General features: G+C 40.7%; 42 protein-coding genes, 7 long non-coding RNA genes and 4 pseudogenes across 58 annotated transcripts in view; 28 read left to right on the forward strand and 25 right to left on the reverse strand.

Moving 5' to 3' along the window:
* The first annotated feature begins 7,857 nt into the window (after positions 1-7,857).
* Positions 7,858-13,615, forward strand: LOC109988737 (thioredoxin-like). The gene is made up of 5 exons (XM_020640325.3): positions 7,858-8,013; positions 10,171-10,275; positions 10,739-10,804; positions 12,885-12,950; positions 13,279-13,615. The coding sequence occupies exons 1-5, from the start codon at positions 7,990-7,992 to the stop codon at positions 13,342-13,344; spliced, it is 327 nt and encodes a 108-aa protein (XP_020495981.1). The 5' UTR covers positions 7,858-7,989; the 3' UTR covers positions 13,345-13,615.
* A 103-nt stretch (positions 13,616-13,718) lies between these two features.
* svep1 (sushi, von Willebrand factor type A, EGF and pentraxin domain containing 1) lies at positions 13,719-97,350 on the reverse strand. 2 transcript variants are annotated; one of them, XM_020640321.3, is made up of 49 exons: positions 96,258-97,350; positions 72,807-73,062; positions 71,250-71,426; positions 54,829-54,987; positions 53,271-53,450; positions 50,896-51,075; positions 48,400-48,594; positions 45,885-46,003; positions 45,581-45,710; positions 43,906-44,016; positions 40,470-40,601; positions 40,050-40,241; positions 39,782-39,903; positions 39,384-39,489; positions 39,100-39,303; positions 38,774-39,007; positions 38,529-38,690; positions 38,274-38,435; positions 37,816-37,977; positions 36,786-36,874; positions 36,412-36,508; positions 36,120-36,233; positions 35,696-35,809; positions 35,381-35,582; positions 35,028-35,185; positions 34,425-34,623; positions 34,130-34,305; positions 33,895-34,019; positions 33,675-33,804; positions 33,321-33,491; positions 32,888-33,061; positions 32,654-32,773; positions 32,373-32,549; positions 29,481-29,565; positions 29,179-29,370; positions 28,589-28,756; positions 27,102-27,774; positions 24,065-26,802; positions 23,388-23,622; positions 22,955-23,110; positions 22,225-22,288; positions 21,653-21,826; positions 21,386-21,562; positions 20,552-20,722; positions 18,703-18,873; positions 17,277-17,372; positions 16,324-16,419; positions 14,654-14,747; positions 13,719-13,983 (listed from the first exon to the last, which is right to left on the reverse strand). In XM_020640321.3, exons 1-49 carry the CDS (start codon positions 96,810-96,812, stop codon positions 13,953-13,955), a joined length of 10,905 nt encoding a protein of 3,634 aa, XP_020495977.2. In that variant the 5' UTR covers positions 96,813-97,350; the 3' UTR covers positions 13,719-13,952. The 2 variants fall into 2 exon arrangements, with proteins under 2 accessions (XP_020495977.2, XP_065806288.1); XM_065950216.1 differs by lacking the exon at positions 18,703-18,873.
* Positions 17,336-18,694, forward strand: LOC136177340 (uncharacterized). The gene is made up of 3 exons (XR_010664972.1): positions 17,336-17,806; positions 17,935-18,006; positions 18,358-18,694. It is a non-coding gene; the product is annotated as an uncharacterized lncRNA (long non-coding RNA).
* A 19,746-nt stretch (positions 97,351-117,096) lies between the features above and the next one.
* slc7a8a (solute carrier family 7 member 8a) lies at positions 117,097-137,883 on the forward strand. The gene is made up of 11 exons (XM_020640304.3): positions 117,097-117,904; positions 123,669-123,873; positions 127,208-127,359; positions 132,066-132,191; positions 132,843-132,996; positions 133,355-133,478; positions 133,613-133,716; positions 134,166-134,262; positions 134,351-134,500; positions 135,197-135,374; positions 135,794-137,883. The coding sequence occupies exons 1-11, from the start codon at positions 117,766-117,768 to the stop codon at positions 135,946-135,948; spliced, it is 1,584 nt and encodes a 527-aa protein (XP_020495960.1). The 5' UTR covers positions 117,097-117,765; the 3' UTR covers positions 135,949-137,883.
* A 671-nt stretch (positions 137,884-138,554) lies between these two features.
* On the reverse strand, positions 138,555-141,775 carry nedd8 (NEDD8 ubiquitin like modifier). The gene is made up of 4 exons (XM_020640308.3): positions 141,596-141,775; positions 141,452-141,499; positions 141,254-141,336; positions 138,555-140,352 (listed from the first exon to the last, which is right to left on the reverse strand). Exons 1-4 carry the CDS (start codon positions 141,611-141,613, stop codon positions 140,226-140,228), a joined length of 276 nt encoding a protein of 91 aa, XP_020495964.1. The 5' UTR covers positions 141,614-141,775; the 3' UTR covers positions 138,555-140,225.
* A 243-nt stretch (positions 141,776-142,018) lies between these two features.
* On the forward strand, positions 142,019-146,481 carry gmpr2 (guanosine monophosphate reductase 2). 2 transcript variants are annotated; one of them, XM_020640305.3, is made up of 10 exons: positions 142,019-142,155; positions 142,538-142,683; positions 142,886-143,005; positions 143,593-143,676; positions 143,765-143,938; positions 144,023-144,104; positions 144,344-144,450; positions 144,780-144,822; positions 144,941-145,100; positions 145,215-146,481. In XM_020640305.3, the coding sequence occupies exons 2-10, from the start codon at positions 142,597-142,599 to the stop codon at positions 145,402-145,404; spliced, it is 1,047 nt and encodes a 348-aa protein (XP_020495961.1). In that variant the 5' UTR covers positions 142,019-142,155; positions 142,538-142,596; the 3' UTR covers positions 145,405-146,481. The 2 variants fall into 2 exon arrangements, with proteins under 2 accessions (XP_020495961.1, XP_020495962.1); XM_020640306.3 differs by having other exon boundaries at positions 142,021-142,155; positions 142,580-142,683.
* A 79-nt stretch (positions 146,482-146,560) lies between these two features.
* LOC136177369 (tripartite motif-containing protein 16-like) lies at positions 146,561-150,190 on the reverse strand. The gene has a single exon (XM_065950392.1). The coding sequence runs from the start codon at positions 149,211-149,213 to the stop codon at positions 147,651-147,653; it is 1,563 nt and encodes a 520-aa protein (XP_065806464.1). The 5' UTR covers positions 149,214-150,190; the 3' UTR covers positions 146,561-147,650.
* A 307-nt stretch (positions 150,191-150,497) lies between these two features.
* On the reverse strand, positions 150,498-153,772 carry LOC136177368 (tripartite motif-containing protein 16-like). The gene has a single exon (XM_065950391.1). The coding sequence runs from the start codon at positions 153,297-153,299 to the stop codon at positions 151,719-151,721; it is 1,581 nt and encodes a 526-aa protein (XP_065806463.1). The 5' UTR covers positions 153,300-153,772; the 3' UTR covers positions 150,498-151,718.
* A 960-nt stretch (positions 153,773-154,732) lies between these two features.
* LOC136177366 (tripartite motif-containing protein 16-like) lies at positions 154,733-158,664 on the reverse strand. Its single transcript, XM_065950389.1, has one exon. The coding sequence runs from the start codon at positions 157,424-157,426 to the stop codon at positions 155,825-155,827; it is 1,602 nt and encodes a 533-aa protein (XP_065806461.1). The 5' UTR covers positions 157,427-158,664; the 3' UTR covers positions 154,733-155,824.
* Positions 158,665-158,781: 117 nt separating this feature from the next.
* On the reverse strand, positions 158,782-161,755 carry LOC136177367 (tripartite motif-containing protein 16-like). The gene has a single exon (XM_065950390.1). The coding sequence runs from the start codon at positions 161,539-161,541 to the stop codon at positions 159,958-159,960; it is 1,584 nt and encodes a 527-aa protein (XP_065806462.1). The 5' UTR covers positions 161,542-161,755; the 3' UTR covers positions 158,782-159,957.
* Positions 161,756-161,942: 187 nt separating this feature from the next.
* LOC136177365 (tripartite motif-containing protein 16-like) lies at positions 161,943-164,394 on the reverse strand. Its single transcript, XM_065950388.1, has one exon. It carries the CDS (start codon positions 164,244-164,246, stop codon positions 162,642-162,644), a length of 1,605 nt encoding a protein of 534 aa, XP_065806460.1. The 5' UTR covers positions 164,247-164,394; the 3' UTR covers positions 161,943-162,641.
* A 2,664-nt stretch (positions 164,395-167,058) lies between these two features.
* homezb (homeobox and leucine zipper encoding b) lies at positions 167,059-169,059 on the forward strand. The gene is made up of 2 exons (XM_065950737.1): positions 167,059-167,597; positions 167,652-169,059. Exons 1-2 carry the CDS (start codon positions 167,129-167,131, stop codon positions 168,401-168,403), a joined length of 1,221 nt encoding a protein of 406 aa, XP_065806809.1. The 5' UTR covers positions 167,059-167,128; the 3' UTR covers positions 168,404-169,059.
* Positions 168,861-172,379, reverse strand: cideb (cell death inducing DFFA like effector b). Its single transcript, XM_020640309.3, has 5 exons — positions 172,220-172,379; positions 171,785-171,899; positions 170,887-171,045; positions 170,570-170,760; positions 168,861-169,560 (listed from the first exon to the last, which is right to left on the reverse strand). The coding sequence occupies exons 1-5, from the start codon at positions 172,243-172,245 to the stop codon at positions 169,419-169,421; spliced, it is 633 nt and encodes a 210-aa protein (XP_020495965.1). The 5' UTR covers positions 172,246-172,379; the 3' UTR covers positions 168,861-169,418.
* Positions 172,380-174,919: 2,540 nt separating this feature from the next.
* On the forward strand, positions 174,920-180,438 carry tinf2 (TERF1 (TRF1)-interacting nuclear factor 2). Its single transcript, XM_020640318.3, has 10 exons — positions 174,920-175,226; positions 175,458-175,660; positions 176,485-176,592; positions 176,811-176,906; positions 177,746-177,856; positions 177,964-178,087; positions 178,176-178,764; positions 179,443-179,498; positions 179,592-179,671; positions 180,007-180,438. The coding sequence occupies exons 1-10, from the start codon at positions 175,199-175,201 to the stop codon at positions 180,124-180,126; spliced, it is 1,515 nt and encodes a 504-aa protein (XP_020495974.2). The 5' UTR covers positions 174,920-175,198; the 3' UTR covers positions 180,127-180,438.
* Positions 180,351-184,120, reverse strand: dhrs4 (dehydrogenase/reductase (SDR family) member 4). Its single transcript, XM_020640319.3, has 9 exons — positions 183,983-184,120; positions 183,537-183,652; positions 182,533-182,710; positions 182,315-182,416; positions 182,076-182,146; positions 181,903-181,954; positions 181,630-181,764; positions 181,457-181,512; positions 180,351-181,339 (listed from the first exon to the last, which is right to left on the reverse strand). The coding sequence occupies exons 2-9, from the start codon at positions 183,647-183,649 to the stop codon at positions 181,225-181,227; spliced, it is 822 nt and encodes a 273-aa protein (XP_020495975.2). The 5' UTR covers positions 183,650-183,652; positions 183,983-184,120; the 3' UTR covers positions 180,351-181,224.
* A 167-nt stretch (positions 184,121-184,287) lies between these two features.
* efs (embryonal Fyn-associated substrate) lies at positions 184,288-195,070 on the forward strand. Its single transcript, XM_020640317.3, has 8 exons — positions 184,288-184,593; positions 185,068-185,255; positions 186,396-187,694; positions 187,912-188,031; positions 188,626-189,564; positions 190,632-190,697; positions 192,200-192,457; positions 192,892-195,070. The coding sequence occupies exons 2-8, from the start codon at positions 185,244-185,246 to the stop codon at positions 193,075-193,077; spliced, it is 2,880 nt and encodes a 959-aa protein (XP_020495973.2). The 5' UTR covers positions 184,288-184,593; positions 185,068-185,243; the 3' UTR covers positions 193,078-195,070.
* Positions 195,071-195,394: 324 nt separating this feature from the next.
* Positions 195,395-218,133, forward strand: acin1b (apoptotic chromatin condensation inducer 1b). The gene is made up of 17 exons (XM_065950306.1): positions 195,395-195,554; positions 197,482-197,547; positions 197,827-197,938; positions 198,225-198,298; positions 198,456-200,114; positions 200,456-200,538; positions 206,374-206,494; positions 211,417-211,462; positions 212,180-212,325; positions 212,807-212,953; positions 213,070-213,241; positions 213,367-213,512; positions 214,443-214,550; positions 215,060-215,167; positions 215,909-216,299; positions 216,569-216,666; positions 216,766-218,133. The coding sequence occupies exons 1-17, from the start codon at positions 195,420-195,422 to the stop codon at positions 217,126-217,128; spliced, it is 3,975 nt and encodes a 1,324-aa protein (XP_065806378.1). The 5' UTR covers positions 195,395-195,419; the 3' UTR covers positions 217,129-218,133.
* Positions 218,134-218,400: 267 nt separating this feature from the next.
* Positions 218,401-227,778, reverse strand: ajuba (ajuba LIM protein). The gene is made up of 8 exons (XM_020640300.3): positions 225,082-227,778; positions 222,343-222,444; positions 221,015-221,082; positions 220,836-220,898; positions 219,581-219,711; positions 219,376-219,427; positions 219,138-219,206; positions 218,401-218,987 (listed from the first exon to the last, which is right to left on the reverse strand). Exons 1-8 carry the CDS (start codon positions 226,622-226,624, stop codon positions 218,850-218,852), a joined length of 2,166 nt encoding a protein of 721 aa, XP_020495956.2. The 5' UTR covers positions 226,625-227,778; the 3' UTR covers positions 218,401-218,849.
* Positions 227,779-231,151: 3,373 nt separating this feature from the next.
* On the forward strand, positions 231,152-233,753 carry mrpl52 (mitochondrial ribosomal protein L52). Its single transcript, XM_020640370.3, is given in 6 exon segments — positions 231,152-231,291; positions 231,609-231,678; positions 233,138-233,171; positions 233,173-233,206; positions 233,310-233,374; positions 233,482-233,753. Coding segments are annotated over 6 exon segments (387 nt in total). The 5' UTR covers positions 231,152-231,257; the 3' UTR covers positions 233,632-233,753.
* A 6,491-nt stretch (positions 233,754-240,244) lies between these two features.
* mmp14a (matrix metallopeptidase 14a (membrane-inserted)) lies at positions 240,245-256,469 on the reverse strand. Its single transcript, XM_020640379.3, has 10 exons — positions 255,996-256,469; positions 246,996-247,144; positions 246,753-246,875; positions 245,892-246,196; positions 245,613-245,774; positions 244,592-244,731; positions 243,686-243,824; positions 243,354-243,504; positions 242,755-242,870; positions 240,245-242,242 (listed from the first exon to the last, which is right to left on the reverse strand). The coding sequence occupies exons 1-10, from the start codon at positions 256,077-256,079 to the stop codon at positions 241,923-241,925; spliced, it is 1,689 nt and encodes a 562-aa protein (XP_020496035.1). The 5' UTR covers positions 256,080-256,469; the 3' UTR covers positions 240,245-241,922.
* Positions 256,470-257,644: 1,175 nt separating this feature from the next.
* Positions 257,645-268,604, forward strand: lrp10 (low density lipoprotein receptor-related protein 10). Its single transcript, XM_020640343.3, has 10 exons — positions 257,645-257,795; positions 259,786-259,927; positions 260,131-260,163; positions 260,496-260,640; positions 261,085-261,278; positions 261,790-262,370; positions 262,488-262,924; positions 263,684-263,878; positions 264,399-264,528; positions 265,862-268,604. The coding sequence occupies exons 2-10, from the start codon at positions 259,879-259,881 to the stop codon at positions 266,510-266,512; spliced, it is 2,415 nt and encodes an 804-aa protein (XP_020495999.2). The 5' UTR covers positions 257,645-257,795; positions 259,786-259,878; the 3' UTR covers positions 266,513-268,604.
* Positions 268,605-268,739: 135 nt separating this feature from the next.
* On the forward strand, positions 268,740-275,507 carry LOC109978865 (ciliated left-right organizer metallopeptidase). The gene is made up of 15 exons (XM_065950383.1): positions 268,740-269,015; positions 270,051-270,393; positions 270,538-270,631; positions 270,861-270,912; positions 270,999-271,148; positions 271,739-271,864; positions 271,947-272,031; positions 272,695-272,843; positions 272,956-273,139; positions 273,211-273,280; positions 273,402-273,498; positions 273,644-273,751; positions 273,865-274,002; positions 274,553-274,662; positions 274,752-275,507. The coding sequence occupies exons 2-15, from the start codon at positions 270,066-270,068 to the stop codon at positions 274,930-274,932; spliced, it is 1,872 nt and encodes a 623-aa protein (XP_065806455.1). The 5' UTR covers positions 268,740-269,015; positions 270,051-270,065; the 3' UTR covers positions 274,933-275,507.
* Positions 275,055-278,212, reverse strand: LOC109978863 (potential E3 ubiquitin-protein ligase ariadne-2-like). The gene is made up of 4 exons (XM_065950384.1): positions 277,850-278,212; positions 277,211-277,311; positions 276,750-276,902; positions 275,055-276,666 (listed from the first exon to the last, which is right to left on the reverse strand). The coding sequence occupies exons 1-4, from the start codon at positions 278,184-278,186 to the stop codon at positions 276,220-276,222; spliced, it is 1,038 nt and encodes a 345-aa protein (XP_065806456.1). The 5' UTR covers positions 278,187-278,212; the 3' UTR covers positions 275,055-276,219.
* A 7,562-nt stretch (positions 278,213-285,774) lies between these two features.
* On the forward strand, positions 285,775-287,289 carry LOC114920544 (uncharacterized). The gene is made up of 4 exons (XR_003808863.2): positions 285,775-285,871; positions 285,990-286,060; positions 286,292-286,417; positions 287,193-287,289. It is a non-coding gene; the product is annotated as an uncharacterized lncRNA (long non-coding RNA).
* Positions 287,290-290,830: 3,541 nt separating this feature from the next.
* On the reverse strand, positions 290,831-295,798 carry LOC136177408 (ubiquitin carboxyl-terminal hydrolase 50-like). Of its 2 annotated transcripts, none has more exons than XR_010665015.1 (4): positions 295,668-295,798; positions 295,537-295,574; positions 295,251-295,282; positions 290,831-291,035 (listed from the first exon to the last, which is right to left on the reverse strand). XR_010665015.1 is itself a non-coding variant. In XM_065950566.1 (4 exons), exons 1-4 carry the CDS (start codon positions 295,788-295,790, stop codon positions 294,082-294,084), a joined length of 309 nt encoding a protein of 102 aa, XP_065806638.1. In that variant the 5' UTR covers positions 295,791-295,792; the 3' UTR covers positions 293,816-294,081. The 2 variants fall into 2 exon arrangements, 1 of the variants encoding a protein (XP_065806638.1); XM_065950566.1 differs by lacking the exon at positions 290,831-291,035 and adding an exon at positions 293,816-294,197 and having other exon boundaries at positions 295,668-295,792.
* Positions 291,617-292,944, forward strand: LOC109988748 (E3 ubiquitin-protein ligase DDB_G0292642-like). Its single transcript, XM_065950923.1, has 4 exons — positions 291,617-291,695; positions 291,831-291,928; positions 292,256-292,372; positions 292,468-292,944. Exons 1-4 carry the CDS (start codon positions 291,617-291,619, stop codon positions 292,921-292,923), a joined length of 750 nt encoding a protein of 249 aa, XP_065806995.1. The 3' UTR covers positions 292,924-292,944.
* Positions 295,799-296,628: 830 nt separating the features above from the next.
* Positions 296,629-297,474, reverse strand: LOC114920546 (uncharacterized). The gene is made up of 3 exons (XR_003808865.2): positions 297,174-297,474; positions 296,985-297,055; positions 296,629-296,751 (listed from the first exon to the last, which is right to left on the reverse strand). It is a non-coding gene; the product is annotated as an uncharacterized lncRNA (long non-coding RNA).
* A 10,289-nt stretch (positions 297,475-307,763) lies between these two features.
* On the reverse strand, positions 307,764-311,030 carry LOC114921833 (ciliated left-right organizer metallopeptidase-like). The gene is made up of 10 exons (XM_065950924.1): positions 311,010-311,030; positions 310,632-310,757; positions 310,465-310,549; positions 309,618-309,733; positions 309,322-309,505; positions 309,178-309,247; positions 308,977-309,073; positions 308,724-308,831; positions 308,473-308,610; positions 307,764-307,922 (listed from the first exon to the last, which is right to left on the reverse strand). The coding sequence occupies exons 1-10, from the start codon at positions 311,028-311,030 to the stop codon at positions 307,764-307,766; spliced, it is 1,104 nt and encodes a 367-aa protein (XP_065806996.1).
* A 527-nt stretch (positions 311,031-311,557) lies between these two features.
* On the forward strand, positions 311,558-322,399 carry LOC136177509 (uncharacterized; annotated as a pseudogene).
* A 1,026-nt stretch (positions 322,400-323,425) lies between these two features.
* Positions 323,426-327,052, reverse strand: LOC114921834 (ubiquitin carboxyl-terminal hydrolase 50-like). Its single transcript, XM_065950565.1, has 11 exons — positions 326,960-327,052; positions 326,525-326,634; positions 326,336-326,406; positions 325,978-326,103; positions 325,487-325,582; positions 325,233-325,361; positions 325,020-325,148; positions 324,890-324,927; positions 324,618-324,649; positions 324,358-324,537; positions 323,426-323,881 (listed from the first exon to the last, which is right to left on the reverse strand). Exons 1-11 carry the CDS (start codon positions 326,980-326,982, stop codon positions 323,766-323,768), a joined length of 1,050 nt encoding a protein of 349 aa, XP_065806637.1. The 5' UTR covers positions 326,983-327,052; the 3' UTR covers positions 323,426-323,765.
* Positions 327,053-335,066: 8,014 nt separating this feature from the next.
* LOC110001817 (ciliated left-right organizer metallopeptidase-like) lies at positions 335,067-338,898 on the reverse strand. The gene is made up of 11 exons (XM_065951010.1): positions 338,802-338,898; positions 338,566-338,715; positions 337,850-337,975; positions 337,684-337,768; positions 336,842-336,990; positions 336,546-336,729; positions 336,405-336,474; positions 336,204-336,300; positions 335,877-336,014; positions 335,471-335,580; positions 335,067-335,381 (listed from the first exon to the last, which is right to left on the reverse strand). Exons 1-11 carry the CDS (start codon positions 338,802-338,804, stop codon positions 335,201-335,203), a joined length of 1,293 nt encoding a protein of 430 aa, XP_065807082.1. The 5' UTR covers positions 338,805-338,898; the 3' UTR covers positions 335,067-335,200.
* An 8,443-nt stretch (positions 338,899-347,341) lies between these two features.
* LOC110003088 (uncharacterized) lies at positions 347,342-349,153 on the reverse strand. Its single transcript, XM_020658781.2, has 3 exons — positions 349,142-349,153; positions 348,419-348,577; positions 347,342-348,323 (listed from the first exon to the last, which is right to left on the reverse strand). Exons 1-3 carry the CDS (start codon positions 349,151-349,153, stop codon positions 347,868-347,870), a joined length of 627 nt encoding a protein of 208 aa, XP_020514437.2. The 3' UTR covers positions 347,342-347,867.
* Positions 349,154-349,477: 324 nt separating this feature from the next.
* Positions 349,478-355,466, forward strand: LOC110003087 (ciliated left-right organizer metallopeptidase-like; annotated as a pseudogene).
* LOC136177555 (potential E3 ubiquitin-protein ligase ariadne-2-like) lies at positions 355,009-359,003 on the reverse strand. Its single transcript, XM_065951017.1, has 4 exons — positions 358,493-359,003; positions 357,181-357,281; positions 356,718-356,873; positions 355,009-356,619 (listed from the first exon to the last, which is right to left on the reverse strand). Exons 1-4 carry the CDS (start codon positions 358,848-358,850, stop codon positions 356,179-356,181), a joined length of 1,056 nt encoding a protein of 351 aa, XP_065807089.1. The 5' UTR covers positions 358,851-359,003; the 3' UTR covers positions 355,009-356,178.
* Positions 359,004-367,441: 8,438 nt separating this feature from the next.
* On the forward strand, positions 367,442-369,429 carry LOC136177325 (ubiquitin carboxyl-terminal hydrolase 47-like). The gene is made up of 5 exons (XM_065950099.1): positions 367,442-367,624; positions 368,238-368,334; positions 368,660-368,769; positions 368,888-368,958; positions 369,189-369,429. The coding sequence occupies exons 1-5, from the start codon at positions 367,597-367,599 to the stop codon at positions 369,324-369,326; spliced, it is 444 nt and encodes a 147-aa protein (XP_065806171.1). The 5' UTR covers positions 367,442-367,596; the 3' UTR covers positions 369,327-369,429.
* Positions 369,430-369,576: 147 nt separating this feature from the next.
* Positions 369,577-372,756, forward strand: LOC114920548 (uncharacterized). The gene is made up of 7 exons (XM_065950988.1): positions 369,577-369,798; positions 369,919-370,047; positions 370,132-370,260; positions 370,356-370,393; positions 371,049-371,080; positions 371,161-371,493; positions 372,065-372,756. Exons 1-7 carry the CDS (start codon positions 369,691-369,693, stop codon positions 372,181-372,183), a joined length of 888 nt encoding a protein of 295 aa, XP_065807060.1. The 5' UTR covers positions 369,577-369,690; the 3' UTR covers positions 372,184-372,756.
* A 916-nt stretch (positions 372,757-373,672) lies between these two features.
* LOC109988745 (E3 ubiquitin-protein ligase DDB_G0292642-like) lies at positions 373,673-375,656 on the reverse strand. The gene is made up of 3 exons (XM_020640334.2): positions 375,627-375,656; positions 374,805-374,963; positions 373,673-374,709 (listed from the first exon to the last, which is right to left on the reverse strand). Exons 1-3 carry the CDS (start codon positions 375,654-375,656, stop codon positions 374,254-374,256), a joined length of 645 nt encoding a protein of 214 aa, XP_020495990.2. The 3' UTR covers positions 373,673-374,253.
* Positions 375,657-376,014: 358 nt separating this feature from the next.
* LOC136177510 (ciliated left-right organizer metallopeptidase-like) lies at positions 376,015-379,465 on the forward strand. The gene is made up of 6 exons (XM_065950926.1): positions 376,015-376,025; positions 378,030-378,081; positions 378,168-378,317; positions 379,039-379,164; positions 379,247-379,331; positions 379,440-379,465. Exons 1-6 carry the CDS (start codon positions 376,015-376,017, stop codon positions 379,463-379,465), a joined length of 450 nt encoding a protein of 149 aa, XP_065806998.1.
* A 548-nt stretch (positions 379,466-380,013) lies between these two features.
* Positions 380,014-380,637, forward strand: LOC136177411 (uncharacterized). The gene is made up of 3 exons (XR_010665019.1): positions 380,014-380,248; positions 380,378-380,447; positions 380,566-380,637. It is a non-coding gene; the product is annotated as an uncharacterized lncRNA (long non-coding RNA).
* A 212-nt stretch (positions 380,638-380,849) lies between these two features.
* On the forward strand, positions 380,850-382,082 carry LOC136177410 (uncharacterized). The gene is made up of 3 exons (XR_010665018.1): positions 380,850-380,989; positions 381,540-381,649; positions 381,739-382,082. It is a non-coding gene; the product is annotated as an uncharacterized lncRNA (long non-coding RNA).
* Positions 382,083-382,183: 101 nt separating this feature from the next.
* LOC110003086 (uncharacterized) lies at positions 382,184-384,514 on the reverse strand. The gene is made up of 4 exons (XM_065950569.1): positions 384,079-384,514; positions 383,440-383,540; positions 382,983-383,132; positions 382,184-382,884 (listed from the first exon to the last, which is right to left on the reverse strand). The coding sequence occupies exons 1-4, from the start codon at positions 384,377-384,379 to the stop codon at positions 382,438-382,440; spliced, it is 999 nt and encodes a 332-aa protein (XP_065806641.1). The 5' UTR covers positions 384,380-384,514; the 3' UTR covers positions 382,184-382,437.
* Positions 384,515-385,714: 1,200 nt separating this feature from the next.
* LOC136177427 (uncharacterized) lies at positions 385,715-386,385 on the forward strand. Its single transcript, XR_010665033.1, has 2 exons — positions 385,715-385,913; positions 386,118-386,385. It is a non-coding gene; the product is annotated as an uncharacterized lncRNA (long non-coding RNA).
* Positions 386,386-393,605: 7,220 nt separating this feature from the next.
* Positions 393,606-400,032, forward strand: LOC114919471 (ubiquitin carboxyl-terminal hydrolase 47-like). Of its 3 annotated transcripts, XM_065950985.1 has the most exons (14): positions 393,606-393,718; positions 394,090-394,158; positions 394,258-394,273; positions 395,375-395,435; positions 396,062-396,149; positions 396,475-396,584; positions 396,703-396,773; positions 397,006-397,131; positions 397,338-397,433; positions 397,559-397,687; positions 397,772-397,900; positions 397,993-398,030; positions 398,271-398,302; positions 399,185-400,032. In XM_065950985.1, exons 4-14 carry the CDS (start codon positions 395,378-395,380, stop codon positions 399,298-399,300), a joined length of 993 nt encoding a protein of 330 aa, XP_065807057.1. In that variant the 5' UTR covers positions 393,606-393,718; positions 394,090-394,158; positions 394,258-394,273; positions 395,375-395,377; the 3' UTR covers positions 399,301-400,032. The 3 variants fall into 3 exon arrangements, with proteins under 3 accessions (XP_065807057.1, XP_065807058.1, XP_065807059.1); XM_065950986.1 differs by lacking the exon at positions 394,258-394,273; XM_065950987.1 differs by lacking the exons at positions 394,090-394,158; positions 394,258-394,273 and having other exon boundaries at positions 393,619-393,718.
* Positions 400,033-401,886: 1,854 nt separating this feature from the next.
* Positions 401,887-408,853, forward strand: LOC109988746 (ciliated left-right organizer metallopeptidase-like; annotated as a pseudogene).
* A 3,610-nt stretch (positions 408,854-412,463) lies between these two features.
* LOC136177429 (uncharacterized) lies at positions 412,464-413,289 on the forward strand. The gene is made up of 2 exons (XR_010665034.1): positions 412,464-412,662; positions 412,867-413,289. It is a non-coding gene; the product is annotated as an uncharacterized lncRNA (long non-coding RNA).
* Positions 413,290-420,371: 7,082 nt separating this feature from the next.
* On the forward strand, positions 420,372-426,298 carry LOC136176973 (ubiquitin carboxyl-terminal hydrolase 47-like). 2 transcript variants are annotated; one of them, XM_065950102.1, is made up of 14 exons: positions 420,372-420,460; positions 420,832-420,900; positions 421,000-421,015; positions 422,032-422,092; positions 422,720-422,807; positions 423,133-423,242; positions 423,361-423,431; positions 423,664-423,789; positions 423,996-424,091; positions 424,212-424,310; positions 424,425-424,553; positions 424,646-424,683; positions 424,941-424,972; positions 425,855-426,298. In XM_065950102.1, exons 4-14 carry the CDS (start codon positions 422,035-422,037, stop codon positions 425,968-425,970), a joined length of 963 nt encoding a protein of 320 aa, XP_065806174.1. In that variant the 5' UTR covers positions 420,372-420,460; positions 420,832-420,900; positions 421,000-421,015; positions 422,032-422,034; the 3' UTR covers positions 425,971-426,298. The 2 variants fall into 2 exon arrangements, with proteins under 2 accessions (XP_065806174.1, XP_065806173.1); XM_065950101.1 differs by having other exon boundaries at positions 420,375-420,460; positions 424,212-424,340.
* Positions 426,299-427,005: 707 nt separating this feature from the next.
* Positions 427,006-430,910, reverse strand: LOC110001811 (E3 ubiquitin-protein ligase DDB_G0292642-like). 2 transcript variants are annotated; one of them, XM_065950779.1, is made up of 5 exons: positions 430,771-430,910; positions 428,823-428,934; positions 428,588-428,685; positions 428,083-428,181; positions 427,006-427,987 (listed from the first exon to the last, which is right to left on the reverse strand). In XM_065950779.1, exons 2-5 carry the CDS (start codon positions 428,899-428,901, stop codon positions 427,532-427,534), a joined length of 732 nt encoding a protein of 243 aa, XP_065806851.1. In that variant the 5' UTR covers positions 428,902-428,934; positions 430,771-430,910; the 3' UTR covers positions 427,006-427,531. The 2 variants fall into 2 exon arrangements, with proteins under 2 accessions (XP_065806851.1, XP_065806850.1); XM_065950778.1 differs by having other exon boundaries at positions 428,083-428,256.
* A 56-nt stretch (positions 430,911-430,966) lies between these two features.
* Positions 430,967-437,103, forward strand: LOC110001810 (ubiquitin carboxyl-terminal hydrolase 50). Of its 2 annotated transcripts, none has more exons than XM_020657334.3 (11): positions 430,967-431,122; positions 432,317-432,421; positions 432,506-432,602; positions 433,580-433,695; positions 433,796-433,866; positions 434,082-434,207; positions 434,290-434,385; positions 435,660-435,788; positions 435,867-435,995; positions 436,092-436,167; positions 436,375-437,103. In XM_020657334.3, exons 2-11 carry the CDS (start codon positions 432,364-432,366, stop codon positions 436,968-436,970), a joined length of 1,494 nt encoding a protein of 497 aa, XP_020512990.2. In that variant the 5' UTR covers positions 430,967-431,122; positions 432,317-432,363; the 3' UTR covers positions 436,971-437,103. The 2 variants fall into 2 exon arrangements, with proteins under 2 accessions (XP_020512990.2, XP_065806848.1); XM_065950776.1 differs by having other exon boundaries at positions 430,986-431,122; positions 432,380-432,421.
* A 1,801-nt stretch (positions 437,104-438,904) lies between these two features.
* si:dkey-183c6.8 (protein O-GlcNAcase) lies at positions 438,905-452,740 on the forward strand. The gene is made up of 17 exons (XM_020657337.3): positions 438,905-439,020; positions 441,118-441,169; positions 443,417-443,514; positions 443,773-443,903; positions 444,007-444,178; positions 444,445-444,543; positions 444,972-445,241; positions 445,427-445,513; positions 445,691-446,151; positions 446,262-446,436; positions 446,920-446,976; positions 447,238-447,323; positions 447,495-447,599; positions 447,985-448,076; positions 448,196-448,385; positions 449,314-449,473; positions 449,859-452,740. The coding sequence occupies exons 1-17, from the start codon at positions 438,981-438,983 to the stop codon at positions 449,993-449,995; spliced, it is 2,412 nt and encodes an 803-aa protein (XP_020512993.1). The 5' UTR covers positions 438,905-438,980; the 3' UTR covers positions 449,996-452,740.
* A 143-nt stretch (positions 452,741-452,883) lies between these two features.
* si:dkey-183c6.7 (urea transporter 2) lies at positions 452,884-461,962 on the reverse strand. Its single transcript, XM_020657338.3, has 8 exons — positions 461,687-461,962; positions 461,164-461,353; positions 460,720-460,848; positions 458,945-459,134; positions 456,409-456,556; positions 455,240-455,374; positions 454,477-454,526; positions 452,884-453,747 (listed from the first exon to the last, which is right to left on the reverse strand). Exons 1-8 carry the CDS (start codon positions 461,805-461,807, stop codon positions 453,565-453,567), a joined length of 1,146 nt encoding a protein of 381 aa, XP_020512994.2. The 5' UTR covers positions 461,808-461,962; the 3' UTR covers positions 452,884-453,564.
* A 3,299-nt stretch (positions 461,963-465,261) lies between these two features.
* syt4 (synaptotagmin IV) lies at positions 465,262-472,164 on the reverse strand. Its single transcript, XM_020657342.2, has 5 exons — positions 471,851-472,164; positions 470,000-470,616; positions 469,578-469,901; positions 466,974-467,094; positions 465,262-466,527 (listed from the first exon to the last, which is right to left on the reverse strand). Exons 1-5 carry the CDS (start codon positions 471,882-471,884, stop codon positions 466,208-466,210), a joined length of 1,416 nt encoding a protein of 471 aa, XP_020512998.2. The 5' UTR covers positions 471,885-472,164; the 3' UTR covers positions 465,262-466,207.
* A 1,955-nt stretch (positions 472,165-474,119) lies between these two features.
* On the forward strand, positions 474,120-477,084 carry LOC110001816 (carbohydrate sulfotransferase 12-like; annotated as a pseudogene).
* A 1,228-nt stretch (positions 477,085-478,312) lies between these two features.
* Positions 478,313-510,137, reverse strand: part of sema4f (sema domain, immunoglobulin domain (Ig), transmembrane domain (TM) and short cytoplasmic domain, (semaphorin) 4F) — a 47,408-nt gene continuing 15,583 nt past the window's right edge. For both annotated transcript variants that reach the window (XM_065950231.1, XM_065950232.1), the window contains exons 2-15: positions 487,967-488,112; positions 487,531-487,590; positions 483,984-484,082; positions 483,507-483,618; positions 483,238-483,357; positions 482,931-483,085; positions 482,653-482,834; positions 481,826-481,967; positions 481,532-481,745; positions 481,301-481,410; positions 481,052-481,203; positions 480,470-480,525; positions 480,153-480,343; positions 478,313-480,035 (exon numbers count right to left, since the gene is read on the reverse strand). In XM_065950231.1, coding sequence (XP_065806303.1) covers positions 479,310-480,035; positions 480,153-480,343; positions 480,470-480,525; positions 481,052-481,203; positions 481,301-481,410; positions 481,532-481,745; positions 481,826-481,967; positions 482,653-482,834; positions 482,931-483,085; positions 483,238-483,357; positions 483,507-483,618; positions 483,984-484,082; positions 487,531-487,590; positions 487,967-488,112 — 2,465 coding nt within the window. In that variant the 3' untranslated portion in view covers positions 478,313-479,309. The remainder of the gene's footprint in view (positions 480,036-480,152; positions 480,344-480,469; positions 480,526-481,051; positions 481,204-481,300; positions 481,411-481,531; positions 481,746-481,825; positions 481,968-482,652; positions 482,835-482,930; positions 483,086-483,237; positions 483,358-483,506; positions 483,619-483,983; positions 484,083-487,530; positions 487,591-487,966; positions 488,113-510,137) is intronic.

Genomic DNA, 510,137 nt, shown 5'->3' on the forward strand with positions numbered 1-510,137 from the left:
AAATGGATCTTTGCAGAGAGATGAGAATGAAGTGAGTCAGTTAAATATACAAGATTTCCCTTCATGAGACGTGGCGGTGTTTTAGAAGTGATGGTATCCTGATTTCCTCTTCCTGCAGGAGAAGACAACACATTGAATAGTCATGTATAATATTCATTATTGAAGTAACTACACGTCTAAACATTGGAGCTATAACTGCAACCATCCACGAGGAATTTAATTTGAATACTACGCTCATGGAGAAATCTGCTTCACATTTTCCAGTTCCTATGACTACAGCTTTAAAAAAAACCACTTCAGTGCAAATTCAGTGTTCACCTCATACAGAAGAAAAATGTCATAACCTGTAAATATTCTATACTCCGCAGGGACGTCTCATTTCTCCCTGTATGATGGGTTATTGCACTCTACTGTAATCAATAGAGTATATTTCCAAGCAGGAAAGAGCTCTCTCCATTGGATCCATTCATCACTTAGTCATGAAAACTGAAAACTGAAAAGTGCTCATGGTGGATGACTCATCAGAAACTTTTGGGACTTGTCGTGTATATTTGTTTAACTAAGACGTGAGCTCATGGAGCAGGAAAAGGAGTAAGAATGGAGTTGTGTGTGTGGATGAGAGAGAGAGAGGAGGGGGAGAGAGGGGGGAGATGGCTTTGTACCCACGTGGTCGCTCACGATGGCGCACACCTAACAAAGACCTGGGAGTGTGCGTGTGGGTGTGTGTGTGTCTGTGGATGAAAGGGAGAGAGGAGGGGGAGGGGGGGGGATTGCTTCGTCCCACGTGGTCGCCCTTCTGATGGCGCACACCTAACTAAGACCTGCCGTGGTCTATTGCCTACATGGGAATATGTGTGCGTGTGTGTGTGTGTGTGTGTCTGTGTGCGCTAGTGAAAGGGGGAGAAAAGAACGAGAGAAACGTGTGCCTGAAGAGGCCGGATCACAGTTCGTATCCTGCGCCAAAACTCGGAGTAATTCCCTTCATTCACAGAAAGAAACCAATGGCCGAATTCAAGTTAACACGGCTTACACTGGCCTTTCTGATCAAAAGAGTAATAGCCGGTTATAACGCTGTTACGCTAAACACATATAGGACGCAGTGGTCCGAAACGGGAACAACAAGAGTTCTCTGTCATAGCATTCGTTTCGTGTCTCACTATGGGGAACGCCTCCTGCGTGACCTCGTCAGAAGCTTAAAAACACTACGCCAGCCCTCATTGGCTTGCAAGGATGACATCTATCTCTGGAGGGGAGGGGACCCTCCCCCTATATCATAGGCAGGCATAGCGTCAGCCGTCATTCAAAAACCTCTTCTCGCTTCTCACAGAAGCCTTTTCGACACCTGTATTAACTTAGCTAAGCTGAACTGTCCGCAGACTGAGCGCACAACTCGGTCGCTGGGCGCTTTGCTGGTCATATAGTGTCACTAGTTCCTGAAGCAGTAGCAATACTCTTTCAAGCTAGTTCGTGGTTGAAGTGGCAACACTTTAGCTTCAAAGTAGCAATATTTTTTACCCAGAGTAGCAATACTCCGCTTATCAATAAAGGTAGCAATACCGTTTTGTTTTTTTCTGTTATAGGTAGCAATACCTAGTAGCAATACAGATTAAATTTTAAGAGTGTTAACACCATTTTCACTCTAAACCTTAGCAGGAAATAGCAATATTTACCCCCTCCCAGCTGACGACAAGCTTGTAGTCTGTCTCGCTAGCACCTGTAGCCCATTGGCTAACCATGGAGACGGCTAACAACAGTGAAGCCGCAAAAAACCATAAGCTATGCCCCTGCTCCAGTTGGGACACTCACCCCGTCTGTGTGGCGTGCCTGGGACTCTCCCACGCCCGGGCCGCCGTAAACTCAACAGACGAGTGTATCCACTGCGCTGCGTTCCCCCAAAAGCTTCTCCGTCGCCGGCTAGCCCACCAGGCTAACATGTCCGGGGGAGACCCGCTTCTTGGCGAGGCTGCCGCGCCGCTGCAGGGAGACATTGTCATGTCCGAGGCTCTGACCGTCACACCTGGGCTGAGCTGGGCGGATATAGCCCCTCCACCCCCGGACATCGTTTTCCCGGAGCTGGAGGCAGGGGGATTTGGAGGTTTCACAGCCACCCGTTCTACCCTGGGAGATGCCGATAAGGATGAAGATTCGGCAGACTTGGAGCTCCTTCTGTCAGATGATGAGGAGGAGGAGGAATCCCTTTTCTCGGCTAGCACCGGGGCTGCTAAGCCCCTCTGCGCCAATGAAGGTGACCAACCCCCGACATCATCCACCCTGGATCTCAGAATGCAAGGTATGTGCGGACGAGCGGCCGGCAGGCTGAATATCCCATGGCCCGTCACTCAAGCCGAAGCTGCTAAGTCCCGCTTTGATGGCAAGAGACTGCAGAAGGCGAAAAAGACGGGAAAGCAACTGTTGCCGTTTTTCCCGGAGCTACTCGAGGAGATAGCTGTCACGTGGAAAGACCGGCCGTACAGCGAGAAACACCCCATTGCGGGAAGTTCACTGCTGGATTGTGAAGGGATGGAGCCGCGCGGACTCCGCAATATGCCGCCTATTGAGCCGCTGGTGGCGAGTCATCTCCACCCGAAGACCTCCATGTCTTCTTCAGCTCCGTCTCTCCCTTTCAAGACGGACCGCTTTCAAGTGTTTCAAGGCAACGGCGCTGTCAGTGAGAGCCATAAATGCCTCCGCCATTCTGTCAGCCTACCAGGCTGAACTAGAAGAAGACATAAACCAGATACCTCCGTGTGGGAAGAAATCTGTGTGATAACAAACCACATCCTCCACCTCCACAAGGTAGCCGTTCAGGCTACGGGGAGAGCCATGGGTCTGATGGTCCTCCAGGAGAGAGCACGCTGGCTCACGCTCACCAACCTGTTGACGAAGGAAAAAGAGGAGCTCCTCGTCGTCTTCAGCTCTGTCTCTCCTTTTCAAGACGGACTGCTTTCAAGTGTTTCAAGGCAACGGCGCTGTCAGCGAGAGCCATAAATGCCTCCGCCATTCTGTCAGCCTACCAGGCTGAACTAGAAGAAGTGTTCCAAAGCCACCCAGGGAAAAGCAGAGACAATGTTCAGAGCGCCAATTCAATATCGCCCGCCCTCGTTTCAAAGAAATAATCAACTCACTAGCTCTGGGCGAATCCGCCAATTTTCTCTTGGAAGAAATTTCCACACTCAGGGAGAAAGGAGCCATAAGAGTTGTGCCTCCCGAGGAGAGCCACAACGGTTTCTACTAGAGGTATTTTCTTGTCCCAAAGAAAGAGGGAGGGGTATGAGAGCCATTCAAGCCCTAAACCGTCATCTAAGAAAGTACAGGTTCAAAATGTTGACACACGCTTCGCTGCTGCATTTCGTGCGCGCAGGCGACTGGTTCACGTCAATCGACCTAAGGTACGCCTATTTCCATATTCCGATTTATCCCCCGCACAGGAAATACCTGAGATTTGCCTTTCGGGGGATAGCTTCTGAGTATATGGTCCTCCCATTTGGCCTATGTCTAAGCCCAAGGGTGTAAAATGCACCGAGGCATCTGTAGCACCTCTCAGGGAGAGGGGCATTAGAGTAGCCACATATATCAACGACTGGCTGGTGGCAGCTCCCTCCCAACAAGAGGCGGCCTGTCATACAGAGGTTCTCTCACAACACCTGATGGGTCTGGGTTTTCAGATAAATGTGGAAAAGAGCATGACGATGCCTGCTCAACGGATCACATTCATAGAGCTCACCCTGGACTCGGTCCAGGCCAAGGCCTTTTTGTCCCCGGAGAGAGTGCAGATGATGCAAGCATGTCTGGCACTTTTTCGCAGAGGTGACGTAGTTACCCTCAGACAGTGCCAGAGGCTCTTGGGCCTGATGGCCTCCTCTGTGGTGGAAATACCTCTGGGACGTCTGTACATGAGAGGCATTCAGCGCTGGGTGGCTTCTCTGGGGCTAGACCCTCACCGTGACGGTCACTGTCGTATGAGGGTCACTGCAGACTGCTCTCTTGCTCTCAGACAATGGAGGAGCCCAGTTTTCCTCATTCAAGGGGTCAGATTGGGAACTGTCCACAACAGGAAGGTGATCACGATGGACCCCTCTCTGTTGGGCCGCCACTCACGAGGGAAGAACAGTGAATGGGAAATAGGGCTCTCACATGCGCTCTTCTCACATAAACCGTCTGGAGCTGCTGGCTGTTCACTTGGCTCTGAAACATTTTCTCCTGTGGCTAAAGGGTCATCATGTTTTGGTGAGAACGGGCAATTCTACCGTGGTGGCCTATGTAAACAGACAGGCGGGCTGAGGTCCCCCTAGTTACACACACTGGCACACAGACTGATAGTGTGGGGCAGTGCACACCTGCTGTCTCTGAGAGCGTTGCATGTGCCGGGCATTCTGAACTACGGGGCAGATCTCTTATCCAGGGGCAACCCGCTGTACGCAGACTGGAAGCTTCACCCCGAGGTAGTGAGGCAGATTTGGTCACGATTCGGTAAGGCAATTGTGGACATTTATGCTACAGTGGACAAAGCTCAGTGCCCCATGTTTTTCTCTCTGAGAGATCAGGGACCCCCGCTGGGAGTGGATGCACTGGCACACAAGTGGCCAAAGACCCTCCTGTATGCCTTTCAACCAGTAGCACTCATTCCTCCCACTCTGGCCAGAGTGAGAGAAGGAGCCCTGTCAATGATTCTGGTAGCCCCACATTGGCCAGAAAAGCACTGGATGGCGGAGATTTTTCAACTCCTGTCTGGCCCACCGTGGCCGTTACCAGTGTGCAGGGACCTACTGTCTCAGGCGCAGGGAGAGATATTTCACCCTCACCCAGAGAGGCTGGCCCTGTGGGCCTGGCCCGTGAGTGGTTCAATCTAAATGTGGTGGGACTCCACCACAGTGTTATTGATACTATTCAGTGCACCAGGGCCTCTTCAACTAGGAAGTTATATGAGCATAAGTGGTGTGTGTTTGAAAGCTTTTGCTCAGAGTCGCAGGCTATTCCTGCATTCATAGGCATCTGCATACTCTTTGCCCTGTCCATGGAAAGGACCCAGAGTTTATTTGGAAAGGACCCAGAGTTTCAGGAAGGGCGACCAGCAGTTTGTGTCTTGGGCGAAACCACACATGGCAAAGCCAGTGTCCAAACAGCGTCTGTCCCACTGGATTGTGGGGGCTGTTGCTCTGGCTTACACTAGCAAGGGCCTCCAGTCCCCTGCAGGCCTACGGGCACATTCCACCAGAGGGCTAGCAACCTCATGGGCTCTCTTTAAAGGAGTCTCTATTCAAGAGATGTGTGCCGCAGCATGCTGGGCTTCACCCCACACTTTTGCTAGATTTTATAAATTGGATGTCATGGCGCCAACCATGGCACATTCAGTCCTCAGTTCAGTTTCTTCTTAGGGCGTGGCTCCCATTGTGAGAAGGGCCACTGGGGACAGTTGTCTTCATATCAGGCTTGTCTGGCAATACGGGACTCAGTATTTTCCCCATAGTGAGACACGAAACAAATGCTATGAAAGAGAACTTTAGGTTATTTACATAAACCCAGTTCTCTGAGTAGCATGAGTGAGTGTCTCACCAGGACCACCCTCCTTGCTATGGAAGGGAGGAAGAGGTGAGCTTGTTTGAATGACGGCTGATGCTATGCCTGCATATTATATAGGGGGATGGTCCCCTCCCCTCCAGACATAGACGTCATCCTTGCAAGCCAATGAGGGTTGGCGTAGTGTTATTAAGCTTCTGACGAGGTCACGCAGGAGGCGTTCCCCATAGTGAGACACTCACTCATGCTACTCAGAGAATCGGGGTTATGTAAATAGCCTAAAGTTTTAAACAGGTAAAACTCAGGACGCGGCGGTCCAACAAAGAGAAAAATTACAGTTTTCGCATGAATCAATCAATTGTAAAAAAAAAACACTCTCTAAAGCTAATTCTGCCCAGACCTAATTAAGCCTCACTTGTCAATGGCTTTGCCCGCGATTGGTGAAGGAAAAAAAGAGTCCGGCGATGGAACAGATCTTCTGTCCGTCCTGGTGCAGAGGCGTCTGATGGCGGCAAGGGTCCCTTTCGGCAAGAGCAGCTTTGATTTGTTCTCCGTCGAGTGGAAAGGTGTCCGTTGATGTCCTGTCGTTGCAGGACGGAATAAGAGCGTTATCTTTCTGATAATCTATTATAGGGTGCGTTCGAATTGTCAGTGAAATGACCCGGAAGCATTTAAGTGGCGGCCATGATAAGAGCCGTTCAGATTCTCTAAAAGCTAAGGAAAGGTGGGTCAATACTTCCTTTATAACCTCCTTTAGCATAGGATACACTGGACCATCCTTTATGAAATGAGATGAGAAATGACGTCCCACAATTCCTTGCGGCCGCAACATTTAAAGCGAGTCGTGAATCCGAACATTCACGAACATTAACGATGATTGTAAAGTGACACAGATCATGTGAGGGATAAAAAGATAAGAGACATTTTTATCCAGATGATGTTTTATTCAACATATTTCATTCATTTAAGAATGCTTTGTGCAGTTGTACATTTGGATGCTTAAAATATTATGTGTAGGCTATAGCTTGCATTAATGTAACAACTAATTTCATCCAATCATACTTATTTTGATGTTTTTTTCAGAGTGGACAGGAAGGTGATGGTTTCACTTTTGTTATTTGTAGCCTGGTAGTCTATATTTATTTTATTTCAATCACAGAAAAGTTTTACAATAATTTCGGAGATTCTCTCAAACATGTGAAATGGAAAAATATTACTTTTAGCAAGAAAAACAAACATATTTTATAGTATTTTAGCGGAGCTCACTTACACATAAACTTACCACGGGGACAGCATAGTGCAGACTGGCAAAGATACACGGGCTGCACCGCTCAAGTCTGCAGGGTCATCAGCAGAGGGCACTCATGTTACACAGAGTCCCAGTGGATACTCATTAGAATTAATTATAAACAGTTATTAAACAATAGAAATAGTCAAATAAAGACATTCTATGCCAAGTGATGGCAAGTGGAATCATTAACTCTGTTACACCCGCACCACCCCATTGGCCACGTGGAGGGGGGGACCACAGGACACCCCTGCACAACAGCCCAGATGGAACGCTAAGAGTTACTAACTAAACATTTATTAAACACATGTCTGCCCTTAAATACTAACGATGCCTTGGACTTTTTTTCCCCCTTTCAAATTTTTGTGTTGACAGTCTAATCAAGTGACTATAACAGTGGTTTTTTTAAGTGGGCGTGGCCAAGGGGCACTAGGGGGGTTTCCTAGGCTTGGAGGGAAGAGATTGAAAAATGAAACAAAATTAAAAATCAACTAATAATGTCATTAGTGACAATGACATTTTAATGTTTGTAAATCTAGATGTCATCAATCCCTGCATATTGATATCTATGCGTTCTGTTCTGAGCCAATCAGGATCAAGCAGCCACTTGATGATGATGATGATTTATCTTATGTTGGTTTAAAACAAAAGTTACAGAAACTGTTCTGATCAGCTTATACATGATATTAAAAGACATTTCTGAACTAACAATATTCATGAAACAAATAGTTGTATGGTTTACTTAAACAGTGGCAACAGTCTGTGGTGGCGCCACCCAAACCTTGTAAAGCCAAATAGTGCCATTGTGTCATTATGCGGGAAATACATAACGTTTGGTTACTGAATACCTTCAAAATAAAAGTATTTAATACAACAAATAATTTACAACACATACAAAGAAACAGAAATAATGAATTTTAAGGTTTTATACGGTGTAAGAAATGTAATGACATTTCATTTTACTTGTACGATGCTTGTACAGTGCTTCACTGTTGCTTACAATAATCCCTTTTCTCTTTTATTCTTACAACGACTGCCAACTTCCGCTTTGGTTCGTACTGCCGGCGACGAGCTTGACGCAACTCTAATAAAACGCCGCGTTCGTTCCGTGTGAAGGAAAAGGGAACTCCCAAACTTTACCAGTATATCGTCCACAACAAAGACAGGTTAATTCATCAGTCATCATGGTTCGCGAAGTGGAAAACCTGGTGAGTTTTGTCTTGAAGTATTCACATTCATTACTCAAGTAGAAGTATAGATACTAGGGTTTAAAAAGACTTCTGTGGAAGCTGAAGTATCAACTCAAGCTTTTTACTCAAGTAAAAGTACTGGTTTCAAAACTACTACAAGTCTCACGCATTTCAACCTGTTCACACGCCACACCTTGTATTTCTCACGCAGATAAATTACCAGGATAATGCCCACTAAATTGCTCCGCTATTTTTTTTAAACTATGGAACATATAGGAATCAAGTGGGTTTCCCATAGAGTTCAGAGGGAGCTTGCCACGAACCAGCTAATCAAGAAAAGAAATATAGCTACCCTGTAGCCAATCAATAAATAGCATTGCTGTATCCGGGTAAGATTTTACGACGGAGGATTAGGGGCCACGTTAAAAAACTTTTTTTTTTTTTTTTTTGAACTTCGAGATTATTCTTGTAAATTTACGAGAATGAAATCGTAAAATTTACGAGAATCAAGTCCTAAATGTACGAGATTAAAGTCGTAAATTTACGAGATTAAAGTCGTAAATTTACGAGAATGAAGTCCTAAATGTACGAGAATAAAGTCGTAAATGTACGAGATTAACGTCATAAATTTATGAGAATAAAGTCGTAAATGTACGAGAATTAAATTGTAAATTCACGAGAACGAAGTCGTACATTTACGAGAATGAAGTCGTAAAGTACGAGAATAAAGTCGTAAATGTACGAGATTAACGTCGTAAATTTATGAGAATAAGGTCGTAAATGTACGAGATTAAAGTCGTAAATTTACGAGAATTAAGTCGTAAATTTATGAGAACGAAGTCGTAAATTTACGAGAATGAAGTCCTAAATGTACGAGATTAAAGTCATAAATGTACGAGATTAAAGTTGTAAATTTACAAGATTAAACCACAACACTAACCATAATCACACACATACACACACACACACACACACACACACACACACACAATCTCCCACCAGGGAGGGCAGATAAGCACCCCTGCACTAAGAAATGTTGTCAATAAATAGTTTTGTGTCTTTTATTACATTTTACCCAAAACTGCCACCGCAACCAAAATCTCACTCTGAACTCAGTTCAAAACTTGAGAGCCCTGCCAATTTATAGCTAACGTAAGCGCTGTTGCTTAATGTTGTGTAGTAGGCCTTACACTGCCACCCTATGTTTCAGGGTGGTGGTTGGATAAGGACTGTAATGTGCTCTAGAATTACAAGTATTATAATACTTAATACGCCCCTTTAACATAACGGGGGTTAACTGTAATTTTCAAGTTAGCAATGTTCAATTTGTATTTTTAAGACGACAACATACTTAACCCAGGTGTAACGAGGTGCTGACTATTGTTAGCCGTTGTGTATTTGCAATGTTTTTTTTTTATTATGGCTTGATGTAAACAGATGGAAAGTTTTTATTCTTCTACAAATTACTTCAGCAAGGTCCGTTTTTGCACCTATCCTGGGCAGCCAGTTGGTTCTGCATTGTCGTTGAATGTAACTTACTAGCTTTAGGTTCTTGATCACATTTAGCATTATTTTGAAGCCTGACATCACAGACTAAACTGAAGCATGGGATAAGGGAATACTCCTAAAATAAACTTTTCAGGGTGGGGTGGGGGGCATGAGTAGTGCTTCAGATATCTTTATGTTGAGATTAACAAAACGCAACAGGGATAAACAAATGTTTGTGTTTTTAAATTCTACAAATAAGATGCCAGAGAATGATTGTTGTGGTCTGGTTCTTTTGAGTTTTAATGTGCCTGTTCTACAAACTGAAAGTGAAAGCTTTCATGTAGATAAAGGAAATGTTTGTTTAAAAATTGCAGGCACCCTTACTGTCAACTGCAGATAATCACCATGCCATCGGCCAATATAAAGTACATTTGAGCACAGATGGCCTTGTGGTTTGGTTGTATCCAATCGTACGGAGGCTGTGGTCTTCCGGCATCAAGTCTGGCCGGCTGCCTCTTTCCTGCATGTCCCAACTCTCTCAAAATTTATGTCTCCGTCTTTTGTCCTGTCTTAAAAAGACTATTTTCAAAAATAAGAATTAGGTTAATAAATAAGCTGAAATAAGGAAGTCCATCTTGGTTAATCAGAGCCATTTTACTGATGTTTTCTGTCTTGCATCCTTTATAGGAGGATTTCCAAAACATCCTGAAGGAGGCTGGAGACAAGCTGGTGGTGGTGGACTTCACTGCCACGTGGTGTGGCCCCTGTAAACGGATCGGCCCAAAGTTTGTTGTGAGTGAATTGTTTTCATTGTGCCATAGCAACCTTTTTGTTTTTTTTAAAAAAGTTATTGGAAAAGAAGAAACGTAGACGTAAAATGCTTTTGAGATGGTGTTGGTACCTTTAAAAGCTGTGTGGATATTTGTGTTTTTGTTACAGACACAAATGTCAAATGTCAAATAGTCTGTTAGTTATTTAAGAGAGCCCTCTCCAGTCATCAGAGACTCTTGTAGCAGCTAAAGCTTCTCTTTAAAGGAGAGGCTAATTTGTTGCTGTGGAAACCTTTTGTCAACCTTCTTAATGGAAACATTAGATGACTGGAAAACCTTAGAAATGATAGAGAATTTTTTTTTTTTTTGACACTGTGTTTTTAATTATCCAAGAGAAATCCCCAGTATGTTCTTCCCCTGACGTGATGTGGCAGCAGTCATCATGTTCAGTCCTTCAAACTCACTGATCATTGATTCTCTCGCAGGAAGAGTCGAAAAAACCTGAAAACCAGAATGTGATTTTCCTGAAGGTGGACGTGGATGAGGCTCAGGTAAGTGTGTGTGAGGGCTGGGACTGTAAATGATTTCAATAAGGACCATAGAATTTAACTCAAGTGATAATAATCTTTACATAGATTTAAATGTAGAGAGATCAAACTGTCTATTAAGAGATCGAACACAGCAAGTAAGTCTGCAGTTTTGCATGCGACATATTGATCTGAGTACACGGCCATTCCATCAGCAAAGCATCGTTTGAGCTTTTACTGGCGTCACTTCAAGTGTTCATGCAACACAACAACTTGTATCTTATTCCCAATCAAGGTCTCCATCCCAAACCAGTAACACTCTGGACTTTGTAATGGTGAATCATCTTTGGGCAATTGCCATTGAACCTGTTGTTAGTTGAGACAAAGGTTTTCCCTTTCGCTGGTAACGATGTCATTAATACTCAAAACAATGTGGACTATTTCTAAAATCTACTCCACAAAGCCATGTGGATCCCCAGCTGCTTCATGTGACTAACGTTTCTCCCTCTCACAGCAGCAACCAAGTGACATAAGAGGCAGCTTTGTAATTCTTACAGAAATGAAATCTGGGACTAGAGTTTAACCTAAATTACCATCAGGTTTTTCACAGCTTTGTTGAGAGGCATTACTAAGAGGTGTCACACACAGGGTGGGCCGATCAAATGCTGTAAGGTCATGCTGCTGCTGCGCTCCTGGATGAAATGTAGAAATCTAAGGAATCTGAATTATTTACTCTTATTCTCTAGAAAAAAGGGAACAATGTCAGTAAGAGCAAACGATCAGCTTTGAGTCTGATTGGACACACAGGTGCTGACAGGAAGTGACCAGAGGCAAAGCACAACATTGACTGCAGTTCTTGAGAGCTCTAATCAGTATAGAAACCATCTTATAAGTCATCGTTTATCAAACAAAAACCATCGTCACAACCATCATCATCATCAATAATATGGAGACCATCATCATTAAGTTAGTAGGTATTCATGAAAGAGCTGGGTCTTTCGCTTTTTCTTAAAGATGCGGAGGGACTCTGCAGATCGAATGGAGTTTGGAAGTTCATTCCACCACCGGGGGGCAACATAGGAGAAGAGTCTCGTCAGAGACTTAGGACCCTGTTGTGAAGGTTGGATCAGACTCCTTTCATTGGCAGAGCGTAGTGGGCGGGAGGGAGTGTAGACCTGGATGAGAGAGTTAAAGTAAGAAGGAGCCGTTTTTGTCGCTGTTTTGTAAGCGAGCAGCAGAGTTTTAAATTTGATGCGAGCAGTAACTGGGAGCCAGTGTAAGGAGATGAACAGCGGAGTGACATGTGCTCTTTTAGGAAGGTTTGAAGACCAGTCGTGCTGCTACATTTTGTATCATTTGCAGGGGTTTGATAGTGCATGTAGGAAGACCTGCCATTAGAGAGTTGCAATAATCGATGCGTGATATCACAAGAGCCTGTACCAGGAGTTGTGTAGCGTGTTCTGACAGGTAAGGTCTGATCTTCCTGATGTTGTACAGGGCAAATCGACATGACCGGGCAATCGAGGCTACTTGAACCTTAAAAGTTAGCTGGTCATCAATCATGACACCCAGGTTCCGGGCAGACTTTGTGGGCATGAGTTTGGTTGTTCCAAGCTGGATATTGATCTGTGGTTGCATAGAGGGACTGGCTGGGATGACAAGGAGCTCAGTCTTTGAAAGATTGAGTTGAAGGTGCCGTTCATTCATCCATCTAGAGATATCAGCAAGGCATGATGAGATTCTTGCAGAGACTGTAACATCGTCTGGCGGGAATGACAGGAAGAGCTGGGTATCGTCAGCATAGCAGTGGTATGAGAAGCCATGAGAGTGGATTATTGAACCAAGTGAGCTTGTGTATATGGAGAAGAGAAGGGGACCAAGCACTGACCCTTGAGGTACCCCTGTGGATAAGCTGTGCGCTTTGGACACAATCTACTATCTCCTGTGTTGAGTTTATACTCCTTTATTGAAGAGTCAGACTTGAACTTTTTGTTGGATGCTGTCATCACGTATAAACCTGTTTGTTTCATGCTTGGACACCTTTTAAGTATTTAGTTTGGACTCAGTCCAGTGATCTAACGTTTGTCCTCTTTGTTCTTTCAAGGATGTGAGTGTACATTATGAAATCCGGTCCATGCCAACATTCCAATTTTACAAGAATGGCGTGAAGGTAAGACTACACTCAAACATGGAAAATATGGAGCAACATCATTATTTGTTTAGAGTCCGGTTTTGTTCCCCAACAACTCATCACTGACTTGATTTAATCAGAATGATTGTCTCTGCTCTTATTAAAACATGAGTAACAACAAAGTGGTCCTTTAACACCGCTGATGTCTGAAGAAATCATGTGTACTTATTTCAATCAAACTCCCATTACCATGCATGAGGATCGAAGTGAGCTGAAAAGTTAAACTGGATATAAAAAAGGCGTTCAATCCATCAGAAAAGAAGCATTACCATCATTTTTAATGAATACTGTATTTCTTGTCTTTCAGATCGACGAGTTCTCCGGGGCTGATGTTGCCAAACTGGTCGAGAAAATCCAAGCTCACAGAACATAAAGCCACCGTTGCTCTCTCTGTATGTGCTGAAAAAAAATCCAGTTTCATGTTATGTACAGTTAAAAACCAGGTTCTTTATCCCACACAGGCAATCATTTATTCCACTCATCATGTATCAGAGTCCGCTCAGTGTTTGTATTGTTTGTCTTTAATTGGATCAAACCCTGATGACTTTTTAATTCAGTTTTTTATGGCAGAATTGGCTTTGTCCTGACCAACAGCAGAACTTTCTTTGTTAAGTTGTGTCCAATAAATGAAATGAGTTACAGAAGAGCTGTCTCTGGTCATTCTTGTTTAAAATGCATTAATCATGACTCAGCAGATACACACACATGACACTGTTCCTTTAAGAGCAAAGACCACTCCACACTGAATGGTATTTTATGCTTTAATAAAAATGTGAGAATAGTTTACACATATACATCGGACAATCACATCAATAGTTTTTACACATGGTACAAGTGTATAGCAGCATACGTTTAATACTGTTTGAGTCTCTATATGAAAAAATACAGCTTTATTTTACAAAATGGATCTTTGCAGAGAGATGAGAATGAAGTGAGTCAGTTAAATATACAAGATTTCCCTTCATGAGACGTGGCGGTGTTTTAGAAGTGATAGTATCCTGATTTCCTCTTCCTGCAGGAGAAGACAACACATTGAATAGTCATGTATAATATTCATTATTGAAGTAACTACACGTCTAAACATTGGAGCTATAACTGCAACCATCCACGAGGAATTTAATTTGAATACTTTATCGGTTTTACTACGCTCATGGAGAAATCTGCTTCACATTTTCAGCCTCTTATTTAAAGTAAATGCTAACTATTAGCCGTTTTCCAGTTCCTATGAAAACTACAGCTTTAAAAAAAACACTTCAGTGCAAATTCAGTGTTCACCTCTTACAGAGGTACGGCAAGCTGCAAGGAAAAAAATATCATAAGATGGGTTATTGCACTTTACTGTAATCAATAGAGTATATTTCCAAGCAGGAAAGAGCTCTCTCAACTGGATCCATTCATCACTTAGTCATGAAAACTCTGACTGAAGTGCTCATGGTGGATGACTCATCAGAAACTTTTGGGACTTTTCGTGTATATTTGTTTAACTAAGACGTGAGCTCATGCAGCAGCTGTTATACATTTAATATGTAATCAGAATATTGATTTATTTTTGGTGGAAAATTAACAGAAATAGTTTCTATGAGCTCTATAAACCCACTTCCATTAATGATCACTGTAAATATTATAACAGATTTAAAAAAAAAATTGACAGTTTTTCCATCATTATTCTTTTTTTTAAATACCTTGAGCAGTCGTGTCCGCTCCAGCCTGCACTGCAGTGACATCTGTTGGGCCTGATGCAGCGGCCTCCATTCAGACAAGGTGATGAACACACAGCTGTGGACATGACACACACACATACACACACCTCAGTGTCATCATCATGACTGTAACTGTGCTCAGGAGGACTTCCAAGGAAGACAGAAAAATGCTGCACATCTGTTCTAGTCATGATCTTTGAACATGTGAGCAAAAAGGAAACTAAGCAGATATTTCTAATGTTGTTCTTCTGTGTGTGTCTACCCTTCTTCCTGCATCTACCGCTATCCCTCTTTATGAGCCCAGCACACTTTCAGCAGATGGCTGTTCATCATGAGTCTGGTTCTGCTCGAGGTTTCTGCCTCTTAAAGGAAGTTTGTCTTTGCCACTGTAACTTTGCTAAATGTTGCTCATTGCTCCTGATGGATTCATGTCGTGTCTTTGAGGATAATAAAACAGTGAGTGCGGTCTTTTACCTGCTCTGTTGCAAAGTATCTTGAGAGAAGATTGATTAGTAGTAAATAACCCTCTGAGGTACTATAGACGCTTGATTTCATAATTTGCACACAGACCATGTCCGGGAGATTGCACAGAGTAAAGTCTATATTTTGGTGGATGTGCCCTTTAAAGGAGGCTGATTCACCTCCTCCAGCTTTGAGCTCTCAGAGCACAAAAGCTGCTGTCACATACTGACGTGACACACAGATGGTTAAGTGATTACTCACTCTCTCTCCATGATGCCATCAGCCATTATCTACCCTCATTAACACGCTCATTGAGAGAACCCACTGAGAGGTGGCTGCTGGGAAATAATTAGTAGTTATGAAGGAATATTTCACGTTTCAACACGGTTAAACTAAAATAAACATCGGGAAACAGGACTAAAAGTGTAAAATGCTGTAGTATAAACTACCTTAACTTCCTGAAAAGGGTCCCCGAACTTCAAGATTTGAGTAAAAATTCATATAATTTCAGCCATCTTTCTTATTAAATGTTGTTGACACATTTTAGCATTCAAAGGGACAAAGTGACATCATCACTTTTGGCTACCTGGTTAATAGTCTCGGGCTGGTTTCTGTCACTAAAAGATGGAAACATCAGCTCGCCAGTGTGTGTTTCCTCTTTACATTCAGAATTATGACATCTTTCTAAGAGATACATATATATATATATACATATGGGGGGGGGGGGGGGGGGGGCTTTTATGCCTTTATTTTAAGTGGATAAAGTAAGGAGAGAGTTGCAGCCGCAAGTCGGATTTAAACCCGGGCTACCCGGTTGGAGAATGATAGCCTCTGTACATGGAGCACGACCTAACCACTAGGCCATCGACGCCTGTTATTCGTTCTCTTTTTATCTCCTCTGTTTTGTGTTAACATGTTTGTGTTTGCTGTTTGTTCTAGTGCTTCTGGAAAGTGTTCTTATCATCATCTATTATGCACATTCAGAAACATTTGAATGCACCTGGATGATTCAAACTACATTATTTATCTGGAATATTTTTCATTTATACCCTTGACAACAGTTTGTAATATAACTCGTGTTCAGAGCAATTTAAAAATAGGCCTGTTCATATTTAGAAAGTGATTAAATCTATGGCGTCAGTGTTCCAATCCCCTCAGCTGGATTCCTGGACTGGTAGGACAGCACTCACCACTGTGACAGCGTGTCCCCGTCCACCCTGTGGGACACTCACACTGGTAGGGTGCCACACAACGCCCGCCGTTCAGGCATGGCAGGATGCAGATCGCTGTTATTGAAGAGAGACAGAGGGTAAACAGGAAATCATTTCATCTCTCTCTGTGAAAAACACCAGATCGAGTTGTCCTCGTTACTATGTGTGATGAGACCACAGAGTTCAAAAGACGCAGTTCGTTTGACATTGACGTATAATGCATTATAAATCTACCCTCATGAGGCGTTATTGTCACTGCTTACAACACTTTATAAACGTTGCTATAAGCTCTTGTGAATGATTAGAATCAAAGGCGCTTCTTGGAAACAGGCAAGGCGGGCAACTGCTTGGGGCCCCTGGCAAGGAGGGGGGGGAGGAAGTGGGAGGGGGAGGGGCCTCAAAGGCTAACAAACTTTAAAACCACAGCAGCGGCTTAAGACGTGCAAAGTTTGCAATCACAGTAGGAAACCTCCCTAATGGGGCCCCGTCTGACAGCACTCAATCTGGTTGCATTGTTAAGTTTGTCAATGCAAGTCACAGAAGGAAAATGATGTTGTTGTTTTTCTAACTGTAACATAGATGTCATTTTTGAAAAAAAAAATGTGAACATTTAGCACAATTTTGTTAAGTTGCTGTCAGATTATTTATGACATAATTCGGTTGAATGCTGGTTGGAAGGGCCCCCCCTGCAAATGTCTGCCTAGGGCCTGAACACTCTCTAGAATCACCACTGATTATAATCCCCTATGAGGACGGTTATAGAGCCGTATAAATGCACTTTATAAATGTGCTGATGAAGCATTTTGAGTGGTGGCTTCATAGAAAGTGCTTACGAGTATTTGATTTGGCTCACATTTGGGTTCATGTTCCGCATGCTAATGTAGCATCAGTGTGGTTCAGTCCATAATACCTCATGGTGGAAAATTACTTACGCTCCTCACACAGTCGACCCATCCAGCCTTCAGGACAAGCACAGGTGTTGGGCCGCTGACACACACCTCCGTTCTGACAATGTAACCAACACACCGCTGAGGGAGTAGACACACACACACACACACACACACACACACACACACACACACACACACACACACACACACACACACACACACACACACACACACACACACACACACACACACACACACACACACACACACACACACACACACACACACACACACACACACACACACAGAAACAGGCATATCAAGTTAACAATACTGCACAGAGCTCAAACAGGCTTTTTTACAGGTTGATGCTATCTTGCAGCCTCAGGAACAAGGAACCCTTCTTGGACATGCAAACATGCGCTCAAACAAAGGAAGCATTCACAAATCGCAGATTAAATTCCTCAGTGCACATTTATCAAATACATCAACAAAAAATCCCCTCAAGTGTGCGTGAGTATGTGAAGACAGGGGGCTGCACAAACTCAGAAAAGCTGTTGAGGAAGGAAAAGGTGAGCCTGGATCCAGTCTGTTGTTTCGGACTTAAAATATTCCTTAAGTAAATAAAATTGTCCTTTATTTACAGTCTACGGTCGCATCCGGCTCATCCGTCGTTTCTTTTTTTTTTTTTAACTTCCAGAAATAGAAGACGCTCATAGATGTGGAGGACGTAAGATAACATGTTGAAGGTGGGGTAGAGGAAGTTACTGAGGTAAAACAAATGCATTGGGACTCTTTAAAGTGTTAGATTTCATTGGTCTGTCGCGGTAACAGCTTTCCTGTTCGTCTACGATGAACTCAACTTTGAGTTTTAAAATTACAATTGTGAGAAGGAGGGTCAACTTTCTGTTTTATTCACAAACAAACAGAACTGCGGTGTTGTTCTGTGGTGTTGGAATTAATGGAAACACTATTTCCTGACGGTTAAAATTCATGTGAAGGCAGAATCAAAGTGGAACAGCAACCGAGAAATGTTGGGTACACACACCCAGACAGAAATGTTTATCTGATGGTTTATTGGGTTTTTCACCTTATTTAAAGACATTTATTATTCCCCTAACAGGGCTGGATCCAGGCTTCAGAAATGACTCATCTGGTTAAGTGTGAACCTGTGCAGAAGTGAAAAGGAAAGAGTACCAGCACAGACCACAGCTGGTGTTGAAGTTGTGGTTTTTTAAAGGTTGAATCCTTCTTAAACCACATCCTTCTCTGTACTTTCCACCATGCTAGTGGTGTGCACCAGGAAGAAGTGAGAAGAGAGGACTGAGGAATTAGACATAGAGATGTTCATAACCCTCCAGAGAAGCAGCAGGAGCAGTCCAGAGGAGCGTTAAGAAGCAGCCAGGCGTCATTCAGATCAAGCAGGAAGTGTCCTTTTCTGTCAAACACTGAGGTGTGTTCTCTCTACCTCTGCATGTGGGAGGCGGCGTCCAGGTGCCGTTCTCCAGACACCTGCTCCTCCCGACACCCTCCATGACGTAGCCGCCAAAACACGAGTACGCCGCCATGTCCCCGAACTGGAACACGGCCCCCCGCACCACCCCATTGGCCACGTGGAGGGGGGGACCACAGGACACCCCTGCACAACAGCCCAGATGGAACGCTAAGAGTTACTAACTAAACATTTATTAAACACATGTCTGCCCTTAAATACTAACGATGCCTTGGACTGTTTTTTTTTTCCCCTTTGAAATTTTTGTGTTGACAGTCTAATCAAGTGACTATAACAGTGGTTTTTTTAAGTGGGCGTGGCCAAGGGGCACTAGGGGGGTTTCCTAGGCTTGGAGGGAAGAGATTGAAAAATGAAACAAAATTAAAAATCAACTAATAATATCATTAGTGACAATGACATTTTAATGTTTGTAAATCTAGATGTCATCAATCCATGCATATTGATATCTATGCGTTCTGCTTCTGAGCCAATCAGGATCAAGCAGCCACTTGATGATGATGATGATTTATCTTATGTTGGTTTAAAACAAAAGTTACAGAAACTGTTCTGATGAGCTTATACATGATATTAAAAGACATTTCTGTAATTTATTCCATCTCTTGTATATCTACAGCACATACTGATGTTTAAAGTGTGCCCAGCAGATTAAGATCTATCAATGAAACCCGAGCTGTGTTTTCTGTATCTGTGATTTTCATGCTGTCGGTGAACCCCCTTCAGGATCAAAACAGGACTAAAAGGATCACAGTAAACATGCATATAGATTAACAAAAAGCATGCAAACACAAGCAGACGGCATTAGCAACATAAGCACCGTTGGGGTTGAATATTCAGGACCACTGCACATAAGAAAGATCAGAGGATCATGAGACAAAGGTTGCCATAGAAGCCACAGAGGTGCCCATAATTAGGCCAGGCGCAGGACACCAACACAGTGATTGAAGCAGACTCATTTGTTTAGAGAGCAGCACACAGACAGCATAGAGAGAAGGTACTTTGGCAAATTGAAGGCATAAACATGTCGAATGTAGACAAGACACAGGGTGCATGCAGAGCTGTGAATTATTAAATACACAATTTTTACTTGATTATCTTGAGATTAAGGACACCATTTTCTTAAAAGAGTGAAGAGTATAGTCCTCTCCTTATAATTACATTTGAATCCTTTCCCCAAACTACAAGCTACAACACATAATCAGGACTTCACACTGATCTAGAAAAAGCTAAAATCATGTATAAAAGAGCAAAAACTGTTCACCATTCTTAAGTGTTTGTGTCTAAAAAAAAATCTTTAAAGGCTACATAAATTAATCTCACACTGAAACAAGTTAAAGGAATATTCAATGTGATGTTACATAATATGATAATTTAACCCCTTAAAGAGCTAGAAACTGTGAAATAGACAACAATGAATACAAACACTTAAAAAAGACAGGAATAATGAAACTGAATACAGTCAGTCTACCAGTCGCTCCATGTACTGCATCTCCTCTCTGGTAGATAAGTAAAGTGATACTGATGGAGCAGAAACTATTCTGTCTATTTTAACTGTTAGACTGATGGGGTTTCGTATCAGAAGGATGATGTTGTAAGGACTTCATGTGTTTGGTTTTTAATTTATTTGAAATAAACATGATTTCATGAGTGAACTTGTAACTTTGATTGGAAGAAACATTTTGAATTTTCTCATGTGCAACAGAAGATAAAACACGTTGTAGACTGTTCACACATGATGTAATGATCCACTCTGTGTTTAAGAGTCGGGAAGCTTTTCAAAAGTGCTTACACAATATTCTTTACCTACTTTCACACACAGAGCTGATGGGGCTCCAGGTCTGGTCTGGCCTGCAGGTGATGGCGCCGCTTCCTTTGACCTGCTGACCTTTGGGGCAGCTGACACGGACTGACTGCCCAACATGGAAGTCCTGTCGGGACACATTCTCCCTCCAGCCCGGAGGAGCCGGGCAAGACTTGGCTGTGAGGGACAGAAATGACAGATTGATATTTAACTTATTAGTGTCTTTATCCAGTAAAAGGTTATAATCCACAAAACAACAACTAACAGCTGCCACACTACATTGTATAACCCTCTTGTATTCCCGAGATACATTTAGAAATTAAAAGTTTTTGATTATATTTTTAATTAACATTTAAGTGATTTAGTTCTTCATATTATTATTTTTCTTAGTGTGTAGACATACTAACAGACAGTTTTATTGTGGGGCTCATTAAGAGTTGAGGGAGTTTCTATGAGCCTAAGTTTCATTTTTACACATCCTGAGATCCAAGACTGAAAATATGTGTTTTTCCAGTGAAAAGCTCTGACTCAAGCTCCAAACGACAGAAAAAATAATAAGTACGTCTTCTTCCTATTTCATCTTATCAACCTAATGACCCTTCTGTGACAGGCTGTTTGCTGTTGTGAAACACGGTGATAAAACTTGATGATTTTGCCAAGAGTTACAAAATGTTGTGTTCAGTTGCACTGCGGTCTATGTGTAACCATTGCAACAGGGTCATGACAGGAAGCCGGACACACTGAGTAACACAGAGGCACAGTTGTTAAATTTCCCCTGAATTCTGTCTGTGTTTTTCTGTGGAACTCTCAGTCAGTCGTTCTGTGTGCAGAGTTGCTCACGTTGGCAGGTGGGGAACGTGGAGCTCCAGGTGTTTCCCCCCATGCACACCACCAGAGGATCTCCCACCAGGCTGTAGCCTTTGTCGCACTGGAACTCCACAGCGCGCCCTGTGTTCAGACTGTGCTCTTGCACTTTACCGTGCGGTATCTGATTTGGGCTGTTGCAGCCTTTAGCCACTGATGTGGGAGAAAATAAATGAGATTAAAATCACAACACAGGAATTAAAGAATAACAATGATTCATTGCTCACTGGTCATCATCCATACCTTCACATGACGGCGCTGGGAGGCTCCACGTGCCATTGGACAGACAGGTGAGAGTCTTTGGGCCCACCAGCTGCAGGCCCACATTACACACATAACTGGCATTGTGAAGGTAGGTCTCTCCTGTTGTCTGAACCAGTGCATGAGTTACTATGGGAGGAGGCCCACAGGACTGTGCTGAGCAGACAAAAGAGAAGTATAAACAAAGTGTCATGGGTGTGGAATGGTAAATGTATGACTAATATACGTTGCATAACATTGTAATGACCTTTTGGTTACACCTTTTATACGTTCTTACATTATTGATCACATCCAATACTGTGACTCAACACAACACTGTTTTTTTTTTTATTAGGCAAGCAAAACAGTGTGTCTTTCTGGAATGTCAGGTGCAAACTAAATGCCAAAACATGTGTTTCCTCTGTATTTACCCGGCCGTAAACATAACTATCATTCCTAAAATTCTCATGTTTGTTGACAAAGCCAAGATGTGTGAGGTGTCAGTCTTTGTCGGTTTCAGTATTCTCACCAGCTTTGCTGCCACTACAGTCAGACCTGTTAGGCCTGTTACCTACCAACACACAGAGGCTGGGTGCCACTCCATGATCTGTCTCCCTGGCAGGTCTGGATAGAGTCTCCCTGTGACAGAAACACAACGTATAAAGCTACAAGAAGAGCGATATTCTTTTAACAGGTAAAGTTCAGCCTGTATTGATCAGTCCAAATAACAACATGATCCAATGAAGATCCATGATAGAGATTTATTTCTCTCTTCAGGCTGAGACACAATGAACCTTTTTACAACACAGTGCATTTAAGTCAGCAGTTTGTACTCTGTGTGTGCGTGTGTGTGTGTGTGTGTGTGTGCGGGCAGCGGAACAAAAGGCTCTCATTGAATTCAAATTGTGTGGGCTAGGATATCAGTGTATCAGGAATAGAGTGACTCAGCTCTTTCTGTTTGCTCTGTAATGGCACACTGCTATCGATTGCTGAGGAGAAACCATGTGACTTTCTGTAATCTGATTGTTAGTCATTAGCTCAGTGTGGAGAGCCTGTTGTTTAAAAGCACCGTGCAGGACAGAAGAGGAAACAAGACAGTACATATTTCAGATAAAAACACATGGTTGAGTTTGAAATACACAGCCACATTTTTGCACTAGGTTTTCTAAAATAGCCTCTTTTTTTCTCTTTTTTTCCACTTGTGTGTGATATTATTTTCAGGTGACGCAACTCATTGATTCAAGTTTTCTAATCTCATCTGCTAAAGAGCTTGACTCAATAGTTGGCCCTGATGAAGAGGAGTACCTTCATGTCAAAGCCCGGCAGACACGAGTACACGACAAAGTCTCCGTAGTTGTAGCTTTCTCCCTCAGCGACACCCTGAAGAAGAGGAGGGGGTTTCTCACAAACCACCAGCTCGCAGGAGGCTGAGGCGATGCTTGGTGACCACAATCCACCAAGCTGAAAACACACACACACACACACACACACACACACACACACACACACAAAAACAATCAGGACAGGAAAATACTACATTATTTGACATCTTCCTTGGAAAAATAATTGTTTTCTTTGTAGAGTAGAGAGTATAAACAAACGATGGGTAACAATTTGCTTCAAAGAGAAGACTTACATTATCTTAAACAGAAAAAAAACATCATATCTGCTCTTTGTTAAAGGTCATGCAAGGGCTTCAGTATAAAAACAAAAATAAATCTCCTTGCGTGTTTCCCACCTGACACTCAGCTAACGCCGACCCCTGCAGGTAGAGACCGGGAGGACAGGACAGAGTCACGGTGCCCCCGACAGGCGTGAGCTCCTTCCCACTGATCACCAGATGTTGGGTGGAGAAGTGGGTGGGCAGCAGGCAGGGGGCTGGGCGACACCGCACGCTGTGTTTGGACCAGGTGCCGTCGCTCTGGCAGGAGAGGGAGTCCGTCGGCGTGGCTACTAGATACCCCTCGTCACACCTGGAGAAGAAGGGAAAAGGAAGAGTTAGTGAATAAAACAAAGAGACATGAGGGAGAAAACTGGATGTTATATAGCATTACCAAACAGGGAGCAAAAAAAAACAGGCAATATGGACAATGAGGAGCTAATCATTTTGATCCAACAGCAGATTGGGCTTTTTCCAGACAAAACAAAACAAAACAAGGGATGAAGAGTGCAGTTATGCTTTCATTGTTCCTTCATTCTCTTCTTTAATCTTCTTTATTATTTCAGTCTTTTTTTTAATACACCATCTGTATGGTAATAAAATTCAATGTGAATGAATCTAAAATGTTCTAAAGATTCATCTGATCCCACAAAAAACATGCTGGGACAATAAAGTGTAGGCAGTGTGTTTGAAAGAACGTCTAAAGCCCTGTATGAATAACATGGTGAACCCAGATAACAGTGATACGTGTTTACCTGTAGGCGATTTGGTTCGGGAAGGTGAAGGTGTCTCCCACCACCTGAGCGTTCTCTACAGATGGAGGTTTTCCACAGTTCAAAGGCTCACACTTGATCATGGGTTCTCCCCACCTGCCGTCTCTTCCACAGGAGAGATGTGGGTACCCCCTCGGCTGGTAGCCCAGCCTACACCTGTATATGACTGTGTCTGGGAAGGTTGCAATGCCGCCCTGCAGGACAGCATTGGCAACTGCTGGCGGGGCGACACTGCACCTTCCCCGTCCACACATAGGTATGCCGGGGCTCCACACCCCTCCCTTCTCACACACGGCCTCGGAGGGTCCCAGCAACTTGTAGCCGTCTCCGCACTGGAAGTTCACTCGGTCCCCGCAGGAACGGTCGCTCCCAAGAACCGTGCCGAATTTCAGCGCGGGGAGGGCGCAGACGCAGGGGCGACACTGAGGAACCTTGCCGACCCAGGAACCTTGGGCAGAGCACCTTAGGATGGGATCCCCGACGACTTCGTAGCCGTCGAAGCAGACGTACTCCACCACGTCATCGTAGGCGAAGCTGGAGCCGTTGAGGAAGCCGTGACTGATGTCCTCGGGTGGATCACAGCTTATGATATCACAGCGAGGTGCAGGTTTGTCCCAGAGTCCATCTGCCTGACAGACATGTGTGGGATCTCCGTTAAGCGTATATCCCTCATCACATTCATACTTGACCTTGCTCTTAAAGCCTAAATCTGAGCCCAGCACGTGTCCATTGGGTATTGGTGTTGGTTTGCCACACCGTGCAGGTACACAAGTAAGAGTCTTGTGGCTCCAGGTGCCATCACCTTGGCAAACACTGATAGATTTCTCTTTTAAGACAAAACCAGACTGACAGCTCAGTTCCACCTCATTATTATAGTTGTACTCGTCTCCTTTAAAAGAAACCCCAATGGGGACTTTCGGAGGACCACAAGATAGAGGTTCACAAAAAGGTTTCTGTCCATTCCAATTCCCATCTGCCTGGCAGGAGATGGTGTCACTACCCCTTAAAACAAAACCAGGACTACACTCGTACTGCAGCACCTCAGGATACACAAAAGTACCCCCTAAAGCTGGGCCGTTAGGGATAGCACCTGGGTCGCCACAGGAAACGGGGAGACAAACCGGGGCTTCATTAGTCCAAAGTCGACCTGATACACATTGCCTCACAGGCTCCCCCTCAAGCTTGTATCCCTCCTCACAAGAATACCTGACCGAACTGCCAAGGGAGGTATCAGTCACGTTGACCCAGCCGTGATCTGGACTGGGTGGGGTTTCACACTCTGCTGGGACACAAGCTGGGGCCGTGCCATTCCAGCCTCCGTCCTCTTGGCAGACCAGCCTGGTGGGGCTCGTGAGGTCGTAGCCTTTGTGGCAACGGTACTCGATTAATGTTGCATGAAGGAAGCTCAAGTCCATAGGTGAGGCTAACGATCGTGTGTCTTTAGAAGAAGAAGCGGCAGCGTCAGAGTCTCCTTCCTGCGGTGGCACCCTAAAGTACTCCCCAAAATCAATGTGAGGAGGCAGGCCGCAGTCTGAGGGCACGCAGATGGGAACAGAACTAGACCAGCCAAACTCCTCGCAGGTCAGATGGTCCTGGCCTACAAGCTGGAAGCCAGGGAAGCAACTGTAGAAAATGGTGACGCCAAAACTGTGATCCTGGCCCTCTACAAAGCCGCTTTCAATCGGTTGGGGTGGCGTGCAGGATATCTGCACGCATGCAGGCGGCTGCATGTTCCACTCCCCACTGGCCAGGCACGTGAGAGTCTCTGTGCCTTTAAGACGGTAACCGCGTTGGCAGGAGTAGGTTACACTGTGACCAAACTGGAGCTTTGTGTAAACAACTTTACCTTTGTCTATCTGTTTAGGGATCGAGCATTCAATTGGGCGGCAAGATGGTACTCCTCCAATCCAGAGTCCTTTCTCTCCACAGAGGATTGTAGAGTTGCCCACTAAGTTATAGCCAGTCTTACAGCTGTACAGTGCTTTGCTGAGGTACATCAGACCCTGTACATCTACAATACCGTTTGAAATCTCCACAGGCTGAGGGCATTCGACTGTGATACACTCGGGGTAAGGACTGCTCCACTGCCCGTTAGCTAAACAGGAAACAGAACGTTCTTTTCTTAAAGTAAAGCCGTCTATGCACGTGTAGCTCACCATGGAGCCAAAAGGGAATGGAAAGGAGGACGAGGTAGGGCCACCGAACGACACTTCAGGTGGCAGGCCACAAAACACCTGCTTACACACAGGAAAGGTGTCGTTCCACTCCTGGGATGGGGTGCAGCGCAGGATCCGGGCACCTTCGAGGGCGTAGCCATCCTCGCAGGATAGTTCCACGGTTCCAGATTCGGAGTCCAGGCCCTTCAGGACCAGATGGTTCTCCTCCAGGGGGGGCTCTGGACACTGCACCGGCGAGCAGCGAGGACGCCTTGATTTGTCCCACCGTCCGAACTTCAGGCAGGTCCAGGTGGATTCCCCGGCCAGCTCGTAACCCTCATCGCACACGTACTGCACTTTTCTGCCCACCTGGAAATCCGAGCCCTTGTAGTGTCCATGAACGATGTCAGGCGGAGGGTCACAGGTTAAAAGGATGCAGGTGGGAGGGTCATTGTTGGACCACTGCCGGTTAGCTTGGCAAACCCGCTCTGGGCGACCAATCAGTCTGTATCCTGCGTTACAGGCGTATGTCACCTTGCTGTTGAAGGTGAATCGTGCTCTGACCTATGGGGAACAGACAGAAGACACATCATTAATGATCATTCAGCTTATTAACAACAACTGGGAAACCAACCTAAATGTTGAAAAATGTGCAAAAACTACAGAATAAGGTAAGGGAAACTAGAAGCATTTTCATATTAGACACGATTGTCTGGTTCCCTCTTCCCCCCACCCATTGGTCTGCGTTCATACTAGTGCACAATCACTGATCACAGCAAGTTGATCAGTGAAGATATTGCTTACATTTATAATCCAGATGCACAACAGTGGGACATGACTTTGTTCTGTTTTTTGTTTCTCACCTGTATGTATCCATTCTTTAGTGCAGGAGGTGGGGCGCAGGAAACAGGTGCACAGGTAGGTAGAACTCCACCCCACTCGCCATTAGCCTTGCACGTCCTCCTCTTCTCTCCTCTGATCAGGAATCCTTTATCGCAGCTGTATGCAACCACGGCTCCAAAACTGTAGTTTGTCCCGCTCACGTAGCCCCGGTCGATGCTCTCGGGCCTCGAGCACCTCACGGGCACGCAGCCGATATCGTAGGGCGAAGGCTGCCACTCTCCTCCCATCAGACACCTGAGCGTGGCGGTGGTGTTCAGCATGAAGCCCTCCTCACATTTAAAGCTGACCTCAGTGTTGCTGACGTATTTCGGTTTGTTGACAGAATCCAAAATCGCATGGGACAGTTCAGGTGGACGTAGGCAGAAGTTAGCGATGCAGCGAGGGGGCTCCATGCCGTCAGGGGCCGCCCACACACCCTGAGCATTGCACACCATCTTGGAGTTGTTGCCAGCGGTGTAACCGTCAGTGCAGTAGTAGTTAGCAGTGTCTCCAAACAGCTGATGGCTCTCATAGGGCTCGGCGTGGTCGATGGCAGGAGGGGGGCCACAGGAACGCGGGACGCACTGGGCGGAGCTGTCGCTCCAGTCGCCGTTTGGCAGACACTCTCTCATCTCTGGACCAATCAGAGTGTAGCTGTGAAGGAGACAGAAGAAGTTAAGTGAAAAGGTAAATAAGTCTCATTCAACACAATCACTTATCTTTTTCTTTTACTTAAGATCCCTTTTAGCATTTTCTGCAGTAAAAACTTTTCTTCCTCGGGTTAATATAAAACATTAGAAAACAAGGCGAACATTCAGGCCGCACACATAAACAATTACAAACATTAACAGAAAAAAATAGATAATAAGAGAACGGTTACAGATGATTTTCATTTTTAACTTTGAACAATGAGGTCATTGAACGTGTTCCATCATATAAATGCCTGGCTGTTTTACTTGAAGAAAATTTGTCTTTTAGTCACCAAAAGCTCCAGAGGGGGGGCCTTAGGCTTATCATGAAACATAATTTAGTTGATACCGATGCCTATGTATGAACTACAAAAGCTAACAAGACTAACAGCATAAGAACTGATCAGTTTTTTTATAGTATTTAATGTCTGAATTGCCTAACACAGGGTTGATGTTAGAAAATGGTAATATATAGAATTCTGCAGATTTGTTTTTCATTTTACGCTTACCATGGCAAAGACTTAAAATGAGTGATTAATTTAACAGTTAAAAGAAAGCAGGATGACAATTTTCTTAAGAAAACACTACATATACAGGACCAAATAAACATAGAAATCAGAAGTGCCGCTTTGTCTGCAGGGATCACCAAAATTAACACAAAAAAACGAGTCTCTCACGGGGGCTTTAAGATAAAGTTCTTCACATGAATCCAAATATACTGTTGTAGTTTACACTGATAAAATCTGCACAATAACTGAGTAGACTTCGACCACATTTACCCTTCTTTGCAGACATAGTGCACCTTGTTTCCCAGTTCATAGCTCTCTCCTACGGTCACAGCATCTCTCAGGGCCGGAGGCTCACTGCACAGGACGTTCACACAGCGGGGGACAGGCGTGCTCCACTCCCCTGTCGCCTCACAGACAACCTCCATGGTACCCTGTGGTCTTCACACAAACACACAACTTAGCTCACACACTCACTGCAGGCGATTAGAGGGTCACAGAGATTTAGAGAGGACTTGTGATTACGGATAAATCAGAGCCGATGACATCTTAAATACTCGTACAGAGTTTATAATCTCCCTGGACTGTGACATGGTTTATAAACTCATTGATACAACATAATATACACAACTAAGACGGTACTGGCTTGTTGCAGTTACATTAAAGTGTCATTTAATAACACAATTGGGTCCTTTTTATTTCTGAAGTGGTATTTAACAGATGTGTTATATATCATCACAGCACATCTTTGCAGTTTGTTGTACATGTAGCTTAAAACAACAGACACAAACACTGCAAAAATGTTTTAATTCTGGTGAGGTGGTAGGGCGAGCTTATTGTGGATGACAGGCATGTATATATACCTGTATCCTTCAGCACAGTTGTATGTTACAATGGATTGGTATGTGTTTGTGATGAGGGTGTAGCCAGCGTTCATGATGGTCGGAGGATCCCCGCAGTTCACTGGGTGACACATGGGTGGCGTTCCACTCCACCTCAGACTAGAGAGACACTGGAACTCGTAGGGGATCTGAGGCAGGAAGCCCTTCATACAGCTGTCATGGATGAATAAAACACAGAATCAGAAGATTTTTTTTCAATGTGTCGTTTGATATTTCCTGCTGTCATTATTACAACATGGAGTCTTAGGGGATTCAAATGATACCTGAAAGTCACCTTGCTTCCATAGGTGAAGTTGTTTCCGGTCATGACGGAGTTCTCTGGCACAGTTGGCGTTTGGCAGGAGAGCGCTGCAGTACAACACAAAGATGATTAGAGCCACAGAGCAAATCAGGTTTTATTTTAACATAATGAGCCTCTCTCTAAAAGTTTCTTTTAGACCAATCGTCTTCTTTTATTTTGATATCATTTTTGTTAATCATGCAGATCAGGATAGACATCTGTGTTCCCTGAATTTGTCCCGCTATCACAAATGTATCAAGCTGTCGTAATGCGCAGCTTACTGGAGTAAATTGCCACGTGAGCACATGTTGGCATGTGGGGAGAAAGCTTTCAACGGAGCAGGACGGGGAACAACAGGTCTATACATGGTCGCCTAGAAAGTAACAGGCAACTTGTAGTTTTGTGTTCAGATAAATTGATATTGACCAGAGCAGATTTTTAAGGATTAAATTGTCTCTTTAAACCTCATTTCACATCAGCCTTCTTTCCTCATATTGAAGTTTGCTTTACTGAAACTAAGATTGAGTCACTGCATCCTGCAAGAGTGACGAAGAAGGCTGCAACTATAAGTCCTGTTTTTACGACATGCAAATGAAGAACCTCTGCACACATTTCCATTCCTCAGACGCCTCTAAGTGATATTGATTAAATGTACTGGCTCAGGCACAGACTTTGTCCAGCATCAATGTCCCATTACATTTTCCACAAACAGGACAAAAGACGCACACAGTCAAATGGATAGATAAATACACAAATGGATAGACGCCAAAGATATGCTACTGAGAGGCATAATTGAATAAAGAGGAACTTAAAGTGATTAAAAAAAAAACGCACTCCCATGACACAGTTGGACCTAAAAGAGAAATATTAAAGAAAAACAAGGCCAAAACTGAAGGAGCAGGATGCAAATCATGACCCTTTTGAAATTCCAACAGTTTCAGTAATTCACTAAAGGGCATGAATATGTTTGTCTTTTAAAGCTTTTTCTGAGGAGCTGTTGGATGACATTCATATTGATGTCTCAATATGACCTGTGAAAGCAAACAAGACCATCAGAAAGAAGATCGATGACTGCTATGTGATTATTTTATATGACACTGAAGTCCTGCAGGCGAGGTAATGAACAGAAACCTTACTGAAACAGCCTTTTTTAAATTTAACACACCATACATTCATTATGAGTTGCTTACCGAATTTCCCCCTGGGGTTAATAAAGTATTTCTGATTCTGATTCTGATATTAGACATTTCAAACTAAAGAAGGATGAGACCATAAAAGAGATAAATCATCTCGATTTGTCCACAGAGGGAGCAGCAGGTTTGAACTTAATTTGCCGTAAAGCCCAAATATTTCATTTTCTTTGACCTGAGAGATCCATTTTCACAACAATCATCTGTAGATGTGGTAACAACAGTTAACCCTTAACTCAGGAAATGTGTACATTCAATTTAGACTAATATATATATATATACAGAGGTGTGTTTTTACCACAAATGGTCATGTGACAGGCAGTGACTCTACCACCCATCACATCATTCTGTCAATATTTTGATAAATCTTGTTTTAACAACAGTGGCAGAAATGTAAAGCTCACACAGCGATGCTTCCGGATTTGCGTGAACTCCTAAAAAAGCTGCAGCCTTGTCGCGCTTCATTAGCATGCTGCTCTCCAATGCGTAACATTCATTATTCAACTTCTGGTGTCGTTTCCTGCATCATAACAACGACAACAAGAAAACCCCCTCAATGAAATTCATTGTATTGATTTTGGCAGACAACATCACAGAGGTGAGCCACAGCTGATGTAGGCTGAACTGACAGACTGGCTGAGTAAGTCAGTTCCTCTCTCGTTATTGGGGGGGGGGGGGGGGGAATGTGGCTTAGGACCAACAGAGGTGCTGCAGCGGTCAGGCCTTTCAGCCTGCTGCACAAAAAGACAGCTGCATGAATAATCAGCACATCGCAGCTTTTCTCTATATGCATACACATCATCCCAGTGTGTGTGTGTGTGTGTGTGTGTGTGTGTGTGTGTGTGTGTGTGTGTGTGTGTGTGTGTGTGTGTGTGTGTGTGTGTGTGTGTTTGTCCTGAAGTGTATCAGTACTTCTGCTTAATGATAATAATGACGATTACTTATTACTTCCTTCTGTTGTGTCTGAGTGAGATCTGAATAGCAGCAGGCTTTCACAAGGGAACTCCTTTAAGGTGACACAGAGTCACTTGGTAAAAAATCAGCGTCCTTTAAAAGCTTTCTGTGATTTAATTCCATGAATAAAGGCTGCAACTCTTTTCATAAAGAGACTTTCAGTATGACTATGAAGTATGTCTGAAAGTGTCAGAAATAAGAAATCCATAAAAGGTTTTATATAAAAAGAGGAAATATCAAAATGTTGAATATGTGCTCCTTCCATGTATTTGTGGTTACTCTAAACACCTCTCAGTTCTTGATACACAGGCACAACAAAACTGGAAGAAAGGAAGCGACACCTTTTTTCTTTACTGTCATCAAATCTCAATTCCTCCCACTGGATCATGACTTATGTAACACTGGGGATCAATGATTTGTTCCTAATAGTTTTAGGATGACTATGGCCAAAAAACCCCCCCAAAAAAACCAAAGATAATTATTTCTTAGTGGGATCAACTGTTGTTTTAAATAAAGGCATTTTTGACAATGGGAAACAATATCCTGTACGGTCACCCCTATCTTTCTCACATTCTGTGAACACTTACTTATCCTTCCATTTTCTGCTAAAAGCAAAATGTTCCCCCCTGGTGGTTTGAGCTCATAGAAATACAATTAAAAAGGCCGACAGGATCACAATAGGTTCATATTTGTTGAGAGAAACTTTACATGTAACCCCCCCCCCCCCTTACCTCTGCAGTAAGGGACCTGATCATCCCAGCTTCCTGTCTCAGTGCAGCGGAGGCGAGTGGATCCGATGAGCTCGTAGCCGTGGTCGCAGCCAAAGACGACCTCGCTGCTCATCAGAAAGTTGCTGCCCTCTCTATGGCCGAACTCTGGAGACCCCGGGTTCTCACACTTCACCGGCTCTGAGAGGAAAACAAAAACACAATCACACACAAACGGGTTGAAATTGGAAAGAAAAAAAGCTGTTACTCAAAGTGTCTCTAAAGCAGTGTCTGCGTCTCGTTACCTGTGCAGTTTTTGCCGTCTCCACTGTACGGGTGGACACAGGTGCAGGTGTAGGAGCCGTCTGTGTTCTGACAATTAGCGTGTTGGTCACAGTCGGAGCCCAGAGCACACTCGTCCACATCTGAACACACACAAACACACACAGAAAACATGCAAAAACACTTATAATAAAACACAGTGTCAAAAAGATGGATTTTTATTTGCCATAAATGATTGATTTAAAAAAATCTTGTACCCAGACAGGCCGGGGGATTTCCTCCCCACTTGCCATTGTTGCTGCAGTGCACCTTAGTGTCTCCCAGCAGGTAAAAACCAGCGTCACACTGGTACACCACAGAGCCGCCAGCGTGGAAGTCTGTCCCTTGAAACAAACCGTTCTCCAGAGGATGAGGAGGCCCGCACGACACTCCTGGAACACACAGAGAGAAACATAATGAAGGGTGTTTTATAAACAAGAGGAATATGTGCAGAACATAATACAAATTTTAACAGCATCATCATACTTATCATTTCAAAGCCTATGCCTAAGCACATCATTTGTTTATTTGAGGATTTGAGACTGAATCCCAGATCCAGAGACATATTAAATTAGCAAAGACATCAAAGAAAAAAGAAAATGCCACTCAGCAGCAAATCAAATCAGGTAGTGGTGTGGGTGTCTGCCTTACGTTCACAGCTGGGAAGAGGATGGCTCCACTCTCCTTTGTTTTGGCACTGCAGCACTGGCTCCCCCAGCAGGTAGAAGCCGGGATCACAGGACAGCTGGACCTGCGCCCCGGGGCTCACCTCCACGGTGGAGGCGTGCAGGTGTGGCACTGCGTTCTCTAGCTTTGGGCAATCTGAAGACACCAGACAATGTTTTAAAAGAAAGCTATTGTTGCTGTGCGTTGCAAATAGAAGTACTCAGAATACTAACAAGTTAAATATTACAAAGTTAAATCAAAACCATTTGAAAACAGAGTAGATTTGTTTTTCTCAATTGAATGCAATACGCTTCTGTGATTTCATTCAAATGTTCCCACCAGCACAGAAGATGCTGTTCTGGTTGACTTTAACTCGGCCTACCACCCCGGCGAGGAAGTCGGGCCAGGCGAGGACGTTCCCCCTGTGAGTCACATGGGAGGCGGGGCAGCTGCTGGCCAGGACTTTGATCTACAGACAGCACAGAGGAACAGAGGAGGTTACAAAAAAAAAAAAAGGGTCCATGAGGCACTTAAGAGAAACACCAGTGACTGCGTTTACCTGTTGAGGTGTGAGAACTCGATCCCAGATGTTGAGCTGGCTGATGGAGCCGACGAATGATTCGACAGGGTTGAAGCCCTCGCCCCTCTGATCCTGGTCCTGACCTAACACCAGCGCTCCACCTCCTACAGGACACGGAGTAAAGTCAGAGGTTAACCACACCTCACCGTCTACACAAACAGAGGAATCTTTGTGTTACAGAAGGAAGTGGAGCAGGTAGAGGATAGCACTACACCTGGGATGGTGGTGCCCACTGACAGTCCTTTGCCTCCATCTGAGGGCTTCCCGTTTATGTAGATCCTCCAGTCCCCGTCCCAGCTCCTCCACGAGACCCCGATGTGATACCACAGTCCTGTGTTGACTGCGGGACAGTCTGTGATGCGCTCCTTGCCGTTTACGTACAGCACCCAGCTGTAGGGAGAGAAAGACAGTCCGAGGAGATTTAATCAAAGACACAGGGAGACAGAAAAGAAAGCTTGAATTCTGATTTATAATAAAGTTAAAAACTGTTTGTTTTTTTAATCACTGACCCGTTGTAGTCGATGAGGAGGAAAGCGTTGTCGCTGCCCTCCACAGCGTAGGACACAGGTGTGCCGTAATTTGTGGTGTCCGATGACCTCATCCAAAAGGTGCAGGTGATCTCTGTCAGCGCAGGCATCACTGCATCCATCATGACGTAACCATGGATACCTGACACCTCAAAGTCCAGGTTGAAGGCAGAAGACATTTCTGATAGGACAAAGGAAAAAAAAAAAAAACATTCACATTAATAAGACAAAGACAATAAACTGTAAGATAACTCAGAATATAAACAAGAAATCATGGATTCAAACTTTCACTTCTCAAACTCAGACTCAGATTAATATACAGCTTTTTAGAATCATAACATTGCAACTTCTGACAAAGTCATACAATTGCATCATTTTGAAGGGCCACATGCAGATGTTCTCATACCTGCATTATATAAAGACTAAAACCCCTTTGACAATTCAAATGAAACCATCACTACAAATTGAATGCAGTTCTCAGCGGTTCTCTAGTGGTACTTCATAAAAGTCTCAGTCCAGGTCAACAAGAAACTTGTTCACTTCTGTCAGAGTTGCCATGGAGATGTGTCGTCTGTCCTATAGTACCTGTCTCACACCTGGTTCCGTTGAACCCAGGGAGGCAGCGACAGGTGTAAGAACCCAGACCGTCCAGACAACTGGCCCCGTTGACGCAGGGGTTTGGATCGCACTCGTCCACGTCCACCTCACACAGACGGCCCCGGAAACCCTCCACACACTGACACCTGGGAGAGGGGAGGAAGACACAGAGAGACACCACCTTCAGGTACACATAAAACCATAACAAAGTTGGCATCATGCTTTAAATGGCACTCTTATTTCTAAACTGTACTCAATAGATTGGAATCCTAAATCTGTAGGAAGTCCTCCAACAACTGTAAAGAGGTTTAGATGCGTCTTCCAATCAGAGCCTTTCTTACCTGTAATTATTGATCTCATCCAGACACGAGCCTCCGTTCAGACAGGGGGCGCTGTAACATTCATCGATGTTGACCTCACAGCGATCCCCTGAGAAGCCGACCACACAGTTACATGTGTAACCGCCGGTCAGGTCCTCACACACGCCTCCGTTCAGACACGGGTTGGAAAGGCACTCGTTGATTTCCAGCTCACATCGAGATCCTACGGAAGAGATGCAGACAAAAAGGAAAACAGGCAGAGTATCTGAAGTTAATACTTTTTTTACTCAGTCTGGTGTCCAGGGAGCAAAACGTGACCTTGTTCCGTTAGCTTACCTGTGAATCCGCCGGCGCAGCTGCAGGTGAACTTGTTGACCTCGTCCACACAAATGCCTTCATTCAGACAGGGGGAGGAGAGACACTCGTTCACCTCCGCCTCGCACAGAGAGCCTGGCACAGACGAGGGTCAAAATTACACAGTCACACAGAAATAAAGGTTAAACACATTACTTTTGGGAGGCCAACACTATTTCAGGTCCTGCTGGCTAAGTTTACAAATGCAGAAGTCAAATTAATCAAACTGTTGCTCTAAAGCTGTTTGTACAATTTTGTTTCCCCTTCATGAAATCATCTGAGGGCAAGTAAAGAAGTCTGCTTTAAGATTATTCAAGTGACCCATAATCCTCCCTTTACCAGTAGACCTTTCTTTTTTTATTCTTGTTTCATCAGCTAAGACTGTTCTTCCTCACTGCTCCCTCACCTAAAAATCCCGGCTTGCACTGACACTGGAAGTCCCCCATGCCGTCCTTGCACAGGCCTCCGTTTTGGCACGGAGTTGAGTCACACTCGTCGATGTCGACCTCACACTTTGCACCTGAGAGGCAAATATCAGAGCGGGTGTCAAACATTTGTTTCCAACACACAAGTTTCCAGTTGACATTTCAATAAGAAAAAAAATACAACATACACAACTAATTATCCTCATATTTTTAGAGCGACACTTCTTAATGAAAGCTTGATAGCAACGTCTATGAATTATGTTGCTGTCTTACCTGTGAATCCGGGCATACAGGAGCACACATACCCCGCCCCAACCTCCTCACATGTCCCCTTGTTCTGACAGGGATTCAGAAAGCACTCGTGGAACACCTGCGGGAACAGCCAATCAGACCACTATAACACATGAGACTAAATCACACTCTCATATCACGTCTTGAACTTTGTTTTCCAGCGTTTCTTTTTTTTTTTTTAAAAGATTAATTTTTGGGCTTTTTTGCCTTTTTATTGTTAAGATAGGAGAGTGGATTGAGTCCGAAAGCAGGGTGAGAGAGAGTAGGGAATGACATGGGGGAAAGGTTGCAAAGGTCAGATTAAACACCAGCCTTCTGTAAGAGGAAATGTAACATTTCACAGGCTTAAGACTGACCTGGCTGCTTGCTTGGTAGTCCTCATGGACCTCCACCTCTGGAGCTGCAGTCACACTCTCCTCTTTGGGAAGAAAGCTGGAGCCAAAACCTGACAATGACACACAGAGAAAATGTGGAAACAAAGACAAGTCGGAAAAAAACACGGCAAAGATCTTTCCCCTCTTCACCAGACTGTTGAACCATTCTGATCGTCTGAACGAAATGATTATTTTTCCCACACTTTCAGGCATGCACTGTAACTCATTTCCATTCTGCAGCAGAGTAATAAAAGTCAACTGATTTCCATTTCCCCGCTAATCCAGTGCTGTAAGTCCTTTTCCACTTGGATCAACCTGCCCGAGTACAGATCTGACACCACACCACAAGTGCAGAGAGATTTGAAACTGCAGGAGAGCTGTCTCACAAACAGCGGCTGACACCGAGCAGCTCTGACTTCACTCGGCATGTCTTCCAGATATTCAACACAAGGTCATTTTTAATACATGCCAAGACAACTCAACTCAGCGCAGTGGTGTTAAAATGAGACGGTGCTGTGTGAAAATCTGCTTTCATCGCCTTTTCATCAGAGTACATTTGCACTGGAGCATGTGGTGGAACAAACTATGACGGTGTAGTTTCATTAAACAATGTTTTTCTCAGTCACTAACAACAAAAGAGTCCAGAAAACACCAGGCAGACACTTCAAGACATACTTATAGCTGATTCTTAAAACTGAACTTTACAAGGAAGACTTTTTTGAGATCTGATTCTGTCCTTTGTTAATTCATTGTCATTTTTTGTATGACCCTTGAGTGTGCATTGGGGAACTTAAACTAAATGATAAAGGTTTGTACCAACTTAAGGGATGGGATGATCTGTTTCTCATACATTTTGGTATTAAGAAATAACAGTTACACTTTTATAGGAGAAACTACAAGGGATTTATTCTGAAGACAAACAAAAAGAGATAGATTTCACTAGTTTGTATGTATTTGTTGGGGCCATTTGTAAAGGTTTTGTTTGGGTTCTTCACTGGTCACAAACACCTACTGGAGCAGTGTTGTATCGTAGTCGCCCCTGTAACAGTGGTGGTTCCATAGAAGGGGCAGGAGAGGCAGTAGGAGCGGCCATGTTCAGGCTGGTAGTAATCTCTGGGACAGGGGTAACAGGGAACCAGACCGGTACGGGAGAAATGACCTGAAGAACAAGGCACTGCAGGAGACATGAAGAAGAAGAAAAATACTTTAATGGCAGAACAATCGAAAAATATTGACGCTTTAACTGGTTTAAAAGTTTCAAAGTTGCCAAGACTTTCTCCCTTTCAAAATTCATGATTTAACTTTAAACAGCAACAATATGTAAAGATTTACAAGAAGGAATTTCTGATATAACTGAACTTGAATACCAGATGTTTTTTATCTATTTATATTTTTGTCTGTTACCAAGCACCATTTGGCATAACTTTAATGAAAGATCAATGCTTAAACCAAGCTGTTAGACTGAATCACCTCCACACTCTTCTTCGTCCACGGCTCCTCTGGTGACAGTCGACGTTTCGTCAGGACAGACGACGCACTCTCTGGCGCCAAAACCAGGCTGGAAGTGACCCAGAGGACACGACTCGCAGATCTCCAACCCATTCAGAGAGTGACTGCCGGGTTTACACTGTCCTAAAAAAACACCACGAGTAATTATCAGATACAGAAAGAACACGACCACTGCATTAAGAAAAAGCTGAGATTGTGTTTGTGAGATTGTGTTACCTTTGCACTCAGAGACGCTGCGGGAGTGCAGGTACGCTGTGGAGGTCCCCTCCGGGCAGGACTTGCACTCCAGCTGACCCTCCTGATCCTGGAAGGAGCCCAACCAGCAGCTCGCACACTCGTTATGTTCCAGAGAGAAGTAAGTCCCCACCGGACATTGGACTGCAACAACACAAGCAAATCATAAAAATCTTAAAATCATTCTCTAAAAGGTGTTTTAAGTTATTGAACCTCCACAAACTCACCGCACATCCGGCCTTTGAGCACTGACCCCGGCCGGCAGGACAGAAACGCTTTCCTGCTCTCCAGAGATTTGGGATCAGACACGATCATCTCAGAGGAAACGTGGAAACTGGACAGCGGCTGTTTGGCGAGCGTTCGCTTCAAACGATTGGTCAGTTGCTCGAGGGTCCGCAGGAGTCTCTTCTGATTGGCCACTTCTATCGAGTCGTTCCTCGATATAGGCAGAGGGATGCTTGCTGGGGGAATGGACAGAGTTTAAGGAACAACTGATGGGAACGAATAGAAACCACTTGAGCACTTTGAGGGTAAATAAACACCTTCTTTGTACCTGTGATGTTGAAGAAGATCTGGATCTTCTGGTCTCTGGTGGGTCCGGTGATTTTGCGGTGCCTCTTTGCGCGTTGGTGCGGTTGCATGCGGCTGTCCTGCTGCGGCCTGGCGAGCTGCCGGCTGCCTGTAGCGAAGCCTGACTCAAAGTACGCATAGTCCTGAGCACCCTGAGGTCCCCAGCTGTTGCTCCATCCCCCTGGTGCTGGTAAACATAAAACAGCTCAAATTTAAATACAAGTTGTGCATTGTTGAATGTTTAGTGAGTGATTGTTTCAATCCTACCAATAGAAAATCCATTCTCGTAGTCGTAGTTGTACTCCAGACAGTGGCCCTGTGACATCACCTCAAGCTTGCAGATGACATCATCGCTGCTACAAATGTTGGGGAGCTGTTGGAGAAGAAGAAAGTGTGGTGTGTGAAAATGGTCTAACTTGACCCTTGTGGCAGATTTGTCAGGTTTATTTCTAAATACTGACTCTAAGTTTCTCTTCTCTCTGACATGCATGGTCCTGGATCTTTAATATCTCAGGAAAAAAACAAAACACTTTAATAAATATCCTCTAAAATGATCAGGTCCAATCAGACCTTGGAAACAATTTCTTGGGTCCGTCCATTAGTGTTTGTGTCCATTATTCTGGATCAGCAAAGCAGCGTTAATTCAAACATATTTAGGTCCTCACCATGCCTTCCAGTTTGGTGTTGAACTCTCCTGTGAATGACTTGATCAGATCCACATCGTCACAGCGAGAGGCTTTGAACAGCATCTCAAAGGGCTTTAATCCGTTGTTTGCTATTCGCTTCACTGAGAAAGACAGCAAAGTGAGTATTCATCAGATTACAGTTCATTCATTTGCCAAAACTCATTGAATTAAAAAAAAAAAAGCCCTAACATTTCCACATGCATCCTACAGTTATGTTCATGTATGTATACATAGTGTTGTTGCTTACCTGAGCAGTCGGGTCTGTCCGCAGAGGACGGCGGCTCCCACACACCGTTGTAGGCGCAGAAGTAGCTGTGCGCGCCGTCCTGAGTGAAGCTGTAGCCGTCTTTACACTGAAGAGTACAGTTAACGCCTTCTTCTTGTTCTGAGCAGATGAACTCTCCGTTCACAGGGATGTACGGCTGGTCACAGGTCGTTCCTGGACCCACACAAACACACAATGAACATCATAAACTCAGCAAAGGAAAAATCCACAAACGACATTTGACCTTTTTATTCTCACTATTTCATCATCCTTACAGGCCCACAGTTTTAGTTCTTAAAACAGACTAAATCTGTTGATTAAATTTGGTTAAAAAGGTCTAATATTTGCACACGTTACACAAACAAGTGTAAAATAGTACACTCTGATGTGTCAGCTCTGTACCTTGCACAGTGACGGTGAGGTTGCAGGTGCGGCTGTTTCCTGCAGCATCAGTCGCTGTGTACTGGACCAGAGTCTCCCCGACTGGGAACTGAGAGCCGGCAGTGTGACTGCTGGTCACTGTGAGGCGACCACCTGATAGAGACATACACATTACAGAGTTTTTACAGATAATCAGCACTAAGAGTAAAAGACTCGCTCAAAGTTTTTATTTTAGATTCATTTCTGATACACAGTTTGTCATTTTAGACTCTCCACTGAATTACGCCTTAGCTTGACACTAAAATGATTCCCTTGTTGGTAAAAAAAAACAAAAAAAAACAAAGGATGATTTAAATTGCAAATATGGTGAATGAAAGAAAAGTCTCCTATTATCTGGATCTCTAGCAAAGGTTAGTTGGACAACTATCTAAAGTCAAACTGTTCAAAACTGCCTAGAATCATTTGAAATGTTCAAATAATCACCTAAAAGAAAACCTGCATGATTTACAGCCGACAGAAAGATCCTAGTTTTCTCTCATATTTAATATTTTCAAAGTTCAGACACGTCTATTGGTTCTTATATTTTACTTTCAGTCATCCAGCAGAGGGCAGTGTTGGCCTTGAATCCCTTTCCAGGACTAAGTGAGTCACTCTTAAGTAAACCATTAAAGTTATGTTAAACAATGATACGTTGACATGGGAGTGATGTGTCTGGGCATCACACAGCTGCAGAAAAATCCATCTCCTGGGAATGGAAAGGGAACGTTTCTTTCGTCTGGTTGGCTTGCATGAGAAGAGGGTGATGGATAGAAGCCTGGGCGAGACGGCGGTGATGAGAGAAGTGTGTGAGTGTGTGTCTGCACGTGTGAAACATCTGCGCTGCCAGTGTGAGAGGCAGACAAGATTAAAGAGCGAAAAAATGGAGTGACCTTTCGTTTAACTCCAGTCCAACTCCTCCTTTCCATCAGGTCTGACACACGTCTGGCCTGCAGGAGCCTGGAGTCTACACTTATATATAGCCTGTGTGTGTGTGTGTGTGTGTGTGTGTGTGTGTGTGTGTGTGTGTGTTTGAAAGTGTGTTTATGTGTGTGTGTCTAATGAGTTTCGGCTATATTTAGCGCTGGCATCAGGGTGTGGGCCTGGAAAAACAAAACACTGACGTCGAAGCAGCGCTGGGCTGACGTCGTGTGGGCCTGAAGCAGCCGCAGCAGCCTGTTATTACAGAGTGTGTGTGTGTGTGTGTGTGTGTGTGTGTGTGTGTGTGTGTAACATGAGTGTGTGTGTTTGATGGAGGTGCACCTTCTGGAGACAGGTGGTGTAATAAGCACGCTGGAACCTAACGTTTGAGGCCTGTGTTTAAATGAGCGTCCGTGCCTGCCTACATTTCTGTACACACATAAACAACTTGCTTTTGAGTTATGTATGTATTTGTTTGTGTGTGTGTGTGTGTGTGTGTGTGTGTGTGTGTGTGATTATGTGTGTGTGTGTGTGTGTGTCTAGGCCAAAGCCAGTGAATTGCACGGGCCTGGCTTTGGGATGGAGGAGTCTGGTTTGTTGTCTGTCAGCACTACGACTATTTGGGTACAGCTAAGGCGAGAGCGTGCCAAAGCTAGCATAGTTAGCAGCATCGATGCTCTCCTTTGTAACAGATCGCTCTGAGCTGCTCAGCATCGAGATAATCTGTTTAATAGCGAGATGGATTATGCTTTAAAAAAAGAGGACTGACAGGTTACATATCAAATCTTCCCAATGGCCTATTTCTAAGAGCCTTGTGACATTTAGAAGAAAATAAAAAGATAGTGATGTGGTCCAGATGTTTTTGTTTTTTTTAGATTAAGCTGAAATATAAGATAATATAATTTCTGCAGGTGTAGGAAAGATGGAGAGAAAGAGAGAGACGTCAGCTGTTAGGCTAGGAATGTGGTGCAACAGAATCGTGAGTGACACTTTTGAAAACAGAGGTTGTGTTTTTTGGGTACTTCTAATGAAGAGTGTCAGAAACGAGAGCGAGGCGGGACACGCCCCTGTGTGTATGAAAGAGACGAGAGGTTTGTGTGTGGTGTGTGTGAGTGGATTTGAGAGCTGCAGGGTCGCGAGGTTTTGCAAATCTAAGTGATTTGTGAACAGAGATTGAGTTAGGTAACAGAATAAAGCACAATACATGTATGTTACCTAATCTAATATAATAAGTAGAATCATCTTTTCGTATAGATCTTGACATCTTGACTTGTTTTTTTTTTTTTTTTTTAAAGGAGGTTGCGAGAGGCTAAAGCTGATCCAAGCTGTCATTGGGATCGAAACGGGGTTCACCCTGGACTGGGCGTCAGTCGATCACAGGGCTGACACATAAACAAAAAAACATCATTAATGATCATTAATCTAACGACCTAACGAGTCTTTGGATTGTGGGAACAAGTTGACTTATGACCGGCATTGTGAACCAAAATATTTACAATTGGTTTAACCGGCTAGTAATTCTGGTGCCGACTAGAAAGGGTTATGAGGGGAATCCATTTAGTCGACTTAAAAAGCACAGCCCTACAATAAATACATCAAAATAAGCATATGACATATGATATGATCTGGATCTTCCATGTGCTCAGCAATACAAATAAAGTTAAAATGTAAAATGTAAAATGAAGTCAGTATAACCAACAACATGAAAAAGCTATTAAATAGACCTGGAAAGTAAACAGTGACTCAGCACTCCCAGGTTTATCTTTTCTAAGGAGTTAAAAGTGTGTCAGTCATTCCTTCATCTTTTGAGGATATTGAGTTCTGAAACTGAAGAATATTTAGCTGATTGTGTTTTTGTGTATTAAGCATGATGACTACAGGGCTTTGAGTTCTTCTACCCTGCAGCATTGCTATTTCAGAGAGTGAATACTTTTGGCTGCACCTGTTGTTAATGGGGGACTAAATGAATGCTTTCCTCATGGGTGTAATTCTTCAGTCACCTTGGCTGACACAGTGATTAATAACCTGATATTTTAAGCTTTGCGGTCACACTGATTCATTAAAATAAAGATGTGGCAGGTCATTTAAAAGCATTTAACTCCCATGTGAGCCAAGCACTCACATTTTTATACAAATTACTAAGTGAAAGTTGCTCACAAAAGACGATTCTTTATTACAAAAACACCTGCTCCCTCCGTCTGTTTAAACATGAACGACATTAACAGACTCTCTTAACAAACTGGTTCCTTTCTCTCTCTCTGTCCCTCTCTTCAACACCGAGCCCACAAACGAGGCAAACGGAGCACACAATTACAACTCATCCTCTCGCTGTTGCACCATACGTCCCCGTGTTTCTCACAGTAATTCACACACGTAAAAAGCCCTCCTCTGATCCCCTTTTTCCAGTCACCTAACGGAAATATCCGCTTTAACCATCATTATTGGCGGAGGGAGGAGGGTGGAGTGGAACACCAGGGGAAAAAAGACCATCCAGACATACCTGAGTTGTCAGAAAACTGCGGCACCTCCCAAACGACCGCCGCCGCCTCCGTGTCTGTGGCCTGGACTGTGGGCGGAGACCTGCACCTGTCAATCACCGGGGGCTCCGTATCTAAGAGGGGATGTAAGGTTGTTAACAGGGGGGTGTAATGCTGCAAGAACAGGTGGAGAGCATGCAGTAAAAACAGCACATTAAAGACAGAAATAAGAGTTGTTTAATAACACAAATGATCAGTAACTCCCAGAACTGGAAAAGATAAAAGTATAAAATAAACATCTGGAAGCAGAGAGTTTTTCACTATGATCTGACTTTGTGGATGCAGCGGTTCACAGTGTCAGAGGGCACCAGTTAAACACATGTCTCTAATAAAAAACCACACTGTTCCAGCGTCATAATAACATGTGGAATTGTTCATGGCTACCATGCTTGAGGTTTTTCCCCTTGACTGCTGTGATTACGGAGCGGTTGACATGGGACACCCCTGTTTTTCACTCTCTGCAGTAACACAGTTTGGCACCTGCCGGGGAGGGGCGGACACACTCTTCAATTAAATCAGTTTGACACCGAATGACGAGAAAAGCCGCGGCACAGTCAGGCGGATGGAGTGTTAAACATTTAAGCAGTCAGTAGGTGAGCTAAATGGGTTAAAAAACTTAAAAAAATGGACTCTCTTGCACAGACAAAATGCAACTTCATTAAGTGTCTCAAATCAGATTTCATCACCTTTACCCTCATTCATGTGTTAAAGTTCTGTTATTTTATATAAACTAAAGTAGCACTAGCATGTCAAACAGTTCTCCTTTCATATAGCCGTCTCTAATCCTCTAAAAAAAAACATTTTTTAACTACTTTTAAGACCTAACACACAAGAGTATGTGTGGTCGATTTGTGGTAAAAATCAAAGTGTGACAAAAGCAGGAAAGTCTTTTATCTTTCAAAGCCCTCTGACTAATGCAAAAGTTGATGTTTTGAAGTTTTCTGTTTAATTATATTTTTGTTTGTTTGCTGTTCTTTATTTATTTTTCCATCCTATTCACACATACATTTATCCTGTATGGTGAACAACCTGTTTTTTAAATCCATTTTGATGCGAACCACGAGGTAAAAAAAAACCTGGATCAAAGTGATTCATGATCAACAGCATGCAAGTTCAATTTGGACTTGGTGAGATCTGCCATGAGATTATCAATGTCACTTATCTAACACGTGTTTTATACCAAGCCGCTCGAGTGTGTGTCGAACTTTATCATTAAGAGGGAGAAGAATGAGACAGAAGAATGGACACAGCCAAAAAGCTGATGTAGCTGTTATAAAGGAGACGCCTTGATGTCTCTTCTGATGTCGTTAAAGCTACAACGTCCAGATTTTTTTTACAAGTTTCTTTGAAATTATTCTGCTGGCATAAGTGTTTATTTTTTTTTAGAAAATGAGACAATCCCAGGGACAACTGTGCAGTTTTTTGTGCTTAAATAATTCTCCAAACTGAAGGATATTTCAACTAGGGTGGCACCAAAGTCAGATATCTTTCCATCCATTGAATAAAAAAAAAAAAAAGGAGTGAAACCTTAAGTAAAACTAATGTATCTGAAGTGATCCTACAGAGTGAAAGGACTCATGTGACTCATGCTGAGCTCCAAATGAAGCCCTGATGTGATCTCCAGACGGATGAACTCACCGATGACAGTGACAGTGAAGGAGCAGTTGGCCTGGTTCCCCGAGCGGTCCGTTGCGATGTAAATGATGGTTTCTTTTCCGATGGGGAACAGTGCGGGGGGAGAGTAGACCGGCTTCACCTGCACCGCCACCTGGAGGACAGAGGAGACAGGATAATAAGAAAAACTGAAGTTCATCAGTCATTTCCTGATATGGGTTCAAAAGGACTTTCCAAAATCCAGAGAGTATCTCCCGCTAGCTTCCATGAATCTAAATGACTTTCAACCTACATTTAGCAGAACAAAATGTTTTGTGAAGCCTCTAACCTCTTCTTTAGAGTTGTCCGTGGCAGTGGGGATGTCCCATCTGACGTTAGCGATGCCGCGCCGCTCATCCGTCTCTGAGACGATGTCCGCGGGGCACTGAATCCACGGAGGTTCAGTGTCTGAGGAGAGAAAGAGGAAAAGAGACAAGTTTATGTTTTAGAGAAGGGAGAGAGTCAAACACCTCATTTGAATTCAGCTAATTCAATTAAAATGTACACAAAGTAAGATTCCCACAATGCAGCTGCTCACCCACCACATCTTTTCAACTCTCTGACCTCAGCCTGCTGCTCGTTATCACAGAAGGAGAACATGTGTGATGTCATCTGACCAAGACCTCTTTGATCACCAGGCATCATACTCTGTATACTTTTAATTAGTCAAGCAGTTGTTTTATTGTTTCAACGAGGCTCAAATCCCACTGACGTATGCTGCTGTATTTATTGTCCTTTTTTTTTTCAAATTGTCCCTTCAGTTCTGCATAAACAATGTGTTAGAAAGAGGGGAAATGACTACGTGGCAACCTTTAATGTTGAAAAATGAAACCAGTGAGTGCACATAATTGCAGTTCCTCCACTGTCCACTTGAGGCTGACTCTACAAGCCAAGGAATCTCCATTGGACACACACACTTGGTACATGGACTTGAGCGCTTTTCTAGTCAGTACCATTGAGATTTGAGAGACATGGATGTGAATTTTAGTTCCCAAACAAGCAGAAGAGGGTTAGAAACTGTCTTTATTTGCTGTTGAGTAATGCACAGAGCTACGATTTGCTTAAAGGCCCGACAGCGGCACTTTCCACCTAAGACTCTGTTACCTGTTTATACAGAATCCTCTCCCTGTTGCTCATTCTTAAAACAGCATGTTGTAATAATGTGAAAGTTCATCATAGTTAGAGCCCGCAGTAAATAAGTAAAGCATCCAAGAATCTGAATCTTGCATCGATCAGCAGTGGTCATGCCTGATGTGTTATGTAAGAAAGTTGTTCACATCTGGGTCTGATGATCCATGCACTTAGGCATCCATCTCCGCTAAACATGAACACACACTCAGCTCCAATCCGCCGTTCATCCTCATAACAAGGGAGGAATATTCAAATTTTGGAGTCATCGGCATGAAGGCGCTTTGAATTCATGATCTCATCACATAGCTGATCAGCTCATCTTTATTTCCTCTTTGATTTCCCTCTTTTTCCCCTTCTTCCTTCAGCTCATTTGTGCCTGACGAGATCACAGGATCTTCTATTTTCTGCCTGCAGATGACTCAACCTCCTCTCTCACCTTCCCGTTTCATCTCTATTGCACCATCCAGAAGTTCATTCATTAGCAAACTTTCACCTCACTCCAGGAAATGAGAGGAAGGAGCACATCTGAAGGGAGGCAGGCAGAGCCGCTCTGCACCACCTGTTTCACCTGCGAGGCATCTGGAGTGTCAGCAGCCTCTCATAATGATCTCCAGCCTCCAGTTGGAGCTCGGACATGGTGTGGTTTGAGTTAGTGACCTGAGGCTTCAAAACAGAGTAAGCTCGATTCTCACCATTCACAAAGAGGACAAAAATGCAGAGGGGGGGAAACGGAGAATGGAAAAACGTTTCCCTCCAAGTTTCCTGCTGTTTTCTTTTTATATCTTCCTCTTTCTCCACACATTCAGGACCATTTTTCTTTTTGTTCTTTAACAATCCCTCTCCTCCTGCTTTGCAATAAACCAAGTTTATAGATGTCATTCCTTCTAACACTGGAAAATAAGCCCTAATTCCAATTAGCTATCATGGACTTTGTAACTCTTAAAAGGGAAACCTGGACGGTGGGAGCAGAAAAAAAGAGGCCTTAGTGACAGTCATTCATCAGTCACAGGAGGGAAATGGTCTTGGACAGTTTCTCTAACTCTAACTCAAAACTATTCCGCTGCAGGTGAAACCGCAGTATTTTCTTTTCCAGTATCATGTAATTAAATTGTATATTTGGGAAGAGTTTCATAGGTGTAAAGCACAGACTTTCTTTGAAGGTGGCAGTTTAGCACTTTTATAAGCAGGTCCTCTGGTTTTTTGACGGATTTTAAATTTGATTTTTTGAAATTATATACATTTGGAGCCAGAAACGCTTCCCTATGAGGTTATTATGAACTTTTATTTAGTATTTGTTGCCCTTTGGGATGATGTTTCTATGTGTCGATTGGTCGATTTATATCTGTGAAGCTCTGTCTTTTGGTGTTCCTCAGGGATCTGTCTTTGGTCCTATTTTTTTTTTTTAAAGCTGACCTTGACCTCAGGACTGCAAAAGAGAAAATCTATTTCCTCGTCAGGGACACTGACTCTCTCTCTCACACACACACACACACACACACACACACACACACACACACACACACACACACACACACACACACACACACACACACACACACACACACACACACACACACACACACACACACACACACACACACACACACACACACACACACACACACACACACACACACACACACACACACCATCATCATCATCATCATCATCACCTGTACAAACGGCTTTATACACATTAGCCGTCCAGTTCCCAGAGCCGAGGCACACCGCCCTCCTGTTCCCCTGGAGACTGTAACCTTGACGACAGGTGAGCAGGCAAGCGGAGCCGGGTGAAGCTGCCCTCTTCGTGCAGGCAGGGGGCGACAGCACGATGTTCTTCAGGGTGGTGATGGGGAGACAACGGACCTCTGAGGAAGCAAGACGGAGACACCGAGAGATTAATCTGATTTCTATGCGAGATTTTTTGGTTTAAGGAAAATATCTACAAATTACAAAAAGACTCTCGGTCATCTCTCACACACTGGAGTCTTTTTAGACATTTTTAGGATGCAGAACAGTGAGTCTTTAACTCGATGATGGATGGACCTCCTTCTCTAATTTCGTGAATCGTTGCCTTTAGCTGCAGCAGCTATAAAGGGAAACTCGGTGAGAGGGAGATTTCAATCAGATGAATAAAAACTCCTGCATCCTCTCCGGGCGGCCGAGGCGATCCTGTTTCACCGCAGTGCAAACAAACACTCAAACAAACCACTCAGCCATCCTCGCTGTGTTAAAGAGGCAACGACAGTTTGTGGGGGGAAACGCCGAGATGACCAAACAAACAACTCTAACTTAGTCAGATGGTAGTTATCGATAAAAGGGAGAGTTTTCCGGAAGGCATCGGGTCAGGGTTTTTAAAATAGAGCAGCGAGCTGGTTGGTTGGAAGTGAGTCAGAGCAGGATGGAGGTTTGTGGACACCATCCTTCTTTTTGTGTGTTTGTGTGACTGGCATGAGTGTGTGCGACTATTTTAACTTAACTATCAGTTGTGAAGTGTGTGGGTACGTTTGTGTGCGTGTGTGAATGTGGTGACTGTCCTTCTTTTTTGCCATGAGAAAGCAGATGTATCTCTTAGGATGATGTAGTGTGGCTCAGTGCAAACACATGTTTAACCACCGTGCTTGTGTGAGAGTGTGTTCTGATGTGTATTCACATGTGTGTGTAAAACCACATGTTTTTACATAGAAACACTCGGATCATGTGTTATTATGGAGTCACTGGTTTGATAAATGGTCTTTCTGTTTTTTTCCAGAGAAACGGGGCTCTCTTTGCAGAAGATAATATGAGCTTGTCGTTAGGTCTTAATTAAGATGAGCTGCTGGAGAAGTCTGTTGTGTGTGTTCTGTAAAGACCCAAGGCTGCAATGTTTATCTTGGAAAATAACGCAAATTGAAAAATAAAGAAATCTAATTAAAATCCATAGATGAAGGAAACACATGACTGTTGATGAAGACGAGAGATATAAAAAACGACGGGTTCAGTTTGATTGATTCACTCTGAGAGGAAATACGATAAGTGAATTAAAGTGGGATTGAATTATGACCCACCTAGCAATGCAAACACACACAGAAAAGAGGTCATATTCATTAGCTTTTTAAGAGTGAAACTATAAGCCATGAATCATTCCACGGGGAAAATGTTTACTGTTCGAAAGAGAAAAAAGGGTTATCTCAAACTCTTTATCAATCAAAGTAATAAGAATGTTATTCCCTGATTAAAGCTCCTGTGAGGAACTTTCAAAGTGCTCACTCAATCTTGGGGCTTAGTCTGTTTTGAATCATATCCTAACTTTAGATTACATCTTATACATTTTAAACAAGAGTGTTTAATGGTGGAGTTTAATACAGAACCACTAATTCAAGTACACTAATTACCAATAGTATTTACTGTATAGGAAGAATGAGCAACATTTTACACACAGGCCTAAATACAGCAAAAATCAAGAATATGTATGAATATATAAATGTCTATCTGAGCCATGGCTGGGTGAGAAGCTTGAGGCCTGCCAGCTGTGTTGTTGTTAGAGCCGTGTTTACATCATGTTTACATGGACGGGACAGTCGACTCCTCTACTTGTGTATAAAAGCTGTTTTAGTCAGGACTAGAGAGAAGAAAGAACAACAAAGCCCGCTCACTGATTTAAATGGATGTAATGAAGGTTTTTTTTCCGTCGTTCCGTGTCAATTTAGATGCAATGTGAAGCTACGAGCTAACTGAAGTGTGCTAACATTGTGCTAACACAACGATGCAAGCCACAGGCAAATGCAGCTCGAGCAAAGGACAATATTGTCCGCCGCTCGTGCTTAATGGTGCTTAATTATGGTGGGTTCCATTTGACAACTCCTCTGTGTGAACGCGAGTGGAGGGGGGTTGGAGGTGTGTCGCTGGAGGAAAGCGGCGGCTTCAGTACGGTGGAGTTGTCACCAAACAGCAGGTTGTTTTGGTTTCATGCTGGTGCTCATGGGCGACATCTACTAGATTAAAAAGTTATTTAAAGAGGGAGATGGCTTTCTTTGGAAACCAAGCTCAAACTTTGTTTTCTTACACTCAAATGTTGATTGAAAGGGGGTGGAGCAAACACACACACAAAAAAAAAAGGACACATACAGACATTTTTTCATATTTAAGACAGAGAGTAAGATAGTGAGTTTGAGGTGATGAAAGCTTACCCACACACCGAGGTTGGGGTCCACTCCACTGCGAGTTGTTCTGGCAGCTGAGTCTGGAGTCTCCCTCCAGCCTGTAGCCTCGCTCACAGGCCACCTGACAATCCGTCCTGTAGGAGGCGCCGCCATCGCTGCACCTCAGGAAGCCGTGCTGGGGCCGAGAGAGGGGCGGGCAGGAGCGCACTGCGAGATGAAAATAAATACAAAATTAACACAGGAATCTAATAACACAAAAAAGTCACACAAAAAAAAAATCTTAACTGGATTTAAATCTTGCGTTTCTGTATTAGATTTCTTACTTCCTTTTGCCCTCATCGCTCTTGTAAAAGTGTTTCAAGAAGGATAGAAACTCAAATGAAAAGCAATCGTTTAAGTTGAAATACATTTTAAGATATGCTGATGCTTGTCTTTCTGAAACACAAGGTGTAACTTCTAAACACAGGTACTAGGTATGTAAATCACTAGAGGAGGAGAAAGCAGTAAATCAGCTGCAGGAATGTTCAACACAATTATCATCATCAGCTGCAACTCGGAGCCTATCATTTAACCCAAAATGAGAAAGTCCCTACTCAAACAAAACAAAAAAGTCCTCATGTGTTTCTGTTCCGAGTTAACTGAGGTCTAGATGAGGGTGTGTAGTGTGTTAGTTCTCATTGCCTCCCATAGACAGACAGGCGGAGGAGAGTAGACCCACCCCCCCCCCCACCCCCACCCCCCCCACCCCCACCTCAGGGCTTCACAAGCTGGGAGGTCCAACAGTTTGTGGCAAAAGGCTAGACTTGGTGTAACGCATACAAGCAGACGTATGCATACACACTTATACAAAATATATACCCAAAGCCACCGCAATAAATCTTCAACACACACCCTTGAATATTCAGTGTCTTGGTATTTCTATGAGTCACACTGCTGGTTCTGCTGGTGAAACTGACATTTTCCTCGTTAATCTTTTGACCCCCTCAAATTTGTTCTTCCGCTCTTTCTTTCCACCTCACCTCTTCAACTTCCTCACATTTTCACTTTCTTCTCCCTCTCTCTCTCTTTATTCAACTGATTCCTCCAAAACTTTTCTCCACCTAAACATCTGTCCTGGCAAGAAAGCAGCGGACTCCATGTTCAGACTAAACACATATGATCTCAATACGTGCGGCAGAGAAATCTCACACACACGCAGCCTCCCTCCCACTCCGGTTTGTAGGAGTAGAAGATATCAACTCACTTTTGATACTGTGGATTTAATGCTACATAAATGTTTATGAACGCTAACAGACGTTAGGAGGGAAGCGACAGACTGTGAGGGCTTTAAAAACGTCCTATAGCTTCATGAGGAATGATACGAGACATGTGGTGTGGTGTGGAGGAACCTGCTGGGATCAATCAGACCAGCTTGGATGTAAGAGTGTAATCGCCACACAGCCTGCTGGAGCATCATATTGTGAGATACCATACGCTTCATGCAGGACAATACAAAGCTGTCAGCATGGAAAGATGTAAATACAATCTGATGCAATATGCAAAAAGCAACCAGTCTGATTTTGAGCCTTCTTCCTTTCTCACAAATGTAAATTTGGCTTCATTATTAGCAGTTCTGTGGTGCTTTTATCTTTATCAAACTGTCAACAATAAAGGAATGACACAGTATAAAGAGAGAGATATGAAAGTCTCTCAGCTTGACTGGAGTTATGTTATAGTGACTTATTGTCAGAGCCTCAAACAAAATGTGCTTCGCTATATGAACAATATTGCTGTCCTGGTGTTTCAGATATGTAAAGCTCCTGTGAGGAGTTTTAAACTGGTTATGTGACAGGCTAAATTACACTGGCGTCTCTATATGACCTACAAAGTCGAATTATTATGTATACTGTAAACATACTGCTTCATATGCCTCCCTCTCCCCCCTGCAGTAAGGTAGGTGTGCACACTGCATTTTTTAGAAGCTCAGTAATGAGATAAGTCGTCCAGCTTTTTCTACAGGGGAGCTGCAAAACAGACACAAGTGAAAGTACGTCACAGGAGCTTCACGGTGTCTTTTGAAGATGTAGGCAAGGTATGCAAATGGAAAAAATTAACTTAACTTCCACATTTGCAGAGATGGGTTTAAATGTGAACTGTTCCTGTATCTAAATCAATTAAAGAACGATGAAAAAAAAAAAAGACAATGAGTCTGATCCTCTTCAAAGTTTCTGACCTAATAAAGGAAGTCTTTTCTTGCTGCCTTTTTTGTAATTTCTTGTAAACTGAAGAGTGAAGGTGGGTGTGACATGGTAACTTTGGGTGTAATTTAGTGTTATATAATCAAAAATGATTAGAGCCGGACGCTGTCAGCATATCGTCCGGTACGTTTGGACATCATTCATGAGGCTAGTTTCCCGCCTCACCTTTGCAGCTGGCAGGAGTTCCTGACCAGGTGCCGTCAGCCTTGCACAGTCTGATGCCGGTCCCCTGGAGGTCAAAATCTGGCTGGCATCGCACGCCGCAGGCCGCATCGAAGTGGTTGTTGCATACATTTTGGACGAAAAAGCCATTTTTTGGAGGAGACAGCGCTGGACAGTGAACCACTAAAAGAGAAGAGGAAAGACGAGAAAACATTGTGAAATCCTGAATTTCGTATCAAGGCTGACGTTTCAAAAAATAAACATAACAGACACGAAGAGAAAAACTGGCTGGCAGGAAACACATACGGACACATGGGAAAGTTAATGTTCCTGACAACGGCGATGAGAAAGCGTGAAAGCAGAAAATTACAGGTTGTCAAACATGACTTCTAAAATCTACACAGAGGGAGGAAGAGAAAGCATGAAAGTGAAGATTAATGAACAGACATTGTTTTCAGATGATCTGCGGCGTGGAAATAACCCGATCATTCTTCAAGGAATGGGAGGAAATAACTGGAAGAAGATTCATTGTGGAGGATATTCTTCAAACCCAAACTGTTTTTGTTCCAGTAGATTAGTCTCAATGTAACGCTTCATTTTACACATCTATAGTTTTCATTGCCCTTACTAAACATCCTATTTGGCTGCAAATCCTCCCAGATTTCTTTATGGATCATGTTTATTCAGGTGTTTAAGTCTTTATGTATAGTTTTCCACATCGTTACTAACTCAGAGTGCTTTAAAGTTTTCCTTTTCCAGGGTTATGTGTGCACATTGGAGTCTTCACTGGCCTGGCTGGGAGTCAGATGAAGGGTTCAAATAAGTACCTTAAAAGAGAAATGTTGGTAATGAGTCATAGATGTATTGTTTAAAAATGAGACACAATGACATCACCCATAGTTTTTTTTATGTAATTCAGTTTTTAACCTTAATTTGCTGGCGCTGTCTTGTTTTCCAGAGATCAGAGATGACCATATTTGGACAACAGGGTGAATACACGTTGCTATGGCTCTATCCTGGATGACCCTAAATGACCCAGGATGACCTTGGATGTAAGACATAGTGATGGTTTTCACCTTTAGTTGTCACGAGAGTGAGAACAGCTGTGGTCCATTCAAATTCACAGGTTGGCAAATACTCAGATAGCGATGCTTCTCACGTCTTTTTGGCGTCTCATGAAGATGCGGAAGTTACATTAGTGTCTCTTAAAAAACGGACCGAGAGCAGAGGAGCTTGCACTGTCTACATAGCACAAAATCATCAACGCATTTGTGCCTGCACACTGTCTGATAATTAGAAAGAAGAAATTGTGGTTGCTTGAGTCTTCTGTTTTTGTTGCCAGGAAAATAGACGGTCTATGGTGCACATACACAATACTTGGCCTCCCTTTTACTGTTCAACTGATTTCCCTGGAAAGCCTTGCAGGAAAATGATCGTCTTAAGTTGTTAAATTATCTCATTTAAATGTTTTAAATTCAAACAGGATGGAAGTTCAAAGGGTTTGAAAAGGGATTTTCTGCTCAATCAAAAATTCTTTAGTTAACAGATGAGTTCGTCTTACCCTGGCAGGTCACTCCGATCAGCTGATATCCCGGCTTGCAGACGCAGTCAGTGAGGGCGGTGCTGCCAGGCTGGGAGGTGTGCTGCGGGTCAGGGCAGGACAGGCAGGTGCTCAGGCCTCCTGGTGCTCCCTCTGGTTTGTATGTCCCGGGTGGACACGCTGGTAGGAGAGGGTAGAGAAGACGCTAAGTGAGCAACACAATCCAAAAGCACTCCCTCTAAATGTATGTAATGTCATGCACCAAGACAGAGACAGCTGGATGGAAAGATTGGACGGTGGACTTGTTTGAAAGAAAATTAAGCTGAAATGAAAAGCTGTTTTCGTGACTGAGAGTGAAAAACAGCTTTATGGATTTATGTGGAGACTTTGATCACATTCATGTCTGGACATGTACTGGAGTGGCGGAAAATATGGCAAAAAAAAAAAAAAAAAAAGAGGACAAAATGATCTCACAAGCGAGGTAAAAAAAAAAAAAAAAAAAAAAAAGACAAATTCAGCTCAGAGTTTTAATTATTCCAAGCAGGGAAAGAGCATTTTCATTACAAAGAAATGCAACAATCAAAGAAAGGTTTATGAGCTTCAAAAACCAGGAATGGTTCTCATGCTAGCTGGGAGGAGAAAAAAAAACCTTTTGATCACCTGCACACACTCACAGACACACAGAGACACAATACATTGTGTTTCCTATTAGGATCACCTGAGTGTGATCACAGGACACGCTGTGAAGATGGGGGAGCGAGGGGTCATGTGAAGGTCCTCCAACATTCTTTCATTCACCATCAATCGAGCTTCATAAAAAAAAAACAGTCTCGGTGCATCACTTTCTTTCTCTGCAGAGGAGTGAACATCCATCACATGCTCTTATCTGTGCTTTAAATGGCACTCTGACATGGGGGATTGTTCATAAATTACCTGATTAAGCCTGATGTAATTCCTTGTAATATGTGAGAGTGATGTCATGTGCAACTGCAGTGAGCTCATGAGTCTCTGATGTTTTTTAAGATTAACTACTTTAAATTCTGATGATGATCAGATGATGAATTATGTTATCTCCAGGGGCAACAACATCTCTTATCAGCCATTACACGGGTACTTTCACACAGGCAATTTGCTGTGTTGGCCCCGTACTTCAAAGGGATTACTGGTGCAGGGAAACAAACGTTATCAGTTGCTCCCTAAAGTAAATATGTAATTTTCCTCTGTTTGGGCATGCATGTATAACAGGTGTTATTTTGAGCCAATCATATGGGAAATCTGTAATCTCTGCAAACTGCAACCAGACACAATAAAACTACAGCACACCACAGAGTGAGATAATATGTCATACATATCAAATACAGTTAATTTATTAGGGGTTGACAGTTGTTGTTTCTTCTGCTACTGATGTCATAGCCCGTTCAAGTTGATCCAAATGTTGTTTGCATTAATTGGAAAAACAAACTTGTACTATTGACTGCATGGGTTTACAAATCAGAAACAGGCGACAAAGTTTCAGACAGACTTTTTCAGACATTTTCATTTGGTGTTGTGCACTTTAAAGCAGAAAATCTGAACGTTCTCCAACCCGCACCCACATACATCATTTAAGCACTTACAATAAATACAAAAATACAAGACAAACTTCGTTTTTCATGGAGGATATCTGATTGGATTAGAAACCATCAAGGGTTAGCTTTACAGCTATTTAGAAGAAGAAAGTTATAAAGCTTAGTTTTGTCCTTGTTGGCGTCTGTTCAAAAGTCGCGGTTTTTACGACAACAAGCTTAAGTAAACTGTGTCAAACATTATTCAACACACAGGTTGGACTACAAGGCGCTCTGCACTGTAGGTGCAACAGAGAAGCCACAGTACTAAGGCTCCTCACAACTCATTTACTCGCCGCTAAGCCAGAGGCCAGGTGTGAATTTCCACTGCTGAGCCAATGCCAGCCTGCCCTCCTTCCTCCCTTCTCCTCCCCATCCATCCCTCCCTCCCCCTTCATGAGCAGTTCAGCCAGGAGATGTTAACCGACTGTAAAGCAGACACCGGCTGCTGGCACTAAAATGCACCCAGTTACCCACATCAAACACACACACACACACACACACACACACACACACACACACAGAAAAACCATTCAGTGTACGTTTGATAACAAAAGCAGCCGATGCAGCGTCTCCGTCCTGAGTCCTTTACACTCAGAGGAGGCATCTTACATAAGCCTAAAGTGTCTCCTCTGTTCAAGTCTGTTTTACAGCTTCATTTAAGGTTTTACAGGAAAGCTCGTCACTTTTTATGCGGATAATGATTCAGTCAGTGGAAATATTGTATCGAAAAAAAATATATAAAATTGAAATTCTGGGCAGGTTTGCATGGGCTGGCAGGTAGAAATGCACACACACAGATGCATGGTTACACTTTGAGGTAGAGCCACACACACACAGGTTTAATGGCTAAGGGGCTTGGGACAAAGTAAGGACTGAGTGATGGATGAGGAAAATCAAGCCGTTAATGTGACATGAAAATGAAAATCTGGAGGATGAATATGAAAGAAAAGTGTGTGAATCGCCTTTAAAATGTATCCCAGCTCCATTACTTGAGACCTCATGCTGAAACACTAATTGCGTTTGGATCCTGCACTGCTCTATACATAGTCCCAATTGGGGTCCATCTGAACTGAGCTGCACTGTACCCTTCATTTAGAGAGGAAGTGGAGCGTCAGTGGACCAGATGATCATAAAACAGAAAGAGCCTGCTGTGGCTGGACTCGCTGTGTGAGCCTATGGAGAGACAGCAGCTGCTCGAGACAACTAGTGTAGGCAGAAATAATCCGAGGAGAGGAAAATGCGAGTTTCTGTGCTCAGAAGCTAAACCTATTTCAAGTCAGAGCAAAATTCAAGAAACCGTACAGTTTTGTCCTATTATGTTGTTTTTTTTTAAAGAGGTTTCACTATTGGCTTCATCAGAGAGAAATATTACTTTAATAAAGATGTTGTGGGTTCACAAAGCAAACATTTTTGAGAGGAGAAGGGAGGTAAGACCAACAGAGATATCTCCATCATTCATGCAGAATGGAGAACCACTTTGACCCCCTGAAACACTACAAGAAGGTTTGGCTCTACTCAAGTCATCTACAGTGTGAGACTGGCTGGATTTCTTGTTGCTCTATTTGGCGTTCTACTGAGTTAAAGAGCTAGCCTTAGCGCTAAGCAGGGAGTGACTCATTAGCAGAAAAAATTGCAAGAGTAGACTCTCAATTTTTACATAAATCAATTTGTTTCCCTACCTCTAGTGCTCATACAGCCTTTATTGTAAGCAGCACTTCTAAGATAACATTTATTCCAAACCTCTGAATACAAAGACACACAGCTCACTAAAGAGCCAACTTTTTAGCTTTCACTTTAATGAAATGGGGAAAAAGTCCCAGGGTTTAACAGGCAGTAATAAAAGGAAAGACAGTGACAAAACCAAGGAAAAGCCAGTTCATCTGTTAAAGTCTTTTCTCCTAATATCAAGTAAGTCATTTAAAGTGGCTGGGACGTCAGGCCCAGGAGCCAAAGTTACTATCACACGAGAATCTCTGGTGTCTCTGGGGGAAGGCTGCGTTTGATTAGCGAGGCCTAAAAACAGACTGCGACGGAAACGATGAAAAGAGATCCAGAGGGAGAGGGAGAACATCTGCCTTCTTAGCCACAATGAGAGATAGAAGAAAGGGGGAAAGTGGCTTCTTGGAGGGACACATTCAGCTTCGACCAACAACATTCCACAAACACATGTTTGCAAAAACACATGCTTATCCATACAGTGCATACCCACACTGGTTTCCATATGTTACCTCGAACATAAACCATTGAACTCACAACAGATATTATGCACTCAGATAACCCCAAAATAAGCAAATGGCAAATTGGTATGGATGGTTCCCAAAAGGTCAGGGTATCAAATCTCTGGTGTTGATGCGTTAATAATAAAAGTTTATAGAAATGTATTAAGGGAAGCAGGATGGGCTAGCGGTTTCGTGGCGCACCCCCTGTACAGAGGCTGTGGTCCATGACTTGGTAAAGTATTTAAATCATAGTCATGTACTGTATATTTAATCACTTTAACACATGTTTAATTGCATTGTGTTTGGTTATTCCAATGAAATAACTGCCAATGTTGTTAGCTAACATAATTAGTTCCAATTTTCCTGAGTTTGAACGCTGTTGGACAAATTTGGGACAATGATAGTCAAGATCTCGAAGGAATTTACAACACAGGTCTAGTATAAGACATTTTAATGTGAAATTGTTCATATTTAACTTCTTACAATATGAGGAATTTCAATACACAGACTCGTGCTTTTCGTGGAGCCAACGTTGGATTGGCATCCGAGTTATGTAAGAATAGTTTTGGGTCTTCGGCTTTCATCACAGAAGGCTTTCTCTGCTTTATTTTTTCATGGGGATTTAGTCAATGAACAATTTAACTTCACCAAACAATTGTGTAAGTAACACTCAATATTGTACAATTGGAAACACTTGTCTATCCTCCAGATAACAGACAAGATCTAAATTAAGGGAACTTACTGTAACTGTCAATGGTTAGCTCACATTATGGGCATTATGTGCAGACAAAGTAATAAATACTGATGTGATTCGTTTAAAACTTGCAATGCCATGACCCAATTCTGTCAGTCTGTATGTCTTCAAAGCCAAATAAAAGAGACAGAGGAAGTCCAGCAATATTTCGAATGAGCTGCTAAATCTGGACAGAGGCCTGGCCGCTTGTGGTTGAAGGCCGTCTCACACATGAAATGTTGTTAAGTTGGGGTTTCAATTCCAGGGTATTTCACTAAGAAAACAATGTTCACATGCAAGCAAACTTTCCACTCTTATCGGAGACTTCCCAAGAATACTCACAGAAAGAAAATAGACAATGGAAACGGACAATTAAAATGTATAGTCTAGGGTATAAAATAGACGTGCATTCACCCAAAGGTTTTACAGAGACGTGAAGTAACTGGAGCTCAGTTTGAATCTTTCATTTGAAGGTAAACACAGTTTGTATATACATTTATCCCGAGCCTGCAGGTTATTCAGCAGAATTCATCTGGACCACCAGGCTTGCTCAAAGCAGCGGGATAAATGTATGTAAAGAATGTGAAGGGTTCTTCTGTGTAACTAAGATGGACACCTACAAGTGTCAGAGAGTCAAACACAATCAGCCTAATAGAACAGATTGAAGACTAAACCTCTACATTGAGCTGTAGACCTATAGGTCTTTGCACTAATGGTTGCTGTAGTTACAAGGCACCATAACAAAGGAAAGTGGCATCTGTCTACCATTCAGCATTTCATTCACATTGCGCCATATGGCTGAGGTTCCCAAGGACTCGTGACCCTAACCCTACCCACAATTAAACAACAACAACAACATTCAATTAATCTTGATTTGTATTGCATCAACTCATAAGAAAATGCCAAGTCAACCCACTTTACAAATATAGAAGGACTAGACCATACTCTTTATTATATGATTTACAATGACACCATAATAATCCAACTGTAGGGGCCTGCAGAGAAGGTATAGTTATTCAAGTTAGCAATCAATGCTTTTCTACAAATTATATTTATTGCAATGGCATTGGGGGAGGTTGCTCAGTATCTGATGGTGTAAAACATGTTTTTAACTATTTATAATAAAAGTAAGCTTTCAGCAGCAGCTTTAAAATTTTAAATCCATCGAGGATTCTCCCAGACACCGGTCCCCTGGTTTAGTAAGATGTCTGCATGAGAATCTATTTCGCAGATACTCTAAAACCAAGATGTGCGATGTGTCTGTGTTTGCACTGGCAAGGGTCACATGGATTTCCTAACCTCAATTCATGGGTCACCTGTAGTGATTAAAAAAAAAAAAAAGTTTGGGAATCCCATTCCACAGGACAGTCAGGAGGATCTAAATCGCATAACTGAAGCCTGGTCTGTTATGGAGTATAAATGGGGGGGAGATGTAGCTGCTGTACAGCTGTCCACCTACACAGTTTCCATCTTGGGGGGGAATAGACCTCCAAGGACCCCTCAAATCAAAGAATGTGGAAAATCTGCAATGTGATGCAAGGCAGCCTTTGGAGAGGAAGCTGAGGAAGTTCAGTGGCTGTTCCATCGCTGTTTTCCTGCTTATTATTCAATCCTACTCCCAAAAGAGAATGACTTCACCCAAATTGCTAGATACCACGTATGGATTCCCAAGGACAGGGAGAACGTCCTGCTCACTCATTACAGACTACAGGGATGCTGGGATTGGACCAAAGAGCGAGGCAAACCACTCAACAACTGTACAAACACAGGTCGGTCTCCAGTCTGGTGTGCCTGATTACAGATGTCACTGAGCTGAGAAATAATGTGATAAAAGACTCTGGTTATGATCTCAGTGCACTCGGAGAAAACGAAGCACAAGTCTCAGACTGTTAACACCAACATGTTTAAAGGGGAACGTATGTTTTTATTAAGTCATCGTTTTACCAAATTCCAAACAGATTTGACTCTTGTGATTTGAAAGATGGACACTAATCCACCACACACTGCGCTGTTCCCACTGTAGTCTTGGATTTGATGTGTCCTTGTGGGATTGAGAGTTCAAGGATGCTTTTCGCAGAACAGGTTTACTGACAGGGCCAATCCCACCTGGGTGTGTGTGTCAGTGTGTCCTTATGTATCAGTTCACGTGTTTTGTACACATAAAGGACATGCTGCATATACAAAAATACAACAATTTTAGTAAATTCCTGCAAAATCTCGACACCCAATCGCCATCTCACACTACTGAATACAGATTTTGCACAAATCTTGTGTATTCATCATGGACCTGGAGAACCTTTTGTAGTCCATTCTCCCTCCATGTCATCAAACATGGCAGCTTGGTCAGCAGCTCGACACTTGTAAAAATGTAGGTTCCACTTACTTGTCTACTTTATTTTTAAAATCTTAACAGGTGTCCTTTATTTTGCATATCTTCCTTGACTGATTTTTTTGAGAAAGTTTGACAATAAATTTCATGTCAAAATTATCATTATCGTCAAAAATGGAAGGTTGAAGAAGGTTATTGGCCTTAAGTGACAAGATATGATGCTGTAGGTCAATGGGATTTTTTTTTTGTCAGAAAGTTTAATTTGAAAATGTAATGATGTCCATTATTTATTTTTGCCTACTTGACTGCTTGTTTTGAAAGGTATTACTGGACATTGTCTATTGATTATTACCAACTGGTCCTCAGAGCCCCAGCTGAGCCAAACTGAAACCAGAACTGTGCCTGAAGCGTCTTATTTTGAAGTTTAGGGGAACTGACCAAGCTGCCAAATTTGACGAGTGGGAAGTGAAAACATTTTGGTAATCTGCACTGCAGCATGGACATTTCTTGAGATAAAAAGTTTGGAAAGTCAGATGGAGAGCTGATTGGAGGGTCACAGAGCAAGAGAAAGAAGAAGAAAAAAAAGAGAGACAGATGCTTGTCTTCTAGAAATCTGGCAGCTGCTGACTTCCTCTTTCCTTAGCCTGTGACCTTTGACGTAGCGTGTGTCCCTCTTCATCACCTCCCACCAACTGGAGAGGTTTCAGTCAACAGCTCACACACACTGACACACACACGCACACACACACACACACACACACACACACATAGAGGATGGGAGGATGAAAAAGTGAAAGGAAGTAGGAGGGAGCTGAGAGAGCAGTGAAGAGGGTGAAAATATCCAGAGACGAATAGGGGTCACTGCGAGGGACATACATGTTAGATTTGAAGAAGGGCAAAGGCCTTGAAAAAGAGGCTGAAGAAAAGCACTCAGGACGCTAGAAGAGGAATGGATTCCACCTTAAATTCCCATGGGCACATATGTCAGTTTTAATTATGTGTGAGAGAGAAAACAAAGAAGTTCATTCTTTTAGTGAAAAAGTCAGGGAAGAAGATAAGATAGAGAAAAAGATATTGTCGGTGAATTGTGTATGTACGGTCATGCTAGATGGGGTGTTGGTGGCAAACAAGACTAGAATTGCTTCTGATACAATGAATATTTGTCCTTCCTCTCACACCAGTTCTTCCTTGTCATGTTTGTTGAAGCACAAATCTTAAAATCTTATTAAAAATAGTGTCTTTTTTTTAAGTTAGAGATTTATTTTTGGGCTTTTTTTTTGCCTCATTCAGAAAGAACAGTGGATAGTGACAGGAACTGGAGAAAGAGAGAGAGAGAGAGAGCAGGGAACGAGATGCGGGACAGGAGCCAGAGGTCAGAGTGGCCTCAACATTCCTGTACATGGGACATAGAAACTCACCTCTAGGCCAGCCCGATCCCTGAGTTATAAATGTGTTTGAGCAAATTTAATAGGCCTTAAATATTCTCTCATTTGCATACCAAAAGAGAGATGGAGAAAAAGATGAAGTAGAGGATAGACAGAGGAGGAGTGTAAATGACACAGTGAGGTTCTGCTTCACACCACAGGCTGTTTCGCAGCTCCTTGTTTTTCATGCTCTCCTGCTAAGGAGGCTCCTATTAGACCCGATTTATAGCCTCTCTGCCTCCTCGCTCCTTCATCTCTGTCTCTTTTATACACATGCAGAGTGGCCCCAGTTTATAACACAAGTCATGTTTTTTTTTTTTTTACAGCAACCCTGACCTACAAACAGTGCAGCAGTAGTCATCAATTACGGCTTTTTTTACAGACCTATATGTGTCGTTTAATGAGCGGAGGGAGGGTGGAGTCGGGCTGAAACATGTGGCACCGTGGGAGGAACTAACATGGATTTCTACACTGCCTGTTACTTTAACACTCGTGTACACAGTCTAAAGCAGTAACTTCAAACACGACGTGACATGAAAGAGTGTCCGAAAAACACCTGAGGGCGGCTCAGACACTGAACACTTTTAAAACCAGCAGAAAAATAAATCCCGTCTGGGTATTTTTTGGTGAGCTGCCAAATTTTCTTTCACTTGCTGGACCTCCTGTTTGGCTTTATTTGTCCCCTTATTTCCCCTCGTATATTCTTTATTAAAGGCCTGCTTGGGTTTATTACATCTTGGGTTTATTTTTTTTTATAGCTTAGGCCATCGTTCTAATTTTTTAATATTAACATTTTTCTCATGGGAGTAAAACCAGAGATCTGGGAATAACAACAAGACAAGAGGTAGGATTCAAGTGATCAAGCAGGCTAAAAACAAGCCTAGTTAAAAACTGTATAATCTAAACCTTTATTCATAGTTTCAACCAAAAATGAGCCCCCCCAAACTTGAATTAATAATCTGTGCCCATATACAGTCGCTACAGCCAACCTGGTTGTTGGTTTAGTTAGAGGAATAATTCTGATCCGAATACTTTGGATAATATCAAAACTATATTTAAAGGTCACGATTTATGAAAAAAACACTTTACCATGTTTTTCTTAACACTAATATGTGTCCCTAGTCTTTCTACAAACCCCAACTATGAAAAAAGTCCAGCCTCTCCCTCTTTTACCTGCTCCACTTTTCAGAAAATGTGTTCTCAAACAGGCCGTTTCCCTTCATGACATCACAAAGGGCAGTAACCCCTCCCCCAGGTGGGTGACACTCCCAAAGCTAGATGTTTGTTTTTCCCTCTGAGTCTGACTTCTCAATGTAAACAATAGGGCAATGGTGCAAGAAAGCCTGAGCAACATCCCCTTCCAGAGAGGGGGCGTGGTCAGACACAGCTCATTTACATATTTAAAGGTACAGACACAGAAACAGCCTGTTCTGAGCAGGGCTGAAATAGAGGGGTTTATAGGCATGATCAAATACAGGATCAGAGTGGATTTAAAACAAGAAACTTCTCACACATGTTTTGGGGACCTCAGAGAATTTAAACTGGTTGAAAAGGAGCATAATATGTGACCTTTAAAACTTTACTATTTATTTCTGTGCCTTTAAGTGGTATCGGTAGTGGTAGTACCCCTTCCCTTCAATCTGTGTCTTGCACAGAACCAGTCTTATTTTTGCTGTGTCATTGAAATCTCCATCAAGCCACCACAAAAGCTGCATGGCTTCAGGAATCCCCTAATCCCCCATCCGCCCACCAAAGAAAACAAAATACCTGATTTTTCCATCTATCAGTTTAGGCAATCAATGTGTGGCATCAAACCCCCTTCGCAAAGACAATGGGACCAGAATTCATGTTGAGCAACTGCATATTTGATCACGGATACATTGAGAGACAGGCAGTTGGACGGACGCAGACATTCTGCTGCAGCAGCAGACAGTCTGCTGCGGTTTTTGATGCCGTCGGGTTGGATTTCTGCAGTTCAGAGGAAAGAGAGAGTTTTTTTTTAATAAGAATATTTACGTAACATGTTGGACGAGTTGTTGGAATTCCCTTCCCTGGAAGAAATATATTTACTCTTAAAAACATTTAAGTGCAAATTACAAGGCCAGAGCAAACAGCCGGTCAGTGTCAAGTGTGAGGCTGCTTTCATCTGTCTGCTGGCAGCGACGCTAATGAATGTCAGTTTGCGATCCAGCTAATAAGTCGGTCCAAAACAAGCTTCCAGTCTGATTACTCTCTGAATTTAGATTTTCACTAAGTCTCGGGGTAGTTTGTGAAATAGTCCAGAAATGTGATGCATTGGATTCATATACATGAACGTGAGTTTTCCATGTTTTTCAGAGAGGTAGCTCCTCACGCTAAAATACTATTTGTAATATTATTTGTAATGTCCTGTTACATTTACTCCTTATTATAGCCCAAACCATGATTTTATCCCAATCCTTACTAATCTCTAACTGTTACAGGCGTTAAACATTTTATAACAGTCACAGTCTGGTCAGGTTTGGGCATTAACCTTGACTAGGTCTGATTCATAAATTAGTTTTATGTAATTTAAGATTTTTAAGGAGGTGTTCACACTTCCAACCATCTCATGAAATAGGTGCGTAGGGCGACAAACTAAGTCAATTGAACGGATATCAGCCATATTTGAAAGTCCTAATCAATACAATTTTTTGAATTTATGTTAAAGTGTCTTACGACCAATATCAAATTGTTACATAAAACAGGTTTCAATCTATTTGTTCATGATTTAAAGGATCCCATGAGTGTCAGATCTCTGAATGTGGTGTTTCAATGGAGCTGAGTGCAAATCCCAACAATAACAAGTGACTGCGTGTATGTTTTAATAGCTGCGTAGTTGACATTAAACTATTGTGTGAGCCGGTGTTAGCGTGACACTGAAGGAGGAAGAACAAAGTTTGATAACATTCTCCTGAGGTCACAATCAAATATTTAACCTTTGTAGCTTTTTTATTTGTATTTGGACTCGTCTTCATTTATATTGGACACCTCTGCGAGGAAGGCGAGGGCCGAGAGTGAGAGGAGAGAAAAATAAATAATGATTGCGACATTCCTCCCGTTTCGACACTTCTCCTGAACATTTAGCGAGTTCCACATCCCTTGTTGTCGTTTCAATTCTTCTGTTGAATTTATGTCCGACTCGAGGCCGCGTCTGCCGGGATCTGTCGGTCATTCACATCCACGCCACAAATATTTAGGGGAAGTGAACGCCTCTCGTTTCGTAGTTGTTACAGGGAAACAAACAGTGCAGTCCATCAGCAGAGGGACGGGTTTGTTTGGTCCGGAGTCGAGTCCAAGCTCACTTCTGCCACACGTCTCTTTTCAGGATCGAGACAAAATCGTGTAAATATTGAGCAACTCTTGACGTAGGAACTCTGAGGGTTTGTTTTGCTATTCCAGGGAAAAGCTCATATCTCAGATAACCCCTCACATCAGATGATCATAAATCAACAAATTATTGTGAATGCTTCTTTGTGAGTGAATCTTCTCTGGGGAAAAAAAAAAAAACTAAGGACTAAAGTTTTATGCTTTGTGGGAAGAAAAAGAAATGACCAGTGATGGACAAAAAAAAAAAAAAAAGAGTAGAAAAGATCTCAAAAGTGGAAATATTATACGCTCAAAACGTGAATATTCACTTACTTGCTTTTTCTGCTGCTTTCATCCATGTTTTTAAATGTTTTATCTGTGTTTGCTCAGTTGGTTACCATGGAGATGACTCAGCTGTTTCAAAGCCGGACCTACTGTAGGTCTCTTAATCAGATGGGAAATCTCCTCAACATGTAGTTGAAGGTACAGGAAAGGCTACTGAGTGCAGTTTAAAATCTATTTTTTTGGTACTTGATGTCCTTACTTGAACTAACCCACCACAGAGTGTTTAATTGGCAAAATTAGCATTTTCATACTCACAGTTATTGACCTAATAAAACAGTATTTCTCTAACTTTGGCTCTGTTGATTTGGGGGGTTTGGTAATATCTTCCACATGCTAAATGCTTGTTGATTCCCAGTTTTTTATTGAGTAATGTCCTATCCAGTATAAACTGCTTGAGTCCCAAAGATGATCATTACAAAGCCAATCGTTATTGGATTAAAAACAAATAGTTTAATAATTGGGTCCATACTTTGGATAGCCCAAAGAGTAAAAACTTCAATACCACAAGTATGTGAACGTATCAACGCTTCAAAGCTCCTCTTTGTAAAATAAATTATTACAAGTAAGTAAATAAGATGTATGGACGCATGGACACTTTGGGCTTCTGTAGAGTTGGACTTTGACCCTCACTCTTATTACCCTGAATCAGGCTGCACATCTGCCTTGTTTCATCTCCATTCTTTTTTTAGGATTTTATTCCTTTGCTTCTTTCATTCTATCTTCGGCTCTCTCTCTCTCTCTCTCTCTTTCTCTGCCTCATTTATCCCCAGCAGGCCTGTCCATGAGAACAAAGCCCGCGCTGACACCACATTAACACAGTCCAGAGCTGCTGTCGTTGATAAGCCAGAATGTGTGACAGGAAGAAAACATGTTACCCCTCTGCACAATCACGTCCCTCACTCTCTCATTCATCCACTTCCTCGTTCCTGTGGTGATCCCTCGGTGATGCAGATATTGGGAGCTCGAGATCGAGGTATGCGAAGAGGGACGACAAAAAACTCAAACTGCGCAGGAAGCGGGGTTCATCATTTGTTTCTATCGGCCCGGGATTCCAGTCGTGTTTTGTGGAGAGGGCTGTTTCACTTGGCTGTCGACAGATTCATAAACAACACCGCTGTGCACTGTGGGGATTTGGATAGTGTTCCCAGCAGAGCCCTACAGCCAATGATAATAACAATCAACTGACAGGCCCAAAGGTTTGCTCGGATTATTTTCAGATGTGTCAGAGAGCGTTACATGTGAGAAATAAAATGCCAAAAAAAGAGCAGAACCTCTCAAGACTTTAAGATCCAAACATCGAGCCACCTGAAGCCACACCGGCCCATCAAGCTTGTGCAACTTCCACCTCTGGCAGCGCGTCTGTGTGCCGCTTAGAGAGTCTGGCATTGCTGACGCAGACGGTGTACCCATAATTCACAACACACCTTCGGTTCAGCCAAGCCCAACGAGGTTAAACCAACAGAATATTAAAGAGAGGCTCTGAAAGCAGCGGGAGCTTGTCAAGTTTACTTGTATGTTTCTTGGTTACGCACCGCAAATCTAATTGGTTTTGGAGCCAGTGCTGCTTCAAAAGAGCATTGTGAGTTATTAAAGGATACAAACGTCAATAAGTGAAGCGCTCAGGAGCATATATGCTGCCATTTTGCAGCACTTAGGAAACCAGAACTGGGAAGAACAAGGCTAATAGAGGCATGACTTGCCAATATGTCAGCAACAGCAACTTCAGTGACACACATTCAAGCCTGAAGATGACGACAAACGCAGAAGCCGAATCCTCTCGCTTTGAATCATTGTTCTATGAGCGAGTGAGTGAGAGGCAGACAGAGGAAGCGGCCGTCACTTGCGGTCGCAGCGCCTCGCTGTGTCCTTCCTTCCTCGAGCCAACTCTGCAGTCTGCAGCTCTGCTATTAATTAAAGCATTAAAACAGATTAATAAGCAAAGTGAGGCTCCAGTCTCGACAACATCTGAGGCGAATTAAGGAGGCGTGCTCTCTGGCACCATGACCCCGATGCCCTTTCGTTAGGCACTTTAAACAATCCTGCTCCTTTTTTTTTTTTTTTTCTGCCTTCTTTTCTCTCGGCGACTTCAAACTCTCATCTGAATTATCTTAACTCATCTGTCACTGAAACGGTCTTCCCTCCTCCTCTCTGTGTGTTATCTAATGCTCGATTGAAAACATGTGACACACAGAGGAAGACCTGGAGGGCGAATACAAGAAGGATTATGGACTTTTGTTTCCTTTTATTAGTGCAGATTCTTATCCAGACTTCTACTGCAACTGTTTCTTCTTCTATTCTTCTGATTCTCTCATTTCTCTCCCACCTGCGTAAAGAGTGAGTTCTCCAAATGACCGAGGTTTAACACAGCAATGAATTAAACACACACACACACACACACACACACACGTATAAAGAGGAGCATCTGCAAGTCGTTCTGTTCTCCAACAATCACACACACTGCAGCGGTCCTCTGCGAATAAAGTGATTACATATTCAGTAAAAACAATGTATCAACCCCTAACCTTAAAGACAAAGACCACCTGCGTGTAACTGCAACACTGCGCTGTGTAAACGAGACACTGAACAGAACTGACGGATAAATACAACACAAACGACTGTGTCCTTTCTGCACGCTGCTGGCAAGTGTTTTAACTTTACTGTCTGCAGTGGTGGAGGAATTTTAAGCAAAAAGCAAAATAAACCCATTGCTCCATCTCATCAGTCAATTCAGAAGGGGGATCATTGGAACGAAATCAAGGCTGAATTGAGGGATTTCCAACAAAACTCCTGGCCCACACTGCAAGCCTGAGAGGCGAGTGCATTGTGGAACCTTTTTTGCTTTTATTCCAGCGCTCAAAGAATAGAGCAGCAACTAAGGTCGGACGGTCCTGCTCATGTTCAGCTGCAGCAGCGCACATTTAGAGCAAGTCATTTCTATCTACACCATCAGACTTTTTTATGGGCATGGGGTGCTGGTGGCGCAGTGGTTAGGGCGCGCGCCCCATGTATGGAGGCTGTAGTCTACCAAGCGGGCGGCCCAGATTCGAGTCCAGCCTGTGGCTCCTTTCCCGCATGTCATTCCCTACTCTCTCTCTCTCCCTGATTTCCGACTCTATCCACTGTCCTATCTCTCTTTTAAAGGCACAAAAAGCCTAAAAATAAATCTTAAAAAAAAAGACTTTTAATGGGCATGAATGAAAAACGATGCACACTTGTGTACAGCAGCAACAGCTTCATACGTTTAAATACATACATTTGTACATAATTATAAGCACTGCATATACTTTTTTATATTGATGTTTTTTAGACATTACCACTTGTAACACTAAACATTTCATGATATTTCTTGGACGTCTTTTAGTCTCATTATTAACTTATTTCTCGTATTTCTCTGTTCAGTGTTAGATGTGTTGTCTTTATGTGACTGTAGCTGACTTTGTCTCTCTGTCTATCTAACTAGACACTCCCATATGTTTGTCAAGAGCCGTGCATGGATCTGGGGAAAAGTAGAGTGTAGAAAGAATATCTGTGTAGCAGTATCGACTACTAGGCCGGACAAAGTTCTCCTTTTACTATAAATCAACATCTGTGTGTGTAAAATATGTCATAGACACACAAGTAATCAACTCAAAATGAATCAGACAAAGAAAGGAAACACACACACACACACACACACACACACACACACACACACACACACACACATGAGTGTAAGCTGTGCTTATGCTCTATGATGTATTAGAGGCTGACATAATAAATAACCAGGAGAATAAAACTAAATAGTAAGACCAGAGCACTTGGCACAAGATGAGATAAATATTTCTTTCTGTATGAGACTATTATTGATTGTTTGGAGTCAAAGCAACAATTACTAAGAAAAAAGACACCATGCTGAAAAACAACAGCAGCGTGTTTTTGTAGAGAAGAAATCAACAGATAAGATGTGATTTAAAGGAGGACGTTAAAGGTAGAAAGAGAGACGTGGTGTGTGGCTGCAGGGAGTCTGAGCTGGGGGAAGAACACACATGAAGACATCGCAGCCTCCATCCTCCACCTCTGCAGCACCTTGCTAAGTATGTTGATAGTGATCTGCCCTGAGGACAGCTTAAACTGTGCTAAGTAGACAGGCTGCTTATTTAACTTTCACCCATATTCCAGCAAAGACGTTTGGCTGAGTGGCCAACGTTTGGAGTAGAAGCCGACAGGTAGAGAGGGAGAGGAAAATGTAAACAGAGAAAGTATAAGACACTCAAAATGACGACCTGTGAGGCATGTTCAGTAACGGTTGTTGGACTATGAACACAAACAATGATTGTCAGCTCTCACACATTTTTCCCAGACAATTTAAAGCGAGGGCTTTTGAGAAAGGTATATCGAAGTGAAACAAGCTTGTGAGAGAGCTTTTTAGACAGGCTTGTGAAATGTGTAAAGCTCCTTGTTTAGAACCATCGGTCCTACCTGTGCACTCGTGCTGCAGACCCTTGCCGTAGTATCCTTTCTCACAGATGCAGTCGTACTGTCCCGTGTGCGTTCCACACTTGCAGCTGGCCATCAGGTCGCAGCAATCCCTGCCGGCGTCGCACAGAGAGGAGCAGCGCGACATATCCTCCTGGATGTAGCTGCCTGTGGGGAGGTCTGAGGGACGGAGACAGAAATGATTCAAGTGTCCGGTTGTTAATAGTGAAGAGTCTGGATGGATCTACCTACCTGCACAAGGCATGAGTGAAGGAAACAAAAGGAAGCTCTAGAAGCTCTCACTCAGAAATATCTGGCTACTTAGTCAGCCACATTTATAATTCAGGATTTAATTAAATCAATTCAAATGTAAAACCCTTTATTTCCTTGGGTGTTCTGGGGAAGCTCCCCCTTTTTTAAAGATTCAAGTATGGGGACTCCAAGGAAAAAGGTTGGGAACCACTTTCATCAACAGCATTTTACTGAACTGTGCCTATTGACCGAATAATTAATTGTTTTACCATCATGATAGGTTAAAATAAATGGCCCCTTTTTCAATGTGCTTACATAAACTGTGTATTATTACAGTGTATGAGTACAGCATGTCAGTGAGAGAGTCTTAATTAAATGCAGGTTTTCACTTTTTTGCTGGAGAAAGTGGAGAATAAGTGAATGAAAATACACAATGTCTGTAAACCAGACTTCTACAACTGGCTGAAGCAAATGGCCGTATGTTCCAAAACGCAGTAGTCACTTACAAAAGCCTGTTAATCAAGGCTGGGACAAAAGAATCGGGGCTGCAGCAAGGAATTGAAGTTGAAGGCCAAGATGGGCTTTTCACTGAAGTTTTTGGTCCCAAAAGTCAACCTGCTTCCCGTTATTTGCTTCTTACTGATAGAGCAGGAAGGAAGACAGCGACGTCTCTGCTGGATTTCTGCGGTTTGATCCATGGCAAGCGAGCTCAACATGTGGTTCTGTATTTGAAAAACCCTGAGAGTATCCTTTGAGACAGAGGGGCCGGAGGCTGAGCTGATAGCACCGCGTGTGTTGGCTTTAACTCTCACGGCCTGATTCCCCGCCCCCCCCCCCCCAGCTGTCTGGGACTTCAGACACTGTGTGCATGATTTATAGGGTTCTAGACACTCTGCGCTGTACTCAACGGTGATATTTTATGGTTATGTTTTTTAAGTTTTAAGAAGCCATGACTGAACCGTCTTCCGCTCAAATTGATGGAAGTCCCCCTTAAGTGTGGGAAAAAAAAAGACTTACTCTTTTGTATCTGTATGGCAGTGAGGCAGAACAACTGCTGGCAGGACTTAACAGAAGAGAGCGTGTGAAATTCATTCTGTCAGATTGTATTTGAAATATTACGCGCTTCCATTTAAGTAAACATTGGGTTTTAAAAAAGGGTCAAAACCTTCACTTAAGAGATATTACCACAGGTCAAATGTTGATGATGGGAGAACTGAAGCTTCAAAGGGAAAGAGCGGGACTTCAAGTTTAATCCATCAAAACAAAAGGAGCGAGTAAAAAAGGACGAGATCTGAGACATTTCCGTACCTTCGTGAAGTGCCCGACGAGCCAGCGCTTCAAACTCGGCAAAGTTGTGCACAAAGTAGCAGTGCTGCTCTTTGGGCTGAGAGGCCATGTCATGAAGCTCCCTGATGTTTCCCTGCCAGATGCCCAGCGTGAAGATCTCGACGCCGCGCTCCCTCAGTGCTGCCGCCACTGGCCGAGGGTCTCCGCCATTAGAGTAGCCGTCGGTGATTAGGAAGATGACCTTGGAGGCGTTAGAGCGAGAGTGGCGAAGGATTTGCTGCGGAGAAGAAAATACACACTAGTTTAGTGAATAAATAACTGGCTGAATTTTTCTTTTTAAGCGTAATTGGTCGCAATTTTATCTTCTAACTCTCTGCAAGACAATTTGGCAAATTTTTTAGTATGTTGAATCGATCTGTATTACTCAGAGTAAAGCCAGAAAACATTCAAACAGAAGAGACTGAAAAGTGTACTTTGCAAATGCTGATGATCCAAATCCACACATCCTACTTCTCAGCCTGCCAGCACGCTACCAACATAGCTCGATGGCTAAATTGAATAACTAAGCACGTCAGAAACAACCACTTAAAGCAGCCCTCAATTCTAGGGTTCCTCAAAACCCTCCATCAGCAACGCAGACAACAAGGGCACGGTGGGGGGAGGAGGGACAAGGAGAAAGCTCCACAATTGTAATTATTCCTCTTGCAGACTATGCAGCTGCTTGCCAGTGGTTTGAAACCACCAGAGAACACTGGGCAACGCAGACCGACCTGCTGTGTCCGCCTGAGACGTCGGCTACAGCTCCCAAACTAACTTTAGCCGCCGTTTACAATCCACTACAAAATTAGACCGGACATTAAAGTCTCAGAAACATATCTTTATTTTCTCTAGAGTTCAGAAGAAAAAAAAAACCACCTCAACAGGAACATCTGCTAGTTTTGTTGTCGAGGCCAAGCTAACAGTGTACAGTACTGGGTTTGTGTTAAGGGTGTTTTAAATTAGGTCAAAAGGTTATGAGGCTAGTGAACATTGGGGGAAAGAACCTGGAGCAAGAAGTGGAGAGAAAACAAAAGAATAGAGCAAAAGAAGCCAAGATGAAGTCACATGGACAGATATCCAGTAACACACTAAAAGCCATACAGGTCAGTGACGTTTCATAAAGAATCAGAGCATGGGACGATGTGTTTTATGATGACCTTTCTGGATTCTGGGCCCAAATAAGATGCAATATGTACACATGACAAATTGTAAAATACAAGAGGTGAGGAAAGAGAGGAGACACGCAAAGGGTGTGACCATCGAGGGAGGGAGACGAGAGCAGGAGAGAAAGCTCGGCTCTTTATTGTCTAATTGGCTGAACTTCAAGCGGCTCTGGCAGAAGCGGCGTAATTACAGAGCCGGTGGAGCGAGGGAAAGAGAGGATGGAGGGACAGACTGGAGGAAAAGGAGAGCCTGGTTTCTCTGATCCTCAAAGCTCCGAGTTCTCAGCCCTGGGGAGCCTCGCTGTGGACGCTCCAAGCTGTCAGTGCATCCAATCAGGCAGCCACAACATGAAGACGAGCCCCCCTCCCCCATCAACAATGTCATATTTGTGTATAACTTTTATAACCGCAGTAAATGGCGTCCTCGTTATGTGTTAATAACATTGCATGTATGAGTGTTTCCGGGTTGTTTTTAGGTCTTTTATTAGGCGTCTGCTCAAAGTGCTTTTGGGCCACGGTGGTTTCTGCGTTACCCATGAGTCAGTGGCTTCTGTTAGCAACCGCCGAGATGCCACCAATCGGAGCATACGCAGGCATACCCACTAATGACACCCTCCCGAATGGCCTGTACATACTTTAGGTCAGAGTACTAACATAAAGGCGACCATAGCAGCCAGAGTGTGGGAAGGGGCTGCCCTTCAGTGTAACTCTGCGTGCACTCTGCATGCACCTTATTGGTAAAGAAACAATTGGTAATTAAAACAATCGGGTTGCTAATATTGGCAGCAGGAAAATGCATGAGAAAAATAAAACATTTAGAGTGATTTATGATGGAATCGTTACAAATGTAATTAAGTTTAGGCTGCAAATCCAATTATCTGATCAAAAGTGTTTATTTAAAAAAACAAAAAACATGTGTGGGATGAGAGCAAATTAAGGCCTGAATCTTGCCTTGTTGCTGCTAGCCAATCAGGGCACACATTGAGACGAGCAGGAAGAAGTATGGTTTCCTAATGTGTGCTACATTTAATTCCAGGAAACCCTAAAGCAAACTTAACATTTATTGACAATTACCGCAAAACCAAACAACAGCGATGAAGTCAAATGCAGTGTACAGAAATCAAGGAAAAGCTGCTCATCTCATGCTTCATTTGTCTGAGCACACCTTGACCGGCTGTTTGTCTCTTGCTCTACAGCGTATTTTCCATGCATTTCTTCAATCACGCACTTGCCGGACGTCTTTAAAGCCAGCATGTGTCCAAAAAAGGAGATGGTAAGCCGTCAGCAATGGGACAGTTAAAGCGTAAATGGTTTGGAACTGTTGATATCTGTATCTGTCAGAGCAGCGGTGATAGCGCAGGGACCAACAGGCCTGGAAGGATTAGAAATGAGAGCAGGGAATCTATCTCTGATCCAAAACGCCTTGGATTTTGGCAAGAAGCAAAAAAGAGGGACTAAGAGACCAGCATTATGCAAAGTGACTCTTCATACAGTAGAACTACAAACGAATGCAGCAGATACTTTCTTTCTCTTTCTCTATCTATCTTTGGAAGTACAAAAATGTTCTGCTATGATACACATGATCCTGATTTTTTTTTTTATGTTGTCCTTGGGGGAAAAAATGGGAAAGGTGATGAAGAATTTTGAAACATTTAGAAAGAAACAGATTTAATTATTTTACCAAATTAGAAGCAGAAACACATTTGAACTGGCTTCTAAAACAAATGCCGTATGTACCTGACTCATACTCGTATTTCCTCACCAATATAAATAAACAATAAAAATAAAACCTTCAGTCCACAAGAGACGAAAACCCGGTTCCCTTTTTTCTGACGTCTCCAAACAGATGTGTGTGTGATTAGAACTTCAAAAGAGGCACCTCGTTGCATTTGGCAGAAGGGAGTAGGAAACCTTTCCACACCTTGAGGGGCTAAAGATGGTGCCAAGGTACCCCAGCTGTTAATCAAAGGCTTATATATGCAAGGCAGCTATTCTGAATGCTCAATGAGGAACTCCCCCACAACACCACCACACTCCTGGCCGCCCATCAGCATCTCCTGTGACTTTGATCACAGCCCGAACCCACCTGGCTCCGAGTTAAGCTGCTGTTGTTGTTTTTAATCCACTTTGAGAAAAGAAGTATGACAGTAAAGGTATGAGTCAATGTTAACAGTTTTTCTACACTTATATACAACTTTCTGTTGAGTTTTAAGTTGATTTAATTGCACTATTTAAATGCTTTTAAACTTGATGTCAGATTTTTCACTTGTGATATTAAATGCAGTCATCTTCCTAATCAGTGGCTTTGATTACCTTCTATAAGGTTTTTAGAATCCATCTGTAAAGAAATGCACTTCCTTGAGTAGGACAGTAGTGACATTATCCGTATATTCATGTTAGTCATATTATTTAATATTAATGTCTTTATATGTGATTTTTCACACTCAAATAAAAATCAAGTATATCCTCTGAAAATAACTCTGTGAGTCATGACTGTCTACAATGGGTGTAACACCCGAGTCCCACTGTCTGTGATGTTTTCAGAGTTTTCAGAGCACTATCTTCACTTTGTTTACATCGCCAGGACAGCCGGCTGACTCCTCCCCTCGTGTAGAAAAGTTGTTTAATTGAGGGACTAGAGAAAAGAAGAATAACATACTGTACTCACTGCTTAACTGTGTTTCTAGATCACGCTCATTTCAGGTAAATTTACATGCAGTGTGAAGATACCAGCATAATAAAGATCGCTAGCATTAGCATGCTAACACAACAATGCACCGCGAGTTGTTTTGGTTTCATGCTGGTGCTCAAGGGCGATATCTGCTGGATCCAAAAATTGCATATAAAGTCTTTAACTAAGAAGCGGTTTGATGCTATCGTCTAATGCTACTGTAACTGTCGATATGGTGGCCTGGTGTCCCATTGGATTTTCAAGATCTGACACTGGTCGTTTATAATTAAGTTTTTGACAGATTCCCGATTGTTTTTTTGATTTGCTAAACTTGAATACACAGATACATGAGTGCAGTGTTTAAGCATCTAAACAAACAAGTCTTTAGAGGGGAAATGGCTTCTGGGTGAAATGGTGATGAAACAGTCCAGATGCTTTTCATACACTTTTATTAAGCAACATATTTGTCTCATTTTTGTTTGATTAAATTCCATCTTGTTTTCCTACATGCAAGTTACAATAAGTTCTACTTACGTCCAGAGGATGCTGGTAATCCAAACTGAACAGTAAAAGATTAGAATCCCGGTTAAAACAGCTAACCAGCTAAAAACTCTCTCACCTTAACGAGACAGGATGTCAGATAAACACGCCTGTCTGTTATTCTCTTCAGTGGTTTATCACATCCTGAAGATCTACCTTCCAAAAAAATCTTTAATTCGCAGCCATTCCTCAGTGGATCAAAAAAAAAAAAAAAAATTGCAATCCAACTGCATCCGTTCGTAAAAGCACTTTCCCTGTCTGTCGGAAGTGAGAGTGTTTATTATGACAGGCTATCTGCTCTTGGCCTGGGTGGTAAGAATAACAGCAATAACTCTGTAGGGGCCCAACAGAACAACATGCACACAGAAACACACAGTCCCAGACACTAGACTCAACTCTTGGATATTGAGCAACATCTCAAGGACACATACTTTGGATATTTGAGATTAACTAGGTCACTTGAAAAGATCATTTGTTTCCTGCTTGAAATCAGTTATATGCCAATATCTTTTGTCCCACAAATATGAATATGTGCCCCATGAGAGTAGCACAACATTTGTTATCCAATAAAAAGGCCTCTGATTCAGATTATATAATTCTTTCAAAATTGTGGTTCAATCCAATTTTGAAGGCAAACAAATGTGGAGTTGTTTGGACTTGAGAGCACATGTAAGGCACATGTATCTTCTTGAACTGGTTTGCCTTCAAGCTTTGACTCAATTTGTTCCACACTTCTCACATAGTGCCACATCATCTCTGCCTCGCTAACTTCACTTCACACAAACTTTCCATGCACGTACAGTATGTTGCTCACTGGGTAGCCTCGAGACGGACACAGTAAGAGCGAGGAGACCAGTTTCCACTAGGGCCACCCAGCATGCTAACGACTATACTTACACGTTCCCGTCTATGTTCTGCATATCATGTATACTTCACCCTGAGTGGTTATTATAGCTCTTTAAGTTTTTTGAGATTCATGTCTTTCCTTTCTGCCAGTTAGTCACAGATCGTGACTGTGTGGTATGTAAATCAACTTGTAGGGACTTGAAAATTGAGTCAGATGCAGAAGACAGTCCATCTCATAAATGTCCTGTCATTTCTTTTTAATTGGCAAAGTAGATTGTCGAGTTAAAGCAAGTTTAAAAAATCCCTGACTCTGGTGAATCGACTGCCAAAAACGTTGCCTTCAGATTAAATGCTGAAAAATACAACCTGTCGGCTTTTTTTATGTTTCAAAGAGAGATGTTGGCAATACAGTCTATTTTTTGGCAGAATAATTAAGGTGAAGGCTTGTTTCCATAGTTTAAATATCAAAAAAACACTGGAGGTATGTTTTGTATTAGCAATTTGCTGATAACAAAAGTGTCCATTGTAAATTTCCTCTCCATCACACCAACACAAGCCTGCTGTTGTCCAGCCACAGTCACATGTTGCAATTAAACCGAGACTCTGCAAAAATGTATGCAGGAGTCATAAACCAGACAGCTGTAAAACTACTGGATCTGATTCTGCAACCGATACTTGTAAGTTTTGCTTCCAAGTCATAAAATCTATGTCGTCATGTGTTGGGGAAGAAAAACATGGCTGTTTAAGTGTGGCATGTAGACACATCTGTCCAAGAAGAATTTATTATACTGGATGTCAAGATTTTTTAAAGTCCAAAACTTTTAAGGGTTAATTGGTAGCTTTCATATCATGGGAGGGTTAGACTTGCTTTCTTTTATCTGGAGCATGAAGGAGTTTCAGAGAAGGACCATAATGGACAAATTGCTTTATTTGCGACAGTTTGTGTTTGGTCTTCCAAGTTGAACACATCCATCAGTGCATACATTTACTGATTATTTACATGTGTCGACTCTATGAAGAGCCTTTGTCCTGGCCTATGCAAGTGGCATACATTGTTTGTACATTTGTAAACTGGTGTGCCTGTGTCACTTTGCAATCACAGTATTGTGCTGAAGTTGGAGCTTAGAAACGTTTAAAATAGTAACTTTTATGTTCACTGTATAGCGAAAATATGCATGCCCAGCATCCTTGTACAGACTCAGAGTGACCATCACCATTTAAGGTTTAGCCTCCGGTGGAAGCCAATATGCCATAGCAGGTAGCTATGGCAGGTAGCTATGGCTGCACAGAAGCACAGTTTCCTTTCAATGCTAACAAGCCAACCAGACAAATGAAAGCTGCTATGGTACTGTAGGCATTGTGGTAATGTGGTAACACCATGAGTCCACATCAGGTTATGGTGTAGGAATCACAGTTTTGGTGTAAATTGCTTATATTAGTATAAATCAAGCTTTTGACTAATCCTACATTCCCACTACATGTCCAATACAAGATAAATTGTAATATTTAGGTGTCTGTACTGTAGAGAGAGAGTAGAACCTAAAATCAGAACATTTTAAAGGAGGATCCCTCATCAATCACTGTGTTTAAAGTGCAATTATTGTGCTTAAAGGAGAGGCTCCAAACCCACAAATGGTGTTTTTCAAGTTTCATAAAGACTACATGGATAATTGTTAACCTGTCTGGGGTAAAATTGGCAAAATTTTAGGGATGGAAAATTTTTCCTAGAACAGAGAGCCATTACAGGAAAGTGCTCCCAATTTGGCAACTACTGACGTACTTACCCCTACCTAATGATTTAAAAGTCTTCACTTAAGCCTGCCTGTGTAATGTGGATTTGTCTGCAGGCCCAAACTGAGCCCGGTTTGACAGAGGAGTGCAAAAAAGCATCCAAACTGCCGGAGAAGAGAGTGAGGACAGTCGTTTAATTGCCAGACACGGCAGGGTGGACGGCTGTGTGTGTTCGCCTGAAGGTTTCTGTCACAACACCATTCATCAAACTCAACAACTGAAACAGTAGCGACGAGAGGAGGAGGAAAGACGCGGGGAGAAAGAGAGAAGCTGATTCCACAATGTAATGCCAAGGGGAAAAGGCTATCTTGGCTGGCAAATGAGAAACTCATTCAATTATCCCCCCGCTGGTCTCAGGCGGAACGAAGTGCTGAGAGAAACACTTTAGGCACTGACCATGTTCCAATCGGACACAGCATTCTGGGTAATTGGACGGCATGAGCTGGTTTGATTGAGTGGGGGGATGAATAACGGGAGCAGTTACGGCCTGGGTGCCAGTTGGACGATTATGGGGTCAGCCTGACTTGGCAATCGGCCTCATGTCATGTATCTTCCCTTTTTTAAATTTATCACATTTGCAGTTTATATGATTGCAGCAAGTGTTTGACATTTAAAGTATTTAAATGACGTAATTCAATTCGCTCTACATGATTGTAAACGGTATTCAACATGTATGGAAAGGAATGTAACAATTCTCAATATAATATTAAACTGTTCGGTACGGCATCCACGGTTCAACACACACTTTTTCTTTAAATGGCACTCAAACCTTTGCATCATCAATCTGCATTGTCCAGGATTATGTTATTTATTGGAATGTATTTGTCATGAACGTTTGCTGTAAAAACTAAATGCCTGAATGCATGTAACTTGGTGAAATTGTGAATATGGGCCAAGAAAGAACCTGTTTGATATTGGACCAGATCTGAGAACGCTTCTTAATCAGAACACAAAAGAACTACCTGGGACTGTGCAATAACTTACGTGCACTAAATCTACCGACACTTTGACTGTTTATGTAATTATATTTGAAGTGTGATGTGGTTGCTGCTAACATGAGTGTGTCCTTTACAGTATGTGCTTTTTTATGGGATTACATGAATGTGCTCTTTTGTATGGAATGTGCAAATGTTTTCAACACTGTGTCAAAGTGTGACCTTTTAACTCCTATGATCCAATCAGTGGCAGCGCTCTTAATTTCATTGTATCCTGTCATACAGTGACAATAAAGGCTTTCAATTCCATTCATGTAAAAGCACTTTACACACAAATGTGTACAAGATTCTTCTTTGTTATATTCAACATCTTTCAACAAAACCAATGTTTTTGAGGAAAAGTTGCCCAGTTTCACTGCTGTGTTTGTTGAAGTGTTGGAAATATATATATGGGGTTGTGCCAACAGTCTTCAAATATGGAGTATTTATCCGTGTTTTTTGCTTATAGGGTACCTTTGAGCAACCAGAGAGACAGCATGTCAAATATAATGACTTTAAGATTTAACCAGGAGTAGGCAGTGTGAGTGTCTTAAGAGGTTTCTTGTTGAGTGTCTGTCTACTGAGGCTGCTGCTCAGCCTCAGTGAAACAAACCCTGATACCAACATTTAGTTTTCTTACAGCTGGAAAACTGTCTGCCACTAAACTGTATTGTGGTTGACTTGATTTAGTCTACAAGTGACGTAAAAAAATCTGATTTTAAAAGAATTAGGTTAAGGAATGGAGAGAATCCCACAAGTTATGTCATCTTAGTGAGAGTCATGAGATCATTACCTCAGCAGCCACAGCACCATCTCCAAGGCCGAGCTTTCATTTTGAAATAAACAAAGGCAACAGTGTGGTTGAGTTTGATGCTTTTTCTTGACTCCTGACTGGCGTGTTGAAAGTGCTTACACGCAGGGAATGATTTGGGGACTGTCGCTGGCTTTAAGCATCCGTGAAACTGTATCTCATGTTGTCCAGACTTAGCTCCGACCACACTGTGGAGACAGACTTTCCTTTGTTATGTTGACGGTTGTTGCTGTTTTCCCTCATGTTCCCCTCTTTCTGTCCTCTTATTTCTTCTCCTACAGTGGGGGAGGGGAGGGGGGGGTCTGTTTGTCTTGGCACAAGCTATAGGTGAATATTTCCTCTAATAGCGCAGGGAATCGGAGAGACATCTATGTTTGCAGTACAGATTCATGGAGGGTTTTCAATTTATTGATTCTCCTGTTTGTTCTGGACTTGTCCCTTAATGGGAGGATACATTCTCTTAAACCTCACAACACAGAGGAATCACAAGCCAGGGGATAATTCAAAGGAGATCGCATAATATTGCTTAACATTGTATGCAGACTCTGCCTGAGTTGCCATGGATTTCGACAAAGATCCTCACAGTAAATCAAAGAAATGTGGAACTAAAGACACTGTTGCACTCACTTGTTCTCCAAGAAAACAAAAATACACATACAAATATGCTGTTGCTTGGAAACGCCTGCTTTTGTTGTTTGGATAACCTGAATTGAAACTATTTGTGCTCGAATGGTATTGTGTTCTTCTCTGGACATTTCTTTGGATGGTCTGTATCTATTTCTTGGGGACGGGTTTCTTGCTGATTATCAAACATGACGGGATGAAGTTAAAGTGCGTTAGTATTTGTCTCTATATATTTGGCTGACTACTTTGAACAGGCTCCCATTCTGAGGCTGGAAACATGACTAATACCTGCAGAATCGACAGTCTTGCACAACAAGACCCAAAGAATGTGAAGAAAATCGCATAAAAAGCAAACAAACAAAACAGGAAGTTGACATGTTTGTGGGTTTACATACATATACCAATTACCTTCTTCTAGTCATTCACACAAACGGAGACAAACACATCCACTCAGTCACCAAAGAAAACAAGCAAATGGAATCTGGCACTCCCAAACAGAAACCGCAACATGGCAAGTGGTTTACTAATAGACCTACATGCCTTAGTCCATAAAAAAAGCTGTTATTTAGTTGGCCACTGCTGGCTCTTAGAAATACTTTTGGTTTTCTGAGGTGCCAATGTATGAGACTTTTGGTCAATCTTAATCTCAAGATGCCAAGGTAAATACGAACGCTGACAAATTTGAGCGATTTGTGTCTTCCATTGCAAAGCTGTGGTCTACAACTTGCTTTGTGAACACAAGAGCATTTAAAACATTTTTGCATTTGTAGCAAAAAAATGAAAGCTGAAGGTTTTGCATCGTCATCTTTTAATATTAGAGGCAAATGGAAACGCCAGCATGGTAAAAATAACAAGACTGTTTTAGCTTAATATTTACTCTCAGTACCAGTTTTGTCCAATAAAGAACAGGTTTATTGTTTAGCTGTGGAATGGCTGGCTTAGCACAAATATAATCATAAGTGAAAACAAATTAGGTTTGAAAGTTAAAGCTTGACTTTTTCAAGCAATTGAATCCATCTTGTAGCTTTTGCTCACCTCTAATCGACACACATATAGTAATGCAGCAAGTTCTTTTAAAATATATTTGAAGCATCAAAAGCTCTAAAACTGCAACTAAATGGACTTTTTGTGAAGGAAGTTTTGCCAACTGCTGTTTCCAAGCTTGAATATCAAGTTTTAAACTTTGTTTTTAAGTTAATAGTTATTAGAACAACTAAAACTCCTCGTTATTGTTATTACATAAGCATATCATTATCAACTGAATGACTCAATCTGCTGTAGATGGATCATGTCAACTTTAAAATGATAAATTAGGAACAAGAAACTTGCATCATTTGATCCTTGGAAGAAGTCTTCCAAGACACAGTCCTCTGGTGGAAACACGTTTCCAGTGAGATCACAGAAACCAGTTTTTAATGACATTCATAGCTGATCGTGGAGTTTCATGGCAGGCCACTGAAGCTGCTGACAGTCACTTCCTGTCCTTGCTGACGCCCCCCTCCCCTTTGACCCTGACGACAGAGAATGATTCTTCAAAGCTCTTCCCCACTCTTTTCTGAATCACATATTTCCCGTCCATACCTCTCCACCTCAACACCTCACCCCCTACAGCTTTCATTTATCGCCTTCTCAAACTCACGCACACACACACACACACACACACACACACACACACACACACACACACACACACACACACACACACACACACACACACACACACACACACACACACACACACACACACACACACACACACACACACACACACACACACACACACACACACACACGTGTTAGGCTGGTGTCAGCAGCACCTATCAATCTCTGAGTAGTATTTTAAGTACGAGGAAATCTGTGTTCATGTGTGTGTTTGTGTGAATACACACTGAGTGGAAAGAACAGAGTGTGAGGAGTGTTGGCTTGATGTGTGTAGGAAAGTGTGCTTATAGCCACATGTGTAGTTTGACCACAGAGAGTAAAGCTGGAGACACTTTAGTTTTGCATCAAACAGTTAAAGACGGCATACCAATGATTTTCACTTGAATAAATGTCAGCTCATTATGTTCTGACAAATTAGTTTACAAATTCACAGACTGAGCGTCAACATTACAGAGAGAAATGAAGATAAATGGTAAGCATACGAGAATAGGCAGCAGGGTTATAATGCATTAGATCATTGACAGTAGATGAAACTTAAAAAAATGCAAAATAATAAAAAGTTGGAGACACGTGCATTTCATCATGAAGTGAGCCACCAACAGGAGTATAACTAAGATCATCTAGATTACTTCTTGAAGTCAGCTCGAAGCAATTTTTGTTAATGTCACAACAAAACTGAATTGTCAAGATGATGCATTTCCCTATTTTACAAAACTGACAGAAAGTTTCATGCTCGGGGAAGTAATGCACCACCTGTTAACAGCTGATCCCCAAATAATAAGGAAGCAAAAAAGTCTGCTAAATTAGGTTTAGGATCACTTAATCTGCACAGTGCACATAGCAGGATGGATGTATTTGCAAGTGTTTGTGCTATTAAGGTTTTCCCAACAGAGGCTGAATTTGTTAAATCCTCCTTTATGAGCTAGCAGCAGCTCCTAGAGACTCCCCTTTGTAGTAGATCAGATTTTTTATGACAGAACCAGGACTTGCACATTTCTCCTCTCTGCAGCAATTAAAATAAAAACCTCATCTCAGGGGGACAGTTTAGTGTTGGGGTAATGCACAAAAAAATGACACTGAGGAGCCTGCATATAGGGCCGAAGTGGAAAGGTCTAAGATTACAGATGTGTGCGTTATGGGGGTTTACGAACATCTGTGTTTTACACAGCTGGGAGGTGTAAAGATTGACCTCTGAAGGCACCTGTGTGCTGAGCTCAATCCAAATCCCAATTTGTCTAAAAGGAGTGAAAAAAGGTGCAGTGGATAATTATGACTGAAGAGTAGCAAGTAGCAAGAGACTAATTTGTTTAAGGACTGGGTTGAAAGATGAAGTGGAGCGTGGTCATTTCCTCTCCGGTGAATTATCCGACTCCTAATGCAAGAAATCTGGAGAAACCTTGAGAGCAAGACATTCCTTAAGGAAAGAGACATTGGTGTGAAACATGTAAAATATGCACCACTTCCATTTCTTCTCTTAGTTCCACCAATACAATGCAGCGCTACACATCCCACATTCTTATGTACAGTTAAGACACTAAAACGCATCAACCGGATTCTGATCAATTAGAATCCACAACCGCAGTTCAACAGTTATTTCCACTGAGAGTCTGGTTGAATGATTGTCCCGGGGGGTTGGGTTGTGGTGCAATAAAAGTGAAAAAATCTGGGTGTGTTTCGATCTTCAGGCACACATCACTGTGGTTCTTTGGTTGGATGCAGAAAATGGCGCTAAAAACATGTACACAAGTATCATGTCTTGAGTTTTTCAAGGTCTGCACAGGACTGGTCCTTTGAGTGTCCCCAAGGTCAGAAAGAAGACGTTTGGTGAACAGGTTTTTTCATTGAGGCAACATTATGGCACAGTCTACCTTTGGCCTTTGGAAAAGCACATTGGGTGGAGCTATTTAAAGCAAAGCTAAAGACCAACTTGTTTAATGTTGCGTTGAGGTCTTCAGTTGTTTGTACAATTCTCTGATGTCCTGTCAAAGAGTTAAACGCGCAGTACATAAATCCGGCCACCAGGGGGCTAGCAATCAAAACATTAACAAAAGATGAAGAGGGTTCTCTCTGCTACTCCCCCCACCCCCGATGAAAATAAACTCCAAGACCGCAGTCAAGACGAACAGGCGAAACAGACTGCAATTGTCTAAATCTTTTTAAGTGAAATATGCAAAACATTGCATCAATGGACATAACCTTGCACAGGATGTACACAATAATGTCTTGGCAACGAAAAAGTTGGGTCAAAGCTTTACCTATTGGCATCAGAATCTGTATTGAGAGAACCAAAGGGATCATTTAGGAACACATGCACGACAGTAACACCTGTTAAAATGATCTGAACTCGGTTTAAATTCCAAACAGGACTCGCTGGTTTGGGCCGTAACAAAGCCCAGTTTTTTATTTACACCAGCTTTAGCTTCAGGCCAAAATGAGACACTGTCAGCGGCATCCAAAGCAGCACACACTGCAAACTGCTGCTTAAAAACACGGCTGCGTACCCTTGTGGGAGGAAAAATAAGGCGGAGGAAGAAGCAGAGACAAAACGGAAAGACATGGAATAGACAGATGGAGGGATCACCTGGCCCTGAGGAAAAACAGAGACACTGGAATGCAGACTGTTTGATTCAAACTGTGATCGGAAAGATGCCTAACTCAGCAGCTTTTAAAGAGGCCAAGTGCTTTATCAGCAGAAAGAGCAGTAATTTACAACCTTTCGGCACAGTCTAGGATAACAGAACAAACACTGATATGGAAACTATTTCACATATGGATGCAAACAAGCATCCATTCCAACAAAGCCTATTCCTGTCAGTCCGTTTTGGCAGCTTTTGGCTCTGTTGGCTTGTCTCAAAAAGTTTTTTTTTGGCACCTCAGCTAAATGCATTTTATCAAACATGCAAAGGTTAAATTGGTCAAAATGAGGTGTTATTGTGTGAAACCACATCACGCCAGTTTGCTATCCTCCAAACAAATCAACTCCTGGACATTTGTTGGCAGGGACATCGATTAGAAACTTGGGTTTCCCTACATTTGTTTTGGACTCGTTGGGGTTTCCTGAAGTGGAAAGACTGCTGATCTCCTAAAAAAAGATCTAAAGAGGATGAGGAAGGATATAAAAAGACGTTACATGGCCAAGTCTGTGTCTCCAGTTGTGAATACAGATGGGAGCAGGATGCTTGGAGAGTTGTTGGAGGGAAACAGTGACCTCTGAGTGGTCTACAAAAAAAGCAAAAAAAAAAAAAAAAAAAAAAGCCTCTACTCAGTCATATTGAAGGGTTTTTGTTTCAGATGAGATATCCAGAGTGTGGAAAGTCTATTACAAAACAATTTGGGACAAAGGGATTGAAACATATTGTGGAGCTATTTAGAGCATTTTCCGAGCTGAAGCTGTTGGTTGACAAAAGGTCCATTAACAGACAGCATAATCTGCACTTTTTAATTACTTTTTAATTACTTTTCTACAAAATAAGCTGCATCTGTCGGGGAAGATGAGACATCGTGGCACTGCTATTTGAAGGAGACCTTTCTTAACATTTTTTATCTTGCGTGTATTTGGACCATGTTTAGCTTCCAATGCATAAGACAGCTTCAACATGACCGCTGAACCCAGCTGACCTCTAAGGCCACACATCTCTGCCGTACCTTGCTGTCTGTCAACACTTCCTGTTACAAGTCTGGCAGTCAGAATTCAAAGGGTTCTCAGTCATCATTCAGCTTGAACAGAACAGACGGATCATTTGAAACTCATCTGTTTATACAAACAATCGAGTTTGTAGTCTGCTTAAAACAAATGTCGATTATGTTTCCTTCTGCTTGTAGCCTGAGGTCAGTTGCATCAGGCCAGCTTGCATGCTAAGTTGTGTGTGTGTGTGTGTGTGTGTGTGTGTGTGTGTGACGTCTGCGTAAGTGTGAGCTAGTCAATAAGGAGGCCTCAGGGTCCTTCCAAACGTCCAGAGGTCGGAAAGTAGGCCCCTGTTTCTGGAAAATATTCGGTATCCATTTCAGGCGGGAGGGCAGGGGTGAGCAGAGTGTGACGAGAGAAGGAACCATTAAGTAACAAAGGAAAATACTGTCAGTACAATTAGACACAGTGAGCCAGAGTTTCACCACATTAGGACGGGCTGCATGCAATTTGACATCATAGATGATTAACTATGCAAGTGTGTTAGTATGAATTTTCATTTCACTATTTTAGATTCTTCTTTTAGGTAGGTCTGTGTAGCTGTAATACATACAGTGTGTGTAAGACACCTATCTGAGCAGCAGACGGTTATTTGGAGAGGAGCCAAGTGTATGTTGTGAGCTGAAAAGGAAAATGTGACTTTGTGAGGTTGAAGAAATGTACCTGTCTGACAGTTTCAAGTACAGGTACTGTCTTCTTTCTAGGTTTCTCTTTGGTCCGTACTACAGCGCACCTTGTATTACCCGTTACCCGACACACTGTGCGCACGCCAGCTTCCATTCATAGTTTTAGCAAGAAATCTGGACTATGGAAATGTTTGAAAAATGTTTTAGTGTTTTTTGCATGAGCAGTCAAACTACTACAGTTTCCTTTTCTCCAAGGAGACGTCTTAATGAAGGTAATACTGACAAAACGCTCCACAAAGCCTCAGTGCAGCACGCTTGAGTTTGATGGACAGACAGAGTTATGAAAGAGGAGAAAAGGAGGATATTTGTCAGTACGAAGAGGCCCAGAGGAGCAGCACCGGAGGCTGAGGCATTTGTTCCTCTTCCACCCAAAACACACACAGTCATGTTGAGTCTATTGTCTCAATCACCATGACAAGGTCTGAATAGCTCTCCGACTACACCCTAAGCACCGGTGCCAGGTGAGCGTCCAGTTAAGTGTGTGTGTGTGTGTGTGTGGACTCAGAGACACACAAAATCTGATTATTTGGATTAAAAAGTTGTTCTGGTTACATTCTGATTTGAAGCCATGAGAGCGGAGCTTGTTACAGCCACTGATCAAGTCATATTAAGAGATCTGCTTACAAAAACATGACATTTTAAATTCATCATCATCTATGTATATAAAACCAAATGAAAACCTGAGGAGCCTCAGGAGGAACCTGCTTTCCAACACCAATACACCATGTAATAAAGTCAAATCCTTAATAAGTACGGTCATCTAGAAAACTATGCGTTTAAGAAAAGCGCTTCGGAAGAAATCGAAATACAAGAAGCACTTAAGGCTTTGTAAACCAGAGAGAAAACTACTGCACTCCTCATTTCCAGCTGCTTTTGGTCTCACTCAGTGGTTTCTAACCTGGGGGTCGAGATTCCTCGAGTCACTCTCAGAATAAATCTGCATGATGATTATTAAGATACTTTGGGGAAGGAACATATCCCGTGACACATTATTATTTTTTCTGCTCTGACTTTTCTTTTTCATGCTAAACTAAAGATTTCACCTTCAGGCCTGGTGGTGCTGTCGACTGTGTTACTACATAATAACTTTATAATCTTAACAAAAGCAGCTTTCTGCTCAGATAACCAGTGTGTTTTCGGGGACTGAGATCTGTGTACGTTGCACCAGGAAGTGGGTTATTTCCTCTTTGGTGACAAACTTCGGTGGCTCTTGATTTGCTCTACATTTGATTATTGGGAATACACTTATATTTATAGCATTTATTTATATTTATAGCATCCCATTAATCCAGCCATCCAGATATACCTAATAATTCACTTTTTTTTAGTCTACATCTGTAAATTTTGTAATTACTGTACATAGCACAGACTCTTGCACTTTCTGCTTATTTGCACTTCTGGTGAGATGCCAAACCTCATTTCGTTCCTCTATACTTGTATATGTGTAATGACAATAAAGTTGAATCTCATCTCATCTCTCATCTCATTTGGGGGATACTGCTTTCCCCATAAATAACTCTTTAGATCTATGAGTTGCCATACACAACGACTCAGAAATGTTGCAAATGCTACAAATGCTGCTGTCTGGCCTCCGTCTTATCAGGGCTTTTCTGGCTGGTGGGTGAGTCTGCCCAATCCTCCTGTCTCGGAGACCCTCTGATACTGAGGAGGGGGCAGAAGCAGACGGACTGAGGGGGAGGAAATGATTAAGGGTGAGATGCTGGGAAGTGGCAGTATAGCACAGACAGGAAACAGAGACTTTTCTTATCTACTTATCACGACTGGGCTCAGCCTACCGGGACGGCATCAAAGAGGTGCACCTTGCTTTCATTTGTTGCGGTGTATTTATTCACTACAGTTGTTTCAGTGAGTATTAGTCGTCCTCCCTTTTTCTTTCGTGCAACAGTCATTAACTTGCTTCTATTTTAGGGAGAACAGAACGGAGAAGGGAGCTCCAGCTTACCCTCCACGACATTCCTCTACAGTGTAACTCCCAATGTTGTTAAAAATGAGAGCTCAGATAGAATTCAGTCTTGGTAAGAATCCAGTACAACAGTGATGGCTTGTTTAAAACCTGCCTGTGACTCAGCCAACAGAATGAAAAACACTTCAGCAACTAAATAAGAAAAGAACCCTAAAAAATGACCTGCTGTAAACATAACTTTTAAGTGACGGAAAGTTTTTCATTTTCAGCCTTAATTTAACTAATGTACTTCTCATTACTGGTTAAAAACTCAGACAATAGCATCCCGTGTACATGTATGTGTGTGTGTGTGTGTGTGTGTGTGAAAATGCACTTCACACAGGAAGAATGTACAGTACAGGATCTCTCTCTCCACAGACCAACTTCCACACGCCTCATTTAATCTAACAGACAATGTTTTGAAAAACAATGCAGCGTATTTTGGCAGAACTGCGTCAAAGCTGAGGACAGTGACATTCCCCTGCCTGACACTGCACTGGGGGAGGTCTGCAGCTCAGGAGGAGAGAGTGATGACAGGATACAAAAAAAAAAAAAATGGGACGAATGGAAGAAACTGAATTGACCAGAGGAATGAGACAGAGGCCTCAGAAAACCTCAACACTTGATCCGCTTATTGTGGTTTGGAAAAAACTCAATAGGGAAAGTCTGCATCGATAATATGATTGTGATTGACGAGTGTTCTCCTCTGAAACATAAGCTTGGACTGTTTGTACATTTAACTTGATAAATTAGGACTCTTAATCAAGTTTGCTTATTGGAAAAACACCTGCTGGTCCAACTTATTACAGATTTCAGTCCTAGAAACACACTGGTTGTCTTAGCAGAAAGCTTCTTTCATGAAGTGGCTACGGTCAGCAAACTTGACCCAGATACAGGCAGACCCTATAACCGACAATCAGGTAGAAACATTACCCTGTGCAAGAGCCGCATTCTTTCTATCATTTCCTCGACAACTTTTTTTTCCCCTCATTCTTCAATCTCTTCCCCCCCCACCTACTCTCGTCATCACTCTTCACACGCTGCCCATTTGTCTGTTTCTTATGCAACTGTGAAGACAGAGTGATGTGTGACGCCGCATTGTCAAGTTGAATGCTTCTCTGATAAAGTGGGGCCGGCCTGCAGAGAGCAACAGGGGTTATTGTCTGGCAACGCAGAGGCGAATCTTGGTGAGATGAAAAAAAAACAAAAAAAAAAAACAGATGGGGGGATTTTTAGCTGGCTATAACACATGCAGACGTTTCTCTCCCTGTACTTGTAACAAAGGCCAACTATAATAAATTCAACAATGGAAAAAGCCATAATTCTTGGAACAACAAGATTACTAGTAAACCAACAGAATCAAATCAAAGGATTTGAGCCACAGTGCCTCGAAGACATTTTGGTCATGTAAAAGTCAAATGCATGGAAAATAAATCAAATGTGAGTTAAAGAGAGCAGGAAAATGGATCAACTTTTTTCAGGGCAGTTACAGTTAGGAGAGAGAAAAGAAATATGAATCAGGGCGACCTCCGTCTGAGGTACAGCAGAGATGTTATTCCTCAAGGGGTCTGAACGGGTTTACTGAGTAGTCGGTAGTCTGTAAAGTCCTGGAAAACGACTGTGGCTCGAGTGACGTCATCATTTACAAGGTTATCAAGTGTGGGTGATTTTGAGGAAAGACAGCAGTGAGTCATTATTATGAAGCGCTGCACTCTTAATATGATCATAGTGTTTGACATTAACCATCGCTGCAGGATTACAGTAAGACAGAATGATGAACTGGCTTTTATCAGTGATGACAAGATAAAGAGGACCTGCATCACATATTTACAATACAATAGTAGAATGTATCTTTTGTTCTACTTATTGCATGCAAAAGGCAGAAATGTGTCTTTAACTTGAAGGATATATTATTATATATATATATATATTAGTTTATTAGCAGCCGTTAATCTTTCTAAGCTTTGGAGATTTTATTCATATCTAAAGTGGTTTTTGAAAAATTCTAGGAAGCTGTGTCTGCCAGTTTCAGAGAACCCAAAGTACCTCGCTCCTGCAACTTTGTCCAGTTAACCCAGATCACATTAGAACATCTGTCAAGCGCTCCAATGTCATTCATCAATCACATTTAGTGCATACAAGTGGAAAAAATGATAGGACTCCAAAAACAAGGTGAAAATAAAGCTTTGGCGGCAGAGTGCAACCTGAATTTCTCAGCAGGATTGATTGATTTTCTTCTTCAGCACATACAAGAACGGGATTTTATAGGTTTAAATTCCTATCACATATAAGTCTTTGTCCTCTTTTGTATGTAAAGCTAAAAGCTGCTTTCCTTTTGGTCTGACAACACCTTAAGAGAGAGTCTCACAATTGAAATGTGACTCATTTGGCTATAACCAGCCAACATTTCAGGCAGAGCCTTTCACTCGCTGTATGGATATAAACGCTGCAGAGGTGAAAAGAGAGACAGCCGGGCAGACAGACAGACAGACAGACAGACAGACAGACAGACAGCAGAGAAGCAGACAGAGATGAAGAGTGCTGGAGGACAGCCCTGTCTCTACATGCACGGCTGGTGGAAAAATGTCTCTCTTAATGGATCCCAGCTTTCTGCAGCACTTACAACAGCCAAGAGCAGCCAAGGGAATAAAATATCGCATCATTATTATTATTATTATTATTATACCGCAATTATCAATTACCCTCCCTTTCTCTCTCTCTCTCTCTAACTTTCCCAGTCTCTATTTCACATGTTCACAGTCACACACACCAAACATACAGGCATCTCCAGCACTCTTTTTCCCCCAGAAGCATTAGATGGATACACCGTTGCACGTGTTCGGGCACAGGCGTTAATTCGCTAATTACTTGCACGCACACACATGCTGCAAATTTCCAATTCATCCCTCGCATACTGTACACTTTCCAACAGGTCAGTGGGTGCGTGATGACAGGAGGATATGTGCCTTGTAGATCAGAGTTAGCGGACCCCTCCTTCATACAGCTAATGGAAAGAGACCACAAATTCCATTTTTCTCTTTCCAGTAAGATTCAGACAGAGGATTAAAAAAAAAATAATAACATTCGGGGGCTGTTTTTTAATATTTTAACATTACTCCCTTGATCAGGGTCAGACTGAATCCATCAGGTGTCGGGCTGGTTTCTGGACAACCGGTACACGGTCTGAGTCTGTTAGACTCATCTATCTTTCCAAAAGATCTCAGCTGTGTGTAGGCTGCACGTAGCTTTCCCATTACTCATACACGGCTCGAGTCTGACTCTCACCATGCAGATGCCACACTGGAAAGGAAATACAGGAGTGTTTGTTGGCTGAGATTAGTGAATTGCATTTAACCTTAAATTTAATCAGACAATGAGTCAATCACAATGTTTCAGAGCCAACTTCAGGGCCCTAAAAGGAGTGCACCCTGCTTCTTTCTAAAGCCAACTTTGGCTGCTTCAGACTACTACATCACTTGATAAATCACCCAAAACATTTAGAGTGTTTGTGAATGACGATAAGCCACTAAAGTTCCCCCAGAAAGCCTTTTCTCTGTATTGTTGTAGTCTTTAGCAGCTGGGACGCAGCCAGCGGCCTCCTTATCAGCACTTAAAAGAGGAGGGCGAGCTGAAAACCTGTCCTCAGGGCCAAACTTTCAGCGCTAAGCCTGAGGATACGGTCCAAAGGCTGTTAGCTTAAAACAGGGATAGACTGAAGCGTAAACCTGCCAAAACTCAACTAACTCACTCTTTCATCTATAAAAGAAGGCTGATGTGATTTATGTTGAGACGCACGTTCATGGACAGTTAGCACTGTGACGTCAAAGTGAGATAGATATATCAATATATTACATTTTTAAGACCATATTTACACCAATTATGAAGTAGAAATGCACAGATTAAGCTGCTGGTATTACGGACACTCAACTAACGACACTATTTGTATCATCATGCTGGGTAGGAATTGATTCGATTTTCGTTGGTTTGAAGTCAATTCATTTCTAAATATGTATAAATACATCTCTAGTTTCTCTGAAAATGAAAATACAAAATAGGCTCCAACACCCACGATTTGACAAAAGACATCACGTCTGTCTCCGAAAAATCTTCGGCCAAACCGTTAGCGCCCTCTGCTGGTTTAAAAAAAAAAAAAAAAGAGTATCGCAATATTTTTCTCACCGACTAAAATTTTTTAAATGTGTGTTTTAAAAAAAAAATAGTATTGAAAGGCTTTTTTTTACATCCCAGATAAATCAGTCTTGGTTGGCGGTTAACCCGTTTCAATGTCAGCACCAGTATCACATTCTGCAACAACGTGGATTTTTGCCATACCGTCATCACCGGTTTAAACACAGCTGTTTGATTGTGGCGCACGCATGAGGAAACATCGATTACTCAACCTATCATTTCATAAAAGGATTGAAGTGGCATTAAATTGTGATTTGAGACTGACAACAGCTCAGGTTCTGCGGTCTTCTGCATGTTTTGCCAACGTCTCACACGGTCACTGACCAAAGAGCACTGCCGCCTCCTCTTTGTGTCACAGCGGGTGTCGGTGTTGTCCAGCAATCAGGTAAAATTGTATTCTCCCCTCTCAAAGTTTCAGCAAATAGCGGCAACATGAAGCGGGCGTGCTCACTTGTAGCACGTCTCTTACTGCCTGTCTGAGACTTAAACATTGACTATGTGCATGAATGGATTTGCATTGCCATTAAAGCGTGTCTACCTGCTTAAAGATGTGTTTAAACTGTTGTCTTGCTTGTCTGAAGTTCAAGAAGAATCCTGTGACTGACTTGTGGTGAAAGTAGTGGCTGTAAAGGCCAATGCTGCCAACAGTGTCTTTGTCTCCCTTCATCGACCACATCACCGACATAAAGGAGTTGATGTTGGGGTTAGCCTGCAACAAACTTAGCTATTCACACCATCATGTGCTACATCCCGTGATCCAGACAGAGAACATTTTTGACTCTGGTGCACCCAATCCAAACATCAACATTTTGTACCGTTTTCCATTTATGCGTTCAGCTGTGTTGATGCAACAACAACCAGCCGACTGAAAATTCCCAGAAGCTAGTGTACAAACAGGCTGCGGTTTTTCCAAACGCACCTGAATCCTGTACTATCCAAACTAACACTCGGAACCGAAAGCCCCCTCTGAGGCCTGAGCTGAGGTGGTGTGTTTACACAGGACCGGTCTCTATACCACCAACACAGCTCCAACAGCTGGGCTGTTTGGACTTGACGGATGAACTGTGCCATATGTCCTCAGTGTGTGTGCGTGTGTGTGTGTGTGTGTGTGTGTGCTGCTGGGTGTCAGGCTGCACAAATCAAACAAACCATAAACAAGCTAACATGCTGACCTCCTGTAATCCCACAAACCACCCCAAATACCTGCCTCCCAAACAAATTCACACATGCAATCCAAAGGCTTCTGTCAAACACACTACGGTTACACACACTGGAAGGAACATGGAGGAAACTCAATCGGAAACACAAGGAGAGCTTCATCTAACACACACTGCCCACAATCCACAGACCAACTACAAAGTCTCCACTTGACGTGTGTGTCTCGCTATTTGTCCCTCATACCTACTGTTACCTACTGTTACCTACTGTGTGTGTGTGTGTGTCTGTGCTTGTGCATACGTGTGCTCGCTCTTGATGGTATTTTTATCACTGGAAACTCCTCGACAATTAGCCCGGCAAGCGGCTTCCCCTCACTATCTGCTGGTGTGTAATTTAGAGGAAGCAGTAGCAGCGGCAGCAGCAAGGGCCACGCAGGGCATCATTACCATCAGCCTTACTAAGCTGCAATCACTCCCTGCACACACACACAGCAGGATGCAGACGAGCTGACTGACCAACTAACTGACTCACACTTAAAACAAAGGTTTCCAAAAAAAGCAAGCGCAGGTTCCTTGTAAAGAGAGAAAGAAAAAGAGACAGAAGAGCTATTTTGGAAAAAAAAAGACATGAGATTAAATACGCAGAAAAATGTTGATTCATGTCTGACTCACCGCTGCTCTCTGGAAGGCTCCTTTCGTGTAGGTGCCCCCTCCTCTGTAGTTGATGGCAGGGATCTCCCGGTTGAACAGGGAACACTTGTGCTGGTCGGGTTTGGGCGCTGAGATGTGGTCCACCCTCGTCACCACATGGGTCTTGGAAGAAAAGGTGACCAACGCGACACGCGTGTTCTCCGGCGCAACGGGGAAGTCCGACAGCATCTTGCTCACAAACCTCAGCTCTCTCAGGAAGTTGTTGGCCCCCACACTGGACGACTCGTCCACCAGGAAGACCATGTCCAAGCAGGAGCTCTTTTCTCGTAGCTCGCGAACGTTTCTCTTGAACTCCTGGCCGAGGCGCTCCACTTTGCTCTCTGCGCTCTCCGACAGGTTGCCGGCTGCTGATGAGGAGGTGGTGGTGGTTAGAGGTGACATCTGCCTGGTCCGACGGGGCTTCTGCTTGGGTTGAGATTGCTGGGCAGGCAAGGCTGAGATCCATACATCCAGGAGGCACAGCGCCAAAAGGCAAGTAGTCCATGATGGTTTTAAACAGAACCTTAAAGAAAACATGGTGACAGTCAGCACAGCACCTGCGCTTCACGGGACTTTGCAGGGGAAAAAAAATTGGACAATGTGGATCCTCTTTTCAGGAAAGGTAACTGTGTCCTACGCCTGCGTCTGCTTCCAGGACGGGAGACAGCAACAGTTTAGTTCAGAGTTTCTCAAAAGCATTGCTGGATGAAGACGAGGATTCTTCTCTTTTCGGTCAAAATGTGCCTCTGTCTCTGGAAGAAGTGCAAGAAAACTCCAATCGCCGCCTGGAAAAATGTTTAGTCGGCCTCCTTTTTCTACAAAAACATTTCAGTGCATCTGGCTTTTCTCGTTCTTTTTGTACGGCGTGTCTGTGTAAGTGTATTGTTTAAAATCCCATATTAATCTAAATGCCCTTTCTCTTCTTTTTTTTTTTTTCTTCCTGCCTCTTCTGCCTGTTAGTAACTCTTCTAGTGCATCAGATCCAAATAAAATCCCAAGCCTCTTCAGTCCTCTTCAGTCCCAGTGTGCTGCCCATGTGTGACGCTCCTGCCTGCCTGCACTGTCGGCCAAGCTCTGAATGCTTGTTCCCCTCTTATCCCCAAATCATTTAAAAAAAAACACACAGAGAAGGAGGAGGAGGAGGAGGAGGAGGAGGAGGAGGAGGAGGGAGGGAGGGAGGAAAAAAAAGTTGAGAGACAGAGAGAGGCTGAGGGGAAAAAAGGGGGCAGTCCGGTCTCGGGGACGTGAAGTCATTTTTTTCCCCCCTCTTCATCTCTCCACCTCTTTTTCTCTCACCTCCCCCCTATCTTGTTCAGTGTCTCCCCCCCCCTCCCCCCCCCCCCCCACTTCTTCCCTGTATCTGTCCGTCTCCCCTGTCAGATGTCAGTGAAGCGCCTTGCCTGTCAACTTGTCAACATTCCCAAAGAAAACACGAACAACAGGCGGTGTGATTGACTCCATATGGCCACATGTGCACAAACACAGCATGCATGTAAGGCACCGTCAGGGTGAATTAAAGGTGGGATAAAGGGAGGAGAGGGCAGAAGAGATAAATCAGACGAGACATGACTTAAGACATAAATCAAAAGTTTGGAGTGACTGACATGTCAATCTTTCTTTCGCAGTGAGGAAGCAGTTGAGAGCATGCTTTGCCAAATCATCACTCTTTTTTTAGGAGCTATCATTTCCTCTCCCTCCTCCCCTCTCTTTTTTTCTCAGCGTGTATCTTATTCAAGTTATAAAAAAAAAAAAAAAAAGAGGAGGGAAGATCGTCCCTACTCACTCTTTGGATTTTGTCTATTTCCTCCTGCACCACGGGGAATGGCACACACTCGTTCACAGCCTGGTCTTTCTGAGACTCTTATAGCCTCTCCCTCTTTCTCCTTTCTCGCTCCGCTGTCGTGTTTTCCTTCGCTGATTTTATCTGTAACCAAAACAAAGGCAGCCGGTGTTACAGAGGCACACTGCGCCTGTTAAGACCAGAGGCCGCAGATTTACAGCAGAGAGCTGGCTGCACAAGGAGCAGCAGAAAAGAAGAAAAGCAACGCACACAAAAACATTACTTTTGGATGCCACCTGTTTTTGAAATGATGCAATCTCCTTCCAATATCCTTTAAACTGTAAGCTGCCCTGAGCAAATGAGGGAAAGCACCTGACTTTCTTTAACTATCAGCATCTGAGAGGTCTTACACTAAAGTTAAAGAACTGTAGTGGATGTTCAAATTCACCCAAAAGATGTTGTTGGGCGGTGCTGAGGTGAGGTGCAAGCTAGGAATTTCCTTCTACAATAAACTCAGAAAAACATATCTTTAAACGCCTCCCTTTCTCCACTCTCGCTTTAATAGATAAGAGTTGCTGCAAAATTAGAAATTTGGGATGCAACTAAAAAAAAGTGATATTTTGGACACTGACATCTTGAATCTTTCAAGCCAAAAGTAACCATATTTGAACAACAGAGTTGATACACCTTGCTATGTCTCTATCCGAGTTGTGAATCACAGGTACGCCTTCCTTTAGTGTCATTTAACTCAATAATGGACCATTATGCAGTGTTGAAGAAAACTTAAAGTAAATATTGAGACCACTAAAAATAAGTATGAAAAGTTATTGAGGTAATAAATCAACTGAGAAGTGGAGTCATTTTTTCACTCCTTTCATTCAATCTGCAAAATGTACTTTTTTGCAACCAGTGGAGTCTCCCCCTGGTGGCTATAAGACAGAATGTTCAAGGAACTACAGAACTGGCTTTTCGTGTAAAACAAAGAGGCAATATCCACTTCTTCTTTTTTTTTTAATTACATTTATTTTTGTGCTCTTTATGTTTTAATTTTAGAGACCTGAATGTGGATAGAGTCAAAAACAGGGAGAGAGAGAGAGAGTGAAAAATGACATGTTTTTTTTGTGGCTTTATTTGTAACAAATGTTTCATGTCATGTGACGTCTTGTAACCTGCTACTGGATGCTTTGAATTTCCCTCGGGATCAATAAAGTATCTATCTATCTATCTATGTAGGTTGCAAACCCGGGCCGTCCGCATGGTGTGCACACACTACCTGCTCGGGCCAGCGATGCCTCCTCAATATTCACTTCTATTAAAATCCCTAAAGCCGCAGTGAATGATTATTTCATCTTTGTTTAATTTGCTGAAATATGCCTGATTAATCGATAAATTGTTTAGACTATTAACAGTCTGGAATTTGTGCCTCTAAAAGCTAAACATCACATCAAAGGCTGACAACAAACGCTGTTGCATGTGTAATTAAAAAAGTCTACTAGAGCCTAAAGTGATGCCTTCAAATGCATTGTTAGTCCACGAAACAAAAAACATTAAATGAACAAGCGCATTAAAGAGAGAAATGCAGCAAATCCTCAGAAGTCAGTTTTTGAAAAGAAATAGAAATTTAAAAACACTCTTAAAAAATGAACAACTGATGTCAGAATAGTTGCCAGACTGAATTCACTGATTGACTTATTGTAATAGCAGTTACATATTTAGGCCGCACACTGCTTAGAAAGAGAGAATCAAAACAAACAGATTTAGAACAAAATTGGAGAGAAAGTGGTGAAATGAAGAAGTAAAGAAGAAGTGACAAAAACCATAAAAAAGTATAAACTTGACTTTGTGCGAGTGAGTGTATGTTTATGTGTGTGTGTGTGTGTGTGTGTGTGTGTGTGTGTGTGTGTGTGTGTGTGTGTGTGTGTGTGTGTGTGTGTGTGTGTGTGTGTGTGTGTGTTTCCACCAGTGCAGCCAGTCGTATACTGTAAGCCACAATGACACAGAGCTCAGGCACACAGAGTGTTTATTAGGCTGTATAAGCCCGGCTTTCATTTAACGGCACTGGAAACTTGTGCAGCAAAGAGGTGGGAATAGAAACCAGCATCATACTGGCCAGATAACCAGACGGAGACACAATACACAGACGTTTAGAGATAGAAAACACACACACACGAACACACAAAACATTCTGACCCAGATCTTTGCACGGATACAGACGAGGGGGACAATAACACACTTGCTCACTCTCACACATGCTGAAAGGGGGATGAGCACAGCTGTGACTTCCTGCTTTTTGGCACTAGAGACCTCTCAGCAGACATTCGTTGGGGTCCCAGGGGAGACGGGGGGGAGGGGGGTGGGTGGTGAAGGATGGGGAGGAGGCTTTTGAGTGTGTGGTGATGGGGGGAGGAGGGGGTTTTGGGGTCACAATGAATATTTAAGCTAAATCTGTAAGGGATATTGCAGAAACGCCTACTGCACACAAGGCTTCTACAGATATGAGTGCAGGTTTTACTGCCATGTCCATTTATAACCACAAACACAACAATATAAATGACAAAAAAACCCATCAGAGACACTTCCCTCTTTGCTTCATAAGAGTTAAATATATGCAGTGAGGCCGCTCAGAGCATGCAGCCACTTATTCGGCGGAGTCAAAAGCTTCTATAATCCAAATAAAGCGTTGGAAATTGACATCGTTGAGAGACACAAGGCTAAACAAAACACAACAAAACCGGACAAATAAGCGGACATTATGCCAATTTAGTCGGCCGCAGATCAAATTTAATGCCTGCCTTTCTAAAATTCCAGACAATTAAAGGCCCCTTTTTTTAGCTACAGACTTTCAAAAACAAAAATTAAGACTTTTTAAGGACCTGTGGGGGAGCGTGCGAGCACAGGACGTGGGATGTGTGCAAAGTTTCACATGCTATATTTGCAAATGTCCACAAACATACACACAAGAAAAAGAAATACTGGGACAGGACACAAAAAGAAATGGCCGATTAAAGTCTAAACGGTATCTGGAATTGGAATTGTATTATGTAACTGGGAGGTTAAGACACTTTGTACTCATCCTCTCTATTCACGTCTTTTCTTCCTCTGTAAAGGCAAAAAAAGCCTCACAGGGAAAAAAAAAAGACTACAGAATAAAAACATATTACATTTCTTCCCTCACACCTGTTCTCTCACCTGTCTGTAAACTTTTCCCCGAGCAACCAGATACAGTAGCTGCAGGTGACAGCACATTCCCCGTCTTGCATTTCTGGCCTGAAGGATGAAGCCCGTATCTCACCGGGAGGATGACCTTTCCAGTGAATTCCTCCTGGGCTCCGTCTGATCTAAAAACAGGTTGAGAGGAAGAAAAGAAAGAATTGTACACAGGATTTTAGACTCTCAACATCATGTGAAATAAATGTTAATTATGTAGAGTTCATTGCTGTGTGTGTTAGAGCTTCTATGCCTTATAATAATATTTATTTACCGCCTTATGACTGCTGATAAATGCTAATACTGTACGTCGATTTGTCCTTGGACGCGTGGATGTGGTATTAATGCAATTGTCTAGGTTTTTTCATCATCATCAACTCAATGCAATTTGATAAGGGGTTGCTGGTCAGACTATTGGAGACAAATTAAGATCACAGATTTTTTTTAAAAACGATTTTAAGGCATACAACAGACTATATTATTATCAAACAGATTAATCAATAATAAAAAAAAAATGTAGTACTAAAATATTCTAATTTCCTGAATACATTTTGTTTCTATTCGTGCTCATTTTGTGTTACATTTTACGCATTAATCAAACATCCTCTGTATTTTCACCAAGGGAACTACGAAGGTAAACGTCATTTCCCAGGAGTACTTGCGAGAGAACGCACAGGTGCACTCTGCTGCAGGTAATTACGAGTTTTGAGACCAAACATTTGCCTTCAGACTTCAACCTGTACAAACATGCATGTTTTAAACGGAGTTGTTACACACACTAACGCTACGTGGCCAGTTCTTATAGTGCTCCTTTAATTACCTGCTTGCAAACTTATCTGGCAGGAAAATAAACGGGATACACATTTTGGGGTAAATTTAACAGCAAGGGAAATTAATTTAATTGTTTTCAAGGCTAATGCCATCATTTGGGACTCTTACAAGTAGCTTTAAACAACCAAAATGATCCACCATAGCCCGAAAACAACAAAGCTTTCCGTCTTTCACCGCATTAAACCGTTTTATAGCTTAATTAGCACCGCCAGGGTAATGGAGATAAACTCTTCAAAGCCTGTTTAGTAGTCTGAGAGCGACGAATGAGAGACCTCACCCTTTTTCATGATTTAACTCGTTCTTCCTACGAGTATAAAAGTTAAATTAAACACTCACTTGCAGGAGTTTATTCTTCAAATGTCTGCACTAGTATCAGGCCACACGGTGCTGCAGAGTTGTGTTACTCTGCCCTCTGCAGGCGGCTGCATGTCATTACACCACAAACGCCTTGTGGATGCTATGTTACATCAGGCCAGTAGGTGTCGGACTAGTATCAACATTTGTGCGGATTGATGGATTACGTTTTACTGGGGGGGGAACACATTAAATACTTGATTTATGTTAGTTACAAAGAACCAAAACAAAGACTTGCAGACAAAAATACATTTAAATGATGATATATTTTGATACCCTTCCTCATACCTCCCTTGATGCCTTGCAGTTGGTGGTCCTTCACCCCTCATCCCCGTGCCCCTATCCTCAGATAGATATTTAGATCTATGATTTCCTGCAGTGTCTTTTTGAGGTGTTTGTGGTTGTTAGTCGGCGTCTTGGTGTGAGTGCATGCAGTTATGGGTGTGACAGCTCTCACATCCTCTCCAGAAGTCATGTTCTGCTCTAGTTGATAGTTTCATAAATAAAGTCAGCAGCTGTCAAAAGCCCTCTTTTTTTTGTAAGAGTTTTTAACCCTGCATGTCCTTGGCGGTGGTCTTTGGTATATCAGGTATGTCACTGTTCCCCTGCAGAGCTCAATATCTACCATAATAAAGATTGTCTAATAAAGAATTTGCAAAGCAGGATGTGAAGGTGTGCAGGGGGAGAACAGGTGCTTGATTGGATCGAATAGATTCTTTCGGTTGTTGCTGATGTTTTATGTTTATTTTTCAGCATAGCAGTATTAACAATTGAATGATTCATTATACTGCTGGTTTGTCCATCAATACTGCTCTTTTGAAAGTGATGTTTCAAGAATGCCTCAATGAATGTCTTCAACTTTTGCATTTATGTCCACTTGAACTCTGCTGTGCTGAAAAAAAAAAAAGTGAATTATTGTGGTGCAACCTCTCCTGTTCATTTAAGGCTTAAATATGACACTTTTTTTTTTTTTGTAGTATATCCCTGTCTTTCTATTTGAAACACATGATTTAAATTGCAGCTTTACTTGTTTGCTTTGACAGACTACCACAAGGCGGTAATTCATTAATTGTCCTGTGATGCCCTTTTCACCTTAGAAGCCTTCTTCACTGCTTTATTCTCAGGTTCTCTGACCAAAACAGCTGCAGAGATCTGTGAGAGCAACTCTTTCAATTTGTGTCTTACTCTACAGGCTTGATTAATACCTGCTTGAATTTAAATTTTGCGTAAATGCCCCTTTAATAGCTTTTCTCATTCATAAATCTCCACAGAAAGACATCGACGATCGGGCCTAACGGAGAAACAGACTGCAGCTTGTATCGAACGTGACCTTCTGCAGAGTCATCCAGAATATCAATACGTCGCCATAATCAGAATGCAGCGTGCATCCCGCAAGTCAGTGAAGCTATGTATGAATTTACATCTGTGTGTGTTTGTGGGAGAGACATGAAGCTGTGTAGGGAAAACTAATGGTTTTATGTTTGGCTGGAACTATTCATAGCCTGGGCTACACTCACACACCACATAAATATTTTATTCATCCAACCTGGCTGCCAGAAAAGCGACGTCCTTGAGGCAGAAAAATCGACCACACACACTCTGAGATTTATCACGCTTTACCAAATAACCTCACACAGCGACATCACAATCTACAGCTGTACCAAATCAAAAAGACAGTCCACCTGTGAAATAGATGCAAGTTTTGATTAGAATCAATAAACAAAAAGGACTAGGCTATATTTCATATTGTTGGTGACAGTTCTTGTTGACATGTTACCAAGGGTACATTTCTGCATCATTATGCATCCACAAAGATTCAATCAGTGGCCATCATTCTTTAAAAATTACCCCAAGCCCAAGCTGAAAACTAATTAAAGCATGCGAATGTCGGGATATTTGCATTCAAAACAGGAGCTCAGGCATGCAAACACGTATTATAACCTTTAATTTTCAGGCATCAACCACAAAGGTGTCAGCAGATGTGAAAACGGGAGCGTTGTCCTTAGCTTTGGGGGTGATTGTGTAATTCATGAATAGGGCCGTTAAATGCCCACATCTACACTAAAACACACAAACACACACACACACACGTATACATACCATGAGGCCTGAGTGTTTTGGAGACTTGAGTGAAGCGTCATCGTGGGAAATGTCCACAAAGAAGGAGAGTGTGAGATTCCACACCTCCACAAGAGTGATACATCATATTGTACACACGGAGAGAGAAGCAAACACAAAAACATACAAATACAAGCGACAACATCCCCCCTCAACCTCAGACTTACTGCAGTCCTGTTTTTAACCAAAGGAACTCAAAAGAACGTCCAGATAAGGCTGTTTTTCTTCACATTTATGATGTTTGCTTAAATGTGATTTGTAAAAACTTGTTTGTAAATTTTAAACCTTTTTTAGGAAAACAACATATTTAATAATGAGTCACAACAGCTTGAGTACAGCTAACATTAATATATATATATATTGTAAAACAATTAAAGGCACTTTTAAGTCACTAGATTAAAGGCTTTATATGCCGTCCTGGCGATGTAAACAAACTGAAGATAGGACTCTGAAAACTCTGAAAACATCACAGACAGTGGGACTCGGGTGTTACACCCATTGTAGACAGTCATGACTCACAGAGTTATTTTCAGAGGATATACTTGATTTCTATTATATTTAAGTGTGAAAAATCACATATTAAGCCTTTAAAGTAATATTAGCTGGCTAACGGCTAAATGCTAAGATGCCTGTTATCACTGCCCCATGGACAACCTTAGGTGCAGACCTCTGGTGGACGTCCTACATTGTCTCTCTTTGTTTACTGGGTTGGGTGGCTATCGCCATCTGGCTTACACTCTGCTTACCAAGTAAGGGTACAGTTGGCACGATCAGGGTTTACCGTACCATAAGGTAGCAAACTGTACTTAACCAAACTGGACCATTTGGTGGAAACGGAGCTAAATAGACCAAATAATTGCAGATACACACCACACAAATAAAGCTTAAACTTTTTTTTCCTTTTTTGACTTGCTGCTGTCTTTTTCATCAGTAAACAATCAGAATTTAAAAAAGGAGATGATGCAGAAAAGTAGAAGGAAGAAATTAGAAAGAAGACTATTACGACCCCTAAATTAATGACTCGTTTTACAGGGAGTCGAACATAAATCAACCAGTCAAGTTAAATCATTTTATTTTTCAGGTTTATTTTTACAATCCGAAATTGTTAACAACATTAATAATTGACCAAGAGCTATCAGATCAAAACTATCAGCCTCTACCACAAGCCACAGGATCCCTTAACACACTGAACCAAACCATACACGCCCTAGGGAGAGACAAAAACAATCAGTCAACAGGTTACGACAGGTAACCGGTAACAGGTTAAAGAGAGTTGTAATGAAGGAACATAGAGCTGTACAGCGGAGAAACTGAACAATCAAACAGAAAAAGGAGGGAGATGACATGAGATAGAGAAGGTGGGAGGAGTGGTATAGCGGGTAAGCTGAGGAGGCTGTTTCTTGAAGCAGCTTGAACTGGATTTAGCCAGATTTATAAAAAATAGCCTCGTCCAGACATTGGCGACGGTCAGACAGTCAGACAGGAGCTGGAAACATGAACACACACACACAGACACACAGACAGGAGAAAAATAGGACTCTCTACGTGCTTCTTCGTGTGAAAATACAACCTGATCTATGTTTTTATCTGTACAAGTCGTTCTCAGTCCTCCCTGAAAGAGGAAGCTGTGTTTTCATGGTCAAGGAGCAATGAGAGCACAAGCACACACACACACACACACACACACGCACATACGCGCACACACGCACACACGCACACACGCACACACGCACACACACACACACACACACTGCTACTAAAAATGGCAGCAAACGTCAGAACAAAAAAATCGATTTCAGTTCTGCTCAAAACTTAACAGGAAGTTTGGCCAGGACTTGTCTATGTGGCCATGCCATGCAGAAACACGACAGACTGTCTGTTTGTGTACATACAAGCTAGCATCTAGTGCTAACACAGGCACAGTGTGATAGAGAAACTGCATTAAACCTTAAAAAGCATGGCTCTACTTCAACAAGAAATATGACCTTTTGTCATGGGATTATTATTAACTGCAAATCTACTTGCATTTTGAATCTGAACAAACATTTAATGATAATAAAGAGCTATTCTTTGTATGTTGTGATTCTGCAAAAGCCCCGTAACTAAGCTTACCTAAGCCCTTCTTTGACTTTGACTTTGAATCCATAACAGCTTAATATTGGTGACCCGGTGTGATATGTCCCAGTGTGTGATGGCACTGTCAAGATTCAAGATTCATGATTAACTTTATTGTCTCACATAGTGAGAAATGTGTCTTTGTACCACAAGAGGTACAACATACAACAAAAACAAGCTTCAAGTACACACGCACTCAGGTTTGCACACTGACACACACACACACACACACACACACACACACACACACACACACACACACACACACACACACAAACTGTGCTGTGACACACTCAGCTGCTGACTCAGCTGATCAAGATTACTGCACAGATCAAATCACTTGTTTCCCTCATAGGCTGACTGCTGCTTTCTTTGCAGAATATCTATGGGAAAAAAATACACTTAATTGAGAAACCTGTGTCATTAGCTCAAAACGTGCATAGGCATTTGTGGCATACAAATTGAAGTATTTGTTTGCATGACCCTTATATTAAGTTGTGTCCTTTGTCCCTGTGTGCCAGTGCAAAAGTGATTTTATTGATCTTTAAAGTCAACAGGGATATTGCAGATCTGGGTAAACAAAGAGCCGGATGAGAGGGACAGAAGTGTGTCAGCTGCAGAGTGTTTTTTTAAAAGGTGTGACCTCTCCTCCTGATAAGACAATGTGCAGACAAGCTCAGACTGGCTCAAGTTTTTAGAAAAAGACAAGAAAATTGCAAATGACACATGATTGTGTTCAAACATCTGTTTATTTAGAATAATGTTCTATTTAGAGCAGCTGTCGGCCCCAAACGAGTCTATCAGGATACACATGTATAAATGAGTGGCGGATTTCCCAAAGGAATTAACAACAAAATGATAATGAGCCATTAATAGAAGCAGCTGAACACATTAGCAAAATTAAATAAATAACTAAAAAAAAAAATTACACGATAATAACCTCACCACCAAATACAGGAATCAACAACAAGTATTACAACCACAGAAACAAAACTGGCAACTGATGTCCCAGGTGACACCAGATTCTGTTGCCTTGAATCCAGTATGCTTTTATTTTGGTGGGTTATTGTTTTGACTGGCCATTCTTCCTGTGTGTCCATCAAGGTTGTCAGATGATGTTCGAGTCTTCACTACACTGCAACGTTTCGAAAGAAAGCAAATGTAGAAAAACTTAACACGGATGAACTTTCACATCATTAGAGCTGCATTTATAAAAAAAATTCTTGCCACTAGGGGGCAGCAACATCATCCGAACACAATATTTACACATCATGGTCTCATAGCAAAATCCATTCGCAAAAACAGTCAGTAGCAGTTGCCTATTTGAAAATTTGAGAGACATGCATGGACATTATGGTGTTTTTCCCTTTTGCCTCTAATTTTGGTCTCCACCAGCTCCTGAGGGAAAGATCAAGCTCTTTAGCTGCAAATAGCTTCTCTATGATATCCAACTAGTGGCTAACTTTGGCTGTTATGTCTGTGGTCACGGGTAGCATACAGCAGGTTTATTAGCTACCATCTAAAAGAATAATAACCGTGAATCCAAACAGACGACTTCTGGGATTGTGTGTCGCATTAACCAAAACAATGAGCTGAAAGACGCTAAAACACTGCACAGTCGAGGGAGCTGCAGAGTTGGGTTCACTACAAGCAAACCCTTTCACATTCATGATTGTAGCTTGTTAAAATGCATTTTCAAGTGTCACATTTGAAAAGCTGTATTCAAATGTAATTAGAATTGAACTCAAATTACTGATGACTCAGCTGTGCAACAAATTACGACATTTCAAAAGGTTGCTTCGATGTTTCGGTTGACAGTTGAATGGAAAATGGAAACTCAACTACAGGATGCATTTTTGTACTTGAAAGTATTGAGTTGTGTAGCTTCCTTTATACAAAGGAATAAGTATAGAAAAGTGGATCAGTGCATCTCTACAAAAACCCTCAAACTGTCAGATTGTATTTTCCCCCCCTAAAGGAGTTTCAACATGTACATGACTCAAAGTGAGAGAACGCAGAACAACTGGTGCAGACATTTGCAATAAAGAAAAAAACACAAAATTGAAAAACAACACATAAATTCAGCACTTTACACTTTGATCATTTTTGCACCTGAAAGGAGAAATGATGCAGCCCAGACCTCATGTGAATGAACAGAACAGTCATCTTTATTTCCTGTGTTTACAGCTGGAAGATGCTCACTTCAGGAACGTCAGGAGAATCAGTAAGTTTGTTTGGGTCTTGATCTCCGCATGTGTTTTTGAACACATTGTCCCGAGAACTCATACGTTTTTTAGGACATAAACACACGGCTCCTATTACCATCTCCACGCCCCACGCTCACACACGCTTCTGTCACTCCTCTCCTCTCCTCTTCTATCCCTTCTTACCACCACCCGTTAGCTCCTCTCTTCACCCCTCTTCAACCTTTACTGTAATTTCACACATTCCTCTCTTTCTTGCAGAGGTCAGAAAATTACTTTTTTTCCCCCCCTCTTTTAGCACCGTCCATCTCTCTCTCTATATAGACTTCCCCCTCCTTCCTCTGCCATTGGGCAACCCCAGCTTATGTTTCTCTAAATGAAGTGTTCATAGCTATAACGGGACTGAGTGAAGGTTCTGTCACATTACGCGCACACATGTCTGTGAATAAACATGTGCTCGGGACCGGAAGTCTTGGAGATTTCGTTGAAAAAAAAATGGGCGTTGACGCCGCTGCACAGGCGTCATCTTTCTGCTCCTTATTTGGTGGCAATATGCAAAGCAGAAACTGGCAAAACAAAACAAGTAAACAGTTACATTTTTCCAAGTATTAAGTGGCATGTGTTACCCTGTTTCACACATGAGCACAGCTGGAAACGTGCAAAAGTGTTGCAGTCTCTGAGCCAGAAAAACAAAGAGCTGTTTGTATGTTTTCTATTAAATTGTTACACAATGTTTCCCCAGATAGACAACAACTTTTTTTATTTGGGGGTAATGACATAACAGATACGCCTCCTCCTCCACCTCCTTCCCCTCCTTCTCCCTGAGGTATTTTCTCAAGAAAAGCTGGTTTTAACTTGTGCTCCTGGTTGATCGCCTTATGCCAACGTGCAGGGTTTTAACTCTGAGACGTCTTTGTTCTCCTAGCAACACTGGAACACGATCAAATTACAGACAGGATCATTTTTCTTGAAGTGAAGGTGAAGAATAACATTTACTGTAACCAGAGGAAACCATGATCAATCAACAAAGAGCAGTGACTCTGATAAATGAAATAACAAAAGAACAATACCCTGAATACATCATAAAAGACATTTAAGATTAGCCTCCATTAACAGTTTATATTATCCCATTAAAACCATCACAGAGGTAAAGACCCTTCCATCTCTTATAGCTAAGTAACAGCTCACTGATGACAGTAATTATCAGCTGTTTGCACATCATCCAATCACCCGAATCAGTCACCTGATGATTAGCCTCTTGTGTTCTGATTCTAAGTCTTTGTCTTCATTCTGCTGGTTTCAGTTTAACAAAACTACATTTGGACATTTGGAAAATTGAAGTCTCTAATATTGAGGAAAAAAAAATCTAATTTGGAATCGCAGGAAATAATCTGAGGTATCAGGAAAAGGGGAGGGGTCCAGGGTTTTATTTGCATAATAGGGGGATCTTTTTCTTTCTTTCTTTCTTTCTTTCTTTCTTTCTTTCTTTCTTTCACATGAAGCCAAAACCTCAAGGACTGCATTCTTTGTCAATGTATGGAAGGTGAATTTCACCAGATTCAAACTAAACATCCAATACCTACCTGTTAAAAGTTGTATGTAGTAGATTCAAAGTCAAAACTAACCACTAGGTGGCCTAGTGGTTAGTTTGTAGATTTCATGTACAGTAGTATAGTCAGAGTCCTCAAAGTCCTCAAAGCTGGCAGCTGGGGTTTGAATCCAACCTGTACCTCCTTTCCTGCATGTCATTCCCCACTCTCTCTCAAAATAATTATGAGATAAAATGTTGAAATTATCAATACATCAGAAAAATACATTATAATAGCCTGATATTAAAAACAGTTTATGTCTTAATAGCTAAGGTCTCTACTTATATACACTGAACATGGGGTGATTGTTTTATGACTAATTTTTTATGATTGATTTAAGGCTAAAGTTGTGGATGCAGTTTATCATCGGGAGTGTGGCTAATTTTATTATCAGAAGTTTCTGCTCAAAAAACATTGAATACCTTCAACTAAATTTGTCACTCAGACTTTGATTTCACCAATTTGCTTGATGCACTAAAGATAATCGTGATACTGTGGTATATGACACATGCGAGCTGACACACTTCTCAACAAGACTTCTTGTGTTTAACACTTTATTGTCTTCGGTTTGGAAGAAAACACATTTGCGTTTCTTTCTGATACAAAAAACACTTCCAATCACATCACCGTGGTCATTTTCTCTACTCCGTATTCTGAGTCAAAAGGTAACTTCAGTGCACTCCATGTTGAAAATTAACTTCCTGTTGTGACACCGTACAGAAGAGTCGGCTCAGTGAGGTAAAATCTAACTGTCCTGGCTCACTTCCAGGCTCTGTACTCTCCGTTTTGCCGGTTATCAACAAAGTTCTTCTTCCTGCTTTCTCCCCAGGCTCTGTGGGTGTGTCACTGTCAGTTTTTACTGGCAATAATCTATCCTCTTTCATCTCTCTTTTAATTGGCTTCTGCTGAATAAGACCAAAGTGAGAGTCTCAAGGCTCAGAGCCATTAAATTAAGGTTTTATGACTGAATGTCAGATTACATTACATGATGCAGAAATGACTTAAAATAACTGTGTGAGTGAGAATTAAAGATTTTAACCCTCTAAACATGGTCAATATCAATCAGGATGAAAGTAGTGCTTATAAAGAAAGAATAAATCTGATAGAGGCTTATACTATAAGAAACATTTGTGCAGACTAGTGTGGAGTTCAAAACGTGGAATCAGTACATCGTGCTACTGTTTCATTCAGCTGCACACTCTAACACCTACAGCCTCAGTGAATTTAGATGAGCAGACGACATGTATCTGCGATGTCCGCTCTTATTCTTGTCACTTCTGCCGGGACTGAAATGTTAGTTTGACGTTATGACTTCCTTTTCCCAAAGCTATTGAACATTTTAAGCTAAAATTACATTTATATTAAACAAAATTGTCTCCAGGACCTTTAATATTAGGCTCAAAGATCTTAAAAAATAACAGAGCTGCTATTTGGCAAAAATACAAGAGGCTTGTTTTATTCTAATCATATGAAAAGATTAATCCCGCTCTTGTGTCTATTCAGTGAGCGCACAACAACCCCCGGCTGCCAGTTAGCCTAGCTTAGCCTGTAGGTAGAAAAATAGTGGAAACAGTTAGCCTGGCTTTGTCCTGATAGTGACATCATTTTATTTCCACCTCCTTCTAAGTTCACTGATCAATACAGTGTATCTCATTTCTTTAATTCTTCTTTACTTGTTAAAAAAACAAAAAGTAAAAACATAAAGATACCGTCTAACATGCTGTACAAGAGTCAATCACACTAACCTCCTGGAAGCTTCTCACTAAACAGTCATGATTAAACTTGCAGCTTTTTAAGTAAATAAAACAATAACATAATTAGTTTTTATTCATTTACTTTAAAGCTTCTGTTGGGCATCTTCTGTTGCTTTTCGACTGAAGGAGGCTAGCAGTGTCCGTACAGTTCCAGTCTTGCTATGCTAAGCTAGGCTAAAAGACTGGATAGTTTTAAGTGGACAGACATGAGCGTGGTATCAATTTACTCATCTAAAGATACGGAAAAAAAAATAAAAAGGCATACATGTCCAATTGTTGCTTATTAATTCAAGCCTTTGCTTTGTTTTTTATTTGTTGGAAAGGACGTGTCAGATCCTGACAAGAAGCCAACATGTCTTTATTACACTTGTGAACACTGGTTATGCTATTCAAGTGATCTATTAAGCATTTCTCTGAGCTCAGTTTGGGTCTGAAATACATTTAGATGTCTACAACACACATAATCAGTCTAGATAACTGGTTCTGCCCCAACATTGTCACTCATTTTAAAAAGTGCTTCTGTGATCCCGCCTTTGCTATTAGTGTTATGGTCTGATCCTCCATCTCCCTGTAGTCTGTCCTCCCAGCTCCACAGCCATTACCTCTGTGTTTGCGTGTTATTGTTCCAATTTTCCAGCCACTGAGCAGCAAACAACCTGAAACAGCAGGGTCACTCATTAACAGCCTTATCTGGAGAATCTCCATGCCTTTCCCCAGCCGATCTGTCACCTGCCACAGGGGGTGTGTATTTGTGTGTGTGTGTGTGGACATATGTTATGTTATGTGTCTGTGTGTCCTCTATGTTTAGGATGATTACATCATGCCAAAGTGGAATGTGTGTGAGAGGTCCCATCGTTAAATCTGTCTTTTTAGGAAAATCTAATTTAAGGGATTTAAATGTTTTCACCACAGACGAAGAATGACAAAGTCTCATGTGTTTACAGTTATGGATGATGTTCCATGTGTTCGTTCTCCACACACAGTTATGCAGAAGTGTGCAGCGCTATCAGAGAAAGACGACCAGGGTCAACTTTCAACGGTGATAAAATACTAGTAACAGCTGACTCATGACATACCTCTGAAGTTCAGACTTCACCGCCATTCCTCGACCTTCTTCTCAGAAAATCACTCATCTTACTCCTCTTCATTTCTTTTGTACGTCCTAAGCAATTTCCCACAAACCTTTATGTTGACTCATGAAGCCTATGGCCGAATATTACTTTCTGAATGCTATTTGTGCTGGAGTGTTTTTTTTTTTTTTTTATTTGAACTTGTGCACTTATATGTTAAATGCCCCAATGAGTATGAGGTTAATATGATGACTTTCAGCTTCATATTTTAACTAAAATATACAATAAGGAGTTGAATTGATAAGTGAGATTGCAGTTTAAGGACAGTAGCCAAGAATAAAGGTTGTAAAGATCAGCACAAAAGTCAAACTAGAGTTTTACGAGGCGAAAACTAGATTGTCATGGAAGGCACAGGTTCGTTTTACAAGCTAGCATGCTAGTTGCTTGCTATTATTGCTCATAAGTCCTTAAGAGTAAAATAAAAGACAGTAATACAATATTTTCTGAGACAAAACGACATGAAGCCATGCAACTCAACTTGAGGAAGAAGGCAATTGGTGCGCTGGGTTATGACTCAGCTTTGTTGTTAACATAGCCATTTGGATGAAGGCCTTTCTTTTACCAGAGGAGCGCCTTGGTTTTTCAGCTTTTTAAGTTTCTGCCAAGAATGTTGGTACAATATTAAACTTTTTTTTAGATACCTCATACCAGTTCAAAGTGGTGAAATGGGAAACTAACAGCCAAATAACTGGGCCTAGCTAGCTTGTTAGCCTCGCTAAATGGGAACAATATATTGATATTACATCTGATGGGGATGTAAAGACCCTAAATTTAAAACAGGAAGTCAGTTAGCTTCAAATGCTGCTTATTTTAAACCCAATAGGATGAAGATCAGAGAAAAGTTATTCGCTGTGCTAACACCAAACAACGTTCAGTTACGTTTCTTTTGTTTTGCTTTTTCCTCCCTGTCCATTTTCCCTCTGAATTCTGGTCTTTGTCAGTAGGATCTTTGTCTTCGGGGCTTTGGCACATAACTCTGAGTCTTATCTCTTTACTCTAATGGTCCAGTGAGCTAATCAAACACACAAACACAGGAACAGAAGCACCTGGAAACACACACATCTTACCAACATGGTACCAGTCATTAATTGATTGGAATACCTGGTATCCTCTGCCAACACTTTCCCCTTCTTTAATCTGTTAAGTGCTTTCAGGCCACATGACACATTTAAAAATCAGAGAAGTACATACCCCTGACATATGCTAATTGGAAATAATGTTCGTAATATTCCCAAATGAAGCCTTAGATGCTAGAAATGCTAAATATTTATCGAATTTCTGATTCTGATAATGTCAAGATGTTAGCAATGAATTTACTAGCACGTCTCTTCCTATTAGAAAAATAATGAGAGCAAAATATCAAACATTTTAGGTAGTAATCTTCAAAATGGGAAGTTTAAAAACATTCAGCAAAATGTGAAGGCATGGCTAGGGGCTTGTACTAGAACTGTAGCTAGCATTTTTGGTATATTAGCTTTAGAAATGATCAGCAGGTTCTCCTGGGAGATATATGAACTAAAACAAAGGCACATAGGAACTTTAGGTCAACAAATGGGCTAAATTAATACATACTTGTAAAATATACAACAATACCCACCATTGTTTTAGTACATGCAAGTGTGGAAATTACTTCAAACAACATTCAACTGAATAAATGACAGTGAGTGAGGATTGGGGGACTGGAAATGAAGACATTAGCATTTAATCGCTAGCATGACTTTGTCACCTAATCTCATCGTTCCATTTTAAAGGAAGAATGTGGTGTGCTTTATTACCTCTTACTATTACCTGGTAATTATTTAATCATAGCAATCTAATCATATAAACAATGACTAAAGGAAGCTGTTTAAAGGGTCATTGTGTTTGATCGTAAAGCCATCCTGATAGTTGATTGATCATGTCAATGGAAGGAAACCGTATTTCAGATGTCAGTTAAGGCCAGATCTATGAACCAGGAAACAAAAAGAAGTTATGATTGTGGTTACAATAAAGAAGCATTTAAAGGAGGTTAATGCACCACAACGAGACACCGAAACCAGGCTGTACCCAAAAATGTTCCAGATAGGTGATGTATGCCCCAAAAGTGTCAACAAACTGGCCCACTGACCTGTTTCCTAATTGTCAAGCACGTGCACTACTAGTGAGCAGTGTCGCCGCAATGTGTACCCCTTCCTGCGCTTCACTGACTGATGAGTACATTTAGAGCCATTTCTACACTGCAGAACTCGAACCATTCAGAGAGAGGGAAAGTACAGAGAGTGGAAGACAAGAATCTGGGTCAGCGGTGGAAGGACTAAAGGAAACACAAGCATGCGAGCGGTATTTTAGAGTCAGTCGGGGTGATTCAGGTGACTTTGTTGTTCTGTCAACTAAGCAAAGCCCAAAACTGGAATGCTCAGTTTTGGAGAGATTAAAGTTGCGTCACTCGTTGGCTTTTGTTCGGCGCTGTGTATCATGAGAAAACAGTTTTTGAGGACGCATGGGGGTCTTTCGGATTAATATGAAGCCAAAACAGCAAAATATTTTTGACACTTCCCTGCAAGTGTCTGTGCAGCTGCAGCTTCCTTGAACATAACACTGAACCTTCTGAAGGAAATGCTGACTAGTAATGCTGTCATTATTAGAAGAAATTCAGCTCCTTAATGTCAGGGAAGTATGCAAGTTTCCTGTCATTGTCTGTGTGTAAACAAACATGACATGAACAGGATTAGAATGGGTCATTCATACACAAGCATAGAGAAGAAAGATATACATCAAATTCAGATATAAATGGGTAGGAATGGCATGATGAACTTTATAAATACAATCAGACTAGGTATGAGTTGAAACAGTAGAAGAGCCATCTGTTGGTTCTTTTGCATGTCTTCATGTTATTCCGTTTTGTAAAAGCAGTCCCTGTTTTACTTTCATCCTTTTGCTGTATCAGTACATTTCTGAAAAAAAAGGAAATAACATCTTCTCTTACTCTGCAAATCCAACTTTAAAGCCAAAAGAAACTGTCACTTTAGCGATTTAAGGAAGTAACAAGAGTTCGATTGAACTACCAAAACCTGAGTGTAAAATTATTTCACTGCTCGGTTTCAGCTTTCATCATGAACAAAAGGTACGAAAAAACACCTGCATGCACACAAGTAAAACCTCCAGGCTGCAAATATTGAATTTGAACAACAATTGTCAATAAACAACAATAGATAGAAGCTCTTTCTTATAGATTTGTTTGGCTCTATGCAGGGTGTATTGCTAAAACCCACAGCTACAGGCGTGGGATGGAAATCCTTTTTTATATTCTGCATAATGGGACTATACGCTTACAGAATGGAAACACATCAGCAGTCTTGCATCATGTTGAGTGTGGTCTGGTTTGAGGGGCTAAATTTAGACGACTGCTTCTGCTACATCGTGAATAATAAGTGTGAATGAGCGAGAGCCTCTGTGCCTGCATGTGAGCACAAGAGACTACAAATGATTGTCAAAAAATTGTAGTAGTAGTAGTAGTGACAGAAAAGGTGAAAAAATACACTAAAATGAAGGCAGGGTTGTTTACAAATTGAAGGATTTTGGTGAGTGGAAGGTGTGTGGGGGAATCAGCGGGAGTAAAAATCTTTAAAAAAAACAGCTGATGGTTGGGTTTAAGGGAGGGTCTTTTGAAGGAAGAAAACAAGCTCTGCATGGGAGGAGGAGGAAGGGGAAGAAAGAGGGCGTGGCTACTGTACTCATAAGAGGGACAACATGTATTTATTCAAACACAACCACCGATAGCTACAAGCCAAACACAGGTCCGATATATTGAGCGGACCTGGGCAACTTTTAATTTTAGTGCACTTTTCTGCTTTTGGAGAGGATGTTTTTGTCTCTTCTTCTCACACCTGGAACAAAGAAGCAGTGAGAGCTTTTTTTTCTTCTTTGGTTGCTGTTTTTTTGCTGCTCACTATTAGAAGCAGCATAAAAGGACCAAGTCATTTCTTTTTACTTTTTAACGTTGAATGAAGGCCGATGGAATATGCGCTTCTCGCCCCACTATCGGACTTGATATTTGCGTAGCTTGTGACGTGAGGCACCACCTGTGTCACCGGCAGTTGAAGATACGTTACAGTTAAAGCCGCAGAGGGGATTTCGCACCTTTTACGCACCCAAACGGACAATCTTTACGCACAATCAAAACCTTAGCTGCTGTTGTATTTTTTTAATTCCTTCCACTTTTTTTTTGCCAACCCTCATGATCACAGACCACTGACAGCGCAACTACAATCAACTTCCCCATTCAGATAAAGGACGACACGTTTCAGTCAACGTGGGTTTTTTTTTTTACGCTCAAAGGTGACTGAGCGCTCAGCCGGCATCAGGTGCTGTGAGGAAGAAAAAGATAGAAACACAACCGAAATAAAACAAGTAAAGTCCAGCCATCACGATGACAGACGGTGCCAGACAACGTAGCAGCACGTCGGGGTCTGCAAAGGATGCTGCCGGCGGGGAGAAGGATTCTGGAGGAGGAGGTGTTGCGCTCAAGAAGGAGATCGGGCTCGTGAGCGCCTGTGGTATTATTGTTGGTAAGTCATTTTACTGTCATTTATACCGCGGACTATCAGCCACCATTTGTCTTTAATTCACCCAAAGCGATTCATATAGGCGTTCAAATTTCCCTCTCTACGGTCTGTGCCTTTCAAATATCCTACAGTTCCTGAATGCGTCTCAGAAAGTACGAAGGTGTGTTTGAGTGACAGGAGAGGAGAAATAAAGGTGAAATATGGAGGAACAGGAGGGATGGATAGTTTAAGAGCTCCATTAGGATACGTCTTCACCATTCAATTTATATTTATGTCAAATTTGGGAGCTTAAAAATCTAACTTTTGTATTTTAACAAAGATTCAGCGACATTATCTGTCATTTTTAACCAAACTTTACTTTAAGTTTAAGATAAAAACACATTTTCATACATTCCTGAACACTGGGATTAACTAGGGTGTAACAAAGGTGTGTTCTTTTTTTGATTGGATACACATGTGATGACAACCCAAAAAGGAGCACACACCCATGTGCAATCTTTCATCAGCCAGGCTTTCATCATTGTAGCATGGCCAGTTCTGATGATAGTGAGGATGAAGATGTCGTCACATTTGCTCATGTCTGAGGACTAGTCCATTCAGAGGAGGTTTTTCAGTCACATGACTGACTTGGACTCAGTGAGGTGGCTGGCTGGCAACACGTGGACTCATGAATTACTCTACTCTTTGATTGCATCATTTTTATAGACATGTGGGCCATCAAATACCTGGTTTAAGACCCTTTTGAATCATTTTATGAAATAATTAGTCATTTTATATTATTGGAAATGATGACAAAACAGCTTATTTGCTGTAGTAGAAGAAAACTGATTAGCCTGAAAATCCATTGCCTGAGTTTTAAAGAACCAAAATAGACTCTCCTTTTTTACATGGCTAGCCTAAATTTAGTTTTTGAACATCTTTAATTAGGCAGTTGAGATGAGTTACTTACATATATGGAATGAGTTAGACAGGAGCTTATATTACAGACATGTGCTTGTGCAACTCTTAAAGGAAATTGTGTCCTTTTTATACTTTAAATAGAAAATAAATGCTTCTTTTATCTATATGGTCTCATACAGAAAGTTTAAAGAGACAGCAAATGTAAAACTGGTATATCAGAAGAGGCCAAGACGCTGGTTGTATTCAAATCAAAGCTGCAGCCAACAGCTATTTTGAAGATTGTTTAATTACCTGATTGATATAATGGACATTTTGGTCGCTAGAAGAGAGTAAGAAATGTATTTTATCATTTCCAAAAGACTGACTTTAAATCACTCATATAAAAAAAAAAAGAGTTCATTTTGCCTTTAAGACCTTATCCGTGTGACACAAGCGCAGCAGCAGAGTTTCAGAGAGCGACTGTTTACCATTCATCACAGACACCAAACAACATCAGGCGACGGATCAATAGATGGATTCGAACATTGAGATGAATGTGGCCCAGGTTGCACCAGGTGGGCACGGCCGAGCGTGTGGTCTCAGTGTTGACCTTCACAAGGCTGAGCAGGAGAGAGAGAGAGAGAGAGAGAGAGAGAGAGAGGAGGGGTTGTTTCCACGGTAACAGGAGGAAAAAAAAGAGTGAATGAGAGTGAATGAGAGTGTGGGAACTCCCAAGACCAAAAGAGAGAGAGAGAGAAAACAGGGAGAGATAAGGAGCAACCTTGGCACTACAATGTTGTAACCTCCCTTCATCCTGCCATTTTACCACAGAAGAAGACGCTTTAATAAATGATTATCCTCTGATATGATTGCAAATATATCATCGACAAGTCGTTAAAGAGCTATAAAATGCCTCATTTAAACCCACAGATACTGTTAATCTTTCCTCTGCAGCCCTACCTTTGATCGTTTCTGTGCTGCAATATTCAGATGATTTAATCACTTTATTGACCTCTAGCCATTCAGTGATTAAAAAACATGTTCGGCCATCTTAAGGGAGAGTTTTATGGCCGTCCAGAGTACACAACATCTCCGCTAAGTCACCGGACCTGTCTTGGCCTCGAGCCTCTTTTTTTTTCTTTCGTCCTTGATATGTCATGTGTGAGGAAGATGTTAGCTCAGGTGACTCATCTGATCCTTTCCTGGGAAAAATGCCCCACTGGGTTTCCACATAAAAGGCGGGGAGTGTGTGTATTTGTGTGTGTGTGTTTGTGTGTTGGGGGGGGGGGGGGGGGGGGGGCTTACAGTTTTTTGGGCCATTGTATAGTAGAGCTAAACATAATAGGCAGGAATTGCGATTAGAGGTTTACTTTTGGCCACTTGGAAGAAGCCCCGTCCTAACCCTAACCCAGCTTAGCCATGTCTCAAGGGAACTCTTATTTGAAATGTCATTATGTTGCTTAACAAAACTGAGCTTGAATTGATGAGAAATGTTAGGATACTTTTTGAATCATGCGTTGAAAATGCCCCCAATACTGCCTGAAATGCGATCCTGTTTATGCAAGTTCTCCAGTCAATGTAAAGGTCAAAGGACAACAGACGGCTGGAGGTCTCAGCTTGTTGTAAGGTTAGAATATCTGAGCTAGTTTAGGATGCACAACCAAGATAGCAATCATATCACACCCATAAAAGGTAAGGAGCGATGCCCACAGCTGAGATATAAATGTAAAACTACTACTTGAATTCTATTTAGGGATAAGGGATAATATTCAAGTTTAGGTTTTTCTAATATGAATCAAAAAGGAAGAAAGGTATCAGATCGACTTTGATAGATTAATTAATAATAAGCTCAGTTTCATTTCATCAAAGTATTCATGGTTCTCACCCCAAAGGTCAAATCATTAGCTAGTAGACTTAATGTTTGTTTTTAGTTTTTTGCTTCCTCCTCTTTCTTGAATTACCTTGGTGTAATAATAACTAACACTCCATTTACAGAAGCACACAGGGGCCTGCAGGGTCTGTGAGGGTCTGGCTGTGGGCCAAGCAGCAGCTTGCCTCGGCTTGTCGGCTGTTTGAACAGAGATTTACAGCAGAGAGGAAATGCAAGAACTAATCTTGGAGGCTTTTTTAAAGGCTGATTAGCGTTATATCATAATGCTGCAAAAAAAACAAGAAAAACACACAAAGAGCTCGTTAATATTCCGTCCGCTGCTACTGCTGGTGTGAGTAGAGTCATGGAGGCATTGACAAAAAACACAGCGTGTCATGTCTCTTATTGGTTCAATCTGTCAGGTAAATGTTGGTTATGCAGCCTGACATTTTTTCTGCTGTGTTCTAACATTTTTACATTTATTTAAGCAAGCAAATAATATGCAGATTTAATCATAAATAAAACTGATTTTTAGTTCATTTAAAACTAGTCTGAAATAGGCCATAAAAATAGCTTTAATGAGATATTAAAATAAAATTCTGTGAAGCTTCCAGTTGAGCCTCGACCAGGGTTAGGTCATAGAGGAAGAGAAATGTGCTCTAAGAGCATGCCTGAAACCAAGCCTCTTCCGGTCTGAAACAACAATCCAACAACAAAGGAGCAAATCAAAGTATCCTGCGACAAAAGCGGCTCAAGGCCTGCAGAGATTTGTTACACAAGTACATTTCTGTCCGGAAATTTCTCAAAGACACACGGACAGAGTTGACCTTAAGTGGTGCCGCAGTTTGGTCTTTAGTTCTCTAATAGTTGTTTCGAACATGCAGCTGGGCTCGGATAAAGGTCAAGAGAGAGACAGCGTTTTGACATAGTCATGTTTCCCTCTTGGCCTGTGTGGAGACTAAAGGATGTGAAAACTGAACAGGAAACATGAGGAGATTCCATGTTAGTCAGCATGTCTCACACACTGTGCAACGGTGCACATGATTGGAGCGCACAATATGCAAGCGTGCACATTTGCTCCCCCACCCTTCAAAAACACATTTAACGCATCCAGCAGCGACAGGTTCCCTTTATTTGTTTCTGCAAAGTGGTTAAAAGTTGTTCTTGCTGAAACACATCAGGGAGTTTGTACTGTAGAAGGGCTGAGTCAGTGCATTCCCCCTCACGCACACACACACACAGGTCCCTTGTAAGGTCACACACTGAAGACCGCTGTAGCCATAAAAACGTCAACGTAATCAGGAGTATGATAGTTTGTTGTCGAGTTTTTATACCTTTTACCTTTAACTGGAGTTACACAAGCTCCTGTCGTGTCCTGCACATGATGCATATTGATGCTCTTAAAGTAGAACAAATATTAACACCTCTCTATGACCTACAAATGCAGGCGAGTCCATCAGTCACAAGATAGATATTTGTACTGATTTGTAATGTCTAAAGCTGCTGTCGGGGGGTAGGTGTCAGTCAAATTGATTAACTGCGTGCTACTGAAACAGACTTTTTGTTTGACACTTTTCATGGCAATTATTTTTTAGAAAACATGACTGAAACATGTAAAGGACAAAATCAGCGGAGAGAACAGATGTACCACTTTTGTCCACAAAATCATGACAAACAGGAAGTCCCTTGCAGTAGTTTCAATCATCATTTTATAGTTCTTAAGTCCATTTGTAATGTTTCTGATCTCAGTTTGAACACGAGTTGTAAAAAGTTTAACCAATAGAAAAAGAGAAGATAAAAGATATTGAACGTGCAAAGAAAAGAAACAGACAAAAGTTGCTAGACCAAGTTAAAACTTCACACGAGATTCAATAGACCACTAGCATGTAGCCACATAATGCACCTAGCTCTATAAATATCTGCAAGTTAAATATTGTCATTCATTGGCAGAAACATTATCATTTATACCTTTGACTTTTGTACTGTAAAATGTCACCAAGCCTATCATCATGTTATGATTGAAAACCTTCAACCTTCGACCCTATAGCGCCATCTTTATTGGCTGTTGAGTCAACCCAGCCTACTGGATCTGATCACAGGCTCCTGACTTCTGAATTCTACTTTGTCGGGGCCTCATCAAAAAGGAGCATCTTCTTTATGTTGGACCAGGACTCAATCGTCCGTCCCTCCATCTTTTACCTCCTGTGTAAACCGCCTGGCACTCTGATGCTTATTGAACCTGTCAGGGCATTATTCTCCCCCCCCCACCTCTCATACCTCCTCCATCGTTGTACTCTTTCACCCCGCTCGCTCTCTTGCTTCATTTGCTCATAAGTCTTGTCTTTGCAGAGTCAGCAGATTAGAGGTTCCCCGATTCATTGCTGTTCTCTCATTCTTCCTCTTCAAGTCTCACCGTCTACTCATGAACTCGTTCTTCTTCCCTGGTCATTTTGTCTGTCTGCCCTTAATGCTGTTAGAAGACGTCCCTTATTAACTATGAAAAGTGAACAAACCAAAATAAAGGCACTACAAACAGAGCTGTAGCAAACTTTAAGGACCATCCAAGTTGTAAGATTTGACTGCCCTACTACAAATTTTACGACAACTTTTGCCAAGAGAAGGCTGAACAGCTAATAAAACTAGTAAATTTGTGAGCTTCAGAGTTGTTGGTAGACTCAAATTCATGTACAAGGCTAGCTGTTTCAGCCTGTTTTATGCTAAGCTAGGCTAATATCCACTCTGTTCTAACTCAGTACTTATTTTGTACTCAGTATTTTGCTCAATTTGTAAGTAGGTTTTTGTTCATTTTTAGCACTTTTATACTTGGTGATAATGTTTTAAGACGAGTGTAATGTGTTTATAATGACATAATGGTAGGATATCCCTTTAAATGCAATAAAAAAGAAGACATCCATTGCTTAAAATTCAGTTTATTCTCTCATAAACATTATGACTTCTGCAAAAAAGAAATGCTACCAAAACCCTCCTCCTCAATCTGACACCTTTTTTGTCCCACAGGTAACATCATCGGCTCAGGTATCTTCGTCAGTCCGAAGGGGGTGATGGAGAATGCCAGCTCTGTGGGCGTGGCCCTGATTGTCTGGATCGTTACAGGAGTCATCACTGCCATCGGAGCGCTGTGCTACGCTGAGCTGGGTGTCACCATCCCCAAGTCTGGGGGTGACTACTCTTATGTCAAGGACATCTTTGGTGGGCTGGCAGGGTGAGTGAGCACTCAACATTCATACAAGACACTCAGTCATCTGCATACAGTAAAGAGGGGTGTTTTGAGTCAGTAATCAAATTACATAAACGGAGACTGACATTTAACAATGAAAAGCCATTTTCAAAAGGGGAAAACCTGACTGAATAGGTGCCATTTGCAGGAAACTAGCATGGGTTTGTGGTTTTCGAGTAAAGGTGGAGCTTTGTTGGTTGAGCAGTTTCTCAGTCAGCCCAACATTTTGAGTTCAATCTTTCAGACTATCAAAGCTATTGAATGCATTTTGTGTCTGATCTAAAACAGACATTTGAACTCACTCTTTGGTCACTGAGGTTCTCCAAGTTAAGCCCAGTTCAGAAGTGCTTTCTAATAAGTACATGACCCAGTTTTCTAGAAGAAGGGGCCTCTGAAACAGTCAAAGATAATTTGACATGGATTAGGGCGAGCATACCAACATGTCTGGATAGTTCTCTTTATCCTGTTGGATGGGCCAGCCTATGTAAGCCACATTTCATGTGACAAAGTACTTAAGCACTGAAATAAGATGTATTTAATCAGCTTGTTCGCAGTCCTACCTAATCAAATATGGCAGTTTGGACGATGGCTGCACACCCCTCTATTGTCAGTTCTCCAATCTGTCCTCCAGTTTAGTGTTTGATGTGGCATTGACATCTGTAGATTAAGCATTAATTGCACAAACGTCTTCTTGGCGTGGTGGTCTGGAGAGTTGGATTGGTCAAACAAACATTGGACTCTTCTGGTAGAAGTTTGTTAGCTAGCGTAATGCCCCCATGTTAGGAACACGACTGTACTGGTGGAAGGACTGATAGAAATCCAAATCTGAACCCTTTCCCCAAATGTAACCAAGTTGTTTTTGCGCCTAAAACAAACCAAACTGAAAGTTTCAAAACTTTATCCACTTGCTAATTATTGTTGCATACGGTCATACAATTTGGAATAATTTTCAATTAGCTTTATGTAACAGGAAGTTCCTTATATAGCCATGGACCACTGAGGGTAGAAAAATACTTATAGTTATAGTGTATTGTGAAGCACATGGCACTGATCAAGCTGCCATCATTGACAAGTTGCAGTGTGTTGTATCAAACCCACAATAAGCAAATTGTAACTCACTTGTTAAAAAACCCATCCCACAACCACAGTAGTTTCAGAAAGAGTTACAAATGTCAGGAAGCTGTGGGGGGGTTCAAAGGTCTAAGTTTCCTCCCAGCTCAACGCCTTTTCCCATTCATCTGTACGTCTGTAAATGGTCAGCTTTAAGGTAAATGTACTTACAGTAAATGCTTGGGAACCACACTAGGGTCATTTCCCTCAAAACAATATTGTTTGTTAGCGTTGATTTCACACACAGTGCCTTTTTGCCCGGACTGTAAACACAGATTAGACCATTGTTTTTTTCAACTATCACAAGGATACGTATTATCAGGGTATTTTGGGAGAGGAATTCACCCAGACAAAACAGCCATTGATTGTTTTCGTCCCTTTGTACGGGCTATCAATACACATCAATGAAGTTTTACCTCCAGAGACTTTGTAGTTCACAGCTTTAGAAGTGTTGGGGCCACGACGTCTCCCTGTGCCCTCTGTCTAGGATAAATAATCTGCGTTCAAGGTGTGTTTGTTGTTGTTGGCCTGCTCCTTTTATCCCTATGTGTATGTGTTTAAGGGGGCGTGTTGTGTTAGCGTGTGCGTTTAAGTCGATAACTGCATCGACTGTAATACTTACATCCCCTTGTCGCAGCTGGACGAAAGCGAGCCAAAGGGAAGCACTTGTAAATATGTTTGCTCAAAGACAGCTTGAATGGACAGTGTTTCTGCACAAAGGCTTTTTGTTATGTCAGACTGATGAGAACTGTGTTACACCCATACTGTGTGGTATATAGACTACTATAGATACCACAGGCTCCACTGAGTTCTGTATCTAAGAATGCAACCTGATATATTCTGTACATTCCTCAATCCAAGTTGAACCAATTCTGCAATTATTTCGCCGCAACTTATAAGTTTGAGCCAATTTTTTAAGAACAAATGACCTGGTTCCAAACACTGAAATGTAAATATGTGCTTTAATTCTTTGTCTTTTCTGATAGAAAACTTAATTGGTTTCTTTATCAGACTACATTTGAAACCACATTTTTTACATTACACACACACACACACACACACACACACACATTCCAGAGACGCAATCCCATTAGTGCAGTCAGGTGTAATGATCCCTCTGTGAGCTTTCACAGAATTTCATGGAAAAACCACTTGCTCAGTCTCTGCTGCTAAAACCCTCTTGCTCTCCTTCATCTCATCCACCCCCCCCCCCAATCACCCCCCCACCCCCCCCACCCCCACCCCTGTATTAATCTGTTTATTGAGCGCCAGTCACCATCTATGTCATCAGTGTGTGTGAGTCATCTCCGCTAGTTTGAGACGTTGCCTGCTTGATTCCTATTTGTGGATCTTTTTGTTTTTTTCTTGCATAGACTCATGAGCCAAAATTAATAAAGGCCCTTTATTAAATATCATCCATTAGTGTCAGCTGCTGTCTGGAGGCAATGAAATGTTGGCTTCTGATATGAATGTTGATCTTGGAGACAAGAGAAGATACAATACAATACAATACAAATAACCCTAAAAAAATCAGGAATTAAAGAAGGAAGCTGACTAATATTTGTATAATGTTGCCATTTAGATGACTCATGGAGCTCCATGCTGTTAAAACAGACTGGTTGCATGAGTCACCTCAGTTAAACCACAACTGAAATTTCATTTGTGTAGACTGTAGTGGACTCTTTTTTTTTCTTTTCTGTTTCGTCTGACTGAACTTTCAAAAGATTTTCTACACAAGCCCTGAAAGGCAAAAAAAAAACTTTAATACAAAATTGTTCCAAAGAAAGGTTAAAAAACACATCACAGTTGAAAGAAGTATCAGAATATGTTTTATACCTGCTTTTAAGTCAAAGCCCAGGATTTTAAAACATGTTCAAACAAACCTGGAAAATATCTCAACAGAAGTTCTTCTTGCTCTGACATAAAACGAACTTCTGCAGTGGATCACAGATTTGCATAATTTACCAGAAAACTGCATAACAGAACTGGAACTTTATATGACTCAAGTTTCCATTTCAGTAAACCTCTAACAGCATGGGGATTCCCTTTTTTGCCCTTTCTACAGTTTGTCTAGAAATTGATTTGTCCATATCTGTTGACAACTATTCAACTTATCAAATGTTCTTAAACCTTTTTTTTGACACATAATTAAAGTTGAGATTACAAAGCTTGAAATAGATTGATATTTTTTCCTCCTTTGTGTCTTTAGGTTCCTTCGTCTCTGGATCGCCGTGTTGGTGATCTACCCAACCAACCAGGCCGTGATCGCGCTGACCTTTTCCAACTACGTTCTGCAGCCTCTGTTCCCGACCTGCTTCCCGCCGGAGAGCGGCCTGCGTCTGCTGGCTGCTGTCTGCCTCTGTGAGTAACACATCTGACACCAATGTGTCCACAATGACAGTAAACTCAAAGCTTAGCACATTTACTTTGAAACGTCTCCCTCGTTTCAAAAGTTCTTCTCCACACATCTTTGCTAGATTTATAGAAAGTCAACATAAGTAAGTAAACAAACAAAGTGCTTGTTTTGTGTGATAGGCTACCTGTTAAACCAGTATTCATTGTGTGTCAGGACTATGACAGGAATACTTATCATAGGAATTTCAACATGTCAGAAAAACGAAGTTCATGCATCCCTTAGGGGTTCTCTCTCTCTCTCTCTCTCTCTCTCTCTCTCTCTCTCTTCTCTTTCTTTGCCCTAACTTTTCCCCTCTGAGGAAAACTGAAGAAGAGAGACCTAATAAGGGTGTAATTTGACCTTTTAGAAATGTGCCTATTTAATAACCCAAGTTAGAAGAGAAGACTGATGGAGCACCAGATAGCTTAGCTGTTTTATTGCATGCCCCATCTGCAGAGGCTAAAGATTCAGACCCTTGTCACTTTGCCACATTATTCCCCACTCTGTCCTACTCTATCGATTGTCCTCTACAGTAATATTGAAAGCAAAAAATAAGTCTTAGAAAAAGAGAAAACTGATAACATGTTCTTGTGTTTCCACTGAAAGATAAAAGTTAGCTAGCCTAAATCACTTGGCTGCTGGCTTAACTTGCCAAAAAGATAAGAACCAAAGTTAGACAAGCCTATGTCGAAAAATAAACAGTCCACCTTTCAGCACCTCTGAAGTGTACAAATGAACTCGACTCATTTGTTCAAGACGTAAAACGCTAAAGAGACAAAAAAAAAACAATTCAGAGTTTTGCGAGGGGTTTACGTCGGACTGCAGGAAGTTAGCCAACCACAACATTTCATATTGTTGTTTTGACATTTCAGTATTAATACTGAATAAAAAAGTCTTGTAAGCTAAGAGGTGCTTTTTACTGTTTGAAAGAACCCTGCTCTAGCTGTTCCTCTTTTTTCAAATAGGCTATTGCTAATCGCTGAGCTACGCTAAGCTAAGATAAGGCTGCTCGTTTCTAGCTTAATGATTAGCCTGTACGCGAGAGTGGAATTCATCTTCTCGTATAACAATGAGCAAGAAAGCAAAAAAGCCAAATCAGAAGTAAAAAATTTGCTCTGCTTAAAAATAAACACGTCACAGGTAAACGGTCTAAGAGCTCTGACTGATGAATTCACGCAGACAACCTCAAGAAATACAGCAAAAAGTGTTGAGACCTGCTCAAATATTGAAAGACTGAGTTCATAAATCCAAGAATACACTGTAAAAAATTGAAAAAAGAGAAACATGTTAAAGGTTTGTTGCTGGACTGTCAAAGTAGCTCACATACTGTAGCCTACAGGTTGTATGCTAACCTTTAAGCAGCAGCATTACTTTGTTGTTTACATCATGAAAGCTATTTAAGTAAGTTTCTGACTGGATTTATCCAGTTTATGTCACTCTCTGACCCAGTTTCTCTCCTCTAGTCCTTCTGCTTTTTAACCCTTGGTCAGTTTGAAGAAACAGAAGAGAAAGAGTTAGCAAAGTGGCTAAAGAAGGTTAGCTTTAGGCAGTGAATGTGAGACAAGATGAATGGATAAATGTGTCGCCGTTGACATGACAGTGATTGAATTGAATCCCTCGACAAAGTTCACACACACGGGCAAAATACTGCATGTAGTCTTCAGACGTAGCAGGAGAAGACTGTGTGTATTGTGTGTGCGAGTGCTTAGCCTGTGGAGGATTTCAAAACAAGACTGTCCTCTGTCGATACCCTCATCTGACCCGTCAAATAACATCTAAGTTGGAGATCTCGAAAAGTATTGCATAATCACTGCTTGTAACGGTAGTGCGATAGTAAATACTTTCATGAACTATTAATGAATGATGTCTTTAAGTCGTCTTTTAAACCATTTCTGAATGCTAAATGTGATATTCCTTTAAGTGCTTTAGACTTTTATGAATCAATTCTTTCACAAAGCACCTCTCTGAGTTAAAAAAGGAAACTGTTTTTTTTTCTACAACAAAACATCGACAGCAAAAAATAGAAAAACATTAGCAGCTGGAATTTTAGCTTTTACTAATATTTTCTGTCACTTTTTTGTCACTATTCATGAGTAGAGAGGTTTAAAAATGGCAGTGCTTACTTTTTGCCTCCATGTCCTTTTTTTTTCTCCCTGTGGAGGACGTTCCGCGAGCAGCTGGCCTCAGTCGCCTACCCCGTACAATTTCACAATGTGGAAACCCCACTTTAAGAAGGAATGTGCAGTAATACCACATTTGTACTCAGTGAACCAAGAGATCAACTACTTTAATACTGCTGACAAACACGTTATGTCGGTCAGTCGGGCAGAGATTGAATGAGTCATCGGAATCTTACTCTGATAGCTACTTTACATTACAGTCAATGAATTTAGCGAGGGGGTAAAGCTTAATGTATGTAAACCTTTCAGATAGACCAAAAACCTATGGAAGATACGATGAAATCTGTTCAGTTTTGCAGAGATTAAGATGGCAAAGAGCTTTAATGGCCTTGTCTTCAGGTGTTTCATTCAGTCAAAATACAAAGTCTCCTCTATTCGTTAAGTGAGGTTGTTCATAGGTTAGCTCGTATTGAAGCGTTTTCTTTGGTCTAGTTTAGCCCAAAAACGCATCAACCTACTTTTATTTTACGATGAAATATTTCGTCATCCTGCAAAAAGACAATGCCAAGTCTGATGAAGACAAAGGCCCTCTTCATCAGACTTGGCATTGAAGTTTAGGAGGTGGCACAACTTTGGCACCCTCAAGGCTTCTTAGCGCTATGACCTCCATCGAGTTACCTGCTTTTGCTTTTGTCCCACTTCCATGATGAACACCCTGAGGTAAAATATGTTGATGTTTTGCCAGCCGTTTCTCGCTCAGGTTCTTTGTTTGAAGTGAAATGACTCAGACTGGCTGAGCGAGCACAGCAAGGACTTTTTTTGTTTTTTTTGTTTGTATGTGTCAGTCAGTCGCACACATGTTGTGAGGCAGAAAACCTTTTTACTAGACTTTCATCCTTGTTTGGCTGCTGTTATTGTTTGGGGGCGAAAAAGTGGGTGAGAGGTTAGCTGTTTCCCCACAACTGTGATGTCATCCTTGTTTATCTGTCTCTGTGGTTTCCCTAAATTTGGCTTGATAGCGTGCAGGAAATAGCCTTATTTGTTTTCAATCTAAATGAGATTTCTAGACAGTGAAACCAGACGCAGCCAGTTCTTGACTGGGTTTTTTAAGAACTGTAAAGGTTTTCCAAGGTGTACAGTTACAAAAACATGTGAGCTTGTGTGAGGGATCTCTCCCTGGGGTCCGTCTCTTCCTACAGATGGCGGAGGGCGAGGTCATAACTCAGTCATGTTTGTTCCAGCAGGCTCATAGTTAACTCAGCAAGTTTCCCCACACACACACACACACACACACACACACAGACACATTTTGTATACTCAGCTTACAGACAGCTGAGCGGCCCTGCAGTCCTTTCAATTCTTAGAATGTTTCCTCAGGTGTTTACTTGAAGCCTGTCAGTCAAAGCGGAGGGTACATATGTGCTGTTCCTGGTTCCTAAAACAACTCTGTTGATCGAGTTAAGAGGTTTACGGTGCATTGGTACCAGCCAGTTGTAGGTTATGTAATTGTGCCTGTGTATCGAACCAAATCATAAGCTGATCTACTTGTGCGTACTTTCTCATTTCCTGTTTTTTTCCCACACCACAACTCTTCCCCGTCTGCTTTCATTGGTCTGTTTGCAAAGGAAGTCACAACTTTTTCCCTCTTCTACCCCCTCAAAACACCCACGCACCCACATCATAAAAACATCTGCACGACAGCGACGGCTCGTCTGTGCATGCGCCTCGGCTCCCCACAGCTCAGCTCAGAGTTATTTAATGTGTCAAACTGGGTAATTGCTTAATGGCACCCTATTGGCCCTGAACCCACTGGCCTGTCGTACCCAGCAGCACAGATCAAATCCATTAACTTTGTCCGCCTAAGGTCTGCCTCGAGTCGAGATGCATATCAAACTTTGTTCTGGTGTTTTAATTCAACCTTGATGAGAGGGATGTGGGTTTTTCTTTTTTCTCTGTTGCGTAACATTGTAGTAAGTATTGACAGAGGACACATTTGAAAAGATACTGAATATCGTTTACCTTCAGTAGCTCAGAAGAAACGATAACTCCTGCATGTTTGACACGAGGTGTTTGAGATAACGGTTTGAAGGTCAATGGGACGAAGCATGCAACGGAGTCAAAGTTCGCAGCGGATGTCAAGACGTTAAGACACGTCACGTTGTGTGTTCAGCTTTTTCATCTCCCTCCATCCGCTGACCTGAGATCAGTTCACTCTCCATTTGAGAAAAACTTCAGAGACTTTGACCGGAATTCAGGTGTCAAACAGGTTCATCATGCGATGACAGTAATAAGGTTTATTACTCCTCCTTCTTCTTCTTCTGTAAAGAGATAATCCACCAGACAATGCAAGGACACTTCATTTGCAGCAATAAAACACTGAACACTTAAACCTTTAATCTCACTCTGCAGCTGAATCGTCTCCAACCGTTTCAGCACAGTCAGCACAAACTGCACGTGCAACACCTCCAAAGATATTACCACGTCAGGCTTAAGATTGGATTTTTAAGGTGTACAATCAAGCCCTAATTTTGTGTCTTTTTTTTTGTGTCTAGTGCTGCTGACATGGGTGAACTGCTCCAGTGTGAGGTGGGCGACCAGGGTGCAGGACATTTTCACCGCCGGCAAGCTCCTGGCCCTCGCCCTCATCATCATCATGGGCTTTGTGCAGATCTGCAAAGGTACGTTTGATCCGGTGGTTTCTGGAGAATGGACATTTTAAATGCACACACAACATTTTTTTTTTTTTTTTTTTTTAAACCCCCGGTCACTGCGGACATCATTGGGTCAGTGAGTTTCTGGGGGCCCACACATTGCTCATTTCAGCACGCCTGTGTGGGTTCACTGTCACAACATGGCTGAGGGCCAGTTGTCTCAGGGGCCACAATGAGTGGGGCCCCTGAGACAACAAAATAGGGATTTCTGTGTGAGCATTTCAAGGTACATGAAGGGGTTTTTAGTGGTTTTTGCTCGGAGACTTTTTGGGTCATACATAAGGGGAAAGTATTAACTCAGTGCAAACAGTAAGGGAGAGGGGATTTCAGGAAATATGTGACAACAAAGGATAAAGAAACCCAGCGGATTTTTCAGTGGATTTTCAGAATAAGTCACATAACTTTAGGATTTAAGCAGCACGACTCTTACGACTCGTTTATGGGCTGCTTAAGAAGATGGTTTCCAGACGGAGGAAGCCCAGACTTGAGTGGAAACCGTTTTTGTTTACCCCTCACAGCAACGACAACAACAACATGAGGGGAAAAAGACGCTGAGATTTTATACGACGACTATGCAAAACTTCACCTAATGGCTTGCGCTCTCTTCTCCACCTGTAGGAGAGTACTACTGGTTGGAGCCAGCCAATGCCTTTGAGCCCTTCCAGGAGTACGATGTGGGTTTGATAGCCTTAGCCTTCCTACAAGGCTCCTTTGCCTACGGAGGGTGGAACTTCCTGAACTACGTCACAGAGGAGCTGGTGGACCCCTACGTGTAAGAAAAAATGACTCTCTGGAAATATTTGTGTAAACTCACTGACTTTTATTTTTTTTTAAAGCTGCTATTTCAGTATTAAGCTGTAACATATCGACTCGGCTTCCCAGGTCTAATCCCTGATCCTTTTGCTGAAAGCCTCCTGATGTTTATTTAACCCAGCAAGGGAGAAATTCTTACTTTCATTCTAAGTTCATGGCCACTGACCCAGAAGCATTTCTTGTGCTATAAAACCCTTTATTTCTTAATTTCCTGTTCTTCCTAACACGCCTTCCTTTTTTTAATAACCTTGGTTTCAATTTACCAATCTCCCCCTGAGGTACAGGTTTTAATTTCCTTTCTTTAAATCTTCTTCCAGGAACCTCCCTCGTGCCATCTTCATCTCCATCCCCCTCGTCACCTTCGTTTACGTCTTCGCCAACATCGCTTACGTCACGGCCATGAGTCCTCAGGAGCTGCTCGCCTCGAATGCTGTTGCCGTGGTGAGTATGACATCAGTCTAGCACACAAACACACGTTGGTGGAAGGACTCTGTCGCCCTCTAGTGACCACATCGGTCAATGCTCTTGTGAAGTCTAACCTATCGTCCGCCCTCTCATATCTCCTCCACCCCCAGACGTTTGGTCAGAAGCTGCTCGGAGTCATGTCGTGGATCATGCCCATCTCTGTGGCTCTCTCCACCTTCGGAGGAGTCAACGGTTCCCTCTTCACCTCCTCACGGTAAGTCGTGCAACTAGATAAGTGAAAATGCCTTTACAGGTCTGTTTTAAGAGTTTTCCTACCAACCAGAAAGAAATCAAACTCAAATACACCCAACAAGCTGTTAGTCACTTATAATACTGATTTCATTTTCTGATGCTCTACTTGGAAAAGATTTATTTTACAAAAAAAAGTTGAGGTTCAGAGTTCATGTTCATTGGCCTGTTTGAAAGAACACAACATGTTCAGTGTCACAGTTGTTGGAACAGTCCAAAAGGTGCCGCACTTGATCGCAACATCCCTGAATTGGAGCAATCCACTGACTTCCTCGGTCATAACAGTGTTTTGTGGAATTCTTAGTATACTGGGAGTATCTAAATGGGAATGCCTCTAGTAAAAGTTAAGATTATTAATAACCATTAGAAATCAATGAAATCATATGCAAGCTTTAACTGAATGTCCTCCCGCAGATTGTTCTTTGCTGGAGCCAGAGAGGGCCACCTGCCCAGTCTGCTGGCCATGATTCACGTCAAACGCTGCACGCCCATCCCTGCTCTTCTCTTCACTGTGAGTATTTCTCCCTCAGACACGTCCATTTTTATTCACGTCATCAAACTCCGTCTCTGAGCGTCCTCTTCTTCTTCCTCCTCCTCAGTGCCTGTCCACCCTGCTCATGCTGTGCACCAGCGACATGTACACTCTCATCAACTACGTGGGCTTCATCAACTACCTCTTCTATGGAGTCACTGTCGCCGGGCAGATCGTGCTGCGCTTCAAACAGCCCAATATGCACCGACCAATCAAGGTTTGTTTATCTCTTGATTCAAATTAACTTTTTTTGTACCAGGACATCAATTACTTTATTTCTTGTATTAGGCAAACATGCATCATAGTCCTCATAAACTCTCAGCATGTGGCTTATTCCTTTCTCAGCAGTTTGAGCAAATATTTGATCTTTACTTTTGTAATTTCTTAACGATTTTCCGGTTCCTTTGGGAATATATCATTTTAATTATTTATGACACAAGCAGAAAACTGATTTCATAATAACTTCAAAATATGTGATATCATCCAAATAATTTATTTCTTTTTTTCTGTTGAATCAAGCTTTCAAACTGCTTTCCAAGTGTCATGAACGTCTGTCTTATAATGTTTAAATAAAGAACAGGTGTTGATGTTTGAACGTAAAGCTGTGTCTTTAAAGTAAACCGGTCCAAAAAATAGATTCTATGGACCCTGGTAGTTTAAAACTGTGACTTAAAAATAGTCCAAGTGAAAGAAGAAACTCATACTATGCAGTAATTCTGCTTTATTTTAGTCATTAAGCCATAAACTTCTCTATAACTGCCATCTAGCGCTGCACTCTAGTGTTGGGAAGGGTGAACTGTCAGACAGTAAAGACTAATAAAATAGAAAAGGATCAATTGAATAATTACTGCCTCACATTCATATCTCCCTCTCTGCGTGATTGTAATGCGTTGTTGATTTGTTCTCTCTCCAGATCAGCCTGATTTGGCCGGTTATTTACCTCATCTTCTGGGCCTTCCTGCTTATCTTCTCCCTTTACTCTGAACCCGTGGTGTGTGGCATCGGCCTGGCCATCATGCTGACCGGCGTTCCCGTTTATTTCCTGGGAGTCTACTGGGACAACAAGCCACATTGCTTCGATGCCTTTGTTGGTAAGTTGGCTCATGACAAGTTTGATTATATTTGACATTTTGATTGAAGTTCAGAGTGTGGTATTTACTGCCTTACCAAGAGATAGACATAGCTTAGCTTAGCATAAAGAATATTAGCAGAGTTAGGTCACAGTGCAAAGATTAAAAATATGTCTGCCATTTGCTTTTCTTGCTGGTAAGCATATTTTAAAACTAACCACCCCATGTAAACCCCCCACCACCCCGATCTCTTTTGCTAAGCTAAGTTAAGCTAAGCTATATATATCCAGCTATGTATACCTTGGCCTCATTTTTGGTGAGAAAACTAGCTTTGTCTTGAGATAGCAAAATAATCAAGAAATGTTCTCAAGAATCAGACTACTAAATATAAAATTGATTAACAGCACGGCCTAAACTTCCCTCTTTCTTTATCCTTCCAGATAAAATGACGTACCTGGGCCAGAAGTTCTGTGTGGTGGTTTACCCCGACATGGGAAGTAGCAGTGAAAGTGCAGAGGAAGGAGAGGAAATGAAGGAAGCAAGGTCTCCTCTGTCCAAGGAGGACGGAGAAAACCATAAATCAGCGGACTGCTAAAACGCACATCTTTCATCCCCCACCTGCCCCCCCCCCCCCCAAAAAAAAGAAAAAGAAAACAGCCATGTGTGGTTGCACCTGTTTGCGCGCACACTCAAAACACACCTGCAAACATATCAAAGTGGATTTGCTGATCAACACCTGTGCACCCAAACTTTGTCTCTGATGTTTTTATTTCGATTTGAGCCTTTTATCAATCATCGTCTGCCAAATATTTAGCGTGAGATGTTTAGAGTAATAGGACCTTGAAATGTTTTTATTTGAGGTCTTTCGAGTTTGCGAGCAGCTTCAAAGGTCCTCAAACATGCTAAAACAAACACATTTGACCATTTACTCTTCTTCATCATCGTCGTCATAATCCCTCTCCTGCCACACATTCCCTGCACACTCCTGCTGTAAGAGCGTCAACTTTTTTTTAGTATTATTTTCATTTTTATTAAAAGACTCTTACTGTGATGGCTGCGCAAACCTTTTTTTTCTCCTTTTTTTTTTCATTTGTTGTTGTTGTAAAACGTTGCATCCATTCAACACCAAAGCTGTATTTTGATTGGTCGAGGCAGAGAATCACATTCAGATCAAGTCATTTCATGTCCTTGAAGCATACTTAAGAGTGTGTTTTGTTTTGACCATGACTGTGATTCCAAAATGTTCCTCTTATTTTTATATATAAATACATAATTGTCATAATTGTTTATATCATTTGCCTTTGGTGTTATTTTAGTTTTTAAATATGTTAATTCTAGTTTTGTTGATATTTTTTTTTCTATTCAATATCATTTACATCTGGGCATTTTTTTTTTTTTTTTTTTTTAATCTTGCAACCCACAGAGGTGTACACCTGAAGCGGATGTGTGATCTGAGCTTTGTATCTCTGGAAGGTGCACAGTCTCATTGATAATTGCCTTAATTAGAATACTTTCTGTATTTTGGTGCCGTGGCAGCTCTGTCTTGTCTTGCGTGGCGCAAAGTCCTTGTACTTTTGAAGCAGTTTTTAATGTTTATGGAAGCAACAAAAAAAAAAGTGTGCGTTTTTATTGCCAACTTTGAGTTATGGATACTTGTAAGGACACTACACTTTAGCAAACGGTTTGATCTGCAATAACATAAATGACTATAGAGAGGATAAAATCGGCAAGACGTGACAGATTTCGCCACATTTGCATTGAAAAAGTGCAAAACCCCTGCACCGACATGTGTGAATGCCTGTGTGAGTAACAGTTGTGTATCTTGCCATCTAGCTGTTTGATTTTTTTTTTTATTTTTACTAATTTAGGAAAAAAAATAGAGCTTTACTTTTAAAGAAAAAAAAAGTTTATTCATCAATTTCACAAGAAGCTATTTTAGTGCAATGTTAGTAGAGGCACTAGCAAGAAAAACTGAACATGCACCCATGAATGAATCCATTGTGTCATCTGTTTAAAGTAATGTATCTACATCATGTATGCTGTACGTGGTCATAACAGCACTCCTGCACACACACACACACACACTGCGTACTCTTGTGTCTTTCTATAATCTCAGGGTGTCTCAGGGCATCCCCACTGCCTTCTCCTGACACACACTACCTTAAACCTCCGGGCAATGAAAACTCAACTCATCCGACTGATTTGCCTCTCTGCTAAAAGTCTGTAGGCGGTGCGTTTACAGATTTATTTCCTCAGGAGACTCGATCCAACAAGATAGCCCCTGATAATCTTTAAGAAAGTGTCATGAAGAAAGGCCAGTATTGTTTAGATTTCTCTTGTCAAACGTTAAGAGGAACAGGGTGTCTTGGATGTCTTATGAGTACAGAAATTGTTTATTTGTGCCTGTAAGGTTATTGTGTAGATATTCACATCATGACAGACTGTATTTTGTCTCACAGTTAATAAAAACCACTGACTAATGTTTGCATCTGTACTTCAGGGCCTCATTCAAATATATATTTAAAACAAGTACACCTTGTCTTTTTCTTTTATTCAATGTGTGATCATGTCAATGAATGTCATTCTTGTTATGACTGTTAAACAATGAGAAGACATTTTCCCCATTTTTGACAATGACTTTTGCTAACTTAGGCCTAAAGATGTGTCTACCTCTGATTTAGAAAACAACTGTTTTTGTAGAATAGGTTTTTCTGCTAAGTTTGACTTTAAACAGATGAGACAAAATCGGATCTTCCCGCCTGTGCACTATACCAGAAATCTAAAAGTTCAACTTTGCTGGTGTGTTTTGTTTCTTTCTAGCTGCTTGAGTCTCATTTCTTGTTTTAATTCAGACCAAAACAGGCCTTAAATATGTTGTAAAACAATGCTGTCAGCCACCATGTTTATCATTAATCTACTGTGAGTGACTTTTCTCCTTGCTAAACATTACAGCACTGAAGTAATCTGACCATGCTGGTATATCATTGTGTGTACACAATAGTCTCTAATGCTGTGTACGTACTAAACAGAAAGCCAAACTCTCATCTCTTTCGGTGTAAAAATGTAAATGTACATATTGATGGTGAGTGTGACAAGAATTAAAAGGAGATGCGTGGATTTATTTTTGTGCCTCTTTTGTGCAACTGTATACAAAATATTTACACATTTAATGAGGAATATAGATCAGCAAAAGTGAGTCGGTTTCGTCATGAACTTCAATTTTATTGTAGTGACACAATGATCCACAGCATCAAGTACACATCGAGGGTGATCCACAGCAGGCTTATCTCTCGTCTTCAAAACAGTAGCGCGTGCGGTTAGCACAAAATCAAAATGTTATGAATTAATTTAATTCATAAGAAATTGAATAACGCATTTTCTAATAATGTACACCGTCGTTCTTCTAGCATAGCGTGTATTCTGACGTCATTCCCAGTTCCGAGTTAATGCCGCGTTCCATTTACCTCGGAACTCGGAATTTCCGACTTCCGAGTTAAATGGAACGTGGCATTAACTCGGAACTCGGAATGACGTCACACCCGAGTTTTTCTGCGTTCCAGTTGCAAGTCAGAAAAGCAACACGGACGCCTCCAGGAGTACCATTGTTTTGTTAGCTAATACCAGACGATAACACTGTGATAGTTTCTGACAGAAAACAACATGAAAACACCTCCACAGAGAGAACTCGCACGATACCATCGTTTTGATTGATTTAATTACACAAAAAGACGACTTAGCTGCTAATAAACTCGACAGCTTAAAACATCCCTTTCGATGCACGTAGCAGCCGTATTGGATCTGAACTCGGCTTCCTTTTTTTTCCGACTGGGAACTCGGAATTCAACTGGAACGCAGCATATCTGCGTTCCAGTTGATCTCGGAAGTCGGAAATTCCGAGTTCCCTTACAGAAGTGTCGACTGCAACGCCCCCTGAAGTCGTAATTACGACTTGGAAACTCGGAGAAAATATGGAACGCGACATATTTCCTGGCTGGGATCAATAACATCCAGGAGTCTCCACTGAATATTTGTGAAGCCAATATATGTCTGTAAAGCTACCAAATGTAATTCAAACTTTGGTTTACATACAGATAAACAAACACGATTTAAATTCTTAATAAGTGAAGTTTATAAGCGGAGTCAAAGAGGATTTAGCTTCTTAGCTTCTCAACTAGCCAGGGTGTGTATAGCCATTAGCATTTCTCATACAAATGTCTGTGTGGTATCAATCTTCACATCAAAGGTTCACACAGCAAGTTAATACTTCATTATTGCGAATGTCGACCATCTTTTTTAAATAAGCACTTGTCCATCTTTTACACATCAAACTGAGAAACATTGATGCTCATTCAATGTTAGTAGTCTACGCCTTAATTGGAGTAATTTGTGAAGAATAGAAAGAAGAAACTGAAAAGACTCTGACAGCAAAGACTTAAATTAAAGGGTTGGTGTCTAAAGGGTCTTTTTTGAGCTACAGTTATCTCTGATTGATTATCAGGGGAGCAAAGACAACCTCTGTGCTCACTTGCGAAACCGTCAAAAGACAGAATGGCTTGAGTGGCCTACAGTAACTTCTCCAACAACTATTTTGTTGTCAATCTTTCAGACAGTAACTGTGACCTTTCTGCCATGGAAGCTTAAACACAAAAAGGTTCTGTAGGGCAGTGTTACATAGGGAGGGGAGTGTTTCAAGCCAACAGTAGAAAAAGTGGCTTAAGCAAGCAGAACCTGATCTAACTCTTTCTACCAACGGCTCTGTGTAACCCAACAGTGCCAAGAGGCGACTCAGCAGCCTTGTAAACTGTGTGTCTTCGGCGTATCTGCTTCCTGTCGGCATCCGAAAAAGGCAAAAGGCATGTTTTCAAGTAATGGCTACACAGCCGGGTCTGAGCACAGACTTCTGGGAAAGTGGGGAGCCTGCCCTCCTCGCAGAGCTAGTACCAGATGGAGAACGGAGCCTCCTTGGATTTTGTAGTCTGCCGCAGTTTTCTCATCGTTCCTGAGAACGGAGACAAAATGGGAATACAGGTGAGAACATGTAAGACAGCATGAATCACTGCTCTGAAAAACAGAAAGCCATACCAGTTAAATAAAAAAAATCATCTGACACAAGAGGTTATTCTGGTGCAGATCCTGCCGATTGCATAAAAACTTTCTAACAACCTTCCTGAGGGTCTGAGAGGAGCCCAGAATATCGAGATTTTTAAACGCAGTCTTAAAACTCATTTATTCAGTCTGGCTTTTATATAGTGTTTTATATCAATTCAAATCTTAACATTACTATATTATCTTTTTTATCCGACGACAATTTTAAATATTTTCCTCTTATGTATTTATTTTAATATCTTGTTGCTTTTATGTGTCGTATTTTATTGCATTTTATTTTTATACATATATATTTTTTTTTTTAAATTCTTATTGGTGTGCATTAGTCTCTCAATTTGAAAAATTATTTTTATTGATTTTTGTTGGATGCATGTTCACATTGCAATTAGATGGCACAACAGCACATTTGAACCAAAACATCCACAGTAGGTAGACACAGAAATGACTGTGAACATTAGCGGTGTGGGAAAGAACGTACCGAAACCCCACACGCGAACTGTAAGACAAAAGAAACTAATAAAAAATAAAATAATGGTGTGCATTAGTCTCTCAATGATTTTATGAACTACTTTTTGTCAATAACTTTTCTGCACTCTTGTTAAGCACTTTAATTTGTCTGAAAGGTGCTATATAAATAAAGTTTGATTGATTGATTGATTGATTATATGCAAATGATAGCAGAAAAAAAAGGGGGTTTTTAAAATATTTTTTGAGTGTTTTTTTTATGTTTCTTGTGTTTTAAGCTGTATCTATTCTGGAAAATCCCCCCCAGGAAAAAGACATTTCAGACTTACATCTGTTTCCCACTGTAGATCAACCTCTGCTGCTGCGGAGGGATCCCTTCTTTCTCTTCCACTCTCTCTTTAATCCGCTCCACCTGGATGGAAATATTTGTAAAAAAAACCAACAAAAAAACCAACAAAAAAAAAACATTGGTTAAATGAACTTAAAGAAAGCAAACATGCAAGAAATATAAAAATATTATACTCTACCTTATCTGTGGGCTCTATGTCAATCTCTATCTCTTTTCCTGTGAGTGTCTGAGACAATAAAAACATTTTCAGGTTTTTTTTTTTGTTTTACTTCAGGCTGGCTACAATGATAAGTGTTCAGCATATATACTTGCTTTACGTTACCTTTACTTTAATAAGCATCTTTCTTTTTGTTCCTTTATCAAACGCGCTGGAGCTGGTTTAGTTTGAAGATTGTGATGCAGTAATAATGCAGTATTTTGTTGACAAAGCCTTCACTTCCAAACATCACTGGGTGTTTCCGGTGTTTCTCGGTAAATCCCACCCCCTCTTTATTCTGGATGTTAACGGTTCCGCTCGGACGTGTTGTCGGACTTTGTGATTTCTTGACGTATCATCGAAAGAGCTCATAACCTACACGCTAATTATCTGACGTCGACGTGAGTGTGGGCCACAGCAGAGCAAAAAAAAAAAAAAAAACAAGAGCTATATTTCCTGAATACCTTAAAACAATCATTACGACAACAGCGCAGCGTGGCGTAAAGCGAATTTCGGATTTGTAGTTCTCACCTGCGTGTCCCTAACTAGTTTGAGCCCTTAAAAAACTACAAAAAGACTGTTAGTTGGTGTCCGCCCCTAAAACATTTCCCGCGTCCAAAACCAAAAAAAAAAAAAAAAAAAAAGGAAACAGCGGAACAGAAAAACTCATTCACGCGTCCCTGAAGGTAAAGACTTTTTCTTTATCTTATAATTCAGAAGTTGACGACATGGTTATGTATGCTAACATAGGCAGACTGCAGTGCTCATCAAAGGGATTACATTTGTGTCATTTTAACCGATAGTAACCTTGAATTATGGCGTGGGGGTTAAGTAAGCGCTGCTGTTCTGATCAGCTATAGCACTGTCATCCTGGTGTTATTACATGTACCCACAGCAGTAATTGTTAAAGCTGACCCCAGACCCCAAATCCCACTGCATGTAATGTCTATCATTCATGACCATTTGTTTATGAAGGATAAGGAAGGTAGATAGACAATTCTCAAACCGTTAAAGCAGAAATTATGACATCTTACCTTTCTTTGTTTGTTTGTTTGTTTTTCTTCACAGCTTCATTCCACTTTTTTTTTTTTTTACTCACACAACCTGTAGATCCTGTTTTTCCAAAAATGCCTCGCATTGAGAATGACATCAAGCTGGACTTTAAGGACGTGCTCCTGCGTCCAAAGAGAAGCACACTCAAGTCCAGGAGCGAGGTGGGTTTTGGTTCCAGACTGACTTATATAGTACACACAGATCTGAGCGAGCACACATCCTCATCTGGCATATGGTATTTATCCAAACCTCACCAGCTGATTGGAGGATACAAATAGTGGCCCTGATACCAAATCTTATAAGCTGTTTTTTCTGTAATTGCATACCTATACACTAATCTCACGTTGTCTTCACCTCGACCAGGTGGACCTAATGAGGAGCTTCACTTTCAGGAACTCCAAAGGCACCTACAGAGGGATCCCCATCGTTGCTGCTAACATGGACACTGTGGGGACCTTTGAGATGGCCTTGGCTCTGCATCAGGTAGGTTGTGCTTGACATGGGAGATTTATGAAAACGCTTCATATATCATCAGCAAACAGGGGTTGACTCTTTATTCATGGTTCTATAATTTCACAACTATGTTCAAACACTTGGTTAGGTAATTGTTTTATCAGGTGGTAACGGTTGAATACAGTATCCTTAAAGTAAACCGTAGCAGTGAGCACCGACATGCCTGATACTTTAATATTTTTTATTTTGTATAACAGGCAGATAGGGAGGAGAGTCCGTACTTTTTCCTCTTCTCCTTCAGATTCAAAACAGTTGGTTGCCTTTCCCCACATGCCAGGAGTAGCACGAGTGGATAATGTGTAGCATTTTTTTTTATTCGACATACTTACAAAGATAATTAAGGCCACAAGCTGTAGGTCTTAATACGGGGTCCTCATGGCTTTTTAAGACGCTCCTCATGGATTGTTTGATTTAGCCTTTTTTTTGTTTTTTTTTTAACCATCAGTGTATATTGTGATTAATTAACATTTATAAAAGATGCCCCAGGTGGCCTTTGGATGTAATCGTGCCCTCCGCAGACGTCAATCTGAACCAGAATGTGTCATGTCCTCCTCCAGTTCACTCTCTTCACCACGGTTCACAAACATTACTCCGTGGATGATTGGGTGGAGTTTGCCGCCAAGAATCCCGATTGCGTGAAGGTATTTAATTTGTACTTTATTATTAGTCTCACTCGGCTTTAAAATTGGATTCATTGTTTGAACACTCTCTTGTCTCTGTTCCCTCCAGAACGTGGCGGTCAGCACAGGTACCGGCGACGGCGACTTTGACAGGATCTCAGCCATCTTGGCGGCGGTGCCACAGCTGCAGTACATCTGTGTAGACGTGGCTAACGGCTACTCCGAACACTTTGTTCACTTTGTCAAAGACGTGAGGCAGAAGTTCCCCTCGCACACTATAATGGTGGGTAGATGTGCGTGTGCCTTTTGAAGTATGGCATGTGGGGCTGAAACAGGAAATGAAGATTTTCTTCTTCTTCTTGCCCAGGCAGGAAATGTGGTGACAGGAGAGATGGTAGAAGAGTTGATCCTGGCTGGTGCTGACATCATCAAAGTTGGCATCGGACCAGGTAATCAGAGTGTTACATTTTAAACACGTCAACGCTGATATTTTAAATACACTCCAGTTTTTATCTTAACACTCTGTCAGGATGTTCAGATCATAAACCGTGTCTCTGTTTCTGTGGATGGATACTTTCAAGCAGTAATCACTTTGCACATATACATCAAAGAAATGCCGCTTCCTGTTTTCAAAATAAGGACTGCAGACTACAAATCTTGAAAAGTCTATCTGTGTCTTCCTCAACAGGCTCTGTGTGTACCACCCGCAAGAAGACAGGTGTGGGATACCCCCAGCTCAGCGCTGTGATCGAGTGTGCAGACGCAGCCCATGGCTTGGGTGGCCACATCATCTCTGTGAGTGACTCTTTGCTTTAAAGACGCAGCGATTAACAATAACAATGCCCATATTGAAGGTCATAATTTAATTCCTTCCTGTTTTCTCTTTCTAAGTGTCCTTTTTTTTTTTCAAGATTTATTTTTAGGCTTTTTTCGCCTTAAATGGAGAGATAAGACAGTGGATAGAGTTGCAAATCAGGGAGAGAGAGAGAGAGTTGGGAATGACATGCGGGAAAGGAGCCACAGGCTGGATTAGAACCTGGGAGGACCATGGCCTCCATACTGCACCACCATCACCCTGTGGGATCAGTGTAATTGTTCTGATTTGTGTCTTCTCTTCCACACAGGATGGGGGGTGTACTTGCCCAGGAGATGTCTCAAAGGCTTTTGGTAAGTGTTCAATTTCAAAATTCCAAACACAGTAAAAAAAAAAAAAAAAAAAGAAAATCGCCCTGTCATAAAAAAAAGGAAACTGCTCATCTTCTTTATTCTTCTCTGTGGGACTCAGGCGCTGGAGCGGACTTTGTGATGCTGGGCGGTATGCTCGCGGGCCATTCAGAATGCGGGGGTGAAGTTATCGAGAAGAGCGGCAAGAAGTACAAGCTGTTCTACGGTATGAGCTCCGACACAGCGATGAAGAAACATGCAGGGGGCGTGGCTGAGTACAGGTAAGACCCTTTTATTTTATTATTTTATTTTTGAATAGTCTTCCTGTAATGTTTGTGTTTTGAAGTCAGTAATAATCCTTAAATCCTCTTGTTCTCTATGTTTTTCACTTCCAGAGCATCGGAGGGGAAGACAGTGGAAGTGCCTTACAAAGGTCCGGTGGATGTGACAATACGAGACATCCTGGGTGGGGTCCGCTCTACCTGCACCTATGTAGGGGCGGGAAAGCTAAAGGAACTGAGCCGCAGGACCACTTTCATCAGGGTCACACAACAGCTCAACACTGTCTTCGGCAATGACAGCTGAATCCTTCGGGCTTAATCCGGCTTCAGATGGAAGGATGAATCTGCAACAGTGACCAGACGTCTTCATTTATACTTCAATTTCTTCCTTTTTTTTCCCTTCATGGTGGAGGTTTATAGATTTAAAGTTTTCAATGCAATTTTATTAGAATGATTTTTAAGTTGAGAGTTTTCTGCACAAAATCTGAATTACTTAACATGTGAAATGTAACTTTTTTCATACAAGCCACAGAGTGTTTCAGTGTGTCTCCGGACATTAAGGCATGAGCTGGTGACCCTGCATGAGTCTCTGCTCTGTCACTATCCCAATGCAAGGCCTTCAGTCAGTCTTTTTACATGTATGCAAATCTGCAGCGGCCTCTAAAACAGTGTCTACTTATGTTTCTGTGCATCGTTAGCCTTCCTTACCCCCATATAAAACTATAGAGTCTTAAATTATGAACAAGCCTGACAATATGTGCAGCTGTAGCTAGTTAGGGTCATAGATATAATTTTTAGAGATGTTATCATTCCATTGCTCAGTACGTTTTGCACTTTAATCATTTATTATTTTATTTTATTTTTCATCAATGTTTGGTAACTAGTGTCAAACATTTCCAGAAACTCTTACTGTTACTTTGCTTTCACAAGAGGGTGAATTTAATATTAAGAAAAAGTTACACACGGACCAGTATATGCTGATTTAGATTACTAGTACCTTCCAGTACACAGTGAGGAAATACTGACATCATAGCAATGTGTTACAATATTTAATAATACAGGCAGCGTCTCTATTCTTTGGTTCTTGCTGCTCTTGGTCAATAATAAAAAGGTTGTTGGGTGTATTTTAGTAACGTGCACATCCAGTACATTTATGATTTTTAATAGCTGTTAAATGAAGAGGTTATTCTTAAGTTTTAATGTAATAGTAAAGGCTTTGGTTGAACAGGTCAAGTGTCTGAAGTAACTCAAGCTGCTCTTGAGTATTCTGTCTTCTTTCTTTTGTCACATTGGTTTGAAAAGACAAATTGTGTGATTGAAATGCAGTTTATGAATTCAATTTTGAGTTTTAATCAATCAATAAAAACATTCCACATCTGAATATTGTTGTTTTACTTCGTATCAGAGTGTTTACAACGTGCAGGTATAATACAAAAATCACAAATTCCTTGTTGCCAGTCTGCATTATTAGATCACTTTATTATGAGAAGGCAATGACACATTTATCACCACTAGGTGGAGACCAACACCTCAAACTGGCAGCTTGGAAAGGAAAGAACATCAAATCATATTCAGTACTACAGAAGCTATTCTTCAAGTTAAAAATAAAAAGTTGATATAATGAGAAAGACATCCTTCAAAAATGTTACTAAATGTTTGGTCATATCTTACAACAACAAAAAACCCAAACTTGACTTATTCTTACATATACAGCAAACACACTTTATATTAATTTGAAAGCAGCTTAACACAGTAAATGAGATTCATGCTCATCATATGAATTCAAGAAACAAGCAATCATTGTAGAGATTTATAGCCTTGCATGAATTAGCCTTGTACGTTGATTCAACTTTAGAAAAAGGGTCATATTACTTTGGGGGGAAAAATTCTGCTTATTAATAACAAAACCTTTGAAATGCACAAATCACGAGTAGTTGCTCCAAAGAAAAGTTAAACTGGTACAGTCCATCGTTGAATGCTTTCTTGGCTCCCTTCTAACTTGAGTCTGGTCCAATTTCCTTTTCTAGTTGAACCAGGTCTAAGTGGTAGAGACTCATTTTGAGTGTTCCTCCTCATAATGCTGTCCAGTTCTGGCGATGGAGGACTGCGAGGAAGCCGCAGGTCTAAGTAAACTCCCATCTTTTGTTGTTTCTCCATTTTGTTCTTGATGATTTGCTGCAACCAAAAAGCTAAAAACCTTGTGAACTGATTGATGCATCACAACAATGATCCTACTGTGTCATGAGAAAGCTGAGCTAGATATCCTCAAACCAAGAAGCACAGACATGTCCATCCATCAAGTTATTTGCAGACTGTCACATAAACCAATGGTCCATTTCAAACAGTTTGGCAAAGACTGATAGACCACCTCTGAAAGTTAGGAGCTAATTAGGTACCAACTGCAAGTTAGCATGTGTTAACGACATTTATATTCAACCAAAAAGCAAAGGAAAAGCAATATTCTGATCATGTTGGGAAATAAATAATATATGAACAACAATGTGTAAAAGAAAATGTGTTGATGTGGGTCCAGAGAGATTGTGCCGTGTTTTAGAAAAGTTCACAAAGCACCTCAGCTTTTCCACAAGCACAGGTGTTTGGGGAAGACATCTGGCCATAGCCGCCTCCATAAAAGTATGGATTTTGATTCCTGACGTTTACCCTCCCACATGAGCATTTCCACTGCTGCTGCTGTTGTTGAGCATGTGATCCAAGTGCATATCCATCTTCAAAAAAATCAACTGTGCTATATTGGGACTCCATTTCCAAGCAAACAAAAGGAGTTAGGTCCTGGTTAGTGGACCCGATGGTTAATGTGACTATTTTTCTTCTCTGGTATTGGCCGATCAGATTGTAAAAGGATAATGAGTTAGGACAGCTCCATATGACTTCCACTTTTTCTGGACGGACTATTTGTTCGCCCACATCTTCACCACAATGGCTGTTTACCTGAGTGGAAACCCTTCGGCCTGTAGCTCCTTGATTAGACTGCATCGGAACCGTATTTTCAACCTTAAGATCCTTTGTTGTGAGGGAGCTCAGCTTTTTACCTTTCCAGCACAGTCCAAAGATGTCTCCACGTTGCAAATATATTGCGCACTTTTTGTCACATAATCCAATGGTCCATTCACAGTCTTTGGAGAGGCTTATTCTCCATCTGTAGCTATTATTAACTGTGGAAGACATACCCTGGATGAGTAATATCTTTTTCTCCAGCTGACCACTGTTGAAGACCTTCCTGCGGTCTTTGGACAGCATCATGCCTGGGCCCAAAGTCTTTGAGTCAAAGTACAGGTTTGACCTAACTGCACTGATCTCCTGCTGGGTCTCTGGGTCAACAAGAGTCAACAGGGATCCCCAGAAGTTGCTCGCCTGCTCCATCATTTTTTCACCTCTCTGTGTTATCTCTTGAACCAGTTTGTCGCGATCACTGCCAGGCTCCAACCCTTTTCTCAAATCCACAGCCTTTGCATTCTCCAAATCCTGATGTACCTGAGAATACATCTGCAGGAATCTGAAGGCGTCCTCCTCGCTCTTTGCTGCTTGTAAGCTGCTCTTGCTGGTTTTGACGGACACCATACGAGCAGAGACCGAACTCTGGACCCTGGTCAAGGCAAGGTCACGCAGGTTAGTCACAGCCTCGATGAGATGAACACTGAAGCGACCAAGTTTTTCTCTTTCATTCTTCTCCCACTTTTCCAGACTGGTATTTGCACCATCAGCCTTCGCCAGTAAGGCCTGCTGCTCAGCTTGGACCTTTTCCAGAAGCTCTTTGTGGGCTGTGGAGAAGGTCTTCATATTGTGTAGGCGATGCTGGTCCTCAATTGCACAGGAAACACACACACAGGTGAAGTCGTCCAAGCAGTAGTACTCAAGCAGTTTGCCATGTTGGGGGCATTTAGTGGTTCCAACTAAACCTCCATTTCCTGAGGCTATAGGCTCCGTCAGAGGATGAGTCTGCAGTAACACAGGAGTGGTCAGATGAGCCTGGAGGTGCTGGACACACATGGAGATGTCACATTTCATGCAGGTCTTCTGTGCTGGTTGTTTGTTATCCTCTGTACACATGTCACAGTAGACGACTTGACGGTCCTTGGGCAGATTGTCGGACATGTTTTCAAAGCAGGAAGTGCTGATTAAGTGTTCTTAAATAAAATTCAATCCTGAAAAAAAGTCCTCAGTATCCTCCTCGTATCTCTCTGCTTGACTGTTTGGTAGATAAGATTATGTTATTGGGAATTTGTTCGAGTTTCTCAGTCCCGCTGCTCTTCCACGGCAGCTCTGCCTAACAGTTTCGTTTCTGCTAAAGTAAACATTCAGTGTGTGTGCCACACTGATATGGCTGCAGCCCCTCTCATGTGATTTGTTTGATAAGGTTGTTAGGTCTCGTTTCACAGATGAATAGGAGCAACACCCATGGGAGAGGGAATGTATTTTTAACCTACTAACAATGTTGTGCAAGTCGTGTTTTTGTGGATGACATAAGGACTTGCAATAAAAAGTCACCAACCAATAGAATTCAGTTATGAGTCCATGACAGTCTCGCAAAAACTGTTAACCTATATTCTTTAACATTTCAATCTTTCTGTTTTTTTTTTTTGATTATTCCGGATATTAAAGATTCAATAAACATACAAAATTGTATCTGTAAGGTATCTGGTTTTACATCAGTATCTCAGAATAGAATCTGTCAAAGATGCAGCTAATATGTGAGAAGATCTGAAAAAATATATATAATTTTAGGATATATGTATATTGAACAGGTGTATATCTGGATTTGGCATTTCTCCAGGTCCTATCGTGTCTGTTCACAGAGATATATCAAAATAGAATACGTCAGAGATGCAGCTTGTATGTGAAAAGATATTTACATGCCAATAATTAATGTTTGTAATGACGCCACCTACTGGAAACAGACAGTAAGCCTCGTGTAACATCAAATGTAGGCTGTACGATGTGCTCCAACTTCTTGTTGTGACACTTTAAAGCAGTTTGGACTGCTTGTGTCATTCTTGGTAAAAAAAAAAATCTCCATAGATTCAGAGTTCATTGGCTGAGGACCCACGAAAACGACATATAAACTGTCCAAAAAAAAGCCAATCACGATCATACAAACCACAAACGTACAGTCGTGTGGCATCAGACACATCGGAAAAACAAGTTTCCGATTTGTAAACTGCACATGAACGCCTGCTCAAGCCCTAACCCTTACTCTAGTACATTAATGATTCTTAATAGCTGTTAAATGAAGAGGTTATTCTTAAGTTTTAATGTAATAGTAAAGGCTTTGGTTGAACAGGTCAAGTGTCTGAAGTAACTCAAGCTGCTCTTGAGTATTCTGTCTTCTTTCTTTTGTCACATTGGTTTGAAAAGACAAATTGTGTGATTGAAATGAAGTTCATGAATTCAATTTTGAGTTTTAATCAATCAATAAAAACATTCCACATCTGAATATTGTTGTTGTTTTACTTCGTATCAGAGTGTTTACAACGTGCAGGTATAATACAAAAATCACAAATTCCTTCTTGCCAGTCTGCATTATTAGATCACTTTATTATGAGAAGGCAATGACACATTTATCACCACTAGGTGGAGACCCAACACCTCAAACTGGCAGCTTGGAAAGGAAAGAACATCAAATCATATTCAGTACTACAGAAGCAATTCTTCAAGTTAAAAATAAAAAGTTGATATAATGAGAAAGACATCCTTCAAAAATGTTACTAAATGTTTGGTCATATCTTACAACAACAAAAAACCCGAACTTGACTTATTCTTACATATACAGCAAACACACTTCATATTAATTTGAAAGCAGCTTAACACAGTAAATGAGATTCATGCTCATCATATGAATTCAAGAAACAAGCAATCATTGTAGAGATTTATAGCCTTGCATGAATTAGCCTTGTACGTTGATTCAACATTAGAAAAAGGGTCATATTACTTTGGGGGGAAAAATTCTGCTTATTAATAACAAAACCTTTGAAATGCACGAGTAGTTGCTCCAAAGGAAAGTTAAACTGGTACAGTCCATCTTTGAATGCTTTCTTGGCTCCCTTCTAACTTGAGTCTGGTCCAATTTCCTTTTCTAGTTGAACCAGGTCTAAGTGGTTGAGACTCATTTTGAGTGTTCCTCCTCATAATGCTGTCCAGTTCTGGCGATGGAGGACTGCGAGGAAGCCGCAGGTCTAAGTAAACTCCCATCTTCTGTTGTTTCTCCATTTTGTTCTTGATGATTTGCTGCAACCAAAAAGCTAAAAACCTTGTGAACGGATTGATGCATCACAACAATGATCCTACTGTGTCATGAGAAAGCTGAGCTAGATATCCTCAAACCAAGGAGCACAGACATGTCCATCCATCAAGTTATTTGCAGACTGTCACATAAACCAATGGTCCATTTCAAACAGTTTGGCAAAGACTGATAGACCACCTCTGAAAGTTAGGAGCTAATTAGGTACCAACTGCAAGTTAGCATGTATTAATGACATTTATATTCAACCAAAAAGCAAAGGAAAAGCAATATTCTGATCATGTTGGGTAAGAAATAATATATGAACAACAATGTCTAAAAGACAATGTGTTGATGTGGGTCCAGAGAGATTGTGCCGTCTTTTAGAAAAGTTTGCAAAGCACCTCAGCGATGTCAGAGACACCAATAACTTTTCCACAAGCACAGGTCTTTGGGTAAGACTTCTTGAGAGCGCTGCCTCTAAAACCGTATATATTTTGATTCCTGACATTTACCCTCCCACATGAGCATTTCCACTGCTGCTGCTGTTGTTGAGCATGTGATCCAAATGTATATACATCTTCAACAAAATCAGCTGGGATACCTTGTGACTCCATTTCCAAGCAAACAAAAGGAGTTAGGTCCTGGTTAGTGGACCCGATGGTTAATGTGACTATTTTTCTTCTCTGGTATTGGCCGATCAGATTGTAAAAGGATAACGAGTTAGGACAGCTCCATATGACTTCCACTTTTTCTGGACGGACTATTTGTTCACCCACATCTTCACCACAATGGCTGTTTACCTGAGTGGAAACCCTTTGGCGTGTAGCTCCTTGATTAGACTGCATCAGAACTGTATTTTCAACCTCAAGATCCTCTGTTGTGAGGGAGCTCAGCTTGTTACCTTTCCAGCACAGTCCAAAGATGTCTCCACGTTGCAAATTTATTGCATAAGTTTTGTCACATAATCCAATGGTCCAGTCATAGTCTTTGGAGAGGCTTATTCTCCATCTGTAGCTATTAACTGTGGAAGACATACCCTGGATGAGTAATATCTTTTTCTCCAGCTGACCACTGTTGAAGACCTTCCTGCGGTCTTTGGACAGCATCATGCCTTGGCCCAAAGTATTTGAGTCAAAGTACAGGTTTGACCTAACTGCACTGATCTCCTGCTGGGTCTCTGGGTCAACAAGAGTCAACAGGGATCCCCAGAAGTTGTTCGCCTGCTCTATCATTTTTTCACCTCTCTGTGTTATCTCTTCAACCAGTTTGTCGCGATCACTGCCAGGCTCCAACCCTTTTCTCAAATCCACAGCCTTTGCATTCTCCAAATCCTGATGCACCTGAGAATACATCTGCAGGAATCTGAAGGCGTCCTCCTCGCTCTTTGCTGCTTGTAAGCTGCTCTTGCTGGTTTTGACGGACACCATACGAGCAGAGACCGAACTCTGGACCCTGGTCAAGACAAGGTCACGCAGGTTAGTCACAGCCTCAATGAGACGAACACTGGAGCGACCAAGTTTTTCTCTTTCATTCTTCTCCCACTTTTCCAGACTGGTATTTGCACCATCAGCCTTCACCAGTAAGGCCTGCTGCTCAGCTTGGACCTTTTCCAGAAGCTCTTTGTGGGCTGTGGAGAAGGTCTTCATATTGTGTAGGCGGTGCTGGTCCTCAATTGCACAGGAAACACACACACAGGTCAAGTCGTCCAAGCAGTAGTACTCAAGCAGTTTGCCATGTTGGGGGCATTTAGTGGTTACAACTAAACCTCCATTTCCTGAGGCTATAGGCTCCGTCAGAGGATGAGTCTGCAGTAACACAGGAGTGGTCAGATGAGCCTGGAGGTGCTGGACACACATGGAGATCTCACATTTCATGCAGGTCTTCCGTGCTGGTTGTTTGTTATCCTCTGTACACATGTCACAGTAGACGACTTGACGGTCCTTGGGCAGATTGTCGGACATGTTTTCAAAGCAGGAAGTGCTGATTAAGTGTTCTTAAATAAAATTCAATCCTGAAAAAAGTCCTCAGTATCCTCCTCGTATCTCTCTGCTTGACTGTTTGGTAGATAAGATTATGTAGTTGGGAATTTGTTCGAGTTTCTCAGTCCCCCTGCTCTTCCATGGCAGCTCTGCCTAACAGTTTCGTTTCTGCTAAAGTAAACATTCAGTGTGTGTGCCACACTGAAATGGCTGCAGCCGCTCCCATGTGATTTGTTTTATAAGGTTGTTAAGTTTCATTTCACCGATGAATAGGAGCAACACCCATGGGAGAGGGAATGTATTTTTAACCTACTAACAATGTTGTGCAAGTCGTGTTTTTGTGGATGACATAAGGACTTGCAATAAAAAGTCACCAACCAATAGAATTCAGTTATCAGTCCATGACAGTCTAGGAAAAACTGTTAACCTATATTCTTTAACATTTCAATCTTTCTGTTTTTTTTGATTATTCCGGATATTAAAGATTCAATAAACATACAAAATTGTATCTGTAAGGTATCTGGTTTTACATCAGTATCTCAGAATAGAATCTGTCAAAGATGCAACTAATATGTGAGAAGATCTGAAAAAATATAAATAATTTTAGGATATATGTATATTGAACAGGTGTATATCTGGATTTGGCATTTCTCCAGGTCCTATCGTGTCTGTTCACAGAGATATATCAAAATAGAATACGTCAGAGATGCAGCTTGTATGTGAAAAGATATTTACATGCCAATAATTAATGTTTGTAATGACGCCACCTACTGGAAACAGACAGTAAGCCTCGTGTAACATCAAATGTAGGCTGCACGATGTGCTCCAACTTCTTGTTGTGACCACAGTCTATGGTTGTGACACTTTAAAGCAGTTTGGACTGCTTGTGTCATTCTTGGTAAAAAAAAAATTCTCCATAGATTCAGAGTTCATTGGCTGAGGACCCACGAAAACGACATATAAACTGTCCAAAAAAAAGCCAATCACGATCATACAAACCACAAACGTACAGTCATGTGGTATCAGACACATCGGAAAAACAAGTTTCCGATTTGTAAACTGCACATGAACGCCTGCTCAAGCCATAACCCTTACTCTAGTACATTAATGATTCTTAATAACTGTTAAATGAAGAGGTTATTCTTAAGTTTTAATGTAATAGTAAAGGCTTTGGTTGAACAGGTCAAGTGTCTGAAGTAACTCAAGCTGCTCTTGAGTATTCTGTCTTCTTTCTTTTGTCACATTGGTTTGAAAAGACAAATTGTGTGATTGAAATGCAGTTTATGAATTCAATTTTGAGTTTTAATCAATCAATAAAAACATTCCACATTTGACTATTGTTGTTGTTTTACTTCGTATCAGAGTGTTTACAACGTGCAGGTATAATACAAAAATCACAAATTCCTTGTTGCCAGTCTGCATTATTATATCACTTTATTATGAGAAGGCAATGACACATTTATCACCACTAGGTGGAGACCAACACCTCAAACTGGCAGCTTGGAAAGGAAAGAACATCAAATCATATTCAGTACTACAGAAGCTATTCTACAAGTTAAAAATAAAAAGTTGATATAATGAGAAAGACATCCTTCAAAAATGTTACTAAATGTTTGGTCATATCTTACAACAACAAAAAACCTAAACTTGACTTATTTTTACATATACAGCAAACACACTTTATATTAATTTGAAAGCAGCTTAACACAGTAAATGAGATTCATGCTCATCATATGAATTCAAGAAACAAGCAATCATGGTAGAGATTTATAGCCTTGCATGAATTAGCCTTGTACGTTGATTCAACATTAGAAAAAGGGTCATATTACTTTGGGGGGGAAAATTCTGCTTATTAATAACAAAACCTTTGTAATGCACAAATCATGAGTAGTTGCTCCAAAGGAAAGTTAAACTGGTACAGTCCATCTTTGAATGCTTTCTTGGCTCCCTTCTAACTTGAGTCTGGTCCAATTTCCTTTTCTAGTTGAACCAGGTCTAAGTGGTTGAGACTCATTTTGAGTGTTCCTCCTCATAATGCTGTCCAGTTCTGGCGATGGAGGACTGCGAGGAAGCCACAGGTCTAAGTAAACTCCCATCTTTTGTTGTTTCTCCATTTTGTTCTTGATGATTTGCTGCAACCAAAAAGCTAAAAACCTTGTGAACGGATTGATGCATCACAACAATGATCCTACTGTGTCATGAGAAAGCTGAGCTAGATATCCTCAAACCAAGAAGCACAGACATGTCCATCCATCAAGTTATTTGCAGACTGTCACATAAACCAATGGTCCATTTCAAACAGTTTGGTAAAGACTGATAGACCACCTCTGAAAGTTAGGAGCTAATTAGGTACCAACTGCAAGTTAGCATGTATTAAAGACATTTATATTCAACCAAAAAGCAAAGGAAAAGCAATATTCTGATCATGTTGGGTAAGAAATAATATATGAACAACAATGTCTAAAAGACAATGTGTTGATGTGGGTCCAGAGAGATTGTGCCGTCTTTTAGAAAAGTTTGCAAAGCACCTCAGCTTTTCCACAAGCACAGGTCTTTGGGTAAGACTTCTTGAGAGCGCTGCCTCTAAAACCGTATATATTTTGATTCCTGACATTTACCCTCCCACATGAGCATTTCCACTGCTGCTGCTGTTGTTGAGCATGTGATCCAAATGTATATACATCTTCAACAAAATCAGCTGGGATACCTTGTGACTCCATTTCCAAGCAAACAAAAGGAGTTAGGTCCTGGTTAGTGGACCCGATGGTTAATGTGACTATTTTTCTTCTCTGGTATTGGCCGATCAGATTGTAAAAGGATAACGAGGTAGGACAGCTCCATATGACTTCCACTTTTTCTGGACGGACTATTTGTTCACTCACATCTTCACCACAATGGCTGATTACCTGAGTGGAAACCCTTTGGCCTGTATCTCTGTTGGGCTCATTTTGTGTAGACCTCATATGCTTGGCTCTTTTATTAAGCTGCACTGGAAGCGTATTTTCAACCTCAAGATCCTCTGTTGTGAGGGAGCTCAGCTTGTTACCTTTCCAGCACAGTCCAAAGATGTCTCCACGTTGCAAATTTATTGCACACTTTTTGTCACATAATCCAATGGTCCAGTCACAGTCTTTGGAGAGGCTTATTCTCCATCTGTAACTATTATTAACTGCGAAAGACATACCCTGGATGAGTAATATCTTTTTCTCCAGCTGACCACTGTTGAAGACCTTCCTGCCGTCTTTGGACAGCGTCATGTCTTGGCCCAAAGTATTTGAGTCAAAGTACAGGTTTGACCTAACTGCATTGATCTCCTGGTGGTTCTCTGGGTCAACATGAGTCAACAGGGATCCCCAGAAGTTGCTCACCTGCTCCATCATTTTTTCACCTCTCTGTGTTATCTCTTCAACCAGTTTGTCGCGATCACTGCCAGGCTCCAACCCTTTTCTAAAATCCACAGCCTTTGCATTCTCCAAATCCTGATGTACCTGAGAATACATCTGCAGGAATCTGAAGGCGTCCTCCTCGCTCTTTGCTGCTTGTAAGCTGCTCTTGCTGGTTTTGATGGACACCATACGAGCAGAGACCGAACTCTGGACCCTGGTCAAGGCAAGGTCACGCAGGTTAGTCACAGCCTCAATGAGACGAACACTGGAGCGACCAAGTTTTTCTCTTTCATTCTTCTCCCACTTTTCCAGACTGGTATTTGCACCATCAGCCTTCACCAGTAAGGCCTGCTGCTCAGCTTGGACCTTTTCCAGAAGCTCTTTGTGGGCTGTGGAGAAGGTCTTCATATTGTGTAGGCGGTGCTGGTCCTCAATTGCACAGGAAACACACACACAGGTCAAGTCGTCCAAGCAGTAGTACTCAAGCAGTTTGCCATGTTGGGGGCATTTAGTGGTTACAACTAAACCTCCATTTCCTGAGGCTATAGGCTCCGTCAGAGGATGAGTCTGCAGTAACACAGGAGTGGTCAGATGAGCCTGGAGGTGCTGGACACACATGGAGATCTCACATTTCATGCAGGTTTTCCGTGCTGGTTGTTTGTTATCCTCTGTACACATGTCGCAGTAGACGACTTGACGGTCCTTGGGCAGATTGTCGGACATGTTTTCAAAGCAGGAAGTGCTGATTGATTGTTCTTAAATAAAATTCAATCCTGAAAAAAAGTCCTCAGTATCCTCTTCGTATCTCCCTGCTTGACTGTTTGGTAGATAAGATTATGTAGTTGGGAATTTGTTCGAGTTTCTCAGTCCCGCTGCTCTTCCATGGCAGCTCTGCCTAACAGTTTTGTTTCTGCTAAAGTAAACATTCAGTGTGTGTGCCACACTGATATGGCTGCAGCCCCTCTCATGTGATTTGTTTGATAAGGTTGTTAAGTTTCATTTCACCGATGAATAGGAGCAACACCCATGGGAGAGGGAATGTATTTTTAACCTACTAACAATGTTGTGCAAGTCGTGTTTTTGTGGATGACATAAGGACTTGCAATAAAAAGTCACCAACCAATAGAATTCAGTTATCAGTCCATGACAGTCTAGCAAAAACTGTTAACCTATATTCTTTAACATTCAATCTTTCTGTTTTTTTTTTGATTATTCCGAATATTAAAGATTCAATAAACATACAAAATTGTATCTGTAAGGTATCTGGTTTTACATCAGTATCTCAGAATAGAATCTGTCAAAGATGCAGCTAATATGTGAGAAGATCTGAAAAAATATATATAATTTTAGGATATATGTATATTGAACAGGTGTATATCTGGATTTGGCATTTCTCCAGGTCCTATCGTGTCTGTTCACAGAGATATATCAAAATAGAATACGTCAGAGATGCAGCTTGTATGTGAAAAGATATTTACATGCCAATAATTAATGTTTGTAATGACGCCACCTACTGGAAACAGACAGTAAGCCTCGTGTAACATCAAATGTAGGCTGCACGATGTGCTCCAACTTCTTGTTGTGACCACAGTCTATGGTTGTGACACTTTAAAGCAGTTTGGACTGCTTGTGTCATTCTTGGTAAAAAAAAAATTCTCCATAGATTCAGAGTTCATTGGCTGAGGACCCACGAAAACGACATATAAACTGTCCAAAAAAAAGCCAATCACGATCATACAAACCACAAACGTACAGTCATGTGGTATCAGACACATCGGAAAAACAAGTTTCCGATTTGTAAACTGCACATGAACGCCTGCTCAAGCCCTAACCCTTACTCTAGTACATTAATGATTCTTAATAACTGTTAAATGAAGAGGTTATTCTTAAGTTTTAATGTAATAGTAAAGGCTTTGGTTGAACAGGTCAAGTGTCTGAAGTAACTCAAGCTGCTCTTGAGTATTCTGTCTTCTTTCTTTTGTCACATTGGTTTGAAAAGACAAATTGTGTGATTGAAATGCAGTTTATGAATTCAATTTTGAGTTTTAATCAATCAATAAAAACATTCCACATTTGAATATTGTTGTTGTTTTACTTCGTATCAGAGTGTTTACAACGTGCAGGTATAATACAAAATACACAAATTCCGTGTTGCCAGCCTGCATTAGAAGATCACTTTATTATGAGAAGGCAATGACACATTTATCACCACTAGGTGGATACCAACACCTCAAACTGGCAGCTTGGAAAGGAAAGAACATCAAATCATATTCAGTACTACAGAAGCTATTCTACAAGTTAAAAATAAAAAGTTGATATAATGAGAAAGACATCCTTCAAAAATGTTACTAAATGTTTGGTCATATCTTACAACAACAAAAAACCCGAACTTAACTTATTCTTACATATACAGCAAACACACTTTATATTAATTTGAAAGCAGCTTAACACAGTAAATGAGATTCATGCTCATCATATGAATTCAAGAAACAAGCAATCATGGTAGAGATTTATAGCCTTGCATGAATTAGCCTTGTACGTTGATTCAACATTAGAAAAAGGGTCATATTACTTTGGGGGGGAAAATTCTGCTTATTAATAACAAAACCTTTGTAATGCACAAATCATGAGAAGTTGCTCTGAAGGAAAGTTAAACTGGTACAGTCCATCTTTGAATGCTTTCTTGGCTCCCTTCTAACTTGAGTCTGGTCCAATTTCCTTTTCTAGTTGAACCAGGTCTAAGTGGTTGAGACTCATTTTGAGTGTTCCTCCTCATAATGCTGTCCAGTTCTGGTGATGGAGGACTGCGAGGAAGCCGCAGGTCTAAGTAAACTCCCATCTTTTGTTGTTTCTCCATTTTGTTCTTGATGATTTGCTGCAACCAAAAAGCTAAAAACCTTGTGAACTGATTGATGCATCACAACAATGATCATGCTGTGTCATGAGAAAGCTGAGCTAGATATCCTCAAACCAAGAAGCACAGACATGTCCATCCATCAAGTTATTTGCAGACTGTCACATAAACCAATGGTCCATTTCAAACAGTTTGGCAAAGACTGATAGACCACCTCTGAAAGTTAGGAGCTAATTAGGTACCAACTGCAAGTTAGCATGTATTAATGACATTTATATTCAAAAAAAAAAAAAAAAAAGGAAAAGCAATATTCTGATCATGTTGGGAAAGAAATAATATATGAACAACAATGTGTAAAAGAAAATGTGTTGATGTGGGTCCAGAGAGATTGTGCCGTGTTTTAGAAAAGTTCGCAAAGCACCTCAGCGATGTCAGAGACACCAATAACTTTTCCACAAGCACAGGTGTTTGGGGAATACATCTGGCCATAGCCGCCTCCATAACCGTATATATCTTGTTTCCTGTGGTTTACCCTCCCACATGAGCATTTCCACTGCTGCTGCTGTTGTTGAGCATATAATCCAAGTGTATATCCATCTTCAAATAAATCAACTGTGCTATATCGGGACTCCATTTCCAAGCAAACAAAAGGAGTTAGGTCCTGGTTAGTGGACCCGATGGTTAATGTGACTATTTTTCTTCTCTGGTATTGGCCGATCAGATTGTAAAAGGATAACGAGTTAGGACAGCTCCATATGACTTCCACTTTTTCTGGACGGACTATTTGTTCACCCACATCTTCACCACAATGGCTGTTTACCTGAGTGGAAACCCTTCGGCCTGTAGCTCCTTGATTAGACTGCATCGGAACCGTATTTTCAACCTTAAGATCCTTTGTTGTGAGGGAGCTCAGCTTTTTACCTTTCCAGCACAGTCCAAAGATGTCTCCACGTTGCAAATATGTTGCGCACTTTTTGTCACATAATCCAATGGTCCAGTCATAGTCTTTGGAGAGGCTTATTCTCCATCTGTAGCTATTATTAACTGCGAAAGACATACCCTGGATGAGTAATATCTTTTTCTCCAGCTGACCACTGTAGAAGACCTTCCTGCCATCTTTGGACAGCATCATGCCTTGGCCCAAAGTCTTTGAGTCAAAGTACAGGTTTGACCTAACTGCACTGATCTCCTGCTGGGTCTCTGGGTCAACAAGAGTCAACAGGGATCCCCAGAAGTTGCTCGCCTGCTCCATCATTTTTTCACCTCTCTGTGTTATCTCTTGAACCAGTTTGTCGCGATCACTGCCAGGCTCCAACCCTTTTCTCAAATCCACAGCCTTTGCATTCTGCAAATCCTGATTTACCTGAGAATACATCTGCAGGAATCTGAAGGCGTCCTCCTCGCTCTTTGCTGCTTGTAAGCTGCTCTTGCTGGTTTTGACGGACACCATACGAGCAGAGACCGAACTCTGGACCCTGGTCAAGGCAAGGTCACGCAGGTTAGTCACAGCCTCAATGAGACGAACACTGAAGCGACCCAGTTTTTCTCTTTCATTCTTCTCCCACTTTTCCAGACTGGTATTTGCACCATCAGCCTTCACCAGTAAGGCCTGCTGCTCAGCTTGGACCTTTTCCAGTAGCTCTTTGTGGGCTGTGGAGAAGGTCTTCATATTGTGTAGGCGATGCTGGTCCTCAATTGCACAGGAAACACACACACAGGTCAAGTCGTCCAAGCAGTAGTACTCAAGCAGTTTGCCATGTTGGGGGCATTTAGTGGTTCCAACTAAACCTCCATTTCCTGAGGCTATAGGCTCCGTCAGAGGATGAGTCTGCAGTAACACAGGAGTGGTCAGATGAGCCTGGAGATGCTGGACACACATGGAGATCTCACATTTCATGCAGGTCTTCCGTGCTGGTTGTTTGTTATCCTCTGTACACATGTCGCAGTAGACGACGTGGCGGCCCTTGGGCAGATTGTCGGACATGTTTTCAAAGCAGGAAGTGCTGATTGATCGTTCTTAAATAAGACTCAGTGCGGAAAAAAGTCCTCAGTATCCTCCTCGTATCTCTCTGCTTGACTGTTTGGTAGATAAGATTATGTAGTTGGGAATTTGTTCGAGTTTCTCAGTCCCCCTGCTCTTCCACGGCAGCTCTGCCTAACAGTTTCGGTTCTGCTAAAGTAAACATTCAGTGGGTGTGCCACATTGAAATGGCTGCAGCCCCTCCCTGGGCTGTATTTTAAAATACAACTCATTTCCTGACAGGAAACATCCGAACCATACTGCACAAAACCCCAGATGTTAGTATCTATACTGAAATGTTCAGTCTACTGAGGATGACGTGGACCCAAGAAATGGCTATGAATGACCACTCGGGTTCAGTCTACTGAAGCCCCCTAAGCTCATATACTTTTAAAACATCACATTTATTATCTTGCCTCTCAGTCGAGCTTATGTGCAGCTAAATGAGCCTTTAAGGACACAACTGAATGGAAACTCTTATCAGCCTCAAAATACTAAACTAAAATAAACTTTTTCTCAGTTTTTAAGTGAGATGAACATGATGTCAGTATTTTATTTAATAGTTGAAGGATATTCCCTTCATAAAATAGTTAATTATTAAATGCTTTAAGCCTTGATTTATTATCATCCGTCATTACATTTTGCTGCCAGTTATAAAGTGGTAGGTAAAAAAAGAAGAAGCTGTAAACCTGGGGGAAACACTGTTATATGTAGGCCTATTGCACGGATGTGTATCCGTAGTTTGAATATTTCCTGGTCCAATCTTGTCCGAATATATACGGAGAAATCCCAAAACAATGTCCATGAATGATAAAGTGTTTAATCTTCTGGATATTCTCCATATCTTTGATGTAGGCTATACAAACGTATCACCAATTTGGATATTTCTGTTTTTGGGGAATTTATTTCAGTCTGACTAGAAGCACAAATTACTGATATTTACGTTCACCAAATGAAACAACAAATATTACTACTCTAGGCGTGTTCGATGAGCATTGATATAATTGTAATCAGCAAAATGGAAACGTGTAAATGTTGGCAAACGACAAAAACATGGCTGTCCATTACAGAAGTTCACAAAGCACCTCAGTGTTGTCTGAGAGACCAATATTTTTTCCACAATCACAGTTATTTCGGGGCGACATTTGGTGCGAGTAGTGTCTGTGAATATAGGGATCAATCTTCCAAGGATAAACCCTCCCACATGAGCATTTCCACTGCTTCCGCCATAGTTGTTGATATGTTGAGGAAACCCCAGACCCACTTGCACTTGACTTGACTGAGCAATTTTTTGAATTTTCCATTTCAAAGCAAACAAAAGAAGTCAGGTGCCCATTGGAACTGACTGTTATATTGACTATTTGTCTTTTCTGTTGCTGGCCGATCACATTGAAGAAAGATAAGTTAGGATAGCTCCATACCACTTCCACTTTTGTATATTGGGCCATTTGTTTTGTCTCGTCTTCACCTGAAGGGTACAGCACTTGAGAGTAAGTGTTACGCCTTGCATTTCGTGTAGTGTAAATTGACATTGTATCTGAAGTGTAAGTCCCAGAATGTGTTATGAGAGAGCTGAGCTGGTTACCTTTCCAGCGCAGTCCATAGACCTCTCCATCTCTTTGGTTTAACTGCTTTGCATAGTTTTGGTCACATAAGCCAATGGTCCAGTCACAGTCGTTGGAGAGGCTGATTACCCATCTGTGAATGTTACAATCTCTGGAAGACTGTGTACCCTGAATTAGAAATGTGAAGGGAGTAGGTTTTCCTTGCCAATCATTGTAGAAGACCTTCCTTTTGTCTTTGGAGAGTGATATCCCAGGACCACAAGTCAGAGGGTCAAAGAACAGGTCTGAACTAATTGCACTGAGCTCCTGCTGGTTCTCTGGGTCAACATGAGTCAGCAGGGATCCCCAGAAGTGGCTCGTCTGTTCTATCATTTCGTCACCTCTCTGTCTTATCTCTTGAACCAGTTTGTCACGATCACTGCCAGGCTCCAACCCCTTTTTCAAATTCACCACTTTGGCCTTCTTTAAATCCTGATGCACCTGAGAATACATCTGCAGGAATCTGAAGGCGTCATTCTCGTTCCTTGCAGCTTGTAAGCTGCTCTTGCTGGTTTTGATGGAAACCATACGAGCAGAGACCGAACTCTGGACACTGGTCAAGGCAAGGTCACGCAGGTTAGTCCCAGCCTCAATGAGTCGAACACTGGAGTGGCCCAGTTTTTCTCTTTCCTTCTTCTCCCACTTTTCAAGAATAATACTTTCATCATGAGTTTTTACGTGTAAGGCCTGCTGCTCAGCTTTGACCTTTTCCAGAAGCTCTTTGTGGGCTGTGGAGAAGGTCTTCATATTGTGTTTGCTGTGCTGGTCCTCAATTGCACAGGAAACACACACACAGGTCAAGTCGTCCAAGCAGTAGTACTCTAGGAGTTTGCCATGTTGGGGGCATTTAGTGGTTACAACTAAACCTCCATTTCCTGAGGCTATAGGCTCCGTCAGAGGATGAGTCTGCAGTAACACAGGAGTGGTCAGATGAGCCTGGAGATGCTGGACACACATGGAGATCTCACATTTCATGCAGGTCTTCCGGGCTGGTTTCTTATTATCTTCCGCACACATGTCACAGAAGATCACTTGCCGCTGTTCGTTACCTAGATTCCTAGACATGTTTTCAGACTCAAGAAGATCTTGAAATTAAGTATTTTCTTTGAATCAAATACTAGTTCTGAAGAAGTATTATGAAATGGTGTCAAATAAGCTGTTTGCTTTTTCCTGTCTCACGGAGTCCGGTGTGTTTGAGCTTTACTCTAGGCCACTCTCCAATTCTTATATAGCACTATAACAGAGTAAAACTTGAACGACCTACTCATAAAAATCTGCACTCAAGCTTATCAGTCCAAAAAAGATTAATAATTTACTATAGATAACATCTGCAAACCAAACGCACGCATGTAGTCTATAGCCTACTTGGAAGTTTTTAGCCAAAACAACCAGCCAATTAACAATCTTCATGAAACATTATAGCCTAACCGTTTTAGATCAGTTGTACAAACAGAACTATAAAAATGGAATCTGAGATGTTTTACCAAAGATAATATCCAATTTAATCGTAAAAAACTAAGTTTGACTTACACATTTCTAAATATGAGGTAATTGCCAGTGACAAACTGAGGTTTATTAAGAGGCATTTTTTATTTATTTAATTATCTACTGGGCAGGTTTTACTGGATTGGATAAAATAAACTGGAGGGGGGGGAACTCCAGTATGAGGGACAAAACATGACTAAAGTATAAATAAATAAATGTTGGGAGAAATGCATACAATAATGTATAAATAATTAATTAAATAAATGCATCAATAAATATATAAATAAATATATATATATATAAATAAATGCAAAAAATAATATATAAATAAATATATTCAGATATTTATTTATGTAGGTCTGTGTCCATGTTGTACAAGGAAAAGTAAATATGTAAATTAAGTGGGCCGTCCTAACATTACTGAAGTAGGATTGGTCAATTTTGAAAAACAGACAGAAGCAAATTTACATAAATACTTTTCCTCTTACGACCTGGACACAGAAATAAATAGACATGTAAATGTAAAAATACGGAAATAAATTAATAACTCAATTAATGTGGAAATGTATGCATTGATACATATATAACTGTAGAAATACGCTAATAAATGAATAAATACATGTAAAAATATATAAATAGCCTTTTTCATTAACAAAGTGCATTTATTATTTATTCATTGATGTATTGTTGCCAGCATTTATATATTTATTTATTGATGCATTTATTTAATTATTTATTTATTTATACATTATTGTATGCATTTCTCCCAACATTTATTTATTTATTTATACTTTAGTCATTTTTTGTCCCTCATACTCCAGTCATACTGTACTTAAAAGACTTCAGGCCTCAAAGGTAGGAAGACTTCCAACTGCATTCATTAATGGAGTTGTTTTCATTGTCTTCTTGGCGCTGCCAGGGTGAATATTTGCAGTTTTAAACCAGCTTTATTTGCAGTAACAGGTCGCTACTAAAAAAAAAAAAAAAATCGGATACTCAAAAAGTTCGACCGCCAAAACTAAACTTACCAGCTGACGTCATCACTCGTGGTACTAACTCAACTGCACAGACGGATGTGTTCAGCTCCATCGATCGGCGACAGTAATCAATACTACAGTAACATTACTGTGCACAAGGTAAGGGTTAGGGTACTTTATACCATAAAATATAAAGACATAATATAATATAATAAATAAAATATACCATATATAACCCTAGTAACAATAGTGACCAAAACGACTATCCTAAATTAGCTAAAGGTAGCAAGCGAGACAACACGAGTTTTCCCCGAAATTATACTTATTAAAACCTGGTTTACGTTTATTCCTCTTGATGTTTGAATCGTTATTGAGGCAGTTCATGCATTTTAAAGTTAATATAAATAAGTCAATTGCTGTCATTTGCCACCTTCCTCTCTAAATTTATTAAGTTGGCTCAAAATATTACATCAAAAAATGATGCAGAAAGCAGATAAAGATACTTTAGCGCCCAACACTGTCTACATCAGGGGTGGGGCAACTGGCGGCCCGGGGGCCACATGCGGCCCCCATCAACCCTCAACGTGGCCCCTCAGGTCAATTCTTTACACTTCAATTAATTGGAAACATGAAGAAAACATGATGAAATCTGCCATGAAATCATGAAAACCAGATATATGTTCATAATAATATTTGATCACTGGTATATGTGGAGTTAAATTGAGACTGTAATCGTTTAATTTGGCCCTCTGGCAGTGAGAATTACATGAATGTGGCCCTTTCTGTGACCAAAGTTGCCCATCCCTGGTCTACATAAAGAATACTTTCAACTTTTAAGTATCTGAATCTGTTTTGCTCTATTTTTATGTTTTCAATGTTTGTATGTCATTTTCAATTGGGGTAAATTTTATTTGTGATAGTAAATATTCTTACTTTGTTATTTTTTTCCACTGTATTTTATTTTAACTTTGTTTAATCTCTTAAGGTGAGGTTTTGAGATAAGCCCTCATGGGTTTCTACCTCACCTGCACATGTGTTTTATTTTATTTTATTTTATTTTATTTTTTTATTTTCTGTTTGATTCGTCTTTCGAAAAATGTGCAAATAAACTAAACTAATTAAAGTCGCTACCTTTACTAATACTTTATGGAGGACATCAGTAGTTTTAGTACTGCAGCTTAGTGATCTGCTCTTTAATCCTTACAGATTTAAGCAGGTATTTATTTCGCATTTAATTCCCATCATGTGAAGTGGGGCTGATGTGGACACAAATCTTTTTTGTTCTCACGCATTTAAGTAAGTTAGACGATTAAGTGGTGACAGGTTATAGATAAAGCAACCAAACTGAATCAGGAATTATCATACAGGCATATAGACAATCGGGATATCTACCTTCATATAAACTGCAGAAAAATTCTGTGTTAGACAAAAGTAGTATGTCCTCTCAGCCAATCAGTTTTGTGTCTTTTTTTATCATCACAGATAATGAGGAATACGCAGACAGCCGATGGAGGACCCCCCATTGTCAGACAAAACACACCTGATGCTCCTGCAGAGACTCTGTCTGAAATCAACAGTATCCCAATGAGCTTCACTATGAACCAGAGCATAGCCATTTGTCTGCCTGTGGTCTCTGATAGTCAGAGGCTTATATGGGTTCACTCAAACCAGATGGAACAAAATCTGGAAGCTGCTGCAGAGCTGGGTAAGGCGTTTGATAAATTTCCATACCTCACACAGAAACAGACAGCTGCACTAGCTGGGCGATGCTCCCTGCACCCTGACCATGTGAAGGTGTGGTTCATGGTCCAGAGGCTCCGCTTTGGCATCAGCTGGGACTATAGAGACATCCGGATGGTTCGGAACCAGTTCAAGTCAAATCAGGGGAAGAAAAAAGAGGAAAAAACTGACGGTGGAGAGAAAAAAACACGAAAAGTGGACGATAAAAAGTCTGGTGGAAACAAGGTGAGGAGAAAGTTGAGTAAGGAACAAAGTTCAATCGAGGGAGGGATGGTGGGAGAGAATGTGAGGGCTTATGAACAAATGGAGAAAAACATGAAGCTGGAGCAACAAATGAAGAAAGAGAAGGATGGAAAAGTCAAGGAAGACGAAAAGGGTACTCGGAGAAAGCGGAAAAGGAGGAAAGTGACGGCCAAGATGGGAGAGACACAAATAAAGCAAGGGAATAGATATGAGGGGACGAGATGTTGGCCATTCAACAGCTTTGACGAGCCTTCCCTCGCTGACAGCCAATCAGAACCACTGAAGAGAGTTGACCCTAAACCCTCTTCCACCCTAAATGCTCATGACACTACTGGAAAAACAACAATGTCGGCTAAGCTGGAGGAAGAAGAGCATGCAAAGTCATCAAACCCCGGTGATACTGTCACTGATGTTGACAAACTCAAGATGCTCATTGATGCGAATGACAATCCAATTATGGATCAACATGCTGAAGAAAAGGTCACACTTCCCGCTAAGATCCGCTGCCCTGCAAAGACGCAGACTCAGGTGGAGATGATGAGGATGGCTTTCCTGCATTGCCAGTATCCAGACAGCAATGAGTACGAGCATTTGTCCTTGCTGATTGGCATCCCCCGTTATCTGTTGGTTCAGTGGTATGGTGACACGCGCTATCTCATCAAGAAGGGAAGGCCACGCTGGATGAGTGAGGAGCAGCACTGCCGGACGCTGGCCAACGTCAAGTACAGGCAGTACCAGAAGAAGTTGGAGAGGTTGCAGAAAGTCGAGAGCCCCTGAAAAATAATACAGAAGCCTGAGCTTGACGGGGGTGCGACCTGTGGTGAGGAAACAGGTGAGCGAGGGCCTACAGAGTCACCGTGATTCAAGAGTCTCATATCTCGACAATTTCATCATGTTTTTCAAAACTATTTTTAAGACCTATGATCTGCGTTTTGTTTGTTTTGAATTCAAGAAGTCTATTTTACAACAAAAAATATTTGAAAAGAAGTTTTCTAAGTTGGACGCATGTTATTGTGATCTGCTTCGCGTGGAGTGTTTTGTTCTGATCACGGTTATTTTGATTACTGATACTCTTCATCGAAAAAGTCCCCTTTGTTCTTTCAAGTTGTTTTTATTGTCATTCGTGTAAAATATTCAATTTCCATGTTTGAACCGGACTCTTTTTGTTATACGCTTATTCAAAACATTCAAAGACTAAAGAAATGAGAGAAAGAAGTGTTCCAGATCAAACAGACACATTATATCAGGAGTTTATTATCAACTGTAGAGACGTTTTACCTGCATAATCCACACAAAATTAACAAAAATATAGTTCAATTCTTGTGTATGTTTTATAGAATATGTTGCACGTCAGCACAAAAAGTGCAATGTAAGCTACGACAGTCGTTCTCCTGTTATCCAGCAGCATTGCTAACTATGTCTGACACTCACGCCTTAATTGCAAGAAGGGTACACTACAGGAACACTACTATGTTCGGTGGTTATCAACTGGTGGTTCGGGACCCAAAAGTGGGTCGCGAGTGTGAGCCAGGAGAAGAAAATTGTGTGAAAAAGTCAGTGAAGCCCTTTTTTAAACATGTTTGTTTTGTTCCGTTGTCTTGTTCTGTCACATGTTCACTACTGTCTGGGGTCTGCGTTTGCGTTTTTTCATTAAATAAATCTAATTGGTTGAATAATAACAGAGATTTGAGTCGTGATTGTTCATGAAGGAGTTGGTGGTGGGTCCTGAGGCTCGACCAGTGGAGATCCCCTGGTTTATACTACAGCTACATGGATCTCTCTCTCTGCTCCATCAGTTCCATCTGGCTGTGTACTCGGTCCTCTGCGGCTGCCAAAGCTCGGCCCCCTCGATGATACGGCGGATCATGGAGGCAGAGGTGATAAGCAGGTGTCCAGCAGCTGCGAGGAGGGCGGAGGCCACACGGAGGGTTTCTCTGAAAAAAAAAAAAAAAAAAGATACAGAGTAATCAGTGCGATATGTAAGGAGACTTTTAATCCCTGGCACTGTGTGCTGTCTTTAGACTTGCTGCTGCCATTTCATTCAAGCTAATTTATTTTATGTACAACTAATTGTGTCACTTAGAACAGAAAAGAAATGTAAGGTTGGATCGACAGAGGATGTTTTTTAAAGTTAGGGGTCCATGTGTGCGGCTGACGTTATACCACATTACATGCAATACTTCTGCTTTTTTACTTCACCACATTCGTTTGACAGCAGTCACCAACTAGGAAGCAAAAACAGATGCTTCCTAGTTGGTGATCTGTCATCTTGGATTTTTTTTCCAGCTGACTAAAGAGATGTTTCCTGTTGAAACTTATCAGAAATCTTTTCTTTTTTTTTCAAACCGTAAAGGCTCAAATGAGGTCAAATAAGCCAGTCATTACTAATGTTAAACGGTTTCCATGTTATTGTTTTCATAGCTGATGGGTTTTATTGATGAAGGCTGATATCTTGTGACTTCCACCTTTGATAAACGAGCAATGTAAGATTGAAGTGTTCTCGATGATAAAGTTAACGAGGGAGATAGCAATGTTTCTTGATCCCTGCCAGTCAAGTGATTTCTTACAACAAAAAAAAGGAGGACCTTTAAAATCTATTCTGATGATACAGGAAGCCAGGGCAGAGCAGCTGATACCAAAATAATACGATCATGCCGGGTTATATTTTCCAGAAGGCAAACTGGCATGCAATAAAGGAATATAAATCTTTTGGCTCTACAAAAATGTACAGAAGCATTGTTTTAGATAAACATTTTTGTTTTTAAACCTTGACATGAGCTTGAATCTTGACCTGATCTGAGATTGAACCTGGGGAGTTCATTTGTCTGCTTTATTAATCAGGATTTGTTTGTCACAGTGGGTGTTTTTTTTCTTCTGCCGAACGAGGACTCTTAATCTCCTTTAAGTAGCTTCTCTGTTGTGTTTTCTCCCCCCTCAGCTTACCTGAGGATCTTCTTAGGTCCCAGACACTGAAAGTCAGCGCTCACAGAGTACAGGCCTTGAAATGTGGCCTTCACACTCAGGGAACCAAAGAGGTCTTTGGGGCTCATCCTGTAAAGGTCAAAGGTGACACGAGCTATGTCTTTCCCGGTCCTCGGCTTGTTGTGGTCTTGAGATTTGGACACGACTGCACCCTGTGGAATAGAAGACAAATTCAAAACGTCTGTTATGGATTCAATGCCATCAGAGTGAATCATGGAAAAACAAGCCCATTAGATGAATTCATGATGAATTATATTTCACTTTTTGGTCAAACGTACAGATGGTGGTCTCCATGTCTGTCCGGGCTCCAGGGCCATGAGCATGGTGTTGTCTGGCAGGGTTATGAGGAACTCATCAGAGTCCACCTCTGTGCCGTCATCCTCACAAACCAGAGACAGAGACACTGCAGACAGGGACAGCAGCAACGCCTGGCACACCTGAGGCGCAGATCAAAGTTGCACTGAAGACACATAAGCCTTACTTAATCTGGTCTTGAATTTGATTTGCTCTGTGTATAAAATTAGATCAAAGGGGTTTCTGAAGTGGAAAACAACTTCAGTGTAGGACTTTTAAAGATCATTTTAAAGCACCTAGCTGTCGGTTCACAGTCCTGTCAATGAGTAGGAACATGGTCCAACAATCACAAATTAAATATACAGAACTTTGGATATTTCTTTCACTTTTTTTTTGTCCTTCCAATCATCTGTTGAATTCAAATCATTCACTAACATGACCTACAACCAGATCAAATTATTGGATGGATTAACCAATTCAAATGTTATTATCTGAGTTAGTCAAAGATCTAGTTTAAAGATGTGTCCTCCGTCTTTACAGGCTGTAACTACATATTACTAATGTTTCTGTCTTTAGCAGGAACAGACACGTATCTGAGTCCTTATATTTGAGACTAATAATACTCTAGATGGTCTTTTTTGAGGGATATGATTTCAAGACATTTCAAAGACCTGCAGATAAAATTTTCTCTGTCGTAATTTACTGATAACTCATCATTGATTACATTTCAGTCTACAGTATATGCAACACCTTGACTCATGACGACATGGGGTCCCACATATCAAATTATCTAAGACTCTGATTATGAAACTACTAATACTACAATGACTAAAATAATATGACCTTTTCTTCTCTTCTTTCCTTTCTCACAGTCACTCTCACCCTCTCTTTCAGCTCCTCCAGGGTCCCCGCTGTGATGCCCTTCCTCGTCTCCCTGTTGTGAGCACAAACTCTGAAAGGACGCTGGGGTGGAGACCATACTCGCTTTGTCACAGATCTGAGAAAAAAAAAAGAAGAAGGGGAAGGATGGTAATGGGTTCTTTAATGGTTTTTGAACCTCTGATGTTTCAACTTGTCCCAGTAGAAAAGCCCAGATGTTGCTCTAACTAATAACATTGTATCAGTGTGTTAAAATAAGCTGTCTGTCTAAAAGAGCATCACATATCAAAGCATTAAGTTAAAAGAATATTCACTTTGTGGCCTGCTTAACATAGGGCTCCAACAGCCACACTATCTTGTTTGTGTTGTCGCTCAAATGAACGGCTAACAAGACAAATCAATACAATATCAACCCTACAAAACTGATTTCCCACTTACTTGATAAATGATGATGTGGAATCCATGCTTGTCAGTTTCTTGGTGTCCCTTTTCAGTGAGTTATTCGTGAGTCTTTTGTTGTTGTTTAGTGTAGCGAATTGTGATGTTATGTCAGTGCGTCTGGTGTTTGACCCAGCAGCTGGACTTTGTTACTAACCTGGTGATAACTCAGATACAAAACAGTAGAGGGCAAAGTTCATCTAGTCTCTGAATGTGCTGAGGGAGCAATAGTCATCCCGTCTTTATCTGATAACAGATTTTTATTAAATAATATAGTCTGACTGATTTGGCTTATTTGGGGTTGGTACCAACATTGATAATGAGGAGTGTAAAATAAGAGTTTTTGTAGAAACATATCACACAAATTAATAGTTTTATATTTATTTTCTATTTTGAGATCTGTGACCAAAATGTGTTCTGACATTCTGCAGTAATATTCTCCGGTGAACGAACCATGCAAAAGTATTAAATAGCTAATGTTTCACAATGTCTTCAGCTGGGTAAAAAGGATTCAGATAAATACATAAACCTAAGTAAAAGTTGCACGTGGAAAATAAAAATACATTATCATTAAAATATATTAAAAGTACCAAAATGAAGATACTCATTATGCAGAACTGCCCCATACAGAATAATTAATATAATTCAACATGATTTCATTTGTTGATGATTTAATGTGTTATCACGTCAATGTTTAAAGTAAAATTGAGCTCATTTTAATTAATTTAAGCTAGGTTTTATATCGAGTTCTCCCTGATGATGACGAAAAGATCAATTATATTGTAAAGTACTTTATTTATTGATTATGTTTTAAATTGCTCATGTCCTCAATATGCAAATGAACTAAGCTTTTGTCGAGTAAAATGTACAATAGGCCAATTTGACACTGAGATAGTAAAGTAGCCAAAACAATAATTACAGAAGGAGTACAAGAAAGTTTAAGTTGCAAATGAAGAACACTAATTTAGTAAACTGACCTACTTTTCATCACATTAATGATAAGGTTAGCTGCAACAAGCATTAGTGGGTAGCATGTATTTATACATTGTGTTTATATGGATTTTCAACACTAACATGTTACAAAATTAATTATTTTTTCACTTATTTTTCCACATACTGTGCAATATTTATTTTATATTTCTGCAATATTTTACATTTTATACTGTGCAATATTTATTTTATATTTCTGCAATATTTTACATTTCGATCTGTGCAATATTTATTTTATATTTCTGAAATATTTTACATTTCATACTGTGCAATATTTATTTTATATTTCTGCAATATTTTACATTTCATACTGTGCAATATCTATTTTATATTTCTGCAATATTTTACATTTCCTACTGTGCAATATGTATTTTATATTTCTGCAATATTTTACATTTCATACTGTGCAATATTTATTTTATATTTCTGCAATATTTTACATTTCATACTGTGCAATATTTATTTTATATTTCTGCAATATTTTACATTTTATACTGTGCAATATTTATTTTATATTTCTGCAATATTTTACATTTCGATCTGTGCAATATTTATTTTATATTTCTGAAATATTTTACATTTCATACTGTGCAATATTTATTTTATATTTCTGCAATATTTTACATTTCATACTGTGCAATATCTATTTTATATTTCTGCAATATTTTACATTTCCTACTGTGCAATATGTATTTTATATTTCTGCAATATTTTACATTTCATACTGTGCAATATTTATTTTATATTTCTGCAATATTTTACATTTCATACTGTGCAATATTTATTTTATATTTCTGCAATATTTTACATTTCCTACTGTGCAATATTTATTTTATATTTCTTCAATATTTTACATTTCGATCTGTGCAATATTTATTTTATATTTCTGAAATATTTTACATTTCATACTGTGCAATATTTATTTTATATTTCTGCAATATTTTACATTTCCTACTGTGCAATATTTATTTTATATTTCTGCAATATTTTACATTTCGATCTGTGCAATATTTATTTTATATTTCTGCAATATTTTACATTTCATACTGTGCAATATTTATTTTATATTTCTGCAATATTTTACATTTTGATCTGTGCAATATTTATTTTATATTTGTGCAATATTTTACATTTCATACTGTGCAATATTTGTTTTATATTTCTGCAATATTTTACATTTTGATCTGTGCAATATTTATTTTATATTTGTGCAATATTTTACATTTCATACTGTGCAATATTTATTTTATATTTCTGCAATATTTTACATTTCATACTGTGCAATATTTATTTTATATTTCTTCAATATCTATTTATATTCTGTTATGCTACCACCTGTAAATAACTCCTACCATACATTGTATGTGTGTGCACTTTAAGGTGAAGCCAAATCATTTCGTTGTACACTTGTATAATGACAATGAAGACATTCTATTCTATTCTAAAAGTTACAGTATCACATCGCTTGGTTGATATATTTTTTATGTTTCGGAACTTTTGTGTTCAAAGTCTTACATTTTCGCTGTTTTATATTGTTTAATCGAGGCGGGAGCAACCGCTGTCGGATCTCCAACGTCACATCCGGGAAGCTACGTTGGGTGCGCTTGTTGAAAACACCACAGCGTGCGCGTTGACGGGGCTTCTATGTGTGTTCTATTCCAAAAGCGCTAAGCACCGCCACTCCGGGACGCGCCGACGCCATGATCTAAACTACCAATTAAATTCCAGTGAAGGCGGGAGGATGAAGAAGCAGAACTTTTTGATAGACGTGTTGCTAGCTTTGTTTTCTGAAGTGTAAACAAAAACAGCGACTCTGATGCGACCGGTAGCTGCCTCCAGACGTCTTAAACCGTCTTTTGATTAAGTTTCCCGGGATGCCAGCTTTGGGATGTGTACTGGCGAAGCAGTCTTAGCTTAAATTTCCTCTCGTCATAATTTGTGTTATTTAACCTGCTTTACGTTAACTTAGCTTCAGACTGACTCAGTGGGATGGCAGCAAAAAAAACAGAGGGAATTAGTAAGTATAAATACCTGTTACTTAATAAATCATTTAATAATATATGTAATAATAAACAAGTAGCTGAACTGGTTGTTTTGCCAGCTGATGGGATGCTCCTCCCTGCATCACTGACTGCAACATTTCACGTCAACACAGTCAATCTGTGCAGACATGCAGTTCTCCAAACCCTGTGTTTAGATAAGTCAAACCATGTGTATGCATCTTCATTGTTTTTCCTCTCCTGCACAGGTGCCAGCCTCCCCTTCGCTGCCCTCCAGCTGCTGGCCCCGCCTGTGAGACTGGTCTCTGCAGCCCTGTGGAAAGTGATGAAGCAGAGGGACGTGACGCAGTACGGGGTCTTGGAGGAGTTTGTGACGTCAGCCTGCGAGACCGTCCCGGGGCTTCTCACGGCGAGACACCAGGGCAAGCTGGCTCTGGGTCTGAGGGGACGGGTGAGACGAGAAATCAGATTGATCCCTGGCTTACATATAAAGTCTGCTGTCATTGTGTAACCTGATACGCTTTAAGAGGATCCATTATTGCTGCTACTTTTATTCCATTGTTAGGTTATGGTGATGTACTGTACATGTATCTGTAAATCACTCACCCATCATTGCACCCTGTACTCTAAAGTAGGCTGGCTGTCCCCGTCGGCTCGTAGGCTTCTTCACTGCTATTACTGGACTTTCACATCAAAATCCATCGTACAGTTTTGCGCTCTCTGGACTTTCTGTCTACGTCAGTCCCCAGAACTCGTACTGAGTTTGGGAAGAGGGCCTTCATGCGCTCTGCTCCCGCCGCATGGAACAACCTTCAAAACAAAAACACTCAGATTGCAGGAACTCATCACTATTAATGATTTTAAAACTCGGCTCACAGGTTGTTTTTTTTTTAAAGGCTAATTTTGGAGTGTGTAAATGTTTCACTGCATAGTATTTTATCATCATCACATAATTGTTCTTTTAGTGTGTGTTGTGGTGTTGTGCTTTGTTTTTGTTTCACATGATCGTCTCCTCCTCCTCCTCCTCCTCCTCCTCCTCCTCCTCCTCCTCCTCCTCCTTCTTCACCTTCTGGACTGCATTTGTCTCTTTTTCTCATGTCTGTGCTTTCTTTTTGGGTTTGTCTTATATTTCTTTTCTTTTTTTTTTGCTGCTGCTGCTGCCATTTTGGCCAGGCCTTGCTCGAAAAAGAGGTCATTTGATCTCAAGAAATTCTGCCTGGTAAAATAAAGGTTAAATAAAACTTCAGATTAACCTCCATTTCTGTTTCTTCTCAGTACATCTTGGAGCTGTGTTCTACACAACTGGATGAAAAAGTGATAATGCCAAATCTGGAGAGGATCCGTGCTCCTGCTGGCCTGTCGCTCTCCACCGCTGCCACCTTGGTAAATAAGACTTCAAGATCTTTAATCATATGACATCTTGACGTGGACTTTATCCCAAAGAAAGACTGCACCACATTATTCCATCTTGGTATAACTAAATACACACTGATATTGGGTTTCGTGTTAAAGAATTTTATTTGTTTTCAGGAGTATGCTGTGATTGGTACAAATGTTAATACAAGTGTTCTCAAGGGCGGTTTTGCTATTTTTTCTTCTAGAAGAGGGATGTCAAAATTGTAAAAACAGTGGAAAGTTTCCATTCGTTGGTTCACACGCTGATTACGGACGCAGCAGAGAGAGAGCACTTCTTCAAGGTGAGTCAACCACACAGCGAGCAACTAATGATTTTCATTTTGAAGTGACTCTTTCTTTTAAAACATAATGAACAATATACATCATTAACACCCAAATAACCGGTCAGCTCAATGACAGAGAGGTCTGTACAGAAAGGAGGGACATAAGTGAATAAGAAATGTCAAATTTAACTCCACAAGAGGAGAGTTAACATTTATGGTTCTATGTTTTACCACTTATGGTTAGAAGTGATTGGTTAAGGTGATACCATCGTCTGTCTGAGGTGCTGTGGTGTTGTAGTCAAGCCAACACCAAGACATTTAGGGATCGGGACCAAGTCAAGACCAAGGCAGGGCGAGACTGAGACAAGACCAAGATCATAAATACCACTGAAAAATCCTCAAAAAAAAATCTCGTGTCACTCGCTTAGAACCGTAACACTGTGAAGGTTGTGGCCGTAACCAGACGATAAAATTCTAATTCTGAATGAGTAGAAGTTATCTGTTCTTTTAGAAAGAGGTGTTTTTATTCTCATTACAGTAATGACGTGAAAAAAATAGCCAATCAATGGTGGTCTCGATTCAAAATCCGGAGTCTGTCCAGTCTGAGACCGAGACAAGATCGAGTAAAAATACTTACGATTCCCAGACCTTCAAAAAGTGGCCTCGAGACCAAGACACATTTCAAGTGATGCAACACGAGACTGAGGTGCAACATGACAAACATATAAGGCCAGATGAGAGTGCATTTTTTTTAACATATAAAACTGCATTTCTCTTTAAATTCTTGAAACGAATATAGAAGACTGGTTGTTTTACAAGTAAAACGTTCAAATGTCTATACCTCTCTCTCCTGACAGGAGGAGTTTCCCGTGGATTATGGTCCGGCGTTCGACCAGGAGCTGGAGAAGCTGCTGTGGGAGTTTTTGATCCGATTGGACCAGCTGCTTCCAGTACCCAACCTCTCTCAGGTAGACGGCGCTTTTGATTCGACTGATGTTATAGCTGACGAAAGTGGTTATGAATGAAATCGTTTGTGAGAGAAAATCTGATTATACCAGAACACACTTTTCTTCAGACTGTGTCGTGGCTCAGCGATGCCCCCCCCGTCCTGGAGGAGTGTGCGCAGGCGGCCACCCAACCCCAGCTCCTCAAAATATTGCTGCAGCATCAAACCTGTCTGGGGCATCTGGAGACTGCAGGTAGAACCTTCTCGCCACACACACGCTAGGATGACCTTTAACCGTTTTCTGATTCATCGTCATGATCTGCGTTTTTTGTCGTTTACAGCCTCCCTCCCTCCAAACATGGGAGACTCCATCCTGGACTCACTCTCTCTGCCTCTCTCCGGAAGAGTCCCTTCCAAACAAATAACGGGAGCAAAATCGGCTCCTGGCGGCACACAAACGCATCATAAAACACCGTTCACTACACCTGTTTTTGGATTTATGTCGACGAAAGATGTCCCAGTTATGATGTCCGCCAATAAGAGGACGCTAGGAGGGGAGGGGCCAGCCTCTTCCAAAGATGAGCTCTCAAAGTTCACGGTGGTCAAACAGATGGAAGAAGAAGAAGAAGAAGAGGAGGAGGAGAAAAGAGGTGTTGGAGTGAAACGGAAGCTGGATGTGAAAACGCTGCACCTACCTGATGATGCATCCACCCGCTCCACTTTGGTCTTGTGTATGAGCAGCAGGCCCCGGGTTGTTGTCGAAAAACTGCCCGATAGCGTCGCTTACACAACCAGCAGAGGAGGGAAGTCTTCAAACGTGACGACGCGGAGTCAGAGGAGGAAGTCGCCGGTGAACGCTCCAACGTGTAAAAACCTGAGCAGCCACCCTGTAAAGCCCGATTTGGATTATCCTGGCCCGGGCGACAAAGAGTAAGGAACAGTAGGGAACAGTTTGTATTACAAGAACTCTGCCACTAGCTTTTAAAAAAAAATGATTTTGTGAATGAGATTTTTCCTGGATGGATTTGATTGTTACGAGATTGACTTTGGTTACGTGGCAGAATGGAGACATTTTAAGTTGAGCACATTTTCAACGACGCCTCACGCACATTGTCTTTGATGTGGCTCGTAATCTTCAAAAGAAAATGCTTGATTTAGCACAAAGTTTCTGGTTTCGTTTGACTTTTCTTTCTTACTTTAGATCAGTTCTCAACTCGTCTTGCCTCAGGGCCGATCACGAAACTCCTCCAGGAAAAATAAAAAAAGATTCATTTCCTGAAACATTTTGCAGTTTGGACAAAAACATGTGACAGAAGCAAGAAACTGCTCAAAACAAACACGATTCAAAGCGCTTCGCCGGCTTTTCTACACAAGTTTTTTTTTTTCTCCAGGCAAACTTTTGCGACCCACCTCTGGGTCCCCCACCCACCAGTTGAGAACCACTGCTTTAGATATTAAAAAAAAAAAAAGTGCACTCTCTTGTCCTTTATAAAAATGCAGCTCCACTTAGATGAAAACATCCTTTGACTATTTTTATCTTGAGGATATCAGTGAGCAACTTGGTTCACATTCACTGAATGTAAGAACTTCACTCTTTTGTTTCTACAGAAATCATCCTGTGAAAAGTGAGAGCAGCTCTCCCTCCAGGCAAAGAAGTACCACAGGTGATTAGAACAAATCTTTCACATGAAACAAATGCCATTAAAAGATATGTATTCACATCATTTTAACTCTTCTCTGTTCATTTTGGTGTTTAGAGTCGGCCGCTCTTTCAGGAGACGCCGATGACTTCGTCGCTGATTCAGAGGATGAGGCCACAAAGAACTTCAAAGTCAGGGTATGTATTCAAAAAAAAGGCGGGAGATATTTCTTCATTTCTTTTTAAATACATTCTTTACAGACAGTCTTTAAAAGCTCCAGGGAGGATTGTTTTATCTGCCCTTCTGAACTACATTATGGAACAAAACCACCATGAAGACGAGTGATACTGTAGCTACAGTCAGTGCACGCTAAACGTTCCTCCCTGGAGCTTCATTTGATTTAGCCCAATGACAGCTGTGTTCTGCTCCTGCGACCCCGAAAGGGAAAAGTGATAAATGGATGGCTGGATGTATTGAAAAAGCCCCACACGTCAGTGAATGTACCTGTTCTAACCGTCTCCGTCTCCCTCAGCTGTTCATGAAGCGCTACTACAAGACCAAACACGGCACGTATGTTCCCACGCTGAGGGAGTACCGCAAACCCGGCATGACCCAGCGCCGCTTGTCCTTGTCTCCCAGGAAACGTAGATGAGGAAACAGACTCCTCACCTGAGGTTGTAAAGTGCTGCACCGATTACTGCCGTTTGTTTGTTTTCATGTCTCTCTCTCTCTCTGAATGTTTTTCTGCATGTCATCAGTTTAAAACTTGAACAAGTGCTTCGTCATCATGGAGACATAAAGCATTGTTACTGATTATTGGCACTTCCATTGGTTCTGTATAGTTTGCTTGTAAATGAAGACATATGATACATGAAGTATGTTAAGAAATCAGTGACTTTAATAATTAATTTAAATCTACATTGTGTTATACGCTCAGTTAATAAAGGGTTTTTTTTAAATCTCAGTTGTGTTTTGCGTGACAAAGCGTCACTTTGTACTTTATTTTGCGTTTCATGAAATCAAATCTGATCTAGTTTAACTAACCTGATTAATGCACATAGATACATTAGACTGTAATTGTATATTTTTCAATTTTATTATGATCCTTCAAAGATAAAAATGTTTGATTCAAGTACGTTTTCGATCATTCTGCCGTCAAACAGTGACTGAAGATCATTAAAAATAAAACATCCCGTTTATTTAGAAATCAGCTTATCACATAAAATGTAAAAAATAACATCACAGTTGATACTTCCTGTTACTGTACACAGATATTTGGAAAAACTAATTATACATTTTTGTTTTTTGTAGTATTCAAAATCGGTCTTGGTCTCAAGACCACTTTTTGAAGGTCTCGGTCTCGGACTGGGCTGAGTGAGTCGGGATTTTAAATCAAGACCTCCACTGTGATCAGAAGGAAAACACCTCTTTCTAAAAGAACACGTATCTTCAATTCATTCTCAGTTTGATTTGTATCCCACGGTTACGGCAGCAACATTCCCATGAGTGTCACTCCCGCTGCACACAAGATGAGGATTCTTCAGTGGTATTTATGGTCTTGGTCTTGACTTGGTCTCGATCCCTTAACGTCTCGGTCTTTGAGTGCTCCGGTCTCGGGTAAGTCTTGGTCTTGGTTAGTGTGGTCTTGACTACAACACTACATCTTCAAAGAAACACAATCATCTGCCAGTATCAATAAACAGGAGTGGAACCGATCAAGTGCCCTTTTAATGGTTTTGTTGGGGACTGCTCAGAGTCGACAGCCGATCCCTCCAGTAGCTGTGACGGTTTCTCCCGTGATGTAAGAAGCCTCGTCAGTGCACAGGAAGGCGATCACTCCTCCGATCTCCTCTGGTTCTCCGACTCTGCAGGGAAAAGACGAAGAAGCCTATTTTATATAGTCCTTATTAAGATCACTCTTATAAACTGTATATGTGCATATTAGTTTCAAACTTCCCTGGGTGTGTGTGTGTGTGTGTTACCTTTTAATACTCATATTCTGTTTGAAACCATCCATGATGTCATCATTCTTCCATAACTGGGAAATGACATTTACGGGTGTAATGTTAATGTATAAGTAAATGATTCAGGGGGCAACATGTTGTCGATACAGGATTTGAATACATGAAGCAAAAAGAAAAGTTGTTTTCCTCACCGAGGAGCTAAAGCGTGTCTTGATGACTCCGGGGGCCACGCAGTTGACTCGTATGTTTTCTTGGGCCAGCTCAGGAGCCAGAGCCCGGGTCAGACCCAGCAGAGCTGTCTTACTCACGCTGTAAGCACCGAGACCCTGCAGACACAGAGACATGGGGTCAGTAACATGCACAGAGTGCTGCTTCTGTGTGAAATTCATCTCTGTTTATCACGTCACAGTTGTGTAAAACTGGAAGATACATTTGTTTAAACCTAATAGTGGACTCGCACTGACCGGCATCGGTTGGTATCCCGCCACAGAAGACACAAACACCACGTTACCACCTCTAAAACACAAGCACAGACTCATTAAAGCACGAGCATTAAAAAGACCAGTGAGACGTGTTTGGATTGAATCTTTCTGAGACTAATGATTGTATTTATCTCATCTTTTAGATTGTCACTCACCCTCTCTGGGCCATGTGAGGCACCACCAGCTTCGTCATGAGGAATGCTGATTTCACATTTACAGCCATGATCTAGAAAGACATGAAGAAACTGTAAGGCTATTTATAATGGTGTTTTTTTCCCCCTTCAAAATAAGGTTATCCAATAATAAAAACAAATCCTGTATTAGAATAAAAGACAGGGCATCAATTTCAGAGTTCTTTATACTCTCCAGATATTTGATTAGTTTTTCTCTCTACCTTGTCCCAAACTTCCTCTGATGTGTCCATTATGTTTCCAAAGAACGGATTGACCGCTGCGTTTGATACCAGGATATCGATCCCCCCGCACTGATCCAGAGTCTGTTCCAAACACAGAATAAGTAATGGGGTTTAAAGTCCAAGCAATGACCTGACATTCTTTAATATGCAGTTGATGAAAAGAGAGAGAGAGAGAGAAAAAAAAAAAGAATACTCACCAGCTGAACCAGTTTTTCTCTGTCTTCTTCCTTGCCAACATTGCAGGTGGTCCCGGTCACCTGGATGCTCTGGCTCTGCAGCAGAGCGACGGCTTGGTCCACGTTGGCCTGCCGCCGGCTGCTCACCACCACATGCGCTCCCCTCTTTCCCAGAGCCTGAGCTGCAGCCAGGCCGATTCTGAGGCCGAGGACAGAGAGAGAAGAACTGTCAGTGACGGAGGAGGACGTATTCGTCTTTGTAAGTTTGCAAAGTAACTAAAGCTGTCAGATAAAATAACATTTACCTCTAAACTGTGGAGCAGAAGAAGAAAAAAAGAGCTGATTCTTAAAGTACAGGTACCTCAAATTTGTAGTAGAGTGATTAAAGGTAATACATTGCGTTAAATTTACAAATTATCCCTGCACTCATGTTCACTTCATTTGTCCGTCTACTCGCCGTTATATTGTATAGTTTCTGCTTATAACACTCATGCACTTAAACTTAGGTCAATACTGTCCATTTCCAACTCTGTTTTTGCACATTTACAATTAATCTTTCATATTTAATCTTCCTATTTAAGACTAGGAATGCTAAGTTAAATCCTGGTTGTATATATTCACATTCTTAGTTTTGATATTTTTAGTGCTTATTTACTTTGTATTTAATATTATATTGTGTTTAGATTTGCTAATATTGTGTTTTTTTTTACTCATATTGTGTGTTTAGATAACCTGCTGCTGTAACGCCACAATGTCCCAGTTTGGGATCAATAAAGCAATTTTATTCATTATTACTCGACCAACTGTTCTGTACATTGATAGAATCACACTAAAATGTACAGATGCCCTTTGTAGGACAAGAAAAGCACAAAAAGACTGACAGCTGTACATTACACACCGGGGAATTGTATTCTGAACTATTTATTTCATACTGCTTAATCAGCACAGAGGATAACTGTTGCCTTTAGGGTACTTTTGTGTGTGCTTTAGTGTGATGTGGAGTAAATGAAAAGTGTTATTCTTACCCATCTGTTGAGGCTGTGACTATGGCTATCTTTCCAGCAAGACTGCTCTGAGACATGCTCCTCTGTCCAGCGACAGGATTGGTCCTAAGGCACCTGTATACACTCCTCAACATCACCTGTGAACAGAAAAGTAGTCACGAATATTATTTTGGAAATGACATTTCTGGGTCACTAGGGCAAAGGTCATCCTGAACCGGACAGCGGTTGTGCACGATCTGTTTGTTAAGACCGAGTCCGAATTTAAGTTGGGAATCGTTTTAGTTTTAAGGACTGATCGGTATTTGAAAAGGCAAAACGAGACGAGTTCAAGTTATGCAAATATGTTTGTACACTTGTGTTGGCAACTAACAAAAGGATGCAAACATGACACCAGGCATCTTCTCAACCTGCAGACAGTGCAACATTAAAAAATAAAATAAACAGAGGCAAATTGTCAAAGCACTTACAAAGTCAGCTACCTGGACCTTGGACTTTACAGACGATCAATGTTTTGCTTCTATCAGTAGGGTTTTTTATTCCGGGTAAAAGTCTTGCTGTCACAATAAAAGCCTCTCCTATTCAGCTCAGAGTAATTATTAAAAGTTGAATTTAAATTAATACTCAAGTCAGTCTACAATGTGCGACTGCGTAAAGGAAATTTGCTCTACTGTCTTATAATAATTGTACTTCGAATAAAATGTGTATTTATTGACAGATTTAAAGGTTATTTTTTCAAACTGCAGTATTACTGGACGTCCTTAAACGCAACCCGCAAAAAAAAAAAAAACAGCCAATCACAGAGGTCGTGTGTTGCGGACTGCGGATGTTCATGCGATCTCACACACGCTGGATGGGTCTAAACTCATTCGTAATTGCTTGACGGTGCGTTTATGAATCAGTGGAAACGCATGGCGCACCTCCGAGGAGGGCGGAGATTACGTGTTGTCATCGCCGAAGATGATTGAACGGCCATGACCACAGATTTTCACGCCTGGAAAGAAGTGATTTTTTTTTTTTTTTTACGTATCACAGCCTGAACCCCGATGCGAAGTTTATCGGCGAAAAGACGAACAGAAAGGTACATTATTTAAAAAAAAACAAAGCCGCATTGTGTTAATGTCATTTAGCATACAGATGAGGTTCAGCGGGGCTCACTCGGCATTGTTGTTTTGAACTGAACTTTAGCGTTAGCAGCGAAAGGGAAAGGCGATGAAGGTAACCAACACAGCTAGCCTTATGTAGCCTTTAGCTTGCTCGCTGTGTCTGGGAACATCTCAGACAAGTCATCTTCTAGCAAGGGCGGTGATTACAAGCTCAAACATTGACGATAGCGGGGACATATTACGCTTATTTATCGATGCTAAGCGAACCTTCGCTTTTCGCCGAGCGGGTTACGTTCACGTACCGCTACTGGGCGTGGAAAGAAGGAGAGACAGGTGTTGCCTCTGCTGCCTGCTTAGCGTTCATTTCACATGTGTCCTGTGTAACATACGAGTTGAGGTCGAGTCGTCAAACATTTCTCTTTTTTTTTTTTGTTTGGGATTGATTTCAGGCGCCCGGGCTTTGGAGATGTGTACTACCCCAGACCCAGCTGTGCCCCTGGACCGAGTCTGTCCGGCGACCCCCGCACATTCACGAGAACCAGAGCTGATTTAGATGAATGAGCCAAAAATGAAGAAGACTCCTGGGTTGTAGTTTCTCTGAGACGTCGCTGATACCCTTAAAACAATGTCTGTCTCCGTGAGTACAGTAAAACATTTTGTATTTATTTTGTAATATTTTACATGCATTTTAATAGTAATAGTAATTAAATAATTGCAATGAGTAATTTCTACATTCATGCACTTTAACTTAGGTCAGTACTGTCCATTTACAACTCTGTTTTTGCACGTTTACATTTAATCTTCTATATTTAATCTTCCTAGTAATGCTAAGTTAAATCCTGGTTGTATAGATTCACATTCTTAGTTTTTTATATTTTTAGTGCTTATTTATTTTGTATTTAATATTACATTATGTTTAAATTTGCTAACATTGTGTTTATTTTACTCATGTTGTGTGTTTGGATAACCTGCTGCTGTAACGCCACAATGTCCCAGTTTGGGATCAATAAAGTCATTCTATTCTGTTCTATTCTATATAATGAAATCAAGGCTGCCCTGAAACTGAAAGATGGTTCATTTTTGCCATGCGTTTACTTCACTGCCGATGATCTCTCTCGGTCATTTTACGTGTATGTATTTTTTATGGGGATCCTCATTGCCTCCATTACTGTCCTAAGGGGGTCCCACATGGCTCAATGGAGCCCGGCTATCCCTAGGGGGTTGGTTTAGAAAATGAAAGGGGGCCTGACTCCTTGGCTTTGGGTTGGCAATTAAATCCTAAACAGCAAGGGACAGATGTGGCTCTCATCCCCTCCCCCCCCCCCCCCCCCTCCCTCTCATCCCGCTCATTACCATTAAGCCGCTGTGTCCATTTGATCATTGATCCTCCCTAACTGTGCTCCCATCTCTCTGCTTTGTGATTGCTGACACAGCTGTGCATTTTTAAATATGGCATGATGCATTTAAATTTGAAAGTTTTTAGTACTGCCCCCCCCCCACCCCCCCTCTTTCCTGTCCCTCTGTCTTCCACATGGACATTCACGAGATCTTCCCTATTCACTCCCATTCACTCTCTATTCAAAAGCTCAGAACAATCAACCTTTTTGTACCCCCCTGACTTGGCATTGCCATGTCAATGCACTCTTGTTTGTTTGTGTTGCAAAGATGTAAGACTCTAGTTAGTGCGAATCAAAGCTGTGGATTTAAAAAAAAAAAAAAAAAAAACTGGGAGAGTTGGTGTTTATCAATTCTACATTTCTCTCATCCTCTTTCTCAGACGGTTTTGGCAAAGGCGCTGTTCGACAACGCAGCGGAGAGCCCAGAGGAGCTGGCTTTCAGGAAAGGAGACATCCTAATGGTTCTCGAACAGGAGCAGAGCGGCGGGCCAGGCTGGTGGCTCTGCTCCCTTCACGGCAGACAGGGCATCGCCCCTGCCAACCGCCTTCGACTCCTCCAGACCGCCCCTCCTCCGGGCTCGGACCCCGGTCTTGGTCCCGCTGAGGACTCGGTCTACCTCACACCTGGGCTGGCACGGACCGCTGTGAGCAGCAGTGCAGAGGACATAGATGGAGTGTACCGTTCTCCCCCTGCTGTGGGCGAGGGACGAGGAACTGGAGCTGCCTCCAGAACTGGGGAGCTACGCAGAGTGGAGGCTGGACGTCCGCGTTCGCATTCCAGCTCAGGCACACGACCCAGACCCGAATGGGATCTCGGGGTGGCGGGGCGTCCTCGCTCACCCTCTTTGAGAGGAAGAGGGACAGAAATGACTGGCACACTTTATCAGACTCCAGTTAGTCCAATGCCTCTAAGGCAACAGGGATCTCTCACGGCTTCAGAGTCCGTGTACCTCGCCCCCATTGGAGTACCCAGGGCGGCTGATGAACCAGAAGACACTACATATCTGGTCCCAAGAGAGACAATAGGACAGTCAGATGACTGTTACCTGGTGCCCAAAGGGACACCACTTGCAGGTGATGAAGTTTACCAATCCCCCACAGGAGGAGTCGTCTGCTCCAACGGCCCCTCGATGGTAAGCGGATCGTCTGGTACCCCAAAGCCCAAAGTCAGCCAGGACACTCCTGGGATGTACCAAACCCCCACCCCTGTTGGATCGAACCTTCACCGGACTCCAGCCACAGTTTTAGCCCACCAGCACCCATCGTCTTTATCCCCTGCCCAAGCATCTCCCAGACCTCTGCAGAAGGGAGTCTCCCCAAACCCTAATGTTTCCAGGGGAAAACCCGGCCTGGCCTGTCACCGAGGGTCCCCTTTGTTGGTAAGAGCGGGGCAGGGCAGAGTTCCCGGGTCGCCCAATTTTACCCGCAAACCGCCTCCACCAGCACCTCCGGTGAGGGGAGTCACCAGGAAGGACGCGCAACAAACACAAGCTGCACCAGCTGATTCTAACTCCGTGCCTACACCCTCGGCTCAAGTCTCCTCTGCGAGCCTGCTGCAGCAAGAAGCAGACAAGCAGAGGACGGCCGCTCAGAATAAAGAGGAAAGGATGAATGGCCTGGAGAAGAGCAACAATGTGCAGAACAAAAAAGGAGAAAGTCAGGACGATGTGGACGACCAGGTTTGTGACGGCCGTTGTTCTGATTTGGAAAGTGCTTTGTCAGCGTCTTTTCATGACTCGAGAATCATTTTTTTCTCCCGGTTAAGTTTGCATGTGAGGTGTATTTACATGTTGCCCGAGTTTCATCATCATGTTGGGACAAATATGCAAACGTGTGTGTCGACTGAGTCATGCAGTGATCATTTGATTTGTGTTGTTGTTGTTGTTGTTATGGTAGGTGTATGATACCCCTCCCAGTGGCCGGTGGCAGCGTCCTGTCCCGTCTGCCCTTGAGGACGACGACGGCATCTACGACACCCCTCGCAGTGTCCCACCGCAAGCGGACTCTGAGAACGAGGTAAAGAATCTCGCCTCTTTATGCAGCGACTGTTTTCTGAAAAAGAAAGGGGGGAAAGAAAGTGTGAAAATGACGATTTGTCAAGTAATCACCGGTAACAGTGGCGAAACGAGCGCGTCCGCATCAAGTCTGAACAAGTCAAAAGGGTTTCCGCAACAAGAGAAGACGATCAAACACTGTGTCACCGCTTCTTCCCACATTCTGCTCCCCCCCCCCTCCTCCGAGGCGAGGCCACACCTGTCTCTGTCTGCCGTGGGAAGCCTGTCTATCCAGTCCAAATGCTGCAGCTATTTTCTCTCAGTCACACCCATCTGTCAGGGCCATTCCACGGCCATACCACCAACACCCCTCCCTCCCCCACCCAGCGGTCTCCCTGTCAGTGTTCCTTGAATATGAAGGCCAGCTGTTGGATTATTGTTTCCTGTTGGGTTGCTGCTACTGTTTTGTGGGCTCATTGCTTTAGTACTTAGGGGTTTAAGGGGACAAATCGGTCTTTTCTTAGTCCTCTCCAGTACTGTCACCCCTCCACATGCATGTCTAAAGTCATTAAAGAAACATTGACAGCATTCCCTCTTCGATCTCTCCCATTTGTAGGTGTACGATGTCCCCACCATCTCCCTAAATGGGTCCATATCCGATGTCCAGGCTGAGGAAGGTGATGACGAAGTATACAGTGTCCCCACGCTTCCGGGTGTTCCTCTGGGTCCCGGGGAGTCCATGACCAGCCTCCCCGGAGAGGAAGTCACCCAGGTCGCGCAGCTTTACCGAGTCCCTGGACCCGACAAACGCGCCAGCGGAGGAAGTCACAGAAGAGACTCTTCTGAGCCTGACTGCGGCATCTACGACATGCCCGCTTTGACTTCTGAAATCCTCCCTCACTCGCTGTCGTCCTCCTCCACCTCCACCCGCCGCCTCTCTGTTTCCAGCAACGGTTCGGGGGACGTGCAGTGGCGGGCGTCTCTCTCCAGCCTCATCCACTCTGTGCTGAGCGTGGCCTCCTGCCCGCCTTCTGCTCTGTCCTCTCGGGACCTGGCCACCTCACTGGCTGAAATCTTGTCCACCTGGAAAGCGAACCATTCGGACGATCCCCCGCCCCCTCTCCAGCAAGCGTGGGCTCGCCTGTCGGACCTTCTGCCGGCGTTATCCGCCGTCGGCAACGCTCCCCCGTCTGAAGGACTCTTGCTGCTGGTCCAACGCTCCCTCGAGGAGAGTGCCCTCCTCCTGCAGGCTCAGGGCCGCCCCCGTCTGCCTTCCCAAGATTCCTTGTCCCGCCGGCCGCTGCCCGCGCTTCCTGTGCCTGACGGGAAGTCCTCGGGAGGTGGGATGGGCTCCCGTAAAGGAAGCTGGATACAGGAGAGGCCCCTGCCCCCGACCCCTCAGCCTGCCTTCCCCTTACCTCCATCGACTGTGACATTGACAGTGGGGCCGGTCGATGGAGAAGACGACCCAAGCAATGAATATGCGGGGATCGGCTTGACCCCAATCCCTGCACCCGTACCTACTGGAGACAGTGTTGGATATGTCAAACTGCAGGTCAGTTTTTCATTGTTTAATCATAAAGAAATCTGCATGGAAATGAAGGAACGCACTGATCCCAAAAATGTATACCTGTGCTTCAGATTTAAACAAGGTATCCCATATAAGCATTTATCAATTAGCTGTAAATCTCACTGTGGAAAAGAGAGGGATGTGCTTTAATGATCAGGGCAACCACTAGCTTCATTTACCGGCTTACAAAACACCATCATTAATACACAGAGACCAAAAGTAGACACTTAAACCATCCTGAAGTTTCCAGGATTTAGAGACCGTTCCATCCCGTCCTCATCAGTCCTCCAAAACCAGGATTCAGGATTCTCTGTGCGTATATTCAATTATTCAAAAGGTGTTCTTAACTCATCGCTGAAGAGGTCAATGCGAAAAGAAAACGAGATTCATTCTCTACTTCTCCTTAATCGCACAGTTCACACAGTCTGTGTTCCTCCGGGATGTTTTTAAATCGGCCGACTTCAAGCGCGACTTCAAGGGAGAATTCCCGTTCTCAACCGAGCAACTCAAGACCTCTGACTCATTGATAAGTTTGCTTTAGCACAGGATTCAACAATGTAATCGTGCTTAACTTGAATATATGCCAGTGCATACATGTCGTGTTGTTTTATAGTCACAATCCAAATAAGTGTGGACAATATGAGTTCGTCCACGCTCACTCAAAACTTGAATGCGACACAGATCACCTAACTCAGTTGGCAGCGGAACAAGCCGATGGTTTGATGGACACAGGACATCGCAGAGGGCGTTTCTGTTGACACGCTAAGTGTTCAGCTTTCATCCCTCTGAACATCTGCGGTGTTTTCTTTCACCTCCTCATACATGGCATGTACGTTTATAGTGACAATACAATCAAGCATGGGCAGTTAGCATGTCTGTTGTAGCTTATTTCTCTGCATAATCTGATTTCTCTGTCTGTGTTGGTGTCATCCCTGTGGACGTTTGCAGTGCATTTTCTGGGACCTCTTCATACATGCAGTTTTATCATGACAATGCAGTTTGACACTGTCTGTAAATGTGTCTTTTAACATGCTAACTTGTTTCCACACCAGGGTAAACCTGAGCCCCCGCCTGACAGCCTGACTGAGCACGGACAAACTATCACTGCAGAGCTCAGGGTGAGTCTTTTTTTTTTTTCCCCCCTTTCTGAAGCTTTAATCCTCGGCTCCTACAATCCACAGGCCGAAGCTTTTTTTTTTTTTGTTGTTGTTGTACAGAAACACATGCAAGCAAGTCTCCACAGATAAGTCATTGATTCCTGCTGTGCTCACTGTGCGCTCTGTTTACTAATGAGCAAAGTGACTCATTAATCCAGCTTGCAGCAGCTCTTTGGCTCCTGATGCGCTCTACTCCCTATCATGTTTAACCGACACCACCTGATTTAATCTTACATTTAACCCCTGTCGATTTCTGTCCCATTGATTTGCACACACAGCCATCATACTTAGAGATTTGTTGTTTGTTATGTCAACGCTTCTATTTGTTCCTCAGATTTGCCAACAGTTGGAGAGGGGGGAGAAAAAAAAAACACCACACACACAAGCATTTTATAATCCTGATTCTGTCCCGTATTATCTCTTAAGTCAGTGTTACTCTCTGCTGCATGGGATTGAGGTCATGTTTTCTTATCATCCAGTCAGCGTTTCTTTCTGCTCCTTACAAGACTCCTTGGTTACGCCATAGCCTCCAACAAGAGGTCACTTGTAGATCTTAACAATCTGGTCTCACATAGAACCGAGGCATGCGGGACAAAAGGAGATAGAAAAGCACAGTCATTCTTTCAGCAGGGCCACACGCTGATGTACTCTATGTACATGTGTGGGTGTGTTTCACTTTTAAAGTTTAGGTTGAACTGTTCCTCTTGCGTTAAATGAACACAGCCTGAATTGTCGTTTTTCCAGAGAAAAATATATTTAGTAAACAAAGGGCTTTATAGAATGCTACCATCCAACATGATGCTATCATCGTCAACCTTGTACCTAAATTAAAAAAAAACAAAAAAAAAACACTTCATGACGTCCCTGGCTTCATGCAAGTGTTGGTTAAAACGAACAGAAAAACAAACAAAGAAATCTTCTCCTCTGTTGACCCCCGTGTTTGGAACAAACCTCTAAACTCCATTCGATCTGCAGAGTCACTTTGCACCTTTAAGAAAAAGCTAAAGACCCAGCTCGGTGAAATGCCTGTCAGCACCTGTGTGTCCAATCGGACTCAGAGCTGATCGTTTACACTTTGCTTGTGTTCTACTTACTCTCTGATGTACGTCGCTTTGGATAAAAGCGTCTGCTCAGTAGAATTGTAGAAATTGTGGCAGTTTGGTCCAGAAATTAAGAGAAGGATCCTATAATTTGACACAGCTCAAACTGGCTTATTCTCTTAACAAACATGTAGAAAAAGGGGGGGAAAAATAACTAGGTAAAAGCAGAACTCTTGTTTTTAGCATTTTGATTTAAATATGGTTTAATCGATTACAAATGTTTTGCAGCCATACTAAATCATTTTAAATTAAATGCAACACAGTGTACTTGAGTGCAGTAAAATAAATACCATTGTGGTTGTCGAGTTGTTATCTTTAGACTTTGCCTTAACACTACTTTTTGAATCCTTCCGTTCCGTGCAGCTGAGCCCATCCCCCGCTCTCCCCATGTCCCTCTCCCTGGAGGACTCGGAGCTGCTCTCCTTCTACTCGTCTCAGAGCCTCGCTCACCTCTCCTGCCTGGCAGACGCCATCGACGTGCTCTTCAGCAGCGTGCAGGGGAACCAGCCTCCCCGCATCTTCGTCGCCAGAGGGAAGAGTCTCATCGTGACGGCGCACAAGCTGGTGTTTATCGGCGACACGCTGTCTCGACTTCTCACCTCTGCCGACCTCAGAGCCAAGGTAGAGGAAGCCATCCTGATGTTTTGGTTTCACGGCAAGATAAACAATTTGTGTTGAGAGTAAAATGCTTCTGCTCTAACCCTCTAAGACCCGCTGTAGAGTTTTTAAAATGATGCTGCAAATCGCCTCCAGTCAAATAATCATTCATCTAATCAACCCAAATGAGCAGCTCTATTTTAAAAACAGACAGAAATTCAAGTTTTTTTCATGTTACAAAACACAACTCAAGCTTTGATTTAATAAAAAGTTGTAGCAAAGTACAGACTCAGTGCTCCTCAGAAAACTGTGTCTGTCCCCAACAGTGACATTAAATCACGTCTATGTGATGCTTCCATAAGAGTAAACTCAGGATCAGTTTGATTCACTGGGAATAAGCTTAAAAAATGACAGCTTAAACATTTTAAAAAAAAGCAAAACTCTCTTTTCCCGCTCAGATCACGACCTCCGGGGGGCGACTCTGCCAGGCCTTAAAAGCAGTCGTGGTGGCAACGAAGGGCGCCGCACAGAACTACCCATCAGTATCTGCTACCCAGGAGATGGTGGACCGCGTGGCTGAGCTCTCCCAGCAAGCGGCCGGCTTCTCCACTCTGCTACAGCGTCTGGCAGAAATAGCATCGTGATGTTTTATGTCCCTCAACGTAAAAACAAACAAACTTTGTTTACACTACACACATATTTTCTCTTCTCTTAGAAATGCCTTATTTGTTGTACGAGTCTTTCATTACCTTCGGTTGGATTGGGATTGAAGCAAGCTATTTTGCTGTTACTAAACTGGGATTTGACTGTCCAGTCCTCAAAGTGTGTGTTGGTTTGCCTTTTTGTTTATATACTGACCTCTGTGCTTTGATGCCGGGCACACTTGTCTTTCTTTTGAGTGTTAACTTATTGAATATTTGAAGCTTCCCTGTGGCTTTGAGTGTCCTCGCGGACTGTTTATCTTGGGAGCTTTGCTTTATTATGTTTGCCATATTTTCCTCTCCTCACATGATACCCTGTTTTTTCCTTCCTTCCTTTATTTATTCAGCCATCCCCCCTCTTCTAAAAATAGCACAGATGGAGGCCTTACATCCTGGTTGTGGCCTACTTTTTTTTTGTGCTGTGATACCTGAAAGGCCTTTTGTTTTGTTTTTTAACATTCTGAGGCTGTGGAAGCAGCACATTGAGTGTTCAGGGGCTCAAAATGGAATAAGGATGGAGGAGGAGGAAGTTTGCTCGACTTCCGTTCTTAACTGTGCAACTATTTGTTTTGTCTGTGCAGTACGACATTCTCACTAATAGCAAAAGATGAACAGCAGACTACAGCATATCGTACCCCCAATCAAAACCGTTCACTACATAATCACTTTGCAGTCTGACACGCCTCGTCACGAGAAGTGAAACTCCTGTCGTACAGAGGAGACGCAGATGACAGATACCGTGACAAATTGCCTAATCCCAGTCGTTCCCACAGTCCCATGGTGGCCTCGTGCTGGAAACGAAACCTGTTGACCCAGCTCACCTGTCTGCACACGTCTTGTTGTGATCTGCATGCTTACATTTCTTTGCTTCTCATCCTCTTCTTTTTCCCCCCCACGATATGTGCGTCCCCTGTCAACAGCACAAACCTGCTCTGATGCTGTAACATTTGTGCTGTGCGGAGCGTACAGTGAACACTACTACGGCTGGGTGAAAAACATAATTAATGTAGAGCACGGCAGTGGAAAACCGTTCCCTGTACTGAACGTTTCCATATTACATGACTTTACACTTTCCTTGTCGAGATAAATATTTGATGTAACCCATTTACCCAGCCCTGGTTTAAACTTCAACATGAAGCATCACGTTCTGGTTGATCGGGACGGCTGAAGTTTGAATTTTAAATCCGACCAATGAGATGCCTGCTCACCAGCTCAGACGACAGTATCTTATCTGTTGTGTACTGTTTTCATTCATACCATAGGAATAAACACAGGCGCTCTGCAAAGTTGGATTATATTCATTTCCTTGAGATTTATTTTTAAGATTTTATTTTCAATATCAGGAAAATGCATTCTTCTCTTCTCAGTTTTGTGTCTGAGTTTAAATCATTCTTTCTTTCTGCTGTTACGTTTTATCTGCAACAGTGCCACCTTGTGGGGATTTGAAGTATTACTCATTGAACGTCTGCCTACCATTACAGGCCCTGTACTGTTTGTATGGAGAGAGAGCATGCTCAGCAAAAAAAAACCCTTTAGCTCTATATTTATTGAAGTCACTTTTTATGTCCTTTGTTTTCCAGTGTGCATGGCTTTAATTTGCTTTAAGTGAACATATGCACATCCTTCATCAGGGGTGACTTTACTTGGACATTTGCAACGAACAAAAATGTTTTTTTTTTCTTTACAAAATGTTACATTACAGTTCAAATATATGGCTGTATTTTCTTTTTTTTACCAGAAAGCTTTTTATACTATGTGAACTCAGTTGAGTCGGGATTTGCTGAGGTATAGAAGTGCATCTTTGACTTTTCTCCTACAGTAAACAGACCTTTAAGTTCCTTACCTATAACACTACATTTGATGTCTGTCTTGTATTCATGTTCATAATGCACAAATACATCTTTTGCAATTAAACAAAATGTGTTTTGATTCTTGACAGCAATATTATTGTTTTAAAAATATTTTTCTGAAATGTATTTGTTTGTCATGCTAAATATAAAACCACTTTTTTTTTTTTTTTTTTTTTTTTTTAAAGATGGCATACACATAGGCTACTTCATTAGTTACTGACCGAATACAACCACCGTAAAGTGAATAAATTCAGGTCATCCGGACTGTGTGGCTCCAGGCTGTAATTGGCCCAATAACAGTCGCAACCGCCACAGTAGCGCAGCGCTGTTATGCGATTCGGAAAACCCGACCGTTCCCGGAAACTGCCGAGTGGCTACGCCGAACAGCAGACGTAGCGACGCTTGTCGGGAGTTTGGACAAGCGGAGGGAGCAAAATGGCGGACGAAGATATTACGCTTGATGGGAAACCTCTACAATCGCTCAGAGTGGCCGATTTAAAGGCGGCTCTGGAGCAAAGAAACCTCCCGAAAAGCGGGCAAAAAAACGCACTCATGAAGCGACTGAAAGGGGTAAGTTGAAGCCGGTGTTGGGGATGCCTTGTCGAGTCTGTCTAAGTTCAGCAAGAGGCGAGAGACGGCGGGGGTTAACGTTAGAGGCCGTAACGGTGGGAAGCGGGAACACGTAAACCGCCGAGCAAGCGTTATTACACATAAACAGCACTTTGTTATTTCGGTTATTTGTACCTGACAGCACAAAGAAACTATTTACCCGCCGAGTTCCGACTTAAATCGTAACTACTTGCAGCGCACCGTGTTGCACACAGTTGAAGTGTGCACCTGTCAAGTCGAGGCCTAAAGCTGAGCGTAAGACAGCCGCACACAGTGTACAGTACCGTCGTGCCCGCGCACCCTATGTGTTTGTATTGGGGGTGACGGGGGCGCGCATCGTCATGTAAACACAATATCAAAGAAATAACTTCAGTTTGTTGTTTTTTATATGTAAGCATGTAGCGTTGTTGTTTTTGCACGGTACACCCAGTGAATAAACAACAACAAGAGTATTTTTTCATAGTGAGGTCACGGGTCTAAGTTCCCCCTCCCCCCCCCCCCCTCCAGAATAATGTAAACAAACAATCCTTAAATATACACATAATATTGTCTTTTTATAATTTATTTTTGTTAGTTAAATGTTCTTTTATGATTGTAGTTTGTTGCCCCCCTAAATAAAATGTCAAACTATCTTCACATGTCCAACTATACACAACTTCAGAAGGTCTACACTTTTTTTTTTTATTATTCTTCATATTCAGGTCTAATTACAGATGTTTTTTCCCTCAACTGTTTATAGGTTCTTGTTTTAAATTGCATGCACATATATTTTTATCCCTGCACGGGTTATGTACATTTCTTGTTTAAGTCTATTTTTAATTACACAGTTTAAGTTTGATTCACCTAGGGTTCAGGTTAATATATATGTATGGGGAGGGGGGAGGGGGGAGGGGGGGGCATTGGTTTTGTGGTTTAATTTGTAACAAATGTTTCATGTCATGTACGTCTTTGTAACCTGCTACTGGATGCTTTGAATTTCCCTCGGGATCAATAAAGTATCTTTCTATCTATCTAACTTAAGTTAAAAGATGACATATCGTGAACTTTTTTAAATAACTTTTCCGTCAAGTTTGTAGACGTTAATCCATAGTTTTGTGGTTCATAAATGTAAGAAGATAAATGTTTATCGTCTTAGAAGAGTAAATACATCAGAGTAATTAGTTGATGCATCTTTTTTTGCTTTGATACATTGAAATTCATAAAGAACTTTTCAAAAACAGTGAATAACATGAACGTCTCCGTCTGAGTTCCTAAAGGGAGTGACAATAGCATGATAATACCAGTTCATTACAAGAGCTTTGTAATGCATGCATATTATCAACCTGCACAGCCAGTTACAGGTATTAACATCCTGCCAAAGACAATCATATAAACAATGGACTGATAAAATATATTGCATACATTTTGTTATTCATGAAGATTCAGATGTTTCTGTGAGGAGAGTGGAGACCAGTTTCCATGTGATTTGCATACATTCAAAACAGTTGACTGTGTTTCACAAGCATGAACCAAGCCCTTGATTTTATGTAAATCAGGCTTCAGTGGTTCAACTTTGATAGTTAAATAGGCTGTCAAGGGGTTGTGCTTATTATGATCTTTTGAACTGTAAGTCTGAGACATGAATATTTGCTTTTACTTTATTGAAATTGAGCAATGTGTCATTACACTTTGCAATTTTCAGGAATTTATGAAGTGAATAATTGTTGCAGAATGCTTCAACATTAGTTTGTGAAACCGAAAACAATATTAAACATTGACCATTTAAGAAGTGTGCAGACATGTGAAAAATGTATCACACAGTTGTGCGCAGATCAAGGCCTCCCCCAACTAACTAAATCACCCACCACAAAATGAATACAACTCTAACTTTTTTCTGTATTCCATGCAGGCGCTGATGTTGGAGAATCTTCAGAAGTCATCCTCCTCCCACAGTGGGCTGCAGCCCAACTCACAGGTATGAAGAGATTTTTAAGGATGGGTTAATTTCTTTGGCTTTGTCAACATAAGTCTGGTTATGTTAAGTTCTACCAAAATTATTGAGTTATTTTTTAAAAGCAGTATTACTGGACTGGAGAACAAACTTACATTATTATGTTACACCAGCCCATATAGCCCAAACTTACATTATTATGTTACACCAGCCCATATAGCCCATATCCGGCTTTGTGGATTTTTGAACTGCATATGTATTTTTAAAAAACATACTGTTTTGTGTACTTTAATGTTTTGGTAGATTGGCGAGGAGATGAGCCAGAATAGCTTCATAAAACAGTACCTGGCCAAACAGCAGGAGCTACTCCGACAGAGGCTGGAGAGAGAGGCCCAGCAGGACGATGAGGCAGAAGGTAAAACACTGAAAGAAAGCACAAATCAGTGGTTCATCCATTCCATACACACAGTCACCGCCAAATGAACAATGCTTCCTCTAGTTTCAGTGAGCAGTCCTATTAATATATCTGTACTAACCTTTTGTCCTAAGTGTTTCTGTGCTTATAAATGGCCTGTCAAACTACAACAATGGACTATAAAAGTACTTAATCAAAGGGATTTTTCAACCTGATTCATATAAAAGTTGTGAACTGGTAGTTGAGAGTCTTTTGTATAAATCTTTACAATGTCGCTGACTGACAGAAAGCCCAGCAGTGCCTGAAGAGGATGACGACCACTCTGAGGACAACGACAGCTCCCCCTTTGTCCGTGACAAGGTCAGTTAGCCCCACTGAAGAGAGAAACTGTTGGTGCTTTTTACAATGTGTACAGTTATTTTGAACTCTTACATTAAGCCTGCCTTTTTAAAATGTGTCTATAAATGTAAAGAGTACATGTATTCTCTCAGACTGACCCCCTTGTTTTTGCTAGCAGCATCACTCCATACCCTCTCAGGCCTCAATGATGAGGGAGGAAAAAGGAGGAGGAGATGCAATGATGGGTCATGCAATGATGGCGAGTGGTGCCAACATGGGCCCGTCAGCTACCCTCCACCCTCAGGAGTCCCTCGAGGCTCCGGGTGCTTGGATGCAGCGGGCAGCCTTTCTTCAAGGACATAAAGAGCCACCGGCACCCTCTCCTCCTCGTGCCGTAGCCTCCCTGTCCGTGCGCGTCCTGGGCCAGCCGGACCGCCAGGGGCTGCCCCCTGTGGTACCAAGAGCCCAGGAAAAAGAGGGCACCGCACCCAGTGAGCCCGGATCAGCTCATCCTGTCCTACATCTAAGCCGATCTGCAGGAGTCTCAGCAGGAGGTCGCGCCCATGAGGACGACGATGAAGAAGACAGTGGAGATGACGAAAGCGAGGACGACGATGAATGGGGGCCCGGGCCCGGAGGGGTACGAAGGGGTAACAGAGTGCCACCCCAGCCGCAGCAGATGCCCCCCAGTGTCCCGTCAACAGCTGCCAGATCAAAACGCAAGCTTCAGCCTCCGCAGCACATCCCGCCTCCTCAGGTACACCACACCCCAATGCAACTGCGCCACCCAACTCCTCCTCCCTCTCCACCCCCCGACCTGTTCCCTCTCCCCGACACTCCAAAGCAGAGCCCACAAGACGCAGAGGAGAGAGAAGGCCCTGAAGCTGCTCGTGGTCCAAGGGGGGTGTCTCTCCCGCCTTCCTCCCTGCAGAGGCAAGACTCTGACTCCAGCTCTCGTTCCAGCAGTCCTGAGCCATCCATGAATAGAAAGCCAGGGCCCCTTTCTTTGCTCGTACACAAGATGGAGACAGAGAGGGCTTTTGCCTCAGCTGCAGGTGTTTCAGGAGAGACGGCACACTCTACGGCTGGGCCTACCTGTTCCACTGACTCTCCACTGCAAAGACTGGAGAGAAAGAGGCTTCAAGAGAACAGGGAGAAGGAGGAAGAGAGGGAAAGGCACGAGGTGCAAGACCAAGAAAGAAGGAAGATAGAACAGGAGCGAGCGAAAAAGCGCCTGGAGGAAGAGAAGGAGAAAGAGAGCAAACACCTGGAAGAGGAGAAACAGCGTCAGAAAGAGGAGCGAGATAGAAAGAGAAAACATCTTGAAGAGGAAAAGGAGAGGAAACACCAGGAAGAGGAAAAAGAAAAAGAGAGGAAGCGCCAGGAAGAGGAAAAAGTGAGGAAACGCCAGGAAGAGGAAAAAGAAAAAGAGAGGAAACACCAGGAAGAGGAAAAAGTGAGGAAACGCCAGGAAGAGGAAAAAGAAAAAGAGAGGAAACACCAGGAAGAGGAAAAAGAAAAAGTGAGGAAACGCCAGGAAGAGGAAAAAGAAAAAGTAAGGAAACGCCTGGAAGAGGAAAAAGAGAGGAAACACCAGGAAGAGGAAAAAGAAAAAGTGAGGAAACGCCAGGAAGAGGAAAAAGAAAAAGAGAGGAAACGCCTGGAAGAGCAGAAGAGAAAAGAAGAGCACCAGAGACAGGAGGCCGGCCACAAAGGCAGGGTGGTTGTGATTCAGGATTCTTCATCAGATTCCGACTCCAATTCCGACTCCTCTTCCCGCTCATCACAGTCCTCTTCCTCTTCCAGAGAGAAACCACGCCCCTCAAAGCAGCCGAAGGTCAGTGGGGTTTGCGTTAGCCGAATATTTTCTATCTGTGATGGAATTCTTTGTGCACATACCACCTTTATAGGTTTTTTTCTACTTTATAATGATAAAGTTTATAATGTCTGACTGAGGGTTCAAGTTTGTTGGTGGCCAGCACAGATCAAATGATAGTAGTGCAACGGATCACATATCTCCAGATATTGTTGAAGCCTTTCTGTTGCATTCCACTGAAAACTTCCGTTACATGACATATATTGACCTGAACTTGAATACTGAATCAAACATTGAACAAACTGCTGTTTTTTTTTTGTTTGTTTTTTTTTACATTGTATTTATTATAAATTATTTTACAGAAGACAGACCATGGCCGTGCAGCAGAGGATGATAGAAAGACTGTCCTGGTAAAAGAGGCAGAGAAACGACATCTGTCAAACAGGTCAGTAACTTTGATGGGAGGGATTTGTTGGATTTGGTTTGTTACACAACCAAAGTGGCCTCGACTGGAAGACAAGAGTAGCTTCTTCTTGGGTGCCTGTTTACTATCCGGTACCTGGTTTGGGACATTCAACAGAGCTTTGTCCTGACACCTTGCACTCTGTAAACGACTGAGGCCAACTTAAAGTCTTCACTCAAATCCATTATTGTTTATTTGCACGCTACATGCAACACCTTCTTTCTCTACCAATCTTATACTTAAGATTGTGCAGTATTTGTGCATATTTTTTCCCTCTATTGACTACCTGTAATATTATAGTTTGATTATAATTTATTTATTTGTTGTGAAGTGTTTTTCTTTTTCTTTTTTTTTTCCTTTATCAGACATATTTTTTTCATTTTCACTTTTGGATTTAGAAACCCTTCCATGACTCTGCTGAGGGGGCATTTCTGTATTTATCTTCTAGATACTTATAAATGTATTGTAGTGATGAAACATTATAAACATGCAGACACCATCGATTTAAGACACATTTACTACAATAAAAGAAACAAACACATGTGAAATAAAGTAAAGGGAGCTGTATAATTGGGAGTACTAATGTGAGCCTCTCTCAAAATTTGCTATTTGAATTATTTATCTATTTTTGAAAACAGTCCAGCCCTCGGCTGTGCTTGGACTAAATTTAAATTGGCCTGCATGATATGAAAGAAAAAGATGTCCAATGTTCAATATGGACAGTGATTGAAAAACAACAGTAGCTATTTGCTACCTTGAGATTTATCTGACCGCATCAAAAATCGGAAGGAAAGCAACGTTTTACCCTGGTCTCCATCCAATAATGAAAATTGACAAATGCTGAGAAAGAATGCATTACTTGATTGCATTAGATTATTTTCTTAATTCTCTAATGAATCAGACTTTTCACTGTGTTAATTGCGATTATGATGCATTTGGAGTTTATTGCACAGTCCTAATTTGAATGGTCAACAAGGTGGAAGTGAGATACTGTTTCTCTGGGGGGGTTTTTTAACCTTGGAAAAGCTTTGGTAATGTCCTTTACAGTAAAATCGCCACAGAGTTGCGAGCTTGTCTTTAAGATCACTTAAACATTAAATCATTTTTAAGCACATCTCCTAGATCACTCATTGCATCATCGCTAATTATAGCAGCTTGTGTTTCTTGCTGCTACCCCACGAAACTGCGTGACTGTGCTGCTGCTTTTCTCTTGAGAAAAAAAAAAGGGGGCCTTTTATTTAACACATTGCCCATGCTGTATTTTTCGGCCAATTCCCCCTTCTTCTTGGTATTACAGTTCACTCAATATATTTCTCTCGCGTGATTACACAATGCGCTATTTTGAGCTTTTACTTTGAAAACTCAGACCGGAACATTTTTTTTTTTTTTTTTTTTCCTCCCCACTCGGGCAGGCTTGACACACTGCGAGCCATCATGGCCGCCATGCAGGCATTGCATCCCTGATACCGACGCAGTGACCGGATTTCAAGCCGTAGAAAACAACGTGTGGGCCCGTTTTCAAAGAGAATTTTTGCGTTTTCAACCCAAACCTTAAAAGGAATAGATAGTAGCGGCGGAGTGTTATCTGTCATCCCCGGGGGCTCCCTCTCCAAAAGGCCGGTCGTAATGTTGTCCGAAGGCAACAAAAACGGGTAAGAGTGAGGCAGAGGGCGACTCAAGGCTTCAGGTTGCCGGTTGCACTTTTACACCTCCTATCCACAGATCAAAAAGGGAGAGGGGGGGTGTATATTAATCTACCTGTCGCTGTGTGGTTTAATCACGGTGGTCGTAATGATGCTTAGATAACAGCATTTCTCTGGTCTGTTAAATATCATGTCATCACTTCACATTGGCCTGGTTATGAGCGTGTTTCATGTCCGCCCATGTGAGGCAGACCGGGGACTGGTACGGTCTTTTGTTGAGTAATCGCTCAGAGAAGACGTTTTTTTGGGGGGGTTTTTTTGATAGAGGGAATGGGGTCCCCTTTCTCTTGATCAGTGCCTAAAAATAGCTTCACATTGATGCAACATTAATAAATAATGGGCTCGGTATTCACGCTGTGATTTCTCCATTTGCTGTCTTGCCAGGTAGCAGAGAAATACTGCATGTGATGTTTCTAGAAAGAGGACATCTTTTATTTTTTTTTTTTCCTCCCATTATATCTTTTTTTTTTTTTTTTTTTTTTTTCATACAGCCTGTTGTCTAGCCCACAGACGGCTGTATTTGTATTTTTGGATTTGTGTTGCTGTAAATGATCTCAGCGTTGTCAAGGGGGTTCATTAAAGCAGACATCTGTTAGCTGTACAGTCAGTGTGAATGGGCCCTTATGGTGTGATATAATTCTCCCAGCTGGCACCAGCAGTCACACTCTGGTCTCCTGAGAGCTGACTGCACGTCTGAATTGATTGGTGACTGTGTTTTTGTCTGTTTTATGAGTCCAGTTAGTTGATTACAACATCTGAAACGAACAACAATCTGATACCTGTGTATAACGACTGCATACTAATCAGACACTTTTTTCTTAGTTTTGTTTTTCACTTTGGAGTGGCGTTGTCAGGATACTAGGGATGCAACAATTCTCAATATAATATTGAACCATTGGGTACGGCATCCATGTTTCAATACGCGCTTGTGAATTGCGATGTTCTGGTTTTCTGCACAACTAGCTGCCACGCGATGTATTTATCTACTGATTGGCTGTTTGTGCTCGGGAGTCCATACCGGGATAAGGAAACCCCTCCCCCTTAGTTAATATCCAATCATTTTGCGCTAAAGTTGGGTTAAACTGACGACACTGGTGTCAGATCATACACATCATCTTCACATGGCGAGCGATGAGGAGAGGCAGCAGTATGAGGAAGCACCGCCTTCCTTTAAATCAGGGATGTGGGGACATCTCGGTTTTGGCGTCGAGTATAATGACAAGGAAGAGAAAACCGCAAACGAAAAAATGACTGTCTGCGAACAGTGTTTTACACGTGTCCTCTACTCAAATGGAAACACTTACAGAGTTTGGCTAAGTTTACAGCAACAGACTGCTGAAGGTTATCACAATAATTGATACTGAAACAATACTGGTTGGAATACCTAATGTATAAGAAAAGGGTGGTCACAGTTTCATTTCAAAGTGCCAAAAACATTTAAAGACTGTGCCGCACTAATTGGCCGACGCCTGGGAATGTAAATCTAATGAATTGTAACATTAGAAACAAGCAGAGCCCCTACCAACCAGCCGAGCTAACATTAGAGCTACTCGCTAGATTCAGTCGGCAGTACTGACACTTACATACTCTGCAAGCACTGTTGTTGTTCCCTTTCACTACGTAATACACATATTTTTTATCGTCTCCTGAATATTAGGTGGAAATGATGTCTGGTTAAAGAAGTTACATTTTTTGGGGGGGGTGCTGATAAATTAGGGTATTGACTATTAACTAGGTACGTATGGTACATTTTGAAGATTTTGATGTTGATGATGAACAAGAGGGCTTCAAGATTATCATTTGCAATAAGAAATATCAAACCATTACACTTTATTACTCATTATACTCGTACCTTGTTCCAGTGATCATTACATCAATTCAGCCTGGCCTCTCCGCCCCTCTTCGATCCTCAGGGGAGTCGTATTTCTAGTTGGCATCTGTCCCCCTTTATGGCCTGTGCAGGTGCGTCTCTGGCCTTGTCAAACCCCCCCCACACACACACACACACACAGATACACACACACACACACACACACACACACACACACACACACACACACACACACACACACACACACACACACACACACACACACACACACACACACAGGCATTGACATCCACACCGCTGGCAAATGAGAAGGTTCAGTGTGGCGTGGAGGAGGGGAAATGCTGCCCTCCTGCCTACATTCTTGCCAGTGACTAATCTCCAGAGAAGGAAGCTGAAAAGGCTCTCCCAACACTGTGGGTAGATTTCAGTCGTGCACAGATTAACCCTGCCAGTGATCATGTCACATGTCAGGGAACAAGAAAGGGCCGAGTTTGGCTGGTCTGTGTTTGCCCGTTACACTCTGAGGGTGAATCATAAGCAAGTTAGAGAGAGATTCTTTTCACATCTACTGTTATCAGTCTTGAAAGGGTTCATTTGTTTTGTACCTTGTTTTTAAGCCACAGAAATTCTTGTGTCTAATTGGCCTTCTCCCACCTTCAACAAAACCAGCTAAAAAAAGTCAAATAACCAATGAAACCATTAGTTGATTGATATTTTTCAATAGGTCAGTCTTTTCAGATGCAATATTCTACTTCATATTCTTGTCTTGATTATTAGAAAAGTGAAAAGCTATCAGCTTTTTGATGTTGGACGGACAAAACAAGTTATTTGAAAACATCAGCTTTGCCTCAGTAACATTGTGATGTCACCTTGGAGTTTTTGGGGTTTTTTATGTCCTAAAGGACCTGGTGTGTACTTTTATTAATTTAAAGAAATAACGATCAGTTTAAACACAGAAACGCAGCGGTTATCTCAATTTGTAGCTTTTTGGAAATGTCCATTGCAGAATTTAATTCAGAAAGTTCTGCAGTAACAGATGATGCAGAGACGACAGTTGTGTCACAAAGAAGGAAGGATAAGTATTTTTGAATAAATTATCCAAGTTATTTCCCCGTGACACACAGCCATTGCATCATGAAATGAATCAAACAATAAAGATGAATGTGCCCCGCGATAAAGAGAAGAATGCCTGAAGATGTGATCCTCCCATCTCCAGTTGCTGCCTCCATGCGTGTGTCATCGCACAGAGGCAGCGGAGGAGACTTTTGAGGGGGATGCTATATATATATATGTATGACATCTGCTTTGGTTTGCTTGCTGTCTTGCATAACAGAGCAAAAATATAACACTATGTGAAAGAATGGATGTGTGAGGTTTGATAGAAAGACTCTTGTTTTCAGTGTCTGAGTTCAATCAATCTTTAATTGTAACGTATAGCGCCGCCAAATGTTATCTCAAGACACGTCACAAAAGAGCCGGTAAAAGACCAGATCAGATGAAGACCACACACATCAGGTCAGCTGCGGTTGTGCGTCTCGGGCTATGAGTTAGTTTGAGGTGTGTTCGTGTGACCCTCGGTGTCTGTGAGCTGGTGAGTTATAAATAGAAGGAGGGATCCAGGTCACCGCCTCCTGCACAGAAACCTTACTGTTTTTCTGTCTTGTCCCACACATCGATTTGTCAAGTTTTTCTTTGATGAGGGATGCAATTAATATCTTATTTCCACAAAGTAATCAGTTACACTAGTTTACTAATTTGAATTTAATTTGCCCTTTAATCGACAGGGAAATTCGTTGCTAAGAGCATCCCTAGCATAGGTTGCGGCAACCGAATATTTTTGAACAATGACGGAAAATGTTTAAGTCTAGTGTCCGTCATTTGGCCGATTAGAAAACTGAGGGCGATCCAGTGTGGCTGCACGCTCACGCAGGCAGATGCACAGTCATTTTACAGTTTGAGCATAGTGTACAGCCCTGAGGGTGTTTTAATCTATCCCCAAAAATAAGATTCCTCTCAGAGCTTCTGGGTGTAATCATAAACCTCGACACCATGAACGCGTCTTGCTATCCAGGTGCTGATAGCGCATTGAACACTACGGACTGCATGTCCTTTGCATGCAGCTTCACAGATGGATTATATACAAACATAACAGGCGTATCACTTTGTGAGAATCAGTTAGACTAAACACTGTCACTGACCAGTATTGACACTCAGACAGTCTTGAACTCCAAAGCCTATTTTCTTCCAGCTTCTTACCCCATCATCTTCTTCCCTCTTTTGCAGGGAGGTGGCGGAGCCCAGCGCAGCCGCCGTCACAGAGGTGGAAGCAGACTCGGAAAGCTCCATGGCCCAGCAGCCGCCCGCCGGGGCCGAGCCAGAGAACAGCGAGGGCCTCTTGGAGGAGGTAAGGTCTCTGAGAGAGTGGGGTTTGCTCGGTTCTCTGCTCCATCTCTCACTAACCTGCATCCTCATTCACAACGTAGCATGTGTAGATGGCGGCGGCGGCACAGGTTGAGAGGGTCACTTAAAACCAACACAACCCCGGTGTTTGCATCCTGTGAAGATTTTATTCTTTTCCATTGTGGCTCTGTACAGTTTGTGGTCCTTTTTTTAAATATTTTTTAAAATGCTCAGCTGAATACTTTTAATTTGATGTTTTTACATGAACTCTCAGGGGGACAAACAGGGGTTGAGTTGGAGTTGGGTCCTTGGGTATATAAAATGAAACTAATCCGTTCCACCTGCATTTAACCCGGCCCTTATTCCATAACTTTCTCCTTCACTGAGATGATCTCTCACACACACAGCTCTTGTCTATCTGGTCTCTGCAGACAGATGTGAAGTATTGATGCTGTATTAATGTGTTTAGTTAGACCTCCATGTTGTATAAGATGCATGTGTCTCATATGAATGTTTGTGTGTGTCTGTGTTAGGGAGAAAAGCATCTGGAGTCTGCATCTGTAGCCCCTTCTTTTGAAAGGACAGTTTTGCAGACTAGATGAAAACTACAAGGGTTGTAGGGCCAGGATGTAGAGACCGATGTTAGCATTGGGATGCAGTCTAAACAAAAGCTCCCTGGTACACCAAGCTGATAATCGTTTGCCCTTGAGCACTCAAGATCAGCTACAGCAGTGTTGACTCTAGCTAGCTAGGATCGAACGAGGTTCAAATGATTGATGTGATGTTGAGGTTGTTCAGGTGTTTTTTTTATGACCTTTATTTGTATTTTAGGTGCGGTTTCCGTATAAACCATTAACAGGTGTCTACCACACCAGAACATGTCCACAACTTTTTTTATTTGTGTGGGAAACATTGAAAAATAAATTAACTTCAGTTTTCTCTTAAGCAGGCATGCACAGATGTCATGTCATCTTTGCCATGCATTAAAGTTAAACTGAGCATTTGGTCAAGCAGAGTCAGTTGGCAAAATGAGAACATAGTATTGCATCATAAGAGATCACAAGCAGTTTCACTTCTCCTTGATTTAAATTAAATATACATTCATATGTGCTTCTGTGGGCTTTGAGCTAGTGACTTTATCATCTAGTGAAGCTTATTCAGGTTTGCTGATGAGCTGCTTTACTGTAAAGTTACTATCCGCATGTCTTATTATTTCACTGTAAATTCATTAATGTGTGTGTAGGCACTGATGCCATTGTTTCCCCCTTGGGTTTGCATGAGTAATGGACCTTGACAGTGTGTGTAGAGATGCATCAGGGCTTGTTTCTGCTGTGTCTTTCACCCTCTTTTCATTGTCTCTTCTCTGTCGCCTGCTCCTTTCACACCGTCTTTCTCTCTCTTTAATTATTATTCACTCACTCTCTCTATCTATCTCTGCCCCACCTTGTTCCCTTTACTTCCCATCTTTTGCCTCTGTATCCCATCATGAACGCTTCTCTCTCACTTTATATATTTATGGTGTGATTGCTGTTTAAAACCCCATTGATTGCTTTGTTATGAAGGTGCCCATGCCTCTTCCATTGCCCCTAATGGTACCTGCTGCGTACTACTACCACCACCACCAACAACACCAACACCTCCTCCACTCCTCCTCCTACTCCTCCTACAAGTCCTGTCTCGCTATGCCCAAGTGTGTCGCTGGTACCTGAGTTAGGCCCAGAGTCTGCAGCCACATGGCACTGAGTAAAGCCTGAGCCTGCGAGGCCTCCCCCCTGTAGCTGTCGAGAGACGCGCTGAGCCAGCAGGAACTGGAGCTTGGAAGCCTGTTTGCTGATCTGTGCTGCACTGCACTGTGCGGTGGTGTTGAACGATGGAGTGAGGGAAGAGGAGGGTATCTAAACGATCTGTATCACCCCCCCTTCCTGCCTCTCCTGACTGCTATTTGGAGGAGGAGCACATTTGCTAAGTGTTTCCCTCCAACGTCTTCACCTCCGTCCTTCAAACACCAGATGCAGCTCAGAGAAAATTACAAAACTCTTCAGCCCTTCTGTTTTGTTTTACTTCCTCCTCCAACCCCACACTGCCCCCTGCTGGTGGGGTGGATTTATGACTTTTGACTGAGAACCCCTGCAATAATCCCAGAAGATATCGTAGCTGGAGTGTCGATACAAAACGTTAAACAAACTCCAACTGAGCTTTGACACTGAACATGTTGTTATTGGGACTATTTTTTGAAGGAAGACTTTGTGGATATATCCTGTCTTTGACGTGATAATGTGGACTTTTACTCCCTCCCTGGAAAAATGTGGAGCACTATGATTTTTTGAGCTTGTTTGCTTAACCGTCATGATCTGCTTCGACAGGTTGGCCTTTTTAAAGTGGATTCTGTTGTTCAGCAGGGAATCAAAATCTGTCAATGAGCTCCAAGTTGTGATCCATATAAGAAATACACAAGCTCCTCTATAGCACAGACTTTCACAAAGACGGAATGCTGAGGACAAGCTGCCCGATGCATTATGTACCAAGAAGCTTTATGAGTGCACATTGACTTTGACCGTCCACACTGAGAGCTGGACTTACACCATCGACTCTCTTCCTCCGTGGTCAAGTTGTCATTGTGACTTGCAAGTCTTAAACCAGGAATTCAGAATTCACTGTGGAGCTGGTAGAAGGACTACTGCAGTTTTTGCTGCTATTGATTTATCCCTACATCAAAATCTTCACTACGCCCACAGCTTGGACCTTACATCCATTACGATTTCAAGGGCAGCTGCATTTTTCTCCTGGATCTGCAAATTCTGACTACTTCACTGGATGATCATTTTGCAACATGAAATGCTGCTGGATTACTTTTCTCAACTTCAATTCTGTTTTAAATGACAGTTTATCATTGCCTTGAAGTTGAATCAAAGAATTGTAAAGCATCCTCTGGCTATAGAAACCTCTTGAGCTGCTGAAAACAAGAACTAAATCTTCATGGACTAAAAGCCATTCCAAAGGACATCACGTTACAATCGCTTTGACACATGAGACATCCCCACCGGTCTTAAAGGCTGTCTGGACTGTATATCGGAAAATATGGACAATTCTGACACTTAAAGACAATAATTCAAGCATCCCAAATGGATTTTTTTTACTCATCAGATGAACATCACAGATCATGGACTTTTAACAAATTCACATCAGCCCCCGACCCCCCCCCCCCCCCCCCCGTCAGAATCCATCACACTTTGATTCGAATCCCTGAAAGACTGAAAAGTGACTCTTTGATCAGCAAATCAATCAAGAAAAAGTTCTTCCCCAGCCCCATTCAAGAGCCAAAAAAAAGTCCAATCCAGTGATCAGTTCCTGCCTGGTGACTTATCTGCACACTCAAATCGAGCCCCGCCCACACTCCTCTGCCATCTCTGATTGGATCCTTGTTGCCTAGATACAGTGCACACTGTCGTGCGGTTGGGCCATAGTCGAGCCAGTAAGGAATCAGGTGTCGAATGGTACCAGGAAATGACTTGTGATTATTGCTCTATTTAAAATGTTTACAAATCCAAAAGAGTAACTGTAAAAAAAAAAAAAAAAAAAAAAAAAAAAAAAAAAATCTTTTCCGCCAGATCTTCTGAAAAATAATACCTTTTGATATATTCTCTTTTCTAAATCTAGTACACAACTTTGGACTGTCAGGCTTACTGCTGATTTAACTTTTTTTATCTGTAAACAAAGATGACGGTGGTCATTATACATCTGACATAAACGATTGTGTTAAGTTGAATACAGTCCATCTTTAAGATGAATTTAAACTGCAGTACATGTTTTTAATATCGCTGACAGATCTTTGAGTCTTCATCACTCTGTTCTCCTCCTCTGCTTAAACATTCACAAAGTTTGTCGACTACATCACTCGATCCAGTCCTCATTTTTTACTTTATTTAAGGAACATGGCAGAATAAGCACTCAGGGCCGCTGTGCCATTATTATCACACAATTTATGTGAAGAGAAACCCATGGATCAATAATACAGGAGGTTGTAAATGAGCTGCTGCTAAATTACAAAAGCTTGTCCATAAAAGGACAACAATACACAGAAGGATAGCTATGTGACCATTATCACTCAGGCTAAGACTCTTTTTATTATTTATGGGTCATTTTTTCAGCTGTACTTTGTAAACAAGCAGCAAAAAGGGCGACGGTGCAGTTCCTCGAGTGTCCACATGCCCAGGATGTTCCATTATAGCCCATGTTAAAATGCTAATTTTTAGGATTTGATTAAAAATGGTAACAGCATGGTATGAAAACTGTTTTGGTCTCTTTAGCCTAATAAGAAGAACGTTAATGTGAATAATAACCACACCTCAAATTAACTCGGTTATACTGAAGTAGATCAGTGAGAACAGGATGTTAATGGGGCTGTGATTTGGTTTGGAAAGTTTAAACACTAAATTGTTCATGAAATATGAAAACTGTCCCATTTCCTTTAGAACTATCTTCTTAAAGTATTCGGGTTGGGACAAACACTCTGACACTTAATATCTTGTACTTTTCAATGTTTATACGCCGACTAATGTCCTTAAGCACATCATGTGCTTGCCTTCTGGTTAAACACACACACACATGAAATCACACACTTACACACTAAAAGGGAAGCAGCGTGGTAATAAAATCTTGTCTTTGAGCAGAGGTGGAGGGCAGTAATGTGTCTGGAGTCTCTCTGTATCGACCATGCACCAATTCTCTATAATGTGGTTCAATTGAAGCCTCCTGGCCTCTGTTACTTAACCCCCCCCCCCCCCCCCCCACACCTATTCCCTCCTCCACTTTTCCTGTTCACCTCTTCTCTGTTGTTGCCTGTTTGAGTCTGGTCTCGTGGTTCTCATCTGACCCCACACCCCTGGGGTTTCTGTATGTTCTCTTCCTGTCTCTCTCTCCTTCCAGAGCACCACTCCTAAGGCTTTCACCGCACGCAAGATCTCCCTGACAAGTGAGTACACGGGTTCCATCTTTGTCCCACAGAGTGGATCCTCCTCTTACTTTTAGATTTTAAAACCATTGTCAAGTACGTAAATGTTTTCAGCTGCAGATGAACCCCTTAGTGTGTGATTTTCAGCGACTGAATAGGCTGCCTGAGGGAGAATCTTTACAATCATTTCTATTTTTTTCTTTGATACATTTTCCAAACATCCAGTTGTTATAGCTGATGAGATGTAGACACTGACAGATCATACATACGCACAGAGCCCACAAAGCTCTTCCAATGAAAGGCGTCTGATCCAGCCTTCACCACAGGGCTCTGAGTCTTTAACTAGGTTCTTCTCCTCTGTCGCCCCCTGCTGGTGGACGAACCTCCAAACTCTTATTTAATCTGCAGAGTCTTTGCATCTTTTAAGAAAAAGCTAAAGACCCAGCTCTTTCATGAACACCTACACACTTAATATTAATGATGAAGATAGTGATGATGAAGATGGTTTTGTTTGGTAATGGTGATTTTAGGATGGTTTTGATGCTGATTAGAATTGACATGTATCAGACTCTTTCGAAGACTAATTTGGTTGAAGCCTTTTAGCTATTATTTCTGCTTTCAGTCCATGATGACCTTTAGCTAACTTGACACTGAGGCTCTCTTCACCATAAAACATATCATCCCTCTCAGAGTTTTTCCCTCTGCTCGATGTTTAACTTCCGTTTCCTGACTCTGCAGGCAGTAAATCGTCCCCAGCCGCCACAGATGGAGGAGCAGGAGAGTCTGAGTCCGGAGCTGCAGCAGGGCGGAAGAGGAGGTGGGGCTCCAGCACATCAGTGACGACTAAGAAACCATCCATCAGCATCACCACCGACTCACTGAAGGTACTGAACCAGCACAGGAGCAGGCGTGGGGGGAAAAAATGTACTTTGTTATTTTAGATGATTTTATTTGCTCTTCTTATTTAATTATTTTTAAGCCTTTAGCAGACTGAAGCTTTTAAAAGAAGCAGATTGAACTCTTTTACTCTTCTAAAACATTAAAATGATTCAAGATAAAAGCTTGATTTGTGTTATGCAGTGAAACAAAGTGAAACTAGTTTGGTTTCATGCAGCTTTGCTGAGCTAACAAGTTTTCCTTCCAGACTTCTTTGAGCTTTTTGAAGCTTTTAAATGACATTTGAGGATTTTATGAAAATGAACAATCCCTCACAGAATGACTGAGTGCAAACAAAACCTGAATCCATCTTCTGTTGCTTGGTCTCGGCAAACAGGTGTAATTAGAATAATGAACTATTTCTTCCCTCAAAACGTGTCTGTATTTATTTTTCTTTCATCTTCTCCTGTCTGCGCCTCCATCCTACAGTCTTTGATCCCAGACATCAAAATAAACCAGGAGGCGGTGGTGGCGCTGCACCCTGAGGAGCTTCAGCTGTCTGGGGACGAGGAGAGTCTGGACACAAGCCGAGCTGATGAGGACCAAGGCCTGAAGATCCGACGCACCGTCACACAGGTCAGAAGAGACCAACTTCACACTTCAGATTGAATTAGAACAATGCAATCGTGATTTTCTGCATGTGGGTTTGAAAGGTTCGATCAACTTTTTTTCACCTTTAATTTTTTCCCAAGGTTGTCCAAGGTAACAGTCAGGAAAATGGACAGACAAATGAAGAGGAGGAAGTGGAGAAGACGGAGAAGGAAGTCGTAAGACGGACTTCCAGGGACAAAAGGAAGAGCAGTGTTTCTGAGGAATCCATGGAAGTGCAGACATCTGTGAAGCTCGAAGGAGACGAACAGAAAGGTGAACTGCAGCGTTCTCTCTTCCATCGTCCTTCTCGCTGTGCTCAGTTTTGCTCCCTGACTTTGATTACAGTAATTTATTTTTGGATTACCCACTCAGTCTCTTCTTGTTCATATCTCCCTCAGTCACCCCGAGCGACAGCCTGGTGCGTCGCTCCATCAGTCAACAGAAGTCTGGAGTGTCAATCACCATTGACGACCCCGTCCGCACAAACAGGCAGCCGTCGCCGCCTCATGGCAAAGTCTCAAACATCATCCATGTGACCAACCTGGTGGGTTTTTTTCTCATCAAAACCGTTTTACAAAATCATTTCTGTTTGGATAAGTCGGAGCCGTAAGAGTGTGATAGTGTGAGGAACAAATCTTGTATTTCTGAACGTCCCCGACAAGTTATTCATGACTGAGGCGTATTGTGGAGATACCAGTGGTAACCGCGTCTCCATCATTTCTGTAATTACAGCCAGGAACCCTTACTTACTCAGGTATTATGGCTGTAGCTGAGCGTCACTGTAAATGAGAGGCAAACTGCATGACTAAACAGACTGTGACAAGACTAGACATTACACATTTAATCACTGGCATTTGCAGATTCTTTCAAACGTGCGTCATAAAAAAGCGAGATTTAGAGTTAGACGTGGATAAAAGACGAGCAGATTTCTAATGCCACCCAGCTTCGTTAATCTCAGACAAACATGGGCTCTCAGACTGCACAATCTGATGCAGAGCTCACGGAGAAATAACTTACCAGTTATTTTGTGTAAACGTTCACTAGTTTTACATCTTCAGTAACCTTTAAACCTTTAGCCCTTAGTTAGCGTGCCCCATGTACAGAGGCTACATTCCTCAAGTGGGCCGCCCAGGTTCTAATCCGACCTTTGGCACCTTGCCGCATCTCATTCCCCTCTCTCTCTCTCTCTCTCCTTGATTTAGAACGATATCCACTATCCCTCTATATCTCTACTTAAAAGCCCAAAAATTAATCTTTAAAAAAAAAAAAGTATACTAGTGATTCTGATGTGATTTGTTTTTTTCCCCCACACCTTTAGCAGTCAAACATATCTACTGTCCACACACTAATGTCTTTCTATGAATTTAACATATTCTTGACGTTAATCTCTGATTCAAACAAATAGTGGATTATAGAAAAGCAACCACTCTACCCGACTGTCATTGAGCCTCGCCTGTCTTTTTCTATCCCCCAGGTACGACCTTTCACTTTGGGCCAACTCAAAGAGCTTCTGAACAGGACGGGCAGCTTGCTGGAGGAGGGCTTCTGGATCGACAAAATCAAGTCTCACTGCTTTGTCACAGTGAGTAAAAATAAATGTTTGTCAATCCATATTGAACACCAATCAGCTTTATTGATGGTCAAACTTATTGATGGACAGCCTTCTACTGCAACAAGCTGATGGCTGTCCACCAATGAGTCAGTCATTTCTACCATCACAGAGTTCCTGCTCCTGGGTAAAATACTGTAGGGTCTCTCTAAATAATATAACCAAGAGTACAGGCTAGACCTGCTCCCTATGAAACGTGTCCTGAGATTTTTGCTGTGATTTGTAACGTCAAACTGATAAAATCTATCTGTGCAATTTAAGAATCTATACAGCTGCAAAACTGAAGCATGTTGTCCTCTCAGAGAAAAGCCCCGACCTCACAGCACTCGAGTAATTTGAGCGGATGATGTGTGATTTGTTGTAGCTGTACACCACAAACTGTGATCCCCCTTTTCTCATCTGCAGGTTCCTTAAACAAGGGGGTGTGTTTCGGTTCAAATGTGATCACATTTAAAAATGAATATTTACTTTCTGTCCTACAGTACGCTACAACAGAGGAGGCGGTCGCCACCAGAGCTGCTCTCCACGGCTTCAAATGGCCTCAGAGTAACCCCAAAGTCCTCGGCGTTGACTTCTGTGAGCAGGATGAGGTAATGACACACTTCAAGGAAGTCAAATGATGTTGGAGCAGATAGAGAGACTGAATCTGAACTTTGAGAAGTGAAGGCATGAATGCTCCAGACGATATAGTCAGAAAGGTGCATTAAGTGTGCTCCAGCTGTGTGGGGAAATGCAAGATGATGACGAGTGCAGTACAAAATTAAAAACATTTTACTGTGAGATATCTGCACTTTAATTTCAATAATTGATAGAAAGGTGCTAATGTAGTCCTCTTAAAAAAACGTCAGACTTACACCCAGTTTTTACGGTATTCAACTTCTGAACCCCCCCACACACACACACACACACACACACACACACACACACACACACACATGCAGGCATGCAGTGTATCAGACAGCAGGCACAGAGAAAAAGGCATGAGGAATGAAATATTTATACGTTTTATTTTTGGAACCATTTCAGATGAGCAAACACAAACTTTGTCTTTAGTGGTGTCTGTGCAATTTCTTTTAACAACTCAGACTCGCATCACATCATCCCCCATGTTTGCTTACGGCTAAAACATGACAGTGTGTGTTTACTTTGAGTCTGATGCAGAGATGACATGCTGTGGCCGGAACCTGGCACTACTTTGTGTCTTTGTTGTTTTTGGTTTAAAAAAAAAAAAAAAAAACCCTCTTGATTCTAAAACAGCATTTTATCTTTTCTAACCAAATCGCAGATAGTTCATGGACCTGATGTTTGAGCTCTTTGTTGTTTTTCTGCAGCTCGATTTTCACAAAGGAATCCTGAAACCAGAAAAGGAGGCGGACCCCGTCCCCCAAACAGGAGCTGCTCAGCCCCGGCTGCCCCCTCTGATGCCCGAGCGAGACAGGAACAGAGAGCGAGACCGCGACAGCAATCGCGACAGGGAGCGCGAACGAGACCGGGAGCGGGGCGCCGCTGCTGGAGGAGTAGGAGTGGTGAGGGACCTGTGGGCGGAGCGAGAGAGAGAGATGGAGCGGCGGGAAAGAGCCCGTGGTGAACGGGAATGGGACAGGGATAAGATCCGGGAATTTGCGCGACCGGGTGAGGAAGAACATCGATCCCGATCCCGAGAGAGAGAGAGGAGGAGGAGAGAGAGGAACAAGAGCAAGGAGAGGAAGACCGACAAGAAAGGTAACAAACCTCACGGTGATTGGATTAAAAATTAAAGTCCTTTTGATCTCCTGTGCCCTGTCTATAGTTAATGTTGTGCCATGTGATGTTTTATTATCCTTCTGACTTTTTTAGAATTCTAGTTTTTTGTTTACTTTAAAACAGCGGCCACAACATTTTCTGTTAGATTGTAATACTTTGTTGTCATTAATAGAAGAGCTATTTGACACCCAGGTCGAGTTGTGTGTCTTTGTTAAATGATTCTTGCCTTTCTGTTTGCTAATAATCAGAGAAAGGAGATGAGCCTCCTGCCAAACTGCTGGACGACTTGTTCCTGAAGACCAAAGCAGCTCCATGTATATACTGGCTCCCGCTCACTGAGGAGCAGGTACGTCTCACACCTTTGCTTTTTTTTTTTCCATCCGTCACAGTGAGAGTTTTGAGACTTCGGGACTCATCTAACTGAACTGTGCTTTGTGTCCACCAGGTGGCGCAGAGGCTTCTGGACCGCACACAGCGCCAGAAGGAGCGGGAACAACGGCGCAAGGAACAAGAGGAGGAGGACAAGAAGCGAGAGGAGGAGGAGAAGAAGGAGAGGCTGAAGGTCAGGGAGAAGGACAGCAGCACAACGGCGAGTGGGGGAGCAGGAGGAGGAGGAGGAGGAGGAGGAGGAGGAGGAGGGGGAGGAGCTGGGCGAGGAGCTGACGTAGATAGAGGGAGGGAGCGCGGCCGAGACAGGGAGGGGGACAAGAGGAGGGACAGCGGCCACCGACCCAGACGGCCATCGGCAGGCGCGGGAAACGGACGACGCTCTCGTAGCCGAAGCAACACAAGGGATAGACGTCGCTGAGGGAAAGATGAAGGGACAAGAAGGAAACTGCAGACAAAGAATTTTGTGGAGACACATTTCTCTTTTTTTTTTCTCCATGAGTTGTCCCCCCCTCGCTGCCTGTCCCCCGTGCTTTTAAATCGTCCACTTTTGACGCCGGCGTTGTCTTCCAGACCGCTCTGCCATTTTTTTTCCCCTCCCCAAAATGTTTCAAACATGTTTAAAGGTTAAACGACGGTTCACGTAGAGCCCACCCTTCTGTTCTCTTCCTGTCTTCCACAATTTTGAAGTGGGCCCTGCTCCTCCTCCTCCTCATCTCAGTGTAGTGCTGTGAAGTCGCCTCTGTGTCAGAAAAGCAGCACAGAGGTTCTGCGGGTTTTTTGTCGCTGAGGTTTGGGAGCCCGCCTCTTTATTTTAGTTCTGCGGGCACACAGTTCCTTCCTCCTCCTGAGCCCTGTAATAAAACCAGTTCAAAAATAGATCCCCAACCTTCAAATATTTTCTAGGATCAGTTTTAGTGTTCTACTCTTCAGCACTGACTTCTTCTTTTTTTTATATATATATAAACATTCAACTCAAGTGTGTGAAACTGAGGAAAGTTGTTTTGTTTTGAAGCTTTATGAATCGTGTTAGTTTTTTTTTTTTTTTTTTCAGCCTTGGAAGGTTGTTTGATGTCCCACAAAGATACAACTCAACACTGTAACATAGCAAAGTGTGCGGCAGCCCGAGTTCACGGTCGGTGGATGTTTGTGGAAAGGACATGAAATTCTTGTTCGGTGAAGTTTATTCTGTAATAAGTTTTGGGAAGCTGACCTTCCCTGCACTGACCCTTCAATCAAATATAATTAAGAGGAGGTACACATAGAAATGTACCTAATAATAAAAGTAAAGGTTAGAATTTTAATATCTTTAATTTGATGTTTTTAGTTGAAACAGTTATTTTGTTGCGTTTTTTTTCCCCCTCCTCCTGTAAGTGCTGAATGTACCGAGAATTTAAAAACATGAATAAATTTAAATTGTTTAACAGCTTGGATTTGTCTTCTTGTGTCGAGCAGAAGGAAAGTTTGAAGAAAGAATGTAACACCTGGGGGCGCTGATAGCCTAACAGATATGAGGCGTAACCCATGTTCAGAGGTTATAGTCCTCATCGCAGCAGTCGTGGGTTTGAAGCCCACCTCGGCCCTTTGCTGCAGTTCCCCCCCCCCCCCCCCCCCCCCCCCTACTCCCAACATGTCCGGTCTTCAGCTGTCCTATCCATTAAAATAAAGAAACACTTAAAGTTGCAAACCAAACTAGGTTCAAACACAATGAGAATATTTATTACAACATGCAGAAATTACAGCAATGTTTCCCCCAAATTGTACAGATTCACTAAACACATCTCTTACAGTAAAGTCCAATTTAAGTGCAAAATGTTTGCTAGCGACAATATTTACAAAACAGTTTAGCAAAATCCCTTGTTCTTCTACAGCAAACAGTAGCCACATGTGGGTAAAAAAAAAAGCAGTAGTTTCTTCCCCGTTCCCTTATAATTATGTTACAGTATCAGTACAAGAAGGACAGCAGGCAGTACATGTAACACAAAGGACTGACCCCAGAGTGAGTCAGTGGAAATGTCTTAATATCAGCAGTTTTATCTCTGAAGGAAAGAAGAAAGAAAGAAAGGCGGAGCTAAAGCACGCGGGGAATGACGGCACGTTAAGACCAGCTTTTCATAACATCCGCAGCTGCACAGGAACTGATCAGTGTGTGTTGTTGTTGTGAGGGGGAATGTTGTGTGTGGCGCAAGCTCGGCTCATGTGACAGGAGTGGCAGAGGAGATGAGAGTCCAGAGGGAAGCACTGCGAGCCGGGCTTATCGGAGAGCTGCTTATGGCACTCCTGACAGAGAGAGAGAGAGAGAGAGAGAGACAACAGATAAGAAAGTGAGGTCATGGACACACTAAGACAGAACAGTCCTGCACTCAAAAGGTGAGGGTTCAGGACTTCAAGAGATCACATTAACACGTTCACAGGTGTGGGATGACTCACCTCACAGTGGTAGCACTCAAAGTGATAGTCCTTGTTCATAGACACGACCCTGAGGATCTCTTCACTGCCCTGAGAAACAAAACAACACACAAACAAAGAGGTCAGCGCTGTCTGATTTCATCTTTCAGACGTCAGCAGTCCAGGTGATTTGAAATCGACCTGAAACGGCTTCTTCTCTATCATGATCTTAAATCTTCAGAAGAGGAAAGGTGGAGAGCACAAACACATTGGTACTCACCTCAGTAGGTAAGATGGGTTGTAAACAAGCAGCACACTTTGGAGCAAAAGTCCTGCAGGACAACAGCAGAAAGTTTGTTTAATGCTCAGGGTGTGTAATGACTCGTGGAGTGACAGTCTTTAAATTGAAAACTTCTGTTATATTTCAAATATGAAACTAATAGGTGCCACGATTCATGGGAGAAAAACAGAATGTGAAGTCTCACTTGTTGTAGTCTGCCACGCAGTAGATGTTGCTCTGATGGTCCACAGTGAAAGGCACGCCGTCCAGAGCCTTGGAGCACCGCACGCAGCGAAAACAGCCCGGATGGTACGAGTTCCCGAGAGCCTGCAGGATCTGAGGTAGAAGACCAATAATATGAACGTCATCGTTGGAATTTGCTCTTTCAACATTTTAGTGACTTTAACATTCATTAACCTTTTTAATAGGGTGCATGTAGTGGGATTTTTTGGGGCCGATATCGATATTGGGGAGGGGGAAAAAAATCTGATACCGATATATCAGCCGATATCTTGCTTTAATCTATTTTCAATTTACTGCGCTGGTCGCTCAAATGCGGATCAAACACTCGTGAGAAAGACGGTCACTCAACTGGAAAGTAACTGCACATGTACGTGCATCACTGCTTGACTCTCTGGAAGCTTGTGATCCATATAGCGCCCTCTGCTGGTGACAGCCAGAAAGAGAGCTGCTATTGTAATACAATGATGCTGAAATTAAATGCTTTTTGACTGGTGAATAAATCTAGTCATATCTGCGATACATTATACCAATAGTCACTGGATATCTTTGGCTTAAGTTTGTCAAAGAAAAATGAAGAGGAATGATCCGTACATAGGAGAGAAAAAACAAACAGGAAAGAATTGGAGGAGGAGTAATCATCGGCCCCCGACAGGCTCTAGAAACGCCACTGGAAGCATTTTAGACTCTTGCCATAAACAACATCACTTTGTGTTGCAGTATTTCTATTTGTCATATAAAATTTTTTTTTGAAAATATAACTCCCCCCCCCCTCCCCCTCCCCCTCCTAAAACCTCCTTCTCCAACTCTCCTGAGTGTCTGAAGTCCTAAACCATGAAGGAAGTTGAGCCGAGGAATCATTCGTTAAAAACCAGAAGTCTGTGTATCCCAGGCTCATTTTCAGAGTTTTCTATTTTTATTTTGGGGTTTTATGAGGTTCAAATATGGTCAAAAGATTTAAGCTGCTGATCACTCCCAGCCTTTTTTATTTTTGTTTTGATGAAAAAAAAAAAAAAGCCAGAGCAAACATTCCTCTGATGATGTGACATGGGAACCAGAAGAGGAGCCAACGAACGGGACGTCACTGAATGATTTTAATCCTCTCGGGGGTTCTTAGAGGGCATTCTGGGAAGTGACTACAAAATACACAAGCTATGTTGAGAAACGGCTGCTTCACACACTCTCTCACACACACTCACGCACACATATATACTCGTTACCTGCTCGAGAATCAGGTGGCCACACACACTACACTTCTCCGCGGCAGCCTGGAACCCTGAAAACTGTAATTACAACAAAGAGATTACCATTAGCAGAAAAACCATCCTCCGACTCTCAATACGTCTGACTGTGTGTGTGTAAGGTGGATGACAAAACACACCCTGACCCTAACTCTTACCATGTAATCCTCTTTACAGTACACAGAGCCGTTGACATTGTAGAAGTCCTTGTTTCTCAGGGTGCGTCCTGCAGAGAGCGAGACATGACTCAGTGGGATACAAAAAGGATTCTTTAAATCGGAAATGTTTAAAAAAAAAAAAAAAGGATTAAAGTCAAAGCTTAGCCCTGATAACAACAATGAAAAAGTTAAGTCACAATAATGTGAAAAGAAACCCAAATTTGGACAGGAAAGGGTAGGAAGACATAATAATAAAGAGAATGAAAAAGTCAAAAGTAAAAGATGAAAGTAAGAAAAATGGATGAAAAGTCTTTAGTGTGAGATAACAGTTTTGAAACAGAACATCATATTTATGGCGGTCTTAGATATGAGAGAGCAGACCTGAATGGCTGGATAAAAGTCTTAACTTTGACATTGAACCGTGTAATTATGGGATGTTACGTTACACTGAAGATGAAGAACCTCATAATTATGAGATGGAAAGTCAGATTTAAGAGAAAAAAAGACAAACTGGTCGTAATGGTGGGATAGAAAGTAATAACTGTGAGATAAGATGTGAGATAGAAGATCAGTTATCTGTGAGATAGAGCAACATTATTATGGGATAGAGAGTCTGACTTATGATAAAAAGAGATAACAGGCATTAACACATTCATGACCTTTGACAAATGGCCGTGATAATGAGAAAGAATGCCACAGATTTGTGATAGGAAGTCACAATTAAGAGGTCAAAGGTCACTTGTTGTTGTTTGATAAAAGGTTCCTCATTTATGACTCAAAGTGATTATTTCTGGAATAAAACGTCAAAGATACGGGGTAGGAAATGAGAACTATGGGATAAAAAGTGAGTTTACAGGTCAGATTTGAGAGATGTGATGTCACAGATGGGAGATCGAAAGTCACAACCGTGATGTTTTAGAAAAACAAATACACAGATGGTTAACAATTTTGAGACAAAATCTTGTAATAAGAGAAGAAAGTCTGAAATTATACGATTAGAAAGTCATAATATTCAGATAAAAAAAAGCATATGATTCTACGATTCAAAGCGAGAAAACTAAACGGTGAGATGAAAAGTCATCATGAAGAGTTAACGGGTCAGAATCATTAGATGAGATATTCTAATTATGAGTGTGAACGTTGTAATCATGGCACGTCATAATTATGAGATAGAAAAGTCACGAAGCAGTCGAGCGTCAACAAGTTGGTGTTTAAAAACAAGGTGTGTGTGTGTGTGTGTGTGTGTGTGTGTGTGTGTGTGTGTGTGTGTGTGTGTGTGTGTGTGTGTGTGTGTGTGTGTGTGTGTGTGTGTGTGCTGAGGGACTCACCACAGGACACACAGGTGAAGCAGCGTGTGTGATAGAGGCTATCCAGAGCCTGGCAGGCGTTATCCGCTCCGTACACGCCTTTCCCACACTTCACGCAGGTTCCTGCCAGACAACAGTGGGGGGACGGGGGGGGGGGACGGGGGGGGGGGGGGGGGGGGCGGGGGTACACACAAACATTGCGTTTTAGCGGGGAGTCATCGCTCAGCGGCTCTTAGCACTCTCCGCTTTACGACACATTCCAAGAGGATGTGTCTGAAATCCAACTCCACACAAAGTGTCAACACTTGTAAATCCTCTCGTTCGCACCACCTAGGGGATTTTCACACAGTTAAAACCCCGGCTAGCCGTGCCAGCCTGTTTGCTCGTCCACGCGAGTCTCTGTGCTCGGGACTCTGTTATTAAAGGGGAACTCCGCCGGATCTCGATGTTTGGCAGTTATTCCCACAAAAACAGACGAGTCTTTCTTCTGGAGTTTTTTCGCTTTAAGACTTTGCCTTAAAGTTCGACTCGAAACCCTACAATTTGAGAAATCTGGAGATTAAATACGGTCTTACTTTTCCCCTCTTGATGTCAGGACCCTCTACTATCACATCTCACTGCCTCCTTGAAAATCAGAATCATACTGCAGCTCTTCATTGTTCCACTTTAACATCAAGAAATCTAATGACTCACTTTCTGTTCTAAAACGAAACACGTTTGAGGCTATTTTTTTTTTTTTAACCGTTACAGTACTCCACTGACGTGCATAGAAAGAGAAAGTAAACATGAAATTTCTACGGAAACATGGGCAGAAGTTCTAGTTTTGCCGCTTCAGGGTTGTTGAACATCACCTCCTCTGTCGTGCAAACACTAAAAGCCAGTCGAACCTTTAACAACCATCTTCACTTTTTCTTTTCCTTCTCTGTGATTCCACTCTGACAAACGTGAGTTGAGACAAAGAGCGGCCTCTAAATGTAAAGTGGAAAAATGGTGTGTTGGTGTGACCTACAGCCTTCTTTTCCTGTGATCTATTTAAAGGGTCTGCCTTCCTCCGCTGCTTTTTTTTTTTTTTTCCTTTTCTAATGTGGGCCGAGGGAGTGCCACACAAACGCTCACACTCTTGGACAGTTCGTTTTCGATATTTAGGAAGAAGCTGCCAAAGTGAGAAACCAAAGCGGGATAAACTCGAGGCTTAAAACATAACGTCTGGAAGCTGCTGCATATAGAAAAAAAAAAGAAGCTGGATACGAATGAGTTTAAGTTTCTACTTTCCTGAAAAAGGACGGACATTTCCTGTTTTTTAAGACTCATTAACAATAAAAGTTCAATTTGAATCACCTTGAATGTATTTCCCCTCCTTACTTTGTACTTTAAACTAATTTTATAAAACAATTTTAAGTCATAAAACTACAAAAAAAAGATTGCTTCATGCATATTTCTGTCGCAGCTATGGGAGAAAATCACCAAAACTAAAAAGGAGCATTTGTCTTTTTTTTTTCTCCATAAAGATAAGCTCGGAATCCTGCTCTATAATTTAATGGTTTTCTATATGAGCATTTGGAGTGTGTGTTTGTGTGTTCGCTGAGCTCAGAGCGTCTGCGTTCACGCCTCTCCAGCCTCTGATTCCTCCCTTAATGGGCTGAGAGGAGTACAGTATTGTTTGTCCCCTGCGGGCACACATACCTGAGCAGAAAAACAGGCTGCAGCGCACACCGCCCTCGCACACGCCAAGGCAGCATTACACACACACACACACACACACACACACAAACATGACTCACACACGGCGCATTACTGTGGCCTGAAGTCACTGTTGGGTGGGGGGGGCGGGGGGCACACCCTTAATTTAACCAGGTACTGTAACACACTCCTGCCCTTGCTTAAAATCACACAAACTCAGAGCCCTGATCGTGTGTGACTCACAGTAATGGTCCGAGCTGTGTTTATGTGGAAGTGTGTCATTATTGTCCCGAGCGTCGCAGCACTGTGTCGCAGCTTAACGGCCGTGAAGTTACGCTGCATTTACGCTGCTCTTATATGCAACAACAGCTGACGTCTTTCTTCTTCCTGGCCCAAAAAAAAAAAAATCTACCTGTCTGGATCTGAAGCCGTGCATGCGAGCATTTTTTTTTTTTTGCCTTCCCTCCTTTATGCTTTGCATGCTTACAACGCTGCGTGTCTCTGCAGGTTTGCGGAGCAGCATCCGTCCATACACCGCTTTCAACTATTAATCCGTGCATCCATCCATACAGCCCTTTCATTTGGAGAGGAACCTGTGATCTGACACCAGGCGGTCGGGGAGGGGGGGAGGCGGTAATAATAACACACTGCTGGCAGATGCTATGACACTGTGCATTAAAAAGTGACTGAAGGATGTGGAGGAGATGTTCAGAAAACACTTTTTTTTTTTTACCCTATACCAACACCGATAGTTGACATGGGAATGTAAAAGTCACCCTTGATCTTGTGCGATTGAAAATATGTTTTTATAATCTTGATAGTTAACAGTGATTACTCTCTTCCAGTGTTGCATGTTTGTTATTGTCACATGACGATTCTCCCATTCAAGTGTTTTTGGGGTGTAATCTGTAATGGTAACAGATCAGTGCATCAATTAGCATCTCCGCTGTTACAAATTAACACTTTTCAGGCAGTATACTGATTCTGGTACTCATACTGGTATTGTTATTGCTGGTTTCCATCTCATAGCTTGAACCAAAAGTTATAAAAAATAAAATAAAATAAAAAAAAGGATCTCACCAAAGAACTCCTGCCGGTTCTCTCCTCCCTCCCTCCCGGCTCCAGGATCCTCCAGAGGCTTGCCGGGCACTCCGGCTGAGCACGGCCCGAGTGTCGTCGTGTTGGGTTTGGAGAGAGCCGTCAGCGCCTGAGACTGCTCCTTCAGCATCAGGCCCTCCATGAGCCCGCCGCCTTCCAGCGCTGCATCCCTCAGGATGAGTCGGGTGATCTCCTCCTGGTACCGGGTGCCGGGCAGGTCTGAGTATCGGGCCCTGTCGCCCATCGCGGCTCCTTCTTTGACCCGCACTCCCGTCTGCTGTTCCTCCCACCACTCGGGGCCGGCCTGGTAGCACGGACTTCCGACAGCCGGTGGGTAAGAGTGCCGGCTGTCTTGGGCGCCTTGGCGCATCCCTCCCTCGAGGTACTGATTCCAAGCCTCCACGGGGGTCACTCCAGCCCTGACCCCGCACCCAGCAGCGGAGCCCCCCGACTGCATGGAGGGGGACTGCTGCTGCGGAGGGAAGCCTCCAGAGGCGGAGTACCGGGAGTCGAAGCCCAGGCTGATGCCGCTGGTGCGGTTGCTGCTGCAGCGACTCCCCATGGGGCTCCCGCCGCCGCCGCCGCTAGCAGTGCTAGAAGCGAAGCTGGACCTGGGGCTGACCAGCACGGACTCCTGGAGGCTGAACGACGAGCATGGGCTCAGGGTTGGTCCGGGGGGGTAAAAGAAGCCTCCTCCGGGCATATCGGATGTTCGATGTGGTGGATGCGAGAGGGACGCCGGCCTGGTGCTCTCCCAGAGTTCACTCCCGGTGCTCAGCCGTTTGTAAAACAGAGCCTCCTGGAGAGAGAGGCGTTTGTGCCTCTCAGGCTCGGAGAGGTAGCCCGGCTCCGCCAGACCCCCTCTGGGAGCCGAGCCCATGTAGGCAGGGTACAGCGGGGGGACAGACAGAGGCGGCGGCTGCGAGAGGAGCTGCTGCCGTCTGACCAGCTGCTGGAGCTCCAGCGAGTAGCGGCGCTGGTTGAGGGACGCCTTGGAGCCAAACGCCCCCGACGGGTCGCACTCGGGGCCCAGGCCGGACTCGCGCCTCAGGTGGGAGTCGACGCCTTCGCCCAGGTAACAGGACGCCCTCTGCTGGGGGGAGCGGCGCCTCAGCGGAGCCAAGGTGGAAGGGTGAAGCAGCTGCTCGCCATCTTGGGATACAGCGCCCACGTTGGAGGAAGGGGGCGGCGGGGTGAGGAGCTGTGGGGGAGTCATTCCCATCCCTCCCCCTCCTCCCCCTCCTCCTCCTCCTCCTCCTCCTCCTCCTCCTCCTCTCCCACCGGCTGGAACACATGTATCGCTTGTGGTTGCAGAGGCAAGCGAGAACTGGCCGGGTCTTGAGGGCGAGGCAGCTGCAGCGCCGGGAGCCGGTGGCAGACCGCTGCCTCCGGAGATGCCAGGGTTGGCGTTGCTGTTATTGGAGTTGCTGGCAGAGTCGTGCTTTTTCTTTGAACTGTTGAATTTCACACTGCCCGATTCTGTCCGCTTTAACTTCTCCAACAATTTGCTTATCGGCCTGTCCATGATGAAGCCTCGTTTTAAACCTCTCAGAGCAAAGTCAAGTCTTACAGATCCCACTCTCCCCCCCCACCCGCCCCCTTTAAATTACAGATTATTGTGCTCAAATTCAGTGTTGGGAGATATACAGCAGAACCAAGTTAATCTACAGTTTTACAAAAACAAAATCCTGAATACAATATAAAATACTGGCCTTGAGACTAGAACAAAGCTACAAAAAAAATGACCCTTTAAATACAGGCAATAAATACATAAGAGATAAATAAAACATTTAAGACATCGCAGGGTGGTTACATGACTTAAGTCCCCTGAGTCATCTGGTCTGCCCTCATGTGGAAGATCCACAGGTACAGGCAGGCAGTGATGAGGAAGAATCCATCGGATTTTCAAACTATTAGTTCAAGTCAATCCGGCCAGGAAGCAGGAGATAGGCTACATACATCCAGGACACTCCGGCGTGACCTATGATCGGGTAGGGCCTCCTTTGTGGCCCCTCATGTGGCTCCACATCTGCATCTCCTCCGTTACTTAACCCGTCTGAAACACACTTATCTCAGTATGTTTGAAGTCTTTCTTCATCCAGTTCTGTTTTTTTTTTGGGGGGGGGTTAGTCTCTAAGTTTAGATTTCCTTTTTTTTTTAAACACAAAGCAAAACCAGGGGGCTTCAGCGGGATGCGAGCTTTCACCACTTCATGTGGCTCCAGTGTAGACAAGAAAATAAATCCGTTTGTGCTCAGAAAGTCGACTCACCCGACTTCTGCCATTCATTTCAGGAAGGGAGAAAAAAAAACCCAAACTCTTACTTTAAATAAAGTTTAAAGTTAAACTCGGGCTGCGGAAAACACACGTCCGGGCACTCTGTAGACTCCTCAGTCCGTCCATCCATCCGCCTGAGCTCCAATGCTTTTTTTTTTTTTTTTTTTTTTATCTTTCCCGTTTTTCAAAGAAAAGAAATCCTCTCCGGGACTCGGTTGGAATAGTAGCGGAAAAGTTCAGACTTGGAGAAGGAAATGGGGGAAAAAACCGGCGTGCAGCTCACAGTTCCATCAAACGGGACCGGTGCAGGCTAGAACGAATCGCTCAAGATAAATAAAATCCCTCCCCGTGTGCATTGCACGGTCGACAACTTTGTTTCTTTCTTTCTTCCCCCTAAATAATTACTTACCTCCCCCCTCTTTTTTTTTTTTTTTTTTTTTTCCAAGTGTGGAGAAACATATATGAGAGGTATTTCCGGTTGGAGCTAACTTCTTTCTTACCGCTGCTGAATTAGAAGACAAAAGAATCGACCTAGAACAATGCTTGGGACAGCTTTGTTGTTGTTTTTTTATATCTCAAATCAATTACATGTTTCTATTAAATAATTAGACACAGCCATGTCCAAAGCGACCCCGAAATTGACTTTTCTCGATCCATTTTCTGGACGCAGCATCATACTCGCTTTTATTTTGAAGGGTTCATCGTTACATTTCCTTCTGTTTGTTCGTCCAGCTTGACGCGTCACTGTTCCTTTATCAGCCAAGCGGCGGCTCCCCCCCCCCCCCCTCGTCCCCCCCGAGGCCGGAACACCTTTCCACCAGCTATGGCCTGTTTCGTCATTCATACGCCAAAGTCCCCAGAGGATGTGTCTAGTCCGCTTCCGACTCTTTACAATAAAAAAGTTTTAAACTATGCTTTCATGTGTAGGCTACTTCTGAAACTGGAAGTAGTGTTTTTTTGGGCGAGGGGAAAATATGGCGAGAATTATCTGGAGGCGTTCAGCCACATGGGTCTTTATTAGTTAACAAAACAACTCAGGCAAAATGAATGTTTTCGTAGAGCTACTCCGGTTTTAAATGAAGATGCTATGACGTAGTATCCTACTGCTGACGTCATGTCTAAAGGTATGACTTTAACCAAAACATGTGGGAGTTTGTTAGTGACTAAGGAAGCCAGGTCACTGCCACAAGTTTTTTTTTTTTTTTTTTTTTTTTTTTTTTTAGGGAAATCTTTATCACATCTTTATCACATCTTTATACATGTGTAATTAAAATAAAAGCTACCGAAACTGAATTTATTTTAGTTTTGCATTGAGAGAAAGTAGCCTATCATATAAGAAAAATAAGCTATACAATGCAGCCTATCTCTGGATTATAATTAGGCTACTGATGAATTGAGATACAAGTGTTCTAAAAGTGTTTAAAGCCTAGGCTATAAGTTGATAACTTAGCTGTAATTTAGTCTGTTATGGTATCTCAGACGTTAAAAACAAAGATAAAGATAAACTTTATTGATCCCCCATGGGGGAAGTTTTTGCATTACAGCAGCTCAAGAAAACAGGAAACAGGAATATAATTATTAAAAATAAAAGTAGAAGTTAAAAATCAATCATATTTACATCAGTTAAATAAAAAAAATACAATAATAGAAAATTACACGGTGTCTACACTTACAGCTTATCAATATCTAAGCTTGGAACAGCCTACGTGAAGTAATTTGTTTTGCACATAATCAGAAGAAAAAACATTAAAGAACAAGAACAAACTGAAGGCCTACTAATGATAGGAAGTCAAAACAGAAGAGTGCGTCAAGAAATGTGCAGGAGAAACCAAACAAACCCATAGGGGCTCGTGGAGTTGGGGTCTAGGGTGTCAAAACTCCCCCAGATTATTATATAAGATATGTCAGTAGGTGCAGTTTTAATGTATTTGGTACACAGGCCTTTGATTCTGATCAGCAAGTTTTGGGAAAATGGTAGCCTATAGGTTAAGCATTGGGTTGTTTGATACTTGAGCAAAGTTGGCACACAGACAGTGTCAGGTATCCAACTTTAAAAAGTATTTAAGAATATTTACCTAATCATGTACTTTGTTGGGCAATGGACAAGAAACTGAAAACCACCACTATAGAGTTGGCCACTTAGAATATCTACTTTTCTTTTTTACTTTAAAGCCTATCTCAACTCGCCTAACTTTGACTATAACCTATAAGCACCTCAGACACTTTAAATTAGGTACAAAAGCTCTATTTTCACATAAATGCATGCCCTTTAAATCGCTTCTAGTTGGATTCAATATCTGAAAGTTTCCAAATCACGTCAGAGAGCATTGTTGGCAATGGCACTACTTTGTACCACCAGCCTGTGGAATGCGCGGAGGGACACCACAGAGTGAGGCGGTGGTTGAATTTTTTCGGCATGTCTGAGTTCTCCAAGGAGGATACAGGGTAAACATCCCGCAACTATTTCAGGAACCAACCGGCCTATAGTCAAGTCCGTTTTGTGGCGGTAACACAGGACACACCAAAACACACCAAGCGTGGAAAAAAAAAAAAAAAAAAGTACAACAGTGTTTACCCTGGTGTGTTTGGTTAGGCTCGTCGGCTTTTCTATGTGCCCCGGAGCCCCCGTCCATATGGAGCCTTTCATGGCCCCTGCGGTTCACCGGAGTCCTGCAGCAGACTCCTGCCTTTACCTCACAGGCTGCGAGTGGGAACTTGTCCGAAAAGCTAACAGAGAAATTCTTCTGGCTTAGTAGCGGAGCAGTTCATACAAAAACAATACTTTGAAGAGCTGCGACAGCGCCAGGGCCAGTCTGTCGTCTCCTCTGTTCCAGGGGGAATAATAGTCACATTTCAGCCTTCACAGAAAGGCCTCGGAACTATGTGTCATTATCTTCAAAAGGGCGGACAAAACACGTGACACAAACACGACCTGTGGGCCTTTTGTTTGCCACAAGAAAACCTTGCAATTTTTTTTTTTTTTTTTTTTTTTTTTTTTATGATAGAAAATGAAACAAAAAATGATTGTCCAAAATGTGGTGACAGAGGCCCTTACGGTATCAGTTCCTGTATGCTCCAAAGGATCCTTCATTGGACATTTTTCATTGGATCTATGAGTGGTTTCAAAGCTATAGCCCAGGATTTACTACAACACAAAAGGTGAAAATAAGGCAGAAATATTAAACCAAATTAGTCTGTTCCTCATTTGTTATGACACCTTGTTTCATCGAGGCTTCTTCAGATCATTCAAAAGACATTTAATTACTTAACCCTGATGACGTCACCGTGTCATCATCAGGCGTTATACTTCACAGACTTGACAAAGCTCGTCCATAGCCTGCAGGAGACATTACAGAACTGTTTTTGACGAGCTGTAAATGACTTTTCATGTCCACTGACTGAGACAGTTAAAAGTCATTGGAGTACTCCTTTAATACTTTAAAGGAATCACTCGGTAGCTTCTTTCTTCTGCACCCTGGCGTGAATGCGCGCACACATTTTATGGCGTGAACTCTCAAGCAATGGCATCAAAAAGTTGTATCCATAATATTTAATGTAGGCTGCAATAGGCCTAGAAATTGCAACTAGAAAACAAACATACCCCCCCAAAAAATAAAAAAATAGACATAACTATGGATTGCTGAAAAAAGGATAAAAAAAAGATAAACTACTATGACTGAATAAAGAAGGAAACCCATTTTAAACACCTGTAAAATAAACGAGAGAATATAGGAATTATCAATGTTTATAAAGTTATTAACAGAGCTTTTATTTTATTTTTTTACGTCTAGGATTTCTCCATTGAAACGCCACAGGAAGCCCACGACTCTCAGTGAAGCTTTAGCGATACCCAGTGGCCTGTTCAAAGAACTACAAAACAACATGGCGGCCCCCGTGAGGACATTGTGCTGCTCAGGTGAGACAGAGGTTATTCACTAAATGTGTTGTGTGTTGAGCCTCGTTTTAACTTTGACTGGTGAGTTCAGCTTCTGTGGATATCTTCTTGTACCTGTCGCTATCTTTGTTTTTATCTTTTTTTTGTAAATAACTCTTATAAATAAAGAAACGACGAGCACCGAGCCTGATGCTACCAGACCCGAGCATACTGTTGGATAAAGTAGCATTTCGTTTATGTAGGTTTGTCAAATGCGTTTCCATGTATTTACTAAAAGGTTTCATCTGTGTTTCTGTAAACGACTGGTGATTATAGATGTTGTTTGTGTTGTTTGACAGTGCTGAGGCTCTCCAGCAGACAATTCAGCACGACATGTGGAGTACGAGCTGGAGACAAATGGAGGAAAGAGTAAGTATTATTATTATTAATAATAATACACTTAGTTGATATAGCACCTTTCACAGAGCGAGGTCACTAATAAGTGTCTATCAAAATATATTAACATAAGAGTCATAACAACAATCACATCATGCAAGATGAATACAGATCACAGAAAAACAACACTTGCATGTAATAGAAACCAGGTTAAATGTCAAACACTGATTTGAAAAGGTGTCTTAAGCAGCTTTTTTAAAAACATCAAGAGAAGCTGCTCTGTGGAGAGGAAGAGAGATCCAAGTCGGAGACACCAAATTCAAAAGCAGGATCACCTTTGGTTATCAATGTGACATGAGGAGGGACAACCTGTAATCTGGGGTCAGCAGACCTGAGGGGGGTCTATGTAGGGATGGAGCAGGTCACAGATATAGATGATGATGCAGGCCGGTGTGTAGTATGAGTGAACCTGCTGGAGTTTGTTAACAATCTTGCAGCTGCATTTTAAATTTTTATTTTGCATTTTGTGCCTTTTTTTTTTTTTAAATTAGAGAGACAGGACAGTGGACAGAGTCGGAAATCAAGGAGAGAGAGAGAGAGAGAGTAGGGAATGACGTGCGGAAAGGAGCCACAGGTCGGATTTGAACCCGGGCTGCCCGCCTGGAGGACGCTCTAACCACCGCGCCACCAGCGCCCCTCGCAGCTGCATTTTAAGCTGTTTAAAGGGGAAGTTAGACTTTTTCCTCGTTGTAGTGTGTTGTCATATCTTTCATGGCTGCTGCTTTGTACAACAACTTAAATTCCAACGGTGGCGATTTAAAAACTTTGAAGGATAAAAAAAAATCAGCGAGGTTGTCAAACGCGAGTATACTCTGCAGCTTTTACCTCTTCATTGTAAACCTATACATTAGCTTCCTCACGCTGTGTTCACTGCTCCTGGTCAAAGTGCAGATTTGATAACTGAGGTGCAACGTTTTATGAAAATCTTTTTGCTTATTTGCATATCTTTGAATTCCACTGTGAGTAGGACAATGCTGCTCTACAGGCAAGAAGTTAATATATTAAAGATCTTTTTTGTTCATCCAAAGTTGCTCTACTGTTAATTGTATCGTGTTTGTTATTGGCTAAGTGTTTTTTTTTTTTTTTTTTTTCCTATGATACTCTTGTAAAATAGTCCCAAAACTTCCATGTGAATGTAGCCCTTCATTTGAAACGGAATTTAATGAAATTTTTTTTTTTTTTATTATTATTTTTTTTATAATTTTGTGTCACTCTTTTAAAACCCAGAGAATCAAAATCAACACAAACATGTATCTCTTAAAAACCGAAATTAAATCTAAAGGACTCCAACACAAATCATGACAGGTTTTAAACGCTTTGGGGTAAAAATTTGGACCTCCTGACTGTTCGGCTTTAATTTTCTGCAACGCAACCCTCATCACATACTGAGGAGATAAATCATTTAAAAGATAACATTTGTGCTTCCCTGCAGAAATGGACTCTCCCGCACTGGTTCAGAATACGGCCCCCCTGACAGATCTGCCTGACTGGTCATTTGCAGGTATTGTTTATCTCTACATTTCAAAGACACTATTTTTCCCAGCACAGTTTTGTAATATCTCATCATGGGGCTTTTTTCTCTCTCTCTTTGTGTTCCTGCACAGATGGAAGACCAGCACCTCCACTGAAAGGACACTTGAAAAGAAAGCAGCAGAGAGAAGATATAGCAGTGAGTATCCACATGCTTTTTCATTTTTTAAATTGAACTTTTCGACTGTTCTTTCTGTGTTTGCTGCTTTTCTGTAACCTTTTATCTCCCCCCCCTCTCTCTCTCAGAGACGTATCGTGATGCTGAGCTCGGAGGTGGACATGGGGATCGAGGCGTGGAGGGAGAAACAGGAAGAGGCCAAACGAGTGGAGGAGCACAAAAAGTCTCTTTTACTCAAACCTAAAGCGAAGCTAATGAATAAAAAAACTCCCAGTTAGAAAGAGATCACCATGTCGCGTTATGACACGTTCAAACAACATGTTGACCTTCGGCTTGATGATGATATTTATGTAAACCTTTTCTTTTCTTCGTGTTTCTGCAATAAATTGTGTTTTCCCGATTCATTCTTAAAACACGTTTCTGTTTTGTGGGTTGAAAAAGTAGAAGTTAATGTCCCTCTTCTTCCAGCAGAATGCAGCATTTCTCCTTTTTCTCAGACCCTGTGGTGGCTCAAACGCCATTTTGTCTGCTGTTGGCTTCAGATAAGGAGTTTTTTGGTGAAGGGAGGAGCTGGCAAGCATGAAGTTGATCAGACTCAGGAGTTTTCTGCGTGTGTTTATAGAAAAGAAGTGGGGTGAGTAAGTGGGGGGGGGTTCACACTTTGGCATTGTGGCCATCTCCTTCCTGTGAATACACTATCAAAGTGAGTTTTTTTTTTGCTTTGTATTCGAGTGAAGAAGCAAGCCAAGTGTGGTGTCAAAACAAGACTCAATAACTAGTTTTTATACTGTGAGATGGAAGAAAAACATTTGAGATAATGTCCAGGGATGTGTCTTCAAACCTTTCGACTTATTTGAGCACAAAGAGGAGGCGATGTCTGAATTCTGCAGCCGGCTTGGCGTCTGGAAAGATGATTAGCCGGCTAGAGCGAAGTTGGCAGAAAGTTTCATCCTCCTGAAAGCGATATTTGCTGCTATTTGATCCAGGTTTTTTTTTTTTTTTTTTCTTCTTTGCGCTAGATTAAGTCTCAATCAAGCTGCAGAAACACTTGACTGCGGCACCATTTAACTTTAAAAGACGGAAAGTACAAATCATGCAAATCTGAAACCTCTTTATTATATTTTGAGTTGTTGTGTGCTTCTTTTGAACTAACAAAGAAGAATTCAACTCTTTGTGCACCTCTAGTTTACAGAGGGATGTTTTTCAGCTGTTCTTTTGTACAGTCAGCACTAATTTCAAGTGACTTTGACTTATAAACAGACTATTTACAAAATGAGGTAACCCTCTCCTCACTCCCCCTCCTGCTCTCTTACTTTTGCTCCCTTCTCCCTCACATCCCTCATACCCCCTCTCTCTCTCTCTCCCTCTCTCTCCCTCTCTCTCTTCTTCTCTTGTTGCAGACTTCAGCAAAGCCTCACTGTAATTAGGACCGCTAGCCGCTGAGTTGCAGATTCTTTTCTGTGGAGATGGGGAGTTTTCTCTCCCTCCTCCTTTTTTTTTCTCCTTTTCTTCAATTTTCATACAGCTGACCAAAAGAGCTGACTGTTGGGGGGGGGGGGTGTGTTTGAGAAGTGTGTGAGCACATAAAACAGGCCACAGAGGGTGTTAAAGATAATAAATACAGTCGTAAGAAATGCTGAAGTGGTTCATCACACACACACATCCTCACACCTGCACCTTCAAAGACATCCACCACCACCACCAGAGAGAAATGTAACTTCATTCTTCTCTTTTTCACATCCTCCTCTTTTCTCTCTAAATGTCTTTCTCCTTTCCTCAAAGACTCCTCCCATCCTCCCCCCCGTCTCTCCCCTTCCTCCTCGTGTTGTTTTGGTTTTGGGGAAATGAGAACCAGATGTTTGCTTATTGTGCAGAAGTCAGCGATGGATAGAGTGTGAGAGAGAGAGAGAGACGGGGGTGATTGGGTTTTTTTTTTGGTTTTTTTTTTGAGGGGTGAAGGGAGTGTTGGGTGAGGTCAGTCTGTGAGGATACAGCATGGGGGATTAGCTGACATGTCTCTGTAGCTTCACCCGCAGACCAGAAGCAGGGAGGGGTTCAGGGGCTGCAGGAGGACGAGAAACAGTGCAGTTGGTATGGGGGGGGGGGGGTTGTGGAGGGTCTGATTCAGCATGTTGGACCCAAAGACCGCTTCCTGACCTGGGTGTTCCTGGAGTGTGGGGCACCCTGAGTAGCATGTTTCACAAAAATACACTTTAAGATTTTTAAACGAGTGCAGGGCTGTTCATTAAAAACTGACACTGTGTTAGCTTTGTTTGTAGAAAGTTTGACAATAACACAAAAAAAAGTCCCACTTCACATTGGATCAGAAAGTATCAGAGCAAATGATTTACGTCTTGTTTGTGTTAGTTTGTTAAAACGGTTCTGATTCAGTTGGACTGCTTTCAAAACTTGGCTTATATCAACATCATAACGCTATTTAACATCTATTTTTCATAACAATTTGAATATATTATCCAGCTGGAAGAGGAGGATTTATTTGGATTTATTTTCCATATTTATCGGTTAGTTTCTGAAGTTCCCAACCTAGAGTTGGACCCCCTCCAAAGGGTCGCAAGATACATCTTAAGGGTCTGAGGATGATTAAGGAATCAGCTAGCAGCTAACGCTTTGATTCCAAATATACATGTGCTTTCTGTTCAACAGAATGCAAAGGTAAAAATGCAAAATTGCATGCACCCTCGAATGTAGAATGAGTCATCAACATTTTTTCATGTTGACAGAAAATGACCCACCCCAAAAAATCTAGGTGACATATCAGTTATATATGTGACAGTAGCTGCATGACATTATGTACGCAGTTAGAAAAAAACATAAATGTCAACTTTAGAGCATCATCATGCAAGAATTGGTTTATTTTTTCCGAATTGGCATTCCTTCAGTTTCCATGTGCAATTCATTCTGTTGCCAACGGCTTAAGCCAACCCCAGATGTGTTTGTGTCTGTTTTTTTTCTCTCTCTCTCTCTGGTCACATTGATGTCATCTTAGGGCTCTTCCTTTCTGCTGTGATGTCCTAAATGAGAATAAAAAGCTAAGATGGGTATCAGGAGAGGTTTTTATTCAAGACAGAAACGTTCAGAAATGATTTTGAAGCTGGTATGTTGCCGTTATCATTCAAACTACAGGATGAATTCACCTCTTTGGGCACACACAATGATCTGAATATGTGAGAAGTGCAAGGTTTAAAAAGCTCTTAGATTGAGCCTCATACCACTGAAAGGTAAACCCAAAGCAGACACGGCTTTAAGCCAAGTCACAAGCCCAATAAGTCTTCAGTGATGACCTTTATTTTATAAACCTGATACATGTTATCATTATTATTAAATCCAATCTTTAAAGTAGTAAGTAGCTATACAGTGTTTTACCTCTGACATGTAATGAAGACGTACAAAGTACAATCATGGTAAGAGTTTGTCACCCTGCAGCTCGCCAGCCCGACACTTGAGTAATTATTTTCCATCGCTGGAAGTCGGTCAAAGAGAACAAATGAGGAGAAAAAGGAAAAACAAAAAAAAAAAGAAGTGCTGTTTGAGTTACAGTAGAAAATAAATGGTGCCATAATGTAGGTCACCCAAACAAAGTCCCAGGTTGAATTGCAAACAGCTGGCCAGGCCACTTCCTGCCTGGCTGAGCCTGATGGCTGTTCCTGCACCGCCCAGAAAGACTGTAACACTTCAGCATTCAAATGGATCACAGAGAGCGAAAGAAAAGAAAAGGTTTCATCTGTGTTCATGTCTGTGACCTTGAAGACAAAACACAGGGCAGACGCTCCAAACACATGCCCAGATTTTTGCATACAAAAGGCCAAAACTAAGTGGAAACTAGTTCTCGGGCTTAGTCTGTTGATTTATTTTCTCTTCCACACACTGATTTTTTTCAGTATTACACACCACTCTCAAAGACAAAAATCTGACAAGACAAAAGCTTAAAAAAAGGGTTTCTGCAGCATACTTTACAGGTCTCATAGTCTCCAAACAAGTTAATTATTTAGAAGATGCCCGGAAAAGAGGCGTGCAATTTGGTCCGCATGCAACATGAAGCCATCGTTTAATTGTTACACTGCAAGAAAACGAATTCAAATGTATTAGTGTGAACAAAAACCATTGTGTCCCAACGTAGGGTTCACAACCTCGAAAACAGTCTTCTTCTTCTTTTTCCAGGAAATAATGTGTTGTTGTGTCTGGAAAAGGAGAGCTGAGTTTCAGTAATTGTCTTGGCTGAGAATTATTATGAATGTGTGATTAAATGAAGTCTGCCTGTTTAGATTTATAATGTAAATAAAGTATTTTCTAAAAATCAAAAAAAAAAAAATCTTCTTCTTCTTCTTCTGTGAATTGCTGGATTCATCTAATTCTCTGTCTTCTAGCTTTAAGACATTGACCCACTTTCATTTTGAGCATGACTCAACCATGAAGCCAAAGCAACATGTTTTCATCTGATGGAATCAAAAGTTATGCGATTTTGAACCTCTGCCACAAAGAGTGTTTAGGTGTGAAGCATTACAGAGTGAATCACTAACTCCAGTGTAAAGGATTTCCAGTAACTTCGATTTTATTAGCAATTAAAAAATAAGTCCGATTTCATCTGCTTTTGAATTCTACTCAAATATAAGTCTAAGAATATTTCTCTCCAGGAAACTTCAGAAGAAAATGTCTGACACTTTCCTGTTCCTAACTTTGAAGGAAGGCATTATTGGCTTTGTGTTAGTGGATAAAAGTGTGTGTTGTTTTGCTTAAAGACATTTCTTTGTCATCAAAAGTGACTGCACCGAGTGAGTAAAAGACAGAAGAACATTGCAGTGCATGAGAGAGATCCACAGAGACAAATGGAAACACCAGGTGACGCACACACACACACACACACACACACACACACACACACACACACACACACACACACACACACACACTAACACACACACAGGACGAGAAAGAAAGAGCAAAAACAGACCAGAGATACTTGTGGTGAGAAGGAGGAGTGGTTTCAGACTGAAGCCTCATAAAAGAAACAATTTTGCAGAGGGTGAGGAAATAAGAGAGAGAGAGAAGGGAGGAGGGGGGGTTGCTAATTTTTTTTTCCTTGGATAGAAATGTGCGGAGGGAAAAAAATCCCCAAGCCAATAAATTAATTTGTGTTTCAATGCCTTTCTCATTTCTTTCAGCTTTTCTCTTTTCCTTTTCGTTTAACTCGATGTTCCGTCACATGTTTTTCATAATGAACTTAATGGGATAAAGCTAGGGCACCCTTTGAACACATGCACACACACACACACATACAGTACACACACATGCACATACAGTATACACACATGCAGAGTATACAGCCAGGCTTGGTCGTGCACTTGAAGAAATACCAGATGCTCAGCTGGAAAGCTTTTCTCTGCAAAAAAATGTGACCCCTTCCATCATTTTTTCCGCCTCGTTCATCGGCACATGACTGCTGGCTCCGTGTCCAAAACAACCAGCAGAGGTGGTGTAACTGAATCCAGACCATCAGCTCCATCTGTGGCCCTCCTGGAGGAATAAAGACAATGTGCCCTATCCTGGTGTGGAGGCTCAGGAGGTGAAGACATAAAACAGATGCTGTCACCTTGTCACAAATCCCTCCTATCTGTGTTAACCTGTCGTTGCCTTTGTCATGACTCTATTTGATCTGAGGACTTTTTATTTTCATAGTTAGGACTCTTTTTTTTTGTCAAGATGACTGAATGGGAAAGTGGTGAAGATAATGAGCAATTTTGACTTATATCTACCTACAGATTTGACAAGGGGAAACATTAGTTACAGATATTTAATTATCTTTTTTGCACGGGCATTTAAAGTCCCTGTAAACCAAAAAAAAAAAATGTTTTTTAGTTTTTTATACAAAAGAAGAATGTATTATTAACAACCAGGCCAAATTTCAGCAACGAAAAAAACATAAATTAAGCTTCAAAATCATGAAAAATGTAGCTGTTCTTGCAACATATTTAGCGTGCTTGGAGACATATTGCTGATTTTACTTTACAGGGATGGTTAAAGGCTAAGGGTTTAAAAACTGAGGATTTGAAATAAGTAGAAAATGTTGCAGCTGATGTTGCCTGAACTCCTCCGAGTGATTCAACTAACTCTGAACATTTTAGTAAGAAATGTTAGTCAAATAGTTTCCAATGTATTTGTGTCATCTGAATACAACATCATTCTTTCATCACGCCCTGTTTAGCATGGAAAACGTGTTGCATTAGCATTACAACAAAGTGTGCTGTGAAGATTACAACATACATTTAGTGGGCATGTAATAAGGACCGACATTAAAACAGCCACAAAGTCTTTTTTTAAAAACGTGATCAGTGACATGTTTGCTTGACACCGTTATTGAAGTTATACTTTATGGTGTTGATTCATACTGAAGGGTGTTTCTGATATTAAAGATTGTATGACTCAAGCTGTGAAAGGGCAGAGGCGCTGCTTGTCAACAGGCAGGGCCGGCAAATGCTTGGGGCCCCAGGCCAGTAGGGGGCCCCCCAGAGGGCTGACAAACTGTAGCCTAAAACAGTAGCGAGGCACTTGAATAGCATAACCTTTGCTAGCATCACTTCTTTGACATGTATCGTTAGTTTACTTAGCTAGCAGTGCAGTAAAATGTGTCTGAGTCACCACTGGAGGGGCCCCTGAATTCTTTTTGCTATGGACCCCAAACGACTCTAGAATCGGCGCTGTGAAAGGGTTTCCGAGAAATGAATTTAGAGGAATTTCTTCAAATCATAAACATGTCCATTTAAATTCTGGTAAGCGGTTATGAAGGAACGGAAAATCAAAATGTATTTCTGTTGGTAGAAAATCGTTTAATTTCACTTGATCTAATGAAATACAAAAAGTGAAACAGGCAGGGGAAAAAATCTCATTCCATTTTATTGATATGATCATCATTATAAATATCATTACCATTATCATTGTTATTCATTAAATGACTTCTTCATCTTCAATTTAGATTTTTTTGTAGACAATAAAAATAAGTAAATAACTGAGCACCATCAGAGCTGAACTCACATCTTCTGATTGGATCGAAAATTCCTCACATACCGAGTGTGAGCTTGGATTCATCTCCATCATTGTCATGTTATGCCTCTGTCCAGCAGGACTCCAAATGACAACGTACAAACAAGAAAAACCCATAAGAGCTTTACCAGGAGAACAATAATAACCATAACCATACTTATAATAACAACAATTTCCCATTAAAAAAAACGATAATAATTAAAAAACAAATTGCACCATATTGTTGGAAACTGTACCGCTCACTGACACGTTTTGGACAAGCAGCTAAGGTCAACAACAACAAATGAACTGGGATGCTTGTAACCGCCCTTTTTTTTTGTGAGATTAAACATCAAGTTTTTTTAAAGAAATGATTTTCCTGTCTGACTGCTTGCACTGAAAGAAGATTTTCCCACCTGTTGCGTGTATACATATAAAAAGGAAACATCTGGATTTTGTACCATGGGGGACATCTTTAAGATTGCTTGACAACCTCACGTTATCTGCGACTTTTGTCGATGAAATCCTGGTTCAACAAATCCTGCCTGTGCATCAAATCCAGCTAAGAATGAAGCAGAAAAAACTAGTCTCAAAGTTTCTACTGAAGTACCTTTTTAAGTACCTCTCACTTTGAGATATGAAACTGTTTTCTGACGTTGTATTGTATCCAAACTTAGGCAAAATTGCACTTACATGCCTGGATAAAAAAGTACAAAACTGGCAAAATATTGTAAAAAAATCTGGAACTATGTGATTGAAGAATAAGAAAATCTAAGCAGACATTCAATGCCTACCTGAGTACCATGTTCAGGTGACTCATTCAGGCAGCACTTAATAAAGTAAGCAGTTTGATACCCAGTCCTACTTAGTGGTAGAGAAAAAAAAAACCTAACAATTACAGAAAATACTTTATGACAAAATATCAAAACTTTCCCAATGCAATGGATTCAAGACTGAATGTGAACTTCAAAGTGACCCCCCCCCCCAGCTGAAAACAGAGTTTTGACAGCGTATGCATTTCAGAGATGATGAATCTCCGAGGAAAGCCCACAAGTAAGACTCAGATTCCCAAACTTAAAAAAAAAAAAAAAAGAATCAGACAGCAGTTCAGCTGGAGTCGTCCAGTTATAGAAGAGGAAGGAAGGAGGGACGTTGTTTTGTAAGAGGGGGAGAGAGGTGATGAGTCTTTTTGTATATTTCCCTTCTCTAAGTGAGATTTCGGGGTATGTTGTTAATCTCTGGACACACAACAGTACATGTAAATAGTTAACATACAAATACACATTTTCCTGATTTCAGTTCCCAGGGCCTTTTTTTTTCCCGCTCTTTTGTGGCAAACCACCTCAAACTTCATAAAACTCCCTCTCCCATCCCTCTTTTCTTCTGTCCTTTCTCCCGTTTCTCTCCCTCCTTTTTCTTCCATTCTTTCCCTCTTTGCAGTTTCCATCCTCAACCCGGCCTTCGTTCTCTCCCCCTCTCTTTCTGTCCTTCTCGCGGGCAGTCTGTCCGTCAAATCGACCCCCGCCCCCCTAGTCTAAACCTTGTCCAGGAGGGATCTCTGGCAGTAGAGGAGGCGTCGAGGCGTGCCGTACTTCCTGAAGAACAAAAGCGCTCCCAGAGTGATCACGACCAGCACCAGCAGGAGGAGAGGGATGACCACGGCCACCGGCCCCGCCCCGCTCTGCGACTCGTCCACCTCGATGATGATCACCTCCTCTTCCCGGCCCTTCTTGGGCTCCTCGCTCTCGCAGCCCATCCAGTCTCTGAGCACAGATTTGGGGTAACCAGACTCCACCTTCATGTACTGGTTATTAAACTTCCAGTATTTGTTGGCTTTGTAGAAATATGTGTAAGCTGAGGAAACACAAAGAAAAAAAAAGGAGATGAAAAACTTGTTTAATGAGGTTTTTCAGGTTTTTGGGAGGCTTCAAAACCTCAAAAAATTAGAACAACAGGACTTACATTTTTTTTAATTTTTTTATTATAAAACAGAGAAATGTTGAAAATACCAAGTAGCTGGTAGGCCGTGCCATGAAGCCACAGAAAAATGGTTATGAATTTCTTGGTAAAAGTGCAGTTATGCAACACTCAAGGTCCTTGTTAACAGTTAAATAATGCCAAATGTTATTCATTTATTGGTTACTAGTTTGGTTGGCAACAAGTGGCTCTCAATATGGCTACTTTTGGTTGACTGACAGCCCAATATTCAGGAGTTACTTTCACATAAGTCAATGAAAAGCAGCATCATCTCAGTGGATATTGGTGGACTTCAAATAATGGACCTTTTGGCTCCAACCAACCCAAACCCCTAAATGTTAAACTACAACATCCACATGATCGGTTCCGTAAAGAGAAGAAAAACTCACATCCATCTTCACTCATGATGGCAGCTTTAATGTTATCCGGGGCTCCGCTCCACATGCTGATGGGCTTTGGGTACCCGTTGTCCACGGTGCGAGTCTGCTCATTGAAACGGTAATACCTGCCAAGACACAGAAGTATTCAAAGATCTGCTTAACGGAAGAAAAAGGCTTTGGGTGAATCATTGTTGACAACAGTCACAGCCTCTTGTAACACCAAGGTTCATGACTTAAGGGTTGTTTCTGGAAATGTGGAAGTTTAAGAAATAACATGAGTAAAGACAGTCGGTACTGCCACAAAGTTTTAAAAGTGATATTCTCTAAAAATGGGAGGTGAAAAATGTGATGCTTCCTTCAGAACAATTTCAAAAACAACACAGAGAAGTTCAAGTTTTAACAAGTTACTTCAACTGTAAAAGAAGAAGAAGAAGTATGAACAGGATGTGTTTTGACTTAAAGGAAAGAGATTAGATCAATGGATGAATGCTTCAGGTATGTTAACACACAAAGTTATTTCTCCTTTCAATGAGGACCAAACCTCAAAGATGACAAGTTTTAACCTGCTGAACTCCACAGCATGACAGCATCAGATTATGAGGACTCACTTTGTGCCTCTGAAGAAGTACGTCTGTCCTGTTGGTGTGTAGAAGAGAGCAGCGTCGATCTTGTCTTTAGGCAGACCTGTCCCGAGGTCTTTCAGGCTCTTAGGGGAGTCTTTGTCCATGGTGGACTCACTGAAAACCCAGTACTTGTCACCTGGAGAGAGAACAAAAAACACAGAGGATGAAAAAGAAATGAGATTACAAAGAGATCAAAGGGGTTCATAATAGAAGCTGTCATGATGGTTAACACATGAAGGCCGTCACTGCAGCAGCTGTCAGCGTTCAAAATCTGGTATCAATCTGATCTCACACAGGAGAGGGGATGGGGGGGTTACCTTTGAAGAAGATAAATTTCCCATCATCCCTCTCGTATGCTGCATTGATGTTAGAAGGCAGGCCTTTCCAGAAGTGACTGATGGTCATGGGGTAACCTGCCAACACCTTGTTGTTTCGCACACGCCAGAACCACTTGTCCTGTAAACACACACACACGGATCAGTCAGAAATACACGAGACAACTTTTTATACTTCAATTAAAAGAAATGCAGAGAAATCTTCATCCAAATGTGTCGAGGTTTATTTCGTCAAATGAACTAATTTTTTGCAAATTTAATATTTTTGCATTTTGTTGTGTCAAGAAAAGGTCAAGATTTGAAATGTAAAACTTCATGGATTTATGGAAAAAAAAAGCACAGATTATTTAATGATGGGAGTCACCATTAGTTGTAGCCCTGGTGATAATTATACGCGGGGAAAAATGAAAATACAATACATTTAAAAAATAAATTGGCGAGTCCAGGTTCACAATTTAAAGCAACTTTAGGCCAATGAATTTAATCACTTTGAGTTGTTTCAGTGGCTTTTACTTTGAAGAATAACTTTTATTTGAACATGCACTTTGTTAAAAAAAAAAAAGGTGAAGTAGGCAGGTTCACTTTTAAGAGCCAGACAAGACAAACAAAACGTTGTGATAGTGTCTCATGAGGCCGTCTTCACCTTCACAGCAGGTGAAGTAAAGGTGTAAATAACACAACTGCATCACATCACAGCTGTTTCAGATTTGAATTCCTTGTATTGTACATGCTGGCCCCCTATTACATTTTACTCCACACTCGAAAAGCTCAAAGCCATGGTTAATGTTTGTTTGAGTGACTTCTGTCAGAATCTGTTCTGTACCAGAACGGTGAATTATTTGCTTTCTGAGATCACTTCAATGTTTTCTGAACCAGGGTCTGTCATACCTTAAATACAAACTTTTCCCCTCTGAGGGTAGCGATGGTGTCAAAGTGTCCCTCACAGATGTCCGGACCAAGGCCTGGGTAGGAGGACTTAGTGGGTCGAGGTGGAGGAGGAGGAGGAGGGGGAGCCCCTGACTTGGTTCCTGTTGTTGGGAAGAGGGTGTGAGAGAGAGAGATTTGGATGACAGGCTGACAGAGCTTCTCATACAGAACACAATGATGAGTGCCTAATCTGTCACCAGTTATAAATCTGAAGGCACATTGATAGACGAGAGTCCAGAGGCTTTGAGGCCGAGGCTTCAGCATGTCTATAAATTACATCACACAAACTGACAAGAGCTCAAGTCTTTGCCTACAGAACAAAAGAAAACTGGATTTATTTCTGAACAGAAAGCCAACTTTCTGTTGCAACTTGGAGACTAAGAGTGTTCACATGGAACTTCCTCATCCAGCCACATGCCAAGATATTTACACTCTGTCACTCTCTCTCTTTCTGAGCCACATATAGTAGATAAGTGTTCACACTCTTATAATCAATATTTCTGGCTCGGGAGCATGAATTGAGTCTGAACTGCATTAAGTAGCAGTTTATGGTTAAAAAGAGATTACTTTACATGAATGATAGTTGGGCTATATCACTGAAGTTGAACTTTTTAAAATAAAATCCTGATTCATTTAAGAACCCAACAAACCACTTGGCAAAAAATGTTTTTTTTTTGTAAAGGCTTGTCGCCCTTTTTTAAACGACCCGGTGTCAGCAGTGGTGTTCCAGCTAGTTTGAAAATTCGGCTGACGCAGCACCAACATTTTGCCAATGGAAAAACAAAAGAATGCTTCTGAGGGGTGCCAGTCATTACAGTAGACTTTGTCAAACACTACAGTGTATTGCGAGTTTATTTATATCTCAGTATGTAAATCTTCAATCTACTAACGTCCCTCAAGAAGAACAGAGGGTGGTGAAAGGAGGAACATTGCTGCAAATATATCCAATAAATCTTCCACTTCTCTTTAAAGTCAAACCCACCATAAATCGCCTGGATGCCTCTGCGGTCGTCGTCTGGCAGCTGGAAATTCTCCGTTTCAAACCACTGGTAGAAAGGGGCCATGATGGCGGCGGGGTCGTTCGAGTGCTCCAGACCCAGAGCGTGACCCAGCTCATGGACGGCCACCAGGAAAACATCGTTCCCTTTGAGGAGGAAACAAAAAGGTCACAGTTTATTTCAGTTTTGTTTCTATATTTTAGTTTTCTCTTCTCTCTCTCTCTCTCTCTCTCTCTCTCTCTCTCTCTCTCTCTCTCTCTTACCACTCTGGTCGTTTCCGGTGGTCCAGGGCTCAGCAAGATCAAAGTGCGTGTCTCCCCCGATGCCGTTTCCTGGGAAGTAGGCGTGAGCCAGGAAGCCGCCCTCGCCATCGAACGGCGTACTGTCACCATGGAAACCTTCCGAAAAGGAGAGCATGATGTCCGCAAACTTGTCGACCTTGTCTCTGATGTGGCTGTAGGGGATCTCTCTGAAGGTGAGCGGGATCGCGCTCTCCCACACCTTGAACGCTCTCCGGATGGCCTCGTTCGTGGCTCGTTCGCCAATCTTCGGGGTGTAGTTCTGTATGCTGTTAGAAAAAAAAAAAAAACAGAGCGATGAAGTCAAAAATACACTCAAGAGAGGTTAGAAACTTCAATAAATAAAGACAATAAATCAAAGAGGAAAAATCTCAGTTCAAGACAAAACAATATTTTTGTGCAGTTTGAAAACCAATAGAGAAAAGTTCAGCTTTTGATTGTAATGTAAAAGAGTATTTGATTTCATTAGAACTAAAACAACCAATCAGGAAAGTTCAATTTTATTTATATTTTCACTCTGGCTGAAAATAAGTACTCCTGGAAAATTCAAAATATGAATATTCTGGTTTTATAAGTCTTCTTCTAACATAGAGGAATGATTCCCTTTGACTTTTAACTCTTTGTCAAACATAATAATCAAAACAAATTCTTCAACTTGGAGTCCAGGGACTTGTAATCAGCCTCTAAAATGTTGTTTTTGGTAATATTGAATAGCTTACATGATCTGATAAATCTGTAAAATTATTTGAAGATAAAGTTAGAATAAAAACAAAATTGCTTGTACCTTTACACTACATACAAATGTAAAATTTACGAGATGTGTACCTGAAGGTCACCTCTGACTTTTCCCACTTCAGACCCTGCACGGCGTATCTCTTCCTCCTCAGGTTGCTTTTCAGCTCTGGACCAAACTTGTCCTGGACACCACATCGCGGCCGATTCATCGCCCTGGCGACAACAAAACAAAAATGTATCAACAATGTCAAATATTCAGACTCCTCCCGAGGACACATGTTTTTAATGACCTTGCTGGTTACAGAAATGTTGGTGCTGTTTATCATGACTCACTGTAACGTGTTGGTGTCTATGGAGCCGGTGACAGTCAGACCGTAAAACCTCTGCATGGCTGATATTGCTGTCTCGATGGACTTTGGAGAGCGGATGGCCTGGGCTCTGACATCACCTGGAGGCAGGTAGCCATACTGCTGCAGCCACGCCTACAAGGGACGGACAATGAGAATAATGTTGTATGTGGTTAGATACTGATGGAAACTTTGATTTGTTGGAGCGCTAATGAGCAAAAACAAAACACAATCCAACAAAAGAAAAATGTTTAAAGTCCGACTGTGAACAGGTGGGATAGCAAGATGAGATAAATACAACTTTTAAAGGTTTGGCCGGCGTACGCTTGAGGTCATCCCAGACCAACTCCCTAGACCATGCATCTGACTATGCATGCATGATAACAAATGATCTAGGATACACAATAATTGCATCTTATACATGAATAGTTTATGTCCAAATCTGAGACCCAATCTTTAAAAAAACAAAAAACAAAAACATTTTCTTATAAATAAGGGAATAAGAGATTTTATAGAGGAAAAGACATAACTGTGGCCGAAAGATTGAACCAGCTAAATCAAAATCCACAGACACCTAAACCCTGGAAACTGAATCTATTGCGGCTGCTTGGTTGAGTATACAGTGATTTTTTTTTTTTTAAAGATGTATTTTTGGTCTTTTATTGTAGATATAGGACAGTGGATAAAGAGAGGGGGAAATGACATTCGGGAAAGGAGCCACAGGTTGGGCTCGAACCTGGGACGCCCGCTTGGAGGACTACAGCCTATATACATGGGGCCCGCACAAACCACTACGCTACAGAACGCCATATACAGTGATTTTTAAGAGTACCGTTCATTTCCATAAAATGCAATATGCGTAGGCTACATAAAAGCAAACACATGAATATGTTGAAATAAATTAAAGAATGTATAGGACATGCTAAAAACAAAACTATGGTTACTATATTAGAATTGTTTCCTACGAAGCAGTTATCAGGGGATTTGCAGGAATGTATAACATCTCCTGTGTGAGTCGGCTCTTTAGTCAGACATGCTGGAAAACACACAAACACCACCCGAGGACATCTTACAAAATGTCGTCGTCAACAAAAAAAGAAGGGATTGGCCACCTGTGTGAACCTGTGGTTGTTTTTTCAACTTTCTGTCAACTTTGAGCGCTTGTTTGGACCTGTGTCTCTGCGCTCACATGTATCACACAGATTGGAGATTAAATAGGGACACAAAGGGCGTGTGGGGTTTTCGTGTGTGTTAACCTACATACACTTCTTTCTACAAAAGCCAGCAAACGTTGAAGAAATCCAGCATGTTTCATTTATTGTATTTTCCCCACGAGACTGTGAAATTATACACAGTTTATGAACTCTTAAAAACCAACACCGAATCCTCGCATGCCCCCGTGATTTTTTGCTTAATTTGTTTCAGGAGACTTTGTTGTGGGGTCATAAGGAGGGATGAGAGAGGAACTGAGAGCCAAATAAAACACAATCTAAAAACACTGATGTCATTTCAACCACAATGACCCAGAAATCTGTCTAGACTATCGCAGCCAAAGACAACTGGCGGTCAAGACGCTGGAAAAAAAAGTCCCACTTTCAGCAACATTTGGGTGCCTCAAAGCTTGACTTTAAGAACTAGCTGCTACTGGCTTTGTCTGTCCACCTCCACCTCTTTCTGTCAGCCAAAACCACCACTATTTATCTTAAAAAGCTAGCATATTTATTTCCACTGCCTGCTGCTGGTGGTCTCTTAAAGTAATAGTTATGTTGTAGAAATACTCTTTTATTCCTATTTATGCTGAGAATGTGACGAGGATATGGACATTATATCGGCCTGTTACATAAGCTATATGAAAAGCTAGTAGGCTGCATGGTTAGCTTAACATAAAGCCTGTAAACAAAGAGAAACAGTTAGCAAGCATTAGCTAGTTGCAATCAGAGAACAAAAGAGGATAATGTAAATGCCAACAGAAACAACAAGACTAGAGTCAAAGCAGAGAATTGACTTATTAAAATCCAATAAACAACCTCATCTTTGTCATGTTTGCTAACATTAATACACACAAAAGCTAGCTACTTTTACAACCAGAGCAAATACAAAAGATACTTCTAAACCGCAAAATTCAGTAATTTATTTTCACAAACATTACACAGTCTTGCTTGTAATGAAACAATTTATCATGCTATGACTTCGCCCCAAAAACAAACTGTGTAAAAATGACACACTGCAGTTAAATTGGGGAGTTTCAAAGTCATAAAATGCTGAAATATTGCCGCATTTTTCCAATTGTTTTTGTTGTTCAAAAAGGGTTTGTGGTTATTTTAAATTAAGTTTAAGAAATATATTTCTCTGAAAATGCACCACTTGGGATTTTTTGAAAATTCTGTTTAAAAAACCTCGCTAACAGGTTGCTAAATTAGAAGGTAAATAGCCTTCACTTTTTACCTGTGGCGATTGTGTTTATGCTTCAAAAACCATACAAGGGTGACTTTTGTCAGGGTTAGCTTGCTCACTAACAGAAAAGTATCTAAAAACTGTTTAATTTTTACTGCTTATTTTTGGCTTGAATTCTAAATCTGATGGTAAAGTCGCATTAGATTTGTTGTTGTCAAAGAACCAAAGCAAAGAAACTGGTTGGCAGATAAAAATAAAAGCATTTAGAAGTGTACCATTGGATGAAAAGGCTTTATGCTTTCCTCCATTGGGCTAACTGGCTAACGCACACATAAAAAGGCTATATTAAAGTTGTCACTATGTTCTCATCTCCCTGTCTTCTTGTAGACACCTTAATCCAACTTGCAATGTGTTTTTCCACTTCACTACACAGAGAGTTAGTGCACATCTTCACCACAGAAGTCCTTCGTTAGCAGCTTCATAAACCCCAGCTATCTCTCTTATTCCATCATTAGTGCTGTTTTTTTTTAGTGCTCTTTAAGTCTTCCTCCAACAAGTGAAAGGAGTAGCACGAGGGGGGGAGGGATGGAAATGTAGAAACAGCATGAGCAGGACTACCTGGCCTTGCACACACAGCTACTGTTAGTCATGTGGTGGGCAGAGGGGGCCAGAGAACAAGGTTCACTTTTGACGACCTGCAGAGAGTCAACTTATCCCCCCTTCTCCCTCCATCTCTAGTCTACATACCCGCCCCCCCAACCATTTCTCCTATATTTCTCTGGATTATTTAAGCATCTAGTTAATCTAATTTATCCCCTGACTCTCCCTAAGTCAATCAGCCCCAAACACCAACCAAATTTACTTTCTCTGCCTCTGCGTTGACTGCTGCTAGTGTGTCCTGCGGCTCCAGTGTGGTGACGCGCCTGCTTCTATAAAAACACTCCCCTGAAAAGTCTCCCCCACACCGTGAAGACCTCCACTTCTCTCCCTTCACTCCACACACCACCTCCCCCCGGGTTGGGACGCCAGGTATCCCAGCATGCACCTCTCCTCCCTGGAACTCCCATCAAAGCTTCTCTTTATTGAGACTCGCACATGGCTGGTATTGTTGGCCTCGGTGAAGCCAGGTAGCTAACTACACGGCCATGTGTGGTCACAGAGCTGGCTGCTGATTTGGTAAACACAGCCCTCGGACTGTGTAGTGTAGTGTGTTTGTGTGTGTGTGTGTGTGTGTGTGTGTGTGTGTGTGTGCGCAGTGACGTGAGGTCTGAAAACATAATGAACAGACACTAAAATACAACCTGAATGATCAAAGATGGTGAAGGAGGAGGACGTCTCAGAGAAGCTGTTTGCTTTGATGACCCTTTTATGACCTTATTTACCTATTTTATGGTGAGAGGAAAATGAATTATTTGGACATATTTCACTCATAAATTAATAATTAAAAAAGCTCAAGTCTTCAATCCGGCATAAGCGGGATGCTCCTTTCCCTCGTGTTACATTCTAGTGAAGTCAATATCTGTTTAATATGCCAACAAAATATGGTCTTTTTAGCTTTGGCAAAACTTGAACGGCCATTTTTCCAACATGTAATGACAATTCATTTTGTCAAACATCAATAAAACAATTTAAACAATCATAAACATTTTAAAATCAGCATCTACAACTCCTAATTCCATTAATAGATTTTGTTACTAAATTCAGTAGTTTTAGAGAAAACTTCAGTTGTTCCGCCAAAGAAATTCAACACTAGGTATATATTGTGTTTTTCATACTTTTTTATGGATCAAACGATAATTTCTCCCAAAATTATTCTCGTACAGTACATAATTGATCATCAAACTGATAAAAGACGCTCTGGATAAATAGAAGTAGATTCACTGTCTCAAATATTCTTAATGGCAATGCTCTCCGTTTACAATATTTCAAAGTTCCAAACAGCAGCATTTAAATGAACCATCAAATCGTTAGAAATGTGCGTCACCAGGGCTGAATTCCCTTTAAAGGGGAACTGTGAACTGCTGGGACCAAAGTAGCCAATGAACAGTAAACAAGTATAGCGTCAGAGCACCTGAGAAGTTTCACAATTTATACGTCACAAGACAAATTCTACTGAATATTGAATATAGAAGTATTAGACAATCAAACTGGGAACGCATATACGCAATGTCCTGAGGAAATGTGGTTGCAACACGTCGTCACGTATTCTTGCTCACACATCTTGTGATTCTAACTTGCAATGTCTTCACCGGATGCACAATGAAAAGACAACCACAAGTTCCAGGAATAGTCCTAAACAAAAGTCCCCGTGGGTTTATGGGTGTTGTGGTACAAACAGAAAAGAATGTCAACATTTCTATAGGAAGTGAAACCATCAGTCTCTTTTGAACACATCCGTCATGTGGGTGTTTGTCTAAATTCTTGCACTAAACCGAGACAAACTAGGGACTAAGTGCGGGTAAGGATATTTATGCACAGAGGTTTAAGTTGACTGTGCTTATTACACCATGTATTGTGCATTTATGTGACTGTTTAACAATGCAAAAAGGCTGTAGCTTTATGTTTAGACATGCTGCCAAGTGTCAAAACACCATTTGTTTCAAGCTGCTTCTTGGAAAAACTTTCTTGCGAGTGGTTTTCTCCTGCAGACAAATAAATTGGATAGCCATATCCAAGCAGGAGAAATGGAAAGAATGGACAGAGGAAAAGGGGTAAATGATCCGCAGTGCAGAGTTACAGAGGAGAGGTAAAGACATTAAGAAGAAGAGCGGTAGAAGAAAAAAAAAGAGGAGAGAGGTTAGAAGTATGGCTGAATTTCAATCTGAGGGGACTGAGTCAGTTGTTCCTCTCGCTCGGTGCCAACGGAAAAAAACTGGGAATCGGGCTCATGAGTGGCTGAATCTCACGTTGCCTTCATTTCTTGGCGTCTTTGACCCAGTTAGCTTCCAGTCAAACCAGCGCTGGGCAATATTTTTAGCTGCACTAACATTTCTACAAGGTCAAACAGGTCAAATAAAAATACATGGATGTTTTTTTATTCTGATTTGGTGGAACATTCATTTTGCAAGTGATGCAAACCAAGAGTACGGCATTGGAATTCGGAGGGTAAGTTATGGACGTGGAGGAGTGAGTTTTGGAACATAACAGACACTTTTTGTTGGCCAAAAGTCCAATAAAAGGCAACACGTGGTGGAAATTAACGATGTGTGCAATTTCATTAACCTGAGAAAATTCTTGGTATCTCTATTAAATCTTACTTTATAGTTTGACTCCTCGACCGCACAGAGACACATGAATTACTTATTACTGCTCTGCATTCACTTTATTTAATGCAATACTTTGCAAAGAAAACACTTAAGGAGCATTAAAAATACAACAAACTGAGTATGATATCAGCTTCATCAAGAGAATTTACAACATTAAGATGATGTTAGTACTGCTCTGGAAGCTCTTAATGCAAGAGAGTTATTGTGTTGAGAATTAGTTATTTTGATTTCAGATTTTCCGATTGTAAAATTCCACTATGCATACAGTAATAGCTTAAACTTTTAAACCTGAAGTCATTTAGCTGACTTTATTGAATATTCGTCCTGGTCTCAGTTTAGAGTTTGAGGATAGGATTTATTGTCTGTGGAGGTTCTCAGTCATCCAGGTCATGGTCTTATCTTCAACCAGTCCAGTTGCCTTTGGATCAAGCTTCAGATATGGCTTCATTGTCCAGACTTCAAATCTCTTCAAAACAACTTGATTATTTGTCATGTGGGCTATAAAAAGATGATTCATGACCATTTTAGACTGTTGTCATAGCCAGGGTTTCAAGCCATTTAAGACATGATGGAGAACTACTCTACTTAAGACAAAAGCAATACTGCTATGGCAAAAATACTAAAACACTAAAGCAATCCTGAGACAAAATGGATTTTTCGTATATATCGAATTACAAGATCTTTAAGATGCATTTATATTGTATTTGGAGTTCGACAGCAATCGCTCCATCTTGGGTCATGTGATAAAAACTGAGCTGTCCACATGACCACTTAGCAAACTCCATCAGCAGAAGGAGACAATAAAAGTGAAATTAATATCAAATTAAGATTCAAATCAGGCTTTACGTCAACTACTTTAAAATGTTTTTCATTGAGGGAAGCAATCATGTAAATGTGTTCCAAGGGTTTTATACTGCTTTAGTTACATTATGGCGACGCTTCAATTCTTAAAGGAACAGTACATTTTGACTTTTTTTGGGTGAAATCGCTAAAGGAATTCAGTAATTCCCTCTGATATGAAGTGGGAAACAAGTTTATTCCACCACTGTCTGGGATCTGTGGAAAGATCTCTTCAGGTATCTTCCTCTAACAGAAGGTCAGAAAAGTAGAAGATCAAGCAACATCTGGCCTTGGAGTTGAGTTTAATCAACCACCTGAAACCAAAAGTCTTGAATGCATCCTTTAAAAAAAAACCTGAAATTCGAACGTCATGCTGAAAACTTGTTCTCTTTCATGTCCTTCATACGAACATGGAGGACTATATTTTGAGTGTCAGGCAAAGATAAGCCTCCCTTTCTCCCTTGAAGTCCATCAGTTTCTCATTAAGGTCGATCCAGCTGATTATTTTGACATTTCTAAAGTGACTACCGCAGCCTGCAATGAGCAGCACGCTGCAGTGATTCTTTCTTTTGATGCTTCATTCACAGTCACTCAAGTCGAGATAAAAAAAAAAAAGAGAGAGAATCGAAGCCATATGTGTTTTAACCAGACCTGCATGGGATCAGCAGACATGTGTCTCCAGATGGCAACAGGAAATCTCAAACCAGATATGGAGAGATCCTGTTTTAGGCCCTGTTGTTTTCTTTGCTGCCCACTTCCTTTGCTCACAAGGTCCGACTAAGCTTTTTATTTAAGTGAAGAAAGGTTAGACAAGGCAAAAAAAAAAGAAAGAAGGGATGACTGGAAACAGATGCCGGAGGCCGCAAAGGTAGCTTCTTTTCAGAGGGTAAGTCTTTTTTTTTTGGTGGATTAAGCAGGATGAGTTTGTCAAGAAAGAAGTCAAGGAGGGATTTTCAGATGTTAAGCAACGCTGATGAACAACAAGAAATCCTCTTCTCCTTACACAAACCCCTTAAAGGAGTTTCATCCACTTTAATTAAACATTTATGTCACTCTGATGTTGTTCTGTCTTTGCATTCTCCAAACATGTCTGTCTTTTGATCACAGGGTGCACAAACATTTCCCTGGTGATGTAATCCTGAACCCGTAATTAACTCTTATCCTCTTTCAGCATCAGGATTGAATTATGTGTCTGAAAGCATTGTATCGTCGGCGTAGAGTGGATTTTTTTTTTTTAACTTTGCACAGGAGCAGGCGGGGCATGCACTCGATGTTGGTTATTGTATTAGAGGTATTATCCTACAGCTAAACTCCTGCAAATGGTTTAGCTCGCAGACATTCATCACTGCCCCGGTGAGTCCGCCGCAGGAGGGCCTCTTGTAAACTGTCTGTGAGTTATCCACCACGTCTGGCTTGACTCACGCGCCAGTCGCTTGTGGTCAGTGACTAAGGTCCTCCTTCTTGCATCCTGTCCACACAAACTACAGCATTCATGATACTTGTGTAACTTAACCTGCTTTTAGGTTCATGGACTTTTTTGACGTCGTGAATCAATTTCCTGAGACAGCTAGAGCATCCTGGTTATTACAGAGGAACTGCTACTCCTGAAAGCATCACTGTATGTGACTAAACACTGGTGCAGTGCTGTAAATACTCACATTAAACACGCTCTGGGGCGACCTATAGAGAGCAAAGAGGCTCCCAAGGGTGCTCACGCCCAGTCATTTACAATGATGCACAATACCTGATGATACAATATGTTGTTCAGGCAAAGGTTAGACGGCATTGTAGTGTCTCCAGATCAGAGTTTAACAGCCCGAGGGCTCATGTCTGGCTAGTATTGAATGCAGCTTAAAGGCCTGTGCAGTCTACACACACAAGCAGATGAAAACCATTAACCCCCTCCCCCGTACCACCACCACCCTTATTTTTTTTTTTTTTTTTTTTTTAACCCAGAACAAAGCATCTCAGCTGAGGTTTCTGCCTCCTCCTTCCCCAAAGCCACAAGACTTCAGACTCATGACATTTTTTTCTCTCATCTCCTGTTACAGTTTCGACCCTTTTAAGCAGCTTTTAGTGCGGAAAGGTCAGGCCTGTTTGGAGGAGTGAGAATAAACATGAAGGGAACATAAACAGTCCACCCTTTTTCTGGTTCTGTTGCAAGATTAGAGAAAACCTGGTAAACATTAAATAGACACTACAGACACCAGAAGAACTGCACTAAATGGAGAGTTACTGAAACATTGGGCTACAAATGCACTGTAATAGATGGTTTTAAGTTTAGTTTTGGCTATGGAACACTAAAAAAATACACATCCTGGAGGGATATTAAGGAAAATAAATAAAGGGAAACTACAAAAATAAGTTACAAAAATGGAAAATGCAAATCATACATGTCTTTACAGTTTGCTTAACAAGCTTTTAGAAACAGGTTAACATTAATTTGCATTGTTTTGAAGTGTCTGGATTGTGTTTTTCCAACTTACCTCTGCTTTTAGTACATCTGCAGAGACTGAGGTAAAACCAATGCAGCAGAGACCACAGGCCAGGGTGAGGAGCTGGAGCAGCATTCTTCTTTCCCGCAAACTACCTCCCCCCCGAAGAAAAAACAAAATACTGTTTCTACACCGGTCCCGTCGTCCTGACAGCAAAACGACGAATATACAAAAAAAAAAAAAAAAAAGAAAACCCCAAAAAAAGTTCGGTATAGGCTACTTCTCTGAAAATCGTGGAAGAAACTTCTTTTCTCGGAACCGCGTGGACTCTTTGAACGCACCGGGCAGCAAAGCGAGCTTTTCAAAGTAAGAGCTGAGACGAAAGCGCCGAACAAAACGTTGAACTCATGGAGCAGCTGTGACAAATGCTCAGCTAGGTATCGCTATAGCTTCATAGTTTGGCCTCTTTTCCTCTGCTTGGGTTTGTATGTAGCGTTTGTGGACGTGGTCAGAGGAGAGAGAGGAGAAGAGAGAGAGAGAGAGAGAAAGGGGGAGAGAGAGATTTTCCTCTGGGTCCTCCTCCAGATGTGCAGACGTCATTTTTTTTTTTCATGTCTGCTGGGAAACAGCTGAGCAGATTTATTTCCTTACATGCCGATTCATTAAAAATAATGATAGCCTTGGTGGTAAATACAAGTCTACAAATAATACTTTAGAAGTAGGCGTAAACCCCCGCTATTAGCCTATAATTTAACATTTGTAAAAGTGTCTTTACTGATATCAACTTCACATTTTAATGTTGTGTCCGCTGTATGCCTTACCATATGGATGAGAGAGCATCGTATCATATTTTTTTAATAATATTTTGTATCATTAACAAGAATCTTTAAAGTTTACCCTGACTAAATATCGAGATTTTTTAAAACGCAGTCTTAAAACTCGTTTATTCAGTCTGGCTTTTATATAGTGTTTTAATATCAATTCAAATCTTAACATTACTGTATTGTCTTTTTTTTTAATCCGAGGACAATTTTAAATATTTTCCTCTTATGTATTTATTTTAATATCTTGTTGCTTTTATGTGTCGTATTTTATTTTATTTTATTTTATTTTATTTTATTTTATTTTATTTTATTTTATTTTATTTTATTTTATTTTATTTTATTTTATTTTTATTTCATTTTATTTCATTTTATTTTATTTTATTTTATTTTTATACATATATATTTTTTTAATTATTATTGGTGTGCATTAGTCTCTCAATGATTTTATAAACTACTTTTTGTCAACAACTTTTCTGCACTCTTTGAACTGCAATTTAATTTGTCTGAAAGGTGCTATATAAATAAAGTTTGATTGATTGTATCCAAGAACTGCAGTGTAGTCTACCTAAAGGCACAACATTGAGTCATCCTAAATTAGTCATTTTGTATTATCAGAAAATACTTGCTGAGGATTATAATACCTAAGTGGAAAAAATAAAGATACAGGCACAGTTCTTATGAAAATGTAGCAACAAATTGATGTTTTTCATACCTGCCATGGTTTTGTGAATTACCTGATTTTTATGCGGAGCCACAGTGACACCTTGTGTTTAAAGTGAAACATTTCAACCTATCTTCTTTTCTGTCAGACATTATCCTCCACGTATGAACACACTAACATGTACATTTTGCGTAGTGATCCGAAAAACGCTCGTAATCAGTGATAATTACAAAGTGTATTTGAAAGAAAGAAGAGTTTTATGAATGGGGGGGAAATGGAAGTTAAGCCCCGCCCCCCTTTTCAGCATGAGCCAATAACACGCGGAAGTGAGTCCAAACTTGTCAACAAGAAAGGCCGACTGACATGGTAACGTACTTGCCTCCTGCTCTCTCTTTTTATACGATTTTCTCATGGCGTTATCGCTTCTACCCGACATGTTGTAACCTCTTTTTGTCTTGAAACCCTCCGTGTGGGGCTCTGAGACATTTTCTTGTGATGTCGAGTCCCGAAAAAACGCGTTTTTCAGGATGTTCAGGATGTTAGCGTTAGCAGCTAGCTCGCCAGTGGGCTAGCTGTTAAAGCGCTTGTGACTGAGGAGGGCAAGCAGCTGCTCCCTCCTTCTCCCCCCCCCAAAACCAAACTGTCTCGTAGTGTTATCTTAACTTGTAGGGGGACAAGTTAAGTCTGAGTCCGTCACTCTGGAGATTTTACTTTACTGTGGATTACAGAGAGACTTAAAAAAAACTGTGTTTCGGTTTCGGCGGTGGTTTAATCACGGAAATGTGTGACGTCATTGTTGAGAGGCTTAGAGAGTGAGTGAGTGTGTGTGTGTGTGTGTGTGTGTGTGTGTGTGTGTGTGTGTGTGTGTGTGTGTGTGTGTGTGTGTGTGTGTGTGTGTGTGTGTGTGTGTGTGTGTGTGTGTGTGTGTGTGTGTGTGTGTGTGTGTGTGTGTGTGTGTGTGTGTGTGTGTGTGTGTGTGTGTGTGTGTGTGTGTGTGTGTGTGTGTGTGTGTGTGTGTGTGTGTGTGTGTGTGTGTGTGTGTGTGTGTGTGTGTGTGTGTGTGTGTGTGTGTGTGTGTGTGTGTGAGTCAGAGAGGAAATATGACAATAGAGGCTTCATTATGTTTTTGGTTCCAGGCAGTTTCCCCCTTTTAATCCAAGCACTCGTATACTATTAACACATCTGATAATTGTGTCTGAAGTGTGAATACTCTTACATTGAGTGTCACACAAATATGAAGTGTTCTTTTTCTTTAAATTGTATTTACCATTTTTGTACCTGTTGCACAATTTAGAATTTATTACTGTAAATATCATTTATCTTATTTTTAACTCATTTTATTTTACCTTATTTTGGTTGTATTGCACCGCGGGACGGAGACAAACGCAATTTCGATTCCACATATTTTGAAATTGACAATAAAGTTGACTTTGAAGTTAATCTGTTGCGTTAAGATGGAAAAAGATACATGTTATTATTATCGATACCCGTCGTTACTGCTGAGTAATGACTTGTAAGTGAGTATTCTGTTACACATTTCTGTACAATATCTAGGTGTATATTCAAGATTCAAGATTTTTACTTGTCACATGCTCATACAGATGTGCAGTGAAATGTAAAGACTGTTCCGCAAGGCCGTGCAATAAACACTCAAACTACTAATACACATATATACAGTAAAATAGAATGTAAAATTTAAAAAGAGAAATATTTGAATATAGAATAATGTAAACGAATATGTAGAGTAATGTAACAGTGTAAAGTGTCAGTGTGTAAAGTGCCCAGGGTGTCAAAGTACAATTTGCAGATTGGAATGTGTGGTGTGTGTGCATCATGTAATCACAGTTCTGTTTTGTTCTGTTTTGTTCTTAACTGAGGAGAGTAAAGTTAAGAGTCTGGACAGACTGAGGAAAGAAGCTCTTTCTGAGTCTGTCTGTGTTCGCCTTGATGTGTCGAAGGCGCCTGCCAGAGGGTAGCCACGTAAACAGTCTGTTACCTGGGTGGTGGGGATCACTCGTGATCCTCTTTGTGAATATAAATGATGAAACTTGCCTGTCAGACGTTTCAGCAGGCAGCGTTAACTTTCTTCCAACTTGCTTATTTTGTCAAACAGAAGTTGAAAACCCCCAAAAAGAAACACATCGACAAGCTGGCAAACATTTGTCGATGACATTTACCTATTGATGAATGATGTGTGCAACAGGTTTTTATCGCATTAAAATCATCGATCTAATGTTTTAGCCCTAATCATGACGTGGTGATAGTGTGTGCTTTTGTTGTCAGAGATGCTGAGTGTGTACATTATGAAGCCAAAAGCACGAGGTCTAATTCTTCCTCTTCTCTCTTCACTCTGCAGGGGAAGTCTTCCTGAAGCGAAGTCTCCAAAAATGGCACTTTTGACTTTTTTTTAAAACCCCTTTAAGCCCTCAGTTTTGACATCATTTCCACGATGACATTCACTTACAACTTTTGTGCCCTCCTAGCTTTCACCATAACAGGTGAGTGAACATGTACAGATTGGTGATATACGTATTAAACGTTTGTTTGTGTGTCTATGTAAGGCGCCTGCTTTGAGTGCTTATCGAGGAAAGGTCGTGTTTGCACTACTCGTGTCGTACATCGTTTACGAGCTCTGTCTCTGTGGTGACGATTGATGACACACCTGCCTGACTCGCTGTGTTTGTGCTTATTTCATCCTCAGTGTGCAGCCGTCTTGAGCCTGCCCTCTGCTCTGGTAAGGACGCAAACTTGTCAGCGCTCATCTCATGTAACATGTGTGCATAGAGGCTTTTTCAATGTCCCATTCAAGTTTTATACTTTTCTCTTAACTACAAAACAGCCTGAGTAAATCTCTCTTTTTCTTGAGTTTAACTCGTTTATGTGCTGTCCTACTTTTTGAAACATTTATATCCAACTATTATATGATACATTTAATTTATTTAAAGTATAAATAGTCCGCCCCTGACATTTTCTCTGGGTTACGCTCTACATACTGTCACCTAAAGCATGAAAAACAGGATTTCTTTTGCATCAAACCTTCTCTCCTTGGTCTTGTTGTTTCTCCAGCCCGATGTGGGCACTCCCTCCAGGTCTTAGACAGTAAAGTGGGAGAGATCAGGAGCTCAGCTTATCACAGCTGGTCCTACCGCTTTGGCTCAACCTACGACTGCTGGATCATCAAGGGGGTGGAAGGTGAACCTATTGTCTTAAGGTAAACGCACTAATTAAAAATGATTAGGCCCAAACAAGATGCCACCTGGGATAAAACTACTGAATTGATCTTTATTTCTTGTAGATGATATGATCAGAACAGCTGCACAAATTATTGGGAGAATTTACTTCATTGATAGTAATGGGAAACTTAATCTGCTGCTGTTGTCTGTTAAAGATTTAATGTTGTGAATTATATAGAACCCATAACAATTGGATCTAAAAAAAAATAGATACACTGTTAGAGATTAGTTGAAAAAGACAGGGAGAGGTTTTTTTGTAATTTAAACAACAGATCAATCGAGAAACATAAGTAGAAAGCTATCCTGCTTATTGTTTGAGGCATTCTCTTTATATTGGTTATATTGTCTCACATTAGTTTCAGTTACTGCCTCTTCTGTGGTTTTGTATTTTGGCTGATTGTTTCCTATAAATCCTCTCTCAGTTTCTCTCAGTTCTCGGCTCGCTGTCGGAAGGAATGGGTGACGATAAAATCCTCAGCTGGTGGAGATCCGGTCGTCCTTTGTGGCTCCAAGCTGCCGCAGCCAATGGAGTTCCCAGGGGGAAATATTTCAGTGACGCACCACTTCCTCCCGCATCAGTTCCCTGTATCGTCCTTTCTGTTGAATTACGCCAGAGGTAGGATAGCTTGATGTGATTGTTGTTGCTGTTGCTGTTAATGGAATAAGATATCATTTACACACTTCAAGTATCAACAGCAAAAGTCAAGATAGAACGACCAAACAAAACAGAATAAAACCAAATATCAAACATGTCTTTAACACACAAGAAAACAGACAAGTTCAATTCCAGTATTTTAAAAATCTAATGATTTAATATTTTAACTTGAACATTAAAATACACATGCTTTACATCGTTCAAGAAACACACATCATTTTATTTTCACCAACCAAACCTCACTCATAAAAGAATCATTTTCATTTTGCTTGCATTTTTTGTGGCTTTACAATCCACGTGTTCTGCATTTTTGTGTTTTGAGGTTTATAAAATTAAAAAAAAAATTTAGGAAATAATCTGGTATTCAGGTATAGAAAATCTTCTGTTTGGTTTCTTCCCATTCATCTTGTGTAATGAAAATCTTATTTATTTTCTTATAATCGTTCTTCTTCTCATATCTCTTCACCTCCAGACTCCGGGGAGTGTCCAGTGACATCCTTCGAGTGCCTTGGGGGTCGCTGCCTGCCTCTCTCATGGCGTTGTAACGGTCAGGTGGAGTGTCTCGATGAAGCCGCCGGCCTCGGCACAGATGAGCAGGGCTGTGATTTAGACGAAGAAGAAACCCCAGAGCCCTTGCTCAAGTTTAGCGGCACACCGGCCGTAGACGTCAGAGCGGAGTCGATCACCGAGCGAAACAACGACAGAGACGCAGCCGAGAAGACGCCTGAGATCGATACGGTCTCTGATCTTTGGGCGCAGCTGAAGGCACGGGCAGCGGAGGAGGCGCAGTTGGATCGAGAGCAGTCTCAGACTCGCCGGGAGCCGGCCTTTACTCCCGCCCCCATCGAGTGGCCCTGCGGAGGACTCCTGCAGACCTTCTACGGGACCTTCTCTCCTCCAACCATCCGCGGCCCGGCAATGTTATGCATCTGGACTCTGGACCCGCAGGACTCCAGGCCCCTGAGACTGGACCTGCAGCAGCTGGTTTTAGGACCCGGGGATCGACTCACCGTGTTCAACAGAGAGCAAGGCAAAGGGGACGTTATTAAAATTGTGAGTGTCTTCTACAGTATATTACCTTTACTTTAAAAAAGCATCCAAACATATGAACCTAAATAATATGAAGAGAATGTTTTGATAACATATTGTCCCTTTCCTGTGTTTTGACAGATCACCAGCGCCTCCAATTACAAATCAGTCCAGGTTGAATCCCACACCGGCCGGCTCTCCATGACCTACGAGACTCTTCCAGGCTCGGAGGGCAGCGGCTTCAACGCCACCTTCCACGTCGGGACCTACTGCCCCCCCTGGGAGGGCCGCTGTGGGGGAGCCGCTGGAGGTTGCTTCACCCAGGAGCAACGCTGCGACGGGAAGTGGGACTGTCCCGAGACGGGGAAGGACGAGGAGGGATGCAGGGGCTGCAACCTGAATCAGTTCGCCTGCGGGATGGCGGGGCAGAGAGCCGTGTCGTCCAGTCATTATGCGGGCAGGCCGGTTTGTTACCCGGTCTCGGAGCGATGCAACTACCAGCTGTATTGTGCCGACGGCAGCGACGAGAGGGACTGCACCGTTTGCCAGCCGGGGACCTTTCATTGTGACAGCGACAGGTCAGTACGCGGGAGAGATTAAGTCTGAAAACTTGCAGAGTGGAACGCTGTCATGTCAGAAAATTCACAACTATTCTCCTGAATGAGTTGAAGCTGAACGTCAGTCTTTCTTCTCGACCTCTGGAACAGAAGTTGACAAAATAAATCAACCTCAAAAGAACATTTCAAATCTGTTTTTCATCAGCACACTGCGTTGTGTTGGAGCTCTAGATGTTCAACCTTTACTTCTCAGCACCGCTTTTATTTTTGGTTATTTTAGATTTTACAGGTTGATTTTTAAGGCTCCTTTCTGCCTTTTGTTGTGAACGTTTTAGTTCGTAACTGCCCAGCTGCTGTTGTTTTTGTTTCTTTACAAACTGTTCTGTTAAATGAGTCGTCATTGTTGTCAGGTCAGTCATGAGGGAGTGATTTGTCTGTAACAGAAGGGTGTGAGTCAGAGGGTGTGTCCGTCTGAGAATGGATTGATTGAAGTCAACATGGGACCAAAACTCGAGTCGGTGTAGTTTTGTGGGTAAACTGTTGAGCTGCATTTTTTTTAATATGCAAGTTATTTATTTTATTTTTTTTTACCTCAAATAATCTGCAAGTTAACATACGCTTAATACAACAGCACCAAATCATGCACGGTAGTATGGTTTATATGTCATGTGGTTTTAATAACATGACTTCATAGCAGCCCCTCAGTATGCAGCTCCACTCCTGTTTTTTTTTTTTTGTTGCCCATTCTGACACACAAATGGTCCTTTGTCCCGTCTACAGGTGTGTGTTTGAGAGCTGGCGCTGTGACGGCCAGGTGGACTGTAAGGACGGAACGGACGAGCTCAACTGCACCGTCATCCTGCCCCGCAAGGTCATCACCGCGGCAACAGTGGGCAGCTTAGTCTGCGGGCTTCTGCTTGTTATCGCCATGGGCTGCACCTGTAAATTGTACTCGCTCAGGACCAGAGAATACAGGTAAACGTTTAGTGTTTCATATACTGAAGTATTTATCTGACTATCCGCTCTCCTTTTTTTAAAGGCTGCTTCTTGTGCCGTAACCAGATTCTGTTCTATAAATTTGAAAGAGTGAGTCACCAGTTTGTGTTCCTCACTTCAAGCCTCGGCTCTGCCAGACATCGGCTTTCAAACACAAAGCAGAGCCTCTCACCACAGAGCCAGAACGCTGCTCTCTCTGCTTTTTAGAAGAGGAACAAAAAGTATCAGATCGTTGTTGTTAAGTGTGAGCAACCCACGTACAATTTGTCTCGGCCAAAGACGATTATTTCATGTGTACTACAAGAAGAAGAGAAACGTTTTTTATGAAGTGCAAACTTAAAAACAAAAGCAACACATGGAGTGAGTTGTTGGTGGTAATGTTCTTTAAAAATGAAGCTATAAAAGTTGTTTAAATGATGAAAGCTTCACAGCATAAATCCAAATTTCCTGAGTGTGATGATTCAGCGCTATATGTTTTTTTTTTTTTCCTTCCTTACAGCTTGTTCGCTCCAATTAGCCGCCAAGAAGCGGAACTGATTCAACAGCAGGCTCCGCCCTCCTACGGTCAGCTGATCGCCCAGGGCATCATCCCCCCTGTGGAGGACTTCCCCACAGAAAACCCCAACGAGGTGAGAGAATAGAGCGCCGCAGGAAGTAGAAGCAGTCTGCAGGGATACACGACGTTATTTTTCACAATTTCATAGAGCAGATCAAAAGATGATTAAAGGCGATTTAGGTTGATGCATTTAGAGTTTCAGACACGGTCTTTAGTGGAGTTGCTTCAAATTAGTACCGAGTGGGGGTGCCAGTAGCCTAGTGGTTAGTGTGTGCACCCCATGTGCAGAGGCTGTGGTCCTCCAGGTGGGCAGCCGAGGCTCGAATTCATCCTGGATTATTATTATTTAAAAGTACTGTCAACCCAAACACCCTCTCCAAACTGGAGACAATCTGAAACGGAGCTGCAGCAATTTGTTGATCTACAGCACACAAAAATTAATTGTGATAAGTAAGGATCTGTTGATGTTCTTTGTTTTTAGTTTTTGGGTTCTGTGCTGTTTGCTGGACACAAGAGCATTGATTTTTACATTTATGAATGAACTTTTAAAAGTTTCAACATGTTTGATTTAGTTGACATTTTAAAGCAGAATGAGTCTCACTGCTGATCTGCTCATTCCTTGACTTTTTAAGAGTGCATGTTAATCTACTGTAGCCCTTGTTTTATCTAAAAGTCTTTAACTCACGTGCTTCCCTTCAGAAGCCTCATTAATCCCCAGCAGGCTGTGTGGGCTGCAGAGGGAAGAGAATTAAGACGGCGCTAATGTGCTGCGACTGTGCTGGTTCACACTAAGGTGCTTTATAACTTGTGGGGGAGGGCACATGAGGTAACGGAGGCGGTAGGGATTAAGTGTTTGCCAAATCCCATCATACGGAAACGACTGAGTTTGAAAAGCCACAAACTTGTTCACTGGACTTTGATCCAGACTTGTTTGGTATTTCTAATAATTTAAACAACTGTTGGGGATCTCAAGCAAGCAGCAACTTCTGGAGTGGAAAATGCAGCTACTGCAGAAAACTGTTGTTCCTTATGTGTCCACTAGAGGCTTACCCCAAAAACCAATCTCATGTTAAAATATGATGTTTTGTTCTCATCAGCTCATCTCTCTAGTCATGACAACTTGGAAGAGGGGGGCTATAACTTCATAACTTACATTTAGGTTAAGCGTTCTGCAGGCATTTACCTAGTCAGGGGTGTGGTGTGGCACGTCTGTTGTAGTTGTTTGGCTTAAGGCCTGCCTCGGCTCCACCTCTTTATCTGCAGCGAGATATGGAGACTGCCATTGTTGGGCTTCATAATGCCTCTTCTGAAACCAGTGAGCGACATCACTGAGACGGAAGTCCATGTTATACGAAGTCTACGTTCCCAAGCGGTTGTTTAACTTGATTTTCCGCTCTCCGTTTCAGACCTCGTCTCTTTCTCTGAGGGGGATTCTCCAGCTCCTTCGCCAGGACGCCGCTAACTCACCACACCGCAGACGCCGGCCTCGATTCGTCCGCCGAGCCGTCCGCCGCATGAGAAGGTGGGGTCTAATCCCCAGACCTCCCTCCAGGCCGAACCAGGCGTCCAGCTCTAGCCAGCAGCAGTCGGACTCCGCTCCATCTGGACAGGAACCGGCTCACTCCACCCCCACCAGCTCCTCTTCGGCGGTGGAGGCCGTCAACCAGCCGGTGCCTCAGAAACTCGGCCTGCTGGTTCAGACGGAGCAGCAGCAGCAGCAGCAGCAGCAGCAGCAACAACAACAGGATGCGCCGCCGCTTCTGCTCCAGCCTCCAGCTGCTTCCCCACCTCCACCTCCGTATGCTCCACCAGCTCCACCCTCGGCCACTCCTCCCGTCCCGCCGAGCAGCCCCTCTCTGGCCTCCATCTTCCACACCCTGGGGCTGAGCATCTCCCTTTTCAGAGCCTCGCCCTCCTCCCACTCCTCGTCCTCCAGCAACTCCATGCCCCTCTCTGCCTCGCCCTCCTTCTCCTCGTCCTCGTCAGACGACGAGGTGCTGCTCATCCCTCTGTCCGAAGACACCAATTCAGAGGACGATGTGCCCATGCTCACCTGAATGACTCCCAGTGACCCCCCCCCCCCCCACCCAACACCCCTCCTTTGACATCTTCACTCACCGATTATAATTGACCATATTTATATGGCGTCCATTTTCCTCTGCTGTCAAAGGCTGGGCAGGAAGTTCAACATGCTGTTAGGTCACATGTTGTAGAAACGCAGGAAAAAAGACACAAAATATAAAACAATCGCTAGAAATATTTAGAGAATCATTGGCTGTACTACAAATTAAAATAAGCTACCATCAGACAACAGCTAACATTAGCACTGAGTCACTCCTTCCATATATTACTGATAGCTAAGATGTAACTGAATGCTAGTTAAACATTTTGACCGCTGTCCTAAGATGTGATGGGGAAAAGCAAAACTGACCATCTGTAATGTCAGCAGTCATCCACTTCCTACCTTACTTTACCTTTGACGAGGAAGCGTATGCTAACGTCACCTTTAGGCGCACGCCACCAACGGCAACACTAGCAGGGAGTGAGTGGATGCTAACGTGTGCTGTTGTCTGACTGAAGCTTTTTGGTCTTTTTATGGCTTGTTCATCATTTATTATCATTTTAAATGTATTGTTAGCCTTCAGCCATTTCTAAGCTAGCGAAGTCTGTGTATGCATTTCCTGTTTTATTTTTTTAACTCTTTTAAATGGTCATTTTAGTTTTTAAGCTATTTTTTTTTTTTGTTTTTAAGCAAACATTAACATTTAATTGGAAGTTGCTGAATGCTAACGTTCTCTTATAAAGGTAAACAGCAGGCTAATACTAGCTAATGTGGATGTTTTGTCAGGTTTCCTACACTTGTACACTTCACAACCTTGGATCTCAGCAGAAAGCCAAAACAGCATGGGAGCCTCCCACCCTGAGCGTGATGTCACAGGAAAATGGCGGCCGTGTGGATGCGGTCGATTGAACCCCAGTCTTTCCACGTTTGTTTGAACTTGCACACAGGAGTGGCCCACAGCGAGACTCGCCCGCACTGTGCAAGTCTGGTGCCTTTTTGAAATTGATTTGTTGACCTATGGAATCAAGTATTTGACTTTTTTTTTTTTCTTTTTTAAAGAGAGATCACATTGAGAAAGTTTTAGACGAAAAGCATGGCTGACCTGACGTACGTTTTGAGTGTCGGATGTACACTTAATTAACGCTAGGCTGCACATTGAAGGTAAACTTTTGCACAGAGGAATCTTCCCTATCCTGAAACTGAGGCAGGCTGCTGTCAGATTGAATGATTCGAGTTTTTATTTTATTTTCGAGAATATGATGGAAAATATTGTGTTTTGTATGACTGCATCTGTGTGAATGCATATGCATTTGAGTCTTACGTCGACAGTGGAGTATGTTTGTAGATGTGGACTGTCTCCACGTACTTCAGCCACCCGCATCCGGTCACATGTTTTATCACCGGCTATTACATCAAAATGAATCATTTCCCCGATTTAAGTGCCTTTTGAGGAGATTTGGTTGAGCCCTGATACCCACACTGCACACCGGAAAAACACACAGAGGCACGTTTTTCTCACATCACAGCACGCATTGACACAACAGGCTTTATTATAACAAAAACGAAATGCATGTCTACTCTGCAATAACTCTTTGGGACACATACACACTGATGTACCTTTCCCAAGTGAATGTATGTAATCTACAAAAAAGACAATGTGTCAAAAAGACAATCTGGTGCCTGGTTATAGGTTGTGTGTGTGTGTGTGTGTTTGTAGTGTGTACAGGAAGATGAGGCGCCCGAGTGATTAAAGAGGGCCCTGATTTCACAAAATAACCTCAACTTGAATCTTCAACCCTTGAGGGGAATCGATCACATTCTGTCATATTCTGACACAACAGATTCATGGTGTGCCATGTGTGTTATTGGACAATTGATGTTGTTTTTATTTCAAGTTAATTCTCTTCTTTTAAGTTCCGTTTTACTTTGCTGAATGTATTTGGGTCGACAGTGATTAGCCAGACGTTTTGAATCACCAATGTTTCGAGGTAATAAAGAGAGAAAGTGATTTTATGGTTTATTAGGGTCAACTTCACTGTAAATAAGTAAAAAAAAATGTGGCTGAGATTAAACAATTTGCACTTTTACGTGATGGGTGTTGTGTGTTAATGACGTCTGACACTCAGTGTATTGTGCTTTGTATTCGAAACGACCACTGAGATTCACAGCCTCCTGAAAGAGCTCCTGACAAGAGGTGGAAGAAAAGCAGGACAGGCGGTCACATTTACAGGATGAACTGAGCCGATATGTTGAAGAGTGAGACTACATGCATGGACGGAGACATTCACTTGAAAGGTAATTTTAAGGATCTATTTTGTATTTGTTTGTTAAAGCTGCAGGAAAAGACTATTGGAATTAAAATATTCTTATTGTAACACAAAGTCTAACAGCTGCTCTCGTCGCTACAGCAAAGCCATTTGAATTGGAGCCCAAAGGGAAAAAAGGCCTTCAAGTAGCATTTCACATCAGTAATAATTAGTTTCAGACTTCCTGCTAAGGTAAGCAAAATTATACATGTTTTTGAATTTGAAATCAGTGGTCTGCTTCTGTTACTGAGAAAGGAAATCTGTTTTTCATGAGATTATCAATTAGGGTTCTCTTTATGTCCATATTTAGTTGTTTGTTTTTTTTTACCCAAAAATGTCTGAATTATGTTTTTTGTTTTTTCATGCTACCAGGAGTATAGTTGTAGTAGGGAAATGTGAATTCATTACTGAATTAATTATGTCTGCTCTTAAAAAGGAATACATCTGAACATATTAAACTCAGAACGTATGTTTTAACTTGGACTGGGCGATTAATCCATTTTATGAATGAAACATTCCCTCGGTTTCCTGTAGTTCACATCCTCTCCCCTCGTTTACTGTCAACAGAGTGGCTGGGTTGCCCCCGGTAACCAGCTGCATAAGTTGCGCTGCCTCATCCTTACTTTTGCTGTACCCTGAAACTGCACTTCTTAAGACAAGTTTACAGCTTGCACTTTAACCCCTCAAGACAAATTCAGGCTGCTTTATTAACCCTTGAAGGGAAATTCAGTCTGCATTTGTTGTAATGTATTGATAAAATCAAAGCAACCTAAATTCATAAATTGGGTTTGGAGTGAAAAAATGTCAGATTTTATTCTTTGGCCATACTCGCCCAGTCCTAGTTTAAACTGGAGAATATAACTTATTTAAGGCGGTTACAACCTTCCCAGTCCTTGAATACCTGTGTTCTCCACATTTATTAACTACAATAGGCTAATTTAATAAAAATATCATACTTAAGACAAGGAGTACTAACAATCCAGGAGTACTAATAATCCAATTTAGCATCATTTCATATCATTCACTGTATTTACCTGAACCCCCCCCAAAGGCTGCTGATGAGTTTAAGTGTCACTATCACAGCTTAGTTTGATCCACTACACTCAGGACTAAACCTCTCTCTTTGTGAAAACATATCCTACGACTGCACCAAAATGTCCAACAACTAATAAATCATCCACCCTGAAATAAGTTCCAACTATTATTATGGTTTCACCTTCCTCCCAGAGACTCTGGGTGGGGATGCTGGTTTTGGTGGTGTTGGTGGTGTTGGAGCTAACTGGGGTTCAGCCGAAGTGCATCTTTGATGAGGTTCAGGACAAGGTGACAATGGTCCAAGCTGCAGCCAACGGGCCTGGACTACTTCAACCCACAGACCGTACAGGACAGAGGGCATCACATCTGAGGAAGAGCCTGAAGGAGAAAGCCCCGCCTACTGCTTCCTCCCCCCAGCCAATCAGGATCCGGACCTGGATTGCAAGAGAGAGCAACAACCTATCAGAGGCTGAGAAGAAGAGGACGGAAGCAGCGGTAGAGCAGGCTGTGAGGACGGTCTCCTCTTTACTGTCAGGTGACAAACAGTCCACACAGTAAATGTTTCTCTGAGCAGGAAGAGCTCCCCCTACTGATCAGTATTCATGCTGAAAAGGCAGCAGGAAAATATGTCATAACATACACTAACAAGTTCTTTTTATGAATTCTCGACCTTTCATAGTGAACAGAGTTGTCGGTCCGTTGCTGCTCAGCAGAGATGTTAACAAATACTGCAAGTTTCTCTGGAGGAATTCAAGTACTGCCAACTACAACAGGTGTGTACATAGAAAGGCTGTGATTGTGTTTATGCAGATCCTAAATGCACAGAGGACTCCAGATGTAGAAATGCTCTAAAGTCAAGTTTGCAGTCAAACAACAGTCACACTTTCTCTTTTGGAAATACAGTGAAGTATTTTATAAATGTATTTGTTCAATCTTATAGTCCTATGTTTACTTTCTATTCACAATTCGATACATGTGGTAAACCTACAATTCGTGCCTCAGGTGTGGTCGAGCCAACAGCAACTACAGAACTGAGACCTGTCTGGATGTGACAGTAAGTATCATTAAAACATGCAGCTGTTTCTGCTGATTGTCCCTGAACTACACTTAATGAAATGTGTTTTTCAACTCTGTCTACAGATCCCAGACGATCATCTTGCTGGATGTGATATTTACATTCATGCTGATTCACCTCACAGGACTGAGCTCCGTCCTGGAGGTGCAGGACTCGCTGACACGGACTTCCTGCTGTACCTTCACATGAAGTCCACTGACAAGTGCAGAGCAAAGGTACACACGCTGAAAACTTTGAGATCTATCATATTGATCGTGGTAAAACTTTCTTTTTGGTAGATGTTATCAGATTTCAGCTGTTTGATAGGTAAAAGTTTTCATGAACAATTGTCTTTGATAAAAACAAATTCCTGAAAAAGTCCTCAGGGTGGCAGCAGAGGACAATATAAAAATTACAGAAAAGAAAAAGAGATTGACTAACGTTTGTCTTTTTTATTTTCATCAAATCTTTATCAGTCATTACATAGATTTTTTACACCCCTAAAATATTTGTAACAGCATATATTGACATATTCTCCATTTTAAAGTCTTAAAGTTAAAGTTCCTCCAAGTAAAGAAAAAAAATCAACAGTAGTTTGGATAATAATTCTCATTGTCACATCATTTCAAAAGGGAATATTTAAATTTAATTCCGTAATTTTACCTATTTAGATAACAAAGTTGATCTTGCTGAATGGTTACTTTTGATATTGGTAACTTCATACACAATTTCTTATTTTGCAATTGAATCGACAATCATGAAAGATGAAGCTTTCCTTATCTGCTGATTTCATTATACTCATCCTTGCGTTCTTTTGCCCCCTAAGCCTAATATTTTGGCCTACGCTGCTCACTGCCAGACAGATGCACTTGGACGACCTGTGGCCGGGGTGGTGGTCATCTGCAGGGAAAGACTGAAAGGAGAAACGTTTAGTCACCAGGCAGCTGTACAGGTATTATTTGAAATATGAAAAAAACAAAAATGTTCTCGGTAGTTTGAAATTGTGTGTTGAATCTTGTGTGTTCATGTTACAGACTGTGATCCATGAGCTGTTTCATGTGCTGGGTTTCTCTAAAGAGCTCTTCCACACCTGGCGAGACTGTTCCTCCATGTCGCAAGGTTTTTTTTTAACAAATTTTTTTTATGTAATTATATAATACTTTGAGGTCAGCATGTGAAGTGTGCTTAAAAGTGTGCTGTTTAAGTGCCCTTAACAACTCTGAAGTGCCTTTAAAAGTGTGCTCTTTATTGGGCATTCTGAAGTGGGCATATCAAAATGTGCGCTATTAAAAATGTCACTTTGAAGAGACCTTAAGTTGAAACTTTAAAGTTCCCTTAACAGTGTGCTCTCTTAAGTACTGTTTAATGTGTGGCAGTAAAGTGACCTTACAATTGTGTAATTAGAAGTTCACAAAAAAGCTTTTAATTTTGTTTCAAAGTTCCCTTAAAGTGTGCATTAAAGGACCTAAAAAAATGTGTAATAAGAATTTTGGATTAAGATTGAACTTTTAAGAGCACTTAAAGTGTACACTTTGAAGGTCCCTTAAAAGTGAAAACTTTGAAGTATACTTTAAATTGTTAACTTTGACATATACTTCAAAATGCCCACTTCAATTGATTTACTCAAAATGTGGCAATTTAGGTGTGAACTTTACAGTACACAAAACATTGAAATCTTTAAGTATACTTCAAAGTGTGCTTAGATATCCATGTGACTTCACATGCTTTTGAAAGTGTTTTTAACCCTGGAGGAAAAATTGTTCTTGTTTTTTTATTTTTTAGCTGAGAGTGCCGACTGTTCTCCTCAAGGGAAAGTGACCTACTCTGATGGATCCAGCCACATGAGGATTTACACCCCATCTGTCATCTCAGCCCTGCAGAAGCACCTGAACTCCACTGATCCTGAGCTTGGGGGATGGCTAGAGAACCTTGTACAGAACAGAGCTTCAATTCAAATTCTTTAGCAGAGCTGCAGAACCGCTCCAACTTAACCAGATTTGTCAAGAGGCCTCCCTTATATGATCTTCTACTTTGTTAATGCAGGGTGTACTTCCTGGCAAAGTGTCCTCACACTGGGAGTCCAGGATCTTTCAGGGCTCCATCATGGCAGCAGAGCTAGCAGACTCATCTTCAGTCCGGATCGACCCGGTAACCTTGGCTGCATTACAGGACACGGGCTGGTACAATGTAGACGTGAGCAGGGCACAGAGTCTGGTGTGGGGAGACGGTAAGTATAGAAAAAGAATAAATAAATAAATAAATAAAACATAAAATATATGATAAATGTTTGATTTGTAGGAGAAGGGGCCATGTTTGGATCCCTGTCAACCTGTCAGAACAAATCCTCATCGTTTTTCTGCTCTGGCAGGTATATTAAGTTATAATTGTTTACCTCTACAACATATAGTCTGGATAGGAATGTAAGCCACTTTTTAATTTAAAATGTTACATTTTCAGCACTAAATGTTTGCGTTTTTTCTTCTTCTCAGTGGGTTTGGGTGTCATTACCTTCACCTCCACAAAGGGGAGTGCAAGACTGATCAATACCTGGAGGGATGCAGAGTGTATAAACCCCTCAAAAATGGAGTAAGAAGTATTTCCTGCTCTGTAGTAATTTCAAATGATGTAAAACAGCTTTGTGGGATCAATTCTATTTTTCATGCCAACGCTTTCAGTCTTTTTTTATGTTCATATGAGCGTCACGTTTACCCTCTCCACCTTTTCCCTTCAGAGTGAGTGCTGGAAAAAGGAAAACCCCAGGCGGTCAGCTGAAGCGGACTCGACTGGGGAGATCTTTGGTTTTGACAGCCGATGCTTCTTCTCCAGTCTGACCAGACAGGTGTGTACACGTGTGTTTTCACGCGTGCATGTGAGTGTATTAATGTGTTTTATTTCCCTCTCATTTTAAGTTGATTATGAAGTCATTTTTTTCTTCACTTGTCTCTTGTTTAGAACCGGAGTCAGTTTCCTTCGTTCATCAGCACAGTGGAGGGGCGCTGTTACAGACACAGGTGTACTGGACCAAACAGGTACCAAATCCACGTGTCAGGCTCTGAGTGGGTGGAGTGTCCAGCAGGGGGAAGCATTCAGGTAATGACATAAAAAAAATACAGAAACAGAACACAGTTTTAAAGTACTGGTGGTGTGGAGAAATACTTTTCATACTTCTACATTACTCCGACATATTTGAATGTTTAATTTCACAGTTGGAAAAATTATAATTGTAAACAAATCAGTATAACATAGTGCCAAGGGACTGCAGATGTAAACTAGCTCTAAGCTGACTCTGGTACAATGCATCAAATGGAAACATTTATGTTTAATATTGTACATGGTCCCTTTACAAATAAAAAGTTAAGAAAAGAAAGGGAATGACTTTCCTTAACGATAAACCTGGCTAAGACTTGATTGATTATTTACATTTAGACAAGATTTGGTGTGATTGACAAAACAGGTTACTCAATCTGAGTAATTCCCATATTTAAACACCGTGCACCATTAAAAACAGCAGCTGATTTATTGCCTTTCTAAAGTAATAGTATAATGTTTGTATGTAGTGAAGCATGTCTTGTGTTAAATGTGCAGTCTATTTAATGTAACCAGATGTAATCTAATATCTTTTGTGTTTTTTTACGGTCAGATTGAAGGATACCAGGGTTCAGTTTCCTGTCCTGACAGGAGGTTGTGTCTGTACTCTGACATCACTCCTCCTTCAGACGCCGTCGATACATTTCCTGCTTCCATCATCAGGTGATTGTGATTCTAAACAAGCAACAACACTCGCACTTTCTATCAACTTTGAGCTCGTTCTAACTTCACTGTATTTCTTTTTTGGTCAGAGATCCATATGGGACTTTAACTTCAGCCCAGACCTGGACCTCTTTGTCCTTCGGTGTCAAAACATCTCTCAGCATCACTGCTGCCGTGTGTCTCCTGGCTGCAGTCTTGGTGTCTTACAGAAAATGTTGCTCCTGCAGGATCAGGATCCACACCAGCACAGATGAACACAGTAATCTGTAGGAAACACAGCCTCTAAAACCGGCTTTATAAACTTTAATTGTTCTATAATTATGTTTGTCTCTTCTTAGTAATTTATCTGAAGGCTGCGTTGTAATTGTAGAGTTATTCAGTCAGAGAAAAAATGCCTTTTTATGACAATTTTTATTGAACAGAGTAATGTGAAAACATAAAGATAACCTGTTGTGGTCAAACGCAAAAAAATATCAATCAGCTGGTTTCTCACCCTACATACATTATATTGATCAGAAATGATACCAAAAAAACATAATGAGGAAACATGGCCAAACCAAAAAACAGTATCTATATATATATATATGACCCTAACAGAAAAACTAAGATGAAAATGATAAATGAAGTGAAATTAAACTCAATTTGGAGCATAATATTATTCCCAATTCTAACACATGTACAGAGAAGTTTGGGTAGAATACAGACACCTTTTTGTGTTACCACCACTTAGCAAAATATTACAAGAAGTAGTAATCCCTGAGTTATAAACTGTCATTGTGTAAAATAAACTGTATAATTATGGATGCTCAATGTGTCTTGAGAATCAAATAAATCACTAAGCCCTCCATTTTCTTAACTATCACTCCAATTATTTCCATGATGGTGAAAGAGATAAAACTTGAAGTCAGTATGAAATATTTTAAAATAATGATTGCACTCAGTGAATGTCTTTCAAACCAGTTGTTGGCAGTTTTCAAGCTCCCCTTCTAATTTTAAAGCAGATCCCATATGGCTCCCTGAAAAAGTCCAAACAGTCCTCAAACACTGTCACCTTCACAAACTGGCTTGAGATCAGAATATACCAATAAATTCGGTCTTTACTGAATACTGTGTTGCTATTCATAAAAATATACATTTGGCTGAAAACTGCTGTTTAACCATAACTGATTATATTCTGTTGCATTTAATAATCTACATTACACATGGACATGTGTCACAGGTGGGGTAATTCACCATATTCCCATGATGTCATGCTCAGAGTGAGAAGCTTAGCTTTTACTTCTGTGATCTAGATTGTAAGTCATATAAATGCAGCAGAATGGCTTGTGATATGAAATGAGGCTCTTTATAGAGTTGAACTAGTTTGCTCTTTACACTGTTTGATTCTGCAGCTTTGCAAAAGAAACCCTGCTGGCATTTGATCAGGCTGCACCAAGTTTAACATTGACAGTTTTCCTACTTAAGGTACATGCTGAAGTGACAGTCTGCTACATTGCTGTAATACATCCCCCCACAGAAAAATAAACTACAGCATTGTTAATTCTTTCACACGTCATCTTATTTCCTCTTCCATACTGGTATAGAGGTCTGTCTTGGGGCGACACCATCGTTGCAAGCTCTGAAATATGAATCACAGTCTGCAGAGAGCTTCAAGCACACAAAACAGAACTCCTCCTTACACCGGGGACATTTGATGTGATTGCATTTGTTTCCGTTATGCTCGATCAGAAACCCACAGGTGGGACAGGCACGGACAGAGGGACAGCCGGTCACCATCTTAACATCCTTGAAGGTGATCTCGGGACACTTTCTCAGGATTTCCAGTGGCTGATTAACACATCCACGGTTTGCACAGTAGTCGGCATGTTCAGATGGACCTGTCCATTTCTTTAAACACTGCCAGCAGAAATTGTAAACCTTTCTTTTTTTACGTGTGCACACTGTGCAGCAAACCCTCAGGTGATTCTGGTCCTTTCTCACCACTAAACTCTTGCAGCCGGGACACTGTTGAGTGAATTTGGTTGAAAATAAAAAAATCAGTATGAATGCACAATATCTCTTAGAACCTGTGATTGGTAGATACTTACTTTTTTGGCACCCAAATTATCTTTGGCTAAATTGAACAGTCTTTTGTCAATGTTCTCTGTTTCTGCAGGAGTCAGCAGAGCCATTTTGCAAACCTCTTCAAATGACCACACAGCATCACAATTAGGTTGGCCACAAACAAACTGCACCTTACCCTTGAGAATTAAAGAGAAAATCAATCAAATGTACTTAATTGCCACTTTTGCTTACTTTTTTACCACCATGAATTAAGTGACAGATGAAGAGCTGAAAAGAAGTCCTTAATGTTATCAAATAATAGACATTTAAAATCCTCATGCCTTAAGAGACACGAAGTGGATTCAAACAAAAAATAAAAAGTAAATCTACTGCTCATAGTTCATAAGATCCATAACTCTAGAACAAGCCTGACAATCAACCTAATAGTTGTTTTCCAGTTTTGGAAAATGTGGAGAAACGTAACAAAATAATAGTTTTCTAATACCTGGTCCAGCTGCCAGAGACACCAGTCGATGAGAGACGTTGGAGTCACAGTATGACCACAGGACATCTTTGCTCTGAGAGACTTGTATTCATTGAGCTCAACTAGAGGAGAAAAAGAGCAACAGACAGTGGTAGTTAGTTTTGTATTTAAAGAATGACACCCAACAAGGTGTCAGGTCAGGTATCAGGAATTTATGGATGGAGAGGAGATCAGGACAGCTGTTTTTCAGAGTCTAAAGTCCCTTCATGAAGAACACCTTGAAGTGCATCATTTACCTTATACCACGGTCGATTGCTAAACAGGATAAGGCATACTGCTGCCTGTAGTTAACATTAACTCTGTTTTCCTGCTCACGCCTCAGGGTTTGACTTATTCCTGAAAAAAGGACATATCCCAAAATGTTCTGCTGCAATGAAAACATTAAACACTTCTTCTGTGAGTAGGCTATAGCAACAAAATACAAAAGGCTGTAGGCTGCTTTACAATTACAACTTTACAACTAGGCTATCGATTGTTCAGTAGCCTAATTAACTGAAAACCTCCAAATAACCTTAAAATATTAAGTATAGGCCAATTCACCTTATTATAGGCTATATGTTTAATAAAATTCAGATTAATTTGGGGGTTCTGTTCTCTTACAATCCATTTGATCTTCTCCATCGACGAATGTAAACCTTGTGTCATTTGGGTCGTAACACCTCTCCTCCTGTTCAGCTGTCAAAGTGCTTGGCCAATTTGGTCCAGTTTCCAAATTGTCCGATGAGTTACTTGGTTCAGCATCAAACGTTGATGGAGTTAATGTTGTCCTCACTCTAGGTCGTAGCGCCGTGTTCGCAGTTTGAGCATATACCCTGAGTGCAGCTGGGTTGCTTGATTCTGTCTCCGTTTCTAAAGGTCTTCTCATGGGAGCAGTTCCAAATGGTCTGGGCTGTGTTGGCTCCGTGGATCTTCGTTGACGTGGCGGATTGTTCCCCATCTCGACTCGGTCTGAACAACGGATGTGTAGCTCCAGTAGTTTATTCACCTGTCTAGAAGTCACATGATGTCCAATCAGCTCATAGGTGACGCATATCAGATTTCCTACACACCCTTGTTAACCTTTTAAATGCACTGGGATCGTTTGCACTTGGACACGTCTCTCGCAGTGCTCTGATCTGGCTTGGTTGCAAAATGGGGATCCAGGTGAATGTACACGGTCCCAGAGGAGAAGAAAAGATCATCGATCTGTGTGACAACATTGAGCAGATGAAGAACATCACTGTGGAGCAGCTTAAACGGAAAATCAGAAACGACCTCGGGATAAGTACGTCTCACTTCATTTTCAGTAGTAGTAGTAGTCCCCTATTTCTTAATTGTTATATGACTATTATAACATAGGCCTACCCACGCGGAAAAATACATTTGTTTTTCTGACAGATCAGAAAACATTTATCGTTTTATTAGCCTTAAACTTCTGAATGTGTTTATCTATAAAAGCCAGACCTGAGTTATTTTTATTTCTGCACAGAGGATGATGTCCGGATTGTGTTCCGAGCCGAAACCCTGGAGGAGTCAACTCTGGTGATGGCTTACGGGATCCGTCACCTTTCTACCATCCACACTCTTATACTTCTGCCCGGAGGAAACTGATGTGGAACCATTGACTGTGTATCAAAATAATATAAATGTGGAAAAGACAAAGAAGAAAAAAACACAAAGACTCTGAACTACACTGCTGTCATATGTTCCATATGAACTGCAGGAAAATAAATTGTTGAATTTCCCTTCTCTTAAAACCTCTTTGTTTTGAATTTGTCATAAAATCAATACTCTGAATATGTAGGCCTGTACATATCCTACGTTTCACAGCATTTGAATGTTACAGTCTAGATTAGGTCGAAGAACTTGGGCCCCTAAAAGTTGAGATACCCCTACCCGAGGTAGAACAAAGCGCAACCATATTTTTTCATAACTTGAACATGTCTAGTTTAAGAAACGGATGGTTGTATAAAAATATTTTACTGCAAAATAACTTTTTTTGGATGTTTTATACATCTTACCAAAAAACAAAAATCAAATTAGGTCAAATCAGGTCTTCCCCAAAGGGGACAGCTCTAGCCTTAGCACATGTATCTCTGGAATCAGAATAAGAATTTCACCAAATTTGGACAGGATGTTCACATATAGTTATTAGTTTCAATTGTGCAAAGTTTTTATCAATACCATTTTTAACTAGTGCAGCCAGGATTTCAGGGCGACCTGATACAATGGGGCCCTATGGATGTGTATGTGGGAGGAGATGGCCACAAACAATAGATTAAGACTCAACAACAAGACACAATATAATTGTATTATGTATATATAATTAAACATTTTATAGTTATTCCTAATACATTTTGTCTCACATTTTCTATCTTACATATAATCTATATGATGACACTTAGAGTCAACCCGCTGCTTTCAACAATATTGTCACCTATGACATTGTTTCTATTTCATTCTAAAAAATTAAAGCATTGTCTTGCCATTAGTTGTGAAATATTAATGAACTAAAAAACAGTATTGATATAAACTTGAGTTCTTACAAATTAAATATACTTCATATAGTCTATTTGTATATCAGCCATACAGCCTGTTGTAGTTTTTTCAAATGTATTTCAGTCATATAAAGATGGCGTGTAGTCACCATATCTCCTGCTTTTAAGAAGAACCCTAGTTACTTCAGAGGATACACCAAATGTAGGGATAGTTGTTATAATACCCTAAGTATGATAAAGTGTTTTAAAAAAAAAAGCTACAATAGCTATTTTTGTTGAATCATTTATCAGGCAACCAATGGAGCTGGGATACAAAACAATTCTTATGATGGCTTAAATGTGTGTGAGGTGAATTAGGATAACAATCATGCAAACATTTTTATAAGGAACTTCTTTATACACTTATTTTACCTCATTATATATAATGACATTTGAGTTTTAAATGCTAATTACAAAGGATGATTTCCACTTAAGACAAAATGACTGTGAACCTGAGAGCTTAACACTGTACAACTAAAAACCTTTGTGTCACACTAAGCATCCCCTGGGGACAAAGTTTGACCTCTTATCTCTTCACTGATCTTGTCCTGTGCTTGTGTAAGTTGTGTTTACTGATGAAAAATCTTCTGCCAAGTTTGAACCATCAAATGTATCCCTAACTGTGAATCTTGGCTGTAGAAAATGACACCAACCTGCTGAAAGCAGTAACGAATAAGAATAATTTCACAGAAGAAAATATCTTCTATCTTAACGTCTTGTTTGCTTTTATAAACCATTTAACAATATCAGTATAAGTTTAAGTGAGCTCCATAACCAACCAAAGCAATCCTCACAGGAGCTTTAAGAAAACAATTAAATAACGATCAACAAAGTCAACCAACCAAACAAAGATAACACAACCAAATCAAGACACCATAAATCAAGACACCACAACCAAAGACAACACAACCAAATCAAAACACCACAACCAAATCAAAAGACCACAATCAAAGACAACACAACCAAATCAAGACACCATAACTAAATCAAGACATCACAACCAAATCAAGACACCACAACCAAATCAAGACATCACAACCAAATCAAGACACCACAACCAAATCAAGACACCACAACTAAATCAAAAGACCACAATCAAAGACAACACAACCAAATCAAGACACCACAACTAAATCAAGACACCACAACTAAATCAAGACACCATAACTAAATCAAGACACCATAACCAAATCAAGACACCACAACCAAATCAAGACATCACAACCAAATCAAGACACAACAACCAAATCAAGACACCATAAATAAATCAAGACACCTTAACCAAATCAAGACACCATAAATAAATCAAGACACCACAACCAAAGACAACACAACCAAATCAAGACACTACAACCAAATCAAGACACCATAACTAAATCAAGACACCTTAACCAAATCAAGACACCATAAATAAATCAAGACACCACAACCAAAGACAACACAACTAAATCAAGACAGCACAACCAAATCAAGACACATAACTAATTCAAGACACCACAACCAAAGACAACACAACCAAATCAAGACACCACAACCAAAGACAACACAACCAAATCAAGACACCACAACCAAAGACAACACAACCAAATCAAGACACCACAACCAAAGACAACACAACCAAATCAAGACAACACAACCAAAGACAACACAACCAAATCAAGACAACACAACCAAAGACAACACAACCAAATCAAGACACCATAACCAAATCAAGACAACACAACCAAAGACAGCACAACCAAATCAAGACACCACAACCAAATCAAGACAACACAACCAAAGACAGCACAACCAAATCAAGACATCACAACCAAATCAAGACACCACAACCAAAGACAACACAACCAAATCAAGACAACACAACCAAAGACAACACAACCAAATCAAGACAACACAACCAAAGACAACACAACCAAATCAAGACACCACAACCAAAGACAACACAACCAAATCAAGACAACACAACCAAAGACAGCACAACCAAATCAAGACATCACAACCAAATCAAGACACCACAACCAAAGACAACACAACCAAATCAAGACAACACAACCAAAGACAACACAACCAAATCAAGACAACACAACCAAAGACAACACAACCAAATCAAGACACCACAACCAAAGACAACACAACCAAATCAAGACAACACAACCAAAGACAGCACAACCAAATCAAGACACCATAACCAAATCAAGACATCACAACCAAATCAAGACAACACAACCAAAGACAACACAACCAAATCAAGACAACACAACCAAAGACAACACAACCAAATCAAGACACCATAACCAAATCAAGACATCACAACCAAATCAAGACAACACAACCAAAGACAACACAACCAAATCAAGACAACACAACCAAAGACAGCACAACCAAATCAAGACAACACAACCAAAGACACCATAACCAAATCAAGACATCACAACCAAATCAAGACAACACAACCAAAGACAACATAAGTGTATAAAGAAGTTCCTTATAAAAATGTTTGCATGATTGTTATCCTAATTCACCTCACACACATTTAAGCCATCATAAGAATTGTTTTGTATCCCAGCTCCATTGGTTGCCTGATAAATGATTCAACAAAAATAGCTATTGTAGCTTTTTTTTTTAAAACACTTAATCATACTTAGGGTATTATAACAACTATCCCTACATTTGGTGTATCCTCTGAAGTAACTAGGGTTCTTCTTAAAAGCAGGAGATATGGTGACTACACGCCATCTTTATATGACTGAAATACATTTGAAAAAACTACAACAGGCTGTATAGCCGATATACAATTAGACTATATGAAGTATATTTAATTTGTAAGAACTCAAGTTTATATCAATACTGTTTTTTAGTTCATTAATATTTCACAACTAATGGCAAGACATGCTTTGAGTTTTTTAGAATGAAATAGAAACAATGTCATAGGTGACAATATTGTTGAAAGCAGCGGGTTGACTCTGAGTGTCATCATATAGATTATATGTAAGATAGAAAATATGAGAAAATTTTTATTAGGAATAACTATAAAATGTTTAATTATATATACATAATACAATTATATTGTGTCTTGTTGTTGAGTCTTAATCTATTGTTTGTGGCCACCTCCTCCCACATGCACATCCATAGGGCCCCATTGTACCAGGTCACCCTGAAATCCTGGCTGCACTAGTTTCCTGTTAAGGGCTTGTAACAGCATAGGGTCAAGTGAAAAGTCAAATAACTTGCTTTTATGTTAAGATATCAGTCTAAAGAAGATACAAATTACATATTTTAATGTTTGGTGTACTTACTTAAAAAATGACAGACTTTGATATACATACCTTTTGAATTTTTGTTTATATTTTAAATTTCCGCCTAAACTACTGTGTGTTTAAGTGTGAAGAATTCAAAAAATGAAAATGGTATTGATAAAAACTTTGCACAATTCAAACTAATAACTATATGTGAACATCCTGTCCAAATTTAGTGAAATTCTGATTCTGATTCCCAGAGATACATTTTTGATACCTTTTGGGGAAGACCTGATTTTCATTTTTTGGTAAGATGTATAAAACATCCAAAAAAAGTTATTTTGCAGTAAAATATTTTTATACAACCATCCGTTTCATAAACTAGACATGTTCAAGTTATGAAAAAATATGGTTGCGCTTTGTTATACCTCGGGTAGGGGTATCTCGAAAACTAAAGCCTTTTATGGGGGTTTGTTCCTCTAAATGCAGTAAAATGACAATAAAAATGACGCAAATGACCCCAGGCTATAAAACTCTTTATTGTTGAGGTTTCAGAATGGAGATAGCCTAAAACACAGTGCTGGCTGTTCAGTTACTGTTATCATACACTATTTTAATTATTATTTTAGAACCATGCAATTGCTCAGGTTGAATCTGATTGAATCTAAAAACGTCTTTTAGCATGAACCAGAACAAGAGCTCTGTATTTTAAACCCTTTATTAAGGGTTCAGTTATTTGAATTTGTCTTTATTTTTCAGATACAATTTTTTTTAAATTGTTTTTATATGATGTATATGACGATCATCCTGTGATTTTCATTTCTAAAATCATTTGAGCTGCATTTCATGTATGACAGCTTTTATAATGTACGTTAACAAAAACACACATACACTGTAGGCCTACAGTACTTAATGTTATTAAAGCCTGCAGGGACAGAGAAGCAGTAAATACAATACAAATGATCTGTTTTCTCCTGCCTTGCAACAAAAATGGAAAAAATAATAAACTAAACTAAACTCAATGTTTGTTGACATCAATAACAGATGAAGAGAGGGCTTCTGCAGAAGAAGCCAAATTGTCATGTTATGTTACTGTACAGTAATGTATGAAGCAGCTGTGAATTAAATTCCCTTAACTTATGATGTGTTAAAAAAGAACTCAATGAATGAATTTTATGGTGACTTCCCCACATTAGTTGATGGTGAGCAGCAGGAATTAACGATACATCCTACATTAATTCATGCATCATGCATTAATTCAGCATCAATTAAGTATAACATTTGTATAATGATATAAAAATTTACCCTGATTTAGTTTAATGCTTTTCATACTTTTGGATTTTAACACCAAAAAGGAAAGTACAGTTAAAAAGTACATCACTATTGTATTTCTTTAAAGTCAGAAAGGAGATATCCTGTTATTCCTCACAGAAGAAAACATATCAAAGATATATGAAACAAGGTTTTTAATAGACATAATTCATATTTTTAACCGAGCCTTGTCATATATATGACAACTTGTTATATAACCACTGGAGTTTCCAGAATTGCCATGCCTTTTTTTAAATTCACTATTATTTGTTGGCATGTGCAAAAACAAAAAAAAAGGTAATGGAAAGAACAGTTGACATAAAAAAATGAAACGAAACTCAAAGCAAAGCAGGCGTTGTCAGGTAATTGTTGCTGACTTATCCTCAGGCATTTTCTCATTACTGGAATTAAAGGCAAAAATAGAACTAAAAAAGTTTGTTGTGTGTTAAGAAGGATATAATCAATAAAGGTGTGTGAACAGGTGTGTCTTGATCAACATGAGGTAGGACCTTCACCTGAAAGAAGTTGAACAACATTCTGGCAGGTAAGTGGTTTATTCTGGGAAAAGGAGTAACAGAAAGTCATTAGTCTGAGGGTGGATTGGTATAATAAAAGCATGATGCTCACCACTGACTTTACAGGCTGAATGCCATATGATAATTACACTTTGTCATGTCATCTGTGGTGGCCAGGGTGACAGGAAAGGGACAAATTATACATTTCAGAAGAAAATTAAATGCAAAAAAAACCCTTCATAAACTAATAACAATTAAAACAGTACACTTTGAGAACTGATTTGATACCTCTGGGGCACAATGGCTCGTCACTGGGGCAGCACCCTAAAGGCACCACTGGCTTGTCCTTGATATGGGGTACTTCAATGTACCCTGGTGGTTTTTACCTCAAAGAGACCAAACTTGTATCTCTGGTGAGAGGTGACACTTTTGTACCTCAATTGATCACAACAAATATGTCTGCCTTTTCAAAGGTTACAAAACTGACTTTAGCAGGGTACAAAAAGGTGCCCAGGTAATACTGGTAAACATTTTTTATGTTTGCATATACAAGATGGAAACATAAATAAATGTGTCACTGTTCAAATAATCTATTCAATTATTTTCATGTTTAACAATTTAACTAATTTCGTGTTGAAACACAATGTTAGATTGTGACATACTGACTATTCTTTAAAGAACAGGTGTTATTTGCCAACAAATTTAAGTAAACACACCAATTTTGATGTCTGAGCAAAAGTATCGATGCAACTGCAAAAATCCGAAATACAGCCAGCGATAGGCTGTCTTATTATTGTGCTCCATTTTTTCAAATACAATTGTTTCTTAAATTAAGAGCCACTTAATTACAGATTACAATGATTTACTAAACAAACAATAAAAGGGAAGAACATTTTTAGAAGAATGATTTAAATAATTCCCGTTCTTTCTCAAGCTTGGATCAAAACTCCGATACAGATAAGGAGCTGAGAAACCTCTTTCAAAAACTGGAGACAGAAACATGTGGGACAGTAGAAATCACAAACAGTTTTGACATTACAGACGGTAAGTTGACCAGTGACCGTCATAAAACATTAATGAGGAGGTGGAGCAGAAGTTCCCTCTGCAGCTGCAAAGTAATGCTTTTGTGGCGTTTCAGTTGAATTTCATGTTTCATTTTTAGTGCATCAACAACGTGATGCTGCTGAATGCCTGGAAATGATTTTACACAAAGTCAGCCCACAGGCCTCCCAGGTGAGCATGTCATTACAAATCAGGATCTTTATGAAGACACATTAATAGATAGGACCAGAAAAAATCAGAAACAGAAACATCTGTGATCCAAATCCTGAAAGAAATATGAACATTTAAACAATTAAAATAAAAAGCCCATTCATATTTTGCACATTTGACAATCATTTCCCATTAATCATAATTATTTACATATTGTTTGTTTACAAAAATATTGATAATATTTCTCTCTAGGTTTTCAAAGGACAGCTGAAATACTCGACAACATGCTCCAAAGGCCACAACCTCAACACAGAGACGAATCCATTTCTGACTCTTCCACTGTCACTGAAGGATGCTAACAATTCAACCTTCAGTGTGGTGAGCCGATAAAGTTCTGAATTTTGGTTTAGTAGTTGTTGGGTTGACTTCTTAAACTGGTGGGTCGGCTGCTTCGTCAGCCATGTTACCAAGAATCACACTTTAGTGTTATCACCTCACCTTTTTATTCATTCCTTCCTCACAGCTAACTGGAATAGCATTTTGTCAGCAGCCATGGAACACAACAACCAATCTCCCGCTCTTTCATCTTAACGTAAAGTAGGTCGCAAAATATAACGCATCACAAAAGGAAGTCACGTCATGAATAACAAAATAAGATCTCAACATGTACACTGTTCTTCAAGTGCATACAAAATAAACGTTGCATAAAAAATATACATATGAACACTGTAAGTCAAACTATACATCACATCATGTATATTTATGTGAATGAGAACATAAAACTCAACAGTAGTTATATCCACTTCTTCTTCTATTATAACTTCCAGTAACACCAAGAGATCCAAAGACTGGCTAACTGTAAATGTTAGCTTACAGAACATGTGCCTGTTCCTTTAAATGAAAAGTTGGCTGGATGCTAACTTTAGTTGTTGTCTGCATGTGGCTAACTGGTTTTCAGCTATGTTGTTTTATCTTAAATTATTAAATATTCCCTGTGTCGTTGTTTATTGTTCTACACAGCATTAAAGCAGTATTTGTGCTCCTTACTTTAAGTGTAATGTCACAGGAAAATGGTTGCAATTTGAATATATTAATATATAATTTGAAAGTGAGATCGGTTAGCCGTTCTTAGCCTACAGTTATGTTTTCCCAGGAGAGTGGCTTTGACAACGTTTTCCGGACAAAATCCTTCATCAGAGACAACCTGGTGTACTGTGAGCAATGTGGAAAGAAAACAGAGGCCACCAGAGTGAGTTAATAAACCAACAGTATCCTGACCAAATTCTGATGTAACTCATTTAAAGCTTTGATTTAATTTACAATCATCTATTGAACATAATATGTTTGATGTCAAAATGTGTGTATTTTTTTCAGCAATGTGAGATGCTGGAATTTCCTTGTATTCTGGTTCTACTTCTAATGAGATACACATTACAGAGACAGGCAAGAGGAAGTACATTTAAATGCTTTTCCTTGTGTTTGATTTTGAAAATCATATTATGTAACTGACTGTGTTTGTCACTGTAGAACAAGATGTACACACTGTGTGGGATTGTGAATCACATGGGCAGCCTTAAAGGAGGACACTACACAGCCACCATCCTGTCCAAAGAGGACACCTGGTGTGAATTTAATGACAGTCACGTCGGAAAGGTGAGGTTGAATTGAACTCATCGGTTATAATTTCCGATATTGAAAACGTAAAAAAAAAACCTCAATAATAATTTGTTTTTGATGAATGTTGCAGCTTGAGGAACAACCATTTGCAAACTCTCAGACTTACAAGTATGTTCAGTGAATTTATTTCCTTGAAGCCAAAATTAACAACATGTCTTTAAATGTGCTAAGAAGACCATGTGTTATAATTAAAAGCTGCTGAGCATTTGCAGAGCTTAATGGATACGGGGTTCTTCTGTTTTTAAGGCCAAGAATAAAAGTCTGAGATATATTATCTAAATGTTTAATTTATGTGCTTAGCTTTTTATAGCATGCAGCAAACAGTAACTTAAATTATTTGTTCAACAGTTCCAGCACTGCATATCTGCTTGTGTACAGAGGTAAGACAACACAGATATCATTGTTGACTAAAATGTTTTATGATGGTTAATTAATGCATTGTTTTCATCTTGTGACAAAAGAGAGGACGAAACAGGCATGTAGCCATGAGACAGGAAAAGAGGTTGGGAACAAGAGAGTTAACGTTTCAAGCCTCAATGAACAAAACAGAAGAAGATCCTCTCTTACCTCATAATCTAAAGGTCAGAGATACCAGAGAAACCGGAGGAAGAAGAGGCCCCCTGCACCAGTCATCATCCAGGGGGAGGAAGTGAAGAGGGTGGACTCATACGAGTACCTTGGAGTCCACATCAACAATAAACTGGACTGGCCTCACAAGTCTGACGCCCTCTTCAGGAAGGGACAGAGGAGGATGTTCTTCCTGAGGAGACTCAGATCATTCAGTGTCTGCAACATGACTCCTGAAGACCTTCTACCAGTCTGTGGTGGCCAGTGCCCTCTTCTTTGCTGTGGCGTGCTGGTGGGGTGGCATCAAGACTGGTGAGGCAAACAGGCTGAACAAGCTGGTGAGGAAGGCCCGCTCTGTAGTGGGTCTCGATCTGGACAGTTTGGAGACAGTGGGTGAGAGGAGGATGAAGGACAAAATCTTATCCATCCTGGATAACTCCTCTCACCCTCTACATGGTGAGCTGTGGCAGATGGACAGCTCCTTCAGCCAGCGCCTCATCCCCCCAGGTGCAAAACAGAGCGCTTCAGGCGCTCCTTTGTGCCCACTGCCATAAGACTGTACAACAGCAGCCGATGACAACAATAACAGTCCGTCAGTACATGATTACCCAGCTGACCTCTCCGTCTAACTGATCACAAAAGGTGAACAATCAGAGTCAGAATTGTTTTTGTTGTTGTTGCCAAGTACATTTACACAGACAGGGAATTTGTCTCGGTGTTTTGGTGCAAAGCAGTTAACAAAGGAAATAAAGCAAGAAATAGCAATGTACTTAGCAATGCCAGTCTGACGTCATTGTCAGTGTGAGATCACTGATCTAAGCCCATTGGCTCTATGTGGCAAGCCCAGCAGCTCATGTTGCACGCCCGTTAACTTCTGTAGCACACCCACGATATGCCGTAGCCTGCGGTAGCACAGTAGTGCTAAGGTGCTAATGTTTATGCTCCTCTCGGACGGAGCCAGTGGCTGCATTCCCAATATGGTAAAAGAGGCGGGACATTTACGAGAACCGTGCTGAGCGACTGACCAATAACGACAGAGCGGATCGGCAAACCAATTAGAGCAGACTTGGCCCACGTGGGGCTCAGCAGAGCTTAGCTGACAGACTCTGAGCAGAGAGGGAGCAAGGGGGAGCAGTACATGAAAACAGACACTTTTTTCGGACTTTAGCTATTGTGAACGTACAAAAGTAAGTACATAGATTAAATATAGGAACCCCAAAAAGGGCATAACATGAGCTCTTTAAGGCCGTTTGTGGTGGGTGACTTATTTTCTGTGAAAGACAGTGACCTCGTTCACCCTCACACTCAACACGACATCCCACAGGGCTGTGTGCTGGGTCTTCTTTGTTTTCTCCTCACCTGAACTTAACATTTGTACGTGCATTGTTCCACCACCAACACCATCTCAAGTTTTGAGAGGACACTATACCTTTGTTAGCCTCATGAGCAACATTTGTTCATATTTATGAAAGGTGAAAAAACGATTTCAGGGCCTTAATGCTTTTTATGCACATTTATTACAAGAAATGAAGGTTGTTTTCTTCACTTAAAGAAATATACTGCTTTTAAAATCCATATCTTTAATCAGTAATATTGAATGGGAAACTGCTATCTTTTGTTTCATTCTATACACAAATAACTGCAAATGTACTTTTGACTCTTAGTCATCAAAATTGTTTAAAAAAAAAAAAGGAAATTTAAAATAATGATTAAAAAAAAGAAGCAATTGTACTCAATATGTAATTTAGTTCACCATCACATTTCTGAATTCATCTTCAACGCTGACATAAGTCCTGCCCACTCTCTCCATCAAAATAAGTTTAGAGTCGACAGAATAACAGGAGGTATCAAAAGTAATAAACCACCACAAACGATGAGAGCAATGCAAAGTGGTTTCTTCAGGATGTTGGTTGAACTTGTGCATTCTGGAGGGAAAATAAGACAAAAATTATTTTCATCGAACAAAACATTTGACCTTTGATGAATGAATCAAAGTGTCATTTTGAAGGTTTAAGGTTACGGTATGTAGTGGGTTATGTTTTTGGCTATTGTTCATGATCATTTATTGTGTGATTATATTGAGTAAGAGGATACAGCGATTACAAGGGTATGGGCGCAAATATATTGATTTAAGTCCCTTGTTATATACACTGTAAGATTCCTTTGTTTCATTGTCAACTGAAACAACTCCTTCATTGCACCTTCTGTACATTTTGTGCTTTTTAGATTTTTACAATTTTGAATTCTAATTGATATATTTGAAATTGCTTCTTATATTTTATTGTTTAAGTACTTTGCTATTTCTTGCTTTATTTCCTTTGTTAATTGCTTTGCACCAAAACACTGAGACAAATTCCCTGTCTGTGTAAATGTACTTGGCAACAAAAAAATGATTCTGACTCTGATTGTTCACCTTTTGTGATCAGTTAGATGGAGAGGTCAGCTGGGTAATCATGAGTTGATTCTTTTTTATCTTTAAGTTAAACATGTATTTTTTTAATTTGATTAAAGTTGCTAGAATGTATGGAAAGGCTCACCTCACCTTCTTGTGTTTTGCTTTGTTGCATTCCCTCTTCTGCCTCTCTCAGGTTGTCCTGACGTGGTTTTCTCGAGGGGCTGATTTTTAGAATACTAAGCAAGAGAGGATCTTCTTCTGTTTTGTTCATTGAGTCTTCATTGAGTCTTGAAACGTTAACTCTCTTGTTCCCAACCTCTTTTCCTGTCTCATGGCTACATGCCTGTTTCATCCTCTCTTTTGTCTCCTGTCCTTGACACTCTTGTTTATATTTATGAGATCTCTGTTCTTTGTCATGATGAATGTCATTTTTATCATATTTTATTAACATTCATTAACATGAAGTTGACAAACTGCTCAAAGTTTGGATATCCTTGCTCACCTCTCATAAGTTCCGTGACTTCGCGGTTCCATCTTGCCCAGCCAGGTAACCTTTGAACCAGTTTTTGATTTTCTTCGCAGTCGTTCAAAATGTCAAGACCTTTTACATGAGGGATTGCTTCTTGACATGTATGTAGAAAATCTGCAAAATCAAATCCGGCCTGTGGCTCCATCCCATGTCATTCCCCACTCTCTCTCTCGCCGATTTCTGTCTCTACCCACTGTCTACCCCTTCTAAACATTTTTTTAAAACTTTTCTGAACATGATACATGAACATATTATTATACCATACCTTACTCTTCACTTAGCATTTTTCTCCACCAAACCCCAGAACCTACCTTAGAATTTGCACGTTTAAAGATTTTCAAATTTAAAGATGGAGTGTTCATCAAATCTTATTTAGTTTCAGACGCTCTTCCTTTGAGGTGATTAAAAAATGGAACAGGTGGAGAAGAAATATGACCCACTAGATACCACCCTGAAGTTTGTCAACAGGGACAACTTGGATCCAATGTGTAAGATGAATTTCTTATCTAATTGTTCAATAAAGTCAAACCAAAACAGACAGTAGCCTTTCATTTGTTTCAGAAAACACCCATATTCCTTCACAAAAAACTTAAAGTGATAAAGGTATTGTTGTGTCCTCTTAGTCTCAGAAGACAGCGATGGTCTCAGAGCAGAGATGTCCTGCGGTCACGCTGTCGGCCCTGATTATTTGACAGTTTGGTGTCTCAACCAGCTGAAGGAGGTACGTATATGTCTGAAAACATTTTTTAATGTCAATTATAATTTAAATAATCTCACAAATAATAATCTTGCTTGTGTTACACTGTGAAAACAGGAGCAGTAATTAAAGATCATGTTTGTGTTCATTTATGACTTACGGTATTAAGACTTATAAATACTCTGCAGAACTAGCCCAAAGTGATTAACTGCAACTATTACTACTACTCCTTTATTATTATGATATACTCCAGGCACTCCAGGGGTCACATTTCCAATTGCAGAATACAAATTCTCTGTCTTTGTTCATCAATTCTTTTGTGTGATCCAGAACCTGTTTTTTTTTTTGAAGGGTCAATATGTATTTAGATGCCCTGCATTGGTGGAAGGTACCAAATGGTGCAATAAACTGTTGTCGTACCAGGAGGTTTGCAAAATGGCTGCTGCAGAATTCTTTGAAATGAAGCCAGTGAGTCATCCAGTAGTGGAGCATTTCAGAATAAAATCTTCAATTCAAGTGCACTGTTTTAAAAGTATTCTGTGTCTTGTCTTTATCCTCACCAGTGCCCAAAGTGCAGAACACATGTGGAGAGGACAGATCTCTCCAACCTGTGTGTGCACTGCACCATCTGTACAGCCGATCAGAAGAAGATATACTATTTCTGCTGGCAGTGTCAGAGGGAGTGGAAAGGTCCAGGCCCCAGATCTGACCGCTGCGAAAATGACGGCTGCATCAACAAGGACCTTCAACTTCTGCAGACGTGTAAGACAATCAGTCTGCCTGATGTGGAGGGGGTCACTGACTGCCCGTCAGTGCGAGCCTGTCCTACATGTGGCCTGAGTGTGGAACACAGTTCACAATACTGCAAAAACATCACCTGCCCTCGCTGTCACATTGAGTTCTGTTTTGTCTGTCTGAGACTAAAGCTTGAGTGTAACAAAACAAGTTCTCCATACAAAATCTGTCCCAGTGGTGTGGCCCCAAGACAGACCTCCATCCCTGTGTGGCAGAGGAAATGAGGGGAAAATGTCAGGATTGTGGAGTCCTTTTATCTGAGGGTGTAAGACAGCTCTTACAAAGAGAGTCTTTTTAGATTAACACAGTGAAAGCTCTGCAATATCATGATCTAATTGGTCAAATGGACCTCTATCTTTTCCTCTAGTTGTCATGTTGTTTTTATTAATTATCCCTCTGACTGCCTCAGACCTCTTCAATAACTTTTAAGTTTGATCCCAACACTGGAAAGCAGCAGGGATACATTCTTTTCAATAATGTTGTAAAAATGTTCATCACCAATGGAGCGCTCCACCTGCTTTTTGACAAATTAATATATGATTGTCAACTTTTAATGTGTTTTCTACTATGTTTAAATCCACCTTCACCGCCTTCACGAACAACATATTCAAAAAATTCTCATTAAGCAGCACTTTTTTTGATTAAAGAAATGTTTATCCATGGTCCACATTGTTGTCATGGTCCTGCATCAGAAAGTTAGTTACCCTGGGTAAACATGTTCGTAAGTATCCACTGTCAATATGGCAGTTTGAGTCCGAGATCAACACTAGCACTGCAATGTAAAAAATTAAACTTAAGGTCGTTTGTGGTGGGTGATCCATTTTCTGTGAAAGACAGTGACCTCGTTCACCCTCACACTGAACACGGCATCCCACAGGGCTGTGTGCTGGGTCCTCTTTGTTTTCTCCTCACCTGAACTTAACACCTGTACGTGCATTGCTCCACCACCAACGCCATCTCAAGTTTTGAGAGGACACTATACCTTTGTTAGCCTCATGAGCAACATTTGTTCATATTTATGAAAGGTGAAAATATGATTTCAGGGCCTTAATGCTTTTTATGCACATTTATTACAAGAAATGAAGGTTGTTTTCTTCACTTAAAGAAATATACTGCTTTTAAAATCCATATCTTTATTCAGTAATATTGAATGGGAAACTGCTATCTTTTGTTTCATTCTATACACAAATAACTGCAAATGTACTTTTGACTCTTAGTCATCAAAATTGTTTAAAAAAAACGGAAATTCAAAATAATGATTAAAAAAAGAAGCCATTGTACTCTATATGTAATTTAGTTCACCATCACTTTGGTAGAAACTTGCAAGTAGACATTTCTGAATTCATCTTCAACGCTGACACAAGTCCTGCCCACTCTCTCCATCAAGATAAATTTAGAGTCAACAGAATAATAGGAGGTATCAAAAGTAATAAACCACCACAAACGATGAGAGCAATGCAAGGTGGTTTCTTCAGGATGTTGGTTGAACTTGTGCATTCTGGAGGGAAAATAAGACAAAAATTATTTTCATCGGACAAAACATTTGACCTTTGATGAATGAATCAAAGTGTCATTTTGAAGGTTTAAGGTTACGGTATGTAGTGGTTTATGTTTTTGGCTATTGTTCATGATCATTTATTGTGTGATTATATTGAGTAAGAGGATACAGCAATTACAAGGGTATGGGCGCAAATATATTGATTTAAGTCCCTTGTTATATACACTGTAAGATTCCTTTGTTTCATTGTCAACTGAAACAACTCCTTCATTGCACATTATGTACATTTTGTGCTTTTTAGATTTTTACAATTTTGAATTCTATTTGATATATTTGAAATTGCTTCTTATATTTTATTGTTTAAGTACTTTGCTATTTCTTGCTTTATTTCCTTTGTTAACTGCTTTGCACCAAAACACCGAGACAAATTCCCTGTCTGTATAAATGTACTTGGCAACAAAAAAACGATTCTGACTCTGATTGTTCACCTTTTGTGATCAGTTAGATGGAGAGGTCAGCTGGGTAATCATGAGTTGATTCTTTTTTATCTTTAAGTTAAACATATATTTGTTTAATTTGGTTAAAGTTGCTGGAATGTATGGAAAGGCTCACCTCACCTTCTTGTGTTTTGCTTTGTTGCATTCCCTCTTCTGCCTCCCTCAGGTTGTCCTGATGTGGTTTTCTCCAGGGGCTGATTTTTAGAATACTAAGCAAGAGAGAATCTTCTTCTGTTTTGTTCATTGAGGCTTGAAACGTTAACTCTCTTGTTCCCAACCTCTTTTCCTGTCTCATGGCTACATGCCTGTTTCATTCTCTTCTGTCTCCTGTCCTTGACACTCTTGTTTATATTTATGAGATCCCTGTTCTTTTTCATGATGAATGTCATTTTTATCATATTTTCCTTGGAGTTCCCGTTGGTCTCCACTCTGTTCATCCTGTCGATGCTCCACCTTGTCTCTAAAACCCTCTGAGTCTTTTAAATAAGATGAAAACAATGCATTGATTAACCATCATAAAACATTTTAGTCAACAATGATATCTGTGTTGTCTTACCTCTGTACACGAGCAGATATGCAGTGCTGGAACTGTTGAACAAATAATTGAATACAAAAACAAAAAGTTACTGTTTGCTGCATGCCATAAAAAGCTAAGCACATAAATTAAACATTTTTATAATATATCTCAGACTTTTATTCTTGGCCTTAAAAACAGAAGAACCCCGTATCCATTAAGCTCTGCAAATGCTCAGCAGCTTTTAATTATAACACATGGTCTTCTTAGCACATTTAAAGACATGTTGTTAATTTTGGCTTCAAGGAAATAAATTTACTGAACATACTTGTAAGTCTGAGAGTCTGCAAATGGTTGTTCCTCAAGCTGCAACATTCATCAAAAACAAATTATTATTGAGTTTTTTTTTAACGTTTTAAATATGGGAAATTATAACCGATGAGTTCAATTCAACCTCACCTTTCTGACGTGACTGTCATTAAACTCACACCAGGTGTTGTCCTCTTTGGACAGGATGGTGGCTGTGTAGTGTCCTCCTTTAAGGCTGCCCATGTGATTCACAATCCCACACAGTTTGTACATCTTGTTCTACAGTGACAAACACAGTCAGTTACATAATTTGTTTTTCAAAATCAAACACAAGGAAAAGCATTTAAATGTACTTCCTCTTGCCTGTCTCTGTAATGTATGTGGCATCTCTACCATGCAGTCTGATTTGAAATGTGACATGGTGTTGTTGTCAAAGTCAAATCTCTTTAGAAGCACAATCAGAATACGAGGAAATTCCAGCATCGCACATTCCTGAAAAAAATACACACATTTTGACATCAAACATATTATGTTCAATAGATGATTGTAAATGAAATCAAAGCTTTAAACGAGTTACATCAGAATTTGGTCAGGATACTGTTGGTTTATTAACTCACTCTGTTGGCCCCTGTTTTCTTTCCACATTGCTCACAGTACACCAGGTTGTCTCTGTTGAAGGATTTTTTCTGGAAAACGTTGTCAAAGCCACTCTCCTGGGAAAACATAACTGTAGGCTAAGAACAGCTAACCGATCTCACTTTCAAATTATATATTAATATATTCAAATTGCAACCATTTTCCTGTGACATTACACTTAGAGTAAGGAGCACAAATACTGCTTTAATGCTGTGTAGAACAATAAACAACGACACAGGGAATATTTAATAATTTAAGATAAAACAACATAGCTGAAAACCAGTTAGCCACATGCAGACAACAGCTAAAGTTAGCATCCAGCCAACTTTTCATTTAAAGGAACAGGCACATGTTCTGTAAGCTAACATTTACAGTTAGCCAGTCTTTGGATCTCTTGGTGTTACTGGAAGTTATAATAGAAGAAGAAGTGGATATAACTACTAAACCAGAACTCAGACTTTTATCTGCTCACCACACTGAAGTCTGAATTGTTAGCATCCTTCAGTGACAGTGGAAGAGTCAGAAATGGATTCGTCTCTGTGTTGAGGCTGTGGCCTTTGGTGCATGTTGTCGAGTATTTCAGCTGTCCTTTGAAAACCTAGAGAGAAATATTATGAATATTTTTGTAAACAAACAATATGTAAATAATTATGATTAATGGGAAATGATGTGTCAAATGTGCAAAATATGAATGGGCTTTTTATTTTAACTGTTTAAATGTTCATATTTTTTTCAGGATTTGGATCACAGATGTTTCTGTTTATGATTTTTTTCTGGTCCTATCTATTAATGTGTCTTCATAAAGATCCTGATTTGTAATGACATGCTCACCTGGGAGGCCTGTGGGCTGACTTTGTGTAAAATCATTTCCAGGCATTCAGCAGCATCACGTTGTTGATGCACTAAAAATGAAACATGAAATTCAACTGAAACGCCACAAAAGCATTACTTTGCAGCTGCAGAGGGAACTTCTGCTCCACCTCCTCATTAATGTTTTATGACGGTCACTGGTCAACTTACCGTCTGTAATGTCAAAACTGTTTGTGATGTCTACTGTCTCACATGTTTCTGTCTCCAGTTTTTCAAAGAGGTTTCTCAGCTCCTTATCTGTATCAGAGTTTTGATCCAAGCTTGAGAAAGAACGGGAATTATTTAAATCATTCTTCTAAAAATGTTCTTCCCTTTTATTGTTTGTTTAGTAAATCATTGTAATCTTATGAAGGAGTATTGCTGTCATCAAGTAAAGAAATGTACCAGTACAATGTTAAAATGTGGTAAGTTTATTGATCTAACAATATGGTTTTTCCATCTTATAATGTTGAACTTCTCATGTTATTAAAGTCTACAGACTTAAAACAAAAAAATATATCAAGGTTTAACCTTAAACCTACAACTTTAATGTACAATAAAGTCTTGATCCTGGTCTTTACATTAGCAAACCAAACAGTGTCAAACCTGTTGTGAATCTCAGTTGTCATGAAGAGAACCTGCAGAACACTGTTGAGGTAACATGTTGCTCCCTGATTACTCAGACCGTGAAGTTTCGGTGACTCTGTCAGGAAATAATAAGACTTACCCTTAAAATGTAGTATGTACATTTAGCGTATGTAAATTTAGCAAATCTCTCGGGATATACATATAAAACATTAAGATATGACTAATACATTATCTAATGTTATATTATGTACACTATACTGTGTTAAATGTTTGCTCAAAATTAAAAAAAATATTTTTTATGATTACTGTAACTTTAACTTAACCTTAACTTTTGGTTTGTGGCGATTCTGGCGCCCCCTGTGGACACATTAGTTAATCTAGTCTGTGCATGTACATCATGTTTCAGGGCTATTGTTTCATGGCAAAAATCTCATCCATCTTTCTCTTAACAATCTATCGATCCTAGTGAATATTTTCTGTGGAAAACTTTATTTTTTAAAGTGCTGTGTCTTCAGCTTGCTGTTGATCACATTGTCTGACGCATCCTGAAGCACTGTGCCGAGCAGCTAGGGGGCGTGTTTCAGACCCTGTTCCAGAGCTCTTTGGACAGCAGCACAGGCCCTACAGCTGTGGAAACACTCCACAGCTATCCCCATCCCCAAGAAAAGCCCTGCCAAATCACTGAATGACCCTAGGCCTGTGGCCCTCACGTCTCTGGTGATGAAGGCCATGGAGAGGATCATAAAACAACACATCATCAGAGAAACCGACTCCCAGATGGACCCGCTACAATTTGCTTATCGTGCAGGCAGAGGTGTCGATGATGCAAAAACATTCATAATAGACACTGTTCAAAAACACCTGGCGCACCCCAACACCTCAGCCAGACTCCTGTTTGCAGACTTCTCCTCTGCATTCAACACCCTGCAGCCTCACATCCTGGCTGACAAACTTTCAACTTGCTTCCATCTGAACGACCAGCTTATCCTGTGGATATTGGACTTTCTGACCAACAGATCACAGAGAGTTCTGGTCAACAACACCCTCTCCAACCTCCAACACACCTCAACTGGCTCCCCTCAGGGCGGCGTGCTCTCACCTCTGCTCTTCATCCTCTACACCGATGACTGCAGAACCACACAGCCAAACTGTCACCTGGTGAAGTACGCAGACGACACAGTTCTTCTGTCTCTGCTGTCAGGCCCCTCTCAGCACCAGGGACCAGTTCTTCAGGAGTTTGTGGAGTGGTGTGACAGCTCCTGCCTCGAACTGAACGTGAGCAAGACCAAAGACATGGTGGTGACCTTCTCCAACAAGCAGAGGGAACTGGCTGCATCAGCAATCACCACAATCCATGGGAATCCTGTCGAACTAGTAGAGGAGTATAAGTACCTGGGTACTAGCTTCGACAGCCTGCTGAAATTCGCCTCCAACACCGAGGAGATTCTCAGGAAATGTCAGCAGCGAAAATACCTCCTAAGGAAACTCAATTCCTTTGGAGTCAGTAAGAACATTCTTCTGACCTTCTACTACTCCTTCATTGAGAGCATTATTACTTTTTCTATAACCTGCTGGTTCCACTCCACCAGCCTCCAGAACAGAAACCGCCTGCAGAGCACGGTCACAGTCTGCTCTAAGATCATTGGACGACCTGTAAGGACTTTGACATCGATCTATGAGCAACAGACAATCAGGCTAGCAGGTCGGATTATGCAGGACCCCTCACACGCTCTCTTCCCAGCGTTTGAGTGGCTCCCCTCAGGACGCCGGCTTCGCTGTCCCTGCTGTAGAACACAGAGGAGAAGAGCAACCTTTGTTCCCAGGGCTGTCCAGCTCCTCAACTCCTAACCCCCCCCAACAGACACCAACACCTCTCACCCAATGCAGACTCTCAGCTGTGAACTTTGCTTTTTTACTTCCTTTATATTTGCCGTGCACCTTAACTGCCTCTGCTTTATCTGGTCTCATGCACTACATCACTTTATTCTATCCATTTTATATCAGTATTCATACAGTTCTGGTTAATTTATTCCTGTTGTTTCTTATCCATCATTGCACTACGGTCACTTTATTTATCTCATTTTTACCTTACAGTTATATTGTATATATTAGTTCTATTGTTCCATTATTCACCATGCACCTTATTAACTTATCATTTAGTATTTAGCCTACTTGCACATAGCTCTGTATGTATATATTTATTTCTCGTTTACTGCACATAGTTCTGTTTACATCTGTTTACAACTGTTAGTCCGATCACTGTCCACTTATATCTACTCTTTTATATTTTGTATTTTTAAGTTAAGTTTAAGCTTTAAGTTGTATTTAAATTGACACTTTATATTTAGGTTAAAATGTTTCATTTGCTTGCACTGTTGTTAATTTACTGCTCTGTGTGCCTTTGAATTGTCCCCCGGAGACAAATAAAGTTTTTTGAATTGAATTGAATTGACACCTTGTGACAGCAGTTTCAGGCATTCAAATGTACTCTTTAGTAAGAGTCAGTCTTGTGACTCATTTCCTTGTCTTCGTTAATAAGCATTAATATGCCTCAGTATTAATTTCAGTCTGTTTTACAACCAGATAAAAATTCCTCACAGGAGCTTTAATGTCAATGATTGCCATTTGAATCATATGTATCTCTTCTCCTTACCTTTTTGTTCCTTCTCTGAGTCCATTTCTTTTCTTGTTATTTTCATGAGGCTCACTTCACTTGTCTCTTCCCTGAAGATAACAGAATAAAACTATATCATTTTTAATTCAGGCAACTGATTCATTTCCGTTTCAGACATGCATGCTAATGTTACAATTTCAACTTTATTTTCCCAAACAGCCCTAGTCTATAATTCTGTTTAATGACGAAGCACAAACACAATACACTCTTATCTCTGGTACCTGGTGCCTATGTTAAAATAAACCCTTTCCCCTGAATATTCTATCCTCTTCAATCTCATTCCCCTCCAATATTACTACTTAGTATTTGATGTCAGAGATAAAGCAAAGTCCTGCATTGAATACTCACGGTGGCAAAGCGCGTCCTACAAAAAAGAAATAAGCAGAAGACATATTTCAAACAATTAATTTTGAGGTTAACTTTTCGTTTCTCAGGAATTCAATATGCTACTGTTGGTTCGTACCTGTGCGACTCCCCATCATGCGTCTGAAAAGAAGAACAGTTTAATGATTCCTGTTGTAGCTCAGAAAGTCTGCACACGGGATTAGAAGTGCAAATCCAAACGAGAGAGAAAGACTTCTTTAAAACGTTTCAATAAACCCCAGTTATCGTTCAGACATTGTTGCGCTTACAGTGTTCTAGTTTACGTGACGTTTGCGTAAATTAATCAAGGGGCAACACGGATAGAAGATTTGCCACTATCTTACATTTCATACAATAATTCTTAACTAGATATCCACACATTTAATACGGGTGGGAAATGACAGCCAATAAACTCCTTACAAATAAAACACAAATAACTATCCGCAGATATTAAATACAAGTCGGTTCTTCAAATCAGTTTAAAACAGCATGATTAAAACACTTAGCCTAGGTTGCAAACAAAGAGAAAAAGACACTTACAAACGGCTTGCGATCACATCGTGAAACCAGTAACCAGTAGCCTGTAGTGGAGGATGTGTCTTCTTCTACTGGTGCCTATTATTGACAGACAGCTTGCGTCGTGTCCTGGGCCACAGCCTACCTCCCACATTTCATTTAATGCCGCCCTCATCTATTATCAGGCAGAGTCTTCTAAGTGTTATGAACATGAACGAAATGATTTAGGTGGTTAGAAAGATTATCTTTTGTTTTTTAAGTGGCTCTTAATTTAAGAAACAATTGTATTTGAAAAAATGGAGCACAATAATAAGACAGCCTATCGCTGGCTGTATTTGGGATTTTTGCAGTTGCATCGATACTTTTGCTCAGACATCAAAATTGGTGTGTTTACTTAAATTTGTTGGCAAATAACACCTGTTCTTTAAAGAATAGTCAGTATGTCACAATCTAACATTGTGTTTCAATACGAAATTAGTTAAATTGTTAAACGTGAAAATAATTGAATAGATTATTTGAACAGTGTCACATTTGTTTCTGTTTCCATCTTGTATATGCAAACATAAAACTTGTTTACCAGTATTACCTGGGCACCTTTTTGTACCCTGCTAAAGTCAGTTTTGTAACCTTTGAAAAGGCAGACATATTTGTTGTGATCAATTGAGGTACAAAAGTGTCACCTCTCACCAGAGATACAAGTTTGGTCTCTTTGAGGTAAAAACCACCAGGGTACATTGAAGTACCCCATATCAAGGACAAGCCAGTGGTGCCTTTAGGGTGCTGCCCCAGTGACGAGCCATTGTGCCCCAAAGGTATCAAATCAGTTCTCAAAGTGTACTGTTTTAATTGTTATTAGTTTATGAAGGGTTTTTTTGCATTTAATTTTCTTCTGAAATGTATAATTTGTCCCTTTCCTGTCACCCTGGCCACCACAGATGACATGACAAAGTGTAATTATCATATGGCATTCAGCCTGTAAAGTCAGTGGTGAGCATCATGCTTTTATTATACCAATCCACCCTCAGACTAATGACTTTCTGTTACTCCTTTTCCCAGAATAAACCACTTACCTGCCAGAATGTTGTTCAACTTCTTTCAGGTTAAGGTCCTACCTCATGTTGATCAAGACACACCTGTTCACACACCTTTATTGATTATATCCTTCTTAACACACAACAAACTTTTTTAGTTCTATTTTTGCCTTTAATTCCAGTAATGAGAAAATGCCTGAGGATAAGTCAGCAACAATTACCTGACAACGCCTGCTTTGCTTTGAGTTTCGTTTCATTTTTTTATGTCAACTGTTCTTTCCATTACCTTTTTTTTGTTTTTGCACATGCCAACAAATAATAGTGAATTTAAAAAAAGGCATGGCAATTCTGGAAACTCCAGTGGTTATATAACAAGTTGTCATATATATGACAAGGCTCGGTTAAAAATATGAATTATATCTATTAAAAACCTTGTTTCATATATCTTTGATATGTTTTCTTCTGTGAGGAATAGCAGGATATCTCCTTTCTGACTTTAAAGAAATACAATAGTGATGTACTTTTTAACTGTACTTTACTTTTTGGTGTTAAAATCCAAAAGTATGAAAAGCATTAAACTAAATCAGGGTAAACTTTTATATCATTATACAAATGTTATACTTAATTGATGCTGAATTAATGCATGATGCATGAATGAATGTAGGATGTATCGTTAATTCCTGCTGCTCACCATCAACTAATGTGGGGAAGTCACCATAAAATTCATTCATTGAGTTCTTTTTAAACACATCATAAGTTAAGGGAATTTAATTCACAGCTGCTTCATACATTACTGTACAGTAACATAACATGACAATTTGGCTTCTTCTGCAGAAGCCCTCTCTTCATCTGTTATTGATGTCAACAAACATTGAGTTTAGTTTAGTTTATTATCTTTTCCATTTTTGTTACAAAGCAGGAGAAAACAGATCATTTGTATTGTATTTACTGCTTCTCTGTCCCTGCAGGCTTTAATAACATTAAGTACTGTAGGCCTACAGTGTATGTGTGTTTTTGTTAACGTACATTATAAAAGCTGTCATACATGAAATGCAGCTCAAATGATTTTAGAAATGGAAATCACAGGATGATTGTCATATATTGAGAAAACAATTTTAACAAAATTGTATCTGAAAAATAAAGACAAATTCAAATAACTGAACTCTTAATAAAATGTTTAAAATACAGAGCTCTTGTTCTGTTTCATGCTAAAAGACGTTTTTAGATTCAATCAGATTCAACCTGAGCAATTGCATGGTTCTAAAATAATAATTAAAATAGTGTATGATAACAGTAACTGAACAGCCAGCACTGTGTTTTAGGCTATCTCCATTCTGAAACCTCAACAATAAAGAGTTTTATAGCTTGGGGTCATTTGCGTCATTTTTATTGTCATTTTACTGCATTTAGACTACTTCCATGTAATCTAGATTGCAACATTCAAATGCTGTGAAACGTAGGATATGTACAGGCCTACATATTCAGAGTATTGATTTTATGACAAATCCAAAACAAAGAGGTTTTAAGAGAAGGGAAATTCAACAATTTATTTTCCTGCAGTTCATATGGAACATATGACAGCAGTGTAGTTCAGAGTCTTTGTGTTTTTTTTCTTCTTTGTCTTTTCCACATTTATATTATTTTGATACACAGTCAATGGTTCCACATCAGTTTCCTCCGGGCAGAATTACAAGAGTGTGGATGGTAGAAAGGTGACGGATCCCGTAAGCCATCACCAGAGTTGACTCCTCCAGGGTTTCGGCTTGGAACACAATCCGGACATCATCCTCTGTGCAGAAATAAAAATAACTCAGGTCTGGCTTTTATAGATAAACACATTCAGAAGTTTAAGGCTAATAAAACGATAAATGTTTTCTGATCTGTCAGAAAAACAAATGTATTTTTCCGCGTGGGTAGGCCTATGTTATAATAGTCATATAACAATTAAGAAATAGGGGACTACTACTACTACTGAAAATGAAGTGAGACGTACTTATCCTGAGGTCGTTTCTGATTTTCCGTTTAAGCTGCTCCACAGTGATGTTCTTCATCTGCTCAATGTTGTCACACAGATCGATGATCTTTTCTTCTCCTCTGGGACCGTGTACATTCACCTGGATCCTCATTTTTTACAACCAAGCCAGATCAGAGCACTGCGAGAGACGTGTCCAAGTGCAAACGATCCCAGTGCATTTAAAAGGTTAACGAGGGTGTGTAGGAAATCTGGTATGCGTCACCTATGAGCTGATTGGACATCATGTGACTTCTAGACAGGTGAATAAACTACTGGAGCTACACATCCGTTGTTGAGATGGAGTCGAGATGGGGAACAATCCGCCACGTCAACCAAGTACCCCGGCGCCAACGCAGACCAGACAAGTTGGAACTGCTCCCAGGAGAAGACCTTTGGAAACGGAGACAGAATCAAGGAACCCAGCTGCACTCAGGAGATGTGCATGCCATGCGCTACGACCTAGAGTGAGGACAAAATTAACTCCATCAATGTTTGATGCTGAACCAAGTAACTCATCGGACAATTTGGAAACTGGACCAAATGTTGATTTACAACCAGAGAATTGGCCAAGCACTTTGACAGCTGAACAGGAGGAGAGGTGTTACGACCCAAATGACACATGGTTTACATTCGTCGATGGAGAAGATGAAATGGATTGTAAGAGAACAGAACCCCCAAATTAATCTAAATTTTATTAAACATATAGTCTATAATAAGGTGAATTGGCCTATACTTAATATTTTAAGGTTATTTGGAGATTTTCAGTTAATTAGGCTACTGAAAAATCGATAGCCTAGTTGTAAAGTTGTAATTGTAAAGCAGCCTACAGCCCTTTGTATTTTGTTGCTATAGCCTACTCACAGAAGAAGTGTTTAATGTTTTCATTGCAGCAGAACATTTTGGGATATGTCCTTTTTTCAGGAATAAGTCAAACCCTGAGGCGTGAGCAGGAAAACAGAGTTAATGTTAACTACAGGCAGCAGTATGCCTTATCCTGTTTAGCAATCGACCGTGGTATAAGGTAAATGATGCACTTCAAGGTGTTCTTCATGAAGGGACTTTAGACTCTGAAAAACAGCTGTCCTGATCTCCTCTCCATCCATAAATTCCTGATACCTGACCTGACACCTTGTTGGGTGTCATTCTTTAAATACAAAACTAACTACCACTGTCTGTTGCTCTTTTTCTCCTCTAGTTGAGCTCAATGACTACAAGTCTCTCAGAGCAAAGATGTCCTGTGGTCATACTGTGACTCCAACGTCTCTCATCGACTGGTGTCTCTGGCAGCTGGACCAGGTATTAGAAAACTATTATTTTGTTATGTTTCTCCACATTTTCAAAACTGGAAAACAACTATTAGGTTGATTGTCAGGCTTGTTCTAGAGCTATGGATCTTATGAACTATGAGCAGTAGATTTACTTTTTATTTTTTGTTTGAATCCACTTCGTGTCTCTTAAAGCATGAGGATTTTAAATGTCTATTATTTTATAACATTAAGGACTTCTTTTCAGCTCTTCATCTGTCACTTAATTCATGGTGGTAAAAGTAAAGGACAGTGGCAATTAAGTACATTTGATTGATTTTCTGTTTAATTCTCAAGGGTAAGGTGGAGTTTGTTTGTGGCCAACCTAATTGTGATGCTGTGTGGTCATTTGAAGAGGTTTGCGAAATGGCTCTGCTGACTCCTGCAGAAACAACATACATTGACAAAAGAATGTTCAATAGAGTCGCCAAAGATCATTTGGATGCCAAAAAAGTAAGTATCTACCAATCACAGGTTCTAAGAGATATTGTGCATTCATACTGAAGATGTTTTTTATTATTTTTTTGATTTTCAACCAAATTTACTCAACAGTGTCCCGGCTGTGAGAGTTTAGTGGTGAGAAAGGACCAGAATGACCTGAGGGTTTGCTGCACAGTGTGCACACGTAACAAAGGAAAGGTTTACAGTATCTGCTGGCAGTGTTTAAAGAAATGGACAGGTCCATCTGAACATGCCGACTACTGTGCAAACCCTGAATGTGTTAATCAGCCACTGGAAATCCTGAGAAAGTGTCCCGAGATCAACTTCAAGGATGTTAAGATGGTGACCGGCTGTCCCTCTGTCCGTGCCTGTCCCACCTGTGGGTTTCTGATCGAGCATAACGGAAACAAATGCAATCACATCAAATGTCCCCGGTGTAAGGAGGAGTTCTGTTTTGTGTGCTTGAAGCTCTCTGCAGACTGTGATTCATATTTCAGAGCTTGCAACGATGGTGTCGCCCCAAGACAGACCTCTATACCAGTATGGAAGAGGAAATAAGATGATGTGTGAAAGAATGAACAATGCTGTAGTTTATTTTTCTGTGGGGGGATGTATTACAGCAATGTAGCAGACTGTCACTTCAGCATGTACCTTAAGTAGGAAAACTGTCAATGTTAAACTTGGTGCAGCCTGATCAAATGCCAGCAGGGTTTCTTTCGCAAAGCTGCAGAATTAAACAGTGTAAAGAGCAAACTAGTTCAACTCTATAAAGAGCCTCATTTCATATCACAAGCCATTCTGCTGCATTTATATGAGTTACAATCTAGATCACAGAAGTAAAAGGTAAGCTTCTCACTCTGAGCATGACATCATGGGAATATGGTGAATTACCCTGCCTGTGACACATGTCCATGTGTAATGTAGATTATTAAATGCAACAGAATATAATCAGTTATGGTTAAACAGCAGTTTTTAGCCAAATGTATATTTTTATGAATAGCAACACAGTATTCAGTAAAGACCGAATTTATTGGTATATTCTGATCTCAAGCCAGTTTGTGAAGGTGACAGTGTTTGAGGACTGTTTGGACTTTTTCAGGGAGCCATATGGGATCTGCTTTAAAATTAGAAGGGGAGCTTGAAAACTGCCAACAACTGGTTTGAAAGACATTCACTGAGTGCAATCATTATTTTAAAATATTTCATACTGACTTCAAGTTTTATCTCTTTCACCATCATGGAAATAATTGGAGTGATAGTTAAGAAAATGGAGGGCTTAGTGATTTATTTGATTCTCAAGACACATTGAGCATCCATAATTATACAGTTTATTTTACACAATGACAGTTTATAACTCAGGGATTACTACTTCTTGTAATATTTTGCTAAGTGGTGGTAACACAAAAAGGTGTCTGTATTCTACCCAAACTTCTCTGTACATGTGTTAGAATTGGGAATAATATTATGCTCCAAAATGAGTTTAATTTCACTTCATTTATAATTTTCATCTTAGTTTTTCTGTTAGGGTCATATATATATATAGATACTGTTTTTTGGTTTGGCCATGTTTCCTCATTATGTTTTTTTGGTATCATTTCTGATCAATATAATGTATGTAGGGTGAGAAACCAGCTGATTGATATTTTTGAGCTGCGTTTGACCACAACAGGTTATCTTTATGTTTTCACATTACTCTGTTCAATAAAAATTGTCATAAAAAGGCATTTTTTCTCTGACTGAATAACTCTACAATTACAACACAGCCTTCAGATAAATTACTAAGAAGAGACAAACAAAATTATTGAACAATTAAAGTTTATAAAGCTGGTTTTAGAGGCTGTGTTTCCTACAGATTACTGTGTTCATCTGTGCTGGTGTGGATCCTGATCCTGCAGGAAATGTATCGACGGCGTCTGAAGGAGGAGTGATGTCAGAGTACAGACACAACCTCCTGTCAGGACAGGAAACTGAACCCTGGTATCCTTCAATCTGACTGTAAAAAAACACAAAAGATATTAGATTACATCTGGTTTCATTAAATAGACTGCACATTTAACACAAGACATGCTTCACTACATACAAACATTACACTATTACTTTAGAAAGGCAATAAATCAGCTGTTGTTTTTAATGGTGCATGGTGTTTAAATATGGGAATTACTCAGATTGAGTAACCTGTTTTGTCAATCACACCAAATCTTGTCTAAATGTAAATAATCAATCAAGTCTTAGCCAGGTTTATCGTTAAGGAAAGTCATTCCCTCTCTTTTCTTAACTTTTTATTTGTAACGGGACCATGTACAATATTAAACATAAATGTTTCCATTTGATGCATTGTACCAGAGTCAGCTTAGAGCTAGTTTACATCTGCAGTCCCTTGGCATTATGTTATACTGATTTGTTTACAATTATTATTTTGCTACTATGAAATTAAACATTCAAATATGTCGGAGTAATGTAGAAGTATGAAAAGTATTTCTCCACACCACCAGTACTTTAAAACTGTGTTCTGTTTCTGTATTTTTTTTTATGTCATTACCTGAATGCTTCCCCCTGCTGGACACTCCACCCACTCAGAGCCTGACACGTGGATTTGGTACCTGTTTGGTCCAGTACACCTGTGTCTGTAACAGCGGCCCTCCACTGTGCTGATGAACGAAGGAAACTGACTCCGGTTCTAAACAAGAGACAAGTGAAGAAAAAAATGACTTTATAATCAACTTAATATGAGAGGGAAAGAAAACACATTAATACACTCACATGCACGCGTGAAAACACACGTGTACACACCTGTCTGGTCAGACTGGAGAAGAAGCATCGGCTGTCAAAACCAAAGATCTCCCCAGTCGAGTCCGCTTCAGCTGACCGCCTGGGGTTTTCCTTTTTCCAGCACTCACTCTGAAGGGAAAAGGTGGAGAGGGTAAACGTGATGCTCATATGAACATAAAAAAAGACTGAAAGCGTTGGCATGAAAAATAGAATTGATCCCACAAAGCTGTTTTACATCATTTGAAATTACTACAGAGCAGGAAATACTTCTTACTCCATTTTTGAGGGGTTTATACACACTGCATCCCTCCAGGTATTGATCAGTCTTGCACTCCCCTTTGTGGAGGTGAAGGTAATGACACCCAAACCCACTGAGAAGAAGAAAAAACGCAAAAAATGTAACATTTTAAATTAAAAAGTGGCTTACATTCCTATCCAGACTGTTGTGGAGGTAAACAATTATAACTTAATATACCTGCCAGAGCAGAAAAACGATGAGGATTTGTTCTGACAGGTTGACAGGGATCCAAACATGGCCCCTTCTCCTACAAATCAAACATTTATCATATATTTTATTTTTTATTTATTTTTTTATTTTTTATTCTTTTTCTATACTTACCGTTTCCCCACACCAGACTCTGTGCACTGCTCACGTCTACATTGTACCAGCCCGTGTCCTGTAATGCAGTCAAGGTTACCGGGTTGATCCGGACTGAAGATGAGTCCGCTAGCTCTGCTGCCATGATGGAGCCCTGAAAGATCCTGGACTCCCAGTGTGAGGACACTTTGCCAGGAAGTACACCCTGCATTAACAAAGTAGAAGATCATATAACGGAGGCCTCTTGACAAATCTGGTTAAGTTGGAGTGGTTCTGCAGCTCTGCTAAAGGATTTGAATTGAAGCGCTGTTCTGTACAAGGTTCTCTAGCCATCCCCCAAGCTCAGGATCAGTGGAGTTCAGGTGCTTCTGCAGGGCTGAGATGACAGATGGGGTGTAAATCCTCATGTGGCCGGATCCATCAGAGTAGGTCACTTTCCCTTGAGGAGAACAGTCGGCACTCAGCTAAAAAATAAAAAAACAAGAACGATTTTTCATCCAGGGTTAAAAACACTTTCAAAAGCATGTGAAGTCACATGGATATCTAAGCACACTTTGAAGTATACTTAAAGATTCCAATGTTTTGTGTACTGTAAAGTGCACACCAAAAGTGCCACATTTTGAGTAAATCAATTGAAGTGGGCATTTTGAAGTATATGTCAAAGTTAACAATTTAAAGTATATTTAAAAGTTTTCACTTTTAAGGGCCCTTCAAAGTGTACACTTTAAGTGCTCTTAAAAATTCAATCTTAATCCAAACTTCTTATTATACATTTTTTGAGTTCCCACTTAAGTGCATACTTTAAGGGAACTTTTAAACAAAATTAAAAGTGCACACTTTTTCGTGAACTTCTAATTGCACAATTGTAAGGGCACTTTACTGCCACACATTAAACAGTACTTAAGAGAGCACACTATTAAGGGAACTTCAAAGTTTAAACTTAAGGTCTCTTCAAAGTGACATTTTTAATAGCGCACATTTTGAAGTGCACACTTTAAGTGCCCTTAAAAGTGTGCCCACTTCAGAATGCCCTATAAAGACCACACTTTTAAAGGCACTTCAGAGTTGTTAAGGGCACTTAAACAGCACACTTTTAAGCCCACTTCACATGCTGACCTCAAAGTATTATATAATTACATAAAACAATTATGTTAAAAAAAAAACCTTGAGACATGGAGGAACAGTCTCGCCAGGTGTGGAAGAGCTCTTTAGAGAAACCCAGCACATGAAACAGCTCATGGATCACAGTCTGTAACATGAACACACAAGATTCAACACACAATTTCAAACTACCGAGAACATTTTTGTTTTTTTCATATTTAAAATAATACCTGTACAGCTGCCTGGTGACTAAACGTTTCTCCTTTCAGTCTTTCCCTGCAGATGACCACCACCCCGGCCACAGGTCGTCCAAGTGCATCTGTCTGGCAGTGAGCAGCGTCGGCCAAAATATTAGGCTTAGGGGGCAAAAGGACGCAAGGATGAGTATACTGAAATCAGCAGTTAAGGAAAGCTTCATCTTTCATGATTGTCGATTCAATTGCAAAATAAGAAACTGTGTATGTTAAGTTACCAATGTCAATAAGTAAAATTACGGAATTAAATTTTAAACATTTCTTTTTGAAATAATGTGACAATGAGAATTATTATCCAAACTACTGTTGATTTTTTTCTTTACTTGGAGGAACTTTAACTTTAACTTTACTTACTATGAAGTAAAAGTACTTCATAGTACCCACACATGTAGTCTATGAAGTACTAAGTCCAACCATATCAGAATCATTGTGTACTTATGGAGGAAAATGTTTTAAACAGACATCAAAATCAGAAAAAAAGACTCATTATAGTGATTTATTATGGACTTTGACAGTGGATTTCTCAAAAAGTTCACTGTAAAAGTACTTCATAGTACATGTGCATGTAGTCTAAGAAGTACTAAGTCCAACCATATCAGAATCATGGTGTACTTATGGAAGAACATATTTTTTTATATTTTTTTCCCAGGAAAACTGTTTTTTAAATTGTGAACACTGTAATGGCAATTTTTACCTTTGTTCCAATTATTGCCATTAATACACAGGTAGGGGTTAAGTCTCACGCAGATGCAAACAATGATTTTCCAGCCGTTATTAAAGTTGAGTTGAAGGTTTATTGAAGTGACTTGATGAAGATATGAGAACAAAAAACATACAATTTCCAGTGAAGCGTAGCCAGTAGAATGAATGAATTGTCGTTTGTCTGAGTGCTGGTCTGAAACATGAATGAGGTGAGAACTGTCTGTGCTCCCCGTACCTGTGCCCTCCCTTTCCTGTCACCTGTGCTACTATATAGACACGCCCCTGTGCATTCAGTGTCCCTATTGGAAAATAATATATTCAGATAAGTCTAATTATAAAACATGCCAACGATAAACACAAAATGGCTCCTACAAACACCTCATTTTGAAAAACGGAAGTTACTGCAGACTCGCAGTATTATTCTCACAATAATTTCACCGACCTCCTTAGCTATTCCCTGAACAGTATACAGTATTTTGTTTACTCCTGTTTCATACACGTGTATCTCATAGCCGGTTTTACAGTAAGACTTCGGCATTTATCACTTTTGCCTGGAAAAGGAGATTAATAACGGACTCGCTCTCTCTGTCTGTTCCTCCTGCTCGCTCTGCAGTCTGGAGCATTTACCATAAAGATCAGAATACGTGAGCACTTCAAATTTAGGGGCGTGTCGTACCAGGAGGTTTGCAAAATGATGGCTTTGACTGTTAAGGAAATGGAGTACTTTGAAGAGACCATTGCCCGTCTGACTGCTGCAGAATTCTTTGAAATTAAGCCAGTGAGTCGTCCAGTAGTGGAGTATTTCAGAATTCAATTTTCAATTCAAGTGCACTGTTTTAAAAGTATTCTGTGTCTTGTCTTCATCCTCACCAGTGCCCAAAGTGCAGAACACATGTTGTAGTTATCCTCTGAATGAAGCTTGATGCTAGCTTGACGCTCCCAGAACTCCTCTCTTAAGCAATTTTCATCCAAAAAATCCACGGGACCAAATGATCAAATTTTAAATGTTTACTTAAACATAAATAAACAAAAAACAGATACAGGTTAGTCCAAAACTATACAAAAAGAAAGATGAGGAGAGAGAGGTCAAAAGACTGTGTGGCTCCACTCTCTACTAGCCCGAACTGAGCCCAATTAAGTCCACAAGCCCCTCCCCTTCCCAGATCCAATGAACAAAAAGTATTACATGCATCCATAAATTTAACATGATGAGCAATAAGGCTCCTACAATATGTTATCAATGCCCTTGAAACAATTACTCAAAACATTAACTTAAATCAAAAGAGCCCACATGCTATGTTAAACTAAAGAAAACTTCTTGTTGTTCTTCATCCCATCAAATACTTGGCTTAGGATCTAGTCCATTATCATCAATGCCTCATCCTAATTGAGGGCTTGGTTTCCAGCACAGATCAAGTGTCCTCAGTTTCTTGAAGAAGACAAAGCTTGGTTATTGGACGCCATAGCTCATTAGTCTTGGTCTTTACTTTCACCTGGCGAACAAGGCCTTTCTTGTCGGGCAGGGTTGTCATGATTCTTCCAAGTGGCCATGAATTTCTCGGTGAAGTGTCATCCACAATCAGCACCACATCACCGACACAAAAGTTTCTTCCAGGCGTGAACCATCGCTGACGTTCTTGGAGCTGTGTCAGGTATTCCTTGCACCAGCGTTTCCAGAAGACATCCGCAAGATATTGGACCTGACTCCATCTGCGGTTAGCATACTGGTCGTCTTTGTTGAAAACACCTGGAGGTAACTCTGGTTTAACCTTCAGTAACAACAGGTGAAATCATTGAGGTCTGAAGATGCCTTTGTGATGGGCCTGCTGTTTATGACTGCCTCTGCTTCACACAGCAAGGTATGGAGACCTTCTTCATCAAGAACCTGTTCCTTCACCGTGATGTTAAGAACTTTTCTTACTGAGCGTATCAGCCGCTCCCAGCTTCCTCCATGGTGAGAACCAGAAGGAAGATTAAAGTGCCATTGGACACCCTTCTGTTGCAAGGTATCAGCGATCTTACTGGTGTTCCATTCTTGGATTGACTTCCTCAACTCACTGTCAGCCGACCGAAAGTTTGTTCCATTATCCGAGTAAATCTCCTTGACTTGTCCTCTTCTTGCAAGGAATCTCCTGATCGCGTTGAGGCACGCATCTGTGTCAAGTGAAGATGCGACTTCCAGATGTACTGCTCGTATGGCGAGACACGTAAAGATAACACCATATCTCTTTATTTGCCCTCTTCCTCTTTTCACCAGGAATGGGCCAAAGTAGTCAACACCTACTCTTGTGAATGGAGGATCGTCAGGCAGGACCCTGCATTCTGGTAGATCTGCCATGAGCTGCTTGCCAGTAGTTCCATGTAACCTTTTACAGGGGACACACTTCGACAAGAACTTCCTGATGGCTCCATTCGCTCCAGGTATCCAGAATCTTTGACGCAATTGAGCCAACATGTGATTCCTTCCAGCATGAGCTGTTAAATCGGGAATGTGTCTTATCGCAAGCTTTGTGATGTGTGAATCCTTTGGCAAGATGACTGGCTGCTCGCAATCATCAGGCATTGCCGCACGGCTCAACCTGCCTCCAACTCTAATGACTCCCTCTTGGAGTACTGGGTTCAACTTGTAGAGTGAACTGTTTTTCTTTACCCTTTGATGTTCTTTTAGCATTGTCAAATCTTCTTTGAAACTTTTCTTTTGACAGTACTTCACGACTTCAGTTTCTGCTTCATTTAAATCTTCACAGACTAGCTGTGTTCCTTTGAAAGCCTTTTTGAACTGATTCACTCTGCTTTCACCATGTAATGTGTTTGTTTATTTTCTCTTTGCTTTCAGTTCCTTAAGCAAATCTTTCAACTTAAGAAACCAGGCCACTGCACGCTTTAGATTTGTCCAAGATGAGTAGTAAGTCATCAATTGGTCCATCACATCTTTGGGCTCTTGCACTTGAATGACATGTGCTTGAGCCACTCTTTTGACCTCTGGGTCATCAACATCAAGCATTCCAGGGTCTGGATTCTTAGGCCACTGGTCTTGTATGCTGAGCAAGAAACTTGGGCCTGAAAGCCAGCTTTCATTCTTCAAGAATGCTTCCACAGTCTGTCCTCTTGACACGTGATCAGCAGGATTCAAGTTGGTATTAACATATCTCCACTGAGAGGTCTGAGAGTGATCCAAGATTGCTGAGATTCTGTTAGAAACGAAAGTCTTGAATCTTGTGCTTTCACTGTTCAAGTACTTTAGCAAAGCCGTGCTGTCAGTCCAATAGATTGAGTCTTGAAGTTCAAGTTCAATTTCTTTCTTCAGAAGCTTGTCCATCTTGACTGAGACTGTGGCCGCAGTAAGTTCCATTCTTGGTATAGTTGGAGACTTTAAAGGTGCGACCCTTGCCTTAGCCATCACCAAGGTGCATTGGGCTTCTCCAGATGCATTACGCAGCAGTAGATAACTTGTTGTACCATAGGCATCTTCGCTTGCATCAGCAAAGTGATGTAGCTGTGCAAAGACTGGTGTACCAAACTGCTTTGTCTTGATACATCTGTCAACTCCAAACTTCTCCAGCTGTTGCAAACTTGAGATCCACTTTTTCCAGATCTTCACAACTGCTCTGGCAGGTCTTTGTCCCAGCTGTATTTCTGCCTGCAGAGATCTTGTAGGATTCTTTTGGCGGGCAGTGTCACAGGAGCTAGAAAACCCAGTGGGTCAAAGATGGAACTGACAAGAGAGAGCAGGCCTCTCCTTGTGTGTGGTCGATCTTTGAGGTTGAGCTTGAATTTGAACTGATCCGATTCAGCACACCAATGGATTCCCAACGCTCTCTCTATTGGCAAACTGCAGTCATCCAAGTCCAGGTCTTTAAATCCTTGTGCTCTTTCCTCTTCAGGAATCGAGTTAAGCAACTTCCAGCTGTTGCTTGACCATTTTGTTAGACGGAATCCACCTTTAGCCAACATGCTTCTCACATCAGTGCAAAGCTTGATTGCTGTGTCTTCATCAGTAGTTGACTTAAGACAGTCATCGACGTAAAAGTTTTTCTTGACCGTCTTGGCAGTTTCCTGTCCAAATTCCTCTTCAAAATCTTTTGCACATTGCTGTAGCGCAAAAGTTGCAACACTTGGCGAAGATGTTGCACCAAAGATGTGGACCAACATCTTGTGTTCAACAAGTTCCTGGTTGTAGTTCCCTTCAGGCCACCATAGAAACCTGAATAGATCTGTGTCTTTGTCGCTGACCCTTATCTGGTGGAACATGGCCTCCACATCAGCCATAACCGCCACAGCTTCTTGTCGGAACCTCAGGAGGACTCCCAGCAGAGAACTTGTGAGGTCCGGACCCTGCAGGAGCTGTTGGTTCAGCGATGTTCCTTGAAAACTCGCTCCACAATCAAAGACAACACGCAGCTTTTGCTTGACTGGGTGTCTGACTCCATGGTGAGGCAAATACCATGTACGCCCATCAGTTGGCCTGCTACCATCACTGTCAAGCTTCACTGCATAGCCTTTCTTGATGATGTCATCGATGAAAGCAACATACTCTGCGTAAAACTTGACATCTCAGGAGAATCTTTTCCGTAAGTTCAACACACGGCATGTACAATGATTTGTTCCTCATCGGAAGGCAAGTAGTGTAATGATCATCCACAAGTTGTAATGATTGCGACACCATGTTGATAAACTGGTGATCATCCTTGGACATTTCCATGTCTTCAGTTTGTCCAGCATCAGGAAAGTCCTGCTTGAAGTGCAGTTGACAGAGCTCCTCTAGCCTGGCTACAGAGATTCGATTTGCAGTAACTTCTGTCCGTTTGTCTGCGTCCAACATTTCACTTCCACCTCTCAGAGGGCCATTCACTGTCCAGCCTAATATTGTTCTCACGGCATATGGTCCATCATCCACACTGTTGACCACTTCCAGCGGCTCCATCGCCTTGGGAACATTTGCTCCAATGAGCAATCCAACCTCTTATTCTATAGTGGGAAGTTTCACCTCTTTTAGGTGAGGCCAGCTGATAATATTCTCTTGGTGGGGAATATTATCTTTGGTTACTGGGATGTTGTCTTGTGAATACACCTCTGGAAGTTCAATAAACTGCTTACCTTCAAGGCTGCTAATTTCCAGTCCAGTCACAATGCGGGTGTTCACCACAGATTCATTTCCCATTGTTCGTAATGAGATGCTTGTATTGCGTCCATGCATGTTAAGCTGACTTATCAGTGACTCTGTAGCAAAAGTAGCAGAGCTACCAGGGTCCAGAAATGCGTACGCATTCACTGTCCTGGTTCCCTTTTGTGCCTTGACACAGACTGGAATGATTGACAGAACACAATCATCCTTATCCCAGTGACACTAAAGGTTTCAGTGGTTTGTACAAGAGCACTCGAGATAGATTGTTGCTCACAACTTTGTTTCTTTGTTTCTTCTTGTGAATCTTTGTGCAGCAGTGTTGGATGCAGTCGAGAGCATTCGTCGCATTGAATCCTTTCTTTACAACTGCTACTCGTGACCATGCTTCAAACATGCGAAACACAGACCTTTGCTTTTCAAGAAGTCAATCTTGTCTTTATGTGGCTTACTCTTGAGTTTTCTGCAAACTGTGAGGTTGTGTTGCTCTCCTTTGCAATAAACACAAGGCTTGCTGTTTGCGTCCACTGTTACAGGTTTTGATTTTGACGTTACCTGCTTGTTGTTATCCGTATTGACGAAGTCAACTAAGTCTTGAAACCTTGCTCTTTTCTTTGTCTTTTCTTGTATGTCACAAGCAGATTTTCTCCAAGTTTCTTTGAGCTTGTAAGGAAGCTTATTAACAAGTGCTTTTATGTTAGCTGTGTTATCCAAGTCTTCCATGTAACTAATATCTCTCATAGTGTTAGAGCAGCCTGTTAGAAACAATGCGAATGCCTGCAGTGCAACCCCATCTTCTGACTTGATTGTCTGCCAATCCAAGGCCTTCTTTATGTAGGCTTCTGCTATCTTGTAGTCATCACCAAAAAACTCCTCTAGCATTTGTTTGGCTTTAGCATAACCAGCGGAAGGTTCCATGTGAATACAGCTCTTAACTAACTCCTGTGGTTGTCCAATTGTGTACTGCAGCAGAAATTGCAGACGGTCACGATGATCATCAGTGCGGCCTTCAACACCATGTTCAATAGATCTGATAAAGGATTTATACTCAAGTGGGTCACCCTTGAATGTTGGAATGTTGAGATCAGGAAGTAATGATGCTTTGTGATTCTTCACAAGGTATTCTGTTACATTGGCTTGCTGAGAGATGGCTTTGCATAAGCTATCAAGCACTGGTCCATTATTGACTTCCTGAGCAATTGAGGCTCTTAGTCGTGTTGCTGGATTTTCGTAGTGTTCGTACTTGACACCTACACTTCTTCTTTGACACCTACACTTCTTCTTGACACCTACACTTCTTCTTTGACACCTACACTTCTTCTTGACACCTACACTTCTTCTTTGACACCTACACTTCTTCTGTGCTGGATTATATCAACACCACCATCGACAGTGTTACAACATGGAAGCAGATCACCACGTACCCAAATCAGAAGCCATGGATGAACAAGGAGGTGCGTCTCCTGCTGAAGGCCCGCAACACCGCCTTCAGATCAGATGATGCAATGGCCTACAGCGTATCCAGGGCAAACCTGAGGAGGGGCATCATCAAGGCCAAGCACTGCTACAAGCTGAAGGTAGAGGAACACTTCTCCAACTCCGACCCCAGACGCATGTGGCAGGGCATCCAGGCCATCAGTGACTATAAACCCAGAAACTCCACCCCGATAACCACAGATGTCTCCTTCCTGAACGAGCTAAATCACTTTTATGCTCGTTTCGATAGAGACAACAGAGAGACACAGACCACGACCAGACTTCCTGCAGACAACCAGCCCCTCTCACTCACCTCTACAGACGTCCACGCTGCACTGAGCCGGATCAACGCTCGAAAGGCTGCTGGTCCAGACGGCACCCCCGGGCGTGTGCTTAGAGCATGTGCGGAGCAGCTCACTGGGGTTTTCACGGACATCTTCAACCTGTCCCTCGCCCAAGCAGCTGTGCCAGCATGCTTCAAAGCCACCTCCATTGTCCCAGTGCCGAAACACTCCAGCCCGACAGGCCTGAACGACTACCGCCCTGTGGCACTCACACCCATCATAATGAAGTGCTTTGAGCGACTGGTCCTAGCACACCTGAAAAACTGCCTCCCACCCACACTGGACCCATTCCAGTTTGCCTACCGCAGCAATAGGAGTACAGAGGATGCAGTCTCCACTGCGCTGCACTCTGTGCTCACTCATCTGGACAATAACAACACATACGCACGAATGCTGTTTGTTGATTTTAGCTCAGCATTCAACTCTGTCATCCCCTCCAAGTTAAACACTAAACTCGGAGACCTGGGCTTCAACACCTCCCTCCGTCACTGGATAATGGACTTTCTGACCAACAGACCCCAGTATGTTAGGTCAGGACACACCTGCTCCACCACCATCACACTCAACACAGGCGTACCACAGGGCTGTGTGCTGAGTCCATTCCTCTACTCCCTCTTCACCCACGACTGCAGACCTGTACATGGATCCAACACCATCATCAAGTTTGCAGACGATACAGCGGTGATTGGCCTCATCAGCAACAACGATGACACGGCCTACAGGGAGGAGGTACAGCATCTGGCCGCCTGGTGTGCTGACAACAACCTGCTCCTCAACACCAGCAAGACGAAGGAGATCATCGTGGACTTCAGGAGAGAAAGAGGAAGCACGCACAACCCCATTCACATCAACGGGATGGCTGTTGAACGTGTCTCCAGCTTCAAGTTCCTGGGAACCCACATCACAGAGGACCTCTCCTGGTCCACTAACACCTCCAGTCTGGTTAAGAAGGCTCATCAACGCCTCTTTTTCCTGAGGACACTGAAGAGACACCACCTGTCTTCAGCTGTACTGATGAACTTCTACCGCTGTGTGATCGAGAGCATCCTGACCAGCAGTGTCTCAGTCTGGTACGGAAACTGCTCTGTCGCAGACCGTAAGGCGCTACAGCGGGTGGTAAAAACCGCCCAGCGCATCACAAGGTGTCCACTTCCGGCCATTGAGGATGTCCAAAGAACACGCTGTCTGCGGCGAGCTCACGGCATTCTTAAAGACTCCTCCCACCCTGCCCACAGACTGTTTACCCTCCTGCCCTCCGGCAGGCGCTTCAGAAGCCTCCGGACCAGAACCAGCAGACTGAGGAACAGCTTTTTCCCCAGAGCTGTTTCTCTACTGAACTCTACCCCCCGAACTCTGAACTCTGTCTCTCTCTCTCTCTCCCTCTCTCTCTCCGCACCCTGCTGACCCTTTCCCCTCCATATCACCTCACTCCCCGAACTCTGTATTCTGTCTCTCTCTCTCCCTGTATTCGAACTCTGTATTCTGTCTCTCTCTCTCTCTCTCCCTCTCTCTCTCCGCACCCTGCTGACCCCCCTTTCCCCTGCATATCACCTCACACCCATCATCCCCCCACCTCTCCTCCTGGTCACACACACACATCTCTCATCCATCTGTATTATTGTATTATAGTACGTTCATATTCTGTAAATTATCTGTAAACTGTATAACATGCTCACTGCATCTTAATCTGTAAATTATTAGTATAGCATGCTCACTGCATCTTATTCTGTATATTATTAGTATAGCATGCTCACTGCATCTTAATCTGTACATTATTAGTATAGCATGCTCACTGCATCTTAATCTGTATATTATTAGTATAGATGCTCACTGCATCTTAATCTGTATATTATAATCCTAAGAACACACTTATTTTGTAGCATTACTTATTTATAGCATTTATTTATTTTTATTGCATCCCATTAAGCCAGCCATCCAGATATACCTCATAATTCACTTTTTTTTGGCTACATCTGTAAATTTTGCAATTACTGTACATAGCACAGAATCACTGTACATAGCACAGAATTACTGTACATAGCACAGACTCTTGCACTCAATTACTGTACATAGCACAGACTCTTGCACTTTCTGCTTATTTGCACTTCTGGTGAGATGCCAAACCTCATTTCGTTACTCTATACCTGTATATGTGTAATGACAATAAAGTTGAATCTCATCTCACTTGGGACTAGAGTAGTCAAGTAATGCTGGTGGCTGAAAAGCATTCGGCACTTCCGTTTTAGCAAACTGTGCAACAGTATCAAAAACACTAATGTCTGCTCGTGTGTATTCATATTTTTGCAAAACTTCCATTTTTGCATCTGACTCAGCAAGAGCAGTCTCCATAGCATGCATTTCTTTTCTGGCCTTTATTGCAGATTCAATTCTTTTTTGTTCAGCTTCAAACTCTGCTTCGCAACGTTTTTCTTCTGCTTGCAGCAAAGCCTCTCTGCATCTTTTTTCTGCATGCCAATCTGCTTCTTCTTTTTCTATGGCCAATTTATCCCTTAAAGCTTTAGCTTTTGCCTGTAATGCTGCACGCTCCATGTCTGCCTTTAACCTGACTGACAAAGCTGATGACGACACACTTCCAGATTGTGATTCAGGTCTACTTCGACGTTTCGTGGTCGTTTTGGAAGATGTAGACTTACTATCTTCTGCCTGTTCAATACGCTTCATGACCTCTTTCATCCATTCTTCACATTTCCAGAAGAAATCATTCATTGACTTAATTTTAGGATCAAACCAATTCTTCTGATTCTCCAAAAATTCTGCTTCCGTCATAAATCGTTGCAAACTAGAATTGAGGTCACAAAATTCTTGCTGCAAACCATTAAAGTCAACACGTAGTTTATTTTTCACGATGTCCACGTTAGCATCATCTTCCATGAATTGCTCAATTTGCTTTTCCATGCTTGTTAGCAGGGATAGCTTGTGCCTGCGTGCATTCACCTGTTTAGCCTTATGCTCTTCTACAGCCTTTTCCGTCATTTTTACTTTTCGTTTTTCAGTGTCCTGATCCTCCATGACGAGTGAAAGTTCCACACTTATTTAGCAGAAATGGTGGCTGAAGAATGAGCTTTCTACGTACGTGAGTTCCACTTCAGTCAGTCTTGTGATGTCTTGTCCTCGTAACACCAGTAAAAAAAAACATGCGCACACACACACACCCATGCGGTCCTTGTGTGCTAGCTTCGATCCAAAGACTATGGCAGAACCATAAAAGATACAACTTACAGCGTGTTTTCCTTCCAAAACATCCGTGAAATCTGTGAAAAGCTAGTTTTTCCTTCATCCGTTTCCGTGCAGTGCAAGTCTTTTGTCTAATAATGTGGTTCTCCACTGAATGAAGCCGTAGCTTGACGCTCCCAGAACTCCTCTCTTAAGTAAGTTTCATCCAAAAAATCCACGGGACCAAATGATCAAAGTTTAAATGTTTACTTAAACATTAATAAACAAAAAACAGATACAGGTTAGTCCAAAACTATACAAAAAGAGAGATGAGGAGAGAGAGGTCAAAAGACTGTGTGGCTCCACTCTCTACTAGCCCGAACTGAGCCCAATTAAGTCCACAAGCCCCTCCCCCTCCCAGATCCAATGAACACAAAGTATTACATGCATCCATAAATTTAACATGATGAGCAATAAGGCTCCTACACATGTGGAGAGGACAGATCTCTCCAACCTGTGTGTGCACTGCACCATCTGTACAGCCGATCAGAAAAAGACATACTATTTCTGCTGGCAGTGTCAGAGGGAGTGGAAGGTTTCAGGCCCCAGAGCTGACCGCTGTGAAAATGACGGCTGCATCAACAAGGACCTTCAACTTCTGCAGACATGTAAGACCATCAGTCTGCCTGATGTGGAGGGGGTCACTGACTGCCCGTCAGTGCGAGCCTGTCCTACATGTGGCCTGAGTGTGGAACACAGTTCACAATACTGCAAAAACATCAAATGCCCTCGCTGTCACATTGAGTTCTGTTTTGTCTGTCTGAAACTAAAGCTTGAGTGTAACAAAACAAGTTCTTCATAGAAAAATCTGTCCGAGTGGTGTGGCCCCAAGACAGACCTCCATCCCTGTGTGGCAGAGGAAATGAGGGGAAAAGTGCAGGATTGTGGAATCCTTTTATCTGAGGGTGTAAAACAGCTCTTACAAAGAGAGTCTTTTTGGATGAATACATTGGAAACCCTGCAATATCATAATCTAATTGGTCAAATGGACCTCTATCTTTTCCTCTAGTTGTCATAGTCGTCTGAGGTGGTTGTAAATTCAGTCAATTATATATAATACTGTATATCATGATGTGACTGGTTGTAAATCTTTAAAGGAAGTAGCTTGGAGGCCATTTGTACCCGTTCTGATAAGGCCTGGCTGAAACATGTCTGCATGTTTTTATGAGTCCATTGCCCTGATGAAATAAAGTTTTTCTTAATTATCCCTTTGACTGCCTCAGACCTCTTCAATGACTTTTAAGTTTGATCCCAACACTGGAAAGCAGCAGGGATACATTCTTTTCATTAATTCTGTAAAAATGTTCCGCACCAATGGAGCGCTCCACCTGCTTTTTGACAAATTAATATATGATTGTCAACTTTTAATGTGTTTTCTACTATGTTTGAATCCTCCTTAACAAATAAAAAAGGACAAAGGGACACATAGAAAATTATGGCCTACACTAACAACATATTCAAAAAATTCTCATTAAGCAGCACTTTTTTTGATTAAAGAAACGTTTATCCATGGTCCACATTGTTGTCATGGTCCTGCATCAGAAATTAGTTACCCTGGGTAAACATGTTCGTAAGTATCCACTGTCAATATGGCAGTTTGATTCCTAGATCAACACTAGCACTGCAATGTAAAAAATAAAACTTAAGGTCGTTTGTGGTGGGTGACCCATTTTCTGTGAAAGACGGTGACCTCGTTCACCCTCACACTGAACACGGCATCCCACAGGGCTGTGTGCTGGGTCCTCTTTGTTTTCTCCTCACCTGAACTTAACACCTGTACGTGCATTGTTCCACCACCAACACCATCTCAAGTTTTGAGAGGACACTATACCTTTGTTAGCCTCATGAGCAACATTTGTTCATATTTATGAAAGGTGAAAATACGATTTCAGGGCCTTAATGCTTTTTATGCACATTTATTACAAGAAATGAAGGTTGTTTTCTTCACTTAAAGAAATATACTGCTTTTAAAATCCATATCTTTAATCAGTAATATTGAATGGGAAACTGCTATGTTTTGTTTCATTTTATACACAAATAACTGCAAATGTACTTTTGACTCTTAGTCATCAAAATTGTTTAAAAGAAAACAGAAATTCAAAATAATGATTAAAAAAAGAAGCCATTGTACTCTATATGTAATTTAGTTCACCATCACTTTGGTAGAAACTTGCAAGTAGACATTTCTGAATTCATCTTAAACGCTGACATAAGTCCTGCCCACTCTCTACATCAAGATAAGTTTAGAGTCGACAGGATAATAGCAAGTATCACAATTAATAAACCACCACAAACGATGAGAGCAATGCAAGGTGGTTTCTTCAGGATGTTGGTTAAACTTGTGCATTCTGGAGGGAAAATAAGACAAAAATTATTTCCTCTGACAAAACATTTGACCTTTGATGAATGAATCAAAATTTCATTTTTAAGTAATTTTAAGGTTAAGGTATGTAGTAGGTTATGTTTTTGGCTATTGTTCATGATCATTTATTGTGTTATTATATTGAGTAAGAGGATACAGCGATTACAAGGGTATGGGCGCAAATATATTGACAATGTATTGTAAAAAGTGAAGGTGCACAATTTAAACAAAAGAAGTGCATGTAAGTTGTGTGCATGTACCCTTGTTCACCTTTTGTGATCAGTTAGACGGAGAGGTGAGCTGGGTTATCATGAGCCAATGAGTTTTTTCTTTCATTAAAAATCAAATATATTTTTTTAAATCTTGGTTATATTTTTTGTCCAGCGGATCAGAAAATGAACTTGGTCCAACCTCAGCCTCTCAGCAGCTCCAAGGTTGTTAAAATGGAAATGCTCATCTCACCTTCTTGTCTTTTGCTTTGCTGCGTTCCCTCCTCTGCCTCTCTGTCCTGACGTGGTTTTTCCGGTAAGAGAGGATCTTCTTGGATGAGGCTTGAAACTTTAACTTTTCTGTTGCGTTCCCGTTGGTCTCCACTCTGTTCATCCTGTCGATGCTCCACCTTGTCTCTAAAACCCTCTGAGTCTTTTAAACAAGATGAAAACAATGCATTGATTAACCATCATAAAACATTTTAGTCAACAATGATATCTGTGTTGTCTTACCTCTGTACACGAGCAGATATGCAGTGCTGGAACTGTTGAACAAATAATTTAAGTTACTATTTGTTGCATGCCATAAAAAGCTAAGCACATAAAATAAACATTTAGATGATATATCTCAGACTTTTATTCTTGGCCTTGAAAACAGAAGAACCCCGTATCCATTAAGCTCTGCAAATGCTCAGCAGCTTTTAATTATAACACATGGTCTTCTTAGCACATTTAAAGACATGTTGTTAATTTTGGCTTCAAGGAAATAAATTCACTGAACATACTTGTAAGTCTGAGAGTTTGCAAATGGTTGTTCCTCAAGCTGCAACATTCATCAAAAACAAATTATTATTGAGGTTTTTTTAACGTTTTAAATATGGGAAATTATAACAGATGAGTTCAATTCAACCTCACCTTTCTGACGTGACTGTCATTAAACTCACACCAGGTGTTGTCCTCTTTGGACAGGATGGTGGCTGTGTAGTGTCCTCCTTTAAGGCTGCCCATGTGATTCACAATCCCACACAGTGTGTACATCTTGTTCTACAGTGACAAACACAGTCAGTTACATAATATGATTTTCAAAATCAAACACAAGGAAAAGCATTTAAATGTACTTCCTCTTGCCTGTCTCTGTAATGTATGTGGCATCACTACCATGCGGTCTGATTTGAAATGTGACATGGTGTTGTTGTCAAAGTCAAATCTCTTTAGAAGTAGAACCAGAATACGAGGAAATTCCAGCATCTCACATTCCTGAAGAAAATACACACATTTTGACATCAAACATATTATGTTCAATAGACGACTGTAAATGAAATCAAAGCTTTAAACGAGTTACATCAGAATTTGGTCAGGATACTGTTGGTTTATTAACTCACTCTGGTGGCCTCTGTTTTCTTTCCACATTGCTCACAGTACACCAGGTTGTCTCCGATGAAGGATTTTGTCTGGAAAACGTTGTCAAAGCCACTCTCCTGGGAAAACATAACTGTAGGCTAAGAACGGCTAACCGATCTCACTTTCAAATTATATATTAATATATTCAAATTGCAACCATTTTCCTGTGACATTACACTTAGAGTAAGGAGCACAAATACTGTTTTAATGCTGTGTAGAACAATAAACAACGACACAGGGAATATTTCATAATTTAAGATAAAACAACATAGCTGAAAACCAGTTAGCCACATGCAGACAACAGCTAAAGTTAGCATCCAGCCAACTTTTCATTTAAAGGAACAGGCACAAGTTCTGTAAGCTAACATTTACAGTTAGCCAGTCTTTGGATCTCTTGGTGTTACTGGAAGTTATAATAGAAGAAGAAGTGGATATAACTACTAAACCAGAACTCAGACTTTTATCGGCTCACCACACTGAAGGTTGAATTGTTAGCATCCTTCAGTGACAGTGGAAGAGTCAGAAATGGATTCGTCTCTGTGTTGAGGTTGTGGCCTTTGGAGCATGTTGTCGAGTATTTCAGCTGTCCTTTGAAAACCTAGAGAGAAATATTATGAATATTTTTGTAAACAAACAATATGTAAATAATTATGATTAATGGGAAATGATGTGTCAAATGTACAAAATATGAATGGGCTTTTTATTTTAATTATTTAAATGTTCATATTTCTTTCAGGATTTGGATCACAGATGTTTCTGTTTATGATTTTTTCTGGTCCTATCTATTAATGTGTCTTCATAAAGATCCTGATTTATAATGACATGCTCACCTGGGAGGCCTGTGGGCTGACTTTGTGTAAAATCATTTCCAGGCATTCAGCAGCATCACGTTGTTGATGCACTAAAAATGAAACATGAAATTCAACTGAAACGCCACAAAAGCATTACTTTGCAGCTGCAGAGGGAACTTCTGCTCCACCTCCTCATTAATGTTTTATGACGGTCACTGGTCAACTTACCGTCTGTAATGTCAAAACTGTTTGTGATGTCTACTGTCCTACATGTTTCTGTCTCCAGTTTTTCAAAGAGGTTTCTCAGCTCCTTATCTGTATCGGAGTTTTGATCCAAACTTGAGAAAGAACGGGAATTATTTAAATCATTCTTCTAAAAATGTTCTTCCCTTTTATTGTTTGTTTAGTAAATCATTGTAATCTTATGAAGGAGTATTGCTGTCAACAAGTAAAGAAATGTACCAGTACAATGTTAAAATGTGGTAAGTTTATTGATCTAACAATATGGTTTTTCCATCTTATAATGTTGAACTTCTCATGTTATTAAAGTTTACAGACTTAAAACAAAAAAAGATATCAAGGTTTATCTTTAAAACTACAACTTTAATGTACAATAAAGTCTTGATCCAGGTCTTTACATTAGCAAACCAAACAGTGTCAAACCTGTTGTGAATCTCAGTTGTCATGAAGAGAACCTGCAGAACACTGTTGAGGTAACATGTTGCTCCCTGATTACTCAGACCGTGAAGTTTCGGTGACTCTGTCAGGAAATAAAAAGACTTACCCTTAAAATGTAGTATGTACATTTAGCGTATGTAAATTTGGCAAATCTCTCGAGATATACATATAAAACATTAAGATATGAATAATACATTATCTAATGTTATATTATGTACACTATACTGTGTTAAATGTTTACTCAAAATTAAACATTTTATGTTTTATGATTACTGTAATTTTAACTCAACCTTATGTTTTGGTTTGTGGCGATTTTGGCGCCCCCCTGTGGACACATTAGTTAATCTAGTCTGTGCATGTACGTCATGTTTCAGGGCTATTGTTTCATGACAAAAATCTCATCCGTCTTTCTCTTAACAATCTATTGATCCTAGTGAACATTTTCTGTGGAAAACTTTCTTTTTTAAAGTGCTGTGTCTTCAGCTTGCTGTTGATCACATTGTCTAACACCTTGTGACAGCAGTTTTAGGCATTCAAATGTACTCTTTAGTAAGAGTCAGTCTCGTCACTCATTTCCTTGTCTTCGTTAATAAGCATTAATATGCCTCAGGATTAATTTCAGTCTGTTTTACAACCAGATAAAAATTCCTCACAGGAGCTTTAATGTCAATGATTGTCATTTGAATCATATGTATCTCTTCTCCTTACCTTTTTGTTTCTTCTCTGAGTCCATTTCTTTTCTTGTTCTTTTCATGGGGATCACTTCACTTGTCTCTTCCCTGAAGATAACAGAATAAAACTATATCATTTTTAATTCAGGCAACTGATTCATTTCCGTTTCAGACATGCATGCTAATGTTACAATTTCAACTTTATTTTCCCAAACAGCCCTAGTTTATAATTCTTTTTAATGACGAAGCACAAACACAATACACTCTTATCTCTGGTACCTGGTGCCTATGTTAAAATAAACCCTTTCCCCTGAATATTCTATCCTCTTCAATCTCATTCCCCTCCAATATTACTACTTAGTATTTGATGTCATAACTTTAATTAAGAGATAAAGCAAAGTCCTGCATTGAATACTCACGGCAACAAAAAGCTTCCTACAAAAAAAGAAATAAGCAGAAGACATATTTCAAACAATTAATTTTGAGGTTAACTTTTCGTTTCTCAGGAATTCAATATGCTACTGTTGGTTCGTACCTGTGCGACTCCCCACCATGCGTCTCAAAAGAAGAACAGTTTAATGATTCCTGTTGTAGCCCAGAAAGTCTGCACACGGGATTAGAAGTGCAAATCCAAACGAGAGAGAAAGACTTCTTTAAAACGTTTCAATAAACCCCAGTTATCGTTCAGACATTGTTGCGCTTACAGTGTTCCAGTTTACGTGACGTTTGCGTAAATTAATCAAGGGGTAACACGGATAGAAGATTTGCCACTATCTTACATTTCATACAATAATTCTTAACTAGATATCCACACATTTAATACGGGTGGGAAATGACAGCCAATAAACTCCTTACAAATAAAACACAAATTAATATCCGCAGATATTAAATACAAGTCGGTTCTTCAAATCAGTTTAAAACAGCATGATTAAAACACTTAGCCTAGGTTGCAAACAAAGAGAAAAAGACACTTACAAACGGCTTGCGATCACATCGTGAAACCAGTAACCAGTAGCCTGTAGTGGAGGATGTGTCTTCTTCTACTGGTGCCTATTATTGACAGACAGCTTGCGTCGTGTCCTGGGCCACAGCCTACCTCCCACATTTCATTTAATGCCGCCCTCATCTATTACCAGGCAGAGTCTTCTAAGTGTTATGAATATGAACGAAATGATTTAGGTGGTTAGAAAGATTATCTTTTGTTTTTTAAGTGGCTCTTAATTTAAGAAACAATTGTATTTGAAAAAAATGGAGCACAATAATAAGACAGCCTATCGCTGGCTGTATTTGGGATTTTTGCAGTTGCATCGATACTTTTGCTCAGACTTCGAAATTAGTGTGTTTACATAAATTTGTTCTTTAAAGAATAGTCAGTATGTCACAATCTAACATTGTGTTTCAACACGAAATTAGTTAAATTGTTAAACGTGAAAATAATTGAATAGATTATTTGAACAGTGTCACATTTGTTTCTGTTTCCATCTTGTATATGCAAACATAAAACATGTTTACCAGTGTTACCTGGGCACCTTTTTGTACCCTGCTAAAGTCAATTTTGTAACCTTTGAAAAGGCAGACATATTTGTTGTGATCAATTGAGGTACAAAAGTGTCACTTCTCACCAGAGATACAAGTTTGGTCTCTTTGAGGTAAAAACCACCAGGGTACATTGAAGTACCCCATATCAAGGACAAGCCAGTGGTGCCTTTAGGGTGCTGCCCCAGTGACGAGCCATTGTGCCCCAAAGGTATCAAATCAGTTCTCAAAGTGTACTGTTTTAATTGTTATTAGTTTATGAAGGGTTTTTTGTATTTAATTTTCTTCTGAAATGTATAATTTGTCCCTTTCCTGTCACCCTGGCCACCACAGATGACATGACAAAGTGTAATTATCATATGGCATTCAGCCTGTAAAGTCAGTGGTGAGCATCATGCTTTTATTATACCAATCCACCCTCAGACTAATGATTTTCTGTTACTCCTTTTCCCAGAATAAACCACTTACCTGCCAGAATGTTGTTCAACTTCTTTCAGGTGAAGGTCCTACCTCATGTTGATCAAGACACACCTGTTCACACACCTTTATTGATTATATCCTTCTTAACACACAACAAACTTTTTTAGTTCTATTTTTGCCTTTAATTCCAGTAATGAGAAAATGCCTGAGGATAAGTCAGCAACAATTACCTGACAACGCCTGCTTTGCTTTGAGTTTCGTTTCATTTTTTTATGTCAACTATTCTTTCCATTACCTTTTTTTTTGTTTTTGCACATGCCAACAAATAATAATGAATTTAAAAAAAGGCATGGCAATTCTGGAAACTCCAGTGGTTATATAATAAGTTGTCATATATATGACAAGTGTCTATATTATGTCTATTAAAAACCTTGTTTCATATATCTTTGATATGTTTTCTTCTGTGAGGAATAACAGGATATCTCCTTTCTGACTTTAAAGAAATATAATAGTGATGTACTTTTTAACTGTACTTTCCTTTTTGGTGTTAAAATCCAAAAGTATGAAAAGCATTAAACTAAATCAGGGTAAACTTTTATATCATTATACAAATGTTATACTTAATTGATGCTGAATTAATGCATGATGCCTGAATTAATGTAGGATGTATCGTTAATTCCTGCTGCTCACCATCAACTAATGTGGGGAAGTCACCATAAAATTCATTCATTGAGTTCTTTTTAAACACATCATAAGTTAAGGGAATTTAATTCACAGCTGCTTCATACATTACTGTACAGTAACATAACATGACAATTTGGCTTCTTCTGCAGAAGCCCTCTCTTCATCTGTTATTGATGTCAACAAACATTGAGTTTAGTTTAGTTTATTATCTTTTCCATTTTTGTTGCAAGGCAGGAGAAAACAGATCATTTGTATTGTATTTACTGCTTCTCTGTCCCTGCAGGCTTTAATAACATTAAGTACTGTAGGCCTACAGTGTATGTGTGTTTTTGTTAACGTACATTATAAAAGCTGTCATACATGAAATGCAGCTCAAATGATTTTAGAAATGGAAATCACAGGATGATCGTCATATATTGAGAAAACAATTTTAACAAACTTGTAACTGAAAAATAAAGACAAATTCAAATAACTGAACTCTTAATAAAATGTTTAAAATACAGAGCTCTTGTTCTGTTTCATGCTAAAAGACGTTTTTAGATTCAATCAGATTCAACCTGAGCAATTGCATGGTTCTAAAATAATAATTAAAATAGTGTATGATAACAAACTTAACAGCCAGCACTGTGTTTTAGGCTATCTCCATTCTGAAACCTCAACAATAAAGAGTTTTATAGCCTGGGGTCATTTGCGTCATTTTTATTGTCATTTTACTGCATTTAGACTACTTTCATGTAATCTAGATTGCAACATTCAAATGCTGTGAAACGTAGGATATGTACAGGCCTACATATTCAGAGTATTGATTTTATGACAAATTCAAAACAAAGAGGTTTTAAGAGAAGGGAAATTTAACAATTTATTTTCCTGCAGTTCATATGGAACATATGACAGCAGTGTAGTTCAGAGTCTTTGTGTTTTTTTCTTCTTTGTCTTTTCCACATTTATATTATTTTGATACACAGTCAATGGTTCCACATCAGTTTCCTCCGGGCAGAAGTATAAGAGTGTGGATGGTAGAAAGGTGATGGATCCCGTAAGCCATCACCAGAGTTGACTCCTCCAGGGTTTCGGCTCGGAACACAATCCGGACATCATCCTCTGTGCAGAAATAAAAATAACTCAGGTCTGGCTTTTATAGATAAACACATTCAGAAGTTTAAGGCTAATAAAACGATAAATGTTTTCTGATCTGTCAGAAAAACAAATGTATTTTTCCGCGTGGGTAGGCCTATGTTATAATAGTCATATAACAATTAAGAAATAGGGGACTACTGCTACTACTGAAAATGAAGTGAGACGTACTTATCCTGAGGTCGTTTCTGATTTTCCGTTTAAGCTGCTCCACAGTGATGTTCTTCATCTGCTCAATGTTGTCACACAGATCGATGATCTTTTCTTCTCCTCTGGGACCGTGTACATTCACCTGGATCCCCATTTTTTACAACCAAGCCAGATCAGAGCACTGCGAGAGACGTGTCCAAGTGCAAACGATCCCAGTGCATTTAAAAGGTTAACGAGGGTGTGTAGGATATCTGAAATGCGTCACCTATGAGCTGATTGGACATCATGTGACTTCTAGACAGGTGAATAAACTACTGGAGCTACACATCCGTTGTTGAGACGGAGTCGAGATGGGGAACAATCCGCCACGTCAACGAAGATCCACGGAGCCAACACAGACCAGACAAGTTGGAACTGCTCCCAGGAGAAGATCTTTAGAAACGGAGACAAAATCAAGGAACCCAGCTGCAAGCAGGAGATGTTTATCCCATGCGAACGCGGCGCTACGACCTAGAGTGAGGACAAAATTAACTCCATCAACGTTTGATGCTGAACCAAGTAACTCATCGGACAATTTGGAAACTGGACCAAATGTTGATTTACAACCAGAGAATTGCACTTTGACAGCTGAACAGGAGGAGAGGTGTTACGACCCAAATGACACAAGGTTTACATTCGTCGATGGAGAAGATGAAATGGATTGTAAGAGAACAGAACCCCCAAATTAATCTGAATTTTATTAAACATATAGTCTATAATAAGGTGAATTGGCCTATACTTAATATTTTAAGGTTATTTGGAGATTTTCAGTTAATTAGGCTACTGAAAAATCGATAGCCTAGTTGTAAAGTTGTAATTGTAAAGCAGCCTACAGCCTTTTGTATTTTGTTGCTATAGCCTACTCACAGAAGAAGTGTTTAATGTTTTCATTGCAGCAGAACATTTTGGGATATGTCCTTTTTTCAGGAATAAGTCAAACCCTGAGGCGTGAGCAGGAAAACAGAGTTAATGTTAACTACAGGCAGCAGTATGCCTTATCCTGTTTAGCAATCGACCGTGGTATAAGGTAAATGATGCACTTCAAGGTGTTCTTCATGAAGGGACTTTAGACTCTGAAAAACAGCTGTCCTGATCTCCTCTCCGTCCATAAATTCCTGATACCTGACCTGACACCTTGTTGGGTGTCATTCTTTAAATACAAAACTAACTACCACTGTCTGTTGCTCTTTTTCTCCTCTAGTTGAGCTCAATGACTATAAGTCTCTCAGAGCAAAGATGTCCTGTGGTCATACTGTGACTCCAACGTCTCTCATCGACTGGTGTCGCAAGCAGCTGGACCAGGTATTAGAAAACTATTATTTTGTTATGTTTCTCCACATTTTCAAAACTGGAAAACAACTATTAGGTTGGTTGTCAGGCTTGTTCTAGAGCTATGGATCTTATGAACTATGAGCAGTAGATTTACTTTTTATTTTTTGTTTGAATCCACTTCGTGTCTCTTAAGGCATGAGGATTTTAAATGTCTATTATTTGATAACATTAAGGACTTCTTTTCAGCTCTTCATCTGTCACTTAATTCATGGTGGTAAAAGTAAAGGACAGTGGCAATTAAGTACATTTGATTGATTTTCTGTTTAATTCTCAAGGGTAAGATGGAGTTTGTTTGTGGCCTATGTGATGCTGTGTGGTCATTTGAAGAGGTTTGCAAAATGGCTCTGCTGACTCCTGCAGAAACAACATACATTGAGAGAAGAATGTTCAATAGAGTTGCCAAAGAATACTTTGGTGCCAAAAAAGTAAGTATCTACCAATCACAGGTTCTAAGAGATATTGTGCATTCATACTGAAGATGTTTTTATTATTTGTTTGATTTTCAACCAAATTCACTCAACAGTGTCCCGGCTGTGAGAGTTTAGTGGTGAGAGAGGACCAGAATCACCTGAGGGTTTGCTGCACAGTGTGCACACGTAACAAAGCAAGGGCTTACGAATTCTGCTGGCAGTGTTTGAAGAAATGGACACATCCATCTGAACATGCCGACCACTGTGCAAACCCTGAATGTGTTAATCAGCCACTGGAAATCCTGAGAAAGTGTCCCGAGATCACCTTAAAGGATGTTAAGATGGTGACCAGCTGTCCGTCTGTCCGTGCCTGTCCCACCTGTGGGTTGCTGATCGAGCACAGCACAATTCAATGCAAAAGCATCGTCTGTACCCGGTGTGAGAAGAAGTTCTGTTTTGTGTGCTTGAAGCTCTCTGCAGTCTGTTATTCATATTACAGTGCTTGCACCGATGGTGTCGCCCCAAGACAGACCTCTATACCAGTATGGAAGAGGAAATAAGATGACGTGTGAAAGAATTAACAATGCTGGAGTTTATTTTTTTGTGGGGGGATGTATTACAGCAATGTAGCAGACTGTCACTTCAGCATGTACCTTAAGTAGGAAAACTGTCAATGTTAAACTTGGTGCAGCCTGATCAAATGCCAGCAGGGTTTCTTTTGCAAAGCTGCAGAATCAAACAGTGTAAAGAGCAAACTAGTTCAACTCTATAAAGAGCCTCATTTCATATCACAAGCCATTCTGCTGCATTTACATGAGTTACAATCTAGATCACAGAAGTAAAAGGTAAGCTTCTCACTCTGAGCATGACATCATGGGAATATGGTGAATTACCCCGCCTGTGACACATGTCCATGTGTAATGTAGATTATTAAATGCAACAGAATATAATCAGTTATGGTTAAACAGCAGTTTTCAGCCAAATGTATATTTTTATGAATAGCAACACAGTATTCAGTAAAGACCGAATTTATTGGTATATTCTGATCTCAAGCCAGTTTGTGAAGGTGACAGTGTTTGAGGACTGTTTGGACTTTTTCAGGGAGCCATATGGGATCTGCTTTAAAATTAGAAGGGGAGCTTGAAAACTGCCAACAACTGGTTTGAAAGACATTCACTGAGTGCAATCATTATTTTAAAATATTTCATACTGACTTCAAGTTTTATCTCTTTCACCATCATGGAAATAATTGGAGCGATAGTTAAGAAAATGGAGGGCTTAGTGATTTATTTGATTCTCAAGACACATTGAGCATCCATAATTATACAGTTTATTTTACACAATGACAGTTTATAATTCAGGGATTACTACTTCTTGTAATATTTTGCTAAGTGGTGGTAACACAAAAAGGTGTCTGTATTCTACCCAAACTTCTCTGTACATGTGTTAGAATTGGGAATAATATTATGCTCCAAATTGAGTTTAATTTCACTTCATTTATAATTTTCATCTTAGTTTTTCTGTTAGGGTCATATATATATATATAGATACTGTTTTTTGGTTTGGCCATGTTTCCTCATTATGTTTTTTTGGTATCATTTCTGATCAATATAATGTATGTAGGGTGAGAAACCAGCTGATTGATATTTTCGAGCTGCGTTTGATCACAGCAGATTATCTTTATGTTTTCACATTACTCTGTTCAATAAAAATTGTCATAAAAAGGCATTTTGTCTCTGACTGAATAACTCTACAATTACAACGCAGCCTTCAGATAAATTACTAAGAAGAGACAAACAAAATTATTGAACAATTAAAGTTTATAAAGCCGGTTTTAGAGGCTGTGTTTCCTACAGATTACTGTGTTCATCTGTGCTGGTGTGGATCCTGATCCTGCAGGAGCAACATTTTCTGTAAGACACCAAGACTGCAGCCAGGAGACACACGGCAGCAGTGATGCTGAGAGATGTTTTGACACCGAAGGACAAACAGGTCCAGGTCTGGGCTGAAGTTAAAGTCCCATATGGATCTCTGACCAAAAAAGAAATACAGTGAAGTTAGAACGAGCTCAAAGTTGATAGAAAGTGCGAGTGTTGTTGCTTGTTTAGAATCACAATCACCTGATGATGGAAGCAGGAAATGTATCGACGGCATCTGATGGAGGAGTGATGTCAGAGTACAGACACAACCTCCTGTCAGGACAGGAAACTGAACCCTGGTATCCTTCAATCTGACCGTAAAAAAACACAAAAGATATTAGATTACATCTGGTTACATTAACGAATAGACTGCACATTTAAAAAAAGACATGCTTCACTACATACAAACATTACACTATTACTTTAGAAAGGCAATAAATCAACTGCTGTTTTTAATGGTGCATGGTGTTTAAATATGGGAATTACTCAGATTGAGTAACCTGTTTTGTCAATCACACCAAATCTTGTCTAAATGTAAATTATCAATCTTTAAAACTGTTAACAATTAAAAGCTTCTGTTTCTGTATTTTTTTTTTTATGTCATTACCTGAATGCTTCCCCCTGCTGGACACTCCACCCACTCAGAGCCTGACACGCGGATTTGGTACCTGTTTGGTCCAGTACACCTGTGTCTGTAACAGCGCCCCTCCACTGTGCTGATGAACGAAGGAAACTGACTCCGGTTCTAAACAAAAGACGAGTGAAGAAAAAAATGACTTAATAATCGACTTAATATGAAAAGATGGAGAGGGTAAACGTGACGCTCATATGAACATAAAAAAAGACTGAAAGCGTTGGCATGAAAAATAGAATTGATCCCACAAAGCTGCTTTACATCATTTGAAATTACTACAGAGCAGGAAATACTTCTTACTCCATTTTTGAGGGGCTTATACACTCTGCATCCCTCCTGGTATTGATCAGTCTTGCACTCCCCTTTGTGGAGGTGAAGGTAATGACACCCAAACCCACTGAGAAGAAGAAAAAACGCAAAAAATGTAACATTTTAAATTAAAAAGTGGCTTACATTCCTATCCAGACTGTTGTGGAGGTAAACAATTATAACTTAATATACCTGCCAGAGCAGAAAAACGGTGAGGATTTGTTCTGACAGGTTGACAGGGATCCAAACATGGCCCCTTCTCCTACAAATCAAACATTTATCATATATTTTATGTTTTATTTATTTATTTATTTATTCTTTTTCTATACTTACCGTCTCCCCACACCAGACTCTGTGCCCTGCTCACGTCTACATTGTACCAACCCGTGTCCTGTAATGCAGTCAAGGTTACCGGGTTGATCCGGACTGAAGATGAGTCCGCTAGCTCTGCTGCCATGATGGAGCCCTGAAAGATCCTGGACTCCCAGTGTGAGGACACTTTGCCAGGAAGTACACCCTGCATTAACAAAGCAGAAGATCATATAAGGGAGGCCTCTTGACAAATCTGGTTAAGTTGGAGCGGTTCTGCAGCTCTGCTAAAGGATTTGAATTGAAGCTCTGTTCTATACAAGGTTTTCTAGCCATCCCCCAAGCTCAGGATCAGTGGAGTTCAGGTGCTTCTGCAGGGCTGAGATGACAGATGGGGTGTAAATCCTCATGTGGCCGGATCCATCAGAGTAGGTCACTTTCCCTTGAGGAGAACAGTTGGCACTCTCAGCTAAAAAATAAAAAAAGAATTTTTCATCCAGGGTTAAAAACACTTTCAAAAGCATGTGAAGTCACATGGATATCTAAGCACACTTTGAAGTATACTTAAAGATTTCAATGTTTTGTGTACTGTAAAGTTCACACCTAAAGTGTCACATTTTGAGTAAATCAATTGAAGTGGGCATTTTGAAGTATATGTCAAAGTTAACAATTTAAAGTATACTTAAAGGTTTTCACTTTTAAGGGACCTTCAAAGTGTACACTTTAAGTGCTCTTAAAAGTTCAATCTTAATCCAAACTTCTTATTATACATTTTTTGATTTCCCACTTAAGTGCATACTTCAAGGGAACTTTTAAACAAAATTAAAAGTGCACACTTTTCGTGAAATTCAAATTGCACAATTGTAGGGGCACTTTATTGCCACACATTAAACAATACTTAAGAGAGCACACTATTAAGGGAACTTCAAAGTTTAAACTTAAGGTCTCTTCACAGTGACATTTTTAATAGGCCACATTTTGAAGTGCACACTTTAAGTGCCCTTAAAAGTGTGTCCACTTCAGAATGCCCAATAAAGAGCACACCTTTAAAGGCACTTAAGAGTTTTTAAGGGCACTTAAACGGCACACTTTTAAGCACACTTCACATGCTGACCTCAAAGTATTATTTAATCACATAAAACAATTATGTTCAAAAAAAAACCTTGAGACATGGAGGAACAGTCTCGCCAGGTGTGGAAGAGCTCTTTAGAGAAACCCAGCACATGAAACAGCTCATGGATCACAGTCTGTAACATGAACACACAAGATTCAACACACAATTTCAAACTACCTAGAACATTTTTGTTTTTTCATATTTAAAATAATACCTGTACAGCTGCCTGGTGACTAAACGTTTCTCCTTTCAGTCTTTCCCTGCAGATGACCACCACCCCGGCCACAGGTCGTCCAAGTGCATCTGTCTGGCAGTGAGCAGCGTAGGCCAAAATATTAGGCTTAGGGGACAAAAGGACGCAAGGATGAGTATAATGAAAGCATGAGCAGATAAGAATAGCTTCATCTTTCATGATTGTCGATTCAATTACAGAATAAGAAAGTGTGTATGTTAAGTTACCAATATCAAAAGTAATCATTCAGCAAGATCAACTTTGTTGTCTAAATAGGTTAAATTACAGAATTAAATTTTAAACATTCCCTTTTGCAATAATGTGAGAATTTTTTTCCAAGCTACTGTCAAAAGGGATACATTTTGTCTTGGGTTTTCTTGGAGGATTTTTAACGTTAAGACTTTACAAGGGAGAATATGTCAATATATGCTGTTACAAATATTTTGGGGGTGAAAAAATCTATGTAATGACTAATAAAGATTTGATGACAATGAAAAAGACAAACGTCAGTCAATCTCTTTTCGCTTTTCTGTAATTTTTATATTGTCCTCTGCTGCCACCCTGAGGAATTTTTATCAAAGACAATTGCTCATGAAAACTTTTACCTATCAAACAGCTGAAATCTGATAACATATACCAAAAATAAAGTTTTACCACGATCAATATGATAGATCTCAAAGTTTTCAGCGTGTGTGTACCTTTGCTCTGCGCTTGTCAGTGGACTTTATGTGAAGGTACAGCAGGAAGTCTGTGTCAGCGAGTCCTGCACCTCCAGGACGGAGCTCAGTCCTGTGAGGTGAATCAGCATGAATGTAAATATCACATCCAGCAAGATGATCGTCTGGGATCTGTAGACAGGGTTGAAAAACACATTTCATTAAGTGTAGTTCAGGGACAATCAGCAGAAACAGCTACATGCTTTAATGATACTTACCATCACATCCAGACAGGTTTCAGTTCTGTAGTTGCTGTTGGCTCGACCACACCTGAGGCACGAATTGTAGGTTTACCACATGTATGGAATTGTGAATAGACAGTAAATGTGAGAAAGCTGTAGCTTTCCTGCTTAACCATGCTGGATCTTACTGTGTAGAACTCCCTGCAGTGATTGGTTTGGACCCACGTATGTTTCTGGGTGCTGTTGAGCATTTTGAAATTGGCACAGTTATTCAGTGAGTGCTTGTCTTTATCACAGGTAGAAAGGGCAAAACTTATTGGTGACTCGACTGGTAACTGCTACTTTGGCTGGTTCTCCAAAGGATTTGGTTTCTGTACCAAGTAGAAGAACTGAAGCCTTTGCAGATCTGGTCTCCCGTTTCATATCCTTGTGTTTTGGATTGGTATCCTTCCTTGAGCTGCTGCTGTACTGTGACATATCTTCCTGTACCTGGAGTTCATATTCTAACCAGTCCGCTAAATCCAGGAGAGTGGGGATTGGTATCCTAAGTGGGTGGATGAATCGTCGAAAACTTAATCTTAAGTCATGTGGTAGCTTCCCTAGTAGGCGAGAAACTTGCGACCCGCAGTCCAGTTCCACTCTTCCTTTCCTACCCAGCTGTTCTAACATGCTTACCAAAGATCTGACGCGCAGTGCAAACATCCTGAATGACTGGATGTCACCACTTGTGATGTTAGAGCCATCCATGAGCTCGGCAATGCGCTGAAGAGCCAGTTGATGGGGTTGCCCATATTGCTGGTTCAAGGCTGCCATGGTGTCTGTGAAGGGGTAATGAGAATTGCTATAGGAGTCAGCACTGAGCAGTGCTTCTTCCAGTTTCAGATGATCCACTAGTATCTGGAATTTGAAGTGTTCTGTCACGTCTCGAGGCAGGATGTTATCTAGAGCAAGTCGCAGTCTGGCAAACTCTCTTGGGTTAGGGTGGATGAAGTCCGGGATTGTAGGCGTAGGACCCCGATATGTCCGTTCCTGACCCCAAGGTGGACTCAATGCCCTGTGTCTGGAGTGATGACGCTCAGGTGAGTACCTATACCTCTCAGGAGAATAATCCCTTTCGGTAGGATAATCCAGATGACGTGAAACATGTCTGCTCTTGTGAAGGGGTTGAAGCCAATCTGAAAAATAGCGCTCTCTGGAATTGACATGGCGCCTTGGAGAATGACGACGCTCTGTCCGACTCCTGCTTGGCTCTGGACTATAACCACGTTCATCTCTTCTGGAATGAGGTGGATGACGGATTGAGTGGTCGTCTCCAAATGAATGGTGGCGATGTCTATCTGGAGGCTGTTCATGTTCCAGGTCGTAGTCAGGATGCCTGGCCAATGGACTGGAATGACGTGTCTCTCTTTCCTGATGGAAGGTAGGTCGTTGGAGTTGTGGCTTGGGGCCACCTAAGTGCTGGACCTCTATTTGAGGTTGCACTGCTTCAGCAGTGTTCCGTTGCTGGCGCTGCTCCAACCTTTAATCACTGTGCCCACTCTGGGCTCTGAGCTGCTCATTCTGTAGTCTGAGCTGCTGCATGGATACTAGAAGACACTAGAAGCATGGATACTAGAAGACTCTCTAGAAGATTCTCCAAGATGGTGCGGCCGTGTCCAGACGCCGTCCGGGTTGCTCTGCTGAGGCTGTGTGTTTTTTTTCTTTATTTATGTTGTTTTTGTGAACTTTTTTACATCAGCTCTTTCAGCAAAGATAACTTATGACCGAAATATGCTTTTGGACATAAAGAGACTGGTCACAAACACAGTTTCCAACGATGATCAGTGGTTGCCGGTCGAATTCCTGCGTAACACAACACAGGACGGGAACAATAGCCGAAGGAGGAAAAAGCATCGCGGAAGACGAGGTGGTGTCCGAAACAGGCTAAGAACTCAGGCCCACCGCCCACCCCTGCCAATCATCCTTCTTGCCAACGTCCAGTCCCTGGATAACAAGATGGATGATCTGAGGGGTCGGGTAAAATACCAACGGGACATGAGGGACTGTAACATCATCTGCCTGACGGAAACATGGTTCACTCCTGTGGTGCCGGATCAAGCCATCAAGCCATCATGCCATCGGACTCGTTCTCTGTGTTTCGCAAGGACAGGACGGAGGACTCTGGCAAGTCAAAGGGTGGAGGGGTTTGTTTTATGACCAACAACAGCTGGTGTAACCCACAAAACATTAAAACTCTCTCCAACTCCTGCTCGCCACATCTGGAGCACCTAACCATCCTGTGCCGTCATTTCACCTCCCCCGGGAATTCACTTCGGTCATCGCTACATCTGTTTACATCCCACCACAAGCGGACATGGACACAGCTTCATCGGACCTGCATGACGTGCTGTGCTGGCACCAAAACAAACATCTGAACGCTGCCCTCATCGTGGCTGGGGATTTTAACAAGGCGAACCTGAAGAAAGTTATGCCGAACTTTTTCCAACGCGTCACTTGAGCCACCAGGGGCAACAATACACTGGATCATTGCTACACACCATTCAAAGAGGGCTACAAGGCGATTTCCCTGCCCCCACTGGGTAAATCAGACCATTCCGCCATTTACCTTTTGCCAAGGTACAAACAGACGATTGTACGTGAAAAGATGGTGATGAGGCAGGTTGGGCGCTGGAACGACCAATCAGAGGTTACGCTGTGAGACGCTCTGGATGACGTCGACTGGGGCATGTTCCAATGCAGCTCGAGTGACGTAGACGAGTTTACGGAAGTTGTGACGGACTTCATAGCAACGCTGGTAGACGACGCCGTTCCCATGGTGTCTGTCCGGATTTTCCCGAACCAGAAGCCATGGGTGGATAAATCTATCCACACCGCTGTGAACGAACGGACCGCTTCATACAACTCGTCACTTCTCACCGGCAGGACGGAGGAATACAAAGCGGCGTCTCACAGACTGAGACGAGCAGTGAAAGACGCTAAGCGGAGGTACAGGGACAAAGTGGAATCACAGTTCCAGCAGCGTGATTCAAGGAGCTTGTGGCAAGGACTGCAGACAATTACTGACTACAGGAAAAAAGCCCATGTCTCGGTGAGTGCAGACGCCGCTCTGGCTGACGAACTTTTATGCGTGATTCGAGGCTAGCGCTAGCACCGCTAACATTAGCATGCCAACTGATGCAGCCAGCAGGATCTCCGAGGCCGGAGCGGCACACTCGCACCCGCTCACTGTGTCAGAGCACGACGTGAGGAGGACACTGAGAAAGGTAAACACCAGGAAGGCTGCTGGGCCAGATGGTATTTCTGGCAGAGTGCTGAAATCCTGTGCCGACCTGTTAGCTCCAGTGTTTACCACCATCTTCAACCTCTCCCTGAGTCAGTCTGTGGTCCCCACATGCCTGAAAAAAGCCATTATTGTCCCTGTACCGAAGAATGCCTCTCCAGCTTGCCTTAATGACTATCGCCCAGTAGCACTCACCTCAGAAGTGATGAAGTGCTTTGAGAGACTCATCAAGATGCAAATCTGCTCCTTGCTCCCTCTGGATCCACTTCAGTTCGCATACAGACTGAACAGATACACAGATGATGCTGTCTCCCAGGTACTGCACACCACCCTCACCCATCTGGACAGAAGGAAGGGGGACTATGTGAGACTGCTGTTCATTGATTTTAGTTCAGCTTTCAACACCATAGTCCCCGCCCACCTCCATTCCAAGCTGATCAACCTCGGACTTAACACCTCCCTGTGTGCTTGGATCCTGGACTTCCTGACAAACAGATCCCAGGTGGTCAGAGTGGGCAGACACACCTCCAGCCCCTGCACCCTCAACAACGGAGCACCACAGGGCTGTGTCCTCAGCCCCCTGCTCTTCATCCTGTACACACATGACTGTGTGGCCACAAGCAGCTCCAACATCATCGTGAAATTTGCAGATGACACGGTGGTTGTTGGTCGCATCAGCAACAATGATGAGCAGGCGTATACAGGGGAGGTTGGAAACTTGTCACAGTGGTGCCAGGACAACAACCTGCTCCTGAACGTCAGCAAAACCAAGGAGCTGATTGTGGACTTCAGGAGAGGACAGCAGAGGGATTACACCCCACTGAGACTTGATGGGACACTGGTGGACAAGGTGTGCAGCTTCAAGTACCTGGGGGTGCACATCTCTGAGGATTTAACATGGACAACCCACATAAACGGTCAGGTGAAGAGGGTGAGGCAGCGCCTCAGACAGCTGAGGAAATTCAAAGTCTCTGTGAAGGTCCTGAAGACTTTTTATTCCGGAGCGGTGGTGAGTGTGCTGACTGGAAACATCACCCAGTGGTACGGGAACAGCACTGTACGTGACCGAAGAGCCCTGCAGAGGGTGCTGAAGTGAGCAGAGCGTACCATGGGTACAACACTCCCCACCCTCCAGGACATCTTTACAAGGAGGAGCACAGCCAGGGCAAAGAGGATCATGAGTGATCCCCACCACCCAGGTAACAGACTGTTTACATGGCTACCCTCTGGCAGGCGCCTTCGCCACATCAAGGTGAACACAGACAGACTCAGGAAGAGCTTCTTTCCTCAGGCTGTCCGGACTGTTAACTCCACTCTCCTCAGTTAAAAACAAAACAGAACTGTGACTACATGATGCACACACACCACACATTCCAATCTGCACATTTTACCCTGGACACTTTACACACTGACACTTTACACTGTTACATTATTCTATATTTTACATTTTGTACATTCAAATATTTCTTTTTTTAATTTTTACATTATATTCTATTTTACTGGACCCTGGACACTTTACACACTGACACTTTACACTGTTTACATTATTCTATATTTTATATTTTGTACATTCAAAATATTATTTTTTTTAATTTTTACATTATATTCTATTTTACTGGACCCTGGACACTTTACACACTGACACTTTACACTGTTTACATTACTCTATATTTTATATTTTGTATATTCAAATAATTTTTTTTTTTTACATTATATTTCTATTTTACTGTATATATTTTTGTTTTTGCTGTTTGTCAAAGCACTTTGTGAACCTGTGTTTTTAAAAGGTGCTATATAAATAAAGTTATTATTATTATTATTATTATTATATGTGTATTAGTAATTTGAGTGTTTATTGCATGGCCTTGCGGAACAGTCCTTACATTCACTGCACATCTGTATGAGCATGTGACAAATTAAAATCTGAATCTTGAATCTTGTTCCCTGAAGCCTCTGACACTCTTTCTCCCATGTTGCACCTGAAGAATCCCATTTCTCAGTTATCGTCCACAGGGGGCTGTGGTGCTCCTGACTGACTGGGGATGCAGAGTGTGAGACAGCTATACTGTCTAGCTCCTCTTCCTCTAGTACCGGTGCAGATGAAACAGGTGGTATTGTGGGTGGTAACAATGATCTGCATGGAACATCAGATAGGATGTAATCATTGAGATACACGGGGAGGGAAGTCTGTCTCCTGACACGTGTGTCATGTTCCATATCTGCATGGGTAGACATTTTTTTCTGCAGTGGGCTCCAGGATCCGGCTCGAAGGACCACTTGTGAGAAAGCTGTAGCTTTCCTGCTTAACTATGCTGGATCTTATTGTGTAGAACTCGCTGCAGGTGATCGGTAAGAACCACACGTCTTTAATTCCACTTTGTTTATTCGTTACCACCACCACCACAGCCGCATGAATCCTGTTCTCTGATGAATCAGTGGTTCTGCATAAAGTATACACAAAACAGGTAAGTATAAACAGACTTCTTCACTAACAGATACAGTTCACAGCAAAGACATTGTATGACAGGCTTCTGAGCATATCAAAATAGCTTATTCATTTACATCAGTAAGGCAATTGCCCTCTACTGGTCATAATTCACCGTGACTACCTATCTTAATGCCATGTGCATGTCCTGTTAATTAACGAACAGAAATGGCTACAATGCCGCCATTCGGCACATTTCCTTATCAAAAACGTCACCTAATAATCAATAACTGAACTACAGTATATTGCCACAGTCACACAGAACACATGTATTCTCATCTTTGACGAAGATTATACAGTTAGCTGCTAATATATAACCAGTGAGCCAAAACAAACCTGTGCTCCATTAACTTAACAGGCAAAATATATATAAAGTATTGACAAATACTCTAGCAAAGATAAAACATATATTCTCAACCCTTTAACTCACTTGCGCTAGACGCACTTCACATTGGCAAATGACAAATTGGGAAGGATTAACATCCAGGAGAACTTCACAACGTGTTGAGACGACGTGTTGAGTGTCTGGCCAGAGTCAGGGCAAAAGTGAAAGTGAAAGCTAAAGAGGAACACTGGCAAAGACGTCCACCAGAGGGCGCCTTTTTCACAAAAGCAAACACAAGAAGGAGAACCTTTCCATACATTCTAGCAACTTTAACCAAATTAAAAAAATATATGTTTAACTTAAAGACAAAAAAGAATCAACTCATGATTACCCAGCTGACCTCTCCATCTAACTGATCACAAAAGGTGAACAATCAGAGTCAGAATCGTTTTTTTGTTGCCAAGTACATTTACACAGACAGGGAATTTGTCTCGGTGTTTTGGTGCAAAGCAGTTAACAAAGGAAACAAAGCAAGAAATAGCAATGTACTTAAACAATAAAATAATTTCAAATATATCAAATAGAATTTAACATTGTAAAAATCTAAAAAGCACAAAATGTACATAAGGTGCAATGAAGGAGTTGTTTCAGTTGACAATGAAACAAAGGAATCTTACAGTGTATATAACAAGGGACTTAAATCAATATATTTGCGCCCATACCCTTGTAATCGCTGTATCCTCTTACTCAATATAATCACACAATAAATGATCATGAACAATAGCCAAAAACATAACCTACTACATACCGTAACCTTAAACCTTCAAAATGACACTTTGATTCATTCATCAAAGGTCAAATGTTTTGTCCGATGAAAATAATTTTTGTCCTACTTTCCCTCCAGAATGCACAAGTTTAACCAACATCCTGAAGAAACCACCTTGCATTGCTCTTATCGTTTGTGGTTGTTTATTAATTGTGATACTTGTTGTTATTATTCTGTCGACTCTAAACTTATTTTGATGGAGAGAGTGGGCAGGACTTATGTCAGCGTTGAAGATGAATTCAGAAATGTCTACTTGCAAGTTTCTACCAAATTGATGGTGAACTAAATTACATATAGAGTACAATGGCTTCTTTTTCTTAATCATTGGTTTGAATTTCTGTTTTTTTTTTTTTTTAACAATTTTGATGACTAAGAGTCAAAAGTACATTTGCAGTTATTTGTGTATAGAATGAAACAAAAGATAGCAGTTTCCCATTCAATATTACTGAATAAAGATATGGATTTTAAAAGCAGTATATTTCTTTAAGCGAAGAAAACAACCTTCATTTATTGTAATAAATGTGCATAAAAAGCATTAAGGCCCTGAAATCATATTTTCACCTTTCATAAATATGAACAAATGTTGCTCATGAGGCTAACAAAGGTATAGTGTCCTCTCAAAACTTGAGATGGTGTTGGTGGTGGAACAATGCACGTACAGGTGTTAAGTTCAGGTGAGGAGAAAACAAAGAGGACCCAGCACACAGCCCTGTGGGATGCCGTGTTCAGTGTGAGGGTGAACGAGGTCACCGTCTTTCACAGAAAATTGGTCACCCACCACAAACAACCTTAAGTTTGCAAGAACATTCACTGTAGGAAATAAATAAGTTGATAATAAGAAAAGTTATTTTTTAATTAATGTTATTTTTATGTCACTGAGGCATTTTCCATTTCTGTCGAATTAAAGACTCAATAAAATATTACATCAATCTGCATGATTTCAAATAATGTGTTAGTATATGAAGGTCCACACGTTTTTTTTCATGAACTGAATTTTTCTGATTCTCAATGTTTGTTAATGGGAAAATGGAAGTGGCAGGATTGTTTTTGCACAGACACATCCAATGTGTTGGTGTATTGGTAGTGAGGCCAAGTGGCAGGTGAAGCTCAGTTATTAATGTCGAGCACCTGCAGCATTTAAGAACCAATTACTGACTTGTCGGTCCAATCGGGCAGGGACCTGTGGCACCATCACAGAGAATGACCATTCCAAGGACTGGAACTTCTCTTGTGTGTTATTTTTTACATTGCAGTGCTAGTGTTGATCTAGGAATCAAACTGCCATATTGACAGTGGATACTTACGAACATGTTTACCCAGGGTAACTAGCTTTCTGATGCAGGACTATGACAATAACGTGGACCATGGATAAAAGCTTAAAAAAAAGTGCTGCTTCATGAGAATTTTTTTAATATGTTGTTCGTGTAGGCCATCATTTTCTATGTGTCCCTTTGTCCTTTTTATTTGTGAAGGTGGATTTAAACATAGTAGAAAACACATTAAAAGTTGACAATCATATATTAATTTGTCAAAAAGCAGGTGGAGCGCTCCATTGGTGCGGAACATTTTTACAAAATTAATGAAAAGAATGTATCCCTGCTGCTTTCCAGTGTTGGGATCAAACTTAAAAGTCATTGAAGAGGTCTGAGGCAGTCAAAGGGATAATTAATAAAAACTTTATTTCATCAGGGCAATGGACTCATAAAAACATGCAGACATGTTTCAGCCAGGCCTTCATCAGAACAGGTACAAATGGCCTCCAAGCTACTTCCTTTAAAGATTTACAACCAGTCACATCATGATATACAGTATTATATATAATTGACTAAATTTACAACCACCTCAGACGACTATGACAACTACAGGAAAAGATAGAGGTCCATTTGACCACTTAGATCATGATATTGCAGAGCTTTCAATGTGTTCATCCAAAAATACTCTCTTTGTAATCTGTCTCCACCTCTAGTTGAGCTTGGTATGTGATCAACTCCTGATGTTTTAACTCTTTAAAAATATCAGGTATCTATCACATAGCCACCTCTCTGAGGGCAGCAGTAAAATAATACATTAATGTTAAAAAATTATTTTCATATAGCAACAAATACTTCAATATGTCTACAGTCATTTCTGTTACTGCTGCTTTTTACCCTCAGATAAAAGGACTCCACAATCCTGACCTTTTCCCCTCATTTCCTCTGCCACACAGGGATGGAGGTCTGTCTTGGGGCCACACCACTGGGACAGATTTTGTATGGAGAACTTGTTTTGTTACACTCAAGCTTTAGTTTCAGACAGACAAAACAGAACTCAATGTGACAGCGAGGGCAGTTGATGTTTTTGCAGTATTGTGAACTGTGTTCCACACTCAGGCCACATTTAGGACAGGCTCGCACTGACGGACAATCAGTGACCCCCTCCACAGCAGGCAGACTGATGGTCTTACACGTCTGCAGAAGTTGAAGGTCCTTGTTGATGCAGCCGTCATTTTCGCAGTGGTCAGATCTGGGGCCTGGACCTTTCCACTCCCTCTGACACAGCCAGCAGAAATAGTATATCTTCTTCTGATCGGCTGTACAGATGGTGCAGTGCACACACAGGTTGGAGAGATCTGTCCTCTCCACATGTGTTCTGCACTTTGGGCACTGGTGAGGATAAAGACAAGACACAGAATACTTTTAAAACAGTGCACTTGAATTGAAAATTTAATTCTGAAATACTCCACTACTGGATGACTCACTGGCTTAATTTCAAAGAATTCTGCAGCAGCCAGACGGGCAATAGTCTCTTCAAAGTACTCCATTTCCTTAACAGTCAAAGCCGTCATTTTGCAAACCTCCTGGTACGACAACAGTTTATTGCACCGTTTGGTACCTTCCACCAATGGTGGAGAAAAATGCTAAGTGAAGAGTAAGGTATGCGATAATAATATGTTCATGTATCATGTTCAGAAAAGTTTTTAAAAATGTTTAGAAGGGGGTTTGCATGCCTTTATTTAGAGATTGGACAGTGGGTAGAGACAGAAATCGGGGAGAGAGAGAATGGGGAATGACATGTGGGATGGAGCCACAGGCCGAATTTGAACCTGGGCCACTCGCCCGGAGGACCAGAGCCTCAGTGCACGCACCAGCTGGTTCCCAAAGTGTGGGTCCAGGGGCCGTGAGATGCCTTCCAAAAACGTTGTATTCTTTTGTGTTAACAGTGTTTGTATATGAAAACGTGTGGAAATGCTCTACACCCAGAGGCCTCAGTCTCAACCACCTCTAGGGAGAGTGGGGGTCCCCAGTCTCTGGTATCCTTACTTTTGGGGGTCAAGACCTGAAAAGCTGGGGAACCCCCTGCACTAGGCTATTATAAACATTAACATTTTCGTAGAACATACATATGAAATTACAAAGACTATGAACACCAACAACTATATACATCTATCTTTTCTCTTTAAATTTAAAACTGCTCATGGTACCATCTTTGGCATGTGTCACACTGTTTCTGTAAAATAAAATGTGCAAACCTTTATCAACTTGTCAGGAATAGAGAATCTTGTGGAATAGAGAAACATTTCTATAGGCAGGGCAATCTATACACATAATCATCTTCTATTTAGGTTTGTATGTGGGAATTTGTGTCCACTACATTACTCTCTCTCAAAAGTTTGCAGCATGTTTGCAATACAATCCAACTCCTTATAATGTAATTGTATTATCTACTCAACAATTGAGCTCCTATTTCACATGAGAAGACTTAATTGTAATATCATTATTGAGCATATGCATTTATTTTTTAATTTGTGGGGGCAATGATGAACAAGAGGTTGGTTTTTGAAAGAGTACAATCTCTGGTACATGACAGCTTCTTTTTCTTGATTTTGTAAAAATCCTTGTAATTTCAAGCATTCTTTTTTTCCATATGTGCCATAAACTTGCTTACTTTCTATATCTTTGAATTATTAAAAAATATTTTGATAAAGTATCAAGGGGTGGAGGCTGGGTAGGAATTGAATTTCATTGTGTAGTAATCTGCAATGACAATAAAGGATCCATCCATCTATAACTAACAAAGACCTTGGCCCTCCAAATCCTTCATAAATACTGAACGAGAGGTCTTGATCCAGCAGATGTCGCCATTGAGCACCAGCATGAAACCAAAACAACTCGAGCTGCATTGTTGTGTTAGTATGCTAATGGTAGCGCTCTTTTGTTTGCTCGTAGCTTCACACTGCATGTAAATTTACACAAAATGACCATGATCTAAAAACGCTTACGTGACATTCAAATAAGCAGTGAGAACAGTATGTTATTCTTCTTTTCTATAGTCCCTCACTTACAAACAACTTTCATATGCAAGGGGATGAGACGGCCGGCCGTCCCGTCCATGTAAACACGGTGTAGATAGGCTCAGACAACATCACAGACGGGGGACTCGGGTGTCACACTCACTGTAGACAGTCATGACTCACAGAGTTATTTACAGAGGATATACTGGATTTCTGCTATATTTACAGTATGTGTAAAATGTCGCACATTCAGCCTTTGAGACCAAATTTTAATTTAGGAACATCTCTGTATAGAAGTGCTGCCGGTTTGTGCTAAAAGTACAGTTGAGCTCAATACATGACAATAATGTGAAGGCTGAAACTTATTTGATGCATTACATTAACGCTCACTGGACTTATATATTTTCTGTTTACATTGCACTCTGTTTTAGACTGCAAATCATGCACATATCTGCACAACTGCACAGCTCCTCAACATCCAAGTCAGAATAAAGGCTCATTATAGTGATTTATAAGGAACTTTGACAGTGGATTTCTCAAAAAATACTCAGTAGAAGTACTCCATAGTACCGGTGCATGTAGTCTAAGAAGTATTAAGTATAGTCATATCAGAGTCATGGTGTACTTATAGAAGAATTTGTTTTTACAAGACGTCAAAGTCCGAAAAAAAGACTCGGTAATATGACACGTAAGGGACTTTGACAGTGGATTACTCAATAAGTACACAGTAAAAGTACTTCATAGTAGCTATAGCTATAGCTATTCCCTGAACAGTATTTTTTTTACTCCCGTTTCATACACGTGTATCTCATAGCCGGTTTTATGGTAAGACTTCGGCATTTATCACTTTTGGCTGGAAAAGGAGATTAATAACGGACTCGCTCTCTCTGTCTGTTCCTCCTGCTCGCTCTGCAGTCTGGAGCATTTACCATAAAGATCAGAATACGTGAGCACTTCAAATTTAGGGGCTGCTCACTTCACCATGTAAAAGCGAGGAGCGGCTGGTTTGACCGCAGTTAAACGCACAGAGGGCTCCAGATGTAGAAATGCTCTAAAGTCAAGTTTGCAGTCAAATAACAGTCACACTTTATCATCTCGTTTGGAAATACAGTAAAGTATTTTATAAATGTATTTGTTCAATCTTATAGTCCTATGTTTACTGTCTGTTCATAATTCCTTACATGTGGTAAACCTACAATTCGTGCCTCAGGTGTGGTCGAGCCAACAGCAACTACAGAACTGAGACCTGTCTGGATGTGACAGTAAGTATCATTAAAGCATGTAGCTGTTTCTGCTGTTTGTCCCTGAACTACACTTAATGAAATGTGTTTTTCAACTCTGTCTACAGATCCCAGACGATCATCTTGCTGGATGTGATATTTACATTCATGCTGATTCACCTCACAGGACTGAGCTCCGTCCTGGAGGTGCAGGACTCGCTGACACGGATTTCCTGCTGTACCTTCACATGAAGTCCACTGACAAGTGCAGAGCAAAGGTACACACACGCTGAAAACTTTGAGATCTATCATATTGATTAGCCTAAATGGGTCTCATATTTACCATTGACTCTTATTTTTAATATGTTAAAACTTTATTTTTGGTGTATGTCGTAAAAACATCAGATTTCAGAAGTTTGATAGCTAAAAGTTTTAATTAGTACTGGTCTTGGGCGTCTGCTGTTTTGAAAAAAATCCTGAAAAATCCCTCAAGGTGGCAGCAGAGGACAATTTAAAAATCAAAGAAAGGAACAAAATAGACTGACTGACTTTTGAATCCTTAGATTATTGGCATTGTTTGCCTTTTATATTTTCATCACATCTAAATTACTCATTAAATCGTTTTTTTGACCTCCAAAATATTTGTAACAGAATTTATTGACATATTCTCCATTTTAATGTCCTAAAGTTAAAGTTCCTCCAAGTAGAGAAAAAAAAATCAACAGTAGTTTGGATAATAATTCTCATTGTCACATTATTTCAAAAGGAAATGTTTAAGATTTAATTATGCAATTTTACCTATTTAGATAACAAAGTTGATCTTGCTGAATGGTTACTTTTGATATAGGTAACTTCATACACACTTTCTTATTTTGCAATTGAATCGACAATCATGAAAGATGAAGCTTTCCTTAACTGCTGATTTCATTATACTCATCCTTGCGTCCTTTTGCCCCCTAAGCCTAATATTTTGGCCTACGCTGCTCACTGCCAGACAGATGCACTTGGACGACCTGTGGCCGGGGTGGTGGTCATCTACAGGGAAAGACTGAAAGGAGAAACGTTTAATCACCAGGCAGCTGTACAGGTATTATTTTAAATATGAAAAAAACAAAAATGTTCTCGGTAGTTTGAAATTGTGTGTTGAATCTTGTGTGTTCATGTTACAGACTGTGATCCATGAGCTGTTTCATGTGCTGGGTTTCTCTAAAGAGCTCTTCCACACCTGGCGAGACTGTTCCTCCATGTCTCAAGGTTTTTTTTTTAACACAATTTTTTTTATGTAATTATATAATACTTTGAGGTCAGCATGTGAAGTGTGCTTAAAAGTGTGCTGTTTAAGTGCCCTTAACAACTCTGAAGTGCCTTTAAAAGTGTGGTCTTTATAGGGCATTCTGAAGTGGGCACACTTTTCAGGGCACTTAAAGTGTGCACTTCAAAATGTGCGCTATTAAAAATGTCACTTTGAAGAGACCTTAAGTTTAAACTTTGAAGTTCCCTTAATAGTGTGCTCTCTTAAGTACTGTTTAATGTGTGGCAGTAAAGTGCCCTTACAATTGTGCAATTTGAATTTTAACGAAAAAGTGTGCACTTTTAATTTTGTTTAAAAGTTCCCTTAAAGTGTGCACTTAAGTGGGAACTCCAAAAATGTATAATAAGAAGTTTGGATTAAGATTGAACTTTTAAGAGCACTTAAAGTGTACACTTTGAAGGGCCCTTAAAAGTGAAACATTTTTAAATATACTTTAAATTGTTAACTTTGACATATACTTCAAAATGCCCACTTCAATTGATTTACTCAAAATGTGGCACTTTAGGTGTGAACTTTACAGTACACAAAACATTGGAATCTTTAAGTATACTTCAAAGTGTGCTTAGATATCCATGAGCTTCAATTCAAATCCTTTAGCAGAGCTGCAGAACCGCTCCAACTTAACCAGATTTGTCAAGAGGCCTCCCTTATATGATCTTCTGCTTTGTTAATGCAGGGTGTACTTCCTGGCAAAGTGTCCTCACACTGGGAGTCCAGGATCTTTCAGGGCTCCATCATGGCAGCAGAGCTAGCGGACTCATCCTCAGTCTGGATCAACCCGGTAACCTTGGCTGCATTACAGGACACGGGCTGGTACAATGTAGACGTGAGCAGGGCACAGAGTCTGGTGTGGGGAGACGGTAAGTATAGAAAAAGAATAAATAAATAAATAAATAAATAAATAAATAAATAAATAAATAAATAAATAAATAAAATATATGATAAATGTTTGATTTGTAGGAGAAGGGGCCATGTTTGGATCCCTGTCAACCTGTCATTTTTCTGCTCTGGCAGGTATATTAAGTTATAATTGTTTATCTCTACAACATATAGTCTGGATAGGAATGTAAGCCACTTTTTAATTTAAAATGTTACATTTTCAGCACTAAATGTTTGCGTTTCTTCTTCTCAGTGGGTTTGGGTGTCATTACCTTCACCTCCACAAAGGGGAGTGCAAGACTGATCAATACCTGGAGGGATGCAGTGTGTATAAACCCCTCAAAAATGGAGTAAGAAGTATTTCCTGCTCTGTAGTAATTTCAAATGATGTAAAACAGCTTTGTGGGATCAATTCTATTTTTCATGCCAACGCTTTCAGTCTTTTTTTATGTTCATATGAGCGTCACGTTTACCCTCTCCACCTTTTCCCTTCAGAGTGAGTGCTGGAAAAAGGAAAACCCCAGGCGGTCAGCTGAAGCGGACTCGACTGGGGAGATCTTTGGTTTTGACAGCCGATGCTTCTTCTCCAGTCTGACCAGACAGGTGTGTACACGTGTGTTTTCACGCGTGCATGTGAGTGTATTAATGTGTTTTATTTCCCTCTCATATTAAGTCGATTATAAAGTCATTTTTTTCTTCACTTGTCTCTTGTTTAGAACCGGAGTCAGTTTCCTTCGTTCGTCAGCACAGTGGAGGGGCGCTGTTACAGACACAGGTGTACTGGACCAAACAGGTACCAAATCCACCTGTCAGGCTCTGAGTGGGTGGAGTGTCCAGCAGGGGGAAGCATTCAGGTAATGACATAAAAAAAATACAGAAACAGAAGCTTTTAATTGTTAACAGTTTTAAAGATTGATAATTTACATTTAGACAAGATTTGGTGTGACTGACAAAACAGGTTACTCAATCTGAGTAATTCCCATATTTAAACACCGTGCACCATTAAAAACAGCAGCTGATTTATTGCCTTTCTAAAATAATAGTGTAATGTTTGTATGTAGTGAAGCATGTCTTGTGTTAAATGTGCAGTCTATTTAATGTAACCAGATGTAATCTAATATCTTTTGTGTTTTTTTACGGTCAGATTGAAGGATACCAGGGTTCAGTTTCCTGTCCTGACAGGAGGTTGTGTCTGTACTCTGACATCACTCCTCCTTCAGACGCCGTCGATACATTTCCTGCTTCCATCATCAGGTGATTGTGATTCTAAACAAGCAACAACACTCGCACTTTCTATCAACTTTGAGCTCGTTCTAACTTCACTGTATTTCTTTTTTGGTCAGAGATCCATATGGGACTTTAACTTCAGCCCAGACCTGGACCTGTTTGTCCTTCGGTGTCAAAACATCTCTCAGCATCACTGCTGCCGTGTGTCTCCTGGCTGCAGTCTTGGTGTCTTACAGAAAATGTTGCTCCTGCAGGATCAGGATCCACACCAGCACAGATGAACACAATAATCTGTAGGAAACACAGCCTCTAAAACCGGCTTTATAAACTTTAATTGTTCAATAATTTTGTTTGTCTCTTCTTGGTAATTTATCTGAAGGCTGCGTTGTAATTGTAGAGTTATTCAGTCAGAGACAAAATGCCTTTTTATGACAATTTTTAATTGAACAGAGTAATGTGAAAATCATAAAGATAATCTGCTGTGATCAAACGCAGCTCAAAAATATCAATCAGCTGGTTTCTCACCCTACATACATTATATTGATCAGAAATGATACCAAAAAAACATAATGAGGAAACATGGCCAAACCAAAAAACAGTATCTATATATATATATATGACCCTAACAGAAAAACTAAGATGAAAATTATAAATGAAGTGAAATTAAACTCAATTTGGAGCATAATATTATTCCCAATTCTAACACATGTACAGAGAAGTTTGGGTAGAATACAGACACCTTTTTGTGTTACCACCACTTAGCAAAATATTACAAGAAGTAGTAATCCCTGAGTTATAAACTGTCATTGTGTAAAATAAACTGTATAATTATGGATGCTCAATGTGTCTTGAGAATCAAATAAATCACTAAGCCCTCCATTTTCTTAACTATCACTCCAATTATTTCCATGATGGTGAAAGAGATAAAACTTGAAGTCAGTATGAAATATTTTAAAATAATGATTGCACTCAGTGAATGTCTTTCAAACCAGTTGTTGGCAGTTTTCAAGCTCCCCTTCTAATTTTAAAGCAGATCCCATATGGCTCCCTGAAAAAGTCCAAACAGTCCTCAAACACTGTCACCTTCACAAACTGGCTTGAGATCAGAATATACCAATAAATTCGGTCTTTACTGAATACTGTGTTGCTATTCATAAAAATATACATTTGGCTGAAAACTGCTGTTTAACCATAACTGATTATATTCTGTTGCATTTAATAATCTACATTACACATGGACATGTGTCACAGGCGGGGTAATTCACCATATTCCCATGATGTCATGCTCAGAGTGAGAAGCTTACCTTTTACTTCTGTGATCTAGATTGTAACTCATATAAATGCAGCAGAATGGCTTGTGATATGAAATGAGGCTCTTTATAGAGTTGAACTAGTTTGTTCTTTACACTGTTTGATTCTGCAGCTTTGCGAAAGAAACCCTGCTGGCATTTGATCAGGCTGCACCAAGTTTAACATTGACAGTTTTCCTACTTAAGGTACATGCTAAAGTGACAGTCTGCTACATTGCTGTAATACATCCCCCCACAGAAAAATAAACTACAGCATTGTTAATTCTTTCACACGTCATCTTATTTCCTCTTCCATACTGGTATAGAGGTCTGTCTTGGGGCGACACCATCGTTGCAAGCTCTGAAATATGAATAACAGACTGTGGACAAGCACACAAAACAGAACTCCTCCTTACACCGGGGACATTTGATGTGATTGCATTTTTTTCCGCTATGCTCGATCAGAAACCCACAGGTGGGACAGGCACGGACAGAGGGACAGCCGGTCACCATCCTAACATTCTTGAAGTTGATCTCGGGACACTTTCTCAGGATTTCCAGTGGCTGATTAACACATTCAGGGTTTGCACAGTAGTCGGCATGTTCAGATGGATGTGTCCATTTCTTCAAACACTGCCAGCAGAATTCGTAAACCCTTCTTTTGTTACGTGTGCACACTGTGCAGCAAACCCTCAAGTTGTTCTGGTCCTTTCTCACCACTAAACTCTCACAGCCGGGACACTGTTGAGTAAATTTGGTTAAAAATCAAACAAATAATAAAAACATCTTCAGTATGAATGCACAATATCTCTTAGAACCTGTGATTGGTAGATACTTACTTTTTTGGCACCAAAGTATTCTTTGGCGACTCTATTGAACATTCTTCTATCAATGTATTTTGTTTCTGCAGGAGTCAGCAGAGCCATTTTGCAAACATCTTCAAATGACCACACAGCATCACAATTAGGTTGGCCACAAACAAACTGCACCTTACCCTTGAGAATTAAAGAGAAAATCAATCAAATGTACTTAATTGCCACTTTTGCTTACTTTTTTACCACCATGAATTAAGTGACAGATGAAGAGCTGAAAAGAAGTCCTTAATGTTATCAAATAATAGACATTTAAAATCCTCATGCCTTAAGAGACACAAAGTGGATTCAAACAAAAAATAAAAAGTAAATCTACTGCTCATAGTTCATAAGATCCATAGCTCTAGAACAAGCCTGACAATCAACCTAATAGTTGTTTTCCAGTTTTGAAAATGTGGAGAAACATAACAAAATAATAGTTTTCTAATACCTGGTCCAGCTGCTTGCGACACCAGTTGATGAGAGACGTTGGAGTCACAGTATGACCACAGGACATCTTTGCTCTGAGAGACTTGTATTCATTGAGCTCAACTAGAGGAGAAAAAGAGCAACAGACAGTGGTAGTTAGTTTTGTATTTAAAGAATGACACCCAACAAGGTGTCAGGTCAGGTATCAGGAATTTATGAACGGAGAGGAGATCAGGACAGCTGTTTTTCAGAGTCTAAAGTCCCTTCATGAAGAACACCTTGAAGTGCATCATTTACCTTATACCACGGTCGATTGCTAAACAGGATAAGGCATACTGCTGCCTGTAGTTAACATTAACTCTGTTTTCCTGCTCACGCCTCAGGGTTTGACTTATTCCTGAAAAAAGGACATATCCCAAAATGTTCTGCTGCAATGAAAACATTAAACACTTCTTCTGTGAGTAGGCTATAGCAACAAAATACAAAAGGCTGTAGGCTGCTTTACAATTAGAACTTTACAACTAGGCTATTGTAAGATGGAGATGAGATTTATTTTTGTAAAGTTTTATTTTATAGATCTTTATTTTTCTCAGGTTGAGATAATATACATTATTTCATTTAATGCTAATTTAATTTATATTTACAATTTGTACTTTACACGAGTATCTGTTTGATATGATGCACTTTGCCTTTAAGGTTACCCATGGTTACGGTTGGAGGAGTGATATTGCTTTAAGATAAGTAAGGTGTCGCTGATGTTGTTGTTCAGTCTGGATATGTCATGCTCTGTTACGGACGGACAATAAAAGTCTAAGACGCACAGCAGAAGTTGTCCCCGTGCTTTTACTTACCCACACCCGAATATATATATATCTTTAATTAAGGATGTTTAGTGTCATTCTCTGCAAATACTGTCTCAATTCTCAATTCCCCCCAGTTAACTTCATCATTGATTTTGTACTGTATATACCCCCTGTTTTTTATTTATTTTTTTATTTTATTTTTATTTTTTAAATTTTGTATTTATTTTGTATTAATCTTATCTATTCTGTTTAATGTGTATTTTTGAGCTTTCTTTTCTGTGCTGCTGTAACACCCGAATTTCCCCTCTGGGGATCAATAAAGTTTTTATCCTATCCTGTTATAGTTAACGGCAAGACAACTGAGGATAATCAACATCATCCAAGAAGCTCCGTCACACTATCGATTTTTCAGTAGCCTAATTAATTGAAAATCTCCAAATAACCTTAAAATATTAAGTATAGGCAAATTCACCTTATTATAGACTATATGTTTAATAAAATTCAGATTAATTTGGGGTTCTGTTCTCTTACAATCCATTTCATCTTCTCCATCGACGAATGTAAACCTTGTGTCATTTGGGTCGTAACACCTCTCCTCCTGTTCAGCTGTCAAAGTGTTTGGCCAATTCTCTGGATCTGAATCAACATTTGGTCCAGTTTTCAAATTGTCCGATGAGTTACTTGGTTCAGCATCAAACGTTGATGGAGTTAATGTTGTCCTCACTCTAGGTCGTAGCGCCGTGTACGCAGTTAATACATATATCCTGTTTGCAGCTGGGTTCCTTGATTTTGTCTCCGTTTCTAAAGGTCTTCTCATGGGAGCAGTTCCAACTTGTCTGGTCTGTGTTGGCGCCGGGGTACTTGGTTGACGTGGCGGATTGTTCCCCATCTCGACTCCGTCTCAACAACGGATGTGTAGCTCCAGTAGTTTATTCACCTGTCTAGAAGTCACATGATGTCCAATCAGCTCATAGGTGACGCATTTCAGATATCCTACACACCCTCCTACCTTTTAAATTCACTGGGATCGTTTGCACTTGGACACGTCTCTCGCAGTGCTCTGATCTGGCTTGGTGGCAAAATGGGGATCCAGGTGAATGTAAACGATCCAAGAGGAAAAGAAAAGATCATCGATCTGTGTGACAACATTGAGCAGATGAAGAACATCACTGTGGAGCAGCTTAAAGAGAAAATCACAAGCGACCTCGGGATAAGTACGTCTCACTTCATTTTCAGTAGGACATAGACCTACAGTTTGTAGTTTATTTCATAATTGTTATATGACTATTATAACATATGCCTAACCACGCGGAAAATACCTTCGTTTTTTCCCCTGGCAAATCAATAAACATTTTAGTTTTAGTCTTCTATTAGGAAACTTCTGAATGTGTTTATCTATAAAAGCCAGACCTGAGTTATTTTTATTTCTGCACAGAGGATGATGTCCGGATTGTGTTCGGAGCCGAAACCCTGGAGGAGTCAACTCTGGTGATGGCTTACGGGATCCATCACCTTTCTACCATCCACACTCTTGTAATTCTGCCCGGAGGAAACTGATGTGGAACCATTGACTGTGTATCAAAATAATATAAATGTGGAAAAGACAAAGAAGAAAAAAAACACAAAGACTCTGAACTACACTGCTGTCATATGTTCCATATGAACTGCAGGAAAATAAATTGTTAAATTTCCCTTCTCTTAAAACCTCTTTGTTTTGAATTTGTCATAAAATCAATACTCTGAATATGTAGGCCTGTACATATCCTACGTTTCACAGCATTTGAATGTTACAGTCTAGATTACATGGAAGTAGTCTAAATGCAGTAAAATGACAATAAAAATGACGCAAATGACCCCAAGCTATAAAACTCTTTATTGTTGAGGTTTCAGAATGGAGATAGCCTAAAACACAGTGCTGGCTGTTAAGTTACTGTTATCATACACTATTTTAATTATTATTTTAGAACCATGCAATTGCTCAGGTTGAATCTGATTGAATCTAAAAACGTCTTTTAGCATGAAACAGAACAAGAGCTCTGTATTTTAAACATTTTATTAAGAGTTCAGTTATTTGAATTTGTCTTTATTTTTCAGTTACAGTTGTTTTCTCAATATATGACGATCATCCTGTGATTTCCATTTCTAAAATCATTTGAGCTGCATTTCATGTATGACAGCTTTTATAATGTATGTTAACAAAAACACATACACTGTAGGCCTACAGTACTTAATGTTATTAAAGCCTGCAGGGACAGAGAAGCAGTAAATACAATACAAATGATCTGTTTTCTCCTGCTTTGTAACAAAAATGGAAAAGATAATAAACTAAACTAAACTCAATGTTTGTTGACATCAATAACAGATGAAGAGAGGGCTTCTGCAGAAGAAGCCACATTGTCATGTTATGTTACTGTACAGCAGGGATGTCAAAGTTCTATTGGGTCGGGGGCCGGATTTGTTCAAATGAGACCTCAAGTGGGCCGGACTAATTTTGCAGACTTCACTATAACTCAACACATGGATATATAGGCTAATGTATGATTTAAAAAATAAAAAGACAAAAAAAGGTACTTGTATAGAAAACTGCATGTTAACGCATAAAATATAAAAGTACATTAGGAAAGGGGTTAACTCTGTCATATTTAAATGTACCACATTACAGAAGACAACATCCATAATTGTGTTTTGTTTGAGGTTACTATATTATGTTTTAATATTGCTGTTCAAGGTTATACAAACTTTGAAAACTCTTGAAAACCTGCATTCTGTGTCACCTCTCTCAGGTGTTCAGCCTGTTTGCTGATGTGATGTATTACCAGGGTAATGCAGGAGCAGCTCGTGATACTCCCTGCTGAGAAGATAGTTCAAAGTGCCCCGTTTAATTAATATTCGTATCATGATATCAACCTTTACGTTGCTCATTTTACATAAGTTTTAATACAATTCGGGGAAAATAAGTATTACAAAAATGTAATTTATAAAAAAAATCTCAAAATATTTTTCAATACATTTCCTCCTTCCCAAAACGTCTCGTACGCGGGCCGTATGTCTGACATCCCTGTACAGTAATGTATGAAGCAGCTGTGAATTAAATTCCCTTAACTAATGATGTGTTTAAAAAGAACTCAATGAATGAATTTTATGGTGACTTCCCCACATTAGTTGATGGTGAGCAGCAGGAATTAACGATACATCCTACATTAATTCATGCATCATGCATTAATTCAGCATCAATTAAGTATAACATTTGTATAATGATATAAAAGTTTACCCTGATTTAGTTTAATGCTTTTCATACTTTTGGATTTTAACACCAAAAAGGAAAGTACAGTTAAAAAGTACATCACTATTGTATTTCTTTAAAGTCAGAAAGGAGATATCCTGCTATTCCTCACAGAAGAAAACATATCAAAGATATATGAAACAAGGTTTTTAATAGACATAATTCATATTTTTAACCGAGCCTTGTCATATATATGACAACTTGTTATATAACCACTGGAGTTTCCAGAATTGCCATGCCTTTTTTTAAATTCACTATTATTTGTTGGCATGTGCAAAAACAAAAAAAAGGTAATGGAAAGAACAGTTGACATAAAAAAATGAAACGAAACTCAAAGCAAAGCAGGCGTTGTCAGGTGATTGTGAATCATCCTCAGGCATTTTCTCATTCCTGGAATTAAAGGCAAAAATAGAACTAAAAAAGTTTGTTGAGCGATAAGAAAGATATAATCAATAAAGGTGTGTGAACAGATGTGTCTTGATCAACATGAGGAAGTACCTTCACCTGAAAGTAGTTGAACAACATTCTGGCAGGTAGGTGGTTTATTCTGGGAAAAGAATAAAATCTAAAATAAAAACACTTAAAAAACCTTAATAAACAAATAACAATTAAAACAGTACACTTGTAGAACTGATTTGATACCTTTGGGGCACAATGGCTCGTCACTGGGGCAGCACCCTAAAGGCACCACTGGCTTGTCCTTGATATGGGGTACTTCAATGTACCCTGGTGGTTTTTACCTCAAAGAGACCAAACTTGTATCTCTGGTGAGAAGTGACACTTTTGTACCTCAATTGATCACAACAAATATGTCTGCCTTTTCAAAGGTTACAAAATTGACTTTAGCAGGGTACAAAAAGGTGCCCAGGTAACACTGGTAAACATGTTTTATGTTTGCATATACAAGATGGAAACCGAAATAATACTTCTACTGAGTACTTTTTGAGAAATCCACTGTCAAAGTTCCTTATAAATCACCATAATGAGCCTTTATTCTGACTTGGATGTTGAGGAGCTGTGCAGTTGTGCAGATATGTGCATGATTTGCAGTCTAAAACAGAGTGCAATGTAAACAGAAAATATATAAGTCCGCATCAAATCAGTTTCAGCCTTCACATTACTGTCATGTATTGAGCTCAACTGTACTTTTAGCACAAACCGGCAGCACTTCTATACAGAGATGTTCCTAAATTAAAATTTGGTCTCAAAGGCTGAATGTGCGACATTTTACACATACTGTAAATATAGCAGAAATCCAGTATATCCTCTGTAAATATCTCTGTGAGTCTTGACTGTCTACAGTGAGTGTGACAGCCGAGTCCCCCGTCTGTGATGTTGTCTGAGCCTATCTACATCGTGTTTACATGGACGGGACGGCCGGCCGTCTCATCCCCTTGCATATGAAAGTTGTTTGTAAGTGAGGGACTATAGAAAAGAAGAATAACATACTGTTCTCACTGCTTATTTGAATGTCACGTAAGCGTTTTTAGATCATGGTCATTTTGTGTAAATTTACATGCAGTGTGAAGCTACGAGCAAACAAAAGAGCGCCACCATTAGCATACTAACACAACAATGCAGCTCGAGTTGTTTTGGTTTCATGCTGGTGCTCAAGGGCGACATCTGCTGGATCAAAAAGTCGCATATTCTTCCTTTAATATATCATAAACATAAGCAATGTCATAAAAAAAATCATACCTTTGAGAATACACATGCTCAAAAGAGTCAAACACATTAAATTCTGTTATTCTAAAATAATTTATTTTCGAATAGTTAAGGACGAGACCTCTCAAACAGAACTGAAGACCGTCAGGATGAGCGTGCAGTGCAGCTGTATGTCTGTCGTTAAGTCCCGTAGCTTTGATACAATTCTGGCAACTTGTGAGCAAATAAAACTGAAGAAATATCGCTCCTTCGATCTCTCTTGAAAACCTGCATTCTGTGTCACCTCTCTCAGGTGTTCAGCCTGTTTGCTGATGTGATGTATTACCAGGGTAATGCAGGAGCAGCTCGTGATACTCCCTGCTGAGAAGATAGTTCAAAGTGCCCCGTTTAATTAATATTCGTATCATGATATCAACCTTTACGTTGCTCATTTTACATAAGTTTTAATACAATTCGGGGAAAATAAGTATTACAAAAATGTAATTTATAAAAAAATCTCAAAATATTTTTCAATACATTTCCTCCTTCCCAAAACGTCTCGTACGCGGGCCGTATGTCTGACATCCCTGTACAGTAATGTATGAGGCAGCTGTGAATTAAATTCCCTTAACTAATGATGTGTTTAAAAAGAACTCAATGAATGAATTTTATGGTGACTTCCCCACATTAGTTGATGGTGAGCAGCAGGAATTAACGATACATCCTACATTAATTCATGCATCATGCATTAATTCAGCATCAATTAAGTATAACATTTGTATAATGATATAAAAGTTTACCCTGATTTAGTTTAATGCTTTTCATACTTTTGGATTTTAACACCAAAAAGGAAAGTACAGTTAAAAAGTACATCACTATTGTATTTCTTTAAAGTCAGAAAGGAGATATCCTGCTATTCCTCACAGAAGAAAACATATCAAAGATATATGAAACAAGGTTTTTAATAGACATAATTCATATTTTTAACCGAGCCTTGTCATATATATGACAACTTGTTATATAACCACTGGAGTTTCCAGAATTGCCATGCCTTTTTTTAAATTCACTATTATTTGCTGGCATGTGCAAAAACAAAAAAAGGTAATGGAAAGAACAGTTGACATAAAAAAAACAATAGAAACGAAACTCAAAGCAAAGCAGGCGTTGTCAGGTGATTGTGAATCATCCTCAGGCATTTTCTCATTCCTGGAATTAAAGGCAAAAATAGAACTAAAAAAGTTTGTTGTGCGATAAGAAAGATATAATCAATAAAGGTGTGTGAACAGGTGTGTCTTGATCAACATGAGGAAGTACCTTCACCTGAAAGAAGTTGAACAACATTCTGGCAGGTAGGTGGTTTATTCTGGGAAAAGAATAAAAAAAATAAAAAAAACACTTAAAAAACCTTAATAAACAAATAACAATTAAAACAGTACACTTGTAGAACTGATTTGATACCTTTGGGACACAATGGCTCGTCACTGGGGCAGCACCCTAAAGGCACCACTGGCTTGTCCTTGATATGGGGTACTTCAATGTACCCTGGTGGTTTTTACCTTAAAGAGACCAATCTTTCTAACCACCTAAATCATTTCGTTCATGTTCATAACACTTAGAAGACTCTGCCTGATAATAGATGAGGGCGGCATTAAATGAAATGTAGGAGGTAGGCTGTGGCCCAGGACACGACGCAAGCTGTCTGTCAATAATAGGCACCAGTAGAAGCAGACACATCCTCCACTACAGGCTACTGGTTACTGGTTTCACGATGTGATCGCAAGCCGTTTGTAAGTGTCTTTTTCTCTTTGTTTGCAACCTAGGCTAAGTGTTTTAATCATGCTGTTTTAAACTGATTTGAAGAACCGACTTGTATTTAATATCTGCGGATATTTATTTGTGTTTTATTTGTAAGGAGTTTATTGGCTGTCATTTCCCACCCGTATTAAATGTGTGGATATCTAGTTAAGAATTATTGGATGAAATGTAAGATAGTGGCAAATCTTCTATCCGTGTTACCCCTTGATTAATTTACGCAAACGTCACGTAAACTAGAACACTGTAAGCGCAACAATGTCTGAACGATAACTGGGGTTTATTAAAACGTTTTAAAGAAGTCTTTCTCTCTCGTTTGGATTTGCACTTCTAATCCCGTGTGCAGACTTTCTGGGCTACAACAGGAATCATTAAACTGTTCTTCTTTTGAGACGCATGATGGGGAATCGCACAGGTACGAACCAACAGTAGCATATTGAATTCCTGAGAAACGAAAAGTTAACCTCAAAATGAATTGTTTGAAATATGTCTTCTGCTTATTTCTTTTTTGTAGGTTGCCATTTGTCGCCGTGAGTATTCAATACAGGACTTTGCTTTATCTCTGAATTAACCGGGGTGAAGATAGTTTCATATTTAACATTCGCCTGCTTTCGCGTCGATTACCTTCAATAGCTCCGTGTCAAAGCCTCGATTTCTCACAGTTTGGGGATATGTTATATGTTGGAGAGCAGATTAAGGCCAACGTTTCACAGTTTTGATAAACTTCATATTCATATAAAGACATATTGCCTTAAATAAGCACATTTCAAGGTTATAATCTTAATAGCGTTCTCATTTTTGATTTTATTGACATCAAATCACCTCTCATGTGTCCCAAACATCCTCTCACAACTGTTGGTTTCTCAAAAAGACCTTAAATGTTTCAAACCACTTTAACCCACTTTCTAAAACCCCCTTAACTTTTCAATCTTGTATCTACTTTCATCCAGTAGTTCTCAGATCTTTCCCAATGTCTAGTTGCATTACTTTTTTTCTTAGATGCATTATTGGTTACAAGTTTGTCAATGGAACCAATACAAAAAGTAAAAGTATCTTTTTCAGAGAATTACAATATTATCAATAATTAACTATAAATAAATAATAATGCATAAATACGTATAAAGAAAATATGTTTTATTTAATTTATTTTTAAGTATAACAATTCAACGCACGCTAACAAAATCAACACTAGAAGCCTTAAAGACAGCTTTAGCTCCAGCTGTGAGCTCTTAGAGACCTGTTAAATATAATAGTTACATCAAAGATAAGAATGATCAATGATGGTTTTCATTGCTGCAAGACATATTATATCTTTGATTCTCTTTTCCAATGAGTCATACATTTAAATGAATGACTTACCTCTATGGTTTAACAAAAAGCACATTTCCAGTGTTTTCCCAAACTTGCCTGGTATTCCTTGTGGGACATTTTGGTACCTGTGGTACCACCTCTCACATTCGTCACAGCCCATCTATAAGGAAATATATATATAATTAGCATATGTATATGGAGGGCGAGTCATTTTTGTGTAAATTAAAATATATATATTTTTACATCCCTTCCTAAAATCAATCCATAATCAACTGAGCTGTATGAACAAGAGTAAAGGGGGCACAATATGAAAAGCCCAAAGTTTTTGAAAATGTCTTAAAAGTGTATTGTAAGGTGAAAAGTTGGCTGCTTAGTTACATTCTGTATTGTAGTTAACTACAGGTAAAGGCGAGAGACATAACTTTTCTATGTAAAAGAAGAATAAAAAAAAAAAAAATGACAAAAATATATTACAATCCACAGAGCAAATGTACAGTATAAAGGTATTTCTTTAAAAAAAAACAAAAAAAAAACTTATGAATTTATCATTTAAAAATGTATGGGCCACAAGAGAGTGGACAATATTTTTATTGGGGCGGCAGTAGCTCAGTCTGTAGGGACTTGGGTTGGGAATCGGAGGGTCGCTGGTATTATTAAAACTGAGAAAGCTATTGAAATTCCAACCTTGAAAATTGCACATTTAAAGCGACAGGCCCTTGATAATGGTATTAAAGCATTTGTTAATGGCCTTCTTCACAAAGTATGAGCTGTGAAAGTTGTGAGAGGATGTCCAGGACACATGAGAGGTGATTTGATGTCAATAAAATCAAAAATGAGAAATTTATTGAGATTATAACCTTGAAATGTGCTTATTTAAGGCAATATGTCATTGATAATGATGATTTAGAGAGTTATTTTTATTTTTATTTTTTATTCATTGGTGTGAAATGTTAAGGACTGTCACCTTCTATAATAGCAGTGATTGAGATGTCTATGTTGAAAAACAAAAAAGTTATTGAATATTGAAATGAGCCGTATTGCACTTTTACGACGGTCCCTAACTCCGCCTATAGTCACTGGCGCATTGGACAGACATTCAGTTCATTTTTGGTTATTTGAAGTTTATCAAAACTGTGAAACGTCTGCCTTAATCTGCTCTCCAACATATCCCCAAACTGTGAGAAATCGAGGCTTTGACACGGAGCTATTGAAGGTAATCGACGTGAAAACAGGTGAATGTTAAATATGAAACTATCTTCACTGAACCAAGGATATGACATCAGATACTAAGTAGTAATATAGGAGGGGAATGACAATGAAGAGGATAGAATATTCAGGGGAAAGGGTTTATTTTAACATAGGCACCAGGTACCAGAGATAAGAGTGTATTGTGTTTGTGCTTCGTCATTAAAAAGAATTATGGACTAGGGCTGTTTGGGAAAATAAAGTTGAAATTGTAACATTAGCACGCATGTCTGAAACGGAAATGAATCGATTGTCTGAATAAAAAGTGATATAGTTTTATTCTGTTAGCTTCAGGGGAGAGACAAGTGAAGTGATCCCCAAGAAAAGAACAAGAAAAGAAATGGAATCAGTAGAGAAGGAACAAAAAGGTAAGGAGAAGAGATACATATGATTTAAATGGCAATCATTGAAATTAAAGCTCCTGTGAGGAATTTTTAACTGGTCAGACTGAAATTAATACTGAGGCATATTAATGCTTATTAACAAAGACAAGGAAAATGAGTGACAAGACTTACTAAAGAGTACATTTGAATGCCTAAAACTGCTGTCACAAGGTGTCAGACAATGTGATCAACAGCAAGCTGAAGACACAGCACTTTAAAAAAGAAAGTTTTCCACAGAAAATATTCACTAGGATCGATAGATTGTTAAAAGAAAGATGGATGAGATTTTTATCATGAAACAATAGCCCTGAAACATGATGTACATGCACAGACTAGATTAACTATTGTGTCCACCGGGGGCGCCAAAATCGCCACAAACCAAAAGTTAAGGTTGAGTTAAAGTTACAGTAATCATAAAACATAAAATGTTTAATTTTGAGTAAACATTTAACACAGTATAGTGTACATAATATAACATTAGATAATGTATTATTCATATCTTAATGTTTTATATGTATATCCCGAGAGATTTGCCAAATTTACATACGCTAAATGTACATACTACATTTTAAGGGTAAGTCTTTTTATTTCCTGACAGAGTCACCGAAACTTCACGGTCTGAGTAATCAGGGAGCAACATGTTACCTCAACAGTGTTCTGCAGGTTCTCTTCATGACAACCGAGATTCACGACAGGTTTGACACTGTTTGGTTTGCTAATGTAAAGACCTGGATCAAGACTTTATTGTACATTAAAGTTGTAGTTTTAAAGTTAAACCTTAATATCTTTTTTTGTTTTAAGTCTGTAAACTTTAATAACATGAGAAGTTCAACATTATAAGATGGAAAAACCATATTGTTAAATCATTAAACTTACCACATTTTAACATTGTACTGGTACATTTCTTTACTTGTTGACAGCAAAACTCCTTCATAAGATTACAATGATTTACTAAACAAACAATAAAAGGGAAGAACATTTTTAGAAGAATGATTTAAATAATTCCCGTTCTTTCTCAAGTTTGGATCCAAACTCCGATACAGATAAGGAGCTGAGAAACCTCTTTGAAAAACTGGAGACAGAAACATGTAGGACAGTAGACATCACAAACAGTTTTGACATTACAGACGGTAAGTTGACCAGTGACCGTCATAAAACATTAATGAGGAGGTGGAGCAGAAGTTCCCTCTGCAGCTGCAAAGTAATGCTTTTGTGGCGTTTCAGTTGAATTTCATGTTTCATTTTTAGTGCATCAACAACGTGATGCTGCTGAATGCCTGGAAATGATTTTACACAAAGTCATCCCACAGGCCTCCCAGGTGAGCATGTCATTATAAATCAGGATCTTTATGAAGACACATTAATAGATAGGACCAGAAAAAATCATAAACAGAAACATCTGTGATCCAAATCCTGAAAAAAATATGAACATTTAAACAATTAAAATAAAAAGCCCATCATATTTTGAACATTTGACAATCATTTCCCATTAATAATAATTATTTACATATTGTTTGTTTACAAAAATATTGATAATATCTCTCTCTAGGTTTTCAAAGGACAGCTGAAATACTCGACAACATGCTCCAAAGGCCACAACCTCAACACAGAGACGAATCCATTTCTGACTCTTCCACTGTCACTGAAGGATGCTAACAATTCAACCTTCAGTGTGGTGAGCAGATAAAAGGCTGGTTTAGTAGTTATATCCACTTTTTCTTCTATTATAACTTCCAGTAACACCAAGAGATCCAAAGACTGGCTAACTGTAAATGTTAGCTTACAGAACATGTGCCCGTTCCTTTAAATGAAAAGTTGGCTGGATGCTAACTTTAGCTGTTGTCTGCATGTGGCTAACTGGTTTTCAGCTATGTTGTTTTATCTTGAATTATTAAATATTTCCTGTGTCGTTGTTTATTGTTCTACACAGCATTAAAGCAGTATTTGTGCTCCTTACTCTAAGTGTAATGTCACAGGAAAATGGTTGCAATTTGAATATATTAATAAATAATTTGAAAGTGAGATCGGTTAGCCGTTCTTAGCCTACAGTTATGTTTTCCCAGGAGAGTTGCTTTGACAACGTTTTCCATAAAAAGTCCTACATCGGAGACAACCTGGTGTACTGTGAGCAATGTGGAAAGAAAACAGAGGCCACCAGAGTGAGTTAATAAACCAACAGTATCCTGACCAAATTCTGATGTAACTCGTTTAAAGCTTTGATTTCATTTACAATCGTCTATTGAACATAATATGTTTGATGTCAAAATGTGTGTTTTCAGGAATGTGAGATGCTGGAATTTCCTCGTATTCTGGTTCTACTTCTAAAGAGATTTGACTTTGACAACAACACCATGTCACATTTCAAATCAGACCGCATGGTAGTGATGCCACATACATTACAGAGACAGGCAAGAGGAAGTACATTTAAATGCTTTTCCTTGTGTTTGATTTTGAAAATCATATTATGTAACTGACTGTGTTTGTCACTGTAGAACAAGATGTACACACTGTGTGGGATTGTGAATCACATGGGCAGCCTTAAAGGAGGACACTACACAGCCACCATCCTGTCCAAAGAGGACAACACCTGGTGTGAGTTTAACGACAGTCACGTCAGAAAGGTGAGGTTGAATTGAACTCATCTGTTATAATTTCCCATATTTAAAACGTTAAAAAAAAAACCTCAATAATAATTTGTTTTTGATGAATGTTGCAGCTTGAGGAACAACCATTTGCAGACTCTCAGACTTACAAGTATGTTCAGTGAATACTAACTCATAAAGTTTGACGCATTTGACATTACAATCTTACTATACAGCCCATTTAGTAGTTGATTTTGCCCATATTAAGTACATTTGAACAAGTTCCTTTTTTTTCATGAAGCACTTTAATTTATTTCCTTGAAGCCAAAATTAACAACATGTCTTTAAATGTGCTAAGAAGACCATGTGTTATAATTAAAAGCTGCTGAGCATTTGCAGAGCTTAATGGATACGGGGTTCTTCTGTTTTTAAGGCCAAGAATAAAAGTCTGAGATATATTATCTAAATGTTTAATTCATGTGTTTAGTGATGACTGTGGCTCAGTTGGTAGAATCGCCTCTCAACCAACCAGAAGGTGGAGGGTTCGATCTCGAACTAAGCAACATGTCAGATGTGTCCTTGGGCAAGACACTTAACCCTGAATTGCTCCCGCTGCTTTGGTGATGGTGTATGAATGGATTAGTTACTTCTGATGGATGACACTACATAACGGCCACTGCCATCAGTGTGTGAATGTTTAGGTGTGACATGCAGTGTAAACGCACTTTGAGTAGTAAGAAGACTAGAAAAGCTATATAACCTCAATTCCATTTACCATTTAGCTTTTTATGTCATGCAAACAGTAACTTAAATTATTTGTTCAACAGTTCCAGCACTGCATATCTGCTCGTGTACAGAGGTAAGACAACACAGATATCATTGTTGACTAAAATGTGTTATGATGGTTAATCAATGCATTGTTTTCGTCTTGTTGAAAAGGCTCAGAGGGTTTCAGAGACGAGGTGGAACTCAAAAGAAAATATGGTAAAAATGACATTCATCATGACAAAGAACAGAGATCTCATAAATATAAACAAGAGTGTCAAGGACAGGAGACAAAAAAGAGGATGAAACAGGCATGTAGCCATGAGACAGGAAAAGAGGTTGGGAACAAGAGAGTTAACGTTTCAAGCCTCAATGAAGACTCAATGAACAAAACAGAAGAAGATCCTCTCTTGCTTCGTATTCTAAAAACCAGCCCCTCGAGAAAACCACATCAGGACAACCGGAGGGAGGCAGAAGAGGGAAAGCAACAAAGCAAAACACAAGAAGGTGAGATGAGCATTTCCATACATTCTAGCAACTTTAACCAAATAAGAAAAATACATGTTTAACTTAAAGATAAAAAAGAATCAACTCATGATTACCCAGCTGACCTCTCCGTCTAACTGATCAGAAAAGGTGAACAATCAGTCAGAATCGTTTTTTTGTTGCCAAGTACATTTACACAGACAGGGAATTTGTCTCAGTGTTTTGGTGCAAAGCAGTTAACAAAGGAAATAAAGCAAGAAATAGCATTTAATAGAATTTAAAATTGTAAAAATCTAAAAAGCACAAAATGTACATAAGGTGCAATGAAGAAGTTGTTTCAGTTGACAATGAAACAAAGGAATCTTAGTGTATATAACAAGGGACTTAAATCAATATATTTGCACCCATACCCTTGTAATCGCTGTATCCTCTTACTCAATATAATCACACAATAAATGATCATGAACAATAGCCAAAAACATAACCCACTACATACCGTAACCTTATACCTTCAAAATGACACATTGATTCATTCATCAAAGGTCAAATGTTTTGTCCGATGAAAATAATTTTTGTCCTACTTTCCCTCCAGGATTCACAAGTTTAACCAACATCCTGAAGAATCCACTTTGCATTGCTCTTATCGTTTGTGGTTGTTTATTAATTGTGATACTTGTTGTTATTATTCTGTGGACTCTAAACTTATTTTGATGGAGAGAGTGGGCAGGAATTATGTCAGCGTTGAAGATGAATTCAGAAATGTCTACTTGCAAATTTCTACCAAAGTGATGGTGAACTAAATTACATCTTGTGTCATGATTTGGTTTTGTATCTGAGTTTCCCTGTTTTATCCCAGTGTTGCTTGTTTCCCTTGTGTGTTTATGTTCCCTAGTGTTGCTGGTTTTTCCCTTGTGTGTTTCCTAGTTTTGTCTTCAGTGTTTCCAGTGTTATTGTGTAATTTCAAATTCTTGTGTCCCTCTCGGTTCTAGTGTGTCTTGATGTTTAACAGTGTCTTCAGTGTTTCATGTATTTGTCATAGTTATCCTCAGTGTTTCTTGTCCTGCCTCTGTGTGTTTCCCTCCAGTGTTAATTGCCCTGATTGTCTTCACCTGTGTCGTTAGTCTCACCTGTGTCTGATTACCCCTTGTCTTTTTAGTCTCAGTGTTTCTTCCCTTCTGTGTCAGTTCATTGTTGTTTGTATGTTGTTTTTTGTTGAACTTTTGAAAGTAAGTTTTTGTTGCCTTTGGCCTGTTTGTTTCATTAAATATTTTTGGTTATTCTGCACTTGGGTCCACCTCCCTTGTTTTCCAACCATTTGTGACATATTGAGTACAATTGCTTCTTTTTTTAATCATTATTTTGAATTTCCTTAGTTTTTTTTAAACAATTTTGATGACTAAGAGTCAAAAGTACATTTGCAGTTATTTGTGTATAAAATGAAACAAAAGATAGCAGTTTCCCATTCAATATTACTGAATAAAGATATGGATTTTAAAAGCAGTATATTTCTTTAAGCAAAGAAAACAACCTTCATTTATTGTAATAAATGTGCATAAAAAGCATTAAGGCCCTGAAATCATATATTCACCTTTCATAAATATGAACAAATGTTGCTCATGAGGCTAACAAAGGTATAGTGTCCTCTCAAAACTTGAGATGGTGTTGGTGGTGGAACAATGCACGTACAGGTGTTAAGTTCAGGTGAGGAGAAAACAAAGAGGACCCAGCACACAGCCCTGTGGGATGCCGTGTTCAGTGTGAGGGTGAACAAGGTCACCGTCTTTCACAGAAAATTGGTCACCCACCACAAAGGACCTTAAGTTTTATTTTTTACATTGCAGTGCTAGTGTTGATCTAGGAATCAAACTGCCATATTGACAGTGGATACTTACGAACATGTTTACCCAGGGTAACTAACTTTCTGATGCAGGACCATCACAACAATGTGGACCATGGATAAACGTTTCTTTAATCAAAAAAAGTGCTGCTTAATGAGAATTTTTTTAATTTGTTGTTCGTGTAGGCCATCATTTTCTATGTGTCCCTTTGTCCTTTTTATTTGTTAAGGAGGATTCAAACATAGTAGAAAACACATTAAAAGTTGACAATCATGTATTCATTTGTCAAAAAGCAGGTGGAGCGCTCCATTGGTGCGGAACAATTTTACAAAATTAATGAAAAGAATGTATCCCTGCTGCTTTCCAGTGTTGGGATCAAACTTAAAAGTCATTGAAGAGGTCTGAGGCAGTCAAAGGGATAATTAATAAAAACTTTATTTCATCAGGGCAATGGACTCATAAAAACATGCAGACATGTTTCAGCCAGGCCTTCATCAGAACAGGTACAAATGGCCTCCAAGCTACTTTCTTTAAAGATTTACAACCAGTCACATTATGACATACAGTATTATATATAATTGACTAAATTTACAACCACCTCAGACGACTATGACAACTACAGGAAAAGATAGAGGTCCATTTGACCACTTAGATCATGATATTGCAGAGCTTTCAATGTGTTCATCCAAAAATACTCTGTTTGTAATCTGTCTCCACCTCTAGTTGAGCTTGGTATGTGATCAACTCCTGATGTTTTAACTCTTTAAAAATATCAGGTATCTATCACATAGCCACCTCTCTGAGGGCAGCAGTAAAATAATAAATTAATGTTAAAAAATTATTTTCATATAGCAACAAATACTTCAATATGTCTACAGTCATTTCTGTTACTGCTGCTTTTTACCCTCAGATAAAAGGACTCCACAATCCTGACCTTTTCCCCTCATTTCCTCTGCCACACAGGGATGGAGGTCTGTCTTGGGGCCACACCACTGGGACAGATTTTGTATGGAGAACTTGTTTTGTTACACTCAAGCTTTAGTTTCAGACAGACAAAACAGAACTCAATGTGACAGCGAGGGCAGGTGATGTTTTTGCAGTATTGTGAACTGTGTTCCACACTCAGGCCACATGTAGGACAGGCTCGCACTGACGGGCAGTCAGTGACCCCCTGCACAGCAGGCAGACTGATGGTTTTACACGTCTGCAGAAGTTGAAGGTCCTTGTTGATGCAGCCGTCATTTTCGCAGCGGTCAGATCTGGGGCCTGAAACCTTCCACTCCCTCTGACACTGCCAGCAGAAATAGTATATCTTCTTCTGATCGGCTGTACAGATGGTGCAGTGCACACACAGGTTGGAGAGATCTGTCCTCTCCACATGTGTTCTGCACTTTGGGCACTGGTGAGGATAAAGACAAGACACAGAATACTTTTAAAACAGTGCACTTGAATTGAAAATTGAATTTTGAAATACTCCACAACAGGATGACTCACTGGCTTAATTTGAAAGAATTCTGCAGCAGCCAGACGGGCAATGGTCTCTTCAAAGTACTCCATTTCCTTAACAGTCAAAGCCGTCATTTTGCAAACCTCCTGGTACGACAACAGTTTATTGCACTGTTTGGTACCTTCCACCAATGGTGGAGAAAAATGCTAAGTGAAGAGTAAGGTATGCGATAATAATATGTTCATGTATCATGTTCAGAAAAGTTTTAAAAATGTTTAGAAGGGGGTTTGCATGCCTTTATTTAGAGATTGGACAGTGGGTAGAGACAGAAATTGGGGAATGACATGTGGGATGGAGCCACAGGCCGGATTTGAGCCTGGGCCACTCGCCCAGAGGACCAGAGCCTCAGTGCACGCACCAGTTGGTTCCCAAAGTGTGGGTCCAGGGGCCGCGAGATGCCTTCCAAAAACGTTGTATTCTTTTGTGTTAACAGTGTTTGGATATGAAAACGTGTGGAAATGCTCTACACCCAGAGGCCTCAGTCTCAACCACCTCTAGGGAGAGTGGGGGTCCCCAGTCTCTGGTATCCTTACTTTTGGGGGTCAAGACCTGAAAAGTTGGGGAACCCCCTGCACTAGGCTATTATAAACATCAACATTTTCGTAGAACATACATATGAAATTACAAAGACTATGAACACCAACAACTATATACATCTATCTTTTCTCTTTAAATTTAAACCAATACAAATATTAATAAAGAAAAACAAACAAAAAACAGCCATCAAATTAAAAATATGAGATACGTTTTGTCCCAAGCGCTCACATGTCTTTATTTGGTAAGACCACATGACATTTCCCAATGTTCACCCTTGCATGTTGGAGTTGTTGTTCATCCATGGCTAGGCACTGCTCATGGTACCATCTTTGGCATGTGTCACACTGTTTCTGTAAAATAAAATGTGCAAACCTTTATCAACTTGTCAGGAATAGAGAATCTTGTGGAATAGAGAAACATTTCTATAGGCAGGGCAATCTATACACATAATCATCTTCTATTTAGGTTTGTATGTGGGAATTTGTGTCCACTACATTACTCTCTCTCAAAAGTTTGCAGCATGTTTGCAATACAATCCAACTCCTTATAATGTAATTGTATTATCTACTCAACAATTGAGCTCCTATCTCCCATGAGAAGACTTAATTGTAATATCATTATTGAGCATATGCATTTATTTTTTAATTTGTGGGGGCAATGATGAAGAAGAGGTTGGTTTTTGAAAGAGTACAATCTCTGGTACATGACAGCTTCTTTTTCTTGATTTTGTAAAAATCCTTGTAATTTCAAGCATTCTTTTTTTCCATATGTGCCATAAACTTCCTTACTTTCTATATCTTTGAATTATTAAAAAATATTTTGATAAAGTATCAAGGGGTTGAGGCTGGGTAGGAATTGAATTTCATTGTGTAGTAATCTGCAATGACAATAAAGGATCCATCCATCTATAACTAACAAAGACCTTGGCCCTCCAAATCCTTCATAAATACTGAACGAGAGGTCTTGATCCAGCAGATGTCGCCATTGAGCACCAGCATGAAACCAAAACAACTCGAGCTGCATTGTTGTGTTAGTATGCTAATGGTGGCGCTCTTTTGTTTGCTCGTAGCTTCACACTGCATGTAAATTTACACAAAATGACCATGATCTAAAAACGCTTATGTGACATTCAAATAAGCAGTGAGAACAGTATGTTATTCTTCTTTTCTATAGTCCCTCACTTACAAACAACTTTCATATGCAAGGGGATGAGACGGCTGGCCGTCCCGTCCATGTAAACACGATGTAGATAGGCTCAGACAACATCACAGACGGGGGACTCGGGTGTCACACTCACTGTAGACAGTCATGACTCACAGAGTTATTTACAGAGGATATACTGGATTTCTGCTATATATACAGTATGTGTAAAATGTCGCACATTCAGCCTTTGAGACCAAATTTTAATTTAGGAACATCTCTGTATAGAAGTGCTGTCGGTTTGTGCTAAAAGTACAGCTGAGCTCAATACATGACAGTAATGTGAAGGCTGAAACTGATTTGATGCATTACATTAACGCTCACTGGACTTATACCTTTTCTGTTTACATTGCACTCTGTTTTAGACTGCAAATCATGCACATATCTGCACAACTGCACAGCTCCTCAACATCAAAGTCAGAATAAAGGCTCATTATTGTGATTTATAAGGAACTTTGACAGTGGATTTCTCAAAAAGTACCCGGTGCATGTAGTCTAAGAAGTATTAAGTATAGTCATATCAGAGTCATGGTGTACTTATAGAAGAATTTGTTTTTACAAGACGTCAAAGTCCAAAAAAAAGACTTGGTAATATCACATGTAAGGGACTTTGACGGTGGATTTCTCAAAAAGTTCACAGTAAAAGTACTTCATAGTACCTGTGCGTGTAGTCTAAGAAGTACTTAGTCCAACCATATCAGAATCATTGTGTACTCATGGAAGAATTGTTTTTTACAAGACATCAAATTCATAAAAAAAAGACTCATTATAGTGATTTATTATGGACTTTGACAGTGGATTACTCAAGAAGTACACAGTAAAAGTACTCAATAGTACCAGTGCATGTAGTCTAAGAAGTACTTAGTCCAACCATATCAGAATCATTGTGTACTTATGGAAGAACATATTTTTTTCCCAGGAAAACTGTTTTTTTTATTTTTATTGTGAACACCTTATTTTGAAAAACGGAAGTTAACGCAGACTCGCAGTATTATTCTCAAACTAATTTCACCGACCTCCTTAGCTATTCCCTGAACAGTATTTTGTTTGCTCCCGTTTCATACACGTGTATCTCATAGCCGGTTTTACGGTAAGACTTCGGCATTTATCACTTTTGCCTGGAAAAGGAGATTAATAACGGACTCGCTCTCTCTGTCTGTTACTCCTGCTCGCTCTGCAGTCCGGAGCATTTACCATAAAGATCAGAATACGTGAGCACTTCAAATTTAGGGGCGGCTCACTTCACCATGTAAAAGCGAGGAGCGGCTGGTTTGACCGCAGTTAAACGCACAGAGGGCTCCAGATGTAGAAATACTCTAAAGTCAAGTTTGCAGTCAAATAACAGTCACACTTTATCATCTCGTTTGGAAATACAGTAAAGTATTTTATAAATGTATTTGTTCAATCTTATATTCCTATGTTTACTGTCTATTCACAATTCCATACATGTGGTAAACCTACAATTCGTGCCTCAGGTGTGGTCGAGCCAACAGCAACTACAGAACTGAGACCTGTCTGGATGTGACAGTAAGTATCATTAAAACATGCAGCTGTTTCTGCTGATTGTCCCTGAACTACACTTAATGAAATGTGTTTTTCAACTCTGTCTACAGATCCCAGACGATCATCTTGCTGGATGTGATATTTACATTCATGCTGATTCACCTCACAGGACTGAGCTCCGTCCTGGAGGTGCAGGACTCGCTGACACGGACTTCCTGCTGTACCTTCACATGAAGTCCACTGACAAGTGCAGAGCAAAGGTACACACACGCTGAAAACTTTGAGATCTATCATATTGATTTGCCTAAATGGGTCTCATATTTACCAATGACTCTTATTTTTAATATGTCAAAACTTTATTTTTGGTGTATGTTGTAAAAACATCAGATTTCAGAAGTTTGATAGGTAAAGATTTAATTAGTACTGGTCTTGGGCGTCTGCTGTTTTGAAAAAAATCCTGAAAAATCCCTCAAGGTGGCAGCAGAGGACAATTTAAAAATCAAAGAAAGGAACAAAATAGACTGACTGACTTTTGAATCCTTAGATTGATCCACTTTATGTTTATATTAACACTTTTTACCAGAGGATATTTTGTTTGCCTTTTATATTTTCATCACATCTAAATTACTCATTAAATCGTTTTTTTGACCTCCAAAATATTTGTAACAGAATTTATTGACATATTCTCCATTTTAATGTCCTAAAGTTAAAGTTCCTCCAAGTATAGAAAAAAAATCAACAGTAGTTTGGATAATAATTCTCATTGTCACATTATTTCAAAAGGAAATGTTTAAGATTTAATTATGCAAATTTACCTATTTAGATAACAAAGTTGATCTTGCTGAATGGTTACTTTTGACATTGGTAACTTCATACACACTTTCTTATTTTGCAATTGAATCGACAATCATGAAAGATGAAGCTTTCCTTATCTGCTCATGCTTTCATTATACTCATCCTTGCGTCCTTTTGCCCCCTAAGCCTAATATTTTGGCCAACGCTGCTCGCTGCCAGACAGATGCACTTGGACGACCTGTGGCCGGGGTGGTGGTCATCTACAGGGAAAGACTGAAAGGAGAAACGTTTAGTCACCAGGCAGCTGTACAGGTATTATTTTAAATATGAAAAAAACAAAAATGTTCTCGGTAGTTTGAAATTGTGTGTTGAATCTTGTGTGTTCATGTTACAGACTGTGATCCATGAGCTGTTTCATGTGCTGGGTTTCTCTAAAGAGCTCTTCCACACCTGGCAAGACTGTTCCTCCATGTCTCAAGGTTTTTTTTTTAACACAATTTTTTTTATGTAATTATATAATACTTTGAGGTCAGCATGTGAAGTGGGCTTAAAAGTGTGCTGTTTAAGTGCCCTTAACAACTCTGAAGTGCCTTTAAAAGTGTGCTCTTTATAGGGCATTCTGAAGTGGGCACACTTTTAAGGGCACTTAAAGTGTGCACTTCAAAATGTGCACTATTAAAAATGTCACTTTGAAGAGACTTTAAGTTTAAACTTTGAAGTTCCCTTAATAGTGTGCTCTCTTAAGTACTGTTTAATGTGTGGCAGTAAAGTGCCCTTACAATTGTGCAATTTGAATTTTAACGAAAAAGTGTGCACTTTTAATTTTGTTTAAAAGTTCCCTTAAAGTGTGCACTTAAGTGGGAACTCCAAAAATGTATAATAAGAAGTTTGGATTAAGATTGAACTTTTAAGAGCACTTAAAGTGTACACTTTGAAGGGCCCTTAAAAGTGAAAACTTTTAAATATACTTTAAATTGTTAACTTTGACATATACTTCAAAATGCCCACTTCAATTGATTTACTCAAAATGTGGCACTTTAGGTGTGAACTTTACAGTACACAAAACATTGGAATCTTTAAGTATACTTCAAAGTGTGCTTAGATATCCATGAGCTTCAATTCAAATCCTTTAGCAGAGCTGCAGAACCGCTCCAACTTAACCAGATTTGTCAAGAGGCCTCCCTTATATGATCTTCTACTTTGTTAATGCAGGGTGTACTTCCTGGCAAAGTGTCCTCACACTGGGAGTCCAGGATCTTTCAGGGCTCCATCATGGCAGCAGAGCTAGCGGACTCATCCTCAGTCTGGATCAACCCGGTAACCTTGGCTGCATTACAGGACACGGGCTGGTACAATGTAGACGTGAGCAGGGCACAGAGTCTGGTGTGGGGAGACGGTAAGTATAGAAAAAGAATAAATAAATAAATAAATAAATAAATAAATAAATAAATAAATAAATAAATAAATAATAAATAATAATAAATAATAATAAATAAAAAAAATATGATAAATGTTTGATTTGTAGGAGAAGGGGCCATGTTTGGATCCCTGTCAACCTGTCAGAACAAATCCTCATCGTTTTTCTGCTCTGGCAGGTATATTAAGTTATAATTGGTTACCTCTACAACATATAGTCTGGATAGGAATGTAAGCCACTTTTTAATTTAAAATGTTACATTTTCAGCACTAAATGTTTGCGTTTCTTCTTCTCAGTGGGTTTGGGTGTCATTACCTTCACCTCCACAAAGGGGAGTGCAAGACTGATCAATACCTGGAGGGATGCAGTGTGTATAAACCCCTCAAAAATGGAGTAAGAAGTATTTCCTGCTCTGTAGTAATTTCAAATGATGTAAAACAGCTTTGTGGGATCAATTCTATTTTTCATGCCAACGCTTTCAGTCTTTTTTTATGTTCATATGAGCGTCACGTTTACCCTCTCCACCTTCTCATATTAAGTCGATTATAAAGTCATTTTTTTCTTCACTCCTCTCTTGTTTAGAACCGGAGTCAGTTTCCTTCGTTCATCAGCACAGTGGAGGGCCGCTGTTACAGACACAGGTGTACTGGACCAAACAGGTACCAAATCCACGTGTCAGGCTCTGAGTGGGTGGAGTGTCCAGCAGGGGGAAGCATTCAGGTAATGACATAAAAAAAATACAGAAACAGAACACAGTTTTAAAGTACTGGTGGTGTGGAGAAATACTTTTCATACTTCTACATTACTCCGACATATTTGAATGTTTAATTTCACAGTTGGAAAAATTATAATTGTAAACAAATCAGTATAACATAGTGCCAAGGGACTGCAGATGTAAACTAGCTCTAAGCTGACTCTGGTACAATGCATCAAATGGAAACATTTATGTTTAATATTGTACATGGTCCCTTTACAAATAAAAAGTTAAGAAAAGAAAGGGAATGACTTTCCTTAACGATAAACCTGGCTAAGACTTGATTGATTATTTACATTTAGACAAGATTTGGTGTGATTGACAAAACAGGTTACTCAATCTGAGTAATTCCCATATTTAAACACCGTGCACCATTAAAAACAGCAGCTGATTTATTGCCTTTCTAAAGTAATAGTATAATGTTTGTATGTAGTGAAGCATGTCTTGTGTTAAATGTGCAGTCTATTTAATGTAACCAGATGTAATCTAATATCTTTTGTGTTTTTTTACGGTCAGATTGAAGGATACCAGGGTTCAGTTTCCTGTCCTGACAGGAGGTTGTGTCTGTACTCTGACATCACTCCTCCTTCAGACGCCGTCGATACATTTCCTGCTTCCATCATCAGGTGATTGTGATTCTAAACAAGCAACAACACTCGCACTTTCTATCAACTTTGAGCTCGTTCTAACTTCACTGTATTTCTTTTTTGGTCAGAGATCCATATGGGACTTTAACTTCAGCCCAGACCTGGACCTCTTTGTCCTTCGGTGTCAAAACATCTCTCAGCATCACTGCTGCCGTGTGTCTCCTGGCTGCAGTCTTGGTGTCTTACAGAAAATGTTGCTCCTGCAGGATCAGGATCCACACCAGCACAGATGAACACAGTAATCTGTAGGAAACACAGCCTCTAAAACCGGCTTTATAAACTTTAATTGTTCAATAATTTTGTTTGTCTCTTCTTGGTAATTTATCTGAAGGCTGTGTTGTAATTGTAGAGTTATTCAGTCAGAGACAAAATGCCTTTTTATGACAATTTTTATTGAACAGAGTAATGTGAAAACATAAAGATAACCTGTTGTGGTCAAACGCAGCTCAAAAATATCAATCAGCTGGTTTCTCACCCTACATACATTATATTGATCCGAAATGATACCAAAAAAAACATAATGAGGAAACATGGCCAAACCAAAAAACAGTATCTATATATATATGTATGACCCTAACAGAAAAACTAAGATGAAAATTATAAATGAAGTGAAATTAAACTCAATTTGGAGCATAATATTATTCCCAATTGGAATTGATGGTGAAAGAGATAAAACTTGAAGTCAGTATGAAATATTTTAAAATAATGATTGCACTCAGTGAATGTTTATTTATTATTTTGGTTAGTTAATTCTTTCACACATCATCTTATTTCCTCTTCCATTCTGGTATAGAGGTCTGTCTTGGGGCGACACCATCGATGCAAGCAATGAAAAATGAACCACAGACTGCAGAGAGCTTCAAGCACACAAAACAGAACTCCACCTTACACCGGGTACAGACGATGTTTTTGCATTTAATTGTGCTGTGCTCGATCAGAAACCCACAGGTGGGACAGGCACGGACAGAGGGACAGCCGGTCACCATCTTAACATCCTTGAAGGTGATCTCGGGACACTTTCTCAGGATTTCCAGTGGCTGATTAGCGCATTCAGGGTTTGCACAGTGGTCGTCATGTTCAGATGGACCTGTCCATTTCTTCAAACACTGCCAGCAGAATTCGTAAGCCCTTCCTTTGTTACGTGTGCACACTGTGCAGCAAACCCTCAGGTTGTTCTGGTCCTCTCTCACCACTAAACTCTTGCAGCCGGGACACTGTTGAGTAAATTTGGTTAAAAATCAAACAAATAATAAAAACATCTTCAGTATGAATGCACAATATCTCTTAGAACCTGTGATTGGTAGATACTTACTTTTTTGGCATCCAAATGATCTTTGGCGACTCTATTGAACATTCTTCTCTCAATGTATGTTGTTTCTGCAGGAGTCAGCAGAGCCATTTTGCAAACCTCTTCAAATGACCACACAGCATCACAAAGGCCACAAACAAACTGCACCTTACCCTTGAGAATTAAAGAGAAAATCAATCAAATGTACTTAATTGCCACTTTTGCTTACTTTTTTACCACCATGAATTAAGTGACAGATGAAGAGCTGAAAAGAAGTCCTTAATGTTATCAAATAATAGACACTTAAAATCCTCATGCCTTAAGAGACACGAAGTGGATTCAAACAAAAAATAAAAAGTAAATCTACTGCTCATAGTTCATAAGATCCATAGCTCTAGAACAAGCCTGACAATCAACCTCATAGTTGTTTTCCAGTTTTGAAAATGTGGAGAAACATAACAAAATAATAGTTTTCTAATACCTCGTCCAGCTGCCAGAGACACCAGTTGATGAGAGACGTTGGAGTCACAGTATGACCACAGGACATCTTTGCTCTGAGAGACTTGTAGTCATTGAGCTCAACTAGAGGAGAAAAAGAGCAACAGACAGTGGTAGTTAGTTTTGTATTTAAAGAATGACACCCAACAAGGTGTCAGGTCAGGTATCAGGAATTTATGGACGGAGAGGAGATCAGGACAGCTGTTTTTCAGAGTCTAAAGTCCCTTCATGAAGAACACCTTGAAGTGCATCATTTACCTTATACCACGGTCGATTGCTAAACAGGATAAGGCATACTGCTGCCTGTAGTTAACATTAACTCTGTTTTCCTGCTCACGCCTCAGGGTTTGACTTATTCCTGAAAAAAGGACATATCCCAAAATGTTCTGCTGCAATGAAAACATTAAACACTTCTTCTGTGAGTAGGCTATAGCAACAAAATACAAAGGGCTGTAGGCTGCTTTACAATTACAACTTTACAACTAGGCTATCGATTGTTCAGTAGCCTTATTAACTGAAAACCTCCAAATAACCTTAAAATATTAAGTATAGGCTAATTCACCTTATTATAGGCTATATGTTTAATAAAATTCAGATTAATTTGGGGGTTCTGTTCTCTTACAATCCATTTGATCTTCTCCATCGACGAATGTAAACCTTGTGTCATTTGGGTCGTAACACCTCTCCTCCTGTTCAGCTGTCAAAGTGTTTGGCCAATTCTCTGGTTCTGAATAATCATTTGGTCCAGTTTCCAAATTGTCCGATGAGTTACTTGGTTCAACATTAACCTTTGATGGAGTAAATGTTGTCCTCACTCTAGGTCGTAGCGCCGCGTTCGCAATTAATGCATATCCTCTTTGTGCAGCTGGGTTGCTTGAACCTGTCTTTATTTCCAAAGGTATTCTCATGGGAGCAGTTTCCATATTGTTCGATGAGTTACTTGGTTCAGCATTAACCTTTGATGGAGTAAATGTTGTCCTCGCATTGGGTCGTAGCGCCGTGTTCGCAATTAATGCATATCCTCTGTGTGCAGCTGGGTTGCTTGATTCTGTCTCCGTTTCCAAAGGTCTTCTCCTGGGAATAGTTTTCAAATTGTCCGATGAGTTACTTGGTTCAGCATTAAACTTTGATGGAGTAAATGTTGTCCTCGCATTGGGTCGTAGCGCCGTGTTCGCAATTAATGCATATCCTCTGTGTGCAGCTGGGTTGCTTGATTCTGTCTCCGTTTCCAAAGGTCTTCTCCTGGGAATAGTTTTCAAATTGTCCGATGAGTTACTTGGTTCAGCATTAAACTTTGATGGAGTAAATGTTGTCCTCGCATTGGGTCGTAGCGCCGTGTTCGCAATTAATGCATATCCTCTGTGTGCAGCTGGGTTGCTTGATTCTGTCCTTATTTCCAAAGGTATTCTCATGGGAGCAGTTTCCATATTGTTCGATGAGTTACTTGGTTCAGCAGTTCCAAATTGTCTGGTGTGTGTTGGTTTCGGAGAACTTCGTTGACGTGACGGCTTGTTCCCCATCTCGACTCGGTCTCAACAACGGATAGCTCCAGCTGGTTATTCACCTGTTAGTCACATGATGACTAAGGTAAAGTTAGAAATATTCACAGGCTATTAGGCTGTTAGTTAGGCTATTCACAGATTCGGCTTTCCCGGATCAATAATTCATCAGCGGAACATTGCTTTTACAAAACCGACACCTCTCGAGCTATATTCGTATTTTCTTCAAAACGAGCCGTCCTCTGCGCTGGGGAACTTGCATTGACCTGTACGCAGAGCCGGCTGGTGAGCGAATGCGCAGGGACCGTCTGCAAATTACAATACCGCAAAAATATGATACATAAATATTCAATAACTTCACTCAGGAGAGGTGCAGTGTCATGAAAATCATTTTACACATATGTGATCTCACGTTTTCCATACTAAATTTCTCAGATTGGAAAATAATAAAAAAACCCATTATGAATAAATGTCCTCCTGCTTTATAAACTACATCACATTGCTTTGGATAAAGGGCTTTCATGTAATTTCAGTGATTTTTTTTATCATTAAATTTGGTAATAAAATATGTAATAACTGTACTATAACATGTTGTAGTGCCATCAAACTCACAGCACACATAAACCATGTACTCTTGATTATACAAAAAGCCGAACTCTGTGAATATATTTCTAACTTTACCGAAGTCACATGATGTCCAATCACCTCGTGACATAACTTCTCAAATCAGATATCCTACACACCCTCGTTAACCTTTTAAATGCACTGGGATCGTTTGCAGTTGGACACGTCTCTCGCAGTGCTCTGATCTGGCTTGGTTGCAAAATGGGGATCCAGGTGAATGTACACGGTCCCAGAGGAGAAGAAAAGATCATCGATCTGTGTGACAACATTGAGCAGATGAAGAACATCACTGTGAAGCAGCTTAAAGAGAAAATCAGACGCGACCTCAGGATAAGTACGTCTCACTTCATTTTCAGTAGTAGTAGTAGTCCCCTATTTCTTAATTGTTATATGACTATTATAACATAGGCCTACCCACGCGGAAAAATACATTTGTTTTTCTGACAGATCAGAAAACATTTATCGTTTTATTAGCCTTAAACTTCTGAATGTGTTTATCTATAAAAGCCAGACCTGAGTTATTTTTATTTCTGCTCAGATGATGATGTCCGGATTGTGTTCCGAGCCGAAACCCTGGAGGAGTCAACTCTGGTGATGGATTACGGGATCCGTCACCTTTCTACCATCCACACTCTTATACTTCTGCCCGGAGGAAACTGATGTGGAACCATTGACTGTGTATCAAAATAATATAAATGTGGAAAAGACAAAGAAGAAAAAAACACAAAGACTCTGAACTACACTGCTGTCATATGTTCCATATGAACTGCAGGAAAATAAATTGTTGAATTTCCCTTCTCTTAAAACCTCTTTGTTTTGGATTTGTCATAAAATCAATACTCTGAATATGTAGGCCTGTACATATCCTACGTTTCACAGCATTTGAATGTTACAGTCTAGATTACATGGAAGTAGTCTAAATGCAGTAAAATGACAATAAAAATGACGCAAATGACCCCAAGCTATAAATCTCTTTATTGTTGAGGTTTCAGAATGGAGATAGCCTAAAACATAATAAGATTTACTTCATTGATCCCCGCAAGGGTTTGTATATGCACACAAACAGGATCCTATGGACATGCACACTAAGGGAGAGATGTCAGAGTGACGGAGTGGCACACAGCGGGTGCTCCTGAGCTGGTGGTGGGGAGGGGGTTTGGTGCCTTGCTCAAGGGCAACTCGGCAGTGCTCGGTGATCTGGCACCTCTCCAGCTACCAGACCAACTTCCATGCTTGGTCCGCACCGGGACCAAGCGACCCGGCGACCCTCCGGTTCCCAACCCAAGTCCCTACAGACTGAGCTACTGCCGCCCAGTAGCTCAGTAACAGTGCTGGCTGTTCAGTTACTGTTATCATACACTATTTTAATTATTATTTTAGAACCATGCAATTGCTCAGGTTGAATCTGATTGAATCTAAAAACGTATTTTAGCATGAACCAGAACAAGAGCTCTGTGTTTTAAACATTTTATTAAGAGTTCAGTTATTTGAATTTGTCTTTATTTTTCAGTTACAATTTTGTTAAAATTGTTTTCTCAATATATGACAATCATCCTGTGATTTCCATTTCCAAAATCATTTGAGCTGCATTTCATGTATGACAGCTTTTATAATGTACGTTAACAAAAACACACTGTAGGCCTACAGTACTTAATGTTATTAAAGCCTGCAGGGACAGAGAAGCAGTAAATACAATACAAATGATCTGTTTTCTCCTGCCTTGCAACAAAAATGGAAAAGATAATAAACTAAACTAAACTCAATGTTTGTTGACATCAATAACAGATGAAGAGAGGGCTTCTGCAGAAGAAGCCAAATTGTCATGTTATGTTACTGTACAGTAATGTATGAAGCAGCTGTGAATTAAATTCCCTTAACTTATGATGTGTTAAAAAAGAACTCAATGAATGAATTTTATGGTGACTTCCCCACATTAGTTGATGGTGAGCAGCAGGAATTAACGATACATCCTACATTCATTCATGCATCATGCATTAATTCAGCATCAATTAAGTATAACATTTGTATAATGATATAAAAGTTTACCCTGATTTAGTTTAATGCTTTTCATACTTTTGAATTTTAACACCAAAAAGGAAAGTACAGTTAAAAAGTTCATCACTATTGTATTTCTTTAAAGTCAGAAAGGAGATATCCTGCTATTCCTCACAGAAGAAAACATATCAAAGATATATGAAACAAGGTTTTTAATAGACATAATTCATATGACAACTTGTTATATAACCACTGGAGTTTTGGCATGTGCAAAAACAAAAAAAAAAGGTAATGGAAAGAACGGTTGACATAAAAAAAAACAATTGTCAGGTGATTGTAACTCACCCTCAGGCATTTCCTCATTACTGGAATTAAAGGCAAAAATAGAACTAAAAAAGTTTGTTGTGCGTTAAGAAGGATATAATCAATAAAGATGTGTGAACAGGTGTGTCTTGATCGACATGAGAAAGTACCTTCACCTGAAAGTAGTTGAACAACATTCTGGCAGGTAAGTGGTTTATTGCTTATTATTTGTTCATTGTGTTTCAACACGAAATTATCTAAATTGTTAAACGTGAAAATAATTGAATAGATTATTTGAACAGTGACACATTTGTTTCTGTTTCCATCTTGTATATGCAAACATAAAACATGTTTACCAGTATTACCTGGGCACCTTTTTGTACCCTGCTAAAGTCAATTTTGTAACCTTTGAAAAGGCAGACATATTTGTTGTGATCAATTGAGGTACAAAAGTGTCACCTCTCACCAGAGATACAAGTTTGGTCTCTTTGAGGTAAAAACCACCAGGGTACATTGAAGTACCCCATATCAAGGACAAGCCAGTGGTGCCTTTAGGGTGCTGCCCCAGTGACGAGCCATTGTGCCCCAAAGGTATGAAATCAGTTCTCAAAGTGTACTGTTTTAATTGTTATTAGTTTATTAAGGTTTTTGTTTTTTATTGTATTTTCTCCTTTTCCCAGAATAAACCACCTACTTGCCAGAATGTTGTTCAACTACTTTCAGGTGAAGGTACTTCCTCATGTCGATCAAGACACACCTGTTCACACACCTTTATTTATAATATCCTTCTTAACGCACAACAAACTTTTTTAGTTCTATTTTTGCCTTTAATTCCAGTAATGAGGAAATGCCTGAGGGTGAGTTACAATCACCTGACAACACCTGCTTTGCTTTCTAGAATTGCAGGTTCATTTCTCGTCTCCTCGAAAAAACCTTTGTTTTTTCCCCCCGAAAAAATCTTTATTGAATCTGTTTTTAATAATAATATTAATAATATTAAACTTTAACTAATTAAGATCTTATTCTATATTTTTTGTATAATTTATACATAAAATATTGAATAAATGATTCCCATCCCACCCATTATTGACTGGTACTCCGACTCCTGAGTCATACATTAAGGTCAAATTAAAATGTAAAAATGATGTCAAATTATTATTTTTTTTTTGCTTACTCTATTTAAAGTCTTAAAATCAATTCCATGAAATATTACATTTCTGTATTATTTAAAATTTAACTTTAAATAAAACATATTTTTTGTCTGTCCGTATGTTCGCGTCAACTCTGTTACCTCTGTTATAAAACTGCATTAAATCACCAAAGTGTTCACATAAAACGCATTTGACCAGCGCACAGTGATGTCACTTCCTGTGGCGGGAAACCTCTGGAAGACAGTGAGGTATGTCCATGTTTCTTCTCTCATTATTTCGTAATATGTTGAGAAATCATCAACAGTAGATTAATTATTCGTCAAATCTGTTGTGTTAATATTCAGTGATTATCTCAGTGAATTGATATATATATGATGAAAATCTATTAAATTTGGGTTTAAGAAATGTTAGCTGATATCTGGTGTGAGGTTAGCATATGGAGTAAAAGTACAAAATGGTGGAAAAACTCTGTTACTGTCAACTCTGTTTATGTTTTAAACAATTTGATTGTAACAGAGTTGACGATACGTAACAGAGTCACATATCACATTTAAGTATTTGGCAATAATTGATATTATTGATTATTATTATTGATTATTATTGATTCTAGGTTATTTTACTGCAACAAGTACATCTGTGTTATGCAATTTCAGGATAAGGAAGTGAGTAATTTATCTTTTAGGGAGATGAATCTTTCAGCAGCTGAAAGGCAGCGGCAGTACAGGGCCCGGCGAGATGCCGACCCTGAAAGGAAGGCAGAAAATTTGAGCAAAGACAGGAATAGATGGAAGAAAAGGAGAATTGCAGGGCATGCATGCACGGTTGCAGAGTTGGGTGAAAGGGAGAAAAGATCAAAGCGCAAGTATTGGAGAGAGGCACAGCAGAAGTGCAGAACAAGAAAGCTGAGACTTGTAGAGATGACATCACCACAAAGTCCTGAACCAGCCCCTGAACAACAGACATTCAGGTTAGATCAGTGCATATGTCCATGATTCCATGATATTTTGAGTGACCGCACAGTAACTCACAGTAAGAATGAGAAAAGGAAAATACATTTTTTGAAAGGAAAGGGAAAATAATTGAAAAAGGCTACTGAATTCAGTTTTAATATAAATGTGTTTTTATCATTTCAAACAAAAGCAGTCAGGGTGAAGAAAAGTAAAACGGGAGAACTCCAAATTACAAAGAGAAATCGAAAAAATTGAAGATTTTGCTGAAAAAGAAAACAACTGCTGTCCGAAAATACCAGAAACTCATCCAGAGACTGACACCTGTGTCTGACTCCCCTTGATCAAAAACACGAAAACAAATAGGAAAACATAAAGTCCCTGCAGAAATTCAAAGAACTCTCCTTTATCACAACGTGCTGATAGAAAATATAAGAAAGAAGTATCAAGACACAAAAGGAGAGAGAGTGCGTCAGATGATATCACGGATAGTGTCAGGAAAGATAATAAAAAACTACAAATTACAGAAAACTTTTTTAATTTGAACAATTATGCATGTAAATTGTCAGCAGAGATTCAGGCAGTTCACTTTGCATCCTCTCAGAAGCAGGCAACTCTACACACTGGGATCCTTCATGTGGGTGAAGTGGACAAACATTTGTGCTTTACATCCATCTCAGCATCAAAAGAGAAAGGTCCACCTGCTATATGGACACACCTGTCCCCTGTTCTGGACCACATAAAAAACCCATCAACCATCAGTAACTGTCGTTCATTATTTTAGTGATGGACCGTGTACCCAATACCGCCAAAAGGGCAACTTCTACTTGTTGAGCACGGAGTTGTACAAGAAGGGCTTCAAGGAAGGAATATGGAACTTCTTTGAAGCAAGTCACGGAAAGGGAGCTCCAGATGGAGTGGGGTTTTGAAAAGAACAGCAGACAGATTAGATGGTGCAGGGAAAGACATTCCAAATGCCATGCAGCTGTATGAGTGTCTTCTGAGTTCCCAGACCTCTATAAAGCTGTTCTTTGTTGATGAGGAAGCTGTGGACAAAGCTGTAAAAAAGATGCCAAAAGTACTCCCAGTAGTTCCTTCGAAAATGCGCCTTCATCAGCTGATCACTCTGACACCAGGAAAGATCATCTACAGAGATGTCAGCTGTCTCTGTTCAACTAGGCAGATACTTGAGTGTGCATGTCACAACACACAAAGTTTTTAATTTGATTTCAAGCCCAGCCTTTATGTCCCCACTGAAGAGCAACAAGTGCAGGCAACACATGACATCATGTGGGACGGCAGAAATGTCGTTGGGCAGTGGTGTGTCATCAAATATGATAATGACATTTATCCTGGGACCATTGTCGAGGTCAACGAGACCCATGCAAAGGTCAAATGCATGCACAATGTGGGGAGGAATCGCTTCTTTTGGCCAAACCGCGACGGTACCTTGTGATATCTCTTGGATGATGTCCTCAGAATCATTCCACAACCAACCGCTGTGACAGGACGTCATGTGGAGATAGACCGAGAAATATGGGCAGAAATTGCTGCCGACTAGCTAAAAATAGTGAAACATGGATGCCACGTTTCCTGAATGCATAATGGTCTTGGATGCAGGGTTCTAAATTAACTTTTTTGATCACCAGCCAATCAGAATTTCGACTAGCCAAATTTTTTCCGGTGAAAATAAGAGAAATTATGAGTGCCACTGAATGCATTTGATCATTTTATTAACATTGTTGGCATGAAAAACACTTACAAAGTACATACAAAGTTTAACCCTTAGAACTAGTCGGGTTGGCGGGTGTTAATTTAGAACCCTGCTTGGATGATGGGCTTAGTTCTAGTGTTAGTGTTGACTTGTTATTGTGTTTGCCACTGGTTTTGGGCTTAGTTCTTGGCTGTCAGTATTGTACGAGACATTCACCGTTATTATTCAGATTCATGAAATATTTACATCCCAGATGTATTATTTAGGATTAAAAAAAATTCTGTATATGAAATGTTGTTTAAATGTTCAAATTAAGCCGGAAGTTAAGGTGAATGTGTAATAGTTTGTTTGTCTTTTAACTATGGGTGGTCAACTCTGTTATGCACGTCATCTCTGTTACCATCAATGTCAACTCTGTTTGTGTTATGTTTTTATTTAAAAATTATGATTAAATATGTTTTATTGTTATTAAATTGATTAGAAAGTGTGTAATAACTAACATATTTACCACAATAAATTGCAATGTATTTAATACATTTGTAAAGCTACATTTAATGAAAACGGACACGATCTTGACATCTTATAAGTTAAATGCAGTGGCATAGTTTACTTACTTACTTTAAAGTATCTTTCTTATCAGTCTAAAAGTTTCATTTATGGATATAGAGACAAAAGTTATCTTAGGGAGGGCAAGGTTTTAAATTATATATTGTTATTTTACTCTATATAATTGACCCAATTTGTCTCTAACAGAGTTGACTTTACTGTTAGTATGTTGTTTTTGAGAATAAATATTTTAAATCATATAAGTTTGAGGTTAGAAGACAATAAATATACAACATTAAGATTGTGTTCTATCAGAATAAAAAAGTTGAATTGGAAGAAAATCACAAGTGTTTCCCGTATTTTTTCAATACCTGAAATGTACCCGCAATTCTGGAATGACTCTGGCGTTGTCAGGTGATTGTAACTCACCCTCAGGCATTTCCTCATTACTGGAATTAAAGGCAAAAATAGAACTAAAAAAGTTTGTTGTGCGTTAAGAAGGATATAATCAATAAAGGTGTGTGAACAGATGTGTCTTGATCGACATGAGGAAGTACCTTCACCTGAAAGAAGTTGAACAACATTCTGGCAGGTAGGTGGTTTATTCTGGGAAAAGAATAAAATAAAATAAAAAACAAAAACCTTAATAAACTAATAACAATTAAAACAGTACACTTGTAGAACTGATTTGATACCTTTGGGGCACAATGGCTCGTCACTGGGGCAGCACCCTAAAGGCACCACTGGCTTGTCCTTGATATGGGGTACTTCAATGTACCCTGGTGGTTTTTACCTCAAAGAGACCAAACTTGTATCTCTGGTGAGAGGTGACACTTTTGTACCTCAATTGATCACAACAAATATGTCTGCCTTTTCAAAGGTTACAAAACTGACTTTAGCAGGGTACAAAAAGGTGCCCAGGTAATACTGGTAAACATGTTTTATGTTTGCATATACAAGATGGAAACATAAATAAATGTGACACTGTTCAAATAATCTATTCAATTATTTTCACGTTTAACAATTTAACTAATTTCATGTTGAAACACAATGTTAGATTGTGACATACTGACTATTCTTTAAAGAACAGGTGTTATTTGCCAACAAATTTATGTAAACACACTAATTTCGAAGTCTGAGCAAAAGTATCGATGCAACTGCAAAAATCCCAAATACAGCCAGCGATAGGCTGTCTTATTATTGTGCTCCATTTTTTCAAATACAATTGTTTCTTAAATTAAGAGCCACTTAAAAAACAAAAGATAATCTTTCTAACCACCTAAATCATTTCGTTCATGTTCATAACACTTAGAAGACTCTGCCTGATAATAGATGAGGGCGGCATTAAATGAAATGTGGTAGGTAGGCTGTGGCCCAGGACACGACGCAAGCTGTCTGTCAATAATAGGCACCAGTAGAAGAAGACACATCCTCCACTACAGGCTACAGGTTACTGGTTTCACGATGTGATCGCAAGCCGTTTGTAAGTGTCTTTTTCTCTTTGTTTGCAACCTAGGCTAAGTGTTTTAATCATGCTGTTTTAAACTGATTTGAAGAACCGACTTGTATTTAATATCTGCGGATATTTATTTGTGTTTTATTTGTAAGGAGTTTATTGGCTGTCATTTCCCACCCGTATTAAATGTGTGGATATCTAGTTAAGAATTATTGGATGAAATGTAAGATAGTGGCAAATCTTCTATCCGTGTTACCCCTTGATTAATTTACGCAAACGTCACGTAAACTAGAACACTGTAAGCGCAACAATGTCTGAACGATAACTGGGGTTTATTGAAACGTTTTAAAGAAGTCTTTCTCTCTCGTTTGGATTTGCACTTCTAATCCTGTGTGCAGACTTTCTGGGCTACAACAGGAATCATTAAACTGTTCTTCTTTTGAGACGCATGGTGGGGAGTCGCACAGGTACGAACCAACAGTAGCATATTGAATTCCTGAGAAACGAAAAGTTAACCTCAAAATTGATTATTTGAAATATGCCTTCTGCTTATTTCTTTTTTGTAGGAAGTGTTTTGTCGCCGTGAGTATTCAATACAGGACTTTGTTTTATCTCTGAATTAAGGCTTTGACATCAAATACTAAGTAGTAATATTGGAGGGGAATGACAATGAAGAGGATGGAATATTCCGGGGAAAGGGTTTATTTTAACATAGGCACCAGGTACCAGAGATAAGTACGGAAGAGGATTAGAGAAGAAGAGGAAGAGGCCACACATTAAAAAAAAAAAAGAGTTCTGACTTTATTCTCAGAATTCTGACTTTAAACTCAGAATTCTGACTTTAAACTCAGAACTGGGTACCTGTAAGGACCAACTCCGGTGGATAGTCACTGTGTAGGACTGTGCAGGACTGACTGGAGACATACTGGAGTGGGAAACAGCAGCAAAAACCGTGGCACAATTATAGTTTAATGATACTGTATTTTTGTTTTTTGAGTTGCAAGCTGGTGTAGCACCCAGGTGAAACTTTTGTGTAAACAACTATGGAATTGCTTAAAGGAGAAGCCAACTTACTCTTTTCACCACATTTACATTCAGTTCTTTAGTTGAATCTTGATAAAGCCCCTTATTCCATATAGGTAAAAAAAAAGATAAGGTAAATAAGGTTTAAAAAAAACAGTATTTTGACAATGTTACACAGTATTTTATTATCATTCATATTGGACACAAATGTAAGAAAGATATTAGTCCGCTGGCATTGATATTGAAGGAAGTGTGTGAACAATTATGAAATGCAAAATGATTAACATTCAGTCCTGCACAGTGACTATCCACCGGAGTTGGTCCTTACAGGTACTCGTAGTTCTGACTTTAAACTCAGAATTCTGACTTTAAACTCAGAATTCTGAGAATAAAGTCAGAATTCTGAGTTTAAAGTCAGAATTCTGAGAATAAAGTCAGAATTCTGAGAATAAAGTCAGAACTTTATTATTTTCTTTAATGTGTGGCCCTAATCCTCTTCCGTAGATAAGAGTGCATTGTGTTTGTGCTTCGTCATTAAACAGAATTATAGACTAGGGCTGTTTGGGAAAATAAAGTTGAAATTGTAGCACGCATGTCTGAAATGGAAATGAATCGGTTGTCTGAATAAAAAGTGATATAGTTTTATTCTGTTATCTTCAGATAATGATCCCCAGGAAAAGAAGAAGAAAAGACTTTGCATCAGTAGAGAAGGAACAAAAAGGTAAGGAGAAGAGATACATATGATTCAAATGGCAATCATTGAAATTAAAGCTCCTGTGAGGAATTTTTATCTGGTTGTAAAACAGACTGAAATGAATCCTGAGGCAAATTAATGCTTATTAACGAAGACAAGGAAATGAGTGATAAGACTGACTCTTACTAAAGAGTACATTTGAATGCCTAAAACTGCTGTCACAAGGTGTTAGACAATGTGATCAACAGCAAGCTGAAGACACAGCACTTTAAAAAAGAAAGTTTTCCACAGAAAATATTCACTAGGATCGATAGATTGTTAAAAGAAAGACGGATGAGATTTTTGCCATGAAACAATAGCCCTGAAACATGATGTACATGCACAGACTAGATTAACTAATGTGTCCACAGGGGGCGCCAAAATCGCCACAAACCAAAAGTTGAGATTAAGTTAAAATTACAGTAATCATAAAACATAAAATGTTTAATTTTGAGTAAACATTTAACACAGTATAGTGTACATAATATAACATTAGATAATGTATTATTCATATCTTAATGTTTTATATGTATATCCCGAGAGATTTGCCAAATTTACATACGCTAAATGTACATACTACATTTTAAGGGTAAGTCTTTTTATTTCCTTGACAGAGTTTCACGGTCTGTATAATCAGGGAGCAACATGTTACCTCAACAGTGTTCTGCAGGTTCTCTTCATGACAACTGAGATTCACAACAGGTTTGACACTGTTTGGTTTGCTAATGTAAAGACCTGGATCAAGACTTTATTGTACATTAAAGTTGTAGTTTTAAAGATAAACCTTGATATCTTTTTTTGTTTCAAGTCTGTAAACTTTAATAACATGAGAAGTTCAACATTATAAGATGGAAAAACCATATTGTTAAATCATTAAACTTACCACATTTTAACATTGAACTAGTACATTTCTTTACTTGATGACAGCAATACTCCTTCATAAGATTACAATGATTTACTAAACAAACAATAAAAGGGAAGAACATTTTTAGAAGAATGATTTAAATAATTCCCGTTCTTTCTCAAGCTTGGATCAAAACTCCGATACAGATAAGGAGCTGAGAAACCTCTTTGAAAAACTGGAGACAGAACCATGTAGGACAGTAGACATCACAAACAGTTTTGACATTACAGACGGTAAGTTGACCAGTGACCGTCATAAAACATTAATGAGGAGGTGGAGCAGAAGTTCCCTCTGCAGCTGCAAAGTAATGCTTTTGTGGCGTTTCAGTTGAATTTCATGTTTCATTTTTAGTGCATCAACAACGTGATGCTGCTGAATGCCTGGAAATGATTTTACACAAAGTCAGCCCACAGGCCTCCCAGGTGAGCATGTCATTACAAATCAGGATCTTTATGAAGACACATTAATAGATAGGACCAGAAAAAAATCATAAACAGAAACATCTGTGATCCAAATCCTGAAAGAAATATGAACATTTAAACAATTAAAATAAAAAGCCCATTCATATTTTGCACATTTGACAATCATTTCCCATTAATCATAATTATTGACATATTGTTTGTTTACAAAAATATTGATAATATTTCTCTCTAGGTTTTCAAAGGACAGCTGAAATACTCGACAACATGCACCAAAGGCCACAACCTCAACACAGAGACGAATCCATTTCTGACTCTTCCACTGTCACTGAAGGATGCTAACAATTCAACCTTCAGTGTGGTGAGCAGATAAAAGTCTGGTTTAGTAGTTATATCCACTTTTTCTTCTACTATAACTTCCAGTAACACCAAGAGATTAAAGCAGTATTTGTGCTCCTTACTCTAAGTGTAATTTCACAGGAAAATGGTTGCAATTTGAATATATTAATATATAATTTGAAAGTGAGATCGGTTAGCCGTTCTTAGCCTACAGCTATGTTTTCCCAGGAGCGTGGCTTTGACAACGTTTTCCGGACAAAATCCTTCATCAGAGATAACCTGGTGTACTGTGAGCAATGTGGAAAGAAAACAGAGGCCAACAGAGTGAGTTAATAAACCAACAGTATCCTGACCAAATTCTGATGTAACTCATTTAAAGCTTTGATTTAATTTACAATCGTCTCTTGAACATAATATGTTTGATGTCAAAATGTGTGTATTTTTTTCAGGAATGTGAGATGCTGGAATTTCCTCGTATTCTGGTTCTACTTCTGAAGAGATTTGACTTTGACAACAACACCATGTCACATTTCAAATCAGACCGCACGGTAGTGATGCCACATACATTACAGAGACAGGCAAGAGGAAGTACATTTAAATGCTTTTCCTTGTGTTTGATTTTGAAAAACAAATTATGTAACTGACTGTGTTTGTCACTGTAGAACAAGAAGTACAAACTGTGTGGGATTGTGAATCACATGGGCAGCCTTAAAGGAGGACACTACACAGCCACCATCCTGTCCAAAGAGGACAACACCTGGTATAAGTTTAATGACAGTCACGTCAGAAAGGTGAGGTTGAATTGAACTCATCTGTTATAATTTCCCATATTTAAAACGTTAAAAAAACCTCAATAATAATTTGTTTTTGATGAATGTTGCAGCTTGAAGAACAACCATTTGCAAACTCTCAGACTTACAAGTATGTTCAGTGAATTTATTTCCTTGAAGCCAAAATTAACAACATGTCTTTAAATGTGCTAAGAAGACCATGTGTTATAATTAAAAGCTGCTGAGCATTTGCAGAGCTTAATGGATACGGGGTTCTTCTGTTTTTAAGGCCAAGAATAAAAGTCTGAGATATATTATCTAAATGTTTAATTTATGTGCTTAGCTTTTTATGGCATGCAGCAAACAGTAACTTAAATTATTTGTTCAACAGTTCCAGCACTGCATATCTGCTTGTGTACAGAGGTAAGACAACACAGTAATCATTGTTGACTAAAATGTTTTATGATGGTTAATTAATGCATTGTTTTCATCTTGTGACAAAAGAGAGGATGAAACAGGCATGTAGCCATGAGACAGGAAAAGAGGTTAGGAACAAAAGAGTTAACGTTTCAAGCCTCAATGAACAAAACAGAAGAAGATCCTCTCTTGCTTCATATTCTAAAAACCAGCCCCTGGAGAAAACCACATCAGGACAACCTGAGAGAGGCAGAAGAGGGAATGCAACAAAGCAAAACACAAGAAGGAGAGCCTTCCATACATTCTAGCAACCAAATTAAAAATATACATGTTTAACTTAAAGACAAAAAATAATAAACTCATGATTACCCAGCTGACCTCTCCGTCTAACTGATCACAAAAGGTGAACATTCAGAGTCAGAATCGTTTTTTTGTTGTGTACATTTACACAGACAGGGAATTTGTCTCTGTGTTTTGGTGCAAAGCAGTTAACAAAGGAAATAAAGCAAGAAATAGCAATGTACTTAAACAATAAAATATAAGAAGCAATTTCAAATATATCAAATAGAATTAAAAATTGTAAAAATCTAAAAAGCACAAAATGTATAGAAGGTGCAATGAAGGAGTTGTTTCAGTTGACAATGAAACAAAGGAATCTTACAGTGTATATAACAAGGGACTTAAATCAATATATTTGCGCCCATACCCTTGTAATCGCTGTATCCTCTTACTCAATATAATCACACAATAAATGATCATGAACAATAGCCAAAAACATAACCCACTACATACCGTAACCTTAAACCTTCAAAATGACACTCTGATTCATTCATCAAAGGTCAAATGTTTTGTCCGATGAAAATAATTTTTGTCCTACTTTCCCTCCAGAATGCACAAGTTCAACCAACATCCTGAAGAAACCACTTTGCATTGCTCTCATCGTTTGTGGTGGTTTATTAATTGTGATACTTGCTGTTATTCTGTCGACTCTAAACTTATCTTGATGGAGAGAGTGGGCAGGACTTATGTCAGCGTTGAAGAGGAATTCAGAAATGTCTACTTGCAAGTTTCTACCAAATTGATGGTGAACTAAATTACATTTGAGTATAATTGCTTCTTTTTTAATCATTATTTTAATTTCTGTTTTTTTTTAAACAATTTTGATGACTAAGAGCCAAAGGACATTTGCAGTTATTTGTGTATAGAATGAAACAAAAGATAGCAGTTTCCCATTCAATATTACTGAATAAAGATATGGATTTTAAAAGCAGTATATTTCTTTAAGCGAAGAAAACAACCTTCATTTATTGTAATAAATGTGCATAAAAAGCATTAAGGCCCTGAAATTGTATTCTGACCTTTCATAAATATGAACAAATGTTGCTCATGAGGCTAACAAAGGTATAGTGTCCTCTCAAAACTTGAGATGGTGTTGGTGGTGGAACAATGCATGTACAGGTGTTAAGTTCAGGTGAGGAGAAAACAAAGAGGACCCAGCACACAGCCCTGTGGGATGCCGTGTTCAGTGTGAGGGTGAACGAGGTCACCGCCTTTCACAGAAAATGGGTCACCCACCACAAACGACCTTAAGTTTTATTTTTTACTTTGCAGTGTGCTGTTGTGTCATGTTGATCTAGGAATCAAACTGCCATATTGACAGTGGATACTTATGAACATGTTTACCCAGGGTAACTAACTTTCTGATGCAGGACCATCACAACAATGTGGACCATGGATAAACGTTTCTTTAATCAAAAAAAGTGCTGCTTAATGAGAATTTTTTTAATATGTTGTTCGTGTAGGCCATCATTTTCTATGTGTCCCTTTGTCCTTTTTATTTGTGAAGGTGGATTTAAACATAGTAGAAAACACATTAAAAGTTGACAATCATGTATTAATTTGTCAAAAAGCAGGTGGAGCGCTCCATTGGTGCGGAACATTTTTACAAAATTAATGAAAAGAATGTATCCCTGCTGCTTTCCAGTGTTGGGATCAAACTTAAAAGTTATTGAAGAGGTCTAAGGCAGTCAAAGGGATAATTAATAAAAACTTTATTTCATCAGGCCAATGGACTCATAAAAACATGCAGACATGTTTCAGCCAGGCCTTCATCAGAACAGGTACAAATGGCCTCCAAGCTACTTTCTTTAAAGATTTACAACCAGTCACATTATGACATACAGTATTATATATGATTGACTAAATTTACAACCACCTCAGACGACTATGACAACTAGAGGAAAAGATAGAGGTCCATTTGACCACTTAGATCATGATATTGCAGAGCTTTCAATGTGTTCATCCAAAAATACTCTCTTTGTAATCTGTCTCCACATCTAGTTGAGCTTGGTATGTGATCAACTCCTGATGTTTTAACTCTAGATATCAGGTATCTATCACATAGCCACCTCTCTGAGGGCAGCAGTAAAATAATACATGTTTAAAAATTATTTTCATATAGCAACAAATACTTCAATATGTCTACAGTCATTTCTGTTACTGCTGCTTTTTACCCTCAGATAAAAGGATTCCACAATCCTGACCTTTTCCCCTCATTTCCTCTGCCACACAGGGATGGAGGTCTGTCTTGGGGCCACACCACTGGGACAGATTTTGTATGGAAAACTTGTTTTGTTACACTCAAGCTTTAGTTTCAGACAGACAAAACAGAACTCAATGTGACAGCGAGGGCAGTTGATGTTTTTGCAGTATTGTGAACTGTGTTCCACACTCAGGCCACATTTAGGACAGGCTCGCACTGACGGACAATCAGTGACCCCCTCCACAGCAGGCAGACTGATGGTCTTACACGTCTGCAGAAGTTGAAGGTCCTTGTTGATGCAGCCGTCATTTTCGCAGTGGTCAGATCTGGGGCCTGAAACCTTCCACTCCCTCTGACACTGCCAGCAGAAATAATATATCTTCTTCTGATCGGCTGTACAGATGGTGCAGTGCACACACAGGTTGGAGAGATCTGTCCTCTCCACATGTGTTCTGCACTTTGGGCACTGGTGAGGATAAAGACAAGACACAGAATACTTTTAAAACAGTGCACTTGAATTGAAAATTTGATTCTGAAATACTCCACTACTGGACGACTCACTGGCTTAATTTCAAAGAATTCTGCAGCAGCCAGACGGGCAATAGTCTCTTCAAAGTACTCCATTTCCTTAACAGTCAAAGCCGTCATTTTGCAAACCTCCTGGTACGACAACAGTTTATTGCACCGTTTGGTACCTTCCACCAATGGTGGAGAAAAATGCTAAGTGAAGAGTAAGGTATGCGATAATAATATGTTCATGTATCATGTTCAGAAAAGTTTTAAAAACTGTTTAGAAGGGGGTTTGCATGCCTTTATTTAGAGATTGGACAGTGGGTAGAGACAGAAATCGGGGAGAGAGAGAGTGGGGAATGACATGTGGGATGGAGCCACAGGCCGGATTTGAACCTGGGCCACTCGCCCGGAGGACCAGAGCCTCAGTGCACGCACCAGCTGGTTCCCAAAGTGTGGGTCCAGGGGCCGTGAGATGCCTTCCAAAAACGTTGTATTCTTTTGTGTTAACAGTGTTTGTATATGAAAACGTGTGGAAATGCTCTACACCCAGAGGCCTCTGTCTCAACCACCTCTAGGGAGAGTGGGGGTCCCCAGTCTCTGGTATCCTTACTTTTGGGGGTCAAGACCTGAAAAGCTGGGGAACCCCCTGCACTAGGCTATTATAAACATTAACATTTTCGTAGAACATACATATGAAATTACAAAGACTATGAACACCAACAACTATATACATCTATCTTTTCTCTTTAAATTTAAACCAATACAAATATTAATAAAGATTTAAACAAACAAAAAATACAGCCATCAAATTAAAAATATGAGATACGTTTTGTCCCAAGCGCTCACATGTCTTTATTTGGTAAGACCACATGACATTTCCCAATGTTCACCCTTGCATGTTGGAGTTGTTGTTAGGCATCCATGGCTAGGCACTGCTCATGGTACCATCTTTGGCATGTGTCACACTGTTTCTGTAAAATAAAATGTGCAAACCTTTATCAACTTGTCAGGAATAGAGAATCTTGTGGAATAGAGAAACATTTCTATAGGCAGGGCAATCTATACACATAATCCTCTTCTATTTAGGTTTGTATGTGGGAATTTGTGTCCACTACATTACTCTCTCTCAAAAGTTTGCAGCATGTTTGCAATACAATCCAACTCCTTATAATGTAATTGTATTATCTACTCAACAATTGAGCTCCTATCTCCCATGAGAAGACTTAATTGTAATATCATTATTGAGCATATGCATTTATTTTTTAATTTGTGGGGGCAATGATGAACAAGAGGTTGGTTTTTGAAAGAGTACAATCTCTGGTACATGACAGCTTCTTTTTCTTGATTTTGTAAAAATCCTTGTAATTTCAAGCATTCTTTTTTTCCATATGTGCCATAAACTTGCTTACTTTCTATATCTTTGAATTTTTAAAAAATATTTTGTTAAAGTGTCAAGGGGTGGAGTCTGGGTAGGAATTGAATTTCATTGTGTAGTAATCTGCAATGACAATAAAGGATCCATCCATCTATAACTAACAAAGACCTTGGCCCTCCAAATCCTTCATAAATACTGAACGAGAGGTCTTGATCCAGCAGATGTCGCCATTGAGCACCAGCATGAAACCAAAACAACTCGAGCTGCATTGTTGTGTTAGTATGCTAATGGTGGCGCTCTTTTGTTTGCTCGTAGCTTCACACTGCATGTAAATTTACACAAAATGACCATGATCTAAAAACGCTTACGTGACATTCAAATAAGCAGTGAGAACAGTATGTTATTCTTCTTTTCTATAGTCCCTCACTTACAAACAACTTTCATATGCAAGGGTATGAGACGGCCAGCCGTCCCGTCCATGTAAACACGGTGTAGATAGGCTCAGACAACATCACAGACAGGAGACTCGGGTGTCACACTCATTGTAGACAGTCATGACTCACAGAGTTATTTACAGAGGATATACTGGATTTCTGCTATATTTACAGTATGTGTAAAATGTCGCACATTCAGCCTTTGAGACCAAATTTTAATTTAGGAACATCTCTGTATAGAAGTGCTGCCGGTTTGTGCTAAAAGTACAGTTGAGCTCAATACATGACAATAATGTGAAGGCTGAAACTGATTTGATGCAGTACATTAACGCTCACTGGACTTATATATTTTCTGTTTACATTGCACTCTGTTTTAGACTGCAAATCATGCACATATCTGCACAACTGCACAGCTCCTCAACATCCAAGTCAGAATAAAGGCTCATTATAGTGATTTATAAGGAACTTTGACAGTGGATTTCTCAAAAAATACTCAGTAGAAGTACTCCATAGTACCTGTACATGTAGTCTAAGAAGTATTAAGTATAGTCATATCAGAGTCATGGTGTACTTATAGAAGAATTAGTTTTTACAAGACGTCAAAGTCCGAAAAAAAGACTCGGTAATATGACACGTAAGGGACTTTGACAGTGGATTACTCAATAAGTACACAGTAAAAGTACTTCATAGTACCTGTGCGTGTAGTCTAAGAAGTACTTAGTCCAACCATATCAGAATCATTGTGTACTCATGGAGGAATTGTTTTTTACAAGACATCAAATTCATAAAAAAAAGACTCATTATAGTGATTTATTATGGACTTTGACAGTGGATTACTCAAGAAATACACAGTAAAAGTACTCAATAGTGCCAGTGCATGTAGTCTAAGAAGTACTTAGTCCAACCATATCAGAATCATTGTGTACTTATGGAAGAACATATTTTTTTCCCAGGAAAACTGTTTTTTTTTATTTATTGTGAACACCTTATTTTGAAAAACGGAAGTTAACGCAGACTCGCAGTATTATTCTCAAACTAATTTCACCGACCTCCGAAGCTATTCCCTGAACAGTATTTTTTTTGCTCCCGTTTCATACACGTGTATCTCATAGCCGGTTTTACGGTAAGACTTCGGCATTTATCACTTTTGCCTGGAAAAGGAGATTAATAACGGACTCGCTCTCTCTGTCTGTTACACCTGCTCGCTCTGCAGTCTGGAGCATTTACCATAAAGATCAGAATACGTGAGCACTTCAAATTTAGGGGCGGCTCACTTCACCATGTAAAAGCGAGGAGCGGCTGGTTTGACCGCAGTTAAACGCACAGAGGGCTCCAGATGTAGAAATGCTCTAAAGTCAAGTTTGCGGTCAAATAACAGTCACACTTTATCATCTCTTTTGGAAATACAGTAAAGTATTTTATAAATGTATTTGTTCAATCTTATAGTCCTATGTTTACTGTCTATTCATAATTCCATACATGTGGTAAACCTACAATTCGTGCCTCAGGTGTGGTCGAGCCAACAGCAACTACAGAACTGAGACCTGTCTGGATGTGACAGTAAGTATCATTAAAGCATGTAGCTGTTTCTGCTGTTTGTCCCTGAACTACACTTAATGAAATGTGTTTTTCAACTCTGTCTACAGATCCCAGACGATCATCTTGCTGGATGTGATATTTACATTCATGCTGATTCACCTCACAGGACTGAGCTCCGTCCTGGAGGTGCAGGACTCGCTGACACGGATTTCCTGCTGTACCTTCACATGAAGTCCACTGACAAGTGCAGAGCAAAGGTACACACACGCTGAAAACTTTGAGATCTATCATATTGATTAGCCTAAATGGGTCTCATATTTACCATTGACTCTTATTTTTAATATGTTAAAACTTTATTTTTGGTGTATGTCGTAAAAACATCAGATTTCAGAAGTTTGATAGCTAAAAGTTTTAATTAGTACTGGTCTTGGGCGTCTGCTGTTTTGAAAAAAATCCTGAAAAATCCCTCAAGGTGGCAGCAGAGGACAATTTAAAAATCAAAGAAAGGAACAAAATAGACTGACTGACTTTTGAATCCTTAGATTATTGGCATTGTTTGCCTTTTATATTTTCATCACATCTAAATTACTCATTAAATCGTTTTTTTGACCTCCAAAATATTTGTAACAGAATTTATTGACATATTCTCCATTTTAATGTCCTAAAGTTAAAGTTCCTCCAAGTAGAGAAAAAAAATCAACAGTAGTTTGGATAATAATTCTCATTGTCACATTATTTCAAAAGGAAATGTTTAAGATTTAATTATGCAATTTTACCTATTTAGATAACAAAGTTGATCTTGCTGAATGGTTACTTTTGATATAGGTAACTTCATACACACTTTCTTATTTTGCAATTGAATCGACAATCATGAAAGATGAAGCTTTCCTTAACTGCTGATTTCATTATACTCATCCTTGCGTCCTTTTGCCCCCTAAGCCTAATATTTTGGCCTACGCTGCTCACTGCCAGACAGATGCACTTGGACGACCTGTGGCCGGGGTGGTGGTCATCTACAGGGAAAGACTGAAAGGAGAAACGTTTAATCACCAGGCAGCTGTACAGGTATTATTTTAAATATGAAAAAAACAAAAATGTTCTCGGTAGTTTGAAATTGTGTGTTGAATCTTGTGTGTTCATGTTACAGACTGTGATCCATGAGCTGTTTCATGTGCTGGGTTTCTCTAAAGAGCTCTTCCACACCTGGCGAGACTGTTCCTCCATGTCTCAAGGTTTTTTTTTTAACACAATTTTTTTTATGTAATTATATAATACTTTGAGGTCAGCATGTGAAGTGTGCTTAAAAGTGTGCTGTTTAAGTGCCCTTAACAACTCTGAAGTGCCTTTAAAAGTGTGGTCTTTATAGGGCATTCTGAAGTGGGCACACTTTTCAGGGCACTTAAAGTGTGCACTTCAAAATGTGCGCTATTAAAAATGTCACTTTGAAGAGACCTTAAGTTTAAACTTTGAAGTTCCCTTAATAGTGTGCTCTCTTAAGTACTGTTTAATGTGTGGCAGTAAAGTGCCCTTACAATTGTGCAATTTGAATTTTAACGAAAAAGTGTGCACTTTTAATTTTGTTTAAAAGTTCCCTTAAAGTGTGCACTTAAGTGGGAACTCCAAAAATGTATAATAAGAAGTTTGGATTAAGATTGAACTTTTAAGAGCACTTAAAGTGTACACTTTGAAGGGCCCTTAAAAGTGAAAACTTTTAAATATACTTTAAATTGTTAACTTTGACATATACTTCAAAATGCCCACTTCAATTGATTTACTCAAAATGTGGCACTTTAGGTGTGAACTTTACAGTACACAAAACATTGGAATCTTTAAGTATACTTCAAAGTGTGCTTAGATATCCATGAGCTTCAATTCAAATCCTTTAGCAGAGCTGCAGAACCGCTCCAACTTAACCAGATTTGTCAAGAGGCCTCCCTTATATGATCTTCTGCTTTGTTAATGCAGGGTGTACTTCCTGGCAAAGTGTCCTCACACTGGGAGTCCAGGATCTTTCAGGGCTCCATCATGGCAGCAGAGCTAGCGGACTCATCCTCAGTCTGGATCAACCCGGTAACCTTGGCTGCATTACAGGACACGGGCTGGTACAATGTAGACGTGAGCAGGGCACAGAGTCTGGTGTGGGGAGACGGTAAGTATAGAAAAAGAATAAATAAATAAATAAATAAATAAATAAATAAATAAATAAATAAATAAAATATATGATAAATGTTTGATTTGTAGGAGAAGGGGCCATGTTTGGATCCCTGTCAACCTGTCAGAACAAATCCTCATCGTTTTTCTGCTCTGGCAGGTATATTAAGTTATAATTGTTTATCTCTACAACATATAGTCTGGATAGGAATGTAAGCCACTTTTTAATTTAAAATGTTACATTTTCAGCACTAAATGTTTGCGTTTCTTCTTCTCAGTGGGTTTGGGTGTCATTACCTTCACCTCCACAAAGGGGAGTGCAAGACTGATCAATACCTGGAGAGATGCAGAGTGTATAAACCCCTCAAAAATGGAGTAAGAAGTATTTCCTGCTCTGTAGTAATTTCAAATGATGTAAAACAGCTTTGTGGGATCAATTGTATTTTTCATGCCAACGCTTTCAGTCTTTTTTTATGTTCATATGAGCGTCACGTTTACCCTCTCCACCTTTTCCCTTCAGAGTGAGTGCTGGAAAAAGGAAAACCCCAGGCGGTCAGCTGAAGCGGACTCGACTGGGGAGATCCTTGGTTTTGACAGCCGATGCTTCTTCTCCAGTCTGACCAGACAGGTGTGTACACGTGTGTTTTCACGCGTGCATGTGAGTGTATTAATGTGTTTTATTTCCCTCTCATATTAAGTTGATTATAAAGTCATTTTTTTCTTCACTTGTCTCTTGTTTAGAACCGGAGTCAGTTTCCTTCGTTCATCAGCACAGTGGAGGGCCGCTGTTACAGACACAGGTGTACTGGACCAAACAGGTACCAAATCCACGTGTCAGGCTCTGAGTGGGTGGAGTGTCCAGCAGGGGGAAGCATTCAGGTAATAACATAAAAAAAATACAGAAACAGAACACAGTTTTAAAGTACTGGTGGTGTGGAGAAATACTTTTCATACTTCTACATTACTCCGACATATTTGAATGTTTAATTTCACAGTTGCAAAATAATAATTGTAAACAAATCAGTATAACATAGTGCCAAGGGACTGCAGATGTAAACTAGCTCTAAGCTGACTCTGGTACAATGCATCAAATGGAAACATTTATGTTTAATATTGTACATGGTCCCTTTACAAATAAAAAGTTAAGAAAAGAAAGGGAATGACTTTCCTTAACGATAAACCTGGCTAAGACTTGATTGATTATTTACATTTAGACAAGATTTGGTGTGATTGACAAAACAGGTTACTCAATCTGAGTAATTCCCATATTTAAACACCGTGCACCATTAAAAACAGCAGCTGATTTATTGCCTTTCTAAAGTAACAGTGTAATGTTTGTATGTAGTGAAGCATGTCTTGTGTTAAATGTGCAGTCTATTTAATGTAACCAGATGTAATCTAATATCTTTTGTGTTTTTTTACGGTCAGATTGAAGGATACCAGGGTTCAGTTTCCTGTCCTGACAGGAGGTTGTGTCTGTACTCTGACATCACTCCTCCTTCAGACGCCGTCGATACATTTCCTGCTTCCATCATCAGGTGATTGTGATTCTAAACAAGCAACAACACTCGCACTTTCTATCAACTTTGAGCTCGTTCTAACTTCACTGTATTTCTTTTTTGGTCAGAGATCCATATGGGACTTTAACTTCAGCCCAGACCTGGACCTCTTTGTCCTTCGGTGTCAAAACATCTCTCAGCATCACTGCTGCCGTGTGTCTCCTGGCTGCAGTCTTGGTGTCTTACAGAAAATGTTGCTCCTGCAGGATCAGGATCCACACCAGCACAGATGAACACAGTAATCTGTAGGAAACACAGCCTCTAAAACCGGCTTTATAAACTTTAATTGTTCTATAATTATGTTTGTCTCTTCTTAGTAATTTATCTGAAGGCTGTGTTGTAATTGTAGAGTTATTCAGTCAGAGAAAAAATGCCTTTTTATGACAATTTTTATTGAACAGAGTAATGTGAAAACATAAAGATAACCTGTTGTGGTCAAACGCAGCTCAAAAATATCAATCAGCTGGTTTCTCACCCTACATACATTATATTGATCCGAAATGATACCAAAAAAACATAATGAGGAAACATGGCCAAACCAAAAAACAGTATCTATATATATATGTATGACCCTAACAGAAAAACTAAGATGAAAATTATAAATGAAGTGAAATTAAACTCAATTTGGAGCATAATATTATTCCCAATTGGAATTGATGGTGAAAGAGATAAAACTTGAAGTCAGTATGAAATATTTTAAAATAATGATTGCACTCAGTGAATGTTTATTTATTATTTTGGTTAGTTAATTCTTTCACACATCATCTTATTTCCTCTTCCATTCTGGTATAGAGGTCTGTCTTGGGGCGACACCATCGATGCAAGCAATGAAAAATGAACCACAGACTGCAGAGAGCTTCAAGCACACAAAACAGAACTCCACCTTACACCGGGTACAGACGATGTTTTTGCATTTAATTGTGCTGTGCTCGATCAGAAACCCACAGGTGGGACAGGCACGGACAGAGGGACAGCCGGTCACCATCTTAACATCCTTGAAGGTGATCTCGGGACACTTTCTCAGGATTTCCAGTGGCTGATTAGCGCATTCAGGGTTTGCACAGTGGTCGTCATGTTCAGATGGACCTGTCCATTTCTTCAAACACTGCCAGCAGAATTCGTAAGCCCTTCCTTTGTTACGTGTGCACACTGTGCAGAAAACCCTCAGGTTGTTCTGGTCCTCTCTCACCACTAAACTCTTGCAGCCGGGACACTGTTGAGTAAATTTGGTTAAAAATCAAACAAATAATAAAAACATCTTCAGTATGAATGCACAATATCTCTTAGAACCTGTGATTGGTAGATACTTACTTTTTTGGCATCCAAATGATCTTTGGCGACTCTATTGAACATTCTTCTCTCAATGTATGTTGTTTCTGCAGGAGTCAGCAGAGCCATTTTGCAAACCTCTTCAAATGACCACACAGCATCACAAAGGCCACAAACAAACTGCATCTTACCCTTGAGAATTAAACAGAAAATCAATCAAATGTACTTAATTGCCACTTTTGCTTACTTTTTTACCACCATGAATTAAGTGACAGATGAAGAGCTGAAAAGAAGTCCTTAATGTTATCAAATAATAGACACTTAAAATCCTCATGCCTTAAGAGACACGAAGTGGATTCAAACAAAAAATAAAAAGTAAATCTACTGCTCATAGTTCATAAGATCCATAGCTCTAGAACAAGCCTGACAATCAACCTCATAGTTGTTTTCCAGTTTTGAAAATGTGGAGAAACATAACAAAATAATAGTTTTCTAATACCTGGTCCAGCTGCCAGAGACACCAGTCGATGAGAGACGTTGGAGTCACAGTATGACCACAGGACATCTTTGCTCTGAGAGACTTGTAGTCATTGAGCTCAACTAGAGGAGAAAAAGAGCAACAGACAGTGGTAGTTAGTTTTGTATTTAAAGAATGACACCCAACAAGGTGTCAGGTCAGGTATCAGGAATTTATGAACGGAGAGGAGATCAGGACAGCTGTTTTTCAGAGTCTAAAGTCCCTTCATGAAGAACACCTTGAAGTGCATCATTTACCTTATACCACGGTCGATTGCTAAACAGGATAAGGCATACTGCTGCCTGTAGTTAACATTAACTCTGTTTTCCTGCTCACGCCTCAGGGTTTGACTTATTCCTGAAAAAAGGACATATCCCAAAATGTTCTGCTGCAATGAAAACATTAAACACTTCTTCTGTGAGTAGGCTATAGCAACAAAATACAAAAGGCTGTAGGCTGCTTTACAATTACAACTTTACAACTAGGCTATCGATTGTTCAGTAGCCTTATTAACTGAAAACCTCCAAATAACCTTAAAATATTAAGTATAGGCTAATTCACCTTATTATAGGCTATATGTTTAATAAAATTCAGATTAATTTGGGGGTTCTGTTCTCTTACAATCCATTTGATCTTCTCCATCGACGAATGTAAACCTTGTGTCATTTGGGTCGTAACACCTCTCCTCCTGTTCAGCTGTCAAAGTGTTTGGCCAATTCTCTGGTTCTGAATAATCATTTGGTCCAGTTTCCAAATTGTCCGATGAGTTACTTGGTTCAGCATTAACCTTTGATGGAGTAAATGTTGTCCTCACTCTAGGTCGTAGCGCCGCGTTCGCAATTAATGCATATCCTCTGTGTGCAGCTGGGTAGCTTGATTCTGTCTCCGTTTCCAAAGGTCTTCTCCTGGGAATAGTTTCCATATTGTTCGATGAGTTACTTGGTTCAGCATTAACCTTTGATGGAGTAAATGTTGTCCTCGCATTAGGTCGCAGCGCCGTGTTCGCAATTAATGCATATCCTCTTTGTGCAGCTGGGTTGCTTGATCCTGTCTTTATTTCCAAAGGTATTCTCATGGGAGCAGTTTCCATATTGTTCGATGAGTTACTTGGTTCAGCATTAACCTTTGATGGAGTAAATGTTGTCCTCGCATTGGGTCGTAGCGCCGTGTTCGCAATTAATGCATATCCTCTGTGTGCAGCTGGGTTGCTTGATTCTGTCTCCGTTTCCAAAGGTCTTCTCCTGGGAATAGTTTTCAAATTGTCCGATGAGTTACTTGGTTCAGCATTAAACTTTGATGGAGTAAATGTTGTCCTCGCATTGGGTCGTAGCGCCGTGTTCGCAATTAATGCATATCCTCTGTGTGCAGCTGGGTTGCTTGATTCTGTCCTTATTTCCAAAGGTATTCTCATGGGAGCAGTTTCCATATTGTTCGATGAGTTACTTGGTTCAGCAGTTCCAAATTGTCTGGTGTGTGTTGGTTTCGGAGAACTTCGTTGACGTGACGGCTTGTTCCCCATCTCGACTCGGTCTCAACAACGGATAGCTCCAGCTGTTTATTCACCTGTTAGTCACATGATGACTAAGGTAAAGTTAGAAATATTCACAGGCTATTAGGCTGTTAGTTAGGCTATTCACAGATTCGGCTTTCCCGGATCAATAATTCATCAGCGGAACATTGCTTTTACAAAACCGACACCTCTCGAGCTATATTCGTATTTTCTTCAAAACGAGCCGTCCTCTGCGCTGGGGAACTTGCATTGACCTGTACGCAGAGCCGGCTGGTGAGCGAATGCGCAGGGACCGTCTGCAAATTACAATACCGCAAAAATATGATACATAAATATTCAATAACTTCACTCAGGAGAGGTGCAGTGTCATGAAAATCATTTTACACATATGTGATCTCACGTTTTCCATACTAAATTTCTCAGATTGGAAAATAATACTTAAAAAAAACAAAAACCCATTATGAATAAATGTCCTCCTGCTTTATAAACTACATCACATTGCTTTGGATAAAGGGCTTTCATGTAATTTCAGTGATTTTTTTTATCATTAAATTTGGTAATAAAATATGTAATAACTGTACTATAACATGTTGTAGTGCCATCAAACTCACAGCACACATAAACCATGTACTCTTGATTATACAAAAAGCCGAACTCTGTGAATATATTTCTAACTTTACCGAAGTCACATGATGTCCAATCACCTCGTGACATAACTTCTCAAATCAGATATCCTACACACCCTCGTTAACCTTTTAAATGCACTGGGATCGTTTGCAGTTGGACACGTCTCTCGCAGTGCTCTGATCTGGCTTGGTTGCAAAATGGGGATCCAGGTGAATGTACACGGTCCCAGAGGAGAAGAAAAGATCATCGATCTGTGTGACAACATTGAGCAGATGAAGAACATCACTGTGAAGCAGCTTAAAGAGAAAATCAGACGCGACCTCAGGATAAGTACGTCTCACTTCATTTTCAGTAATAGTAGTAGTCCCCTATTTCTTAATTGTTATATGACTATTATAACATAGGCCTACCCACGCGGAAAAATACATTTGTTTTTCTGACAGATCAGAAAACATTTATCGTTTTATTAGCCTTAAACTTCTGAATGTGTTTATCTATAAAAGCCAGACCTGAGTTATTTTTATTTCTGCTCAGATGATGATGTCCGGATTGTGTTCCGAGCCGAAACCCTGGAGGAGTCAACTCTGGTGATGGATTACGGGATCCGTCACCTTTCTACCATCCACACTCTTATACTTCTGCCCGGAGGAAACTGATGTGGAACCATTGACTGTGTATCAAAATAATATAAATGTGGAAAAGACAAAGAAGAAAAAAACACAAAGACTCTGAACTACACTGCTGTCATATGTTCCATATGAACTGCAGGAAAATAAATTGTTGAATTTCCCTTCTCTTAAAACCTCTTTGTTTTGGATTTGTCATAAAATCAATACTCTGAATATGTAGGCCTGTACATATCCTACGTTTCACAGCATTTGAATGTTACAGTCTAGATTACATGGAAGTAGTCTAAATGCAGTAAAATGACAATAAAAATGACGCAAATGACCCCAAGCTATAAATCTCTTTATTGTTGAGGTTTCAGAATGGAGATAGCCTAAAACATAATAAGATTTACTTCATTGATCCCCGCAAGGGTTTGTATATGCACACAAACAGGATCCTATGGACATGCACACTAAGGGAGAGATGTCAGAGTGACGGAGTGGCACACAGCGGGTGCTCCTGAGCTGGTGGTGGGGAGGGGGTTTGGTGCCTTGCTCAAGGGCAACTCGGCAGTGCTCGGTGATCTGGCACCTCTCCAGCTACCAGACCAACTTCCATGCTTGGTCCGCACCGGGACCAAGCGACCCGGCGACCCTCCGGTTCCCAACCCAAGTCCCTACAGACTGAGCTACTGCCGCCCAGTAGCTCAGTAACAGTGCTGGCTGTTCAGTTACTGTTATCATACACTATTTTAATTATTATTTTAGAACCATGCAATTGCTCAGGTTGAATCTGATTGAATCTAAAAACGTATTTTAGCATGAACCAGAACAAGAGCTCTGTGTTTTAAACATTTTATTAAGAGTTCAGTTATTTGAATTTGTCTTTATTTTTCAGTTACAATTTTGTTAAAATTGTTTTCTCAATATATGACAATCATCCTGTGATTTCCATTTCCAAAATCATTTGAGCTGCATTTCATGTATGACAGCTTTTATAATGTACGTTAACAAAAACACACTGTAGGCCTACAGTACTTAATGTTATTAAAGCCTGCAGGGACAGAGAAGCAGTAAATACAATACAAATGATCTGTTTTCTCCTGCCTTGCAACAAAAATGGAAAAGATAATAAACTAAACTAAACTCAATGTTTGTTGACATCAATAACAGATGAAGAGAGGGCTTCTGCAGAAGAAGCCAAATTGTCATGTTATGTTACTGTACAGTAATGTATGAAGCAGCTGTGAATTAAATTCCCTTAACTTATGATGTGTTAAAAAAGAACTCAATGAATGAATTTTATGGTGACTTCCCCACATTAGTTGATGGTGAGCAGCAGGAATTAACGATACATCCTACATTCATTCATGCATCATGCATTAATTCAGCATCAATTAAGTATAACATTTGTATAATGATATAAAAGTTTACCCTGATTTAGTTTAATGCTTTTCATACTTTTGAATTTTAACACCAAAAAGGAAAGTACAGTTAAAAAGTTCATCACTATTGTATTTCTTTAAAGTCAGAAAGGAGATATCCTGCTATTCCTCACAGAAGAAAACATATCAAAGATATATGAAACAAGGTTTTTAATAGACATAATTCATATGACAACTTGTTATATAACCACTGGAGTTTTGGCATGTGCAAAAACAAAAAAAAAAGGTAATGGAAAGAACGGTTGACATAAAAAAAAACAATTGTCAGGTGATTGTAACTCACCCTCAGGCATTTCCTCATTACTGGAATTAAAGGCAAAAATAGAACTAAAAAAGTTTGTTGTGCGTTAAGAAGGATATAATCAATAAAGATGTGTGAACAGGTGTGTCTTGATCGACATGAGAAAGTACCTTCACCTGAAAGTAGTTGAACAACATTCTGGCAGGTAAGTGGTTTATTGCTTATTATTTGTTCATTGTGTTTCAACACGAAATTATCTAAATTGTTAAACGTGAAAATAATTGAATAGATTATTTGAACAGTGACACATTTGTTTCTGTTTCCATCTTGTATATGCAAACATAAAACATGTTTACCAGTATTACCTGGGCACCTTTTTGTACCCTGCTAAAGTCAATTTTGTAACCTTTGAAAAGGCAGACATATTTGTTGTGATCAATTGAGGTACAAAAGTGTCACCTCTCACCAGAGATACAAGTTTGGTCTCTTTGAGGTAAAAACCACCAGGGTACATTGAAGTACCCCATATCAAGGACAAGCCAGTGGTGCCTTTAGGGTGCTGCCCCAGTGACGAGCCATTGTGCCCCAAAGGTATGAAATCAGTTCTCAAAGTGTACTGTTTTAATTGTTATTAGTTTATTAAGGTTTTTGTTTTTTATTGTATTTTCTCCTTTTCCCAGAATAAACCACCTACTTGCCAGAATGTTGTTCAACTACTTTCAGGTGAAGGTACTTCCTCATGTCGATCAAGACACACCTGTTCACACACCTTTATTTATAATATCCTTCTTAACGCACAACAAACTTTTTTAGTTCTATTTTTGCCTTTAATTCCAGTAATGAGGAAATGCCTGAGGGTGAGTTACAATCACCTGACAACACCTGCTTTGCTTTCTAGAATTGCAGGTTCATTTCTCGTCTCCTCGAAAAAACCTTTGTTTTTTCCCCCCGAAAAAATCTTTATTGAATCTGTTTTTAATAATAATATTAATAATATTAAACTTTAACTAATTAAGATCTTATTCTATATTTTTTGTATAATTTATACATAAAATATTGAATAAATGATTCCCATCCCACCCATTATTGACTGGTACTCCGACTCCTGAGTCATACATTAAGGTCAAATTAAAATGTAAAAATGATGTCAAATTATTATTATTTTTTTGCTTACTCTATTTAAAGTCTTAAAATCAATTCCATGAAATATTACATTTCTGTATTATTTAAAATTTAACTTTAAATAAAATATATTTTTTGTCTGTCCGTATGTTCGCGTCAACTCTGTTACCTCTGTTATAAAACTGCATTAAATCACCAAAGTGTTCACATAAAACGCATTTGACCAGCGCACAGTGATGTCACTTCCTGTGGCGGGAAACCTCTGGAAGACAGTGAGGTATGTCCATGTTTCTTCTCTCATTATTTCGTAATATGTTGAGAAATCATCAACAGTAGATTAATTATTCGTCAAATCTGTTGTGTTAATATTCAGTGATTATCTCAGTGAATTGATATATATATGATGAAAATCTATTAAATTTGGGTTTAAGAAATGTTAGCTGATATCTGGTGTGAGGTTAGCATATGGAGTAAAAGTACAAAATGGTGGAAAAACTCTGTTACTGTCAACTCTGTTTATGTTTTAAACAATTTGATTGTAACAGAGTTGACGATACGTAACAGAGTCACATATCACATTTAAGTATTTGGCAATAATTGATATTATTGATTATTATTATTGATTATTATTGATTCTAGGTTATTTTACTGCAACAAGTACATCTGTGTTATGCAATTTCAGGATAAGGAAGTGAGTAATTTATCTTTTAGGGAGATGAATCTTTCAGCAGCTGAAAGGCAGCGGCAGTACAGGGCCCGGCGAGATGCCGACCCTGAAAGGAAGGCAGAAAATTTGAGCAAAGACAGGAACAGATGGAAGAAAAGGAGAATTGCAGGGCATGCATGCACGGTTGCAGAGTTGGGTGAAAGGGAGAAAAGATCAAAGCGCAAGTATTGGAGAGAGGCACAGCAGAAGTGCAGAACAAGAAAGCTGAGACTTGTAGAGATGACATCACCACAAAGTCCTGAACCAGCCCCTGAACAACAGACATTCAGGTTAGATCAGTGCATATGTCCATGATTCCATGATATTTTGAGTGACCGCACAGTAACTCACAGTAAGAATGAGAAAAGGAAAATACATTTTTTGAAAGGAAAGGGAAAATAATTGAAAAAGGCTACTGAATTCAGTTTTAATATAAATGTGTTTTTATCATTTCAAACAAAAGCAGTCAGGGTGAAGAAAAGTAAAACGGGAGAACTCCAAATTACAAAGAGAAATCGAAAAAATTGAAGATTTTGCTGAAAAAGAAAACAACTGCTGTCCGAAAATACCAGAAACTCATCCAGAGACTGACACCTGTGTCTGACTCCCCTTGATCAAAAACACGAAAACAAATAGGAAAACATAAAGTCCCTGCAGAAATTCAAAGAACTCTCCTTTATCACAACGTGCTGATAGAAAATATAAGAAAGAAGTATCAAGACACAAAAGGAGAGAGAGTGCGTCAGATGATATCACGGATAGTGTCAGGAAAGATAATAAAAAACTACAAATTACAGAAAACTTTTTTAATTTGAACAATTATGCATGTAAATTGTCAGCAGAGATTCAGGCAGTTCACTTTGCATCCTCTCAGAAGCAGGCAACTCTACACACTGGGATCCTTCATGTGGGTGAAGTGGACAAACATTTGTGCTTTACATCCATCTCAGCATCAAAAGAGAAAGGTCCACCTGCTATATGGACACACCTGTCCCCTGTTCTGGACCACATAAAAAACCCATCAACCATCAGTAACTGTCGTTCATTATTTTAGTGATGGACCGTGTACCCAATACCGCCAAAAGGGCAACTTCTACTTGTTGAGCACGGAGTTGTACAAGAAGGGCTTCAAGGAAGGAATATGGAACTTCTTTGAAGCAAGTCACGGAAAGGGAGCTCCAGATGGAGTGGGGTTTTGAAAAGAACAGCAGACAGATTAGATGGTGCAGGGAAAGACATTCCAAATGCCATGCAGCTGTATGAGTGTCTTCTGAGTTCCCAGACCTCTATAAAGCTGTTCTTTGTTGATGAGGAAGCTGTGGACAAAGCTGTAAAAAAGATGCCAAAAGTACTCCCAGTAGTTCCTTCGAAAATGCGCCTTCATCAGCTGATCACTCTGACACCAGGAAAGATCATCTACAGAGATGTCAGCTGTCTCTGTTCAACTAGGCAGATACTTGAGTGTGCATGTCACAACACACAAAGTTTTTAATTTGATTTCAAGCCCAGCCTTTATGTCCCCACTGAAGAGCAACAAGTGCAGGCAACACATGACATCATGTGGGACGGCAGAAATGTCGTTGGGCAGTGGTGTGTCATCAAATATGATAATGACATTTATCCTGGGACCATTGTCGAGGTCAACGAGACCCATGCAAAGGTCAAATGCATGCACAATGTGGGGAGGAATCGCTTCTTTTGGCCAAACCGCGACGGTACCTTGTGATATCTCTTGGATGATGTCCTCAGAATCATTCCACAACCAACCGCTGTGACAGGACGTCATGTGGAGATAGACCGAGAAATATGGGCAGAAATTGCTGCCGACTAGCTAAAAATAGTGAAACATGGATGCCACGTTTCCTGAATGCATAATGGTCTTGGATGCAGGGTTCTAAATTAACTTTTTTGATCACCAGCCAATCAGAATTTCGACTAGCCAAATTTTTTCCGGTGAAAATAAGAGAAATTATGAGTGCCACTGAATGCATTTGATCATTTTATTAACATTGTTGGCATGACAAACACTTACATACAAAGTTTAACCCTTAGAACTAGTCGGGTTGGCGGGTGTTAATTTAGAACCCTGCTTGGATGATGGGCTTAGTTCTAGTGTTAGTGTTGACTTGTTATTGTGTTTGCCACTGGTTTTGGGCTTAGTTCTTGGCTGTCAGTATTGTACGAGACATTCACCGTTATTATTCAGATTCATGAAATATTTACATCCCAGATGTATTATTTAGGATTAAAAAAAATTCTGTATATGAAATGTTGTTTAAATGTTCAAATTAAGCCGGAAGTTAAGGTGAATGTGTAATAGTTTGTTTGTCTTTTAACTATGGGTGGTCAACTCTGTTATGCACGTCATCTCTGTTACCATCAATGTCAACTCTGTTTGTGTTATGTTTTTATTTAAAAATTATGATTAAATATGTTTTATTGTTATTAAATTGATTAGAAAGTGTGTAATAACTAACATATTTACCACAATAAATTGCAATGTATTTAATACATTTGTAAAGCTACATTTAATGAAAACGGACACGATCTTGACATCTTATAAGTTAAATGCAGTGGCATAGTTTACTTACTTACTTTAAAGTATCTTTCTTATCAGTCTAAAAGTTTCATTTATGGATATAGAGACAAAAGTTATCTTAGGGAGGGCAAGGTTTTAAATTATATATTGTTATTTTACTCTATATAATTGACCCAATTTGTCTCTAACAGAGTTGACTTTACTGTTAGTATGTTGTTTTTGAGAATAAATATTTTAAATCATATAAGTTTGAGGTTAGAAGACAATAAATATACAACATTAAGATTGTGTTCTATCAGAATAAAAAAGTTGAATTGGAAGAAAATCACAAGTGTTTCCCGTATTTTTTCAATACCTGAAATGTACCCGCAATTCTGGAATGACTCTGGCGTTGTCAGGTGATTGTAACTCACCCTCAGGCATTTCCTCATTACTGGAATTAAAGGCAAAAATAGAACTAAAAAAGTTTGTTGTGCGTTAAGAAGGATATAATCAATAAAGGTGTGTGAACAGGTGTGTCTTGATCAACATGAGGAAGTACCTTCACCTGAAAGAAGTTGAACAACATTCTGGCAGGTAGGTGGTTTATTCTGGGAAAAGAATAAAATAAAATAAAAAACAAAAACCTCAATAAACTAATAACAATTAAAACAGTACACTTTGAGAACTGATTTGATACCTTTGGGGCACAATGGCTCGTCACTGGGGCAGCACCCTAAAGGCACCACTGGCTTGTCCTTGATATGGGGTACTTCAATGTACCCTGGTGGTTTTTACCTCAAAGAGACCAAACTTGTATCTCTGGTGAGAGGTGACACTTTTGTACCTCAATTGATCACAACAAATATGTCTGCCTTTTCAAAGGTTACAAAACTGACTTTAGCAGGGTACAAAAAGGTGCCCAGGTAATACTGGTAAACATGTTTTATGTTTGCATATACAAGATGGAAACATAAATAAATGTGACACTGTTCAAATAATCTATTCAATTATTTTCACGTTTAACAATTTAACTAATTTCGTATTGAAACACAATGTTAGATTGTGACATACTGACTATTCTTTAAAGAACAGGTGTTATTTGCCAACAAATTTATGTAAACACACTAATTTCGAAGTCTGAGCAAAAGTATCGATGCAACTGCAAAAATCCCAAATACAGCCAGCGATAGGCTGTCTTATTATTGTGCTCCATTTTTTCAAATACAATTGTTTCTTAAATTAAGAGCCACTTAAAAAACAAAAGATAATCTTTCTAACCACCTAAATCATTTCGTTCATGTTCATAACACTTAGAAGACTCTGCCTGATAATAGATGAGGGCGGCATTAAATGAAATGTGGGAGGTAGGCTGTGGCCCAGGACACGACGCAAGCTGTCTGTCAATAATAGGCACCAGTAGAAGAAGACACATCCTCCACTACAGGCTACAGGTTACTGGTTTCACGATGTGATCGCAAGCCGTTTGTAAGTGTCTTTTTCTCTTTGTTTGCAACCTAGGCTAAGTGTTTTAATCATGCAGTTTTAAACTGATTTGAAGAACCGACTTGTATTTAATATCTGCGGATATTTATTTGTGTTTTATTTGTAAGGAGTTTATTGGCTGTCATTTCCCACCCGTATTAAATGTGTGGATATCTAGTTAAGAATTATTGGATGAAATGTAAGATAGTGGCAAATCTTCTATCCGTGTTACCCCTTGATTAATTTACGCAAACGTCACGTAAACTAGAACACTGTAAGCGCAACAATGTCTGAACGATAACTGGGGTTTATTAAAACGTTTTAAAGAAGTCTTTCTCTCTCGTTTGGATTTGCACTTCTAATCCTGTGTGCAGACTTTCTGAGCTACAACAGGAATCATTAAACTGTTCTTCTTTTGAGACGCATGGTGGGGAGTCGCACAGGTACGAACCAACAGTAGCATATTGAATTCCTGAGAAACGAAAAGTTAACCTCAAAATTAATTGTTTGAAATATGTCTTCTGCTTATTTCTTTTTTGTAGGAAGTGTTTTGTCGCCGTGAGTATTCAATACAGGACTTTGCTTTATCTCTGAATTAAGGCTTTGACATCAAATACTAAGTAGTAATATTGGAGGGGAATGACAATGAAGAGGATAGAATATTCCGGGGAAAGGGTTTATTTTAACATAGGCACCAGGTACCAGAGATAAGTACGGAAAAGGATTAGAGAAGAAGAGGAAGAGGCCACACATAAAAAAAAAAAAAAAAAAGAGTTCTGACTTTATTCTCAGAATTCTGACTTTAAACTCAGAACTGGGTACCTGTAAGGACCAACTCCGGTGGATAGTCACTGTGTAGGACTGTGCAGGACTGACTGGAGACATACTGGAGTGGGAAACAGCAGCAAAAACCGTGGCACAATTATAGTTTAATGATACTGTATTTTTGTTTTTTGAGTTGCAAGCTGGTGTAGCACCCAGGTGAAACTTTTGTGTAAACAACTATGGAATTGCTTAAAGGAGTAGCCAACTTACTCTTTTCACCACATTTACATTCAGTTCTTTAGTTGAATATTGATGAAGCCCCTTATTCCATATAGGTAAAAAAAGATAGGGTAAATAAGGTTTTAAAAAAAACAAAGCATGTTAAAAAGCATTTTATTATCATTCATATTGGACACAAATGTAAGAAAGATATTAGTCCGCTGGCATTGATATTGAAGGAAGTGTGTGGACAATTATGAAATGCAAAATGAATAACATTCAGTCCTGCACAGTGACTATCCACCGGAGTTGGTCCTTACAGGTACCCGTAGTTCTGACTTTAAACTCAGAATTCTGACTTTAAACTTAGAATTCTGAGAATAAAGTCAGAATTCTGAGAATAAAGTCAGAACTTTATTATTTTCTTTAATTTGTGGCCCTAATCCTCTTCCGTAGATAAGAGTGCATTGTGTTTGTGCTGCGTCATTAAACAGAATTATAGACTAGAGCTGTTTGGGAAAATAAAGTTGAAATTGTAGCACGCATGTCTGAAATGGAAAAGTGATATAGTTTTATTCTGTTATCTTCAGATAATGATCCCCAGGAAAAGAAGAAGAAAAGACTTGGCATCAGTAGAGAAGAAACAAAAAGGTAAGGAGAAGAGATACATATGATTCAAATGACAATCATTGAAATTAAAGCTCCTGTGAGGAATTTTTATCTGGTTGTAAAACAGACTGAAATGAATCCTGAGGCATATTAATGCTTATTAATGAAGACAAGGAAAATGAGTGACAAGACTGACTCTTACTAAAGAGTACATTTGAATGCCTAAAACTGCTGTCACAAGGTGTCAGACAATGTGATCAACAGCAAGCTGAAGACACAGCACTTTAAAAAAGAAAGTTTTCCACAGAAGATATTCACTAGGATCGATAGATTGTTAAAAGAAAGACGGATGAGATTTTTGCCATGAAACAATAGCCCTGAAACATGATGTACATGCACAGACTAGATTAACTAATGTGTCCACAGGGGGCGCCAAAATCGCCACAAACCAAAAGTTGAGGTTAAGTTAAAGTTACAGTAATCATAAAACATAAAATGTTTAATTTTGAGCAAACATTTAACACAGTATAGTGTACATAATATAACATTAGATAATGTATTATTCATATCTTAATGTTTTATATGTATATCCCGAGAGATTTGCCAAATTTACATACGCTAAATGTACATACTACATTTTAAGGGTAAGTCTTTTTATTTCCTTGACAGAGTTTCACGGTCTGTATAATCAGGGAGCAACATGTTACCTCAACAGTGTTCTGCAGGTTCTCTTCATGACAACTGAGATTCACAACAGGTTTGACACTGTTTGGTTTGCTAATGTAAAGACCTGGATCAAGATTTTATTGTACATTAAAGTTGTAGGTTTAAGGTTAAACCTTGATATCTTTTTTTGTTTTAAGTCTGTAAACTTTAATAACATGAGAAGTTCAACATTATAAGATGGAAAAACCATATTGTTAAATCATTAAACTTACCACATTTTAACATTGAACTAGTACATTTCTTTACTTGATGACAGCAATACTCCTTCATAAGATTACAATGATTTACTAAACAAACAATAAAAGGGAAGAACATTTTTAGAAGAATGATTTAAATAATTCCCGTTCTTTCTCAAGCTTGGATCAAAACTCCGATACAGATAAGGAGCTGAGAAACCTCTTTGAAAAACTGGAGACAGAACCATGTAGGACAGTAGACATCACAAACAGTTTTGACATTACAGACGGTAAGTTGACCAGTGACCGTCATAAAACATTAATGAGGAGGTGGAGCAGAAGTTCCCTCTGCAGCTGCAAAGTAATGCTTTTGTGGCGTTTCAGTTGAATTTCATGTTTCATTTTTAGTGCATCAACAACGTGATGCTGCTGAATGCCTGGAAATGATTTTACACAAAGTCAGCCCACAGGCCTCCCAGGTGAGCATGTCATTACAAATCAGGATCTTTATGAAGACACATTAATAGATAGGACCAGAAAAAATCATAAACAGAAACATCTGTGATCCAAATCCTGAAAGAAATATGAACATTTAAACAATTAAAATAAAAAGCCCATCATATTTTGCACATTTGACAATCATTTCCCATTAATCATAATTATTGACATATTGTTTGTTTACAAAAATATTGATAATATTTCTCTCTCTAGGTTTTCAAAGGACAGCTGAAATACTCGACAACATGCTCCAAAGGCCACAACCTCAACACAGAGACGAATCCATTTCTGACTCTTCCACTGTCACTGAAGGATGCTAACAATTCCACCTTCAGTGTGGTGAGCCGATAAAAGTCTGGTTTAGTAGTTATATCCACTTTTTCTTCTACTATAACTTCCAGTAACACCAAGAGATTAAAGCAGTATTTGTGCTCCTTACTCTAAGTGTAATTTCACAGGAAAATGGTTGCAATTTGAATATATTAATATATAATTTGAAAGTGAGATCGGTTAGCCGTTCTTAGCCTACAGTTATGTTTTCCCAGGAGCGTGGCTTTGACAACGTTTTCCGGACAAAATCCTTCATCGGAGACAACCTGGTGTACTGTGAGCAATGTGGAAAGAAAACAGAGGCCACCAGAGTGAGTTAATAAACCAACAGTATCCTGACCAAATTCTGATGTAACTCATTTAAAGCTTTGATTTAACTTACAATCATCTATTGAACATAATATGTTTGATATCAAAATGTGTGTTTTCAGGAATGTGAGATAATGGAATTTCCTCGTATTCTGGTTCTACTTCTGAAGAGATTTGACTTTGACAACAACACCATGTCACATTTCAAATCAGACCGCACGGTAGTGATGCCACATACATTACAGAGACAGGCAAGAGGAAGTACACTTAAATGCTTTTCCTTGTGTTTGATTTTGAAAATCATATTATGTAACTGACTGTGTTTGTCACTGTAGAACAAGATGTACACACTGTGTGGGATTGTGAATCACATGGGCAGCCTTAAAGGAGGACACTACACAGCCACCATCCTGTCCAAAGAGGACAACACCTGGTATAAGTTTAATGACAGTCACGTCAGAAAGGTGAGGTTGAATTGAACTCATCTGTTATAATTTCCCATATTTAAAACGTTAAAAAAACCTCAATAATAATTTGTTTTTGATGAATGTTGCAGCTTGAAGAACAACCATTTGCAAACTCTCAGACTTACAAGTATGTTCAGTGAATTTATTTCCTTGAAGCAAAAATTAACTACATGTCTTTAAATGTGCTAAGAAGACCATGTGTTATAATTAAAAGCTGCTGAGCATTTGCAGAGCTTAATGGATACGGGGTTCTTCTGTTTTTAAGGCCAAGATTAAAAGTCTGAGATATATTATCTAAATGTTTAATTTATGTGCTTAGCTTTTTATGGCATGCAGCAAACTAACTGAACTAACTTTAAGTAACTTAAATGATTTGTTCAACAGTTCCAGCACTGCATATCTGCTTGTGTACAGAGGTAAGACAACACAGTAATCATTGTTGACTAAAATGTTTTATGATGGTTAATCAATGCATTGTTTTCGTCTTGTGACAAAAGAGAGGATGAAACAGGCATGTAGCCATGAGACAGGAAAAGAGGTTAGGAACAAAAGAGTTAACATTTCAAGCCTCAATGAACAAAACAGAAGAAGATCCTCTCTTGCTTCATATTCTAAAAACCAGCCCCTCGAGAAAACCACATCAGGACAACCTGAGAGAGGCAGAAGAGGGAATGCAACAAAGCAAAACACAAGAAGGAGAGCCTTCCATACATTCTAGCAACCAAATTAAAAATATACATGTTTAACTTAAAGACAAAAAATAATAAACTCATGATTACCCAGCTGACCTCTCCGTCTAACTGATCACAAAAGGTGAACAATCAGAGTCAGAATCGTTTTTTTGTTGTGTACATTTACACAGACAGGGAATTTGTCTCTGTGTTTTGGTGCAAAGCAGTTAACAAAGGAAATAAAGCAAGAAATAGCAATGTACTTAAACAATAAAATATAAGAAGCAATTTCAAATATATCAAATAGAATTAAAAATTGTAAAAATCTAAAAAGCACAAAATGTACAGAAGGTGCAATGAAGGAGTTGTTTCAGTTGACAATGAAACAAAGGAATCTTACAGTGTATATAACAAGGGACTTAAATCAATATATTTGCGCCCATACCCTTGTAATCGCTGTATCCTCTTACTCAATATAATCACACAATAAATGATCATGAACAATAGCCAAAATCATAACCCACTACATACCGTAACCTTAAACCTTCAAAATGACACTTTGATTCATTCATCATAGGTCAAATGTTTTGTCCGATGAAAATAATTTTTGTCCTACTTTCCCTCCAGAATGCACAAGTTCAACCAACATCCTGAAGAAACCACTTTGCATTGCTCTCATCGTTTGTGGTTGTTTATTAATTGTGATACTTGCTGTTATTCTGTCGACTCTAAACTTATCTTGATGGAGAGAGTGGGCAGGACTTATGTCAGCGTTGAAGAGGAATTCAGAAATGTCTACTTGCAAGTTTCTACCAAATTGATGGTGAACTAAATTACATTTGAGTATAATTGCTTCTTTTTTAATCATTATTTTAATTTCTGTTTTTTTTTAAACAATTTTGATGACTAAGAGCCAAAGGACATTTGCAGTTATTTGTGTATAAAATGAAACAAAAGATAGCAGTTTCCCATTCAATATTACTGAATAAAGATATGGATTTTAAAAGCAGTATATTTCTTTAAGCGAAGAAAACAACCTTCATTTCTTGTAATAAATGTGCATAAAAAGCATTAAGGCCCTGAAATTGTATTCTGACCTTTCATAAATATGAACAAATGTTGCTCATGAGGCTAACAAAGGTATAGTGTCCTCTCAAAACTTGAGATGGTGTTGGTGGTGGAACAATGCACGTACAGGTGTTAAGTTCAGGTGAGGAGAAAACAAAGAGGACCCAGCACACAGCCCTGTGGGATGCCGTGTTCAGTGTGAGGGTGAACGAGGTCACCGTCTTTCACAGAAAATGGGTCACCCACCACAAACGACCTTAAGTTTTATTTTTTACATTGCAGTGCTAGTGTTGATCTAGGAATCAAACTGCCATATTGACAGTGGATACTTACGAACATGTTTACCCATGGTAACTAACTTTCTGATGCAGGACCATCACAACAATGTGGACCATGGATAAACGTTTCTTTAATCAAAAAAAGTGCTGCTTAATGAGAATTTTTTTAATTTGTTGTTCGTGTAGGCCATCATTTTCTATGTGTCCCTTTGTCCTTTTTATTTGTGAAGGTGGATTCAAACATAGTAGAAAACACATTGACAATCATGATTGACAAGTTGACAATCATGTATTAATTTGTCAAAAAGCAGGTGGAGCGCTCCATTGGTGCGGAACATTTTTACAAAATTAATGAAAAGAATGTATCCCTGCTGCTTTCCAGTGTTGGGATCAAACTTAAAAGTCATTGAAGAGGTCTGAGGCAGTCAAAGGGATAATTAATAAAAACTTTATTTCATCAGGGCAATGGACTCATAAAAACATGCAGACATGTTTCAGCCAGGCCTTCATCAGAACAGGTACAAATGGCCTCCAAGCTACTTCCTTTAAAGATTTACAACCAGTCACATCATGATATACAGTATTATATATAATTGACTAAATTTACAACCACCTCAGACGACTATGACAACTACAGGAAAAGATAGAGGTCCATTTGACCAATTAGATTATGATATTGCAGAGCTTTCAATGTGTTCATCCAAAAATACTCTCTTTGTAATCTGTCTCCACCTCTAGTTGAGCTTGGTATGTGATCAACTCCTGATGTTTTAACTCTTTAAAAATATCAGGTATCTATCACATAGCCACCTCTCTGAGGGCAGCAGTAAAATAATACATTAATGTTAAAAAATTATTTTCATATAGCAACAAATACTTCAATATGTCTACAGTCATTTCTGTTACTGCTGCTTTTTACCCTCACATAAAAGGACTCCACAATCCTGACCTTTTCCCCTCATTTCCTCTGCCACACAGGGATGGAGGTCTGTCTTGGGGCCACACCACTGGGACAGATTTTGTATGGAGAACTTGTTTTGTTACACTCAAGCTTTAGTTTCAGACAGACAAAACAGAACTCAATGTGACAGCGAGGGCAGGTGATGTTTTTGCAGTATTGTGAACTGTGTTCCACACTCAGGCCACATGTAGGACAGGCTCGCACTGACGGGCAGTCAGTGACCCCCTCCACAGCAGGCAGACTGACGGTTTTACACGTCTGCAGAAGTTGAAGGTCCTTGTTGATGCAGCCGTCATTTTCGCAGTGGTCAGATCTGGGGCCTGGACCTTTCCACTCCCTCTGACACTGCCAGCAGAAATAGTATATCTTCTTCTGATCGGCTGTACAGATGGTGCAGTGCACACACAGGTTGGAGAGATCTGTCCTCTCCACATGTGTTCTGCACTTTGGGCACTGGTGAGGATAAAGACAAGACACAGAATACTTTTAAAACAGTGCACTTGAATTGAAAATTTAATTCTGAAATACTCCACAACAGGACGACTCACTGGCTTAATTTCACAGAATTCTGCAGCAGCCAGACGGGCAATAGTCTCTTCAAAGTACTCCATTTCCTTAACAGTCAAAGCCGCCATTTTGCAAACCTCCTGGTACGACAACAGTTTATTGCACAGTTTATTGGTACCTTCCACCAATGCAGGGCATCTAAATAAATATTTACCCTTCAAAAAAAAAAAGAAAACAGGTTCTGGATCACACAAACAATTGATGAACAAAGACAGAGAATTTGTATTCTGCAATTGGAAATGTGACCCCTGGAGTGCCTGGAGTATATCATAATAATAAAGGAGTAGTAGTAATAGTTGCAGTTAATCACTTTGGGCTAGTTCTGCAGAGTATTTATAAGTCTTAATACCGTAAGTCATAAATGAACACAAACATGATCTTTAATTACTGCTCCTGTTTTCACAGTGTAACACAAGCAAGATTATTATTTGTGAGATTACTTAAATTATAACTGACATTAAAAAATGTTTTCAGACATATACGTACCTCCTTCAGCTGGTTGAGACACCAAACTGTCAGATAATCAGGACCGACAGCGTGACCGCAGGACATCTCTGCTCTGAGACCATCGCTGTCTTCTGAGACTAAGAGGACACAACAATACCTTTATCACTTTGAGTTTTTTGTGAAGGAATATGGGTATTTTCTGAAACAAATGAAAGGCTACTGTCTGTTTTGGTTTGACTTCATTGAACAGAGTTAGATAAGAAATTCATCTTACATGTTGGATCCAAGTCGTCCCTGTTGACAAACTTCAGGGTGGTATCTAGTGGGTCATATTTCTTCTCCACCTGTTCCATTTTTTAATCACTTCAAAGGAAGAGCGTCTGAAACTAAATAAGATTTGATGAACACTCCATCTTTAAATCTGAAAACCTTTAAACGTGCAAATTCTAAGGTAGGTTCTGGGGTTTGGTGGAGAAAAATGCTAAGTGAAGAGTAAGGTATGCTTTATATAATAATATGTTCATGTATCATGTTCAGAAAAGTTTTTAAAAATATTTAGAAGGGGGTTTGCATGCCTTTATTTAGAGATTGGACAGTGGGTAGAGACAGAAATCGGGGAGATAGAGAGTGGGGAATGACATGTGGGATGGAGCCACAGGCCGAATTTGAACCTGGGCCACTCGCCCGGAGGACCAGAGCCTCAGTGCACGCACCAGCTGGTTCCCAAAGTGTGGGTCCAGGGGCCGTGAGATGCCTTCCAAAAATGTTAAGGCCGTTGTATTCTTTTGTGTTAACAGTGTTTGTATATGAAAACGTGTGGAAATGCTCTACACCCAGAGGCCTCTGTCTCAACCACCTCTAGGGAGAGTGGGGGTCCCCAGTCTCTGGTATCCTTACTTTTGGGGGTCAAGACCTGAAAAGTTGGGGAACCCCTGCACTAGGCTATCGGGGCCCTCTCCAGAAAAGTTTTTTTTTACAAGCTCAAAACTTATCAGAAGGGCTGGAGACAAACATTACATTTGGCAAGCATCATGTGAACATGTTTTATTGGTCGTGTGACTGAGCTGATATAATAATGTGGTTCTGCTACTCAGGGAGTTTTCCACTCCTGTCAAGCCAGCCGCTCCTCTCTTTTACATGGTGAAATGAGCCGCCCCTAAATTTGAAGGGGCTGGTGGGATGGTGGGGATGGTGGATTTCTCAAAAAGTACAAAGTAAAAGTACTCCATAGTACCTGTGCATGTAGTCTAAGAAGTATTAAGTCCAACCATATCAGAATCATTGTGTACTTATGGAAGAATTTTTTTTTTACAAGACACCAAAGTCAGAAAATAAGACTCATTATAGTGATTTATAAGGAACTTTGACAGTGGATTTCTCAAGAAGTACACAGTAAAAACACCTTATTTTGAAAAACGGAAGTTACCGCAGACTCGCAGAATTAGCATTTACCATAAAGATCAGAATACGTGGGCACTTCAAATTTAGGGGCGGCTCACTTTGGCGGCTGGTTTGACCTCAGTGGAAACTCCCTGCGTAACAGAACCGCATTATTATATCAGCTCAGTCACGCGGCCAATAAAACATGTTCACTTTTCAGGTCTTGGCCCCCAAAAGTAAGGATACCAGAGACTGGGGACCCCCACTCTCCCTAGAGGTGGTTGAGACTGAGGCCTCTGGGTGTAGAGCATTTCCACAAGCAAGCACACATTTTCATATACAAACACTGTTAACACAAAAGAACAACACAAACAGCCTTTACATTTTTGGAAGGCCCCTGGACCCACACTTTGGGAACCAGCTGGTGCGTGCACTGAGGCTCTGGTCCTCTGGGCGAGTGGCCCAGGCTCAAATCCGGCCTGTTGCTCCATCCCACATGTCATTCCCCACTCTCTCTCTCTCTCTCTGTCTCCCCGATTTCTGTCTCTACCCACTGTCCAATCTCTAAATAAAGGCATGCAAACCCTCTTCTAAACATTTTTTTTTTTTTAACTTTTCTGAACATAATACATTAACTTTTTTTTGTAAACTAAAGAAAATCTATTTTTAGGCCACAACAGAATATTGATAGGCTATTAAATGTACCGATATTTAACTGTAAAAAGTTGTCAAATCTGTGAACTGTAATTTTTTGCTTGTAAATAACAATGAAAAAACAGCTCCCTCAGCTTTTAAAACAACATATTAAGAGTAGATTCATAAAAGGAAGTAGGTTATCTTACCTTGGTAGAAAGAACACGTGTCTGTTTTTGTTTTTAAACTTTCCCTTTAAGGTTTAGCCAAACCGGAAGAAATGCCGCCCCACCTTTTAAAAACTACACAGCTCTGGACATTGATTTTACTCGGATAAGTTTAAAGAGCCTTTGTTTTATGGATCATTGTAGCTGGGGTTGTGTGGTTTATTTATTTTTTTACCTCCTCTGTCTATCCTTTCGTCTCCTCCTTCTTCCTCCTCGCTGATATCGAAAGTGAAAGAAGACAACAGGACGTAACTGTCGTGTGTTTTACCCTCCCGTTTTACTCACTTACGACAAAAGCCATGGGTTGTAATTAACGCATGTGTATCACTTTATGGTAAGTTTATTGTTGTTTTACTCCGGCTAACTTTGTCGTTTTAAAAAATCTATTTCAAAGTCTCTGATTTGGATAATGAGAGGCTGCGTCCGTTTCCATAACACCCAAACACAGAACTCACTGGCTGCATTCATTTACTACTTACTAATGACACTTAGTGCACATTTCGTCCTCTTACAATATCATTGGTCTGTAAACTGACACCATAACATTTTAGGCATTATGTTTCTTTATATGATCTTTAAGTGCAAAATAAAATTGCTCCGTGGAAACATGTACTAAAGTACAATGCAAATGCTTAGTAGGCTATTTCAGGTATGCTTCCTCTTCTTTATAGCCTTTTATCCTTTCATGCAACTTGTATTTGATTATATTTAACCCTTACTTAACCAGGTAATTAACCCACTGAGAAGCAGATCTCTTTCACAGGGCAGCAGCACAACGTCATAAACAAACTTTACAGAAACACTTCAAAGACAACACATTAAGAACAAACTAGAACTAAAACTAAAATTTTACTGAGTTGAATTCATGAGTCAGTTGTTGCACTTTTTGAACATTATTTATAAAGTAGATTTGAAGCAAATTATAACTTTTTGTAGGCCTTTACCTTGAGTCTGTAACGATCTAAAACATCAACAAAGAATGTTTAATATGAATGTTTACAGAGCTTGTACGACTATCTGCATCTCAAACGTAGCTTTTAATTGCAATGTAAATATAGCCTAGTCAATTTAACTGTTAAATGTAATAAAGTAGAAGAGGCAAAACTTTTCATTTTATACTCAGATACAAAGATCAAGTCAGTGTACTTTACTTTCCAAAAGTGATTCAGGGGAAGGATTCTGCATTTACTTTTTTTTTTAATAATCTTGAACGGTCTTTAGAATGTTTTAGGTGCATGTGTAATGAACAATAAAAAAGATAAACTCAGGTTAATGCAAGAGGACTGCACTCTCTGTCAACTCAATTGAAATCTGTGATACCCTCCTCCTCAATGCTTGGGCGAGAGTTCAATCTGAACAAAAAGGTTGAGAGAATAAAGACTCATTTTAGAGATTATTTCTAAAGACGAACAAAGCTGCAAAAATCTTGATTGACGTCTTGTGCTTCTACAAGAGTTTTGTATTTTCTGTAATGAATAACCTGCCTGTAAAGTCTTGATATTCTGCTTGATCTAATGTGTATCTACAGGCAAATCTTTAGTGATCCAAAGATGTCAACATTTAAAGCATTTCACTATGAATCCTAACTTAGTGAAAGAGTTCAGAAGGAAACTCCGCAGCTCAAACATCGCAGGTAAATAACATGAAGTTCAGCATACCCACGTCGCTCTAAATGGGATAACTACGTGCTTGATGTCACTATTTTTGTTTTTTTTAGATTACCATGGTCTGAAGAGTCCGGGTCTGACCTGCTACTTAAACAGCGTCCTCCAGGTGCTCTTCATGACTGAAGACTTCCGGGAGGCTGTGAAACAGTGTGTAACCTCAGCTTCCTGTTGTCCTTATCGTTTTATATTGGACTGATTCTTATTTTAGGAAGTACGTTTGTTAACTTTCATCTCTGAGAGTCCTATGAGAAGATCGATACCACATGTCTGGATCTTGATTATTAGGATGGAGCGAGCAGCTCGTTAGTTTTGCATAACGTCTGGAAATGAAAGTAAAATGCTCATTCTAAAGGTTAAAAACACTCAAGCTGAAGTTAAAATGAACATGTTTGCGGTGTTACAGGGATTTTATTTATTTATAAGATAGGGACAATGCACATTAATGAACATAAACATGTAAATATGCCAGATTATAGCCATAGACTAATTTCCATATAGTCCCTTAGGCAGGTTGGTGGTAAACAGGTAAACAAAGTTACATAAAACCACAATGACAAGAAAAACCAATACAAGTAATGACAAAACAACAACATGTACTTTACATTAGTTAAGAGAGACACATATAAAGAGTGGCTGTTTGATTTATTCAGAACAAACCAGTATAAAGTGACCATCAGAGTAAAAAGTGCTTAGGGTGCTGCTAAGGAAGGTAAAGTGTCGCAGTATCAAAGTGTCACAGTGCTGGAGCCCTAGAGCCTGTAACTTTAAAGTGCTGCTGTGATTGCACTGAGTTTGCATACACAGATCAGATTATGAAACACCATTGAATCCTTTATATTCTTGTATTATTATGCAGAAGAATGAATGAGTTGGTGAGCTCTAGATGTAATAACTTGGATTTATATAACGCCTTTCAAGAAACCCAAGGACGCTCAGATGTGCTATTACAAGGCTTTATGCTGAGCTAGGCCAAACAGCTGACAGGTCATGCCACATGTTTAGAATTTTTACTAAATTAAGCGCTTTACCTTTAAGACAGATGTGTAATAATGTAGTCTTTGGAAATAATTGAATAATGCAGATCACATGAACAAGGCATCGTTGTACCTCTCACTGTGTAACAGATGCTGCAGTGACGATTCAACAACTATAGACTCACATCTGGCCGATCTGTTTTCTGACTTGGAGAAACAAAATGCCAAAACCCACAACATAATAAAAAAACTTGGCATCACGAATGGTAAGTCTGGACTTCAGACATGACATGGCTCACTTCTGACTTACAGAGGCTGACATTCTTTTAATATCTGACGTTATGTTTTTTTTTTCCATTCACTCAGTGTACGAGCAACGAGATGCTGCTGAGTATTTTGAGAAGATCCTTTGTCTGAGCAGCCCAGAGACATCTAAGGTAGAAACTAGTCAAAGATTTTCTCATATCAATTTGATTTAATACTGATGCATCTCAGTATAAGAATCTCCTTTAAGTTCTCTTTAAACTGGATTATGCAAAAAAGATTTTGGTAAAGTTTGATGTTTTTTGTGTGTTTGAAATGTTCCTTTAACTAGACTCACATGATCACTTCACACAGGACTTATTGATCCTCTGATGTGCTTTTTATCCAGTCATTCAAGGGGGCGCTGGATCACAGGACCAAATGCCTCAAGTGCAAACACATAAGTGATACCAGCAGCGCTTTTTGGATTCTGCCTCTTACCGTGGAAGAATCCTGTCGTCAGATCTACAGCGTGGTACTCTGCTCAACTCAAACACAAAAGGTTTTTTTTTTCTTCTCAAAATATGCAAATATACTTTTTGTTTTTGTGTTTGTAGGAAAAGGGATTGGAGGACTTCTTCAAGGGAGAAAAGTTCTGTGGGGACAACCAGATTTACTGCACCCACTGCAATAAAAAGCAAAATGCAGAATTTGTGAGTGTTGAAATGATCCCTTTTAAAGTTCCTCTAAAACTCTTACATAATTTCTCACAAGTCTATTTCGTAACATAGTGTATATCAGAGGCTGCTGTAAATTTGAACTACGTGACTTTGTAGTGTCTTGTGATATATTATTTGTCTTTCAAAAAAGAAATATTTCTCAAGCGAACACATTAAAAACGCTCACACTTCCATTAAAGCTCCTGGGAGGATTTTTTTTTGCGGGTTATGAAAAAGACAGTAGTGAGCACTGACGTCTCCTTTTGACCTACGGAAGCAAACAACGAGACCATCAGAGAAAAGATTAATTATCTCTATAACGTTATTTGTAATGTCCAAAATCACCAGTGGGTAGGTGTCTGTTGAAATGATGAACAGCATGCTACCGAAATCGTCTTTTAAAGAGGACATATTATCCCCCTTTTCCATCTTTTCAAACAGTACCCCTGTGGTCTAAATGAAACATCTGTGCTGTGCTTTGTTCAAAATATAACATGAATCAAGCACCAGAGGAGGTTTGTGACCCTGTATAAACCAGCTCTCTCAGAACGCTCTGTTTTGGTGTGTGTGTCTCTTTAAATGCAATGAGCCCCCCCCCTTGAGTTTTCCCCGTAGACATCAATCCTTTGTAGAGAGGCGGACCTGTGCAAAAGTTTTGTTCTAGGCTGGGGGTGGAGTCCATGGGTGGAGATAACAGCGGAGGGGAGGGTATATTTTTTTTACCAGAATCCCACTGTGACATCACAAACTGAGAAAACTTGAAACGGAGGATTGTCTCTGTGTTGTAAGACTTATGCAGACCACAAACAAAGGACTGAATATGATTTATTTCATATTTTGTGGGTCAGTAGACACTCAGGTTACCCAAATATGTCTTCAAAAACACTTTAAAAGTGGATTTTTCATAATATGTCCCCTTTAAAATAATTACATTTTCCATGGTTAAGATTTCTGATGAGGAAACACTGAAGTGTTCAAAGAATACAAGGTGAGATTCTTTTTGGTCCAGACTGTAAACACTACTTACACATGTACAGGACAAAATCAGCAAAGAGACAAGAGGGGTCGCCAAAATCAGCACAACCTGAAAGTTCCTGCCAGGAGCTTCAAGCTGTTAAAAATCAAGACTTATAAGATGCCATAGTGTTGTTAGATCCATTTAACTAATTTTCTCTTCATTCTGATCCTCTAAAGTGTATTTTCCAGGCACACTCATATATTTCTGGAGTACAATGTATGAAGTCTTGTGTCTTCATCATGTTGTATAGGGCTGTGAGATCGCACGGCATCCACAGATCCTGACCCTCCTGCTGAAGAGATTCAGCTTTGACTACAAACGCAGGTGTCACGTCAAGCTTCACTGCGAAATGGAAATCCCCAAAGCTTTACACATGAAGGTATGTTCTTGTTTTACTTGTACGGAATCTTTTCATTTCTTAAATGTGTCGACTGTAACGTCACCTCCCTCTCTGCAGCATTGCAAATACGACCTCTACGCTCTAGTGGACCACTTTTGTGATCTCACAGGAGGTCATTACACGGCGCAAATCAAATCCTTTGAAACTCAGGGGTGGTATCGCTTCAATGACGACATCGTTAGGGGGGTAAGGAAGCTTGTTTTTTAATGCAGTATAATTTTACAAATCCTCTCACAGTGTAGAGTACTGAGAGCGCTGACTGATGTATTTCCAATATCTCAGGTCAGAAATCCTCTATTTAGGGGCAGAGACGAGTGTTTGAGGTCTGGTACAGCTTACCTCCTCATGTACAGGAAGGGTAAGTTTGCTAAGCATTATCATGTTACGATGGTCTTAAAATAAATCCGTATAGCGTCAGTCTTTGCTTCATGTGTCATTCCTGCGTTGCTCTTTTAACATCATGTCCGGCCTCCTGAGATCTCTCCCTCCCGGTGATGCGTTTACTTGAGTAAAGGGTAATGGGATTTTTTTGGTAATAATCACATTTCTTTTCCTCTCTTCAAAGTGAGAAAACATCCTGAAAAATCTGATGAGGGCCACCTGACAGCTTGCGGTGCAAAACAACTGGAGGATGTTCACCATGCAGAGGAAAACTTCAAGCCCTTAAACGGTGATTTGTTAAACCAGAGCCATGACGGTGTGGGTTTGACTAAACAGACAAAGTTTTCAAGGGGCTTGGAAAGTAAGCTTAATCATGGGCTGGCAAGTTTGAGGCCCCACAAAAAGATGATTCAAGAAGATGAAGGACAAAAAAGAATTGAGCCAAACAGCAAGCAACTTGAGAGGAAATCAACTGATCACTTCCAGTGTTTGAACACTAGAGGGAGCCCAACAGCACACCATGCAAACTGTATGTTAGAAACCAAAAACACAAAGGTGACAAGGACTGACCGGGAAACACAGAAACTCACTCATTCAAGAACTGAAATAACAACGAAGGGGAATGAACGAAGCCTTTCCATTAATAGACTTGAAACTGCAGAAGGTAAAGTCGACAACAGTGTCAGAGCGGCAGCCATAGAAACTGGGACAAAGGTAGAAAACAGTCCAGGAAATGCTGCAAAAAGCAGAGACGAAGTCATAAGAGAGCCATGGAGGTGAAGAAACATTAAAGATATCTTAACTCTTAAATCATGACTGCATTTCAGTTGGAATAACTTCTGTTTCTGTTATAATTTTAATTTTGTTGTGTAATTTTTTATACAATGACAATAAAGTGCATATCTATCTTTGATTATGTATTTAAAAAAAATACTGAAATAAAAAGTTGTCTTCCATTTTCTTTTTTTGTACGACTCATGTAAAACTAATTATTTTGGGAATGTTGTGCTGTTATCGATACAATATAGACGATTGCTGATCAAATGTTCTACAAAAAAAACAGTTTCTTGCAGAAAAGACAGGAAGGCTGTTCAAAAATCTATACAAGAAGAATTGTATAGGCCCAACATTCCCCTTAGGATGTTTAATGAGCTCTTCATTTGTTGACAGGTAACCCATGTTTTTTTGTTTGTCCTTGTGTGTGAATTCCATTGACAAATCATTTTTCACATTAAATACAAACGACCTGTTCAACAGGGCCCGTCATTTAAAAAAGTGTATCATTGCAAAACAATATTTTAAACTATTTGCAACACTAAAAAGCAACTCATTTATTTCTGATCAAGGAGAACTGGTGTCTGTCCAAATATAGGCTACATTATTTCCAAGCTTTAGTGCCAAAGGAGAAATATTGGCCTCCAGAGAATTTGGGCAAACATGTTTTTATGTTGACAGTGACCACGTCCCCACACACACACAAACACACACACACACACACACACACACACACGCACACCAACCAAATGATTGCCGCATGGTTATGAGACTAATTGATTTGAGACTGTGTGGCGCTCTCTCTCTCTCTCTCTCTCTCTCTCTCTCTCTCTCTCTCTCACACACACACACACACACACACACACACACACACACACACACACACACACACACACACACACACACACACACCATGCCCATAGTGCTGACAGAAGGCTAGTGCGCCTGTGCGGACCGAAGACTGAAAGCAGATGCTGCCTTCACGGCTAAGGGAATAATCTGAATTAAGTGAAACAAACATAAATGACATAAATCAGTGCATTTTTAATGGCGTTTTGTATAATGGGAAAATTGTAAGTTATTTTCAGGTTAATTGTTCAACAGAATAATCTATAGGGCTAATGAACGGACTCTTATATTTGGACAACAGCCCTTTTATAAACCTGCCTTAAATAGGGTACTTATTCATGACGAATGTATAATACCAAGTATGTGACATTGATTAGGCTATATTAGGACTATAGGCCTCTCTTATGGGGTCATTTTAGTTACTCTGCGTCCTAAAACAAAATAGGAAAACAGCAACAAACGGGTCTCTCACAGCAGATAAATCATGCCTCTAGCTAACCTACTTATTTATCATTAGAGACATTTCAGTTCCGTGCCGTGCCAGTGACAAACCTATAGGCCTGTGGATAGAAGCCTGAATTATTTACATGATGAAATACAACGTTGCTTTTCATGCCATGGCCAAATTTTCTGCCATAAAAAAAAAAAAAAAATGCTTGTTTCCCCTTTATAACGTTTTCATAATAACAAAGCAGGCATGTAGTTGTGTCTTCCATTATGGTAAAAAAAATAATAGCCAATTAAGAATAATTCGCCATTCTTCTTTTAATTGTCTATTATAACCTGTGTAGAAAAGATAGGCAGCCTTAAAATAAAAGCCTGTCACCACAGCGTTTCAATAAAAGGCTTTTCTTTATGATATATTTGGTAAACAAACCACAATAAGACAATAAGACACTAGTTTTTAGGTTTCTCCTTTTTTTTTTTTTTTTTTTTTGAATGGGCGTTTGGTAGGCTGGAGCTGCCGCTTGGTACCTGAACGCAGCAGACAGCGATGTAAAGGGGAGGTGAGGGAGATAGAGAGAGAGAGAGAGAGAAGGAGCTGGAGGAGAGGAGAAACATGGAGAATATCCCCGGAATCTAAGCTAAGCACTATCATCTTCTCCTCGCTCATAAAGGGGGGGGGGCCGACTGGGGGCAGGAGGCAGCGGGGGGGGGGGGGACCAGATGGACGACAAGGAGCAGTTTCTGTGTGGGGTGGTGGAAGGTAAGAGCGGCCGAATCCATCTCTCACCTCCTGTCTCATCATGTGATTTTCATCTTACCACGGCGAGATGATCTTGAACAAACCACTCTGTGACCTATATTTTGCTTCTTCCTTTTTTACATCACAAATTGTGGTAATTGAGAGTAGAAGAGCATGTTGAGTGTTTACTGACGTTTGAGAGATGATATGTCTGATAATCCTAGCTTTAGGTGTAGACCAAGAAGCAGGCTATTTGATAATGACTGGTCCAATGGCAGCGGCTTTAGAAGAGGGGGGAAAAAACTTGGAGATGATGATGATGATGATGGTGGTGAAGAATGTGATGGTGATTTTAACGATGGTAAGGATTATAATTCAAATAGAAAATATCATAATGCTGGTAACAATGGGCTGAGACTGTGAGGATGTTTGTTGGGATGGTATGATAGGATATGATGGTTAAGGGGGATCCTGAAAGAAGAAAGGGTGAACCTAAACACTACTAAAAAAATGACACCTACAAGTAGAGACGAAACAGGATCCCAACTTACAGTACGAGTCTATGACATGGTGAAGATGAAGACTTTCATGATGATATTTACAGTTCAATATTTGAGGTCTCCCTTGGAAAAGAGGTTCTTAATCTCAATGGTACCAATAAAGGTTCAATCAAAAAATATACATATACTCGTATGTGCTGGGAGCATTGACCCTCAAAGTACAAAAGAAATAGTTTTCTTTGTGTAATAAAATCACAAGAGGATGAAAAAAAACACCCTGATCTGACAGTGAGGTGAACAGACGCCATCGATGTGTCACCTCTGACCACATGATCAAAAGGCATCACAATAAAAGTCTAATGTGAGTGTAAGAGCCACGATGTGTATTTAACTGTGTTGATTCTTTGTTACATTACACTTTTTATATATTATACATTCATATTTTATTATTTAAGTTCTTCCTATTTTCTATTTGTGCTTCATTTCCTTTGTTGGCTGTTTTTGCACCAATACACCAAGACAAATTCCTTGTATGTGTAAATGTACTTGGCATTAAAAACTGATTCTGATTCTGATTCTGATGAATTGAGTTGGATCTCTTCCATGTTTTTCACCTGCGGGTGTGGTTTAATTCAGCGTACCTGTTCCGTTGTGTGGCAGGAGGCAGACTAATAGAGTGTGTTTTAATATTACGTGTTGACCTTCAGTAGGCCATTCTAGCCTTCAAGTGATTGTTATTCCTTGTATTGGATTATTTTGTTACTTTGGTCTAACAGTTCAAACATATACAGCCTTGATAGATTTGATTTGAATGTTTTCTAACACTGGCCCAAAAACCCCAAACTTTTAAACTCTCATATTTACAGACGGTAAATCATCACGTTTGTTTGAGAAGGTGCAACAGCAGCTGTCTGACATCTTCGCTCAGTTACTGACTCATCCCTGACATTAAAAGACTTTTTGTCTGTTTGTCCTCAGTCCCTCTTAATAATCCAATTCAATAATAATGACAACCATTGCTCTGTAAAAACTCAACCATAACACACACACACACACACACACACACACACACACACACACACACACACACACACACACACACACACACACACACACACACACACACACACACACAAAGGAGAGAGAGGGACACTGGAGATGCTCCCATTTCTAAAAATAGATTGAGTGTGATAGAGAGTAGAGCTGGGGACATGAATTATGCCTCTGCCAATGACTATTCCAAACTATTAGCTGGAAAAGCTAACCATGTTTTATGCGCCCACACAGTGTCAAGTGACGGCTAACTTGCTAACTTTGTGAATATTCGCTGCAGAGCTGGAAACAACATACTAGATGCACAGATACTGACATCGATAGATCAATTGAAATGATTCTCATGCACAGTTACACTCTTATCTGTTTTACATACAGTAAAAATCACTTACAAAAACGATTTCCACCAACGATAACAGGCTACATATTATTATTAACACCTCAGATATAGAGCAAGTCCCCTGCATGGCTTCTACACCTTCAGATTACTCTTAAGTATTTCATTATTTAAGCATTCATATGTGAAGATAGCATGTACTCATTTCCTTTTATTTCATTTTTGCAGGTTTTTATGGGAGGCCTTGGTCTATGGATCAGAGAAAGGTTCTCTTCCAATGGTAAGTCTGCCACTAAAAAACAAAAAAAGCTGTTAAATTGTAATGAAGCGGGTGTCTGAAAGATTGCATGTTCATGCTTTATGTTGCCACTGGTGTCACAATTTATGTCACTAACTTGTTAAGTGAGGATGAGTTCGCGATGTTGTGTATGAATAGTTTGAGCTCAGATGATCTGACGCCTGTGGGATCAGCCCAGTTGCATTCCTCTGTTTTAGTTTCAGGCAGATCTGAGAGAAAGCCCTGACACAGAGTTACTCCATGGCAAAGGGCAGCCTCATCCTCCGCTCTGAAGCTCAGCCAAGCTTGACCAGAGAGGAGGGAGAGGGAGGGGGCGGACGCTACTGTTTTAATACAGTCGATAGGGAAGAAGAATCTCTAGTGGGATTTTCTATTTAGTTTGTTTGTCAGTTAGCTAATGGCTTTAGTGATCACCTGACGTTTACTCGTACATCCCCAATGAGGTCTGCACACAGAAAAACATCTTTCTTGGAAGATGAATCTAAACGACATTAGTCATCCCTGACATTTAGCTGCAAACGAGGTTACCACTCGTGATTCCAAGTTAAATAAGTCATATCTTTTAGGAAGAATTGTCATGAGATTTTATACAGACAATCATGTTTTCCATAAAGAACTGTAATCGCTTCTGTGGTATTTTCTGATCTGCAGCCCTCCTCTGGTCTTATTTTCTAGGTCTATTGTTTGGGTTGACCTTTATGTAAAATACAGTCTCAACGTTGCTTTAGTGTCAGCATACTGATGTTACCTGTTATCTAAAAACATCCAAATGCTTAACCTCAGTCGAAGGGATTGAATTAAGCTCTACTGGATAGAAAGTCAACACTTTCAATTACAGTGTTAGGGTGTTATAATATTTCATTCTCAGACTTTAAGATGCACAAAAAACATTGCTTTAGGTTCTAGTGAGAAAATCCTCTTAAACAAAGTTTAGGTGATCATGGGTCACTTAAACCACACAACAAAAATGATGTTCACCTAGTGAGCGAAACACTGCCCACTTCCATGAAGGATGCAAGAAGTTTCACTGCTCTGCACATTATTAAAGCTTCAGACATGCATCCAGTTTCAAGCTCTCCTGGTCATGAGTCCTTTTTGAATTATGACTTAATAAAACTATCGCATACATTTTTTTTTTTTTTACTGACAGTTTATTAAAGCGTACTCAGAGAATCAAGCTCTTTAGCAGGAAACACGATTACCATGACAGTGAACTGCTCTAGAATCCTAAAAGATAATGTCTTAACAAAGTGAGGTCTCAAGAAACCTTGACATCGCGTTTACAAAAATGAGAATATTCACTGAAAAAAGAAGCAGTAAATATGAACTGATGCTTACTGATGCTTCTTACAAATGAGCCGAGTGAGTAAGTGTGTCACAGTTTCGTCGTCTTCTGCTGCCCTTTGGTTGATATTTGCTTACTGATCCATGTGGAGATGCACTGTTGAAAATACGACTTTGTTCAATTTGCCATTTCTGCTTTAATTTGACCTGACGAGGATGAATTTGAATCCAAACTTTGGTGCATCAGCAATTCAGTGTGTGGGTTCCTGATATATTTAGAGTGTCCTTTTTCAGACTCAAAGAGTGGGATGCAGGCACAATTTGTAAGATGAGTATTGCATAAGTGTAGTATAGCGGAGCAGGGCTTTTGGTATGTTTGTGTGTACACAATATGCAGATTGTGTATCTGGCTGTGTGTTTGAGAAAGGAAGTATTCTCTAGATGATCTACACCCTCGAGTTTGGCAGAGAGCAATATTCATGGTTTGTCTATGCTTAATACTTTCTAATTCAGGGGGAAGTTTTCTGGTAACCAGGTCAATATTCTATTCCCTGTATGGATCTATTTTCTTAAAGTGGCAGTACGCAACGTGAACACTCCTATGGAAAAACCTCTGCCCCCACTAAGCCCCTCCCATTAAATGAAGCACCAAATGCATGCCAATTGTAGTCACTCAAAGGACAGAAACACAGATAGGCGATCAATATACATCTCAAAAAAGTACCATAGAGGCAAGGACAGAGAGCCATAGAGCGGGCGAGAGAAAAAAGATCGTACAGTTTGGTGTCAGAGGTTAACCGGCCTTTTCCTACCTCTACACGTTTTGCCTTTTGCCCATGTTTGCACAAACACCGGATTAGCATTGATCTTGAGTCAGGCTTTTTTTTTTTTTTCGAACTCAAGCTGTCAACATGTCTCTCTAACTACCCATGTCTTCTGTGCCAGGATGCAATGCTGGGGGTTGAACACCTACCTCTACGGCCCAAAAGATGACCTCAAACACAGACTGTTGTGGAGAGAAGTCTATTCTCCCGAGGAAGAGGGTAACTTCACTCTGTCCATTTATCCATCCTCTGTCTGTCTCTGTAACGTCCATCAATAGAACTACACTTTAAAAAGGCCTGTCTGTTGCACCTCTGAGCAGAAGTAAAAAGCTTTTGGGATGAAATGTGAGAAGTATAAATGTTGAGGCTTTCACGTTTGTGTGCTGGGTTCTTTGTTTTTGCGACTCCTAGTTACTGTCCCTCCTTTTGTCTCACGTTAAAGATTTCAACTTTCGCTCATCTTGTCTCCTCCTGCAGGTCGACTGAGAACGCTCATAGTGGAGGCCAAATCCAGAGGACTGAGATTTGTTTACGCCCTCTCGCCTGGTCAGGACATCGTCTTCTCGTCCGCCTGCGACCTGACGCTACTGAAACGCAAGCTGAGACAAGTACACGACACAATTAGATCCAATAAAACGCACCGATGTAACGTCGATAAGTCTCTATTTTCCTCCACCGCTGGGATTAACAACTTCATTGTGTGTTGTCAAGGTATCCGATCTGGGCTGCCAGGCGTTCGCCATTCTCTTCGACGACATCGATCACTCCATGTGTCAGGCTGACAGTGAGGCCTTTTCCTCATTCGCCCACGCTCAGGTCACTGTAACCAATGAGATCTACCGGTTCTTGGGGGAACCGCCCATCTTTCTATTTTGCCCTACAGGTAACTTAACTGAAATGTTAATGGCATAAAACTAGAGAGCAACAGTAATACTTTTAAACAATGCATCATGGTTCGTCCAATGTATCTGTGATGTCCATGCCAAATAAAGTCTATTATCATTATTATTATTATTATTATTATTATTATTATTATTATTATGTCTTTGTAGTCGACAGAACTCTGTAACATTTGACCTGAGCAGCTTTATCTGCCTTTCCATGAAGCCTGCTGATACAATATATACCTCGGTTTGTGTGTTCCTGCAGAGTACTGTGGTTCACTGTGTTCTCCCAGTGTATCCAAGTCTCCATACCTGCAGACTGTTGGAGAGGACCTGCTGCCCGACATCACAGTGGTCTGGACAGGTGAGACACATGCACATGGAAGCATATGAAATACGAACGTGTTGGGCAAGTCACTGAAAATAAGTAGTTACAGTTACTGCTATCAACAAGTCACTGAGTTACTGCTTTGAACTAAGAAGTGTCTTAATTGTGACTTCTTTTGCTTCAGTCCTCATATTATTGCTCACATTATTTAGTGTTCCTGTGGCAGAATGGTTCTGTCACAAGGCAAACATATCAAATAACCCTGTAGTCCTTTTCAGTTTGTATGTATTTTCGCAATTAGATCCCTAACGGCTACATACTCAACAGATGAAGCGCGTCACCGACAACATACCTGTCTATCAGTCTTCAGTCCGGCTTACAGATCGTGGAGCAGGCGGTGTTTTGAATCAAAGCCGGCTGTTTGTACGGATGTCCACCTTTTCCCTTTCCTCCTGCTTTCACAGGCAGTAAGGTCATCTCGAGGAAGCTGACTGTGGACTGCCTGGCTGAGGTGGAGTGTGTCCTCCAGCGTCCCCCGCTCATCTGGGACAACCTGCATGCTAACGACTACGACTCCAGGCGTCTCTTCCTGGGGCCGTTTAAGGGCAGAGAGTCGGGGCTAAGGAGCCACCTGAGAGGATTGTTGCTCAACCCCAATTGCGAGTTTGAAGCCAACTATGTCCCTCTGCATACTTTGGGAAGCTGGTACAGAGCTGGAAACAAGGAGGGGAAAGGTAAAGGATGTCTTGCCACTGTAACTTTTGGATTAAGCTAGGCCTTTGACATAACAATAGTAAGGTCTTTTAACCTGCTCTTTTGTAAAGTGTCTCGAGATAACACTTGTTATGAATTGGCGCTATACAAATAAAGATGGATTAATTGATTGATAGATAGTAACACAATGTTGTGTATGCTTTAGATCAAGAGTGTGAATACTGCCCTGATAAAGCTCTGTCTGCTGCACTACATGATTGGATGGAAGAACTCAATCAACCACTGCAAGCAGGTAAAACATAATCATAGCTGTGCTTGTGTGCATGACATTAGACCAGACTTATGTTCATCATTTTTCCCTTAACGCATTATTTCAGTGCACTGTTTACTGCAGTTATTTGAAGATTGCTAAAGAAAAAAAAAAGTCCTTTGGGCATAGTTACTGATTCATGCTTTTTCATCATAACAGGTCGGCAGTGCACACAAACAGACCAGCAATCCTCTGCTCAAGTATCTCGCTGCAAAACCCTCGACCGAGCCGACTGCCCGTCCACCTTCAGAAGAACTTCCCCCGTGGCCAAACTTCCCGTCTTCCCCTTGGACTCCAGTTCATCCCCGTCGTCTCCAACCGCGGTCAACGGGCAGAGGGAGGGAGGGAGGTCAGTTCAGCCTTGTCAGCCAAAGCAGCAGCTTTCAGGACCAAGGCCTGGAGCGCCATCAGGTGGAGGTAGGGGACAGAAGGCCCAGGATCGGGGGCCATGCGGTGGGAAGGGCCTGCTGAGTGAGTCGCAGGTGCGGCTGCTGGTTGGTCTTTATTATCTGCCCCATGAGCATGGTCTCTCTGCCCAGAAACTGCTGCAGGACCTGAACTGGCTCAAATCAAACTGCCAGATGGTCAGTGCTCAAGGCAATAAGGCCCCACCTCAGAAGGTGAGGCTGTGTGTGTTTTTTTAAGTCACATTTGAATATTGGAATACATGATTGATGATATGTGTCGCATGTGGCACGTGAGTGATTTTCCACTTATGCACTGTGCGTAGATTGACGAGTGGCGCGGCCGGGCTTCCAGGTTCCTGTCCCTGTGTGAAGACATCGCCCAACTCCACTGCAGCGTGGTGGGTGGGGCCAACAGGGCCGTCCTCTACGACCTTTACCCTTACGTTTGGGACCTGAGAAACACAGCATTGGTGGCTAAAGCATTCATATGCTGGCTGGGTGAGTTTGACACACAGATAACGGCAAAAATCAGAGCATGTGTTATAACTTTACTGTATACGACTTTGATCATAGACTCTCCATGCTGTTTTTATAGCTATACTACAGTAGTATAGTATATTATAACATAGTACTGTATAGCATTGTTTTTGTAAGATTTCTACACGATATATAATAGTATAGCACAAGTCAAGTTTAATGTGGTAAGAAGTAGTTTGCTGCTACATAAAGCCACATTTAATTTAGCCTTAAGTAGGCTGTAGTACATTATTGAATAGCAGCGTGGTATACTTTAGTATTGTAAGTGTAGTAATGTGTTGTTAAGCAGTTTTATGTTACGCCATACCACTACAGTATAGTACAATATTACCATGTAACTGTACGCTCTTCCATTCTTGAAGTTGGAAAATTATAAACCTACTCATTATCCGACACTAAGGCACTCTCGTCTCGTCTCTTTCTCTCTCTCTCTCTCGATCTCAGACGGACGAGTTTTGAGTGATGGCTCCTCCCTCGGGACATGGAAGAACTGTTTTCACTGTGAGTAGACATGACTTTTTTTTTTTTGTCGGTGTAAAAGATTTCATATAGCCCCAGACCCGTGTGATTATTTCCTCGCCTTTTGAACAACTAGTTATGCAATAAAAACAAACCTAGCCGTGCAACGAGTCTAAAACTTGAGCTTAAAAACTGTTCTAACTGCGCACTTATTTTAAATCTTCAATAATAACTCATGTGGTGTTTTATTGACCTTCACCGTAACACTCCCTCTCACTGATGTTTGGTTCTTGTCTGTTGTAGGGTGTGGAAAGTCCACAGGGGCGGACTTACCGGGAGGGGAGTCAGAACCTTGGGCGTTCAAAGGGGGCGTGTCTGGGGAGGTGCAGGTACGAGACTACATCAAAAGACATTTTATAATCCCCCCGCCCCGTTTCATGCATCAGAACTCTTAATTCTTAATTAAAAAAAAAAGAAGTTCCTTCTTTAATACCTGCTTTTATGTGTGTTTGTGTGTTTGTGTGTTTGTTTGTTTGTTTGTTTGTTTGTGTGCTTTGCAGATGCTTCTCCCAATAGGCAGCAGCAGCGAACTCTTCACTCATCCTCCTCCTCTCTTCCCTACCTCGCGCCTCTATAACATCAGGCCCTATCACAACAAAGACAAGGTAGAAGAAGTCACACATGTGCACGCTGTTGGATCATCTAATCTGATACTGACAGATCCTTATATGGACGTGTGCTGCATAATAACACTAAAAGACCTTCATGTGAACTCGTTTGTCTTGTGTGGGTAAATAAAACAGTTGTATTGTTGGGGCGGCTGTGGCTCAGTGGTAGAGTCAGTCTTCTCGCTGCCACGTCATCGGCATGTGAATGTGTATTAATAGGATAAGTTTAAACTGATGGACACTTTATGGAGCAGCCTCTGCCATCAGTGTGTGAGTGTGTAGGTGTGACCTGTGGTGTCAAAGTGCTTTGAGTAGTCACAAGACTAGAAAAGTTTGTTTACCGTTTACTTTGCATACCATTTTTGATTTCTTGTGTGTGTAGGTGGAGTTGTATCGGATGGTGCGACAACTCCACATTAGGACTCAGAGTATCCAAGGGTCCTGTCCTGCTCACCCCGATGTAATAGGAGACAGGTGTGTGTGTGTTTTTATCCCTAGGAAGAAAAAATAAATCAAAAGCTCATATTTATTATACAAGAAAACAGTTTTGAACGTTGTAGAAAACAGTATTTTTATTTTTTTTATCTCCATAGGTGTCTCGGGCCGTGCCTGGCGTTGTGCCCAGAGTACAGCTTTATCTTGGAGGATGAGCTGGGTGTGTGCGGCTGCGTGCTGGGCATCCAGGATGTCCGCTCTTTTGCCAAGCGCTGCCAGGCCAGCTGGCTGCCTGCCATGAGGGACAAATACCCACCCAAAGGAGGACATGAACACCCCAACACACAGGTGAATATGCAGAGTCATCATTAAACGTCTTTTTTAGCAGACTATTTATCGTCTAGGGGCATACGACTATAACCACGTTACAGATTCACACGCTCTCCTGTTTAGACCTTATTGTGCTGTTTTCCTTTTAAAGGCTTTCTATGTGATTTTTCACACTTAAATATAAATCAAGTATATCCTCTGAAAATAACTCTGTGAGTCATGACTGTCTACAATGGGTGTAACACCCAAGTCCCACTGTCTGTGATGTTTTCAGAGTTTTCAGAGTCCTATCTTCAGTTTGTTTACATCGCCCGGACAGCCGGCTGACTCCTCCCCTCGCGTATAAAAGTTGTTTAATTGAGGGACTAGAGAAAAGAAGAATAACATACTGTACTCACTGCTTAACTGTGTTTCTAGATCACGCTCATTTCAGGTAAATTTACATGCAGTGTGAAGATACGAGCATAATAAAGATCGCTAGCATTAGCATGCTAACACAACAATGCACCGCGAGTTGTTTTGGTTTCATGCTGGTGCTCAACGGCGACATCTGCTGGATCAAAAAATCGCATATAAAGCCTTAAATGTCAATCTTTTGAGAGAAAATCTGCCTGCTTGCACATGTGGGTTCATGTCATGAAAGTTGAAAACTCATTTCTAGCTTTAAGGAAAGAAACGTCTTTAGACTAATCCCAGATGTCTATAAATACAAAAGCAGTGACATGTTTAACTGTCAGTTTGATTGGTGCCTGGATGGTACCTTTTTAATAAGGTGCCAGGAGTAAAGCAATGGTGGCAATTATTGAAAATGACTCGTAGAGTGGCATACTATTTTCAACAACAACCCGCCATCAAGCACGCCGTGACCAGAAACATTTATATTTTTTACACTAAGGAACACACTGCAGCACCCTCCAATACTGTCCTCGTGCTTTCCTCTGTGCAGGACTTGATCAAGCTGATGGAGGAGGACCAGGGAGAGTACCCGGACTCTCTCCTCTATCACTTCCCCTCTCAGCTGCGCCTGGATGCCTTGCCTGAGCTGGTGGATGTCAGTGTCAGCCGCACTCTTCTCAACGCCCTCCTCGCTGCACTAAAGGCTAACGGTAAGGACTCATTGTTGTTTTTTTTGTCATTGTGTGCCTTATTATCTTTAAAGGCAGCATTAGAAATATTATCCAATACCCTTATTTTACACTAGCTGTCCATTCTGTGTATGAGAGTTACAAACGCAGACCATTAGAAATAGCTTCCAGGTTGTGTAGCCAACTTACCCTCAGGCCGCTGAAGCCCTAGATATAAGTGACCCTTTTTTTTTTTTTTTTTTCACGATAACTTGTTATATAACTTCAATATATTTTAATTCTGTGGAATCGTTCTGCATTCTGTATTTCTTGAAAATGCAGCCAGACGGAGAATAAGGAAACATTTTCCCAAGCTGACAACAAAGTATATCTTATGTGTCGTCTAACATCTCTTTGAAATCATCAGGCTCTCAGGGTGTGTTCTGTGAGGTACAACCAACAGACCGTCAGAGGCTGGAGTTCCTGACAAAACTGGGCTTCTTGGAGATCCTCAGAGGAGAAGCCAGGAGCAGAGAGGGAGTGGTGCTTGGGAGGCTGCTCTGAAATGCGCACACACACACACAATCAAACACACACAATCAAACACACACACACGGTCATGAAGATATTCACGATATGCACTGTAACTGTTTTGGACATTAGATACACATTGGCACTTGCAGACACAGAAATATGTTAGGAAAAAAAACTCAGTGATGGATATGTTTTGGATAAAAGCAGTAACTGTATCTATTCGAGTGAGGGCCGATCCTTTGTTCATTTGAGTCCACATTTTAGATGAATCAAGAGGTTTCTGAAGCATTAAGAATATAGTAAACACATTTTAGAGATTGAACTTTTAGCAGAGCTGTGCTGATCTTGGTAGGGTTCTAACTTTGGCGACAAATGGCAAAAATATGTCAAGTTATAAGGAGGTCAATGACAGATTAAAATGAGATGGGAGTAGTGCAAGCGGGTTAAATTCAAATCATTCGGCTTAAAATAAAATAAACAAACATATTGGCGAACAGAACTCAAAGGACAGTGAAATGTCGACTCGAATGGTAAGGTGGCAAGCGAAAGAAAACTTTCTCCTTTTCGTTTATGTTAGGTGATTGCATGTAGTTGTTTTCCACAGCTTGTCCTCCAAGTGGCAAAAAAAAGAAGAAGACTCAGTTCTTTCCGGTTATAAATGCAATATTATTTCGAATGCACTTTGGGTGTTTGATCACTTAAAACATCTGCACCGACACGGTATGAGAGTGAGCTTTTTATTCAGGAGGGATTTACATTTTGTGGTGCTATCTCACATTTGATTCAAAAAAGGTTTTAAACACTCACTTGAGGGACACAGGGTTGTTTCTTTTATCTTTTTTTTTTCGGGGGGTGGGGTTGCCTTTATGTGATAGGAACATGGATAGAGTAGAAAAACATGGAGTGGGACATCGTGTCAAGCTATGCAGGAAAGGAGCCACAGAAGGATTATAGCCTCTGCACACGGGCCGCTACATAACCGCGAGGCCATCGGCGCCCTGACATTGGCTTGTTTAAGTTGCTACTGGGTGTGCAACGACATCAAAATCTTCACACACTGAAACTAAAGTGTAAAAATGACGTTATGTTTTCATGAGGGGCTTACCGAGTATTTCTCGGTCAGACAGAGTGGATTCATCGGCAGGCAGTCATCTGAGACAAATCGTTTTATTTCATATCAAACAAAATAAAGAGAAATCATGTCAACTACTGAGCTTTAGAGGTGCTCCTGTAGGTTGAGGATTAGTTACCTTTGGATGGAGCTGGGTTAAGAATTTCCCCGAATTGAAGCCTCTGCAGCTCTAAATTGTACAAACATATTCTCATCTGGTGTTTGGCAAAACGGTTATTCCCTAGATGCTTCCACCTTTAAACTGGGATTAAATAAAACCCTCATGTATATAACAAGATTAAGATGCAACTGTTGATCTTGTGCTCTGCTCTGGCTACAAATGATAAATCATGTTTTCTAGCTGTTGTCCTGTGGTTCTGTTAACACCAGACGGGACAGTCTCAGTGTTTACACAGTCGTCGTTTAGATGAATGTCTAAAAGCATGAAGAACTAAACATCATGTAGGTTTACATACTTACATTTAACAGAATGCTCAAACATGGCAATATTAATGATAAATACCTTTGGGCGTTAGTGTGTGATACTAGCTGGAACATGTTTGGTGAAGAAATGCCAAACAGCATTGTACATTGCAACTAAACTAAGAATCTGTGCATGAAAATAATCATGCAGGATAAAACACACCCAGCCGTGCATATTCACACAATGACACACTTATTCACTTCACCAAGAAAACATACTGTATGGATATAAAAGATACATCTCCCTAGTTTCATTATTGTATAATGTAAACATCACTAGTGAGTGTGGTCTGCGTCATTCTGCCTTTATTATGTGAACAATAATGTACACACACACACACACACACACATACATACACACAAACACACAAACAGAAGCACAAAACATCTTCAACTACAAGGATGTTCGAATGTTAATTATTTTGTCATGCAGCTTACAATTCTTTTTCTATTTAAGCTGATTGATCACACACTTTTGTATATCTCTTCTCTTTCTAAACCACATCACTGCTGTGTGGGAGAACATTCACGATAAAAGGTTAGATAGCCCCCCCCCCCAAAAAAAAAAAAAAAAAAAAATCCTCAAGGAATTGAGAAAGAATTGCATGTAAAGAAACCTTTTGGAAAGTACATCATTGTTTGTGTGTTTGCCGTTTGATCAGTAATCTGCACAATCATAGTAAAGTCAACGTTGCACTTTTTTTTTTTTTACTTCACACTGGGATGTGCGTGTGGTTTGTGTGCTGGGAAAATAAATCATGAAGACAAAAAATCTACACGAGCAAATGCAAATTCTACTCATAAAACATCAGCAAACACTTCAAATTGTCATTCAAAAGTAATAATAATGAGAATGATTTCATTACTTTTTATGACAGTCAAAGGTAAAACAGTTGCCTTTGTCCTTCCTGACCGAAGCAGCTGACCACATGACTTATCCTGTGTGTTCATGATGTCTCATTGGATGCCTGCGTTGACAGTTTGTACGCTTTGTTTTTGACACTGAGTTCCAGTTGTTTGCATTGTATGTAGTAGGGGGAGTATTGAAGGGAGTGACAAGCGAAGTATTATTGAAATTTGTTTCCTGTTTTTACTGTTGTTTTTACACACAAAAAAAAATGATTCAATTATATGGACATGTTGATTTCATCCCTATTAAAAAAATGTTTCTTTCCTTTTAATCTAGCTGCTCCTTTGTCTTCTTTGTGTCTCCTTCAGGAACACGGTTACAAAAGAGTGCACAGTTAAAAACAAGTTTTAAAGGAAGAATGTGAGAAGCGTGAGGCCCGCAGGCTGTGTTGTAGTCGGAGCCGTGTTGACATCAGTTTTACACATATGGACGGGACGGCCGACTCCTCCCCTTGTGTATAAAGCTGTTTAAGTCAAGGACTAGAGAGAAGAAGAATAAAAATACTGCAGCCTACTTACTGCTTATTTGAATATCACAAAAGCATTTTTAGATCACGGTCATTCCGTGAAGCTACGAGCTAACTAAAGAGTAGCTAACACAACAACGCAAGGCCACGAGCAATTGCAGCATGAGCCAAGGACAATTGTGCCCACCCTCTTGTGCTTAATGGTGCTTGATTATGCTGCGTTCCATTTGAAATCTCCTTCGTTTGGCTGCAAGGGGAGGGGGGTTGGGAGCGGAGGCTTCAGTATGGCGCCAAACAGCAGTTTGTCTCGGTTTCATGCTGGTGCTCCAGGGCGACATCTACTGGATCAAATAGACACGCTTCCTTAAATAGAAATGGTTGAGGTTGAAAACAAAGCCTCATGACCACTTTTCAAAATATCATGTTCTACTCTGTATACAAGGGCTCCTTCAAAAGTGTCTAATCTCTTCTATTTTTTTACTTGTTAGCCTTAAGCTGAAACTGTGTACCCAAGAATCTTTTCTTTAATTTGGTACATTTCAAACACACAAACTGTATTTCTAGTCCACACAATCCAACTCAGGAAGTTGTGATACAGTAGTCTCTGTGTGTGTGTGTGTTTCCTGGAGTTACACATCAGTGCTCTCTCTTTCAGCAGTGTTCCCAGCCTCCCAGTGACTTTTGGAGAGCAGGTTGTGCTCGGGCGCCACGACTTGACCAATAGGGATGCGGTAGGCCGCTAAAGTGCCGGTCAGCAGCAACATCAGTGTGGCTGTCAGAGTCGCTGCCCAGCTGCACGCCGGAAGACCAACCTAGTGAGAGAGACTCAGTGAGGGCTTTAAATAATGAATGAGGAACAATGTAAAGAGTCAGACTGTTAAACATGCTGTAAACAGACTTTAAAAAAGAGAAGAAAAAAAAAAAGAATTGCACAACTTTTTTCTGTTTTGTGGGGAAAGACAGGAGGCTGACATTTGAGGGTATAACATAAAAAAAACATAGATTTACAAAAAGGCTTCCCTGTCATTTCCTGGATGTAATATGATGTACAAGCAAAAAGTGTAAAGTACTTTAAGTACAAAGAACAGCTGGAATGCAATATAGGGTTACATGATTGTTTTAATGCAACAGCAATTTGCCTTGGATACCAAATTCCATAAAGATGCTGTCAAATGGATCCCAAATGATAATGCATGGACTGATTTTTTTAACCTTTGAATTTTCTTGTTATATGAGAAGGCTCATGAACGAAAGGCCCTAACATACAGTAGGAATGAGGAAAAAGCCATAGCAGCCTGAAAATAAAGTCTATTTCTCTTGAATTCAGCTGCAGGAAGTGTATCGACATCTAACACAACGACGTTTCTAATTAGTTTCAACTAAATTTTTTAGTTCTCAATATTGCAAAGCATCAACATCATTCTACACAGTGCAGGGGGATTAAAGAAAAGCGGATGCTAATGGAGTCATCCTGAGGTTTTAAAGCTTCTTAGCGTCGCTTTGCTTCATGCACGGTATGTGTGTGAGGTGTGTTTACTTACAGATCCCAGCAGATTACCCAGAGCGATGTCAGCATACGCAGAGAGAAAAGCTGCAGGCGGAGGAGAAGTGTTAAGGTTCAAAATGAAAATAAACAGAGTATAGCTGCAGTTAATTTGCCAGGAGACACACTCAGAGGTCCTATCAGGATTCATTCTCTTAATGTTGGTAAATTGGGTCACTGCCAAAGTGGTGGAAACTGAATTCATGGCAACCCAGCTTCAATTTAATTTAAGATGTGCTGCGTGGCTTAGCGCTGTGCCAGTGTTTTTTTTTTTTTTTTTGTGAGTTTGTCTGCATCTATGAATGAAAGCATAAGCAGGTTGAACAAGCTTAACTTTGTCTCAATAGATGATCATGTTTCTACTCTAACTGTGATGGCTCATATTGGCGACAGTATGAGCAAACAGCACTGACGCACAGAGAAGCTGTTTGCTCTGCAGCGTAGTTAAGGATGTATTCAACTCATTACATGTGTTTGGTGAATTAGACCGTGTCCTTTTGACTCAAGAGCAACTCTATCCTTTTGGGAATCAGGCCCTCTGTTTATTTACATTTCACACAGATACCCAACATTTTACCTCAGGCCTACATTAGAAGTGTGGATGATATTTGCTCTAACCACAATGTACACACTAAAATCTGACTAAAGCAAGGCTGTGTGTGTGTGTGTGTGTGTGTGTGTGTGTGTGTGTGTGTGTGAGAGTGTGTGTGTGTGTGTGTGTGTGTGTGTGTGTGTGTGTGTGTGTGTGTGTGAGTGTATACCGCTGGCGATGGCAAACAGGTGAGTCCTCCAGCTGAAGGTGAAGAAGAGTCCTCCAACAGACATGCAGCCCAGAGCACCATTAAACCCTGACAGACCAGAGTACAGCGAATCAGGACACACTGCCATTGATAAACCTGTGTGTGTGTGTGTGTGTGTGTGTGTGAGAGAGAGAGAGAGAGAGAGAGAGAGAGAGAGAGAGAGAGAGAGAGAGAGAGAGAGAGAGAGAGAGACTGGTTACTTCTCATGCCTCTTGAGATCACAAAACCTCACTGCCGTTGATGGAGCTGGGCTTCAGCACAATCTGCTGTACTGGAATTATCCACATGGAGGTGCCACACACTGCCTTTAGTGACAAACAATGCATGAAACCAAAAAAGGAGATCAGTTTGTTTATCTTTCTTTTTCTCACATCGTCACAAAAAGAAGGAATATGAATGTCTGCTCCAAAATGACCCAGAGGTTCATGCTTTCTATAGTTGCAGGTCTGCAAATTTACAATGGATAAATAATCTAAGCTCTAACTTCCCAAACATATAGGCTACAGGCAGCCTGTATATGGCCCAGATTGATAGTTGACCTTTTTTTCCTGACAGAATATAAAAAACTAAAGAATATAAAAATGTATTTGTGTTGTCCTTCTTGCCTGTCAGGGACTCACACGTCTTTCTACAAATGCTGTTTTTCTGTCTTTTAAGACTAACCTGAGCCTCACCCTCACCCCAGTAATCTAACTGATAACAGCAGCATCACATTTGTAGAGGAATAGTGAAATAAGTTGATAGTGAAATTATAATTTTTGTTAAGGGAAAGCTATATAATTTGAGTTTCTTCAGCCATTTGTTGAAATAATAGTTTGGGTTTGCATGTTCTCCATGTTTACCTGTGTCACTTTTGCGGTAATTAGATGTATTTTTCTGACACCCGGAAAACCAATTCTTACTATTTCACCTTCTAAACCACTGACCCTCTGGATCAGAAATAGCATGGAGCAAAGTTTAAGCTTTTCTGCTTTTAATGTGACAAGCGATTTCCTTTCATTACATCACCACATAGAGTTGGCCTACATTTAAAAAAAAAAAAAAAATCAAATAGCTATCTTTCTTTCTTGTCACACTCCCACACTGTCACACAAACATGATGGGGGGGGGGGGGGGGGGGGGGGGCTCACCAGCCAGCGTTCCCACTGCGGATCCTAGCAGAGCGTGGAAGGCCAGCAGGGGGGAGTAGAGGAGAACGGCCACGAGGATGAGCAGAGAGGGCCCAACATCTGCACAGGCGTAGATCTGACCCACGCCAAGAGGGATGCCACGCATTACCTGCAAGAGGGAGATATAGAGATGGATTTTAAAAAAAGGAGAGTACACAATAGAGCCTTTTTCAAAAACTCACCAAAAACATGACAAAACATGTGACTCTCTCTACTCTGTGAAAATCATCAGATCCTTATTTTTTCACCAAGTTAAACACACACAAAACACAGACACATGCTCACATTCACACATTCACAGCTTTCCCAAGAGTCAGTGAGAAAATGAGGAGTTTCCATGGTGATGTAATTGCTGCACCTGCCAGTCGCTGATACTTACAACCTCATAAATGGTCTTTAATTATATTGCCTTTTGCAAATACTCATCTGCGTGTGTGTGTGTGTGTGTGTGTGTGTGTGCGTTATTACATTGTTGTGCTTGTGCAGCCAGAGCACCATCCACAGTGAAAGCTTGAGACATTAAATATAAATAGGACTGACGTCATTGCATCTCCGGAGAGTACAAGAGGAAAGATGAGAGAATGACAGAGGGCAGGAGAAAACAGCGTTGGTAAGAAGAAAATTAAGAAGAATAGCAAGACATTAAACATTGTGTTGAAGGAAAGGGAAACAAACTGGTGAATGAAGGGTGAGATTTGTCTGAAAAGGCTGGAAGGCATTTATGTGTAGAAGAAATGAAAGGCAGAGCAGAGCAGAGAAATGGCTGGAGAGCACTTGAAGAAGCACAGAGGAAAAGAAAGATTTAGAGCTTTCAGATTTTAGGAGGGAATTTCAGAAATGAAAAGGACGCCGTTCACAACGAGAGATGCAGACTGGGGAAATGAAGAGGGAAAAGATGTGAGTTGACACTAAAGAAGAAGAAAGAGAAAATATTACCTTTCTTCTTAAAATGCAGAAATGGCAAAGAAATTAAATCCATCTTACAATGAATCACAAAGAAAGGTAAGACGTGACATTAGAAAATAGAGCAGGTCAAGACAGATACGGTAGGCTATTTTTAACAGAGACGCAATTATTCCCCCATTTGGTAAAAAAAGATTGAAACTATAAGCAGAGCTAGACTTTAGTTGGCCAGCCAATCGCCTCGATTGGAGAGACAGAGAGTGAAGCATTGTCTCCATCTTCAGTATTAGGTTTCATGTTAAGTTTTCCTGGAAGAAATAATGCAGCAAGGTCATACAGGACAGAGAAATCCACGTGTTTTCCCAGAACATATCAGTGATATGGGGGGGGAAATAAAACACTGCATTCACTTTTTAGTTTTGCTGTTTGTTGTCTGGTGCTGGGCAGCTAAAAACTTTACCCATGAAAACATCTAAATGGAAATGGACTTAACCCCGCCCTTGCTTAAATCAAATTTGAAGATTAAAATTCAGTCAGTCTTCAGACGACAAAATGCCGGCTGGCACACAGAGATCAAAAGCCAACTGCAGCTGCTAGCAGGAGTCCGATTCTTTTACCAAAGGTTTTCAAATAGCAGCAGTATTTCATTAATATTCACGTCTCAGTTCACACGTGTGTCTGTCTTTACAAAGTGTACTGCGCAACAGCTTGCATCCTAATGAACTGGTCTTTAGTAGCAAACAGATTTGTGGTTTTTATTGCTGTTGGTTGGTTTGTTTGTTTCCTCCATGGCTATACAAAGGTCACAGCAGCTTTAAATCCCCCCCCCCCCCCCCGTATCCTTCCCATTAACCAGCCAATGACACACAATATTCAAAACATGCACTAGCCTACACAAAGTGAGCATTGTACACAATCCACAGGAACTTCACAAAACAACACTTCATCTTTTGGTGCACCCGCTTCATCCACATCGTTTGCTTAAACAGTTTATGTTGATTATGATTTCTGAACAGGAGCTCCAGCAGGCACTGTTGCTAAGTAACCGGTGAGTCATGAGCGGCTGAGCTGATACTTATTGTGTTCCTGGGAGCTACTTTGCTGCGGACACCAGACTGAAACTGCTTTTATAATGTTACAGTTTCATTCAGCAGACACTTTAGTTCTGAAGGGACACACAGCTAAGAGTCAGTAAAACACCAGGAAGGATGAGGATAGGAGGAAACAGCGTTTGTAAGTGCCAACAAACGGCTTCAAGATCTGATGCAGGTGGGATTGGACACCGGTTTTAAATATCTCTCAAATCTCTCCATCATATATTCTGTCATTTATCACAATTCCAATGATATGCGCCTGTTTGTGATTATCCGACTGGATGGGTAGTGTCTGTTCAATCTTCACTGGAAATGTTACTCACACACTTAGTCTGTAAGTACCGGTGTAGCTGTCCAATCCAAATGTAAGATTTACTGCTGCTTTGGCTACTTTCTCACAGTAATAAAGGGAGTTAAAGCTCTCTCTCTCTCATATATGGGCCTTGGTTACTTGTTAAGGTTTGTCAAATCGGTTTCTCACAGGGTCTCAGGTGCCTTACCTCTACAGCAACAAGCTCGGTGCCATTGGGATCCAGCACTCCTGGAGCTGCAGCTGGGTGGTGCGGGAAGTAGGGGTTATTTGGGCCAGTGCAAAGGAGGTAGAGGACAATGACGGTGTTGAAGGGAAACACAGACACAGGCAAGTCCCAGCGGTCCAACACTGAGGAGAAACCACTGTACAAAAAGACACTTGAGACGGGGGATGGGGGATGGAAGGAGAACAGAGGGTGGAATCATATTTTGCAGTAGACTGACATTCTCTACTTGTTAGCAAAATGACCAAAACGCAGCCTTGTGGCATTGAAGTCCAACTGGCTGCTTTATTATATGCAATGTTTGCTTCTGATCAAATATTTTTCATCAAAGAAGTCATGAATCTATACTCTTTCAACATACTGTATATGGCATGCATGACAAAGATGGCTTCCGTCATGACGTCCTCTACCGCTAATCCGTCGTGGCCCTGAATGAATAAGTATGTGAGAGGTTTTGTGTCCTGCCAGATATTTGAAAATGCAAGTTAAATAATAGATGACGAACACATAATGATAACACACACATGTGCATCCTTATCAAACAGGCTAAGTTGGGAAAACACTGGAGGCACCAACATGATGAGTGTGCATGAACTATTAATGAGTCCGTTGGCATTTCCTATAAACTCCACATCGATGTTTTTGGCCTGATAAACAAATAAATTGATGGATTATGTTAATACGAATTGCCCTGAGTTGCCCAGAGCCCATCTGTTGCATTGTAAACACAAACTATAACCCAGCTTTTCAGATTCAGAGAACCTTATTAATCCCAGAAGGGCAGTTCAGTTTCACAGCCTACCGAGTCATTAAAAGAAGTCAAGACAACATAAAGGAAATAAACACAGTTCCCAGCAGCATTGGACGATTACATTCACATGCCAACAGACGAACAGGTCGCCAAATGAGAAGCCAGAGATATAGAACATTTAGAAGTTAATAAATACAACGCTAGAAATGTATTCAAAACAGATACATAACAGGTTACCTAATGTTCAGTAACTGTCCAGTGGGAAAAGGGATAAAGAAGTTGGAGTATCTATTGGTTCTCCTTGGAGGTGCAAGATAGCGTCGTCCAGAATGGACAGATGAAAGAACTTGTCCGGGTTGGTTTATGATTCCTTTTTTGCTTTCTTGACCGCACACTCCTTCTACAGGGTGCTCAAGTCTTTCAGCTGGACTCCAATGGCCATTTGAGCAGACTTTTACAAAACTGGTTCAAACTGTTCTAGTCCTGACAACCCGTTAAACCAGCAGATTCAACAAAAATGTTTAAAGACTTGATGATAAAGCTACATGTTTTCAGAGACACTAAGAGAGATCAGCCTCCGCATCAAATGAATTCTCTGTTCACTCCTTTTAATAATTGACTCAGAGGTTTCAGAAAACTTAAGTTCAGAATGGATCACTGTTCCAAGGGATTTATGAGTCAACTATTTGAACATTGTCACCGTGGATAGTGCTCGCTTGAGGGTTATAAATGTTGAACTCGACATCTATAACCAATTCCTCGGTTTTCCTGACATTAGATTCTGGTTTTACACTCTGTTATTGAGAGACATGCTTCTCCCACACATACACAAACAGGACCTGTGGACATGCATTAGTGGAGACATGTCAGAGACAGGACTGAGCTACTGCCGCCCCTTTGGCAAAGATTTGTCAGACAAAGCTGATAATTAATAATCGGCGTACATCAATGCACGAGCTAGTCGCAGTTGGGCTCGAGTGTTTCTTACCATGTAGCTGACCCCAAGCAGACAGGCAGCAGCAGCCAACAGTACCAGTCTCCAGCTGAGCTAAACACTCCCATCAGCAGAGATACCAACATGCCGTTAAATCCATGGAGGCCTCCGGATATCTCAGCACTACAAACACAAGAGAACACAGCAGCAAAAATCATACATTCAATCGTTGTCTTGTTTAGTCTGAAGGCAAAAGAAAGGCTTTTGAAACACAGAGAAAGGTAAACATGGGAAGCTTTTTATTGCTCTTTGTGAAACAAAACGTTAGGTATTGATGAGCAGAGATTAAAACATTAAAACATAATTTCAACTGGAGTGATTCCCTTGAAATGGGGCTTTCTTTTAATTGTTTTTAAAAGTAATAGTAGGCTATAGCATTAAATATTTAGAAACAGTTGTGGACTTTACTGATCCTCTAAAAACTTGAATTTTTCCGACCTGTCCTGGCCTATGATGACAGCTGTTAGGGTAGAGGCCAGTACACCCAGTGTTCCCAGCAGGCCCTGCCAGGGGGAGGCCAAGAACAGTGCAGCCAAGATGAGAGCACCACTCAGCGGGTTGTTGGCTAGGGTCACCCTGGACACCCCTCTTAGACACCACACCACCAGCTGCAGCCCAACAAACGTGTCTGAGACACAGAAAGATCACATTTGACAGAAAACTCCCCGAAAAAAGATAATTTCAAGGCAAACTTCCTCAGATAGATGTCTTGTTAAAGAATCAAGATGGGTGTTTACAGATGATTTATGATCGCTCTACTCTTTATGCTTGTAATGCACATTTTTAATTGCTGTCATTTTTGATTACCACAGTTTGCCAAACTGTAAGATATGAGGGACTTCCTCTTAACAAGTTTTGCTGAGTTGATAAATAACAACTTTTTTAGCATGCACATTTCAAAATATATTACATTTTGTACATTTTGTGGGAAGGTAGAAGTGAATTGTGAGGGTTTTCCTACCTTGCATAAACACAACAAAGTGCTCCATGTCCCCAGTACACGACAAGAGAGCATTCAGTGCACGCCGGCCGAGGCTGGCACGGCTCTTGCTGGCCTCCACCATCTTTGTATCCTTCCACATCAGCTGAACGACAGACAGTTAATGTTGGAAACAAACTTTCTTGTTTCTTCTTCTTTTTTTCTTTTTTTTCTCCAGTGTTTGTTCTCCTCCTGTTCCTTCCTCTTCAGCTTCGTTCCATCCCTTCTCTGAGTTTTCCTTCCCCCCCCCCTCTTCTTTCCTCATCAACAAGGAGGGGATGTGGTTTAACAAAGAAACTGTTGGACTGGGTAACACATTCACTCCAATTCAGACAAGCCGGAAGAGAATAAAGTTCAACCCAATCACTTCAGCTCGAAGAGAAAGAGAATGGTTGAGCCTTTAATTGAATCAGTAGCAGCTGATAAAGACAAGTGATCGTTACATAGGCTTGGACTTAATGATTACCTCTGTAAGTAAATGTTTGTCTTACTGCTTGTCCTTAAAGCTTGGCCATAAAGTAAATAGTAAGACCTAGCTTTGTTTGTCTGACTCGATATCTTATACGGTCCATCCCAGCTTTTACTCTGGATACAAAGCTATCATAGTCACAGTTCATTTAGAATGTATTCAAGTTTCAACTTTATTTCAGTGAATCTAATGGTCAAAGTAAAATAAAACCATTGCTTTTTGGAAGCCTGTTTGGTGTCATGTTCTCGCAGTCTTTTTGCGCTTGGTATCTGCTGAACTGTTTCATAAACTGCAGTCTGTCTCTGTTGTTGTCAGATGTACTTTCCATCATGTTTTTGAAAGAGTGAATTTAAAAGGTGGCAGGCTTCCATGTGGTAGAGAGGATTTAAGCTGCTGTATCACATGAATCCTCGTCTGATCATTTTGGTTCTCCAGTATTTTGATAATGTAATTGTCCTGCGCTGTGGGTGTTGAAGGAAGAGTTAAGTATCTATAGAACGAATGAGTAATCAAAGAAGGGGAGTTCTGGCATTTACTTTGTCTTTGCTCCGTGCCATGCTCTCAAAGTCCTCATGCGCCCATTCACAGCACGCCGTTGACGAATTGAAGTGGCAAAAATCAGGTCTGTCCAGTAGCCTCTCCAATATCTTCTTGTCTTTACCAAAGGGAAAAAAACAGGATCAGTTCATCACACAAGAAGACTTAAAAAAAACAAAAAAAACAATATCTAGAGAGAGTTGAAGAGTTGTTCAATGTTGCAAAATAAATGAAAAAGAGGTTAAAAACAGGCAATGAGCTTTGCCCCCTCCAACAGGTGCGCTCTGCACCTTGCTTAATGGACTTGCGCATCACCACCTGAGGAGGGTGCACATAATTTTTTTTTTTTTTTTCAAAAAGCAGGAAAAATTTGCATTTGATGAAAATAAAATAAACCAAAATGCGGCTCCTACATGAAGTTTCAGTCTTGTACACCCCTCTGTAAGCAGCGTCAGTGCATATTTTCACTTTCTATTTGCCTGTTGGTTTTTTCCTTTCTCTGCCCAACCACTTGGATGATTTGTTTGTTTGTCATACAAACCAGGAGAGCGACACCGTTCACCAAGCCAACAAGAACTACCTGGACTTCGGTTTATTGACAAAGACATACAGAAATCCATCTTCACCTGCTAAGTCTACAGAATAGGAGGTGGAGGAGGATGGGTTAATGATGACAGAGTGGGGGCTGCAGACCGATCGGGATGGCCGACTCGTCTCTTCCAGTTTCGACCCACATCTGTTCCCCTGCTCCATCAATCTGCTGCCCAGCATTCCTCCTCCTTCTCTTTAAACTTTTCTTCTTCAATCTATTAACCTTCCTCTTTGTCTCTCATGAGCTCCACCACCCCCTTACCCTGGAACCACCACTGCACCCTGTTGCCATGACAGCAATATCAAGGCAAATGCTCAGTAAAAGCAACGTTTAACCTTTTGTCAGTGTGTGCCTAAATCAGACTCCAACCCCGAGGTTTGTGGTGGCTTAAAAGGCTCTGTCTTGTAAAGCCAACAGGAACTTGTTGTCAGTGTATTCCATCTTCTCAGGGGAATGCACCTGTGGCCTCCATGCTGTTGCTATAGCAACCTAAATGGATACTTGATTCTCCACTGGTTGGAATGCCCCATATTCTGTCTTGGTTGGCTGAAGGATGAAATATCTTCAATATTAGTTGGGTTGGAATTGGCTGAAGAGTTTTTATTGTTCAACAAAGCTGAAATGCATCCTTAAAAATTCAGTTTGAAAATTTCTTCAAAGAATGATTTTTTTTCAATGTATTGTTTCAGCTGCCTTTACGACAATCCATGTGAGAAAAGCACAGATCAAAGCTCTGCAGGGAGCTTCCCGCAGTGAGGACCAGACAGGGACAGAATGCTGAAGGGACGGATGCATGTGTGTGTTCAGCAAACTCATTTCGAAGAGTGATGTCGGAGTATGTTTTCTGAAAGAACTCTATGAACTACTTTTGCAGCCATAGAGAGTTAAGGAGCTTTGCATATAAATGAAGGGGTATGTTACAATATGTCCAAATAACTCTAGGAGGTCACCCAGAGGCTGTTTATCTATATATCAATATATATATATGTGGTTACTGAGAGAGAGCTATTAGGATTTATCTTTATGTTTGATCTTTTTTTTTGATCTGGAAGAAAAACAGAAGGGAATTAAACGACGGGCCGGGATGCTGAGCCGGTCGTTCACGGTCACTGAACCACTTAGCTTGTATTAAATTCAGCTATTCAATGATGACTTCATCCTGGAGCACTTAGACATTTATGAGGTATCATGTGACCTGATGATGTCATCCCCAGGCTGCTCCATGCACAGACTCTTTGCTGTAGTATTTAAGCTTTTGAATTTTTTTTTATATATTGTACCGTAGATGTATAGAAATGGCTTCTGGTAGTACCAGCAATGATTTCGTTCCAAGTAAACACTCAGAAAATTAGCAGAGACACCTCCCACCCCCACCAAGGACTGTTTTCGCTGCTGGACTCTGGAAAGAGGTTCCGCAGCCTCCGAAGCAGAACTTCCAGGTTCTGTAACAGCTTCTTCCCACAGGCCATAAGACTTTTGAACAGGAAAAAATAATCCCTCCATTCCCCTTCAAACCCCCACACAGGACTACCTCACTGGACTGTAAAACACAATATAACGTGCAATATATTTATCTGTATAGTATTTTTACTCATAGTTTTTCTTTTTATATCTATTTATATCTGCACCTTATTTTTATTTTTATATGTAAATACATGCTGCTGTTTTTATCCTGCACTACAACGAGCCAAATGCAACGAAATTTCGTTCTTATCTACACTGTAAAGTACAAGTTTGAATGACAATAAAGAAAGTCTAAGTCTAAGTCTAAGTTTCTCATCCTTGTGAAATAAAGACGTCAGACTCTGTTTTTTTTTTTGTTTTTCTCAGAATTTGCCATATTTTATAGTAAGATACATACATTTACACTTCAGCTGTCTTTGTGCTCACAGTAAGGGGGACAAAACACCGACAGTAAACATGATGTGGCTCACATCGCTCCAGAGCTAACAAACACTCACATGCGTCCATACACTCAAACAGTTGCATCAGCACAAGCACTTGCGTATTGAAACACAGACTCTCTCTCTCTCTCTCTCTCTCACACACACACACACTCACACACATATGAAACCACAGTTCACTGTCTTCAGTGTACTCTTTTTACCTGTTCATGTATTTTCTCAAACCACCTAATTTAGGCTCGCACTTCAGTAATGATATATGAAATACCACTTGTGACTACAAAACATTTTTAACAAATCAACTCTGAGTAAAAAAAAAAAAATGTACATAAAAACATCCTACTTCCTTTATGAAGAAATCATTTTTGTTATAAAATAAACTTTAATAATACACATTTTACAGCATTATCGGATTGTGGTTTATTCTGCTTTTCATACAATGGACTAGGTTACTATTCATAGAAGGAAGAGCTGAAGAGAGAGAAGGGAAAAAAAGCAACAGTGACATTTTAGACATTCTGCACTTTGCACAGTTTAAGTGACGACTGGCTGTTTTCAGTGGAGATTATGACGGTTATGTTGGATGTTACCGGATGATTTTCAGTGGCAGTCTTTGGGATCGTTTAAAAGCTCCGGGGTTTCCTTTGTCATGCTCCGCTATCCCAGCTTCACCCCAATAACTTCAAAGATAAGTGATTGAAAGAAGTAGTTTGAATGATGAAATGTCTTCTAATGACACCCCCCAGAGGCAAACACACACACACACACACGCACACACACACACACACACACACACACACACACGCACACACACACACACACACACACACCCTACACACACGACATCAATGTCCCTCCGCCCCTCTTTTCCATTCACCCTCACTTGAAGTCCATTGGGTATTGACAAACTTTACATTGAATCTCTCACATTCTTGTTCCATCCCTCTTGAGGTCGGACCAGGTAAGTTATCGATAAAGGTATCAGACAACACCCCGCCGCTCTAATCCTCTGACAAGGCGTGCCACTTGGCAATCTGGCGACGCGGATGGTCGCAGATCTCCCTCCAGTGCTCGCCGGCGGTGCCCACCACTGACGTGCCCAGCACCAGGCGCCCGAGGGTGGTGTTGGCAGAGCGCGAGTTACCTGTGTCTGAGTCAATCAGCAGCAGCTCCACGCTGGTGTCCATCAGGCCCTCGTCCGAGGGCAGATCAAACACAAAGAGCTCGTTGAAGACCGGGTTGGGTGAGCACTTCTTCACGTGGGTCTTCTTCTTGCACACACGTTTCTTCCCATGGTACATGTTGATCTTGACATACGGATCTTAAAATTAAGAAGGAGGAAAAAAAGAGAATCAAGGGAAGGCAAAAAAAAAAGGGTATTGGGATGTGAATATCCGTCCCTGCAGTGTTTGTAGAGTGACACACTGTTCCTAAGCCAGATCAATACAGAAATCAATACAGCGGAAATGAGGGATGTTTGTGATTAGAAGTGTTTATGCGTGTGTGTGTGTGTGTGTGGGAGTGTGTGGGAGTGTGTGCGTTTGTGTAAGTGCTTGTCACTAAAGTGGTCTCTATGATCTCCTGATCAGATTACTTCAGAGCAGTGGCTGAGTCATTATGGCTACATTCATAGCATCCAAAAGCAGTTTTGGCTAGATGGCAGGACAAAGGGACTCATTTATTCTGGTAAGAGAGTTTCTGCCCATATGCATTAGTTCTTGTCTGTGAAAGCGTTCTAATGATCACATCAGTTTCAAGCGGACGTACCTGTGGGTCCATTGTTTTCAGTCTTGGGCAGATGGCGAGCTTTTAGTACGACCACAGTCAGCGTGTTAGTGGTGGACTGGTAACACAGGGAGAGCAGCAGTTCACCATGGCCGCTTGATTTCTGTGAAGAGAGAGGAGATGACTGAATGTTTGAGAGGTGGTAGAGATAGAGTGTTTCTGAAAGAAGATAATTAAACTAAACTATGCTAATGTATCAGCTTTCAAACCAGCACTGAAACATATGCATGGCAGTATATCAGACATTGTGTATTTTTCCATATGGTGTACGCATTTGCCACACCTTTCCAACATGGCTGAACACGTTTCACTTGGTAAAAAGGACCAAAGAATGGTAAATGGACTACTTGTACCGCACCTTTTTTCAGTCTTCTTAGCATTCTAAGTGCTTTAAGACTACATATCACACACTACACCGATGGCTATGCCACTCATGACCAATTTGGGGTTTAGTGGCTACAGGAACCTTCCCCTAAGAAGATGGAAAAGTGGATCAAACCACCAACCTCCTGAGGGAGAGACAACCGACTCTACCACTGAGCCACAGCCGCCCTGAAGCTTACAGCATCTGGTCTTCTGAGGCAGTCTCCAATCGAAGAACACACCAGGCCTGATCCTACCTATCTTCTGAATTTGGGTGTGTTCAGGGTTGGCGGTATGGCTACACGCTAATGTACACATTTATATTTTCAGAAGCATCTCATAGGCTTTCAGTGTTGCCGAATCCATGTAATAATTGATGAACTAGTCAATAAAAGCTGCAATCAATGTTGCTGTGCTGAAACCAGAAATTGGTGATCTATAAATGGATGTCAACGAAATGAGCAGCATGATAGCATGAAGAAATTCTCATGACCAGCACAAAAATACTAATTGAGAAGCTCCCCAGTCTTCTATGTATCATATCATTTGTGATGAACCATTTTTTTGGCACATGTGCACACCCATGTTTGTGTCCACACCTTCGAGAGTTTGCAGTCTTGGGTGCTGTGATCACACCTTGCTAGATGCCATGTCTCAACTCATGGATGCCATGGCAATAAGAGCTAGCATGCAGAAAAAACAATATCTACTCCTGACCCTGACATCCAAGGCGGCCAATCTGCCTGCAACGTGCCGTTTAAATTCAATGAAGTGCAGACGGCTTACACTTGCATACACACATACATAAACACACTCGTACGCATACCCACAGAGCAAAACGAGAGCCAACACCCTTTTTGTTATACGATACATTTAAACAAAGATTGTTTGCCCTATTTTTTTAGTCCATGAAGTGATTCTCTAGTTCCACTATTATACCTTTAAAGACAACTTTGGCACATGCTAATACACAGCAGATTACTACAGAAGAAGGTAGAAACTTGCAAACATTCAATTCCAAAGAGAATCCCAAAGTAGAATCTCACTACAAAGTAGTAAAAAATATTATACTTTGTTGTTTTTTTTTGATTGATTGCCCAAAAAAAAGGCCGTTCGCAGGAGCCTGTTTCCGACAGACGAGGTTTATGTGATGAAATGTCTTCCCTAGAAAAAGAAAAACAACATACTGGTTGGAAGAGCTACAGTCCATTTGTGTTCCTCACAGTTGCCAGGAACAGCCAGTCCTTAGCAGAAGCCGTGTGATCACCAGGCAACAGACTCATCACGGAGTTATGTGAATATCACTCAGAAAGGTAATTCTCTATGCCCTTTCATCAAAATTGCCAATCCCTACATTAATGTTTCAATACCCAAATGATATTACGATGTTCAGATCACATCTAAATTAAACTCCAAACGAAATCACAACATTGAGTGCACTACACTACTTTTTGCTCAGAAGCAGATATTTTTGAGATTAATCGTGTCATTTTTACATAAATTATGCATTTCAAGGATCTAAGATTTTAAGTACTACTGGAATAATCATGAATTATGAAGCAAAAAGCTGCAAATGAAAAGGGTTTCACAAACCCCAAGGCGTATTGAAAGCAGTCGGCGGAAGAACATCACCAGACCGCAGTATCAGTTTTCAGATCCATAATGGTGAAACAGATCTTTAGTGTCTCTGCAGACAGGCCCACTTCCTTTCTGGTTTCTCCATTAGTTTAATATATAAACGGCTGGTAACGCCCTTTACAGGTAGGCACAAGTGAGCACTGTTTACTTTTGCGGATATGCAACCATCATATGGAGCCGTCAGATAGTCTGTTCTGCAGAATGTGCTGTGGCTTCACTGACACAACATGTTGTCTTCAGCGTTGATGCGTTTGTAGAGTTTCACAGGAAGTCAACCAGAATGCAATTTGCAATACAAATTCTGTTTAGAGAGCTATATGAAGTATGAAAAGTTGCTCTTGCTGAAGCAACTTGGTGATAAGTGTCAACATTGCTTGAGAGACAACCAATTCTACCACTGAGTCACAGCCACCACTGGTGACTGGTGTTATAATTAGGGGTGTGATGACTCATTACTGGAACTGTTATGTTTTAGTATTGTCATCATTTGGATATTTTTTGCCTTTATTAATAGAACAGCTAAAGAGAGACTGGAAACATAAGGAGGAGCAGGGTGGGTAGTCTGACTGATGTTCCAGTTCTTACCTTGACATTCCTCTTGATGATCTCCCGGCTCATCAGGACCCGCCCCTCTGACAAGTCGATCCCGGACAAGGGTACAAGTGTCTCTCCGATGACCTCATCGCGGGAGAACCTGTCGAAGCTCAGCACCATGAAGTGAAGGGCCAACTCTGACACTCGGGCAAGCGGGATCCCATAGAAGCTGAAGGTCTCGTCGAAGGCGGGGTCAAGGGTCTTCCTCAGCACTCTGGTCTTCACCCGGTGCTTTTTTTCCGGCAGCAGTGTCAGCTTGATGTAGGGGTCGGAGGTCAGTGACTGCTCATCCGTTGGGGTAAGTCCATGGGCTTCCTGGATAAAAAAAAAAAATGTCCGATCAGTCAAAACTGTGTGAGACAAGTTTCTACCAGAGAATGATATAACTGACACCAGCAGAAGCACATACATACCTTGATATGGACCACAAACGCCTTCTTCTCTGGCTGGTATTCCAGGGAGAAATGGAGAGTTCCCAGCCCATTCTCCTTCTCCTCTCCGTGGGGCTTGTCAACAGCAGGGGTGGGCGCCTGGCTGGAGAGGGTGCTGGATGGTGTAGGGAGGTCGTTGTGGTCAATCACACCAGGCTGCGTGAACCCCGTATGAGGAGAGGGCAGCTCCAAGTCTGGGGAGCTCCGCACCTTCTGGTGGTGGTGATGAAACGGCTTGGTGGTGAAGTTGCCATTCAGGTCCCGTTTCTCCAGATCGAGGTGTAGCACCTGTCTGGAATCATTCGGACTTGATGTGAGTTTACCAGTCGGATTCATCAGTGACGTGGTGTGGCAGTTTCCATTGACATCACATTTGTTGTTTTCGTTCGTCGTCGTTGTGGCGGCGGGCGCGGCAAACTTCTTCTTGCCACTGAGGCTCTCGGGGTAGATATCGACCCCTTTGAGCATGTGCACAAACTTGTACGGCGGCGTCTTCTGGGATTTGGTGTTCTTGCGCTGGCAACAGATCCATGCGAAGGCCGACACGCTGAAGACGAGACCGAAGACGCTCATCACCGCAACACCTACCGGCACTGCCACTGTGGAGGACGAAAAAAGAGGGGTGGGTGAGGCCGGGGGAGTGAAATATTGTTCACCTTGCACAACCTCAATATATTTTCTTATTGCATTAAAGGAAAATGAATCAATTGTGGGTGTGTGACTGATGTAGACTTCAGTCTTGACTCAGATAGAGATTAAAAGAAAGACAATGAAATCCCAATAGTCCTGTATTCATATTTCAAAAACACCTCAACACTTTCTTTTGGGCGGTATTCTTTATGGAACCTAATCCCTTTCAACGGTAGCCTACTTTTGTTACGTTACCATGGAGACATCCATCTCAAGGCGAGCAGTCAGAGTTAATAGGTCAATTTTAATTGAGGAAACAGGGAGCATTAAGAGGGCAGTTAAGAGGGTGGCTCAATGGAAAAGCACTCAGGGTAACACCCATACAAAGACAGAGAGATGAAGGCTGATATTTGTAAGAGGAAATATGTGCAGGCCTTTCTACTAAGGTAGCCTATTATTCTATTTGAGTTATTATGCCTACTTTAAAGTGGACAGTTTTATTGTGATGGTGTAGGAATAGCATCGATTCAAATCACTAATCCGCCCTTATTCTCTTTGGAGAATAATTGAAGAGCAATAGGTTGTGGGCAAGCCTATTTCAATTTCAAAATCACACAGCATGTAGCCTACTGAACGTTTTCTCCTTTAGCTTCCATTAATATTTTAGTTTTGAGCTCTGGGTGGATTCACATGTAACAGCTACAAACAGATGGATGTGGTGACGGTAGGGTGGTGAGGGAGCTGCTGAACCGGGTGGAAAAGAGAAAAATAATGTGCTTTCCATGAATTATGGTAGGCCTTTATGTAGACATTGTGTGAATGTGGCGTAATAGAATACGTCACCTTCCTTCCTTATTTTTTTATTTTTCGTCCTGATTGAAGAGCTGTCACCCTCAGCTAGATGCAAAATGGAGGATTGAGCCTCGATGACTCCCCACTATTGAAAAGCTGCCTTATCGAGTAAAGGGGCTGGGCCAACAACAAAGAAATGCCTTCATATTGATTAACATTGTTTGATAACAGCCTACCTGTATCGTCATTATGCCAAACGAAAGCCAAAACGCAAACTTATTCAGAGGCGTGTAATAACACAAATACTCAATGCGATGATAACTTTGAGCTCCTTGAAGTTACACAAACGCAACTCACTCACAACTCTCTGTTTTTAATGCATGAATTTACGTTCATGGAGTTACTACTCACCGAGCTGATCTCCTTCCACCACCATTGGAGCCATCGTCGCTGACCAAGGTGCTGAAACTGTCCGTCTGATAGATCACCGCCCTGTTCGCCTAGTGTCGATTTGCAGTATTCTCCGCAATATCTCGGCTCTGATTTTGTTCAATAATGTACGACGGTGTGTGTGTACGGCTTCAATAATAGAACAGCTACCTTGGTCTCCCAGAGAGAAAGATGGAGGGACGATGTGCCCTCGCCCTGATGCTGTTTCTCAGTGATGCGTGAGTGTCTCAGAGGCGGCAACACCCCGATTCTCTCTCTCTCTCTCTCTCTCCCCCCTTGTTTTGTCGCCCTCTCTCTTCCATCCTCAGTTGACGAGCCCCCCCCCCCTCCCCTCTCCCCCTCCCTACCGGGAACGCTGAGCTCATCAGTGCTGACGCAGTGGTGACGGAGGCTGGCTGTGAAATCAGGGCCCCCGGTATAACCGCACACCGGGGGCTGCCAGCTCCCCTGATTGATTGTAAATGGTCTAGGTCTGTATCTCCTTTGTGTGTGTGTGTGTGTGTGTGTGTGTGTGTGTGTGTGTGTGTGTGTGTCTGATAGGCTAAGACTGGTGAATTGATTGTGTCACATTGCTGTCCTGTCATTTCTTAAAGTAAGGGATTATTAAGGTTTATATGTAATGAAGCTCTCCTTATATGGTCATAAAAGGCCAGTCTACAACTACAATGGATTCGATCATCTGGAGTGTATTCCATACTATAATTACTGATCGAACAGGTTAAGCGATCCAAAGGTGAATGAATGACCCTCTGACATGAACAATTGGACTGTAACCTATAGCCATTTCATTTGAAACCCCAGAAACAGTTTGACATGTCTTCCTGTAGATACTTTTTGCGACACCTGTCAAACTTTCCCATCTTTGTGATGAATCTGTAAACAATGGGTCCTCCATTGCAGTTTCGGGTACAACTTGAATGAGCTCTGTTGTGGATTCTGCTGCACAGTTCTATCGTATATTTTCTACATCGACTTGATTGTTGTCTCCCTCAAGTGGTGCATATACAAATAGTTTGAAGTGTGTTCCCTGTACAAAAGCCCCTCTTCGTGCTGCTAAGACGATCGGCGTGCACGGCGGGAGCGCACAAAGCGTACATGTACAGTGTCTCTTAACAGTACTCAATCACACCCCCTGCTGGTGTCGCTTGGTAATTACAACAATAGTTGCCGCTATCGGTGCTGGAATAACAATCAACATCAAACACTGCTTCAGCTGACTGTGAACATTCATACCATTAACCAAGACTTCAAATAAACAACCTTCTTGTATCATGAACGACACTGAAAAGAGACATTAAAAATAATCACGAGTGTATCAAGAGTAAGAGTAAGTTAAGTGTTGTTAAGTCAATAATGAATTAACTTGAGTGTGAAATTTAACTATGCTAAAAGTTTTGCTTTCAATACTGTTCTGTGAGAAACATGTATCTCTTAGGTCTACTTTTAGACTTCAGGAATATTCCCATTGAGAGACAAAAAAATATTTTACAAGAAAGTCCGGGCAAAGATGGAGAGAGGGGGGGAAAGTTTCACTCAAACAAGCACATTGTGGACTAATAAAGTTGTTTTCTATTCCACTGTGAGGCTGAATATAAGAGCAACAGTGACTTTGGCTTAAATAAATAACTGTTCATCCCCGGCAGTGTTCTAAAAGCATGCTTTGAATACTGAACTGCTCACCATGTACATCTGAACACACACTAATAATGCTTTACCTGAAAAGATTAGTGGATCAAGAGTTTAAAAAAAAAATCATCCCCCTGGTGACCACAGCGAAAAAATCAAGTAAAATAATATAATAAAAGATTTTGTTATGGGGATTCCACTTTAATTATCGTTCAAATAAAAGACAGAACATAAAATAAAATATAAGATAGTGTAGAAGTTTGTTTTTTGGATGATAATAATAGGAGTTGTGCAGACAGTCAAACATACCAATGGTTTCTGATCCTACAGATCATTGTGTTAAGAGTTAGAAAAACGGAAGTTCTTTTATTGAAATACAAATATGTCCTCTTAATGTTTTTAGTTTAAGAAATGACTTGTTAGATGAGATACGTTAAGATATACTTTATCAGTTCTCAAAGGGATATTTGTCGTGGAGAATATGACGAGGTGCTTCCTTGGGCAACTCCCTGACCATATGAGTGGAGTCTGACTGTAGAGGAGGGGCATTTTGACGCGGGTGTGTGCAGGGATTTGATCAGTATGAGTGCATTGTGCCGTGGCCATGAGAGTGTATAGTTCATGTGCTTGTAGAGGGAAGAGAAGTTTGCAGCAAGGTGAGTGATACAGTGTGATGGTTATTATGTGTAGTATTAAGGTTACAGCTAAACTAATGTACGGGGGAATCCAGATAGTCTGTCTTGTTTTTCTACTAATGAAGTAAATAATTCATCAGTAGGTTTTTTTGTTTTTTTAAATCATAATGACTTCAATTTTAGTTAAAATTGAAATTATAAAAAAAATAGATTATTTTGTGTGTTTTTTTTGTAGGTATCTGTGCCTTTTATGGGTCGTTTTAACATAGATTTATGCAGAAAAAAGAATGGATAACATCAGGAGTGCTTCGTCTAATTTCTGTATGTTCCTTTTTTCTTCTCGATTATTGATAAAAAACAAAAAACGGTCACAGACAAACACTCCTGCTGCCATGACAGTTTGCAGAAGACTCCAGCAACTTCTCGGACCTTTATCCATGTTCCTCATCATCTTGTCCTTTTATGGGCATTTAATGGGACATGTTCCAAGAAAAGAGACGTACAATTGAATTAGTTTGTGTGTGTGTGTGTGTGTGTGTGTGTGTGTGTGTGTGTGTGTGTGTGTCTGTGTCTGTGTCTGTGTCTGTGTGTGTGTGTGTGTGTGTGTGTGTGTGTGTGTGTGTGTGTGTGTGTGTGTGTGTGTGTGTGTGTGTGTTTGTGTGTGTATCCTGGTTCTTCCTAGGGAAAGATGTGGTTTATTTAAATAACGTGTTGTTTGTTTTTTGCGCTTCATTACCTGTAAATTGGTTTGGGTTTAATTTTTAAGGATTAGGAGAGAGTGAATCTGCGGCCACACCTCTGATTACTCTGCAATTTAATACAATAAAGAATATCCTAAGCTGACTCTAAGCAGGGCCGCGCTAAACGTTAGACAGATGTAACACATGCTAATTCTATTCTTCTTACGTCAGCAGAGAGGACGTATCAGATGCAGGAGCTGAGGAAGCAACTGCCAAGAGAAATGTGTGACGGCGACAAAGCAGCATTTTCTGAAGGAAAGCACAGTTTTTGAAGACTTAAGGGATGCAGAACTACAGCACCTGGTGGTGGATGACAATCACGGCATCATCTACTGTTACATCCCGAAGGTGATGCTGACATGAACACACAAAAGACAGTGAGTGGCGTTCACCACATGGGGCACACAGTACGGCCTTTGTAAAGATCAAGAAGATTCAACTTTCCCCTTTTTTTGTCCCATATTCCTTCTGACTTGGTGGGATTTTAATTTTATCCCATCATTTATGGGTTTTTTTGCTGCTTCATCTTCAATCTTGGACACAGTATAGAGTTTGTGAGATTGTTCATGGACACCAATTTCTCCATTTTTATAAGATAAATATCTTTTCTGCCTGCAACACATTTAAAAAATGCAGAAAATCCTAAGAGGTGACTTTTACATGATAAACTTGCTTGATCAGTCAAACAAGCAAACACAGGCCTCTGTCCTCTCGCTGTATCAGATTTTGTTGACATTGTGAAACAGTTGCGGGGGAGGGGGGGGTTTCATGCTGATGCTCAAGGGCGACATCTACTGGATAAATAATTGCACATTCTTCCTTTTAGTCCTTTTAAGCAAATGTGAGCATGCTTAGATAAAATGTTCAACATGGTGCACATCATACCCGTTCAATAAAAGCGTTTTACTATATTGGAATCATGTCTTTTAGCTAAAAGCACCACAGCAGCATCACAGAGTCACTAAGTTAGCGTGGCTCATGTGGTTCTACTTACAGGTTGGCGAGAACAAGAGCGAGCCCTATCAAGACCCTTCGAGCACTTCTGGAGTCTTGGTCCACGAATCCAACACACTCACTCAACAAACCAGCTTCCCGAGAACAGAGATGAAGGTCAGTTCATACAGTGAAGACATAACAACCAGCAGACCTGGTTGTCTTCATCGATAGCTGAATCAAATAGTGACAGACAGGTTGATGCATTTTGTTGTTTGTTGTTGACCTCAGGCCAAGCTGAAGCACTACACCAAGTTCCTGTTTGTCAGGGACCCTTTTGTGCGCCTCATCTCGGCTTACCGTGACAAGTTTCAGGGGCATAATCAGTACTTCTATCACAGCTTCGCCCAGTACATCCTGCGTGTGTACGGCAGCAACTCCAACCCACCGCAAACTGTGGACGAGGCTGTTGCATCTGGTACGCGTCCATCATTTTACAACTTTATTCAGTACCTGCTGGACCCGGGGACAGAAACGCTAGGCTGCGGTTTGTTGTTTCTAAAGAAATACCCTTTACATTTTGTTTATTGTTTTGATTCTCAGATAGGATTTTGTCGGCCATCAGGAGAGTCTTCAAGAGGATGCTAAGCAGTTACTGAGTAGCTGGAGGACGTCATCAAATTCCCTCCCTCCTATGAGAACATGACATCTGTGCAGGACTAGTTCAGAACAGTGCCCCTAGAGGACAGAAGAAAGCTGTACAAGCTCTATGAGGCCGATTTCAGGCTCTTCGGCTATAGCAAGCTGGATGATTGAGGAGTCAGGATGTGGGTTTTCATTCATGACTCCTCCCTATGCTTCCAGCCAGCAAAATAACATTTGACACACAATGAACCCGCCCAACTGCAAGGTGATGATTTTTCAAATGTTGTTGGCTAAAAGCATGACAAATGGTTTTGATGGTATGCTGTAGATTTGTTTGGCCAATCAGAACCAAAGCTGCACATTGACTTTGTGTGGCTTGTTCAATAAGGGAGTGAAACATTTGAATGTGCCTTAGGTATCAATAAAAAAAAAAAGTCTCATTCTCAAATGTTATCCTCCCCCATTTTCATAATAAGAGCGGCAAAAAGGAGCTACACAAGGCTGTAGCAACACAAGCTGCAACAAACATTTTCAGTATTAAAGAGAAAAAAGTAAGAAGTGTTTTAGCCTTAGCTCCTGCTTTTTTAAAAATCAGGATGTGGTTTAGTAAGTTATCTTTCGTCTCCCAAATGGAGAAATTATAGATCACAAACACGTATCAAAATAGTGTCTTACTCTGTTTCCAGAGTGCCGGGGGGGCACTGGGGCTTCTTTCTCTTCCTCCTTCTTCTTCAGGGAGACAGTTATTTGGATTCTGTGGCTGAGAGTTAAAGAAAATGATTGATGGTTACTCTAGCTCTTGGCTGGATTTAAGTTCATTCTTAAAAACTATAAAGAAAATACTATAGGACTAAGAATCACAAGACATGGTAAAAAAAGAAAAAGAAAAAGTAGCCTATAAAAAAAAACAAAAGAGGAGGATTTCTTTTTTTTTTAATACTTGAATCTCAAGGCTTGTTTAGAAAAGTGCAACATGGAGCCTTTAACTTCAAGCAGGATGACTCACATGTTCATTCATTTTTTCGTCATTTAACTTAGCCACACCCCCTCTACCACGTGTTCAGTCCCCCTGCTCTGGTGATCAGCTGATTGAGGCCATTTACTCTTTAAGTAATTAACCAACAGGATTCCGCCACAACCTCTCTCCACCAATCACCCTGCTGCTGTTCTCTCTCTTCTGCAGTCAGTTTGTCATTTCAGAGCGATCGCTGGGACTCTCCTCCCTTCCAGCTCTGCAGGGTTCAGATTCAGCCTCAGAAACCCGCTCCTCATCATATCACTCCATCAGGGGGGGGGTTTCCTATCCTGCTGTCGGCCACACTGCCCCTCTGAGTGGAGTGGATGACGTCATGATGACGGAGTCTAACCGCCAAACACAATGCACATTTATCTTTTCCTTAATGGTAAAATAAATCATTAGAAACTCTTATTAAGTCTCTCCTGATTGAAATATGTGCTAGATCGATGAAAAAAAAGGTGTTTTAAGTTAAAAGGAGTTCTAGATTTAAGTAATGAGAGCCAGCAAACTGTGTGTATTCAGCGTCCCGTGGTCTTCGTCTCAAACAGAATAAAACCAGTGGACAGACATGAGAGAAAAAGCAAAGCGCAGAGATCACTGTAAGAAAACGTTTTGTGGTATGTGCTCTCAATGTGCTCTCCCCAAAAAGGTTAAACTATACCTACCTACCTGGGGATTATTGGAGTCTCTTTTCTCACAGAATTTGGATCATTTCTGGTGTAAAAAAAAACAAAAAAAACACACCCACTCTCTCTCTCTCTCTCTCTCTTTCAACTTTTCTCACATCCAGAATTCGACGACAGGAATGGCAGAAGCAACGCAAAGGTTAACAACAGATTTTGGAGGCTTTATTACAAAACGACATGACAAAAAAACAATACATCTTCATGTTAAAACCCCACACTCATAAAACACGCTGATGGTGGATTGTGTCCCCGGGCTATAGGTCCATTCTGTGAGACTGACATGATTTTCCAGGTCCTTTTTGAAAACCGTCTGCCTCCCTGTTGGCATTGGCGGATTAAGGGCTGCAGTCATTTTCATACATCCTGCTGTGCGTCACAAGCTCTCCACACGTACATAGCGCTGACTCCAACCCTCTCATCCTTTTACCTGAGAAGCAGTCGCGGCAGGCAGGGGGGGGGGGGGCAGCCCCACATTGTCACTGTAGCCCACCTGAGGGCTCTGCAGTGTCCTCCTGCCTCCTTATTAGTTCCAGCTTCAGTTTAGAAGTCTCACTGGTCAGTTTTTAATAGTGCAGCAGTCCTTTGGTGCTCCAATCATTGTCTGGGAGATGAGTGGCGTGTCAAGGTAGGGAATATAAATAAAGACAGACACCTCAAGAGAATGAGAGAGCAACGACCGGGTGAAGGAGAATATCAATATGGCTTCTTCTTCTTCTTCTTTTTTTGTTTTTTTTACATGTCATGACATGAAGACGCTTCATCTTTGATTCTTTGCACAGACAAATTGTGCGACATCACTCTCTGTCTTCGTTCCGCAGCCTTGTTCAGACTGCTCATATTTACATTTTTCTTTTATAATAATTACATGTTAACATTTATTAAAGTCGCGGCTCCTCCCGAGCGACTCACAACAATGAAACAGGCTTTCTGTCTTGCATTTCCTTCGGCACATCTCTCTCACATGCTTAAAGATAAAAGATATATTACTCCACATACATCTTGAGAGAGACCTCTCCGTGTCTAAGCTCCAGTGAAAAAGGCATTTGGCAGGAGCCATTCTTCATTCCTCCCAGCCGTATTCAGTCTTTTTGGGGATGCAAAATGGTGCGATCAGTAGTGCGTTTTTATCCCCCTTTTTCATATTGAACTTTCTTCACATTTGGCCAGTGGGGCTGGTGATTTGAACATGGGGAAGCTGGCCAACTCCTCCTCTAGTCCTCTTACTCCGTCGCCGACCCCGTCCCCCAGCCCCTCATCCACGTCGTCCCCCTCCCCTGAATCCCTCTCCACCCCTTTTGACCTCCCCCTCCCCCTCTCCCCTGTCCTTCCATCCAGCAGGTCTGCAGTCAATATTTCGGAGAACTTGAGCCCGCTGCTGCTCGTGTTACAGTTGGCGTACAGTGAATTCCCATGGCCGTTGCTGGAGTTGCTTTGGATCAGGGTGCCGCTGTAGCTGTTGCACTGGTGAGCGCCGTTGCCGTGGCTGCTGAGGAGCGTTGTGGTCGTGTTCGTGGTTGCCGTACCGTTGCGCTTCTCCGTCAACCTGAATCCCTCGGACATCAGGCTGTCGCTGCTCGGAGACTGCGGCGTGGCCGAGGAGCCCAGCAAGTCCCGCCCTTTCTCTGACGACAGGGAATTATCCGGCAGGTGGTTGCCCTGGCGACCAAAATTGCGGCGACGCATCACGAAGTACAGGAGAGCGACGCCGAACACTAAACCCCCGACGAAGAAAAGGATGTAGACGGCAAGGACGTGGCGGCCTCCTGCTGCTGCCACGGCTCCTCCAGCGTTGGGACCTTCTATTGTCAGCTGATAGGCTGCTCTGCGGCAGGGGGTGGGATCTCTGATACCTGGCCCCGCCTCCTGGAGTGGAGTGACATAACAGAGGAGTTGTTTAAAACGTTTTTTATAACAGGGAAATGATCAAGACTGTAATTGTGTTGCTGCCACCACCGAAGAGCTTCTACTCATTCTTCATACCTGACATGTGCAGATGTATCGTCCCAGGCTGTCTTCCGTCACAGTCACCTCCAGGTCCGAGTTGTGCTGCCTGGTATGTCTGTGGGGAGGATGCTCCCAGCTGCAGGGCCTGGGAGACAGCTGGACACATGGCAACAGGAGACGCAGACCAACAGACACTCGAAGCTCCCTGATGGACGGTGTGCAACGCCCTGCGGGAGACAAAAACAAAACGGTGAGATAACAGACGTTAAAGAGAATGGAGACACGCAAGTGAGACACACATTAAAGTGCATTCAAACAGGAACATCTTTACAGTTATTTAGAGAAACACCTACCTTCTTCTTTGTCACATTTTCTTAAGGCTTCATCCACTATATCACCAGGACCAGGGCTGGATAACACACAAAGAGCAGACACACATTTGAATCAAAGTTGAAGAAGGAACAGAGAACATCCCTTGTTGTCAGCTTTTTGAAGTTACTGATTACTCTTCAGTTTTGCTATTCATTGATTTGTTTTGCTATTTTTTCTTATGATGAAAAAAAAAAAAATCTTATGATGGATGAAAGGGTAACTAGAGTATTTTCTACATTATCAAATGCTCTATATATTCAATTATTTAAATGTTCTAACTAACCTTAATGTGCTCAGTTGGAAGGAAAATAATAAAAACGAATTAACGCATATAATAGGCTTTATAAATAAATGGTTTAAAAAATACTACTTATACCGCTGATGTCCACCTCATTTTCTTAAGCTAAGATTCCCTGGTTATTGTTCAGGAATTTGTATTTTTCTTAGAATTATCTTTATTGAATGTCATTCTTTCCACCACAGGGTCTTACTTACAACCTTTTACCAACCTTAGTAACAACATAACATATGACTAGTCCTTGTTCTATTCCTGTACTACTCACTCTGCTGTTGTACGCCTGCAGGCTTCCTCCACTGTGCTCCACACACAGCCCAGTCCTCTGGCTCTGGCACACACCTGACAGCTGGGATACAGAGCGCAGCCTTCAGCCTGGACACGAGCCAGTGACAGAGGGCTGCCCACCAGAGCCCGGCCCTGCAGACACAGGGGCAGAAACACAGACAGATTTTTGTACTGCAGATTAATAATATGTTTCCGTGTGATGTCCTGTATAAACATCCAAAGAGTCTACCTGGTGGAGTAGGATATTATTAACAGGCTCCTGTGATGTAAACAAAGCAATCTCCTGCAGTAAGGTGGTGTTCTGGCCCACTACTGCGACCCTGTGGAGCTCCCCACGGTCTGAAACACACACAGAGAAATACACTGAGTTATGACCACAAAAAAAAAAAAAACAGTCAGTCAGCTTGAGTGTATCTATTTACATGAATGTTCTCCCCTCCTCCCAGCCTTCTCTCCTAACCTGTTCCGAGGTGCAGCACTGCTCCTCTCCGCTCCTCTCCACTGCCCGTCTGAGTGACAGCCAGTTTGGTGTATGTGATTCCCTTGCGGACCAGAAGGGGCGCTGCGGTGACGCTGTTCTCCATCAGTGGGTGGTCTCTCACGAATGTCAGCACCTTGTCAGGGAGTTTAAGGGAGGACTCGTACCCCTCAGCCTTCAGAGCACTGTTCAAACACTAAAAAAAACAGGTGGGGAAAAGGGTGAGAAAAAGTCATAACACTCAGGCGGCTGTCATGTGATTGCAAAGTGAAGTACCTGGCCCGGCCGTGGCGTGGGGACGGGTTCAGGGTTGATCCAGTTCTCGCAGGTTTTCTTGAGCTCTTTAAAGGGACCGTCTATCACTTTGTTGATGTCAGACAGACTGAAAACACACACTGCGGATAATTCTTCACGCTCCCTGTGGAAAAAAAAGAAAAGAAAAAAAGAGGGTTTAACTCTCAGCCATTGTTAACTTTCTTTAACCTCTTTATTTTTTTTGAAGATGGTCAATTTACAGGTACAGGGGATAGTTGGACATTTTTTGTGAAAATAAGCGTATTCCCTTTAAGATAAGGTAAGGTGAAAGGATGTATAACTCTCGCTTGGTTAGTCTGGCATAGGCATAACAACTGGTAAACAGACGGTGACGGCTAACTTGGCTTTATCTTGCAGTCACTGCGATGTTCTGACAAACGCAGTGAAGATTCCAGAAAGTCACCGTGCCTGGCCATGAAAAAAAGGCGGTCACTCACCTAATACCTTAATACCACAACTGTACCATACTAGCTTTTCCCCCATTACATCTTGCACTGTGCTAAGCAAGGCTAACCAACTCCTGGCTGGAGATTTATTTTGCACCAGCATAGAAGTTGTATGGATTTTTCTCTCCTCAGCAAAAAAAAAAAAAAAAAAGCAAATGTGGATATTTCTCAAAATTTTAAACCTATCTCACTAGAAAACACAAAAAATCACATGTAATTACCATACATAACCTCCTTCCATTCCTTTAATTGACCATATTATAGCTATATCAATGGCTTGTACTCAGCTTCTTTTTAAAAGATTTGTTTTGAATTTGGCTCCCTGCTTGTTCGTCCGCCTACCATTGGGAAGTGAAGAGTCCGTAGAAGTGTGTGCTGCTGGGGTCGCCTGGCGTGTGCTGTGTGGTGAAAACATCGGTCAGGATGTTGTAGCGCTGGCCGCTGGGTCTGTCCTCACACACCAGCTCAGCCTTGAGGAAGGTGGTCCAACGCCGCTGCAGGGTCTTCATCCCTCCCACGTCAGACTGAAGAGGAAAAGATGAGCCAAGAAGCAAAATTGATACGACAACTCGATCATTAAGTCAAGAAGAACCAATCCGTCAATCAAGACTTTAGGTTACCTTGCAGACTCGTGCCACTCTTGGCACTTTGACTTTGGTGTAGAGGTCGTACTCTTTGGCCACCTCAGTGAAGAAGAAGTAGATTTTGTCATCATCTCCTGATGGGTTGCTGTCTTGAGATTGCTCTATAAAGGATGAGCTCACGAACTCTGGGTCTAAGAAAGACAAACGCAAACACACATTTTGATTTTCTTGGAATTCTTCAATGTGATCAGTGTGAGTTCAAGTGAAGGGGATTTTTTTTGTCTGCGTACTTGTGCATTGTTGCGAGTGTGTGAGTGTGTGCCAGAGTGTAAGAGTGTCTCACCACTGAGCCAGTTGATGGAGCGTTCAGTTCGGATCCGCTCCTGCTCAGGGCCCGTTGCCCGGGAGATGTCAAACAGCGTTCCAAGGAAGTTACTGGTGGCTGCAGTGTATAGGGTACCACCTACCCAAAAGAGAGAGAGAGAGAGCTAGGTGAGTTTTGTAAGAATAGAAACACTAAAATAGAATAAAAGAACTCCGAACAGGCCTGATTTACAGCCTGAGCAACCAAACAACAAACATACAGTCACACATTCAGCTTCACTGTCCCACCTGCCATTACAGCTGTGTAGTGCTGACTGGGCTCAAAGGGACACTTGCCCTTCCCAGTCTCCATCTTCACCCCGCCGTCTTCTGTTCTTTCCAGGGTGAAAGAGGAGAGCTCCTGGAGGATGACAGGGGAAAAAGGCAAGGTTAGAACTTTTCTTCATGACTCTCTTATTGTTTTGAAAAACAATCAAGAACATTATTTTGTATAAGGCGCTTCACCATCGAGTCAGCTGTAGATTAGATAAAGGTGAGTGAGTATGGTTGTGTTTACCCTTTGTGGAGTCTGAAGCTTTGTTGGAGCTTGTCATAGAGATTCAATTGCAGCTCCTAAAGCACATGCAGTAGGTGCAAACATACACTGATACACATGTATATGTTCAACTACTGCAGCAGCTGTGTGGCTACTCTTTCTCACATGCAGACACGGACAAACAGGTGGAGCGCCTTTAAACACAGACACACACTATCTAACTAACTAACCAGGAAGGCACACTGCGGGTCAAAGGCATAGGTGCCACACACGTAGACGCGTCCGTCACCCAGAAACTCCAGCAGGCGGATGTAATTGTAGCAGTCAACCTGCAGGGGGAGACAAACACTCAAACATTAAAGACAAGGTAGAAGAGTTTTAAGAAGCAGGTTTTAGTTAAGAAACCAAATGAGAAATCACATTTTTTAAAAACATTTAAATACATTTTCATTGAAAAAAGATGCACTTCATACATGTGCACATATACAATGTCATATATATAAAACAATCAGTCCAGTTAAATGTATTTTTTATTAAAATAGATATTTCATTTTGTAGGTGGGTTATAACCTATAGCTATGATCTTCATCTGCAATTAATGACTAATGCTTCAACTAGTTTATCAGCTTGGTAGTCACAGATTTCATAAAGCAGATCTTGAGCTCAAATCATGCCAGGTTTTTCACAAAACAAAAAGTGGTGTTTTGCTTTTTGAGAAAGTTTAGGGTGGATTATATCGTGGATTACTCTACGTACAGTAAGATGTGGTTAATGACTGTTGTGTCAACATTAAACACAAAGAGTCACATCTTTTTTTTTGAGCTGTAGGGATGAGACTCGCTCCTCCTCCTCCTCCTCCTCCTCCTCCTGAGTGTTTGGCACCTTGCATGCATGCGCTCTGCCAAGAGTGTGTGAAAGGGGTGAATGTGGCTTGTTTGGTGCAGGGTGCTTCAAGTTGAAAGTTGCTATATAAAACCATTTCCTGTCTCTCTGCAGCTGTCCTATCCAATAAAGGCAAAAAAGGCCCAAAAATACCTTTAAAGTTTTTTGTTTTATTTCACCACCACACACATCTGTGGATCACATTATGGATCTTGCCCAGCAGAAGTGTCACAAAAGTCAGGTGTCAGCAGACAGCCAATTTAAAGGCCCGCCTCAGTAAGTAACTGATGACTTGTCTGTCTTCTTCCTCTCTGTATGTTGGGTACCATTTATCAATCTGTGTGTTTATGCATGTGTTCAAATATTAGTTTTGCATCAATAACAGCACCAAAAAGAAAAATCATACTTGTGATAACACGCAGGGTCAAACTGAGCATTTTGAGAGCTTTAGAGAAGTAAGGATCACAATATAGCTTTAAAATGTTACTACATTATTTGAAGGTGATTTGCTGAGCTGTCTTTAGAACCCCTCATTGTGCTGCATTAATGAGATGCAGAAAACACACCGTTAATTAATTTAAGCTCCCCTCCCCTTTTTTTTTTTTTTTTTTTTTAATCCCTCGCCTATTAACACACCAGCTGTCATGGAAAAACACTCTCATTGTCCATCCCTCAGTTAACATGGAAGCATGACGCAGACAATTCTACGGAAGGTTGTGCGTGTGTGTGTGTGTGTGTGTGCACGTGCGTGCTTTCCTGAATAAACTTCAGGTCTGAGTCACATTATCCCAACTCACCTGTGACTATCTGATCAGCCCCACCCGCTGACACACCATCAGCCCTCACCTTGTTAGAGCCCCATGTGGAGCAGTGGATTGGAACAATAGGAACAACTTGGTTTTTCAATCTCACCAACAGTTATCAGCTTTAGTCACAATCAGCCGTGAGGTGATTTAACAGCACTTCTCTGCTCTCCTGTGTGTTTGTGTGTGGTTGTGGGTGCTATCGAATTGTGTTTATTAGTTCAAAGCTTGTGTGTATAGGGTGTGCAGCAAAACCTTCTTCTTTACACAAAGCTCTACTTTACACCTTCGCTATCCATCTATTCCTCGTCACTTTTTCTCGTTCCTTTCAAGAGTTTTTGCTTCTGATTTTGAACACAATGGAGCAATCAGTCAGAGCATGCTATTCTCCTTATTCTCCTCTCCTTACACTTATTCTCTCAAGAAAAGAAAAGGCCAACAAAGAGAGTGAACATTGGACTAAAACTTGCTAGGTGGCCAGAAAAAACAACTCTATAAGGATGCTGTTTGCAAGCAGGTAAGAAATAACACATGTATAAGATTGATTTGTGTGTAAATGCCAAAAAAACCATACATGTAAGTATGAAAACTACATTATACCCAGAACTGGCAGGTTAACGAGCCCCTTCCTTTTATTAAGGATTTCAAAACAGTGACAGTTGATCTTAACGTCTTTTATGATGGGAAACATAACTGAAACTGTCACCGCCTCATGATTCATAACGTAAAGATTACCAAATCTATCACAACAACTCAGATTCCCCCTCTTAGTAAGATCCTGCTCGAAGCATTTCGTAACCCTGCAAACTCGCCCTGATTTGTTTCTTTGAGATTGTACATTTTTGCATCATTCACAGACACACACACACACACACACACACACACACACACACCATCTCTCTCAGTCAACTTCAAGTTTAGTCTATCTTAAATAATGATCTTTTCTTAACGGCCCTCGTCCTTCCGTACTCTCCTCTATCCATCATGTTTCATTCCCTATAACTGCTGATTCTTGATCCTTCTGATTTACATGTTTTTTTTTTCATAATTCATGTTTTATTTCGAACAGAAAGTACATTTTTCTTTCGTACCTTAACCAGCTATTCATCTCCAAATATCATCGTAGGGGATTGTCTACAAACTGCTGCACGACTCCCCTGTCACTGATCTTCCATTAGCTTAATTTATCGCTTCAGTTGACCTATTTTTTCTGGTCTACGGGCAATTTTCATGCATTTTTCTGAGCATTTCAAAGTCATTAAGAAGTTCCTTAATTACAGTCCCTTTAGTCCCGTTATTACAACAGTACTCGATAAGGCTCCAGTGGGCAGTTCATTTACAGTTTGGTTGACGTCCTTTTGTAGCGGGAGCAGAATGACATACAAAGCTTGAGTGTACAGTATGCTCTATTTATCAGCTTCTAGTCTAGACGTTCAGATGAACATCTGTGACTTCAAATATTGCCTCACTTACTCCAAACTCTCTTTCTCTCTCTCTCTCTCTCTCTCAATCTCTACACACAGAATTAGACGCACACCCACACACAAAGCCCTGGTGAAATCTTGGCATGAATCCTGGAACTTCCTGTCTGATACCTAACAGCACAAGGTTCTGGCAAAGTCACACACATGCACACACACGCTAACGCACACTTGCTCACACACAGACCGGAATGCACACAAAAGCAGGCAAATGCACTTTGACGCCAAACGCATGAAATGAATCATGGGTCCATGAAGTCACACATTTCAAATTCCTGAGACCATTTCAGTTCGACTCATCCTTAAAAGGACAATATCATGTCACTCATTTGAAAGCTTTGCATTGCATCAGTGTGTTTCTGGACCCCTATCAAAGCTTTTAAGTTGTAATTATAGAAAAGCATAGAAGGAATATTCAAATGATCAATAACTAAGTTAGATTCAGTAACTTGTGAGACTTGATACATTAGAATGGCTCTACATAGTCAGGCCTTAAACAGTGAACTAAATCTAAAATCTAGGAAGTACTGAGAAAGAATAACAAGATTTCCAGTCCTTATAAGTAAGGATGTTTTCTGCAGAGAACATGGTTAAAACACAACAGCTCTCACCTCAGTCTTCCCCTTTGCCACACAAGACCTCCTCTTCTCCTCGGGCACATCCCAAATAATCTGGAGCAAAAAAAAAAAATGAAATTCCAAAGCTTTAGTGAATCAAACACTAAAATTAATTGAGTTAGCAGCTACCAATAGAGTCCTAAACATCTCAAAGGAGAGGGAAGTAAGAACCTCACACATATTGTTTTGTTGCTATGAAAGAGAAGTGAGGTTAATCTCTGGTGATGATAGAAAACAGGTAGAAACAGACGGATGAGCTTTATACAAAAAGAAGAAACAAGCCAACTGGCAACTCCAAACCTGATCACTTAGTTTTGGCAGCCTGCTGCACGCTCAGTTTGTTGATGACAAATGGCAGCTTATATGAAGACGTTATAAAATCTGCATTTTAAATAGTGCAATTTGAGAAATACTACATTTGTGTGTCTACCTTTCGGGGTTGTTGGTTCAGCTTGTATGTGTCCACAGCCAGTATGGCATCCCTGGCGCCCAGGAACAGCATGCCTGATGAATGGTCCAATAGGAAGGTGCTGAAGTTCGCCATACCTTCAAACTTCTCTGGACCAAGGATGGTGTCTGAGGAGTGAAAAGAGAAGAGAAGAAGACTGAGGACGTGTTTGTAACCAAGCATCCAACAGTGAGCCTCACTCAGCGATACCTCAAGTCCACATCAGTTGTCATGATCAACTCTGGAAACGCACATCACTTAAACAGAGGGTTGGATTTAAACTCTCAGGCTAAAAATAACATCACCACATGCAGAGGAGAGCAGTGACAAGGGGGGGGGCGAGGTTCAGTCGTCTGAGCTGGACCTGTGCCCTCATTAGAGGCCTCATCATATCCCTACATCCAGAGTCTTTCACCCCACATCCCCTCCTGAAGCCAGAGTCTCTCATGGATGAGCTCCAGAGATGTGGAAGCAACTTGAGGTGCTTAAACTGACAATGGATCAAAAGATAAACAATAAGTTAAATGTGCCCCCTTTGCCTTTCAGCAGCCGTGGAGATGAACTTCTTTTCAAGCGCTGTATTCCGAGCCGGAGGTTAAAAGTGATAAAGTTATGACAGATGGAGCGATGAGAAAAGAGAGACAGAAGAGTAACCTTTGTTTCACCCAGACCTATCACACTATCAGAGCTCCAGATTACTGCTTTTAATCCCTCTTAGTATCGTTATTTATCCCTCTTTTACACTGGCTTTCATTCTTTTCACAGTCAAATTCACACACACAAAAAAACACATAAGGTTCAGTTCTTCTTTTGACTATCTCAATTATTCTTCAGATTTTAAATGTTTTCATTTTTTTTTTGACAAGTGTAATTTCAGCTGTAAAGCTTAAAACGATAACATCAAAAGCTTTTGGCTCTTTATGGCTCTCTCAATCACTCCCATCTTATCTATCATTCTTTTGTTTTTCATCTGTGTGCCTGTGTGTGTGTACGAGCGTTTTTTAAGGTGTTGACCTTTGCGGACTTTCTCACTAGTCCAGGTAGTAGCAACGTTTAGAGAGAAAACAGGGACTCTCTTTTCCAATAAGGATGAAAGAGGTGTTTAGTTTCCGAGCTGTTCTACTATTCAAATCAAACAAACAGACTTCAAAACACAGGAGCTGACTGCGCCACAGGTGGACTCATGAGGGGACAGATGAAAGACAAATGCTAATGAACAGAGGCTAGTGCTAATTTAGACTCAAAGAACGAAGACTACAAGAGCAAAAGAGATATATTTTCATATTATGCATCCTGCAGTTTTCTGTGTATTTACACAACCAACAATAATGAATCAGGGTTTGGAACTGTGCACCGAGCAAGATCGCATCCACATCCACGGAAAACAGTACCAGTACGGTATGTTTGTGTTCTCACGGGTCAAATGAACCGGACTTTGGGGTCAAGCGTACTCGTATCCAGGCCAGGGTCCCGAGTGTGAAACCACACTGAAGAGAAAACAGGTCAGGAACATCCTTGGGTCAACATGACCCCATGCTGCGGCACAAGGAACTCAAAGTACCATGTCGGTATATGCTGATAGATAGCAGCCGGCGTTGACATGGTTTTCCACTTAGAGCCTGTCTGAGTTGTTCTGTGAAGTGAAAAAACAAAAAACACACTGACATCTGCCTGTAACCGAATCACAGACATTTTCTCTCTCTCCCCCGCCTTCATCCGGTTCCCTTATGCAGTCAGTCTGTCGGTTCCCTGTAACATTTCACATGAGTGTCATTTCTCATTCACTAAGGAGCCATCTGTTCAGCTAAAAGCCTCCAGGCAGTCACAATAGCACGCTGCACTCTGATTCGCTCGCAGAGGGGCCTCCACTTCCTGCAAATCAGCCAATGTGAGAAGGGTGTGTACGCAGTCTGTGAAAGCAGATGCGACAGAGCGAAGTGCACACACATACACACAATTGCCCAACTGTTCACCAAGTGCAATACTGATAAAATGTGTGTTGTTCAAATTACAGTCAGTATCTTCTTCTACTTTTACACCTCGGGCTCATAAACACTTCCCTCCTCATCAATCAATCTTCTTCTTTTCATACTTTTGTCCTTTTTGTCACCTCGCTTCATTTGTTCTGTGACAATGAATCCCTCCGTCAGCCTGCAGCCTCACAGCTTCTTCAAACTTTATGCTATATTCTGCTGCTCTAATACACACACACGCACACACGCACACACGCACACACGCACATGAACACACACGCACACACAGCAAAGTCTACATGAGGGTTAGTGACATAGGCCAAAGGCAAGGTCTCGAGAGCTGTCCTTGTTCATTGGTACCCCGCTGGATGTGTAGGACATGACGCCACACACACACACACACACGCACACACACACACACACACACACACACACACACACACACACACACACACACACACACAGATACGGACATACACACATGCACACACACACACACACACACACACACACACACACACACACACACACACACACACACACACACACAGATACGGACATACACACACACACACACACACACACACACACACACACACACACACACACACACACACACACAGATATGGACATACACACATGCACACATTTCCACCACCTGCTGTGCAACCTAATGTAGAGATGATTCCTAGAGCTACACCATCTGGCTCCTGCAGCACGCTGTCATACGCAGCTCTAACCCTTAATATCAAGGCAATTATTAAAAAAAGGCATATAAAACATATAAATATATATATATATATATATATATATATATATATATATATATATATATATATATATATATATATATATATATTATTACATACAATATAGTCTTTCTATTTCCCGATTGTGTTCTTCCTAAATCACGCTATACAGTGAGAGTGTTTGTTAGACTCAAGCTTTGGATATATGATATTTGATTTGTCATTTACAAAAAGAGGAACATCTGCAGGTCAGGTAAATGTCTTCTCTTTGACAGCAGGAGTCTGTGATATGCATGTATGGAACAACCTGTATATACTATTTTAGAAATCCTAAAATGTGATTTTGAATAAAGCAATTTATTTTGATTGACTTAATTTGCTTATCTTGAAAGGGATCATTTGATGCATTGTAAGGCTGAGCCAAGAAACCAAGTGGTGGGTCAACAACAATGTGGTAAGAGACGCTGAGAAGATTCATCAGGCTGAAGTGATCTCTGAGTTCAGGTTTTCATTCTCTTCAGTCCCATTCATCACCACAGCCAACCTTATCCTATTACAGTGAGTCGTTTGATCAATAATGAATATAACAAATATTGATTAGTGCAGCTTTAAGTAAGAATCCGAAACCTGCTGGTCGATGTAGAAAAAAACAGGAATCCTAGACAGACAGTAATCCCTGAATATCCGCTACAATATGAGGACGTTCACATTAAAAATGATTCACATGATGAGTCTGAAAAACCTAGTGGCCATGTTGAAAAAAAAATCAACTCAGGGTATATTTAAAAAAAAAAAAAAAAAGGGACTGATGTGAGTATAAATGAATAAGTAGTCTTAAAATACAAAATCCTGTCCCATGCCATGAATCATTCATTCATAATACATTAAACATGACTGAGAGGCAGCCAGGGAGAGAGGCCAGCAGTGTCTGTGTGTGTGTGTGTGTGTGTGTGTGTTTTTGTGTGTGTTGGGGTGGGCGTGGGTGCATGTGTGTGTTGTTGGTGTGTGTCTGTGTGTGAGCCGTATCCATTAAGGGTTTAATAAACTGGCTGTGGCTCCAGGGGACCAACCCTGGCCGCTGGCTGCAGGGCACTGTGGGATTGCACCAAACCAGGAAGTGATAAATTATACACCTCCCTTCTGCATCTGTCAATCAAAACTGACGGCATGGAGAGAGGAGGCAGGGGCGAACACACACACACACTCTCAGTTAGACGGCTCAGCCTCTGCAGAAAAACACATTTAGAGCACTATCATCACCTCGGCTTGATGCCACTTTAGCCATCAAAAGCCAGAAGGAGCCTTTAACAGACTCCTATTAGAAAACCTTTAAGTAGGCTCCTGTGCTACATTATAATAATCAATATGCATTAATTGGTAGCAAACAGGAATATCCAAAACAGGAAAACCAAAATCAACAATCAGCTCTGAGGTCAGCCCTAAAAAAAACAGGGTCTAGTATGATTCTTGGTAAATTGTATTGGCATCCAGTTAGTGAATTCTGTCTGCATAGCTTATTCCGATATGATTTCCAGCAAGAGAGAGAAAAAAAAAAAACATTACAATGAAAACGATTACTGTACTTAGGCTCGTGTGTGGGAAATGTTATTTTGAGTTCTTCTTATTTTTCCTTAAAAGGCTCATTGTCTTTGCTCTGATTGATGACAGACGTCAGCTATTCAGCCATATCCTGTCTCAAGAGCTGTTTCTAGAGAGTGGTGAAGTGCAAGCAGCGGGCCGAGCACTCATGTCAGAGGGCGTCTCAGAATGGCTGATTTGAAGAAAAAAGAAAAACACAAAAAATAAAGATGAACAGTTGAGCCTTCATCTGTTGTTCAGTCTTCATATCTTCACCCCAGAGGCTTTTGTTCTTTCCTAACCTTGATTTGGCAGAACATCACTCTGGTGTCATTTATTATAAAGCTGTGCATGTGTTTGACTGAGATCAAGAGAGATTTGAAGAAAAGAGAAAGACAAGAATCCCCTTGTCATGGTCACGGTCAATTCCAGCCCTCTTTTTTTTTTTTTTTCATGGTCGATAAACGGGCCCCCAACAAAAGCCTCCAAACATCAAAGCTCTGTGCTCGTTAGATCTACAGAGACACTGGGACTCATTTAGCGCCTGTTAACTCACTCAATACAATGCAGCTGAATGCAGCAAAGGTTAAAGCATCACATCTGGGAAGCTGAACATTTTTATTTTGGTGGGGTGTGCAGCTGTGGTTGGGTTCATTATAACAACATGCAGCAGTGAGCAGTAATTACTGCAGACGGACCTGACGGTAACCTCGATTGAGTCAGTGCTTCATCAGACTCTTCAACATTTGCTTTGAATAAAAATTTAATTGCGTTATCAAAAAGAGGAATCACGCTTCATAGTGAGCTGCTCTGAAGCATAAAAGAAATTTAAAAAACACAATACTTTATGTAGCAGAGAGGTCAGTTTATTTTTTAACTATGTAGCGTAACATCACAAACACATGACAGCACATGACAAGCCATCCATAAAAAAGAAGGTCACGTCTAAGTCACAGCTGAAAACACAAATATGGAGTCTTCTTAAAAGATTCTTATCTTATCTAAGTATAGCCTGACTGATTAGTCGATCAGCCAATAAAATCGTCCGATATTCGGATATCCAGTGACTATCTGTATCGGCTAATTTAATCACAGATATGCGCCGATTTCACTAGTTTTATTTAGCAATCAAATAGCTTTTTATTTTTTATATCATTAGATTACACTAGCAGCTTCTGGCTGTCACCAGCAGAGTGTGTTATATGGATTACAGCATTATCGCCCCCTAGATTGTCAAGTGGTGATGCACGTATGTGAAGTTACTTTCCAGTTGAGTGACCATCGTGTCTTCCTTATGTATCTTTTCCATGATTAAGAGCATTTGAGGGATCAATGCAATCAATGTGTTTATTTATATCTATCTGCTTTATATCTACATCTCAAAGATAGAGCTAAAAAAAAAAAAAGATATCAACCGATCTGATAAATCATTGTCTGACATTTTTCCCGCCCAATATCGATATCGTTATCGGCCCACAACAGATGCACGACTGCATGATGCCTTGTAACATGAACTCTGGTTAACATGCTAATAAAGCCGATATACAACAAACTGTAAAAAAAAATGTTTTATGTTACTATTTCATTGAAAAGAATATAAATTACTTAAAAACATAAAGTGAGGAAAAATGGCAAAATGGCTTTTGGTTTACAGTTACGGTCAACTGCCATCCTACACACAGGTGAAGACTTCATTACCATCAAAAGACCCTCACTCTACCAGCCTCTCCTTTGAGCTTTTGTTTCACTGCCAGCAGCAACACACACACATACATTCACACACACACACGGGGAGCGAGAGGGAAGAGAGAGATTACCAAGAATAAAGACACAGGTTTCTTTATGATTTTAAAAAAGGAAGGAGGAGATGAAGAAGAGAGGAAATGTGGCTTCTGAAAGTCAATGATTCAATGACACGGGGAGAGGCAGCAGGTTTGGAGATGAGCAGGAGGAAGTCAGCATCTTGTTGCGCATTTCATCATTTCACGCCCCACCGCTCCTCGTCGTCCTTTATGTCTCTTTGTTATTACTTGTTTCCTCTCTAGGCTGTTTGCTTTTCTTTGGATGATCTTAGATGAATAAAAAGTTTTAACACAGATCATGAAAAACAAATTCTTTAGTTTTAATCGCATACATCCAGTTCTATTATTCCCTTTTCCTTGTTTCCAGTCCGGCCCAACACACACACACACACACGCACACACACACTTTTTCTCTCCCACCTTAGAACTCTCTTCGTCTCTCTTCCCCTCTCTCTCTGGCTCAGGGTGATAAGCAGTAGCACCACTAATCAGGCTTGCCCTAAATTCGTCCATGCCCTGCAGGATTAGCATGTGCATGTGTGTGAGTGTGTGTGTGCAGCAGTGAGTGTGTGTGAGCGCACAAGTCTGTGTTGGTTTTAGATGCCGATGCCTGTAGCACTCACTAGCCCTCACACATGAAGTGTGTCTACTTACAGCCCCAGCTTCTGTATGAATGAGTCATTGAATTATCACAATCCTGTTATTTTTATCTACATGCAAGTTAAACTGTACGCAAAGAAGATATGATAAAGCCATCCTGTTGTGTAATAGAAATATCTCAGCACATACTTTTGACTTCTCTTAGTGTCAGGCTTTTACTTAAGGTTTTATTTTGGGACTTTTATACGTTTATTTTCAGAGATAGGAGAGTGGATAGAGTCAGAAATCAGGGGGGAGAGAGAGTGGGGAATGACATTGCAGGAAAGGAGCCACAGGTCGGATTCATTCACCGGCTGTCCTCTGTGAAGACTACGGCCTCCATAAGGTACTGTACATGGGGCGCACGCACTAACCACTAGGCTACCGGCGCCCCAGGCCTTTTTAAAGTCTTTGTTATAGGAGGATAAGATGGAGAAAGATGGAAAAGTCTGATATAACTCAAAGCATTAAATCATAATACATTTTATACCACGATAAAAAAAAAAAGAATGTGCATAAGAACCATCCATCCATTATTAACGTTATCCATACTGCTTTTCCCGTTCTGGGTCGTAAGGGGGTTGGAGCCGATCCCTGTCATTGGGCAAAAAAGGAGGGGCACATCCTGGACTGGACAGCCAATCACAGGGCTGACTTACAGAGACAGACAAGCAGCCACATTCACACCTACAGACAATTTAGAGCCACAAATTAACCTAACAAGCACGTCTTTGGATTGTGGGAGGAAGCCGGGTAGAACCCACTGGTGCAAGGGGAGAACATGCAAACTCCTCACAGAGAGGATGCTGTCCGATGAGGACTCGAACCCCCCGTGCAGCCTGTGCATAAGATTTAAAAAATAAAAACTACCAGAGACTCTGGTTGTATTTCTTGGATCAGTTTCATCAAACAGTCACTTCTTTCAGGAAAAGCAACACGTTCACATCTGCTCATCTGCTGCTCGGCTCTTCCAAGGTTCTGGATATTGGATTCAGACTAAACAGTGAAAATCCAGTATCTAAAGCTAAACAGAGCCGGAGAAGTCATAACATCTGTCACACTAGAACAGTTGGTTTGTACCTTCCCTCTCCTGCAGAACCACCTCACACACTGTGACCTTTGTCAGAAAGTGATATTCAGTTCATTCAAATCAAACAGTGATATTTCCTTATCATGCTGCTTATTTTAGAATTGCTTGGAATATAAACATGTTTTCATGTTACAGATATAGGTCTGTTTTTTCCGACCTGTCCCTTTGTGCATCCTGTGACGCGTCAGATTTATCTCAGGACCCTCACTCCAAAGTTTAAAATGTAATTCACTGCATCCCAAAATCACAGAAGTGTTTTTCAAGCAGTCGTACTTTATATTGTTCACACTCACAGAGGTTTGACAAATTACTCCAAACATATGTTGATCTTGTGTGTCTCTGATTTTGTTCCAGGAGGATTTTAAATGGAGAATAGAGAGAGAGCCACAGTGAGGCCCAGGTCTGAAAAATATCAACTCATCGAGGGCTTAAGCTTCTTGCTTTGTAACACCGGTGCAGTGTCTTTCAGTGCTCTGTACTCTGATTCATTTATGTAAATCACAAAGTACTACTTAGTGGAACTGACACCTAATACATTTAGACCAGAGGGAAGTAGAATAACTTAAACTCATAAAGGCAGTTTTGATTCTTATTCTTTGACTTTTACAGAAACAGGAAATGAAACATGAGTGGTGGACGAGGGGTGGGGGGGGGGGGGGGGTATCTCAGCCAAAACCACATGGCGTGAGTGAGTTTAATATATAATATAACCACACATACAAACATGCAATGCTGTTTTTCACCTCATGTGCTCAGCAGGTAGCAACTATAGATTGTGGGTTTCCTTTACGTGCGATTAGATTCAGGCCAATAGACAGCAAAAACAACCACTCATACTTGTTGTTGCATGCTGGTTTAACATACTTGTCGCACACATTCACATGTCTTGTTTGCTACCAAGCAGTACACGTTATAGCTGCTGTGATTGGACGATCCGTGCAACAGCTTGAATTTCTTCCACGGTTCTCTTTTTGCCTTTAAATTTGAACTGCCTGTCTTTATCTGCAGCACACACAGCCACACAGGACCACACACACACGTCTTATTAAAATGCAGAAAACCCCACAGTAGTAGGTCACATCTGCATGTGATGGCACACTCACACACACACTCACACACACTCACACACACACACACATAAAGGACTCATGCATGTGCTGAAGCAACAGCTGGTTGGTGTCACATGCATGTCACCAATGAGCTCGGAGGTCGAGAGCCAAGGGTCAGAGTTCACAGGCTGTTGGAGCTGAAGGATCAATAGGAGCTGAACTGATGGGCACACAAACCAGCACACACACACACACACACACACACACACACACACACACACACAGATCTATTCATACATCATTTCCACTGAAAGCGCTTCTAAGTAAGAGCTTTACCACAAAAGTAGCACCACACGCTATGCTAAAGTTAAGTGCAAAAGCGACGGGTTACCAAGAAGTCTAATGTGATGTGATGATGGCGTCTTCACAGTTATCAACCACAACGTCTTCTGTTTTTTTCACTTCCTGACAAAGAGATAGACTTAAAGATGAGAGACGAGGAGAGGAGAGGAGAGGAGAGGAGAGGCGAGGAGAGGAGAGGAGAGGAGAGACGAGGAGAGGAGAGGAGAGGAGAGGAGAGGAGAGGAGAGGAGAGGAGAGGAGAGACGAGGAGAGATGAGGAGAGGAGAGAAGAGGAGAGGAGAGGAGAGGAGAGGAGAGGAGAGGAGAGGAGAGACGAGGAGAGGAGAGGAGAGATGAGGAGAGGAGAGGAGAGGAGAGGAGAGATGAGGAGAGGAGAGGAGAGGAGAGGTTAAAGGTCAAGTCATTAAGAGTGATTTAATTGTCTCACACAGAAGCGAACAAGTGGACATGAGAGTAATGGGGTGGGGGTGTGGCTTTTTTTCAAGAGAAACTGAGGAATTGTTTCAAAATCAACACTAACACCTTAATGATAGAATAATCCAGTTTCACCTGAACACAGCACCTCAATGCACATGAAGAGAAATTGAAAGAATACATAGACTGTTCCAGTGGCGCACACACCAGTGCTGCACGTGTCTCATTAACATCAGTGCAGACCATACACTGTAGGTCTACCTCTCCCCATCTGGTAAAAATAAATATCTTCCAAATACACAGCCAGCTGGAGAGGCCACAAAGACACACACTCACATACCAAGTGACCCCACATCCCAGACACCGCAGCCGCACCCCCTAATCACACGGCTTCATGTTCTTCTAAATGTTTGCTTCCATAGACTGCATTCATCGGCACCCTTTCCGTCACATGCTGTTTGAGAAAAAAAAAACCTTGAACCATACCAGAGTGAAACACCCTGGATGAAAAGTCACCTACGATATCCACACATGGCAACTAGTGAGTAGGAAATAGCAGTGAGTGGTAGAATTGGTTTTGCAAAATACGACAAGGGAGGTTCTAGATTTTAACAAAAGTGACTGCATAGGATGTAAATGTGATTTTGAGCTGAACTCCAAAGGATTCCAAATCACAGCAAACCTCTCTTTGCAATCTGGTGCATGTATCGATAAACGACATATTGCCGTGCTTCATCCAAAATCGTTTTTGTGTTCATGATGTCTGCGGCTGGGTTTGTTCTCCATGCCAGAACAAAGTGGCCAGTATCTTCAACTGAGTTCAGCCACCGACAGAGACCAGAGATCAAAGCAGCAAACATTTAACCACTGGCAAAGGACTCAACCCCGAGGGTGTGTAGGTGTGTGTGTGTATGTGTGTGTGTGTGTGTGTGTGTGTGGGCAGCTTTGTGCATGCCAAAATGCTTAAAGCCTTCAAGCCCTGCCATCTGAACAAATACTCAAGTCAGTGTTTAAGTTGATATGAAAAGTAGATTCAATAACCCGCAACACCGTTTGATAAAAGTAGAATTTTATTTCATTTCCTCTCCCTCATTCCTTTGGAAGTTCAACCAGTACAGACGGTGCTGTTCAGAGATCCGGAAAGCTCCTCTGGAACTCTGCGTCCCATAATGGCCCTCGCTGAGTGGGGAGAGATGCCTTCCCTTCTCTCACGCCTTCCCTCGTCACCCTTGTTCTCCTCTCCTCTCCTCTCAGTTTCAGTCGGGGTGAAGAAGAATGGGCTGCATTGTCTCTGAGACACAAAACGACTGGAAATACTCCTCGCGACTGTCTCACATTACCAAAATAACTCCCTCTCCCTGCACTACGGAGTCCAACCTACAAACACGCGATTGCATATCGTGTCGTGGCGCCTCGCCGTGTGGCTGCTGGTGAATTCATGATGGAGACTCTGCACTAGTGGTTCTCACCGAACAGTGACATTAACATGGCACCCCTCTTTGACCTGTGACCCTTCTCCCAATGCAGTCTGAGCCTTTCACACACTTTTAGCACAACGGCGACCAATAACACTTTGAAATCGACATCATTGTGTGTGTGTGTGTGTGTGTGTGTGTGTGTGTGTGTGTGGTTGAGGGGAGGACGATGACCTTGCAGCTGCACAGAAACCCGTCTCGCCAAACACCGTGATGAAAACATGGAGGGTTTCCAAAACATAGAAGCAGAGAGACGGAGAGCTAGAGAGCTAGAGAGAGAAGCTTCCTTGTAGGAATCAAAAATCCACCACTTCCCCTCCTCTTTTTCTCCTCTTATTGGCTGCCAACCGACTTTTTCCTCCATTCTTGGCAGCTTCATCAAGGTCAGCTGGTTCACAGTTTGTTTTGATGCTGCTCGGAATTGGATTTATTTTTTATTTTTAAGCATTTCTTTGTCAGTGTCTACCTCTAAAAGTGTATGCGTGCAGTTTTTAGAAGTTACTATAAGGAACACACAGCACAGAGTCTCACTAGAGGAATCCCATAAGGGGATAAGCCTCTGCGGTGTCTCCCTGTAGCCGCAGTGATACAAAAGAACGACACTGCTGCGTATTTGAATGTCTCGTTTCACTTATTTTAAAAAACTCTCTCCGACAGCTCAGCGGACGAGTCCCAAGTTATATCCACCTCATGAGATCAAACATTTATTTGGTGTTCATTTCAGCTGTTTTCCTTTTTCTGTGGTTAAGCTCACGTCGTAACCTTTGATCTACCAGACAGATCTACCAATTTCAAAATAAAAGCAGGGTTGTGTCAAACATCAAGTAAAGTACGATCAGCTTTGAAAGAGAACAAAAAAATCAAAATAAAAGGCAGAGAATTTTTTCTTTTTAATTATGAAATAATAGAATGTCAGCTGCTAACCATCTCTATCTATCCAGCCCTCTCACACTCACATTTATGGGAGTAGCAGACTGCATTAACCACAGAGCATTTGGCTTTTCTAAGATTCTACATGCCAACACTGATCCTGATAAAAACCTGTTTATAATCAATAACAAATCTATCTTATCTTTTCCCTTTCATCCTTCACAATAAGATGTTCACTCTCTGAATAGATAGGGAGTGAGAGAAAGGGCCGGAGGGGAAGGGATGTAAAATGCAAGGTGCACAGTAAAGCCTTTTACTTGAACTGAGGCCGTGTTTCACAGGGGTGGCTGCCACAGATTCGGCGTCAGGTGATATATGGCAGCAAAGGTCGGCGGGTTAAGTGCTCTGTTCTTGTCGAATGGGTACTGAGGTCCTCTGTGTGTCAGCAGGAATAACAGCTTTATCTGGCAGCTCTCTGGATCAAGAGACGAAATCACCATGCGTGATGCACCTCTGGTTACACCATCAGTCTGATTGAAGTCTAATTTGTTTTATGTTGAAAAGCCACTCAAATGGAGGATCATGATGGACATATGGAGAAATAATGTTACAGGGAGAGATGATGATTGTTAGGAGATTAGCTAAAACATCAACAGCAATTTTTTTTAAGTTGTCAGCGCTCCAGGAACCCGACATTCAATTTGGCCGGACATTAATGCTTCATTAAAGATTCATTTTTTGCTGGATTCCGATGAACCAGAAGAGTATTCAACTCGAACCTTGTTGTCATTTAATTCCTCGCCTCAAGCTGAACAGGAATCTCATTGACAAGGAGGCATTTAAGGGATTAAAGACATCCATGATAGAGAACACAAACAAACACAACAAAAAAATACAAAACAAAAGAAGTATGGGGTGGTTGATATTTCATCCTCCATCTTTTTATGTCTCCTGGGTTTGTTGTCGATTTGAATGACCTAAGAGCCACACCTTCTGAACACACACAGCCGAGGATGAATAAAACATTTGTTAAGAGATCAGGGTGTGTGTGTGTGTGTGTATGTGCGTGTGATTATGTGTCGCAAGCAATAGATCATCGCAGTGTCACAAGGGATGAACGCACTCACATGCAGCGGCCTTTACTTATTCATTGTCTGCCACGGTTAAAGGCTCCTGCATCGGTGTGATAACAGATTTCAGAGGGGGTTCAGAAGGGTTCAGAGGGGAGATGCATGTTATGAAGGAAATTTACTTTGAAAAATATTGAAAAATTATTCAGATAAATGATTGGGGAAAAAAACATGTTAAACGGATGCTCCAGTTTGCCTGGAGCAGAGTATAAGGTTGCGGACGATTTCACGTTTTCAATACGAGACACGCAGAGCGAACTTTCTTCATCGGGCTGATGAAACTTTGATACGGCGAAATCAAAGAGACCGAGAGGAGGTGGTGTAGAACGAGACGGAATAAAGAAAACCACAAAAAGATTAAGATTCAAGACAAAGCTAAACAAAACCAAACAAAACAGATAAGACAGCTGCAAATGTTTAGCGCCAGCAAAACAACACAGCTTCTCGGAGACTTCGCATGAGGCTGCTCAGAGTTAAGGAGTCACGACAACACATGTAGAGATGTGACCTTTAACTTCAAGGACATCTGGGTGTTTTTTCTCTCTTTGTACGACTTCTGCAGACAAGTATAAACCACAGATTTCATCTTTGCAAAGCGAGGGGAGGCGGAAAAGTTGTCTAAATGGAGGCCTCACTTGTCGCTAATTGAATGGCAACATTTGAATTCCTGCTTAGACTCGTGTGCATAAGTTGTGTGTGTGTTTGCGTTCATAAAAGAACTGTACCAACTGGAACAAGTCTTCACAGTGTGTTTGCACATGAGCAAGATCTTTATCGTTACATGTCAAACTGTCACACATCTGTGTGTGTGAATGTGTGTTTGAGTGTGTGTGTGAGTGTGAGTGTGAATGTGTTTTTAAAAATTGCTCAATAAACAGTTTTTGTGTTTGTGCGTGTGCATCAAAAAGATCCTTATCTGACAGTCTCACATGTCTCTGTTTAAGTGGAAACAATGGCTTCTTGACAGTGTCTTAGCTTAGCGCCGTTATCTTCTGACAAAGGTAATTTTAGACAGGTGAGAAAGTAAAGCATTCTTACATAACACACACATACACACACGTTGGAAACACATTTAACACAATGATGACACACACACACACACACACACACACACACACAGGGATAGCTGATGCTAAATAAATGATGCGTGTTATTTCCACATGGCTGAAGCCCCTGTGCTGATTCACTGCACTGTCAGGGGGCTCGAGCGTCCACACGCACGCACATAGCCCGCAAAAAAAAAAACTGAAGACACACACATTCTGCGCGCACACACCATTACCTTTCAGTGACACATTAAACAGGAAGACTTGTGTTTGTTTACACCCCAAGCCCGTCATGTTAAAGGCAAGTTGGAGCGTTTCCACACAGAGAGGCGCTCGCACAGAAGTAAAGACAGAATCCGTCTGTATGAAACATTTAAAAGTGAGGCGGGACGAGGGGGTGAGACAAAGTTCAGACAGCGAGCAGCCGCCGCTCGGCGATTCTATAAGGCCTGTTTGTTTCTACAATTCGCTTTTATCCAAAGTGACGGACATCGGAGAGTAAGTACAACACAAGCAAGGATCTAAAGAGGAGGAAACATCGACAGTGAGTGCAAACGAAGCGCTTTGAGTCAGATTGGACACACAGGTCCTGACAGGCAGAGCACAACATGGACAGCTGTTCTTGAGAGTTCTAATCAACATCAAAACCATCCGAAATATCCTCATCTTCCGAATCAAACCATCATCATTATATATAAGCGGCTTTAGGCGACTGCTGGTCAGTGTTTTCTTTTATTTACTTGTATAAAAGAGCAAAACTTTGGAACTATATTGTAACACTCGCGACCTAAACTAGCAGATAACAGGAAGCAAACTGAGGATTGAGTTTGCACAGAGCTGAAGCCATGTTGTAAACTTTAAAGTTTACTTGAAGACTCACACTCCCTTTGGGAGAACTGCCTTTTGGCAAAGTTTGAACTTCAATCTGCAGGTTTTTTTTTTTTTGGCTCTGCAGAGAAATGTGCTGTGAGTTGCACCAGATTCCCTGTTGTTAGTCTTGACAAGATGTTAACCTGAAATTGCCTCCCAGCCCAGGACGAGAAATCCGGGGTCCCTAAAGCCACTTCAGGCGCCGATGAGGAAGAGGACAATGAGCTGTAACCACAGTGACTGTTGCAGTTTTGTGCACCTCACCTGACAACCTGCTCCAGCACCAGAGCTGCAGGCTCATGTTGACATTGAGACGTTTTACATGCTCTAAATATGTTTTTCTTGATTTTATCCAGACTGAACCCAAAGACAGAAGCTCAAACATGTACGTATGTATCTCTGTTAACATGAACTGAAACTTTCAAGTCACATGTTCAACATTCAATCCCATCAGTGACGCTATAAAGCAGTAATCCCATGAATCAATCGATTTCAACATGATCATCCCCGCTCTCTCTACCCCCATTAGACTTATGCCTCAAAAGCAATCAATACTCTCAACTGTATACCGCATGTGGGCGGTTCTTCATTTCCCGCCTGTGTACTATGCACATGCTCTGCTTCCACGGTTTTTAAGAGAAATGTTTGTAGCCCAACAGAATTATTTGTGAATAAGAGCTGGAACATACCACTGACACTTATCTGTTCACAACACCGCTTCAGGACATGCCTGCTTTCACCTTCTCAGCTATGTGAGCTACTGTGTGACAGACACCAACACATGCATTAGTATCTATAAATCCGTTTTGCCTGCAGCGTCATGATAACATAGGTTTGACATTTTGAGAGTAAATCATTTGAAGAGAGGGAGTGAGGACGATATACTGCACTTTCACACACATACAGTGCACACACGGGAGGTGTTTGATGGCTGGTGGGTTGAGGTGAGCATTCATGCTGTATCCAGAAAGACCACATCACGAGCTGTTTCCCTCCCCCGCACTCCGACACTGTACACAAAATCATGGCTATGGAGTCTCATATAATATCTGCGCATTTTCTCTCTTTGATGACGTGAGCCATTTTAAAAATGTGTTAGACTAAAGAGTGCAACGTTAACATCGCTGATGACCGCTAGAGTTAGAGATAAAGTCTCAAGCAGCCAGGTGTTTCATGTGACTGCATCAAACGTGTTTTTGTGTTTACAAATTGTTTGTTTTTTTTGTGCATGGTTCATATTGCAGCAGTGATGCAAATGTAATTTAACGTGCAGCCCTGTTCCAGGAAATGTAATTTAAATGATCAATAGTTGCTCCAACTGTTGAAAACAATAAGGGCAATTGAATTTGTGCTCGGCGAATTTTTTTATCGTGGACGTCTAGGCTCTAAAACGTTTCCATTTACAGTGGATTCACACGGCGTTTATTTTAATTCAATGATTTAGAATCCAGACAAATACAGATTGAGTAAAGCATCAACGCAGCGATTTAAAAGCATACAAAACACATACGTCTGGTCGTTAATCATGTCAGAAGGGTTTCATCAATCCATTTATCTATCCTAGACCCCGTCCATGTCTTTCAAACACACACACACACACACACACAAATCGCTGACATGTGGAGAATATCCTGTTTCCGGAGATGAGATTCCAAGTCCCTGGAGTCCAGCCCCCTCACCTGATTTCATTTATCTCCCTCTCTCTTTCTACCCCTCTCAGCCCGGTCCCACTCATGCATGAATACAAGTACACTCACACAGCTGTGTGTAAATCTCCACAATATACTGTGCTGAGGTCTATAGGTCATTTCCCACAATGCCCTACATCCCCAGGCTCCTCTGTGACGTCACCGTCACTCTGGGCGACAAGGAGGAAATCAGGAGGCGGGGCTTTCCTTCCTGACCCCGTCTGCAATATAATAGAGACACACACACACATACACACACACACACACACACACACACACACAGTGTTTTGGTATTGCAGGAAAACTCTCTGAGTGGTTTATGCAAACTCTGTGTCTATGAAAATGTGTTTGTCTTTGTTTGTGAGGGAGAGTCTTTAAAGAGTGAATCTTTGTCATAGGAAGTAGAAGTGAGTCTGAAGAACAGGTGGTCTTTTGGTGGTTTACAGAAAAGCAGAAGTGTAAAGTTTAGTTCAGTTCAATAAACACGCTATTCCCAAAAGCGCCCAAACAACAAAAAAAACAACAACAAGTGAATTTCATTCTTGGTGCACTGCCTGATTGTCTGATACTTTAAATGTTAAGGGATCAAAACTAAGAGAAGTACTCATTATGATGTACAGTAAGAAAAACGTGCAAACAATTGAAAGACAACAATGAGAGGAATCAGCCTGTAGACTTCCAGTGAACAGATCCCCTCAGGTAAAGGGAAGGAAACAAGTTTAGCTGGTCTCTGGTGCTCGTCCTTTTACTTATTTGATCTTTTGAGTAACTAGTGCAGGAGAACCAACGTACAGTAAGCCTCTGGTTGATGTTTTTTTTTTTTTTTTAAACGGAGGGATTTAAAACATGAAATCAAATCTGAAGCAGATTTCATTGTCCCAACACACCCAAAGGTTGCATCTTCACGTTTAGATTTTTACAGGATTTCTTTAAAAAAAAAAATTAAAAAATAAAGTTTTAGTTCAAATAAACAAATTAGTATCCCTGAATATATATACATTCACACAAAGGAAATGGAGGATTATTATTATTATAACACATTTAATGACATGTGGAAACATATTCTGCAGCATACTGTACACTTGCCTTGAGGATATTATGGAGAAATCATATCCCTGGGTACTATCTGGTCCCTCATTCTTTCCTGCCAATCACACACACACACACACACACACACACACACACCCGCAGGACCTGCTCTACAACTGACTTATGGGTTTGTGAATGTGCATCCGTGTGTTGTGAAACACCAAAATTAGGTCAGCTCCGGCAGTCAATCATCAGCCATAACCTGCCAGCTTGTTTCCCTGCCCAGAAACAAGATAAGGAAGAGAGAGAGAATGGGGGCGAGACAGACCACTAAAGCTAGCACTGATATGGCTTTACTCTGTAGGAAGTGTAAGGTAGGTAATTACATAAGCTTGAGTCTTTTCCTGGAATGCAACTTTTACAGTGGCAACATCCTCCGTGTGTTTCCTCCTTACCGCCTGCCGACTAACACACATTCAACTGTTGGTTCGACCTCCATAAACTCCGTTTACACCGACATGTTGGATAGGAGTTTGAGCTCACTGATTTATTTTCCATAAATCAGACCACAGTATTGATGCATTTGTTATAGCTGCCTTGTGTTCTCCCTCTTTTGTACAGGTGGTTGAAGAATGATAATTCCAGATAGAAAGCATAGCTAACCCTGACCCGGGTATCCGGCTGCCTTGACATCAATTGATGATCAGTCAACTCTTATGGAAGGGAAATATAAATGAGTGGGCTTTGATAGTATTTTGATTAGAGCCTGACTGATTTGGAATTTTTGGGGCCGATATCGATATTAGGGAGACAAAGAATCTGATATATCGGCCGAAATCTTTCTTAAATCTTTCTTCGATCTGTAGAGATAGATAAATATAGATATACACATTTATTGCGTCAACTGTAAAGTAACTGCGCATGTAAGCGCATCACCGCTTGGCACTCTGGAGAGTGATAACGTTTGTTGTAACCCAAATAGCAAACTCTGCTGGTGAAAGAGAACTGCTAGTTTAATACCATGACACTCAAGTGAAATGCTTTTTATTTGCAATGTATTTATTTTTATTTGACGGGTGAATAATATCGGCACATATCTGATAGAAAATTAGCCGATGCCTAAAGTCACTTGACACGCTAATATCAGCAGATATTATTGGCTGGCCGCTCAATCGGTTAGGCTCTAATTTTCAGTCAATGAATGAAATAGAGATAATGTTGAAATACTGCATTTATATTGGATACATAGTATAAACTGTAAGTTGTGTATCTTGTTTTTAGCAGAATCATACAAGAAATAAACATACTTTTATGTCTCATACCTGCAGGAAATGTTGCAACTGTCTTAATATTCTGTCTTCTTTTGTTTTTGGGTGCTGTCTCAAATCAATACAATGAAAAGATATTTTCAATTTTTTAAACTTTGAGATTCTCTCTAATTTTCTTTGAGATTATAGAGAGGACAATTAAATGAATCCTTTTTTTTTTTAAAAAGCAGAAAAAAGCAGAACTGGTCATGAAGTCTTTTTAATTCTCGATATACATCACTGTTTCTTCTTTTTTTAATTGTACTGCTTCCTGTTTGCAATGAGCCGCAGTGCAGGATCACAACGCAGGTGCTCTATGTTCCCTTCACCTTCTTTCCTCAGCCACACTGCCACAAATAACTCTATCTAATGCATGACTGAAGAATCTCCCTTGAGTGCAGCTGGGTGAAAAAAAAGAAGAGGAAGAAGAAGAAGCTGCAGCCAAGACTTTATAAAGTATTGAAAGGATGAGTCTCATTACATCCACCCTTAGCCCGAGGAGACGCTGTGCAGGGACAAAAAACTCAACTGTGTCATTACGCAATCAGCACCGAACATCAGCCTTTCATGTTTGAGGACAGCCTGTGTCAGGGCGGGGAGGAGAAACACATGTTCAACAAGATGTGTGCTCTGTGTGCAAGTTCCCCCCCACACACACACACACACACACACACACACACTACAAACTGTGTGCTGTATTGATATTGACATGGACAGCACCTGCTTCAAAGTCACATCTAATTTGATGTTGACCTTCCAAACAAAGCCAGCAGTTCTCTGCTGTCAGAGTAAATAAATAGTGACCCCCCCCCCCTTCCTTCTTTCAGTCACTTATATCTCCCTGGGAGGAAAAAGGGTAGTTTCTTAAACTTAATTCACCGTCTCTCTTTCCTCTGCCTTCCCTTGAGTGTGACTTTCCCCTCAGCCTCTTCTCTCTGTCAGTGCTGGCTCCGTCCACTGTGTAAGCCAGCAGGGGTGGTTGCTCTCATCTAATAAGACCCTGTCACACGGATTAATCCCCGCTGATGATAAATTCCCCCCCATCCCCCCCCCCCCTCCTGGAATGGGTCTAACCAACTGTCTGCTTGATTAAACCTGAAGGGAGAGACAGAGCGGGTCACACAGTTGGAAAGCATGGGAGGGAGAGAGAGAGAGATCTGGAAGGATAAAAACTCCTCTTTTATCTCACCTCCTCTCAGGCTACCATCGCTCTACAGGACATGGCAGCTCATCTTGACTTCCTGCCCTTAGTTCTCGTCTTTCTGCTCTCTTCCCATCCCATTTAATTTTCTGCTGGTGATGAGAAAGTGTCCCCTTTGCCTCGCTCTTTCTCTCTCTCAGTATTTTATCCTACGACTTTGACCCCCCCCCCCCCGTGGACGTGATCGCACATTTTTGCTTGCTTCAAATCACGGCCTCTTTTCAGCAGGAACAGTAAGAGGCAAATCACCGCAAACGACTATTTTAATCTTCTCTACCCCCTGCATTCATAATCACTAAAATACCTCAAATCCTCTTGGTCACAGCAGTGCCTCCCGGGGGGGGGGGGGGGGGGGGGGCCCAAGGTCCCCTGTTCAACACCTAAACAATCATCACGAAAATGAAGTAACTCCTCAAAGATGAGCGACAAAAAAAAACAAAAAACAGGAGGAATTCCAACACAGCTGCACCACCCTGTGCATAAAGAACAGGGTGGTGTCTATTTATGTTTGCATCACTAAACCCATGCATGTCGTTTTACCTGTCCAAACACACCTTAAAGTAGGCGCTTCATTAGCTTCACAGTTTAGTTTCATTTTTAAGTTTCATTGGTGAGGACTTTTAAATACTATTCAACACATGGTGAACGCATCAGACTGTTTATTTTCTGTTCCTGTCAGCTTGTATACGAGGTTTAAGTGTGTGAGTGTGATTTGGTCATGATTTGGGCCTAACAAGTGAATCTCTGTGTCTTGCACCTTTAAAGAGCTTTAATGTCATTATTTCACATTTACGTATAGATATGGACGCTCTGTGACTTTATAGATGCGTCTTAAAGTTCGTGCTCTGTCGAGTGCGCCTTAAATAAAAAAAAAAAATCTTTAAGCTCTGACCAACAGCTTCCTCTCTCGTCTACCGAGTTATTTTCAGAACATCAGCAGAGCATGCCAGCAGACGTCTTTATCGGTGTGCAAAGCTGCAAGGTATAACAGAAGCTTGCGCCTCACAATGCTGGTTGGGTTGGCCTGCTGACAAGCCATCAGCCAACTCAAACAAAGACACACACACACACACATTACACCACACATAGAAAAGCAAAGGCAGAAATATAAAACAAACACGTGAACTCATATCACAATGTATACACAGTAAGGATCCCACTTGTATAACCCAAACACAACACTTATAGTATACTGTTAACGTCGAGTGTCCTTCATAAGGACTCTTCATATAATACGTCAGGATGTAAATGCTCAGCTTAGAGATTGAATGGCTCCTGTGAGCGTACACGCACACACACAACCTCAGCATACAATTAAATCTTGAGTAAAGAGACCTGCAGTAATAAGAGACAGTAACAAGGTCAAGAGTGAATAATTGACTACCGTAGTCCATTAACTCTCTTTTTTGCTCATTCCTTGTCCTCCTAAGAAAACATGTTTCTGTCCACATCTCTTTTATTGTCTTTCACATACGACTGAGGCAGAAACACTAAATACATTTTGTTTGCAGAGTTGTTAAATGGGCATACTCACTGTAGAGTTACATTTCTGTTCCAACTGGAGAAGTTGCACATGAAGTTGCACAGCCATGCTTTGATGCTCAAAAAATCTAATGGTCAGGTTGATCTTGTAATATTATTTAAATAGCTGACACACTAGGATCCTGCACCTCTCATGCAGTAACAGCTTCCATTAAAATAGAAGTGAAGCAGACCAGGAAAGACAGAGAGGGAAACTGCTCTGAATTTGGAGCCATCACCCGACACATTAACACTCGCAACATTATTTTTCATGAGCCACGGCAGCCACAACAACCTCGCAAAGGTTCCGACTTTAGGAAAAAAATCAACTCAAAGTAGTGAATTTAACTTGATGAGAA

This window comes from Labrus bergylta, chromosome 22 (assembly GCF_963930695.1).
Source record: "Labrus bergylta chromosome 22, fLabBer1.1, whole genome shotgun sequence".
Taxonomy (NCBI): Eukaryota; Metazoa; Chordata; class Actinopteri; order Labriformes; family Labridae; genus Labrus; species Labrus bergylta.

What these genes read in the sequence shown, in the direction of transcription:
- LOC109988737 (XM_020640325.3), top strand. Translation starts at nt 7,990, where the DNA reads ATGGTTCGCGAAGTGGAAAACCTG. An exon ending in TGGACGTGGATGAGGCTCAG is followed by an intron (nt 10,805 to 12,884) that starts GTAAGTGTGTGT and finishes TGTTCTTTCAAG; the next exon opens with GATGTGAGTGTACATTATGA. An exon ending in TTTACAAGAATGGCGTGAAG is followed by an intron (nt 12,951 to 13,278) that starts GTAAGACTACAC and finishes CTTGTCTTTCAG; the next exon opens with ATCGACGAGTTCTCCGGGGC.
- svep1 (XM_020640321.3), bottom strand. Translation starts at nt 96,812, where the DNA reads ATGTTTTCTTTAAGGTTCTGTTTAAAACCATCATGGACTACTTGCCTT. An exon ending in CCGAACCAAATCGCCTACAG is followed by an intron (nt 23,623 to 24,064) that starts GTAAACACGTAT and finishes CTTCTTCTCCAG; the next exon opens with GTGTGACGAGGGGTATCTAG. An exon ending in CGGCGTTAGCTGAGTGTCAG is followed by an intron (nt 23,111 to 23,387) that starts GTGGGAAACACG and finishes GTGTGTTTTCAG; the next exon opens with CTTGGTGGATTGTGGTCACC.
- slc7a8a (XM_020640304.3), top strand. Translation starts at nt 117,766, where the DNA reads ATGACAGACGGTGCCAGACAACGTAGCAGCACGTCGGGGTCTGCAAAG. An exon ending in ATCTTTGGTGGGCTGGCAGG is followed by an intron (nt 123,874 to 127,207) that starts GTGAGTGAGCAC and finishes TTGTGTCTTTAG; the next exon opens with GTTCCTTCGTCTCTGGATCG. An exon ending in GCTGGCTGCTGTCTGCCTCT is followed by an intron (nt 127,360 to 132,065) that starts GTGAGTAACACA and finishes TTTTGTGTCTAG; the next exon opens with TGCTGCTGACATGGGTGAAC.
- nedd8 (XM_020640308.3), bottom strand. An exon ending in ACATAGAGCCCACAGATAAG is followed by an intron (nt 141,337 to 141,451) that starts GTAGAGTATAAT and finishes ATTTCCATCCAG; the next exon opens with GTGGAGCGGATTAAAGAGAG. An exon ending in ATCTACAGTGGGAAACAGAT is followed by an intron (nt 140,353 to 141,253) that starts GTAAGTCTGAAA and finishes CTCCGTTCTCAG; the next exon opens with GAACGATGAGAAAACTGCGG.
- gmpr2 (XM_020640305.3), top strand. Translation starts at nt 142,597, where the DNA reads ATGCCTCGCATTGAGAATGACATCAAGCTGGACTTTAAGGACGTGCTC. An exon ending in CACTCAAGTCCAGGAGCGAG is followed by an intron (nt 142,684 to 142,885) that starts GTGGGTTTTGGT and finishes CACCTCGACCAG; the next exon opens with GTGGACCTAATGAGGAGCTT. An exon ending in AGATGTCTCAAAGGCTTTTG is followed by an intron (nt 144,823 to 144,940) that starts GTAAGTGTTCAA and finishes TGTGGGACTCAG; the next exon opens with GCGCTGGAGCGGACTTTGTG.
- LOC136177369 (XM_065950392.1), bottom strand. Translation starts at nt 149,213, where the DNA reads ATGTCCGACAATCTGCCCAAGGACCGTCAAGTCGTCTACTGTGACATG.
- LOC136177368 (XM_065950391.1), bottom strand. Translation starts at nt 153,299, where the DNA reads ATGTCCGACAATCTGCCCAAGGACCGTCAAGTCGTCTACTGTGACATG.
- LOC136177366 (XM_065950389.1), bottom strand. Translation starts at nt 157,426, where the DNA reads ATGTCCGACAATCTGCCCAAGGACCGTCAAGTCGTCTACTGCGACATG.
- LOC136177367 (XM_065950390.1), bottom strand. Translation starts at nt 161,541, where the DNA reads ATGTCCGACAATCTGCCCAAGGGCCGCCACGTCGTCTACTGCGACATG.
- LOC136177365 (XM_065950388.1), bottom strand. Translation starts at nt 164,246, where the DNA reads ATGTCTAGGAATCTAGGTAACGAACAGCGGCAAGTGATCTTCTGTGAC.
- homezb (XM_065950737.1), top strand. Translation starts at nt 167,129, where the DNA reads ATGAGGAATACGCAGACAGCCGATGGAGGACCCCCCATTGTCAGACAA. An exon ending in AGTGGACGATAAAAAGTCTG is followed by an intron (nt 167,598 to 167,651) that starts GTGGAAACAAGG and finishes CAATCGAGGGAG; the next exon opens with GGATGGTGGGAGAGAATGTG.
- cideb (XM_020640309.3), bottom strand. Translation starts at nt 172,245, where the DNA reads ATGGATTCCACATCATCATTTATCAA. An exon ending in TCCACATCATCATTTATCAA is followed by an intron (nt 171,900 to 172,219) that starts GTAAGTGGGAAA and finishes TTTTTTTCTCAG; the next exon opens with ATCTGTGACAAAGCGAGTAT. An exon ending in AGACATGGAGACCACCATCT is followed by an intron (nt 170,761 to 170,886) that starts GTACGTTTGACC and finishes TCTATTCCACAG; the next exon opens with GGTGCAGTCGTGTCCAAATC.
- tinf2 (XM_020640318.3), top strand. Translation starts at nt 175,199, where the DNA reads ATGGCAGCAAAAAAAACAGAGGGAATTA. An exon ending in AAAAAAAACAGAGGGAATTA is followed by an intron (nt 175,227 to 175,457) that starts GTAAGTATAAAT and finishes TCTCCTGCACAG; the next exon opens with GTGCCAGCCTCCCCTTCGCT. An exon ending in CAGGCAAAGAAGTACCACAG is followed by an intron (nt 179,499 to 179,591) that starts GTGATTAGAACA and finishes TTTGGTGTTTAG; the next exon opens with AGTCGGCCGCTCTTTCAGGA.
- dhrs4 (XM_020640319.3), bottom strand. Translation starts at nt 183,649, where the DNA reads ATGTTGAGGAGTGTATACAGGTGCCTTAGGACCAATCCTGTCGCTGGA. An exon ending in CAGAGGAAGTTTGGGACAAG is followed by an intron (nt 182,147 to 182,314) that starts GTAGAGAGAAAA and finishes ATGTCTTTCTAG; the next exon opens with ATCATGGCTGTAAATGTGAA. An exon ending in CGGGATACCAACCGATGCCG is followed by an intron (nt 181,765 to 181,902) that starts GTCAGTGCGAGT and finishes CTGTGTCTGCAG; the next exon opens with GGTCTCGGTGCTTACAGCGT.
- efs (XM_020640317.3), top strand. An exon ending in AAGCGGACTCTGAGAACGAG is followed by an intron (nt 188,032 to 188,625) that starts GTAAAGAATCTC and finishes TCCCATTTGTAG; the next exon opens with GTGTACGATGTCCCCACCAT. An exon ending in CTGCCGACCTCAGAGCCAAG is followed by an intron (nt 192,458 to 192,891) that starts GTAGAGGAAGCC and finishes TTTCCCGCTCAG; the next exon opens with ATCACGACCTCCGGGGGGCG.
- acin1b (XM_065950306.1), top strand. Translation starts at nt 195,420, where the DNA reads ATGGCGGACGAAGATATTACGCTTGATGGGAAACCTCTACAATCGCTC. An exon ending in AAACGACATCTGTCAAACAG is followed by an intron (nt 200,539 to 206,373) that starts GTCAGTAACTTT and finishes CCTCTTTTGCAG; the next exon opens with GGAGGTGGCGGAGCCCAGCG. An exon ending in CGAAGGAGACGAACAGAAAG is followed by an intron (nt 213,242 to 213,366) that starts GTGAACTGCAGC and finishes TATCTCCCTCAG; the next exon opens with TCACCCCGAGCGACAGCCTG.
- ajuba (XM_020640300.3), bottom strand. Translation starts at nt 226,624, where the DNA reads ATGGACAGGCCGATAAGCAAATTGTTGGAGAAGTTAAAGCGGACAGAA. An exon ending in GAACCGGCAGGAGTTCTTTG is followed by an intron (nt 222,445 to 225,081) that starts GTGAGATCCTTT and finishes GTTGTCTGGCAG; the next exon opens with GAACCTGCGTGAAGTGTGGG. An exon ending in TTGAGTGCTACCACTGTGAG is followed by an intron (nt 218,988 to 219,137) that starts GTGAGTCATCCC and finishes TCTCTCTGTCAG; the next exon opens with GAGTGCCATAAGCAGCTCTC.
- mmp14a (XM_020640379.3), bottom strand. Translation starts at nt 256,079, where the DNA reads ATGCTGCTCCAGCTCCTCACCCTGGCCTGTGGTCTCTGCTGCATTGGT. An exon ending in GGGAAAAGTTTGTATTTAAG is followed by an intron (nt 243,825 to 244,591) that starts GTATGACAGACC and finishes GTGTGTTTACAG; the next exon opens with GACAAGTGGTTCTGGCGTGT. An exon ending in CATCATGAGTGAAGATGGAT is followed by an intron (nt 242,243 to 242,754) that starts GTGAGTTTTTCT and finishes GTGTTTCCTCAG; the next exon opens with CTTACACATATTTCTACAAA.
- lrp10 (XM_020640343.3), top strand. Translation starts at nt 259,879, where the DNA reads ATGACATTCACTTACAACTTTTGTGCCCTCCTAGCTTTCACCATAACA. An exon ending in GGTGAACCTATTGTCTTAAG is followed by an intron (nt 260,641 to 261,084) that starts GTAAACGCACTA and finishes ATCCTCTCTCAG; the next exon opens with TTTCTCTCAGTTCTCGGCTC. An exon ending in TCTGTTGAATTACGCCAGAG is followed by an intron (nt 261,279 to 261,789) that starts GTAGGATAGCTT and finishes CTTCACCTCCAG; the next exon opens with ACTCCGGGGAGTGTCCAGTG.
- LOC109978865 (XM_065950383.1), top strand. Translation starts at nt 270,066, where the DNA reads ATGCTGGTTTTGGTGGTGTTGGTGGTGTTGGAGCTAACTGGGGTTCAG. An exon ending in CTGTTCCTCCATGTCGCAAG is followed by an intron (nt 272,032 to 272,694) that starts GTTTTTTTTTAA and finishes TTTATTTTTTAG; the next exon opens with CTGAGAGTGCCGACTGTTCT. An exon ending in GGGGATGGCTAGAGAACCTT is followed by an intron (nt 272,844 to 272,955) that starts GTACAGAACAGA and finishes TTGTTAATGCAG; the next exon opens with GGTGTACTTCCTGGCAAAGT.
- LOC109978863 (XM_065950384.1), bottom strand. Translation starts at nt 278,186, where the DNA reads ATGGGGAACAATCCGCCACGTCAACGAAGATCCACGGAGCCAACACAG. An exon ending in TGGAGAAGATCAAATGGATT is followed by an intron (nt 277,312 to 277,849) that starts GTAAGAGAACAG and finishes TTTCTCCTCTAG; the next exon opens with TTGAGCTCAATGAATACAAG. An exon ending in ATAATTTGGGTGCCAAAAAA is followed by an intron (nt 276,667 to 276,749) that starts GTAAGTATCTAC and finishes TTCACTCAACAG; the next exon opens with TGTCCCGGCTGCAAGAGTTT.
- LOC109988748 (XM_065950923.1), top strand. Translation starts at nt 291,617, where the DNA reads ATGGAACAGGTGGAGAAGAAATATGACCCACTAGATACCACCCTGAAG. An exon ending in GTCTCAACCAGCTGAAGGAG is followed by an intron (nt 291,929 to 292,255) that starts GTACGTATATGT and finishes TTTTTTTTGAAG; the next exon opens with GGTCAATATGTATTTAGATG. An exon ending in AATTCTTTGAAATGAAGCCA is followed by an intron (nt 292,373 to 292,467) that starts GTGAGTCATCCA and finishes TATCCTCACCAG; the next exon opens with TGCCCAAAGTGCAGAACACA.
- LOC136177408 (XM_065950566.1), bottom strand. Translation starts at nt 295,790, where the DNA reads ATGTACAAACTGTGTGGGATTGTGAATCACATGGGCAGCCTTAAAGGA. An exon ending in ATGACAGTCACGTCAGAAAG is followed by an intron (nt 295,575 to 295,667) that starts GTGAGGTTGAAT and finishes TGAATGTTGCAG; the next exon opens with CTTGAGGAACAACCATTTGC. An exon ending in GCAGACTCTCAGACTTACAA is followed by an intron (nt 295,283 to 295,536) that starts GTATGTTCAGTA and finishes TTTGTTCAACAG; the next exon opens with TTCCAGCACTGCATATCTGC.
- LOC114921833 (XM_065950924.1), bottom strand. Translation starts at nt 311,030, where the DNA reads ATGAAGTACTTTTACTTCATA. An exon ending in GGGGATGGCTAGAGAACCTT is followed by an intron (nt 309,506 to 309,617) that starts GTACAGAACAGC and finishes TTGTTAATGCAG; the next exon opens with GGTGTACTTCCTGGCAAAGT. An exon ending in TCTCCAGTCTGACCAGACAG is followed by an intron (nt 308,611 to 308,723) that starts GTGTGTACACGT and finishes TCTCTTGTTTAG; the next exon opens with AACCGGAGTCAGTTTCCTTC.
- LOC114921834 (XM_065950565.1), bottom strand. Translation starts at nt 326,982, where the DNA reads ATGACAACTGAGATTCACAACAG. An exon ending in CACATACATTACAGAGACAG is followed by an intron (nt 325,149 to 325,232) that starts GCAAGAGGAAGT and finishes TTGTCACTGTAG; the next exon opens with AACAAGATGTACACACTGTG. An exon ending in ATATCTGCTCGTGTACAGAG is followed by an intron (nt 324,538 to 324,617) that starts GTAAGACAACAC and finishes CTTGTTTAAAAG; the next exon opens with ACTCAGAGGGTTTTAGAGAC.
- LOC110001817 (XM_065951010.1), bottom strand. An exon ending in CTGACAAGCGCAGAGCAAAG is followed by an intron (nt 337,976 to 338,565) that starts GTACACACACGC and finishes TTGTCCCCTAAG; the next exon opens with CCTAATATTTTGGCCTACGC. An exon ending in GGGGATGGCTAGAAAACCTT is followed by an intron (nt 336,730 to 336,841) that starts GTATAGAACAGA and finishes TTGTTAATGCAG; the next exon opens with GGTGTACTTCCTGGCAAAGT.
- LOC110003088 (XM_020658781.2), bottom strand. An exon ending in AATTCTTTGAAATTAAGCCA is followed by an intron (nt 348,324 to 348,418) that starts GTGAGTCATCCA and finishes TATCCTCACCAG; the next exon opens with TGCCCAAAGTGCAGAACACA.
- LOC136177555 (XM_065951017.1), bottom strand. Translation starts at nt 358,850, where the DNA reads ATGGGGAACAATCCGCCACGTCAACCAAGTACCCCGGCGCCAACACAG. An exon ending in TGGAGAAGATGAAATGGATT is followed by an intron (nt 357,282 to 358,492) that starts GTAAGAGAACAG and finishes TTTCTCCTCTAG; the next exon opens with TTGAGCTCAATGAATACAAG. An exon ending in GTCGCAAGCAGCTGGACCAG is followed by an intron (nt 356,874 to 357,180) that starts GTATTAGAAAAC and finishes TTAATTCTCAAG; the next exon opens with GGTAAGGTGCAGTTTGTTTG.
- LOC136177325 (XM_065950099.1), top strand. Translation starts at nt 367,597, where the DNA reads ATGGAATCAGTAGAGAAGGAACAAAAAG. An exon ending in ACAACCGAGATTCACGACAG is followed by an intron (nt 368,335 to 368,659) that starts GTTTGACACTGT and finishes TTCTTTCTCAAG; the next exon opens with TTTGGATCCAAACTCCGATA. An exon ending in TCATCCCACAGGCCTCCCAG is followed by an intron (nt 368,959 to 369,188) that starts GTGAGCATGTCA and finishes ATCTCTCTCTAG; the next exon opens with GTTTTCAAAGGACAGCTGAA.
- LOC114920548 (XM_065950988.1), top strand. Translation starts at nt 369,691, where the DNA reads ATGTTTTCCCAGGAGAGTTGCTTTGACAACGTTTTCCATAAAAAGTCC. An exon ending in GCAGACTCTCAGACTTACAA is followed by an intron (nt 370,394 to 371,048) that starts GTATGTTCAGTG and finishes TTTGTTCAACAG; the next exon opens with TTCCAGCACTGCATATCTGC. An exon ending in ACAAAGCAAAACACAAGAAG is followed by an intron (nt 371,494 to 372,064) that starts GTGAGATGAGCA and finishes CTTTCCCTCCAG; the next exon opens with GATTCACAAGTTTAACCAAC.
- LOC109988745 (XM_020640334.2), bottom strand. Translation starts at nt 375,656, where the DNA reads ATGGATGAACAACAACTCCAACATGCAAGG. An exon ending in AACAACTCCAACATGCAAGG is followed by an intron (nt 374,964 to 375,626) that starts GTGAACATTGGG and finishes CTCTTCACTTAG; the next exon opens with CATTTTTCTCCACCATTGGT. An exon ending in AATTCTTTCAAATTAAGCCA is followed by an intron (nt 374,710 to 374,804) that starts GTGAGTCATCCT and finishes TATCCTCACCAG; the next exon opens with TGCCCAAAGTGCAGAACACA.
- LOC136177510 (XM_065950926.1), top strand. An exon ending in AGACCTGTCTGGATGTGACA is followed by an intron (nt 378,082 to 378,167) that starts GTAAGTATCATT and finishes CTCTGTCTACAG; the next exon opens with ATCCCAGACGATCATCTTGC. An exon ending in GTCACCAGGCAGCTGTACAG is followed by an intron (nt 379,165 to 379,246) that starts GTATTATTTTAA and finishes TTCATGTTACAG; the next exon opens with ACTGTGATCCATGAGCTGTT.
- LOC110003086 (XM_065950569.1), bottom strand. Translation starts at nt 384,379, where the DNA reads ATGGAAACTGCTCCCATGAGAATACCTTTGGAAATAAAGACAGGTTCA. An exon ending in TGGAGAAGATCAAATGGATT is followed by an intron (nt 383,541 to 384,078) that starts GTAAGAGAACAG and finishes TTTCTCCTCTAG; the next exon opens with TTGAGCTCAATGACTACAAG. An exon ending in ATCATTTGGATGCCAAAAAA is followed by an intron (nt 382,885 to 382,982) that starts GTAAGTATCTAC and finishes TTTACTCAACAG; the next exon opens with TGTCCCGGCTGCAAGAGTTT.
- LOC114919471 (XM_065950985.1), top strand. Translation starts at nt 395,378, where the DNA reads ATGATCCCCAGGAAAAGAAGAAGAAAAGACTTTGCATCAGTAGAGAAG. An exon ending in ACAACTGAGATTCACAACAG is followed by an intron (nt 396,150 to 396,474) that starts GTTTGACACTGT and finishes TTCTTTCTCAAG; the next exon opens with CTTGGATCAAAACTCCGATA. An exon ending in ATGACAGTCACGTCAGAAAG is followed by an intron (nt 397,901 to 397,992) that starts GTGAGGTTGAAT and finishes TGAATGTTGCAG; the next exon opens with CTTGAAGAACAACCATTTGC.
- LOC136176973 (XM_065950101.1), top strand. Translation starts at nt 422,035, where the DNA reads ATGATCCCCAGGAAAAGAAGAAGAAAAGACTTGGCATCAGTAGAGAAG. An exon ending in AGTAGAGAAGAAACAAAAAG is followed by an intron (nt 422,093 to 422,719) that starts GTAAGGAGAAGA and finishes TTTCCTTGACAG; the next exon opens with AGTTTCACGGTCTGTATAAT. An exon ending in ATGACAGTCACGTCAGAAAG is followed by an intron (nt 424,554 to 424,645) that starts GTGAGGTTGAAT and finishes TGAATGTTGCAG; the next exon opens with CTTGAAGAACAACCATTTGC.
- LOC110001811 (XM_065950778.1), bottom strand. Translation starts at nt 428,901, where the DNA reads ATGGAACAGGTGGAGAAGAAATATGACCCACTAGATACCACCCTGAAG. An exon ending in GGACGACTTGGATCCAACAT is followed by an intron (nt 428,686 to 428,822) that starts GTAAGATGAATT and finishes GTGTCCTCTTAG; the next exon opens with TCTCAGAAGACAGCGATGGT. An exon ending in GTCTCAACCAGCTGAAGGAG is followed by an intron (nt 428,257 to 428,587) that starts GTACGTATATGT and finishes TTTTTTTTGAAG; the next exon opens with GGTAAATATTTATTTAGATG.
- LOC110001810 (XM_020657334.3), top strand. Translation starts at nt 432,364, where the DNA reads ATGAATCCTAACTTAGTGAAAGAGTTCAGAAGGAAACTCCGCAGCTCA. An exon ending in TTCCGGGAGGCTGTGAAACA is followed by an intron (nt 432,603 to 433,579) that starts GTGTGTAACCTC and finishes ACTGTGTAACAG; the next exon opens with ATGCTGCAGTGACGATTCAA. An exon ending in GCAGCCCAGAGACATCTAAG is followed by an intron (nt 433,867 to 434,081) that starts GTAGAAACTAGT and finishes CTTTTTATCCAG; the next exon opens with TCATTCAAGGGGGCGCTGGA.
- si:dkey-183c6.8 (XM_020657337.3), top strand. Translation starts at nt 438,981, where the DNA reads ATGGACGACAAGGAGCAGTTTCTGTGTGGGGTGGTGGAAG. An exon ending in AGAAAGGTTCTCTTCCAATG is followed by an intron (nt 441,170 to 443,416) that starts GTAAGTCTGCCA and finishes CTTCTGTGCCAG; the next exon opens with GATGCAATGCTGGGGGTTGA. An exon ending in ATGAACACCCCAACACACAG is followed by an intron (nt 448,386 to 449,313) that starts GTGAATATGCAG and finishes TCCTCTGTGCAG; the next exon opens with GACTTGATCAAGCTGATGGA.
- si:dkey-183c6.7 (XM_020657338.3), bottom strand. Translation starts at nt 461,807, where the DNA reads ATGTGGAAGGATACAAAGATGGTGGAGGCCAGCAAGAGCCGTGCCAGC. An exon ending in GTCATCATAGGCCAGGACAG is followed by an intron (nt 460,849 to 461,163) that starts GTCGGAAAAATT and finishes TTGTGTTTGTAG; the next exon opens with TGCTGAGATATCCGGAGGCC. An exon ending in CCTGTTTGCCATCGCCAGCG is followed by an intron (nt 454,527 to 455,239) that starts GTATACACTCAC and finishes CTCCGCCTGCAG; the next exon opens with CTTTTCTCTCTGCGTATGCT.
- syt4 (XM_020657342.2), bottom strand. Translation starts at nt 471,884, where the DNA reads ATGGCTCCAATGGTGGTGGAAGGAGATCAGCTCG. An exon ending in TCATCAAGAGGAATGTCAAG is followed by an intron (nt 467,095 to 469,577) that starts GTAAGAACTGGA and finishes CTCTCTTCACAG; the next exon opens with AAATCAAGCGGCCATGGTGA. An exon ending in TGAAAACAATGGACCCACAG is followed by an intron (nt 466,528 to 466,973) that starts GTACGTCCGCTT and finishes CTTAATTTTAAG; the next exon opens with ATCCGTATGTCAAGATCAAC.